The following is a 576,716-nucleotide window of genomic DNA, read 5'->3' on the forward strand; positions in this document are numbered from 1 at the left end:
TGTGCCTCTGTAATTGCTTGTACTTTGATATTAGAGATATGATAACTTTATTAAGGATGGTCCCTGCACATTTTCTGAACAGTGCCCTGACAGCATATTTTTCTCCAAAGATCTGATTTTCCATTTTCAGAGGCTCCCAAATCTTTGCCTTCAAGAACTGATTTCTTTGAAGGTTACTTACAGTGAAGAAGGCAATCTCTCTCTCTCTCTCTCTCTCTCTCTCACTCTCTCTCTCTCTCTCTCTCTCTCTCTCTCTCTCTCTCTCTCTCTCACACACACACACACACACACACACACACACACCTGGACCTGGCAGAAGACAAGAAAATTCTGTTTCTAATTCATCTGTGATGTTTTTAGAAATGATTCTTGTTTAAAAAAGAGCTGGCTCATTGGTGCAACTGTGGTTGAAAGGGCATACGTGTTAAACCACTGCATACAAGGTTTTGTTAGTTTTCCAAATCATGCGAGCTGAATCTTTGTGGCTTGTAAAGGATGGCTTATTGCTTTATGTGATGCAAGAATAGAGTATACAGAATGGAAGGGATCTTGGGAGGTTTTCTAATCCAAGCCCTTGCTCAAGCTGGAGACCCTATATACCATTCTGTCCAGATTCTTCTTGAAAACCTCCAGTAATGGAGTCCACACAACTTCTAGAGGCAAGCTGTTCCATTGATTAATTGTTCTCACTGACAGGACATTTCTCCATAATTCTAGGTTGGCTCTCCTCCCTTTGATAGGTTTTATTCCTTCTTGTTCTGCCTTCAACTGCTTTGGAGAATAGGTTGACCCTCTCTTCTTTGTGAATGCCCCTCAAATATTGGAAGACTGCTATCATGTCACCCCTAGTCCTTCTCTTTGTTGGCCTAGAAACAATTCTATTCAATGAACTTCAATTGTTCACATCTTAGTCTAGGAAAATTTGGGGGAATCTGAACTGCATCTGCATGTAACCTATGTAGAACACACGCAAAGTGGGTGCATATGTCCCTATGTGGAACAGGCACATGTCAAACTGGTGTCCAAAACTGCCCAATCAAAGCCGTGCCCTCTTTTTAAGTGCTTCTAAAAAAGAAGAGGGCTTTGATTATGCAGTTGTGGCTGCCACTTGACTTTTTTTGACACGTACACACCTTGTTTTCCCCTGGGTTGCATTGTAGAATTTGCCAGGAGATTGTACTTGGCACTTATAACATACTTCTTAAGCCCAATGATAGATTTCCTTCCCTGGAAATGTTCCATGAAGCTTCCTCAGTAATAAGTGTGCTTAGAATTAGGGCCAAACCATGTTAAGCCACAATGGGTTGTGTTTGTGTTTCCCTGAACTTAGCCAACTGAAGTCTATTTAACAAATGAATAACAAGCTACAATCCAGCCTAAGATGTGAACCCTGACAGGGTTTTCATGGAATAATTTAGCTTATTTAGCAAACTGCCATTTAGATCAACTGTGGGAAAAGATGCAACCCAGCTGGTAGATTTCATGTTTTTCCTCCATGAGCAGAAATGACTGCAAAAGGTTCCAGGAAGGAAGGATTAAGCTTTGCTGCACTTAGCCTAAGACCCTGTTCCTCTTCTCAGCAAAAATAACCATCCTGATTTCCCAGAAGTATTACAATGTGCCTGCTAAAGGGGAGAAATTTTCTTCTTTGGGTCTTTTTCTGGAGCAAATATTGATTGCTGATCAGTAGATTATTGAAGCCTTAATTTTAAATGCTGTGGTACAGTAAATGCCAAACGGGTGCATAGAGATTTTGTGATCCAGGGCTTAAACAATGGCTGTGTTTGCAAGAAATGCTTCAAGGGGTTGCAGAAAAAACTAATCCCTGCAATTGCACAAACTGCTCAGCTGGTAGTTAAACTTGGTTCGTTGTGTTGTGCATTGCAGGTTGAGCAAACTCCCGCTCATCTGATTAATTTAGGATTCACTACATTGTGCAAACTATAACAAATCAGGTTAAATGCATTATGTGAACAGGACCTCTAGTCAACACGACCGGGTCATTTGAGACAGCCATGGCTAGTTGATCTTAGGTGTACCTTCCCAGCTTTATTGTATGGCTGCTGCATAACCACAATTTTTGGCTCCTTCTTGAAATGTTCTGCTTGGCAAAGAAGCTGGATAAGGGAAGAAAAAACAACACAAAAAAACAAAGGTGCTACCCCTAAGAAAATAGAAAACCTAAGCACCAATCCATATTAGCGTACAGGGAGTCGTCAACTTAATGACTGTTCATTTAGTGACTTATGTCACTAAACCGTTCATTTAGTGATTTATGACCATTTTTCATACAACCATTGCTGCATCCCCATGGTCCTGTGGTCAAAATTCCGATGCTCGGCAACTGGTTCATATTTATGACGGTCACAGTGTCCCGGGGTCACGTGATCCCCTTTTGTGATCTGACAAGCAAAGTCAAATGGGAAAGCCAGATCCATTTAGCAACCATGTTATTAATTTAGCAATTGCAGTGATTCATTTAACAACTGTGGTAAGAAAGTCTGTAAAATAGGGCAAAACTCACTTAATTGTCTTGCTTAGCAGCATAAATTTTGGGCTCAATTGTTGTCATAAGTCGAGGTCTACCTGTATTATTACAAGCTTTTAAATTCTCCAGAAGTCTTAAAACCTGTTAAAGCATGTAGAGAAACAAGAAATAGGAAAGTCACTCTCCTCAAATCCTGCCTCCCTCGCTTCTCATGATGAGGCTCTCCCGAGGTTAGAGCATCTGCAGAAATGTCTCCCAACTATTAAATCTTATTGGTGGGCTGTGAGCAAAGTCTTGTCTGAATGAGAGCTTAAGGTTGCACAGATTCAGAAAGATGCCCTTGAGATAACCTTGTCCTAACACTCAGCCAGTGCAAAATATTCCGGGTGGCTGTCTGTAAGCAACCCAGTAGCTGCATCATGCACCAGCTGAAGCCCCCCCTTCCCAAAGTGTAGCACAGTAGTTTCATATGGATGCAGCCAAGCAACGGGAGGCGTAGCAAAGTTGCTTTTTAAAAAGATATTTAAAGAAGTCTGAATTTCCTCTAGTTGAGCAAACAAAAGGGTCCTAAAAGCTAATAATGTATTGTGCAATTCCTTAAATTATGGCTACCCTAAAAAGGTGTGCGTCTTTAACAAGATGCTTTTTTTATTAAAAAAAATAGATTAATACCTTGCCCCAAGAGCTTGACATGGCAGAAGGTTCAGAAAATGGTGTTGGCAAACTCCGGGGACATCCCACTGGCTCGTGATAATGGAATATCTCCCTTGCTGTTTCATATCTCCCCAGGAAAAGCCTTGAGGAATTGGGGATGAAGTGTCATTGGGATGCAACCCTGTGTGTGCCCAGAGAATTCTTGTTGGTGGAGGGATTAAAAAAAGAAGATCTTTATCACCCATAGCAGGAAAGGTGAGGAAGATATAATGAGATCAGGGTTCTTTCAACCTAGCATGTTGTGGGCCATAATTTGAACCTACCGTGGTGGTTTAATCCACCATAAAGGTTAATTGGTCAGTGCCCTGATGATGCATTGATGAAGCACTGATGATGTTACCTAGTTGGGGCACGAAATGTCTGCAAGAAAACAACCAGGCTCAGAGAGCACCAAGGACACCACACTTCTCCTTCTCCTCTCTGCAAACCTCTCTCCCTTCTAGCACTGGTGATGTTACGTCCTCTGGTAATGAAATGTCTGCAAAAGAACAACCAAACTCCAAGAGCACAAGGGCCTCACAGTTCAATCTTGAGTTTCAGAAATTCTCTTCCATTGGTTTCATAACTTTTCCCCAGGAGTGGGAGAGCATTTTGATGTCAAAAACCTGTTCAGAGAAAGGCAAGGGCTAAGCTTTGCCATATGCAAAGCCTCACTCATTGCCCACGAGAGTCACTTCTCCTCTTGGCAAAAGCACTGAGCATGATTTCCCAGGAGGATAGAGAAGAAGAAGAAGAAGAAGAAGAAGAAGAAGAAGAAGAAGAAGAAGAAGAAGAAGAAGAAGAAGAAGAAGAAGAAGAAGAAGAAGAAGAAGAAGAAGAAGAAGAAGAAGAAGAAGGCTATTTGTCATGAAGAGGGCAGACCTTTGCTGCATTTTTAAGAGATCTTTTTCTTGAGTTTTCAAACCTTCTCTTAAACAGCTTGTTGTGGGCCACCTCTTTTTATACCTGCTTCCTTTTCTCCTTGTAGTAATTTTATTCCCTTGTATATTTTAAATTACTGTTTGTATATACTGCTCTATGTTTATTAGATAAAGGGCAAAACAAATATTTTTAATAAATAACGCTTTCCCCCCACAGTGCTCTTATTGTCAGGAATTGATTTTGCTTAGCTGAGATAATTGCTACCTATTTTTAAAGAAATACGCTACAAATGTTCTAAACGCATTAAGTAAAGAACAGCTTCTTTGCTTTATTCTCTTTCTACTTTTGGAACTGGTTGCAACTTTAAAAAAAGATGCAGGGGGAAAAAAGCAAAATCCCTCACCGCAAGTTTTCTTCTCATAGATCTACATTTTTTTTTAATATTCTAATGCAAATAACAAAAAAGCAATTAGGCTGGCTCTTGTTTATTCAATAAGCCATTGCTAAATTTCAATCAATATTCAATGGCTTTCCATCCTTGCTCTAATTTAATCAGCAGTCACTTATTTATTATTGATGTTACGAGTTAAGAAGTTTTGCATTTTTGTTTTCGAAGGAGAAGATCATTAAAAGTCTTCCACCAAACCCAGTGTCAAAAAACTTGCTTTAAACGTGGGACAAGGTAGAGGAACCACAACGGCCGAGGCAACCAGCAAATGATGGCCCCATCATTTGTGACCAATTTTACTGACGTGGACAATATAGCCAAATGAGATCATGCCACCAGTGGGCAGAAACCAGACAACCGTCTCTTGCTCCGCTGGCTTCCTGGACGCTTCGTACATCTACTAGACGTCAGATCTATAAAAGTGAATCCTGCACGGGTCGGATTGTGCCTCGCCTGCTTGTTTCGCACACTAACCTTGACAGAATTTGGGGATCCCCAAATGGGAGGGGGGGACTCTGAGTAGGTGGGGCTGCGGGCAAGAGGACGCAGCGGGGCTTGACCTCGGTCCAGATACCTGCGTTGTGTGTCAAGGATGGACCCGCTGCAGCCGGTGGGCATTTTCACTGCTTAGTGTGAACAAAAGCTCACACTTTTCCGGAGCCTGTCCGGAGCGCGGGGGGGGGGAGGTGGGAGAGAAAGAGGCAGTCGGGCAGAGAAGGGGGCAACGGGGTCCGCAGCCAGGGAGGCGGGAGGCAACGGCTGCTCCCTGCAGTCCAGAGAAGCAACGCGACCACCCCGCCCAGAAGAGGCACAAGGACTCCGGGGCTCCGTCTGCAGCCGGCTCCGAGCGCCAGACAGACCGTTCCTGGCGCTGCCAGCCCTCGGTGGGGCATTTCCCGGGGGCTCCCTTCTCCCCTGCCACAGAGCCAGCCCCGTGGGCCGCTTCCCCAAGCCGCCGCCCCCGGCCTCTCCCACGGGGGCTCCTAGGCCAGAGCGGAGACAACCCGGACGACCGCTAGGGGGCAGCCGGGCGGAGGCGGAGGGCAACGCGGGCGTCGGCTGCCTTCCCGGGGCCGCCCTGCGTGGGGTTGGCGGCCTTTGCCGCGCGTGGGAAGCACCGGCCCGGGGGGTGGTGGTCGGCCTCGGGGGGCTGCGGCTCGGCCGGGCTCCGGCGCCTCCTCTCCAAACTTCTGCTCCGCAGACCGGCGGAAGAGCTCGCCGCTCGCGCGACCGCCCGCCCCTCCGTCCTTGTCGCAGGACTGAATCATTTATCACCTGCAGTCTCCGGAACGGCCGAGGCCGCCGGCTGCAAGCGCGCCTCCGCGGGCCCCGCTCTGGCTGGCGGAAGGCGGCGGCGGCGGCGGCGCTCTGCAGACGCTCAGAGGCGCTTTTCCCGGAGGCGGGGGCGGTGCTGGGCCGGGCCGGCTCCCAGTCCCCGCCCGCCGGGCCGCCCCGTCCTGCTGGGAGGCGGGTTTAAGGCGCTCGTGCGGCTGCTGCAACTTTCCCAGCGAGCCGACCAGGCGCCGGGAAGGACCACCGAGCTCGCGCCGGCGGCCGCCAGGATCCTCTCCCGGCCTCGCCAGCGGCGGCGGCGGCGGCGGCGGCGGCTCCGGTCCCTCCTGCTGGCTCCGGCCCCGCGCCTCCCCTCCGCTGCCCTCGCCGGCTCCCACCAAGGTAAGCGCCAAGTCTCTGAGCGCGTGCAGAGTTCCGCTTCCTTGCGCGCGCGGGGAAGGCGCAACCCGCCCGGCCGAGCTTGAGGGTCTTTGAGGAAGGCGAGGCGGCAAAAAGGAGGGGAGAGGGTAGCCCTTCCCTTCCCAGCTGGGCTCATTTCGGGTGGAAAGTTCCTGGTCCCTGGTGAGGCTCTCTTCCGCGACGGTGCTGTCCTGCGCTGCCCTTGCCCTAGAGTGTCTCTCCCCGCCCCGAGCTGGCTGAATGGCGGCTCGCGGGAAGCCCAGAAGGGGCTGCCAGCCTCGCCATCACCCCGTGCCCGCTTTCCTTGCCAGAAAGCAGGAGAGGCTCCCCCGTTGAGTCCCGGGGAGGGGGGGCGTCTCCACGAGCAGGGAATCCCCGCTCCGGGTGGAGTCCGGACTGAACTGCCCCCCTCTCCCCAGTCCTGGCTAGGTCCTCTGCTGGGCTGACCTTCCCTCCCGCCTCCCTGCATTTGGAAAAGAAGCTCCCTTTATGAATCCCCCGAAAGAAGAAAAACCTTCCCGGTTGCTGCTGTTCAACTCGCGCCCTTGTTCAGGACTGCCCCCCCCCATGCATTTGGGGAGATTTCTCTCTTCCTCCGAAGTGCCTCTGACCGTGTGCAGAAAGCTGTTTGTTAAAGAACTTCTTTTCTCCTTCTGCCCCCCCCCCGCCAATTTCCCTGCGGTTCATCCCGGCAGCCCCGCGCGTGATAAATGCTTTTTTTGAGGTGGGGGGGCTTGGGGGGGGAGAGGGGGGACAATGCGGGTGCGCCGGCCTCTAGCAAGGAAGGCCGCGATGTGAACGGGGTGCGGGAGGAGAGGGAGATGGGGGGGTGTCTTTGCAAATGACAGCCTCGTTGCTCGCGGTTCTCCAAAGCACATTGTCGATCCTGTGCCTGTTTCTATCTGCAGAGTCTTTTCCTGATCGGGGGAAATTTGAGCTTTGGTTTTAATTGTTTTGCCCGCACGAAAGCAAACACAGGAATTAAAGGCTGGAACTTGGGGCTCTTAGCTAAGAGCCGCCCTGTTTAGTGACGGGGGACCCCCGGTTCTTCGGTGCCCCTAAATCCATGCTGCTTGACTCTTAAAGTTTGCTCTGGAACGATCTCGGAGGGTGCTGTGAGGGAGGAGAGCTGCAATCCCACCTACTCCTTCCTAGATGGGACCCACAGCGTGATCCTCCTCCAGGATCTGATGGGGCCGGTAGATGTCAGGGGGGAGAGGCTGTCCCTCAAATAATCGGACCCCAGAGCACGTAGGGCTTTGTCATCAGCACCCTGAAGGAGGCAAAGCTTTCCACCCCCCCAATACATTAGCATGCAAAATTACCCTAAAATGATTTAGTTGAGCAAAATCTCCAAGTCAGCATGGGTCAGCATCTTTGGGTCTCTGAAAGTAACTCCACTTCCTGAACAGTCACAATAATACGCCTGTTTTCCTTGCCTTTAACTGAGGAATTAATTGGGCGGCTTTATTTTCTTGTTTGCTACTTGCAAGCTACTACCTACTATACTTGCTGCTGAGGTTCCTCTAGTTAGTAGGCTGCTGTGCTGAGACTGAATTAAAAAAAACATTGTGTCATTCACACATCCTCAGGACTGTTTGAGACAGAGTCACGGCTACATGGTTACATCCACCAACCTGTTGTACTTTTAATGAAATTTTAATTTGCCTGCCTCTGTAGAGGTACTTGGGTGAACTTTAGCTGGACTAATAATGATAGTGAAGGCTGAGAGAAGGTTATCCCAAGTTCAGGTGTCCTCTTGGGAAAATGTCATTCCTCTGAAAATATATAAGTGCTAGCAGACAAAAAACGGTGCTGTATGAAGCTTCCTCGTAAGCTGGAAGGATGCATGTTGAATACTACTTGCCTGCTGTATAGGTGGATGGTAACGTTAGGAAATAATATATGGCATTTAGAGGGCTATTCAGATTAAGTCTCAGAACTTCTGCTGGTGATAGTGTGTCCCTTTATTGTTAATACCTGGGAAAGTTTGTTTGCTTTCTGTTGCTTATTTGGGGATGCATTTTGTAAAAGGAAAATTGAAAGTAATTGCATTTTCTTGATTTTCAGAAATGAATAATGTGTTGTTTCATGGTTGCCCCAAGAAAAATTAAATTCAAGCCGAACAACTTCCTGTTAATTTAAATTAGCAAAGAGATTTTTAAAATTTAATTTTAGGTCCAAAAGTTGAAGACAAATGACACTCTCTGGCTTTCCTTCCATATCTCATGCTTTTAGCTTAAAAAATGTTTTATGCCCTCTTTTTCTTTTTTTTCTTTTTAAAAAGTCCCCTTAGAATAATTTTGCTTTATAAATGTATTTTGCATTATGCTTTAAGCTGTCATTATTGTTCTGTGTCTTAAAGCCAACATGCTACTCAGCAAAATTATGATTTCTTGAAATGAGGCACTTTTTAAAGGAAGTGAATAGAGCTTTTAAAAGCAGGTTGTACTGACTGTTTTTCCCCATGAAAAGGTTAAAAGAACCCTCCTCTAAATGTTTGAAATGTTTTCTGCATTATTACAAAGTCTACGTCTGGCAGTTGTTTCTTGAATATCATTTCACAGGTTCCTTAGTTGCTTTGAAACTTTCAACAAGCTGCAAAGGCAGGCAGAGGCAGCTATGGAAAACATGGTCAAATTCCCAGAGATCATTCATTTTATGAAGCTGAGCCAGATCACATAATAAAAGATGAATTGTATCACTGTTATTTTGACTAAAACACCAGAGCTTTGAATAGGGAGGAATAAGAAATAAAGCAGGAATCTCAGGTTGCCTTAAAAATTGCATCTCATTATCCAGCCTTCCCTGGTGGAAACAAAAGGGTGGGGCAGCTATGATAAATACTTATTTAACTTTATTTGGCCAAATGTTTTAAACATAACAAGGAATTTGTCTCTGGTACAGAAATACTCCGTGTACATGTAAAGCAACAGAGAGAATAATAATACCAAGACAAAGGGGAAGTAAAGAAGACAATAAGGATAAATAATAATACTACAGCCATATTACATGACTACAGTACATAGACATTAGACAGTATTGTGAGAATTAGGTATTCAGCCGAACGATGGCACGAGGGAAAAAACTCTCCCTGTGTTGTCTTGGCATGCAAGGCCCTTTAGCAGGGGTCTCCAACCACTGGTCCGTGGACCGGCACCAGTCCCTGGCATGTCAAAAATTGGGCTGCACAAACAAGCGAAACCTCATCTGTGGGATGCAGGCAGCACACAAAACCACATCCCTTCTGGCCTGCAGAAAAACCTTTCTCCACGGAACCGGTCCCTGGTACCCCAAAAGTTGGGAGCCGCTGCCCTATAGCGCCATCCAGAGGGAAAGAGTTGAAACAGTTTATGCCCAGGATGTGAGGGGTCTGCAGACAGCTTCTGCAATATAGTATATAGGTCTTCTGTGGAAGGCAGGCTGGTTACACTTATTCTTTCTGCAGTCTTAACTATCTGTTGGAGCATGAAGAAGTCATACAGAGCTTGGTGGTCAGTTTAACCCCGCTCTGAAGAAATGTGGAGGACTTTTTGGGTGCCCATGATTCTTTCTGCCAGCTTTCCAAACATAGATTTTTCAAGTCCATTCTTGCACTTGAAGAAATTAGGGAGACTGCATCTAGTTAGTTGCTTGGATGGCTCACTGTCAGGAAACCCCAGGACGGCAGGCTAAATTGATAAATCTAAAAGCACCCAGGAAAAAAGGCATGGGCAAACTATCTCTGGTCTGTTGCCAAGATCAGCATATGGATGTGTCCGTAGAGCTTCTAGGAACCAAACTTAGCTGGAAAAAAAAAATATTTTTTTTCCTTTCAAAAGCAGCCTTCTCATCAATTGCAGATGAGACTGTATTCCTGTGTATGCAATGAGGCTTCTCTACAGTCACATTGAAAGCATTTAAAGAAGGCAGCATTTTAAAAAGAGCTGCTTAGTTGTGCCAATCCAGCCATTGGTTGCACTGCAGTTTACGGCTTAGCGTCATGGGCAAAACCCTTGTGGCCTAATGTAAAAATGATGGTTAAGGAAGCCATGGGTTAGCATGATGCACAAAGAGCTAATTGTTATGCTGAATTTGCATGGGAGGGACATTTCTGCTTTGTCGGCAAAGCCCCTTCCGCAATTCCCTTGTTCCCACCTTTCCTGAGTTTCAGACTGGAATTCTAGAGAGGCGTTTGTCCAAAATGGTCTTTTTGAGTAGAGCATGTCTGTTAAGTGGTACGCTGGTTATGTGAGTTTTGCCTCATTTTATGACTTTTCTTGCCTCAGTTGGTCACAAAAGGGCATCACGTGACCCTGGGGCACTGTAACCATCATAAATATGAAAAAGTTGCCAAGCGTCTGAATTTGGTTCCCGTGATCATGTGGGGATTCTGCAAAAGGGTAACTCTGAAAAACAGCCACTGTTGTAAGTTGAGGACTATCTGTACCGTACGGAGTAGTAGCATTGTGCCAGATGTGCCAGAGACCCAGTGGTTTTGTATCTCCAAGGAGAGAAAAGACCAACCGATTCTCAAACTCTCATAAGAGTTATAAGAATTTGTGCTTCGGAGGCAACTTTGGATGTCTCTGTTCCGGAAGAAATTCTGAATTTAGATGAAGGGAATCCCTAGCTCGTTCTTTGATGTAATACACTCACCCTGGCTTGGCATCTGAGATAGCACCCAATTGCACCCTCATTATCCTACAATTACTGGACACGGCAACTGCTCCTGTTCTCGGCTCATCCAGGAATTTCGGGGAGGGCAGATATCCTTTCCCTGCCCCTGGAGTGGCATTTGGCATCCTTTATCCCAGTTGGTTTCCCGGGGCCCCTGCGAGGATCTTCAAGCTTCTGCACAAGCAGGACAAGAAGCTTCCACATAGGAGTTTCCAGCTCATTTGTTGGAGGAATACGTATTTTTACAATATCGAGAGCATCTTTTCCGGGAAAATGATTGAAGTTGGTCCCTATTTATTTAGATACCTTCCTTTCCCCCAGGTGACCTCTGCCTTCTTGGCCATCTGGATACATGTCCACCAGATTGGAGCTTGAAGCATGCTTGTAGGGGCCATCCCAGGATGCCAACATTCTTCAACATGCATTGGGAGGGAGTGTCCGTGGGGCTATCGCAGTGCCATGCTAGCACAAAACACTGCCCAAGTCACTTTGTTGGTGACTTCCTGTATGGCTGCGGTGTTCTCCCAAATATTCGCTTATCGTGCAAGCCACACGCCCAGAAGATTGATTTACATTTCAAATTTTATTAGGCTTCGTGTTTCCTTTTGCTGAGCCCGCATGATTTTCAGATGGATTTTAATAACTTTATTTTTTTAAAAAAGGCTAGAACAACAGCAGGAAACTTTAGAATTTGTAATAAATTTTCAAAGGTGCAGTTGGTAAGCAAAAGTTTGCGAGGGAGATGGGTTTGGGAATGCTGTTTCCCTTCCTTCCTTCCTTCCTTCCTTCCTTCCTTCCTTCCTTCCTTCCTTCCTTCCTTCCTTCCTTTCTTCCTCTCTCCTTTTCCTCCTCCTCCTTGTTCTTCTCTTTCTCCCTTCTCCTTCTTCCTCTCATCCTTCTTTCTCCTCTTTTCTTCCTTCTCCTCTTTCTCTTCCTTCTCCTCCTTCCTTGCCTCCTCCTCCTCCTCCTCTTCCTCCTCCTCCTCCTCCTCCTCCTCCTCCTCCTCCTCCTCCTTTTAATCCTCTCACCCTAGCCCTCCCCTTATTTTGGGCTGTTCCTTTGGCCCCTTCCCCATTGGATGCCACAGTTATGCCCCTGAGCAGCTTTGCTGTGTTCCTTTCATCTCCTGTTTGTGCCTTTTAAAACCTTCGGCCCCTCTTCCCATGCTGCGAGTCGGAGTGGCTTCACCCACCCTGCCAAGCTGTAAATCATGACTTGTTAATCACAGTGGCTGTGTTCGTACAATAGTCTAAGCCAGAATCAGAAAAACCACATTATAGCAATTTACCGCAATGGGTGAACCCAGCCAGGGGCTATTTTAAATGCTTTTAAATCTTCCTTTCTTATTGGAGTTGTTTGCAGCCGGGTCTTCAGAATCTAATTTTGTGAGTCTCCCAGCCTTCTCACTTTCTTTCCATAAGCGTTCCTAGATTTGGTGTTTTGCTCCTCCCCCCCCCCCCGTGCTTTTTTGAAAAGGCCTTTCCTTAAATCCAGCACTCAAGTCCAGCACGGCTCCCTTTTTGCCTCTTTTCCTCAGAGGGGTCCTCAGGGTGTGGTCAAAAAAGTCAGGATGGTGGCCATCAGAGTGGGATCAAAGCTCCACCTGATTCCAGGATGCCCTGGATATAAAATTGGGTGACTATAAAAATGGCTTAATAAACGAACTGTACCCAAGATTCAGTTGCACTGCCATCTTGACTTTTTTTGACCACACCCTGGGATGACCCCTGCCTGCCTACTGCAGGTATAAAGATCTCATGAATTTGTACAATTGGAAAAGGTCTTCCTTTGGGTTTGAGGAAAGTTTGATTCCAAAGGGCTCCTTAAGCACTCTTTGCAGGCCCAAGCACCATTTCCAATCATATTAAATGAGCTGTCTGGGTGCATTAAAAAGCAAAATTGTCTCTTTGACATCCGTAGCTGGACGTTTTCCGCTAAGGGCAAAACTCTAAATGCTGTTAGACAAAGACAGAATCTGTGGAGGTAAGCAAGAGTTGCACCTCTCTTTTGAAAGAGATATTTTAATCTGCTGCCTCCAGCTAGCTCACCCCATCCTCAGATTAAAACAATGTGGTAGCATTTTAGCAATAGATACGGTGTTAATTAGTCCTTTGATTGCCTTTGCTTTAAATTCAAAAGATAGACAGAACTGCCCATATTTAAAAACCATGTGGGCAATTAGTCTGGAATAAATTGCAGTCTCTCTGTGTAGGAGACAAGGTTAATTTTTTTGCTTGAGAAGGGCGGTGAGCCAACCCGGGTCTTTCTGGATTTCTAACAGAAAACAAATGGAAAAGTCCATGTCCACTTTCTGCTGTTTTGGTAACTTATCAGGAAGATACCGAAACTTAACTTGCCCTGGCGGGAGGTAGAGGCCTGGCCTTCACTTGGTATCATGATATTCATTAGGGCAGGGATGTCCAGCCTTGGCAACTTTAAGACTTGTGGACTTCAACTCCCAGAATTCTAGATGGTTTTGGTGTTCAGCAGAGAAGGTGACAATTGGCGTTGCTCATTCCTTTATTTTTTGGTCCACCTGGACATTCCAATCCAGGAAAGATCCCCAGGAATCTTTCTTGATAGATGAGAGGTTTGTCACAAAATTTCCCAAGTTCTTCATCAGATAATGCCAGAAAAATAGAGGACTTAGTAGAGAACTTCTGTGAACGCTACCGCTGTTGTTTGTAAACCATGGCTTAGGACAGATTTCAAAGCACAAAAACCCACAGTTATATTTATACTCCCCCAAAAACTTTTAGGACAGCCCCCGGAGTCTCTTCTGAAGATATCACCGTCTTGTGACTTCTAGTGTAACAAGGAGGAAAGCTATTAAATGCGGCGATGATAATTATATTAATCACATTAAATGGAGGTAATTTAATTTTAACGATAGTGAAATGTAAATTACATGGAATCAAATGTAATGTTTAGCCTGGTTCCACTCATTTACTTGTTCTTGTCATCAACCTCTTTGGCATGTACTCCTGCTTCTTCCTCAGTGCAGTCCTTGATGGCCAAATCCCAAAAAGAGAGAAAGAGAGAGAGAGAGAGAGAAAGAGAAAATTACACAAGTCTTAAAGTTGCCAAGGTTGAGGATCCCTGATTTAGATGATTGTAGTAGAGTAGCACAGAGATACCAATAGGTTTAACCATCTAGTGGTATCTATGACAACTTGCCACAGCCAAATCACCGCGGCCAACTCAGGGCAGCCAACTTGCTGCGGGATAAGAGTTACACTAATATGGAAGAAACGGTGGAATAGAATCATTAAAGGATGCCAAAGGAGGGACAAAATGAAATAGAGTAGAGTAGAGTAGAGTAGAATAGAGTAGAGTAGAGTAGAGTAGAACAGAACAGAACAGAACAGAATAGAGCTGGAAGGGACCTTAGAGGTCTTCTAGTCTAGCCCCCTGCTTGAGCAGGAGAACTTATACCATTTCAGACAAGTGACTGTCCAGTCTCTTCTTAAAAACCTCCAGTGATGGAGCCCCCATGATTTCTGGAGTCAGGCTGTTCCACTGGTTGATTGTCCTCGCTGTCAGGAAGTTTTTCCTTAATTCCAGATAGCTTCTCTCCATGATCAGTTTCCAACTCTGGAAAAAGTGGAAGGAAGAGCAACAAAGATGATTAGGAAACTGAAGGCTAAAACATATGAAGAACATTTTCCAGGAATTGGGTATGTCTAGTCTAGAAAAAAGAAGGACTAGGGGATGACGTGATAGCAGTGTTCCAATATTTGAGGGGCTGCCACAAAGAAGCGGGGGGGGGGGTTTCAATCTGTTCTCCAAGGCACCAGAAGGCAAGACAAGAAATGTTGGATGGAAACTAACCAAGGAGAGAAGCAACCTAGAACTAAGGAGGAATTTTCTGACAGAACAATTCCCTTCAGAAGTTGTGGATGCTCCAACACTGGAGGCTTAAAAAAAAAAAAAAAAAAAAGCTGGACAGCCATTTGTCTGAAATAGTATGGGGTCTCCTGCCTGAACATGGGGTTGGACTATAAGATCTCCAAAATCCCTTCTAATTCTGTTATTCTGTTATGATTGGGTTGATTTGGTTTAGGCTTTGTAGGATGTAGAGTATTATGGTCTATAAATTTTAATGCTGTGACTTGTATACAAATCCAAGCAATGGTTATTTGCTAAACAAATGGTAGCGAAACTATGGTTTAGTATGATGTAGTTACTATATTTATGTAGGATTCTGTATCTTCAGTTACGGAATATTTCTGATGAGTTTCTTACAGCTTTCTAGAGTTCTTTGGTATTTTATCCTGCTGAACATTGTTTGAAAACTTAGCTGGGTGTAAACAGTTCTTTGTTAGCTAGATAATGATTATATTGTTATAAATGAGTTCCTTAGTTTATTTTCTCAGCTACAGTACTTTTTATTGAATCCAATCTATTTTTATCTGTAATTTAATTCAAATATTGTATGAACGTTGCTGATGGCAAGGAGTGCTAGTTGAATAGGTTTGCTCTGTTCTCAGATTTTTTAAAATGTTGATTTCTTTCCTATTCCTGTAGAAATTTGAAAATTCAATTTATAAAAGTAATCATGTAAAATCCTCATCCATGGCCTGGCTGAGTCAGAAAGTTCTCTGGGAGGCTAACCGTGTTAGTTGCTGTCCTCCCGCTTCTTCTCTTAAGTTTATTGCTTTGAGTCTCTTTCCTAAAGAAGAATTCAGGAATATTGAAAGCTCATAGCCATTTTCTCTGATTCTACAGGTAGTCCTCGACTTACAACCACAATTGAGCCCAATATTTTTGTTGCTAAACGAAACATTTGTTAAGTAAGTTTTGAACCATTTTTTGACTGTTCTTGTCACAGTTGCTAAATGAATCACTGCAATTGCTAAATTAGTCACATGGTTGTTTAAGTGAACCTGGCTTCCCCGTTGACTTTGCTGGTCAGAAGGTCACGAAAAGGGATCACATGACCCCAGGACACTGCGACGGTCATGGATATGAACCCGTTGCCAAGCATCTGAATTTTGATCATGTGACCCTGGAGACGTTCCAACGGTCATAAGTGTGGGTTTTGGACTACAGTGGGTCCTCGATTTATGACCACAGTTGGGACCAGCATTTCTGTTGCTAAGCAAGGCAATTGTTACCACATTTTTGCCACAGTTGTTAAGTGAATCACTGCAGTTGTTAAGCGAACATCATATGGTCATTAAATAAATATGGCTTCCCCCATTGACTTGCGTGTTGGAAGTGGGAAAGTCATTGATGAAGTTCCAAATGAGGATCAGGTGATGCCAGGACGCCGATACAGCCTGGTCACCAAGCGCCCAAACTTTGGTCACGTGACTTTAGGAGTGCTGCGATGGTCATAAGTGTGAAGGCTCCTCAGAAGTCGCTCTTTTCAGTGTCAAAGAGTACCTGCATATACACCAAACTCTCCAATGCTTCAGCCTGGATAGATCAATGTCCCTTTTGTTTCCTGTTTTGATTTCTTTTAAAAAGTCAATCGCTCTTTGTGCTGTTCACGAAAAAAGAATTTTTGAGTCTCAGATATCAAAAACTGTCTACGGAGATTCTCAGTCATCCTGGTCAGAGCTGAAGAAGCTTCTTGGATGAGAAGCGAAACATCTTCAAAGAAAACAAGGAAGTCCACTTGCCTCCTGAAAAAACACCTTTGGGACAGATATCAAAAACCAGACCAAGCAAACTTTTCACTTATCTGTAGTGTTTATATTCTGAAAGATGACCTATACATATTTTAAATAAGCAGCATGGCTGTAGAAAGCTGCTTGGGGATCCATTGAGTGGATGTCCGAACCAGCTTAAATGTACAGTAGTTTTCCAAGTTTGTGTCTCCAAGCAATAGCTGTCCTTAGGTAGGATTTCAAGAATAAAAGAAATGCTGGATTAATACTTCCACATTCTTACCCTGTGCCTGGTGATCTCGTTCATCCTGTGCAGGAAAAAACTGGGCTGTTTTGCATAGTGATTTGATCTCCTTCCCCAACCCTTATTGAAGCAATTCCTGATTTGGCGTGATGGAAGACACACACAATTGTTGCAAAGAGAAGAAAAGACATTTCTGCTCCCCTCGCCTTGCCAGCCTTCAGCCCCCTACAAAGCCATTTGTACCACACATACAATTGTCTCTGCTTTGTAATAGCTTGAGCCGAGAAGCAAGAATTCTTGCCAGCATGAAAATAGACTGCTTATAGCCTTTGGAGCCATTTAAAGGGAAACATCAGCTTTGCGGCAATGTCCAGGAAATCATTGCAGAATTCAGAAATAAAGAAACACACTCGCCCAAACCTGCTGATGTCCTGAGTTCAGAAAGAGGCTCAGAGCATGGCTGAGATTGCTCAGCATGGCCTAAGGCAATCAGGTAGAAGAAGCCATCATCTCAGTGGGCAAGAGTTGGGGCTGATGTTTAAACCATGTTAGTAGGTTACAGTCACAGGTGGGATGATGGGGAGCTTCAGACATGCAAGCCATGCCTTATTGATTGCAAAGATAGTTAGCGCAGAGGACTTTGCAGAAGTCTGTGAGAATTAGAGACATGGGATAAGAAGATTTCTTCATCATTGCCTTTAAAAGACCGAGTTTCTCAACCTTGGCAACTTGAAGGTGTATGGACTTCAACTCCCAGAATTCTTCAGCCAGCAAGGATATCTTTCTAAATTAGCGTTCCTCAGTCCTGACAACTTGAAGATTGTGGACTTCAACTCCCAGAATTCTTTGGCCAGCAAGTCTTCTTAAATTAGTGTTTTCCAACCTTGGCACCTTGAAAGTATGTGGACTTCATCTCCCAGGGATCTCCAGCCAACCATGAAACAAACGTCCTCTTTCAGCCAAGACTCAAATATCAATCATATTTGTTGGCATTTGCGCAATGCTTTGCTTAATTAGAGCCATGAATCCTATCTCTCTCCGTGTTTGAAGTGGGCATAGAAAAATTGGAGCTCGCCTTTGGGCGGGGCTGTAAAAATCGCAGGGCTCTTTGGGAAGGCATTGCCTGTGGCTCTTGAATGGCCATTTATTCAGGGCAGTATCTACAGTGTGTCATTGGAGTGAATGGCAATATGGGGCTAGGAATTTGCAGGCCTGCATTGTATTTATCTGGCCAAGCACAATGGAGGATGTTTTTGTAAAGAGGGGTGGAAATGGAGTGTCTCAAGCGTAAGTCTTCCCTGTGCAGGCTGGAGTGACTTTTGTGTAACACACAACAGCCACGACAAATGGAGACTTGTATGTCGCCTCTGACAAATCTGAATCCTGCATCTTCTATAAATTATGCTAAATTTGCCCAGCTTCTTTTCTGTGACACGCTATAATTTGTGTATTCTTGTTCTAAAGCGATGGCTGCAAAGAATATGCTTGACGGTAAAAAAGCAGATGAGAAACTCATTTTTCCCCATACTTGGCAAAATGCATACAATTAGAAATGATGCAATTTGCAGAATTGATATGTACGGCAGGCTGAAGCTTCTGTGGGTGACAAGTTTACATTTTCTGAGCTCTTCCCTTTATATTCTTTGCAAATCCACATGGGTGGATGAAATTGCCTGCAAAGGTCCCAGTTCATATAACTCTAAGCTCTTCTGGATCAGTTCTGGAACAGTTCCAGGAACTGGGTATCTCTAGTCTCACAAAGATTTAATTTTGATCATGTGACCACGGAGATGCTGCAATGGTCGTAGGTGTGAAAAACGGTCATAAATCTCTTTTTTTCAGTATCGTTGTAACTTCAAATGGTCACTAAATGAATTGTAAGTCAAGGATTGCCTGTATTTGGCTAAGTATCACGATCACCAACTGTATAAATCCACACAAGTCATTTTTCTTAGGCCAAAGAGTTAAAGAAGACATCTGGATTTGCAGATGCTCTCCTTAAATATGACCCCCCTCTCCTCGCCTGGAATCTCCCAAACTTATGGGGTCAGAAATCAAAGCCACCTAATTACTGTGCCTGAATCCGGTTTGAAAGATACCAGTTAAGGAGAGATTATTAGCAACCAGCTTGAGAAGTGTCAGGGAGCTGCCTTGCTAGAGGAGAAAACCTGCACGTCTCTTGAAACCCGGGTTGTTCTTTGCGAGAGCTAAATGAGATCACCAGAGAAATGAACTTGCCATGTAAAAACTAATTTGTACATTAGCTCTGAATATTCTGAGTGATGAAAAATACATTATTTGGGCTTATTAAGGTATCTCACTCTTTTATTCTTCTTAAATGAAGGGCTCTTGCTTTTGATGCTTGAAATTGGAGGGGACAATTATTTAATTATTAAATCTATCTATCTATCTATCTATCTATCTATCTATCTATCTATCTATCTCTATCATTTATCAATCCTGTCTGTCTGTCTGTCTGTCTGTCTGTCTGTCTGTCTGTCTGTCTGTCTATCTATCTATCTATCTATCTATCTATCTATCTATCTATCTATCTATCTATCTATCTCTGTCATCTATCTAATGTCTACCTAGCACCCATCTATCATCTATTTATCATCCATCCGTCTGTCTGTCTGTCTATCTATATCTCTCCCTCTGCTTTTGTCTTGCTCACAGGCTGTGCAAAGCCCTTCCTCCATCTTGGGAAGGGTTTAGATGTGACCCTTCAGTCAGGCCTTTTGATGTTAGTAATTTTAATGTCAACCCTAGTCCTTCTCTTCATTAGACTGGACATGAGCCCTCGTGGCACAGTAGTTATAATGCAGTACTGCAGGCTACTTCTGCTGACTGCTGGCTGGTAGCAGCTTGGCAGTTTGAGTCTCACCAACTCAAGGTTGACTCAGCCTTCCATCCTTCCAAGGTCAGTAAAATGAGGACCCAGATTGTGGGGGCAATGTGCTGACTCTGTAACCTGCTTAGAGAGGGCTGTAAAGCACTGTGAAGTGGTATATAAGTCTAAGTGCTATTGCTATACCCAATTCTATAACTGTTCATTGTACAGTTTAGCCTCCAGACCCCTTACCATCTTTGTTGCTCTTCTCTGCATTCTGCAGAATCTCAACATCCTCTCAACAGTTTAGCCTCCAGACCCCTTACCATCTTTCTGAACCTGTTTTGGGAGCCGTGAAATCCTGGTCCATCGACATGCGGTTTGGCCCTCCAGATCAGCTTGTTTGTGCAGCTGCTTTGTATGTGCTGAAATATTTGACCCACTGTTTCCAGTTCAATAGATTTTGTTAAACAAGCCCCCTTTCCCCCCACTGAGAGCTACTAGGCCATTTCCTTTATTTCTCAGAGTTTTATAAGCCTTTTAGTTTATGTGCGGTTCCACAGCAACAATACTAAATTAAATCCTTACATTGACAGCCTGTCATATTTTAAAGCAAGGATGCATTAGCATTGTAGAAAGCTGCATGCAAATATTCTGGGTACTTCAGAACATTTTTGGTGCATACTTTGAACATTGATTCCTTTGTAAAGCAGAGGTTTAGGGGTGGGGGGCACCCCGCCTCCTGCAGAAGAAAGCTCTTAGCTTAATTGAACTGGGGCCTTAATACTGGGAGCCATCACTCAGCTGCAGAGTTTGTTCCCTCTGCTAAGCTTAATTGTGTTTCCCTCGAGGTCTTTGCAAGATCAATAAAAGATGATCAACACTCCCACTCCTGGTAGTTATGCAGATAAACATTTGATAATCATAATAAACTGGGTGAGAACAGCTGAAACAAAACCTATTTGAAAGGAAATATATTTCTAGGGGTTCACATCAGTGAAGGAAGATGACTTCAGACACATGGAGGACTTTACCTAGAGTCAAAAGCCCCTTCCTGGGAGAGATCAAGGGTTGTCTTCTCTGTGGCACCAGTGACCAGATGAACACTTCTGAGAAGTTCAGATGGTCTCCTCTGTTTGTGGTTGAGGAATATCCAGTCTAAGTGCAAGAGAATTGTTAACTCAATGATACTTGGGGGAGATGTTCATTATTGTGTGCACGCAGACACTCAAACAGGGCACACAAAAGATAGAAATACAAACACACACACACATGCACAGAGTCAACACATATACAGAGAGACACTACAGACAAACCATAGCTACTAGTATAAAATAGAATAAAGAATATTCCTATTCTATTCTATTCTATTCTATTCTATTCTATTCTATTCTATTCTATTCTATTCTAGTCTATTCTAGTTTAGTCTAGTCTAGTCTAGTCTAGTCCAGTCCAGTCCAGCCCATTCTATTCTACTGTTGCTGCCAGTTTTTCTTTCCATTCACATCCTTGGATTTCAGGACCGTGGACAGTACCCATCCTGGTTGTTAATAGGAGAGTAGAGGAGGTGCATTAATGGGGGGGGGGGGGCTCTAACAGAGTCCAGGCCAGGTCCAGCTCTACATTCATTGCACAATGTTTGGGGAATTGCCATCTGCCAAAGTCCCTCCCTGGAAAATTATTAAATAAAAGAACGGGAGAAGCATTCCCTCCCCCTCTGCATTGGCTGGGAAAGGCCATTTGGGAATGTAACAGACAGGCAGTTCCTTCCTGTTTCCCCCTGCGATATAGGTAGTTCTTGACTAGCAACAGTTTAATGACCATTCAAACCTACAATGGCACTGAAAAAAGTGACTGGGATGACGTGATAGCAGTCTTCCTATACTTGAGGGGCTGCCACAGAGAAGAGGGGCTCAACCTGTTCTCTAAAGTTCCTGAGGGCAGAACAAGAAGCAATGGGTGGAAGGTCATTAAACAAAGATCCAGCCTAGAATTAAGGAGAAAATTCCTGTCAATGAGAATAATTAATCAGTGGGACGGGTTGCCTTCAGAAATTGTGGGTGGTCCATCACTGGAGATTTTTTTTAAAAAGAGATTGGACAATCATTTGTCTGGAATGGTATAGGGTCTCCTGCTTGTGCAGAGGTTTGGACTAGAAGACCTCCAAAGGTCCCTTCCAATCGGGTTATTCTATGTTGTATGTTCACTTATTATACTGTCAAATTGCTTTGTTCATAGTTTTTGGAAACTGGATCAAAATAAAATCCCTGATAGTTAAGGTGGAGTCTGCCTAAACAGAATAAATAAACTATTACTTCCCATGATTTCTTTGTTAGTGCAGTTTTAAATTATATTTATCTTTTTTTTATGCAGTCACATCCTATTTTTGGCTTTTGCTCAGTTTGCAATCAACTATTATTTATTTCCAAGATATTTTTTCTCAGTCATGAAGCCAAGTATCACCCGCCTTACGCCTCTGGATTTGAATTTAATTTCCTTTGTGAAGAACTTTATGCAGAATTTAATTCTGTTACTATCAGCCCATTTCTCCAACTTCTCACAATCATTTTAAAATTTATTCCCATCTTCAGGGTATTTGCTATCCCATACAACTTTGCAACATCTATAAGCTCAATAAACAATCCGTAAACTCCTTCACCCAGATCATTAAGAAAAATATTGAAAAGTAAATAGCCAATGATGTTTCTGTCACATTTGATGTTGTCAAGCTTGAAGAATCAGGACCACACGTTAAATTCCAGTTACGAAGATTTATCGCTGAAGCCTTTATACAAGAATCTAGTCAGCTAATGATGAGTGTTAAACTCATGCTAGATACGAGTTAATGGAGTTCAAGAAAAACTGGATCGCTTGTGAGAACTCAACAACTCCCAGCTCATTCCTCTCTTGACTCCACTCACAGGCTCTGTGTCTCTTTTTCTACAAAGGAAATAACTATCAATGATAGTTCTGACTATAATTTTCAAGCCAGCTCTGCATCTGCTTAATTGCTTAACTAGCTTATTGTCAGCATGTTATGGGATGCTTTTGTCAAATGCTCTGTGAAAGTCAAGATATATTACATCTGCCACATTCCCATAATCTGTTAAGGTAATTATCTAGTCAAAAAATGTACTAAGTTTAGTCCAGCAACATTTATTCTTGACAAATTCATATTGATTTCTGTTGATTACTGCATTGTTTTCAAAGGGCTAATGGGCTAATTTCTTTATGATCTGTATTAGAGTCTGCTCAGATACCAAACTGATTGGTCTCTAGTTTGCTGGGTCTCCCTTGCCCCAGATCTTTTTGACAATGAGAATATCATTTATTCTCCTTGAACCATCTGGCGTTTCAGTTTTGCATTTCTGGACCACTCATGAACTGACGTTCAGTTACCCTCCAAAAATATATACTACTTTTACTTTAGCCATGAAATTGGCCAATTACAAAATGCAAAAAAAATCATATATAGTGAGTGGAAGTCTGCACAAAAAAGCATATTTCCCTAGAATCGTTTCCCATGATGCAACTGCTAGGGAGAGGGGACGTTGCAAAAACGGTATCCCGGTTCACCAGCTGCCTCTGATTAGGATCTCAACCTCTTCGTCTCACTTCTTCCCTAGAATCCTTCCCTACAGACCCGCTTCTTTCCAGCCCCGATCTCTTGCAGGCAGGAACAGCTGATCCTCAGTGGCTGCAGATTAATGCATTTGGCAACCTCAGCTCCTGCTGAAAAGGTCTATTGTGCTCCCCAAAGATGGGAGGCAGGAAATGAGAAGATAGAAAGGGAATGTTGCTTTCCCAAATGAACTGCTTTGATCTGGGCAGCCTTTGCCTACTGCCATGAGCTGCCTTTGGCCTTTGCCAAGTGCGCGGGGGTGTGTGTGTGTGTGTGTGTGTGTCTCTTGGCATTCTCCTCTGGGGAGAATGGGGCTCCTTGTTTGGGGATGAAAAGCAAAGCTGGTCTGAAGCCTCCTGGCTAAATCTCGGGGACTCATCTGGGTCAAAATTCTGAAGTCTAGGCTTCCAGGCTGTGGGGACCCTTGTTTAACTTACCCTTCCTCTGATTCTGTTCTTTTATGTTTGAATCTTGTGGGATGAGGCTGCTTTGGGGAGTAATTTCCTTAGTCCTCAGTAGGAGCATCAGTTTGGGTCTCTGGAAGGGACTGGACCTCCCGTTTCTCTGAAATGGACTAGGGCCGTGGTGGCGAACCTATGGCCCGGGTGCCCGAGGCGGCACTCAGAGCCCTCTCTGTGGGCACGCGCACCGTCGCCCCAGTCCTGGGCCTTCAGCTGGGTTTTATAAAACCTTTTCGCTTGAGGCCTCCGCCGCCGTGTGCAAAAAAAAAAAAAAAAGTCAATCAATCAATTTCAACTTGTGGGGAAAAAAAAAGATCTCGCAAAGTTGGAATTGATTGAACTTTTTAGTCCCACCCAGTCTGCTGTCATCACCGAAGCCACGCCCACCCAATGGGCCACACCCACCCGGCACCCGACAATACATAAGTGGGTTTTGGGTTGCAATTTGGGCACTCGGCCTCTAAAAGGTTCGCCATCGCTGCTATAGGGGCTCCTGCTTGAGCAGGGGGTTGGGCTAGAAGACCTCCAAGGTCCCTTCCAACTCCGATGATGGTGATGATGATGGTCTTGGTCTCTTCTGGGCTAGTCTACCGTGTGGGAGGAAGAATTGAAAGTGAAAGAAAGGGGACACAAAGACTGCCCCAAACTTTAACATACCCACTGCTAACCTGCTGTGTGATCTTCAGTGGACCATTTCAAAAGCATTATGACTTTGGAAGCCCCCCCCCCGCCTGATACAGTCAGAAAGCACCTAACGGTTGATGATACGAACTTCCTGGGTTTCTAATTTTGATTTTTGCTGGATACAAACATATCATTAACGGTATCAAGGCTTGGCTTCCAATGTGATCATCACCTCTAAAGCCCTCTGTGGCACAGGGCCCAGTCAGGACAGCCTTTCCCTAAGGACTCTACATGTCCTACTACCACATCTTACAGGGTTAGTATGCCCCAGTCCCTGATGGGAGCTCAGAAGCATGCTTTTTCCACGGCAGCCACTGCTCTGTGGAACACTCTACCCAGGGGTGTCCAAACGTGCCAACTTTAAGACTTGTGGACTTCAACTCCCAGAATTCTCCAGCCAGCACAGCACAGTTGCCAGGGTTGGACACTGCTGCTCTGCACCCTGAAATTTGGCAGACTTCTACCCTTTTAGCCTTCTGTAAGGCTCTAAAGACCTGGGTTTTCCCCCAAGCCTTGGGCTCAGATTGTATAATTGCACATTATAACTTGACTTGGTGCCAGGCCTTTGCTGTTTTCGAATGTATTAAGTTTTATAGTTTTAATATGATTTTATATGTCGGGAGCTGCCAAGAATTGATTAGAACAGGGCTGTCAAACCTGCAACCTCACATGACGTGTCGCGACGTATCATGACTTTTTTTCCCTTGCCGGCAATGGGGTGGGGCACAGTTTTGCCACGATGCATCTGGCCTGCAGGATTCTCTCCTATGGATGAAAGCTTCATTTGAAGCAGAAGTCACAGCTCCTCCTTCCAAAACAGGCTTAATAATTTGCTTCATCCCCTTCTATAGGACCAGCAAAGCGTCCCTTGCCCTAACCTAACGCTCTGTTGCCACCACTTTCTCGTACAAAATAAAATTGCTGCTTAGCACTTGCGTGTTCTGGTATTCCCAGCCACGAGAATCAATAGAGTCAATTAGCAGCGATTAATGAAAGAGCCCTGACGGATGATGGAGCTGATGGAGTTGCGAGTAGGGCAGCCTTTGGCAAGGAGACACAAGCTGGCACATCTGCAAACCTGGTTCGGGCTTTTTGCAGCTTTGTGCTGAAAAGAGAGGAGCTGCTCCCGAAGGAACAGCTGGGAAATGCCAGGGGACACGTTGCTGATTTCTTTTATTCTCGATCCATTCACTGCACGGGGACTGCCAAGACTGAGCTCTATGCACCACAGGCTGGAGAGGGAGACTGTATCAGTTGGTTTCCTGCACTGGACTCTGGGATGGTCACTGAACAGCCTGGGGAATCTGGAGATCGAAGGGCTGAGAATCCATTGTGGGTTGTGTTCTTAGTGCTGGGAATCTTCAGACCGAGCTGAAACGAACATAGAACATAGATTAATAACAGAGTTGGAAGGGACCTTGAAGGTCTTCTAGACCAGGGGTGGGGAACTTTGGCTCTTTTATGACTTGTGGACTTCAACATGCTGGCTCAGGAATTCTGTGAGTTGAAGTCACAGGCTTGCAGGACATAAAAGAGCCAAGGTTCCCCACCCCTGTTCTAGACCAACCCCCTGTTCAAGCAGGAGATCCTATATCTATACCATTTCAGACAAATGGCTGCCCAGTCTTTTCTTAAAAGCCTCCAGAGATGGTGCACTTACAACTAAAGGCGAGCCATTCCACTGGTTAATTATTCTCATTGTCAGGAAATTTCTCCTTAATTCCAGGTTGCTTCTCTCCTTGATTAGTTTCCATCTGGTGCTTCTTGTCCTGCCTTCTGGTGCTTTGGAAAATAGGTTGACCTCCTTTTTTGTGGCAGCCCCTCAAATACTAGAATACTGCTTTCACATCACCACTAGTCCTTTTTCACTAGACTAGCCATACCCAATTCCTGCAACCGTTCTTCCTATGTTTTAGCCTCCAGCCCCCTAATCATCTTTGTTGCTCTTCTCTCTCTCTTTCCAGAGTCTCTACATCTTTTTTATAATGTGGTGATCAAAACTGGATGCATATTCCAGGTGTGGTCTTACCAAGGCCTTGGAAAACAGTGTTAACACTTCACGTGATCTTGATTTTACTCCTCTGTTAAGAAAAGGTCTGTTTTGCCCAGGCAAAACACATCACTCTCGAGATAGATCTATGAGCTGGGACCAATGGTTGAATCTCGTGCTTTTCCATAATTTCAGTGTTTCTAATATTATCTAACTGCAGCAGTATTTGCGCCCTGGGGGAATTACCTGCAGAAGCAGTCAAGGGGTAAAATGCTTTGCCAAGTCCCCCATTCCTTCCCTTCCTTCCTCTCGCTTCCTGCTTCCTTTTAATTTCTCTCCAGGTTAAGCAGGTCACGTACATTGCTTGCACACCTTCATCACCTTGCCTTTTCTTTCTGTACTACAAGCATAGAAATGTGGCTGCTTTAAATAAGGCTGCAAGACAAGATAGGCTGGGGAGAGGGGGCAGTATTAAAGGGGGATGTCGATGACTCTTCAGGGAGTAGCATGGATATCCTGAGTCCACAGAACCTTGGGGGCTTCTGTTACTCTCCTGCAATCCCCATGAGGTTGCAAAAAGGGGATCACACGAACCCGCGTCGCTGCAACTATCATAAATAGGAGTCAGTTGCCAAGCGTCTGAATTTTGATCATGTGACCACAGGGATGCTGCAATGGTTGTGTGAAAAATGATCATAAATCACCTTTTCCAATGCCATTGTACTTTCAAACAGTCACTAAATGAATCTTTGTAAGCCCAGGGCTACCTATACATCTTCCTTCCCCTTCTTAGCAGCTGATTTTACAGTTGAAATTTGGGATGTCGAGTTCAAACTTCAAGCAAGTTAAATTTGACTGTAAACAGACTTGAAACTATAGGAATCTATTTACTACTGAAAACTCTCCTGTCTGTTTGTCTCTTTGTAATCTTCATTTAGCCCAAGTGCTGCATCACAGTGCAAAAAGGTTTGAATCCATTTAACTCAAATCCACTAACTTAAAGAATGCATGCCCAATCCGGGACCCATTGCCTGTTAATTTCAAGGCGTATTTGCAAAGTTGTGCCACTGCAGTAGCACAGCAGTCAACCAAAATCGCATAATTGTGATTTCTGATGCTCCTGGCCACCTTCCAGCAAAGTCAATGGGGAAGCCAGCAGGAAGTCAGAAATCACTGGTGCTCATTCTGTTTATCTGTTCAGTTAGGGAAATATCTCTGAAAGGATATTTTCAGCTCATGGGTTGTCTAGGGCTTTTTGAAAATACCCCCTGTATTTTACATATAATTGAAACATTCGCAAATAAGCTGAGCCTTGAACTTTTAACAAAAAAACTCCATGAAAAAGGGATTAACCGTAGATTACACATGGATAAGCCAACTGAGAAAATTAAAACATAAACATTTTGAGGGTCTGCTTATCTGTAGGTGACTCATCTTTCATGGTACTTTGGTTTAAAATTAGAGGGTCAGTTTGTCCACAGATGGGCTTACGTATCAGTATATATATATGGTGAGTCACAGGTTTGGCATCAGGGAATGTCGCATCTGCTGAGCTGGCCCTCTAAAAATCTGTGTCTTTTTACGTTTTCTATGCTGTCTCTGACAGAGATGTCCCTGCATGGCTGGCATACGGGTCGTTGCTCATGACCTTGGAGAGCCAAAGTCTCCCATTTTCCCTGCATGCCAGCCATCCTTTCAGCTGCAGGTGCGCTGCTACAACTGTGCATCATTTAATCTCTATTCAGAACAATCCAGCTTAGCCTTTGGCTGTCTTTGGTCTGGAAGCAAATGCTGGAGAACAAAACCAGACGCAAATGCGGGAATGTCTCCTTCCGGCAGAAATAGTTATTAGCGAGTTCTGCATCGGTTTGCAAAGCTTTCCCCTCAATAGCCCGGCGGTTCTTTTGTGCCCTTAACAGAGAGATTTTTTTTTGCACATCACAGTTTCCTGCATACAAACAAGAAAAAGCAATAAATGTGCAGGCCTGTTTTGAGATTAAAGAGGGTTTTTTAAAAAAAATTTCAATACTGAGTTTTTGGCACACCTGGTGGGGATGTACAGCCAGGCCTCCCTAATTGAGAGCAGATTGCTGAGTGTCATTCAACCATGGAATAATGTCAGATGGCCTGTTTTGGCTTCCGATTATCTCTCTGGAGGGTGGAATTGGGAAAATAAGGTGCCTTGGTTACCTTTCTCAGGAATGCAGGCTTAGACTCAGCAAGGATACTAGACAGGAGACTGTCCCCTTAGTCAAAATGGGGAAGGGGTTGTGTGATCATAAAAAAAACCCCATGCAGAATTGCTGGCCTTAGTCTGGCATTTCCTAGAATTGTTGGATTACAATTGTTGTCACCAGCCAGATGGTTGAGTAGGTCACTGTATTTGAAGAGCATCCTGCTCTGATGGGATGCCAATTTGACATTATGGTCACAACTTCGAAAGAGCATCAATCCATAAATTAGTCAATCTGTAACTACTTAGTCACGATGGTGATAATATTCCCAAATCAGGGGCCGCATCATGTACAATAGCTACTCCTTGGGAATGTAATTAGGAAGATGTTGTGAGCTTCACACCGGCATTCTGGGAGTTGAAGTCCACAAGTCATAAAAGAGCCAAGGTTGCCTACCCCTGTACTATTCCATGGCAATATGGCCTTACTGGGTGGGAATCCTGGGAGCTGTAATTCTGCAGGATGCCCAAGCAGTCTTATTTTCTTGAGAGTCATAATTGGTTGTATCTGCCTGTTGGGTTAATTCTCCTGGGCCAAGCATGAACAAGAAATGGAGAGTAATATAGTTTACACATTTGACTCCCGTACAATGGGACTCATACAAGACATAGAACATAGAATAACAGATGTCCCCAAGATGCTTTTTCACGAGACAGGTGGACTTTCTTGTTTTTTTCTTTGAAGATGTTTCGCTTCTCATCCAAGAAGCTTCTTCAGCTCTTGGATGAGAAGTGAAACGTCTTCAAAGAAAAAACAAAGTCCACTTGCCTCATGAAAAAGCTTCTTTGGGATAACTATGACTTGGATGATTGAGAATCTCCATAGACATATAGAATAACATAGTGGGAAGGGACCTTGGAGGTCTTCTAGTCCAACCTCCTGCTTGAGCAGAAGACCTTATAGCATTTGAGACAAATGGCTGTCCAATCTCTTCTTAAAAACCTCCAATGATGGAGAACTACAGAACTTCTGAAGACAAGCTGTTTCACCTATTATTGTTCTCACCATTAAGATTTTTTCCCCTTAGTTCTAGTTGCTTTTCTCCTTGGTTAGTTTCCATACATTGTTTCTCCTCTTACCTTCTGGTGTTTTGGAAAATAGATTAACCCCTCCCTCTTCTTGTGACAGCCCCTCAAATATTGGAACACTGTTGTTCTATCATATCACCTCTAGTCCTTCTTCTCACTAGACTAGACATATCCAGTTCCTGCAACTGTTCTTCGTATGTTTTAGCCTCCAGCTCCCTAATCATTCTTGTTGCTCTTTTCTGCACTCTTTCCAGAGTCTCAACATCTTTTTTGTATTGTTTTTATACTCTTCCAAGGGTTTCCTCCGGGGATGATGGTTATGAGTTGGAGGATTGATTTGATGGCTGAAGAAGTGCTTCAACCCTCCCAGGGAGAGCTTCTAATGTTGGAGCTGTCCCAACCTGCAGAACACCACCGCCAATGTTGCCCTTATCTGCCTCTGTAACATTGCACAAACAGCTTCTGGTGAGCTGTCGGTGAGCTGTGTCTCGGCTCCTTCCAGTCACTCAGGAAGGCTGGTATCTTGACAGACACCTCAAATGAAAAGAGATCAGAAAGCCAGGGGAGGATTTAATTTTGAACCCGGCATTTTTATCCTAGGACAGCAGAAAATGCCTCTTGTAAACTGGTGCTCAAGGTTTTCCCACTGATTGAATCACTTTGTTTTTTTCTTTGTTTCTTCTATCCGTTTGGGAGAAGAAATATAAAAACAAGCACTTGGTCTGTTTTGATGAGAGTGATTGCTGTGCTGCTGAGCTTGTAATTCTGCCTTTTTTATGGATTATTAGCAGAAGTGTAGGGCTCTGTGTGTTTTCCTTCCTTCCTTTCTTTTTCTTTTTACAGTTGGGGCAGGGAAACGTGTTTGTTCCCATGTCAGAACCGTAAGCTGGGTTCAAGCCTGGTGATCTGAGATTTGAGATTTTACAATTCCTGGTTCTGGTCACGTCTGGCGAAGAGCTTTCGCTTTTGCTGCAGCTGAAAAACACAGAACATTGGAAGTTGCCTGATTTTAGTCCTTTTATGACTTTACAGCAAAGAGAAATATGCTGAAGCTGTATATTGAAAGTTTACTTAGGAGATTGAATTTTTTTCCTCCGTAATAATACAATAAAAATATATATAGCGGTGAGGGAACAGACTCTTTCACTTTGAAGCACTTATAATTGACAGATGGCAACTAAATGTGGAGGAACAGAAAAAGAATTACAGAGAGGCTGGGTGTTTCTCCTGTCCCCTTTGTACAAGGAATTATGATTATTAACCTGTTGGGTGCTTACGTCCAGCACAGTTGAGGGCTTGCTTGCTTTGTAAACAGCAAGGGTGGAAAATAGACAGTTGGAGATCATTCAGAACTGAAGAAGCTTCTTGGATGAGAAGTGAAATGTCTTCAATGAAAAAAAAAGTACAGTTGCCTTTTGAAAAAGCACCTTTGGGACAATCTCCTGACTGTGAGAACAATGAGCCGATGGAACAGCTTGCCTCCTGAAGTGGTGGGTGTTCCATCACTGCAGGTCTTCAAGAAAAGAGTTGGCAGTCATTTCCCTGGATGGTACAAGGTCTCCTACTCTTGAGCAGGGTCTTGGATTAGAAGACTCCAAAGTCTCTTCTAGCCCTGTGACTCATATCTGTAGTACCACTGCTTGGTCCTCTGGCTCAGGAAACCGAGCAGGGACGGTAGCTGAGTTGATTGCAAAGATCTTGAACCCTTCGCTGCAGATTCCTACCATGTGAATTTTGTTGCATCACAGCCCACCTTTTGCTGTCACTGATGTAAAGGTTGCAGGCAGGCCAAGATGGCTGAAAGGCTTCGTTTCCTAGCTGGAAGCCTGGTCTGTCTGGTTTCTCTTTCTAATCTTTATATCAAAGAGGACTGCTTTCACCTGAGATCTAAAGCCTTTCTCCTCTCCCTAGCCTTCGTGTTGCCTCTTTTTCCAAATTCCAGTTATTACTTTTAAGCGAGTTAAAAGTTGGCTCACTGTCCTAATATCTCCGGGTTGTCATGACACTGTAATAACTCTTGGCGCAGAGAAATCCTTCCTTTTGTGAGTAATTTCTCAGACCGATAAGAAGTCTAGCAGTGGTTACCTAAACAGCCAACAGATGCAGGCTGTTCTGCCTTCACAAAAGAGATTTTCTTTCGCATCAGGAAAGTTGGAGCAAACAGGCTAGTTCAGGAGTCTTCAAACTTGGCTCTTTTATGACTTGTGGACTTCAACTCCCAGCCAGCAGTCGTAAAATGGGGAAAGTGTTAAAATGGGGAAAGACTCACTTAACAAATTTCTCATTTAGCAACATACACTGCTCAGTTGTGGCCGTAAGTCAAGGACTGCCTCTACGTGCTGCTTCAATCCAGTATGATTTGGGGGTGGGTGGCAGGGGATGTTCCGATACCATCTTCCATCCAAAACCTTTTTGCCGCCTTTCAACTCCCAACTTACTTCTTTCCAAAGAGAAATCTCATTAAAAAGGAAAGAGAAGCTTGATCTCTTTTTATCAATACTTCTAGGCAGCTTCTGTCCGCAAAACGTTTTGGTCTCAGAGGTTAAACGATCAGCTAAATGTTACCTTTTTGTGAAATGCGGATAGGAAAACGGGCAGGTTCCTCCACTGCCCAGGTGTGCTTCTGTGCAGGGGCCTGGGCAGGTGTTACAATGGCTAGATTTTGCTCCTTTGGCTGGACAGTTCTAACTCCACCACGATTCTGCAGCCAAGGGCAGTTCATTTGGTGCAATCAGATGCGAATGGATTTTTCCCTTCACCTCCGCAAATGAAATCCTGAAAATGGCATTGAAGAGGGCTGGCACCGTGTAATCATTTATGGATTGAGTAACGATTCTTCCTCTGCTGACCCACTTCGGGGCTTACTGACCTCTAACTCTGGAGCTGCCTTTCTCAAATATTGCTGATGCTCCTACTTGCAGCTGCCAATGCAGATCAGAGCTGACTGCCTGGTTTTCCACGTTCTTGATCTCGCCAGCATGCAGAGGAATTAGTAAATTCGAGATAAAATGTTGTCAGTGGCAAAGGTGAACAAATTCGGCTAAGTTAATGCTGCACCGAAAGCTGATTTGCAGCTTCTCAGAGGCTTCCTCTTTCAGGTGGATTGAGAAATTGTTGAGTGTTGCTGGTTGTTGGTTGATGGAGGGGATGGGGTGGTGTTTTCCATAACACATTTGCCCAAAGCTTTCCAGGCTGCCTGGGTCTCCCAATCTGAAAACGTCCCATGGTGATTCAATAGCAGCAGCACGAGAAGCCAGTCAGGAGACAGACTTGCTGCAAAGATCACACACACAATCACACACACACACACACACACACAAAGACACATGTCTTGGCTTCTTTTTCACAAATTAGGGCAAGAAGCCATGTTTCTCCAATCCTCTCCTCTACTGCTAGAGAATTCAAAAACCAATTTATTTTCATCAAACTGAATGATAAACTTTCTTTAATAAAAAAAAGCATGCAGGAGATCTTTTCATCATGGCATGAAATTTAATGAGGGAGCTTAATAGCAGAATAGCAGAAAAGCAGAGTTAGAAGGGACCTTAGAGGTCTTCTAGTCCAATCCCCAGCTCAGGCAGGAGACCCCATACCATTCTTGACAAATGGTTGTCCAGTCTCTTCTTGAAAACCTCCAGTGATGGAGCAGCCACAACTTCCAGAGGCAGGTTGTTCAACTGATTAATTGTTCTCACTGTCAGGAAATTTCTCTTTAGTTTTAATTTACTTCTCTCCTTGATTAGTTTCCATCTGTTGCTTCTTGCCCTGCCTTCAGGTGCCTTGGAGAATAGACCCCCCCTCTTCTTTGTGGCAGCCCTTTAGATATTGGAAGACTGCTATTATGTCACCCCTGGTCCTTCTTTTCACTAGAGTAGACCTTTCCCGCAACCGTTCTTCATGTGTTTTCGCCTCCAGGCTCTTAATCATCTTAGTTGCTCTTCTCTGCCCTCTTTCCAAAGTCTCAACTGGATGCGGTATTCCAGATGTGGAATTTATAAGGTTTTATAAAGTGGCAATAAAGCGATAGTAATACTTCATGTCATCTTGACTCTATCCCTCTGTTTATACAACCAAGTATTGCATTAGCTTTTTTTGCCTGCTTCCGCACACTGCTGACTCATATTTAAGTGACTGTCCACTAGGACTCCAATTTTAATTTCCCTGAAGGATAATTGGCTGTTTTCTTTTCACCAAGCTTTTTAACTACCGTAAACCTAGTTAAAAATGAACCTAGATCTTACTTGGACTACTGCATTCAATTCTGGTCACCGTGATACAAAAAAGATGCTGAGATCCTGGAAAGTGTGCAGAGAAGAGCAACGAAAATGATAAGGGGTCAGGTGGCTAAACTGTACAGTGAAGATCCTTCTAACTGTATCAAGGAATAGTTCCTTCCTAGATATGCAGGAACTGTGTGAAAAGCTGGAGCGGACCACACCACCCATGTGCTTTCCAAAAGCCCCTTTTGATCTTACTACCCTTAAATAAAAAAGAGTGTTAGGGACTTCATCTCTAAGACTGGTATGTTTTTAGGCATTCAGAGAACAAACCTGAACACCAAATTGAGAGAAAGGTGAGTAGATGTGTTATTTTTTTAAAAAAAGAATGAAAGCCATATGTAGTATTGTAAGAGAGGATAAGAGATTTGGGGCTGGGGGCATTCTGTATTAATCTTCTTTGCTTGCAAGAAATAGGATTATTGGATAATTAGCCTGCCCATATCACAGAGCTGTAATTAAAAACCTAAGGAAGCTAATTAATTTCCATGAAAATAGTTCCTTTGAAATCATATTTTGCAGGCTTAAAAATAGCTGGGTTTATTTAAAAAGCAGAAGCTATTTCTGGATAGTGACTCTTTAGCGAGGTATATAAAATAGCAAGACTTAACACCCATTATTCATGTTTTAGACATATCTTAGGATTTATTTCGCTAAACCTCCCACAGCCTTGAAGCAAAGCTCTGAATGTTTTTATCAGTTTCATTTCACGACTTTGGGTGATTGATTTCCTTAACTACTAAAGGAAACGGAAGAAACACAGCTTGTGTCCAGACAAAGGCTTGTTGGATCTCAGGATCTAACTACCGAACATCTAAAGATGTTTTTGAATAACAGAACAGAATAATAGATGTCTGTGAAGATTCTCAATCATCCAGGTCATAGTTGTATCAAAAGTGGTTTTTATTTTTGAAAAGGCAACTGGACAGATTTTTTTAAAGGAAAAAGATGTTTCATCAATACTGCCGATGAAGCTTCCAGGATGGGAAGCAAAATGTCTTCTTTTTCCTCAAAAAAAAAACAGTCCTCTTGCCTTTTTGAAAACAACAATAACCCCCCTTTTGATACAACAGAATACCAGAGTTAAAAGGGATCTTGGAGGTCTTCTAGTCCAACCCCCTGCTCAAGCAGGTAGTCCTCGACTTACAACCACAACTGAGCCCAAAATTTCTGTTGCTAAGTGAGACGTTTGTTAAGTGAGGTTTGCTCCATTTCATGACTTTTCTTGCCACAGTTATTGCTGTTACTGCAGGTGTTAAGCTAGTAACACAATTGTTAAGTGAATTTGGCTTCTCCATTGACTTTGCTTGCCTGAAGGCCACAACAGGGGGTCACATGACCCCGGGACACTGCAACCGTCATAAATGTGAGTCAGTTGCCAAGTCTCCGAATTTTGATCGCGTGACCATGGAAATGTTGCAACAGTCATAAAAGTGTGAAAAACGACCATAAGTCACTTTTTTCAGTGCCATTGTAACACTGAAAGGTCACTAAATGAATCGTGGTAAGTCAAGGACTACCTGTACCATTTGAGACAAAGGGTTATCCAATCTCTTTTTAACCCCCGCCCCAGTGTTTTAACTTGATGCCAGTTCTTCAAATATAAGGTTGCCTGGCCTTTTAAAAAACGGCTAAATATTAATTTTTCTAAGTGGGAGGGAAGCGGATCCAGCCTTTAAATCTTTGAGAGCTGTCTAATCTGATGAATGCCTCTTGATCAATGTTGCATGAGGCTTCAGTGTTCAAAAGCAGCAGAACCCCCGTGTGATGTGGATTCATGGTTAAATGTTGGACTAGCAGACAGACCCAGGTTGACGTCCACCTGGATCCCGGAAGGTGGCCATCAGCCAAGCATTCTCTGAACATCCAATGTCCCCTGCAGCACTGCAGTGGTGAAGGCAAAATCCGTGTGTAACCCACCTCAAACATTTGGAGAAAAGCCCAGGTATTAATCTGACAAATACACTGATTATAAATACATTAAAAATAAATCCTAGACTAGAGGCTGCTTTCAAGGCTCTGTCCTCTGAGCTGACGGATGGCTGCTGGTCCAGTTGTCCTTCCAAATTCCCCTTTTTCCACCCTCTGCTGATTTACAGAGCGCAGCAGGGACATTCCTATTATAAATCTCACCCTTGTTGCTTTCTTGAATATAGTTTTATACTTTTACTTATGTCAAAACATCTTGAAGTGGTTTACAAAATGTAAAATACACAATTAGAACATAGAACGTAGAACAATAGCATTGGAAGGGATCTTGGAGGTCTTCTAGTCCAACCCCCTGCTCAAGCAGGAAACCTTCTACCATTCCAGAAAAATAATAATAAAATAAAATAAAAATAAAGCTAAGGAGACTGCAGATGGTTCAAGCGAAGTCTTACTGGAAGAAAAGAGCAGAGAGTTCTTTTCTGCACAGGAGCTGTAATTGAATGTGTGTGTGTGTGTGTGTGTGTGTGTGTGTGTGTGTATTAAATCTGAGATCAAATATTATCTGGGAAAGCAAATAAAGATTTTGACAGTAATATAACAACTGTCTGAAATTGGATATTAGGAGGATGACATGCTATAAAGTCATTCTGTGCGGTATTTCATAACATTTCCCTTTCCTTCTGGGGCCGATCATCTCCAGATTTACTTGGAGGCAGACCTGTGTCTCTTGTTCAATGTCCCATGTGGCTCTTTGCCAAGGAAAACCATTTTTTGGGGGTTCCCGTCGCCTCAACTCTGTTTACCGTAGAGATATTTTCAGGGAAAAGTGCACCAAGTGGTAGAACTGTCTTTTCCAACTTTTTTTCTCAAGGTTTCTCTCTCTCTCTCTCTCCATAAACTTCTCCAGTTTGGCTTGTCATCGTTTTGACATCTGCTCTCTGCCTGCTGAATTACAGCTGTGCTCAGATCCCTACGGTGAAATTTACAATGTGGCGGTGTTAGAGGAAAGTTTGCATTAAGTGAACAGACCTTGTGAAACTTGTTGCTACTACATATTTCCCATCAAGGACCATTTCTTAAAATTTGTAGATTGGGATATAAGCTGGAGGTCCTTGTGTGGAAGAAGCACCTCTATTTTTATTCAATTTTTGTATCCCTTCTTTAGTACTTTTACAAATAACTCAAGGCAGAAAATATATCCCACAAATCTTCCCCACAACAACAACCCTGTGTGGTGGGTTTGGCAAAGAGAGAATGGCTGCCCCAAAGTCACCCAGGTGGCTTTTGTGCCTAAGGCGGGACTGGAACTCACTTTATCCCACCTTCTAGTCTGGTGCTTTAGCAAACTGATTCTCTGGGGTGTTATGTTGGCTGACCAAATCGAATGGGTTTATTCCTCTGTGGTATCTCAGCAACTTCCTTCCCACTGAAAAAATAACTTAATATTAATTCAGCGATCGAGTTTTTATTCTGTTATGAAGTATGACTTCCAGAACACAGTGAAGACGTTTATGCTAAAGCTTTAAAACAAAAAATTGATTTAGTAAGTCGAAATTCTTTTCATAATAACCAAGTACTATAATAATAATAAAAAAATCTTTAAACATAACTACACAGAAACACATTCTCCCTCACAAATGGCAGCTCCTTCTAATCCAGAGCAGATATATATCATGGCTGAGAATACTTGGTCTCTGCACAATTTAATGTGATTTGTAATAACTTGGGTCTATTATTTGCAACAAAACAAAACACACTTTCCATTGTAAAGCTTTAAAGGATGCATTTTGCCTGACAAACAACTGCGCGCCCCGATTTTAGGAGGAAGCGAGTTAATGCAGCATTTTCTTTCTCCTCTGTAACAGCTTGGACAGTGTTCTGTTTAACCAGGGCAAAAAAAGTCATAAAATCAGATGTGACTCACTTAACAACCCCCTTGCTTAGCAATCAGAATTCAGGTCCTAGTTGTGATTGTAAATCAAGGACTACCTATAGCCCAAATCAGGTTTGGTGGCAAGATACTGATTCACCCAAAAGGTAAGAACTGTGGTTGTATATTACCATCCTTTGTAGTGATTCTGCACGGGAGTTGAAATAAAAAAAGAAAAAAACTCTGTTATTTTATCTCCCTCCAATATTGTCTGTATTTTAGAACTCATTCCAAACACAGGAACTTGAGTGCTAGGCTTACGCTTGGGCTCCCTTGTGTGTTCGTTCATTTTCTTTTTGTGTGAGGTGAAATATACTAAACTTAAAAGGAGTTTTGGCATAAGACCTGCTAAGCTAGTCTTCATTAGGCAAATGTAATTCTGCTTCACACAGATTTAATTGGCTACGGCTCTTCCTTCTCTTCATAGGAGAAGAGAAATGCCCTGGGAACTGCAGGAACATGTGAGACTCTCATCTTGTGCTCTGCAGCAGGTCTCCTTGTGTAGGTTGTTGGATCTACTCTCTGTTTCTTTTCCCTCCTTGGCATTAATTTCTTTGCAACTGATAGTAAAGTGGACACAGTGTAGAGAGTGTAGTATGCTTTGAGGTGGGTGCTCAAGTAGTGCTGTCACACTACTTAAAGCAGCGGCATCTTTTCCAAGGATGGTGCAGCCATCCTCTTCAGCTGCAGCCATATCTTGGGACAAGATGTGTTTGGTTTAAAGCAGTGGTTCTCATCCTGTGGGTCGGGACCCCATTTGGGGTCGAACGACCATTTCACGGGGGTCGCCAAACAACGCAGTCCGCCATTTTTTTCCCCTTTTCCTTAGCTGTGCTACTCCCTTTTATTCTATTGGCTTTTGAAAGCCAATAGAATAGACTCTCTTGAATAGAGTCTAATTCTATTGGCTTTCAAAAGCCAATAGGAATTGTCCAGGCTGTCTCTGCCCTGCTGAGCCCGCCAAAAGTCCTATTCTGCAAATGGTGCTGCACCAGTTGAGTAGTCCTTGACTTACGACCGGTTGGGGGTCGCGGCATTAAAAAGGTTGAGAACCACTCGTTTAAAGAGTTGCTGACTAGCAACAACAAATCTGACTCATAGAATCAAAGGCCTGGAAGGGACCTTGGAGGTCTTCTAGTCCAGAGGTCCCCAATCTATGGGCTGCGGCCCACTACTAGGATGTGGTCTCTTGGCCACCGGGCCATGTGAATAGCTGGACAGTGCACGCATGTGTGCATGCTCACACACCCTCGTGCCACTGTTGCCGTGAGTGTTGTGCGGGCGGCGGCAGTGCTGCTATTATCGCACAGGCGATATTGCTATGAACCTTACACAAGCAGTGGGAGCACCATGAGCGGCAGGTGGGCAGCTAACCTTTTATTCGTTTGTGCAGGTGCAGTTTATTTTAAGATTGGCCAAGTCGAAAATCCTGTTGATTTCTGGTCTCCTTGGATAAAAGCTAAGCAATACTAAAAGGGTGTTGCAACAGAGCAAAAGTTTGGGAGTTGGTGGGAAGTGGGGAGGGAGCAGGCAAGAGGTTATTGGAATCAGATCAGTAGACCTGGAAGTCTGCCTTTCAGCTTGTCACTATTACTTTGTGACCTTATGGATCTTAATGCTGCCCATCTGTTGTTAGTGAATCTGCCTGCGTGTTATACTGTTAATAGGGGAGCTTATTCAGCAAGAGTAGTTGACCTGTAATCAATAATGAAGGCCCGAGATTGTAAATTAAGCAACAGCTGATGAGGTGCCTGCTCTGCTTTTGGTATCGTCCTGGAAAAATGGGGGTGGGTGGTGGGTGGGAGACCTCTAAAGGCCAGGGAAAGGCACCCCCCCTAAGAAAGCCAGGTTTCTGCATAGCTTGTCTACCCAGGAATAGGCACAACCCCAGACACTTAGCTTGATTAAGTTTGGGTTTCCTTGCTTTGTTTATAATGGGTTAAAACTTTACCAGAATAATTTGCAATAATAGAATTGGTGATAATGAACTATTTTTCCCCTTTACATTTTCTCCGGCAAGTAGCATGTAGCAAGATTGCTAATCTTCCTAATTATTGCAAGATGCCACCTAAAGATTAATTTCCTGAATTGTGAAGATGTTCTCACAGGAAAAGTGTCTAAAATATATTGCCAGATTTCATCTGGACTACTTCCAACGAAATCAAACTCACAAATATTTTTATGCTGATGGGATTCAGAAAAGTAAATGTATCTTGTTCATTTTTAAATGATCACCGCTATTGCTTGGTTTTTGCATTTGCTGTTTCCTGCAACACCTAGTCAGTTTAAAATCTATAAAATCAGTGGAAAATCAAGTTTTGCCACAATTTCAAGCTAATCTAAAATAAGTAGAATGCCATCATGAAATAAATCTCAACAATCATTCCCCAGCATTTGGTAGACAAAACTGGGCCCTTTAGGCTTAAACATTCCTTTGTGCAGCCGGATTCTTGATTTTCTTACTAACAGGCCCCAATATGTGCAAGCTTGAACAAATATTTCTAACACCATTTTCTTGAGCATGGGTTCTCCTCAGGGCTGCGCCCTAAGTCTGCTGCTGTTCACCCTGTTGACCCATGATTGTTGTGCTAGGTTTGCCACCAACCATATTGTGAAGTTTGCAGCTGATACAACAGTAGTGTATTTACGACCCATCCTTGAACTTCCAGCTTTCCCGGCATCCCCAGAACGATGTTTTAATCTGGCCTTTTTCAATTCTTCTTTTGGTTAGTTGAAAGAAACCCTGATTGGTTCATGTGGTTCCCTGTGCTTGATGTCTTTAAGAATAGCAGAAGTGAAAAACGAGACAAGCTCAGCTTACAATTTGCTTGTGTTGGAGGTGAAAACAAGTGAAAGTCAACACAGGAAAACACCTTTCAATCCTAAGCAGTGATCCTTAATCTTTGAGGAATTCCTGGGATTTGGGATCATGTCTTGGATTTCACTTTCTGCCAGTTGCTTGAAGACAAATTTTAGCTTCAGCAGATGTGGTCTTCCGGGGAATGAGACTAGTTCCAAAGATGGAAATTCAAGCTGTGCTATCTGTACCTTGCCCACTAATACAATGTGTGTGTGTGTGTGTGTGTGTGTGTGTGTGTGTGTGTGTGTGTGTGTGTGTGTTTTGCAAGAACTGTTCCCTTCAAAATCCAAAACAACAATATTCTGTTCTACCAAGTAAAACTGTTTTTATTAAAAATATCTCTGTTGCTGAGACACACATTTGTTCATACACAATGACTTCCTTTAGAGATTCTCTCTCTCTCTCTGTGTGTGTGTGTGTGTGTGAGAGAGAGAGAGAGAGAGAGAGAAGCAGCAATTGTGATTTAAAATAATAGTGTCACAATACTTCACTGCAAGCATACATATTGGGAGGATTTTTCTCTGTCCTGCTTATGTTTTCGTTAGTTCTTTAGGTTACTCTTTAGGCCCATCAACAACAGTGTGTGTGTGTGTGTGTGTGTGTGTGTGTGTGTATGTGTGTGCATTTACACTTTGTTCCTGCTCACAGTGATTATTTGGAATCGCTTGTGGTGATGTGCTAATGGCAGTTCAATTAATGTGATAAAATCTTAATTGGCTGTGTAGAATGTAGTCCCTTCTAATCTGTTCTGAAATTCTAAGGCTTACTGACACATGAATGGCTATGATTTCCCTAAATTGTAATCAAATGGCAGACTGGCTGGCGAGAGAAGGGTGATTGTGAGTAGAGACCATGGAGTTTGGGCAAATTGTTAGAGATGGCTGTAGCAACATCAATGTGTTTGTTGTTTGGCTTGGATGTCCACTCTTCAGAGGCATCTGAATTTTGATCACGTGATTACGGGAAGAGTGCAATGGTCGTAAGTGTAAAAAACAGTCATAAGTCACTTTCAGTGCATTTGTAACTTTGAACCCTCACTAAATGAATGGTTGTAAGTCAAGGACTGCTTGCAATGAAGAAACTACTCTGGAGTAATTCCTCATAGTGTTCTTTGTTCCTAACATTCTCTGACTGGGGGATTCTGGGAGCTGAAGTCCACCCATCTTAAAGTTGATGAGGCTGACGAAGCACTGAAAGCATTGACTTACAACAGTTTGTTTAGTGACCGTTTGAAGTTACAACAGCACTGAAAAAAGTGACTTATGACCAACTCTCACACTTAGTGATGGTTGCAGCATCCCCCTGGTCACATGATTTACATTCGGATGCTTGACAACTGACTCACCTTTATGACGGTTGCAGGTGTCTCAAAGTCAGATGGTCCCCTTTTGCAATCTCCAGACAAGCAAAGTCAATGGGGAAGCCAGATTCACTTAACGGCCGTTTAAAAAATTTAATAACTGCAGTGATTCATTCACAAATGTGGCAAGAAAAGTCGTAAAAGGGGGCAAAACTCCCTTAACAAATTTCTCACTTTAGCAACATAAATTCTGGGCTCATTGTTGTCATAAATCAAGGACTACCTGTATAAGCAGAAAGAGACTGCAAATGATTTGGGTGTCAGTACAGGAAAAGGGTCAGAGCTGAATCTTGGCCTCTTTGTTTTGGCTTAGAGTATTGTGTGTAACTTGCCTATAGTGGCTTGTCTCCCAACTATGATTACAGCAAACATGGCTGCTATGTGTAAACCCAGTTCATACCTTGGTTAAAATAGCTGGTTTATATACCTTGGTTAATATACCTTGTTTATAGCTGCATCCCATCCTTGCCTTTTTGTTTTGATTGTATCTTAATAGTCACACAAGAGCAATCCATCATCAGAGACAGAAAAATGCTTTTTAAAAAGCACTTTTTTTTCTTTATGGGCTTGTTTTGTGTTACCAAGAAGGGTTTCACTCTGGCTCCACCTTTTGTGCAATGCTTTATATCTATTGTGTGCTTGTGTTTGTCTGTTTCTATATTGGGGGCAGTGGAAATCAATCAAAAGGGGCTTCGATCCAATTTAAGTTGACAAGATCTAATTCTGGATTTCTCTCCCCCCCCTCCTTATTTTTTGGCAGATGTGGATTCGGTACATTTTGTTTGACAACTTAAAATAAATTTGAATTGATTTATGCTCTCTTCTCCCTGCAAAGATTTGGCTCATCTGTTGAATGAGTGGTAACGGAAAAAAAAAGCTTTTAAAAATGTGGTAATTGGCTTTGGGTAGGCATCTGCTAAAATGTGTTCCTTTCAAATTTAGTGTTTATTTTTGAAATAAACTTTGGAACCTCAGTAGTTTACAAAACTTCTGTAAGGCAGACCAGATTGTTAATAATGACTTGGATGTAGAAACTACTATAGGATGCAGAAAAATCAGGTTTAGACTTACCGGTAGTTCGGAAGTAGCCACCAACAGCAACTCCAGAACCCTTAGGGGTGACATCTGTCAGTCTAGAGATAGAAGTAAAAAAAAGTTGGTAGTGAAGAAGTCCTGCTTTTTTCACATGCAACGTGAAGGAGGGGTTTTAACTAATAGTTGTGACACCATTAACAATTTGACCCCATTACTGCTTTCAATTAACTTTTACCACACCACACACTATATTCTTATTTCCTCTCTTCTTCCTTCCCCATCCTCCTCCTCTTTCCTTCCTCTCCTCCTCCTCCTCCTCCTCCTCCCCCTCCCCTAAGCAATGTATGCATGGTGCCTTCAGAGAGATTTTGATGTTGATTAGACACCCCTGGCTATGTCTATAGCAAGAATGAATTGTTTGTCACAATTCATGAATGCAGCCTCTGTTTTTGATGTGCTGGGAAAATGTAGCTTTTTCGTCCAAGCTATTTATTAAACCTATCCCCTTATATACTCTGCTCTGCTGTGTTTCTTCTTTTCTTATCTAGCTCTTTTCTCCAGCTTTTATGATGGCATATTTTACCCTTATTTCTGACTTTTAACAGAGTGGACTTTCACCCGAACCAAAGGGGAGGGCATGAATTTAACTAATGATCTGCACATAAGACAGCTTACAAAAGTACTGTAGAATTGAAGGATTGTTGCAAATCTCCTCCTAGGAGTTGGGACACCAGCCAAGCTACATGTAAATGCCTGATCTGTTTAAGTTGCAGTCCTATGCAGGCTTGTCTAAGAATAGCTTCCTTTGAACCAGAGTTAGATTTATTTCTGGGGAAATGCTTACTGGTTTGGACGGGCTCCTTAATGCATTTTTATTTGTGATTGTATTGTATTTCTATTCTTTTTATGCAATCTACCCAGAGAACCCTCCTGGCGACTCGGCAGACTAAAAACACAATAAATAACTTATCTTCTGCCCTATGGGCTTAAACCTTAAGAGACAAGGAAGAGGCAGAAAGAAAGAACAGGACAGAAGCAGAGAAATATTTCTGGGCAACGGAGGATGGGAAAATCCGAAGTCAAGGGAGGCATTAAGAAGCAGCGGCACATGGTACCTTGTGAGCCCTCCCTAACGGCTGGAATTTGCTTTAGCTATGGAAGTATAATTACTGTAGGTGCAATTCAGCGGATGATATAAGTTCACTGCAGGTTAATTGGTAATAATGGGTTTCCCTCCAAACAGTGAAGAGAAATGAAATTTTCCTGGAAGAAAGGGCTGTCTACAAAAGTGTCATAATAATAATATTAATAATAATAATAATAATAATAAAAAAAAAGTTGGAAGGGACTGGAGGTCATCTGGTCCAACCCCCTGCTCAGGCAGGAAACCCTATACCATTTCGGACAAACGGCTGTCCAGTCTCCTCTTAAAAACTTTCAGTGTTGGAGCATTCACCGCTTCTGGAGGCAGGTTGTTCCACTGGTTAATTGTTCTCACTGTCAGGAAGTTTCTCCTTAGTTGCTTCTCCCCTTGATTAGTTTCCACCTGTTGCTTCTTGTCCTGCCTTCAGGCACTTTGGAGAATAGCTTGACTCCCTCTTCTTTGGGGCAGCCCCTGAGAGATTGGAAGACTGCTATCATGTCCCCCCCCCTCGTCCTTCTCTTCATTAAACTAGACATATCCAATTCCAGCAACTGTTCCTTATATGTTTTAGCCTCCAGTCCCCTAATCATCTTTGTTGCTCTTCTCTGTACTCTTTCCAGAGTCTCAACGTCTTTTTGCATTGGACATCAGACATTCATAAGTATCACCAGCAGGATAAACAGGGACCCTGCCCAGGAACTAGCTTAGGAGGGTAAGACGTGATCTCTGATCTCTAAACTACGTGAGGGGGTGGGTCTTGGAGACTGCCCTCCTCCCTTTGTAGATGTGCCCCTCCCAAGGACCTGGGATAGGCAGATGTTGTAGTGTGATAGCGTAACATGTTTAGTCATAAGAGCCCTGATCACCATGGGCCTTTGTCCTGAATTTCTTACTCCCAGCTTCTGCTGTTGCCAGATGTGGAGACGACACATTCTGACGGGGCCTGAATGTTCCTGTCATCTTCAAAAGGCCTCTCACACAGCCATCTCTAACCCTGGGACTCTCTTGATGAGCACGCCCTGCCCTGAAATTGGGACAGAAATGGGAATCTCAGATCTTGGTTGGCTCAGAAGGACTCAGAAGAAGGTCAGCTTCCTTGCCCTCAATGTCTTCTGCTCAGCTGGGTGTTGATTAGAAATTGACAGGAGTCGTGTATCTTGAGTTGCCTGTAAATGAACATCTTTGTTCATTTTGCTGAATGATAAAATGCATTTATTATCTTTGATTAGATTGCTGACTGGAGCTGGAGCATCTGAAAAATTTGGGCACTGGAAACTTCTTCAGGCAATAGTTTGCAGCTAATCAGTTTGTTGCAACTAATCAATTTTATGCATATTTTTGTTTTCAGGTTGCTTGATAGAACAGGGCCTGGAGTGTGGAAATATAGCCACAAAAACCTAACTTAGGCAATATCTGGTAGGTCAAATCTGCTTTACTTTTCTCTCCGTATCTGAGATCCTGAGTCAAGTTTACCAAAGATTGCAAAAGCTGGTGTGTAAGTCTGCAGGACTTTCATTCCAATTTTGCAGTCAGTTACAGTGAGGTGTTAATTAGCTTCATTTGGTATTTCCAGTGGAGTTAAGATTTATCTGCTGCTCCCTGAGCAGACAGGAAAATGCAGAGAACTCCCTCAGTGTTAATCACAATCTCTTCAATAAATGTAACGGCACTTTTCATACCTAGGTCCCCTTTTCACATAATTTAAATGCTGATCAAGAGTACGTTTCTAGAAGCCCCTTCCCCACCTCACAGTACATGTGCAAGCAGTGGATGGAGCACCTTGTGGGTTACATTTTTTTATTTTTTATTTCCTTTGCACAGCCAGGAGGGAAAAGTGTGAACTCTTGACTCTTTGCATTTGACATCAGCTTAACACTTTCTCCAAATTCTCCTGCTGGCTGTTCTCTTCATTGGTGCAACTGACAGATACAAGTCTGAACATGTTGTTGTACAGTGGCAACATGACTGGTTTCCCTTGAGAACAAGTGACAGGCTGAAGAGAGACAGAGATGTTACCTTCCAAGCTGGGGAGCCAAACATGAGTATTTTTGGGGTGTTCTAGATGCCTTCTGGGGTCTTCTCCTGGTCCACCAGCTTAGCGGTTGTGGGTAGGCAGGTGGGCCCCAAATAGCAGGGTCCTGGTATCACAGAGTGGCAAGATTTCAGCAGATTTAGAAAATGTTTGGATTTGTAATCTGGAGGTATCAGTGGAGGAAAGAGAATGGTAGAAGACTTAAAGAACTCCATTTTAATTTTGAAACACTGCACTTAGTCTTTCTGTCTGGAGGCTCAGGGGAGCTAACAAGAGGAATCTCAAACATCAGGAATATTCTTATGATTTTTATAACAGAATAACAGAGTGGGAAGGGACCTTGGGGGTCTTCGTCCAGTCCCTGCTCAATCATTTCCCTGGCTGTTTTTGTGTCTGCTCGTCCAACAATCTTAGTAGCTACGAAACTGAATGTATAAATACCATACACAGAACAGCACTCAACTCTGCTACAGAGAGGTTCCCTGTGGATGGGTTCCAGTATGAATCTGAAAGCTCGGAAGACAAAATCTCTGGTCCCGGTGACCGACCCAGATTGGATCCTGCAACATTATCCTGGGACACGTAGATTCGCCTTCATTCATATTGACTTATGCTTATATTTACTTAACACAGTTTTCAAGCCCCCCCTAATTCCTCAGTTTAAATAGCAGTATTTGGACGCTGTCTCTGGAATGCCTCATTAATTATGGATTACCTCTGTGTAGATAATGTACAGTATTCAGTTTCTTTGGGAATTTGTTTCTTGTACAAAATGCAACCTTCACTTGTAATTATTTAAAGCATTGATTGGCAGTTTCCACATGCAACTGTTAATGGAATCTGTGCTCCAAAACTTGAACTTCTGTGTGCATGTAAGGAAGAATAAGCCCCCAGACCCAAAAGGGACTTGCTTGTCAGCAGGGCTACCTGCAGTTTTGACAAAAGGATGAAACGTGTGTCATAATGTCACAACACAAGCTGTGCCCTGTATATCAGCCATCGGTTTAGCAGCTGACTGAAGTTACAGTGGGACTGGAAAAAAGTGGCTAGCAACCATTTCCCCATGCTTACAACCCGATGGGGCCACCTGCTTGAGCAGGGGGTGGACTAGAAGACCTCCAAGGTCCCTTCCAGCTCTATTCTGATTGATTGTCTCACTTGGCAACAAAAATTTTGGGCTCCATTTTGGCCGTAAGTCAAGGACTACCTGTACTTGCATGCAATGTCATACCCAAGAATGGAGTTTGCTTTGCAACATGACAGCCTGTGTTTCATCTTTCCCCCTGTGGCTCCCTATGGCTATAGGCAATTCTTCCAGAACCCCAGTACAGTTCCACTTTTTCCAAACTGGGCTCTTTGCAAAGACTTCTGTTTTGTGATTCTGGAAATTGCTTGGGTAGATTTTGGCCCCGTTTCTAGGTTTTCATGCGCCTGCATTTGAGGCCGTTGGAACAAGCATACAAACTCATCTCCTCCATGATGGATGGCGATATTGGGAGTGAAGAATCTCTCCTATCCGTGGAGGTTCATCAGAAAATGCAGAATTGCAGTTTTCCAGGCTCTTCAGTGACATGAAGAACTTCCTTAGAGTAAATCTTGAGGACAAGGATTAATTACGCCAGTATGGAGCCAATTAATAAACAGAGAGTGAATACATGTCATCAATCCAAAATTCCAGATCCAGAAGAATTGCCATAATCTTTCTGAAAATAATTTAAATTCACACTAATATGTTGATCTATAAACAGTACAGATTTATAATGTCCACTTGAATGACTCAGGGCAGTTTGTGTCATCCTTTCAAAGTTGTCCAGATCATGAAATAGACTGTACAACATGACTTGAGCGGTACTTTATTGAGTAGGCTGCAGTAACAGAAATTTACTCTTATATCCTGAACAGAATGGGGATCTCAGAGAAGTCTCTTCCTAATACTTTTCTTTTCTCAAGGCCCAAGACAACTTTCTGCACATATTCTTCGTCTAACCATTTCCAAATAATTTCTCTAAGGATTTCTTCGTGGCTACTTACAATTTGCAATGTAAAATAATATTAGGCTTGATCCCTAAATAACACTGCTTGATTTCTCACAAAAAGCTGTCCAATCAACCACAGTGTAAAGGGTACTGTAAAGCAGAGGTCTCCAATCTCTTGAGCACCAGGGACCGGTTCCGTTGAGAGAAGCTTTCTGCGGACCGGAGGGGGCGTGGATTCATGTACTGCCTGCATCCTGCAGATGGGGCTTTGCTTGTTTGCGTGGCCCAGTTTCTGGCATGCTGTGGCCCAGTGCTGGTCCATGGACTGGAGTTGGAGACCCCTGTTGCAAAGCAAACCAGAACTGCCATTATTGGGTTTCATTTTAAAAGCCTAATAATAAGAGAACAGTCTTCATTTCTTTCTGGAATGTCAGGAACACCTTGGGAGGCAGCAGGGGGTTTCACAATTTTGGGACCACCACCAAAAAGGTCTGCCTCCATCTCCATGTCTGGAGAGCATGGGCTCTTAAGCAGGCCTTCTGTAGAGGTTTTTATGGGACAGGCAGAACTCTTTGGGTTAGATCAGGGGTGTCCAAACTTTATAACACGGGTGTCAAACTCGGCACGTCACGTGACATGTCGTGACATATCACAACTTTTTTCACATTGCTGGAGGTGGGGTGGGTGTGGCTCCGCATGATGCAACCGGCCCGTGGGTTCCTCAGCCAGCATGGCTACTCTGCTGCTCTTCATCCTGTATTCTAAGATCATTCTCCCTACGATCACATTCCGTGAACAATCTATTAAATGATAGGTTTTTATACATAGAAGACTTAATTAAATGGAGTAGCCTAATGGTTTACCAAGCTAAATTGTTACATTTTGGTGCAGGATATTCATAATTATCAAGCAGACTTAATGCATCAGCATGTAACAATTTATTTTCATCTCCATCTGCTTTGATGCCCAGGTTAATTGCCTGACAAGGCAGGCCAATAATTCTAATATCAGATTAAATAGAAGAGCATCTTTACAAGTTTCACTAGGCCTTTCCAGTGTGGAGAAATAACTGCATTTGAAATAATCCTATCAGAAGAATTGGAACTGCACATCATAGTTATTTAAAAAAAGAGAAGGATATCCGTATTTGGCTAAAACATAGTCCAGAAATTTGAACCACACAATGTCAAAGGGCTTCTCTATACCAAATGCAGCTGCCTCTGATAATTTCACTTTTTCTGAACGTATATCTAAAAGTTCATTTAATAACTGAATATCTGAATCCTTTTATAAAATCAGATTGCACAGAACGAATAAATGAAAGTAAATCGCCTGTTGGTTTATGTGCCAATGTCGCTATCAAACTTTTGTCATTAACACATCAAATGTTCTGCTTTTTGTTTTGGAGAGTTTCTTTCTTTGGGGTTTTTTTTTTTTTTTGCTTGTTTTCCATGTTGGAAAATGTTTACTTATCTTCCAAAGCAATTCTATAAAACTCGTTAAGTGAAGTCGGAAAAGCTTTATTCAAAAGAGCATCAATATAAACGCCCAAGACTCCAGGAGCAAACACTTCCCTACCAATCTTATACCAGCCAATCAATAGCCATTGAGCAGAGACTCCCCATGTTTTCATGGATTTAATAATAACTGTTATTTCCAGAAGAGATAAAAGGTATAGATTGAGCAGGATGTACAGATGTCCTCTGTGGAAGATGATATTTCAGAACAGAAATAAATTCCTTCCTTGGTCATCTTTGACTCAGCTTTATGAAGTTGAAATAACAACAACAACAACACATAATAGACCAAAACCATTACAGGTGGTTGTTGACTTAAGACCACAATTGGAACGAGAAATTGTTGCTAAGCAAGGCAGTTGTTAAGTGAGGCACTCTCAGGTTTACCCTTGTTTTGCCACGGTTGTTAAATGAATCTCTGTGATTGTGAAGTGAATCTTGTTAAGCAATTCTGGCTTCCTCCATTGACTTTGCTTGTGGGAAACTGGCTGGATCACGTGACCTTGGGACACTGCAACCTTCGTGAATGCAGGCCAGTTGCCTTCATCTGAATTTTGACCTCGAGACTATGGGCACACCGCAAAGGTTGTAAATGAGAGAACCAGTTTAGATCACTTTTCTTAGGGCTGTTGCAACTGAGAGAGCCACTTTAGTCTAGTACAGCGGTTCTCAACCTATGGGTCGCGACCCCATTTGGGGTCGAACGACCATTTTACGGGGGTCGCCAAACAACGCGATCCGCCATTTTCCCCTCTCAGGGGGCAGCGCCGCGCATGTGCGGCGCATCCATGTGACAGAGGTCGCTGTCACAGAAACATTGAGAAACGCTGGTCTAGTGGTTAGAGCACCAGGCTAGAAACCAGGAGATGGAGAGTTCTAGTCCTGCCTTAGCCATGACAACCAGCTGGGTGACTTTGGGCCAGTCTCTCTCTCTTTCTCAGCCCAGCCCACCTCACAGGATTGTCTGCCATCTTGAGTTATTTGTAAAACTAATAAAGGCGGGATACAAATAAATAAACAAATAAATAAAACAAACGGAAACCCCAAAAGATCCTAAGCAAATATAACTCTACTCTGAGCATCAGTAACGCTGGGAATAATTATAGTGATGAACCTCTTTCTCCGTGGCTTTATCTGGGCTTAGGAAAACAGGACCGATCCTGTTATCCACAATTAAGGGGTTCACATATCTGTGATACAGGTTTGTTGTCCTGTTCAGAGCAGGTCCTTAGCACATTTTCTGCACAAAATGGCTTTTATAAGTACAGAAAAAGTCTTTTTTTTTTTTTTTTTTCAAGCACTCATTATCTGCGTGTTTGTTATTCTTTGTTTGTTAGCCTGGAATGGAACTGCTGTGAATTACACTTCTTTTGTTATTGCTGTTTCAATCACAAAGCCAGAACCAGCCTTTCCCCCTCCTCCCAATATTTTTGCTTTATGGAGTTTTGTTTACTCCACACCAAGTGCAAAAAGGGAATTAAGTTCCAATGAAGCAGATAAAAAAAAAAAGCTTCATGTCATTTTGCTGTAGGCTGTTGTGTATAGGTACCCGAAAGTTCCTTGGGTGTTCAAATTTAATTTTTTAATTTTTCTTTTTTATAAAGCATTTGTAATAATATGATTGTCAATGTACAATTTAAAAGTATCCTAAGGAAGTATGCATTGCCTGTTTATAAAAAAATCAAAATCTTTTTTCATCTCTTTTATAAAACCTGGATTCTTTAATAAAGCAATGTGCTTAAGTGTTACCTTGACTGTCCCTAAATACTTTTTTAATTGAGGTGTTCTTGGATCAGATGTTGCAAAAGAACCAATATCACATTTATCTCTCCAGTCATCCATGGATTGAGAAACTTCCATAATCAAGGCAGGAGCAAATCTGTTGTGTGATTGGAAAATAAGTATATTCTTGCTGTGAAGGATTTAATATTCAGCAGCTATCCATCAATTTTAAAAAAAGTGGGTATTACTTTCCACATTTGAGAATTAAGTTTAGCTCCAACACTACCACAGTAGTGTATTTTATGTTGTGTTTTATTTTACACCTTCAAATCAGGGTTGACTCCTGGCATGTGTCTAGACTAGTCCCGGCAGTTTTCTTGGTGAGAGTTTTAAAACGCAAAACATTTTTTACATGTGCTGTGATGCTGCATTCATGTTGAAAAGTGGCAGAGCTTAGAATGGATACCATTTTTTTGTCTTTGGGATTAAAGCAGCAGGAGTCTGTAAACATTTGTGGAACATCTGGGAGTTGACATCCAGTCATCTTCAAGCTTTCAAGTTTAAGAAAAATTGGACTAGACCAGTTGCCATAACTCAGCGTAGGGGTGACATGATAGCAGTGTTCCAATATTTGAGGGGCTGCCCCAAAGAAGAGGGAGTCAAGCTATTCTCCAAAGCGCCTGAAGGCAGGACAAGAAGCAACAGATGGAAACTCATCAAGGAGAGAAGCAACCTAGAACTAAGGATTAATTTTCTGGCAGTTAGAACAATTAACCAGTGGAATGGCTTGCCTTCAGAAGTTGTAGGTGCTCCAACATTGGAAGTTTTAAAGAAGAGATTGGACAAACACTTGTCTGGAATGGTAAAGTATCTCCTGCTTGTGCAGGAGATTGGACTAGAAGATCTCTAAGGTCCCTTCCAACTCAGTTATTCTGTTATTCTGAGTAGACACTTTTCCTTCTTATGAATGCCAAAAGAAGGTTGAATTCTGTTGATTCTAATTTTACATATTCAGATTTGAATATAATTTCCATTCATCCACTTTTTTATTTTAATGTTTTGACAGCTGCGCTGCCTTTGAATTCATTGGATCGCTGGGTGCGAAAGATTTAATAGCCAGAGTTTCTTTTGCACAAATAATATACTGTTTAAATTCTCTAGTCAAAACAAGCGTAACACACCATTGAAGAACTCGGCTGGGTAAAGAAAAAATGTTGAGAATCTCCTTTTAATGTAATGTCCGTGTTAGAGCTGGCTTATTTGGTGGAAAATATCAGGAAGGGTCTGGAAGCACTTATTCTGATTAGCAAATGTTATGAAAAGGGACTTCATCAGATGAAACAGAGTGGCCAGACTGATATAGGATGTAAATTGGGATGAGATGATGTGAGGTGCATGGGAAGAGAAGGGATCTGATTTTCTATTATTACATTTGATTAGTGCTTAATAAATATCGTGTTGTCTGGGTTAATTTGTTTGCTTAATAATACAAGTTACATGCTTAGTCTCTACCCCATTTTTCCAACCATTGATAAAATAAATTCCATGTTTGAAAATATTCTGCATCTTCTTTCTCTTTGATCCTCAGTCTGTCCAGTCTATTTTTTTTTTTTTTAAATCTCCAGTGATGGAGCACCCACAACTTCTGGAGGCAAGCCGTTCCACTGGTTAATTGTTCTTATGGTCAGGAAATTTCTCCTTAGTTCTAGAGTTCTGAAATCCTTCTAGAACCACCCTTTCCCTTTCCACAAATTGGGGTGTTTGTATTTGTGTGCTTGAGAGAATGAGAAAGAAAGGGGTGAGGCAAGTAATGAACAGATTGCCTCCCTCCCTTGACTTCCCCCACCCCAAAATTATAGGGTGCTCTGGAGCAGAACATGTAGGCAACAGGTCATTTGCTTGCAAAAAATATGCCGCCCGTTGAGGGTTGGAGCATTGGTGTGGAAAATTGCTCTGACAGTTGCAATATTGTGCTTCCCTTTATTAAGGCTTAAAAGTGTGGTTAGCTTCAAAGGTGTTGCTTGTTCCAACCTGTGCTCGGCGTAGTCTGGATTTATAATTGGCTAGTTTTCATTGAATCCCCGCATGGTTAGGGTGGAAGGGTCCCCTAAGGTCACGGAGTCCAAACCTCTTCTTGGAGCAAGGATCCAAGTGAAAGCCTTCCTGACAGATGGCCATCCAGCTTGTGCTCGAACTCATCCCAGGGAAGACAAGCACCACCTCTCCGTGTAATTGGCTCACTCCTGAACTGCCCTTTACTTCAGGATATTTCTCTGGTTATTCAGTCGGAATCTGCTTTCCTGTAATTATTCTGCCTTGCAGAGAGGAGAGGAGAGATGTTGGCTGCTTTTGGTGTGATGTCCTTAAGTGGGCGATCATAACATTTCTCATGCTTTTCAAGGAAAAAAGTGTTCTTGGATCTTTCATTGTCTGCTGATTGGACTCTGATTCCTCTGCAGGTTGTCCAAAGTGTCATTAAAGTTTGGCGTCTCCAGAACGAACAATGCAGAATAAAATAGGACCTAATGTTATTAGTGATTCTAAAACTATACATTTGTTAATGCTACCTATACTTTTTAATTTTCACCATGCTGTTAACTCACCTAGTTTGTCATTCAGTTATTATTCCAAGCTCTTTTCCACAAGAATTATTGCCAAGCCAGGGGTCCCCGATTCTGGGAACATTTGATATTTCTATTATCTAAATACAGGTAGTTCTCAAGTTATTACCACAGTTGAGCCCAACATTTCTGCTGCTAAGCGAGACAATTACAACCCATTCTCCAAAGCACCTGAAAGCAGGACAGGAAGCAGTGGTTGTAAACTAGTCAAGGAGAGAAACAATCTAGAACTAAGGAGAAATTTCCTGACAGTTAGAACAATGAACAACTTGCCTTCAGACGTTGTGGGTTCTCCAACACTGGAGGTTTTTAAGAAGAGACTCCTCTTCTTCTTCTTCTTCTTCTTCTTCTTCTTCTTCTTCTTCTTCTTCTTCTTCTTCTTCTTCTTCTTCTTCTTCTTCTTCTTCTTCTTCTTCTTCTTCTTCTTCTTCTTCTTCTTCTTCTTCTTCTTCTTCTTCTTCTTCTTCTTCTTCTTCTTCTTCTTCTTCTTCTTCTTCTTCTTCTTCTTCTTCTTCTTCTTCTTCTTCTTCTTCTTCTTCTTCCATATCCGTTATCGGACATTGGCGATCATGTTGGCGATACTGTTTTTATCAGCAGCCGCACGAAAAAGTGCTGCTGAGTTTTATCCAAACCAGTCCCTTAGATTTTGAAAACTGAACAATCCTTTGTCTGAAATGATATAGGGTTTCCTGCTGGAGCAGGGGGTTGGGCTAGAAGACCTCCAAGGTCCCTTCCAGCTCTGTTATTCTGACTTCTGGATAGAACTGGTAAATGTCCCAAATAAGATTTGTAAAAATTAATAATAATACTAATACAGATGTATAAATACAAGCAATTACCGTTCTCTTGTTCTCTCTCTCTCTCTCTCTCTCTCTCTCTCTCTCTCTCTCTCTCTCTCTCATATTTATGGAAATAACTTTTAAATTACAAAAGCTTTTTTTAAAAAAATAATTAGCTTAATATCAATAGACGTTTTTGCCACATGTCATTGGATGTCATTCATGATCCCTTCAATTTACGCAGATCAAAGTTAATATTTGTTGAAGCAGAAATGGAGGAATAAACATTTGCTTGCTAATTATGAGGTTGGATTTTTTTAATGGTTTGGAAAACCTTAATTATAAATGATCAGAGCTGATCTTTGTAGAGTCGACTGGGAAAGGAAGGACTTTGAAAATGAACACCACTCTTACATAAGTCACTCCTGGGACTGAATCTCTCCTTTCAAAAGGTGATGTTTTAACAGACTTTGAAACTTGAAAAAAAGTGATTTCTGTCTGGCACTACTTGAAAGAAGAGAAAGATTTGGGATTTTTCTTTTCTCCCCTGTTTTTTTTTGAAGAGCTCTGCAGGTGAATTAAAAATGCTCCCCAACTGTGGGGGGAGGGGGGGGATACATTTGAACAATATGAATTGATAATGCAATCCCGAGGTTTTTAATTAGGGATCTATTCTAATATACTTTCTTCCAAAGCTTTCTCCAACTCTGAAAATGACATTTCCAAAAGCCAACAATACTTTTTCAGATTCTGACAAGCGTTCTCGTTGGGGTGGTGAAATCTGAAAAGGAGACAAAAGGTCAAATTGGTGAATAAAACTCCAGGTAGTCCTCAAATTATGAGCCCAAATCGAGCCCAACATCTCTGTTGCTAAGTGACACAGTTTTTAATTGAGTTTTGCTCCATTTTACAACCTTTCTTCCAGAGCTGTTAAGCGAATCACTGCAGTTAGTAACACGGTTGTTAAGTGAATCTGGCCTCCCCCGTTGACTTTGCTTGTCAGAAAGCCACAAAAGGGGATCAGATGACCGGGGACACTGCAACAGACATAAGTACGAGTCAGTTGCCAAGCGTCTGAATTTTGATCCTGTGACCACGGGGATGCCGTAGCGGTTATAAGTGTGAAAAATGGTCATAAATCACTTTTTTCAGTGCTGTTGTAACTTTGAATGGCCACTAAATGAATGTCATAAGCAGAGGACTACTTGTAAAACCAAAACCACTGTACTATCAGAGGGGCATTTTCAGATCCTTGGAAAAATGATGTAAGAAAGTGAAAAGTTTTGGGTTTTTTGGGGTTTTTTTTTTTTTTTTGCAAAATGGAAAGGGCTATAAAGATCAGTATTCTTCCAAAATGCTGGGTCCTTGTCTCTCCCAGTCTTAATTGCTTGGCTTAAAAACACAAAAGTGCTGCTTTTGAACCCATGCATCTAAGTAATGATGTGCTTTCCTGACACTCCATTTGCATTTTGTTGTCCGCAGTAATAATGTTAATGGTAAGAAACGACCGAAACCTTTATTTAAACTGCAAAGCAGTATTTCAGTTCCTGTTTACTTGCTCTCAAATTTGGACTCTGTCCCCGATAGACTTTTCTGCTTGGTTTCCTTCTTGTAGAGCAGGAAACAGTGTCAAACTCGCCACGTCATGTGACATGTCGCGACGTATCACGACTTTTCCCCCATTGCCGGAACTGGGGTGGGCGCGGTTACGGTATGATGCATCCGGCCCGCGGGCCAGTAGTTTGACACCCCTGTTGTAGAGAATGGGAATTCATCATGCGCACCTGAAAGGTATTGAAATAACAAGTGAGAGGTGGGAGAGGGCAGGGGCTGGCAGTGTTCAGGAAATAATGTCTCTTAAACAAACAAACATACAGGCACTCCTCAGCCTACGACTGCAAGTGAGCCTAAAATTTAAGTGATCTATTTCAGCCGTAAGACCTCGTCGTAAAAATGGTGAAACTGCATCAATTTATCTTGGAAAAAAGGCAGGAACAAGAACCAGAGAACCCTCTTGGATATTGCAAAGGAAATAGTGCAGTAAATTATTAGAAATTCTTTTAAAATAGACTGATACTTAACATGGACCCCCCAAAAAATTGCAAAATTTCTTGATCACTGCCAGATATTTACTTTCTGAACTATAGGCAGGCATAAATCTCAATGCACAATGCATATAACAAAACTTCGAGTGGCAATCCTGAACAGGTGCACCTCCGTATCGTTAGAATGGGGTCATGGGGGAACTAAATCATGATGATGATGATGTGTGAATGAATTACAACAAAACTAAGGGAAAGCTTGGCCATGTGCTTGCAAGCGGATGCCTACTACCTACAGTGTGGGATCTACAGCCTCCTTTCCTTTCCTTTCCTTTCCATTCCTTGACTCTATCCTACCCTATCCTACTCTACCCTCCCCTCTCTCTCCTCTCTTCCCTTCCCCTCCCCTCTCCTCTTTTATCTCCTCTCCTTCCCTTTCCCCTCTCCTCCACATCCCTCTCCTCTCCTCTTCCTCCCCTTCCCCTCTCCTTCCCTCTCCTCCCCTCTCCTTTCCTCTTTTATCTTCCTTCCCTCTCCTCTCCTCTCCTCTCCTCTCCTCACCTCTCCTCTCCTCTTTTATCTTCCTCCCCCCCTTCCCTCCAGTGGTACTCTCAAGCCACAGAATTTAACTTCCAGACCCTGCCCTACATGGCCTCCCAGAGGAGACTCCTGGCCCATTAAGCTGCATGCCAATTAAGATTCAGCCTGGTCCTTGCACACCCCAGAGGGGCCGACTGACCTAAAATGCCAGGGAGAAGCCTGCGACATGCAGAGATTCTGTGTGTGGGAAGCCTTAGTTGACGGAGGTAGAAAACAGGGAGAAGAGCTTCATACGTCACTGGCAGCAGCAGGAGGCGGTCTCGCTTTGGGTGTCATTCAGTTTGTTTTTTTAAAAGATAGTTAAGTTGAGCTTTGCGTATCGGTTAATAATCTACTGCTTAACCAATTTATATTGGGGAACAAATGTTGGTATCCCAGCAGGGGAAGTAATTGGCTGCATTTACAGGCCCTTGACCCTCTCGACACAGATGGCATTCCACGATGCCAAGCAGATGCCGCATCTGATCTCTGGGGAGCCCAGCAACAGCTCCTCTGTGGGGCTCCGTAATTAAATTTGAACACCCCTGCTGAGAATTGGAGGTTACCTGGAATAATTTTCAGGGCTGCTTGGCTGCTTCGTAGAATTGGCTTCCAGGCATAGCAAGTGGAGTTTCTGCTCCAAGGTTTGCAGACAGGGTCAGGCCAGGAGCAGCAGAGGAAGAAAAACGGCTATTCCTTTGGGAATGGAGGAAAGCTTTGGGGAGGCCGAGGGATTGCAAAGCCGGTGGAAGGGCTGAGGTCCTAAACTCAGACATAATAAAAACAAGTTGGATGACGCTCTCTAGCTTTAAATTGGACCAGGCTGATTTTATGCCCTAACCCTAACTATTCTGATTTATATTTAGATACAGACCCTTTTCTTTGCAAATAGGGAGCGCGTTTTAAAATTAGTAGCCAGGTGATCCTCAACATATATCCACAAGGGAGAGCAAAATTTCCATTGCTAAAGCAGTTGTTAAGTGAGCCGTGCCTTTTTATGACCTTCTTTCCAGGATTGTTAAGTGAATCAGAGCGATTGTAAGGGAAGCCAGCTTTCCCAATGGAATCTCCCTGTCAGAATCTGGTGTTATCCCCAAGGGGTCAAGGCAAGGCCGGCCTCTAAAGCAGGGGTCTTCAACCTTGGCAACTTTAAGACTTGTGGACTTCAACTCCCATATTATCTCTAACACCATTTTGTGAGTGTTCCCACATTCTCCAGACCCTAGAATGCCCCTGGCTCAAATACTTGCCAGAGTCTCTCTAATGCTACTAGAATAAATGAAATGGACTCTGTTTAGCGTCAAGAGTAAAATCTTCCAGTTAAGATTTTGACTTTTTAAAGTCTCCAAAGTGCACATGAAGAAAATATTTTTAACATTATGGTTAATCTACATCACTTAGATCAGCTCCTAAATACTTGAAGCAACTGCTTCTGAGCGATTCAGCTACCAGTGACGTAGATTCTTCCTGTCTCCAAAGACCATGGGAGACTTTGGATACAAGCGAAGTCTGACTTTTAATGCTAATTAATTCATGTGACTCAAGTATTCCCAAGTTTGTCGTTTAGATCAGATCATAATATCTGAGGTTAAAACCATTTTAATGAAATACGGGAACTGAGATTCTTTCAGTCAGAGCGAGATATGCAATTCCCAGCTCTTGTTTTCAAAAATAAAGGGGCTAGAGACAGCTACAGATATGGGAAAATATTAAAAGCAAAACAAAACTGGAAGAATAACAACCAAGCAAGCCACAATATTGTATAAAATTACTCCAAACTTCCAACCTCATATTAATTTTAAAAAACCCTCCCTCAACCTGCTTTGCAAATTCTGTCGGCTCCCATCTTTCTTCTGCAGTCATTTTTTTTCCAGATGAGCCCAGGGTCAGACCTTCATTCCTTCATTTTACCCATCTGCTCAGGTTTTTATGAAAAACAATCTTAGCTGCTGATGGGGACTTTGGATAGATTCAGCCCTCTGGAGTGTTCTCACTTCTTGATGCTCTTTCAGTTCTCTGGCAAATTTCATAACTGCATCAAGAGGAACCGAGCAGTTCATTGAATTAATTTCTCTGAGGCAGTTCCACAGGGCTTGTAGAAAATACAATGGTTTTTCCTGCTTTTTAAAGCACTGTGTACTTCCTTTCCCTGGTGACATCCTGCGAGTAAAAACTAATATTACTACAATGTTGAGACATTGTATTTGGCAGTGCTCAAAAGAGGTATCATAAAAGCAATCAGGGAAAAACGGATTTCCGAGGGAAAAGGCTGTCAGGAGAACACGTGGAGCATATGTTGCACATTCGGTGAGCGAGGCAGTCTGCACCCCGATGGAATGAAAAGCTTGTGAAAATCTCTCCTAAGTTCTCATGAAGTCTGCCACATTAAAAAAAAATAAACAAGGCATAAGTACTCTGAAATAAATAATCAGAAACACGATTTGGGAATACGTTGCAAAAATCACCCTTGAAAATAGGATTTGTTCAACTGAACGAATTTCATTCTTCCCCTGTGCTCTGGTCTGTTTCCATTAGCAAGGAAAGTTGAACCGTTTCTTGCATCTGGAATCTGTAGTTTCTCCTTAAAAGTCTGATCCTTGGGTCTCAAGGGTACTTTTTCAAAAGGCAACTGGACTGTTTCTTTCTTGGAAGAAGAAGAAGTTTCACTTCTCATCCAAGAAGCTTCATTTGTTCTGGCAGGATGGTGGGGGCAATGGAGAGATCAGTTCTGACAGTGTTAATGTGGATAGAAAGGACCACTGGTCTGAAAGAGTGATAAAAATTGAACAGCTCTCTCTCAGCACGTATCTCCTGTCTGTAACACCATCCTCTCAGCCGCCCCAAGAAGACTACATCCCCATTTGCACTCTGGTTCAGGTAACCCTGGGGGCACAGATAAACCCCCAAGTGGCCTCAAGAGCTCTCAGAGAGAGTACTAACAACCAGGTGACTGCAAAGAAATACGATCTTTCCCCCCACCCCATCCTGTCCGAATTAATCCCTCCATAGCCCCCAGCATCCTGCCACTATTGATGAAGCTTCTTGGATGAATAGCAAAATATCTTCAAGGAAAAACAAAGTCCAGTTGCCTTTTGAAAAAACACCTTTAGAGAGCCACGACCTGGATGACTGAGAATCTTCACAGACATTGATCCTTGAATGTTTTTCCTCTATGCCTTGCCAAAGTTTTACTTTGGATTTAATTGAGCAAAAGCCTGGTCTGGGGACCCATCACAGTTGACCATTTAAGACCTATCTTCCCCAATTTTGCCCTGGCACAAAGGTTTGGTCTAGTATCCTGGAATTCCCAAACACTAGGGGCGTTTCTGATTCAAACAGATGCGTTTTCCTAGAATTTTTATTATTTAATCTCTTTGACTCTTCCGCTTTTGTTGAGTTGTATCTGGAATTATCTCATTGCAGATTCAAAAGAATATCTTTTGGGTCATGGTTCTTTCTTCTGTCTACCCATGAAGACTTTGAACGTGGCCAGTCCGTAACTACAAGGGATTCAGAGCATACCAAGGTGAGATGGTTGAAATTCAAGTTTGCTTGAGCTGGCTTTCTTTAGTTGAAAGAAGTCTCTTGGTCTTAAATAGGGGTTCCTGTATAGGGTCTCCTGCTTGCGCAGGGAGTTGGACTAGATAACCTCCAAGGTCCCTTCCAGTTCTGTTATTCTGTTACTAAGGTACAAATTGACTGCAGCAAGAGTAAACTTAGCCTCACATTGGAAAAGATACTTTGCTTACTATATTGTCTGTAAGACTAATGCAAAATTAACACTTTCCATAATACTGTAGAAATTTACCAAATTTAAGCAGGAATGAGTGCCGTATGTATAATATATCACAGAGCAAGGCAGTTTAAACATTTGGGGTATATTTTTAGAAGTTAAACAGAAACTAACAGCAGTTACGAATGTTTGATGCAAAGTTCAAATATCACTTCAAAGTAGTTTAACTTTTTCTTTTTGCAGTTTTTAAATACAGCAGTCTTTTTTTTATCTTTCTTTGTATTTCAATAATTTAACAATAAAACATATGGATTATTAAAAAAACAAGAGAGGCTTATCCAGGGAACAGAACAAGCTAAGCAATTGTAACAGAGCAGAGACAAAAAAACCTTTTTGAGCTTCAGTTAAATAAAATCTTCCTTTTCTGACTAATAAAAAGATCTGAACGTTCAATTGACTGATTGTTGGCCAAATAATAGCCAAGAAATATAGCAGCTTAGCCAGCTGGGGAATTCTGGGAATTGAAGTCCACATATCTTAATGTTGCTGAGGTTGAGAAACGCTGGTTAACTAATAAAATAACAACCACTATCAAAATGAAGCAGAGCTCTTTGTATCAGGAAAAAAAGTCAAAAGCGTTTTATTTTAAAAACTGAGGGTGGGTCTGCCTAAAAATCATTGGGTTTGAGAATCAATAGCTTTATTAATAGCTGATTCCTGGAGAAGAGAGGATTAAATATTTGAATATATGGGCTTGGTCATGGATCCTTCTTTCCTTCTTATGAGTAGAACTGAAGATGAATGAATTCGGTTTTGGGGTCTTTTTTTCCTCTGCATCATTTCAGATGCTAAAATAGGCATGAACTTGAAATATAACCGGTTGATTTAGCAGGAAACAGTGGCCTGTTTGTCCAATGTTGTTGTTTTTTCTTTCTTCAGACACAGCAAAGATGGTCTTCCTTCTCTTGTGGTGGAATTTCAGAGGCTTTGTGCTCTCTCTCCTTCTAAAAACAAGCCTCTCCTTAAACCCAGATGATCCAAATGTTTGCAGCCACTGGGAAAGGTAAGACTTATTGACTTTATTTCATTTTGTTTAAGTAGAGCATCAGCAAATACATATATACATATGTCTATGGAGATTCTCAGTCATCCAGGTCAGGGTTGTCCCAAAGCTGCTTTTTCTGGAGGCAAATGGACTTTCTTGTTTTCCTCTGAAGATGTTTCGCTTCTCATCCAAGAAGCTTCTTCAGCTCTTGCTTACGTACTGACATACATATGTGTATGTATGTATGTGTGTATGTGTATGCGTATATATACACACACACGTATGCATACACACACACACAGACTATATATATATATATATATATATATATATATATATATATATGTGTGTGTGTGTGTGTGTGTGTGTGTGTTTTCTGAGGTTTTCGCGGGTATTTGTATGTAGGTCTTTGGTTGTTCGGGTTTTCTCCCGCGTAAAACTGGAAGTGTCTTGGCGACGTTTCGACCAAGTCCCATTCGTCATCTTCAGGCTGGTGTTTTCTTGCTGCTCAAAGCACGAAGCTGAAAACACCAGCCTGAAGATGACGAATGGGACTTCGTCGAAACGTCGCCAAGACACTTCCAGTTTTACGCGGGAGAAAACCCGAACAACCAAAGACCTACATATATATATATATATAATATGGCGCCCTAGAATCACAACAGGATAGATGTTATAATTCGATAGCTAAACATCTAGCTGCACTGAGATAATTCACATTCCTGAACTATATATTTGTGTTTGTGTGTATACTGTGTTTTATTAGTATTGCATATCAGTAATTGCATGACCTCTGTAGATGTCATATGCTAACTAAATATTTTTTTAAGGTAAGTGTGCCTCATTTTTGTATTTAAAAATAAATCCAAGGCCCTTCTCAGTATAGCTTTAGAATATAAAACATAATATTACAAAATACAATCTAATTGTGTATGGCCATTGCACAGATCTCAGTCGCTATCTTCTTGATCGTTTGAAGGCCTGGGTCCCTGGTGTGCACAGGTCGATAGAGCTTGCATTCTGGACTTAGGCATTTCTGCTTACAGTGTCAGTATTCAATATATGCCTGATATGCGTGCATTTTCTCCTTTTATGTGAGCCCCAATTCCCCAGCTGTGTCCTTGTATGAGTCTCTGGCCTGGGTCTGCCTTTCGATTTCTTAGATTTATATTCCAGGAACATTCATGTCATATAGGCCCTGTAATCCTCGACTTACAGCCACAACTGAGTCCAAAACTCCGGTCGCTAAGCGAGACATTTGTTAAGTGAATTTTGCCCCATTTTACAACCTTTCTTGACACAGTTGTTAAGTGAATCACTGCAGTTATTAAGTGAGTAACAAGGCTGTTAAGTGAATCCAGCTTCCCCAGTGCTGCCTTGGAAAGAAGTGGGATACAATCTAGGGGTCTCCTGAACCCATTATATCTGCTAGAATAGTAGGTAGAAGCTGTGGGTAGAAAGCCTTTGCTAACTTAAATGGATGTGTCAGGCCCAGTTCTCTGTCTGTCTTCCTTCCTTCCTTCCTTCCTTCCTTCCTTCCTTCCTTCCTTCCTTCCTTCCTTCCTTCCTTCCTCCCTCCCTTCCTCCCTCCCTCCCTCCCTCCCTCCTGATCACATAACACAGTGTTTTCAAGAACAAATGTGAGTGGAAACAAAACCTTTAATTTTGTATTGCAGTTCCGTGGCACAGTACATTTTGAGTCCAAGAATACATTATTGATTTTGTGTGAAAGAAGTCAGCAACCCGGGGATCCAATCAAGGAAAAACAAAAATTAAATACTGGAATTGATTGGCTGCTCAGGCCAAGATGACTGTGATACTTAGATGGCAATAAATCAAGTCAAAAAGATTGAGTTAGGGTGAGGTCAAGAGCTGCACATGGGATCATAAAATAATAATCAAGCTGATTGGGTTTTCTATGTTAATGAAAGATGCTCTAAATAGATGCTGCTTTGGTGTTTCTTGCTGGTAGCTAACATACGGAGGTGAAGCTTCCCTTGTGACCCTGGGAAATTAGGGTCTCGGAACAAAAAATTGAGGGTTACCACCCTGTTTAAGGTGAATTTTTGCAGGCACTTTTGGACACAAAAATGTTTTCTCAGCAAGCAAAACAAATTGGTCTCAGTCAGACCCCTGAACACAGAGACCTTCTTTCTGAGGGACAAAGAACATTGTGGGCTTAAGAGGCAGTGGGGCTCTTTTTTGTTCTCTGAGCTTGGTTGTTTTGTGGCAGACATTTCATTAGCCATCAGCACTGATGATGTTCTCTGGGTAATGAAATGTCAGCAAGAAAACAGCCAAGCCCAGATAGCACCAAGCGGTCCTCCTCTTCTTCCTCCCACCCCAACATCCCACTGCCTTTTAGGGCTGATGATGTTACCTATTGGGCAATGAAATGTCTGCAAGAAAACAACAAAGCTCAGAGAGCACCCCAAAGTCCTCCTACTCCTTTCCTTCCAAGCCACGCTGCCTTCTAGCACTGATGATGTTACCTAGTTGGGTAGTGAAACATCCGCAAGAAAACAACCAAGCTCGGAGAGCACCAAGGTCTCCTCATTTCAACTCTGAGTTACAAATGTTCTCTTATATTGGATCTTCAGCATCCCAGTTGTCCAATTCCTGCACAGGTTGGTATTATTAATGCCAGGAAGATTAAGACCTTGAAGAAAATAATCCGGAACCTTGACTGCAGAGTATTTGATTAAAAGCATCCCAGATGAGCTAGTATTAATTATTATATCAACCCTATGCACTTCAGCAAGTCAGTCTATTCTTTGGCATGACTAGTCCTTCCTAGCTCACCAGAATCAAACTACAACTCTTACACCTCTTAGGATCCAATAAATTTATAGCCTTAAGCTAACAGTATTTTTAGAGGCTTCTATGTGCTAGAGACTAATTCAGTTTAGGTGTTTGTGGGTTAGGTAAAGGACCATACCAAACAAATGGAATAAATTGTGCATTTTTTAATGTCATTTGCCAGTCAGTGGTGACAATTGGAAGAGAAATAGGATGAAATTATAATTAATAATAACAATATGACTTTATTCAGGGCTCATATTGATACAACACACTTGGATATTGATAGCCAACCCTATTGGATAATATTGGTAGTAACAAATATCAGGAATTAAAGAGTCAAAATGTTTCCTGTGCAACAATCAGTAAACTTCGCAACTTCTTTCTCAGGTCTCTTTCCACGCTGTTCAGGACAGCTGTATGCAATCAGCAGCTTTCCAGAGCAGACAGATTTTTTTTTAATTGCTTGAAGATTAAACTTGAGGTAGGAAAAATGTGAGTTTTCTTTCTTGTTCGTCTCAGGTGGGGCCCCTCTGAGGCTACCTGATTAATTTGGGCTGTGCCAAGGTTCCAGTCAGTTGGGGTCCTGACTCAGTGCAACATCTTGGGGGTGCCAAATGCTCTTTCCGAGACAAACAAGAATTTTGGAAGTTTTTCACTGAACGCTTATTAAAGAAAATGGTCTCTTTGAGTTGACTTGCTTTGGTTATGTTTGTTTTTACTGATTTAATTTATTGTTGCCTTCCTTCCTTCCTCCCTCCCTCCCTCCCTCTCTCCCTCCCTCCCTCCCTTGTATTTCTCTACATCTAAATGCTAAATGCATAAAGGAGTGTTTGTCAACCTTGGCAGCTTGAAGATGTGTGGACAGCTTTGCTGGCTACGGAATTCTGGGAGTTGAAATCCATACATCTTCAAGCTGCTAAGGTTGACAAATGCTTGCATAAGAAAAGGGCTGTTGGTCTGTTCTCCAAGCTTGGCAATTTGGCTGCAAACGTTTTGTCTCCATTCGGGGTGTGTGTGTGTGTGGACATCTTCCATGTGCTTTGAATTGTGCTCATCTGTCAGAGCACTGGCCTTTAAATACCTTTTTGTGTGATATAAATTGGTGCAGGTGTTATTTGTCCTGATGTTTCTGAGTTGTGGCCTGGCTTCGAGCTGTTTGATTGGCTGGTTGTTGTTGCTGGGCCTTGGTCTTTGGCGTTTAAGTATCGTCTGTGGGATGCAAATGGTGTTTGTTTGTTTGTTTGCCTCCAAGTCATGTTCTGGTTTCGGGTTGTTTGTTTGGCTGGCTCTTGTTGAGACGTGGTCCGGTTTCTTGTGGGGGGGGTTGTGATTTTTGTTGCTGTGTGGTGGGGTGCCTATTTGTTCCTTTTAAATGCTGCCTTCGGGGCTGCGGTTGAAGTAGTTCTTTCATTCTCAGCAGTTGGTAGATTGGGTTGATGTCAATGCATCTGTTTATTGACTTATTGGCGGAGAATCAGGCTTCAAGGAATTGTCTTTCTCCCTTTGATTTCGCTTGGGTTACAACTGTGGTCCCAGTTAGATGAAACTTGTGTCCTTCTGAGTCCTTGTGGATGGACATGAGGGATAGTGGGTCGTGCCTTTGGATAGTCAGGAAGTGTCTGTGCAGCCTGGTAGATAACTTGCATAAGGAATCTCTCCTAATGTTAGCCCCGCAACAGCAGCACCACTAGAGAAGCTGGGGCTGAGTGTGACCAGTTAGGCACGGAATTCTGGGGTCACCTGGCAGACAGGAATTGGGTCTCTCTGGTCCAAGTCCAATCTTTTAGCCATACTATAATCCTGGCCCCCTCAGAAAATACCCCGTCCTCCTCTGTTTTGCACCCAGCTGGCAACAGAAGATGAGCAGTGTTTCAGATGGGGGAAAGTGAACATCCACTGTTTAGCTCACAATTTATGGTTCTCAATTACCAGCTAATTTCTGCTACAAATTATCTTAGATTAAAATAGCTTCTTCTGTGTATAAATGAGACAAAGTAAAAAAAAATTAAACCCCAGAGACTGATTATATATATGTGTGTGTGTGTGTATGTATGTATAGGTATTTGTGTGCGCGTGTGTGTTTGTGTGGGTGTTGTGTACAGGCATACAATACAGATACACACTGCTATTACTTGCTTCCATAAGATGGGGCAAAACTCATTAACTCATTAATTACTGTCTTGTTTAACAACAGAAATTTTGCTAGTTGGACGTTGAGGACTTTCTCTATTCATTCCCTTCTTTCAAAACGAGGCAGTTGCTATCCAGAGTCCCTGGAATGCTGAATACTCTTTTTTAGATTGTTTTTTTCATTTATGGAAGCAATTTAAGTACATTGGTCTTAAATTGAGAGGTTTAAATTTTCTATTTTCATTGCCAATGTATACATGTCCTGTCTTTTTTATTATGATCATTATTGAAAAGCAGGAACAAGAAATGAGCAGTCTCCAGATTTGCCTTTCATTTCTTTTATTCTGTTTTTCCCAACCCTCTCAGACCCCTAAACCCGATTTTAGTGGTTCTGCTGCCAACGTGGAACAGAGAATTTTATGGCTGGGGGAGAGATTTGTTTAGTTCTTCTTGGAATTGGAAAGTTTCTCCTTTAGCATTTTTTTCTTCTATATTTTATTCAAGACAAGTTAAAATACAAAATTCAAAACTCCAAACCAAAAAAGCCCCCAGATAACAAAACAAAACAAAAAACCAGACAACAAACACAAAACAATCAAAACATTAAAAAGGTGCATCAAAACAACACCACACAAATATATACATGTTACCCCCTCTAGTTGAATACTGATTAATACATTACTACAATATTAGTTCCCACCCTTGCGAAACAGGCCCTCCCCAAATTTTTAAATTACTAAATCTGTTTGCAAATTATGGACCTCTCTTCTATATGTTATATTAGTAACAAAGTAGTTAACAGTAAGAGCAATAATACTAAAACAAAACAAAATTAAAGTTTCAAAACTCTCTGTTAACAGTTACTATATATAGTCCACTCGTAGAAAATTTACCACAGCATCTTATCTATCCCAAGTCATCCCAAAAGTTTTAAATCATGGGTGTCAAACTTGCCACGTCATGTGACGTGTCGCAACATAGCATGACTTTTTTGCATAGCAGGAGCTGGGATGGCATGGCCTCTGCATGATGCCACCGGCCCATGGGCTGGCTGTTTGACACCCCTGTTGTAAATAGTTTGTCCTGGATCAAATATCCATATTTGTTTCTTGATGCCATCTCTTATCAATTGTTGTTTAATTAAATATAATAGATTCAGTCTCCAGAATAAGTCTCTCTTCCAATCAAAATCCATTAGCATTTTTGAACCAATACAAAAATGGTAAAAAAATCAGAAAAAGTATCTTTTCCAACTAACACATGTTCTTATTTCTTATTTAGGACGATTAAAATGTGTTGGTTGGAAAAAATGCTACCCAAATCATTTTGAGTTTTGGTGCTAAAGACTAGCACAGCTGTTCACCTGCAGTGACGTAATACAAGTATAAAAAAAGCCAGTCCCACTTTCCAAATTTTACAGTGCAATTTACTAATTAAAAAAAAAGTCATTAGGGACCAATCTGCACAGAAAGAGACATATTCATGAAGATAGAGGACAAAATATGTTCTATTAGGTGATGGGTATTGTGTTTAATTAAGCTTGGACACATTTTTGGAGTAGAGTGATATAGAAATACCTGTAATAAATCTACCAACAAATCTACAAACAAAAGGGCACATTTGGAGAAAGGTATTGAAATACATACCTATAGTGCAGTTGTTGCCTTTTAATCTGAGAAGCCAGACTCAGCACTTCTGCAAAAGTGGAAAACACTGAATTGGAAAGATTCTCAGAAGTGGGAAACAGAGAAAATGAAACTGACATCTTCATCTACCCCTAATTAAATTAATAAAGGAGAATATTGGTAGCTCAGGGTTGCTGTGAAATGAAATTGTGTTTGCAATGTGAAGTCTAAAATAAATATTGTGTGTGTGTATATTTTAAAGATTCTAATAAAGGAGAATATTTATAGCTCAAGGTTGAACTGAGAGAACACCAAGCCCCCCCCATTTAAAGATTTTATTTCCCCAGGTGGAAAAGATGTACACCCCCCCCCAGAGATACTTAACAGCCCTTTGCATCATTGCCCCATTCACTGTGGACCTCCATCATCTCCCCAATATTAGACATGATCCTTCATAACCAAGAGATTCTCCATTTATGTCATTAATTACCATGGTTTATTTAAAACAAAAACAAATGTATACATGTTAGTAATTTTATCATTGTTATTCATCCTGAACGGTATAGGGTCCCCTACATGGGCAGGGGGTTGGACTAGAAGACCTCCAAGGTCCCTTCCAACTCTGTAATTCCGTACAGGTAGTCCTCGACTTACAACGATTAATTTAGTGACCATTCTAAGTTACAACAGCACTGAAAAAGTGACTTATGACCGTTTCTCACACTTATGACCATTGCAGCATCCCCTTGGTCATGTGATCGAAATTTGGCAACTGGCATTTGTGTTTAGGATGGTCGCAGTGTCGCAGGCTCATGTTTCCCCCTTTCACGACTGACAAGCAAAATCAATGGGGAAGCCAGTTTCACTTAACAACCAAGTTGCTAACTGAACAACTGTAGTGATTTGCGTAACAACTGTGGCGAGAAAGATAGTCAAATGTCTTGCTTTTCAACAGACATTTTGGGCTCAATTGCATTTGTAAGTCAATGATGGCCTGTATTCTGTATTCACTGACGTGTTCATTTAACAAACGTGGCCAAAGGGTGTTGGGATCTGGGCTTTTAACGCTTAAATAAAGAGGGGCATAGATCAACAGTTCCTGTCTCTTCCCTTCTAGCTACGCGGTGACTGTTCAGGAATCATACGCACATCCCTTTGATCAGATCTACTATACAAGATGCACAGATATTCTGAACTGGTTCAAGTGTACTCGACACAGGTAAGCGATAATTGGAAGTTATTTTCAAACCTTTTCTTCCGTTTCATACTCTCCGGATAGCTCCCTTTTCTTCTGAGCCTGGGAGAAGCTCTTCAGCTATGGAGGATAAAGACAGGTTCTTTTGTGCAAAGTAGTCTAGCAGCACTAAAGAGACGGAACATGATTTTTTTCCCCGGAGAAAATAGCCATAGCTTTTGTGAAAGGGTGACTAACCAGCCCTGCCTATTTGCAATACATTTGCTTTACGTTTCGCATTTCCAGTCAGGTTGGAAGCAACTAGGAAGAGCAAGGGACTATCGTTCTGCTTGTTGAATCCTTCTTTTTCCTTCTTGCTGTTGAAAACAAGCCGGCTAAATCTGTCTTTCTCAACCATAGCCACTTAAAATGTGTGGACTTCAATTCCCAGAATTCTCCAACCAGCAAAGGAAACTTCAAGAATTGAAATTCATTTGCCTTGAATTCCACATATCAAGTTTGAGACATACATCAAGGTTAAAAAATACATTGTGGTTAAGAAACACCGGAAACACCTGGAAAAGTTCTAAAAGCAGACTTAAATTAGGCCAGATTTTCTCCAAATCAGGTGTAGAATGGAATAGAGCTGGAAGGGACCTTGGAGGTCTTCTAGTCCAGCCCCCCGCTCAAGCAAGAAAACCATCTCAGACACGTGACTGTCTAGTCTCTTCTTAAAAATCTCCAGTGATGGAGCACCCACAATTTCTGGGGGTAAGCTGTTCCACTGGTTGATTGTCCTCACTGTCAGGAAGTTTCTCCTTAATTCCAGGTTGCTTCTCTCTTTGGTCAGTTTCAAACCATTGTTTCTCGTCCTGCCCTCTGGTGCTCTGGTGAACAACCTGGCCCCCTCTGCCTTGTGGCAGCCCCTCAAATACTGGAATACTGCTATCATGTCTCCCCTATTTCTTCTTTTCCTTAGACTAGCCAAACCCAAGTCCTATTCTGTTCTGTTCTCTTCTGTTCTGTTCTGTTCCATATTTCCTATTCTATTCTATTCTATTCTATTCTATTCTATTCTATTCTATTCTATTCTATTCTATTCTATTCTATTCTATTCTATTCCATATTCCATATTCCATATTCCATATTCCATATTCCATATTCCATATTCCATATTCCATTCCCTTTTCTTTTTCCTTTCTGTATCTTGCCTGCACAAATGTTCTCTTGGACCTAGCATGAAAACCGTTTAGAATATAGCTGAATGGGTAGGAGTTGGAATTTGTATCGATCTTTTTAAATATCAAAAACCTTTGCACATTCTGAAGCAAATATTGAATATAACAACCTTGCAGTAATGTAACACAAATAGAATTATAACTATGGGCATTGATTTTCAGGTTTTTTTCCCTTTCCTCTCTCACCATTTAGAATCAGTTATAAAACGGCCTATCGGAGGGGACTGAGGACGATGTATCGGCGACGGTCTCAGTGCTGCCCGGGATATTACGAGAGTGGGGACTTCTGCATCCGTATGTAGAGGCAATTCTGGCGTTGCATCCTGCATGCAGCTCTTGTTTGGCTTGCAAATGCTGAGATTAGAATTTAAACTGCTGCTTACAGTTCCTGTGCAAGCAGGAAAAACAGGCTGGCCAGGGGCAAAACCTGAGAGAATTATAGGACGTCCATTGATCAGTTGTATTTATTTCTCTTCTATCATGTTCTCATCATATGCTCAATAATAATAATAATAATGATCAGTTGTGTTTTGATGATGCCCAATACCATTATAAGAAGAGAGCTGGGTCAGTCCTTGGTGGCCAATTAGGAATCTAGTAACACCTTTTCCAATTTTTATTAAATTTTTCTGTCTACCTATCTGTCTGTGATATCTATCTATCTATCTATCTATCTATCTATCTATCTATCTATCTATCTATCTATCTATCTATCTATCTATCTATCTGTCCATGCATCCATGCATCCATCCATCCAATTTCTACAGTTGCTATTTCAAGAAATGGTTCTGGATAGCTTACAATTCAAACAAATATACCACAGTTAAAACAATAAGAAATATTTTAAAACAATAAAGAATCCCAAATAATTATACAGTGGCTGAAATATTTGACTGTTTAACAATAAAGCAGGGAAAGGGATCCATTCAGTACTGCAGGCTCAGGAACACGGCCAGGTTTTTAAAGCTTTATGAAAGACCAATGGGGTTGGGGCCATTCTGCTCTCCTAGGGGAGGATATGCCAGAGAGCAGGGGCTACTGCAGAATAACTCAGAAAAGCAGAGTTGAAAAGGACTTGGCGGTCTTTTAGTCCAATTCCCTGCTCAAGTAGGAGACCCCAAACATTCTGCCTGTGCAGTTTCTTCAGAAAAGGCAATGAATTTTATTCAAAGGCAAAAGCTTCCAAGAAGATACTACCAGACTTCTGATTTTTTTGCCTGATAGCAAAAAATTGGCTTAACAATGGAAACTCTGGAAGTGTCTATGGAGATTCTCAATCATCCAGGTCAGAGGTCACCACTACCGGGCCACAGGCTGTTGGCCACTGTGCCACATGAGTGGCTGGCCAATGCACAAGCGTGTGCGCGCTCCCATCCCCCCGCTTGCGCTAGTGTTGCGGCATTGCGTGGGCACTAGCAATGCCATGAGCGTCGGGCGGGCACTAGCACCCCCCTTCACACTAGGTTGTGGGAACTCTGGAAGGTTTTTTTCCCCTTTTGGGTAAACTAAGAGGGAATTCTTTGGGACTTTCAGACTGCACATTTAGATTGTTTCAAGGAACTGTTTGTTCCTGCTGATCTGTTGACCATGTCCGGTTTCTGGTGCAGCTGCACAGTTGATTTCAAAGTTATCTTCTATGGCTGTGAGTTCATTTCCATATTTTTGGGCCTCGCATGATGCAACAAGCATAAGGTTCGCAACCTGGGGTTCATCAAGGCTTACAGAGGGAACTTTCTGTAAACAGCACATTAAAATGTGGTTTAAAAATTGCTTTTCAAAAAATTAGTTAGTTCTGCAGCTGCAATTCCCAAGCCTGTTTTCCTGATAAGGGAAGATGGATGTCTCATGCCCCAAACGTTTGGCTTAAGTGTAGCAAAGTCAGTCGGACAAGGGTTGCACGCTTGAGTTATGTGGCTAATTATACAGCTAACTGCATGCATGCAGTCATTTAAAATTCTCTGGGTTGCCTACTCCTGTGACTCTCCCTTGTTGCTTCCAAACGGCACGCTCTTAAATCTTTAGGCTTCAGATAAATTAATAAATAAAGATTTAAGCCCCTACGATTTTGCAAATAAAGTTTCTAAAACTTGCAATTGTGCACAATGGAATTATATTCTGAAATTATGAGGCAGTGGCCCTCTTTTCGGTCTGACTGGAGGAAATATTACAGTTCTACCTCTAAAAAAAAATCTCCTTCTTTGAGTTGAAGTTGACCCCTGGTGATGTCATGGCAGCAATATGGAAATGGATTGAATTGCCTTTTTGTAGAATTTTTTTTCTACTTTCCAACCTAACGTGCTGTACATGACCCTGGGATTTCCTGAAAGTCTTCTCAGTGAGGATTACCTAAAACGATCTGGCTTAACTCCTAAGCCCAGATGCTTCTTACTGGGAGACGCTAAATCAAAGGAAACCCAATGGTTAATTTGGCATTGGGTTGTCATGCATTGTCAATCCTTTCTCGTAGTCCATCAAAACATGACTTAGCTTGTTATGTGAATATAATTTATTATGTGCCATCAAGCTTGATTTTTTTTCTCCTAATAACTGCATAGTGTATTTGTCCCTAACCTTGTTAACCTATTTTCCAAAGCACCAAAATGCAAGACAAGAAACAATGGATGGAAACTAATCAAGGAGAGAAGCTACCTAGAATTAAGGAGAAACTTCCTGACAGTGAGAACAATTAACCAGTGGAACAATTTGCCTTCAGACATTGTAGGTGCTTCATCACTGGAGGTTTTTAAGAAGAGACTGGACAACCACTTGTCTGAAATGATATAGGGTCTCCTGCTTGAGCAGGGGACTAGAGGAAGTATTGAGTCAATCAGAATAGAACCGGAAGGGGCCTTGGAGGTCTTCTAGCCCAACCCCTGCTCAAGCAGGAGACCCTATACCATTTCAGACAAGTGGCTATCCAGTGTCTTGTTAAAAGCCTCCAGTGATGGAGCACCCATGACTTCTGGAGGCAAGGCATTCTACTGAGTAAATTTCTTCTTAGTTCTAGGTTGCTTCTCTCCTTGATTAGTTTCCATCCATTGCTGCTTCTCCTGTCTTGTGGTGCTTTGGAAAAAAGGTTGGCCCGCTCTTATTTGTGACAGCCCCTCAAATACTGGAACACTGCTATCATGTTTTTACTAGACTAAAAACCTGTCATGTCAACCTCTCTTGATTCAACCTCCTGCCTCCTGGCTCTGCCTCTTCTTCTCCTACAGCTAGAGGGAAATGAGGACTGACTTGGGGTCTTCAAGATAAGCCAAGGCAGCAAAGAAGGAATGAGCACATTACCTTAAAGGGAAAGCAACTGCACTTCCTTCCATCGGGAAACAGCAGCTTCCACAAGAAAGATGAAGATGTCTTTGCAGCTGCCACTTGCTTTCAGAGAACATTTTCCGTTGGCACTAATGAAGATTTCCCAATTAGTCCAAAGAGCTTCTGAGAGTATTGTTTAGGGCAGGATGTCATTTGTCATGTCTTCAAATGCAATCGTAGACACATTACTTAGATGAAAAAAAAATGAACATCATATCTGTTTTATCGTGCAAGCTACTTGGCATAGAGCCTTCCAGATATGTGGGGCCCATTTCCATAATCCTCAGACTGAGGATAATGGGAGTTGAAGTCCACACCTTTGGAGAGCATCAGGTTCTCTCCAGTGTCACGTTTCTCAATCTTGGCAACTTGAAGGTGTGTGAACCTCAACTCCCAGATCTGTGGAGGTTCTCAGTCATCCAGGTCATGGTTGTCTCAAAGGTGCTTTTTTCTTCAAAAGACAACTGGACTGTCTTTTTTTCCCTTGAGGAAGAAAAAGAAAACATGTTTCTTCTTATCCAAGGAGCTTCATTAGTTTTGATGGGAAGGATAGGTACTGATAGTATGAGGGAGATGGAAGGATTGCATTTCTTTGCAGTCCTCTGGTCATTTGCGCTCTTCCTGAGAGCTCTTGAGCCACGTGGGGGGGTATATCTGTGCCCTCGGGGTCACCTGAATCAGGATGCAATAGCTTGTGGAATCTTCTTGGAACTGCTGCAAGGGCTGCATTGTAAACTGGAGATAGGTAGTGTCTTATTCCTCTTCCTCCTCCTCCTCCTCTGTTGAGGGAGGGGTGTTCAATTCTAACATGGATGGATTCTTTTAACCCCCCCTTTCAAACCAACCATCTTCTCTATCCAAAATATCTGCATTCAACTCTCTGGGTTGCCCAGCCAGCCAACCTGCCTTTGCTCCAGACCGTGATTCTTTTGCACTTTTGCAGGAAGGAGCTGGATTTCATGCCAGAAAAATCAATAAAGGAGTTATGGCTTGGAATCATCTGACCTTGTGAAGCTATGTTGTTGGGGAGCCAGTGAGTTAATAGTGTGTGATGAGGGAAGTCCAAATTTCAAGGAGCACATAATGATCAAAAGCCTCTCGTTTAAAAGAGGGTTTGTTAAAAAGTCATAGATTAAAGGCTAATTGGGCCTCCTTCTATTAATTGTAGCGTCACTTTCTTGCAGATTTTCTGAAACAGCTTTCTAATCAAGTGTGACACATTTGGAATCCCGAGTAGCATGTTTTTAAATCTCTATTAGCAGCCCTCGCTGCAGCCCTTAACAGAATGGAGAGTCAATTCCTTTTCTCTTCTGATTCTCAATCCTTGCTAACCCTTTATGCTTTTTCTTTCGATCTCTCCTTCTCTCCCTCTCCCTCCCTCTCTCTCTCCCTCTCCCTCTCTCTCTCTCCCTCCCCCTCTCTCTCTCTCATCCAAATTCGATCAATTATGACTTGAGCAAATGGGCCTGTGGTGCAACTGTTTCTGGATTTCCTCATAATGCAGGGAGCAGAACGGGAAATTTTGCGGTCAAGCTTGAAAATCCACGTTGGCACCCTCAACCCCCATTTAAAATTTTGCAGTAATTCTGCAAGTCATTGAATTTTTTAAAGCGTATCTTTATTAGCAGCTCTCCTGCATCGCGCGATACGTCATGGGTAAATCAAAACAGTGGATTTGATTTCCTTTTGTTTTCAGAACTTTGCGCTTTAGCAAGCATCCCAACCCGGCCAGTTTTTCCTCTCTCCCCTATCTTGTATCTCTTCCTTTCTCCTCCTTCTCACCCCAGCTCAGACCTCCCTCTTGCCCCCTCCAAGCCAGCTGATTACCGACTACCAGAGCCCCCATCCTCGCTTCCACCACCTCGTTCTCCTTCCCTTGCTCAATAATTTTTCAGCCACATCTTGCAGCAGAGGGGGACCAACAAATTCCTCCTGGGACAGCGTCCTGCATTATGGATGAGTGTTGTTCCCTCTCTTGTAGGGAGAACATCAATCTCATTTTACCACTGCATGATGGATGGGCGTTTGGGGCCGAAGACAGAGAGAGTTCAGTGAATTGAAATCTTTTGGCAAGCGAGCCACAAAAAAATGGACACCAAGAGTGGTGGAAGCCCAGGCAGAGCCCCCATCCTCACCCCCTTTGCAAGACCTCAAGTAATCACTTGGCATGGGAAAGCAGGTCTGTCACTTCCCTCCTGCACCACAGATGAAAAAAAAAAAAAAAAAACACAAGCTGGCTCCCTATTTCATTATTCCAGTGCATCTATCGGAGAAAAATCAATATCGAAATTATTTCAAGTGGGCAAGCACTTGAATGTAATTTCTCTTGATTAATAAAATTCATTAACCTGTTTCATTTGCAAGCTTCCAGTAGAAGCCGTAGTGACATCATATGCGATAACATCCAAAGAGTAGGATGATGTAATTACACATGGTGGCCTCGGAGCCCTCAACCCCTGTAGGAGTATTGTAAACTGGGTTGGTGGGAAAAAAAAAGACTAGAATAGGGGATAGCATGCTGCAATGTGGTGGCAGAGCCGTCAAGGGTATTTCTGACTTGCAGGAGCAAAAGAGGTTTATGGGTAGCGTAAAAGCTGCAGGCACACCTGGAAACTGCCGAATCAGCAGTTCTGCACTCCTCTTATCCCTCCCTCCACATGATCCTTTGGCAAATCCTGGATAAGGGGGATGCGTGGGTGTGTCTCTGCTGTGATGGAGGAAAGCCCAGTGATTGATCCTAGAACAACTGTTGGGCTTTCAGACTTTTTTTTTTTGCTGTGATATGCATTTAAAAGGTTCCTTTTCTTTTCTTTTCAACTTTGTTTGGCTGTATAATTGGAAGATTTTGCTAATTAAAAGCTTTTTGAATTGCTTTTCCTGCAGAGGAGTCTTTAAGTGTTAGTCAGCACACCGTGTAACAACAAGGCTGCTTAAACCAAGAGAAACATTAATTTAATGCTATCTGGAATAATTGATTCCAGATAATCTCTGCTCATCAAACCGGAGTGAGGTATTGAGTGAGGTGTCATAAGGTTCAGTCCTGGGTCTTCAATTCATCAACATTTTTATAAATGACTTGCAGGAGGCGGTGAAGGGAGTGTGCTTCAGATCTGCAGATGTCACACTATTAGGTAAGAAGTTAAAGCCCTCAGAGGCAGGAAATAACATTCAAATGATCTGACAGGTTAGAGATACAAGCTGAAAGAACAAAAGGAAATTGAGGAATGACACAGGCAGTCCTTGACCTACGAACATAATTGAGCACAATTATGGACATTTATTTATTTGTTAAATTGTGATGCTGCCAGTTCCCCTACAAGGTGACTCTGGTTATAAGTCATGATCATTAAGCAGTCACCATTTGAACCTTGCCAGGTTTTACGACCTTTTCTGCAGCCGTTGTTAAACAAATCCATTATGTCCAGTGGGTGGTTTTTGCTGGAAACTAGAAGTAAATGGCAGTTTCTGGCAAAAAAAAATCTAGAAAATTGTAGTCACGTGTCTGTGGGCCACTGCAAACAGCCGTAAATACAGGTCAGTTGCCAAACGTCCCAAATTCAATTAGATGGCCCACCTGGACGAAGGACACTGGAACTCTGAACTTTCAAACCAGGTTGTAAGTAGCTGTGGGGAGGTTTGTTGTAACTTTGAATGGTGGTTAAATGAGCAGGCTGTAAGTCGAGGACTTCCTGTAAATGGAAAGTTTTCCACTTAGGAAACAAATCTCAGATGGGAGACACTTGTGAGAAAAGGAACTTAGAGTAGATGTCAGCGATGCAACATGTCTCAGAGGGAAAAAGCTAAATGTAATTTTAGGCTGCATGAAGAGAGGTCTGTCTTCTAAATTATAGGTAGTTGCTCCACTTCATTCTGGGTTGGTCTGTCTTTGCTACCAGTACACACCAGTGGTGTCCAGTGTGGCAGAACAATTCAGACAAAGGGGATGTTTTAGAGAAGAACAGCAAGGAGGATCGCAAATTAGAAACGAACCCCCATGAACAAGTATGGACGATCTGAGATTGTTTATCTATGGGAGGATGGAATCCTATCAGGAAGAGTAGTTGGGCAGTGTTCTTACTCACTACAAAAGCCTCAAACACTCCCACATTTGGTCATTCTCCCAACTGCCAGGACCTGACTTGGAGCACTAATCCCAACTGTTGCTCCAATTACTTCCTGCTTAGATGCCTCCGGGCATCAGCATGTCATCAAAGAGCTTTGCTCTTCCTCCAGTGGCCAAGACAACTTAGACTTATACAATCATGGGGTTGGAAGGGATCTTGGAGGTCTTCTAGTGTCCAATCCCCTGGCCAAAGCAGGAGACCTTATTGCATCTTGGACAAATGGCTGTCCAATCTTTTCTTGAAGACCTCCAGCGACGGAGCACTTACAAATTCAGGGAGGCAAGGTTTTTTTTTGTCCATATCCATCTGAAGCTCCTACTCTTCTCTGGTCACGTTGAGGAAAACAGCAGTCACACTGCAGCTGCTTCAACTCCATGAAGCCAGCAGTTAGGACTTCAGATGAGAACCTATTGACTGCCCTCTTTTCCTTGCTATCTCCAAAGCTTTCCCCAAAATCAAGGCCATGCAAAGTCAGCTTTAGAACTCGGTAATTCCCTCCCTCTGTCCTTTCCATGTCTCCAATTCTTCCTTTATCTACAATGATTTCTCCTCTGATTTCCTCATATCCTCCGGTTTCTCCAGCTCACTCTCTGTTCTACAGTAAAATTCAAGTTTCCCCCAAACTCCCTTATTCTACATCACCAGCAACCTCAGTATAATACTAAAAATACCATCAACGGGCAAGTGTCATCTTTAAAAAAAATAATCAAAGAAAGAACTGAAATCTCAAAAGATCTCAATGCCGCACAATTTCAGTGATTAAAGCTATGAGTTTTGCAGTTTCAAATTAGCCTTCAAAGAAAGGCAGGAGGCTGAATCTTGAGGGAGAAAGAAAGCAATAGTTGCCTTCTAGCAGCCCTGACCCTGTCTGCCTCCCAGGACTGGCAATGCACTCATGTGCCTTAGCGTGACTGTAAGCAGCAGCAACATAGAAGGATGATGGTCTTCATCTTAACAAGAATAGCTAGTGATTTTACTGATGTGCTAAGTTTGAAGACAATGAAGCCAAATTGTGCAGTGGTGAGATATCATTATAGTGAATGCTTCACAGTTCTTTTGGGGTATGGTGTGTTATTGATGTTTGGTTGATGGATAGTGCAGTGTACAAAAGCTGAAAAGCCAAGCAGCTTTCTCTGTTCTGCCTCCTTTTGCTTCTGGTCTCTGGTCTCAGCTGTCCTCAAAGAATGAGCAGTAGGGATCAGCCTGCAAGTTCCCAAATATAACATGATGGAGCTATGGTGGCACAGTGGTTAGAACACAGTGTTGCAGGCTGACTCTGCCTACTGCCATCAGTTCGATCCTGACTGGCTCAAGGTTGACTCAACCTTCTACCCTTCTGAGGTTGGTAAAGCAAGAACCCAGATAGTTGGGGCAATAGACTGACATTTGCAAACTGCTCAGAGAGTGCTGTAAAGCACTGTGGAGTAGTATATAAGTTTAAATGCTATTGCTAGGTTAGGGATGATCTCTGGGAAAGCCCAGATGACCCACGTTCAGTCTGTTTTCAGATCCTCTGCTCTCTGTGTGTTCAGGTCGTTTTCTTTTCCCAAGGAGCTTCATTGCTAGTCTGCCGGTGTGAGGAACAGCATTTACAATGTTGGATCAATAAGGCCATGCAAAGTGAAAAGGAAGTGGTGGAAAACAAAAAGCATCCTTAAAATTAAACATGTCCCCCTCTTTTTTTGCTGTCTCTTTCCATGGCCTTCAAGAACGAGAGATTAGTTTTGGCCTTTTTAAAAATGCTGGCCAACTGGATAGACCTTCTTGAAGGAAAGAGAAGAAAACACATTTAAGCCCTCGGTAAAAGCTGACCTTTGTAAAGGACTCAAAATGCTATGGTCAAGTCTTGGGATAGCATCTTTTCGATGGGATGCCATTGTTCTGTCCTCCAGCTGTGCCCATTTCTGACCGGCCCTCTTGCTTGTCCATTTTCTCTGCCATAAAAGAAGCCAACCATCAGGGACCCTAAGAAAAGAGAATCAATTCCCCCCATAGGTTCTCTTGCCGAGTGGAACGAGCAAGTGCTCCGAGCACTTTCATCCTTTCCTTCTCTTTCCTGCCCCCCCTCCCCATCCTGCAGGTTGAATCGATAGCTCAACCAGGGGATGGAAATGCCTTTCAAGCATTCTGGTAAATAAAAGCCGCACTGGCTCATTGGCCACAACCTAATTAAAGTCCCAGATGTTAATTGAGTCTTTTGGAGCTTGGCTGGTTTTAACGGCTGCAAAGAAGCGAGCTGGATCGCACTTGCGATTCCCTTTCCAGAGTACAAAAGGTTTGTTTCCCTGCTAAATAATCTGTCGTTAATCAGGACTGGCCAGGAGATGCATTTTGCACTGTCCTGACCCCTCACCCCACCCCACCCCACCCCCGACTGAAGAATCCTGGTTGATTTCTGGGACCAGTTGAAAAAGTACTGGTTGCAATTTTTTTAACACTGGAGAACGCTTAGACCTGGGGTATAACCAGTGATGGGATTCAAATAGGTGAACAACCGGTTCTCTGTGTGGATGCCACTTTTGGAAGTCCATTCTGGGCCTGGGCAACAAAAAATTAGCTACCAGTTCTGCCAAAGTGGTGCGAACTAGCTGAATCCCATCACTGGGTATAACAACAACACAGTTGGAAGGGACCTTGGAGGCCTTTTAGTTCAGCCCCCAACTCAAGCAGGAACCCTTATACCATTTTAGACAAATAGTTGTCCAATTTCTTCTTAAAAACCTCTAGCATTGGAAGAGCCACTACTTTTGGAGGCAAATTGTTCCACTAATTAATTCTTATATCAGGAATTTTTTCCTTAGTCCTAGGTTGGTCGTCTCCTTGATTAGTTTCCATCCATTGTTTCTTGTCTTCCCTTCAGATGCTTTGGAAAATAGGTTGAGCCTATCTTCTCTGTGGCAACTCTTTCAGTATTGGAATACTGCTCTCAGGTCAGTCCTGGTTCTTGTATTTATTAAACTAGGCATACCAGTTCTTCATATGTTTTATCCTCCAATCTCTTAATCATCTTTGTTGCTCTTTTCTGCACTCTTTCCAGAGTCTCAACATCTTTGAGATGTTGAATTTTGGTGGCAACCAAAACTGAATGCAATATTCCAAGTGTGCTATATCAAAGCATTATAAAGCGGTATTAACACTTCACATGATCTTGATTCTATCCCTCTGTTAATGCAGGCTAGGATTGCATTGGCTTTTTTGGCAGCTTTGTTATTCCCTTTCCCTTTTCCCCTTTAGGTTAGTTTGCAGTTTAATGTTTGACTTTGAAATTTAATGAAGATATTTTTAAAAAAGGAGTGCTGCAGCCGCCAGTACCAAGAATTGTTTGCCATTTTTATAATATGTCCAGCAGAATTTTATAATACGTCCAGCTCGGTCGCCAGATCTATAAGAGAACATCCAGAGAGAAGTCTGGTTGGGTGTTATAATGGTTCATATGATAAAAGCCCACTCTACTTTGGCACAATCTCACTTCATTCCACTTATCATTGTTTAAATCAAGACTGTGCCAGATTATTAAATGGTCCAATGATACATTACAGCCAGGAGAACCCCTTGGCACAGGCTTGCAAGAGTTTCATTGGGGGTGGTGGGTTTAAAAATAGTTTTCCCTGGAGGCTGCTGTCAGCTACAACTTCTCCAGCTCTGCAGTGCTCTATTTTAAACAGCAGTTGCTTAGCCTTGCATCTCAAATGCCATTCCTGTATTCCGAACAGGTTGTTGGCCGTTAGCCTACCTAAAGAGAGTTTGTTGAAGTTTTCAACTCCCAGAATTCCTTGCCAATCTGGCCAGAAGCTGGGTTTCTGGGAATTGCAGTCCCCACAGATCTGGGAGAGATTACAGGGAGGCTAGGAAAGAAAATGGGAATGGTCAAAAGATAGAAAAGAGGTCCATTGAGTGCTTATTTCTTAAACAGCAATTTAGCTCAGGTGGTTAGAACCCTGGGGTAAAAATTCAAAGAGAGTCCATCTTAAGGAACTATTAGGGCAGTGATGGCGAACCTTTAGAGACCAAGTGCCCAAACTGCAACCCAAAACCCACTTCTTTATCGCAAAGTGCCAGGGCTGCATTGTGGTGCCCTCAGGGGGGACGTTAGGGTGTGGCCTCCTGGATGGGCATGGCTGCAGTGGTCACAGCAGACTGGGTGAGCATGGCCAGGGCCAGTCCCTTGCCATCTCAAGGGCATTCTTGGGAGGCCGCTTGCTTACTCATCTCCTGCCCTCTTGCTTCCAAACGCCATGTGCCCGCTACTCTGGTGAACTCTGCTGGGTCAACGGCATGCGTGCCCACAGAGAGGGCTCTGAGTGCTGCTTCTGGCACGCGTGCCATAGGTTCGCCACCACTGCCCTAGCCCTAAGTGGAATTTTCCTCCTATGGGATTTTCCCATGTATTTTACCAAGAAACATAGATAGGGCATCCTAGAAAAGTCAGTGCCTTCCTAACCATACCCAAGCATTCCGAGTTTGTTGGCGATGTCCATTTTTCTCTATGAGTTCATGTTGACCTAACCCTAACCCTAAGTGGAATTTTCCTCCTATGGGATTTTCCCATGTATTTTACCAGGAAACATAGATAGGGCAAGACAGAAACGTCAGTGCCCTCCTAACCATACCCAAGCACTCCGAATTTGTTGGTGACGTCCATTTTTCTCTATGAGTTCATGGTGACCTAACCCTAACCCTAAGTGGAATTTTCCTCCAATGGGATTTTCCCATGTATTTTACCAGGAAACATAGATAGGGCAGGATAGAAACATCAGTGCCCTCCTAACCATACCCAAGCATTCCGAATTTGTTGGTGACGTCCATTTTTCTCTATGAGTTCATGGTGACCTAACCCTAACCCTAAGTGGAATTTTTCTCCAATGGGATTTTCCCACGTATTTTACCAGAAAACATAGATAGGGCAAGACAGAAACGTCAGTGCCCTCCTAACCATAGCCAAGCACTTCGAATTTGTTGGCGATGTCCATTTTGCTCTATGAGTTCATGTTGACCTAACCCTAACCCTAAGTGGAATTTTCCTCCAATGGGATTTTCCCATGTATTTTACCAGGAAACATAGATAGGGCAGGTTAGAAAAGTAAGTGCCCTCCTAACCATACCGAAGCACTCTGAATTTGTTGGCGATGTCCATTTTTCTCTATGAGTTCATGGTGACCTAGCCCTAACCCTAAGTGGAATTTTCCTCCTATGGGATTTTCCCATGTATTTTACCAGGAAACATAGATAGGGCAGGATAGAAACATCAGTGCCCTACTAACCATACCCAAGCACTCCAAATTTGTTGGTGACGTCCATTTTTCTCTATGAGTTCATGGTGACCTAACCCTAACCCTAAGTGCAATTTTCCTCCTATGGGATTTTCCCATGTATTTTACCAGGAAACATAGATAGGGCAGGCTAGAAAAGTCAGTGCCCTCCTAACCATATCCCAGCACTCCGAGTTTGTTGGTGATGCTCATTTTGGTCTGTGGGTTCATGGTGATCTAACCCTAGCCCAGTGATGGCGAACCTTTTAGAGACCAAGTGCCCAAACTGCAATCCAAAAGCCACTTATTTATTGCAAAGTGCCAGGGCTGCATCAGCATTGTGGTGCCCTCAGGGGGGATGTGGGGGGGCGTGGCCCACTGGGTGGGCATGGCTGCAGTGGTCACAGCAGACTGGGTGAGGATGGCCAGGGCCAGTCCCTTGCCATCTCAAGGGCATTCTTGGGAGGCCACCGCCACTTGCTCACTTCCTGCCCTGTCGCTTCCAAACGCCTTGTGCCTGCTATTCTGGTGAACTTTGCTGGGTCAAGGGCACATGTGCCCACGGAGAGGGCTCTGAGTGTCGCCTCTGGCACGCGTGCCATAGGTTCGTATTAGAGGATGTAGAAATAACCTTGAGGAACAGGAAGAAGAGCCACAACCAAAGCTGGTCAGGTAAAAAAAAAAAAGCTAAGTATGAATGTAATTTCAGAAAGCATCTCAGGCAGGAGCTGCAAGAGAAAGAGGGGTGGAGTCAAAAGAGGGATTAGCCTAGAATCCCTATGTAGCCGGAAGTGAGCTAATCCCAACCCTCAACTTGAATTCCATTGACTCTTATCTAACTCCAAGCAGGTGCTAACCAAGTTACTTGAGAAGATTCCTCCTCATAGGTATAATTTGCAATGAATCAGTTGATGATCAGTTAATTTGCAATTAATTGCAAGATTAATGTCAGCCCTTCAAGCTAAACCGTACTGGGAAACCAGAGTTACAAATGCTAATACTAATTTTATTACTATTAAAGTAACAAGTCTGAATGCACTTTCCCCCTCTGTTCCTATATCTTTGTGAGAACTAGGGAGATCATGTCTCTCATATTACATTTCTGCCCCTTTCATATGACTTGGTAACGGCTCTTCTTCCAGTTCCTCCAAGCTATGCCTATTGCCAATACAAGAACTCATAATAAACGAGTTTCCAATTTTCCAAGATTCTGTATTTATCCCGGATGAACATTACAGACACTGTACAGGAGGCTGTTGTTGTTGTTGTGGCTTCCTTGTTCATGCCCAGCTGCTTGAGGCTTGGCAGCTGCTAGATTTGGAGACGGGTGGCAGACATTAAGTTTCTATAATGTGGGGAAATGATCCCCCTGAGTTACAGAATTCGTGGGTTAAGTAGGCTGGATTTGCAATGGTGTCTTCAGGCCCAAATAGCACAGCTTGAAAACACACAAGTTAGGAGGGAGATTTGGAGGTGAAGCTGAAAAGATTCCATTTAATGTTTGTAGCAAGTCAGAAGGGATAGTGATACAGCTGTGTCACAGACTGAATTCTATTAACATAACTTCTGGGACTTTGTTCAACCAAAGATTTTACATTTTAATGTGTGTGGTGGAATGTGGTCTGGCTTCCCAGGAGGGAGTGGCTATGTTCCAGAGGACCAAGTTAAATTGGTTGGTTGGGGGGAAGAGCGTTAAGGCAGCTCCTCCCTAGAGATTCTCAGAGTATGTCTTTCATGTTGCAAGTACGTAGTTTCTTTAATTTGGCAAGATTCTGTGAGGAGGTAAGGAACAATAAAGAAGCTGCTCCTCCTCACTTCCTCATAGAATCTTGCCAAATTAAAGAAACTATGTACTTGCAACATGGAAGACATACTCTGAGAATCTCAAAATAATCATTAAAAACAGGACCCTCATTATCAAGCAACCCTGAGTATGATGGGCAATATCTGGATGGAGAAATTCATGGATCACGTCCTGTGCTGATTCAGCTGATATTTGAACTTCATTACTCAGTTCTAAGAGATTTGTAATTCCTTTCTGAGAAGACTAATGGCAGTCTGGAGTTGTGGGGTTGGTAAGTTGGCCGTCTACTGGCGCATAGTAAAAGCTGGGAATAATACAGGGAAATATTGCAGCATTAACATTATTGATTTAGTAAGATTGATTGAGCCTCTGTGGTTTTTGCCCTGGTTTTTGCCTGGATGCTGAAAAGGAAAAATGTTGTTTTTAATAAGAATGCATTGCAAAGCTCCTCCTCCTCCTCTGGTGACACGCAGAACTGCCTACAAATATTCCCATCAGGTTTCTACATCTCACATCCATTTTTCCAGAATAGTGGCCATGCACACAATTCTCCTCTGTGTGTGATGGAGGCTAGTGGACTTTTTAGAAGATCTGTTACATCTCTGAGGTCAGGAACCCAACAAGAGCTCAGATTTCAATTAGCTACAATCCCCCCCCCCCATGCTGGCAAAGTCCTTAAGCATCTATCATGGCAACATCAGAGCTTTTGGTGTAGGTCTTCTATTAACAGAATAACAGAGTTTGAAGGGACTGATAAAAGTTGTTGGATGAAAAACCAAACATTTTTTTCTTTTTCCTCAAGGGAAAAAAACTGTCCAGCTGCTGTTTGAAAAAGCACCTTTGGTACAATTATAACCTGGATGACTGAGATTCTCCATAGACATGCTAATACTACGTTTAATACAAGGTTAAGCAATGGAATCTTATACTTTTGAATGTCCTTCCCCTCTTCCTCCTTTTAGCTTCATGAGAACCAGAGGATCTTGCCTTACTGCTTTCTCAGATTACAGATCTGGCCCAGACTCAAATTTCTTTTATTCAACTGGTGTCTTACTTGTTGCTCTTCCTTCAGTTCCTCAAGGTTATTCCTTCTAGCCATTACAGTAAAGCATTTAAGGTGTTGACCTGGCACTAGTTACATTCATCCTGGAAACTGTCCAAGGTGGGGCCATCCAGTCCCAGCCCAATCTACGCATAGTTGCTGCTGTTGTGATAAAGGGACACCCCCCCCCCAAGATCTAAGGTGTCTCAAACTTTCATGAGGAGAGATAGAATGGAAATATAAATAAGAAGACTGAGTGATGTATCACTTTGGAGCAAAAAAGAAACCATCCTCCCATGGGAAAAAAAAATCTGCCAGCATTTGGAATGGATTCCAGCTCTCATTACAGTCAGCATCGGAAGCCCTTTAAAATCCTATCAGCCATCTGCACCATCTCAGCCTCCTGCAGTTGAATGGCCTCCTGAAGCATCGGACGATCACTCTTGGAATTCCCAGTGAGCCCTGCCAGCTGAGGACGCTGGAAATTATAGCCCACTGTGCACGGAGGCTGCTAATTTGCAGAAGGTGTACCAAGCATATGCTTAATAGCTAATTTCTATCCTTGTAATAAGCAGCAGTTAATAATAATTACGGTTGGCTGTCCTCCGTTTAGAGACTTCCACGCAATCCTGCAGAACCAGCTTTATTTTAAGTAGCTGCTTTAATGGTCTATGGGGCTGGAAAGACTCTGATGGGCTGCGAGGGGCCATGGTAGAAAGGGTGGAACCACACTAGAACATCAGCATAATAGAGCTGGAAGGGACCTTGAGGTCTTCTAGTCCAACCCTCTGGTCGAGCAGGAGATCCTATACAGGTAGTCCACAACTGAGCCCAACATTTCTCAAGATGGTTGCTAAGTGAATTTTGCCCCATTTTACGACTTTTCTTGCCACAGTGATTAAATGAATCACTGGAGTTGATCAGTTAGGAACCTGGTTGTTAAGTGAATCTGGCTTCCCCATTGACTTTGCTTGTCAGAAGGTCCCAAAAGGTGATCACGTGACCTTGGGATGTTGCAACTGCCATAAATAGGAGTCAGTTGCCGAGCATCCGAATTTTGATCATAAGATCATGGGGATGCTGCAGTTGTCATACGTGTGAAAATGGTCATAAATCACTTTTTTCAGTGCAGTTGTAACTTTGATCAGTCACTAAATCAGGGGTTCCCAACCAGGGATGCTCGTACCTCCTGGGGGTGTGAGATGATATTCCAGGGGGTGCAAAAACTTGTGTTTTCAAAATTATAGTAAATATGCATAATTCATTGCCGTTGTTTTGAACTTTTGTAAGGGATGCGAGAATAGATCAGAAGCGCTCTAGGGGTGCGGAGTATAGAAAAGGCTGGGAACTGCTGCACTAAATGGACTATTTTAAGTCAAGGATTATCTGGACCATTTTGGACAAACAGATGCCCCATCCTAAGAATTTCTAGGATGATTTTTTTCAGTAGTCATACATTAGATTAGTTATGTAGCCTAGCCTAGTTAGGATTAATAGTCATACACTGGATTAATTCCAGTAGAGTCTTCCACTATGAGAATGTCTGTTTGCACTTATAGCAGAGGAAACAAAAAGTAAGCATTGAAGGACCCCATTCCTTGATATATCCCCCACCTCCTTTAAATTCCACACGGAGGAACGAGGGGCCACATGGCCTTGAATGCAGCCCAACATCCCTGGGAAAAGCATCTGGTCCCCACTTGGCATTTTGGCAGCAGTTTGATGTAAGCCCTTTTATTACCCAGCTCCAACCAAGTCCTTCTGCCAAGGATGCTAACAATATACTAATCAGCAAAGAGGTTCTGGATTGTTCAGGAGACGCGGTCCCATGCATGGTGAGTGAGGAGCGAGCAGGGAGCCAAGAGGGAAGAACGCCAAAGCGTTCTCCAAGGACCGTTTTGCTAGGCAATGCCACAGCCTTTTGCCTGCAGGTGGGAGAGAGTTTTATTTACTCCTCCGGGGTGGGGGAGATGGTGGAGAGCCTACAGAACTGGGCAGGGGCCGAGAGTAAAGAAAGATAGGCCTTTATTTTTGGTTGAGCCCTTTCGATGCGAGTAATTTTTATGGTTCCATTAACTGGTGAGATCGTTTGCGAAAGAACATTAGGAGAAGCGCCTTGGGGAGCCGTGTGTCCTATTATATGGAATGCTAATAGAATGAAAAATTAATTAAAGGGAAGCTTACAGCAGGACAGGCACACTTCCTTGCCTCTCCTTCCCTTTGTGAATGGACCTAGAAACGTGTGCTAACAGAAAAATTGACCTGGAATGGAATTGCTGATATTGACAATTTTACGGACAAGCTAGAGCTGATCTATCAAGCCTCCAACTGCTACATTTAATCAGTTGAATAGGGAATATGATCTTTTAGTCGTCTCTTGTTCTGTAGCTCATTCTCTTCCAGAAAAATGGGGGGGGGAACTGTTTTACTGATAGGGAGATTGAGGTCAATTGAACAGTGTAATTAATCCAACCAAGGTCATCACACAGAGGCATAACTTCTTGGAAATTTAAGTTCTGATTTATCTTTCTCTTGCTTCACGTCTGCGTATGCATTAACATTGATATGTTTCTTTTATTTTCACAACCCCCTGAGTCCCTTCAAGAGATCTTTAGGAACCTTCTCAAATGCTCAGGGGTAGAAAAGCAGTAATTAAATACTCAAAAGAGTTACAGACAACAGGGGATTTGACAGTAGAATTCAAGCTGCTGGTATCTGGCATATTCTAGCCATTAAATGTTCACATGGGATAACTGTGTTTTCTCACTTATTTGAATTTGCATTTCCTCCGTCTTCCATCAGGAAAGGGGGAAGGGAACACCAAAGAAATGAATATTTTGTCAGCCTTTGCAAATTTAGCCCTCAACAATTGTCTTCTATCCAATTTACCACCACAATTTTCTTTCTTGTCTGGTCATCAAAGCAAACATGAAAAGAGTAACTTTTTCAAACCAAAATAGCAGTTTATTCAGATTGGGCTCCTGATAGATGAATGTGGAATATAGAATAAAAGTTTTGGAAGGGTCCTTGGAGATCTACTACTCCAAGCCCCTGCTCAGGCAGGAGGTCATACTGGACAAATGGCCATTCAATCTTTTCTTGGAAGACCTCTAGTGATGGACCACCCACAACTTCTCTGATTTAAATTATTCTTACTATCAGGAAATTTCTCCTTAATTCTAGCTTGAGTCTCTCTTTGATAAGTTTCTATCCATTGCTTCTTGCCCTGCCCTCAGTTTCTTTGGAGAATAGGCCAACTATCTCTTTTTTAATGATAGCCCCTCAAATGTTGAAAGATGCTACCATGTCACCCCTAGTCCTTCTTTTGGTTAGACTAGACCAGGGTAGGCAACCTTGGCTCTTTTATGACTCATGGACTTCAACTCCCAGAATTCCTGAGCCAGCATAGCTGACTCAGGAATTCTGGGAGTTGAAGTCCATGAGTCATAAAAAAGCCAAGGTTGCCTACCCCTGGACTAGACATTCTGAGTTCTTCATATATTTTAGCCTCCAGTCCCCTAATCACGTTTGTTGCTCTTTTCTGCAGTCTTTCCAGCATCTCAACATCTTTTTTCTATTGTGGCAACCAAAATTGGATGCAGCATTCCAAGTGTGGTCTTAACCAAGATTTTGTAAAACGGTACTAATACTTCACGTGATCTTGATTTCATTCCTCTGTTGATGCAGCCCAGAACTGCATCCGTCTTAAATGCATAAGCTTTAATCCTTCCTCCATAATCATCAAAGACCAGCCCTCCTAAAATTTGAATTGGAAGCTCTGGGACCATGAATCTAGAGGGAGATTGCAGGAAAAGGCCAAGGATTTATTTCCTCTGTCCCCATCAGAACAAAACTTTCCACCTTTCTGATGCTGTTTTCCGAAGCCGTTCTTGCAACTTGCTAATTTCGTGAGTTGTGCTTGACTTAGCTTGGCTGGGAGGCAGTCATCAATCAAAGCAGCATAGATTTTTTTTAAGCTGGGTTTCTAATGATTTTTATTGTATATGAATATTTGTAGGCTGCCCAGAGCCCGAGGAGAAGTGGGTGGCATATAAATTTTTCAAATGAACAACCATCTTTCTGATTCTGCACAGCTTTCTCTTTGATTTCACCACTGGGCTTATATCAGCGACATGCTGTACCAAGCGTTTCTCAGCCTTGGCAACGTTAAGAGGGATGGACTTCAACTTCCAGAATTCCACAGCCTGGGAATTAAAGTTGCCAAGGTTGAGAAACACTGTGCTAAACTGTAATGGGGCAACCTTAAGTTCAGCCATGTTACACCTGCACAAGCTCGCAATTTCCTTCCAGGTACAATTCAAGGAGCTAGTTATTGCTCTTAATGCCCTCCATGGTAGAGGACCAGGTTATTTGTGGGGCCACCTGTCCCTGAGGGTATCTGGAGTCCCTGGAGGGGAGGTGGGTGGAATAAACATTAAATAAGTATCAACAAACAAATAAATAAATTTGCCTGTCCCACTAGATTGAATAGGGTGGGCATGCTCCAGACCCCTTCCTTGAAATTTTTCCATCCAGTGAACCTTGAAAGTAGACCTTTTCCATAACTGCCCTTACCTTCTAGAACACATGCAAACACACACACGCAAACACAGACACCAGTGATCCAGCAGACACTCCCTTCCCCCATCCCTTCTCCCCTTTTGGAAGGTCATCAAAACCTGGCTTTGATTCAGGTCCGAGGGCAGGTGATGGGGCCTGTGGGTGGTGGTTGGGGCATCCAGGGAGGATAATTGAGGTGCTGGGTTTCCAGTCTCTTTTTTGTGTGTTTTCCACTCCTGGTGTCAGCCAGCCAGAGTAGTGTTCAGAGATAGGGGCTATACAGGTAGCCCGTGACTTATGGCCATAATTAAATCCAAAATTTCCATTGCTAAACCACTGTTTCTCAACCTTGGCAGTTTGAAGATGTGTGGGCTTCAACAGCATAGCTGGCTGAGGAATTCTGGGAGTTGAAGTCCACAAGTATGAAAGTTGCCAAGATCTAGGCCATCTAACCACCGTCTGTATCGGTATTTCTCAACCTTGCAATTTGAAGATGTGTGGACTTCAACTCCCAGAATTCCCTAGCCAGCTATGCTGTTGAAGCCCACACATTGTCAAACTGCCACGGTTGAGAAACAGTGGTTTATATTTAAAAAATCAGATACTGCGGGCATCTGCCCTCAGCTTACAGCTGGTCACTATGTGATCTATAGTTTGATGTGGGACCTCACAGTCGCGCTGAGGGGAGGAGACCCTGCCCCATTTATACAGAGAGTACTGGCAGAAGCCGTGTGAGGTGTGAATCCTAGTCAGAATTGTCTGTTGCTGGCATGGTAGTTCAACACCTGACACCTGATTTTTGTGGGATCATTTATATGTTTTCCTATGTCTGCACCTTCAGCGACCCCTTTGGCTTTCCGCTGGGAAAGGATGTTAAAGTTGTTGAGCAGATATTGTGCAAGTGCCAGTGGGGGCTTCCTGAATTTTAAGCCTTCCGGCTAAAATTTAAATTTTAAAAAAGATAGCCAACAAGGTTGCTGGAAATTTTAATAATAGCATACACATATTATGGCAGCTTTTCTGACCTGTGATGCTGAGGTAACGCATATCTCTTTCTGTCCCTAGCTCTCTGCACTGAAGAATGTGTCCACGGACGGTGTGTGTCTCCTGACACTTGCCACTGCGAACCAGGATGGGGAGGGCCAGACTGCTCCAGCGGTAAGTTGAAGAGCAAAGTTGCCTCAGTGTCCCATAATTAAGAAATAACCTGCCTTCTGCAACAGTGTGGCTTATGCTTGAAACAAGGGAAGAGCTGTCTTCCAAGTGGACGCCCTCCGTGATAAATCCCTTTCTTAAAATGCCATGTTTCTATTTTGAGATAAGGATCATTCCAAGAAAGCTGTGGTTCTCTTACGGTTTTATTCTTAGATACTTTTCTGCAAAGTCGTTTTTTAAAAATGTCATCCCTCTGCTATTAGTCATTCATTGTTCGGCGTCCAAGCCGCTTTGCTTGGGGCTGCAGAGAAAGAGCCTGGCACACTCTGCGCTCGGGATCCATTCTAGTTTCTAGGTGGGAGGTGGAATTCTTCCTGCGAACAGAAAACGGGCGCTTGTTGCGATTGCTAAATGCAACACGGCTGGACAAAGAGGTTACAGGGGCTCATTAGCTCGTATCTGTGCCAAGATTCTGGGCGAAGCACACAGAGACACTTATTCTTCTCCTCTCCCTGTCAACCTGAATTATCCCTTTTTCCAGTAACTCTCTCACAAGCTTCTAAAACACCTTTTACCTGGGCTGAGTCCAATTCTGTGACAGCCTCGGTGAAGCACTGACCTATTTAAGGTCTCTGAACTGTGCAGGAGCTGTTTTGAAGTTTCACTTCTTGTGCTATCCGGCCTTATTTTTCTGGGGGGGGGGGAAGGTTTGTGTCTGTGTCTGTGTGTCTGTCTGTGTATTTGTAAAATTGTCTGATTCATAGCCAGCCATTTGGCTGTTTCCTATGGAAATAATCAGGGTTGTCCGCTGCATTCAAATCCTTCTTTTTGCAAAAGCCCTAATTCATGTAACACCTTCTTAATTGGCAAGTGAGTTGTACATTTGCTGGGTCCGTGACTTTATTTTTATTTTTTTTGCTAAAGCAGAAGTCTAGTGCAGCACCCAAAATCAACAGTGGTGCATTATGCAAACCGTGACGGTGTATCTGTCACTGTTATAATGAGACAAAGCTTGTTAACTCTGCTAGAACAGCCTGGTTCCAAAGGAAGGAAAAGAAAAGAGTTATTAATTCACTACCTCCTATTTGCACTATTGATCAGAAATTTTTGACAAGCACCTCCAACAAGGATGAGGATAATAGAATGATACTTCTGGGACGTTCTCCCCAGATGCTGCTCTGACCTTTTGTGGTGCTGCTCTTGGTTCAGGTTCAGTTGGGGAGGTTGGCTGAAGCCACAGCTGCAATTCAGCGTGACACATCTCCTCTCCACGTCCAGTGTGGTTGTGCAGATGGGCTTAAGATAGAGGAGGCAGAAAAGAGAATTGCAAGTGGAGGCTCTTTCTGGGAGAATCCAAAATGGCCGTAAGGAAGAAAGAAAAAGGAAGCATTTCTTACAGAATACGGAATACAGTGGTACTACGGTACTCATCATTAATTAGTTCTGGGAGACACAATGAATACCAAAAATGATGCATACCAAACACATTTTCCCCCTAAGGAACAATGTACAGGTAGTCCTCGACTTACAACAGTTCATTTAGTGACTGAAAAAAGTGACCATTGCATCCCCATGGTCTCGTGATTTACATTTGGATGCTTGACAACTGACTCGTATTTATGACTGTTGCAATGTCCTGGGATCACATGATCCCCTTTTTGTGACTGTCTCACCAGCAAAGTCAATGGGGAAGCCAGGTTCACTAAACAACGGTGTTACTAACTTAACAACTGCAGCGAGTTGCTTAGCAAATATGGCAAAAAATGTCATAAAATGGGGCAAAACTCACTTAACAAATGTCTCACTTAGCTACATAAATTCTGAGCTCAATTGTGGTTGTCAGTCGGATGTCAATGCTGTGACACTGGATGTTCCCGTTATGATCACTGAGTGAAATTGCAACCATTTTACTTTGCTTTTAACTTGCTTTCTTTGCTTATTAGGAAAACAGACCTAGAAGGGGGGTGGGGCGAATACTTGAGCTCAGCTAGCCATAACAATAGTGCAGCTTCGTGGGAACTGAAGGATGCAAACTGATAAGGTTTGGCGGATGGAGAGAATGGAGGAGAAGCCCGCCTTTTAAGTTAATTGGAGAATGTGATTTATGACTGCCTAGTTTTAGTTTGGGGTTCAACTATGTAGTGCCGATACTTTGTTTCCTGAATAAAAGGTTCTTTAAGGAAGATTCTTTGCCTTGACATCGTACAGAAGGATATAAATAATATAGAAAATAAATATATCAATCCAATCAATCAATATATAAATAAAACCTGAATACTTAGAAATGCAAGTCATGTCTGCTACTTGTGCACACCTACAGTGAACTGCATCAAATGATTTAGAAAAAGGATATTTGTAGATCCTTTTTAAAAAATTTAAAGCGAGAGGAATTTCCTTAAATACCTTAAATATCATAGCTTTTATAAGTAATTAGGAATATTAAAACACTGACAATGATGGAGGTAGAAACATTACTCATAACTGATATTTCTTTACTGGGCAACAATCCAATATATATCATTTATGAAAGGGTTGGTTTCTTTGGATTTTTTTCTGAGGATGTTCAGGAGAAGAACATTAGCCAACTAGTAAATTAACTGTTCCCTGGTAGCCTTTACAAATGAGACCTCTCATTAGTCTTGAAATCTCAGCATACTCTTTCTTATTAAACAGAATTCCTGCATTTATTGGTCTTGGAGCTTTGAAGGCCTTTTACTAGCTATACCCGAATGTTTGGGTGGGCTAAATTGGCAAGCAGAGGGTAGTAGCACTGCCCATCAGTGGTAGTAGCACTGCTATTTGAAAAAAAAAGGCCATGGTGGCTGAGGAATTCTGGGAGTTGAAGTCCACAAGTCATAAAAGGGCCAAGTTTGAAGACCCTTGCCATAGAGATTCTTTGGTTGAGCTGTTTACTGTTGGTTCTTTGGCAGTACCTGATTGTTGGTCTGATGTTAACCTTGGAGTTAATCTATGCTGATCTGGGTGCTGGTTGCTGGGGGAGAGGGGCTTGGGTCTTTTTGTTCCTTTTGGGGCTGGGGGACAGTCTCTTTTGCATAATCTGTAGATGTTGTTAATGTCTATGTGTCTATTGATGGCTGATTTGTCAGAATGCCAGGCTTCTAGAAATTCCCTGGCGTTTTTGGACTTGGCTTGGTCTAAGATGGTCACATTTCCCCAATTGAATCTATGGTTAAATCTGCCTATATGTTGTGATTGTGTTGTCTGGTTCATTTGGGTTGTTCAGAAACGGAAGGGGAGCAGGGAAATCTCGGTGTGAAAGTTTTGTGCTCACATGTTCAAATTATTTCAAAGCAATTAGCTTTTAACAGAACAGCAGGCTGGTTTCCGGCTTTCTGCAGAGAAAGGCAGATCCAGTGGGAATATTCCTCTTATAAGCAGAGGGAACTTGTGGTTAGGAATGACAGACAGACATTGATCACTCTCAGCAAAACACGTACAAACATATGTCATTGGGCACAATCTTCTGCAAGGCTCCCTTAGGTGCAATGGTAGACTTTGTTATGTGAAAAATTGTGTTGCCATGCTTGTTCTTAAGCACTGTCTAGTGATGATTGAACTAGATGGATCATCTAGGATTTGAAGTAATTAGCTGGTTTGCATAATTAACCAGCTGGGTTCATGCAAAACACTACACATTAAACCTTAAACAACCTGGATTAAAAAAATGCAATAACAGAATAACATAGAACAATACAGTCGGAAGGGACTTTGGAAGTCTTCTAGTCCAACCTCCAGCTCAAGCAGGAGACTATGCTGTTCTGGACAAATGGTTGTCCAATCTCTTGAAAACCTCCAGTGATAGAGTACCCACCACTTCTAGAGAAAAGTCATTCCACTGGTTAATTGTTCTCACTGTCAAGAAATGCCTCCTTAGTTCCATATTGGTTCTCTCCTTGATTAGTTTCTATCCATCGCTTCTTGTCCTGCCTTCAGGTGCTTTGGAGAATAGTTTACCCCCTCTTCTCTTTGACAGAAGCTCAAATATTGGAAGACTGATATCATGTCACCCCTAGTCCTTCTCTTCATTAGACTGACATACTTAGTTCCCACAAGGATATGCAGTTTTTATTATTATGGTTGATTGCATAGTCAACCAGAATCAGCCAGATGTTTAGACTGGTTGCAGCATTTTAATCCACCTATCAAGTCCTTCCCAAGGACCTGGGGTAGACAGATGTTAACATTCAACGGTGTTACAGATATCATTGTGGGATATAAGCTGTTCCAATAAAGCTGCCTCTTGCAAGTGGCAATTGATGGTGTTTTTGTAATGTCAAAAGCTTTCAAGTGGTGCTCCAGATGATCTGGGATTGTACCCAACGTACTTATTCGTACTACTGTTGCTTGTTTTTGCCACAGTTGTTCTACTTCTATTTGTAGGTCTTTGTGTTTTGTTAACTTCTCCATTTCTTCCTCTTCTATTCCACTATCTCCAGGCACTGCCACATCCAATATCCAGACATTTTGTCTTTCTTATCAAGAATTGTTAAGACTAGGGTGTTATGTGGCAGGTGCCTGTCGGTGGAATTCTAAACTCCCAGAGCAATTTAATTTTTCCGGTTTCTATTACTTTGTCTATTTTTTGGTCCCACCAATTCTTGCTTGCAGGCAAATGCTATTTCTTGAAGATAATTATTATTTCCCACTTTTTAAATTATTTGGTCAATTCAAGGTGGTGAACATGCCTAATTAGCCTGCCTCATATTTCCCCCCACAACTGTGACTTGTCCAAGTTCCCCACAATCACATCAGCTCAGCTGGATTGGGCTGAGGGAGAGGGACTGGCCCAACCAAAGTCACCCAGCCACCCATCGTGCCTAAGACTAGAACTAAGACAAGACTAGAACACATTGTCTTCTAGTTGCTAGGCCACTACACCAAATTAACTCTCCAGTTTGTATGGTTATGGGCACAATCTTGACTTTTGTGACATACACACACATACACGGAGTCCCGTGGTTGGGAAATAACCTGGATACTATTCAAATATCTTTCCTTTGCCTGAAGTCATCAAGTAACTTTCAGCAAGCCACTTCCCTGAGTGGCTTTATGTAGCAGAAAAGTCTAAAATAGAGTTATTGTAGGAGATGACCAGGCTGAGCCCAAGGAGAGCTCAAATGCGTCATCAGTCTGGAGTCCTATACCCCCAAAATCCAGCCATCCCCTTTGAAGTCCATTGTTTCTTATCTGGTGCCAATTAGTATTGACCGTTAGTAGATCCGATTCTGGTGTATAGGTCGCATGGAATAAATTTGCAGTGCTCCTGGTTTCTTGCCCCTAACATTAATGGCATCTTTTGAGAACTAAGCAGAGTGTGTCATGTAAACTAAGCCATCATATGGTTTATTTCCCTGTTAAGGAAACACACAGCAATGTTAATTTGAGTTTAGAATTGACTATGAACGATGGAGTCTGGGTAGTATGAAGGATGTTATATAAGCCGCCCTAATGCATGGATAGGTAAGTGCAGCTCAAGCTTTATTGTATTGCCTTGGTTGAAAATCCTCCTGGTGGTATTTAAGAACAGCATCTATTTACATCATCTGGGTTTGAGGCCATCAGCAGCTCTCATCATCGGGCATTTCAATGTAATGTTTGGTCCTGCTGTTTGCAGCCTTTTGCAATCTTTCAGCCCATCAACTTCAATTTTTGAAATGACTTTAACCCGGAAGGCAAGAAATGAAAAATAAAATAGATTTTCCAGCTAGTCGCCTTGGTGTCATGTAGGGCTGCCAATTCAAGGTCCCAAAGCATTTTAATTTAGGCATTATTTGCTTGTTCATGATAGTTCATGATGAGAAACATGTAAGTGCAAAGATCCTTCAGCAGAATAGAACAGAACAGAACAGAGCTGGAAGGGACCTTGGAGGTCTTCTAGTCCAGCCCCCTGCTCAAGCAGAAGACCCTATATCATTCGAGACAAGTGGCTGGCCAGTCTCTTCTTAAAAACCTCCAGAGATGGAGAACCCACTAATGATGATGATGATGATGATGATAGGGATATTGCACCCAACGTTGGAGAGAGCGAAGGGTGAAGGTCCAGGATGCAGTGAGGAGCTTTGCCCATGCTGGGGCCAGCTGCTGGAAACAGAAGCTGTTATTTTCTGATTCTTCCCCTCTCCCCAAATAGGAGACAGACAGCAGAAGGAGACCTTTAAAGGAGAAACAACAGACCCAACAGGGAAGCCAGGCAAATGAATCCTTCCTTTTTGTGTGTGGCTTTGAAAGAAGAAAAGCCCCTCTGAGCAAGGAAGGACAGCTCGGCTGGCGGTCCAGCCGAAATGCCTCTTTATGTGCCTCATCAGTTTGCATGAAATCTGGGAGGGTCTCCAGTTGTAAAGCAATTGCCATCGTCTGACAGCAGAAGGGAGACCCACAAGGGGGACTTCTCGAAAGACGTTCATTTGCTCTCCCGGCCTGAGAAGCCTTTATGAACGATGTAAAGATCTATTTTATGGTGCCGTTTGCTCAGTATGCTCCATAAACATTCTTTTATGTTTAAACTTAATGCACCGAATGAGAGACCCATCCGGAGGAGCTTCTTTCTGTGAAGGAAAATGAATGGAGCTGCATGGAAGAAGGAAAAAAACAACAACGAGAAAGGGAAAACAAAGTCGGGGTTACATCCTGATTCCTGCTTTTTTCCATTTGGGATAAAGGAGTAGAAATTTGGTTTCTAGGGCACAAGACAGGACGCTGATTCTATTCTGCAACCTACCAGATAATCCTGATCATTTCCATCAAACTGGGAGCATTTCTGCTGGCATCTAGGTTTGCACGCTTCTTAATTTCAGAAAGGGAACTTTGAAAATGAATGAACATTTCATGGTTTCTGGACTCAGGGGGCTTCCTTAGCAGCTCCAGGGGGCACCGAAAGAGGCACTTGAAGTTTGTTATGTTCCTCCTCACTCTGGGATGATGAGCGCTTCTGTGCGGTGTTGGAATCTAATTGCATTTTAAATAGGGGAGCAAAATGACTTTCTACCCAGGAGTTGTTTGTTTGTTTGTTTGTTTCCACTAATTAGGTAAATTAATCACTGCTAGTTTTTTTTAATTTGGGGGCTAGATGTCTACTAAGAATCTGAGAATTCCTTGCTTGTGATGCTTCTGCAGCGTGAATATTTCTCCAACAGGTCCACTTCAGTCAGTCAAATAGAAGTAGTCCTTGACTTATGACCACATTGAGCCCAACATTTCTGTGACTAAGTGAGACATCTGTTACGTTTTGTCCCATTTCACGGCCTCCCTTGCCACGGTGGTTAAGTGAATCACTGTCACTGATAAGTCAGGAACACGATTGTTAAGTGAATCCAGCTTCCCCTTCAGAAGGTCGCAAAAGAGGATCAACTGACCCTGGGACTCTGCAACCGGTCATAAATATGAATCAGTGTGGCCAAATTTCTTTTGATCGCCTGACCATGGGGATGCTGCAGTGGTTGTAAGTGTGCAAAAAGGTATTAAGTCACTTTTCTCAGTGCCCTTGTAACTTCAAACCGTCATTAAATGAACAGTTGTAAGTTGAGGACTCCCCATGAATGAACAGCTGGCTCAGGAATTCTGGGAGTTGAGGTCCAGGAGTCATAAAAGAGCCAAGGTTGCCTACCCCTGAGCTGAGGCATGGCACCGTGCCTTAATCCTGAGTTCTAGACAGGCAATGGAGGGATGTGAGATTCTTAGAGCAGAGGCTGCTATGAATTTCAGTGGCCACCAAGATTCAGGACAATTTAATACAATTCTTAAATTGCAAAACCAGTCGTCTGCAACTTATAACCATTCATTTAGTGACTGTTTGAAGTTACAACGGCACTGAAAAAAGGGACTTATCACTGTTTTTCATGCTTACGACGATTGCATCATCCCAGCGGTCATGTGATCAAAATTCAGAAGCTTGGCGACTGGCGTGTAAAGATTTTTGTGGTTGGTTGTCCCTCTCCAACTTTTCTGAACATTCAATTGCAAAATTAAGTATATTTATTTTTGCATTTACATTTGCCAGTAGTTACTCAGGTGGCGTTCATTTCAAAGCTGATTCATTTTATTTATTTATTAAGTTTATATGTCGTCCATTTCACTTTGAGAGACACTGGGTGGCATTCAATATTTACCAAAAGCAATGAAGATTGGATACAGGTGGTTGAGATTTTCTAGTTCTACTTTGCTGACATTGTTCAAAATTAAAAAAAAAAATAGCTCAAAATTATTTCGTTTACATTCATTAACCATCACCATCACCATAACAAAGATAGTTATACAAATACAATTTTAAGCATATAGAAACCTGAATTATATTGGAGTCTGACATTATTTCTATTATCCTCTTTTGTCAAGCAATTAGTGTTTAACTCCTTGGAAATAAACCTGTCATCCAATATCACCTTCAGCAAAACAGTCTTAAAGTACTAGCCTGTTCTTTTACACAATATAATAATATAACTTCATTGTGGTGCTACTGAATGGCATCTTAATTTGCTTTTTATTAATTTAGATACTGGCTTGGTTTTAAGAATCCCTTTTATTTCATTCCATTGAATTTTCTGTTCTGTAAACGAACTTTTTAAAATAGAGCATATGAAAGGCAGATGATCATTAAATAGATCCCTTGCCGTTCCTCTTAAAACATTTTGTAGGCTACGCAACGTTGTACTGCCGCTTTAATTCTCTCGCTTACAAGCAATTTGCAATTTGAGCCATAATCTTCCTAACCTTTGCTGGGCTGGTATGTCCTTGAGGTAATGCGGAAGGTTAGAGTAACACATTAGTACTCGTTTATCGAGCTCTGGCGGTACCTGAGATCTAATGATATTTAACTCGGCACCTAATGTGAGCTTTAGGGGTGATTACAAGCTGTCCCTTGGGTCTGGGCTGTGGGACAATTTCCAAAGGAGTCACCAAACAGTGACCGATTGACTTGTAAGCCTGTCAAAACCAATTATCTCCCTTGACAACTCAACTTGCCTTTTTTTTTTTTTTTGCAGCCGCATATTTTTGCTACTTTAAGATTACGGAAGGGCAAAAAAATATATATCTGCAATTCATGAAAGTCTCCCAAAGGCTTTTATTTCTTTTTCTTTTTTTTCTTCCACCCTCTTCCTGTTGTAAGAAATGGAAGGTTTGCATAAACAAGGCCTCCCGTGGAGCTTGGGAATTTGAAGGCTGGGCAGATAATCTGTCGTCACGTCTAATCAAACACCCTGCCTCTGATGGACCTCTGGGTTATATATTCTGTAGTAATTTATGGGTGCTGCTTCTAGCAGTTGTAATTAAAGGCCACTTTTAATTAAGCCTTTAGGATAGAGACTATAATCAAAAGTAGAGTAATCAACCCACCTCCTTGCTATCTTATTGGGGTGTCATTTGGGTGAATTGCTGGAGCTGACAAGTTACTTTTTACTTGGATAAAAATTCAGAAAGCACTGCTTCTCCAAGGATGCTCCCTTCCTCCCTCCCTCCCTCCCTCCCTCCCTCCCCTCCTCCTCCTCCTCCTCCTCCAAGCCAATGCAATTCTAGGCTGCATCAACACAGGAATAGTATCAAAGTCACGTAAAGTGTTAATACCACTTTATACTGCAGTGGTGAGACCACATTTGGAATCCTGCATCCAGTTTTGGTCACCATGATACAAAGCAGATGTTGAGACTTTAGAAAGGAGGTAGAGAAGAGCAACAAAGATGATGAGGGAGCTGGAGGCTAAAGCATATGAAGAATGGTTGCAGAAATATATTCTGTACCCCCCATCTCCCTTCCCTTCCCCTTCTCCAGTATTGGAGATCTACATCTTTTTAGAATAGGACACCATCCTACTGAAGGTCTCGGTCCATCTCCAGAAGATCATGGAGCTAATGAAATTGAGGACTTTTTATAACCTTCTCCTTCCTATGGCTGCCCTTAGCAGCTAAGTATTCAGTCAACAAGGCTCAGGAAGCTGACAACCCCCCCAATTTCTTTCTCAGTTGTGTCCAGTGACTCTTGATGGAACTACTTAGATGTTTCCTCGCTGGCTCTGGCTTTCAAAACTTTGCTCTGGGTCAGCTAGAAGGAACCACAACCATTTTCCTTTTTTCTGCTTGAGCTGAAGACAAGCATAAATTATGGAACACACAAGATGCGGTATTAATCTTTCAAAGGGGAAGAGGAAGAGGGAAAAAGTGATGGACAGAGTAGGAGAGAAACTCTTTTGAAGTTGGGGGCAATGCCGCCATCCATTTGTTGAAACAATCTCTTTGCAGAGGAGATGACAATGTGCGTTTCTTCCTTTCTGTCTGGAGACAGACAAAAGAGGAATGAACACAAGTCATGTGCAGCTACCTGGCTGCAGTGTTTTTCCCTGCATCCCTCATTCTAAATATCTGCTTGCGCATGACATTTACCAAGGAACAACATTTGCAAATTACTTGTTTGATTAACACCCGCATCTCTCACAGTTTCGAAAGGGTAAAGTAATTGAACACTGAATCGAGTTTAAAAAAATGTGAACTTTTATGGAAGATGCTGTCCTAGACTACAAATTTCCCTCGACTTTATTTATTTATTTTTTAATGCTCTGTCTGTCAGGGCATAGAGAGGATTTGTATTTTCCAACAATATATTGAGTTGAAGTCTCAACTGTCACTTGTTCTGAACTGCAGAATATTATTCTGGCATTCTGCCGTACTAACTCACAACAGGTTTAAATTAGTCTGGAGCCTATTTTGAAGTGTTTGCATTAATATTTAAGGCACTAAACAAATAACTTGCCTTCTCCCATAGTTGCCACCAAACTTTAATGCCTTTGCCTGATGTGCTCCCTGCCCAGTTGATGAGGCCCTGACGACAAAAACGAGGACATGGATGGTGGAAGCTGCCAATTGTAGCTGTGCTCGTTTTCTTATTTTTCAAATCTTAGATTCATAGTCTTATTTTTCTGCACCAGTTTTAGATTTTTTTTAAAAAAATGCATGGAAATGCTTGTGCTTGACTATATTCCTGTCTCCTAAGATAAATGTTTTGGTGTAGGTTTGTTCTTAAATAGGGACATGATGGCCTAGTTGTTACTGTCGACTGGAAGTCTGGCAGTTTGAGACCCGAGCACCATGTGATGGGGTGAGCTCCCGTCCTCGCCCCGGCTCCTGCCAACTTAGCAGATCAAAAGCATGCAAGTGCAAGTAGATAAATAGGTATCACTTTCTTGGGAAGGTAACAATGTTCTGTGCATCTCGGCGTATAGTCATGCTGGCCACATGACCACAGAAGCATCTTGTGGCTCCCTTGGCCAAGAAACGGAGATGAGTACCACCCCTTAGAGTTGGGTACCTGTTTAGCTTATTTTTTTGTTCTTAATAGATGTACTTCTCTGATCTAGTTCTGTGTGTGTTTAATGAACTTTTTGTTTGCATTTTCTCCATGAGTGTGTTTGTGTGTGTGTGTGTGTGAACGGATGGGGAGGGAAGATGGTATGCATGTGTTATTAAAGAAAAAATCTTCACAACATTCAAAAAGGGAAGAACTTCATACTTTTCCTGCATTTCCATTTTGTATGGAAATTTGTATTCAGATTTGATGAAACCCATCAAATATTTTTCCCTATTTCTAGGAAAGTCTATTCAAAGGAGAGCACCTGTGTATGGATACCCTGTGGCTATGTGTGCTTTTGTATGTGTATTCTATACTTATAATATACTTATATTTTATTCTTGAAAGAATATATATAATAGATAGAGAGACATATAGTGGACGCTTAGCCCTTTCTAGAAAGAATCCAAATCTAACAGTGCTTCAGAATAAGTTGAAGGGGCGTATAACAGGAAGAAGGCTTCAAAACTTTTTTTAAGTAGATGCATTTTTTCTTAAAGAAATGCCTCAAGGGGCTACAAATGTTTACAGAATAACAGCAGCAAAGATTTGATTCACCTTCATGGCTCACTGGTTCTGCTGTTGAGCTGCTGCTATGGCTTAGAAGATTTTTCTTGCACGCTGGGACAGAAAAGAGCCGGTCTTCTTGATTTCAGATCTTTAAAACTGTTATCAAATCTCCTGTCAATTTTCTCTCATGTGCAACCATTCGTACAGCAATACAATGGCACTGGAAAAAGTTACAACGGCATTGGAAAAAGTGATGTATGATTGACAGGTCCTCAGTCTTATGACTGACAGTATCTGCATGATCACATGATCAGAATTTGGGCCCTGGGCAACTGGGATGTATTTGCAGTGGTTGCACCATCCCAGGGCTCATGTGACCCTCATTTGCAGCCTACCAACAAAATCGAATAAATTTAACAAATAAATAAAGGTGGGACTAACAGAGGCTTTCTAATAAAAATAGTTTCACAAGCTGATTAAATTTTTGCAGCCTCGTTTCCAAGCCTGAGCCACCTCTGTACAGGAGGAAAAGATGAGTAGCCTTAAATATTTGGATTTATTTTTTTTTTTTTTGTTTGGGAACGTAGATGAGGAGCAAATATCAAAATGGAAACATGTATATCCGCTTTATTAAGTTTAAGAACAAGATTGGATTAAATGTCAAAGGAGGCTTTCGTGTAATGGATGACTGTCTTGGACTTGGGTGATGTTTAGGGATGCTGTGATTTTTCCGAGGACGAGAGGAACGCTGTGACGGATGTCATTGTAAACGATTAATGCGACTCAGTTCTCTGAGCGGCCACTTTTTAAAACTAGCTGACAGCCTTTCGTTCTCCCCTGGAATAAATCTGCTCTCCGAAGGGCCGACCAAAACCTTTGCTTTGTTTTCACCAGGGCTCTTCCAACTGGCCCTTTTATGACTTGTGGACTTCAACTCCCAGAATTCCTCAGCCAGGCACACGTGCCTGGCTGAGGAATTCTGGGAGTTGAAGTCCACAAGTCATAAAAGGGCCAAGTTGGAAGAGCCCCAGTTTCAACCTAGATGGGGAAGAATACAAACAAGAGAATCCTTTCTGCTTCTATTCCCCACGTCTTCTTAGGGTCAACATGGTGGGTTGTGGGGCCTGCCAGGAACACAGAAAACCAACGAGAGGCAGGAGCAGATCTACCCTGAGAGTACAGGCAGTCCTTGACTTACAACAGTTCATTTAGTGACCGTTCAAAATGACAAAGTCTCTGAAAAAAGTGACGTAGGATGATTTTTCACATTGAACGACCATTCCGATATCCCTATGGTCACATGATCAAAATATGGGCGCTTGGCAACTGGTTCGTATTTACAACGGTTTGCAGCAACCTGGGGTCACGTGATCCCCCTCTTGTGACCTTCTGACAAGCATAATGAGGAAGCCAGATTCACTTAACAACCGTGTTACTAATTTAACAACCGCAGTGAGTCACTTAACCTCTGTGCCAAGAAAGGTTGTAAAATGGGGCAAAAGTCACCTAACAACTCTCTTGCTTAGCGACAGAAATGTTGGGTCAGTTGTGGTTATAAGTTGAGGACTATCTGTAGTATGTAGTCCTCGACTTATAACCATTTACTTAGTTCCCGACTTATAACCATTTACTTGGTCCTGACGCACCTACCAAGATGGCGCAGTGGTTAGAATGCAGTATTGCAGGCTGACTCTGCATTCCCACAGCCAGCAGTTTGATCCTGATGGGCTCAAGGTTGACTTAGCCTTCCATCTTTCCAAGGTCGGCAAAATGAGGACCCGGATTGTTTGGGGGCAACAGGCTGACTCTGTAAACCGCTTTGAGAGGGCTATGAAGCACTATGAAGCGGTATATAAGTCTAAGCGCTGTTGCTATTCTATTGCTCCCTGGTGGGTGCTTGTGACTTGTGAAAGTCACTAAATGAGTGGTTGTAAATAGAGACGACATTGCTTTTTTAGAAGGGGAATCATAGTTTAGCACACAAAATGTATTTCAGAGAAGGAACACAATGAGCATTAAAGCAGTTTCCAAATAACTCTAAATTACCAGAGCAAAATTAACATTCTCTAATGTTGCTTATCGGTGTAAAATGCAAGGGGAAAAAAAAATCAGTATCCAGCTTTTTTAAAAACCTCCATTCTGCAAAATTTAATTTGGTTCTGCATCAATTCTATGGTTTTGGAGTGAATAAATTAAAACTTCCTTCTAAACTATAGAATGCAATTTTTAAAAATAGATTTATAGACTACAGGATGAGCATGTTTGGGGTTTCTTTTTATTCCCCTATAAACAGTGCCATTATATCTGCTATTATTCTTGTTTACTTGACTTCCAGGCTGCTGGCAATAATGCAATAATAGATTTGGAGAATTTATACATTGTATGCAACACTAGAGCAACTGCAAGATTGATTTGAGCTAACATTGATCATATCTGCCTTTGTGACAACACTGCCTCCCCAAGGGAGTTGAAATGGGGAGAGGGGAAGAATAATTGGGTAGTACACAGGTCCTCTGGGTCCCAGCTGCATCACCCTAGTTGATGAAAGAGAGTGGAATAAATTACCATCCAAGGCTAACTTAATTTATTAGTCCCAAGAGCTAGCTCTCTTATGCATAGACTTACATCCACTTCAACTCTGCCTCATCTCTGCTGTGAGACTGGGGTCTGCGTGTAAACTGGGAGGGGGACAAGCAAAATTTAGGGTGTCTTCTATAGAACTTGAGATTCTCTATCTGGATCGTGTTGACTTAGCCTGCAAATAGTCCTCGACTTACAACAGTTTGCTTAGTGACCATTCAGAGTTACAATGGCACTGATAAAAAATTACTTATGACCATTTATCACACTGACGTCCGTGGCAGCATCCCCTTAGTCACGTGATCAAAATTCAGACACTTGTCGACTGGCTCATATTTATGACGGTCACAGTGTCCCAGGGTCATGTGATCACCTTTTGTAACCTGCTGACAAGCAAAGTCAATGGGGAAGCCAGATTCACTTAAAAATTGTGTTGCTAATTTAGCAACTCTGGTAATTTACTTAAAGGTGGCAAGAAAAGTCAGAAAATGGGGCAAAACTCACTTCTCTTATTTTTTTTTATATTCAGCAGCTTCAGCCTCTCTACCTTTCTCATTCCAGGACCCATGAATCTGGTTCATCTCATCCTCTGATTAGTTTTACAAGTTTTTCGAAAGCTCACGTTAAAATGGGAACCTTGTGCCTGTTTTTTTTTTAATGGGTTCATTTTTGTTCGCGGTGTAATGTATACTTTTCCTCCAATATGTTCCTTAATGCATTACATTGTGTACAGTTTCATGAATATATGAATTTTTTGCAACTTTCCCCTAATGTGCATTTATTTTGTAAGAATTCAATGAGGGCAACTCAATTTCGGTTTACTTAGCGATTCAAAAAATAGGCAAGTTTATGTTCACTGTTTTTCTTTTGGCATTCTCCAACCTGACACTCTAGAGATGATTTATAGGACTCATTTCCAGACCAACCGAAGGGTGCCAAATTAGGGAAGGTTCCTGCAAAAGAAAAAAAAGTAAAAACGCTGGCAAACTCTGCGTATCAACACAGTGGACCCTATTGATGCTAAGCCATTGAAACTGGAGAAATCTCCTACAGCAGTCCTCGACTTACGACCAGAACTGAGCCCAACATTTCTGTTGCTAAGTGAAACATTTGTTAAGTGTCTTTTGCCCCATTTTACAACCGTTGCTAAGTAAATCACTGCAATCACTTATCATCAAATATCCATTATTTACAAGTCTTCTCTAGAAAAGAAGGGAAAATGGTGATAAGTCATGATTTTTCCCCGAGATTTGGGATTCTTTCAAGAATCCACTAGTAAACTGAGGGAAAAAAAGGACAAGGAAAAAGATAACCGATTAAGGCAGAATTAATAAATATATTTTAATTTCCGGTGGCAAGAAGACAATAATACAAAGCCTGCTAACTTTTGCAGTATTCTAGATTCTGTGTCTTAACTGTAGATTTGGAGATATTAATATTTTCTTGACAATTAAAAGCAGGATTAGTACATTTCCTAATTTGCCGATGGCAATTAACTTCTGAAATCTGCTAACCTTTCAGCGGTCTTCCTGTTATCATGGGGAAAAAACTGACATTTAAATTTCACATACAAAGACTGAATGTTTAAGGATGGCATTGATTTTATTTTATTTTTTAAAGAGGATGTTGTGGGTTTTTACATTTTTTAATTCAACATAATTACAATCAGTGACCAGCGATATAAAACACAGAAAGAATGACCAAAGGAACAAAAGCAATGAAGCAATAAAATCTGAAGAATAGTGACTTTCAGAAGGGACACCTTATTATTATTATTATTTTTTTAGGAAACTGTTGAAAACGAAACATTGAATGCGTTCTAGCATTTCAATACCTTGGCATGATTTTAAAACTTTCAGAAACTAGAGGGAGCAAATCAATCCATCCTTGGCAAAGTTAATACTAGCGCCAAGACAATTCTGGGTTTTTTTCCCTCCTAAAGCGAGCACTTTTTTTTTTTGTTCTGCTAAATTTCAAGATCACTCCACCCAGATGAGTCTGGGCAGCTTAAGAAAAGACCAAATGAACCTAGCAAAAAAACCTCATGCATGTGTTTTGTTTTGTTTTTAAAAAAATAACACAACAGAACAAAGCAACCATGAATACATGCCCTTCTCCAAAACTTGGAGAACTGCGAGCCTTGAGAGACATTTGGAATGTCATCGGGGTTGCAGCCTTACAACCTCTGGTATTCCAGAGGGCAACAGTCTGCAGAGAAGGAATTGGAATAGAGCTGGAAGGGACCTTGGAGGTCTTCTAGTCCAGCCCCCTACTTTAGCAAAAGAACCTATACCATTTTAGACAAGTGGGTGTCCAGTCTCTTCTTTAAAAACCTCCAGTGATGACAAAGCCTCCCATTTTGTATGGGCCTCTTTGAGTTGGGGGGTATCCTATGACCCCCTTTGAAAACTCAATCTCAGGATGCGTTCAACAGAACTCCTTTACCTTCATCTGATGTCTAATTAGTCTCTGGTGTCATCCCAGGAATTACTCACTTTGACTAGGAACTTGTATTACTTCGACCCTTCCACTTCCTGAATCCCTAAATCCCTTCCGTGAGAGCTGAAAACTCTTTAGCCTTCAGCAGTCTCTGACATTCAGACTTTATTTCGGTGTATCTTTATGGATGAATCTAACTGGGATTCCCTTGTTGCAGTTAATGAGCACCTTGGGGTTTCCCTCTTCTTTATTAAGCCCTCTAATATGAGGTTCTTGGTTTTTGTTGAGATTATTTGGATATAGAGATGTGAGAAGAAGAGGTGGAAACCGGCACTTAATTCTGGTTTCTAGCCAAAAATGCCCATTGCAGGCAATGGGTTTGCCTAATGTCTACCACGAAAAAGCCATCAAATCAGATCGGTCAAATGATGACTGCTTAACGTCCAGCATGACTTTGGAATGTAATTCCAGACCCAGTTGTGATTGTAAGTCAAAGACTATCTGTACAGCTGCTGAAATGAGAAAATGTGCTTCCCATGCCTTGCTGTCAGAAGGCCTGTTTTGCATGGAAGTGAACCGGAGCTCCCTCAAAATTGTTCTGGAAAATATGGAATTAGATCAGGGATAAGCAACCTCGGCTCTTTTATGACTCATGGACTTCAACTCCCAGAATTCCTGAGCCAGCCATGCTGAGGGGAAAGGGAGAGTTCCCTTCCAGATTTATTCTGATTGATTGAAACCGATGCTATATCTTTAAGTGTGGCCATACTTCCTGGCATCGAATAAGCAAAGTCATCTCGTTGCTCCAGCATTCCAGCCAGCTTTAGTGGGCACAGAAATGATTCTCTTCTTGTTCTTCCATCTGTTTGAAGCCCGACAGCTCTAATAATGATGCATCTGACACAATGAAAATGAAGAGAAGAGTTTGGGAGAGCTGAGTTCCCTTCCAGTGGCTCTCTTCTGTAAAAATCAGCGTTTCTTCAAAGGAGATCTGTCTGGAGCAATGAATCTAGGCTCCCCCAAATGGGGCCTCCTACAGATGTACAGACCTGGGTCTTTGCTGGATGGAGTCTTCTGGATTAGGACACATCTGGAAGGATTTTTGGAAATATTTGTTCAGTTGGATGCTGAGAACTGGACGGTTGCAAAAAATGAAAATTTTTCCCCTTTGCCCTCTGAGTGGAGAACGAAAGGGATTATTGGAGTTTTATGTCCCCATCTTGGGGGGTGTTTGAGAGGGCTGCAGTTGGGGTCCCGATTGAGTTGCGACTGGGTCATTGTTTCCCCACCCCTTCATTTTGACTGTTCTTCTGATTGCAATCCCTAAGTCCTAAACTGAGATCTTAGAAAAATCTCTACATTTTTGGCTGGTTGGAAAAATGCTGTGATTGGGAGGGCAGTTTTGGTCTGAGGAAAAATAAGTAGCTGTGTGAAAACTTGAACCCCCCCTCCCCCACCCCCGTTCATTTCCTGCTGCTCTGATTAAATTCAGAAACCCTCACTTTGGATCAAAACAGCCAAAAGGTTGCCTTCAGAGATCTTCCAGGTCGCATCTAATTTAGCCCTTAAAAAGAAGCTTCATTGGACAAAGTGGGGCTGGCACCTGGTAAATACACAATGGGAATGGGGGGGGGGGGAGGGCAGCTCTCTCTGCATGACTGCATTGCAGCAAACATCAAAGATTGAAAATGATATTGAGGAACCCTAAGGGGAAGTCAAGAATCTTGCTTTCCTGAATTTTGTAACTTGTGGATTTGAAAACATGCCCATCAGTTCCATCAATGAGTCAAGTTGAGTGCTGGATGCAAGTGGTAAGGAGAGGGGAAGCGGATCTTTAGCTTAGAATCATAGAATCTCTTCTTAGACTCATAGGGACCTTGGAGGTCCCCTGTCCAGGGCATGAGTCCTATCCTGTTCTGGACAAATGGTTGCCCAATCTTTTCTTGAAACCCTCCAGAGATGGAGCACCCACAACTTTGGAAGGCAAGCTGTTCCACTGGTTAATTGTCCTCACTCTCAGGAAATTTCTCCTTAGTTCTAGGTTGGATCTCTCTTTAATGATCTTCCACTAGTTACTTCTTGTCCTGATCTCAGGTCTTTGCAGAATAGGTAAATTCCCTCTTCCCTGTGACAGCCCCTCAGATACTGGAAGACAGCTGCCATGTCCCCCCACAATCCTTTGATAGTATACCAAACTCACTCTTGTTAAGTAAATTTAAAGGTCCCTGTTGTGATGGCTAATGGGATTGTTTGTTGTTCCCCAAAGGACAACCACTTGCACCCAATTTTAAATAATTTACTGAGGTCTGGAGAACACTCTAATTGAACAGCTTTCCATTCTTTGGACTGTGACCAAATCCAGCTCAAGAAACACACGGACCCTTCTGGAAGTAAGATTGGGATTACCAAATTGATTTAAAACCTCCAGCTTCTCTAATTTTAGTATGGAAGCGCCTGGTGCGAAACACAAACCTCGTTTTCTTGATGACCAGGTCCCGAAGCTAGTAGATTAACTCATTCCACATTTTGAATGATAGATATTCTGGGGAAGTTATGGTGAATACCACAGAGTTTGACTGAAATGTAAATTAGCTGGCACTGCAGGAAAAGTAATTTTCTGCTTAGATTTGAGTCTCTCATCTAGTTGGTTCCAACAGTCATAATTAGTGTGTACTTTTGAGCAACTGAGCCCCCAAGGAGGGTGAAACTTTGCTAATGGGAAAGGAGGAGGGGCAAAAAGGATCAGATCAGCATGATTAATGAACCATAAATCCATGTTTAATCAAAGGTGAGGCAACAAACTAATTTGACATGATTTTCAGCCCCATAAAAGAACTCAAGGTTGGGTCCAGAGTATAATTTTGTGGCAGCTATTTCTCCTGTCCGAACTGGGAGCTACCTCTCTAAGCCCACCCACCCACGAAAGTTTGACTTTAAGCTGCTCCAGGAAAGGTTAGCTGGAGAGAGCGTCTCCCATTCATTGCAAAATTTATTTCCTGATGAATCCAATTTACATTAATGCGGGCTCATTAAAAGATAATTATTGTGCCACAGAGAGAAACGCTGCATCCATCAATGGAATGCCTCTAATTGTTTTAGTCGTATGATAAAGAGATAATCTTGCACCGAGCTTTTTCATTAATGCCACTCATATAAATGTCAAAACTGATTTTTTTTAAAAAAAATGTACCAGGCTGCCAAAACATAATTGTCTCATTATTCTTGTTGCTATTGTTATCGAAAGCTGGACACCTGGTACCTGGAACCCTTTGCATAGCCTTGTGCACCGCTGGCATTTTCTGTTTGATAGATTTCTTAGAGTCTTTATACAAAAATGCAAATATCGGCGAACATGTTTAGCTTATCAAGTAAAGATCACAGCAGAATGTGCCCGGCACAATCCTCTGCAGGCATAATTGAGAATAAACTGCCCTGAACAGCATTGACTGGGACTCCCCTCCAAAATATTAGCGGAAGAAGAAAATGCATTTATTTTGCTGGGGGCAGTAAATATTTGGGAAAGTGAGGATAATTTTTAACCAACTACTGCAAAGAGTAGCTTCAAGGTTAAGATCCATAGGACAAACAGCACCCTGGAGAAATTCCTTTTCTATCATCCCGTACTAAATTGGGTTTATTTTATGTTTTAATTGCACAGCTTCTTGGCCCAGGGTGCAAGACATTTTGATCTCTTTCACCCTTTTTCACCTCTCTGTTTCTGTTCTGGATTGTGTATTTGTATGCAAAATACATTTGTATGTATATATTTTTTGTTTTTTTTATTTTTGTATTATATATATAGGTATATATATACCTTTGCCATGTACAATAAAAATTAAGGCATTTTGGGTGGCTGAGGAATAATCTGGTAAAATGGCCCAAATTGGATGACTTTTGAGTCTGGCCCATTTTGATTTTCTTAATAATTTGCAAATCCATTAATTTTCAATTAAAGCTTGTTCTCATTTAGCAACCACAATTAGGACTAGCTACTCGGTCATTAAGTGAAGCAGTGACTAAGTGAAATTGGCATCTGCCTTTATGATCAGACTATGCTTTGCAGACCTGCAAACATCATCACTGTGAGGATTCCTTGCAAAGTTATTTTTTATCACTGTCATAACTGTGATTGTCACTAAGTGGAGCAGGCACTAAATGAGGATTATCTCTGAAGATTTGTCTGGTTATAACCAATTGAATGTACTTTTGTGTATGTTTGCACGTGTGCTTGTTCATGTGTATTTAAGAACATTGGTATGTGTGGAGTTGCCAGACAATTAGAAATGCAGAGAAGAGCTTTAGATCAGAGGATTGTACAGGTAGTCTTCAACTTACAACAGTTCATTTACTGACCGTTCAAAATTACAACGGCACTGAAAAAAGAAACTTATGACTGTTTTTTCACACTTACAACCATTCTAGCATCCTCATGGTCACATGATCAAAATTCAGACCTGTGGCAACTGACTCATATTTATGACGGTTGGCGTGTCCGGGGCTCCTGAAATTCCCTTTTGCGACCTTCTGACAAGCAAAGTCAATGGGGAAGCCAGATTCACTTAACAACTGAGTTACTAACTTAACAAGTGCAGTGATTCTCTTAACAACCGTGGTGAGAATGGTCATAAAATGGGGCAAAAGTAACTTAACAAATGGAAATTTTGGGCTCCATTGTGGTCGTAAGTCGAGGGCTGCCGGTGTTAATATGCCTTGCCAGAGCTGTCTCCCAGGCAAGGAGGGGCGATGACACAGAGCCACAGGCCTGGTTGTGTGTACAGATGCTCAGAGCCCTCTTTCTGCCGAGCTGCGCGTCTCCTTGAAGGACCTTGCAGTCTCTGGGCTTCACCTCCCTTGCGTAGAATAGTTGTGAAGACAAAGCGGGAGCCCCTTCACACACGGCATCCTGAGCCTTATTTACACCCCAATAAATACCCACAAGGGCAGCTTATGAAAGGATATGAAAAACCCAATAAAATAACTCACACATAAAATATCCTACAAACAGCAAATCTGTAAGAGCGGCATTAAAATAACATGAATGTGGGTCTGTGGAATAGTATAAATAATAGAATCGGGCTGCTCACGCTGAGTCCATTGATTAAAATTGGGCCCCAAGTGACCATCTATCAGCTCACGCTTATTCCGCTCATAACTCCTGGTGCTGCCCTCCTTGCAAGTCTACAGAGGGAAAAGGAGAGCCTGCAGCAAACACCCAGCCTTGGACAGAGAATTATGACGTCTGTGATGTACAGTCAGGAGCTGCTTTGCTTAACTGACCCTCTGCTTGCTCGGCCTTGCATAATGAAGAGACCGGGCTTAAAAACTGATTGTTGTTGTTGTTGGCATGCAAAGGTGGGGCTCACAGCAGGGTGCTAAAGCCAAAAGAGTTGCTTTGGAACACAGAGGAAAGTGTTTTCCAAAACACTTGAGAAGTAAGGGGTGGAAGATAATTAAAGAGAGTTCCAATCTAGAACTCAGGAAAAATTTCCTGTCTGTGAGAACAATAAATCAGTGGAACAGCTTGCCTCCAGAAATTGTGGGTACTCCATCAGTGGAGGTTTTCAAGGAAAGGCTGGCCAGACATTTGTCTGGAATGGTTATAGGGTCTTCTGCTTGAGCAGGAGGTTGGACTAGAAGACCTCCAGGGTCCCTTCAAGCCTAATATTCTGTGTTCTGAATAAAATGGCTGCAAGGAGAGACACGGCTGGACACAAATGTCCTTCATCGGAAGGCAAACTGGTAGAGGTGTTTCCCTAACATCCCTTCTGGTATTAAATTGAATTGAAAACATTAAGGGAAGCAATAAAGGAGTTGCCCCCCCAAACATCTGGAGACCCTCGGATGAGGATCCAGGCAATAAGGGGGACCAACCCGTAGTTTCTTCAGATCTTGTCAACTGTCTTTGCTCTGTAATTGCAGAAGGATCAGGAGAAGCTGCAAAGCAGCCTGTTGAAAAATGATCTGATATGGCAACTCCAGGAAAAAGCGTTTCAGAGAGATTTTGCCTTCCTGCCTCAGCCTATTAGGGAGTTAATTGACGCTGAGAAATTCTGCATTTACCCCAGACAAGCATTAAAGAGGCCTTGCTGAAATGCATGTCATTCCTGCTTCTTTGGTCTTGCCAGCAACGTGAGCCTTAACGCTGCCGAAGAAAAATGGGAAAAGTTATAAGCCAGAAATGGAACTGCAGGACATTAGTTTTTATATATATAAAAACCTTGAATGATGGAAACAGCTTCCAGAGCACCTATGCAGTTCATGATATTAAAAAGCTTGGGAGATTTTTTTTAAAAAAAGAAAAGAAAAGGCGTTTCTTGGCACCAGAAATAATAAAGGGCCAGGGGGGTGGGTATTGCAGGCTTGGGAAGGTGCCAGCGAGAAGACCTCTTCCCCACACATCTGTAAGAAAAACACGCAGAGCAGAATCTCTGATGGCAGCTTTAAAGTAGGGGAAAGAACCTAGGAGAACTGATGTTCTTGTCCCAAAAAATATACAGATTAATATAAGCATCTTAAATCTGGACTGATCATCATTTGGCAATGACTGAAAATCATTCAGAACCGAAGGGATGCACTCAAATGCCCTTCCAAGCAATGAGCTTGATCTTTAGATAAGCATTTTTCTGCAAAGATTAAATTCTACTTACATGGATCCAGGTTGCTGTCTATGAGCTTATGGAGCACATCACACATTTCATTTGGGTCCTTTGGAATGGGGCCTTTGAGTAAAGCACCTGAGACCAAAGGCAGCAAAGTTCACATTCTGGATGGAGAGGACAATTGGTTTGAAAGACGGGTTTTAAAAAAGGCCATTTATGTTCACAGTGAGCAGCCCTTTCTCAACAGAGGGGGAGGGATCAGGTGCTCCCCCTATCTCCTGTCTACAACGCAGCTCTTTCTGCAGTTCCAAGAAAGCTCCAACCCCATTTGCGCTCTGATTCAGGCGACCCTGAGGGCACAGATAAATGCCCCAGCGACTTCAAGAGCTCTCAGAGAGAGTGCGAAGGACCAGATGACTGTAAAGAACTATAATCCTTCCAATTTCTCCCTCCCCCATCCTGTCAGAAATAATCCTTCCATCGACCCACCATCCTGCCAGAACTGATGAAGCTTCTTGGATGAGAAGAGAAACTTCTTCTTCCTTAGGGGGAAAACAGTCCAGTTGCCTTTTTTAAAAAGCACCTTTGAGACCTCTGAGAGCAGGACAAGAAGCAACAGGTGGACGCTTGTTAAAGACAGGTCCAATCTAGAATTAAGGAAAAATTTCCCATCAGTGAGAACAATTCATCAGTGGAAGGGCTTGCCTTCGGAAGTTGTGGGTTTTCCATCACTGGAAGTTTGTAAGAAAAGATTGAACAGCCGCTTGTCTGGAACACTATAGCGTTAGGGGTTGGACTAGAAGACCTCCAAGGTCCCATCCAGCCTTGTAATTCTATGATTTAGCTTAACTGTTCCAAAGAACAACCTCATTGGATCTTTTCTACAGCTAGATCCCTCTGCTTCTCTCCTGCTTTATTAGACAGATATTTTAATGAATGTTCTTTGCACTTTGATAAATGTGTAATGAATGGGGAGAATGTTCTTGACATTTATTCCTAATGATACGAATAGAACATCCTGCAAAAACAACACGATCGGGCCCCACATTTTGAACAGTCCTGGATAAGGAAAAGAGAATACGAAAAGAGAAGGGCAGCACAGAGATGCAACAAATAAATAAATAAATAAAATGTCATGCTACTTTGCAACTCATTGGCCACTGTCTCTTATTAAGCAAGGAAAACCTTATTTAGCCCTATTTTGGCATCCGGCTCCCTCAAATATGCTTGCAAATGTGCATTCCGAGGGAAGTTAAGACATTCTAAACCATCGATAAAGAGGTTTTCATTTGCCGGCTGCCCATTTTGAAATATCATCAGCCCATCCCATTGATTTTTGAAATAAAACTTAACCAGAGACTCTCTCCCAGGAATTGCAGAGATTGATTTGTTCACAGAGTTACCCACCGGAAAGAAAACTGATGTCCAAAGTCAACAGAGATGCAAACATGGGGTCTGAATTCAAAAATCCTCTCCACGATGATGATCTTCCAGGCTTTTATTGCTTTTCATGTTTAGTTTTATAGTTTTGATACGGTTTTGTATGTTGTTTGAGCTTTTGCTTGGGAGCCAAAGCTGGCTATAAGAATAAATACTGGTAGTTCCCGACTTAATGACCACAGCTGAGCCCAACATTTATGTTGCTAACTAAGGTTAAGTGAATTTTGCCCCATTTTAAGACTTTTCTTGCCAGAGTCGTTAAGTCGATCATTGCAGTTGTTAAGCTAATAACACGGTTGTTAAGTGAATCTGGCTTCCCCATTGACTTTGTTTATCAGAAGGTTGCAAAAGGGGATCACACGACCCCAGGATATGGCGACCGTCATAAATATGAGTCAGTTGCCAAGAGTCTGAATTCTGATCATGGGGGTGCCGTAACGGTCGTAAGTGTGAAAAACAATGATAAATCTCTTTTTTCAGTGCTGTCGTAATTTTGAATGGTCACTAAATGAACTCCCGTAAGTTGAGGACTAAATGGAGTTTTGATGTGGTTTTGTATGTGGTTTGAACTTTTGATTAGTAAGCTGCCCAGAACTGGTTATAAGATGCTTATTAAATAAATAAAATGATGGCGATGATGTAATAATGTTCAATTCCCCTTCATTTTTTGAGAAAATAAAGTGTAGCACATTCAGCTACACTAAAAGCAAAATAAATATATAAAACAGCTCAATTCTGATAGAACAGAGCTGACCTATTTCCTATCAACCCATCTCAGCTCTTTCTTGACGGCTTCTTTCTATTTCCCAGGTTTAGGGATATATTGCTGAGGTCCCAAACTTTGGGGAAGCTGGTGACCATACAGGTGGCCCTCGATTGCAATAGTTCATGTAGTTCATTGCATGCATGACATGCGTACATTCCAAAAATGGAGGGGCTACCTCAGTTCTCCAATTGCCATCTTTTTCAGCACCATCATATTTTGAACCCACATTAAAAGGTCATAAGCTGAGGATCACCTGCAGAAGAAATGCCTATTAAAAGCGAGAGGGGCTTCAATCCCAAGAGCATACCCACTATCCTTACTCTCTTGACAACTAATGGATGCCCCTGCAGATCAAAACAAGAAGATGTTATACACGTCTCCCTAAAGAAGGGGAAACCATGTCTTTCTGCCTTAATTACTTTGCCTCTCTCTCTCCTTTTCCCACTCTCTTAAAAAAAAAAACAGCTGATAATAAAGTCATTTTATTACACATTAAATTCATTTCTGTAAGTGTGATAATTAACTAGACCATAAAAAGCAGTATCTTGCAAAAGAGGGTTTTAAAATTAAAAGATAATTGCGCAAGGCCACTGACATTGCCTCCCTGTTTCTGGGGTGCACCATATTAGATGGTCTGCCAAATAGTTTCTCCTTCTTGAAAGTCTGGTCCAGAATTGGAAACCCTGGACTCCGTTGTGGGTGCCATTAGTCAAATGCTGAAAAGACAATGTCTCCTTCAAACTGAGCTTAATTTCTACTGGCTTCATGAAGCTAGGCATGTAGATTTCTCAACAACAGCATGAAATCACATTGCTGTGGTATTTTACATCCTAATGTTGTCTAGAATTTCGGATTCTTTGGACATCTCCTGTTTGAAAAACTATCCAAGCCTGATCCTGTCCAGCTTCTGAAACCAAATAAGGTCAGTCAAGGCTAATATCAGGTAGCACCATTTGAGAACTCATTATAATGATAGATTTTGCCCTTGTTAGTGAGGATGTAGGACAACTTCCTGGCAGCAATAGTTGAAGTACACCTCCCATAATTCCACTGCAACAATGGTCGGTTGAGGATCTAGGATGTTGGAGACATAATGGCTTGAAAAAGCATAATTTGTGAAAGTGGATTGTGGGCATTACCTGAAGCAGGAGAAAGATGAATGGGAAAAACAGTCATAAGTCACTATTTTCAGTGCTGTTGATCACCAAATGAACTTTTGTAAGCTGAGGACTACCTGTATAACTGCATCCCTAGCTCTACTCCTCTCCTCTTCTTTATCCAGTATTATTTGTTAGCCTGTCTCTATCTGTCAAAATCTAGAGTTTATCTCTTTGAAACTAACACTGGGCATAAAAAAGCTCCCCTGTGTTTTTCTGCCCGATTTCCATTCAGTTTGATTAAAGTGAAACAATGTTCACTCTTGTGATTAAAAAAAAAGAGCTCTTCTCTCAGATGAGGTGTAGTATTCATGCACACATTTACTGATAAAGGAGATAAAGGGTGCGGGTGAATGCATTTGTCTCTCAATGCACTCTCACTACTTCAGTAAGCTTCAGCCTCCCAGCTTGTCTCTTTCCCTTCAGTCCCAAGATCAGACAATCTCAGTAGAAAATTGTGGGTGCTCCATCACTGGAGGTTGTTAAGAAGAGACTGGACAACCGTTTGTCTGAAATAGGGTTTCCTACTTCAGCAGGGGGTTGAAGACCTCCGAGGTCGCTTCCAAATCTGTATTGTGTTATTCTGTTACTATCGCCACTAAGGGAGAGTCCTGTCCTTGAAATTTCCCTGTTGTCTTCCTCCTAGATGTATGTTGCACCAGAGACTCTGATCATCCTGTTCCAGGCCTGGGTGATTGATTATATCTATTAGCTTAAGCAAAGTCTTCAGGCAGTGCTGGAAGAAGCCTATGAAATATGGGCATTGCTCCACTGTGAACTGAAGCTTAACAGAGCAGGCATCACCAGTGTGGTGCTGTCCAGGGTACTGAAATCCCAAGGGTTTCCAGCTACTAGCAGGGGTAGGTAACCTTGGCTCTTTTATGACTCGTGGACTTCAACTCCCAGAATTCAGGAATTCTACCCTGGAGCTAGCAGAATAGCTGGGAATCCTGGGAAACGTTGACTCAGCACATCTGGAGAAAATCAGGCATGGGGAGGTATGGAAGCAGGCCTAATGGCTTCCTGACACACACTTTGTCCAGGTTGTGCTTTGAAGGATCTGTGGGTCCTTCCAGATCTGGGTGGTTTCAGTTTCTCTCAGCTGTCTAGAACCGGAATTTGTAGAAGGAAAACACCAAGAATGTTTTAAAAGAGAAAAGTGACCAATAAGCTGAATAATAGCTCTGAAAACAGTTCTGGGGCTTATCTCAACTGCAAATTAAGTCTTACTAAAAATCACAAATGGAGCTAGAATTTATAACCACTGAAAAATCCATGAATACAGATTAGATCTTCCTCTCCCCCTCTCTCTTCTCTTCTCCTGGAAACCTTCCCAGATTTTGTATTTTGGAGATGGAGAAAGACTCTGACTTGGCATTTTTAAATACAGATTTTGCAGCTACTCAGTAGGCTTTCTGTAAACCCTCTCTAGCTGCTGTTAGAACTGCCTTTGTTCTTTATTAGGCAGACCTGGTGAACAGGAAGTTGGATGTAGCTTCAGGTATCTGGCTTCTGTTTTCTACCTTGCATTATGAGGCTTTAAAAACTGGCATCTGAGTTTCTCCCTCTTCCAAAGCAAGCCAAAATGAAACAGATTGCCTATAAAGATTGGGGAAGCTGCAAGACAATGCCAGTCTCCTAGCTCCGGAAGTTCAAAAGATGCTTATCATCGCTGCTAACAAGAAATGTATGAGGAACAATTACAGGTGGGTGGTGAGTAATTGGATCAACCGCCAGATGGTTTCAGCAGCTCAGCAGCTAGCTTTTGAAAAAGCCCTGTCAGGTAATAAATATCTTACTGTATTATTAGACTTCACAATTCCTTTGCTTCCTTTTCGTGGGCAAGGTTCAGAAAGACCATACTTGAAAGAGTGTCTTGTTAGGTCCATTTTTCTGTCTTAGAAAAAAACACCACAACTTTTGCAGCTTGAAGCAACCTAGCTGCACCACGGCTGCCTGAAAGGAGAGGTGCTTGGGACAAAGGGAAACCAAGGACTTCTCTTGTGCCTATTCAGTTCTGCGTCAACACAAAGCATCCTATTTACATTCCTGAGGATCTTTGTTTTCACGTTATCTTTTATCTCAGGTATGAATTTAGCTGGGATCCTCCTTCTTACAAGCAAAGGTTCTCCATGCAATTTTCTTTATCTATATCAGATAAAGATTGTCCTGGTTCCTCAACATCTAATGTGGATCTTGTTAATCTAAGTGAGGGTCATGACTCTCCTAAGTTCATTTCATTGTCATATTTTGAGGTAGACAGGTGAGGTGTTAGTGGATACTTTCCTAAGCCAGAAACTGATGGGATTGTATTAGCTTAGTGTGTTATGGAAGCTTCCAGCTACATAATGGTAGGTAGTCTACATTAATTGATAGACAAGTAAGTAGGGTTTGATTTGGCTTATGGATGGATGGGAAACTGCCATGGAAGGTAGACTGGCATGACCCCCCTCCTCAAAAAAACTCCCGATGTCCCAGAAAATTCTTCTGTACTGTTTGTTTGCCAAGGATATTGCGTGGACTTTTCCATGAGGTCACCGAAATTGTACTCAACTCAAAAGAGACATCTTAATTTACAGTTATACAATTCTATTATGTTTAAGCCCTGCAAAGCATGTCTTATGGCTTAAGGTGTGGTGTGAATAGAGCCAGTTGTGATTTATTCCATGTTTAATCTGGTATTCTAACCACTACAGCAAACTTTCTCTCTTCATTAAGGCTCAGGAGCTTTATGTGGATAGCATGAAAGCCGTCAGCATATAACCTTGATGTTCCCTTGCGCTGTAGACTCTAGTCAAGAGTTTCTATGCTTTGTGAATAAGATTTCTGGATTTCTGTACAGCCACCTGATTCCCATTCTGTTGCTTTTAGTTCATCCTCCTCTAACCTTCCAGATATTTTTAGAAGTCATAATATTTGCACAGATTAGAGAAATAGTGACTTGTTCTAAATACTGATCTCAACTGCAAAGTTGGTGTAGATTGGATTCCCCCAAGTTCCTCTTTTTAGACGGGCAGGTAAAACAGTTCTAACATTCATGCAACAAACAATCCATTAAGGAAAGCAGGAGATGACTTGGAAGCTCAGAATAAATTATGCAAACAAAGGGTATTTGCATACTTGGTACAGCTGGCAGAATGTAGACAGCGTGCAGATGTTTTTCCAACAAAGTGAGACGTTGCCCAGAGCACTTTCATCACCATGCAGCGCATCTTAGTGAGTCAAGCAGTCGATAGCTGTGCTTTGCGTTCACGCTCACCTTTTGTAATCAACTTGCACTGCTCCTTCCAACCTGCGGATTTATGGGACACTTCTGGTTCTGAATACCAATGGTGGGGGGGAACCAAACTGCAGCTGAGAAAGCCAGGAAAAATCACCCTGGCTGTTTATTCTTGCAAAAGAGCTCTGAAGTGCCCAACACATTCTGCAGCGTAATGTCCGTGGCATTTATTCTCCTGCTCACCTTGTGATTAATTTCTCTTTCAGCCAGGCTTTGGTGCGTGCGGCTGAAGTTGTACTGGTGATGCACCTGTGCCACGGTGGATTGGGCTTCTTCCCCGTGGCTGCCGATTAGTCTCAAATTACTTCCTTTGAGAAGTCCACGTAATGTGGCAGCCCATCCATCGCTCTGCTCTGGGCATGAGATTCTGGAGTTGATTATGGCCGTTTATTGTTTCCAGATGTCCATTTAATGAATGAGCACGTCAGACGGGGGTTCGTCCCCATAGGAGGATTTGGCTAGGCGCAGCCATTGTTCTTCTGCTTCTGTCCATCCGAGATTTGGGGGGGGGGGAATCTTTGTTTATAGGGAAAGAATTCCCCTAACAAGCTGAGCTTGATTTTCTGAAGGTTAGCAGCAGTAAGTGCTCTCCACCGCAGGCAAGATGTTTTTCTCACCTGAATGATTCTTTATACTGACAAGAGCGAAACAAAGAAGCTCGCATTTACTCAGAGCCCATTTTTCACTTTTTTTTTTGTTCCTATGAACTTAGGACTAAAGAATAAGATGAGCGCCAACATCCAATCAATTCAGGAACAAGAAAGGGCCTGCAGCTGGCACAGTATCTGTTGGTGCCCTGTTCTGCTTGAAGACGTCCCAAATTGAAAGCTATATTCTACTAAAGCTATCGCATCTGTTTGTTTGTAACCTTCAATTGGGCAAAATGGGAAGATATAGGGCAACAATTATTGAACCAAAGTAACCCAAATGAACTAACTTACAGAATACAGGGACCCATAACTCCTATGGGAATGAAATTTGGGGAAGTTGTGGCTGCTTTGGCACCACCACACCTTCCAACTATACTTCCCAAAAACCCGTAGGTTGCATGATGCAAAGGAACATGGGAAGGGCCACATGCCTGCCCTCATTCCCACCTCCCTCTGGCCCCTGCACCCAATTGGCTGGCAGCAAGGCCTGACAGGTGAGTCGCGATTGGCTGCTTTGAAACCAAGGCTGAAATTTGAAATCTTTTTAACGGCAGTGGGTGGTGAGTGTGACAGGTGAGCCTTCTTCCTCACTAGAGGAAGAGGGCCCATGGGCTCATGCCAGGATGGGGAATAGGATGCAGTTTTCCTTGTGGTCAACACCTCCCTTTCTTCCCACTCCCCCAGCAAAGTGGCAAGTACTTCTATGGGTCAGCTGACGAGAAGAACTTCCAAGGTTCTCACAAGCAGCAACCATGGGGAAGTCGGTAGGAAGTCAGAAGTCATTCCCATTCACATTGATTTTTTTGCAGTGTCTCTATTTAGGTAGTGAAATATCTCTTGAAACGATGATCCAACTGGTCACGGGTGGCCTAGCAAGAAATAAAAATGATAGCATAGTTTTTAAAAAAAAAATCTGAAAAAAAATTGTATCATCAGCAGTAGCATCTGCCATCTCACTTCCAGCAGCTTATAAATTGTTTTTTAAAAAATTAAAACGAGAAAATCACACAAAGCAACAGCAACAAAAATAAAACAGCAAAGCTGGCAGAGAGAACAAACCCAGATGGGAACAAAGAAAAGGAAGGAAAGAGGGATTCAGTTATGCCCACCAAAGGCCTGGGTGAAGAGCCAGGCCTTCAAGCCATTTGAAACACGAGATTTGGGGTAGATAATTGAAATATTTAGGATGGGGAGGGAAAACAGCCCTAGACCATTACAAAATGGTGACCTCCTAAGAGAAAATGGAAATGTTCTGCATCCCTGCATTCACTTATTTAAAAATCTTCCTGGCCTCTCCTTTAAAGACAAGAAAAACAACAAAAAAAGGTCGATTGGCTAAGTAACTTTTTAAAAACTACAGTCCATTAGCAATATATTTTATGCCTGTGGTTGAAGTAGGGTTTCTCTGCTTGGCAATTTGGGGATTGTGCTGAGAGTGTTTCGTTGCCTTTTCCTCTTAAATCAATACAAATTTATTGGTTTAAATGTGTTTTTAAGAATTGCTTCTTTTCTTCTGTTACCTATTATCTGTCTACCTACCAACTTACCAACCCACCTACCGTCTTGGATGTCTTCTGGAGGTTGGTAAGATAAGGACAAAACAAAGAAATTTGGAACAAAGATTCCTATGAAAATCATCTAGGAGCTGGACAGATGCCAGTGGGGAGATAAATATTTATTATTAATATTCTTTATTTATATCCCGTCTTTATTATTCTTATAAATAACTCAAGGGGGTGAACATATCTAACTACTTCCTCCTATTTTCCCTACCACAATAACCTGATATTTTATGTATTAAATAAGTACATATTTAATTTTCTATTAGATTTTTATCCCATCTTTATAAGTAACTTAAGGCAGAGAGTTATTTATATGGAAGAAGGTGGGACTACAACTCACTGTCTCTTGGTTTCTAACTTGGTGCCTTAACCACTAGGCCAAACTAGCTCTCATGTTTATGTTGTCAGATAGCAACTTTGAGCCGGTCAGGATCAAGCTGCTGGCTGTTGGCAGACTTAGCCTACAATACTGCGTTCTAACCCCTGCTCCACCATGCAGTGGCCTTTTAGGACAGTTTGATGATTGTAATGTTGCTTCCTCTATCTTGACTCTTTTGACCCCTCACAGACCCCCCCCCCAAACTCCTACCATAGGTTATCGGCTACTACAACATGGTTCCCTTGTCCTGCAAAGCCAAAATGAAATAAATCAGACAACTGCTTTGCGTGGTATTTGTGAGCCTGTTGTTATACCACCATTAGCTACTTTTATGGCCATTAGCTATCTCCCTTGAATTTTCCGAATTAGAGTAATGAAAGTTTGTTATATGTTCCTGGTTAAAGTGGGAATTTTAATTTGCATTAGCTATTCAGTGAACGCAATCAAGTTTTCCGACTTGGCTGAAGCACCCAGAAAAACTGCCTGCTACACAACTGTATTGCAACCCAAAATCTGTGAAGCATATTTTTTTTTCTAGAGTGTTGTGTTAGGGTCGCCAAGGAGTGTGTAGGTCCTTGGACAGCATCCTTGAAGAGTTGAGTTTTAGTATAAGAAAATATCTGTTGCTCCGTGTTAAACCTGAGATATTGAGGATTTTCAGAGTATGAAAAAAAATTATTAAGAGAAAAGTAAATGTCACAAAACATAAGTGTATTTTGACATTTCCCACCAAACCCGGGAGAAGAAAAATGATCTTTCTGAATTTATCTAGAAGAAGAATTCATTTTCCACTGATTGTTCAGGGGCAGGACTGAACAATCAGCAATTCAACAATTTTGCTGAAAAATCCCCATGGCAGGAATTTTCTCTTGTTAAATTACTCTGGGATTGAATGAAAGTGTGGGAAGCCAAGAAAGCTGCAGAGCTTTGGAGGGAAAATAGTACAATGAAAGACCCAAAGACTGGTCAATTTTACATATTCAAAATATAATGTGGAGAATCCAAACCCTGTGGGTTTCGCTGTTTCAGTCTTTTTTGTATCACAAAATAATTTTGTACCCAACAGAGTTGAGCCCAGCAAAATCTGCCTAACACTTCCTGCATTTCGTCTCCAAATTCGCGACTTAGAGGGTCCTGATTATTTTGTTCTATACCCCACTCATACAGGAATGCTGTTTATTCTTTGCTGCCGTATTAATTCATCCTAATGTTGATACTCCCTTGCTACATTTTTCTCTCCATTTGAATGAGTCAGCATGAATAATTTTAAAAATATCAAGGAAAGGAAGAAAAATACTTACTGCTATATTGCTGATGGGTTTGAAATGTAATCTGGTTATTAGGACATGCATAAGATTATTAAGGTCAACATTTTATTGACTAGTTAGGGACACAGTGGCTCAATGGTGGAGATGCTGGGTCTTAGACCATTAGAGCAGCGGTCTTCAAACGTGGACCTTTTATGACTTGTGGCAAGAAAGGCCATAAAATGGGGCAAATGACTCAATTAGCAACATAGATTTTGGACTCAGTTGTGGTCGTAAGTCAAGGACTACCTGTATGAAAAAGCTAAGGGGAAAAAATCAAGGGGCATAACCTCAAACTGACAGGAGGGAAGTAATTGAGAACTAATGTTCAAAGTTTTGACTGCACAGAAAGAGTAGTGGAAATTTGAAATCAAATTCCAGTGGAGTTAGTGGGCCAATCAGCAGTAACTGAGTTTAACCCATGCTTGGGATAAACACCTGTCTATCATCCAACAAAAATTAAATAAATAAAAAAATAATAATAAACGGTCACTAAATATTCCTATATTTTTCACTTCAGCTTTGGTGATAGAAGCCAGATTCATTGGAGAATTTCCTCTGGATTCTAACCTTACCTGAGAAGAAGAAAAAGAGCTTATTCCCTTTCTCTTTTTCGCTCTCCCTTCTCTTTCCCTATTCTTTGTAAGCAAAATGTTAAAATTAGCTTCTCAAAATATGAATATTGGTGTGAGCCTGCTTAATGAATCAGATATAGATGGAGATACATCCTTAACTTTGTATGCGTTAAAAAAAGAGGCATAAATTCCATAGTTCCAATCCCTGAAAAGCTGCCACCGGAGGCTGGTGTGAATGTTTTAATAGCCTGTCTCACTTATATCTGGTATGAATCAAATGGAAGGCTGGACTTGGAAATATAAAGAGCCTAACAAATAATATGCCTGCCCCGTAGTTTAATCACCGCTAGTCAACGGAGAACAGAACTGCTTGGTCTACAGTTGCAGCTTGTAATATAAGGGCTGTTGGAATGTCACCATTCCCTGAGTGTTGAGGGGTGTCTTTGCATTTTAAAAAGGTAGCTTTGAAAAAAGTGAGGAGCGCTTAAAAAAAAAAAGACCTGCCTTCACCAGTCTGCAGATTGTGTATTAACGGGGCTCTGCAGAACTAATGGTGCGAAACTTTGATTATCGCCTCAGTTTTGAGATCAAGACAGATCTGTATAAAGACATTTACAATACAGAATGAACTTGTACAGTGTCTCTCAAATGCTGCACGGCCATCCTTTGTTCAGGTGACAGAAAGATGGTTTATCCACTAATTTTATGTAATGCTGAAAGGGATGCTTTGTCGCGAGAGCAAAATCCATGGGCTGTTGGCTATCGGTCCTTCTACCATGGAGAGAAGGGGGGAAGTAAAATTCATATTTTAATCCTTAGGGGCAGTAAAGATAACCTTTGCAGAGTGTGTTCCGCATTGTTCAAGAGAGTTGCTTGTTTTGCTGTTCACAAATTCATGGAATAGGCTTCTTGCCCTTTATGTATAAATGTGCTGTACACCATCCAGAGCCACGTTATTGGAGTTGGGTAGCCTTACAAATCTAGTACAATATAGAACATAGAATAACAAGGTTGGAAGGGATAAATGCAAAAAAACCCACAACTTTTTTAAACTCTGAAGGACCTATGAATAGAGGTAGATTTTTGAACCTCTTTGCACAAAGTTGTAGAAAGCCAGAAGTCTAATGAAGTCTAAACTATATAAACAAGAAGTCCTCGATTTACAGCCACGATTGAGCCCAAAATTTATATTGCTAAGTGAGTCAGTTGTTAAGTGAGTTTTGCCCCATTTTACAACTTTTCTTCCCACAGTCATTAAGTGAATCACCACAGATATTAAATTAGTGACAAGGTTGTTAAGCGAATCTTGTTTCTCCATTGACTTTGCTTGTCAGTAGGTCACAAAAGGGGATCACGTGACCCCAAGACACTGCAACCGTCATAAATGTGAGTCAATTGCCAATCGTCTGAATTTTGATCCCATGACCATGGGGATGCTGCAAAGGTTGTAAGTGTGAAAAACGGTCATAAGTCACTTTTTCCAGTGCCGCTTTAACTTCAAATGGTCACTAAATAATAGTTGTAAATTGAGGATTCCCTCATGATGTGGAGTCATCAAGGGTTGTCCCATAAAGAAAGGGATTACAGTAAACCGGCCTTGAAGTTAACGGCCCTGCATGGGATTTTTAAATGCTACAATTAAATAACTTCCTATCTTTACAAATCAATACAGAAGCAGAAGCCTGAGCAAGCCTGAGCCTTCCTCAATCTCTTGTTCCACGTTTAATGAACCTTCCAGAGGGGTAGCTGTGTTAGTCTTTTGCAGGAAATTTATAGCGCTGAAAAATTTATTATTGCATAAGCTTTTTGCTGATCACAGACTATTCTGTCAGATTCCCACACACTTGAGAGGGCCGTTCTCGTAGAGGAAGCATTGCACAAACCAATTTCATGATGACAGACTTCAGATGCAGTTCATAGAAATTTCGAAGACCTTTCCTCGTGTTTTCTGTGTTAACTAGCTGCTTGATGCACAAGCAAGAGGGTCACACCTAACTGCGGATTTACAGTTGATCTCTTCTAAAATAATTCGGTCACTTTGCCATGCATTAAATAATATCTTACATGGAACAATATTCTGAATCCCCAAAGAATCAAACCAAACTTAGATGATATGGACTATTCCATAATGCAGGGGTCTGCAACCTTGACAACTTTAAGACTTGTGGACTTCAGCTCCCAGATTTTTGTTATGCTGGCTAAGGAATTCTGGGAGCTGAAGTCCACAAGTCTTAAAGTTGTCAAGGTTGCAGACGCCTGCCATAAAGCCCCGCAAGATGCTTTGATCGTTGACAGAGAAGATTGCTGAGCATTTATTTCATCCTTATTTTAGAACACTGACCATAGAATAATAAGGTTGGAAGGTTCTTGGAGGTCTTCTAGTCCAACACCCTGCTAAGCAGGAGATCCTATCCCATTCCAGACCAATAGTTGCCCAGTCTATTTTTGGAAACCTCCAGTCATGGAGCAATCCACAACTCAGGGAGGCAAACTATTCCATTGATTAATTGTTCTCACTGTCAGGAAGTTTCTCCTTAGTTCCAGGTTGGATCTCCCTTTGACAAACTTCCACCTGTGCTCCTTGTCCTGCCCTCTGGTGCTTTGGAGAAGAAATCAATCCCCTCTTCTCTTATTACAGCCCCTCAAGTATTGGAAGACGGCTATCAGGCCATCCCTAGTCCTTCTCTTCATTAAACTAGCATATCCAGTTCCCTCAATCATTCACCATACGGTTTTGCCTCTAGACCCCTTGTCATCTTTGTTGCTCTTCTCTGCATTATAATAATAATAATAATAAAGTTGGAAGGGACCTTGGAGATCATCTAGTCTAACCCCCTGCTTAGGCAGGAAACCCTATACCATTTCTGACAAATGGATGTCCAGTCTCTTCTTAAAAACTTCCAGTGTTGGCACATTCACCGCTTCTGGAGGCAGGTTCTTCCACTGGTTAATTGTTCTAACTGTCAGGAAGTTTCTCCTTAGTTCCAGGTTGCTTCTCTCCTTGGTTAGTTTCCATCCGTTGTTTCTTGTCCTGCCTTCAGGTGCTTTGGAGAATAGCCTGACTCCCTCTTCTTTGTGGCAGCCCCTGAGAGATTGGAACACTGCTATCATGTCCCCCCTCGTCCTTCTCTTCTTTCCAGGATCTCAGAATCTCGTTTATATTTATATTGATGCAGTATTCCAAGTGTGGTCTCACCAGTAAGAGCATGGTGGTGCTTCTTTGTTCTGCCAATTAAATCCAGTGATTAATTGGTTGCTTCTTATGCAGTTCTGGCCCTACAGTTGTCCCATCCCCTTCTTGAAACTTCCCAGGGTTAGCGGCAGTATCCCTGATTGGCTGTAGCAGTCATTTTCTCTGTGGGCATCCTTTGCCACAAAATATTCTCCTAAGAAGCCTTTTATTTTTCCAGTCAATAAATAAAATCTTGCTGCGAGGAATGAGTGCCGGTGAGGCCAGACCATCTTCAACGGGCACCATGCGTGTTTTTTCTCTTGTTCCTGAATTTCTTTTCGTATGAAATACTGAGCTTGTTTTCTTAATTAAAAGTATTTCTTTCTCATGGAGGAGAATCTCAACATGATATCTTTTCATTGTTACTAATTAGTTGTGAATAGACAGGATGGGAGAACATGATGTCTAAAACTTAGAATTAACTGATTCCTATGAAGGATTTTCTTTCTCTCTCTCTCTTGTGTAGCCCATCCCTATGTCTCTTCTGAAGTTCATCTCCTACCACCCCTTGGCCTCATAGAGAGGAATTTCCTTCCCCTACAAAGAGGAAGCAGGATGTGCTGATCATTCCCAGCCTTTCCTCAGTGTTTTCTGTGTTAACTAGCTGCTTGGTGCACAAGCAAGAGGGTCACACCTAATTGTGGATTTACAGTTGGTCTCTTCTAAAATAATTCGGCCACTTTGCCATGCATTAAATAATATATTACATGGAACTATATTCTGTATCCCCAAATAATCAAAGCAAGCTTAGATGATATGGGCTATTCCATTGGAAGTCTGGAACCAGGTCATCAGGTCATTTTAGAAGCGGTCCGTTGTAACTTCAAATGGCCATTAAGCAAGTGCTTGTTAAGTGAGGACTATCTTTATCATCTTTTAATCAAAGTCTTAGATACCCTAATGTGTCTTTTGGGTTTTGGCTTAGCACAAAATATGATTCCATCCCTTCTCATTCATAAACCATGGTTCATGGCTTAGTGAAGTCATTCTACCCTATCCAATAAACCGTTGTTTAAACAAGCCATGGCTTATCACACATTGTGAACCTTGCCAGTGCTGTCTGATTCAACAAACCATCCTTTAAAAAGCTGTAGCTTAGAGCTGTATGAACTGAGTCAGTGTGTTGTAAAAAAACAAAAAGTCAAACACCAGTAAATCCTGCAAATTAAAGTTGTACAATGTTCAACATTCTCTTCAGGGTTCCCTGGGAAAGTGTTTGAGGTTGCCTTCTCCCTCTGTTCCCTTGGATGCTTTAATTCCAGAAAACTACCGTGTGAAGCATTTATACTAATACTGCCAGGACCATTTATAGCAAAGATTAAAGGTTCTGCCGTTTTGAACTCTGTTGATCTTGTGCTTCCCCAAAAAAATTAAGTTCCTTTTTTGGAAAGAATGAAAGAAAAAGAAAAAAATGAAGGGGAGGGAATGTCTATGGAGATTCTCTGTCCCCCAAGTCACGGCTGCCCCACAGGTCATGGGCTTTTTTTATGAGGCAGCTGGACTTCCTTTTTTTCTCTCTGAAGGCGTTTCGCTTCTCATCCAAGAAGCTTCTTCAGCTCTTCAGTTCTTCAGAGCTGAAGAAGCTTCTTGAATGAGAAGCAAAACATCTTCAAAGAGGAAAAAAAGAAAGTCCAGTTGCCTAGTGCAGTGGTTCTCAACCTTTTTAATGCCGCGACCCCCAACCGGTCGTAAGTCGAGGACTATTCAACTGGTGCAGCACCATTTGCAGAATGGGACTTTTGGCAGGCTCAGCAGGGCAGAGACAGCCTGGACAATTCCTATTGGCTTTTGAAAGCCAATAGAATTAGACTCTATTCAAGAGAGTCTATTCTATTGGCTTTCAAAAGCCAATAGAATAAAAGGGAGTAGCACAGCTAAGGAAAAGGGGGAAAAAATGGCGGACTGCGTTGTTTGGCGACCCCCATGAAATGGTCGTTCAACCCCAAATGGGCTTCCGACCCACAGGTTGAGAACCACTCTCCTAGTGAAAAATGAGGGGAGGGAAGGAGACGAGAAGAGATGGAGGGGAGCACTATTGTTAATCAAGGCGTACATGTCAGTTTCCGAGTGCTCAAATTTTGACCATGAGTATGTTGCAACAGTCATATATATGGGGACTGGTCATAAGTCACTTTTTTCAGTACTGTTATGATCACTAAATAAATGGTTGTAAGTCGAGGACTACCTATATTTAAATAAAAGCTATAGTGGGCAGCTGTAACATGGATCCATTCTTTCCAGCCTTAATTTCAGGGTCTATGGAGAATGGCTCTTGACATCTTCTTTGTAGCTTCCCTTTTATGTTCCTGAACATGGCTATCCATGCCTTCCCTCATTCTTTTTTTTTTCTCATATAATGCTCCATAATCCCTTATATTCAGTTGGCAGCAACTTTCTGATTGACTCTGGGAGATTTTATACACACATGCAAACACACACATGAAACTAAGGGGAAATTTTCTGACAGTGAGAACAATTAATCAGTGGAACAGCTTGCCTCCAGAAAATTGTGGGTGCTCCATCACTGGAGGCTTTTAAAAAAAGACGGGACAACCATTTATCTGGGATGGTATAAGATCACCTGTCTTGGGCAGTGGGTTGGTCTAGAAGATCTCCAAGATTCCTTCCAGCCCTATGAGTTTATGATACATAGCCCAGACACTGGTGTCCCTTGGAAACAGCTGACAAACCCAGCCTTTGAAACTTGCATATGTGGAGAACTTTGCACATGTACTAAAACCTTTCCAAGTCTGATCCATCCTACCTCGAGCAGGGTAGATATTTCTGCCCTTACATTTGGGGCTGAGGAATTTTCTCTTGCCCTGTCCAATCCATAGCAGAAATATTCTACATTAAAATGGATTTTGCTAATTGGGGAAACAAGCAATTTGTATCTGCAGCCTGCTTCTTCTTTGTGGGTTCTCCCATTATTGGAAACATCAAAGAGTACATTTAATTTTATAGTATTTATGGCAAGATCAATCACCCTATTAAAATGTAAGTGTTCCTGCTGCCTGACCTTGGTGAATGTCAGCTCAGATTCTCTGAAACCCAGAATGTCTGCTGGAAGATTGTTATGGCTTAACTCACTCGCCTGTTCTATGATGGTCTATTGATTGAGATAACCTTATGTGCCAATGAGTCTATCGTCGTTGGTTGCCTTGATTTTGCTGATGTTCATTTGATGCCCTTCATTATTGATGAGAAGGAGTGCTCGGTGATGGAACGTAGCCAGCAGCAAAGTCCCATCTCGTGTGAAGAATTTCACCATTAATACTGGTGGGGAATGAACCGTTGCTGAAAAATTCCCTCGCTCGGCAGGGGAGACGCAGTGATAATCATGTCACTGCTGGTGGATGCGCTCTGCCCTGGAGACCTCATATCCCCCTGATGGGTTCTTTGGGCTTATGGGCAGACCAGTGGGTGGACAGGTTGGCCCAGCATCCTTTATCCATGGAAGAGATAACGGATGGCTGGCCAGATTTTCTTCTAACCAAATAAGCAAGCGAGCTCTGCTTTTTCTCCCTAAGGCATAGCAGTTAATGTCTATGGCTATTCCTTCTAGATAATGAGGACCAGAAACTGTATTGTGCACTCTTACCTTGTGCTGTAGAAGATCAAAGAGGAAAAGTGATAAAGTAGGATGCACCAGCACAGCAGAGATTGACTTAAGCCAGTGTCTAACTGCTAGTTTCAGTTCTTCTCCTGTTGTTTAACAAAGGAGTGTTCAACCTTGACAACTTTAAGACTAGTGGACTTCAATTCCCATGCTAGCGGGGGAATTCTGGGAATTGAAGTCCACAAGTCTTAAAGTTGCCAAGATTGGACACCCCTGGTTTAACACAACAGTATAACAGAGATGAAAGAGACATTGGAGGTCTTCTCAAGCAAGAGACCCTATATCATTCCAGAGAAATGGATGTCCAGTCTCTTCTTAAAAGCCTCCAATGACAGAGCGCCCACAACTTCTGGATGCAAACCATTCCATTGGTTGATTGTTGTTACTGTCAGGAAATTTCTCCTTAGTTCTAGATTGCTTTTCTCCTTGGTTAGTTTCCATCCATTGCTGCTTCTTCTGCCTTCTGGTGTTTTGGAGAATAGCTTGACCCCCCCCCCTCTTCTTTGTGGCAGCCCCTCAAATATTGGAAGACTGCTATCATGTCTCCCCCGGTCCTTCTCTTCACTAGATTAGCAATGCCCAGTTCCTGTAACCGTTCTTCATACGTTTTAGCCTTCAGTCCCCTAATCATCCTTGTTGCTCTTCTCTATACTCTTTCTAGAATCTCAACATCTTTTTATACTGTGGTGACCAAAACTGGATGCAGTATTCCAAGTGTGGCCTTACTCTAATTTTGAATCTCCCCAAATCATGGAATTTTCATTGTTGGCTGAATTTCCGAGATCTTACGAAGTAAAATCACTTGCCAGTGTTTTCATAGAGCTTCCCTTGCTGTATATTCTAAGAGACAGCTCAAATTTCAGCATGACTTGTGGGCCCCTGCACCACATTAAGATGAATTACTGGTTTGCTAACTAAATTACATTTCAGCCCGTGAAAATGTAAATGCCATTTTGCAGAATTACATCCGGATGTATAGTAATGATTAGCTGGTTTACATCACTTATTTTTCATTACTCCCTCGTAGATTAATTTATTTATTTGATTTGATGCCACCCAACTCCAGAGCAGCTGGCACTTCCAATTACAGAACCCTGTTCTTGAAACCAAGATTTGTTTGCAATCAAGCTGCAGTTTTACATTGTCCTGTGCAACACACTAATTCTGCCACGGGAAATCTCTCATTAGTTTCAAAAATGAATGTTCCATGGTTGGGCGGGTGAATGGGCGGGCACCTTAAATTTTCAGTTACAAAAAGAAAATATTTTAGGCAGGAATGCAACAACTTCAGCAAAAGAGAGGTATCATTGTTTGTCATCCGGATTGCGGCAAGATTTGTTCGAACTAAGCCACATAAATAAAATTAACTAATGTTTTCCTGCATGCTTGATTGATAACAGTGCAATTTAAGCTAGTACAAGTAGGGTAATGACTATTTAAGTAAAAATAGCCTAGATCTTGTCTCATCCGGATGGCTAAATACATTTTCAATCACCTCTTATTTCCTCGATTGCAATCTTACACTTCTATAAAAGCAAATTTCAGTGCTGCTCTTCTGTTCTTCCAGACTGCACATAACTTGTACCTCATCTTCCTCCTTCCATGTCTTTTCTTTCTAAGCTGAAAACGCCCAAATGATGATTTATTTTCCTCTTCCTTCAGCCCTCAGAGTTGTCCCTACCTGCAGTTGTTTCCGTTTGGCAGTAGCTGTAGCCATCAGAGCTTCTATGTTGCTGTAAATGTTCTCATAGCTTGTACTGACATATTCCAAATGAGCAGATTTGTGTTTTATTCCTCTCTTAATGAGTCTCATCATGGAATTCACTTTTATTGAATAGGATTTGATGTATTTAATGACTTGCTATCTACCTGATAATGCTTCCTACATGTTTGTCCAATAGATACGTTACCAGTATTAGAGTAATAACCAACTTTTCCTTGAATTATCATATTCATTTAAAACTAGATGCAGCCTTGGCCATTTTCCATTCCTTTGGCAACTTTCGGAAGGAGTCCCTGTGGATTTTACTCTGCTAGTCATTGCCGACTCTAGGGAGCTGGCTCATCTCTGATTCAAGGCCATTGATGCAGCGTTGTCAGAAGACATTTCCATGGTCATGTGCCAGCATGGCTAAATTCCAAAGGTCCATGGAACACTGTTACTTTCCCACTGAAGTGGTACTTATTTATCTACTCACATTTGCATGCTTTCAAGCTGCTGGGCTGGCAGGAACTGCAGCAAGGAACGGGGGCTCACTGAACCGCACGGCGCTCAGCTCTCAAACTTAGGCTGCTGACTTTCCAGCCAACAAGCCCCCATGCTGCCCCTCAACTTTAGGAGCACATCCCATATTTTTATTAGAAGAGCTTCTTTTTAGTTCATTTAGCAATCTCGCATGGAGAACATCTGGATCTGGTGACGATAGTTTCATCTATTGTTACCCTTTTAAATGAATCCATCAATATCTTCCTAAATAGCTTAGTTTTGGCAAGGGTTTATAGTCAGTTTCCTACTTCTGATATATTATATTTTAAAACCTTGCTTGCGTGTCTTGTATTGAAGCATAATAATTGTTTTTGGCATCTCTTTTTTGCAAATTGGTGTGCTTTTTTGCTGCTAGGGAACAAGGCGTTTATTTTCTGAAACATTTCTGCCTCTGATTGATTCTTTTGCCTTTTTTATCATGTTGGTGACTTTTTAGTCTCGGTGGAATCTTTCCTAAATATTCCAGCTGAGCTTCTCCTGCTATGATTTTGGGTATTATAGAAACATTTTCATTTTCCCTTATATATTTATTTATTAATTCAAATTTGTATAGATGCCCATCTCAGAAAAAGGCATCTCTGCATGGCGTGCAACAATGGAATGAAACAGCAAATATAAAAACAACCGATATAAAAATATAAAAGTCCACATTAAAAAAATAAATTCTATAAGAACACTGTCAGGAAATGCCTCCTTAGGTCTAGGTTGCTTCTTTCCTTGATTAATTTCCATCCGTTGCTCCTTATTTTGCCTTCAGGTGCTTTGGAAAATAGGTTGAACCCCCCCCCTCTTCTTTATGGCAGCCCCTGAAATATTGGAAGACTGCTCTCATGTCCCCCCTGGTCCTTCTTTTCACTAGACTAGACTTACCCAATTCCTGCAACCATTTTTCATGTTTTAGCTTCCAGCCTCCTAATCATCTTTGCTGCTCTTCTTTGCACTCTTTCCAGAGTGTTTTGTTTTTTTCTTTTTTTACTCTGAAGCTTCTTCTGGCTTCAAGAGCAATTGGCCATACCATAAACCATTGAGGAAATATGAATTCTGCATAGATGGAGGGTGCAATTTTGATTTTTTTTGTACATCTCAAGATCCACTTCTACTCCATTAACACTTCTTTTGTGTAAATTGAACAAGACGGCTTCACCTCTCTCTTCTGCTAGGTTGTCTTTTCTCCCTCTGCGCCCATCTCCCTGCTGGAACTCACTAATTTATCTCATCACAAGCTCATGAGATTCAATTTGTGAAGCACCACAGCCGCAGATAACACTTTTTGCCTTTTCTTTGTTAAGGTCAGCAACGCCAGGCCGTAGCGCTCGGCTGGGTGGGTGCAAATGGCTACCAAGGGTGTCGCCCCTGTTATTGTTTTCTTCTTCTTGCAACAGGAAATCGATCGTGTCAGGCACACTCAGATCATTCTGTGCTTTGCAATCAATGTCCCCTGATTAAAGCAGTTGTGTCTGCTGGGTAAATGCGCTGCATCATAATTAGAATTATTAATTAAAAATAGGAAATCAATTGACACAAATTAAGCCACAAAGAAATTTTGTTTTATGGCTTTGACATTGTTGTCTCTGGAGCCAGGAGAACTGTGACAACCGAGGGCAGCGCTATTGAAGATGTGGGTTAAAAAAAGGAGAGAGCAGGGTGTTCTTTTGATTTTAATGCTTTGGCACAGAGGAGCCGATCCGACGTGGGCAGAGTTGCTGCTGATTCAGTTCTGCATCTGCCAGCTCATCTTAAAAGTTCAAAGCCCCCAAATTCAGACCCGGAGCTTTAATTGATTTATCTTTACTTGATTGATCAGTGCTGTGAGCCAATTTTAACAGAAGAGAATAAATTTGAAACTGTAGGATTTCAGCGAAGGGCTTCATCTTCTAAATGTTAAAGATTATCTGGGTTTGCAGCCTGTCACTTAAACAGGTAAGGCAAGAAAAGAATGTATTGAATAGGATGTTCCCTTCTGGTTGTGACTTGCAATTTTGGATTAGTAAATCATTAGATATTTAAGAACAAGCTTTTCCAACGTGGAGCCCTCCGGCTACTTTAGAGTTCAATCATGCTCTAATGCAAATTCTAGAAGGCTGCTTTAGAAATGATGCCTGATTGATTATTGCTGTCAAGTTCAGTGTTGACTTTTAGCAACCATATGGGCAGCTTCTCTACTGAATGATGTTCCTTTAACTTGACCTTATCAGTCCGTTGGTGGTACATTCACTGTTCTCATAATCAAATCTACCCACCTTGCTTTTCTTCTTTCTACTTCAAGTTTTCTGAGTAACGTGGATTTCTCAGTGGTACATGATGGGTGATGTATTGTGGGGTCCTTAGTTCCCTGATGATGTTACCTACTTGGGAAATGAAACAATCAAGCTCAGAGAGCACCAGGGAGCCCGCAGCTCAACCCTGCGCTACAAATATTCTCTTCTATTGGGTAAGGTATTTTTTGAAAAAGATTGGTTTTTAAAAAGCTTATAAAGATAGCAGTCTTCCAATATTTGAAGAGCTATCACAGAGAAAAGGTCTGCCTTTTCTCCAAAGCACCAGCAGGCCGGAGAAGAAGTAACAGGTGGAAGAATGCTACAAAGGGATCCAATCTAGTACGAAGGAGAAATTTCCTGACAGTGAGAACAATGAATCAGTGGAATGGCTCGCAATCAAAAGTTGTGGGGCTGCATCACTGGAGACTTTCAAGAAGAGATTGGACACCATTTGTCTGGGATAGTCTGAGGTCAGACTAGAAGACCTCCAAGGTCCTTTCCAAGCCTGTTGTTCTAAGTTCTGTGGTGATATGCACCTCCATATAAATTAATGGTTGACCAGACCGTCACAGCACACATAAAAAGGGGAGAGTCTATGGTTTCATGGCGGTCTTGAATAATGGCAACAGAACAAGGATAGGGCAGTCACAGTCATAAGATAGAGAACCAATGGCCTCCCCCTCAAAGAACCAGCCTTCAGACTTCTCCTTGACCCAGAAAGAACGCTGAGTTTAGCACCTTTCTTAGCCGTGTTCTTCTCCCTGTGTTGTTCTAATTGATGCATATGCTGTCATTCATAATCCCAAGTCTCGGAGTCACATTGCTGATGAATGAACATGAGCTTCCTTGTAAATGTGGGCAATGTGATTTAAAGGTTCACTAGTCCACTGGGAGATACTTTATGGCTCTTTTACTATATTAAAATACTATGACGATTGCTATGAAATTGGAGGCTTTCCAATCTCAGCCCTGCAACTCCATTATCTTCCTTTCTTGCTCATTATTTTTTTTCTCTTTTCCACTGCAATGGCTGGGGGTAGGGGGGGGGTTGTATATGTGGATAGCTTTATTTCAATCAGTGATATCTTTTTTAAAAAACAAATCCTTTCTCCACATTTTCCCAAGAAAAATCTGCTTCTACTTTGCCCGTTATATTCTGCCTTTTAATTGCATCTTCAGAATTTTGAGATATTTTAAATTGTAGTGCTGTTGATCAAATCACCCTGAGCATTTTATTTTGGAAAGAGTTACAAAAATGCATCACCAATAAGAACAGGTTTTTTTTTATTTGTTATTCATATAATACAGATAGTCCTTGACTTAACAACAGTTCATTTAGTGACCATTCAAAGTTTCAACGGCACTGGAAAAGTGACTTAGGACCATTTTTCACATTTAAGACCACTGCAGCATCCCCAGATGTGATCAACATTCAGACGATTGGCAACTGACTTGTATTTATGACGGTTGCCGTGTCCTGGGATCACGTGAATCCCTTTTGCGACCTTCTGACAATCAAAGTCAATGGGGAAGCCAGATTCACTTAACAACCATGTTGCTAACTTAATATCTGCAGTGATTCACTCAACAACAGTGGCAACAAATTCACTTAAACTCCAAGGTCTCTTCCAGGCTTATTTTTATGTTCTGTGTTCTAAACTTTTAAATTTGATCCTGGCTGTTGTCCATGTAGCCAGTCACTGGTTGGAAACATGCCGTGACAAGGAAATTAAGATATTTTGCATTGAAATCCCAAGACAGACCAGAGTTGGCATGCAAATTGAGATTTTAAAATGTGTATTTTGGCAGGTTGTAATGGCTAGGAGAGGCTGGCCGAATCAGTGCTCTCTTAATGACCACTGAAAAAAAATATTTAGCCTCGTGGGGCTTCTTGGACTCCAGATGTTGAGTGTCTAAAATTAAAATTAATCTGTTGTGCCCTGGCAGAACTCAAGGATTTTATAACTGATCCAGGTAAATAGAATAAAATGTGGCAGATCGGTTGAAGCAATGGTGGTAGCAACTATGTTATGGTCAAATGGTTCCTCAAGAGACATAATTTGGAGGATGAAAGTTCCAAGCAAAATTTGTTAAACCTGGAGAGAATCAGGACATTTATTGCCCTAAATTATTGGTACTTAGTAAAAATTGGCCTCTAATGCGTTTCATGATGGTTAAGAACTTTGTGTTCCTAGCGGAGAGTGGAAAGAGATAGCTCGTGGAAAGAGATAGCTCTATAATCATGGACTCGGAAAGCACTGAAATCTGCAAGAAAAAAAACTCTGTGGAAATCATTCTTCTTGCGTGAAGGATGCTTTGTAAACGTCCGTTTTTGGAGGAAGAAAAAGCAATTATCATGTTTTGGCTTAGTTGTCTTGACAAAATTTCCTTTCTAGAAAAATCAGACTTTTGACCTCAGAATATATTTCCTGGGTAAATTGAGATTTAGTTGTTACAACTCTGTCTTCCAAAAATTCAGATGGGCCAGAATAGGGCAACATGCATCTAATCTTTAAGCATTGTGCTAACTGGTTCAATTTAAGATGCTAGTTAATAAGTGATGAAGCTGATGATCAAGTAAATTCTAAGTCAGGGGTGTCAAACTGCTGGCCCACGGGCCGGACCTGTCACGACGAAACCGCGGCCACCCCATTGCCGGCAATGGAGGAAAAGCTCTGATACAAATACTTTTTTTTTAAAAAAAATCCATTTTTGGCCATTTCTTGGATACTCATCAGATATCCTGTCTGGAGGGGGGGACACTTTAAACTCATTAGTTTTATCAAAAGTACCATAACAGTTTTGGCAAATGGGAATGATGTATGAATAAACAGCCAGCGATACGATATTTCTCGTTCCGTAAAAATCCAATATATTGAATTTGACTCAATAGCCAAAAGGCAACAGTTTTCTATTAATATGAGTTATAGATCCTAAAATAAATGTTCAGAGCAGTAAGGAGAAGATAATGCAGGAGGCTCTTCTATAACTCATCCACCAAGATCTGCATAATACGATGGGAGGGGATTTAATCTGTTTATTTAAGCAATTTTTCCACCATTCCTCAGCTTCAATTTTCAGACTGTTTTACAGATCAAATGGTAAAAAACACATAAATACACAAAGACAAAACAAGAAAAAACAACAGCAATTTAAAGGCTAGATTACCAAGCTCCTTTTTGATAATCAGGAAAAATACAAGAAACCAAAAATGGCAGCATAAATTAATCCCTTACTCCAGGGGTCCTCAACCTTGGCAACTTTAAGACTTGTGAACTTCAACTCCCAGAATTCCTCAGCCAGCCAGGGCTGGCTGAGGAATTCTGGGAACTGAAGTCCACAAGTCTTAAAGTTGCCAAGGTTGAGGACCCCTGCTTTACTCTATTTTGTGGAAGTCCCAGTTTGTAGCTATTCACCAGAAGATCCATGAAAGAAGTTTTGGGGCCAAACCCACCACCAGAAGAGTGGCTAAGATTCCATGAAAGGCGGGGGCGGGCTATCCTTGAGATGGACAACACACCATAACCAAAGCGCCACAGCCAATTCACCACGGGACAACTCACCATGGCCAACTTGCAGCAGGACAAAAGTTACTTAATATCAGAGAAAGAAGTAGAAACATTAAAGAAAGGATACAAAAGGCAGGACAGAATGAAATGTGGATGGCAAAAATCAAAACAATTGTTTAAATTATTGTGGTGAGTTTCCCAGGGTGAGTTGGCCATGACGAGCTGGCCAAGGCAAGTTGGCCATGGCAAATTGGCAGCCGTGAGTTGGCCGTGGCAAGTTGGCTGTGGTGAGTTGAGCCATTCCACCTTGAGAAGGCCCAAATGCCTAGTTCAGGGGTAGGTAACCTTGGCTCTTTTATGACTGGTGGACTTCAACGCCCAGAATTCCTGAGCCAGCCATGCTGAGGGGAAAGGGAGAGGTTTCCAAGCTGAGCCATGCTGGCTCAGGCATTCTGGGAGTTGAAGTCCACGAGTCATAAAAGAGCCAAGGTTGCCTACCCCTGCACTAGGCTGCACCACTGCATCTCACATGGGGTGGAGCTCTCAGCTTCTGTAGATCCTTGACTAGAACCAGCAGACCTGTGATGCTCTTAAGGTCCAAGTAGAATTCTTAGCTTCAGCTTGCAGTTCCACTGGACTCGGGGGCCTCTAATTTCCCTCCAGCAACTGGTGCAGAATTTGTCATGTGTGAGCTATGTTTGCATTCAAGTCTCTAATCAGATTTGTTATCCTATTACTTGCATCGCAATTCCACCTGACACTCTGCAGTTTCCATGTTCAATGGCCTGTTAATTAAATACCACGAGGTCTGCTGGGACTGGCTTATTAATGTTAACAACCCGCTGTGTTATGGAAGATGCCCCTGAAAAATAAAATCCAATTGGATTGCTGTCCTGACTTTCTCAAGCTCAAAATGGACCATTTCCCCCCCTTTTTTAAAAGGTTGGACGAGAAAATAAAAGATGTGGTTGTAGGCATAATAGGAAGACGGCTTGATTCCTATCATTGGAAGCCTATAATGAAGATTTGGATGCTATAAATTTAGACTCTGATTTCTATTACATTAATGGAACGTTGAAAATGAATTTTCTGCATGAAATCAATATGAGCAGAGGCTGTCTTGGTTCCTAAGGAAGGCCTTCAGATCTTAACAGAATAACAGAGATGGAAGGGAACTTGGAGATCTTCTAGTCCAATCTCCTGCTCAAGTAGGAGATTCTTGATCTTAAGCATAGTGTCTGCTGCTTAACAGCTCTTTGTGAACAGGAAATAGAGAGAGAAAACATACATAATTAGTAGACATTGTTTTAAATTACCACAATAATTATCGGACCTGAATGAGAAGCATTTTAGAAATGATTTGTACTAAAGTGGGTGTTTTCTTGTGGAAGAATCTACCAGCCTTGCTGCTATTAAGAAATGGGTCATTTTCCCTGGCAATTGAATTTTAAGGGTGATGGTCTAGCCTTTGTATATTACATTTTCTTTCTTTTCTTTTCTTTTTTTTTTTTTTTTTTTGCTGAGAACAAATTTCCTGGGTTCCTGGAATCTCTGTCAGAGTATATCTTTAAAAAACAAAGCCATTTGAAAAGAAATCAACATGTCAATTATCTCATAATTAAGTACCTTTGAAGCAATTCAGCAAATGAAAAGTAGCAGCTGAATTCAATAGGATGCATTTAAGAAAATTGCTGGAGCTCCTACATGAAATAATGAAGATAAGACACTTGACCAGACCCACTAAGTTTGTGGTTTTAGCAATCTCTTTTTTGCAATGAGAAACTAAAAAAAATACTTCAGTAGCAATTTACGCTGGTTACTTTTAAGTCAAATCCATTCGTTCCTGGATTTCATAGAGGGGACTTCAGGTAAAAATAGTATCAAAAATGGGCATCTCTGGCTTTACTGGCACGGCATTTACCACGCCTTCTTGAATTTTGATGCAGTTTAGATGGGAGAGACCTTGCTGGTTCAGAGTTGCAACAGTCACTTAGTTACTGTTCAGAGTGAGGGACTAATAATCTGGATTCGACGTTCAAGCAGCCAAGCCCTCCCCAGAGTCACATGACTGCATACAGGTAGTCCTTGACCTATGACCACAATTGAGCCTTCGGAATAGAAGACCTCCACGTCCCTTCCAGCTGTAATTTGAATTTGAGTCCAAATTTTCTGTTCTTAAGTGAGACATTTGTTTTGCTCCATTCTTTGTTAAGTGAATCACTGGAGTTGATAAGTTAGTAACCCAGTTTTTGGCTTAATGTCATGTTTCCGACAGATGAAACTCGTCAAAGAACTTCGAGGCATTGGGTGGATGAGCTGCGAGCCCCCCCTTTTGAACACACAGACAATATCATAACATTTGCACCAAGGATGATAATGCCTCCTCATGATAATGCCACATGGATTTCTTCATGCTGTCCCCCTTATTGGTCCCCCATGGATGCTACTGGTGATCCAGCTGAATACAATTTATATTAAATTCCCAGAAGACAAAACTGCAGGGCCAACAAATTCTGACCTTCTGAAACATTACATAACTAATTATGGACTCTAGAATAAATTTCTCAGACCATTAAATTTTGAAGATAGCAGAGGTCAATTACGTTCTTCGCTGATATTCCAGGGTCAGAAATACAGTTGAGATCCAGACATCCCAGATGTGGCCCTGAGGTTTCTATAGCCTTGTTTGAAGATCTGGGGAGACCGTTAGACCTTCATAAGCTCTTTGCACAGTGCAGGGAGAATATTGGCCCTCTTATCAGAAACATTGGAGGATGTAACAGCTTGCTTTGGTTTCCAGCATGGTTTAAAATTCTCTAGAAATAATTAGGAATCCAGTATGGGTGGTGTGAGCAGCTGGAGAGCTGGAAAGTCCAGCTCCTAATCTCTTCCCGTGTCTTTGGCAAAGATATAGTAACAGTAACAGTAAGAGTGTTGGAAGGGACCTTGGAGGTCATCTAGTCCAACCCCCTGCTCACACAGGAGACCTGTACCATTCCAGACAAATGGTTGTCCTGTCTCTTCTTAAAAGGCTCAGTGATGGGGCACCCACAACTTTCAAAGGCAAGCCATTCCACTGGTTGATTGTTCTCACTGTAAGGAATTTTCTCCTTAGTTCCAGGTTGCTTCTCTCCTGGAATACTTTCCATCTGTTGCTTCTTGTCCTGCCTTCAGGTGCTTTGATAAATAAGTTGTCCCCCTCTTTTTTGTGACAGTCCCTCAAATTTTGGAACACTGCTATCATGTCACCCCTAGTCCTTCTTTTTTCTAGATTGGACATACCCACTACCTGCAGTCTCTAGTCCCCTAATCATCTTTGTCGCTCTTCTCTGAACTCTTTCCAAAATCTCATCTTTTTTGTATTGAAGTCACCAAAACTGGATGCAGTATTCCAGGTGGGGGGGGGCTTACGAGGGCTTTATAAAGTGGTACCATTATCTCATGTGAGCAGAATGTAGCAGCAGAACAAAAAAGAGAAACTGTGTGGCTCAACTCTGCGTGCCCTGTGGGTTGCGGATGCTAAGAATCGGTGCCTTTGTTTTGAAAAGGGCCCACTAATATACTAATGGCATACAGAGCGTAGAAAAAGAACGATGCGTTCCGTTCCCCCCGCCCCTAATTGTTAAAAGGATGTTCGAATCTTTTAAAACCTCTTGGAAAAAATAGAGAACAGCAAGGGGCTGCATGTAGATATGAAGAAGCATTTCTGACATTTTTCAAATATGAAAAGAAGCCATTTGGAAAGATTTCAACAGGCCAATTGCTTTCCTCTTCTGAAATTTTTAGAGAACGTAATTGTTTTATATTTTTGGCGAGGAGGAAGAAGTAAATTGTTATTAAGCTACTGTACACTAATGGTAGCCCCCAGAAAAGAGAAAAGCAAATTCCAACCAAGAGTTGATGTTGCTGTTTTGCTAAAGAGGTTGTAAAATAAACTGCTAACTGATAGTGGCAATATTCAATCACTCTATTTCATGGCCTGTGATGGCAGGCTGAGACTGGAATGCCTGAAGTGTTGTTGGTCACTCTTCATTATACAAATGGAAGGGTGACTTTCAGGCATCTCTTTAGCCGCTGTGCGTTTGTAGTGGAGAAATGTCAACCAGAAACATAAACTTCCTTTGAGACAGCCCTATCTCAGGCAGGAGTTCACGTGTGGCATGGGTCATTTTAATAGCATGCGATTCAAATCTGATTTGAAAATCAAAGCAGAGAGTCAGGTTCCTGAGTAGAATGATGACCTTGGATCCTCAATCAGTGGAAAGGTAGACCAAGGCAGACCTTCATCCTACAAAGAAGAGGGGGTCAACTTATTTTCCAAAGCACCCGAGGGCAGGACAAGAAGCAATGGATGGAAACATATCAAGGAGAGAAGCAACCAGGAATTAAGGAGAAACTTCCTGACAGTGAGGACAATTAACCAGTGGAATGGCTCGCCTTCAAATCATGGATTTGATCATGGAATTTTGACTTTTTCGACTCTGGATGAAGGCCCTTCTGGATCTTTGGATCCAATGCTCAGCTCCTTGCTGGTTTAAAAAAAAAAAAAGCTTTCAGGTTTCTCTTTTCTTTTCGTGAAGGACCGTATCATTATCTTTTTAATTTGACTGCCAGGTGTGTCTGGCTGTCTTTCTTTTCCTGCCTAGGCTTTGGGACAATGGTTTCCTTTTTAAAAATATCACTGCAGCGTCAGTAAAGGCCCGTCTGACTTCAGAAAGCCGCATTTGTCTAAGCAAACAGCAGGACCTTGGTTGGGTTGGGAACTCGGCCTTAGAAATGCACAAAGCAAACATCGGGGAGCTGCACCCCACACGTGCTTCTTTTTGGAATGAGCTGAGGAGCTCCCCCCCCCTTTGTCTCAGGCCACCGTGTCCTCCCCCATTCAGAGTTAAGCCACAAATCTTTGCTGGCTTTTTCTGAAAGAGCTGTAATAACTGCACGCTTCCTGAGCATTGCATTGATTTGGCCAAATGTGGGCCCTCGCTTATTTGTTAATAAATTTAAGGTCATGAGGACAAAATCAGACATGGAACTCTGAGTCCAGGGCTCCCTGTTTTCACTGCCAGTTCAATAACTGAAAAAAGGGGACATCATTTTTTCCCCAATTTCTGAATGGTTAGGGGTTACAGGAATTGGTTATGTCTAGTCTAATGAAAAGAAGGACTAGGGGAGACGTGATAGCAGTGTTCCAATATCTGAGGGGCTCCTCCAAAGATGGGAGGGGGGGTGTCAAAGTATTTTCCAAAGCACCAGAAGGCAAAAAACAATGGATGGAAACTAACCAAGATTGGGTTGGCTCAAAAGATTGGGGACCTCTGGTCTAAGGTCTTCTACCTGAGCAGGGAATTGGACTAGAAGACCTCCAAGGTCCCTTCCAACTTTATTATTATTATTATTATTATTGTTGTTGTTAGTTGTAATTGTGAAAAATGGTCATAGGCCAGCTTTCTCAGTGTTGTTGTAACTTCTAATGGTCACTAAATGAACTGGTGTAAGTCCAGGGCTACCAGTATATGCCCCACGTAGCAACCTTACAAACAAGAACAGCATCTGATGGATTCCCAGTACAATCTAATCAGGAAATGACCATTCCAACATTGCACAGTTAAGTTGTGTATGCAAAATGCACCTTCCTGATGTTACGCTTTGCTTTCAGGAGACCCACAGAAGCTCTAAAACACCCCTAGGAACCTTTCTTTGCTCGAGGGCCCGCTTTGAGCAAAACATCTGGAGAAGTAACCAGAAACCCTTTTAAACAAGACAGCCATACCTAGGGACGCAACGAGAAGCTTTCCAGGGAGAAGCATCATTTTAAAATATTCTTTTCTCTTGCATAGTTCAAAGCAGCCATTAATTAAATATTACTTTAAACATCCACCCCATTTGAAGTTCGTGTCCTGAATTCCTTGCCCACCTTCTACCCCTTCTTCTTCCAAAATGCAAGATGGTAATCAGAAATGGCCAACAGAATCAGAACAGAGCTGGAAGGGACCTTGGAGGTCTTCTAGTCCAACCCCCCCCCACTCAAGCAGGAGACCTTATACCATTTCCTTACAAATGGTTGTCCAATCTCTTCTTAAAAACCTTCAATGATAGAGCACCCACAATTTCTGAAGGCCAGCCGTTCCTCTGGATATTTGTTCTCATTGTCGGGAAGTTTCTCCTTAGTTCCAGGTTGCTTCTCTCCTTGATGAATTTCCATCCATTGTTTCTTCTCTTGCTTTCTGGTACTTTGGAAAAGAGGTGGACCCCCTCTTTTTTGTGGCAACCCCTCAAATACTGGAATATAGGTAGTCCTCAACTTAAAACAGTTTAGTGACCATTCAAAGTTACAACGGCACTGGAGAAAAGTGACTTATTTTTCACATTATGACCGTTGCATCATCCTCACGGTCGTGTGATCCAAATCTGGACGCTTGGCAACTGGCTCATATTTATAACGGTTGCAGTATCCCAGGATTATGTAAGTTTTGGGCTTAGTTGTGGTAAGTTGAGGACTATCATGTCATCCCTAGTCCTTTTTTATGCAAACAGACAGCCTCGACTTTCTATCAATTGCAGGGAGACTCTCCACATTGTTTCTCTTTGCGCCATTAGGCCACGTAATGGCTTTCTGGAGGGCGCAGATGTTATTTGTGATGGAATGTTGTGGAATAGATCATTGTCAAAGAGGAAACCTTTCCAGCAAGAGAGGAAATAGGTTTTAGAAGTTTCCCAGCTGAATTAGAAATTGCACTTAAAGGAGATGTTAGCTAATGGGATGGTTGCTGAAGATTAAACCACGACTGCATCAGCTATATGAGTTATCAGGTGGCTAACCAATTGAGATACAGTCAGTCTGGCTGTTCCTTCAAGTGGCTGTCCTTTCAGAAACGAGGGTGATACAGGTAGCCCTTGACTTAGGACCAGAATATCCATCGCTAGGCCGATTCTCATCAGGTCAAAATTGTCTCAGCCTTCCATCCTTCCGAGGTCGGTAAAATGAGGACCCAGATTGATGGGGGAGCAATGTGGTGACTCGTGCATGGAAGAAACATTATCCTGGCTTTTTCTTGTAAATATGTAAGTTGAAAAGAGGGCAAATTAGTTTGCATCCAATTTAGGCTGTGGGTAAGTAGCAGGAGAAAATTACATATTACGCTTATATATGTTTCTCACATTTGGTGTTAGATACGTCTGCCTGATGAAGACATTCTTATGGAAATGACTTCCAACCGCACAATTATACCTTTTAGAAATACAATTTGCAAAGGGCCCCTTTGGGCTGTGGATTTTTTTTTTAACCTGGCTAATAGCTTCATGTTAATTAAGATAGAAAAATAATATTTGATTTTTGTAGTAGGATCGAATATTTCCTTGCGTTTAGTTTGATTGGCTGATTCTTTGATTTATTGACAGTGAGAGTAAATTGCTTGTCTGGAATTCTGCTTGTTTTATATATAATTCATCCAGTTTGCTGCCTTCCTTGCAAAATTAATGTTTTTAAATTGTACAAAATGTAGGGAAGAACAGTTCTAGAAGAGTTTATTCTACCTTTCAGTCTTTTGCTTATTCAAATTTAAATTAGAACAAATTAGGCAATTTGAAGGTGGTGTGGTGCCATAAAATGAGCATTGAAAGTTCAGCCTTCTGGTTGGGGTAGAAATCTCCTTTTCTCTTTCTCACCTTTGATGGAACTTTTATAAAGTTTTTTCTGATATCTTCTGCAAATATAAATTCTTTCCATAAGCCCAAAGACATGCAAAAAGAGGTACTGAAATAAGGCCAAATTAAGACCGATCTTTCAAGGACACACCTGTCCAAAGAAGATGTTGACTCCTTTATTAATGTTCTCTCAGGAGAAGGATTCAGATAATGTGATCTTTTAAAGAAACTAATGCTGTTTGTCTTGGAAACTAAGAAGAGTCTTGGTGTTTGAGGACAGGCCAAAATGCTGACATTTCAGTTCTAAAAGCAGAAATGCTAAAATTCAAGATTTGGCCTGGCTATTCTTTACTGCTGTAGATGGTTCTTCATTCTTGGTCAGAATTCTGGGAAGACATCTTCATGCTTGCTCAATAGCTCCTCCTCCTCCTCCTCCTCCTTTTCCTTCTCTTTTTCTTCTTCCTCCTTCTCCTCCTCCTCCTCCTCCTCCTCCTCTTCCTCCTCCTCCTCCTCCTCCTCCTTTTCATTCTGGGTTCAGGCCAAGGCCTAGCCAAGACTTATGTCCATTGCTTGACGCTGTGGAAATCATGTTTGGAAAAGGATTTACTTTTGGTTTATGTAGAGCCATGTAGATGATACATGAACAATCTTTTAACTTTGTTTTCTAGCCAGAGCCCAGAAGTCTACTTACTTTATCTTTAGGTAGTTGCAAACTGGATCCTCGGAGTAAAAGGAATACATACAGTATAGCCTAAAAAGGGGATGACAGAGAATGAGATGGCTGGATGGAGTCACTGAAGCAGTAGGTGTGAACTTAAATGGACTCCAGAAAATGGTAGAGGACAGGAAGACCTGGAGGAACGTTGTCCATGGGGTCGTGATGGGTCGGACATGACTTCGCAATTAACAACAACAACAACAACAAAAGCCTAAGAATAAAATAATGGGAGAGAGGAGTAAACGCTTAAGCCAGGGATCTGCAAGCATTAGAATCAAGTTCTTCGGCACAAAAGTTCCAGTCTCGTTTTCCTTTTGAATATCATTCTTTTCAGAAATCCAATTTAAGAAGAGAAAGTTTTATTGATTGCAGTTGTTGAGAGTTCAAAACTGTTTCTGGAAATCATTCCAGGATTTAAAGCGTATCACTCTTCCCCCCCCCTAAAAAAGCACATCCCAACATAAATCACTTTCTTGAATCTTCTATACGATTGGGTGGCTGTTCTAGGAACTTAAGCCCAAATAGTTTTTTGGGTATCTGCATATATAAATTTTCTTTTGGGAGACCCCAGTTTCTCCTAAGGTTCAACAATGGCTTCTGTATTACTTGGAGCGCAAACTTGTGAAGACCCTCAAAAGCTTTCATGGGCAAATGTTCTTGATGTTGAGAAGGCCAGATGTTGAGATATGATATGATTTTGTAATTGACCTATCAGATAGGCCACTTAGCTAACTCTTAAAGATTGAAGATCCTTCAAGAACCTTCCATGAAGGGAAGGTTCTTGAAGGGTTTTGTTGCAATTATGTCATGCCTTATTCTTCTATATTGTAGATGGATATTTGGTGGTTTGTACCTTGTGGTCATCCAGGAAAATGTTATATGAAATTAAGTCCTCAAATAGGGAGGTTAACTTGATATTGATGGCCTTTTCAGAATTATGGAGATAAGAGTGGCATCTAAATATAACTAACACTGTCAGTGATACAGGGAGGAGAGATTAGATGAACATCAATCAATATTCCACTTCTGTGGTCCAAACATAATAGCTGCTTCCAACTCACAAAAGCTACAATCTCCCTATAGGTCTTTTTTTTTAAAAAAAATGATTTTGTTGATGTTGTTTTTGGGGCCTTGAGTTTGTGCAACTTTCCATCTGCTTGTTATGTAGCAGTTGATCTATTCCCAGGGAAAGAAAAACCAACCAATTTGTAAATTTTGTCACTACATTTTCAAAATCCTAAATGCATTTTAAAACTTTGTTAAAATGTTTTATGTCAATAGCCCAAAGATACAATTGTGAATGTAATTTCTGTCCATCCTTTTCTTGGTAATGTGCATTGACTAAACAGACCTAAAATCAGAAGTTTCCTGACAGTGAGAACAATTAATCAGAGGAACGTGTTGCCTTCAGAAGTTGTGGGTGCTGCATCACTGGAGGCTTTTAAGAAGAGACTGGACAGCCATTTGTCCAGGATAGTAGTAGGTTTCCTACCTTGAGCATGGGGTTGGACTAGAAGATCTCCAAGGTCCCTTCCAGCCCTATCATTTTATGATTCTAAGTCTGTGTTTTATTATGGTTGGTAGTATGACAAGATGCCACTAGTTTTTTTTTTTATTTTGGGATAATATAGACTAACATGGCTCTCCTCCTATAATGGGAATAGACTTAGTAATTGGTCTGTCAGTAGAAGTAATAAATTCAGAAGGGTCAATGGATAAAGACTGTGAGGTTGATGGGACAGCAGTCTAGATATTAATGGAGTCTGGATTAATGCAAAGGACAGGAGAGAAGAAGAAAAAAACATGAAACAAAACATGAACAAAACACATCCCTGCATTCTTGAAGTTGTGTGGAGGGTTGTGAATTATAGTATCTGCTGCCTGAAATCGAATAATGATAGGAGACTATAAAAGAGACTGATTCACATTTTAATGGAATTCCTCAAGAGTTCATGAGTGTATATCTGTTTACTTAGTACTAAAATCTTCATTCCAATTTTGGCTTAAAATTAATCTGAAGAAGTTCTGACAAAAGAAGTGATGTATGGGACTCAAACTGAATTCTACTTCCCCTCCAGTACCTATTCAGATTATATCTAACCACAAGAAAACATTTTTATTAGAAATGGACTATCGAACCTAGAATAAAGAAGACATTTCCTGATATAGAGCAATTCATCAGTGAAAAAGCTTGCCTCCAGAAGTTGTAGATGCTCCAGCTCTGGAGGTTTTGAAGAAGAGATGGATGGGCATTTGTCCAGAATAGTATAGGGCAGGGGTGTCCAACCTTGGCAAGTTTAAGACTTGTGGACTTTGACTCCAGAATTCCCCAGCCAGTCATATTGGCTGGAGAATTCTGGAAGTCAAAATCCTCAAGTTACAAAGTTGCCAAGGTTGGACACCCCGTTATAGGGTCTTCTGCTTGAGAAGAAGGCTGGACTAGAAGACCCCCGAGATCTCTTCCAGCCCTATCATTCTGTGATTCGAAGTCTGTGTTTTATTAAAGTTGGAAGTATGACAAGATGCCACCAGACTTCTGATTTTTGGCTAATGTAGACTAACAGGACTTTCTTGCTATAATGGGAACAGGATTAGTAATTGGCTGTCTATAAAAATAATAAATCCAGAAGGGTCAATAGATAAAGACTGTGAGTTGATGGGACAGCAGCCTGGATATTCCCCATATTGGCTGGGCAGTTCTGGGAGTTGAAGTCCACAAGTCTTAAAATTGCCAAGGTTGGGCACCCCTGGTATAAGGTCTCCTGCTTGAGCAGGGGGTTGGACTACAAGACTTCCAAGGTCCCTTCCAACTCTATTATTCTATGTTCTGTCTTTCTGACTAATGAATTAATAGCCGTTTGAATCATGAAATCAATTTTTCCTCAGCACGGGTTTCAGTTAAACCCCTGATCTATGCACATCCCCTCGAAAGTCTTGAGAAAGCTTGTAGTGAAAGTGTATGTCACCTCCTCCACCTCCGAGAGATTCAGTGACAGTTCTCCTAAAAGGATCTTCCTGTTGTTCTTGTTGTTGTTTCAGGTTGTGATCAGGACCACTGGGGCCCTCACTGCAGCAACCCTTGCCAGTGCCGGAATGGAGCTCTGTGCAACCCCATCACTGGCGCTTGTGTGTGCGCACCGGGATATAAAGGATGGCGCTGCGAGGATTTGTGTGAGCCGGGAACTTACGGGAAAGGCTGCCTGCTCAAGTGCCAGTGTCATAATGGGGCAACCTGTGACCACAACACAGGAGAATGTCATTGTGCACCTGGATACACTGGAGTTTTGTAAGTCATGGGGCTGTGGATTTTAATTTCAGGGGAAGCAGCAGCCGGTTTTATGTAGAGGTTAGAAAGGCCTCGGGTTAGAAACCAGAAAATTGTGAGTTCAAGTTCTGTTGTAGGCATGAAGCCAACTGGGCCAGTCACCCTCTCTCAGCCCTAGGAAGGGCAAACCATTATTTGCTTGTTTGTTTGATATGTGTGCCACCATCTCATCTAGAAATGACAAGAAAATTGCAGGGACTTGTCCACGCAGTTGCCAGGAGTCAGCCCTGATCAAAATGCACAAAATAATACTCAGAACATCTTATTCTTACCTCTAACACCATCAAACAACAACATCTGCCTATCCTAGGTCCTTGGGAAGAACTCGATAGGTGGAAAAAAATTTCAAATCCAGTCTGAACATCTGGCTGACTGTGTGACGAACCATAATAACATAACATAACATAATAACATAATTACTTAGAATTGAGGAAGAGGTCTGTTAATGACCTGCTAATGACACTGTACCACTTCCTATCACTATCTTCTACAGTAAAAAACACCCCATCTTCTGCATAGGGTATCATCAAGCATTTTGAGGTTCAATGAAGCCAAAAATAGGGAACTGTTTTTAAGAAGAGATTGGACAGTCACTTGTCTGAAATGGTATAGGGTCTCCTGCTTGAGCAGGGGGCTGGACTAGAAAACCTCCAAGATCCCCTCCAGCTCTATTCTGATTCTAAAATTTAATTCTGGGTTTTTGTTGACCTGATGGAATGATGGGGGCTTCAGCGCCCCTTTGTGCTGCCTTGCCTTCCATAGCATGGAAATTGACCTACAATGTGGTCAGCTTCTTCCATCACAAACCAAGAATCTATTAACTCTTTATGGCTCCTATCCATGCATGTTTGTGGAGCAACGGGGGGGGGAGTCACATCACACATGTCAGGACAGCATTCTGACGTCATGGTGGCTTCTAACAGACACCTATGCTGATATGCCTTAATAGACCTATCATTCCCTGTGAATTGATCTGGCAGTAGAAAGCATTTATATTTGTCAGTTCAAAACTGCTTCCCTGAGACAGTGGATATTGATTTTGTTTTTCTCGTAAATATTTATAAATGTTATTGTTTATTGTGAACATTAGGGATCTAGGACAGATTGCAAATTCATAAAACAACTGCTTCGGCATGTGCGCCAACCTCTGCTTGAGTCCATCAATCTAGATTTTCAATATGTGTGTTGAATTGATCCTCCCTGACTTCTCTGAGTTTTATTTAGTATCCCAATCTCGGACTAAGATGTGAGGCTTTCCCCTAGCCAGGGATAGGCAACCTTGGCTCTTTTATGACTCGTTGATTTCAACTCCCAGAATTCCTGAGATAGCCACCTTGAGGGGAAAGGGAGAGGTTTCCAAGCTGAGCCATGCCGGCTCAGGAATTCTGGGAGTTGAAATCCACGAGTCATAAAAGAGCCCAGGTTGCCTATCCCTGGCCTAGATTCAAAGTTCCTACAGCCAGCCTCCCATGGTCACATGACCATATTTTGGATGCATTGCAAACAGCCCGCATTTATCAACCATTTGCAACATCCTGTCATCATTTAGACCATGATTTACAATGTTTTTTTTTTGCCAGAAATTGGCAGTTTACTTTCAGTTTTTGGCAAAAACAGCCATTGTAGACAATGGATTTGCTTAACAATCACTGCGTTCGCTTAAAGGGCACCACAAAGAAAAGGTGGTAAAATCTAGCGCAGTCATGTGGATAACCTGCTTAACAACAATCATGACTTACAACTTAAATTCTGGATTTATTTAGGGTTATAAGTCAAGGACTGCCTGTAATGAGGTATTACAGGCAGCCCTTGACTTACGACTACATTTCTGTTGCTAAATGGTACATTAGTTAAGTGAATTTTGCCCTGTTTTATGACTTTTCTTGCCACAGTTGTTAAGAGAATCACTGTATTTCTTAAGTTAATAATACTGTTAAGTGAATCTGGCTTCCCCGTTGACTTTGATTGTCAGATGGTTGCAAAAGAGGATCAGATGACCCCGGGACAATGCAAAGGTCATAAGTGTAAGTCAGTTGCCAACCCTCTGAATTTTGATCACATGACGCTGGGGAGGCTGCAACAGTCATAAGTGTGAAAAACGGCCCTAAGTAATTTGTTTCAGTGCCGTTGTAACTTTGAACGGCCCTTAAATGAACTGTTGTAAGTCAAGGACTACCTGTATTTCATATACTTTTTATTTTGTATCGGGAGCCTCAAACATTTGGAAAGCCTCAGCTAGGATTTGGGAGACTTCAGCTTGTGACTGTCCATTTTCTGAAATGAAAACCTTCAAAAAATAGTCCTTGCGTGAGCCAGAGTGATGATTTTCTTTGGGAATAAAAATCTGTTAACGTAAGCAAAAGGTTTTGAAAGAAAACCTGTCTTTTTTGGGCGATAAATATTGCCTATCTACATTTTTCTCTGAACACTGTTGATGGGATCCAGCTGCATGATAGATGATTTGTATATACCTTGGGGCAATGCTGCTGTAACTTACAAAATTGTTTTGTGTCTCTTTCTATTCCCTTTGGGTTCTATTCCCTCGCAACCAACCTGCGCAGTTGTGAAGAGCCGTGTCCTCCCGGGAGCCACGGAATCCAGTGCGAACAGCGATGCCCCTGCCAAAATGGAGGAACCTGTCACCACATCACGGGAGAATGCACCTGTCTCCCAGGATGGATGGTAGGAAAAATTGGAGCACCCCTACAATTGAGAGAAGAGAACGTTTGCAGCTCAGAGTTGAACTGTGGGGCCCTTAGTGCTCTCTGAGCTCGGTGGATTTTTTGCAGACGTTTCATTAGCAAACTAGGTAACATCATCAACACTGATGTTGTTACCTAGTTGGGTAATGAAACGTCTGCAAGAAAACTACCAAGCTCAGAGAGCACCATGGACCCGACACCTACCGCCACGAGCCTTATAATGTTTGTCTGAGTGGATTTACAATTGTACGATAACAATTTTTGCACAACTGCAAAAGTCCACAAGTCTTAAAGTTGAGAAGTTTGAAGACCCCTGAACTTCTGAGGATTTATTTCTCTTTTCTTTCCTTCCTGGTGTAGTTTCTCCATTTCCTTGACTCATCTTCATCCTTTTCTCTTTCCAGCTTTCCCACCTCTTTTTTTTTTTTTGCTACAAAGAGAAAAGAGTTTCCACATATGAGAAAAAGAAAGGTTAAACCACGCCAAGGAGAAAATCAATTAGTTTTATAAACTGAGCACCTTATTTTATAGGCAATTAATTTTAATTAGTAGTTATTATTTCAATTAAAATCAATTTATTTATTTATTTTTCTCCTGGCCCTGCCTGTTTTATTTTAATCTGGCTTTTGACAGGTTTACTTATGTGCATAGATATATATTCAAACACATGTACAAACCTGTCAAGACACCCAGACTCATTTTGGGGGGGGGGAAGGGTCGTGGGGCAGAGGGCATCTCTAGGAAATTTGAATTGAATTTTGAGAGTTTAGTCTTCTTGGATAAATATGGTCTCTGGCCTGGATTCAAATATTGACCTAGACTGAAGAGTGATCTATTGAGTGAATATAACAATTGTGAGTTGTAAACCATATTTTAACATACTCCCTGGGCTCTCATTGTACTGCCACAAGCACCTAGGTATCTATGGCAACCGTTTAGCTACCTGTGCTGTTTTTTCTTTTAAAAAAAGTCTTCTAATTTTTCTTCCAAAGGAAGAAAACTGCCAAATGCCAGCCTGTTGCATTATATTTATTTCTGAAAATGTTTGTGGGCTTTGCACAAATCCACAGATATTGATATTGATTAAACCTTCTGTTTTTATACCATGTCTGCACTGCCTTAACTTCTGAAAACTCAAGGCAGAGAAAATATGCCTCTTGCTGCCATCCGCTTACTCTCACGTGGGATGGAGACCTAAAGCAGTTCAAGAGTACAACTAACAGAATAACAGAGTTGGAAGAGACATTGGAGGTCTTCTAGTCCAACCCCCTCCTGAAGCAGGAGAGCCTATACCATTCCAGACAAATGGCTGTCCAGTCTCTTTTTAAAATGTCCAATGTTTTCTTGAAAACCTCCAGTGTTGTTTCACTGATTAATTGTTCTAACTGTCAGGAAATTTCTCCTTAGTTTTAGGTTGCCTCTCTCCTTGATTAGTTTCCATCCATTGCTTTTTGTTTTGCCTTCAGATGCTTTGGAGAACAGGTTGACCCACTTTTCTTTGTGGCAGCCGCTCAAATATTGGAACACTGCTATCATGTCACCTCTAATCCTACATGGAACTATTTCTATCTGGAGAGAAACATGCACGGGGTACCTCAAAATTCTGTCTTGGGTCCAGTACTTTTCAGCATTTTCATGAATGATCTAGCTAACACTTTGGAAGATAGATTGAAGATCTAGAAAGACCTTGACAGACTTTCTAGGATTGCAGAATCTTTTTTGTATCATGGTGATCAGAACTGGATGCAGTATTGCAGGTGTGGCCTTGCTAGTGTAGTATTAAAGCAGTAATATAACTTCTCGTGATCTTCAGTCCATTGGCCTTTTTTGCACATTATTGACTCATATTTAAATGACTTTTCCACCAGGACTCCAAGCTCCCTCTTGCGGTTAGTTCTATTCGCCAAGTTTCACCTAATCTCTACCTGTGCATTTGTTTTCCACACTTACGTTTGTCGCAGCATCCCTATGGTCCCGTGATCAAAACACTTGGCAATTGACTCATACTTATGACGGTTGCGGTATCCCAGGGTCAGGTGGATCCCCTTTGCGATCTCTGATGAGGGAAGTCAGTGGCGAAACTAGATTCACTTAAACAACCATGTTACTGACTTAACAACTGCAGTAATTAATTTAGCTGGGGAAGAAAAGTCGTAAAATGGAGCAAAACTCACTAGCAAATATTTCACTTAGCAACAGAAATTTTGGGCTCAGCGATGGTCGTAAGTTAAGGATTATCTGTATCTGCCCTTCCTTAAACTCGCTGGAGAAAACACAGAATTTGTGTACAGCGACAAAACTTGGAGGTCCCCCTTTTCACTGAAGGGAAGATATAAAATGCTCCCCCTTGGGCAGAGATTTAAACATACAGTATTTTTCATGCATATCGTCTCACTGATTGCCAGCAGCGTTTTGCTAGTGTTAAGAAGTCACTGAGGGGACCTTCCAAACAATGCATTATTCCTCGCCTTTAATTCTGCGTGTCAAGAAGAAAGGCTGACTTCTCTCTTATTTTATTTTTTTTTAAAGAAAAGCATCTAAATCTGTATCAATAACGTGATAATTAACTCCCTCTGGGTTTGCCAAAGACCTCATTCAGTTCTGCTATGCCCTCTGGCATTATTCCACCGTTTGACAATTAAACCCTTGGCGAATGCTGCTGCTGCTGCTGGAAATGAGGAAAGCAGCAAAAGCCAGAGACTCGGGAGATGCTTTGTTTATTCCTGGGAAGACCAAAAAGACTATTGGGAAGCTATGAATTGGGGGAGAAAATGGAGGAAGGGTTGTTCTGTGAGATGAGCCTAGCTTAGAGCATAGAACCTAGAATCAAAGGTCTAGAAGGGACCTTGGAGGTCTTCTAGTTCAACCCCTTGCTCTAGACCTTCCAGACAAGTGGCTGTCCAGTCTCCTCTTAAAAAAGCTTTCGGTGATGGAGCACCCACAACTTCTGAAGGTAAGCCCTTCCATTGGTTGGTTGTTCTCACTGTTAGGAAAGTTCTCTTTAATTCTAGGTTGTTTCTCTCCTTGGTTAATTTCCATCCATTTTTTCTCATCTTGACTTTTGGTGCTTTGGAAAATAGTTTGAGCCCCTTGTCTTTGTAGGAGCCTCTTAACTATTGGAACACTGCTATCATATCTCCCCTAGTTCTTCTTTTCACTAGAATAAACATACTCAATTCCTGCAACCGTTCTTCCTATGTTTTAGCTTCCAGCCCTCCCCCCCCCCAATCATCCTGGTTGCTCTTTTCTGCACTCTTTCCAGGGTCTCAACATCTTTTTTATATTGTGGTGACCAAAATTGGATGCAAGTAAAACAAGCAGGATTTACTTTTAATTTTCACAATCTCCCTTTGCAAGAAGTAATAAAAACAACAAGCTCTTATTAATTGCAGTGAATAAATGACTGTTTTGCAGAACAATACACAACACGGCTTGGAGAAGTGCATCACCTGGATAGCATCCGAAACTGCTCAATACAATAAATAAACAAAACTAAAAAGCTGAGTACAGAACCCAGTATGAATGGAATCGCTCCAGTCTCTGGCCTATTTCTAGTGGCATGACCTGAACGTTGGTGCCAAGCTGATGTGTGATGTCTGTGGCACAGCGCTGTGATTTGCACTAGTTTGTACATCAGACTGAAACAGAGACTACAACATAACCTGCAGGCTTGAATCAATACAACATAATTGCTACAGGGTTAAAAATGTCCTGCGGAAAATAGGAAAACCAAAATTAATAGGGTAACTGCAAAAAAATTTTTCCTGCCAACAAACAAGCTGTGGTGAGCCAAAAATGTTTCATCTACAAGGATGCAGAGTAGACCCTCCAAAGGATGCTGTGAAGTTTCTTAAAAATCATATTTGAGGTTCCTTCACCCCTGGGACAAAGCCAAGGCTTAGAGTGTCTGCATGGAGAAGGACTTGAATTTCTAAGTAAAAGTAGTCTGCTTACAAATACTGAGATGGTGAGTTTAAGAGAGCCTCTCCAGGGCTTTCATAAAAAAGAGAAAAGAGAAAACTTCAGCATGGCTACAACAAAAGTGAAACTTTTTCTTCTTTTGCTGGATTTTGAAAGTCTTGGTATTTGGCATCTGACTGCAGCCAGCCGGAATGTACAATCAGAACGACCTGAGGCTGGCAGATTGTGCTTCCCAGAATATCTAACTTGGACTTTAGAGATTTTGTTTTCTTGTTTAGGGTATTTGGAGGAGAAAGATGTCATATACAATCTCATAGCTTAAAATAAACTTTATAGCAATAGCACTTAGACTTATATATCGCTTCATGGTGCATTTACAGCCCTCTCTAAGCAGCTTACAGAGTCAGCACATTGCCTCCAACAATCTGGGGTTCTCATTTTATTGACTTTGAAAGGATAAAAGGTGGAGTCAATCTTGAGCTGGTCAGGATCGAACTCCTGGCAGTGAGCAGAATCAGCCTGCAATGCTGCTTTCTAACCACTGTCCCACCATGACTGCTAATATACACCCTCACACCCCCACTCACACCCACACATGTATAAAACAATGATTCCTGAGTAAGTGAATATGTGTGTGTGTGTGTGTGTGTATGTGTATATGTATATATGGGAGATGTGTGTGTGTGTATAATTTGCACTTCAATTGTTCTATTCTCCATACCCTGACTCAAGAATTTTTATTTTGTTTCTGAATCACATTTTAATAACAACTTTAAAGATATTCTAAGTTTTATACTCTTCGTTTGTTAAATTTGGTCCAAATTCCACCTTTTTAATTCCTTTTGGAGCAAAATTATTATTTGGAGATATTGAAAACAATGAAAACAGTTGTTTTTAGACAATCCCACACAGGTTACAGAAGTTACAGAATAAGAGAATTGGAAGGAACCTTGGAGGTCTTCTAGTCTAACCCTCTACTCAAGCAGGAGACCCTATAACCATTCCGGACAAATGGCTATCCAGTCTCTTCTTTAAAATCTCCGGTTTTAATCTCTCTCTCTCTCTCTCTCTCTCTCTCTCTCTCTCTCCCTCCCTCCCTCCCTCCCTCCCTCCCTCCCTCCCTCTCTCTCTCTCTCTCTCTCTCTCTCTCTCTCAGGGTTCTGTGTGTGCTCAGCCTTGCCCATCGGGAACATATGGGGTTAACTGCAGCCAAGAATGCCCATGTCATAATGGAGGACAATGCGACCACGTGACAGGGGTGTGCCTGTGTACTGCAGGGTATATGGGAGACAGGTAGGCACAAAGTTAGATAAGGGTAACCAATTTATGCATTCTTACCAAAAAAAATATCTGCTAATGTCGTATGTGATCCTGACATGACTGCCTGTCTGTACACCAAGAAAAATTGCCTTGCCTGATCCTTCTGGGCTTCCAACGACTGACTGGGATGACGCTGAGCGGCTGGATGGATGGCCGTACGAAGAGCAGCTGAGCCTCCCACAGGGAAGTTTTAACAGTTTTCCAACAGGCAATTTCTATTTCTGCATCCCAAATGAACAATAGGACTGGCTCAGTTATAAATATGAACATCGCTACATTGTTGTACAGGTAGTCCTCGACTTACGGCTACAATTGAGCCCAACATTTATGTTGCTAAGCAAGACATCAGTTAAGTGAATTTTGCCCCATTTTACGGCTTTTCTCACCACAGTTCTTAAGTGAACCACTGCAGTTGTTGTTAAGCGAATCCAGCTTCCCCATTGACTTTGCTCATCAGGTCACAAAAGGGGATCACAGGACCCCAGGACACACTGCGACCGTCGTAAGTATGAACTTTGATCACGTGACCCATCAGTGTGAAAAAGAGTCCTAAGTCACTTTTTTCAGTTACGTTGTAACTTTGAACGGTCCCTGAATGAACTGTAAGTTGTAAGTTGAGGACTATCTGTACTGTTGTCTTGGGTGAGACGACCTAAGGATCCTACGAGGCTTTAAAAAATACTCCTTGGACAGTTAAGCTTGCAACTCTTGTCCACAAATGTCAATAAATTTATGTCCTAATAAAAGCATTCATTTTTAATTGATTACAGGACTCTAAATGATTTATGAGAAACACTGTAAGTGTAGTAAGGCAATGTTATGCAATCCGAAGTTGTTATTTCATTTCTCAAAAGATTTATCTGTCATCCCCAGCTCACAAATTCTCAGGGCAGCTCGCATATCTTACCAAGATAGACGTATAAATAAACAATCACCTCAAATAGAAAATAGCACGAATGAGAGATAAAAGGTAACAAGCAAAATCAGTTGACAGTCATAAAACTCAGATTGGACAGAAACCAAATGATAGGCTCACAAACATTTTCCCCAACCCTTAATTTGCAAAAGATAAAAAGATTTCTGATTTCTTTCCTAAAGGTTTTTTTTTTTTTCCAGGAAGCAGGTAACGGGGAGAATATTTGGTAGCTGATGCAGTTCTTCCCTCAATTTGTATTCTTGAAGCAATATATCAATGGAAATTAGTTATTTTTAAAAGAAAATCTAAAGTTCTCTGATTTTACAGTGCAGCTGTTCAACGGTAATTGAAATATATATATTAGAGAACGTTCAGACAACAGTCCATTTATGTCTGGAAATACTGTAGAAAAATGCATTCAAGAAAATTGTTTCCAAAAACAAATATTTAAATAAAAACATTTTCAGAGCCGTGTACTCCAAAACACAAATGTTAGGATGAGTTATTCATTTATTTATTTGATAACCCAACCTTGGACTAGAAAATAAATTGATAAATCTGGCATGCTGACAAAAATTGCAAATAAGTCAACAAGCTTGTTTCATGCTTCCTAAAAGGCAATAATCTGAAATGATCAGGGAGATTCCCAATGGGGACATTACATAGATAGATAACCTTTTTTGTCGTTGGATTGGGCACATTGGCACACGTTAAAAATGAAATTTTGTTGTTTGCTCTCAAAAGTGTCCATAACACATATTTAAACATGCTATACACAACATTATAAACCTACATCTTTCCATATAAATAACATATAAATATTAATCAACTGTCCATCTTGAATGCCTAGCAGAGAGAGGAAGCTTTAGAGTTCCCAAGGTTAATACTGTATGGAATAAAACTGTGACTGAATCTGGATGTTCTGCTTCGGATACCATGAAGCCCCCTCCTCCCAGAAGCTAACAAGGAAAACAGGTCATGGAGAGGATGTGTAGTTTCCCAGATAATCTTACTGCACAAGCAACACTTCTGTGCTATGTCCTGGATGGAAGGGAGGGAACTGCCAATGATCTTTTCTGCTGTCCTCACCACTCTCTGCACCACCTTCCTGTCCGAAGCAGGGATGCTTCCAAACCAGACTGTGATGCAGAATGACAGGATGCTGTCGATCGTCCCTCTGTAGAAAGTGGTCAGGACAAGGGAAGGAAGATGTGCTTTTCTCATGCAAGGCAGAAAATGCAGGGACTGCTGTGCCTGCTTCACCAGTGTCTCGCTGTTGAGCAACCAAGCCAGCCTACTCATTAGTTGCACACCCAGAAATTTGATGCTGCTAAACATCTCCCCAGGTGAATCATTAATGCACAGAAACATCTCGATTCATTGTTCTTGGCTTGAGAAAAGTTGTGATCTTGAAATGTATTCAAAAATTCCTATTTGGACAAATTTATTTTTATTTGTTTATTGTTTGTCTATTTGCATCCTGCCTTTATTGTTTTTACAAATAACTCAAGGTGGCGAATGTAATCAGTGCTCTTTCTTTCTCCTATTTTCCTCACAACTCTGTGAGGTGGATTAGGCTGAGAGAGAGGGATTAGCCCAAGATCACTCAGCTGACTTTCATGCCTAAATTGGGACTAGAACTCACCATCTCCTGGTGATTGGCCCAAAGTCACCCAGCCAGCTCTTCACACACACACACACACACACACACACACACACACACACACACACACACATTCATCAAATAACTTTATTGTGGTCTAACAAGCCGAAACACCAAAATACAGACAAACACACCCCTGCCACTATATACTATGCAAATTTCAGTTTCTCTGCCTATATTTATATTTTTGGCTGCCCAAATCAGAAGTCAAAAAACGGCGTCCTTGAAATGGGTCACCATTTGAAGGAGAGAAAAAGCAAAAAAAAAGGGAACCTTTTTCCTAAATGCTTCATAGCATCTCTGGAAATGAGTCGCATTTTTCCAGAAAGATATTATCGCTTCTAACATTTTCATTGGCAACAATCCTCATTTTTATTATTAGTTAGGTTGCTGAGGGTTTTTTTTAATGTCCCTTATAAAGTATAATGGATTAAATTTAATTTAATTTAGATATTTGCAGCAATAAATTTAACAGGGAACACTCCGTGTTTACAGGGTATGCAAATGCATTGCCGTTGCATCAATTAATTCCCTCAAGAGTAAGCAATGAATTTTAGCTTTTTTCCTCTACCCTGCAGAGTTCCTAGTTTGCTGAAGGAACGTGGCTTCTGATTCATGACATTAAATTCTAAAGCCAAAACTCTTGCAATTTGAAGATTCATTTCTGGCTTTAGTTAAATGTTTTAACTAAAATTTTCAATTAAGTTTAACTAACAGACACTGTTTGTTTTTAAATCTCTAGGTGCTTTTATTTTACCTGTACAACAGAACCAATGAACCAACTGAAATTTTTTTAAAAATGATTCTTCTTGGTTTCTTTTAGTGCAATTCTTTTACCATTCTAAACAATAACTGGCTTCTGAGTAACTTTTAAATAATTTAAAAATATTCCTAATAATAGATTTTTTTTTAGTACCACCCCAGCTGGAAGCTCTATTTGCACTCCTTAAAGCTAGCTCATAAATTTCTGCCTAGTAAATGAAGATAATAAAGCATGTATATTGAGGTAAATATTTGATTAAAACGTTTTACTCACTAAAAATGTATGGGAAGCGAACTGCTGTTTTGTTTCTGGTCAGTTAGAGACAGTTGTGTAATTTGAATAATTTGACAACTTTCAGGCTGATAGCGTTGGGTATCTTGAGCATTACAGTAGTTCTCAAGTTATGACCATCATTTGGATCCAAATTTCAGTCGCTAAGCCAGACAGTTGTTAAGTGGGCCCTTCCCGATTTTATGAGCACAGTTGCCAGGGTTGTTAAACAAATCACTGCATTTGTTAATTGAATCAAGTGGTCACTAAGTGAATTCAGGTTCCCCCACAACTTTGCTTGTCGGAAGCTGGGAAGGTCAGAAACAGCAATCATACCACCCTGCAGTGGTTGTAAATGTACGCTAGTTGTCAAGCACCCAGATTTTGAACATGTAACTGTAGGGATGCTGCGATGGCTGTAAGTGTGACAAGCTGTTGTAAGTCATTTTTTTTCAGTGCTGTTGTAACTTCAAACAGTCGCTAAATGAATGGCTATAAATCAAGGATTGCCTCTGGTGAAATTAGACCATTTTAGAATTTGCAAGCAGTTGAGCTTGTCATTGGAAATCCTCCCCAGTGGAAACAGCAAACGTAGTGCAAAAAGACATTCTTGCAGGTGTCAAGAATCTATTTTCATTACAGGTAGTCCTTGACTTACAACAGTACATTTAGTGACCGTTCAAAGTTACAATGGCATTGAAACAAATGACTTATGACTGTTTTTCATACTTACAACCGTTGCATGGGAGAATCACCCCAGATGGCTGGGTCGCACGATTATAGAAAAGGGAGAGACCGCCCTCTTTTATTCTTTGATCTTAACTTCTTTACAAATTCTCTAGGTGTTGTAAAAAAATAACAAATTAGTATTAAGCAAACCTCTAAACACATCCATGGAAAGCGTCATGGGGAAATGCACAATCAAATAAAAACCTGACGATATGCACTGGATGCAAAGTCAACTTGCTAAAAAGCAATAAAAGTTAAGACACATTACACTGCCCAAGCCATAAAGCAAAAGGTAAAACAACAAAAAAAGCAGCCGCTTTGCAAACAGTTGCAATGAACCAGCGTGTGATTTTTTTTTTTTACTTGTTTATTTGTTTTCCTATGTATGTTTTCCTGGTGTGTATGAAATTGTGACCCAAAGAGTTTAAATGTTTGGAGGGGCAATGTCCTTTTTTCGTGTAAGATAGAAACATATCACTTTTATACAAATGGGCTGGCCGCCTCTGTTATAGTGTTTGTAAAAGAAACTAATATTCGTTACATGTATATAATGTGTTAAACAAAGCATGGTAGTGTTTAATATTTTGTGAAATTGTGGCCATTAATTCTGCTGCTGACAAGTATATTAACCCGAGCTGAAATAATTATGCACTTATTATTAAAGCCCCAAAGAACGGCTGTAAAGTAGCTCTCTCCAGATAAGGAGGGTGAAATGGAAAACTGAACACGAATCGGGCAAGGGTGCATTCGGTCGTGGTATAATTTAACTGAGCAGCGCGTTTCGCCCCTAATGGTCTTTTGGGATTGATAGGATAGGAAGTGAGACGTTTCCACTGCGTGAAATTCACATAGAGTGTATTTGATCTTTACAAGATAGTCAAGGGATAAACCATAAAGAAGTGAGGATCGGGTAGCAAAGGGCTCCTAATTACGTTAAATGGATGAAGGCACCAAGGTTTGATATTTTAGAGGCTAGATAGTGCCTGTAAATACAGGATGAGAGAGTGAGGTGTTCAGCAGCCCATTCATCTCCATGAGTGTTGTGTTTTTCTGCTTAAATAAGCACAGGTAACAGTGGGGCATGTTTCCCCATCAGCCAGAAAGCGTTGCCAACTGCAGGATCCAATCTGAGTCAGTCAGTGGGACCAAAAGTTTATTCTTCCAAGCTTTTGGGCTTGTCCTGGAGCCCATCCTCAGGGAACTGTTGCTGGTTGGGCTCCAGCATGAGTCCGAAAAAAGAGGTGGTAAGATGGCTCAGTGGTTAAGATGCAGGATTTGTCACCTGGAAAGCCTAGGTTCAGGACCCAAGCATCGTGTGACGAGTGAGCTCCCATCCTCGCCCCCAGCTCCTGCCCACCTAGCAGTTTGAATGCATGTAAATGCGAGTAGATAAATGGGTACCACTGCAGTAGGAAAGTAACAGCACGCCAACACATCATGCTGGCCCCCTGACTGCAGAAATGCCTTCACACAGTGCTGGTTCAATGGTCTCGAAATGGAGATGAGCACCATCCTCTATATAGTCAGCAGTGACTACCGTAGCAGAGTAAAATCCGCAGGGACTCCTTGTTTAGGCAATGAAAGACTCAGACTGGATCCTGCAACGTTATCCTGGGACACGTATATTTGCCTTCACTTGTGAGAGTTGCCAGTCGCTCAGCCAAAGAAAGGATGGGTGCTGTAGTCAGGAAGATCGAGGGCTGCTCAATTCCAACTGCCAAAAGGTTAGGTGTGAAAGACGTGTGTGTGTGTATACACACACACACACACACACCAGAGTTCCAGAGAGAGCGGACGTAGAGGGGCAAGTCAAAGAATTGGCTGCTGATATTAAATTCTCAAAAATGATGAAAAGAGATGGCAGCCTAAAACAGGGATTCCCCAAGCCCCTGGCCACTTGTGCAAGCTCCATTTGTGTGAATGGCATGTGTGAATACCCACCATTTGTGTAAATGGAGTTGTGCATGCGCTCGCACATTCCCTCTCTCCCCCCTCCCCCCCCGCCATCACCACTGCCGGTCCACAAAGCTGAGGACCTAAGAGATATTTGCAGTGAGAAGCTACTTGGATATAATTTGAATCAGAGGAACTGGACAGTTCATTTCAAGAGAAAATGGGCCATTTTAAGGTTATAGATATTCAGGGCATATCTGTAAAGTTTCCTGCATTACATAAACATACCCAAAAATTCTTCCTAGGTAGAAAACTTGCATTCCATAAAGCCTAAAATTCTGGATCTTAACAAAGTAGCTTTCCAGAGGTGGATGTATTTTGAACCATTTACTTTGAACTATTTAAATTTGGCAGTGATGTTCCATATTTAATTATCTAAATATGTAAATCAGTTCTTAATTAACTTCAACCCAAACATTAAAAGTAATATTTCTCTTTTAAAAGGTAACAGAAGACTGTTCTACCAACTAAAAATACCTTAAAATCATTATCGCAGATGATAAACTCAAGCAGAAGTATATATAGCAGCAAAACTACTAAGTGTTTTTCACAGCATGTTTGTTTCTGGTCAAAATTATATTAAATTAAACCAGCCGCTGTATATTCCATTTCCTATTAAGCGATTTAATTGCTGCATTTTTTTTCCCAGGCCAGCAATGCCTGCTTAAATATTTTCTCTCTTATGGTCATATTTTAACACTTTCTACTCTGTGCAAAATGACCAAGAAAGAAATAATTAGCAGTATCTTCTCTGCAAGGCAGTTATAGTAAACATTTTAATCAGTGGTGGTATGACTTGCTAGCCTCCAGACATTGTGGGTGCTTAATCACTGGAGGTTTTTAAGAAGAGACTGGTCAGTGACCTGTCTGGGATGGTATATAGAATAGGGGTAGGCAACCTTGGCTCTTTTATGACTCATGGACTTCAACTCCCAGAGTTCCTGAGCCAGCCATGCTGAGGGGAAGGGAGAGGTTTCCAAGCTGAGCTATGTTGGCTCAGGAATTCTGGGAGTTGAAGTCCATGAAGTCACTATACCATGTCTGAGAACACCAGGAATGAGTTCATACTGGTCAAATCCCATGCAATATTGACAGAATATAGTTGGTTTGGGTTAGATATTGTTTGGACCCAACACTTGTGGCTTGTGATTGATTTATGGTTACCCCAACCTTGGCAACTTTAAGATGGGTGGACCCTCCTCCTGCAGAATCATAGATGTTCTACAAAGCCAGACTTGGAAATCTTTTGCAAGTCCTCCAGAGTGACTACCTGATCCTAAGTCCATGATGTTTCTTTGTAGATGTCAGGAGGAGTGTCCAGTGGGGACATTTGGCTTCCAGTGTATGGAGAAATGTAACTGTGAGAACAGAGCCAAGTGCTATCATGTCAACGGAGCATGCCTGTGTGATCTGGGCTTCAAGGGCATCCATTGCCAGGAGCGGATCTGTCCAGAGGGATACTACGGGCTGAAATGCAACAAACAGTGTCCGTGTCATGCTACTAACACAGTCAGGTAGGTGTGCGGTGCTTCTGCAAAGGGGGAGATGTGGGCTGAGAAGCTTTCCAGTACCTATATCATTTCAGACTTGAGGAGGGGACTGGACTAGACTTGAGCAGGGGGCTGGACTAGAAGACCTCCAAAGTCCCTTCCAGCTCTATTCTGATTGATTCATTCATTGATTGAAAAACTGTGGCAAGAAAGGTTATAAAATTGGGCAAAACTCACTTAACAAATGTATCACTTAACAGACACAGAGACACAGAGGTTCTCCTGGTCTTCTGGATGAGATTTCTTTCTGGAGGTTTTAGTCAGCCAAGCTTTCTTTGACAGTCTGCCTTGTGGACTTAGGGACAAAGACTTCCTTACTCCAATTCCATAAATTGTTGCATTCATTAAGGAAACCTAAAGTTTGGATGCCTTCTTAGTGAAGGGTACCACCATTCGGTAGGACTTCCACATTTGTTAGGAATAAATGATCTTAACATTTACTCCTCCAGTAAAATATTTGCATTGTATGCTTCAGATCCAGCTGGATTTCTCTTCACTGCTGGCTTCTTTTTAACTTCCTGTCTGTTTGCACCTGCTTTCTTGCCTTGAAAGAGTCTTTTCTCCAGATGGTATCTGCAGCTCTTAATAAATGAGTCCAGTCACTCAACTGATAAAATCTGTCCTTCTGTTCAGCCTTATCTTGGTCCTCGGGGGACAGAAGAGACAATGGCAGGCATAGATCCATAGATGTATTTTTCAGGCATGCTATTGGCATTTCAGAGTTTAACTTTTTCCAAGAAACTCTGCTTCCGCTTGTTAAGTTTCAAGACAAGGGGGTACCAAAAGATAAGGGACCGATGGCCTGTCTGAATGGATTTGGGTTCCAGTTCAACCGTGGCATATCAGCGTAGGCAAGGCACATAATACCTGTGTCCAAAATTGGATCAGATTCTTGTACAGGGGTATCTTGGTATTCAACTTCTTTGAAGCTTTGTAAAATAGAGCAAGATTCACTTAACAAGTGTCTCACTTAGCAACATAAATGTTGGACTCCATTGTGGTCATAACTTGAAGACTACCTATACACAACGCATTTTGACACAAAAAATTTGTCCTGACACTCATTGTCTGTTTGGTATTTGATGCTCAAGCTAGAACTTGTCCATTGCCTTTGTGACTTATTATTCCTTATGAGAGAAATAAGCACCATCGTTTTCGGCACTTATTCAGAACTAATTAATAATGAGTATTTCAGTATCATTCTAGATCTAATTCCAAACTAAGGTCTTCAGCCTTGACCCCCAGAACCAACTTGGTATCAACAGTGGACACTTTGCTGGAGCTGAACTAAAAAAAAAAATAAAGAGGGACACAACTTGTTTTGAGTCAACTTTCCTCAGTGAATTTCATAAGTAGAATTTGCACAGAGAAGAATAAGATTCAGAGTCAGGAGATATGAGCTGAGACAGAATATTATTGAAGGCAGAAATATAGATTTTAAGAGACAGAGAGAGTGAGATTAAAAAGAGCCCCTTAGCTTTTTCTGAATTGGTATTGGCTGTTAATTCTGTTCTTTTTGCTGTCTGTCTCTTGCATGCTTATTATTTGGGGGAATAAATTTTGGGCCACTCATAAAATATCTGTATTTCATGTTGGTAATTTGTTTTTAAAAGGCCTAACCTTTTATATTCTGATGAAAGACTCCACCTTGCAGGAGAAAAGCTTACCAGGTGAAGTGGTGTTTGGTTGAATTGTAATATATGGATTCTGACTGCAAGAAACATCTATTACTTTTGAAAGATTTAATTTAGCTACCCAGGGCCGAGTCGCTTGAAAACGTAGCGTTGTGTGTGCCACAAGGAAGAAACGCAAAACCAGGGAAGCTAAACTATTGCTTTGCTGTTTCATTTTCTGTTTTCATTCCATGGAGATTAATAGAAGCGGAGGTGGGTGGAGGCAATGGCTGTTTTTATGAGTTTTCATCTAAATGTTAAGAGGTGTGAACCAAGGAACATATAATTCAAGGAGTGTGTCAGTTGGAAACTTTTCTTATTTTTTATTAAGCTGATTAATTGTTTTAATTAGTTACTCGAGGAAGCGTAAGACAGCTACAGAACTTGGTAATTTTTAGGCACAACATTATGTGCTAGCTCTTCCGTTGATAGCTTAAGTAGAGAGGGCGGGGGTAGAAACTGGGCCAGCTAAGTAAAACTTTTCTTGGGGACTTTGTAATTCTGGTTTGCATTTTCAAAGTAAAGCAAATGCAATCCTAGGCTGCATTAACAGAGGGATAACATCAAGATCATGTGAAGTATTAGTACCACTTTATAAAGCCTTAGTAAGACCACACTTAGAATAATGCATCACGTTTTGGTCATCATATTATAAAAAAGATGTCGAGACTCTGGAAAGAGTGCAGAAAAGAGCAACAAAGATGATTAGGGGACTGGAGACTAAACCATATGAAGAACGGCTGTAGGAACTGGGTTTGGCCAGTCTAAAGAAAAGAAGAAATAGGGATGACAATGATAGCAGTGTTCCAGTGTTTGAGGGGCTGCCACAAAGAAGAGGGATCAAACTATTCTCCAAAGCATTTGAGGGTAGGACAAGAAACAATGGATGGAAACTAATCAAGGAGAGAAGCAACCTGGAATTAAGGAGAAATTTCCTAACAGTGAGAACAATTAATCAGTGGAAGGGCTTGCCTTCAGAAGTTGTGGGTGCTCCAACACTGGAGGTTTTCTAGAAAACATTAGACAACCATTTGTCTGGAACAGTATAGGGTCTCTTACTTGAGGAGAGGGTTGCACTAGAAGACCTCTAAGGTCCCTCCTAACTCTGCTATTCTTTGAATATGGCTAAGAGGAACCTTTTCTTGAGGTCTTCAGAAGATGCTCAAAGAAAATATGCCTGGCCTAACAGTGGAGGCCGAACAAAATGCATGCAGTTAATAATGTCAGGATGATGACCATAACAGCACAATCAAAGCCCTGTTCTTTTCTGTGCATGCAGACTTTCCAGACACTACAGATGGCCCAGAGGAGCTTGTTGTGCACTTTCCAATCATGCCAGAGTCCTAACAATTGCTGCTGCTCCAAACTGCAAGCTTGGGGACCCAAGAAAGGCCAAGGATAATCTTCCCAGATGTTGCCCATCCAGAATAGGGGAAGCCTTCTCTGTCCAGAACAATGCTTTGAATCCTGGAGGTGGACCACACAGAGGCCAGGTGCCTTGCACTTAACCCTAGCATCCTATGTCCAGGATTGCTGGACAAATAACCACAATCCCAGTGCCTTTTCCTCCTGAACCTTTCTCCACTGGCTTTTTGGCCTGCTTCTATTTATCCTGACTCTGAGCAAATTTCTCTTCATTGCCCTTCCTATCCACTCAGCACAGTGATGTTCTTCCTTCTTCGTCCAGCAATACTAAGCTGGAATCAATTTTTCCTCATGACCTTTTGGTGCCACATAGAAATATTGACCTCCTTGCTTCTGACAGATTGCCTGTTTCTTTGGCTGGAATGTTTGTACATATTGTGCAACATTTAACCGGGTCAAATGTTGGCTTCTGGGGATCTGGAGTTGCTTTTCTTTCTGCCAGACTAGCTGAATAATGCCGGATCTCTTTTTTGACAGTTGCCATCCTCTGTCTGGCGAATGCAACTGCAAAGCTGGCTGGGCAGGGCTCTATTGCAACGAAACGTGTGCACCTGGATTCTACGGTGAAAGTTGTCACCTTGTTTGCCATTGTCAAAATGGAGCAGATTGTGATAGCATCACAGGGAAATGCACCTGTGGACCAGGATATATGGTAAGTTCTGACCTCCTCCTATCATTATTATTGTTTGTTGCACAGTTAGCCAGATGTTCAGATTGGATTTGGCATTTTTGTCTGCCTATCGAGTGTTTCCCAAGGAACTAGGATAGGCAGATGTTGATGTTTGATGGTGTTAGAGATATCATCGCAGGTTATAAGCTGTTCTGAGAGACACAGAGGCTGGCCCACCTATTAGTATGTCAGCTACTACCCGAAACATATACCAATAATAAATTATTTTTGGCCAATGACGAAGCCAAGAAGGTGGCTTAATTCTGGCAGTTTAAACTTTGATCTAGACATGGAAGGAGGAGGAGGAGGAGGAGGAGGAGGAGGAGGAGGAGGAGAAGCTGTTCTGCCAGCTTTTGCAGTTGACTGATGGTGAATTTGTCAATGCTGATGGTGTTCAAGTGGTGCTCCAGACGTTTTGGGATTGCACCCAAGGCACCTATCACTATTGGTACTACCTTTGCTTTTTTTTGCCACAGTCGTTCTATTTCTATTTGCAGGTCTTTCTATTTTATGATCCTCTCCAGTTCTTTCTCTTCTTTGCTGTCCCCAGGTATTGCCACGTCCACTATCCAGAGTCTTTTGTCTTTCTTATCGACAGTTGTTAATAATATCCCAATCGACAGTTGGGATATTATTATTATTATTATTATGTTTATACAGTCTCTTCTGAACAGTGTTCTCAGCAAATGCTGATCATTTAGGGTCACTTCAAGCTTTAGAACTGCCAGAAATGTGCATATGTTTCCAAGCAAAGTTGCTTTCGGGAAATGAAACGCTCTGAGGTCAAAACTAATTTGTTAGCTATTTTGACAATTGTACTTTTGCTTTTTAAAAAATTTATTGTAATTTGTCATAATCTAAAATAGAAAAGAAAGATAATGGGGAAACGGGGAAGGGAAAAGAAGGGTAGGATGGAGGGGAAAGGGGGGGGAAAGCATTGATTTCCAACATTTTCAGTGCAATAAAATTCAAAATAAAGTGACAACCCTGGCTTTTTATTTTCACATATTTAGTGAAGCCATTTGTACAACAGCAAACTAATCTAATCAGCAAAATACAAAGTCAAAAACGTCATTTTCTGTTTTGTTTTGTTTCGAGCAGAAACTCCAGAAGCAGTTTCCAAACAGAAATAAAACTGGATGCATTCTTTTCGTTAATTAAAATAGTTAACTTTGCCATTGCAGATTGAAAAATCTTCCAAATTTTATCAGTAATTTTATTTCAGCACTCTTTTACTTCTTTGTAAGCTTGACAGAGTGACGGTCCAAAATTTGATGAAGGCCAAGCAAATTATGAAAAGAACAGCCTTGTTTATCTTATTGCTCTTATAACAATATCAGCAGGGATTGAACAGGACAACGATACTTAACTTGGAGAGAATAGGGTTAAAGACTCAGAAGCTCTAAAATGCAACAGATTTCTCAGCTTTGGGGTTATTATAAAATTATGAGAAGGCAAATACATATTTGAAAATTAAATATGTTATTTGGAAGTAAAATAGTTAATATTTTATATTCTAACTCTTATGTCTAAAAGAATCAGGCAGAAAAAAAAGTAAAATTTGGGGTGGTAAGACAACTGTGAATATACCATCAGATCAAAGAATCAGTTTACTAGTTCAAAGTAATTTCTCTTGCAGTATGAAAAAAACTGTTGTAGTCTAATGTCAGGGTGCCAAATACTATTAAATCTATGCTGGGCATCCCTTCATTTGAAGTATGTATACATGTCAGCCCCTTATTGTGACAAATGTATTTGTATCTTCTATTTTCTATTCTCCCTCCCTGGCTTTCTTCCTTTCTCCCTCTCTCCCTCCCTCTCTCTTCTTTCCTTCCTCTTCTTCATTTCCTTCCTCCCTTCCTCTTTCTTTCCTCCCTCCTTTTCCTTCCTTCCTTCCTTCCTTTAGAAGTGCCTTAGACTTTAGATATTTTTTTCCAATTTGACTCACTCTGAGCATTACATTTGATGGAGGAAAATATTCCCCTTCATTCCCGAATCCTTTTCTGAAATTCAGATTTTAAACATACACCCTTCACAAAAGGAAATAAATCACAACTGTGCTTTAGAACCACATCTTTGATACAGCTTCCCTGGGAAATCTCCTCTGGGTTTTTTACCCATTCCAACCGGCAACATTGAATATTAGCTTCAAAGCTTGTAACCAAGGCCTTCCTCGCGTTTTCTCCCATTAAGAAAAAAAATAATAACCCAGAGTTTCAAAGTGAAACTCCTCCAAAGGTTGATTAGGTTCCGCTGGCCCACTCTGAAAATAACATTTCATCTCCCACTAAAGAGCTATTTCCACAATGACATTTAAACAGCTTGGTTATTGAAGATGGCAGCATAATCACTGGAGCATATTTAGGTATTAGTCGCATTGCACTCCCATAATGTACAATAGTCTCTGACAATTAGTCCAGGAAGGGCTGTTAAGACTGGAAATCGCTAATTTATTGCAGCGGAAGTGTGTTTGTTATCCTCGGGTTAAGCTGGTTTCTGAGACATTGTCTCATGGACGGTTATTGAAACCGCTGGCTTTGAGGAGTGGATGAGGCTCCTTCATCAGGAGAGGACTGTACCATAAGCCAGGCCATAATCACAAACAGGGGAAAGTAACACACCCCAAATCCATCTCAAGGCTCTTCTGTACTGTAATGGTATGTGGAAATGACCTTGGAAGAACCAGTGAAGAGATGCTGCCTAGATAAGAGAAGACACAGCCCAGAGCTTTGCAATGGGTAGACAGAGAGGCTCGGAAGAGATAACCCCACCTCATTAAGTTCCCAGAATGTAAAGGAGATGGTGAGTGTTCTGTACTTTCAGACCTGCGAGATTAATGTCAGCTTTCCAGGTAGTCCAGAATAAGACAGCTGGCTGAGGAATTCTGGGAGCTGAAGTCCACAAGTCATAAAAGGGCCATGTTTGAAGACCCCTGATCTACGTGCTTCGTTTTGATGGATAGCAGTACATCCATGTCCGCTTGCATGGATTAGTCAATGATTGCCAGTCATTTTAATGCTGCTCTTTAAATTATTGGGTTGGGTTTTTTTAAAAAAAAATCCTCTTTTTTATTATATTAAAATGCACAAGGCTATAGATAACTTTGGAAAGCCTTTTAAACTCCAAAAGGCATCCTTGTAGACAGATGTTTGAGTAGCTCTAAATCTGGTCTTCTGCTCTTGCCCCACCCATCTGGACAGCTGCAAATGCTTTGAAGATGGTGTGCTGGACAGCTCTTGGCTTTAGACAGATGCTGGAAAAACAAAGTATCCCAAGCCTTAGTTTGCTTTTCTGCAATTTGGACTTTGCTTTAGATGCAGAGAGATTTGCTGACTTTTAAAAACCTTCTTATAACTCACCTTAATCCAGCCTGTCAGTGACTTTGCAGGTATCCTAAACAGCATCATCCTGACAGGAGAGACAGAGAGAAATTAGCATGTTTGGGATTAGCCGTTTCAGGAAAGTTGGAAAGAGAACAAGAGGAGAAAATTAACCCTCTGAAGGTGGAGCATTTTTAATAGCATCTAAGATTTTATGGGGAAAGACCCAAGAAAGGGGAATATCTCTCACACAGTTGATGGAAACACTAATAATTTGGTCGGGCCACCTCACCCAAGCAGGCAGGGAGGGAATATTATGGACCCCGGACTGGATGGGAAATTCTGGGAGTTAAAGTCCACCCATCTTAAAATGGCTAAGGTTGAGAAACACGGTGTGAGATGATTGTGTGTGGATCAGATAGGTTGCAATTGTTAAGATGCTTTTCAAAGAGTCATGACTGTAAGCCTTGCAAATGAAGGACACAGCAGCACCAATTGTTAGGTAGTCACTGTTACATTGACATGTAGGAAGTCAACATGACTCACTGGCTGGGGAATTCTGGGAGTTGAAGTTCACCCACCTTAACGTTACCAAGGGTGAGGAGAAACTGCCCAAGATGACTGTGTGTGGATCAATCAAAGGACTCTATTTTCAGAGTCATAACTGTAAGCGTTGCAAATGAAGGACACAGCAGTACCGATTGTGAGATAATCACAGTTATCTTGACAGGTGGGAAGTAATTCCAGCAGGATTTTGCACCTTGGAAAGGACATTTTTTTTTCCTGAGCAAACTCATTTTTAATTCTTAGCCACAGCCCTCCGCATGAAACAAGTTGGCTGTGTGTGCATAAATACATTTTGATTAGTGACATCTAAGCAGCGTTTGTGAAGTTGGGGGGGAGGCAGGAAGGAGTGGAATCCAGATCAATCTGTATTGCTCAGTGTGCCTGCGTTGAGGTCAGCAATGAAAGATTAGGAGTTCAAATGCTTCTCCTCTTTAATTTTGCCTCTGCCTGATGCAGCTCTGTTTATCGCTTGCTTTTTTCTTCAAATAAATTCCAGGGGTTTTCAAAGGAGGGACAGATAGGAGAAAGAGTAAGGTCTCCATCGATAATTTAATTCAAAAATATAATTTAAGAAACAGCAATTTTCATTCCAGGAGAGGAAGAAAAAACGCCATATCCCATACAGTTAATCCTCAACTTACAACCACAATGAAACCCAAAATTTCTGTTGCTAAACGAGACATTTCTTAAGTGAATTTTGCCTCATTTTATGACCTTTCTTGCCAGAGCTGTTAAGTGAATCACCGCAGTTGCTAAATTAGTTACAAGGTTGTTAAGTGAATCTGGCTTCTCCATTGAGCTTGCTTGTCAGAAGGTCACAAAAGAAGATCACGTGACTCCGGGACACTGCAACTGTCATAGGTACATGCCAGTTGCTGAGCATCTGAATGTTTATTATGTCACCATGGGGATGCTGCAATGGTCATAAGAGTGAAAAATGATCACAAGTCATTTTTTTTAAATGTTATTGGAACAGTCATTAAATGAACTGTTGAAAATTGAGGATACCTGTACTGTTGCTTTTCACTAAATTTTTTAGGATCTGTTTCCTATTCTGGTAAGTGTGCAGAGAACCATTCTGCCTTTTTGCTTAAGAATAAAAATATAGTTTTGTGAAAGCCTTGGTAGATGTTTTTGTAAATAGTTGTCTATTATTTGCATATCCACTTCCAGTCACTTATACAGGTCAGAGCAAACTCCTGAATAAAGTCATTATCTGTTAATTCAGTCTCACCCTTCTGAACTTGCTCTGTCATTTTCTTTTCTGCTCCTTTTCTCAGTTTATATGTCAGCCATCTTTCTAGTTAGTTTGCAAACTCAAAATGTCTTTGTTTTTCATTGTTCAATTTTGTTTCTATTTCCCAGGCAGTTAACATAGACAGTTGCTAGGATAGCAACTGAATTTGGCCAGAAAATGTTGAGTCTCTTAGTATCTTCTGCAACTCGGTTGCTTTAGTTTTTAATTTCATCCAATATCCTTTGAATCTTTTCTTTTCGTGAAATAACTATGCATCAAACACAGAGGTAAAATCTCTATAAGATGCAGATTTAGGCAAAGGGCTACCCATTTCCTCAGGAATGCTTATAAATTTGGAATTTGCATAATTCCTGTCCATTTATGACATGTTATCTCATTTATACCAAGTTGACGCTAGTAAATCATGTTGCTTGCATGCTTACTTTGGTATCAAATCAAATCTTTATCACAGTTACAGACCAGCGTAAGAGGGACAGAATGCAAGCAATAAAGCCTAACAAAGAGACAGACTAAGAAATATATGATAACTGTCTTCCAGTACATGGGGGCAGAGAAGTGTAAATTCACCTATACTCCAAAGCACCAGAGGACAGGACAAGAACTAACTGATGGATGATCATTAAAGAGAGATCCAACCTAGAACCAAGGAGAAATTTCTTGATGGTGAGAACAATTAATCAGTGGAACTGCTTGCCACCTGAAGTTGGTTTTCAAGAAGAGACTGGACAACCATTTGCCCAGGGTGGAATAAGGTGGTCTGCTTGATCAGGGAGTTGGCCTAGAAGACCACCAAGGTCCCCATGAGCCCTATGATTCTATGATAATTTTAAAAGCTAATAAATGTGTTTGTGTGTGTGTGTGTGTGTGTGTAAGTATGTGAGTGTGTATCACAAACTTAAAAATATTTTAAGAGCTATAAAACTAATTAAAAAGGAATTAAGTTAGAAATAAATAAAGATAAAAATAAACATAAATGTTAATGTATAGCTAACTGAAATTATCATAATACAAAACACTTTCAACTAATAAGTCAAATACTCATTAAGGCTGGTTTGAGGCACAGGTCACCTTCTGATAGATTTTAATCACTGCTGTGCAAAATCTGGCAATCTTGCATATTATATTCCCTCAGTATGCAAATGAAGCAAAGAGCCAAGAGAAAAGATAAACGTGAAATGTCTCCTAATTTACTCTGTTATTTTAAGAGGTGGGCTGGGGAATTCTGGGAGCTGAAGTTCATCCATCTTCAAGTTGTCAAGATTGGGAAACACTCATCTGGAAGGTGGTAGACTAAGCTCCCATTATTCGTGGAGTGTTTGGGACTCCAAATACTGGAGACCAGGGCAGAGATAGGCAACAGCTTCAGAAACTAACTGCCTGGTCTCAGTGACTAGGGCTAAAGTTTTGAAATGCTTTGAAATGAGTTGGAGCATGAGCTGCGGAAACTTGGTGGTTCCCATAATGAAGGAGAGCTAACACTAATAATGGTTATCCTGAGAGGTCCAGCAAGATGCCTCTGAAGCATTGCTCCATCCACAATTGAAGATACTAAAATACTAAGCAAATTGCCCCATCGGCTTAAAAAATGGAGGATATTAAACATAATTTTTCCAGGAGCTATAGGAGAGAATATACTGTATACTGAACTGTTCATCGTTGTTTTAATCCTTTTAACCATATATTCACCCACTGATCTCTGTCTGTTTTATAACTAAGGTCTTTAGCCCATTTTATGATACTTTCTTTCATTTTGTTTTTCTTCTCTTTCCTGTTCCAATCCAAATTTGTACATTTTAGCAATAACATGACATCATTTGTACCCAGTTCCATTTGAAATTCAGTCTTACTTTGACTGAATTTGAAACCAAATGCTCTTTTATCTACTTGAAAACTTTCTAATAATTGTACACATGAAAACCATTGATATGAATATCTTTCTGCTGCCAGTTCTTTTGTTTTTAATTTTACATTCTCCTTGACAAAATTCTAATGTACCAGAGTAGATCAGCCATTTATGTTTAATAATCATTTCTCTTCTATAAAATGCTTCCTAGGCTCAGTGCCACTAAAAAATTTTCTGGCACAGCCTAACTTTGTATCTGTTCCATCTTAGTATGGTACATCTAACAAAATGATTTTTAAAATCAACTTAGCTTTATCGTTCCACAGATATCCCTGCCACCCGAGTCTTAAATCATGCTCTTTTCTTAGCAACAACCATTCTTTCATTCTGACTAAACAGCTGCAAAATATCATTTTAAATCAAGGAAGTCCAAACATCTCTTAACACCTTATATTTAATTCGCTTTTTTCCTCTTCCACGTGAATTTAGATAATATTTCTGTCATTGTATAAATAGTACATCAGATGTCACAAGCGATCCACCTCCTTGCTCTCTGCTCTCCAACCACCCACTTTTCTGGTTATCATATTGATGTATTCTCATCGTGTTTCCTTTTTTATTGTCCTATTATTTTACTTTTCTTCTGTTTACATTCCTTCCATTTTTTTTCCTTTTTATTATTGTAAGCCGCCTAGAGCAGCCCCATGGCAAGGCAGGCAGCAAGTGAATTTTACAAATAAATAAATAAATCTTGTCTGAAATTAAAAATAATCTTCCAAGCAAGACATTCATCCTAATCACAGAAATTCACCCCAGTAATACCAATTGCGTTGCCTCTCCTCTTAATATGTCTTTTTTAAATTTTATTGCACATTTTCATATACTTATTTTGAAAAAACATAGAATTCATATTTGTCATATTAATATCCCAATATTTTATCTTCTTCTCAACCTTAAAACCTAAATTGGTTCATCAGTTCTATTTATCTTTTGTATTTTGGTATTTTTTATCAGCATCTTGGTTTTCTGTTTATTGATCTTAAAACCTGCAAGTGCATTTAACATGTGTCTCCCGTAGGCAAATTATATCTTGTTTTAAATTTTTTTTCAAATTATTATTTTTTTATCTTTTGAGAAGCGTTTCCTCCATTTATATTCCACATTAGGCATTTGTTATCCATAATCAAACCAAAAATTTAGAAAAATCAATATTTGTAATACTTAGTTCAATCTCATCCTTTTCAATTTCCTGTTCCACTTTTGCATTTTTTGTGTACTCTCCTCAGTTAAATTCATTTGAATTTCCTCCAGTTTTTCTTTGAATCTTTATAAAAATTCTCTTGCCTTCTTGACAGAATCCAAACAAACCTCTGTTGTTTAAAATTAAAGATTACAACTTCCAATTTCTCTCATTGACATGGGATCTTTTTCTGTTTTAATCTGTTTAATCTGTTTTAGTGTAAAAATCTTTTTTCTGTTATGTAAAATTCTGAAGGAATCGCTTTAAGGATAATTATATCTGCATTATCAATCTTCAGTTTTGTATTACAAAACTACTGCAAAACTTGATCCCTTGTTTTCTTCCTGACAAAGTGCAGAAAACATCCCTTGGAACCTTTCTTGTTATAGCAAATCTTGAATTTATTCTATAAACTTTATCAATTTCTCTGTCTGTATCCAGCTTGTCCAAATAAAAAAATACCCAAGATTTCATCTAATGTCATCATCAGAAACCTCTGGGATAGCTTTATGTCTCATCAGAATTCCCTTTCTCTTAATTTTAATAGAGACATATTATTTAGTTCTCTTTTAATCTCTCTCTGAATAACTTCTAAATTTTCACTTTGTCATTAATTTATTTTACATCTCCAGTCACTTGTTTTACAAAGCTTTCCATCTTCTTAACCTCTTCTTTGTGTCCTCTTTCATCTTTACAAGTCTTTCATCCATTCTTTTTTCAAAATCAGTGTAGTATCAAATGATTCAACTAACTTACTGCCTAGCTGTTCAAACATTTTTTGAAGAAAATTTGGTGTAATTCCTCTCTCTCTGAATTACTTTAATCATTTTCTCCTCCTTTCCTCCTCATTCTTGCTGCCTTTCAAATATTTGCCATTATGATATTCTAATCCAAAAATGAAAGTGTTTCAAACATGGGAAATGAAATGGAATGGAATGGAATGGAATGGAATGGAATGTAATAGAATAGAATAGAATAGAATAGAATAGAATAGAATAGAATAGAATAGAATAGAATAGAATAGAATAGAATAGAATGGTCTTTATTAGCCAAGAGTGATTAGATACACAAGGAATTTGTCTCCGGTGCAGAAGTTCTCATTGTCTATTCAAAACAACAGAGTAATAATAATGATAATATGATATCAAAAAGGAAAAAGCCTGCCTCCCCGTTCGTTTTCCTCATTTGTCTTCTTGTGCCTTTAATACTTATTTCTCTAAGGGTACTTCATAGTTACAGTAAGTATTACAATTCACATTCTACATAGTTATGGTCAAAATCTCAGTCTGGCTCATATTGCAGTCACCATCTTGACCTATTTTGGGCTTCTTTGTAGATGCCCCTGAATAAATAAATATACCCAACTGTGCAATCAATCGAAGTTTCAAAGAAGAGGCAGTGAAGATTTAAGACATTTTTAATTATCTTAATTTCAATCTCTCAGGCAAAGTCTGAGCTGTTCCACAAATGCTACAGCCAGAAAACCCCTTCTTCTGTATGCTATTCATGGCATAAACCAAGTCCCCGATTTTCCTGCTCTCACGATGGCAGTCCCTTTTCCTATTAGCTATTCATGGCATAAACCAAGTCCCCGATTTTCTGTTTGAACAGTGCAATGAGTTTATTTTACTCTTTTGACCTTAAATAGCCAACTGTTCTTTCAAGGAGAGGAACTTGAATAACAATATGGTTTAATCAAAAACTTGACTTTCAGGCGTCTCAGTCAGCTGCTTGCCTTGTTCTTTACAAACGTTTCCATTAGTGAAATATTTAGTTCACCGGGTTCTTCCTATCGGAAGGTCTCAGAAGCAGGAACTGTAATCGGGAGAACAAATTTTTCAGGACACTTTCTTTGCATTCAGGATCTCCACCGGAGAAAAGCCCTTTTGCCTTGCTTCAGGAATTCTGCAGAATTCCATCATTCCCCATAACTATAGTAGAGATGCTGTTTCTTAATCCCCAGGCAGTAGAAAGTGTTGTGTGAAGGCTAGTGGTCGATGCACAGCAGGAGAACCTGTCCTAACTCCTCATCCTTTCCTTAACAAACCTGCTGTCCTCCACTCTCCTACGCTTCAGTCCTGAGATTGTTTTTTCCCACATCCTAACCTTTCTTCTCTCAGTTTGTTCATTAGTACCCATAATAACCAGGCAGAGAGCAATTAGCATCCTTGAAGGAAAAGAAAAAAAAATCACACCAGAAGCCTTTGTTGGTAATGTTAAAAGCATTCTCTTTAATATCATTATATATTAAACTGCCCCCACCCTCTCTGCTCCACTCCAGTCCTGGGGTGTTGTGACTGTGCTGAGAAATACAGTCTCCATGGACTCCTGTAGATTTCCATATATGTACATGGAAGGCAGTAGCACACACACACACACATGTATACATGTACACATATACATATTATATCTGGAAGCGGTAACAGTCACTTGTTACAGTCACTTGTGACGATGTGCTTATAAAATCTATATTTTTATGTATTTTACCCGAACCCCTGGGAATTTCTGCTGATCTTCAATCATCTCCTCCTCAGGTCCAACTCTGAGTAACTTCTTGAGATCAAGGTCAACCCCTGTGATTGACTGACTGAAAAACACCTCCTCTTTTTCAATTTGGAACAACCAAATAATTCTATTTATATCCTATTGGTTTGCTTGTTTGTTTGATTTCTACAGCTGTCCATCTCAACAAGTGACTCTGAACTGCATACATCATAAGACATATTAGAAACAATTAGAACGTGAGGGCAGAACAAGAAACAATGGATGGAAACTGATCGAAGAGAGAAGCAACCTGGAATTAAGGAGAAACTTCCTCACAGTGAGGACAATTAACCAGTGGAATGGCTTCCTTCCAGATGTTGCGGGTGCGTCATCACTGGAGGTTTTCAAGAAGAGAATGGACCCATAATAGTAGAGGATCTCCTGCTTGAGCAGGTGGTTGGACTAGAAGACCTCCAAGGTCCCTTGCAACCTTATGATGCTATGATTCAGGACAAAATAAATACACCTGGCATCAAGTAAAATGGTTACTATGGATATTTGTACCCTTAACACATCACAGGTCCAGACACGCAACTAAATCTTCACAGCCTGATGAAAGACTGAAAGGGTTGGGGACCTCCTGGAGGGAGAATATTCCAGCAGGCAGGGGCTACAGTAGAGAAGGCACATCTCCAGATTCCTGCCAGTCAACGTCCCTTGAAATGAACCAGTTTTTTCCCCATTTTATGTTCTCCTGCACCAGATGTTTAGCTTGCGGGTGAATGCTCATAGTGAGCGAGGGCAGGTTAATTGCAAACATTGTCGTTACATTGGCGAATATGCAGCTTCGTATCCAGGATCCACCTGAGTGGTTCGAAATGTTTTACTGACATCCTGGTGTATTTTGAGCGAGATATAAATATGTACCTTTTGCAGAGCCAATGGTCTTCTCTGAAATTGATAACCAGGCACTCAAACCTACAGATCTGCATGTCCCCTGCCGTTGTTTATAGCAATTTTATTGCCTTTTGTCTCCCTCGCCCTAAACCTTACCTCTCCATACTTGATAGCAACTGGAGGATTGTTTTTTCCCCTTAAAAAAGTAATTCCCCCCTTCCGCCCCCCAAAAAACAAATTTGCTGTGTGCTTTTTTGAAAGAACTACACAAAAATAACAAAAGAGAATCTTTCCTGCAAAACAGTCCTCAGCATCACTGTTTTGTTTATGAATCTCTCTGACTCTTGCAAAATTAAAAAAAATGCAGTGATGCCTCTTGGAATTCTCAAGCAGAGGAAACCTTTGAGAGTTATAGTTATAAACCTGAAGCCCGATGAGAACTCTTGGGGTATGTTCATCCTGGGGAAGGGGGGGGTTCAAGAAAGTCAACATGGCAGCTTCAAACTGCACAAAATCCTATCCTTTTTATAAGTGTAAAATAATTGTGGCCTTCCTGTGGAGTTAGAACATAGAATAACAGGGTTGAAGGGACCTTGGTAGTCCTCTAGTTCAACCTCCTGTTCAAGTAGGAGACCCTAAACCATTTCAAACAAATGGCTGTCCAATGTCTTCTTAAAAACCTTCAGTGATGGAGCACCACAAGTCCAGGAGGCAAGTCGTTCCATTGCTTGTTGTTACTGTCAGGAGATTTCTCCTTAGCTCCAGGTGGGCTCTCTCTTTAAAGAGCTTATTGCTTATTGTCCTGCCCTCAAGTGCTTTGGAGAATAGGACAGTTCACTGTTCTCTGTGACAGCGCTTCATGTACTGGAAGATAGCTATAATGTCACTGATAATCCTTCTCTTTGTCAGACTAGACAATCAATCAGAATAGAGATGGAAGAGATCTTGGAGGTCTTCTAATCCAGCCCCCTGCTCAAGTAGGAGAGCCTATACCATTTCAGAGAAGTCAATGTCCAATCTCTTCTTAAAAGCCTCCAATGATGGAGCACCACAACTTCTGAAGGCAAGCCCTTCCACTGGTTCATTGTCCTCACTGTTAGGAAATTTCTCCTTAGTTTCATTCTACTTTATTGTAAGGTTACGGTAACAGAATCTTGTTCTTATTTTCAAAACCTGCAAATGAAAGGCTAATATGCATTTCACATCTCTTCTAGTTTGGTGTGTAGTTCAACATGAACTTGGTAGAGCAAGAATCATGAATTTTTTATACCCCAGGCCAACCTATTCTTTTTGTCTTCTTTTTCCGCTTTCTCCTTTGAGCGGGAACAGAATTTGGAACTAGAAGAAAACCTTTTTAGCAGATTCAAGTGGTCTTCAAAGCTTAGTATCTCATTAGTGAAGAAGAAGTGGAAAAGCAAATTGGGATGAATAGTAGCCCTGTTCTTGAAATCCTTGATATGATTTCCTATTGCGTTATTTGGGATGCGGCCCTTTCTTCTCTCTCCTTTAAAAATGCAATTAGCTTACTTGTTTGAAAGAGTTGGTTGTTCAGAAGCCTTGAAAAGGGGTTTTATCAAGAGGACTCCTTTCACAGTCATTTGGTAAGTATACGAAAGAAATTGGCTTGTATCAGAAAACTAAGATTATAACTGAGCAATTTTAGGAGCAAGCCATCTGTGAGAAAGCAGGTCAAAAAAGTCAAGATGGCAGCCGCCGTCGTTCCATCAAGGTCACGACCTTTTTACTGTGCACACTGCGTAAAGTAGCAGAGCATCCAATGTGCAACTGCAGCCGCGATTTCCCCCCCCCCCTTTTTTTTTTTTACATTCTTGTTGAGCAACCTGATGGTGGACAGGTAGATGTTTTTGTGGTTTGGGTTCTCCTTTGATGCCAAAGAATTTGCAGATCGGGGAGTGGAGAGGAGCCAAGCCCCAGTGGAGAAAGTCTCTTTCAGATCAAGGCAGTGAGTAAAATCCCAGAGAAAACAATTAACTTCAATCAAGCCTTCATCTGGCCCAGATGGAACCCTCAACTGCAAAAAAAAAAAAAAAAGCATTAAATATCAGACTATTTATGGCAAGAGCCTTAAAATAGCTGTAACATTTCCCTGGCTCGTCCCTTGGGCTTTACGCATCTTTGCCTGAATTATGCATGGCTCCCGTTTCATTCGGTCCCCAAAGCTAACCCTTTTCTCTCAAACACGCAGCACTGATTGAGTTGCTAAACTTCCCAGAAAAAAAGAAAAAAAGGAAAGAAAAGGGAGATGAAAGAGAGAAAAATAATCACCATATGCAGCCCAGCTGTTGATTAATTCGGGCAAATGGAATGGGAATCCAAAATGTTTCGTTGCCAGAGAGAAGTTCAGGTAATGCCGGATGCCTATCCAAATGGAATGCAATCAATCAGAATAGAGCTGGAAGGGATCTTGGAGGTCATCTAGTCTATAGAGCAGGAGACTCTATACCCGGAGTAGACAACTCTTGGCTCTTTATGACTCGTAGACTTCCAGAATTCCTGAGCCAGCATGGCTCAGCTTGGAAACTCTCCCTTTCCCCTCAGCATGGCTGGCTCAGGAATTCTGGGAGTTGAAGTCCATCAGTCATAAAAGGGCCAAGGTTGCCTACCCCTGGACTAGCCAAACCCAAGTCCCGCAGCTGTTCTTCATATGTTTTAGTCTCCAGACCTTGGATCATCTTAGTTGCCCTTCTCTGACTCATGTTATGATGGTCACAGAGTCCCGGAGTGGTGTGATCTCCTTTTGCGAGCTTCCGCCAAGCAAAGTCCATGGGGCAAAGTCAGATTCACTTAACAACTGTGTTACTAACTTAACTAGCAGTGATTCACTTAACAACTGTGGCAAGAAAGGTCACAAAATGGGACAAAGTTCACTTAACAATGGAAATTTGGGGTTCAATTTTAGGTCGTAACGCGAGGACTATCTGTAGATGTCTAGTTAACAACCAGACAGGGAGAGAGAGAGCTTTAGGATGACCGAAACTGGGAAATGGCCGTCTGTGTGTGTCGTTCATGGAAGGCAGCCTTGGTGTCATGCAATTTTATAAGTCGCATCGCCCAAATTGAGGTTAAAATGTTAATGATCTTTTGCATCCAGGATTTAATATTCTCCAAGAGGCGCTGCAGTGGCTGCCTCTTTTCATGCACTCTCTGTGACTTTTGCACGGGGCGCCAAATCGCAGCCGCATTTCTGGAAGGCTCGGGGGAGTTGCGAGCGTCATTCAGACATCTTCGCAGGGAGGTTAAATTGGGCAAATGGAGGGGAGGGAATAGCAATCAGGAAGACGTGGAGCCCGTTTGAGAAGTGTGGGATTAGGGCCAGAGGCATCTGGGTGGGTCAAAAAAGTCAAAATGGGGGGCACCTCTGTGCAACGAACGCCCTGCCTTTCTATGTGCTTATTTTGAAAGGCGGAAAGGGGGGTATGTCAATTCAATTTATATTTGTTATGGCCTTTAGCCAGTCAAAGGGCAGGGTTTTGATGGCACAGTTGCATACCCGCCATCTTGACTTTCTTGCCCTCCTTGAGACACCTCCAGCTTAGATTCTGTTTTCCATTAAAATGAAAGCAAGCCTTTTAACATTTTAGCCTCCCCCCCCCAATGGAGATTGAGTTCAGGCAAGTGGGAAGCTACAAGAATCTGAGTCTTTAAAAAAAGAAAAGGCTAAATCTAACCAAACCAAACTTAGCAAGTTGCTAAGGTCTTTTGCTGCCTTGAGTAGGCAGGTTGTGTGAGTTTGCACCACCCGCTAGGCAGGACAAACATGTGATTGGGTTGTGATGCAGACTGGGAGAAGCAGGGCACGCCCAGACAAGCACAACCAGAGACAGGCTGAAATGATAAAACACACATTACCCAGAGAAAGTAGTCAAGTTTGCATCACAACGTTGCAATTCATGTTTTATCGTATGCTGTTCCCCAATCACAGCCACTCATATGGGCAATCTTTGTGTGTGTGTGTGTGTGTGTGTGTGTGTTTGTGTGTGTGTGTACGCGTGCACTAAAGCTGATGTGGGTCTTGAACATGGGACAAAATTCACTGAACAAATGTCTCAGCAACAGAAAAGTTGGGCTCAATTTTAGTTGTAACTCAAGGATTACCTTTATGTAACCAACTTACAGAAAAGACTCTGGATGCATTCAGACATGCATCTCAGCTCAGTCAATTTTGAGCCTATTTGCGGGTCTCTCTCTGTAGGACTTTGTGTGTTGTGCGCAGCTTTCCCCTTTTCTCCCTTGATAATTCAAGCTCTTTTGCAACAACCCTCCGCCACAATGAGTTAATTCAAAGACCAAGTGAGGTGTCCTGTACAAACCCATCTTCAAGTTAACACTAATAAGCACAAATTAAAACTCTCAGCGATTGCAGCTTTGCCCAGGAAACGGAATCCCTGCTTTTGATGTTAATTTGCAAGGCATTATGTATATATTGATGTTCCAAGAAAAAATACTGCATAAATTTGTGTAACTCAGCAGTTTATCTGTACTTCTGCATGATCAGAACCTTGTATATTGTGTATGTGTGTGTGTTAGTGGCTTGCTTGGCTCAGCGGCTGAACTCTGCATGCCATTAAACCCTTGTCGGATTTTGTGATTAGTGGTTTGCCCGGAATGTTTTCCTTAATGAGCAAACAGCTGTTCCAGGAGATTTGCCATTCTACCTTTCCACCTCCTGCTGAGTAGCTGTGGTCTCTGGTTTCCTCTCCTCCTTCAAGTCAGCCGATGGAACTCTTTACTATTTCAGAGGACAATGCAAGTCCTGCAGAAGGACATAATCCGGGCGACAGTTGGCCTGTCCAGACTGCTGTCAAAGATCAGCTGCTTCTTTAGAACATGGAGAATTTATATGATTCCTCTATTTCATTCCTTCATTTAACTGGATATACCACCAACGATGGACATTTCTTACAACAACAACCATGTTAACATTGAGGCATTGAGAGTGGTTCAAATAGCAATTAAAATAAATAAGGAATACAAATAGAATGAATAATTAAAATTTGAAACCAGCAATTAAATGCCTGTAGAAAAAGACGTGCTTTCAAGACTTAACAGAGAGGCAACTCTGCAAGGAATATCCTCCAGAGAGCTGGATTGTGACAGGGAAAGCTTGATCTGGATTTGGCACCAGGCAAGCATGCAGCAACTATGGGGTTACCTTTACCTATTTACCTAGGTAAATTACCAAGGACCCCATAGTCATCCACCTGTTCCTTCCTCCTCCTCCTCCTCTCCGAAAATCCGTTCTCTTCTAGCACAGATGATGTTGCTATTATTGATTTACATGTTTCTGGTAGTAGCTGACATACCAGCAGATGGGTCAGGCACTATGTCTCCACATTCACGCAGTGTGTTGTTATCTGCTAACAGCCTCCACTTGAGCATATTGGTTTTACTCATAGGCACTCCAACCTATTCAGGGTCCTCTAACAAAGTTACTATATATTTACAAAGATATAAATCTACAAAGTACATTTGGGAATTTGGGGTTCCCAGCTCTTGCTAGAGGACAATTCCCAGCATCACCCACCCACTGCTGGTCACATTGCCTGGGCTGTGACTGATGGGGGTTGTAATTCAGTCCAAATTTGCAACACCCAGCCTAGTTCTGTTTTGTTTTCCAGGGAGAGATCTGTTCGGTTATGTGTCCTCCTGGGAGCTATGGAGTCAATTGCTCCTTGGCCTGCAACTGCAAAAACGACGGCACGTGTTCCCCAGGAGATGGCTCCTGCTTCTGCAGAGAAGGTAGAGTTTCCTATTTCAATGGCTTTTGTGCATTGGTGTCCATCATGCTTTCACTGAGAATGGTCCAGATCTCCAAAGTTTTCCTGTGGTTTGGGTTTTGTGCCCCATATTGTTCCTGGCTGCTCATTAAAGTTGATGCAGTTTGTGGTTTTCCAATTTTTGTCCTGGCTTAATCCTTCCTCTCTGACCTGGTGCATACTTGTGATTTGATCCATGTCAACAACCTCAAGTCACGGCTTTCAGTTGTGATGGCACAGAAGCCACATAGCACCTCTGTAAAATTGCACTGGATACCAGTAAGTTTCCAGGTGCCATTCAAAATGCTGGTTGGGACCTCTCATGACAGAAAGCATGGCTGTTTGAGGAATCCTTTCTCCCATCGCCTCTGCATGGTCCAGGTCCCGTCCTTAAAGCAATGCCATCTGATGGGGTCCATGCAGCAGGCCTTCTGCCCTCTGGGAAAGTACCCCCCCCTTCCATTGCTGTGACCACCAAGAGAGTCACAGCTGAGAGTTGACCTAACATTCTTTGGCTCTTTGATTTTACAGGGTGGCAGGGAACTGACTGTTCCATTCCATGCCCGAGCAACACGTGGGGTCTTAACTGCAACCAGACCTGTTATTGTGCCAATGGAGCTGCCTGTGACCCCGTGGATGGATCTTGCTTTTGTGGTCCTGGGTGGCAAGGGGAAATCTGTGACCAGCCTTGCCCTGTAAGTCTTCCTTGGGTTGGAGAGTTCTTTTCATGGGTGATCCAGGCTTAGATCAGGGAGATAGATACGTGTAATATTTTCAGTACACATCTGTTGAAATCAGTCAGAATAACAGAGTTGGAAGGGACCTAGTCCAGCTGGTGCTCTTCTTCACTCTAACCACTATGACCCAAGAATGTAGTCAAAAGGGAGACTCAAAAGAAGCTACAAAAATGCCCAACGTTAACATCTAGCTTAGGTGAGAACTCCAGAGATCAGGGATCAAGTAGCTGATGACCCTCCCATCTTTAAATTTGGCAAGAGTGAACTGTGCTCAGGATCCCTCCAGTGTTGGTGGGAGAAAGAACCAGTGCAATGAACGAATGAACAGAACAGAACAAAATAAGTGAGTTGGAAGGGATCTTGGAGATCTTCTAGTCCAATCCCCTGCTCAAGCAGGAGACCCTATACTGTTACAGACAAATGGTTGTCCAGTCACTTCTTTAAAACCTCCAGTGATGGAGCACCTACAAACTCTAGAGGCAAGCTGTTCCACTGTTTAATTGTTCTCACTATCAGGAAATTTCTCCTTAGTTCTAGGTTGCTTCTCTCCTTGATTAGTTTCCACCTGTTGCTTCTTGTCCTGCCTTCAGGTGCTTTGGAGAACAGCTTGACTCCCTCTTCTTTGTGGCAGCCCCTCAAATATTGGAACACTGATGTATAGACTCCAGAGAGCTACTACAGCAGATAGCTATCAATAGACTAGATCTTTATTTATTTATATATGTATTTATTTGTTTATTTGTTACATTTGTTTGCCGCCCATCTTGCCACAGTGACTCTAGGCGGGTTACAACACTAAAAGCAATAAAACGATACAGACACATATATCCAACTGTAATAAAAAGGCAATTACAAATTATGACTAAAGGATGGGAGGGAAGGAATAGGATGAGCAGGAGTAGGGAGGGGGATCTGCTATTGGTCCATCAACCACCCCCAGTGTGATACTCCCCCATTGGGGCCCCAAGCCAGCTGGCAGAGTTTTAATTAAGATCTTAATTAAATTAAGATCTTAATTTTTTCCCCAAGCTAGCTAAACTGGTAACAATCGCCACTTCTTGTGCCAATTAGTTCCAGACTGATTAAGCAAAGAAACTAGGCATTAAGATTTTCTGGGATTCAGACAGAAACATTGCACCTGATTTAAACATATAATTGTATGCTTAAATCTATAACTTTATTTTCTAGGGTTAGAATAAGTTTGTCTTGATAGACCTGCATCCACCTATCCTCACTTTTTTTTTAATTTAATGAAAGGATGGGACATATGGCCTGAACTGCACCGAACGCTGTGATTGTGACCACGCAGACGGGTGTGATCCTTTGACGGGCTATTGCTGCTGCCTTGCTGGTTGGACAGGTAAGCTGGCAGGCTATCAAATGCTTCACCCTCTCGCTCAGTTAAATGCTACGACCTCTTCATTCTTTACTTTAAATCAGGTGTGTCCAACCTGCAGCTCTGGATAGTTAGTACAGGTCATCCTCAATTTACAACCATTTGTTTTGTGACTGTTTGAAGTTACAACCACACAGGGGGGAAAAAACGACTTGGGGTTGTTTTTCACACAGAGAACTGTTGTAGCAGCCCCAGGGTCATGTGATCAAAATTCAGGCACTTGGCAACTGACTCATATTTATAACAGTCGCAGTGTCCCAGGGTGATGGGTTCCCCTTTTGCGACCTTCTGCTAAGCAAAGTCAATGGGGCAGTCAGATTCTCTCAACAGCCGTGTGGTGGCGCAGTGGTTAGAATGCAGCACTGTAGGCTACATCTGCTGTCTGCCGACTGCCAGCAGTTCGATCCTGTCCTGCTCAAGGTTGACTCAGCCTTCCATCCTTGTGAGGTCGGTAAAATGAGGACCCAGATTGTTGGGGGAGCAATAGGCTGACACTGCAAAGTGCTTAGAGAGGGCTGTAAAGCACTATGAAGTGATATCTAAGTCTAAGTGCTATTGCTATTGCTATTGCTATTTTGGGGCATTGCCCCCTTCCCCCTAAACCAGTATTTCTCAACCTTGACAACGCTGGCTGGGGAATTCTGGGAGTTGAAGTCCACACATCTTAAAGTTGTCAAGGTTGAGAAACACTGTGGACCTAAACCATAGCCAGGACAAATTGCACAAGCTAGCCAACTATGCTGATTTGCCCAGTCCAGTTCCAGCTTCTCCAAGCTTGGAACCTGGTTTTACTTTTAACTGTGCCGGTACTTTATAGCCAATAAATATGTTCTTTAAGAAAACCTCTTGCCTTGGAGTTCTCTTTGACTGGTCTCATCTGTCGGAACCATGACATCAGTTCTGCACCCCAGGTATTACTTCAGCTATACATTTTCCCATCGTTCTTCAGCCAGTCCTCTTGTTTGGACTGTCACACTCTGGCAGGCTTGAGAAAAGGGGCGCCTGCTCTTATTATTCACATTTTATGGGTCAAGACGGAGAGGAAGATCATGATTGAGGCGGGAAGCATTTGCTGGCCAAGGGTCTCTTTATTTTCAAGAGGCTGGCAGTTTCTGCCATTCACAGCCTTATTTTTAGAAAGGTCACTGCAGCTCCAGTGCTGCAATTAGAGAATCACACTGAGTAACTAACAGCTGTGTGAGCCAAGATGAAAAACTTTTGCTGGGGAAGAAGTTGGCCACTTTTCTTGAAGCTCAAGGTAGGATGCAATCTGGATTGTGCATCCAAAGTCTGGAAATGGGGACTGGCCTGTTATGGACATTATATACCCTTCTCTGTCTTTCCCCTTGGCTGATGGGCTTCACACTGGGGCAGGGGTCTTCTGAGGAACCGGCAGGGTTGCCAAGGAAATGGTTGGAATCTTCCCAAATCAAAAGGCAACTTTGACCAATAAACACAGAAGGAAGAGGAGGAGGAAAAATGGAGGAACGGGATAATATTACTTTGCTTAGAAACTGGTTGGATCTAAAACTGCCAGAAACATAGTCTAGGCAATATAAAGTTTTTTAGGCCAGCAGAATTTTGCTCTGATCCTCTGGTTGGCTTGACTTGCTATGCTCGATAATCACCACTTAAGAACTGTGGTTTTGGAAAGAATAATAATATCTGCAAGAAATATCATCTGCCTGCAAGCAAGAACTAGTAGAACCATGGTAGGCAAAGTAATAGAAAACGAAGAAAAGTGCTCTGGGACTTTAGAAATCACACAGACAAACACTTGCAACAATTCTTAATAAGAAAGACCAAAAAAAGTCTGGATGGTGGACGTGGTAGTACAGAGACAGCAGAACAGAAAAGAAAGAACTGGAGAAAATAGCAAAATATAAAGACCTGCAAATAGAAGTAGACTGACTCTGGCAAAAGAAAACAAAATACTAATAGTGATAGGCGCCTTGGGTGCAATCCCAAACATCTGGATCAGCACTGGACCAACAACATTGACAAAATCACCATCAGTCAGTTGCAAACGGCAGTTTACTTAGGACTCAATAGATAAATTAAAATGCCATATTCAGTCTGAACATTTGACTGACTGAGCAGCCAAACGTAATAATATACTATTGGGTTGATAAAATCACCATCGGTCAATTGCAAAAGGCAGCTTTACTCGCAATAGCTTACATCCTGCAATGATACCTCTGACACCATCAAACATCCACATCTGCCTATTCCAGTCCTTGGGAAGGACTTAATAGGTTGATAAAAATGCCAAATCCAGTCTAAACATCTGGCTGACTATAAGATGAACAATGATAATAATGTATCAAATTTATATGCTGCATAACTGCCAGTTCATGTAAAACTTTGCTTCTGTGATACAGTTGTTCATTGTACATGTTCAGACCCCAAACTCCTTATGATCTTTGTTATTCTTCTCTATACTCTTTCTAGGGAACACCTAGATCTGTGTTTCTCAATCTTGGCAATTTTAAGATGGGTGCACTTCAACTCCCAGAATTCCAAAGTTGAGAAACACTCACCTATACGATCCCTTACAATCTTTTTAGGGTCTCAGCATCTTTTTTGCATTGCAGTGACAAGATAAAAAAAACTGGTCAAGAAATTCAGTAGTTCAGCTTTCCTTAACATGCTCACTTTTTACAAACAATGTTTATTTTCTAAGCACGAAGAAGCATTCAAGCTTACATTTCCTATTTCCTTCCCTCTGAAATGGTGCAGCACAAGCAATTCATAATATTGTTCAACAAATATTTAGTTTGATTCTGAAATTTGCCAGCCTGTGTTTTTTTGGGGAAATAAATCAAATAGCTTAAAAAACCATATGCAAATGATTTCTCATTTAGCTTCTCCTGTTTGCAAAGTTTACAATCAAAGAACTTTCTGGTTTGTGATTGCTAATCACATGGATTAAAAATCAGAGTCGGATGTTTGATTTTAGTATTACTGTTTGAACTTGAGGACCGGATCCTCCTGTCCATTTCACAAATTAGGCCTCGTAAATTTTGAGGAACGAATTTCTCAGAGGGAAATGTGGAAGGTGTTGAAAGGGTCCTGAATTTTGAAACTAATTAGATATGGCCTAGAAAAGATTAGGAAAAAAAAAGCTTGGACTTTGGAGGCCCCCACTTATGGGATGAGGACAATTTGGGCATTCGCTGATCGCAGTGGCTAATGAAAATCTGATCTAAAAAAGTTATTCTGTATGTTCATCTTCACACATGGGACTTCCATTGATGTCACTTCTGTGCCGCAGATCAAGGAAAAGGGAAATAACTGCACAGTTTGAAAAGCAAGTTATCAAGATGTTGCTTATTAAAAAAAAACTCTGAGGGGAAATAACATGAATGAAGTGAGCGGGGGGGGGTGAATAGAAAGCAGGAAGAAGGCTGGAAGAAGGATTGTGCGCTTGTGTCTTGTACACTATTTCCACGTTCGGCTTTTCAGTTGGAGTCCACCACATCCCTCGCTATTGTTGAGCCAAGTCACGAGAGATTTTAATCACATCTGTGGGCAAAGAGGAGGATTGGCAGCTGGTTTACACAACATGCTTCACATAAGGGCTGAGTAAACCCAATTTGGAAAGTTGAAAAAGATGTTGAATCATCAAGTAACCAGATGGTTGCATTGAGCAACCCACTGAAGCACGCACAAAAAACTCCAAACCCAAATTAAAATGAATTAAAGTTAGTAGGCATATGGTGCAGTTGTTGGGACTTTAAATAGTATATGCCTTGTGTAAATCCAGCCAATATGTGGCTTCGGGGTATCCACAGGGAGGGGGTCAAAAAACTGGTGACCCAACTATGATGTACATAAGAATGGGGGGGGAAGCATTGATGGCATGGCAGTAACCACCATGTTTAACCTCCTCCCCTCCCCCATGGATATCTAGTGTGGCTTTATTTATTTTTTTGCCTTAGGGGCGTAAAAAGGGAATCCACCATCTTATGCTCCTTTGCAGCCCTTTGTCCAGTAGCTTTAGCTATAACATGCAATCCCAGATTGAGCTGAAATGGTGGCTGTGAAGTTGAGAAAGATGCTCCATGGCTGTTATCTCTAACAGATAAGACTGGCTTTGAGGGCTGAATGAGGACCAGCCCAAAGCGAGATCTGTGCTGTCACTCAGACACCAAAAAAGGCATCTTCTCTCTTGTGGCCGCATTAATTCAGGAGAACCTGGTAAGAGGAGAACTTTCTGCTTTTGTTACTCAGGGGAGGCCTCTTTGAATTTTGAGAGAAGCAGCGACTTTGACAATCAGCTGGGGGGTATTTTAACTAGGTTTCTGAGCAGATGATACAGGAGTGAAGGGAAAAGCTTTGTGGAGAAAATTAACTTATTGGATGGCATCAATGTTTTACTAATGTGTATGGCTTCTTCTCAGCTACTGTAGCCATTGGCTGTAGCCGGCATGCAGTTGTCACTGAATTAATGTGAAATTGTTGGAGTTGGTTTTTACTGAAGAATTTGTGTAAAGTTTTGCAGGCGGTATAAGGCAGAGGTCCCCAATCCCTGGACTGTGGACTGATACTGGTCCGCGGCCCGTTAAGAACCGGACTGCGCAAGCAAGTGAAGTTTCATCTGTACATGCACAGGATCCAGGTAGCATGCGAAACTATGCCCCCCCCCAGTCCATGGGGGAAAAAAGCTTGGTATACGGTCTAGGTTTCACAAAGGGCTCCTGGACAGAGGTTGGAGAGACAGCATACCCCTAAAAGCAACAATATGCTATTGCGATGCCAGCTCCACCTCTTTTTCTGTGTCGGGGTCATGACATCACTCAGACAAAGAAAAGGAGTGTATCTTACATCGCAATGGCACAATGTGAGAACAGTTAACCAGTGGAATGGCTTCTCTCCAGAAGTTGTGGGTGCTCCATCACTGGAGGCTTTTAAGAAGAGACTGGACAGCCACCTGTCTGAAATGGTATAGGGTCTCCTGCTTGAGTAGGGCGGTGGACTAGGAGCTCTCCAAGGTCCCTTCCAATTCTGTTATTTTGTTAACTCTTTTTTTTAAAAAAATAAAGAAATCAGTTATGTCTATATTGGCAGTGGTGAGTGTTTTCTTACCAAGGTTTTATAAAGTGGCACTAACGCTTCATCTGATCTTGATTCTATCCCTCTGTTAATGCATTGACTTTTTGGGCAGTCGAATCTAGAGGGCTCCTGAGACCAAAAGATTTGAGAATTGCTGTTCTAGTGCGGGGCTCTCCAAAGTTGGCAACTTTAAAGACTTGTGGATTTCACCTCCCAGAATATAGAATATACCGCCAAAATATAAAAAGAATTCTTGAGAGTTGAAGTCCCCAAATCTTAAAGTTGCCAACTTTGGAGACCCCTGTCCTAGGGCACAATACGAGAACAGAAGTCTGAACGCTTGTCAAGAATTTCCTTCTGCCATTTCTTGTACGCAAAAAAAAAAATCCAAGGCCAGTGATTTTTAGCCCTTTTCTCACCCTTCCCTGTTTCCCAGCTGGCATTTCTTTTCTCTTAAGGCTCCTGTGTAGCTTCATCAACTTATCTCCAGGTTTCTGTCACCGCTCTCTGAAGCCCTTTAGGTCCTCACACAACTGTTGCCACGGGATGGCTCAGCGAACGTAGCCCAATCACTTTGAAGATGCAACACGGAGTTATTAAGCTTGCAAACAGCCACAGCCTGCGGTGCAAAGCTTTGGCAGCCTGCTGAGCAACCCTGAGCTAAGGCAGAAGGTAGTTTCTACAGGCTGGGCCAGCTAGATTTCAAAGACAAGACAAATGTAAAAATGCAGCATGAGATTAGAATTTTTTTTTTTTTTTGATAGAGCCATCCGAGTGACCTTCTCATTGTTTATCCCTTTCTACTAAATCAGCATGCTGGCTATCCTATCTTTAGGATACGGTCACTGGTTCTTGACTGATTCTTCCTCTTGTTGCTATTCAGGGCCAGCCCACCTTGCTGTGATTGTTTTCTCACTGGAGCCATTCATATATGGGGGGCATGTGACAGGGTTGGTAGCGAATGCAGTTCATGTATGTGGGGGGCACATTCTATTAACACAACACGAGAAGCGATAGTACTTCTCCATACTGCACTAGTGAAGCCACGCTTGGAATACTGCATCCAATTCTACTAAATTAAAAAAAAGGGTTTTCTTTTGAAAGGGCTGGTATTGCTAGAAGTCCATCAAGGTCTTCAAAAGAAGGGATAGAGACATTTCAACCTTTTAATAACGCTGGAAGTATCATGTTAGTCTCTTTTGTTGGCCAAATCTGGCCCTGGGTTCTGCCTCGGTTTACCTTTTCCAGTAAGCAGCTGAGTCAGAAGACCATTTAAAAGCAATTTATTAGAGCATTCTGATAAAGTGGGGTCTCCCTATGAGAAGGGGGAACCCAAGAAATTTATATTTACTTTAAAAGTAAATTTACATTTACTTTTATAGTTAGCACAACAAAGAACTTCAAAGCAAAAGTTGATTGGTTTAGAAATAGTCATCTGTTCAGTTACGTCACAAGAATTACAGCATCCAATAATACGTGAGCATAGCCATAGGAAAGCACACTGTATTCTGAGTAAAAGTAAAAGAAACGTTTGCAAAGTAAAACATCACAATGGTTGTGGGTAAGGTATATTCTCAGCACTTTGATCTTGATTATTTTCTTTGTTCACGGAGGCTTGAGAACATCTAGAAACGAAACTGTTATTGGACGCTCTCCTGCCAGTCCTGGTTTGTGAAAGAGAGGCTTTTTCTTGAAAGTTGAGGCTTATGGCAAATGATTAGCAATACACCTGAAAAACCAAATATAAAATACAAAAAAAAACATATTGGTTAGCCAGTGCAGCAGTACTGCAAAAATCACGTTTCAAGTATTACAAAGTCCATTCTGTGTGTCCCTCACTTCCCAACCTGTTTATTGTCCCTTGAGGAAGACGGCCCTAACCAGAATTCATTCTAGCTAACCTCCGTCCTATCATAAAGCTACTGAAAATGAAATTCCCAGATTTGATCCCATTAGGATTTGTGACTTAAACCCACTTCAAACCCTAGAACTAAATAGGGCAAAACTCAATTCGTCACCGAGTGTGTAATTTATCTTTTTTTTTTCAATATACATAACTGCCTGGATCCAAAACAGATTTTCCTGGAATGGAAATATGGAAATGTTGATAGTTTATGCCCCGCGTAATTGTTGGAGAAATGGTTTAAGTCAATGTATAAATTGCCTTCCAGGGTTTCCATTCCGAAGCAAAACACACATAGATCATCTCTTTTTCCCAGCACTAAGTAAATATATTGTGCAGGGTATAAATCAGCATTTGCATCTTGGCTGGAGATTTGAAAATCAGATGATTCAAAAGCCATGTCTGTTGTATAAGATCAAAGTGTAAACAAGCAGCCTCGTACATAACATTTCACGTTTTGTGAGATGAGGATTTATAAGGTGAAATGCTCTCTAACTGCATCTGCCAAGTCATTAAACAAGATTCTTGCTATGCATTTCAATGTATAGGGTTTCCTGCCTGAGCAGGGGGTTGAGCTAGATGACCTCCAAGGTCCCTTCCAACTTTATTATTGTTATTATTACTAAGTGTATGATTGTACATCAAGGATTACCTGTATCTAGTTCCCACTTATTTCTCATTTACCATCCTCTCATTGTTTTGTCCATTGGTTTTGCATTTAAATGCTTTTAATAATTATATTCAGGGTTTTTGCGTGTTTAAGGATTTAAAATCTATTTTTTAAAATGATTCCCATATCTTTACACGACTTTTTCTTTTTAAAGGGATACAGCAGAAATGAGCAAGAGATGTTAGTGGATAATTTTAGTGACAAAAGTTTATCTTTTTCTATTGAACCTTTTTTAACAGGGAAATATCTTTTCCTTTTGAAATGGAAATGCTGCCTTTTGCGAGGGTCTTCGAAATCTTTAAATATAACATACTCCCATTAGAAATTAGCTTTAATTTTTTTACTGGCTTCATTTCAAGTAAGTTAAAAAAGATTTTAAATATTGCTTTAAAATGCTGTCTTTGGGAAACTTTAAAGATGGCTCCTAACGATACCACCTTTTTTAAAAAAATGTAATCAATATTTCTGAAGTTATCAAAAGCTCTCTCATTAATTGTATTTCTGGAAGTATTTGATGAAGAATATAAGCTGAGTCAGTTCATGATTTTGTTCAATTTAGTTTTCTTTTTCTCTAAAGAGAGTCCACAAAAGTTTGATAGTCCTGAATCTTCTATAGATCATCTCTGAAAATCACATAGCTTATTGTTTTTAAATTTTTTTTCAAAAAAATAAGCTCACTTTTAAAAACTTTAATCTTTCCTCTTCCGCCAAAGTTCCTGCAGACATTATTATAAAATAATTTCAGCCTTGACCTTCTAGCAAGTTGCCCCATCAGACTTCTCTCAAACTCACCAAAGTTAATATTTCTTTCTTTAATCCTGAAATCTAGTAGCCCCAGGTACAACCCTGTTCTACACTCAGCTGAGATTAGATCTCACCCATCTTGAATCTGATGAGAAGAGAGAGATAAATTGCAGATTGTATTCCTGGCACAGACAAATCTCCAAATCCAGATTCTTGCCCCCAAAGGCTGGGAAGCTGAAGTAGATCATTGGATAGTCTCTGACTATGTGGAGACTACAACTCCAGAATGACAACAGAGGCAAGGAAGTTTCCAACAGATCTGGAGGGTGTGAGGTTGAGGGAGGCCAGAGCTGACAATTCAAAGAGTTGCCTGGCTTTTTCCAGTCTGAAGGCCCCACTTGGTCTTAGATTAACATCCCTGTTTCTTTTCCCAGTGTGGACAAGACCAGGATCAATATTAGAAATGAAACTGTTTCATTCAAGTTATTAAATAAATTTATAATTACTCATCCCCTCTGTTGTTGGCAGCAGGCAGAGGACAGTTGACAATCTGACTGCAGCCCCATGGACCACAGCACTCCAGCTCCCTTGTCCTCCACGGTCTCCTTGAGTCCACCCAAATTCACGTTCATTGAGTCGATGACTCTATCTAACCGTCTCATCTTCTGCCCTCCCCGTCTCCTTTTACCTTCCGTCTTTCCCAATATCAGGTTCTTTTCCAGCGAGTCCTCTGTTGTCATTAGGTGGCCAAAGTATTTGAGCTGCGAACTGGCTAAATCCCACCACTGGTCCTGCCACTTTTCACCGATTTCCCTGGCTCCTATTTCAAGATAATAGTGAGTTATTTTAAAAGGGGAAGAGGTAAAGAGACCGACAGAGAACTCAGAGCAGGAAATAATTTCAACCTCACATTGATCGCTCATTCTCCCCTCAGAGTTCCTTTCCTCGCTAGTGCACCAGGGAAAGGGAAGACACCTCCTGTAATTTCTCCAGGTCTTGCAATCCTGAGAAATAATTAGATTTGATTTCAGTAGCAGAAACTCTCCCTTACCAAGACCCTAGTGCAGTCAAGAAGATGGAAATAATGAAATGCATTGAAGCCTCTGGCATTCATTTATTCTGGCCATCCCCTCTGTTCTTCTGGCTTGGAGGAACCTGTCTGAATGTTCCCGGGGATGTTCAATCACAGGCATTAGGAGGGGGAACCAGGGTTCATCCAAGGTGGTTTGCCAAAACCTTAATTTTCAATTTCTCAAAATATTTTTGACCCAACTTAAGTTTGGTAAAGCAGAGCAAACTTCTGCTGAAAATATTGTTTTGTGCTGCAGCTTTCCATCTTTCTGAAACTCTTACGATTGCCCTTGGGATTAATAAATGTTCAAGGAAGCCACAGAGAGGTCTGTGACATGAAAAAAAGGCCATTCACACATACAAACACACAAACACAGAGAGAGATGCCTTGGCCAACTTATTATTAGCTAAAGAACTGCAGCAATACTCAGGAGAATTTTCTGAAATTCTCTTTTCCTTTGGAAAAAAAAGTCAGAAACAAAGTCTCTCTCAATAAATTGAATGAGAACTTTTCAATCTTTTACTTGGTACTAAAAATGCATATTTTAAAAATGGAAATATTCCTTCAATTGCACTTAAATAAAACAGCATCATAGAGTTACTTTACTTCCCCCCCCCTTTTTTTTTTTTTTTTTTTGAAGGAGAATAATCTGCTGTTCTTCCTATGGCTATTTGGTCTTCCATTTTGGATTTTCACATTATGCTTATTTTTTAAAATGCCTATAATAATAATAATAATCCAGTATAATTTATACAAGAAGTTTAATGTGATTAAATACTAGGCTAAATAATTAAAATGTGAAGAAGCATTTAAAACATTGTCAGGAGTGTCAAAAGCAGTTGAGCTGGCAAAGACTAAGGCTTGGCATGGTGGTAGCTACCATCTTGCCATTTATGCCACCCCCAACCACCTCATTTGCCCCTGAAAATTTCTCCCCTGAATTGCCAATGGTCCAGGGTCCTTCCAACTTCTGGGGTAGCCATAGCAATTAGACTTATATATTGCTTCACAGTGCTCTGCCCTTCTCTAAACGATCAAGTTTGGGGGTTTTTTTGTGGCCCAATATTTCCCAAATTAAGAAGGCTGCATTCCAGCAAACATGCATTAGCTTCCCAGAATCATAGGGTTGGAAGGAACCTTGGAGGTCATCTAGTCCAACTCTGCATCCAAGCCAGGAGACCTTATTCAATGGCAATAGCGCTTAGACATATTAGTGCTCTCTAACCCTAACCCCCGCCTTGAAAATGTTTCACTTCTCATCCAAAAAGCTTCTTCAGTTTTTCAGTTCATTCAGAACTGAAGAAGCTTCTTAGATGAGAAGCAAAATGTCTTCAAGCGAAAACATGAAGGCCAGTTGTCCCACCGTTGGGACAACCATGACCTGGATGATGGAGAATCTCCACAGATCATGGGCAGAGGGAAGCCCATCAGACTTTCAGGATTCTGTTACTGTAACTGTTATGGTAAAAAATAGTGTCTATGGTGCTTTTTTCTTAGTCTGGCCTGCCTTGTAGGGCGAACATCAACATCCATCTATCGTTATCTCCTTGTTTCTGAGCATCACCTTATCATAAAATTAATTCACCACCATGGCAGGGAATTTGGTCACCATAGTGACAGTACAACATGGTGTATTATCCAGTGATGGTTAGATTAGTTATTCAGGAAGAAGGAGATAATCCTCATGTTCTTAAAACCAGTAGGGCTTTCCTCAAAGAACCTTGAGAATTATTGGATAGGCAAAGATCTCTTCTCCCCCCCCCCCGTTATCACTGCACCTTCCCTGTAAAATCTCCCAATCGTGGCTTCACATAGATGTTCCCATTGTTGCACGTCACACTTCTCAGCCTCTCAAGCGTGTAGGAAAGCAAAGGGAGGCCACATGCTCCCTGATACTCTTATCCTGTGGATGCCATCCAGAGCTGGGAGCCACTGAACAAAATAAAAAGGTTTATAACAAATTATATAAGGAAATTATATCAGGAGATGCCATTATGAACCTACTCTCCAAAGCCCCTGAGGGCAGGTAAAAAAGCAATGGGTGGAAGATAATTAAAGAGAGAGCCAACCTTGAAATAAGGACGAATTTCCTGACAGGGAGAACAATTAATCAGTGGAACGGCTTGCCTTGAGAAATTGTGGGTGTTCCGTCACTGGAGGTTTTTAAGAAGAAAACTGGACAGCCATTTGTCTGAAATGGTATAGGGTTTCCTGCTTGAGCAATCAGTTAGACTAGAAGACCTCCAAGGTCCCTTCCAATCCTGTTATTCTATGTTATTCTATATTGTTTTGTATATATATAATTGCCCTATGAATCAGATGCAGTCAAATGCAGCTTTCAACACGCTAAATCTCAGTAAGAGCAGCAGGTATTTGAAAAACTTCTAAAAGGGCCATTTAAGATATTTGTAGCATCTCTGTGCTTCTGAATATCAACAGAGTTAAAAGGTGTGATTTTGCTTTTGTCTGTTAGGTACAATTAAGGACTTCCCGCCATCATTTCTTTCTCTCTCGCTGTTGCATTAGAACAATATCTTCATTAGAAATCGTTTTGTCTTTATTTAGTCCTGAGAAGACTGTGCTCATTAGTCTTCTGCCAGAGGTGCCTTTTTTTGTTGGGAAGAAGAGAATGCATTTTAAAGCATCTGTCTTTTTTTTTAAAAAAAAAAAAAGAATAAGAAGAAGGGATCACTGTCACTATCTCCTCAAAACTAAGATAAGGAATAATGTTTCATAATTGTCTCCGTGTATAAATAACCTATCTCACAATAAAAGAATTCTCCTCCAAATATTCCTGTCAAAACTGGGGAGGAAACATGACAGCCATTCCTTTAAACTCTGCTTGGGCTTAATTGGAGAAGCCTGTCTTGAAGATGATGTGGGACAATCCATCACAGGATTAAACAACTCAAAGATACAAATAGCTTGTAGGCAGGTTAATGCAATTACTTTCAGCAACCTTCCATCTGTAGTAGGAGAGGAGCAGGCAGAGCTGGGGGCGAAGTTAAGCGAATCATTAGCTTAGAGTTGTTACGTGGTCCAAGTCTAACCCCTCTTGAATTCCGTTGACCCTTATCTGGCACCCATTTAGTATTGAACTTTAGTTGACCAGATTCTTGTGTACATTAAATCCTTGAACCTCAATTTAAAATATGGTCTTGATCCTTTATACTTCAACACCATTCCCCCAGAGAACAGGTCATCCATTCCAAGAGACATAGAGCAGACAATGTTCCTATGACCCACCCTAAACTTATTTTTGGGACCAATTTGATTGATTAATTAATATTCTGCCTTCCTCCAGTTGCCCAGGCTTAGTACATAGCAATCCCTTCTTTTATTTTATTTTTTCTCTCCCAATAACAACATTGTGAGATTGCTTGGACTGAGAGAGAGAGACATTGTCTACTTCAAAGACATCCTCCATAACTGAGGGTGGATTTTAACTTGGTCACTTGGGGTCCTAGTAGAGTCTCCTCTACTTTATGATGCCATGTGCCCAGTGGTGGGATTTAAATACCTGAGCAACCGGTTCGCTTATTGGATGCAGGCCTGGGCCTCTGAGGCCTAGAACGGACTTCTGGAAGTGGCATCCACACACTTCTGGTGGGCTGTTCTAAATACGAGTCAGTTGCCAAGCGTCTGAATTTTGATCACATGACCGTATGGATGCTGCAACAGTTGTAACTGAAAAATTGTCATCAGTGACTTTTTTCAGTGCCGTTGTCACTTTGAACAGTCACTAAATGAACTGTTGTAAGTCAAGGACTACTATCCCTCCAGAGATCCTTCCTCCATAATGTTCTGAAGAAATTGAAAAGTCAGCTATTTTCTCTCGCAACAGGATGGTGGATGAGCCCTAGTGGGATTTTGTTTGCTATATTTTAGTTATGTTGTATGTGGTCTTTTCATTTGCTTCTCTTTTATTGATCTGTTTTTGTATTATATATGAGGCTTACCATTGTTGGTTTTTTTTAAAAAAAAAAAAACTGCACATAAATAAACAAGCAGTTTCTCTGCAGGAACAGTGCTGAAGCTGCACTAGCCAGAATTCTTCCCTTTCTCTGTCCCATTTCACACTGGGTAGACTGCATTGTTCTCAGTGGAAATCCCCCGTGTTTAAGCCAAATAATCAAAGGGTTTTCTTGATAAACCTACATCCACAAATAATTGCTTGTCAGGCTACGGTGAATTTGCAGAGATCCTCCGAGAATATTCCAATTCATAAGATTATGATAAAAAGGGTAGAGGCCTTTATTTAAAGGTCACTAATTAAATAAAGAGCAGCTGACAGAGCATCTGGGTAGATTTGAGTGGCATAAAAATGCCCAGTTGTAGACCTTTGGAACCTGAATTTGCATGTTTGCAGAATATCTGTCTATCTATCATCTATCTATCTATTTCTGAACACAGAGACGGAATCATCTTGAGGAAGGAAAACTTCCTGTTAAGTAAAGTGGATCCTAGGTCTGGCATACTTATCTAAGGAAATGTATTTATCTGTTTGTAAGCTGCCCACCCATAAGTAGGTCTCCGAATACCAGTGTAAAATATTTACAATAGAAAATTAAAAATAAAAGAATTAACATCATGGAAACGGTAGGAGAGCCTGCTAAAATTTCAACAGTGAGATTGGATTTGTAAAACAAGCTATGCTAAGCTTGGCAAGATAGATCATATCGTCTGCAAATTCAGCCAGCGGGTCTGTCTTATGGTTCAATGCATGAGCATTCACAAGGCCTGTATACATTTGTGTGTGTGTCTGTTTGTGTGTGTAATGTCATGCATATCATAATGTCATTGGAGAAGTGTTGTGAATTCAAAATGGCTTGTCCGGTGACTTGTATGCTTGTAAAACCAGGTTCTACAGCTTTTATATTCATGATGAAACTGGGTTGAACACTTCCAATCAGGCAATATTGGAAAGGCAATATATTTTCTGTAGGAGAAATGCTATCAGCAAGACATTCTACATTCAAGATGCCTCCACCCAGATCCTCCCTATGTTTGAAGAAACGTTGGGATGTTTCAAGTGAAATATGCGGGGTTTTAGTGATGTAGAGATGCCATCTGCACAGCTGATCCGCATCTTTGCTTGTCTCCAGGCATCCATTGTGACAGTGTGTGCTCACCAGGCCGTTGGGGACCCAACTGCTCCATTGCCTGCAACTGTGAAAATGGAGGTTCCTGTTCTCCAGAAGATGGAATCTGCGAGTGCGCTCCGGGCTATCGAGGACCCATGTGCCAGAGAAGTAAGAATCTCACGCTTTGCTCTATAAATGCAATCCAGCAATTCCCCCTTTTGATCCAGGTTGCTATTCCTGAATCCCTTGCGAACTTGCTGACGAATTGTACTTTTGCATGTGATGGAAGGAAAACTAGAGCACTGAAAGGAGAGTTAATGTGTGGACAGTAAGCATACTAGCAGTTTTTATTGTATTTTATTTTAATTTTCAGCCAATGTATAAAATAGGGTCCAATAGGGTGTTAATTGTGACTGTTGTGACTGGTATCTTGACTGTTTTGGCCATACTCTACTTGTGGACTTTAGCTCCCATGTGGAATTGTGGAATTCCCCTCCTATGGCTGGCTGGGGAATTCTGGGAAGTCCACAAGACTTAAAGTTGCCAAGTTTGGAGACCCCTGTGCTACAGCAGTGTTTCTGAAAACATTTTGCTCCCAAGAGCCCTTCCCACTTGTAACAATTATGGAGGATCCCAAACAGTTTTTGTTTGCATGGATTATATTGAGTGATATTGGTTGGATTAAAATTTTAAATCCATGCCAGGTGCAACAAAAATAATGGATACTAACCATTTTGGCGAACTTTGCTATAGGGGCAAAATTGGTGGTTTACTTCAGATCTAATGTTAGGTTACCCTTCCCTTCTGCAATTCTTCAATTCGATCCTGACCAGCTCACGGTTGACCCAGACTTCCATCCTTCCGAGGTTGGTAAAATGAGGACCCAGATTATTGTTTGGGGGCAAGATGCTGACATTGTAAACTGCTTAGAGAGGGCTGTAAAGCACTATGAAACAGTATATAAGTCTAAGTGCTATTGTTATTCTATTGCTATTGCTATTCCATTCCATTCCATTATCTATTCTATTCTATTCTATTCTATTCTATTCTATTCTATTCTATTCTATTCTATTCTATTCTGTTCTTACCATCATGGTTAGAATCATGGTTAGAATGGTTAGAATGCAATGGTTAGAATGCAGTATTGCAAGCTGACTCTGCCCACTGCCAACAATTCAGTCCTGACCAGCTCAAGGTTGACTCAGCTTTCCATCCTTCCGAGGTTGGTAAACTCAGGACCTGGATTGTTGGGGGCAATTTGCTGACTCTGTAAACCGCTTAGAGAGAACTGTAAAGCACTGTGAAGCGGTATATAAGTCTAAGTGCTATTGCTATTTCTCATCCCTGTTTGTTGCGCAAGACAGCACTGGAGGGAAAAGAAAGACGGGGACACATGCCTGAGAACCCCAAAGCAAAAGCAGGTCACTCAGTGGGTGTTTCAAATGGTCATAAGTTGAGGACTATCTGTAACTGACTTTAATGTATCATCTTCTGATATTTATAAGGTAAGCTGCTCAGAGTCTGCAGAAATGGAGCAGTGTATAACTTGTAAAGGGTTAGTACGACTAAAAATAATTGGCTTAATCATTATTTCCTCACCAATCCCTCACTACAGGCAGAATCTGTGAAAAGAACCTTCTAATCCTTACGAATAATTTGATAATAGACCTCCCTACTAGTGGAAATCACCCAAAGTGGCTGGGAGACCTGTTCGGAGTTTAATAATCATGTCCCGGAGGTCTCTTTCCCACGCCAGGATCTTCATCATTACAAATAAGTCTCTCTGTTGAGCAGAAGTCCTCTTCTGCTCCTCAAGCTGTTCTTGCCACAAGGCAGCTGCTCTCCATTCCAAAATAATTGGCTGCTGTTCTTTTCCTATTTAAAGCTGCTACTGTCTTGACCTCGGTCCCCCGGCTCCGTTAATGACCTTGCAGAGCTTCCATTACAGGTCCTTGCTTCCTGCGGCTAGCAGTGCTTCTATGTATCAGGGAAGCAAGGGGGGGGGGAATTATTTTTACCACAATGAAGTCCCGAGGGTTCCAAATGTAACTCCAGGAACTCTAGAAAGAGGAAAAAAAGTAGTGCTTAATTTGACTAGACAAGGGTGTTCCAACTTAAAGATGACTTATTCCATTCCATTCCATTCTATTCCATTCTATTCCATTCTATTCTATTCTATTCTATTCTATTCTATTCTATTCTATTCTATTCTATTCTATTCTATTCTATTCTGTTATCTAATCTGTTCTGTTCTGTTCCATTCCATTCCGTCTTGTCCTGTCCTGTCCTGTCCTGTCCTATCCTATCTTATCCTATCCTATCCTATCCTATCCTATCCTGCTATGCTGTGCTATTCTATTCCATTCCATTCTTTCATAATTTCATTCTATTCTGTTCTGAGAGTTGGAGGGGATCTTGTAGGTCATCTAGTCCAACCCCCTGCCCAAGCAGGAGACCATGCACCATTCCAGTCTCTTCTTGAAAGCTTCCATTGATGAAGCTCCAACTACTTCTGAAGGCAACTTCTGTTCCATTGGTTGATTGTTCTCACTGTCAGAAAATTTCTCCTTATTTCTAGGTTGAATCTCTCCTTGATCAGTTTCCATCCGTTATTCCTTGCCTGGCCTTCAGGTGCTTTGGAAAATAGGTTGACCCTCTCCTCTCTGTGAGACCCCCCTCAAATATTGGAACACTGCTATCCTGTCTCCCCCTGTCCTTCTCTTCACTAGACTAGCCGTGCCCAAGAACTCCTTCCATGCTTCTCCCATTCACAAGCTGCTGTGCTGGCTCTCCCAGAGCATCTCCCTCCACCCCGGGCACCCTTCTCTGAGACTCCCACTTCTTTCCATTTATCTACCTGTGTGGTCCTGTGGTTAACAACGGGAACCAGGACTGCCAGATTGTTGTCTCCAAGCACCACAGTGATGTGCTTTACCGCTACATCACTTAGCGGCGGCAATCCCAGGCTCAATTACTGTTGTAACTCGAGGAGTATCTGTGCTGGTAAAACATCACCAGGAGAAGTATGTGCTAAAGTACAGCTAAAAATATAACAAGGCTAATAAATCAGAAGAGAATATAGAGAATCATGATTAAATGAGTGACATTTGAAGAGAACATAATTTATGCATAAAGTGTTAAAATAGAAGTGGCTCAATCCTTTATATAATAATGTTATTTCAGTGCAATAATGTTTGTACAATATGCTTAGGTTCATAATATTCTGTTATTTAGGTGTCATACTTTATTGAATATCAATCAGAGAAAGAAAAGACCAATATTCTATCAATGTTAACTACCATTTTGGATATTCAAGTTGCAAGTATTATGATTATTTCATGTTTTCTTTTCAATTTCCTAGTTTATCTTCAGTTCAGGAGCATCCACAGGGGAGTCCAAAACATCAGGATTGTGATTGTCACCCGGCAATCGAAGCCCTGCTTGCTTTATATGTCCATCAATGTCACATACGTGTGCAAAGGGTGGGGGCATACTTAGACCCTCTTCAGTTCCTATGATTAATCAAACTCCCAAAGTAGCTCTAAGAACAAAGATTATTTCTATATATTTTACACACATCCTCATTTAGCGACCACAATTGGAACTGGAAACTTAATCGTTATGTGAAGTGGCTGCTTAAATAAAACCCGACTGTATTTCTCATCTGATTTCGGCTTCCCTTCGCTTTGCAAACCTGCAAAGGTTGTCAGTGCAAGGATTGCTCATAAAGTTACTTTTCATCACCGTTGTAGCTGAACAGGCACTAAATGAGGCAGTCGCTAAATAAGGACTTCCTATACAATCTTTCTAATAGCCCATCAATTGTAAAAGTCCTCCACGGTGTATTGTAATTGATGGAGATTGTATGTTCTTATTTTTAAGCTTCTTCTACAGTTTTGTTTATTCCTTGTTCTGCTTTTGTGATCTCTCTTAGTTTGTCCCCCTGGTTTCTACGGGCTTCACTGCAACCAGATTTGTCCTCAATGCCTTCACAGCACACTCCCCTGCCATCATGTCACGGGCCAATGTGATTGCCTACCAGGGTTTTTTGGCCCCCTCTGCAACCAAGGTAAGGTGCTATTTGCGGATTCCATAAGTCTGTACATACAGGTAGTCCACGACTTACTGCTAGAATTGAGTCCAATTCTTTTTTTTTTTTGGTTGTTAATCGCTGCCCTTGTTATGTTAGTGACACATTTGCTAAGTGGATCTGGCTTCCCCATGGACTTTGCTTGTCAGAAGATTGCAAAAGGGGATCACGTGACCCCGGGACACTGCAGACCGTCATAAATAGGAGTCAGTTGCCAAGCGTCCGAATTTTCATCACGTGACCGTGGAGGATGCTGCAAAGGTCGTAAGGGTGAAAAATGGTCATTTTTTTCAGCGCTATTGTAACTTTGTACAGTCACTAAATGAACTGTTGTAAGTCGAGGACTACCCGTAATTGATTGCACCCCGTATAATGCTCTAACGCCAACTGGAAGCAGGTTTTTTTTTAAAAAAAAAAAAATCCAATGTCATCTTTGAGTTTCTAATTCACCACCATACGAAAATGATGTTGAAACTTTAGAAAGAGTGCAGAGAAGAGCAACAAAGGAGGCTGAAATGTATAAGGAATGTTTGCATGTCCAGTCTAATAAAGAGAAGGACTAGGGGGGCCATGATAACTGTCTTCCAGTATTTGAGGGGCTGCCACAGAGAAGATGGGATCAACCTCTTCTCCAAAGCACCTGAGGGCAGAATAGTATAAGGTTTCCTGCTTGAGCTTCCAAGGTCTTTGCCAGCCCTCTTACTCTATGTTCTTTATCTTGGCCCCATTAACAGATATAACATAGTTAATGTATATTTTCTTATATTTATTATCTTCTGGGGCTGAATGCAGTCTGTGGGCCACAGGTTGGACCTGCCTGTTCTACGCCTTTCCCAAGCTAGAAATGTGAGCCCCTCCATCATTTTGTTGGCCTCCTCTCTGTTTTTCCCAGCTCTGCTAGACCTTTTTGCAAACCCTGTATCCACCGTTTCTACCAAGCATGCTTAGCAAATTGCTGAACCCAACTGTTAATTTTTTTAGATTTGAAAAAAAAACCCAACACCCAGTGGTTGTTTTACAGCTCTTTCCAAGAGCACGGCAGGGTGTTCCAGTATTCTGAATGTTGTTTGTGTGTTTTATTAAAGAAACAAATAAAAATCACGTAACGACGAAGACAAACCCAAAACAAAACCCAACACCACACACTCATCTTTTGTTATTATATAAATATTGACAAACCATATTGTCTAAACTAGCAATTAACACTGTAAACAATCTGCGTAGGACATGAAATTAAAATGGGAGGAAAAGGAGGAAAAAATATGTGGGGAAGGTATATCATAAACAAAAGAGTTTCAGAAAATATAACCAAATCACTTTGGTGTCCTCTACTTTGCCCTTCTGTAGAAAGCAGACTAATTAAAATGTTGACAAATAATAATCCATAGCCATAAATCAGTGGTAGATTTATATAATAATTCTTCGGTTACCAGCATTCCAGCATATGAAAAAAACATCGTTCTCCAGGTTTCGGGAGTTGTGGCCATGATTTATGGCTTGTTGTCCTTGAGCATTTTCTACGCCAGGTTCATCTGAGAACTGTAGCTATGTTTGGACATAAAGCTCAGCCTTGATTTAGCACCGTGAGAGTAAGTCGGGAGATTAGGTTTGCTCCTGCTGTTCCCTGGCCTTCTGCGGGGTGAATACAAATGGCCATTTCAGATTATCTACTGCTTATTGGGTGGAATGGCCTTGCACTTTTTGGCTTTGCAAGTATGATTTGAAGTTGGCTTCTTAACAGAAAGTTTAATTCCGTTTACGCATACTTTGAAAAACAGAGCCAGACTTAGTCAAATGCAAAGAAGCAAGTGTACAGGCTTGTGGTTGGGTCAGAGAAGGAACAAGAGTGTGCAAGGAGAGGCGGTTTGTACTCATAACAAATTATGATCAGTTTGGTCTAATGCAGGGGGTCTTCAAACTTGGCCCTTTTATGGCTTATGGACTTCAACTCCCAGAATTCCTCAGCCAGGATCATCTTGGGTTGGTTTTAGGACCATCATGAGATCTACCAAAGATGGGCAGGTGCCATTACAGTTTTAACTTGAGGCCTTTCTGTATTTCTCTGCCCCTCCTGCAACATGAATTTGTCTTCCTCGCACTATGGTGTCCTTTGCCAGCCAAAATAATTATAAATAAATTAAAATTAAATCAAATTAAAAATATAAATCCTTGCGTTAAAATGGCTGTTATCCACTCCTGACTTAGCATGACACCTGAATCAGCGTTTTGTTTAATGGCATACCTGATGAGGTCAGAATGAGAGAAAGCAGAGTTGGAAGGGTCTTCTAGTTCAGCCCCCTTGCACAAGCAGCAGACCCTCTGCCCTATCCCGTTTCAGACAAGTGGCCGTCCAGTCTCTTCTTAAAAGCCTCCAATGATGGAGCACCCACCGCTTCTGAAGGCAAGCCGTTCCACTGGTTGATTGTTCTCACTGTCAGGAAGTTTCTCCTTAGTTCTAGGTTGCTTCTCTCCTTGGTTAGTTTACATCCGTTGCTTCCTGTCCTGCCTGCAGGTGCTTTGGAGAATAGCTTGACTCCCCCTTCTTTGGGGCAGCCCCTGAGAGATTGGAACACTGTTATCATGTCCTCCATACAAATCACACTTAGATCAAATAATTATGGCCAGACCAAATGCAGGCATCCATTTTCTCTTCTCCTTGCAACTGACATCAGCATGATATGGAACATTTAGTAGGAGACCAAACATTTAATTTTCTCTTTTCAGGAAATGATGTCTGATTTCTTAGAAGAATCTAGCTTATTTTTCAAAGTCTGGAGCGGGGCTAATTATCTCATTAAGTCAAATTCTCTTTTCTTGATTTCAATCTGTTGAGCATCCCTACTTTCCCTTTGAAATGTTGATCCAGCCAGCAGGATTTCCATCAAATATTCATGTTCTAATTAAAGACAATTGGTGTTGCAATTTATCATAATAGGCAAGCATACAAAATGATACATATTTTTCTGAAGAAAAAATATGAGGCAAGAAAGAGATGGAGGAGGAGGAGGAGGAGGCAGTTCAATATTTTATTTGGGATTAACATAAAGCACTCCCCCCCCCGCAAGTTGAAATTAAGATGGTGTGTTTCTCTCACCATCTGTTTTAATAGCATTTCTTCAGCTTGGTTTGTTGCAAATGTAAATTGGCTTCCATGTTTACCAAACTGCCTCCCTCTTTGATCATTCTTCTAGCGAAGGATGGAAGATTATCAAACAGAGATCCAGCCTAGAACTTAGGAGAAATTTCCTGACTATGAGAACAATTAATTACTGGAATAGCATGCTTCTGGAAGTTGTGGGTGCTCCATCACTGGAGATTTTCAAGACTAGAAAGCCATTTGTCCAGAATGGTGTAAGGTCTCCTGCTTGAGCAAGGGGTTGGACTAGAGGACCTCCATGGTCTCTTCCAACTCTGTTATTCTGTAATTCTGTAAGGGTTGGAAGGGAGGATTATCTAAATCAACCCTCTCCCCAGTGCAGTCCTGAACAGATAAGTCATCCAGCCTGTTTGAACACATCTGGCGAAGGAGAGTCCACATTTGCATTTAAATCCAGTGAAAGTGAAATACACTGACTAGGATGACTCTCCAGAAAATGTAATATTTTCCATCTTTTGTCAAATTACAACCTGGTACTAAATTTTGGAGCTCTGGAAGCCACATCTAAAGCTTTCAGGAGCTAACTGTGGCCCTCAGATTATGCATGTCTGATCTGTGATAGGTAGTAAAAGGGCCACTTTAGCTAGGAATAATATATTTCCAAGTATTTTTTAATAGGCATGTAAGGAATTTGAGTCATAAATCATGATCGTTGCAGGAACACATCTGAAATATTAATAACTGAGGAACACAGTCCTTTTTCAGAACTTTAATAACAAATTAGCATTGTAGTTGTATCTGCCCATTCCTACGTAAACAGAATATTTTTGTCCTTCTCTCAAAATTCTTAGATCCATCAATTATGGACGTGCTTGATTCACAAATTTGGTGGAGTTTAATGGTTTGTGTGAACTTTTTTTGAAGGCGTCTTCTTCAGCTTTACAGCATCTTGGAGAATGAAGATTTATTAGATAGAAGTTTACCATGATACGGAACTCATTTCCCGAGACAGTAGGGTTTTGCATAATATTTTGATGAAGTGGTTTTGCATCCAGACAGAATCTTGCTTTGCTGAAATGTCTGATATATCACAAAGCTGCACTTTGACCAATCATGGAACGTTGTAAATTATAGTTAGAAACAGAGAGATAAAAGAGCACACGTAATAAATAAAAGCACTAAGCCATTAAATTACTCTTTAATGTTAATACTGCAGAGATGAAAAGACCAACTACAAGAAAAAGCATCATGAAATAAGTAATATTAGTTTAAACACAGGCAAAAGTTGAAGCCATACATAACTCATTACTATGGAGCGTGCAATGTGGAGACTATCTGTGAAAAAGCTCTGGGTCCTTTTTGCAAAGACAAATCAATCTTATAGACCAGTCCATGAAAAGGACCTGCTGAGTCCTGACACATGGGTACACATGAGTGGGCCTTCAAATAGGAAGTCCTATAATATCCAAGGGTCTTTTTTTTTAACCCAAGCTAACACTATGAATCCAACGTAGAAAGCATAGAAGCACAGGGCTGCAAGGGATTTCGAAGGTCTTCTAGTCTAACCCCCTGCTCAAGGCAGGAGGCATTATACCATCCCAGTCAAATGGCTATACAATCTCTTCTTGAAAACCTCCAGTGATGGAGAACCAACAACTCCAGGAGGCAATCTGTTGCATTAATTAATTGTCCTCACTGTCAGGAAATTTTTCCTTGGTTCTAGGTTGCTTCTCTCCTTGATTAGTTTCCATCCATTGCTTCTTGTCCTACCTTCTTCTGGTGTTTTGGAGAATAAGATGAACCCGTCTTCTCTGTGAAAACCTAAGTGCTGGAAGACAATTATGTCTCCCCTATCTTTCTCTTTGATAGACCAGCGTGCCTGGCTGAGGAATTCTGGGAGTTGAAGTCCACAAGTCATAAAAGGGCCAAGTTTGAAGATCCCTGGGCTAGACATACCTAGCTAATAAAACTGATACAGAATTAGTAACATGTGTTCCAGTGGTTTTATCCTGCCAACATTTGGTGAGCCCTTTCTTGAACATCTTCCAGAGGCAGCTGTAGTTAGAGTGCATGGCAACAGTACAAGTGGAATTCACTAAGTTAAAAAAAAGGTAAATCTAATTTTAGACAGGATCACAGCTGGTGTAACAGTGTAAGCTGGTGAGAGCTGGTGGACTGTCCATCTGTACTTCTACAGAGTGGAGTTCATGAATTTCTACGGTCTATGAATTTGGTTCCTTATGGGCAAAACAACCCCATTCAACAAAGATACAGTCCTTTATAAAGAATGTCCAAATGAAATCTTGTCTGGATTAAATTTCAGCTTCTTTTCCTTTACCCATTGTATAAAACCAGGAACTGGTAGAAGCTCAACCAAAGCTCAACATACAACTCCTTGGAGAGCCACTTCTTCAACAGTAGGCAACATGGTGAGCTTCAAGAGGAGATTCAACACAACGCAACCTTGATATCTTTTTTTGTTTCCACAGTGTGTCCAAGTGGAAGATATGGAAAAGACTGTGCTGAGTTGTGTTTGTGTACAAACAATGGGACCTGCAATCCCACTGATGGCTCTTGCCAGTGTTTCCCAGGATGGATTGGCAAAGATTGCTCACAAAGTAAGAGAAATACACCTCTTTTTAGTTTGTATACCATTGCAGTGATTTTCTTTTAAGGTTACAGACATATATTTAGGGGTAAATAGGCAGGTTTTAATTTAAATTTAATTTAATTAATTCTTGCCTTGAAGTTCTTGAATGGGATTCATCTATCGGAACCATGACAGTATTTGTGTAGGATAAATCACTTATTTAGGTTCACTTTCTGGAATGTTAGGTTAAAGGAGTTCTCGAAGTGGAAGGGGGATGAGTGAGTGCAACCATCTTCTTCTGAACCTGAGGTAATGTTTATTGATGCCATCTGGTTCCTGTCTGAATCTTCTCTATAAAAGTTGCCCTTCGTTCATATAGCTTATTGGAAATGCACAATTTGTTTAATGAAAAGCTTCCTGTCGGGACACTCAGCCCCAGTTTATTGATTCTTGAGGGACATCATTGCTAGAATTACTTGTGAATAGTCTATTAATTGCCCCCAAAGAGTTTCTCCTAATTGCTACTTTCTTTGTAAAGGGAGGTATTTAATTACAAAATTCTTCTAATAACCCCCCTGTATAGGATATTATTTCACTTCATAAATATGGAACCCATAAAAAGCGGGGAGGGTAGGTCCCTTTAATACAACTTTCCTACCATGCCAGGAACAGAAATAAGGGACAGTTAAGGGGGCCATGGAAAAAATAATTAACTAGCAGTTCATTGTTAATTTCCCAGCTGTGCTCAACAGGAAGCAACAGAAGGGCATGACCTAAAGGCAGGAAGCCTTTAATTAAGGTTGGAAAGGATTTTAGTTGGAGAACTATTTCTGAATAAACATCATAGAGAAATCTGGGCATGAATCTCAGCCATAGAAATGCTGCATTAAGAGCAGGACAGGGACAGGATTTCTGCTTTAATTTCCAGTATGAGCTGCTGGGGGGAAAACAATGACTTGGCCACGTTTTTTGGAGAGAAAACCAATCTTTCAAACAAACACACTCCACTCTACACAATTCAGCAAAGCAAATGTATCTATTTTACAAAATTTTAAAGTTGGCCAAGAGTTCTACATGAATCTCTGACCCATAAGAGATTTTCCACTTAATACCCCACCTTAATCCACCCAAAAGACCAAGGTTGGTTTTTTTTATTGTTTTAAAGGAAAACCCATTCTTTTCAAAAATTTCTTGAAGAAATAATTAACTGACAATTCTGTGCAGTGAGATACATGTAGCTACAGACAGAAGGGAAATTCTTTTACCATTCCTCTTACATGTAATTTACTTGTTAAAGTCTAGGAGAGGCAGATAGTTATTTCTTTGAAATTGCCTAGACAGGAGATTGACATCTGCGGTCCTAAAAGTAGCTTTTTCTGAACGACGTCTTCACCTGAGATGGGGCATTGCAGGGAAGACCAGCGTGTCCCCAGAACGGTGTTTCCATATTCAGTGTGCAGCAAGGGATATTAAATAGCATTTGTTGCAAAATACATTAAACCTCCAGTGATACAGTAGGGATTGGATAAAAACAGACAGCTGCAATTTTGCTTTTATTGTAGGTCTTCTGTGAGTTCAATATGGCTGTCAGTCAAAATAAAAATTAGGCAGGCTATCAATTTCGTGGGTGGTTACTTTGAAAAAGCCTGAGAAATTCTTCTGCATTTGTGCTAAATGGGGCCAGTGGCAACATTTCATTTTTTTGTAAAAAGGGATTGTGAAATGCTAGAATGTCTGGGTCACAGGAAGCCGAGATGATTGGTTAAACAAGCCATCATATGTGTTTATCTGTGCACTTTATCCATCTGCTCAATCTTAGCAGGGTCTAGGCAGCTTAAAGTAATGTGTGAACCTGCTTAATGCTTGATGTAGTTCCAGAACAGAATTTTCTTGCCCTAAAACTGTTGCGGTAATTTCAAAACAGCCAATAAATTTCACTTTCATTCTGTTCTTAGTCTCTCAATTTCAAAATCTACTTCTTCCAATTTCTGCATCATTTTTTACACATAGCTGAGCACACTTTTCTTACAACTATATTTTGTTAACAAAATACGGCCTAATACACACACTTTCACACCCAGATTATTCCAAAGCCCTTTTTATGTCCTCCCATTCCCCTGTTTATATTTTTGGATATGTTTTCTCACCTGGAGAACTGTCAAATGTGAAGCGGGGCTGATATTTAAGTACACTGCTGTTTTGCTTCTGATATTGATCTGGAAAAGGATGAAGTGGGTGAATGCGCATTAAAACGCAGTTGTCCAGGTTCCGATAGAGGAGACCAAACAAATCCGAGGCTAGAGATTTCCTCAAAGGATATGTTTATTGGTTACAAAATATTGGCATGGTCAAAAGTGAAACCAAGTCTAAAACTCCCTGAAAAGAGAAACACTATTACAAAGTTAAACTTCCCACCTCAGTGCTATGCAATCAGCTACGTTTCCCAATATAATAGTTTGGCGGGCTTTCTATCCAACTGCTCCCCCTCCCAATCCAAGCGGCAGAAATGACCTTGGTTCCCACGGGACATTGAATTGTTTAGATAGCAGAATTCCTCCACACCCCTTCCCATCTTTGTAGCAACCTAGAATGAGCAAGATGGCTGCAGCCAAGTTCATTGTAGAATTGACAGCAGGTTGAGCAAGATCCTTTTGTATCCCTTTCCCTGCCATCCTGATGGGAGAGATTTTAGCGCATGTATAGAGTGTATTTATCCCTGTGGAAGAAGCTGTGAACTGTAGCAGTTTGATGAAAATAGTTAAAATAGTTAAAAGTGTCCAGTTCCAGACACAGAAAAAATGCTGAGACCATAGAAAGTGTGCAGAGAAGAGCAACAAAGACGATTAGGAGACTGGAGGCTAAACCATACGATGAACACTTGCAGGAATTGGGTGTGTCTTGTCTAGTGAAAAGAACTAAGGGTGACATGATAGCAGTGTTCCATTATTTGAGGGGCTGCCACAAAGAGGAGGGGGTCAACCTATTTTCCAGAGCACCAGAGGGCAGGTCAAAAAAGCAATGGGTGGAAGATCATTAAAGAGAGATCCAACCTAGAATTAAGTAGAAATTTCCTGACAACTAAAACAATCTATGGAACAGCTTGATTCCAGAAACTGTAGTTGCTCCATCACTGGAGGTTTTCAAGAAGAGGCTGGACAACTACTTGTCTGAAAAGGTCTACGGTCTCCTGCTTGAGCAGGGGCTGGTCTAGAAGACCTCCAAGATCCCTTCCAACCCTATTATTCTATATTCTAGACATTTTTCAGTTTCAAGGATGGAAAGATTGGGACATATTCTCTCTCTCTCTCTCTCTCTCTCTTTCTCACCAGCTTGTCCAGCGGGCTTTTGGGGAACCGATTGTTTTCATTCGTGCAGTTGTCACAACGGTGGGACGTGCAGCCCCCAGAACGGAGAATGCCAATGTACCCCTGGCTGGACGGGTCCCTACTGTTCTCAGAGTAAGACCCAGAGTTGGAAGACTTTTGAGGCTCCTACTTGGAAGATCTCTGCAAAAGTTTGCACTGCCCCCAAGTGTCTGCTCTGAGCATTTTCAGAGTTGTCGCAAGTCAAACGGCAGCCAACTCAAAGCAAATAAAACCCATCAAGCATCAATCAATCCTAACAAGTGAACAGCAACAAAAAAAGAGAGCAGTACTTTTATAGTTGCACAAAGAGTTCTAATTTCCCCAGTACAGATTCCCTAATTTTCCATACAGGTTTGACTTCGAAGCCAATCCTGAAAAAGGTCCTCAAAGTTGGGTGTTTCTCAACTGTGGCCACTTTAAGACAGGTGGACTTCAACTCCCAGAATTCTGGGAGTTGAGGCCCAGCTGTCTTAAAGTTGAGAAACACTGGCCCAAACCATTTTCCCAACCTTGTGGAGATGTTGGATTACGGACCCCATCATCCCCTACTACACCTTAGAGTCAAATCTGGTTCCTGGCCTAAGCTCCTCCCGCAAAGGCCGTGGTTCAGGGGGGAGACTTGGGCTCCGTTCTAGTTGCCTGATGTCTTCCCGTCTCTTTTCTGGATCCCCATCTGCCAGGATGTCCAGCTGCCTTTTATGGAAAGCACTGCGCCAGCATCTGCCAGTGCCAGAACGGGGCCGACTGCGACCACGTCACCGGGCAGTGCACCTGCAGAACTGGCTTCACCGGAAAACAGTGCGAGCAGAGTAAGTTGTGGGGAAGGGAAAGCCTCTTAGCCAGTAGATTTGATCTGCTTTGCTTTGGAGGGGGTTTTGGGTGCCTGCAGGAAGCCCCCCCCCAAAAGAAGACTGTCTCTCCTTGCTGTGGAAGACAAAGCATCTGTGTGGTTGAAGGCATACCACCATCCCATCGTCCACAGAAATGGGCAGTTTGTATTCTGGGCGCAGTCATTACCTCCCTCCCTCCTTCCTTCCTTCCTTCCTTCCTCCCTTCTATCCATCCTTCATTTCTTCCTTCCTTCCTCCCTTCTATCCATCCTTCATTTCTTCCTTCCTTCCTCTCTCTTTCCTTCTTTCCTTCCTTCCTCCCTCCTCCCTCTGTCCCTTCCATTCATCCATCTATTCTTTGTTTCTTCCTTTCTTCCTTCCTTCCTCTCTCGCTCTTTTTATTCCTCCCTCTCTCCCTTCCTTTCTCCCTCTTGTCTCTCTCTCCCTCCTCCCTCCTTCCCTCCCATCCATCCTTCATGTCTTCCTTCCTCCCTCTTCTTTCCCTTTCCTTCCTTTCTCCTCTCTCTGTCCCTTCCATTCATCCGTCTATTCTTTGTTTCTTCCTCTCTTCCCTCCTCTCTCTCCTCCTCTTCTTTCCTCCCTCTCTCCCTCCCTCCCTTCCTCCTTCCTTCCTTTCTCCCTCTTCTTTCCTTTCCTTCCCTCCTTCCCTCTCCCTTCTTCCCTCCCATCTATCTATCCTTCATTTTTGGCTTCTTTCTTCGCTCCATCTTCTTTCCTTCTTCCCTCTTCCCCTCTTCTTTCCTTCTTTCCTCCCTCCCTTCCATCCTCCCTTCCTCCTTCTTTCCTTCCTCCCTTCCTCCCTCTCTCCCTCTCCCTTTCCCCCTCTTCTTTCCTTCCTCCTCCCTCCCTCCCTCCCTCCCTTCCTCTTTCTTTCTTTCTTTCTTTCTTTCTTTCTTTCGTTCCTCCCTCCCTCCCTCCCTCCCTTGTTTCCATCTTGATATATCTGCCTTAGGTTGAAGAGGAATGCAGAGAGCCTGGGTGTGTCCCCAAAACTTTCCCACTAGAGTAGCAGAGTCACCAGCTGCTTTACAGCCTGCCTCTTCATTTTTATTGAATGTTGCCCAAAGAAACACAATAAGCTCTCGCCAGATTTATTGTCACCATCACGGTAATTGTATGAATAAATTTTGTCACTGGCCATTCAATCATGTTCCTTCTGATAGAAATATGGAAAACCAAATGTTGGCAGCCTGGAGAGAAAAGGAAGGGAAAAAAGAAACCATCGCGTTTTGATGGACTCAGGGCCGCCTTCGATTCAGAGGATCCCTGGAGGGGCCCTGCCTGGCTTGTCTTGCTCAAGGCTGCAGGACCCCAAACCCCGAAGAAATATAATCCCTGAGAGACTGGGGGGGGGTGACCTTCAGCCTTTTCCCCAAAAAATGGCAAATTTTTCGTGTTTATTATTACAGAACTGAAAGCATTGACTCTACGAAGAGTGACACTTTAAACTGCATTTCTTTGCAAAAATTAAATTACAATCCATCAAACACAGGTGTGCAGGTTGCAGTGAGCAAATAACCAGACCTGGTTCATTGGGGCATTTCCCACAGTGCCCTGGAGAGATGCTCCCCAGGGGTGTGATGGGAAATCCAGTGGGAAACTGGATCTGGCAGCCTGTCGCTGTTCAGGGTAGCCAGCCAGCATTGTAAGGGAAGTCAGAAGGAGGCTTAGGGAAGCGGGGGTCACTTTCATTGAGAAGGTGCCCCATAATCTCAGTGGCTCCTTGTGCCAGCCTGTCTCTGTGCCCAGGACCAAAACTCCCCTGCACATTTTTTTTTTCTGTTAATTCTCGGTGCATTTGCTTGTTCACATTCGTTTTTGAAAAGTTTTGGGAGGAGAAAATGTGGGTGTTCTTGCTTCTATTTAGTGTCAGGCAGATGAGGACGGATGAGTAGGTCACCACTATTTCTCCAACCTCTCTGGGTCTCACGAAATCTCAGGGGGAAACTGAAGCTCCAGAGTTATGGAAAACATATCAGAAAGAACGTCACCAGCTGCAGCAGCCCTTCCTCAGTCACCCCCAGTGAGAACAGTCACTCCAAACCACAAATGCAAATCCCCTTATATGGCTGGCTAGGAATTCTGGGAGTTGAAGTCCACCCACCTTCAAGTTGCCAAGATTGAAAAATATTGTCCTACAGGAAGGCTGTGTAGGTTCTCTGGGCTTTTCTTAATTAGCATCTTCTGAGGATCCTCTATGGCAAAAAATAACTAGATTGGCAAAATGCTGGGCTGTTTTTTACAGACTTTTTTTCCACCTTGCATTTTCAGAGTGCCCACAAGGGACGTTTGGTTATGGCTGCCAGCAGCTCTGCGAATGCATGAATAACGCCACCTGTGACTATGTTACAGGTACCTGTTACTGCAGCCCCGGGTTCAAAGGAATCAGGTGTGATCAAGGTGAGGCAATTCTTCCTCTTTTCCTTGCTCTTTTCCTTTTCAATGGAGCCTTCAACTCGGTCTGGGGCCATTATTCCAGAACAGCTCAAAAAGACACCCCCACCCCCCAAAAAAACCGCTTACACCCTGGAAAAAATTCACACGGGAGGGGGAAAAGGCAGGGTTGGCAGACTATCTGGCTTTGGATTTTTCCATGAGGACTAGTAACTGGAACCTGAAACGCTGAGGTTTAACAGAGATGGCACAGTTTGGAGTTAGAGACCCAGTCATGGGTCAAGGGAAGGCATTTACTTTGCTAGAATAAAACAGCCTGATTCAGATGCCATCATATATCACTGTGCAGCCCCGGGTGTGCACCCGTGTCACCTCTCCTGCATTGGCTGCCAATTTGCTTCCAGGCGCAATTCAAGGTGCTGATTGTCACCTTTAAAGCCCTTCATGGTTATCTGAAGGATCGTCTCTTCCCAGTCACGTGTGCCCAGCCCACCACCAAGGATGTCGCAGGCCCCTCTCCTAAGGAGGTACATCTAGCGAGACCCAGAAGATGGGCCTTCTCTGTGGTGGCTCCCTCCCTTTGGCACGCCATCCCTGCAGAGATTAGACTGGCCCCCACTTTGACATTTTCACAAGGCCTGAAGACCTGTTTTTTTCCAACGGGCCTGGGCAACCCCAAGTGGGATGATGCCCATCAAGTGGCTTGTTTGATTGTGTGTTGTTGACAGAGGGATGTGGGGGGGGCGGGGTATTGGTTTTTTATTCTTTTTATATTGGGTTTTTGACTTTTTGTAAGCCGCCTTGAGTCACTGAGAGTGACTGGGCAGCCATATAAATCTTCTAAATAAAATAAAATAAAATAAATTGTCCTGTTTGGGACATTCCTTCTCTCCCAAATATCTCCTTGAAGGATGTCTAAAGACAGTTCAAAATAAGTCAACGTGGGCACCACAACTAGGCGCAGTGCAGGGAGAAAAAGTTGGAGCTTGGGTTCCACAGTTGTGAGCCCTCATCATGACTTTTTGACCCCCTCTTTGTGGATCCTCCCGTCCCTTGCATTTCATAAGGCAGATTTGCCTAGAATCAAAGGGGAGAGGTCATCTACGTAGAACTGGTCCCACCTCATAAGGACCCCAGTGGTTAGAATGCAGCATTGCAGGCAAACTCTGCCCACAGCCTGGAGTTCAATCCTGAATGGTTCAGAGTTGACTCAGCCTTCCATCCTTGCGAGACTGGTAAAAATGAGGACCCAGATTGCTGGGGCAGCATGCAAACAATGCTTCTATATTATAAACTGCCCAGAGAGTGCTGTAAAGGGGGTGGTATATAAGCCTAAATTGCCAAGTGTTATTGAAATGAACCACAAGCTGGCACGTGGGGCAGAGATGCACCCAGTAAAAACCATGAAACAAGAGGAAGGCAATTTCTCTGGGCTAACTAAGGTTTCCTTCCAACTGGCACGGGGCCCCAAAAAGTAGCTCTCCAGATGTTGCCGAACCACATCTCTCAGCATCCTTCCCTCTGGGCCTCACGGGTTGGCGTACCTGGGAGTTGTAGTCCGGTGACCCGTTTCAGACGAGCTGGTGGAAAGCTTTAAGAACTGTAATCCCTGTAAATAGCTGGCCCTTTCTTGCAACATGGCCTCCCCCACTTAATTTAATGGTGCATTGTGAATTATTTTTAACAGCGGCTCTCATGATGGAAGAATTAAATCCCTATACTAAAATTAGCCCAGCTCTTGGATCTGAGAGGCATTCAGTGGGAGCAATCTCTGGAATTATTATCCTCCTGCTAATTATTATGGTTTTGCTGGCACTGTTTGTGTGGTATCGACGTAAGCAGAAGAAAGGGCACGACATGCCAAGCGTCTCGTACACCCCGGCCCTGCGGATGACCAACACCGACTACTCGCTCTCTGGTAAGGGGCCTTGGGATGAGGACAGCTCCAGCTAAAGGGGAGGGGAAGTCTTATCTGTCGGACACCAGGTCTGCTTTTCCCTGTGCCACTGGCTAATTTCTTTTTTTTTTTTTTTAAGTTTGAATTTTATTCAGAAAATTAAAATACGAAGGGAAAAAATTACAAAGACGAACAAAACTGGACAAAAAAAGGTGTGAGTTAAAAAGACAAAAAGACCAAAAACACATGTTATCCCCCTAGCTGACAACAAGAATAGCTTCTCCCCTTGTGAAAGAGATCCAAGGTTTATAAATTTTTACATCTATTTGCCATCTAGTTTGACTGTCATACGTTACACATACATACACATACACATGCATACATATACATGTATGTATGTATAGGAAGAGAAAATAGTTAACAGGTTAACCAACAGCCAAAGTTAAACTACAAAGCCCACTGTTAACAATCTGTTATTGTAATTTAACTCGTAGAAAGTCTACAATAATTTCTTACCTACCACAGATCAACCCCGATGGCACTGGCTAAGTTCATAGAGCCCTGGTGGCACAGTGGTTAGAATGCAGTATTGCAAGCAACTCTGCCCACAGCCAGGAGTTTCTTCTCTCCTGCCCCATTTCTGAAGGCCAAAGCAAAGGGCTCCGCTTCAAGAACACCAAATGTTATTTCATCTGGGTGTGCAGAAGTGGAATGTCTAAAATACAGCTCATTCTTGACTTAAAACCATTTGTTTAGCATCTGTTTAACGTTACAATAGCACTGGAAAAAATGACTTATCGTGGTCCACATACTTACGCTTGTCACAGCATTCTCATGGTCACCTAGTCAAATTTTGGGTGTTTTGCAACCAGCCTGTATTTATGATGGTAATGGCAGAAGCAAGATTCCCTTAAGGGCCAAGTGATTCACTTAATAATTGCAGTGCTTCATTTAATGGCTGTGTCAAAACAGGTCATAAAAATCAAGCGTGACTGACTGAACCGCCGAGCTTAGGAACAGAATTCTGATCCCAATTCTGACCCTGTGGGAGACTGAAGATCAGTGACATGCATTTAATATGAAACAGAATCTTCTCAACCACGATGTTGGCCTGCTGCAAAAGGAGTTGAAGTCCAGAAGTCATAACAGGGCCAAAAGTTTGAAGATCCCTGTTCTAAGCCTAGCACCAGGGACAGATATGTAGCTCACCCATTATATAAAAACATGTCAACAGTTTCCGTTAATGGGCTTTTCCAGGCCAAAGAGTTACCCCATGAAATTAAGAAACAGAGTACAGGTGCCACACAGGGAGGTTAAACCATCTCAGTCACCTTGGTGTGGCTCAGAAATCAGCCTCACATGAAGCATCTTTTCCTTCTGCCGAGTTAGAAGTTGCTTCCTTTGAGCCATCAGGGTTTGGCCCATTTTCAAGGAGATTTGCTAATGTTCCAGGAAGTTTCTCCTCTTTACGGACTAGGATAGTAGACCTTTACATTGGCAATTTCTCTTGGCAACCAGAAAAGAGCAGGCCAGCTAGAACATTTTAAAAAGCCACCCAAGCTTTGCCGAGCAGAGTAAATCTTCCTTATTGGCCATGCAGGGGCTGGTTCCTGAAGAGAAAACCTGCAAAGTGAGAAGAGATTTCTAGGTAAGCATAATAAATGTGCAATGCCAATTCGGCTGTAAATAGGTTTCTTCCCAGCAGCCAGTTCGGCTCTTTAAAGGTCACTGGGATATTAGAAGAGAAGCTGGGATGTTCTCCTCTGTGGTAGCAGAAGTGTGGAAAGGTTCCTGAAACAAATCTCTGTTGGCAACCGACAAATGTTGGTTGTTGCGACGAGCAGAGTGTGGAATATTGCAAGAAGCTCAGCAACGCTCATGTGCACTGCAGACTTTTTCTTCTCCAAAACCATTCCAGATCTTTGGAATGATTTTCGTGGCAACATTTTTTTCCCTCCAAATGTCCATAATTAACTTAGATCAGTGTTTCTCAACTTCAACAACTTTAAGAGGGATGGACTTCAATTCCCAGAATCCCCCCACCAGCATTTGCCCAGAGCATCACTTCGTGCCCTATAGTAATGCAAGCTCCACCCCTTTCTTACCTAGTTATGATGTCATAGCACATGTACAGTAGGGATGAAGCTTGCATCGCGAAGGTATGTCTCTGCCTGGATCAGACCTTCATCCCATCTAGTCCGGCATACAGGATAAAATACGTGAATCTGAGTAAATGTTCATATCAATAAACTTAAGGAAGTAATAGTGAGTTGCGTGTAGCTGCACCATCAGAGTGAGCAAAATACCTGGGTCACAAAAGATGATCTCATGATCTCGGGACACTACAACTGTCATAAATACATGTCAGTTTCCAAGCATCTGGATTTTGATCACATGACCACGGGAAAGCTTCAGCAGTCGTAAATTATTTTCAGTGCCATTGTAACGTTGAGCAGTCACTATATGAAGTAAGCCAAGGACTATCTGCATAGAGGTATGTAAAATAATTGTACTACCCTCGGTGCCCCGCTAGGTGGCAGCATCTAACCAAATTTAATTGGTCTTGAAAAGCTAAACTGGGTCATTAATCCCGAAGTTAGCACTGCCCAAAGGAAGCACCAAAGTTCCTCTGAATTCAGGCAACAAACTGTTTATTTCATCAGCGGAGGCTTCTAAATTAAGCCTTTAATTATTGCAAAGTAAACAAGAGCATGCTTCATTTCCTGGCTTTTAAAAGTTGGCCGGCTTTGGAGCTGAACCGGTCAAGTCTTGCAAGTAGCTTAATCCACTAAATTGAGAGGGCTTTATACTTTCTGACAAAGTGTGGCTATTTCGATCTGGGTTGATTGACAGCCAATGATCGTTAACGTAGAAAGGGCCCGGCATGCTTTGAATGACTGGCCTTGTTATCTGCAAAGGGATGGAGTTTGGCAAGGAAAGGAGAAACACTTGGCTGATCAACAGTGGGTTTTCTGTAGGAACTCCGCTCCGGAGAGATTGGCTTTTCCTGAGCTGTTCTTTGGCTTTTTCTCCAGGGTCTCTGGAGGGATGGAGAAAATGTCTCTCTCTCTCTCTCTCCCCCTGCTTCTCTTTGCCAAAGGTTTCTGTGCCAAGAAAAAGCTATCTTCCACAGCTCAAGATTTAGAGTAATGTTCCTCTGGGGCACAGTTCATTCTGGAAGGGGGGGGGGATGATGCCGATGCTGTTAGTGTGGATTCTGACCGGTCCTTGGGGCTCTCTGAGCTTGTAAGTCGAGGACTACCTGTATTAAACTGAGACCACTGCGTGCTCCTAGGTAAACCCTGTATCTTACTTTGGCCCTGGTGTATCCAAAGACCTGGGTTTTGCTATCTTGTCCTCTGGTTCTAAACCACCCCCCATGGAAAAATTTGTGGTTAGAAAAGTAACCGAGACAATCGCCTTACATTTCGTTGAAAATCGGATGATTTTCAGGGGAAGATCCTTCGGTGTGAGTGAGCCTGTTACTTCCCCCTTTAATCCACCCTGAGCAGAATCATGCATCTGTCTCCTTGTTATGTTTTCTTTCATCTTGGGAACATCAGAAAGGTTCATTTCATTTTAAGAGGTCGGGTTAATTAGCCTGAAATCTTTGCTTCTGATTCAAAGCTATTGTCGTGAGTAGTGTTTGGGTCCTCTCTCATCATACAGTAATACTCGTATTTTATTTTATTTCTGCTTTCCATTTTAATTGCCTGTCAGCTAGAAGGGTCCAATTATTGGGTGGTATCTCAGGGACTTCTGGAGCTCAGTTGGTGTTTGCTTGTCAGAGGCATAGATATCAAAAGGGAGAACTGAGGAGCTGCATGGCTGAGTTTACAGAACAGACTGGACTACAAAGGTATCTGCTGGGTCTAGTAGTTAAACCAAAGTTAAGATAATGGCTGGGATGGTATGATCAAAGCTTTATGTATTTTTATGTGCATCACACACAAAATGGCCGGAGCTTCAATGACAACTAACTAAGGCCACCATCTTGCCTATTTTTCATCACATCCAATGGATGCCTGGGCTAAAATGGATTCTAGGCTATCCTCAGATCCCAACTATAATCTTAGCAAAGTTGTACAAAACCATGATATTTGCTTGGCTATCAAACTCCACCCAGAATTGTGGGTGGTTCATCACTGCCAATTCAATTTATTACAGCCAAAGGCCACACATAAATCAAACATCCAAATAAAACAAAACTAAACAGAACCATCACAAGTGGACATAGCAATACTGCACAATCGATGATGCAATCAATGGGCGACCAAGGTCTGCCTAGTCTTACAGACAGTATATCAAAAACAAGCTAGCTTCAGGAAAACTGAATCATACTGACCTGACAATAAAAATACACTGAGTATAGTCTAAAAGTGGATAAAACACGTAATAAAATCATTTATAAAAGATTATTAAAAAGGTCTAAAATGATTGTTTACGTTTCTGGCGAATCCCCAATGCTTCATAGATCTTAAGTGAATTTTGCCCCATTTTACAACCTTTGCTGCTTCAGTTGTTAAGTGAATCACTGCAGGTGTTATGTTAGTAACAGAGGTGTTAAGTGAATCTGGATTCCCCATCAACTTTGCTTGTCAGAAGGTTGCAGAAGGAGATCACATGACACTGGGACCCTGCGACCGTCATCAATAGGAGTAGTTCCCAAGCCTCTGAATTTTGATCATGTGACCATGGGGATGCTGCAATGGTCGTAAATGTGAAAAACGATCATAAGTCACTTTTTTCAATGTCATTGTAACTTCAAATGGTCACCAAATGAACCGTTGTAAATTGAGGACTAACTGTAACACTAAGGTTTAAAATGCCGTGCTTGATACCTGCCTACCAATCTCAAAATGGAAGCATCCTTGTGTTGGTCGGATATTAAGGGGTGGAGAAAGAAGACTATGGGGAGGGCTGGGGTCTCCTTGCTGGGGAAAAGAGAAAATAAAGTAAAAATAGGATTTTATCCTCCTGCCGGAATCACTAGCAAGAAATTTTCCTTCGGCACATGTTTTCTGTGATAAAGGAACGGAAGCAAGGAACCGGTTCCTACCAGGAGAACAGCTGCTTTGCAGTAATGCTGATTCCGACAGCCCCACGAGAGACATATGAGTTTGAAAAAGTGCTGACTCTGAAGTCCAGATTTTACTCCGGGGGGAGGGGGGCTCCGTGGCTGATGCAGCTCAACCAGGTGGTTCAGCTGCTTGGCAGTGATCTCCCAGGACAGGGGTAGGCAACCTTGGATCTTTTATGACTCACAGACTTCAACTCCCAGAATTTCTGACTCAGGAATTCTGAGAGTTGAAGTCCGTGAGTCATAAAAGATCCAAGGTTGCCTACCTCTGTCCCAGAAGATCCAGGGAGACGGCTGTGTGCGCTCCTTGACGCCTCAGGTGGTGCCTCCCTCCCCGAGTGGCGGGACGGGGCAGCGCACCGTGGGCGCCTAACGTAATATAACCGTCACGTCGAGACCCTTGTAACCGTGAGAGCTGTGGAACTGAAGGGCTGTTTTTCTTCCCACCAAATGTTCAGGACATGACTTGCACATGAGTTTGGATGAGCAGATGGTTTGGCGAGACAGTGGTTCGGACATTCCCGAGGCGTAACTGGTGGGTTCCCGTGCTGTGTGCGTTGAGGGCTAGGTCTCCAACCTCCCCCCCTCCCTTGAGGCTCGGTGGCTCCCACCTGCTAAGAGACCGAGCCGGGCTCTTGTCTTGCAGACTACGCGAAGGGATCGGCCCACAGCTCCAGCTCCACTTCCCTCAACAGCAGCGAAAACCCCTACGCCACCATCAGAGAGGCCCCCATCCTGACCCGCAAACTGCCCGAGAACAGCTATGTGGAAATGAAGTCTCCTGCCCACCGGGACGCGTCGTATTTGGACATGCCGGCCTCTTCGCCGGCCCACAAAAACATCTACGACGTTGGTAAGTGCCCGGAGAAAGCAGAGGTGTCCAGTTATTGCAGGTAGTCCTCGATGTACAACCCAAATTTCTGCTGCTAAGTGAGGGAGTTGTTAAGGGAGTCTTGCCCCATTTTTTCTTGCCATATTTGTTAAGTGAATCACTGAAGTTGCAAAGCTAGGAACACGGTTTTTAAGTGAATCTGGCTTCCCCATTGACTTTGCTTGTCAGGTCGCAAAACAGGATCACGGGACCCCGGCACACTGCGACCGTCATAAACGTGAGTCAGTTGTCCATCGTCCAATTATCAATCCTGTGACCCTGGGGATGCTGCAACAGTCATAAGGGTGAAAAATGGTTAGAACTTTTTTCAGTGCAGTTGTAACTTTGAACGGTCACTAAGCGAACTGTTGTAAGTTGAGGACTACCTGTATTTATTTATTTAGAGCAGGGGTAGGCAACCTTGGCTCTTTTATGACTCGTGGACTTCAACTCCCAGAATCCCTGAGCCAGCATGGCTCAACTTGGAAACCTCTCCCTTTCCCCACAGCACGGCTGGCTCAGGAATTCTGGGAGTTGAAGTCCACGAGTCATAAAAGAGCCAAGGTTGCCTATCCCTGATTTAGAGTATGGCACACAATGCCAGGGGGTCCAAAATGTTTATGCACGGTAACAGTCCAGACAGCCGACGATTGCTAGTCCCTTTCTTGCACTGGGGCTCTCAGCTTGAGAAGGGAGCAGGGGACAACAGGCGACTGAGGCTGGATTGGACAGCAATGCCCAACCAAGTGGGCTTTGCCAAGCACATTCATAGGACCAGGGTGTTCGGTCTGCCCTTGCAGGAAGAGGTTCTCTCTTGGTTGAATTATACAGGAAGTCCTCGGCTTACGACCACTTAGCCATTGTGTTGCTAAGCAAGACATTTGTTAAGTGAATTTTACCCCATTTTACGACCTTACTTGCCACAGTCGTTAAGTGAACTACCGCAGATGTTCAATTAGTAACACGGTTGGTTAAATGGCTCCCCCCCCCGTGAGTTTTGCTTGTCAGAAGATTGCAAAAGGAGATTGCGTGATCTTCTGACGAGCGAAGTCAAGGGGGGAGACGGGTTCACTTAACAACCCAGTTACTAAATTAACAACTGCAGTGATGCACTTAGCAGCAGTGGCAAGAAAGGTTGTAAAATGGGGCAAAAGTCACAACAACTCTCTCGCTTAAAAACAGAAACCTTGGGCTCAACTGTGGCCATCAGTTGAGGGCTACCTGTCTGGAAGAACCAAAAGGATGGGGATGCTCGAAATGTCATCTGAGGAGAAAGTCTCTTGAGTCTTTGGGATGCTGAAATGTCTTCCAAAGATGCTTGATGGGCCACACCACGTCTCCCTCTCGTTCTTTCCACAGAGCCCACGGTCAGCGTGGTCCAGGAGATCCGTCTCCGCAGTGCTGGTTACATCCAAAATCCATACGACCTGCCCAGAAACAGCCATATCCCCAGCCACTATGACATTGTCCCCATAAGACACAGCCCAACTCATGGAACTCTCTGGGAGAAGCCATCTTAAAGGGCCAAACCACCTGGACATCCCAGCCCCAACTGTGTGCTATGTGAGCATTGTTCTCGGACACAACAAAAGACGACAATCTTTTTTTCTGTTTCATCCTGCTGTAGATGGGAGGAAAGGAAGACCACTCAAAGAACCTTTAGGGACAATTGTTGGGGCCAACTTGCTTCTGCATGAAACTCTTTATTATTTGACAAAATAATTTTATACACATTGCAGGAAAAACCCAAGAAAGCTCCTTTGCGTTCAACAGCAGAAAAAAGACATCCGAAAGCCATTTATCTCCAAGGTCAACACTGGACCACGTGTGATTTGTTTTTGCTTTAAAAAAAAAATGGAGGGGAGGGAGGGTAAGAAAAGACTCCTTGCTGCAAGTTCTTATAACTCTGTCTGCACTGTATTATCATCTGCTTCAAGAATTCTTTTCTAAAAAAAGAGAGAGAGAGAATGAGAGAGAGAGAGAGAGAGAGAGAAAGAGAGAGAGAGACGTGATCTTCAGATCGATTTGGGGATAAGTTATGAAGCCTCCTGTGTAATGCAGAAAGTACTTCTCCAAGGAACCCAGAAATAAGGTGCTTTAGAAAATCACAGCCGCCATAACTTGATACTCTTTCATTCTACACGGCGTGAAGAATCCAGTTTTTTACAGCTGCAGAAGTTCAGAAATTCTTGGTCCGCAGAGTTTATGGAAGGTTAGGTTCATAAGCGCTTACTCTACTCTGCTCCTTGCCCACCTCATGCATCCATTGGTCCACTTTTAGGAGCTGGTCTCCATCCATCCATCCATCCTTCTCAAGAGATGTGGTCGAACGACAGCAATCTGCAACCGAGTCCGTGCCCGTCTGTTCTCAGGTGGCGTTGGCAGTGTGGACTGGGATAATCTCAAAATGCTTGTTTTATCTTGCAGTGGAATGAATATGAGATTGTCAGGACAGAGCTAAAGCACAGGAGTCAGAGCATAGCCAGGGACTCTTAATTACACTTTTTGGTCCTTCTGCTGACAAAGGTGGCATGCTTGTGCGATGCACCAAGGAGTGTGTACATAAAAAATGTTCAAGAACGGCCTTACCCAAACACACATGACAATTGTCTAAACCTGAACTGGACATTGGTGGCATCCTTCTTCAACATGGTTTACTCTAGTAGAGATGGACTACAAGAACTTTCCTTGATCTTGGTGTTCTCCAGATGTGTAGACTTCCGTTCCCAGAATTCTCAGCAATAGTCATTGGCCAACGAATTATGGAGATTCAGTCCATACATAGCAGAGCTACCAAGTAAGAGAAGGTTGTATTTCATCATCCTTCCCAGTCAGTATGACTGACGTCCATGCTAAACGGACAAGAAATGTCCATATACCATTAAGGCACAATTGAGTGGAATTTGTAAGAGAAAGGAAAAGAACAGCTTGCAAAAACGTGACAAAAGGTATCAGACCCACTGACCACAAAGTGTTTGCATCTGATCAGGTTCTTGAAGAAGTCATTCATAGCTATTGATCGTTCTATTACCCAGGTTGATAGGTTGAAAATATTATTTAATCAGAAATAAATTGGGTAACAGAATGCAGCTACTTAATGTATTATCAGCTTTGTGAAGGTGGGGGTCAGTGAACCTTTTCAGGTGTGTGCGTGTGTAGGGGGGTACGTACCTTTATCACCTCTGATGTGATACTATTCAACTAGAAACAAAATACGGTTTACTAGATCTCCATTTTTTTCTGAAATCGCATGAGATCTCATGTAAGTATATAGGGATCTTGCTAGATTTGTTGATGATAGAAGATAGGGTTAAATGGGTCAGTGGATCTGTTGCAGACCCCAGATGGATAATCCATTGTATATATGCTCTAGTGGCCATTAAACAGTTGTGAAGGCCAGAAACTGGATACTTGCCAGCCATATTTGCTGCCACCAGCATAGACTAGACTGTTATCTCCAGATGTGGGATTGCAACTCCCGGGTTTAATAACTGGGATTGCTGCACATTGAAAATTCTTGGCTTGATGACCCAGAGATCTCTGATTCAGTTCAACGTGGCTTCCACAGCTCCTGAAAAAATTACAATCAGAGAGTCGTAGAACTGTGGAGTGGGAAGAGACCAACAAGAATCAGGTAGTCCAACCTTGCTCCCTATTTTTGTGAAAACAGCTGCTTTGAACTTAATTGAACATGATGCCAAGCCAGTTCATTCAATGAGAGGCGTAGCTGCCATTTGTCAACAAGACCAAGTGGTGGGAGGGGTTAAGAGGGGGCCACATTTCCAGACAAGAGAATCAAGTGAGTAGCTAATAGCAGAAGGCACCTTCCACGGATTGCTCGCTTTGGACCGATGGTAGGAGTTTAATCCAGATCATCTTCAGAACTAACACGGGTGTTACCTCCAATAGTTAGACCAGACCAGGAAATCCACTCTGTGGGAAGGCTAAAACTAATTTTATTGAGGTTGGCTTTAATAACAGATGTTTGCAAGTCTGATTGTGCTGCACCTTCTCCTTCTTACACTGAAGAGAAGTAGGAAGGTGTTTGCTTGAGCTGTTTCCAAATATTCTCTTGTTCTGGACTTTAAGAAATGATTCATCCCCTTTCGCCTATACAACAGTTCCTGAGTGTGTCCATCAAGCTCATCTTGCTTACTGTCACCATGGCAGAAGGGATGCTGGGGAATCGAGTAGTTTACTCCCTCAGTAAAAGCAAAGGACTTTTTGGGGGGTGGGGGTGGGGGGAATTGGTGGGAAATGAAGGCCTAATTCCAAAGCAAAGAGGAGGGTGGATTTCTGCACTGGTCAGTGGATGGAGCAAAATTGCACCCCGGTTAGATTTTAGGAGAATGACTTTTTTTCCACAGCAGAAAAAAAAAGTATTTACACGAATGCTGCATGTGTGCATGGGGGAAAATGATCTATTGGCAATAGCTGTTTTACTTTCCAAGAGAGCCTTATCCAAAAATATATTTAAAAAGTAGAACTTTATTTTGTAGGACCTGTAGGGATATATATTTTAAATACATGTATAGGGGGGAAAATAAATAAAAGTCTTACCTCAGAATTAGCAAGGGGAAAATCCTCCATGAAGGCTTTTTTATTTCAATTGGGCATCTTCACCATTAAGTTGACTTGGAAATTTAACATACCGACCTAGATAAAGTCAGGAATATGGACTGCTGCACTTTTCAAGAAAGACATACCTGCAAACAGATGCAACAATTGACCAGGACCAGTCCGGTTCTGATGGAGGTATGGATGCAAAATATGGGTAACCTCTAAGCTTATCCGGTTCGTAAAAGTATGCAAGTTTTCAGGTGAATTTTTCTCCAGCAGGAGAGATGATGGCTGCAGATCCAGGAAATGTTTATGCTGCATTTGAGGCTGCTGCACTATATAAACTGAGTGTCCCCAGTGTCCAAAATAAAGGGGTGGAGAATACGTAGATTACATTACATCCAGCAGGAGGCACTGAAAAGCAGACCCGTTCCTTTAAATGAGAATACAAACGTTGTAATGGCAATACTTTTTTTTAAAAGCAAGACATATTTGTAATATTTGTTGACCAAACGAAGGTAATATACCTTGTTAAAAAATAAACTGAATTTCTCTCTGTTGCACTTTCCCCCCCTACAGTTATTTCTAAGGGTACAATGACCAGTGAAAAGTGCTAATTGTTTTAAATAAAAAAAAAAGTGATAACAGAATAACCGAGTTGGAAGGGACGTTGGAAGTCTTCTAATCCAACCCGTTCAAGCAAGAGACCCTATACCACAGGTCAGCAACCTGCGTCTCTGTCTCTCTCCTCTCTGTCTCTCTCACCATCATCCAACTCCCCTGAATGTATTTAATCCTCTTGGCATGCTATATAAGATAAAGGAACTGGCTGATGGGGTTCTCCTGTTCATCCAGAAAGCTTTATCCATTGGAAGCAACCAGTAAAAAAAGTTTAATTATTTGGAGAAGTGGGAGAATTGTTCAGGGTCACAACTGCTCAACTCTCTTTTCCCATGATGACAAAACACGCAAAGTTTAAAGCTCTGCAAAGAGAAAGCAATGAAGTGCGCAAAATGGAACAGTAAATGAGTCAGAGTTGCATGTCAAGTTGATCCACATAATTTATTCACATGTTAATTCCAATCATCTTCCCGCAGCTCAAGGGCACTCGTCCTTCCCCTTTAAATATCAAATGCCCATCAGAGTCTAATTCCAAAGAAGCTCACTCCATAACCTCTCAACAATCCCCTGTGATTCTTTATTAGAATTCCAAAAATGAATAATTTTAAATCAATCTTAAAAAATACTCAAGGTACAGAATGTGCATACAGTACAAAGCAATTTACAAAAAAGAAGAAGAGGTGGGAAGAGAAAGAACAAAAAAAAAGTGTGTAGAGAGACAACACTGGAGAGGGAAAATGAAAGGATGACCGGACTACAGCAATGCCCTCGGTGTGCCTTACACGTCATGAGCACTGCAAGACTGGCAGACGAACTGAGCGGGGACAGCCTTCAACACAGCAGGCGGAACAGATCTGTGAGAACCTACGTGAGAACCTTCCTTCCTTCCTTCCTTTTTTCCTTCCTTCCTTCCCTCCCTCCTTCCTTCCTTCCTTCTCCCTATATACCAGGGACTCTTTCCTCTTCAGCTGGGCTTCCCAAAGACTGCACAATTCTGTATGTGCTGATTGATGTGCACACCCCACCCCTCTTTTGAACAGTGCTGCAGACGAGCAGGCAGTGTGGGCTGCAAACCGTAATGAGGTGAAGGGAATGTCCTCTACTCTAGAAAGCCAGGGGGAGGAGGGCCTCCTGGCCTTTTTAGCATGCAACTGAAGAGGCTCAAGGGCTTCCAGGCCAGGAACTGGGCCTCCTGAGAAACTAAACCAGCCGTTTTGCCAGTCTTGGGCGGGGGATGCACCAGTGCCCCTTTTGCTGACAATTCTCATTAAAAAGTCAAAAGGGTCTCTTAGGAGCTCTAACGCCCATCTCCAAACCTTCTCTATAACCTGTACATGTGCACCATGCAAGATGACCCCCAGGGCCCATACTGGATCGCGCGTCCACACTAAATACAGCAACGACAAGCCACAGGGACTAGCAAGAAGAGCGAGATGGCACTCCCCTCTGATGGTAACTACGTGGCACTCAACATCCAGCAACAGATGTTGGGCCTTCACCAGGTGGACGGTGGTAATTTAATCCGCCCACTGAGATGATTGATCCCTCTGCTTGCTTGGAAGGGGAGACATCATCCATCTGCTCAGACTGAATAAAAACCCATCGAAAGGCTACAGGTGTGCGGCCTTAACAAAGCCAATTCCAAAAGCGAGGCCACAGGCCAGGTGGCCAGGGGAGGGACAAGGGGCTCTGCTCATGATGCTAATCCATTAGGCCCAGCTGTTCCCAGAGGTTATCCCCGACTTTTGTCTTCCAACAGAATCACAGCACTGGTCCGAAACAAAGGCAGTCCAACAAACAATCTACAACTGGAAACAAGGGCCCAGACCAGGCCAACAACTGTCCATGGAATGCAATCATGGCTTTCTCAACCTGGCATTCTCCTGGCCCGTTTTTCCTACACCTCCCATCATCTCTGGCCAGTGGTGGGGCTGAAAGGGATGATGGGAGCTGTAGTCTGCAGGGCACCGGGATGCGACAGGCCAAGGGACGAGTTATCAAAGATGTGTTGGGTTGACAGGAGGGTCTGAATGGTGGTGAGCCAGGCAGAAGACCCACTGTGATGGTTAGCAATGTTTGCCTTGCAGGACACTCGCATTCCGATAATGCTGCAGCCTCGTGTAAAAAGAGATGAGTCACAGAACTGAGGTGGAAGACGAGAAGAAACGGTGACGAAATGAGGAAATGGAGAGAGGAGAATAAAATAAAGACAATGTGTAACTGAAGCAAAAAGGGAGAGAGAGTGGAGATAAAAGAGAGAGAAAAGTAATGTCAGCTCGAGCTCCGCTTCCATTCAGATCTGGGGAAATATACACAGCTTTCCAGGAGTTGAACTTTTGTTATATATTTTGACAACACTGCATCTTTGGTTTGTTTTCCGTGGTGGGAGGAACGTGGATCGGGACCACGTTGTTGCTTGGAGACATGTCGTTCTCGCGTCTGTCTGACATCTGTTTCTGGGACACGATGCGATAAATCTCTGAAAGAGAGAAAATGCGGGTGACCAGGGAGGAGGAAGAGCATTATCGTGAACCGACACCACCCCGGAAGGGGTGCCATAGAAAATCCCGCCAAATGGGAAGATGCCAAAGGAGTACTGCTAGTGAAGTCCATGGAGCGTGGTTCGACCATCAATTCAGACGTCTGCTGTGAAAGGTTACGAAAACTCCGATGAGCCATCCATAACAAGCATCGGGGCCTGCTGACTTCCGGTGTGGTGTTGGTTCGCGATAATGCTCACCCGCAAACCGCTACATGCACCCAAGAACTTTTGAAGCAGTTCTGTTGGGATGTTTTTGATCACTACCCCCTACAGCCAGAAGTCCGTGGGGCTGTGCACACTGGAGCCACATCCAGCGCACTCTCTTAAGCTAGTCACAGGCCAACCTAAAGACCTCAGATCAGCTCATGCAATTGGTAGGCCTGGAATTCTAAGAGCTGTAAAAAAACACAACACCTCTCAGGCCGGTTGCAAAAGCTGGTCTGGGCCCAGTCAATTTCTTGGAATTGCTGAGCACTGGTTCCCACCGACCCAACGCCCTGGCAAAGGGTTCTTCCTGCTTAGGGAGATTAAAGGCTGACCTGGGATGACTAGTTCTCACCTGAGCTTAAAGCCACTCCAAGCACCACTTCCAAATTCCAGAAGACCACACTCTTATCTGCTAAGCTGTTGTTTATCAAGCAGAGATCCAGAGGCATTTCCTGTCCCTCCCACACGTATACAAATGCTACCTTTGAGACTTACTACAATCCCTCTACCGTTAATTGGGATATCTGGCCTTCTTGGGCTGTACACTTTGGCGTACATTCCTGAAATCAATCACTTCTGTTGTTTGCTTTAAATGGGGAGGGGGGGGTTACAAGACTCCAAGAGGACACAACCTTCTACAGAGTTTTCTCAAGCAGAAGAAAGGAAAACCCACATCCTCAATTCAGAAGACCGCCTCCCTAAACCCATGCTCTGTGAGTGCCTGTGAAACAGAAAATGTGGTTTATTTCAAACAGCACATTCCAGGTACAGGTGGTCCTCGACTTACAACAGTTCATTTAGTGACCATTCAAAGTTACAATGGCACTCAAAAAAGCAACTTACGGCCATTTTTTACAGATACAACTGTTGCGGCATCTCCATGATCACGTGATCAAAATTCAGAGGCTTGGCAACTGATTCATATTTATGACAATTGCGGCGTCCCGGGGTTTATGTGATCCCCTTTTGTGACCTCCAGACAAGCAAAGTCAATGGGGAAGCCAGATTCACTTTACAGCCGTGTAGCTAACTTAACAACTGCAGTAACACACTTAACAACTATGGCAAGAAAAGCTGTAAAGTGGGGCAAAATTCACTTAACAAATGTCTTATTTAGCAACAGAAATTTTGGGCTCAATTTCGGTCGTTAAGTTGAGGACCACCTGTATTCTTCTGAAATGTTTCAGATGGGCCACAGTTCAGCAGAAACAAAATCCAGAATACTTCTGACCCTCCAGCTTCCAGTATCTGGAGCGATCCCAAAGTGATGCGATGGGACAAGCAGGGTAAGACTGGACCATCACCTTGCCTGCTCTCTCTTCTCTGCCTGGCCAAGGCAAGACAATCCCCCTGTCCCCCAAAGGGCTGCACCCAGGGTCACAGGGAAGCTTGCATCCCTGTTTCTTTCCTACTTCCTTCCACTGCTGCTCAGAATCATGTCTCGGTTCAGTCCCATCTTCTTCCCAAAGGCAGCTGTTCCCTTATTTATTGTTTTTTATTTAGAGAATTTGTATGGCCACCCACCCACTCTCAGTTATTCTGAGGGCTTACAGAAAAATAAAGCAACCATTAATTGGAATGGGTGGAGGTGGAACATTCAGGACTGGTGAATGGAGTGTCTTCAACCAGCCTGGCATTCCAAAGGCAGAGTCAACCACACACACACTTTTTAAGAATCTTAGGGACAAGGACAATTCTACATGGCCTCTTAAGGCCCCACTCACCAGTCAGAATGGTTTGGAAAGCAGCTTCCACGTTGGTCGAGTCCAAAGCAGAGGTTTCGATAAACGACAGGCCGTTCTTTTCTGCGGGAAAGAGGACAGGCTGGTCAGTGGGCTGTGGCCTGGGAGCTTCCTGACTTTGGGAAGCCGCCAGTGGAGGACAAAATGGAGTGAGAGACACCCCCCTACTCTTGATTTTCACTCTTTGTTGTTAATCTTAATTTTAATGCTTTTAATGTTTTTATATTGATGCTTTTATACTACGGTAAGCCAACTCAAGAGACTCTCGGGAGAATGAGATGGGCAGCATATTTAACATAGGTAGTCCTCGACTTACAACAGTTCATTTAGTGACCATTCAAAATTACAACAGCACTGAAAAAGTGATTTATGACTGTTTTTCCACACTTACGACCATCGTCCTATCCCGATCGTCACGTGATCAAAATTCATACCCTTGGCAACGGATTTGTATTTTTGACGGTCGCAGTGTCCCGCCCAGGATCATGTGATCCCCTTCTATGACCTTCTGTCAAGCAAAGTCAATGGGGAAGCCAGATTCACTTAAGACCTGTGTTACTAACCTAATGACTGCAGAGGTGCACTTAACAATTGTGGCAAGAAAATTCATAATGGTGGCAAAAGGTCTCCTCTTTGGGCAGGGCATTACCCTAGAAGACTTTCAAGGTCCCTCCCAACCCTATGATTTTTTGTTTCTATTGCACAGCTTTCTTGTATTTTATCCTTCTCCACACCCTTCTTAACCAACCTGTCGGTGCCAGAATATTTTTATAGTGCTTTGTTTGCATAAGGAGATACAACAACCGTTTCCCTTTGTTGAACAAAGAACCAGGTGACTTCACCGCTTCTGTTTTTCTTTCCTTTTCTTCAGAGTGGGGTGTTGTGGCTTTATGCAATATAAGCTAGAAACTGTAACACTATGGTGGGTCCGGACAAGGCAAACGTTTACAGATAAGGAGAAACAACCTTATATCAATGCTAAAAGTTATTAAACGCAAAATTGTTTGAATTGTACAATTTAAAGCTAAGTATCGTATTGAGAGGCGATTGCAAAATACATTCCATTATTTTATATTATGAAAAAGGTTTCAGTCATAGAGCTTAATGCCTAACCTTAAGGCCCCCACTGCATTGTTATTTATTATTTATAACTGCTGAAGAGAGAAAAGGAAACCAAAACAAAAAGAAAAAAAGGAACTAAATCAGGGGTGTCAAACTTGCAACGTCACCTGACGTGTTGTGAGGTATCGTGACTTTTCTGCCATTGCCGGCAATGGGGTGGGCGCGGTTTCGCTATGATGCATCGGGACCACGGGCCGGCAGTTTGCCACCCCTGAACTAGATGGAAAAATAGGCAGTTTTTTTTATTTTTAATTTCTTTCTTTTTATTCAACTAATTTGCAGTACGTGTAAACTTCTAGAAACCATACTGTCTTTGAACAGTTCTTTTTTCAAGGGAGTTGTGGAGCAAATTGAGGAGGGGAGAAGGCAGAACCGACACCCTTTGGCTTCTGGCTGGCCCACGGCTTAGAATGAGGTCTTGTTGAAAACAAAACAGGTAGTCCTCAACTTATGATAACTGAGCCCAGCTGTTAAGCGAATCATCACAGTTGTTAAGTTAGTAACAACTAACTTCCCCATGGACTTTGCTTGTCAGAAGATTGCAAAAGGGGATGACATGATCCCAGGACGCTGCAACCGTCATAAATACACGCCAGTTGCTAAACATCTGAATTTTGACCATGTAACTATGGTCCTAAGAGCAGAAAACAGCCATAAGGCACTTTTTTCAGTGCTGTTATAACTTCAAAAGGTCACTAAAGAAATAGCTGTAAGTCAATGATCTCCTATATAGCCCTTATAGCTCACACTTAAAAAAAAAAAAGCTTCTTTCATCAGAAGGGCAAGAATATTTTTAAAATTAGGGGGAAAAAATGAGTAAACAATCAAGCTGGCTTTAAAGGCAGCCTTTCTCTCCTTAGAACTTCTTGTTTTCTCTTCCTGAGTGATTAGCAAAGTGTCCTGTGGACAGACAGGAAGGAATTTTTGCAATCCCCATAAAACAACATTTTGGTGCAAGAGGCTGAGTGGAGAATTGAGGAGGGGGAGGCCTGCCATTTCTTTAACACAAAATCCAATTGCCAGCATGTTCCTCCTCCTCTCCTCCTGACAATCAAAAATCTTCTCTTGACTGCAAGGGGCATAAATCAAGCCTTTTTAATCATGATTAGTGCAAAGGATCCAATGTCACATTCCAGAGTGAAATAAACCCAAGTCTGAAACTCAGATTTATTTGCATGAGGTCACAACACACAGCTCCATAGTTTAATTGCTCTTGCCCTCCAGTGTGGGAGAAGGAGGGAAAAAAGTGCAGATACTTGTTTCATTTTTTAAAAAGCTTAGCTACTGTTTAGCTAATGTGCACTCCCATCGATGGGATTGATAGGTCACTAAAATATAATTCTAGTTGACAAATATGCAAAGAACAGCAGTTGCAGGCACCAGCAATTTCTCCAGCAGACACTGGAGGGACTATCAGGACAGTCAGGAGAAGATAAGAGGTGGGGCAGTGAAGGATGTGCTGAAATATTTGAGGAGCTGCCACAAAGATGAGGGGGGTCAGCCTATTTTCCAAAGCACCAGAAGTGAAGACCAGAAAGAATGGATGGAAACTAATCAAGGAGAGAAGCAATCTAGAACTAAGCAGGAATTTCCTGACAGTGAGAACAATTAACCTGTGGAACGGCTTGCCTCCAGATGTTATGGCTGCTCCATCACTGGAAGCTTTTAAGAAAAAAATGGACAACCATTTCTCTGCAATGGTATAGAGTTGGACTAGAAGACCACCCAGGTCCCTTACAACTCTGTTCTGTTTTTAACCAAAGTAAGCTGGGAAGAGGGAGATGAATCAAGGCACAAACCTGCTAAATACAGAGCAAGGCCACTGATTACTTCGACAGAGAATCCTCATCTTATGACCCGTCATTTAATGACAATTTGAAGTTACAATTCCTCCCTCAAAAGCTACTTATGATTCAGTTCCAAGTTGTGACAGCTGGATGCATCCGTGCAGTCACATGATTGCATTTGGGGCACTTGGCCATCAGCTCATTTGTACAGCCAGTTGTAGCACTGCACAGTCATAAGACTGTGATTGATGTTTTTTTACCAGTTTCCTGCATTTCTGGCAAAAAACAACCAGCATGGACTCACTTAAGTATCATGGTGTTTGCTTAATGACTGCCATGTTCACTTAACAACTGCTGCACAAAAAGTCATAGAATCGGATCTGATCACATGGGTGCCTCAATTTATGACCATCATGATGTAAGTCAGGGATAGGCAACCTTGGCTCTTTTATGACTCGTGGACTTCAACTCCCAGAATTCCTGAGCCGGCACAGCTCATCTTGGAAACCTCTCCCTTTCCCCTCAGCGTGGCTGGCTCAGGAATTCTGGGAGTTGAAGTCCACGAGTCATAAAAGAGCCCAGGTTGCCTACCCCTGACTTAAGTGATAAAATCAGATTTGGTCACATGGATGCCTCGATTTACGACCATCGTGATCTACGGAAACTCCAGGCTCCATTATGGTGATAAGTGGAGGACTAGTTGCGCAAGCAGTTCTCCTCTTTTTGAACCCTGTAAACAGTTTCGGTCATGAGTGACACAAATTAAACACAAGCATGACTTCACAACCCAGCCCTGACCTCTCCCAGCCTGCTAAAGAAAAAGACTACAGACAACTTCTAAATAAATAAACAAGGAAATGTAGAAGGAAATGGTTTTTTTTTTTCCCCCAGCTAAATAGGATTCAGGGAGAAGCAGAAATGGGAAAATCAGTAACAAAGCACAGATTTAGAAATAAGAGCCTTGAGGCGCCTTAAGCACAACTAAGAATAGCGTGCAAAAAAACAAGCATACAAAAAGATTTTGCATCTTTTTTTGTCGTCAGGCTGAACCATGAAGTGAGCGAAAGGCCTCAGTCAGATCTTAAAAGTCTGCAAGCACAAAGTGAATTGAGTTGAAGCTTAGAAGAGGCTTCACAGGAAAGTTGAAAAGGGATGATAACAAGTGAGGCACTACGGCGACTGATTTTTCTAAAGTTTCGGCTTGATTATGGATTACTAATGTTTAACGTGGAATAATAAATGGAGCAAACACTCCTCAAAAGAGGAAAATAATCATTTTTTTTTTAAAAAGATATAATTTGGCTACATTTCTTTTCTTCCTAAAAAATGGATGTAACTGATAAAAATACAGGGAAAGAATTTATTTCAGCAGGAACAAAGAAGAAAATTGCATATTAATATTAATTGAAATTAATTGTATATTGATTTCCAACTAAAACCAGAACTTGTACTGACTGACACACACAGTAGATTCGTTGATGATGGACATTAATTTGCATGGCTCTAAAACTTTTGGTACTGGGAATTTATGCCCCAAATGAGGATAAAGTACTGTTCTATAAATGATTCATGGGGAGATTAGTAGGTTTTTCTTGAGAAAATTGGTGTTTGGATGTGGATTTGAGATGATCTCCCCACAACTAGACAGAGCTTTGGAGAAAAAAATAACGTTAAAAATCACTCAAGATAAATTCCCATTTTTTAAAAATGTAATGGTCAATTTAGGGCTATTTGATATATGGAGACAGAAAAATAGCTTGAACTGCATGCAAGTACACACATTTTTAAGAAAGACTTAGATCTTTTTAAAGAATAGATATGACTGGCTTTCAAAGAACTTGGCTCCTGAGGTTTCTAATGTAGATATATTACAAAAAACTTTTTCAGATCATAAGCCTGTGAGGCTGGTTTATAAAAGTTCTTTCACATAGTGACTAAATGAAATGTCAAAGAAAGAAATAATAGTGGAGGACTGTAAAAAGAAATTAAAAGTATTTATTTGAATAAAAATTTAGATAAAGGCATTGATTTAAGAATGGGAATATGTGGGAAGTTTTTCTTAAGAGATTATTTTATACAATATAACAATGACAAGAGAAAACACAAGCTATTTTGGAGGAAATAAAGAAAAAAAAAGAAATTCACAGAGAATTTGTGTACAGAGTTTGGGGCTATTTAAAAAAATATAATTTAAAAAATTAATTATAAGACTCCTTCCCGTGGGAAAATGCCGTTGTTTTGAATTCTTTAAAGCAAAACATAAAATGATGGGAGAGAACCAGAAGGATCTAAAGATTACGGTTAAAGGAGAAGAACATTTAAATTGACTTACTAATACAGAATGGAGCAAAAGTACTTCAACATTAAATAATATTTGTAAATCATGGACCCAGAAGCTAATTTTAAGAGGGCCTGTCATTATAGACAGACTGTCTTTAAAAGATGTTACACTGGACCAGCTAATATCTTAATAATTAAAAGACATACACTAATAAAAAACCTGGATAATTTTCCTACTGGATTTACAAAACAAGCTGTTAAAACTGAAGAATTTATGAGGACAAAGAAAAAAATGAAATTTAGGATGTTATTTACAGGGATTAGCAAGATTGTTAAAAGGAAAAAGAAGACCCATAAAGTTAGTTTATTTGATCAAGGTTAAAACAAAAGCTTAATGGACTTTTGCTGACCCAGACTTTAAGGATTTGTTTATATATAAGAGATGAGATATGAGAAGGTGATAAGCCACTGAAATTATTTATACTTGTTATGATGAAGAGGAAGTCATTTCTTTGTATATTTCTTTTCTTCACTACATCATTTTCTTCTCCTTTACTATTTATCTTCCTATTTTTTTTCTTTCTAGCAATTTCTTTAATTTTTCTAATGCTTTTTATTTTGTACCTTTTCAATTGTTAATGCTTAATAAAATGACTACAAAAGGTCCCACCGCTGCCCGATGCTGGGCTTGAACAGAGTTTTTGTCTGTCATCTATTTTACCTCCAGCTTTGAAGCTAGACAAGCAGCATCAGTAACCATTAAAGAGATCTGCAATGAATGCCCCTCTCCCAGCGAGAACATCCCAGGGACTCACTGACAATTGGAGCAGGGTCCCAAAACACTGACCTGCAAAGGCCCGGGCCTCGTCTGTTGGAACTGCTCGCAGATGGCGCAGGTCACTTTTATTGCCCACCAACATTATAACAATATTGCTGTCCGCATGGTCCCTCAGCTCCTTCAGCCACCGTTCCACGTTTTCATAGGTGAGATGCTTGGCAATGTCATACACCAGTAGGGCCCCCACAGCACCACGGTAATAGCTGGAGGCACAAAGCACACACAACAGAGTTCATTTGCCATTTACATTTCTCAGTCCACCCACTCACTGACAAATCTGGGTAGCCTTCAAAGATGGAAACAAATGCTATACTGGTAGTCCTCAACTTTCAACCACAATTGGCTTTTTACTTTTTATCACATTTTTACGACTTTTCATGCCATAGTTAAATGAATCACTACAATTCTTAAGTTAGTAACACGGTTGTTGAGTGACTCTGACGTCCCCACTGACTTTGCTGATCGGAAGGTCGCAAAAGGGGATCACTTGATCCTGGGACACTGTGACTGTCATAAATACGAACCAGTTTGAAGACCCCTGGCCTAGTTGTACAGAATAAAGGTGGGACATATATTGAACAAAAAAATATAATCTCCTGTGTCTCTTCCTGTGAAGCAATCCTTGGACCCCCTCAAAGAGGGTGTTCAATCTCCCACATGTGAGAAAAAACCTGAGGGCCTTTTCAAATCCAGGAGAAGCTGAACAGCCATCATCTATTTTAATCATGATCTGTTAAATTACACTACACTGGACCTATACCAATCAAACCACGCTCATCTTAGTGTAATGCACAAACTTAATAGGTGTGATGCAACTGATCCTCGACAAATTAGAAGCCACTAACTAATACAGAATTTAATTTCTGAGAGTCTCAAGCTAATTCTCTCATTATGTGCTTTTGTTAACAAACTTATTAACAAGGAGTCAGGACTTCAAGGACATTAATTGTATCACATTGTTACTGATTTATTTACAAATAAAAGAGTTTTAAAGCTTTTCTAAAGAGCATTTAACAAGGGTCTAGGTAGGAGCAGAGAGTTTCACAACTTGGAAACGGAAACCTATATTGTGTGAGTTAGTTTTAAATTAAGGGTGCAAAAGTTTTTCAGAGACAAAGAAAGCCAACAGAACCAGGAGGAAGAACGAAATTTGATTTCATCTACATTTAAATTTACCTTGCATTTAAACCAGCGTTCCCCAACTTTTCCAGCTTGGCCGTAGCAGTGGAGGGAAGTGCATGGTTTAGCATGTGTGTGCAGCTTTCACAAATGTAACTTCATGCATGTGTACACTCACCCACCACTACTGAGACCCGGTTTCAAACGGGCTGCAGCCCGGCACCAGCTCAATGGACAAAGGGTTGGGGACCCCTGATTTAAACCACCTTAATATAGCTAACGTGACTGTTCCCAGCACATCATTTTGTCCCTCTGCCGTGTAGGATTGTTCCATTTTCCTATGCAGGAAACTGTATAGAAAACAGGGTGGAGACCTAATAAATAAGACAGGCACGTTTGGATGCTCAGTCTGGGCAGGAAGAGAAGGGACCACTTACGCAGATGTGATGGCTCGATATCGTTCCTGTCCAGCCGTGTCCCAGATCTGAGCTTTGATGGTCTTGCCGTCAACTTGAATGCTCCGTGTGGCAAACTCTACCCCGATGGTGCTTTTGCTCTCCAGGTTGAATTCATTGCGCGTGAAGCGAGAGAGGAGATTGCTTTTCCCAACTCCGGAGTCGCCAATGAGAACCACTGGAAGAAGATTATTGGAGAAAGAACTTAGGGGGGAAAAAAATGGAACTTTGCTATTCTATCTGTCTGGTGAGAATCCTGTGGGTGCAAAAGAACAGAAAGGCACGTCAATTCCCACAATGGAAGAATGGGTGGAAAAAGTGATGGAGTTGACAGGGACGGCAAAACTAATTGTTTTAATTAAAGAAAAAAAATATATGCAGTTTTGTCTCCCAACTTGGAAATTGCTTCTGGCCTTAATGCTCGAAACACAAAATATATTCCACTGAAAAAAGTTGGGGGGAAGGTCACCTTTTTCCCCCTTTCCCCTTTCTTTCTTTCCTCTACTCCCTCACCATCTTTGCTTCTATTTGTAATAAATTTCACTATTTTTTTTTTAAAGAGAGCCACTAGGAAAGTCAAATGAAACATCTTCAGAAAGGAGAGAGTGGGCCCCTCCCTGCTCCATTCTGCACCTCCACCCTGGCAACACAAGTTAAAAAGCGCTGGAGGGAGACCCCAGCAGTGGCATATAGGGGTTTTCTGCCCCCCCCCTCCCACCCCCATGCAAAGAGGGAGGCAAACTGCAGGGATGCAAGATTCAGTGCTAAGAATCTCACAGCCTCATCTATATCACAGGAGATGCTCTTTAATTGTTTAGGGAAAGTACCACATCTTGCAGGCTACTTGGGCAAGCCAAATGCCAGCCTCAGGGATTGGGGGGAGTGAGGGTCCCACAAGATGCTGTGCTCGTCTATTGCATTTCACCCAGGTAGAGTTTCAGCATGAGGGCTGCTGCCACTGCCAAACCTAGTGCTGGATACGTCCTCTCTATGGTCTGGCAATTACCATTAGACGCTGGCACCACCGAATCTTTGATCATGATAAAATCTGGTGCCAGGCCTCCATCAGAGAAGTTCAAACTACTTTTACATTATCTATGAAGCAGCTATATAAATGCTATTGCTGCTATCTTCACATTAACCCTGTATGATCTAGTCACTTTCTGAGTTGGGAGGCAAGGAGGATGTGTCTCCAAAATCTTATTGCAAAGGCCGCTTTGACTGCTTGGGAGACACCAAACTCGGCTCCTGTCTGTTTATTTGGGGACAGAAAATGGGAGGGGCAGATCAGCTCATGATGACTTTCTTACGGAATATCTCGGCTGCTTAACATCTACACAAAGCTACTGGGAGAGGTCATCCCACAGTTCAAGATTAGGTGCTATCAACACGGTGAGGCTAATCAACTGTCAACTGTCAACCAGTCCAGATGGAGATGCCATTGAGCCCGATCTCCATACCTGGAGGCTGTTAAGGAAATGAAGGAAGTTGAGGCTGAACCCCAGTGAGCGCCAGCTCCAATGTTATCACCCAAGGGGTATCGCTGGTCCCAAAATGGCAGGGCTACAACTTGGGAACCCGCCACGTTTCATAATAGCTGCTGATGGAACAGTGCCTGGCTGAGGAATTCTGGGAGTTGAAGTCCAGAAGTCATAAAAAGGCCAAGTTTGAAGACCCCTGGGATAAGAATTTAGGATAATCGGGGTAAGAGTGAGAAATAACAGGCTGCCTCTAAGAGCAAACTGAATGTTTCTTCAAGGAGTAGGTCTGTTTGCCACCTTGAGTTACTTATAAAGTAATAAATAAGTTCAGAAATGTGTAATGCTGGCAGAGGAGGAAGGCTGGGCTTTCCGAGCTGACTGGGGCTGTGTACCCATGGGATAGGGACATAGTTACAGGAGTTCCAAAATAATAAATCACAACACAACAATCTCTTCCTGATAAGGCAAGTCTCTCCCACATACAAAGTTATCCATCATTGCAAACAGCCCCAGCAGGCAAGGAGCTTTTCAAAGAAAAACACCAAAGGTTATGAACATTCCCAGACGCACAGCCAAAGCTGCACCCAATTCAAATGTCAGGTTAATTAGTTGTTGTGGCTTCTGCCGAAAGCAACAAATCTGGGGAGCCAGAAAGAACTCCCCAGCACCAGGGTCCTCCAAGCTGCAGAAAATTCCCATCACCCTTCCAGCCGGCAGGGCACACGATTCGCTGGGCCCAGCAGCTCACAAGGACACTAGCCAGGGAGGAAATCCATTACCTCATAGTGTAATCAGCTGACTCATATTTACCGATCAAAACAGCTGAACCACTGCGGACAGGCTGAAAATTCTGCAAACACTTGGCAGATAAAGGACTGGGTAGGATATTTAATCCACAGGGACCATTCAGTTACTCCTGATATAAGAATAAAAATAGGCAATCCAGTCTCCATTCTCTGCAAAAATCAGTAAAATCAGATGAATGACCGCTCCCCCCATCAGCCTCAAATAAGAAATCAAGCTCACAAAGGCAATCTTGATCCTTATAATTAAGATTTGGCTAAATGCTTTTGAAAAATCTTGCCAAGAAAACTGCAGGAACCTGTCCAGAAAGTCTCTTGAGAACTGAACATAATTGAATGAAGGAAAAAGCTTATAATTTCAAAAAAGTTTATAATCTCAAAGATGAAAAAAAAACTAATACAAATTAAACAGATGTGAAAAAGAATGAAAAGAAAAAATTGAAAGTGCAGAAAATAAAAAGACAGAAAAAGAAGAAAAGATAAGAATACAATAAAAAAGAAAAGAAAGATATAAAGAAGTAACTTCTCTCTCCATCACAGCACGTGCAAATAATTTCAGAAACTCATCATTTTCTTTGCAAATATAATAATAAAACATCTCTGCTTCCCATGCATTCAGGTCAGGCCAGCAAAAGTTCAGAAATAACAGCATTTCTATTTTACACGTCATCAAATAAGCCAACTTTATATTCCTTCCCTTTGGTTTTAACCATGTTAATCTTTAGTCTATTTAAATAATCCCTCAGAAGTTGATTTGTTTTCCAAGGGTCTCTTTGTCCTCAGAAAATCCTTCAAAACTTCAACAAGTCTCTTGCAAATCCAAAATAAGAAAAGTATCCAAGTCACTCGTCTGGTTTGTTATTTGTATACCCCTTATAATTACTAAGACATCAATTTGTATATCCAGTATAACATCTTTTTCCTTACCCTTCTTGTAACCTGTCATTTTTAAATCCATATTCAAATCAGCCTCGGTCTCAGTCTTGTCCAGTAAAACTTGTTTCTCTTCTATAATCTCTTTTAAAACCAGTTTGTCAATGATAGTACACAATCTTAAGATTAACTTGAGTTTATTGTTCAGAAACACCCTTTGGTTCATTCCAAAATTAAACTATTTTGTTCCATTTTGCGTTACTGAGGCAAATGTACGTATTGTTAATTATAAACTTCCGTTTATTTCTGGTTCCCTCTAAGTCCCATCTTATTATGCTTTTCCCCCCTAAATAACAGCACGGGAAGGTATAATTAATTTCGAAATTATCTGAAATCCCTCTGGACCCTTAACCTTATATAATTTTCTAAAATAAAGATTCTAATCATGTTTTTGCTGATTATTCCCCTTCCTTGTTTTTGAAGTCCTTAATCTTGCACCTAAAACTTCTTTCTTCAAGGACTGAAGGGGACTCACTCAATGAATGTTGCAAAACATATCAATCCAAAGGTTCTCAATAAGTGAAAACCAATTCAAAGGCAATTCAAAAAAAGGCGAGGCTCAGCTGAGCTTTCTGTCCATATAGACTTCATTGTGACTGTAAGATTAGATGGAGTCCCTCGACTCCAAGCTACTCAGGAGCTGACTGCAAAAACCTCGGTTCCTGCAGGACCCTCTTGAGGAGCGCATGTGGGCAATCTCATCGTCTCTCCTTTTTCTGAAGAGATTAAGGCAGCCAGAAGTCACCTTCTGATTGCTGATCTCTGCTGCTCCTTTGAGGATGTCTGGCTCATCCTCTGATCATCTGAAGCGCCTCCCGAAAATCTTACCCCTTCTCTCTCAGGACAAAGGCCCTGCACCAGCCCTTCAGAAAGGGGAAGACTTGGGCTTAAGACTAAACCGGTGGGACTCTGGATGTTGGCTTCTACCTTCTCTCAAGGCTCCACACTTCCAGAAGAGGCCTCAGACAGATCAAGCAGGATGTCTCAAAAGGAAACTAAAGCAATGGGATTCTCAGCCCCAGATACATTATTTTCTTTACACAATAACTTATTGCCCAAATAAAATTAGCAACACTGGACAGGGATGATCTGTACAGTTCGACTGAGGGACAGGCAGATGGTGATCAGGGAGTGTGGACTGCAATCTTCTGATTGGAAGCAACAAGAAGTCAAAACAATCTGGAAATCAAATAGTCCCAACATAATTGGGGAAAATCTAACCTAAAAGAATAGCATGGCTGTAATATGTTCTTTAAAATGCTACTAGTCTATTCAGATCAAAGCTAATTAAGCTGGCTGAGGAATTCTGGGAGTTGAAGTCCACAAGTCATAAAAGGGCCAAGTTTGAAGACCCCCTACCCTAGAATCTCCCTCTATTAGATTAGAAGGATATAGCTGTATGTGTCTTTATGCTTTGTGTAAATGTACCATCACCATCATCATTTTGGTTGCCAAATTACTACAATGAAGGCTGTTCAACACTATTCTATCCCCAACTCCTCTATAAAATCAGATGTTACATGTTTTCAATAGCTCTTTTGGTGTTAAACTCTTAATTCCCTGCTGCTCAGACATTAACACATTTTTAATTTCTCAATGCTAAACTTTCACATATAAGATGCTGTATATCCTAAATAAAAACAACCCGTTTCTTACAGAAAAAAAAAATCTGTTTCTGTTACTCACCAACAGATCTGGTTCAAGCAGAACTTTTAATAATCAACTGCACTCTAGTGAAGGTTTTTAAAACATTAAACCAACACAACATGTTAGAGTTAAAATTGTTAGTGTAAAGAACATAGGGAAGACACAGCATGATTCAACTACCTCGTTCCTACCGAGTTGTTGATGACTGTTTTTAAAATGAATTCAAATCTCCAAGCTGCCTTTAAAAAAAGCATGCTTTGCAAAAACAGTCTGCTTTGGATTTGCTTCCAGTGCAAATATCAGCAAAACAAGATTAATGCTGAAGGATTCAACTGGCCACCCAATTGAAGTTGACATGCAGCACGTCTGGCCACTAATGGCCTGATCAAAGGTAACTCCCAAACTACATTGTGTAATTTACTCCTAATGAAAAATAAGACAGAATTAAGTCTCAACTGACTTGCCTCTATTGAGCCAGTGTTTCTCAACCTTGACAATTTTAAGGCATGTGGAATTCTGGGAGTTGAAGTCCACATGCCTTAAAATTGTCAAGGTTGAGAAACACTGCAAGTTATTCCAATATCGCCTCCCTGATGCTATCTGGCAATAGTGGTGGTGGTGACAAGGCTGCCTTTTTTGTTGAACTAGACGAAGGTAACTGATGGTGTCATTTGGACCTACATACATAGCCCACAGATTTCTCTTCTTCCCCCTCCCCCTGCGCACAACAGCCCTGCGAGGCACAACAGGCGGGAAGGTCAGGGCTGGGCCAAGACAGGGAATCTCTGCTTTGTTTAATCACTTGGAGGAGGAAAAGCCAATACAAGCAACCTAACAAGCTCCAGCACATTTGTTCCACCAAAATTCTGCCATTATTATGGCAACCAAATGACATCATTTCTCATCCCAATTTGCATTATGGATATAAACTTTCCCAGAATGCAACATTACATGGTACATGAGTAGTGCTTTCATCACTAGAACTTATTATGTAAACTCATTTTATTATTTGATTGATATTATACTATTTGGCTGTTTAAATTCTATTTTAACGTTTGTAGTTCTTACATTGGTTAATGGTGTTATGTTATTATAAGTGTGGATGTTTTAAATGTTGATTTAAAGCAAGAGACTCTGAGTTCAAGTCTTGCCTTAGCCATGAAAGCCAGCTGGGAGACTTTGGGCCAGTCACTCTTCTCAGCCCAATCCAGCTCACATGGTTGTCACTGTGGGGAAAATAGGAGGAAAGTATATTGTGGGTGTTTGCTGTCTTATTTGTACAAATAAATCAATCAATAAAGGCGGGATAAATAACACTCAATGTCATGGATATAAATGGAATGAACAAATACCAGTATTATCATAGAGTTGTTTGAAATCCCAATTACAGTATATTTGTGTCATGTAGGCCAAAATGATTTAACAAATAATATAGGAAAGCACTTAGAGGCATTTCTATTATGTGAGTCAGTATGAGAATAATACGACAAGGCTAATTATTCTTCCTTGATCTTGGAAGATGTTAACTATAATTGGCACCATTGGGCAGATGTTCTACATCTGGCCTGGCACTGAAAAGGAACTTCAGTTTACTGCATAGATTCTCCAGCTAGGAAGGCCTGATCAAAAGGAAACTGGGTTCCAAAGCCTAGGAAATAAACCAGGATGTTCCCACTTTAATCACCTTTACTTCTAAAAGCTGATCGCAAAGCTCCATGCAAACTTCCTTTTCCTAATGTAACGCCCATTATCTAAGCAGACAAATATGGTATTTCCCAGCATATCCTGTTCACTATCAGAAAGCTGAATAAGCAACCTGGGAAGAATGTATACTGATCCCAAAGGAGGACAGTCAGTGAATTTAGGCAGAAACAACAGGAAGGGAAAGGAGGTCAGCTGCAGAATCAGAACCAGACAACCCACAGGACCTTCCACTGTTATCCACACAAATCAGGATTTGGCATTTAAAAGGTCCTGGACTTTGTGGGTCAGTGGGAGCATCTGCAATGCTGAGCATAATTAAAGGGAAGCTAATCTTTTCGTGAAATAGCTACCCCAAAACAAGGAAGGATGGAAGGGGCCGAGGGAGATAATGTCTGCTAGTATACTGTTGCTTGGGGATAATATATTTTAAAGAGAGTCCAATTTAATGTGAGGAATACACATTAACCTTAAAAAGTGTACAATACATTTTTTAAAAAAATCACATATTCAAAAGCTAGCCTTCTCTTTCCAGCCACCGCTCAAAGATACAAAATAAACCTGAAAGTACATGTATTTAAAATAAGTCACATTTATCAAATCACTAAACTTCTGATTGAAAAGTCTTACCACTCTGGCAACCACTTCCTCTATTTCAAAGGGCCAAAAAAATTAGGGAAACAAAAAGATGTAAAAGAAAACCAATTTAGGACCAAAGAGAAGTGAAGATTATATTTTTTCAAACCCAAAGCCAAGGCAATAGTGGTTTATTCTCAAACTATAAATGCACTTTTCAAAAAAGATTTGCCTGAATTTTTTTTTTTTAAAAAACAAAGAAAACAGGACAAGAATACTTTTAACTGACCAAATCAGGAACTACCAGACCTGGCATATCTGAAACAAAAGTCAAACCTCACCCCTGCAAGTATCTCTTCCAAATGATTGCAACAATCATTAGGATAAATACTATACAAAGTTAACAGTTTAGATCATAACATCAAAGGAGTGCTTGGAAAAGTTGGCAACCAAGAGAATGATTACCAAGAATTTGATTTTTGCTGTACAACAAAACTCTAAGAAACAAAGTAAGTACTGGAGCAATAATAACAAAACAGCCTTGGGAGCACTAAAAAACAATATAGATAAAAAGGAAAAAAAATCTAAATGATTCTATAGTAACAAGACATTCCTGTTACACTTGATAACCTTCTTTGCTGCCAATGCTTTGTGCCACCCTGCCCATCCCTGAGCTAATACCTGGCCCTTATTTAAACATTCAACTATTGTGCCTAGCAAGGAAAGACAATTCTGGAGAAAATGTAATAAACTGGCATATTCAGAATTGAGAACCTAACTGTAGGAGGGTGGGGGAAGAAAATAAGACTGGGGGAAAAAAAAGGGGGTAGAATCTATTAATTAGACTGGTTTACTCTCATCTTTTTTCCTCCACCTGAATCAAACGTTCTTGCTCTTATTAAAGTAATTTAGTGAATTGTCTCTGAATAGCAGATGTCTGCTCATTGGTAGAAATGAATGGGGTAGGATGCCAAAGAAATACTTCTGCTCCTAACCATTTTACACCCCATACTGGATAATAAATACCTCAAGAATGCAACCTTTCTTCGTTGCTCTTTTATTAAGAGCATTTTTTTTTTGCACCACAGAAAAGCTGGTCTTGAGTTCAAGGGTCACTTCCAAGTATCTCAGTCTGAGTTTTGTACAAGCCAAAGGTTTTTTTTTTTTAAAAAAAAAAGACCGGAAATGAAGATTCTGAAATTGATTATTGTGTCCTGGGTAATGGGGATACGAGGTGGGCACCCCTCCATTCTAGGGGCCACCCGCCAAGCCCGTGGCCCCAAATCCTACACAGGTGGAGCCCCCCTGATCTCTGCAGCGCAGCCCTCCTCCCCACCTGCCTGTTTGCTGTCTCCAGAAAGGCTAGATAAGGCGAATGCATAAGACGTTGCCTAGCTTGACCAGGCTGCCAAGATTCATTAGATGCTGAGATCCTTTTCTCCCCCCCAAAAAAGAAGGGGGGCTGCCCTGGGAGTCCCCGTCAGAGATTAAAAGGATCCCTAAAGGAGACCTTCCCCTCTAGAACTGGGGCTCATTTCATTTCATTTCTCATCACACACACCGCACACATTCCGCGGGAAGGGCGACGCCACAGCCCACATTTCCCCCCCCGCCGCGCACAACAGCCCTGCGAGGCAGGACGGGCGGGAAGGTCAGGGCTGGGCCAAGGTCACCAGGGGCAGCTTCGGACGCCTCGCCCCCTCCCCTCCGACGGAGAAAGACGGACCGCTTCCCGGAGGGCGGGGCCGGGGGCTCCCCGAGACCTTTGTCCTGCCCGCCAGGCAGGCCAGAGAGGAGCGATCGCCCCGCCGGGAAGCCTCTCCGGGCAGGGCGAGGGGGCGGTGCGGGGGTCTTCTCCACCCCCCCGGCGGGAGGGGGGCGAGGCCGGCCTGGACGGCCTACCTTTGAAGAGATAGTCGTACTCGTCGTCGCGGGAGCCCCCCATGGCGGCAATGGCGGCCTCTGAGAGAAGAAGGAAGCGCAGGCAGAGCCAAGGGCCGCTCCCTCCCTGCAGCGGCCGCTCCCTCCGCCTTCGGACCAGTGACGCTCCGGTTCCGCCCCCTGAACGGCCTCGCTCGCTGCTCTCCGCCCACCCGGGACACCTTCCGGGGTCAGCCGCGCCGAGGGCTACAAGCGCTTCCGGAATTAGACCCGCGGTAGGCGCTTTTCCGGTCCCGACGGAGGAAAGGGAGGCGCCACAGAGACGCAAGGGCTAGGGCGTCTCCTCCAGAAGTTTCCGGCCCAAGCGAACAGGGCGGCCTAATAGGCTGCCGGAAGTGTCTCTGCCTGGCCGACTCTCTGATTTTGATCACGAAAGAGGGGGGAGCGAGGAACCTGCCGCGTCTCGGTCGCCACGAGCACGGCGGTCACTGGGCGGCGCCCACGAGAGGCAGAGCTGCACTTTGCTGCCCCTACCGGCCGCCCGGCTCGTTGCAGCCAGGAATCGAGGAACTGCAAAAAAAAGGAGGGGAAAAGAGAGAGGCGGGGGTTGCAAAGGCCTGTGCCCCTGAGCATGCACAGAGTGCCGCCGCCTCCGCCCCCGGCTTGTATTGTTCCTTTGCAAAAGTTAGAATCTGGCTGCAATTCCCCCTCGGTTCCCCCCCGCTTTGCACGCGCGGAATGCAAAGAACCCCCGTCCCCTCCCCCAGCTGCCCTCTGTGCATGCTCGGAGGCGTGCATGCCGAGTGGGTCGTGCACAAGCCGGCTTCCTCCCAACAGGGCGGGGCAGCCCTTAAAATCCCCCCCAACTCCAAAGAAGGACGCCTTTTCGCCTGGCAGGAAAGGAAGCCTCCGCTGAGGCGGCTTTTCTGCAGCTCTTGACATGTCCAATGCCGCTGTGGTTCCATGGTGTAATGGTTAGCACTCTGGACTCTGAATCCAGCGATCCGAGTTCAAATCTCGGTGGAACCTGCCTGGCATTCTCCTTTTGTCTCCCCCCCCCCTTTTATTTCTCTTCTTAATGTTTAGTTGCTTCTCTCCCCCCCCCCCCCCCAGCTTCCTCTTGAGCTGCTTCTGCCGCCGCTGGTAGTGATTTTTTTTTTTCCTTTCATTTCTGCTTTTCAAATCTGGCCGCTTTAACGGGTGGACTTCAACTCCCAGAATTCCCCATTACAGCCGCCCAGGGTGAGCCTGGCTCTGCAAGGAGCTGAAATGAGCCCCTCCTATTGGGGAGTAGGGTAGAGTTTATTAGAATTAATTATTAGCATTAGAATTCTTTATTTGCCAAGTATGATAAGGCACACATGGAGAAGCTCTCAGGGTCTTCTAGTCCAGCCCCCCCCCCCACTCAAGCAGGAGACCCTACCCCAGGGCTAGGCAACCTTGGCTCTTTTATGACTCGTGGACTTCAACTCCCAGAATTCCTGAGCCAGCCATGCTGGGAGTTGAAGTCCACGAGTCATAAAAGAGCCAAGGTTGCCTACCCCTGCCCTATACCGTCTCAGACAAGTGACTGTCTAGTATTATATACAGTGTAATGAGTGTCTATAAGCCTGTTTTGATCTGGTCTATCTTGCAGGGCTGACATCATAGTTTGTGCTAAAGGGATAAAGCAGAAAATAGGGGAAAAAAATAGAAATTGCAGCCTGCAGGTCTTTTTTTCCTGTTACTATCTGTTCTCGACACAGAAGCCTTATGAAGCCTGAAAATAAGTGGAAAGACATTACAGGTGCTCCCATTTGATAACAAAAAATATCTACAAGCATCTTTTTTTAAACTTTTCTTTATTGAGTCTTTGTAAAACTTTAAATAGTCTCTTTTTTTAAATGGTATTTCAGGGGGGGAAAATATGTTTTCCCATTGTGAAGATTGAAATTACACCTCGAAATTGACCTATAAATTGAAACCAAAAATAAACACTTCAACTGATGTCCTTTTTTTTGGTAAACAAAATGTAAACAGTTCATATGTACAAATCTACAACCATTCCTTTGTGAAAGTGCTCTTTTGAAAATTAATAAAACATCCGTTTTGAAATTCCAGTGAGATCATATTTTTGAGAAATACAACTACTTTCTGGAAAACCCACCAATTTTTTTTTTTAATATTTTATATACACATTTACATGTAACAAGTCTCCATTTCTATCTTTGGGAGTAAAATATTTCCTACTGAAATGTTAAGTTAACTAAGATAAAATACTTTATCAGATTCTTGATAAAGCCTATTTAAACATTAAGTTTTACAAACATTTTGTTCCGTCTGATACCCTGAAGCAAACAGAGGGGAGACTGGTTTCATGATGAGTGGAAGTACAAAACTGTTCCAAAACATTAGGATAAAACAGGATGCTCAGAGAAGGGAAAGCCATATTTCATTTTCATTCACTGTTTTAAAAATAATAGTAGTAACAAAAAGTCCTGGGTTGCTTTTTAGAGGAGCATAACATGAGGCAGAATTTCATTGTTTGGGCAGCAAAGGCCCCAGAATATTCTTTGTTCTCCAAGATGAGTATAAATTAAACTAGGAACTGAACAAGATACATTGGGGGCTCAATTGTGGTTGTAAGTCTAGGATTACCTGTATTGCTTGACCAAACAGAGAAGGTCAAGGTAAGGTTCCACTTCCTGAACTTGATGCAATGGATACGTGGCAGATCATTAATCGGTTAGTGAGATGTTGAAGACTCTGTTTTTTAAACCATTTAGTCGTGTCCGATTCTTGGTGCTCCCCACACTTCTCTGTCAAGCAGCTTCTTTCAGTTGTTGGGTTTTCAACTTGGCATCTGATTTGCTGGCATCAAGTCAGCAGCTTCTTTGCTTGCCCCGTCTTCTTGTTCCACCATCCATTCCTGGCACCGTTGGCTTCTCCAATGAATTGGCACGCCTGACACGGCCAAAGAAAATCAGACCTAGTCTTGTGATTTTAGCTTGTAGTGATGTTTCTGGTTTTATATGATTTAACCCCTCTCTGTTAGATGCTCTGGCTGTCCATGAAGACTGTCCATCCTGGCTGTCTGTGAAGCCTGGGTAATTCCTACTTAAACTGAATGATAGGCTCTCTTTTTAATAGCGCTTTTAATGGTACTTTTGCCGCTATCTTTGATTCAACCACACCTAGAGAGGAGCTGATAGGAAGTGCTTTCATCAGAATGAGACTGCAGGTACTCCTCGACTTACAACAGTTCATTTAGTGACCGAAGTTATAACGGCACTGAAAAAAGAGACTTATGGCCGTTTTTCACACTTACAACCACTGCAGCATCCCCGTGGTCACATGATCAAAATTCAGACGCTTGGCCAATAGCTCATATTTAGGGCGATTGCAGAGCCCTTGGATCCTGGGATCCCCTTTGGCGACCTTCTGGCAAGTAAAGTCCATGGGGAAGCCAGATTCACTTAACAACCATGTTACTAATTTAACAACTGCCGTGATTTACTTAACAAAGGTGGCAAGAAAAGTTGTAAAATGAGGCAAGACTCACTTAACAAATTTCTCACTTAACAACCACATAAATTCTAGGCTGAATTGTGGTCGTAAGTCGAGAACTACCTGGACATTTTCTTCCGTCAACGTACAGTTGTTCTCTTGGGTGAAGCAAAGCCTCAAGCGAATATTCCTGATCAGGAAACACGTCTGCTAAAACTAAATGAATGATGCTTCCCAGCCCAAGCTTTCATTCTGGCTAGTGGTTCTCTTAATTCCTTAGTTACAGCTCAGGAAGAAGCCAATCCTTCCTTCCATCATGGCTATAAAGTACTCTGAAATAGTGGTTTTCATACAGTTCGGAAGCTGGCACCTTCTAAGGAAGTCCTTGTTTAGAGACTGCCTTATTTAGCAACCGTTCACAGTTACAACACTGGCTGTATGAGCAATTTTCGTATTTATGACCTTCACAGATAGGTAAAGCAAAGGACAGCTGAAGTCAGATCATAAGCACATGGTGATTTTTCTTTTTCTGCTTCACTTAACGACCAAATGGCCAATCCCAATTGTGGTCACTAAACAAGGATGACCTGCAGCGCACAAATGTATTACTGTAGGCACTTACATTTGTTTTCTCTGGAGATACAATAACTTAGGAACTGTACACGGAAATTAACAAGACACGTATCTCAAACATTGCTAAATCATTAGCAGTTAAGTGACTTTAGAAATTGTCTATTCACTGATTTAGAACATCCAGCTTAATCATACAATTCCTAGAGAGGACAGTCTAAAAATTACGGCCCGATCCTTGCACTTACAACCATCACAGCACCCCCAGTCATATGGTCAAAATTTGGATGCTTAGCAACCGGCTTGTTTTTACGATGGTTGCAAGGACGTTTGATCACCATTTGTGATCTTCCCAGCTGGCTGCCAACAAGCAAAGTCAGTGGGGAAAGCTGGATTAATTTAACAATTGACTTAACCCTGGCCCTGATTTGCTTAACAACCACGGTAAAAAGGTTGTAAAATCGGATGCGACCTGCTTAACAATTGCTTTGCTCAGGGATGGCAATTCTGGTCCCAACTGTGGTTGTAAGTCAAAGACTTCCTGTACAGAAAGGTGGGCGTTCTGCTCCAGCCCTCTTGAGACGGTTCTCTGCAATGATCTGCGGTGGCTCCCAATATTCAGTCAGGTCTTTCATATAAAAATATCGGGGAAGCTCCATTCCGTGGGAGAGAAGGAAAGCGACCTCAGCTTCAATGTTCAAACAGTGAGCAACCCGATTAACTTAAGAAAGCTTCCTATCACTCAGTCAGCAATAGTTGTCAGCTCAAATTAGCTAGGTAAATGTAGATTTTGCAGAATAGGAAATATAGTACTGAAAGTTCTGCATTACATAAAAAAAAGCAAAATGAAAGAAATGTTTCTTTAGAAAAGAAAAGGGGGTGGGAAAAAAAAAAAGACCTGTTCCTATACACAGCAATATTCCGTAAAGTATTGCTTAAACAACCAAGTCCCTTCAGTTCGCTCTAGGAATTTAAAAAGTTAAAAAAATATGAACTCGCTATAAATAATTTAAACTCTGTTGTAATATAACTCTGGCCTGCCTTCTGTAACTTTTCACACCTTCCCTGCAAATAGTTTATTTGAAAAGCTCCCTTGATACGTGCTCCCTTCCCTGCATGTTTCTGGTCCACCCTGATCCGCCCTTTTCTGCCGCAAAACGCCCTGGATTCTACGCCAGCTGGAGCCCGGGGGTCTCTCGGAATCCCAGGACTGTGTTCCCTACAGGAATTCTCCTTTAGACAAAGGCCGGGGGAGTGGTGTTTCTCAGTGGAAGAGGAATCTTTCTGAAGGCTGCGGCGGCTGCTGTTGTTGTTCGCCTAAGAAGCACCTCGTGACGCGCCCCGGTTCTGTCTAGAGATACGGTTCCCCAAACGTCTTTCGACACTCCATCACTCCGGTACTAGGCGGCCGATCACAGTTGTGGGTGTTCTTGACCTGATTTGTGGTGAGACGATCGTAAGCCATCTTGTATTCTCTGTCGAAAGCATCTGGAGGGAGAGGAAGAAAATGCCTATAGCGCTGGGCTTATGGAGGCGGGCAGGCAGATACACCGACAGGTAAGTAGATAGATCGGTCAATAGATCGGTCGATAGATCGGTCGACAGACAGATAGATAGATAGATAGATAGATAGATAGATAGATAGATAGATAGATAGATAGATAGATAGATAGATAGATAGATGATAGATAGATAGATAATGATAGATAGACGACAGACAGACAATAAATGATGACAGATGATAAACAGATATAAATAGATCAGAAAGAGGCAGATAATATATATATATACGTATGTATGTATACACAGACACACACACGTACACCCTTATACATATAAAAATCTAGTCACAAACAAAAAGGTATCAGTCAAAAATATATAAGAAAATGTGTAGTTTAAAAGCTCATGTTTTCAAAGTCCTTTTTGTGAGGCTTATATGCAGGCAGTACAGCAAATCCTTGACTTATGACTATTCATTTAACAACCGTCCAAAGTTATGACAGTGCTGAAAAGAGGTGGCTTGTGACCGGTGATTGATTGATTGATTTGAAAACTAGCATAATTTAAAACGATGCCGGGAGCTTTTGTCCCTAGCGGTTACTGTGGCTGCCCTTCAGGCTGGAACTGGGATGGCATATTTTAGTTAATGATTGTTGTTGGGAAGAGATGCTAATTCAGCCTGGAAACAGCATCAAGGTTGGGAAAACGGGAAGATTTTCTCAGTCCATCACAAAAGGAAAGAAAGCCAAAGTTTGCAATTATGGATCATTTGTTGGGGAAAGTATTTTTGCACAGAGAAGCAAATTCAATTATTCAACTTTACACAAGTTTCTTTACCTGACTTTCTGAACCTAATCCTCCCGTCATTGGCTCAAATATATTCCTTATTCTGAAGAACAAAACAATTAAATACATGTATGTCATATTAATTTGGGGTAGGCAACCTTGGCTATTTTATGACTGGTGGACTTCAACCCCCAGAATTCCTGAGCCAGCCACGCTGAGAGGAAAGGGAGAGGTTTCCATGCTGAGCCATGCTGGCTCAGGAATTCTGGAAGTTGAAGTCCACCAGTCATAAAAGAGCCAAGGTTGCCTACCCCTGTATTAAGAGGACTTTACACTTTTCAAATACAATTATGCTTTCTAAGGCCAGAAGTGATAGTTTGCACAGTTTAAACATTTAACACACACTAAGGAGAACATCACTGATAGCTTACCTATATCGATATTATCTCTTCCAAGAGCAACGAGAGAGAGAAATAGTATCTCTCTATAAAGACTCCTGGAACAAAATAGACAAAAATTAAAATGGGAAAGCTTTAATTTTTAATCACGGTTTCAAATCCGCTGTACCAGATTGTGTATTAGCATTTAGATATTGGGCTGCAGGTAATTTGAGGAAGGAACAAATGCCTTCTGAGCGAGTGACCAACTGAATCTTCTGAGTTTTTTCTTCCCTGGGAAAAAAACAAATTTTCAGACTTTGGCCTTACCTTTGCCTTTTGATCTGTGGTCCTTTGTTCAGCCTCTCTAGGATCTGGCTCATTGGTCCATAGACATCGTTCATCTTAATACTCTTGACCATGTTTCTTAAGAGCTCCTGGTTAAAGAAACTGTCATCCTTTTGCAGTAAACGAACCACTGGGTATTTATGAGCTGGAGAAAGACGTTTAGAAAGTACAGTGAACAAAAAAAACCCAAGGCTGTCAGCTGGTTTTAAAAATAAAAGAATATCGCATAAAGACAATTTTGTGAAGCTGGGGATCCACAAATGAAGTGCGACAGGGAACGGCCAGCCGTAAGAAAGAAAGTCTGATCAATGGCATCTATGAGCTGTAAGCCAAGGAATACTGAAAGCCAGGTCAAAACAGGCAGGGAGTCACCTCCAAATCATTACAAGGATTCCTAGTGTTTCTCAAAGAAAGTGAAACTAGGACAAGGATTGACAAAGTACACAAAATGGCTGGGAAAAATAAATGTATGCCTAGACAGGATGCCGAAAAGCAACCACATAAAATATACACATAGACAGTAGAGAAGGAGGGGGGGGGGTGTTGTTCAAAGTAAGTCAAGAAATAAATAATTTCTCAGCAATAGCAAGATGTAACACAACACTCACTCTCAAACACAAGGGTACGGTTTTGACCTGTAAGACAAGAATGGCGTGATCAAACTCCTAATGCATATCAGTTCCGGGCTTCTGGCCTGGTGGGAAATCTTTTTCCATAAAATAATAAAGAATACTGATAACTTACTCTGGGCATTCCACAGAATATAGAGGGGCTGTCCTGGATCTTTGTGCAGTTTCATATTGTCCCACAACATCTGAATCAGAACATGCTTGCTGTTCTCCAAGATGCAGTTTCTGGGTATCTGTAGAGGGAGGACACAAAATATCTCAGATACAATTATAAAAGAATAAGGCAGCGGTACCCAGAAGCGAGGTCATAAGGAACAAGAAATGCAAAGAGAAATAGAGTTAGCTCAGGATGAGAAGAGGCACTGGAAATTCCAGAATATAGCAAAAATGAATGCTTCAGTACAGGTAATCCTCAACTTACAACAGTCCATCTGGTGACTCTTCAAAGTTTCAACGGCACTAAAAAAAATGCCTTGTGACTGTTTTTCACACTTACGACCGTGGCAGCATCCCCATGGTCACGTGATCAAAATTCAATTCTTGGCAGCTCACTTAATATTAATAACAGTCGCAGTGTTCATCTTTTGTGACCTGCTAACCAACAGTCAATGGGGAGGCTGGATCCATGTTGCTAATTTCACAACCGCAGTGATTCTCTTAACAACTGCGGCAAGAAAGGTCAGAAAATGGAGCAACATTCACTGAACAACTGTCTCACTTAGCCGTAGAAATCTTGAGCTCAGTTGTGGTTGCTGAGGACTTTAACATGATTGTAAAGCAGGCTACACATTCTATAGGAGCATACAAACTTACACCCACAAGACAAAGTAGCCAGTTTAGCTAAAATGTTCTTGTAAGGTGTGAAAAACTAGGTCCACACACAAAGATTTCAATTAAATTGATTTATTGCTAAAAGTCCATGCACTGGAATCTTCTGAATTAAGGGATAGCACCAGGTTAGCTAGATAATGGTCAATGATACTCAAAGGGGATTGGAGTTGGTGGATTGGAGTTGGCTCTCTTGTGACTATGCAGGGATTCCAGGCTGATTCCCCGTTTCACTCCACCACCACCCCAGGTTCTGCCACCCTTTCTCCTACAGCTCTTTAAATTAATAACAACCACACATCCTCAAACAAAACCAATGCTTGCAGTTAGCGTAACACTTTGTTTTCCATACCTTGGAATTTTTATTGCAGTGTTCAGAGGACAGAATTAATCCAGGCAAGCTACTGGGTAAGTCCAACCGTCGGAAGTACCACACCAGGTTCCAGAAGACAATGGGATGATGGTCCACAAACTCTGCCACGGTGATCACGTGATCTCCTTCATTTTCCAACAAGCTCTCAAGTTCTTTCCAGACAACGAGAGGACTTAGATAAGGAACAGTGATGGGCTCCGGGCTAGGCAGATGCCACTCCAGCTGCAAAGACTCCTGCGATACCAGACAGGGCGTAAGGAGAAAGGGGAGTGAGAAATCCCTGTGGAATAATCATGAGAAAAGGGTCCTTGGTTGGGGCACCCTCCTCTTGAATCTCCAGGGATTATTAGTATACCTTTTGATTTTCCTGTGATTTGCTGGGTTTTAAAACTTCTGCTTTGACTATTTTTAACCACAGAGAAGTTTTTGTCTTATGGCCTATTATATCATATTAAATTGCATTTTAATGGTTTCTATTGTTCCTTCCCCTAAGGGAGTCCAGAGTGCTGCTCAAAAACAATGTAAAAGGCAATTTGCTAGTATAGGTTAAGTCCTCAACTTACGACCAGAATTTCTGTTGCCAAGCATGGTGGATGTTCAGTGAGTCACGTCCAATTTTATGATCTTTTTGCTAGGGTTGTTAAGAAAATCACTGCGGTCGTTAACTGAAGCATGTGATTGTTAAACGAGTCCAGCTTCCCCCACTGATTTTGCTAGTTGAGAACTGGTTGGGAAGGTGGCCAATGGCCATCACCTGGCCCTGCGATGCTGCAACCGTCATAAATACATGCTGGTTGCCAAGTGCCGAAAGTTTGATCACATGACTATGGGGATCCTGCAATCATCCTGAACCAGGGGTAGGCAACCTTGGCTCTTTTATGACTCGTGGATTTCAACTCCTAGAATTTCTGCTGAGGGGACAGGGAGAGGTTTCCAAGCTGAGCCGGGCTGGCTCAGGAATTCTGGGAGTTGAAGTCCACGAGTCATAAAGCAGCCTAGGCTTAGGCCAGAGGTGGCAACCAGAGGTAGCCACGCTGAGGGGAAAGGGAGGGGTTTCCAAGCTGAGCCATGCTGCCTCAGGAATTCTGGGAGTTGAAGTCTCCAAGTCATAAAAGAGCCAAGGTTCCCCACCCCTGTCCTAAACACTTTTAACACCACAGTGTGGTCATAACTTCAAATGATTGCTAAATGAATGTTGGCAAATTGAGGGCTATCTGTAAAACAATCAACAATAAAATTACCACCAGCCCAAGAACAGGAATGATTTAATTCCTATTGCAATTCCTCTGATCATATTCAGCAAAATGATTCTATAATTAAACCTTAAAGTGGTTAAGGCACCCAGCTAGAAAGCAGGAGACTGCTGGTTTTGGTTCAGCCTTAGGCACAAAAGCCAATTGGATGACTTTGGGCAAAATCATCATCAGACTGTGAATTCTAGTCCTGCCTTAGACATGAAAACCAACTGGGTGATTTGGGGCCACTTGGCCTCCCTCAGCCCAACCTGCCTCACCGGGTTGTCATTGTGGGGGAAATAGGAGGAGGAGAAAGGTGTGTTGGAGATGTTCGTCCCTTTGAATTGTTTGTAAACATAATAAAGGTAGAATACAGACGAACAAGCACACAAATATCACAGCAAGGCTGTGATATTCTGTGATATTCTGAAGATCCAGGTGAGGAACACAACACTCGGATCCTTACCATTCTCTGCTGGAAAGTTGTAGGCAAGCTCCCTGTGGGCACCACGTGGTTGTGTGTATGGACTCCCACTTCATCTATCTCTAAAGAACTGTAGGCACTGACGCTTCTTGACAGGGGGTGCCCAAGCGGTTCGTCTTTGGATGAAGGATGCCTTCGCTGAGAAGGGATCTGAATGCTCTTGGCACAGAGGGTGTCCAAATGTTTTGTCTTGCAGCTGCTGAAAGAGGTTACATGTTGACTGGAGAACTACATAAAATGCTGAGAAGATTCCAGGGAGGAAGAAAGATACTGAAATCTGATCACTAACCTGGAACACAAGCCATCTGTCTTCCTCTAGGGCAGGGGTCTTCCAACTTGGCCCTTTTAATGACTTGTGGACTTCAACTCCCAGAATTCCTCAGCCAGGCATGCTGGCTGAAGGATTCTGGGAGTTGAAGTCCACAAGTCATAAAAGGGCCAAGTTGGAACACCCCTGCCCTAGTATCTACAACAGTGGTTCTCAACCTTTTTAATGCTGCAACCCCCAACTGGTCGTAAGTCGAGAACTACTCAACCAGTCGTAAGTTGAGGACTACTCAACTGGTGCAGCACCGTTTGCACAATGGGACTTTTGGCGGGCTCAGCAGGGCAGAGACAGCCCAGACAATTCCTATTGGCTTTTGAAATAGGAATCCCTCTCTTTGATAGGCTGGACATACCTAGTTCTCTCAACCATACATCGTATGTTTTAGCCTCCAGTATCTTTGCTGCTCTTCTCCACACTCTTTCCAGAATCCCAGCATTTTTTCTCACAAACACCCTCATCGTTTCTCCCCATTCTTTTAAAAACATCCTAAAAACTACTGGATGACTTAAATTATCAACATACGCTGCTGTCAGTAATTAATTACAATGATTAAAATACTTACTCCTGCCAATTTTTCTGTGGTTTTATCATACATATCTGTATGAAAACCCGACTTCTGCTCTCCAACATAACTACGGTTCTTAAGTGCTGGGTTCACATCACTTGCTATGCCCAAAGCAACAAATCCATTTCCAATTTCAGTTGCGTCTTATATACTGTGTGAACGTGGTCAAATGGCTTTTTCCATGAATTTGCAAGTCCCTTGTCTCCATCCAATTAACCTCACCAAGTTTGGGGTGTTGGGGTTTAGAGGGTTAGTTCATTTTGACAAAAAGAAAGTTATAAATGCAGTTTTGAATGTTTTACAAGTCGTGAAATAAACGTACCCTTCTGAAACCAAGTCATTTTGAGCTGGAATTAAAGTCGCAGTAAGTCCTGAAAGAGGATCAGCAACGCACGTTTTGTCGGCCTGGTTCATAAAAGGGAACGGAAGCTGGATGTTTTCCGAAGAAGGACTGGGCTTCAAGAAGTACCTACAAAGATTGTGCTCACGTGATTATGGAATTGTTGCACGTGGAAAAACACTGCGAAATAAAAATTCCCTTTCCAAAGGAGCAGTAAACAAGTACCTTCCGGGTCCCCGGAGATCTCGGATTTCAATATTCAGGAAAGGCAAGAAGAGGTTTCCACAGAAGGGGCAGGTGGTGTTCAGGTTGGAGTCATCCGCGGTCCAGCCTGCCATGATCTCTTCGTCGTGGACCAGGCAGTCGCAGGTCCGACATCGGGAACAGCTGGAGATCAGGACCTGGGGGAGGCACTGAGTTAAAGCCATGGGAGACTTTTTTTTGGGGGGGGGGAATACAATAACAAGATGCTGAAAAAAAAAGGATGTCTCTTTGAAACAAAAATACTCTTGTACTTTTTCCAGCCTGGTGCTCTGCCTGCAAAAAATGAGGATCTTTTTATGCCATTTTTAGAAAGGTACATGTTGCCAGAGCAGGAAAGTTGAGTTTGCAAATATGGTCAGCAAAAATTTAATCCATCCGTCCTTCCTTCCTTTCTTCCCTCCTTCCTCCCTCCCTCCCTCCCTCAATCCTCTTTTCCTTCCTTTCCTTTCCTTTCTTCTTTCCTTTCCTTTTCTTCCTTTTTTACTTCCTTCTTCTCTTGCTCTTTTCCTTCTTTTCTTTCCCTTCCCTTCCTTCCTTCCTTCCTTCCTTCCTTCCTTCCTTCCTTCCTTCCTTCCTTCCTTCCTTCCCTCCCTCCCTCCCTCCCTCCCCCCTTCCTTCTCATAGCAGCTCTCATATCCTGGGGCTATCAAAAACAGGTCATTCCAGAAGGCAATGGTGCTTTGCAAGGTTTTATTAAAGGGTGATATGTTCCTTAGAACATACCTGTCCAAAAATGTTCCTATGAAATTCCAGCTAATTAAATTGCAAACTTCCTTGGATTGAAATGTTAGGACTTTAAGGATAAATGTAGTGTGATAGTAGAAGGCAAATAAACCGATTTTTGAAATCTGTTTCGCCAGGTTTATGGTAACGACAGTAAAAAATACCGTACCTCCAGGGCGTAATTCTGGAAAACACTGGTGCTGCTTGGACTGCAAGAGGAAACCACCTCTGCTTTTGAAAAAGAGCCTAAAAAAGCAAAAGGACACAGTCAAAACAAATATTTACACTAGTTCTGGAAAAGATGATCTCCTCCCAGCTACCCCCTCCCTTTACTTCAAAGAGAAAGGAGTAATAATCCTAGAAATAATAGAAAGAATTAAAATGTATTTGGCACCTGACTCCCAACATCTCTGGGCAGTTTACACATTATATAAAACATTACAGAAGACATTCAAATGTGGTCACGTGACCAAAATTCAGCTGCTTGACTGGTTCATATTTATGACGGTCGCTGTGTCCTGGGATCACGTGATCACCTTTGTGACCTTCTGACAAGCAAAATCAATGGGGAAACCAGATTCAATTAACAACAGTGGCAAGAAAAGTTGTAAAATGGGGCAAAATTCACTCAACAACTATCTCACTTAGCAACAGAAATTTTGAGCTCTATTGTGGTCGTAAGTCGAGGACCGCCTCCACTGGCCAAAGGAACTTAATTTAAACCTTTCCATTGCACTTTTTTCCTCCCAGTCATCCAATGGAAAAAAAAGCAGGAATCCTAACCCAGGGCTCCATTCTGAAGGAGAGAAACATGGATTTCCTGCAGGAAAACGTGAGCCTTTTTTAACCCTTATTGTATCTGAAACCTGGCCCGGTTCTGATTTGGCAAGATTGAATTCCTTGGGCCATTTTAATACCATCCCCTTCTGGAAGGAGAAGCGGACGTCCCGCCAGATAATACGGTGACTGGCGTTTCCCAAGCCTGTGTCATCTGAGGAGACGATAGCAGACCAGGAAAAAAAACATCTGGGCAGCTCTTACCACAGTGCGAGGAACGCTTTGAGGAGCCGTTGTGAGAAGCAGCACTTTCCAGACTGGTGGAGCTCAGGCCGATGCGCTTGAAAGCCAAGGATGCATCGTCCCAAGGAGAAGAGTTGCTTTCCAGATCGTTGCACACGTCTTCGTCAGTTAGAGAGGCAGATTCCGAGTCCAGGGCCCCGAGGGACGACACGCTTGCTCGGTCTGAGTTTTGATCCTGAAACAAGAACAGGCAGGAGTTTGGGAGTTGCTACAGATCCACATCTGGCGGCAAACATTTAGTGGCAAAGCAGCACAGGTGGCCCTTGACTTACGACCGGTCGAAGTCACAATGGACCTTCTTTGGGCTACTCGCTACCTGGTTCCGAAATTCCAAGGGTCGGGCCCCTCCCACGGTCCTGACACTGAACTTCGGACAGTCAGTAAGAAGGCCGCATTTACAGCTGTTTACAGCTTCCCGCTGCCATGCAGTCAGCATTTTAGGACAGTTTGGCCAGAAACCAGCAGTTGTTTCCAGTTTTTGGCTAAACTCGGCCCTCACTGAATGAACCATCGTGCTTAATGGCTGCTGAACGACTGCCCTTAAAAAAACAGGTCACAAAATCAGGTCAGTCACTCCACTCCCTTCTAACGCTGATGATGTTACCAAGTTGGGTAAGGAAACTTCTGCAAGAAAATAACCAAGCTCGGAGAGCACCAAGGGCACCAGAGCTAAAGTTCCCTAATTAAGTAGTTCCCTAATCAAGAGGTTAGGGACAACCACACGGCCACTAATATTGGCAAGGCAAACCACTTAAAGAGAGAGCAAGCCCCACTCTTTTCTAACACTGATGATGTTACCTAGTTGGGAAATGAAATGTCTGCAAGAAAACAACCAAGCTCAGAGAGCCCCAAGGACCACACAGTTCAGCCCTGAGTTACAGACATTCTCTTCTACCAGTACTAATCTTGTAGGCCTCGTGATTCTAGCCAATGCAGAGGAGTATAAACATCACCTGGGACTTTCACAGCCTTTAAAGGCAACTCCGATGAAGCTGAAGAAGTGTTCAACCCTGAGCCGTCCAGGGGTGGTGAAGGACAAGCAGCCACGACGGAATTTCTGCTGAACTGTGTATTTTCACGACAACCATTTGAAAGCCTTACCTTCGATGCTGCCGCGTAGGTGGCGAACTTTGAATACCACTTGCTGGCCTTCTCCGCCACCCCTTTTCCTGCAGAAAACATGCTGCTCTTCAGAACATCGAAGGTTGGGGTCAGGAGCGTGTCCAGGTTGAAGGAGGTTGGAGAGGCGAGTGCTACTGCATCAGCCATGTCTTGAGATTGCCCCCTTGACAAATTGTTCGGAGAGAACACGGGAGAGGACCAAAGCCGGTCCCTCCCTCTTTCATTTTTGACCTGGTAGCTCTTGGATTTGGGGAGCGTTATGGACCTGGGTGAGTTTGGAGGGAGGCTAGATCTTCGGCACAGCTGGCCTAAGGTTGGACTCTTTCTGTTGGGATTCTTGTCGCTGTAGGCCTTTTGCAAATCGATGCTGGGGGTCCGGCTTGTTAAAGGACTACTCATATTATTCATGTACATCTCGATTTCTTCCGCTAAATCGCGCCTGGCTGACGGGGTGGAGACCCTCTTCTCCTCCTCCTCCTCCTCCTCGTCTTCCTTCCCTTGCCCCGTTTCAGCTGCCAACAAGGAGAGTGGATCAAAGCCGGTTTCAATGTTAACCTTCTCAATGGGCTTCAGCGGAAAACTGATAGCCTGCTGAACCTTCTTGGGCTTTTTATGCATCAGCTTTGCAGGTTTCACCGGGACAGGTTCATTATCCAGATCTTCCAAATCAAATATAACCGGAGACTCTGTCTTAAGCACAAGGCCGTTCTCGTAGGCTATGTCTTCATCACTAGATTCTTTTTCCAGATTGATCTTCCGACCGGCTCCCAAAGAAGCTGGTTGGAGGTTGAGAGTCTTTGGCCTCATTCTTTTCTCAAACATCTTAGAAAGGATTTTTGCATCCACGCCCAGCTTTTCCACAATTTCTTCGGGTCTGGCCTCCTGATTAATCTGATTCTTCATAAGCTCCATTAGAGCATCTCCACTCAATTTCCTGTTTCGCCAAACCATCTGTTTGTGTTCGGTTTCAGCTGCATTTAAATGCTTGTTTCTCAGCTTTTCAGCTTTAGTGACTCCTGTTTTATTGATATTGTCAAAACAAGAAAAGAGCAATCCCGCAGAGGTATCTGGAAAGAAAGAAAAAACGCATGGACAAACTCCAAGGATATTACATTAATTTACTAAAACACCGGCAGACTCACAGAATCCCCTTAATATGCTCACAGGGTTTTGCTACAGTTATTTTTAAATGCAAAGGCTGGAAGCCTTATTTTTCTATTCAATTTACCACACGTTTTCAGGAAAATCTGGCCACTTGTGAACAACCATGTGCAAGGGGAATGTAAAGTAAATCAAATATCCATAAATTTTACCCATGCTTAGAAAGAACTCTCAGCCACATCAGCTTACCTATGTGGCATCCATCTCCTGTGGCATCTGATATTTTGCCAGTTGTATCATTAACGCGAACAATCCTTGAACCGAGCGTGACACAATTGGAATTTTGATAATTTAACGCTGGGAGGCAATCACCGCTTCCCTTTCCACTCTCAATTTCGGACACTATATGCACATAAAAATGGATAAGAACTGATCAAAAGTTAAACTTACTCTTAATCAACCATGGTTGGAATTAAAACAAATCAAGCATGAATATGGGGGGAAAAAATCAAGTTCAATTGCACTGCATTTGATACATACAGGAACTTGAGTCACTCTCTTTTTTCTCATCTCTCTGGTCGATACTGTTCTGGATGTTTGTTTTTCCTTGCTTAACTGCTTCTTTAGATAACTTATATAAGAGATCAGAATGTTCCCCTATTAAAATAAAACAAATAAAATGAATTTAAAAAGCAGGGTAAAACGTATCCTAAAAAGTGCAATAGATATCCCCAAATAAGGGGATAACGTTGTATATGGCTTGTTTTATTTTCAGTAATTGTATGGAGAAAAAACTTCCATAGCTGATACTTAATAAAAGCATGGCTCTCTAAATCAGGATCATGCTCCTTTTTTTCAGATTGAAGACCTCATTTAAGCCTCTAAATCAGGTGTAGGCAACCTTAGCTCTTTTATGATTCGTGGACTTCAACTCCCAGAGTGCCTGAGCCAGTTGGCTCAGGAATTCTGGGAGTTGAAGTCCACAAGTCATAAAAGAGTCAAGGTTGCCTACCCCTACTCTAAATGGAACCGGGGCAAATAGCTACTTGATTTCCATAGAATTTAGATTAAGTCAAGATGAAATTAATTAAGTAAAGCTCATAAAATTATTCCTTGTAGAGTCATCCCTGTTGGCAGCACCGTCATTCTAGGGCGATCATCCTTGATCTTGGAACAAGATCATCAGCATTAAACTGGGTTAATATGTGTTTGAGTATATGAGAAATCTACAGTGCTGCGATCAGTTCTTTTTTTTTTTTTAAGCATGGTCATTGTGCTAGTAAGTTATTTATTTACTTAGGCTCAGAAGCATCCTCACTGAGACATGAAAACATTTCTTGCAATTCTAGCAGTGTAAAGTACAAACATTCCTTGAATTACAAAACAGGAAACACACACGAACGATTTACCAGATAGAGTTTTGTGGATTCCATTTGCAGGCTGCTTCCTTAGAGCTCTTTTAAACTGAGTTATTCCTAAAATGACATTTCTTATCTTGGTCCACAGAAAGTAGCCACTTCGATTGCTCGATGGCCAACTGCTTTCCAAAACAGCCTGTAACAACATCAAATGGATGTTAATCATGCATTTCTGAGGATCGTGGCAAAGCATACCTTTAGGTCAGAGGTCTTCAAACTTGGCCCTTTTATGGCTTCTGGACTTCAACTCCCAGAATTCCTCAGCCAGGCAAGCTGGCTGAGGAATTCTGGGAGCTGAAGTCCACGAGTTCTTGTTTTTAATTTAATTCAATATGGGGGGCTTCACAATGGAGGTTGTGGATAGATTAATAATAGATTCCCCTCTCCCCAATTTAGGGTTGAATATTTGAATTTTTATTGTATTTTATTTATATGGTCTATAGCAGGGGTAGGCAACCCAAAACACTTAAAGAGCCACTTGGACAAACACACACGCACACAAACACACAAACACACCCACACCCATAATAAAGGTAAAAAAGGATATATGCAGTGTTATCTTCATTTTAGATGTCAAAAGGGTCTCTCTCTGTCTCTCTCTCTCCCTCCCTCTCTATCTGCCCTTGGTCTGCCACTCCTCTTCCCCTGCTCTCCTTCTTTCTCTCTCTTTCCTCTCTCTCTCTCTCTCTCTCCCTCCCTCTCTCTCTTTCTCTCTCTTTCTCCCCCCCCCCTCCTATCTGCTGCTCACCTGGCAAGCTTCAAGCTGTTGTCCAACAAGCTCAGGGGTAAGCAACCTCGTCTCTTTTATGACTCATGGACTTCAACTCCCAGAATTCCTGAGTCAGCCTAGCTAGGCTAGCTAGCTCTCTCCTGCCCTTCCTGCTTCCTGTAGAGATGCAGCAAAGGGGGGAGCTCCGCCCAGTAAGCTTTTCAGCTCCTCGGAGAACACTGTGAGTGCACTCTCTTTTACACAGACACACACACAAACACAGAGAGAGAGAGAGAGAGAGAGAGAAGCAGGGAAGCGCAATTGCCTCTCTCTGTCTCTGTCTCTCTCTGCAAAGGCAGAGGAGGCTGGGAGCCACAGGGGAAGGCTCAAAGAGCCGCATGCGGCTCCGGAGCCGCAGGTGGCCGACCTGTGGGTTAGGGTTACGTCACCATGAACTCCTAGAGCAAAATGGACATCGCCAATAAACCCGGAGTACTTGGGTATGGTTAAGAGGGCACTGACTTTTCTAGGCTACCCTATCTATGTTTCCTGGTAAAATACATAGAAAATCCCATTGGAGGAAAATTCCACTTAGGGTTAGGGTTACGTCACCATGAACTCCTAGAGCAAAATGGACATTGCCAACGAACTCGGAGTGCTTCGGTATGGTTAGGAGGGCACTGACTTTTCTAGGATGCCCTATCTATGTTTCCTGGTAAAATACATGGGAAAATCCCATTGGAGGAAAATTCCACTTAGGGTTAGGGTTACGTCACCATGAACTCCTAGAGCAAAATGGACATCGCCAACGAACTCAGAGTGCTTGGGTATGGTTAGGAGGGCACTGACCTTTCTAGGCTGCCCTCTCTATGTTTCCTGGTAAAATACATGGGAAAATCCCATTGGAGGAAAATTCCACTTAGGGTTAGGGTTACGTCACCATGAACTCCTAGAGCAAAATGGACATCGCCAACGAACTCGGAGTGCTTCGGTATGGTTAGGAGGGCACTGACTTTTCTAGGCTGCCTTATCTATGTTTCCTGGTAAAATACATGGGAAAATCCCATTGGAGGAAAATTCCAATTAGGCTTAGGGTTACATCACCATGAACTCCTAGAGCAAAATGGACATCGCCAACGAACTCGGAGTGCTTGGGTATGGTTAAGAGAGCACTGACCTTTCTAGGCTGCCCTCTCTATGTTTCCTGGTAAAATACATAGAAAATCCCATTGGAGGAAAATTCCACTTAGGGTTAGGGTTACGTCACCATGAACTCCTAGAGCAAAATGGACATTGCCAACGAACTCGGAGTGCTTCGGTATGGTTAGGAGGGCACTGACTTTTCTAGGATGCCCTATCTATGTTTCCTGGTAAAATACATGGGAAAATCCCATTGGAGGAAAATTCCACTTAGGGTTAGGGTTACGTCACCATGAACTCCTAGAGCAAAATGGACATCGCCAACGAACTCAGAGTGCTTGGGTATGGTTAAGAGAGCACTGACCTTTCTAGGCTGCCCTCTCTATGTTTCCTGGTAAAATACATGGGAAAATCCCATTGGAGGAAAATTCCACTTAGGGTTAGGGTTACGTCACCATGAACTCCTAGAGCAAAATGGACATCGCCAACGAACACAGAGTGCTTGGGTATGGTTAGGAGGGCACTGACCTTTCTAGGCTGCCCTATCTATGTTTCCTGGTAAAATACATGGGAAAATCCCATTGGAGGAAAATTCCACTTAGGGTTAGGGTTACGTCACCATGAACTCCTAGAGCAAAATGGACATCGCCAACAAACTCGGAGTGCTTGGGTATGGTTAGGAGGGCACTGACTTTTCTAGGCTGCCTTATCTATGTTTCTTGGTAAAATAGATGGGAAAATCCCATTGGAGGAAAATTCCACTTAGGGTTAGGGTTACGTCACCTTGAACTCCTAGAGCAAAATGGACATCGGCAACAAACTCGGAGTGCTTGGGTATGGTTAGGAGGGCACTGACTTTTCTAGGCTGCCTTATCTATGTTTCTTGGTAAAATAGATGGGAAAATCCCATTGGAGGAAAATTCCACTTAGGGTTAGGGTTACATCACCTTGAACTCCTAGAGCAAAATGGACATCGCCAACAAACTCGGAGTGCTTGGGTATGGTTAGGAGAGCACTGACCTTTCTAGGATGCCCTATCTATGTTTCCTGGTAAAATACATGGGAAAATCCCATTGGACGAAAATTCCACTTAGGGTTAGGGCAGGGGTAGGCAACCCAAAACACTTAAAGAGCCACTTGGACCCGTTTCCCACCAAAAACAAAACACTGGGAGCCACAAAACCATTTTGATATCTAAAATGAAGATAACACTGCATATATCCTTTTTTACCTTTATTATGGGTGTGTGTGTGTTTGTGTGTGTGTGTGTTTGTGTGTGTGTATGTATGTGTGTGTATATATGTATATGTATGTATACATACATACACATACACAAACACACACACACACAAACACACACACTCATAATAAAGGTAAAAAAGGATATATGCAGTGTTATCTTCATTTTAGATGTCAAAAGGGTCTCTCTCTGTCTCTCTCTCTCCCTCCCTCTATCTGCCCTTGGTCTGCCACTCCTCTTCCCCTGCTCTCCTTCTTTCTCTCTCTCTTTCCTCTCTCTCTCTCTCTCTCTCTCTCTCCCTCCCTCTCTCTTTCTCTCTCTTTCTCCCCCCCCTCTCCTATCTGCTGCTCACCTGGCAAGCTTCAAGCTGTTGTCCAACAAGCTCAGGGGTAAGCAACCTCGTCTCTTTTATGACTCATGGACTTCAACTCCCAGAATTCCTGAGTCAGCCTAGCTAGGCTAGCTAGCTCTCTCCTGCCCTTCCTGCTTCCTGTAGAGATGCAGCAAAGGGGGGAGCTCCGCCCAGTAAGCTTTTCAGCTCCTCGGAGAAGACTGTGAGTGCACTCTCTTTTACACAGACACACACACAAACACAGAGAGAGAGAGAGAGAGAAGCAGGGAAGCGCAATTGCCTCTCTCTGTCTCTGTCTCTCTCTGCAAAGGCAGAGGAGGCTGGGAGCCACAGGGGAAGGCTCAAAGAGCCGCATGCGGCTCCGGAGCCGCAGGTTGCCGACCTGTGGTCTATAGGCTTTGTATAGTTTTATATTTTCAATATTGTAAGCTGTCCAGAGTTACCCTGTGCCTAGATGAGCAGCTAATAAATTTCATAAATAAATACAATTGCTTTTTATTATAATATTTATATGCAGCTTTTATGTCTTATGTCTATTTGTACAACACCCAGAGTTGCTGCATAAGGGAAATGGAAGTTTTTTTTAAATATGATATATAAATAAACACGGATAAGCTTGTACAGAGTATGGAAAGGATGCTGAATTGGCTTGGAAAACAAGTGCTAATCAAAGTCAGAGGAGTGAGCTAGTACTTCCATCTCATTTGGTCTCAAAGATCCAATTTACCTTATTATAATAACCATAGGTAATAGCGTTAGGATCGATGCCAGCCTTCTTCATCTCAAAAAGGATTTTTACGGCTAAGACGGGCTGACTGTATTGCCCGCACAGCTGCATCAACACCCGATAACATACCTGACCAAAACAAAAGAGATGGTGGTTACTTTTTCACTCTCAGAACGTTTACACACCTGACATTGGCCTCACCTGCCAGAAAACCCGCCTCTTTACCTCATCAGGTGGCTCGATCTTTTTCATGTGCATCTTGCGCAACACATCGTAGGCCGTCCTTAGGGCCCTGACTTTGGAATGGCAAACGCGGACATAAGCAGGCAGGCAGATGAACCACAGGCCGTAGCAATGGCGCAGTAAACACCTGGACCACATCTGGGGGATGGAGGAATATCTCTTGGCCATCTTGTGCGCAGACTTGATTTCCTGTAGAGAGAGGCGGGAAGGAAAAGGCTTCAGGCATGGTAGGCCTTGGAGAACATGCACCAAAGCTCCTTCAACGATGGGTGGATCTCGACTTACGACCACAGTTGAGGCCAAAGTTTCCACTGCTGAACAAGACAGTTGTTAAGTGAGTTTTCCCCATTTTACGACCTTTCCTGCCAGATTTGTTAAGTGAATTGCTGCACTTGGTAAGTTGGTAAGTGTATAAGTTACCTGTTTTGTTCTCCTGAACACTGGCAAAGGACTGTTTGGGCTGCTGGCTTTCGAAGACAATTTGCTGTTTTGCATTGTCAGAAGTCCCGCTGGCTGTTCAAATAAATTTTGCTTTAGTACCGGAAATCCATTGTAGCTGAAAAGAATAAGACAGGCTTTTATTTACTTGTACTCAACATGCCCCTGAAGGCTCCTTCGTACTTTGCCATTAAGGTAGAACATCCGGAGCATGTCTAAAATGCTTCTTTCCTGAGTGGACCGCATTTTATTTCATCTCTTGTAGAGGAGACCACAAAGGTGCTGAGAAGGGCTGCTACTTAATTGTCACATTTTTTTACTGATGTACTTATTTCTAAAATGTATATTTCATTCATATGTTGTGCTAATCTAGCCCAGAGATGGTTCTGTCATGGAGAATCAAGCCTTGAAATTGGTGATTTTCAATTCCCGCCCAGGTAGAATTATAGCACCAAATACAGGTAGCCCTTGACTTACAACCATTTTCTTAGTAACCTTCCCAAGTTACAGTGGCACTTAAAAAAGGGACTTATGGCTGCTTTTCATACTTACAACCATTGTGAATCGTTTCTGGTGAGACAAAGTTTCTACCGACCCAAATTAGCATGACACAGAAAGTCACTGACAGATACCGGAAGGCAAGAAATATTTCACCGGATGGCTTGAAAATGTGCCCAGGATTACCTGTATTGATATGGAAGCTCTTCTCCATTGGGCAGATGAGGAATCTCTGGGGGTGTTATGAAGACGGTGTGTTCACTCTTGTGGGACTCATCAAGTTCTATAAGTCGCGTGTCACCTGTCTTGTCTATATCCACCTGTCCAAAATGGATAAAAATGATCATACATTTCTTGCCAAGAAGTTAGCAACCCTTCCTTCAGTGAGCTTTTGCAAACAGTTGCCAGGACGCGGATTAAGGGATAACGTTAAAAACCTCTATTAAAAACTACTTTGTGTTGATTTGTTGGTATTATTTCTAATTCTACCGATCTCATCGAAACAGGAAAATCCCCTTGCTTGCATTCTTTTCTGACTGACTCCATCGGGTTGTTTTCAACACGTTTCTTTCAAAAAATAGATGCTCTGTGAAGAGGTTGCTTTCATGCAGTCTGTCTTAACCTTGGCAACCTTCAAGGTGTTTGGACTTGCAATTCTCAGAATCCTTCAAAGCTCCACATTTGAGGAAAACACAGGCTTTCATGTAATGTTTCCATGCCTGGAATTCTCCTGCAAACATTTTTGCAATTGTTCAGCCTCTTTGCAGAGACAACGTGAAGTTACTATTATTATTTATTTATTTATTTATTTATTTATTTATTTATTTATTTATTTATTTATGAGACTTATATACCGCTTTAAGTGCAAGCACTTTCTAAGCGGTGTACACCAGTAAGCAATGTATATATATATATTTACATTGCCCCCAACAATCTGGGTCCTCATTTTACCTACCTCGGAAGGATGGAAGGCTGAGTCAACCTTGAGCCAGCGAGATTTGAACCGCTGACCTGCTGAACACAGTCAGCTAAAGTGGCCTGCAGTACTGCACCCTAACTGCTGCGCCACCTCGGCTCATTATTATTTGGATTTAGATATTCATTTAAATCAACAAGCTTGCTTAGCTGTGTTTAACAACATTATACAAGCAATTCTGTGTGCTGCTTTCTTAAAGGCATTTTTTTCCCCATGTCACTGAGTCTCAATAGAAAGCATGTTTTCCTGCCAGCTGAAGAGCTGTCATCAATAAAATGGTACCTGGGGGAGCTGGCCCTCTTTCTATAGCATGCAGGAAATGTGCTTAATTTTCATAGTTGCTATGTTCATTCCTCTCAGGTGCCTGATAAGTAGTTTTCATATTTTCAGCAGTTAGCCCAAGGGGATTCTTGCAAAAACAAATGTTAGTCTTCAAAAGACTTCCACAGCACAGCGCAGTGTAGCATTTCAAGGACACGTTTTTGAGACTGAGAGCAAGCCACGAACGTATTAATTACTTGGACAGATTATAAAATCTGTCTGAAGCAAAATGGTGCTGATAATAAACCTCATTATACAAACCCATTATAAATGCAAGCTACACTGGAAGCTACGACACCTCAGAGTTCATTATTCTATTTCTTTTTTCTTTTTCAATGCCTAGTGGAAATACCACATCAACCAAAAGCCCCCCCAAACTATTAATATTTGAATGAGAATAGTGCTTGGGTCAAGATCACACACCAAAGGAAAATGGGAAGCCAAAATAATAAAATAGAAGGTGCCAAAGAAAAAGTGAATTGTTTTGAAGTTGGTTAACCTTCCCAACCAGGAATAGAAGTTGTTAGAACAATATCCTTGACGGAGAATTAAAGAAGACCTGGACTCTAAACTGAAGAAGGTGCTGACCTCAGTGGTCTAGAACAGATCATCCCATCCAAAAGTAGGTTTCTATGATTTATCATGAAGTTAATCTATTCTTGGAGCAGAGAGGTGGTAAATAAAGAGGATCCTTGGTCATCCTGAGCAGGAAGTGGCTGTTTGGTTCCACACACTGTTTGCTGAAGTTCTTTATCCAAAAGATAACTCTCCTCAAATGAAGGGATCTAGGTAACATCACTAGACACAGCAAGCCGCATGATCCAGTTTTGGTCCCCACGTTACAAAAAAAGATGTTGAGACTTTGGAAAAAATGCAGAGAAGAGCAACTAAAATGATTAAAGGCCTTGAGACAAAAACATATGAAGAACGGCTGCAGGAACTGGGTTTGGCTAGTCTAGAGTAAAGAAAGATTAGGGGGGACATGATAGCAATATTCCAGTATGTGAGGGGCTGCCGCAAAGAAGAGGGGGTCAACTTATTTCCCAAAGCACCAGAGGGCAGGACAAGAAACAATGGATGGAAACTAATCAAGGAGAGAAGCAACCTGGAATTAAGGAGAGACTTCCTAACAGTGAGGAAATTAACCTTGCCTTCAGAAGTAGTAGGTGCTTCATCACTGGAGGTTTTTAAGAAGAGACTGGACAGCCACTTCTCTGAAATAGTATAAGGTCTTTTGCTTGAGCAGGGGGTTGGACTAGAAGACCTCCAAGGTCCCTTCCAGCTCTATTCTGATTGATTGCTCTATGGTGGTGACAGGTGAAAAAGAATCTCGCTTTCCATAAAGACAGTTGAAGAGAACACCTCTAATAAGCTGTGATCCTGGCAGCAGAGTTGTGCTTTGTGACTCATTTGCTAGGCTAATGCAATCTTTGAAGGATGATTTCCAAAGCTTTTTTTCTAAGACAAGCTCACTTTGTATGCAACAAACAACAACTAATCCCCAGTCACTTTCTATTCTTAGGTTATGCTTGAGGGACTCTAGCCAGATCTATTCTGTCATTCTTTTCCTAGAGGGAAAAGGAGAAAAACATAAGCTTCTTGTGTCTACCAAACGGAGAGCGATTGTGATAATACACACACAATCCATATGAAAAAGGAATGAGCAGACACTTTTTCTCCCTCTCAGAGAGTTTGTACTTTAGGAATATACTTTATCCTATCAATTTATACTTTAAAAAAGCCGTACGCTAAATAAAATAATATTTTAAAGTTAATACTTTGAAACCATTGGATCTTAGCAGCTTCCATGGAATTGCTTTTTGGAGTGGTTGATTTGTTTGGTTCTTTTCTTTCTATTACCCACCTCAATCTTCTAGTTTTCCATTCTCTTGCATCCTGCTTCAAGGCAACCTTCCTCAGCCTGATATCCTCAAGATGTTTGGGTAATATCTCCCCATATCCCTAGCACAGGGGTCCCAACCCCCAGTCCGTGGACCGGTACGGGGCCATAGCATGCCAGCAACCGGTCCGCACAAACAAGCAAAGCCCCATCCGTGGGATGCAGGCAGCACACAAAACCACACACTTTCCAGTCCGTGGAAAAACCTCTCCCCATGGAAGCGGTCCCTGGTGCCCAAAAGGCTGGGGACCTCTGCCCCAGCAGACATCCCAAATTGGGTAAGATGAGGAATGTCCTCCCTCAGACCAGCCAAGTAATTCTCTGAAGTGGGGGAGATTGAAAGGAAACTGATCAAGAACCCTCTAGAACAGTGTTTCTCAACCTTGACCATTTTAAGGCATGTGGACTTCAACTCCCAGAATTCCACAGCCAGCAATGCTGGCTGTGGAATTCTGGGAGTTGAAGTCCACATGCCTTAAAATGGTCAAGGTTGAGAAACACTGCTCTAGAAACTAGTTTGGACAACATCTCCTCCTCAGTGAAAACAAGAAAACAGTCATACCTTTCAAACCAATTAAAGAACAGAAGAAGAAGGGGTGTAAATCAAATTATTCTTTCTTTAACCGGTATGTTTTTCTCGTGAGACATTTAGGCAACTGTAGCCAGTTAGAGGTGGGAGTCCCCCTATATTTTAGCAAGTGGCCAAAAATCTTTGGCACAAGTATAGTCAGATGTTGTGGGATGCCCAAGCAGACTTACTTTATTTACACAGTCATCAAAAAAGGCAAGGCTTGTATCTTTATCACTAACAAAAGAGCATTCTTCAATGAAGCGAATGAACATCTGCGTCTTGGTCATCATTGTATAAAACTTTTGATGTGAACGATCACGGCTTTTTAAGAATCCTGGAAGATTGAAAAAAGATGTTATACTGTAAATCCTACTAGCAGAAAAACAAGGAGCAAATATTCTACGAAAAAAGGAAGAAAGGAAATTAGACACAACCAATTAATGTATACGCTCACTAAGCCACGTATATTTTGATCTGTGTGTCTTTGTGTCTTTTTCTGCCTGTGTGTATTATTCAGCCATCCAGTCACATTTTTGCAAGATGGGTGGCCATATAAATTTGAGATAGATAGATAGATAGACAGACAGACAGACAGACAATGGATGGATTGCTCCATATCTTTAGCCAACAAATATAACAGGCTGTGATTTACCTTGCAATTCAAAGAGGGAGCTCGCATCGGTTGCCGTCTCTGAAGGGGCTTGCGTAATAGGCCTCAGATAGGACCTGTAACCTTTTAGGATTGAAGCCATAAAAGTGAGAAACGCCTCTTGAATTTCTACATCTAACAGATGCAGCTTCGAGCCTGAATGAAAATCGTAGTCATTCATAGCCAGCTCCATTAAAGCATCGTCTCGTGGTCTTTGCTGCACTGTGGATAAAAAAGCAAAGTAGAAATGCCAAAATATGAGTATCTATAGAACAACAGACCTTGGAGGTCTTCTAGTCCAGCCACCTGCTCCAGCAGGAGACCCTATGGCCTGGGGTCTTCAAACCTGGCCCTTTTATGACTTGTGGACTTCAACTCCCAGAATTCTAGGGGTTGAAGTCCACTCATCTTAAAGTTGACAAGATTGAGAAACACTGCTCTAAGGCAGGGGTCTTCAAACTTGGCCCTTTTATGACTTGTGGACTTCAACTCCCAGAATTCCTCAGCCAGCATGTCTGGCTGAGGAATTCTGGGAGCTGACGTCCACAAGTCATAAAAGGGCCAAGTTTGAAGACCCCTGCTCTAAAGATTTAAATAAAAGAAGATATTTCTTTTTAACCGCATCCAGGGTTTCAAAGTGCAAATGGGGTGCTGGGTCCCTCAATGCTACTTCCCCAAAGCAAAAATTTTCCTCTGTATAACCTGAATCTAATTCCCCTCTGCTCCTCCTGGACATTAAAAAGGGTTTCACTATCATAATGAACCACAACCACAACATAGAAGCGCTTCTGGGCCCTCCTCCACTTACATGCTGCCAGCTGCTGATACAAGTGATTTAGAGTGCTCATCAGTTTCTTACAAGGTTTCTTTGGCAAGATCTTCCATGCAATGGTTCGCTTATCTCCTGGCCTGGAATCCAAAGAGAAATTCATTAGGGACTCATTGTGTTTCTCAAATATTTGGTCAAATCAAAGCATCAGAACTCCAGGAAGTGATTTCTGCTTCAGTACTGTCAGTTGAACCTAAATCAGTGGAATGAGGATCTTCAAACAGAGTTTCAATGGATCACAGAATCATAAAACTGATCTCAGTCTTCCAGTTGTATTTCATCTTAAGAAATATTCTTTCACCACAAGGATTTCAACTTTTTGTTGTAATAAATCTTTTCCGAAGTACTAAGGATAATGAAAGACTGTCTGCTAATTGTTTAAAAAGATTAGTTGTACATGGACTGGCAAAAACAAATTGCTGAGGCAACCAATATGTCTTTGTCATTCACTAATGCACTATTCCTGTAAAGCAAGGCAATAAAAGAAAACAAACAGATAATAGTCCTTACATGAACATTTATCCTCTGATTCTACTTCAACATGGAAATTATTAGGTAAAGGGCCAATTATTCTCTTAATCTCTGTTCCGAGTTTAAAGCTAATGCTAGTTTATTTTACAAGGCTATTGCAACAACATGAAATGAATTACAAGGACGTGTTAAATAATTTTACTTACTAAATGCAATTTGCCTTTGTGAGAGATCTAATATCCAAGGATTAAATGCTTACCTTCAAAACAATAATTTTTAGTGGAATCAATTTACAGATTCAACTGTATTTTTTTCTACTGCTGAGTAAACAAGCAACATACGTGCAAATATAACCCTTAATTTCCTTCTCTGATTAATAATTTAGCAAACCTAGGGAAATTAATTTAAAGTCTGGCCCCTAAATTACTAACAAAAAAGCAAGCAAACAAAGCTCTCCAAATACTTACTGTGAAATGGTATTTGTATCTAGGTCAACACAGCTAACATCTGGTGGAGGGTCATAAAGATCAAAATATCTGGAATCAATTCCTACGATGAATGGACACGGTGCACTCAGAACATCAGCCAAGGCCAGGGGACAGAGAGGAATGTACGGGCAAGGCCAGTGGAAAGGAAATATCATCTTTCAAAAGAGAAGAACAAAAATATTGAATGCAGATAGCCAGATGTGCTTCAAGAAAAACAAGGTGGACAACCTCTAACTCTTGAACTAATTTCAACACATCCAAAGAGATGTTTTAGACCCTGAGTAAAGAGCTCTCTGTTCCCAAGAGAACATGTTCTAATGAATGTCTATGGAGATTCTCAGTCATCCAGGTCATGGTTGTCCTTTTTCAAAAGGCAACTGAACATTCTTAGTTTTTCTTTGAAGAGTTTTCACTTCTCATCAAAGAAGCTGCTTCAGTTCTGACCTGACCATGTCAGAACTGAAGAAGCTTCTTAGATGAGAAGTGAAAACTCTTCAAAGAAAAGCAAAGTCTGGTTGCCTTTTGAGAAAGTACCTTTGGGATGTTCTGCTGAAGAAAAAGAGGGTCTCAGAGTATAAACATCTCAAGGTATCTATACATGCTTGTTATTTGGAGACAGTTTTACGTTGTTCGTTTTATTAATTGTACTTATTGGTCAGTGAGCGAAATAAAGTTTCTGTCTGTTTGATTCTGGTCAACCTTTTATGAGGACCCTGGCCTAGCCTATTATACCTGGAAAAAGATGCTTCTTGACGAAAGGAAGGCTGTCTGCTCTGAAGAAAGAGAACACTCACAAACCACGTTCTGCTTTCAATATTAGTACATCACTATGGAAAACAGCTCTTCCTTTCTTTTAAAATATTAATTAGGCTAATGGATAGATACAATTGAGACGTTCTCTTCAATAAACTACTTGAAATAATAGTATGATAATAATCCATGATTATTCATTGATATATTTATACCTGCCTTTCCCAACAACAAATAATGCTTTATTTATCTCTGTTAATTTGTACAAAATGGAGAACCTTCGCACAAGAACTGTGGTAATGATCTGAACTAGATGAATACTATGGCTCTGCAGCCATCTGTTCAAACATCCTCAGGAGGTGAAAGCAGAACAAACAAAATGTTTAAAACATGACGCTCAGCATGAAGTGGAGGCCAGGAGAGGCTTCTGCTAGCTCAGTGGAATTTTTGACTTCGTTTCTTTGAACAACTGGCCTTCCTACCAGTGTGGGAACCTCCTTCTCAGTTTGATCTGCAGCTGGTATGGAGCTAAACACGCTAAAAACCACAAGCTCCAAAATTTTGCAAACAGATATGGACCCTAGAAAAGGGAGCAAAGGCCCATCAGAACATCAGAGTCAGAACATCAAAATGACAAGAGTTGGAAAGAACCTTGGAGGTCTAGCCCAGGGCTAGGCAACCTTGGCTCTTTTATGATTTGTGGACTTCAACTCCCAGAATTCCTGAGCCAGAAAAATGTGAAGATGTCTATATTTAATTGTATATGTATTAACAGGAACAGGAATTGTTTTTGCCCAGTGTGGAAAAATGCATATCAACAGAAGAAGAGAGGGCCAAGGAAGCACCGGATGACGTAGTATTGGAACTAGACTGAGAAAGTTAATATGTACCACTGAATTACCAATGGACCCAGACAACCCGTTGTTTATTAAGTACTCATGATTGTAAAATTAGAAAATTAATAAAATATTTATTTTTTAAAAAGAGAGAAGGTCACACAAGGTGATCACTTGATCCTGGGGCGCTGCAACCGTCATAAATATGAATCAGTGGCCAAGTGCCTGAATTCTGATCATGCGACCGTGGGGGGCTGCAACAAGTCGTAAGTGTGAAAACTGGTCATGAGTCTCTTTTTTCAGTGCCGTTGTAACTTCAAACGATCACTGAACAAATGGTTGCAAGTTGAGGACTATCTGTAATAAATTGTAAGAATTACTTTTAGGGCTCTGAGCTTTAAAAAAGATTTTACAGCCAGTTGGTTGGGGTGTGTGCATGTGTGTGTGTTTTCTTTTATCTTAATTGGAAAATACGTGTTTGAGAAATTCTCACGACTTACAGAGACCAGGGCTTCGGTCACGCTGGTGAGGACCGAAGGGCGTAAAGAGTGGATGAGGATTTTATGTTCTGTCACTGCAAAAACCAGGAGATTTACAGCATTCTCAGGTCCCAGATTCTGCAGAAGGGCAGAAAACTTCCCTCCACTAGTAATCAAAGAAAAAGGAATAGGAATAAATACTACAAATGGCATCTTTCTTCCACGAACTGAACTACGTTTCTCCCCAATGTTAGCCCAGCAGCAAATGACTCAGCATAAGAGTATTCAATTACTAATCTGAGTAACACTAAAATTACACAGCACAGAATAGATTAAAAAGCAGTTTTCCATTTGGCGCTCCATTGGCTTTTAAATAAAGTTGTAGAGTGAAGTTTGTAATTAACATATGCATACAGTACAGCTAGAAATGGACTTAATTCACTGCAAACAAGTCATTAGAGATCAAACAAACCAGACATGGAACTCTTGCCACACTCACTGAACCTAGTTTCCTTCTTTCCTGCATTCAATAAATTAGGATTCACAAACCAAGAACAAGTTTTGATGTAGCTTTGACTGACTTTCAGCTTGACTGGAAAGTCACCATTCCCATTTTTAGTGTGCTTGACTTGCTCACCTAAAGAAAAACCACAAACTGGATACTGTTTTTCATAACATTTATTAAAAAAAAAGCAAGAGAAATCTAGGTACAACTGAAACTGTAGTATAAAGGTCCTGCTTTAAAATGGATGATTTTATAGAGAACCTTTTTCTGTCTTGTTTTCCTCATCGCAACCTTTAAAAATTAGAGAGGAATCTAATCCTTCTTTCTTGATATAGTTATATATTTTTATTGTTGTGTTCTTCACTAATTTCTAAGTTGGTTTGCTCATCCCTTACATAACAGCACACAAATATATATATACACACACACATATTTTACTTGCCTCAGCGGTAGGGGTGATGATATGGGCTGACTAAGAATCAGATTATCATGGGGTGATAGCTATAAAACAATAAAAGCATGGTTTTTATAGTTACCTGAAGATTTAAATATAAAGCAATTTGTTTGTATAGAAAACATATTGCCTGTCACAGAATTAATACTACTGCTATGGCTTGAAAAACATGATGGTTAAATATGCAGAACTCTAATGTTAAAAAAGTGTAAAGATATATTCATGTGAAATAGATATTATGGTTTGATTCCAGAATCTCAAGCAACTTGAAGCACTGTTCTATTTGCTTGCACATTCTATCAAACTGGTTAAATAATTTATTACAGATGTCCTTTCCCCAAAAAAATCCAAGGAAGTGACCAGAAAAAGATGCAAGCTGAATATTTTAAAAACTGCCAGATATCTTTTTTGTAATTCATCTCCCACATCACATGCACTAGAGCTTTTAAACGTTAAGAATACTGAGTTGATTTTCATAAATCTAATGAAGGGGAAAACTCCACCAATCAGATTGGATTGTGAAATGATTTAAAATAGCAAAAAAAGTATGTATTTTTGGGTAGGGCCCAAGAAAGTTTGAAAATAAAATTGAATTCTATATCAAATGTGTCTGGGGTTTGTTTTACAAAAGGTGATCCAGAAACATTTATCAGTGGACAGATTCAGGAAATAGGATTTTTTAAAAATTAGTATCTGATACTCTAGTTTTGTTTTATAATGATAACATTTAGAAAAGGCCAACTGTTTTCATTTATCAACTGCTCCCAGGCCTAGATATATTTAAAAAGTAGATACTGTAATGTGACAAACAAGCAGCCTTGTAACATAAAAAGTCTGACTCACACAAATTTCTTGATGACTTCCAGCATCGAGTAGCAAATTGGCAGTTCCAAGTCTATAACATTTTTACAATGTCTTTTATTTTTTAGTGGAACCTACTCATCTGAATAACATATGAACAGAATGGAATAAATTTACACTTACCTGAACTAAAATCCTTGGTCTTTGTGGAGACGGAAAAGGAACCTTGTGCATAAAATGGGAAATATGCCTAAGGAGAGAATAATCACTCTGTATTAAGAAAAATAAATAAATCAGCATATGTTTATAGAATGCATGCTAGACTTTTACGAGATCATATTCAACAAGCTAAGAGAGTATTCTTCAGATTCTTGGTTTACTGCTTTACAGAGGGGTGCAGGGGCATCCTAAACCCATTTGAAACTAAGCAAAGATTTATTTAGGCCTCAGATTCAGGCAGAAAGCTGGACTCTGGCTACTTTAGTAGATCTCAGTTGCATGCAGAGCTGGGGAAACAAGCATCCCTAGTGTACTTTTGATGAACCATAAACGGTAATCTGAAGCATTTTTGTCCTAGCGGTTTGCACAAACACATTAAAGTAACAATGATCATGTGAAAACAGGACTCTGCTATGGCCAGTATGTATTTCATCAATATGCGCAGCTGAAAGAGATCGTGCTTCTAGATGCTGGCTTTTTATAACAGCACTGAAATATAAAATGGATGCATTAAACATCTGCTAGGCCCCAAACTCTAAAAGGCAATAGCAAAAAAGCCAATTATTTCCTTACCTATCCCCAATAGAGAGCTCATCATATCATTGTTGAGCCCTGGAACTGCAACCCTGGAAGCTATTCCTAGAGTAAAAAAAGTTGCTACTTTGGACGAAGCTATCACGTTTGCATTACTGCAAACCAGGGAAGGAAGAAAAGAATCATCAAATTTGAGGGGGGACGGGATTTGAGGTGATGCCAGGCAGCCTTGCACTAGTTACCAAGGACGTAGGCTGGCTCGAACACCCTTTTCACTGAAGTGATCCAAGTTATGTACTACAATGATGGTTAAGGGTGCGTGGAGCACAAACTACCCCTCCAACTTACTTCTCAATAGGAAGGACGTGGGGACCAGATATTGAATAGCGGTAAAGAAAAGTGAGAAATTTCTTGAAGGCATCGAAGAAGGGCCAGTGGGACAGAAGGCAGATGCACTTGTTAGTTTGAACCGTTTTGGAGCTGGGTGTGGCCACGAATCCCAGCTGAGATTTCTGTTTTTCGGTCAGATTTTCTTCAGAGTATGTTTCATAGAACTGAATAGCAGCACCGTAGACCTGCAAGTCAGAGTACATTTAATTGAAGTGACATGGGCCTCCTGCAACCACAAGTGATTTCTTCAGCTCTACAGCATCAAATATTTCTGCCATAGGCAATGCTGAAATGTAATGCACATCGCAAATATACTTTGAGGAACCTGGAAAAATAAGTACTCGCTTAAAGCGCTAGCTTTATATATAGTAGCAGGCTAATGCATCATTTCTCAAGGAGCAATAGTGTGCTAAATTTGGATCCCAATGAGTCACTGATAAGAGGACTTTCCCTTCTTCCATTATCCAGGACTTTGGATAGAATCCAGCGCCCTTCCATCAAAAATTAACCTGAAAGAAATTTGGGGGGGAGGGGAGGAGAGGAAATAGGACCTTCTCGTTTCCGGGGGGGGGGGGGGAGGGAAGCAATTCTATCAGCAAAATATATAATCACATTTCATTCTACATTTTGTAAAATTGCCCCTGCTCAAATGGAGAGCAGAGAGCAATCCTCTGGTACCCAAACTGAAGAAGCAAATTGTTCTGACAACAGGGATTCTGACAAATTGACAAATTCAAAATGTGTAGGGATGTTTCTATATACAAGTAGTCCTCGAGCTCAAAATTTCTGTTTTTAAGCAAGACAGTTAAGTGAGTTTTACTCCATTTTAGGACCTTTTTTTTGCCACAGTTGTTACATGAATTGCTGCAGTTGTAAATATAATAACACAATTAGGTGAATCTAGCTTCCTCCTTGATTTTGCTTGTCAGAAAGTTGCAAAAGGGGTACATGATCTCAGGACATTGCAACCGTCGTAAAGAAGAGCCAGTTACCAAGAGTCTGACTCATGTCACCATGGGAATGCTGCAACTTTTGTTAAGTGTGAAAAATGGTCGTTAAATCACTTTTTTCAGTGCCATTGTAACTTCAAACAGTCACTAAACAAACCGTTTAGTGGGCTACCTGTATTTGTATGAGACAGAGAAAATAGATGGCTGGACAGATGCGCTGAATGCGGCAAAGAGATGGGGGGGGGAGAGAATGAATGGCTGCATAACAAAGGCAACAATGAACAAATTGTCACTTTAGAACAGTGGTCCCAAACCTTTTCTATACCCTGCACCCCTAGAACACTTCCAATATATTCTTCCACCCCTTTTGCATATATACACTATAATTTTGAAACTTTTAAACCCAAGTTTTTGCACCCTCGGGAATATTGTCTCGCACCCCCAGGTTGGGAACCCCTGCTTTAGAAAAAAGCCTTCCAGCTGTTTGGCTAGCTTGCTAACTGACCAAACTCAGAAAAAGCAAAAGAACAAACACCAAAACAGATTTCCAGAAAAACTGCGGACTGCAAGAACCACTTGGCTTTTGTTTGAGATGCAGACAGAGTCTGTCTTCAACAGGGAAGAATCAGAGGGCAGAAAACATCCTGCAAAAAGCACAGCTCCGACTTCTCAATAACTCAGGTGATCCTGAAGACACAGATAAACCTCCAAGTGGCCTCAACTACTCTCTAAAAGAATGCAAGTGGCAAGTCAGAACTGAAGAAGCTTCTTGGATGAGAAGCGAAACGTCTTCAAAGAAAAACAAGGAAGTCAGTTACCTCTTTGAAAAGCACCTTTGGGACTACCGTGACCTGGATGATTGAGAATCTTCACAGACACCAAAATGACAGTTGAGGACAAGTTGATCGTACCTTTTCAGCTGAGGCTCCAGTGAGCACAAACGTAGAAAATACTGGGAGGGGATATTTGCTATTGGAAGGCCAGCATTCAATAGTTGCCCCCATTGGCAAGCAAAAGAGAGGAACCGACTCTGGTAGAGGAAATGAATCGTAGTCTTTCTCTGGATATCTGCATATGAGACCTAGAGGAAGCAATGTTCTCTGTCACTCAAAGATTATGTACATAAGAAAAAACTAAAACATATATGAACTATGATGCACACAGAAATAAACAGTTTTCAATTTCTCTACTTCTCTGTACTCATACTTCCGTGTCAGAAGCATCAAAGTGCTTCCGTGGTGAAAGGATCTGTCAGTGACATCACTGTTGCCCAGAGGATGCCCAGTTGGGGGCTCCTTTCACGTCCCTGCGAAGTTGCCCACAAAAGTGGTATTTGCAGTCGCCCACTTTTGAACTGCTGGGTCAGCGGAAACTGGAGCATGCAACCGGAGCTCACCCCATCCCACAGAACCAGTCTCAAACGTGGTGGATGATCATCAGCCCAGCGTTCTAACCTTGTGAGCCACCACGCGCCTTCTACTTCTCTGTAGAAAATAGTAATAGTTTGAATTCATTCTGATTCAAAATTAAGCCCCAACGAATAAATCAGAGGCCAATTTGAACATTTGCCTGAATTTGCCTACCATTTCTTTTCTTTTGTTTATTCATTTTCTAAAGCTGCCCATCTCAATCCAACTAACTCTTCTTTAGCTGAATTTGATTACTTTTAACACTGATTCTATCTTCTGTGGATGAGTTTATTGTGGCGCAATTTCAGGCAGTTTGTTGCTTTGTGTTTCAGTGTATTGTGCAAAATCAGGTGGCAGGATTAATTAGTACAGTAACCTTAAAATTAACCAAGCTTCCTATGTGCGAACCAACTACAAAATAACACCTTGCCTGTTCCATACTAGCTATAGTTTAACCTGGCTTCTTCTGAACATAAATAAAACCACTATGAGAATGAAATTCGTGAAAAACTGAACAAGTAAGCTCAAATCCAACAGGTAATCTAACTCTAAATTACCGTGCCAGAAATATTCATTTGTGTTTAAAATATTTTAAGTCGAACACCGTGGAGACATTTGGAAATATCTTCAACTAGAGCAGGGGTTCTCAACCTTGGCAACTTTAAGACTTGTGAACTTCAACTCCCAGAATTCCTCAGCCAGCTTCTGGCTGAGGAATTCTGGGAGTTGAAGTTCACAAGTCTTAAAGTTGCCAAGGTTGAGAACCCCTGAACTAGAGCAAATGAGGAAAATTCAGAGTTCAATATGGCTCAATCTCCCATTGCTTATTTATTCACTACAAATAGTTACAACCACAACTGAGTCCAAAATTTATGTTGTAAGTGAGACATTTGTTAAATGCGTTTTGCTAGGTGAATCTGGCTTCCCCATTGACTTGGCTTGTCAGAAGGTCGCAAAAGCTGTTCACTTGACCCTAGGATACCGCGACCGTCATAAATATGAATCAGTTTCCAAGCATTCGAGTTTTCTTCACATGACCGCAGGGACGCTGCAAAGGTCATGTGAAAAACGGTCATAAGTCACTTTTTTTCGGTGCCACTGTAACTTTGAACAGTCACTAAATGAACTGTTGTAAGTAGAGGATTATCTGTATTCATAGTTCTCAAGGCAGTCTTTTAAATTATGTAATCTTCAGCGCCAGAGCAGATCTTTAGCTGAACTCAGCATGCAAAACAAAATGTGCTGTATTTACCTTATTACACAAATATGCACGCCACCTGATTCACTGATGCAGGATGCAATTACAGCATCCTTGGCAAATGACATTCTTGCATTTGTCTCAACACTTCCTCAGGCATTCTGCTCCAGTCTTAAATATCTGAGCAAAGACAATGCGCCTCCTAAGCTGTAACTGGGAGTTTGGTTTATTACGGTTAATAATGCCACTGCTATCCACTATGTCTCTTCCTGTCCTCAGAATAAGCGGTAAATGAATCTGCTCCAGCTCTGCATGTCATCACTTCAAGTGGATGAAGACAGCTATAATGTCTCCCCTTTGGCTTTCCCGATCCAGATTGTGGTCCATTCAAATCTGTTTCCTAGTCTTCGTGTTGGTTTCAAACACTCATTTTTCTGACTGGCTGCATTCCGGTTTCTAGATGGTCTTCTACAGGTTAAGATCAGAATCAGAGCATCATGAGCCACGGTGGCGCGGAGACTAGACTGCAGTATTGCAGGCTGACTCTGCCCACTGCCAGGAGTTTGATCCTGACCAGCTCAAGGTTGACTCAGTCTTCCATCCTTCTGAGCTTGGTAAAATGAGGACCCAGATTGTTGGGGGAGCAAGAGGCTGACACTGCAAGCCAAAGCACTATGGAGCGGTATATAAGTTTAAGTGCTATTGCTATCATCCAATTGGAACTATAATTTCTCATGAACTGGGGATAATGCTTCATGGTTCTTTCTCATTAACTGGACATTATGTCAAGCAGCCTAAGAGTGCATGAGTTTTGTTGGTGTCTGCATCATACTGCTGGCTTATGTTCAGTGTAATTATCTAGGACTCCTAAATGTTTTTTTTTAACATGTCAAGACAAATACTATCCTTCTGGCAAGCTGAGTTTCTTCCATCTCTTTGATGTCCTCTGATTTATTTATTTCTTTTGTTTCGGAATTTGTTTGGCCTACATTCATGGCACTCAAAAGTGGTTTTTAAAAAAACACTAACTCTTTAAAAAAAGGAATAACATTTTTAAAATTATCACGGACATCACAACTGTGACCATGGTAGATGTCATGTACATATAGCTCTTTAGAGGCTGATCTTTGAATCATTTATTCTAGAACTGTGCAAAGTTTCCTGCAGGCTTTCAAATCCTTGCTTATGTTATAATAATTAAGCCCAATTTCCCTTTTGGAACCAAACAGATATAAAATAAGATTCATTTATTTGGGTTATTCACTGATGAATTGATTAATAATTGTAGGAGTAACTTCTTTAGTTGTTAGTAATATATCCAAAGAGAAAAGGAGTGTAAAATAATTTGTTTTTATTCAAGATGTTGTTGAATTTGATTCAGGTTTAGTAATTTAAGAGATTTATATTTGGATGCCTGCATATTCATTTCATGGCTGCGACTTAATCTCTATTGTTTTGACTAGCATTATCTTTTTACATAGCTATCATTATTCTCTTAATAACAAATGTGGGTGGTAAAATGCGTATCTATTTGGCAAACAAACAGAGCCACCCAGCTGTAAGACTGTGGTTTATGCAACTATCAGATTACTAGAAATTCAAAATAAAAGAGAAAAAATGCTATTAAAATAGTCTGACAAAGAGCCCCCTCAAAAAGGTAGAAACTACAGGTAGTCTTCGACATACGACTTTTCGTTTCGTGACTGTTCAAAGTTACAATGGCACTGAAAAATAATGACTTATAACCAGTCCATCTGAGGGAATCTTTCTGAATCTGTCTGGACATTCAGATCTGCAAGACAAGCACATTCAAAGCCTTTTCCTGGCTTTACTTCTACAGAAGACTCTCCCCAGAAAACTTCCCATTAGAAGATCACACCTGGCATAAAAAACTTACACACTTTTAGACTTCAACTCCCAGAATTCCTCAGCCAACATAGCTTGAAGACTTGAAGTCCACAAAACTTAAAAACTGACAAGTTTGGAGATCCATGGATTAGATTAAGATTCGACCTTGCACGACCAAGTTCCCTTCCAACCCTATCATTTTATCTTCTATATCTTTTTCAATGCTATTCTTTTTTTAAAAAAAAATATCTTTTAAAATATATTTTTGCTTACTTTTTATTGCAGTTGACTGCCTCAAATAATTGACTGAACCAAATTTGGGGGGGGGGAAGGATATCAATGGAATAAATCCAAATAGCAATTAAATAAAATCCTTGGAAAATGCAATCAATGGAATTTTGGATGCTGCCCTATCTCCGAATACGTGTAATATAGCTGTGTCATGTAAATCAATTTTCCCTTCGTAGTGCTCAGAGCAGCTGCAGTTGCATTATTTTGCTATCCAAAATATTTTGAGAAGAGAATTTACAAATTCTATGTCCGAAGTTCAGGTAGCAATTTTAAATACTGATTGTATAATATAGTACGGCTACTTTTACGATGCTGCTAACTTTTCCAGTGAGTTCAACTCAGGAGCACAGTCAGAAAATTCAGTTTGGCATTTTGCTCTGTGGATTACATACTACACTTAAGTCTCTGAAGTATTTCAACAGACGTGTCCAGGCAGGCTCTATAGGAAAAAAAAAAATAGGCCTATTTCTGTGCTAGGTTGTTTGTACTTGTATGCCTCCAGAGTTTCTCAATTAAGTTTTCTTTTCTTTTGCTTTTTAAACTCAAGAATTACCTGTTCTTGTCAGTGTCTGTTCAATGTCATTTCACTTGACACTGAAATATCATTATCAGAATTCCCTTGTACATATGCTGGGGGAAGAGTAGCTCTTAGGGGCTGCCTAAACCTATAAACCCGTAAGGTGACAGTTGAAATACTCCATACACTTCTGGTCACCACAATACAAAAAAGATGCTGAGATCCTAGAAAGACTGCAGAGAAAAGCAACGGAAATAATAAGGGATCTGGGGGCTAAATCATACAATGAACAATGGAGGAACTAGTAGACTAGTCCAGGGGTAGGTAACCTTGGCTCTTTTATGACTCATGGACTTCAACTCCCAGAATTCCTGTGTCAGCATGGGAAGGGGTAACGTGACAACACTCTTTCAATGTTTGAGGGGCTGTCACAGAGAAGAGGACGTTGACTTATTTTTCAAAGTATCTGAGGGTAGGACAGGAAGAAAACATGGAAGGTCATTAATGGTAGATCCAACCTAGAACTAAGGAGAAATTTCTTGACGATGAGAACAATTACTCTGCACCAGAAGTTGTCAGTGCTCCATTACTGTAAGTTTTCAAGACGAGATAGAACAGTCGTTTGTCTGAAATATAAACAGCCTTCTGCTTGAGAAGAGGGTTGCACTAGAAGACCTTCAAGATCCTGTCCAACTGTAATTCTACGTTCTACATTCTAAACATAAAAATAAAATTTCTGCTCACGTGTCTTTTACTACGGTTACTACGGGTAATCCATAAACCCATAACATGTATTCCCAGACCGTAAATGTTTTTTGAAATGAGTTTAGGACTGCTTACCTGCTTTGTATGATATGGTGTTGGTTTTTGCTACAGATTTCTTGTAACACAAGTAGGCTGCTAAGCCCCACTGTGGAAACATAACATTGGAATGAGCAAGTTAGCCTTCTAGGCAATGTTGAAACCAAATGTCATATCCTAAAGACTTAAACCAATCTGATAACACCACTGTGTTCAATAAAATGCTGCTTCTTTAAACCAACTTCTCTAATTACTAATGGAAGTGCTCAAAGATCATATGAAAAACTTTATTTTTTCATATTGGTAAGAGATGGCAACCTTTTTTCTTTTTATTGGATTCATACTGATTTAAACCTTTTGGAGCAATGCTTAGTTCTCTTAACTTGCAATTACTTGCTCTAGGACTCCTTTTCAGCAAAAATGGCATACAATTTGGTGATTTCTATGTAGTACTAATTTGTTTCTGCTGCTAGCAACATGTCTGGGCAAACAAAACATTTACCGTAGCCCATTAAACATTGCCACACATCTAAATTCCAGCACAGACCAGAAGTAAAGAGAAAGGGCTGCCAACAAAGGCAATTTGGACACAGATGTTTGGGTTGTAAAAGACATGTTTTCATGTATTATGTGCATGATAAAATGTACATTTTCTCTGTGCTTTTTTTCTACGAAATGGCCTAAACCACATTTTATCATTTAGAAGCAGCCTTAAAGAACAGGGAGATAAGGAACCCTTCCATTTAACGCATAGGAAGACTAGCAACTCTCTATGAAAATGTTTATTTTCAAAAATAAACTGTTAGCTACCATTTTTTTTACATGCGAAGAGGTCCTATATGCTTTGGATTCAACTGACTGTTTAAACAGGATATTTTGATTTTCTACCACTCAGAATATCAGAAAATAGTATAGTTTAATTCATGCCTTTAAACCAGTGCATAATTTCAGAACTGTTATGTGAATCATTAATAGTTAATACAAAGAAGATGATGAAAACCTTCAGTCACATTGAAGCTAGTAATTGCTGAACACTCATTTAAAAACTAATATTTGCACTTGAAATATTAGCCATAAGGGCAATGTTCATGAAAAAATCTCAGATAGTAAACCGGTATCAGATGCTAAATGCAAACGGGGAGAAATCAGTGTGAATTCCCAGTGATACAGCAGGATATGTCAATGTTTCTCAACTATGCCAACCTGAAGAGGGGTGGACTTCAACTCCCAGAATTTCCCAGCCAGCATGGGAATTGAAGTCCACCCCTCTTAAACTTGCCCAGGTTGAGAAACACTGTTTTATGGCATTCAAGAATTGCTAGAACAGACAACATTATAACACAAGCAAGTAAACAAGAGTAGAACATGAGTTGCTCACTCATCAAGAGCAGCATGGGAAAACCTAGCCACAACTAGCCAGAAACCCTATAATAATTCAGAGTATTAAGATGAATTAATAGGCCCTCATCTATGCTATTTTATGACAATAATATCAATCCAATAAGGAAGAATAACTCGAAATCCAGAAATCATCTTACCATACTATTGTTCAGATTCTTGTCAACTTTACAGAAGGTGTGTGGCGGGGTTTCCCCCTTACTTGGGATAATGATGCAGATGTCGGTGACCGCCAATGTGTTCTGGGTCATATTCTCCAAAGCTCTTCGATAGGTTAGATAAACTTTCTGGGACGAGGCACCGCTACTGATATTCGCAGGGCGGCCAGATGGGGTGGTCTGAATGATCTCACAGCCCTGTTTTAACCTCTCTTTCCCATCGTACAACACCCTAGGCAGGAGACAAATGAAAAGCAAGTGCTTAGCCAACTCAACTCTGAAATTATGCCTAATGTTCTAAATAATCATCTGTACTATAAATTTGATTAGGACATTATTAATATTGAGAGTTTTATTTTTTTTATTCCTTTCTTAACAACCTCCAGAGAGAATTTACTTTTTTCATGGCAATCGAATTCTGAGTCAGTTTTTCAGTTTTTCACAGCTGCTCGTCTCGGATGGTATAAGATCCTATGATTCTGTGACTCCATGGAAAGGCCCAGAGTTTCAACGCCTTTCTCTGGATGCTTCATTTCAATAGTGATCTCAGTAGAAGTGAGTTTTGGATGCACACCCAAATGCGGGAAAGCCCTCAACATGGCCAAATTTATCCTCCTGAAGGATGCAGCTGCTTTAAAGCTCGGAAGGCGGGTGTTTCATTCACCTGACATACATTATGAATGGCTTATTTTAAATTCTTTGCACAGCCTATTCAAAACTCCTTCAATTTCATTCCCTACGGATGCTTTCTGCCATATTAAATGCTTCCCAATTCCTTCTAGGTTTCCCCAGAACAATAAACTGGGAAAGTAAAACTAACTTACCCCAGATCTGTAAGTGGGGGTTTATCCCTTCCTCTCCTGTAGCACATATATATTTGGGGCCCCATGAGGCTGCCATTGTTGAGATCAGCAGACAGTCCTGACGGAGTGACATCGATGCATTTGTATCCAGGAGGGATCTCTTCCCCAAGAGATTTAATTATCACCGCCACGTCTGTGATGGGTTCTTTGGGCTTTGCAAGCTTATGGCAAGCATCGTTGAAGTGGATTTCCTCCTCAAGTGGTTTGGAAATATCAGTTAATCCCGCCACCACAAAATAGTCAGCAACCCGAGATCCTCTGTCTTCCATCTTCCATTCCAGAAAGTTCTATCTGGCAAAGGATTAAAAAACACACACACACACACACAGTGAACTTGACCATATAGAAGTATACCTTAAAACCAGCAACTTTCAAGAACTAGTACATTGGGGGGAGGGGGGAATGACTTGGCCACGTTCAGTTTTATGTAAAACAGTCGTCTCCTTCCCCTCATAATGGAATGAAAATACACTTAGGTTTCAGGATTCTTCTTTTCATCCGCAGCTTAAGCAAAGGGAGAAAACATGGCTGAAGGCTTTTCCCCCCCGGACTCAACATTGCTGATTCACTAAGTATTCAAGTCTTTAATCCTACATTAAGGAGAAAGAATTAGAAGGAAGGCAAAAAGGCTCTAAAGGAGAAAGAAAACGAAAAAGGAGGGAGCAATGACTTTTCAATCACTGCTCCTTCACTATGAAAGCCCCACAGCTGATATCACAGTCTATAAAATAAAATAAATTTCAAAAACAGCATTTGGCTTTCTTTAGTCTCCAGTTTGCCTCCACCTTATCAGCACAATTGAGCTGGCAATTCTGAGTTTGAAGCCAATCCCTTATCCCTAGTGCAAGGGTAGGCCACCTTGGCCCTTTTATGACTCGTGGTCTTCAACTCCCAGAATTCCTGAGCCATGGCTTAGGAATTCTGGGAGTTGAAGTCCACGAGTCATAAAAGAGCCAAGGTGGCCTACCCCTGCACTAGGGATTGAGGCTTCTCCTCTTACCTGAGGCTCAGTTGTCCATGACGGGAGGAGAGGGATCTCCAGTGGTAAGGAAGAAGAAAGATGAAAGCAAAAAGCAGCTCCTCTCCTTTTCTCAAAGCTTACTGGAAAGCAGAAAACTCCCAGCTGCTGATTGACTCCTCAGCATTTAAGTTTCCTGGGCTTCAGTTGTCTCTGCCCATCACCTGGATCCAAAAATCAGTTCATTGTTCTTCAGATGCATTGGAACGCGGCAACTCTTGCAGCCGGGCCTCCAAACCAGCAATAAATCAGTACAATTTGCACTGAACCGGCTGATATTGCTTCATAGGTTCCAAGAACTAAGCCTCGATACAATCAAACCTATTTTTAAACTATGGCCTGCCAACCTTCTAGGGAAGTCAGGGTGACATGCGTAGCTGTCATTCACCACTTTCACTTCCCCCTTGTTCTCAAAGGATGTAGAGAAAGGACAAGAACTCAGGGAGGCCCCAGGTTGCCTAATGATTAAAAGGGTCCAAGGGGAAACATTTCCGTCACTCAGTTGGGCAATGCTGAAGAACCTCTCTGTCCTCTTGTAGGACGCTTCCTTCCCGTTTTGGACTTCCTATTCATCACTAAACATCAAGAAGAGCCGCCGATCTGCTCTACCAGAGCGGTTGAGTTACAATCTTGAACAGCCAATCATTCCTGGAGTCAAGCTGGCTGGAAAAACATCTTCCACTTCTAAGACTAGACTGAGAAAACCTTCACAGATAAAGAGGAAAACATCTACCGTTGAAGCCAAGTTTATCAATAAATAATATTCATTGCTTTGAGCAGGACAAGAAGCAACGGATGGAAACTAATCAAGGAGAGGAGCAACCTAGAACTACGGAGAAACTTCCTGACAGTGAGAACAATTAATCGGTAGAACAGGTTGCCTTCAGATGGTGTGGGGCGCTCCATCCCTGGAGGTTTTTAAGAATAGACTGGACACTAGTTATCTCAAAAGGTATAAGGTCCTCTGCTTGAGCTAGGCGTTGGACTAGAAGACCTCCAAGGTCCCTTCCAACTTGGTTATAATGCTGTTATTCTGATTTAGAATACAGATAAGCACAAAAAACCCGCTATTATTGGTTCTTTCAGCTGCATCTTTGCAGTCACAGCTTCATTTTTTTAAAAAAAGGATTATCATAAAGATAATTCCTCTGTGTGTGGGAAGGGAGATATTCAACAGAACTTCCGATGATGACGGTGACATCCCATCACGCCTACATCATCTCTCTCCATGACTACTGAAAAGTGGCTATGTTGTTTCATCCCCACTAATATGGCACTTTTCCCCCCCCCCCATAATCCTGGTAAAAACACTCAGAATTTCCAGCTCAGTTGTGCTGATAAAATAAGAGAAAGACATCAAATATTTATAGGGTGATCCAAACGACACAAATACAGACTGTTCTCAAAAAAAGACAAAGCAGTTTATATCTAAGGATGACCTGCCTCTCCACAGGGAAGAAGTGGTTTTTCCCCTCCTTAATCCCTGGAAGCTGATGCTATTTCATCATACAGGCTAATCTAATTGATTTAAAAGAGGATATGGAGAGTTTTTTAATTGAAACAGAGGAACCAGATTTCAGATTCTTTCTCCAGATGCAATGACTCCCTTGAAAACGTGGCTCCTGTTACAATGGAGGTTGAGCATTTATATAAAGCCAGCTAGCTCTCTGGCAGAAGAGAAAACAGAGATGACTCATCCGAGTTCAACAGAGAAGCTTCTTCCATCCCCTCTGTGTACAGCAAGTAAATCCTCCATCGAAATGGTTAATTCTCAAAAAACAAACAAACAAAAAAAAAACCCAAGGATTTCAGCCAACTGCAGATTTTATAAACCTCATTTAACAAATCTCTCCTTGAAACAATATAACAATATCTGTTTAACCTAGGCTAATTATTGTAATTATTAAAAAGAAGAAAGCATATCGTTCTTGTTTTTCAGAATTATCATTGTCTCTAATCCTGGCCATTTCACACTTTTAGACAGACAAAGAAATGTTTTCCTACCTCTCAGCAGACGATCAGAAACATCCTGCAAAAACCCGTTCTCAAGCAGAAGATTCAAAGTTTGGGGAAAAAAATAACCCAGTAATGGTTACATCACAGCCTCCTGCTATGTCAGACAACAATTGCCTAATAACGGCACGTTTCACTTCTGAGAAATTAAAATGGTATATGTGTCAAACAACGATTACATCAACGATACCTTTTTATGACCATTTATTTGGTCGTGCAATTTCCTTTTGGCTTTCTTCTTCTGAAAAGCGTATTTCCAACACTTAACACAATGGGGAAAATTCACATTCCATTTGTTATCCTAAGGCGCAATGGATTTTAACTAACTAGAATTTCTTTCCAAGCTGATTTGTTCATTAGCTTTCTGTCCTATGCCCTTTCAAAGAACCTCAGGAAATTAAGGGGTCCCCTACTTTTATTCCTGGGGAGAATGAAGACAAGGCTTAGAGAAGACCTCAGAGCCGTCTTCCAATATTCGAGGAACTGTCACAGAGAAGAAGGGGTCAACCTATTTTCCAAAGCACCAGAAGGCAAGACAAGAGGCCATGGTTAGAAAGTAATCAAGAAGAGAAGCAATCTAGAACTAAGGAGAAATTTCCTGGTAGGGAGAACTATTTCTCAATGTAACAGCTTGCCCTCAGAAGTTGTGGGTGCTCCATCACTAGAGGTCTTCAAGAAAAGATTGAACAACCATTTACCCAGGATGGAATGAGGATTCCTGCCTTGGCAAGGGGTTAAACCAAGGTCCCTATGATTCTATTCCTATTTCATTTACACGTACAGTAGCAATCTACATAGCTGCCTGGTTCAGGAAGTAGACAGCCACTTAATATTCACACATAAGGAATTATCTAGATGAATGAATAATAGCATGTTAGCAATGTAATTAAGAAACACTTCAAAATACATTGTTGGTTATTGTATCAGCTGGCCTTAAACCCCAACACTGTTTTTTCCTTCTGTTCAATCCAGTCTGATTATCAGACACAAAGTAATTATTTAATATTATTTAAGACAGAAGAGCAGTTCTTTCATTTTTTTCTTCTTTTTATTTGGTCAACATGAATTAAAAGGAGCATATCCTAACCTCTGTGGGATGAGGGACATTCCAAATTTAAATTCTAATTTTTTTCCCTTCCAGTTGACAAGCAGAATACAATAACTGCATATATCAACACTGTCTTTTTTCAAAGCATACCATAACTCATTTTGTTTCTTGCTAAGAAGAACAAAACCTACAACTGTACTTATCCGATGGCAACACATCTGGGCTACAATATCACCTTCCTTTGTGCCACAACCCAACAATCATCTCACTCAGTAAACCACACCAACACGTCTGTCAACCGGTTCAGCCATATAAACCAATTGGCCAATAAATCTATATCTTCAGAAGATTTAAATGTGACGAAGTACAAGGATAAATTTTATCAACGTGGAAAGTAGATTACAAGAAAGAAAATCTTTGCTGCCCTTGATATATTTTCATTTTGCCTTCTGGAAAGGTTGCACTCTTCTTTTTCCTATAAATAAATCTGGTTCTACGTTTCAGCACAGAAGCCCCAAGGAAAGCTTTCATTATTCAGTTAGCTTTGCCAGAACAATTCCAGAGTCAAGTCATAGCCTTATATCACTTCCATCCCAAACCCTGTTATCACAACTGTACTCTTTTTTGTAGCCTTGCATTTGTATCTGACCTTACAACTGAATAACTTAGTTGCTCCCCTGAAGAAGATGAACTAGAATCAAAGGTGCCACTTGCTGGCATCTATTATGGAGCAAAAATTAAAACATTTCCCATAGATGATTGAAGAAAATGAGCCAAGAGATCCTAAGTTTTTATTTTGAAGAGATACTGTTACAACTTAAGAGTCAACATAGATAATTAGATACTACCACTTTATAATGCCTTAGTAAGACCACGCTTGGAATACCGCATCCAATTTTGGCTACCACAATATAAAAAGATGTAGACACTCTCTAGAAAGAGTGCAGAGAAGAGCAACAAAGATGACTGGAGCGCTGAAGGCTAAAATGTACGAAGAACGATTGCAGGAATTGGGTATGTCTAGTTTAGTGAAAATAAGAACCAGGGGGGGGGACATGATAGCAGTGTTTCAATATTTGAGGGGCTGCTACAAAGAAGGGGTCAACTTATTTTCCAAAGCACCAGAAGGCAAGACAAGAAGCAATGGATAGAAATTGAACAAAGAGAGAAGCAACCTCAAATTAAGGAGAAACTTCCCGACACTGAGAACAATCAACCAGTGGAACTGCTTGCCTTCAGAAGTTGTGGGTGCTCCATCACTGGAGGTTTTTAAGAAGAGACTTGACAGCCGTAACATGCAAGAGCCCAGGTCCATTACTGAAACCAATCTCTCCCAGGATTATATCCCTGCATTTTAATAATTGAGAAAATGAAAAATAAAAAAACGGATAGCAGAAAGATGGGACTAAATGTGAAATGTAATGGTTTTTTTAAAAAACTATCCAATGCATCATTTGACTAATTGGCTCTCTTCAAACATTAAATTCAAGAGCGAAATACATACCGCCCACCCACTCAACATTTCCAGAATACACATGAAACATAAATCTTGATTGGGGTTGTGTCCAAGTCACATTTGTGCATTTTTTAAAAAAATAGAACATGAGATTAGCAGGGTTCCAAAAGGCACTGCCATAATTAACAAGCTGTTAAGTGTTATTAGTATCTGGCCTGCTGATTTTTCTGGTTATTAAAGAAGGGATAACCATAAAAAATCTCATAGCCTCTACAGTTTACACTGCTGCTCTGTTAGAGGAAAAATACTAATCATTCTGTTTTGAAGTAACCAATATTATGTAGACAAGGGAGAGCATCAAGAGCTGGCACAGATAATGGGCTCAGTGGGCACATTCTGGGTACTATTAAAGGCAGCAAAGTGGAAAATGGGCCAATTTATGCATGTACATTTTCCTGTCTTTTCAGTCATCTCAACTGGATGCAGAGGAACATTATGATGAATTAGGGATTCATTAAAAGGGTGGGTAGCGTTTGATTTTTCATCTCCGCTAGCAAACTGGGTTGAGCCACTGTGAATGATGTTTATCCAGTCTACCCTAGATATCAGTTTTATACAGTTCAACTGAATTTCAGGCCTGCTGAGCAAAAACTTCAAAAATTTCTTTCTTCACTCTATGCAGTGAAACTTTTTGCCATGTTTGTGGTGCTGCAGGGCTGCAAGGGTGCATATCAAAATCAATGTCAACAAATGATTTGTACATGTAGATAATCACTACCTCAACTCTTCCTGAATTTTGTTTGAGACTCTGATGATATATAGACATTTTTAAAAAAAAAACAATGAAAGCTTCCTAAACAAAGCTAAATTCAAATAAAAATTTGTTCTTACGATCCAGAAATCCATGACTGTTATAATGCAGAAAGATATTAATACAATTCCTGATCTTGGATGAATAACAAAAAAAAAAATAACTAAAGCACCTAACCATTTCTAACATGAATTTTGAAGCTATTTATCTAGTATATTTCCTCTAGTGTCAAACACTAACAAAAAAAATATCTAAAGGAAAATTACTGTATCCATTGGAAACCAGAAAATGAAGGGGGGTGGGAGTGGAACGACTCTTCCAAATAAATCTGAGGCATCTAATTTTAAATAGGAGTTTAATCTCCTCCTTACTCAACACACATTAAATTACAGCTTATAAACCATCCTCATTCACAAAGAAAATGAGGGAGTTAAACCAACCAATCATTTTTATGTTTCGTGGGAAACTGGTGAAAAAGATGACTACTGGGGTCCCCCTGGAACCTCCAAATTGTTCCAGAGCTCTGGACAATACTCTCCCTTTCATTACATTGGCCATTCCTAACATGCCTTCTAATACTGACACCTGATGTTCCAATCTTTATTCCGGTCATAGATCAACATAGACCCTTGATGCTGAAATTTTGAAAAGTGTTCGCAAATCATAGCGTAATTAACCTGTTTCCTCCAAATTTTCCAGTATTTCCCCAATAAAAGCATTTTTCTACGCCCGAGCTTTGCCTTGCATATCTCCCTCTCAACACTCCATCTTCACCAAACAATATCCTTCCTTCCAACACAAATTCAATTAGTAGCCAAATAGCTTCTCCCCCTACATATTCTCAAATTTAGAAATAATCTCCAAAAAACAAAATCCTTTTGAATCTGAAAGTTCATACACTATCTGGTTGATCTTACAGAATTAGGATTCCGTTTCTCCTGTGAATGTGTTTATAAAAGACCAACAGAATTACCTAACACTATAAATATAGCCATTCCCAACTGCCTAAGCTTGTCATTGCACTGTTCACACAAGTATAGCAACTCCAGCAGTTAAGCCCCCAACTCTATTTTCCAATAACAAATTTCCATGTATCGGATTACTAGTCCTACATAAGTTACCTCAAAGACAAAGAAATAAACTTTTAGAAAAATAATCCTCCTAAAAGGCAGTCTGAAAATATCACTGCTACTACCAATAACCAGTAATAATCCTGTACTAAAAATACTATCAAAGAAAATCTTTTTCTACCTCCGCTTCAGTCTTGGGTAATAAAAATCAAGCGTATTTATTTCTATTTCAGTGCAAAACAAGAACTGCTTACCTAATTTTCAGGTCTGAAGTCAGAGTAATTTAAGCATTTGTGCTATAAATCCCAAGAAGGTTAAGGATTCTTCTTGTATACAGCAAAATGTCAATATTCTAAGCTGTTTTTATTTTCCTTTACTGAAGCATGTGAATCTTCCGCTTCTTTACTGTAGGAACAGAAGACTCACGCCCTTCAATATAAATGAAATAGGATATACACAGTAAACATTTCATTATCATTCTACGTACAAGGAATGGGATAGATGCAGCCAACCTATAATTATAATTCTACATAAATGGAACCGGATATATACCCGGTCTGTTATGTTTACATGAAATAGGAACGTATATTGCATTTAGTAAAAAGCAAAGCTGGCGTTTTCTTCCAAATCATTTCTCTTTGAAAGGGCAAGAGGGCTCTTAGATTGGAAGACAATAAAATAAAAGAGGCAAACCAGCTTTCCTGACTAATTTTCGGATGTGGGGAGAGAAGGGAGGGGAGGAAGGGTCTAAAATACAGATTGAGTTTCTTCCTGGGGGAATCTCTGCCGACAGACAGGCATCCCTTGTACAACTGCCCTGTGCCTGACTTAAAATGCCCGACAAAAAGAGAATTTAGGATGGGTATATTGAGGTGAAGAAAGCTGGAAGAGGCAACCTGGAGCCACTCTGTGATGGAGAGTGGATGGAGTCAGAAGATCAGAACATCTCCCACCACCATGTAGGGTATCCTTGTATTTGTAGGGTTTTCAAAAAGAAACTGAGTAGTCATTTGTCCGGGATGGAATAAGATCTCCTTGCCTTGGGCAGGAGGTTGGACTAAGTGACCTCCAAGGTCTCTTCCAGCTCTTTGATTCTATGTCTCAACAGCACATGGGGGGGGGGTGTTCCACATAGCTTTCCTCTTGTGGGAAACTCCAAAAAGGGAACTCCTTTTCCCACTGCCCCCCTCTCCCCCAGGACTTCTCCCTCGCTGCCTTCCTGGGGGTGACCCGAAGGAATGAAGCCAACGCCCATCATCCACTCCTGCCCCCAGCTTCTCCTGCTGGGCTACCCCAAGGATGCCCAAGGCTCCGGATCGGGCACCCTCCAGGTCCTTGTTTGCCCCGAGAGACGGGCAGTGCCAACCCCAGGCAAAGGCTCCAGCATGGCAGGGAAGCAGGGGGAGGCTGAGAAAACTGCTCCCCCCCTCCAGGACCATCCTAACAATCACTATCCCAGCAATAATTAAGAATAACAATAATAATTGCCTATTATTGCTCGGTCCATTGATGACCCTCCTACAGGAGCAGCAGCAACAGCATCCTTAAAGCGAGGAAGGCTCTACATCCCAGGCGGACCCCCGGCTCTGGTGCCCTCCATGAACCCCCCCGTCCCGAAAATGGGGAGGGCCGCCGCCCCCTCACTGACAGAGACCTTGGGGGGCTTCAGCGCCTCCTCCCCCGGGGACCTCCATCACTGCTACCTACGCGAGGGAGTCGGCTGCCCTCCCTTCCCTGCGCGCCCCGCTCACCTGAGGCGGAGGAGGCCCGTCACGGCGCCGGTAGCGGCGGCCTCCGGTCAGACGCGACTCCGCCAGCAGCGGAACCACCTGCAGCCGCCATCGCGCCTCGCGCCCCGCCGGGGAGCCGCGCGCCCGCCGCCATCTTGGCCGAGGGGAGGGGCGCGCGGGGAGGGGGCGGAGCCACGGCTGCCCTGGAAACCAGCCCGCTGGGGGAGGGGGGAGGGGAGAGGGTGCCCCTCAATTATGGTGGGGGGGCTGAGGGGGGCGGCAGAGACGCCCAGCAGAGCTTTCCCCCCCCCAGTAATAGAATAGAATAGAATAGAATAGAATAGAATATGAATGAATGGAATGCAATAGAGCTGGAAGGGACCTTGGAGGTCTTCTAGTCCAGCCCCTTGCTCAAGCAGGAGAATCTATACCATCTCAGACAAGTGGCTACCTCTTCTTAAAAATCTCCAGTGACATCATCAATATCATCAGTGCTATAAGGCAGTGGCGTTTGAGTTGATGGTGTTACCTAGTTTGAGTCATGAAACGTCTGCAAGAAGACTACCAGGTTTAGAGAGCACCAAGGACCCCTCACAGTATTAATCACCCAAATAATGAGAAAATCTTGGGTTCAAGCAGAATAGGGGGTCCACAGACACCCATGCAGCAATCTCTAGAATAGGGGGGAGGGTCGAGCAGAGGCCCCGAGCAGATTACCTTACGAAGCACCCCTGGAACGGCTTGCCTTCAGAAGTTATGGATGCCCCATCACTGGAGGCTTTTAAGAAGAGACTGGACAGTCATTTGTCTAAAAAGGTATAGGATCTCCTGCTTGAGCAGGGGGTTGGACTAGAAGACCTCCAAGGTCCCTTCCAACTCTGTTATTTTGAAGGCTGCAATGTTTACAAATAAACATAATGGTTTCTGCATAGATTTGCTCCCAGATGAAGTGTCAGCAGCCTTACAGTGTTATTGTTTTGTATCTATTTTATTTTGTTCCAGGAAGGAACTGAGTACGCTTACTGAAATGTACTTAAAGATCTGCATGAGGAGTCTCAACATTATTGTCTCTCTTCAAAATATTAATTGCTGTAATTCAGGTTTTTGCAGACTGATGTTATTAGCAACACAAATGGCTTATTGGCATAGAACAGCGATGGCTATTTATAATGGAAGACAGCCACCATTTATTGAAATATTCATGTAGAATTTTCATAGATGGATGTGTGTCCATTAATTTATTCCCTCTCTGTTTTTCTTTCTTTATAGTCTGTTTCCTTTAAAGAATAATTCTGTATGTTGATTTTTTTTACATTGAATTCAGTTAATAAAACCATTTTTTAAGTTAAAGTCCTAACCATATTATGCACAGTGGCTAAATCTGTGTGTGTGTGTGTATTTGATATGGCATTGATTCTGGGTGGAGAAGAAAAAAGAAGCAAATATTTCTAATGTAAACAGTGAGCAAATATAATATTTCTTATTTCAAACATCTAATTGCCTCATGCCTTTATTCTTGTTCTCTAAGGATGCTTAAAGGTTACACAAAATGAGACTTTTGGCCTTCGATCTGCCTATTAAAATTCAGACTATGATGCCAAGAAAAGCTCTTGGTCTGTTTGTCAGGAAATTTAGCATTGATTCCTTAGAGCTTATGTTTGACGGGAATTGATTAACTTTAAACTAAGCAAAGAAATAATATATTTGAATGCAGGGGTAATGATGACGCAATACTTAAAACAGCAGCTTTAAATATTTTTGTTTCTACTACAAAAGCAGGTTTGGGAAAGGAATGATACTGGCTATAATTTATAAAAGAAGAAAGCAGGTATCAGGTGTGAGTGTGGACATAAGACTACAGTGCTCAACTTACAATCATAATTAAACCCCCCCCCCCCACACACATACTACTACTACTACCACCACCACCACCACCACCACCACCACCACCACCATCCTCAGTCACTCTTGGATACAGATAGTCTTCAACTTATGACAATTCAGCCCAAAATTTCTGTTGCTAAGCAAGGCAGTTCTTAAGTGAGTCACTACATTAGTTAAGTTAGTAACACAGTCCCTTTTGACTTTGCTTGTCAAAAAGTCACAAAAGGGGATCACATGACCCCAGGACACTGCAACCCTCATAAATACGAGTCAGTTGCCAAGCATCCAAATTTTGATCTTGTGACCATGGAGCTGCTGCAATGGTCGTAAATGTGAAAAATGACGCTAAGTCACTTTTTTCAGTGCCACTCTAACTTCAAATAGTCACTAAACCAAAGACTGTAAGTCGAGGACTACTTACATCTGCATAGTTTGATTTTTCCTCCTGGAATTAAGCCATAACAGGGAAATATTGTTGTGAACGCACCAATAATTCTGGGCTGGGAAGTCAGTGTGACAGGCTGAAAAATTTTGGAATTTTGTAACCAAATACTTGAATGGCAAGTCTTAATCTCCTTTCTGAAACACATTTAGTTTGCAAAGGACATTCCCAGTAGACAATGTCCCATGTTTATGGATTACAGACGAATGTATTTTATTGATAGTTGTAGATCATTCTCGTTCCTTCCCAGACTTTCTGTTTGAAGTTCAAAAAGAAGAGCAGTTACTTTGGTACAGATTTTTACAGGATGCTTTTACAGTATCCCAAATCCATCTGCCTTCTTCTGCCTTCCTTCCATGTTAACAGTTTTCTAGGATTTACGTGACACTCACGTTCTACCACGATTAATACATTTACACATTTTGCCTGCCATTATTCTAAGAATCTCCAGCAACAGAAGAAGGCACATTAGGATACTTCATCCCTCGAAATGCAGTGCCCTGGCCGAAGACAACGGGCCCACCCACATCACCAGCTGCTTTTGATTAATCCACTTCTCATTCTGCAAAAGCCGCTAATGAATATTCTGCCCCACCATGGGCCGGCTTTCTCTGGCAGAAATCTGATCTTTCTTTATAGCTGCTAATCAAGAAAGGAGAAAAGTTAAAACACCAACATCGTTGACTACGCAGAAGAAAAATGAGCAGTCTGTCCAACACAGTTGTGAAAAAACTCAGGTTAGTGCAAGTTATCAGTTTGCAGTTGCTCCCAGAGGGAAATTGGTGGTTTTATGTTATCCCTTCGACAAGTATAATCAGGACTCCCTAGTGAAAAAATGAACCACATTCCATTCAAGTCAAGTCTCAGGATGAAAAAAAAAGTGACTTTGTATGTTGGAGAAAACAGCAGGCAGTCCACTGACCCACGATCTGGAGAAGTTCCAAAAATATGTCTTTATCTGGGAGAAGAAAAAGCTTGCAATGTTCCTGCTGATGGGTTGACATTTCAGAAGCACGGGGTGAAACCTGCCGATGACATTTGCAGCACAGATTTCCTGGAATTGTAAAAGCTCAAGAAAGCGTTTGATCAACTGTCTCCTCTTGCAATTGCACGGAGGAAATGGGTGCGACTCTGGCCACATCGCCGGGATTTGGGAAGTCTTTTTCAAGAGACAGCATTTCTCCAGCCCTGGCTCCTGCTAAAACAAAATACAAAACTTTGGCACACAGATCTGTGCAAGGATAGGCTACCTCTGGCAACATAACTCATTCTCAATGCAGTAACCGGATCCCTGAAAACCCAGCGTGGTACACTTTGGGGTCTATTTGTTTGTGTACCTAAAAGATTTTTAAATGATTAGATTATCTCAAGAGGAAGCAAGCTTTAGATGTTGTGCAGCGAAATGTGCCAGGGAGGGTTTGCAAGTGGTCAGCCTTCACCAAATCCCAGTCTGTCCTACATTTTTGCCTAAATCATCACTTAGGAAATGCTTCTGGCATGTTCGTCTGAGAAAAATAATAGGAACCAGCTGCTAAAACACAAAAGCAGGAAGGCGAGGAACAGCCGCTTTTGGAACAGAGAGAGCAAAGAATGTGAAAATCAGGAATTCATTAGGAAACCTATCGCCATTAGAAAAACGTCAAAACCTCCTGGAGAATTTCAATCTCTTCAATAATAATATACTTCTTTTGATTTAAGTTGCAAAAATGTCCCATGCAGGAGAAATTAGGGCAAGGATCAATTTCCCCTTTTGGGGGGGGGGGGCTAAGACGGTTGCCCTGTCCCGGAGCCATTTGATCCCCTTTTGTGACCTTCTGACAAAGGAAGTCAGATTCACTTAACAACCGTGTTACTAATTGAAGAACTGCAGTGTTTCACTTAACAACTGGGGCAAAAAAAGATTGTAAAATAGGGCAAAATTTACTTAACAACCTACATTTGGGGCTCAATTGTGGTCATAAGTCGAGGAGTCCCTGTAGAGAGGAGGGAGTAAAAGGCAGCCTTTCTAGTGCACTGTGGTAGCTGCCATCTTGACTTTTTTGACCGGATCCTGCCAGATCCCTCTGCTGCAAAGCCTGCAGTGCTCTTCTGTGGGAATCCTTGGAAAACCTTGGATGCTTCAGAGATTTCCGTCTCCATGGCGACAGTCTGTGCTGCTGCAGCGGAGAAGGACGTCTTTGCAACTCCACAGGAAGAAGTTTGCAAATGTGGCTTTGGAAAGAGGATGTTTGGGCTTTTTTTCATCCTTCTTGCGGGCTTCACATTCCGCAATCGCCGTCATCCAAAGGAGGGTCCCGGCAAACACCTTTCATCATTTTCTGACGTAGGGATTAAAAAGCAGCCAGAACAACCGAGTTTTTCCTCTCTGTACACAAAACAAAAACATTTACAGGTAGTCCTTGACTTATAACCACAACAGAGGCCAAAATTTCCATTGCTAAGCAAGACAGTTAAGTGAGGTTTGCCCCATTTTACAAGCTAGGTGAATCACTGCAGTTGTTAAGTTAGTGACTCTGCCTGCCCCGTTGACTTTGCTTTCAGAAGTTACAAAAGGAGGTCACATAACCTCGGGACTCCGCAACCGTCATAAACATGACACAGTGAACAAGCGCCCGAATTTTGATCATGTGACCATGGGGATGCTGCAACGATGATCAGTATGAAAAACTGTCATAAATCACTTTTTAGTGACATTGTAACTTCAGTCACTAAATGAACAGCTACAAGTCGAGGACTCCCTCTACATGTTTTAATCCTCCTCTTTCCAGGTACAAAGTAGGTTTCTCAGTCCCATCCAACTGGGATTGTCAACTAGAGCAGATATTAACCACCAACTGTAGCTGATTTTCCTATAAATGGATCTTTCATACATAAGAATTTTATACATGGGAAAGGAGTATGGGGGGTGCTTAACTTATGACCAGGAACCAATCTTGATTTCTTCTCACATCTACTAATAGATATAAAATATTGATGGAGAAGAATATTTGTAGTTCACGGTTCCTTGTACTCTCTGAGCTTGGTTTTCTTGCAGACTTTTCATAACCAAACTAGATAACACCATCAGTTCTTGAAAAGAGTGGGCGTTGTGGAATGGAGGAGGAGGGGGAGGGGGAGGGGGAGGAGGAGGAGGAGGAGGAAGAAGAGGTGGTGAAGGTGGTGGTGGAGGAGGAGGAATGTGGAATCCTTGGTACTCTCTGAGCTTGGTTACTTTTTTGCAGACATTTCATTACTGAACTAGTAACTAACGTCATCAGTGTAGCATACTCAGACATTCAATATATTTCTTGCATTTTTTTATTGTGTCCAATGGGATCATTTTAATTTCCATCAAGAACACATTATTGGCCCTTGACTTGGCAGAAAAAAGATGCCAGAGTAATTAAGATGGCTCAGGTGACTGAGCCCTCTTCTGCCTCCGGAGCAGGGCTGATGGATGATGCTGTCCTTTAACGAGGGGTAATTTAAGGACCAGGTTTGGTGGATTCCCTCGGCTTCATTTCCTCTCTTACAGAGTGTCTACCACACTTCCCAAAGACTGCTAAGCACATGTTTAGCAGCAGGTCAAATATTCTTCCAGAAAAATAGCCAACCCATGGACAGCTAAAGCCTGAGAGTGCCTGAGGATGCTTTGTGATGCCCTGTTCTGGCATCTGGCAGAGAAATGCCTCTTTGGAAGTATGGATAGTCCTCAGCTACCTTTATCTGAATATATTTTGAGCAGGCACCCCAGGATTTCTGCTAGAAGAAATCTACCTGTGAGAAGCATTGGAACATCAGAACAGTTTTCCACATTAATCAGAATGCTGCAGCTTTGGTTTTGGACAGACATCTGGTATTTTTATATTAGGGAAGAGGCAGAAATCCAAAGAGGCAGAACAGAGCCCAGGGATTCAATGCCACGTTGTGTGAATCAAGCCTTTTCGGCTGTGTTCCTGCTAAATGTTTTTCCAAATCTCAACCACATCAATGGGAGCCTCTCCCAAAATATCAGTTGTGCTTTGGAAGCTCTGCTTCTCCGGGGGCTTAAAAACATGGAAGGGGAAAAGTTCATTTCCCCGTCTGTACTGCCTAAAATGGATGGTTTCTTGGTGAATACAGAATGGAAAAGTTCACAGCACATGGACTAATAGATTTGAAAAGGACGTTGGAGGTCTTCTAGTCCAACCCCCTCAAGCAGGATACCATGTACCATTCCAGCCCAGTCTCTTCTTAAAAGCCTCGTGTTGGAGCACCCACAATTTTTTGTGTGGTTTAGTGGTGGATGGAAAGAAGCCAGGAGGAATTGGGTGACCTTCCGCTTCCACCTCTGTGCGTGGAAACCCAATGCTTATCAAGGCAATGGGCATTTTTTAAAAAAAACTGTAGCATTGAAAAACAGGAAATTCTACCTGCCTATGGTTTCCAAAGTGTCAGGGTTGTGTGACCACAGGGGAAGACACTCAGCCACGCTTTGTCATGTCACCTGTTTTGCATCTTCTGGAGAGTGCAATCTTACTCATCATGGGTGGTTCAGCGGCGTTTAGTGTGTGCTACAAATTCATCCAGAGGTTGCCTAAGCTGGATTGTCAGAACTGCCAATCTATAACGCCAGGCATTGCCTGCTGTCAGCCTGCCGTGTTTAATGGGGAAGGAGGACTGCGGGGTGGGATAAGGGAGAGTTAGCATGGGAGGAATCAAAACTAAGCATCGGACTGCCCTGTGAGAGCCGCCAGCCCTTCCAAAGTCACACTAAAGGAACGCAGAACCGCTCAGCCCACGAAGACAGGGACTGTAACCCAAACAATTAGTTAGCATCGAATTGGACATTTGTTGATCACCAGAAGGGAAGGTGGGAACAAGGGAACATTAACCATATGCTTTGGGTGCAAAAACCTCAGATCTAGCTTTGCTTCTTCTGTAACCACTTGCTTTTTAGTAACTCCCAGAATTCCTGAGCCAGCATAAAAGAGCCAAGGTTGCCTACCTCTGGCCTAATGGGAAAAAAACTGCCTTTTATAATAATATAATAACAATTATAATAACAATCACCATTCTCTCTTCTTCCTCCTGGAAGCAGCTGCGCTCACGTTAGGTGCAAAGTCCTCGTGGCTGCCCTCTAGCGGTCGTGCTGAGCCTATCGCACGGCCCCACAGGAAAATTCTTGAAGCAAGTTCCGACAGTCTGCGCACGCGACTCGCGCATGCCCGGAAGGGGCGGCCCCTGGAGATCCCGGAACCACATTTCGCAGCCGTGGTGGCGGCGGGGAATGTTTTGGACTTCACCCAGGGCGGCGGGGGGGGGATGAGGAGGCAGGGGAGCCCCGGCCCTGGGGAAGACTGACGCGGCGCACCTCGGCTTCCTGCCGGAGATCCCATTGGAAACGAGCCGGCCGGCTTGATTGGAGGTCCGAAACAGCGAAGGTGAGCAGAAAAGATTGAACGCGGATGGGAAACCACCAGGAAAGCCCTGGGCGGAAGGGGAGTGTCTGCCTCCTGCTCAACTAGAATCCAAATTACAGCATCCCAGTAGATCAGGGGTAGGCAACCTTGGCTCTTTTATGACTCGTGGACTTCAACTCCCAGAATTCCTGAGCCAGGTATGCTAGCTCAGGAATTCTGGGAGTTGAAGTCCACGAATCATAAAAGAGCCAAGGTTGCCTACCCCCGCTAGATGATTATCCAATATTTGCTTGAATACATCCTGTAAAAGGGAGCCCGCCACTACTCTGGAGATAAACGCAGCCTGTACATAACAAACAATCTCACAGTAGCTTTTTTAAAATGGATAAAGTTGAGTTAGCAGGTGTCAGTGAACACGCTCATATAATTTGAAAGAGAGAGAGAGAGAATGCTGAAAATCTTATTTTATTTCCTCTGCAGAGATTTTTCCTTCTGCATTTGACAGCACAAAACAAGAGCCGCCATGCCAACTGTTGTGGTCATTGATGTGTCCCTCTCCATGACCCGGCCGGTCTCCATTGAAGGCTCTGAAGAGTATCAGCGGAAGCATTTAGCAGCCCATGGTCTGACAATGCTTTTTGAACACATGGCTACCAACTACAAATTGGAGTTTACTGCCTTGGTTGTGTTTTCATCTCTTTGGGAGCTGATGGTCCCCTTTACAAGAGACTATAACACTCTCCAGGTGCAGTATAAAAGCAACGATCTGCGCTTGTATTAAATTGTCACATGCTGCATATAAATAGATTATAAATTCATAGGATATTTTTGTCTCTCTGCGCTCCTCTTGTGGATGGGTAGTTATATAAATTTGCTTTCTAAATACTAACACACAGAAGTGCCTTCATCACATTACATCAGCCTATCCCACCTGGTCTGGCACTCTCCCCCCAGAAATGAGGTGGACCCCAGTCTCCTGACCTTCCATAAAGGTGTAAAAACATATTCTGTGCCCTTGCTTGGGACGTGCAGATGGGCATGCAGCCATAGGGGTGATTGGTGCCCTGAAAGATTAGGGCACTAAAAGCAGCCTTTCAATCAATTCTTAACATTTGATGCCTCTTTTAAATCTTACACATTATTTTTTATGCTTTCAATATTTTATTGTATACCGTACATCAGGGGTCTTCAAATTTGGCCCTTTTATGACTTGTGGACTTCAACTCCCAGAATTCCATGGCTGGCTGAGGAATTCTGGGAGTTGAAGTCCACAAGTCATAAAAGGGCCAAGTTTGAAGACCCCTGGTCTAAGTTAACCATGTCAGTTTGGAAGCCGAGCTTTGTTTTAGCCCAGCCCAATAAGTGTCCACTTTCTTTCCCAGGAAGCTTTGAGTAATATAGATGATTATGACAAAACGTGCTTGGAGTCAGCCCTGCTAGGAGTTTGCAGTATCGTGCAGCAAGAGTGGGGCGCTGCCATTCCTTGTCAGGTTGTCCTGGTCACAGATGGCAGCTTGGGCATCGGCAGGGGCTCCCTCCGCCACTCTCTGTCCACACTCAGCCAGCGGAGTGAAAGCAACCGGTTCCCGCTGCCTTTTCCGTTCCCGTCCAAGTTGTACGTCATGTGCATGGCTAACCTGGAAGAGGTGAGTCCCCTTTTTAGAGCCAGGAGGGGCTATAATTAGATCAGCCCTCCATTTGCATTGGCCTTAATGCTGATTGGGAGGGGAGGCATACGCTGGCTGAGGAATTCTGGGAGTTGAAGTCCACAAGTCATAAAAGAGCCAAGTTTGAAGACCCCTGCTTTATCAGGTACATGGAGCGATGAGACTAATAGCGAATTTAAATTGAGGTGAGGCCGGAAAAGGGAGGGAAAAGCTGGTGGGCTGTGCAGATGTAGTTAACATGGGAGGTATATTACTACAAGTAATTTGTCAACTAAGAATTGTAGTAAGCCTGAATTTGATACACGTGAGTTCAGCAATCTCTTGCACAATTACAGTATTTTAAAGTTTCTTTTTTTCCAAAAGTGCTGGTGTATGATCTGTCATATCCTAGGGGGTTAAAAGGTTATTTCTCTGGTATTATTTTGTGCTTGTTCTCTCATCAAACCTGGGTCCATTAATTATTTTGGGCAAAGTTTGGCCTGTTTGTCCTGCCAGTGAAATGAGCAGGGGCCAATGCAGCCTCTACATCAGGGGTGTCAAACTCTCAATGTCACGTGACATGTCACTATCTATCGTGACTTTTTTGCCATTGCCCGGCAATGGGGTGGGTGATGCATCCGGCAGTTTGACACCCCTGCTCTACATGCAAGGACACTTAGATACAAAGCCGAGCAGACAAATAAATAGCTGTGTTTTCTTTGCTGATTATTGGAAGTTCCCTTCTGTGATTAAAAAAAAAAAAATCTAACGTTCTGATACGATTTTTCCCTCGTGTGTAAAACGGTTTCCTTTCCATTTGAAGCTCCAAAGCTCCGATTCGCTAGACTGCCTTGAAAGGCTCATTGATCTAAATAATGGAGAGGGGCAGATTTTTACCATCGATGGACCCCTTTGCTTGAAAAATGTGCAGTCGATGTTTGGGTAAGCAATCTTGGTTAAGAGTCACCGCCTTCAATTGCAGTCAGGGTTTCATCAAGTTCTTTCAATCTGGTGCCCTCTAGATCAGGGTTGCTCAACCGTGACAACTTTAAGACGTGGACCTCAACTCCCAGAATTCCAGCATAGCTGACTGGGGAATTCTGGGGGTTGAAGTCCACCCATGAGAAATATGGTTCTAGATGCACGCAGCTTTAACCCTAGACATGTCTGGAAGATGTCAGATTGGCAAAAGCTGGTCTGTGTGATGCAGCTGAATACCACGAAGGACCAGTTTAGCCACCTACTTATAAATGGGGTTTACAAATCTCAAACTTTAAATTAGATGTACCATCTAATTCTCTCAAGGGTTTACTGCATGAAAATAAAAAAAAATAGGGTGTTTTGTTCATGTAAACCGAGCCAGGAAAGCATTGAATTACTTGCAGGTAGCAACTAAATACTATGGCCTCCCTATTCTATATATAATACTAAGCTACAATAGGATCTGTTGGCTTTTTGCATAATATAAGAATATTTTAAAAAAACAACCTTTTGTGTTATTTGTGAAATCAGATCATATATATTTCCCCATAAAGCTGCCTTCCTTTCTATCTTTTCAAAGCAGAACTGAGGGATTTCTAGAGCTCAAATACTGGGAATTGTGCATTTCTGAGTCAGGCGAGGGAGACCGTGTGCTTAGAGAAATTCAGAGTCCATTTGACATTCAAAGATCTGCAATGCACGCTGCTTGTTTTAATGCGTGTGGAACTCCTAGAGCTTGCTCTGTGTGGCTTGAACCCTTGCAGTGAAAGACCCAGTAGCAACTACTCAGTCACCGATCTGCATTTCCTCTCCTGAAAGCTAACTTGAATAAGCTCCCCACAGAGTGATTTATTCCTGTGGATTTTTACTAGTGATCCTCTCTTGTCCTAGGAAGCTAATAGACGTGGCATATACACCCTTCCATGCCGTTCTGAAATGTGGCCACTTGTCTTCAGACGTCCAAGCTTTTCCCAGGCCTGAGCCGTTCATTATAGATGAAGAAATCGATCCAATCCCTAAAACAATTAATACAGGTAAACGTCGTCTTCTCTGCAATGAATTTGGTCCTTGCTCTCTTCTAATCCCCTCTCTTCCTCCGCCTTAAAGACCATAACATCTAGCCATCACGCCCAATACAATAAGTCTGTAAAAAGGGAGCTATCGCCTGAAAGCAAAAATCCATTAATTTCCCCGTTTCTGATGCTGACCAGTTAGAGGCTTCCAGGAGGCTGAAGGGCAGGGGCTCTTCCCTGCTGCTGACCCCCAGTCAGTGGCAGTCTGAGAGACCTGGTGCCTCCAGCCCTGGAGGAAGGGATACATCCCTGCTGTTTTCTTGACCAAATAGCGCTTATAGCAATAGCACTTAGACTTATATACCGCTTCATAGTGCTTTACAAGATAGTCCAGTTGCCTTTTGGAAAAGCCCTCTTGGGGCAATCGTGACCTGGATGACTGAGAATCTCCCTAGACCAGGGGTAGGCAACCTTGGCTCTTTTATGACTCGTGGAATTCTGGGAATAAAAGGTTGCCTACCCTTGCCCTAGGCCTTTCACCCGTCTGAAATGAAAACAAAGTCCTCGGGACCGATGTCTGAAAGCATCCTTTTTTTCTGTAGATCTGGAAATTGTTGGCTTCATTGACATAGCAGATATCGCCAGCCCTCCGGTCCTGTCCAGACACCTGGTGTTGCCTATCGCACTCAACAAAGGTGAGCAATCCCCCCTGCCCCCCTCTGGCAGTTCCCCAGTGTGGCAGCCCCACAGGACAGGACAGACTCTGATGGCTTTCTGTTTTCTTCCTGCCTAGAAGGAGACGAGGTGGGTCCAGGGATTGCTGAAGATGTTGAAGACGAGAACTCAGCCAATCAGATTGCGGGAAAGATCCCCAACTTTTGCGTGCTCCTTCATGGAAGTTTGAAAGTGGAAGGGATGGTGGCTGTTGTGCAGCTAGGGTATGGCAGCTGGCTGGCCTCTGGGTGGGTGGTGGCAACGTGGACACAGCCAATGTCAGGGCCCACTAGAGAAGAGCCTGAGGCTGGGAAAGATCAAGGGCAATAGAAGAATGGGACGACGGAGAATGTGGTGGCTGGATGGAGTCACTGAAGCAGGAGGCGTGAGCTTAAAGGGACTCCAGAAGATGGTAGAGGATAGGAAGGCCTGGAGGAACGTTATTCATGGGGTCGCGATGGGTCGGACACGACTTCACAACTAACAACAACAACAAAGAAAGCAGGACTCGCGGAAGCAGTTTCTTTCCAAAAGGAACTTTTATTAGAAGCTGATAGCTGGCATGATAGGCAGGATCTGAGGGTTTCCCACTCAGATCGATAGGTTAAGAGTCCCAAGCAAAGCTCACCCCAGTAGTTCATCTGGTTAGTTCAAACGGGCCAATCCTCAGGTATTAAGTTCGCTATGGGAAAGGAGCTGATAACACCAGTCTTTGGTCTTTCACTTAACCACTGTGTTACTAAACAACTTCAGGGGTTCACTGAACAACTGGCAGGAAAGGTCGTAAAATGGGGCCAGGCTCCCTTAAGAACTGTCTCACTTGGCAATCTAAATGTTTTCTTCTAAGCAACAACAGCTGGTTCATTGCGAATGATCTGGCTCTTCCTTTCAGACCCGAATGGTATGGAATGCTCTATTCTCAAGCCGACAGCAAGAAAAAGTCCAACCTAATGATGTCTCTCTTTGAGCCAGGACCAGAGCCACTTCCTTGGCTGGGCAAGATGGCCCAGCTTGGTCCCATCTCAGGTACTGGCGATGCTGATTGTTGTTGTTCTGGGAGTTGAAGTCCACAAGTCATACAAGGGCCAAGTTTGAAGACCCCCTGCTGTACACCTTTTTTTTTTTTCCCAGATGCAAAGGAGAACCCGTACGGCGAAGATGACAACAAGAGCCCCTTCCCTTTGCAGCCCAAAAACAAACGAAGCTACGCTCAGAACGTCACGGTGTGGATTAAACCAAACGGTCTGCAGGTAAGCCAGCAGGATCCAACTTTGCTCCCTGTGAGCAGACAAAGCTCCTTACTAAAAAGATGAATAAGAACAGCAACCTTTCCTGAAAGATGGCCCCCCTTTCCCTTTCAATGCCCAAGAAGCATTGCGTAATTTAGCAGCGCTCTCTTCCTGTGGGCCCCTGGCAGGACCAGCCTATCCAACAGTCCACAGGGCTCCTTTGCTGAACAGAGGACGCAAATACAGCCCATGATAGTCTTCAGCATGCTGGTTGCACGGTTTTTATTCCAAGATCATCGGCCTGTTTGCTTTCCATGGGCGTGCAGGATGGAGTTTTGGACAAACTCAGGTCCTGTTGGTGCTTCTGAACTGCGGTGCTCAGGTGTTGAAAGCAGAGGCCATTAAACCAGAACACATCTCTTGCTTTTCCAACGGAGCAAAGCAAGGAAGAGTAATCTCTTTAGCTCCGCTTTGGGCCAGAAGGCCAAATACTACTTCTGGGTCTTCTCCACTCTTTCACAGACTGACGTACAGAAGATACTCAGGAATGCAAGGAAACTCCCTGAGAAAACACTGACCTTCTACAAGGTGAGTAGGGGAAACAGAAGGCCGATGTCCAACTCTTATTCAACAGTCTCATTTTTGGATTGGGCGGATGCAAACTTGAAAATACACGGTGAAACGGTGAGGTGACTTTGAAAGACACCATGATGAAATACAATAGCCTTAGCCGGTCTCTAGCATGGACCCTGTGCCAGCCCTTCGAGGTAGTCCAGACAAGAACCACAAACCATGAGTACAAAAACTACCTTCATTGTAAGGTACAATAACATATTTGAGGGGCTCCTAAAAAGACAAGGTCAAGCTATTCTCCTTCTGGGGGATGACCACCTTTGCATGAAAGTTGTCTCTGTCCTTTTCTCCTGCCTCCCAAGATCATTCCCATATACCCTTTTGCTCTTCATGTCCAGTGTACCCCAGACTGTCATGCAGCTTGTGGGCACCCTCAGCTGAAAATATTCCAGCTTCCTATATCAAAACTGTGTCCAGATAACTTCCACTATGACTCTTCTCTCTCTACAGTGCAGCCAGTAATAATTAGTCGAGTTTGTTGCCAGAGCCATTTTTTTATTTCCTTTATATTTATTTATTATGAAATTTATTTGCCACCCATCTCGTTTCAAAGTGACTCTGGGTGGCTTACAATATTAAAAAGCATTATAGGCATTAAATATAAATATGCCCAATAAATCACAATAGCATAAAACAGAATATTGATTTCCTGTTCCTTTTTCCAGAATCCAATCATTTATTGGGGGGGGGGGAATTCAAGAATGGTTTTTTTTTTTTTTCCGAGCCAGAGTGGGCTCACGGTGATTTTCCTTGGCTTGGCTTTTTCAGGAACTAAACCGGCTGCGAAAAGCCGCCTTAGCCTTTGGGTTTTTGGACCTGCTGAAAGGGGTGGCGGATATCCTGGAGAGAGAGTGCACTCTTCTGCCTGACACGGCACATCCCGACGCAGCCTTCCAGCTGACTCACGCAGCCCAGCAGCTCAAAATGGCGAGCTCCGGATCCTCCGAGTATGCTACTTATGACCACAACATCACACCACTGCAGACCGACTTCTCTGGCAGCGGGACAGAGCGGATGTGACAAGAACTTGGGCAGAGACTCTGTGGAGAATTCCTGTTCTAGTCGGTGTCGAGACTGCTTCCCTCACCCAGACTGGATTTTTATTAAACTTTACTCCATTTGTATTTCACTTTTCTTTTTGTCATAAAAAACCCAGGGAGGGTGTTCCCATCTCTAAAATCAGCCCACGACAGATCATCTCCAAATGCAGCACTTGCCCAGATGTTAAAGTACATCTGCAGCCAGGTGAAAGAATAAAACCTTTCCAGTCTGGGTAATATAATAACTAAATGTTGAGCTGCCTTGCTACCTATTGCAAAGCCAGAGATGCAGAAACACGAGGATGTTTTTAGAAGGATTTATTATTAGAAATACGCTTTGGGTTTGCCTTGTCCAAAATTTGCCAATACAGATTCATAACAAAGTGCCTGCACTGTAACCCATTAAGCTAACCTCCCCAACTCCAAATACGTTAATAGTCCTCTTTGTGGGGTACCTGGGAGGGGGTTGGTGGAGAGGAACCCAGCTGAAGATTAAGGGGTGAAAAATGTTAAATGCCACCCCCAAATGCTCTCCCTGCCGAGAAGGAAAATTAGCCTGAAGACAGCAGTCCAGGTTTTGGGGTCCAAAACTCATTTCCCCAACTGGAGAAACAAAAAAACTCCCGTCGGCTTGAGAAGGCGATGCAGCCTTCAGATTGCCGTGAGTGACTCTCGCCCAAACAGACGTAACTTCTTCACCTTTTCTTCCCTTCATTTGTGAATGGCACTTTCCTAAAATCTAGTGCTGCAGTCATCTTGTTGGAAAGTTGACAGAATCAATATTCTTAAGCCAGAAACAGTCAAAAAGCTTTTTTGAGCCTACAAGGATTTGAACCAGCTCTGTTCTTTATCAGAAGAAGTCTCTACTCCCTGGGGTTTTCCCGCAGAGGCCTGCTGTATTTTAAATTGGATCGAGGTTTCATTACTTGTGTGTCAGGAAGTTTACGGATTATAAAGAATCTAAAATGAGAACAGCACTAGGAAGAAGTAGACAATGAATTTGCCCCTCCAGATTTAGTCATTTTCACTATCAGGGTAAGGAAAAAGTAAAATTGATCCCAACAAACCACTCACTTCTTTAAAGGCACAGGAAAGTTTCTCCCAGGTCATCCTTAACAAGTCTAACTCTGTTTCTAGGTTCTTTAGATCCTCCTCAAGTTGGTGTTTCGAAAACCCTTTTCTACATCTGCCAGGTGTCGGAGTTTTTATGTCCCCCCCCCCCGGAAAGCAGCTTTGTTTTCACTAAAGGCTCCGGGTCTATTTCATAGGAAAGAAGTTTTTAAGCATGGATCCCTTGCTTAGTTCAGCGGAGAAGGGAGTGAGGTGCAAAGAAAAAATGTTAATTGGATGCCTCTATTTTCTAGTATCACCCAAATTGGGTTTTGGATTAACGGAGCAAGGAAAGGGGTTTGCAAGAGCCCTAGGCCTACCCCCTCCATCCTCCTTCGAGGAAGATTAGAAAAAGAGACTCCAATTAGTGCATTTTCCTCTTTTTGGGTCCAAGGCGTCGCTGCCGCTGCTTGAACATATGACGGAAAAGGATAAACGGTGCTGAAAGAAAAAAATGGAGGAAGGGTAAGTTTTCCTTCTCAAAGTCAGAAAAGGAAGCAAGAAGACACTGTGGAAGGTTTTCTCAACCTTGAGAACTTTTAAGATGGGTGGACTTCAACTCCCAGCTGGGTAATTCTGGGAATTGAAGTCCACCCATCTTAAAAGTTCTCTAGGTTGAGAAAGGCTGGCCAAGGAGGACAACACCCTTTCCCAAAGCTGCTACAGAAGAGAGACTCATCTTGTTCACATCCTTAACAACTAGTGGAACAGGCCAGTCTCCTTTCATGCTGCATCACGGCCTCCCATACTTATATGATCTCTGTGCGTGGCTGGTGGTTGCTCAGCACTATGAGTGTCTTCTGGACCAACAGAGGTCAGGAAAAGGAGTGTGGGAATTGTGTAGATCTCTCCAGCAAAACAAAACAAAGTGAAGAAGGAAATCTGATAGAGCCCTAACCAGCATAACTTCGGCTCTAGCACATGAGAGGAGCAACAGTGGCCAGAACATCTGCCCAAGGACTCACTTCGTGTGAACCCACCCGATTTCAATTGAGCCTGCAGCAATATGGTAGAGCCCAAGCTTTGCATCCAAAGATTCCATGATGGAGATGATCCTCATCAGAGATCTTGAGATCTCTGTTGATCAGACTCTACCCATGATAGGAATGAGAAGACCTGTTTCTAATGCAAATCTACACTTCCCGGTGCCAAACACCCTGCCATTTTGAAGAAGGCGGGAAGTTATGGCTTGGTTTGTTTTAATTCCTACTGACAAGGGACTGGCAGGTGGGAGTAAGAAGCTCAAAAACTGAAGATGGTGTCTGATGGCATAATCGGAAGTCAACTCTTTCTCTTTGGTTAGAAGTCTTTTTTTCAATGCCGTTGTAACTTCAAACGGTCACTAAATGAACTGTGGTAAGTGGAGGGCTATCGGTGTGTCTTGTGCGTGTGGTGCAAAAGCTTTTTGTGAGGGGCATACGCAACACCCCAACCAACTGGAAACTCACCTAGAAAGAAGATGATGAGATTGAGCTGCAGAAAGACCGAAAACGGGACGGTGATGCTTAGTGGGTAATTGAGTGTGAAGCTGAATTTTCCAGTGCTGTTGAAGATAGGAACGGCCTGGATCACAGCTACAGCTAAAAGAAAGAAAGGAATGGTGAAAAGGCCTTTGGGGGAAGAACAAAGAACAAGGGTAGAAACTGAACGACAGACAGGCCTTAACTTACGACCGCAATTGGGCCAAAACTTTTCACAGCTAAGCAAGGTGACTGTTAAGTGAGTGAGTGATTTTTCGGCAAGGTTAACTGGATCACTGCAGTTGTTCAGCGAATCCAATTTCCCCTGCTGCAATGGCTGTAAGTGTGAAAAGCAGTCGTAAGTCACTTTTTTCAGTGCCACTGTAACTTTGAACAGTCACTTTATGAACTGTTGTAAGTCGAGGACTGCCTGTGTCCCCAAGTGTGGTCCCTCCAGTGCAGTATATTCACCCATATTTTTCCCACCTACCTTCTGCCAACATTCCCAATGGATAGAGAGGCATCCATATGCTATATCGAAGCCAAGTCAGAATTTTCCATTCTATATCGATGCTGGAAAGCAAATAGTATGGATACCTAGAAGAAAACCCCACAAACATCGGTCATCTCTTACCGCTTACCTGGTGCAAGGTTGCAAGAGAAGGAAATGTAAATGGATGAGCAACATTCACATCCTACATCTCATTGCCCAACACACCGAAAGCGTAGATGTTCCTTAGTCAACTTCACGTATATTTTATACAGGCCTTAAAAATCAAGATTAAAAAGTTCGCCTGACCTAATCAAGATAACACTAGCCAAAGATGGCTAAATGGACTGCCTTGATTAAAGTAAAAAAATACTTTTGTTTTTACTTGGAAACCGCTTCTGGACTTTGTGCTTGAGGTGAAAAAAAAATAAAACTTAGATTTTGGGTTTGTTGTTATAGATATGGCTGGTTTGTACTATTATGTAAAACTAAAAAAATTGTGGTTTGATGATAATATCTTATTTTACTCCATCAAAGGGAGCTGGAAGTCAACTCTTTCTTTTCCCCCTTTCCCTGCACTTTTTCCTTCCCCTATTTTTCCAATTATTTTCTTTAGCATTTTTGTTTTTTATGTTATAAACTAATAGAAAAAGAAAAAAGATAACACTAGCCAAGAAGTAGAAGCAATGCTGCCTGTTCAATAGAAAGAAAATGGGCAATGTTCTAAAAGGATAATAAGAGTTTTAAATATCTCAGATATTTAAAAGCAGGTTTTTCTTAGAGATGTTGGGGACTAAACTAGAGACTTCTAGAAGCTCAGGGTTGGGGGAATCTTGGTGCTTTCTGAGCTTGATTGTTTTCTTGAAGACTTTTAATTACCCAACTAGCTAGTAAATGCCACTCCCATCTAGCACTGATGTCACCTATTTTTTTAATGAAATGTCTGCAAGAAAACAACCAAGCCCAGAGAGCACCAAGGATCCCACAGTCCTCCTCTTCCTCCCTCCCTCCCTCCTAGTACTGATGATGTTATCTAGTTGGGTGATAAAATGTCTGCAAGAAAACAGCCAAGCCTGGAGAGCACCAAGAAAACCACATTACCCATCTCCGTTTGCAACCAAGAGGTGAAGAAGTTGCAAATGATAAGTACAAATGAAAATATTACAGTTAAGTTAAAGCTGCACAGAAAAGTTGGGGGGGGGGTTTGGGTGGACCCCTGAGACGATAATGTAGAGATGGCAACAGGCAAGAATTCTGCAACTGCCTTTGCGCCCCAGATACCTGATGATCTCAACTGTGCTCCAGATGTAGAAGATGAAAAAGACAACTGCTTTGCTTTGCATTTCTTCCAGACTTCCAAGAACTACAAACAATGTAAAGTTCCTCCCAAAGATCTGGAAAGGGGCCAAAAGAGAGGTGCAGAGGGGTCAGTAATGGGGGAGAGATTTATCTCTTGCAAGTTCAGACGCTCAATCTACGTTGCGATCAAGGAACAAACCTCGGGAGGATTCAGCCAAGCTTTTCTCAAGCTGGCGTGCCTGGCTGAGGAATTCTGGGTGTTGAAGTCCACAAGTCACAAAAGGGCCGAGTTTGAAGACCCCCCCCCCGTTTTAAACCATTACACCAAATTTCCTCCAAGGAAGCATCAAAGGCAGGAAACTTTGGGAGAACTCTCGGACTATATAACAAAAATTTCCATATCATTAGATGCCCGAGACTCTCGCAAGAGAATTACTCCCAAGCAGACTGATGTGGTACATAATCATTTGCCATTTTTACTCCAAGACAGAAAGTATTAGAACAGTTCTCGGTCAATATCTTGCATTGACAAAGTAAATCTTTAGCCAGCCCCATAAAAATGACTTTTTATTAATTTTTAATCCTGCCACTATTCCAAATTTTTCTATTTCACCCATAAGAATATTTCCTCTCTCTATAGGTTCCTCAATAAAGAAAACCAGGTCATCAGCAAATGCCTGTAACTTATATTCCTCTGCTTTGACCTGTACCTCTTTTATTTCTTTATTTGCTCTAATTTGAACTAATAATACTTCAAGCGTCAAAATAAAAAGTAAAGGTGAAATTGGGCATTAAAATGTATAGTACAGTTCTGTTAAAAGAAAAGATTTATGTTTATGTATTTTAAGTTTGTTTGGGTGTATGATGTATGGTGGAAAATAATAAAAAAATTAAAAGAGATAAAAAAAATGACTTTTTACACTTTCCAAAGTGGCTTGGAAATGTATTACCTGGAGACAAAGAGGAGCTAAGGGAGTTTTGATGAGGCCTATCAAGGCATTGACAATCTCCATCATGGAAAACATCTGGCAGAAGTACATCATGTCCCCGCTCATGTGGAAAGTATCGGAGAAAGAGTCTGCAAGAACATAAGATGGCTACCTGTAACTGCAGTGTGAAGGAAGGAGACCTACTAAATGCAGGGGGAACCAGAAATAGATTTCAGAGCCATTTTAGGAGTCTTGCGAAAGATAAAGCTGCTGCAACTATTTCCGTGGGTTGTAAAGCACCTGCTTCAAATGTTTTGCACAGCCCTTTACAGTTAACATGGCCTACATTACACAGAACATAGAATGATAGAGCTGGAAGAGACCCTGGAGGTCTTCTAGTCCAACCCGCTGCTCAAGGTAGAAGATTTACCCCATCCTAGTCAAAAATCGACTGGTTGTCCAATCTATTTTTGAAAATCTCCAGTGATGGAGCAACCACAAGCCCAGGAGGCAAACTGTTCCACTGATTGTTTGCACTGTTAGAAAATTTCTCTTTAGTTCTAGGTTGAATCTCTCTTTAATCATCTTCCGCCCATCACTTCTTGTCCTGCCCTCAGGTGCTTTGGAGAATAAGTCGATCCCTTCTTCTCTGTGACAGCTGGCTGAGGAATTCCGGGAGTTGAAGTCCACAAGTCATAAAAGGGCCAAGTTTGAAGACCCCTGGGCTAGACATACCTCAGTCCCTCAGCTGTTCATCCTATGCTTTAGCCTTTAGATCCCTAATTATCTTTGTTGCTGTTCTCTGCACTCTTTCCAGGATCTCTTTCTATCATCATGAGCAGAACTGAATGCAGTATTCCAAGGGAGGCCTCACTAATGCAGCCTAAAGCGGTCCAATCATTTCTCGTGGTCTTGATGCTGTTCCTCATTTGATGCAGCCCAGGATTGCATTGACCTTTTTGGTAGCTGCAGCACACCCTGCTGGCTCATACCTATGTAGTGGTCTACTAGGACAGTGGAATGCTAGTTAACTCTTAACTCTTCCGCTGAGTTACGGCTTTCCCAGAGGGACCAACTACGGAAGCCTGGGGCTGATCAAACCACAGGCCTCGCAAGCCACCTCTCCCTTAAAACCACTCCAGCTTCTTGGGCAAGTAGACGAGGAGAACCAAAAAATGTGCCACTTGCCTTTCCCCAGCATGAACAGCCGGACAGTCATGTTCACGAAGATCCACGAATAGCCCAGGAACTGCACAAGATTGTACATGAACAAATAGCCTCTCTTCAAGTGTCGGAAAGCTACAAAGATTTACAGAACCAAGTTAGAAGAGGATGATGGGCAGGAGGCTTCGGATGGCCAACTCGCAAAGTAGAGGCACTTACGATCTTTGGGCATTCTGTTCTTCATAATGATCTTGTTTATCCGTTCTTCTTCCTAGAAGTTAGAAAGAGAGAGACAGCATGAAAACTGGTACGACGTTCCCATCCAGAAGGGATCTGGTCCTGCAGGATAACATTATTTGTAAGTAACTAGCTGCTCTTTGTGTGCCAAATGGATGAGGCCACACAATCAGAAAGCCGACAGCAGGAAAAATGCACGATGAGGCCTGATTTAATCTGCCTGCCTTGCCAAATCCAGCAGAGGGCATGTGCCATCCTCTAGGTTGGTGGCCCTACATTGGTGGCCCCCAGGTGGCAGGGCTTTTTCTGCTCTGGAGTCTTCTCCCCCCTGAAATGAGGTTGGGCTCATCCCCGTTGAGCTTCCTGAAGACCTGGTGATGCCAATAGGCCTGAGGACCCCAGGAAACAAGTGACCTAGCAAGGTAGCTTCGCTATTTTTAATACCAAGACCATTGTTAAGATGACCGTGTTACTAATTTAACAACCGCAGTGATTGACTCAACAACTGTGGCAAGAAAGGTCGTAAAACGAGGCAAAACTCACTTAACAGATTTCTCACTTAATAGGAAAAATTTTGGGCTCGTTGTGGTTGTAAGTCAAGGAGGACTACCTGTATTTCTGCACCTCTGAGAGAGAGAGAAAATCACTTTTGCTTAATTTAAACTGAAAGCTGGCATAAGCTCTTGGGATTCCGAGAGGCCCAGGTTCAGAGGCCCGCCTCTTCTCCAAATGCCAAGGATTGAAGTACAAGGTGAGAACAAGAGTTGGCCATCTTTTTCAAGCCCCAAGCTCTACTGGACGTTGGCCAAAAAAACTATTTCAAAAATATAACAGCAGGCACGATCTTGCAAGATTTTGGTGATCTGGCACAACCTCAACTGAACACTAACATGTCATTCAGAATTATGAAATTTTACCAGAGCTTACGTAAGAACATTGTTATTGCATAAGACAGGTTACTTTTGAAAGAGTTGAGGTTTCTTTTTTTTCAATCTACTTTTTAATTTAATGCTGAGGTTCTGCAGATGCCAGCTAGAGTTACCTGGGGGCAGATTCATAATATTATATGACAGTAACACCTGTTTTCAACTGCAAGAGACATAATCCAAAGAGTTTTATACCAGGGTATATACCACACTTTAGGATGGGGTTTCCCATCCTTGGCATCTTTAAGACCCAGCTCCCAGATCTCCCCTTTTATTAGCGTCATGACATACGACGGTAATGGACAGGACTACCTGCACAATGCTGATTAGAGCACGTGAGCAGCCCCTTGATGGGGAGGGCCTGGGCAGATCCGACAGGTGGGTGACTCTGCTTGCTGAGCATCGGAGAAGTCCTCTCTTCCCAAGGTCAGCCACTCATTCATTCATTCATTCATTCATTCATTCATTCATTCATTTATGAGACTTATATACCGCTTTAAGTGCAAGCACTCTCTAAGCGGTGTACACCAGTAAGCAATGTATATATATATTTACATTGCCCCCAACAATCTGGGTCCTCATTTTACCTACCCGGAAGGATGGAAGGCTGAGTCAACCTTGAGCCGGTGAGATTTGAACCGCTGACCTGCTGAACACAGTCAGCTAAAGTGGCCTGCAGTACTGCACTCTAACTGCTGCGCCACCTCGGCTCTCATCCTCACCTTGGCCTTCAGTTCCAACTCGGCATCCGATTCGTCCTGCCATCGGTCAAAATCTGGAGTGAGAAACAGCGGCCGCTTCTCCTGCTTGGTCAGTCGTTCCCACCAGTGGCTCTCCTTCTTTTTCACCATGATGCTCAGCTGCCTCTGGGTCACTCTACACACCGGCTGAAAGAGCAGCAGCCCCAGGCAGGGTGAGAAAGCAGACGCTCGTTTAAAGGAAAAGGGGCTTCTACTAAAGGTAGACAGTGTCTTTTTTTCTAATAAAAAAATTCAATTTATTCATTGCAGCAAAATCTGGCAACTCCACCTTGCGTGGTGGGTGGTGTCAAATCTTTCCACCTCTGCACAGAGTCACCTAGCCTGTACAGTATGAGCCTTCTGCCCTTATTGCTGACCGCACAGCCTTGCCTGGAACGGGCAAAGCCTGAGATTTACACAGCAGGAGGACTTCATAAACCACATTCACGAGAGGCTGGTACGACCAGAATTTCTAGCCTGGGTGCAAATATGATTGCGCAATGCAGGGGAGCCAATCCTATCTGCAGGGCGGTTGAATCATTTCACCATGCCTTCCAATGCAATCCAGGTTTTTAGGTGTCCACCAGGCTTGAACACAAAGAACCCAAGCTTCTGAAATAAAGCCTAGATCCAGTTCTGCAGGCACAGGATCCTTGGAAAAACTTGCTGGGCTTGGCAGATGTTTGATAAGGACTCCAGCTGCAACCTTCTATTACACAGGACTTTCCAACCTTGGCAAATTTAAGACTTATGGACTTCAACTCCCAGAATTTCCCAGCTAGCCATGCCGGGTGAGGAATTCTGGGAGTTGAAGTCTGAAAGTTGCCAAGGTTAGAGACCCCTGCTATTTCAGAAGACCCAGGTTTTTTTTCTGGGACCCCCAAATATGCAGAAATACATTTTTTCAAAAAGGCAGATACAAAATGTTACCCTCCTACAAGCCCATATTTAGTTGTTGCTACTCTTTAAATGATTTGCTTGTATTAAATGACTTAGCTCGGTGTTTCTTAACCTCAGCAACTCCCTGAATACATGCTGCCTAAGAAATTCTGGGAGTTGAAGTCCACCCGTCTTAACATTGCCAAGGTTGAGAAACAGTGAGCTTTGATATCTTGCATGGTGTATCAGATAAAGTAGGTCAAAATTCATTCTGGGTTCACTCCGTGCTAATATGTTATTATTGTCCTGCTAATGCTTAACTTGCTAGTTAAAAAACCAACTGACTTCATTCACTCAACAGGCCAAGCCTGCTTAGGATTAACACAAGGTGTATTTGTGTAGGTCAGGGGGCAAAAGGCTAGGTTAGCATTCTGAATAGAACTGGGAGGTAAGATTTGATTCTTTTAGGTAGTCCTGTATGGCCTCTTTAGGGACCACTTCCGTTTTGTAAAGTGTCTCATAATAAACCTTAGTAATTTTTTTCATTGCATCATTATGGCAATGTAAGTCGCCTTTTGGGTCTTGTAATTTACTTATTACTCTATTTTCTCTTTCTTTTTTCAGTCTGAATGCGAGCCATCTTCCTGGTTTGTTAGCATTTTCAAAAAAGTTCTGTTTCGCTCGTTTAATCTGTTGTGCCATTGTGTCCAACTCAAGTAGGTTTAATTTTATGTTTTATTCATTCCATTTGTGTCTTCAAATTTTTCTTTTGTGTATAAATTCGTAGCTCAGATTCCAAGTTACTAAATTGTTCTTTCAGTCTACTCTGTATTTGTTTCTTTTCTTTATTCTTTTTTGCAATATAGGTTATGGCCAAACCTCTAAAATATGCTTTTGCCGTATCCCATACATTTTGAATAGAGGTTTTTCTTTCTTTTTTATTGATTTTAAAAATTGTCCTCACTTTCAGGACGTTTCTCCTTAATTCTACATTGCTTCTCTCTTTGTTCAGTTTCCAACCATTGTTTCTTGTCCTGCCTTCTATTGCTTTGGAGAATAGTGGCAGCTCCGCAAATACTGGAAGGCTGCTATCATGTCTCCCCCATTTCTTCTTTTCTTTAGACTAGCCAAACCCAAGTCCTGCAGCCATTCTTTGTATGTTTTAGTCTCCAGACCTTTGATCATCTTACTTGCTCTTCTCTGATTTTTTTCCAAACTCTCAATATCTTTTTTGTGACATGGTGACAGCCCATAAATAAAAACCTGGGTACCTTGTAAACACATTATTTGTTCATTAGACAGCAAGCAAACAGCCTTACCTGAGGGTTTACTGGTTCCAAGAACTCAATCTGGAATGTGTAAATATTATCCCCCTTGGCCCCGTGGCCATGAGCTGGAAAAAAAAATGCACCCTATTTTAAAAATTCTGGAAAAACAAGCTTAGAACTTATAGCAAATTGGATCCTTCTCTAATTAGACTCTAGCCATTTCTAAGGAGGCTTTCCAAATTAAATGTAAAAATGTCACATTTCTTTTGAAAACGGGGTGGAATAGCAGCATCCAGAAAAGGAAAAACGGGGAGAAACAAGCATTATCTTGAGATTGTTTAGGGAATTAATCACTAATCAATCATTCAGGCTTGACCCCTTGCACAAATATAGACATGAGAGAGACAGACAGACAGACAGATAGACAGACAGACAGAAGTCAAATTGCTTATTTTTTTCCCCCCAATACTTCAAAAGGCTTGATCTGACATCATGAGACGCTTCGTAGTATGTGGGAGAGCAGGCTTTGCAAAAGAATTCAAAGGCACTCTCTTCCAAGCAAACAAACATGTACATAACAGTCAAGATGGATGTGAGCTCCTGTTCTAAAAGTCAACAGCAAAGGGGGTTACGGATATCTTAACACTGAACAAAACAGGCCAGGTATGAAAATTTTACGATCTTATTTAAATGAGGTGATAGACGGCAGCTGTTTGAAAAACACCAGCAACGAGGGCGTTGGGAATAAATTGCTTGCTCTGTTATTCCAATCACAGGTATTCCTCAACTTATAGCCATTCATTTAGTAACCGGTCGAAGTTACAACAGCACCGAAAAAAGTGACTTACGACCGATTTTCACATTTACAATTGTTGCAGCAACCCCATGGTCACGTGATTAAAATTCAGGCAACTGGCGCGTATTTATGACAGTTGCAGCATCCGGGGTCATGTGATCCGTTTCTGTGACCTTCCCACCAGGATTCTGACAAGCAAAGTCAATGGAGGAAACCAGCTTCGCTTAATGAATGAACGTTTCACTTAACAATTGTAGGGATTCGCTTAATAAGCCTGGCAAACTCATTTAACAACCGCCTCCCTTACCAATGGAAGTTTTGGGTTGTAAGTCAAGGACTACCTGAGTTGGTTTATTAAAAGTGCCTGGCACATTAAAAAAAAACGAGTTTGCTGTCTTCGTTATCCAGTCCCAAACAAGAAAAAGTTAACAATTATGATTATAAAACACATATTTAGTCCTTTTGTCATTCTAAAATATTTAGATGGCATAAAGGGTTTTGGAGTGTTTACGCTATTTGTAAAGAGCCAAATAGAAAATCCAATTTGGAAGAGGTCAGTGTGTTTAGTTTCACAGTTTAACTATGGTAACCATAAATCTCTTATTATAGAGGGCAATATTTTATTTCAGAAAGTTGTCCTTTAGATTTATTTATTTTTCAAAAGCAAAACACTTTTATTTCGATTTGGGTCATTTGAAATTTACCTTATAAATGGCACCCTTAACGCAGAGTCATTCACATTCACGCAAAAAACATAGAAACCAAATTGTCTTTTTAAAATAAATTTGCATATGCTGTTTTAGATATTACAAAAGCTTTTTATAAAATATTTCTTGGTTTTGCTCTTGAATTTTCCTTTGTACAGCAAAATTATCATAAATATTTAAAACGGTTTTATCCTTACAATCCTTCTTTTTAGATTTGTTCTGTTTTCAAGCTTGTTCTTTTTTTTTTTTAACGTGGTCACTCTACTGGACCATTTGCAAAGAGTGCCAATCTCCAGAACAGTAATAACTGAATAAGACTTTCTGCTGCGTGATGCTTCTTCAAACATTTGCAAATTGCAATCCATTAATTGAGTCTCTTTCCATCTTCTCTTCCCAGGCTAAATATATTTGATTTTTTTTACTATTCCCTGTAATATTCCATTTCCATTTGACAGATTCCACTTAGTGAACTGATCAATTATTATGCCAGATTATTTTAGAAACACATTACCATACACGCAGCAGGGGATACATTTTATGCATCAGGATTCAGTGGGATAGCATAACCAAGAACAAGATAATCTTTGGGTAAAGTGCAAGAATTAAACCAGAGGTCAGTAAAGGTGCTCCCTCACTAAAAATGCAAAACTTGAAATTCTAGAAAAATGAAACCTTGAGTGATTCTGGAAATGCTTATTTTATTTTGAATGGATCTGGCTAGTAGGTGAAAAAATTGTTCAGAATAACCTTTATAAACTGAAATATACTTTCCGTGCTGAAAATAGTGGAAACTGGTTTACCTTTAAAATGGAGCACATTGTCTGTAATGGTAATATCAGGGTCCTGGGGAAAAGAAAGAAAGATAGATGGTTACTTGCATTTCAATTGCAAGTAGTCCTCAGCTTATGTGCAAAGTTATGGCAGACCTCCCTGTGGGTGACCCGCTTTATGATGGTCACAATGTCCAAATGTGACGGGCAGGGTCCATTACCGTCGTAAGTTGAGGACTACCTCTACTTCTCATTTTTTCAATCAATACAGTAGAGATCTATGCATACTGTGCCTGTACAGTTCTGCATGGAATACAGGTAGTCCTCAACTTACAACCACAATTGAGCCAAAACTTCTGTTGCTAAGCGAAACATTTAAGTGAATGTTGCCCCATTTTACGACCTTTCTTGTCACCGTTGTTAAGCAAATCACTGCAGTTGTTAAGTTAGTAATCTAGTTGTTAAGTGAATCTGGCTTCAAATTTTGAAGGTCGTGTGAAAAATGGTCATTTTGGACAGTCATTAAATGAACCATTCATTGTAAATTGAGGACTGCCTGCGATGACAAAGGTAAAAGGGAAGAGGCCTCTCAGGTAGGCCTGCAGAAGGTCAGAAAATACCAAAATGGCAGCCGTGACTGCTTGACCCAAGTCCCACGAGTCATATGGGTGGGAAAGGAAGACCAAGATTCGGCTGCGTGACTGTGCCAGCCATTTTAACTTTTTCGACTTGCAGATGCCTCAGTTGCTCTCTCTCCTCTTTGAAAACAGTGCAGGGGGGGGGGGAGAGACAGCCATAAAAGGATATCGCTCTGGGAAAAGGCCTGGCTGTGCCCCAGATGTTTTGCACAGCAAGGTGCAAAGTGAATTTCCTAAGCAGGGCTGAGCCGTTCTTTTTTTTTTGCCCAGAAGCCTTGCAGAACACTAATTTATAGTGTGACAGTAATTTATATGAATAATGGCACATTTTATACTTCCCCGCTTGGCGTTTTCCTTTGCAACCTCTTTGAAGCTCTTTAGAACAAGAAAGCAACAAATCCATTCATAGCTACAAGGCCAGATCTTACAGGAAAACCTTGGGGCAATTTTCCAAGCGTTTCATATTCTGGCATATACGTGTGTGTGTGTGTGTGTGTGTGTGTGTGTGTGTCTGTGTGTGTATACATACACTTCCAATTTTACGTGGGAAAAAACCAGAATAACCAAAGACATACATACATACATACATACATACATATATATATGTATATGTGTGTGTGTGTGTGTGTGTGTGTGTGTGTGTGTGTGTGTGTATATATATATACACACACACACACACACCTTCCCCATTCACTTGCCAGCAGATTTGCCATGCTACTGTGAATGCAGGTGACCCAATGAGGAGGGGGCCCACACTTACCATCCTGCAGGCAAGTGGTTTCCTCCTCCCCTGTCTTCCCTTCCCCCTTTTTTGGCATTTCTCTTTCTCCCCCCCCCCAGCCAAACCCAAGCAGACCCCCCCCTGCAAGACCCCGGCACAGCCGCCTCTCCCCCCTTCTTCTCTCTCTATTCCCCCCCCCCAGGAAGCCTAGCCTTGCCCAGCGACGCACACCTGCTGGGGGGGGAGATTCCATCCAGGCAAAGCCCGGGACCGCGCGTGAGTCCCCTCCCACCCAGGAAGGCGCAGGGCAGCGCAGCACCAGGGCAGGCATCGCCCCACTTGGCATGCGGGGGGGGGTCGTGCATGCAAGATACCAAACGCGGCTCCCCCCTCCTTGGATCACAGGCGCCCACCTGAGCCAGGCCAGGCAGGCACGGGGTTCTCTCTCCCCCCCAGCCACGAACGGCCCGGTGCCAGCGCAGCCACCAGCCTGCCGCCCCCTCCCCACGCGTGCCTGCTTCCCACGCAGGAGGCGAGGCGTGGAGGGCGCCTTTCCCGGGAGGGGCCCCAATCCCCCTCCCCCTCCCCGGCTTACCTGCACATCGCTGAGCTCCACGCGCAGGTAGAGCTCGGGATGCCGCTGCGCCCAGCGCACCTGCGGGGTCAAGCTCGCCATCGCGCCCGTCCGAGCGGCGCCGGGCAGGGAGGAGGAGGAAGCAGCCAGGGAGGCGGCGCCAAAGGCGGGGAAGCTGCGCTGCTGCGCGCCGGAGGAGGCGAGGAAGGGAGGCCGGCAGGTCCCCGCCCGGCGGTCGCCCCGCCGAGAGCGCCTCCCCTGCCCCGGCGGCCGCGCCTCTCGCCCAGTAAGCGCCGCTGCGGCCGGGGGGCATCGGGGGCAGCGCTGGCCGAGCCCGGGTAGGGCACCCCCTGGGCAGCCACGCTAGGCTCGGGCGCCGGCAGGGCGGGGGGCTCCGGGGGCAGCGGGCTGGGGGCGCTGATCAAGCCCGGGCGGGGGTCCCTCTGGGCAGGCACGGGGGGCGCAGCCAGGCTGGGCGCGGGCAGGAGGGGGCTAGAGGGAGACCCCCGGGGGATCGGACCGCACGGCTCCCTGCAACAGGGCGGGCTCCGTGCGGGGACCCTCCGGTCGCCCAGGCGGGGCTTGGCCCTGCAGCTGCGGGCATCGCTCCCGGCCAGGCCTTCCTCCGTGCCCCGCGGGGGCGGGGTGGGCGGCGGGGCGGGGGAACGGAAGCAGCAGCCCCGGGCAGGGTCGGGAGGAAGCCGGAGCAGCCGCCGCGGGCGAGGTAGTGGCTTCCGCGGCAGCAGGGCAGGGGACTCCTCTGCCCCCGCCCCGTCTGGGAGAGTCCGTGGGGGGGGAGGCGATGGGCGCGTGCCAGGCTGGGTGGGGACGATTGGAAACCCCCCCCCGCCGCTTCGTTTCTGTGATCGCGCACCGACTTTGCAACCCCCTCCCCCCGCCGCTCCGGAATTTATGGGGAGGGGGATCCCCGGGTTGTCCCCCTGGGTGGCTGCACCGCCGCCTGCAGACATGCCAGGGCTGGACAAGCTGCCCGTCCAGGCAGGTCATCGTAGATCTCCCCCCCCCGTGACTTTCGCCTGCCCCCCAGCAGGAAGGGGGCTCCAACCGGGACCCCTGACATTCTCTATCCCCATGGGACCTTATCCCAATCCAGGGGTAGGCAACCTTGGCGCTTTTATGACTCGTGGACTTCAACTCCCAGAATTCCTGAGCCAGCTGTGTGTGATCGACGTTTGCCACCTTCTGACAAGCAAAGTCAATGGGGAAGCCAGATTCGCTTAACAACTGTGTTATTAACTTATCAATTGTGGCAAGGAAGGCCGTAAAATGGGACAAAATTCACTTAACAACAGAAATTTGGGGCTCAGGGTTGTAAGTCAAGGATTATGTATAATAGTAATAATGATAGGTGGATAAAAATGCCAAATCCAGTCTAAGCATCTGGCTGACTGTGGAACAAAACATAATAACAACCAGCTAAAGAGTTGGTAGCTATGATTTACATTGTTGTGAACAGATAATAACGTGACGATTTCTTTAATATTATTAAACAACATCTGCCTCTCCCAGGTCCTTGGGAAGGATTCAGTAGGTGGACAAAAATACCAAATCCAGTCTAACATCTGGCTGATTCTGACCAAGCATAATAATAATAAAAGTGGAAATACTCTATTCCAGAGGGCTAGCCTGGAGCATGAGCACAATTCAGAAATAAGAGAAAGAATGATCAGTGGTCGTTGAAATTCCACCACTGGACATCCTTCCTTGAACGTCCCAAAGGAACCTACGATGCTGGTAGGCCAATAGCTCACCTGTCATAAGACAGCTTTCCAAACATCTGAAGATGTTCTCCAGCTTTTTGAGTGATTCCTGGGTCAGAATGGAAGGAGGCAGCTGAAAGTTCTTGAAGGAAGGACACAGGCAAGAGGTGGCTTCTTTAGTAGCATAGATTTTGATGAATTTCTTTTCCAGAGTCCAAGATGTGTGATGGCATCAGCCATGAAGACTGAGCAACCCGCCCTGGAAATCTTTGAGACGGCCAAGTGCCAGGAAAATGTGGTGGCAGCCGAGGAGACGGTCAAGCTGGAGCCATATTACGTGGAGAGACATTCATGGAGTCATCTGAAGAAGCTCCTGGCAGATACCAGGAAGTATCATAGCTGCCTGATGGCCAAGGCGCCCCACGACTTCACATTTGTGAAGAGGAATGATCCAGAATGTCCTCATTCAGACCGGATGTACTATCTGGGTGAGTTGAGTGCCAACATCCATTTGAAAAACCAATCATTGACAAAGGGGTCCACCATAGAACATAAAATAATAGAATTGAAAGGGACCTTGGAGATCTTCTAGGCCAATCTCCTGCTCAAGACCCTACTGTTCCGGATAAATGGCTGTCCAGTTACCATTCTTTTGAAATAGTCACATTCTGGCTTGGGGGCAGAGTTTAAGAGGCTTAAAGAGAGCCAGGGTAGGGGCCACATAAATCTTGGGGGGGAAACACCCCAAGAAACACAAGTTTAACTGAAGGGACCTGGAGCATGTGGATGGAGCAGGTTCCTAGATAACCTCGTTATTTATATCATAATAAATTATTTTGCTGCTTTGTATCATCCACAGTGTTCTTGATTTTTTTAATAAATTGGAGTAATAGTTGAAAAGAAAGTCAGCGCAGTATCTAGAATAAAGAGAGGTTTCACATGTGAAGGCTGACGAAACAGACCTTTTCGGGACCTGTTCATTTTGTGGAATTGGCTGTCCCCCCCCCCTTCTCCCAAATTTATTTATTTATCTGTCAAACTTTTATGGTCTCCATCTCGCCAAAAGCATCTCTAGGCAGTTTCAAAGGCAACTCTATGCTCCTCATATCCACCTTTTGCTGAGTCTTTCTAAAGATGATTGGAAATTCAGATCCACAATGCTGAGGGCCATCTGGTTTAGTTCTTTTTTATCTTAAGAGCTGTTCTGTTTCTCTTATGATGACTCAATAGAGTAGAACAGAAAAGAACAGAATAGAACTGAACAGAATACAGTAGGGTAGGGTAGAGTAGAATAAAAACTTTATTGTCACTTTAAATGTACACTAATACATTAAAATGAAATTTTGTTGCATTCAGCTCTCAAAGGGTAACCACCTCTAATATACACTACATAAACATGACAAAAGGTTACGCATATACCCACATACACACATATATAACACAGAGAAACAACACAGTCTAGTTCGGATGTATACATATACATGGCGAGAGAGAAAAATGAATCCTGTGAATTTACAAGACGGATTGCGTAAGGAACAAAAAGCTGTTGCATAATCTAGTAGTCCTGCTATAAATACTTCAAAACTCTTGTGATATTAGGAATTTTTATTTGGCTGTTCTGGGTCTGGATAGGTCTCTGGGTCTGCATGGGATGTAACCACTAGCAAATAAATGCATTTATAAATCAACTGGCATTTGCTGGTTTTGAAGTCCATATGACAATTTTGGCTTGGGACTCTGGTAGCAAAGAAGAAAAATTCAGTATTTTTTTCCCCTTTCTTTCTTATTAATTAGCCATGTCCGGTGAAAACAGGGAAAACACCCTATTTTATTCCGAAATCCCCAAAACCGTAAACAAGGCCGCCATTCTTAGGCTTTCTTGGAAGCCTCTTTTAGACCTTTTTCAGGTACGTCATTTGGTTATTTCTTCCCTCTTTCATCCCTCCTGTTTTTCCCCGTCCTAAAAGTGGGGTACAACGCCCATCTGAATCACCGGTACAGAGGTCAGGGGTCAAAAAAGTCAAGATGGTGACTGCAACGCAGGGCTTCAGTCACAGGATTGCAGCCACCATCTTGACTTTTTTGACCTCTCCTCCCTTCCGGTTGCCTCTCAAGCTGCAGTGATCAGTTGGAAGCATTGTCCAAGATTTGTGCTAGATATCTTAGTAGCGCTAACAGGTTCTTATTGCTGGCTACTTTCTTACTTATTAAACATGCAAAGCACTTTCTCCTTGGCTGTGTTTAACTTTAATCAGTAGCGTTTTGTCTGAGTTGTTCAAAGGTTTTGATATCAGCTTCGATACCAGGAAGAAGCTTAACATAATAGCAGAATTGGAAGGGAGCTTAAACCTAACCATTATACAAGCAAAACAGGATGAAACGTGGTTTAAGGTCAAAGCAACAAGAGAGCATTCAGAAGCAGCCGAAGCAAATTCACTGGAGTATCGGGGGAGTAGATGCAGCATAATTAGACTCTTGTTATAGCCAATGCAGGTAGTCCTTGACTTACAACTACAATTAAGCCCAACATTTATGTTGCTAAGTAAGACATTTGTTAAGTAAGGACACTGCAGTCATCATAAATATGAGCCAATTGCCAAGTGTCTGAATTTTGATCACGTGATACGGATGCTGCAACGATCGTAAGTGTGAACAACCATCATAAGTCACTTTTTTTTCAGTGCCATTCTAATTTCAAATGGTCACTAAACGGATGGTTGTAAATCAAGGACTGTCTGTAATAAACAGTTTTGTTTTCCCGCATATTCTTCTCACCCTGTCCTCTCATGTCAGGCCAGCCCGGATTATGGGATGTACTCACGAGAGGAGGAGTTGCTGCGGGAGAGGAAACGCATCGGTACCATTGGGATCGCTTCCTATGATTATCACCGAGAAAGTGGCACATTTTTATTCCAAGCCGGCAGTGGGATCTACCACGTCAAAGATGGTGGCCCGAATGGGTTTACGGTGAGTGGTTCTGGCAGATTGTCGTTCCTTGCTCATAGCATTGGGCAAAATAATTTAATACCACTTTACAATGCCTTGGTAAGGCCACACTTGGATACTTGGAATCCAGCTTTGCTCACCACGATGTAAAAAAGACGTTGAGACTTTACAAAGAGTGCAGAGAAGAGCAACAAAGACGATAAACATGAAATGTTTTTGTTTTGTTCTTGTTTCTGTTTTAACTGAAGATTTTTACAAGTTGTCTTGAAGTCCACATGAAGGGGGCTTTGTTTTTATATGTAGGTTTATGTTCTCCAGTCTTCTGGAGGTATCAGGCGCTGGCCCATCCTGTTCAACGTCTCATCTTGAGCTGCTCTTTATTTCACACAGCGATCCAGGAGGAGCAAGTACATAGTTCCAAAGAGCCCTTTCCGTGTTCTTTTATCATTACAGCAACAGCCTTTGCAGCCCAATCTGGTTGAGACCGGTTGCCCTAATATTCGGATGGATCCGAAAATCTGCCCAGCAGACCCCAACTGGATTGCCTTTATTCATAGCAACGATATCTGGATCTCCAATCTGGCAACCAAAGAAGAGTGGAGGTTAACCTTTGTACATAAAGGTGATGCTGGCTAATCCATGGTTTGTTGAATGATGGTTTATTAAATAAAGTAGAACTGATTGGGTTGGAAAAATGAATGATATTTTGGATTAGCATGGTGGATGATCCAACCTTTCCCCTCAAAGCCAGTTATCTATAGAACTATTAATGGTAACCGATTTTTGATCAAACCATGGCTTATTTTCTTGTTCTGATTAGGTTTCCTTTTAGTTTTAAATCATGATTGGGTTTTCCAAACGAAGCCCTCCTCGTCTGAATATTTATTGGGGAGTTTCCAGCTTGAGCTCTCCTGTGTGGTGCCTTTGGATTACCAGTATATGGCATATTACTTAAAGTTTAAACTCAATTAGAGGTTGTCGACTTACAATAGTAGTGGAGCCTGCGCATCACGGTCATAAGTCAGGGTGGTCATAAATTGGGTGATCCAGATGACCAATCAGATTTTATGACCGTTTTTGCAGCGGTCATAAATCCTGGTTTTTCAGCAAAATGCTTGTAAAACACAACCGTTTGACACTGCAAATGGCTATAAATGCTGTCCAGTTGCCAATACCCAACATGGGAATCACATGACCGCAGGGGGTGCAGCCATTGGATCTTAGCAATTCTGGGCAGCATCCTGGACATTTTGCAGATTGCAACAGTTGTTTATCTCCTTTCTTTTGCCTCATATGTTGCCTGCACAGAACTTGCCAGCATTGAGGAGGATCCCAAGTCTGCTGGAGTTGCTACCTTTGTGCTGCAGGAGGAGTTTGACAGATACACGGGCTACTGGTGGTGCCCAGCAGCTGAGCCAAGTAAGTGACCAAGGTGTGCAGCTCAAGAAGTTGACTTAATTTCCCTGATGCCAGTCATCCCACCTTGGCCTCTAGAACAAAAAGAAGCTTGAACTCACGTTTCGTAAAAACACGCTTTACTAAAAGTAGAATTCTTTATTGGCCAAGTGTGGTTGGGACACACAAGGGATTTGTCTCAGGTGCATAAGCTCTCAGTGTACAAACCAGTAATAGTGATCAAACCGGACCATAAACAACATAAAAATACATTCATCATAAATCATAAAATACAACACTTCATCATCATGTTGGTTGTCTCTTGGAAGGCGAACCATCAGACAGAAGCTGTTGGGGAGAAGTCAAATACATTGGCCTTTCTTTGCGTCTCCTTCTTGGTAGTTGCTGACGGAGGAAAAATCCTTAGAATTCTGTATGAAGAAAACGATGAGTCAGAGGTGGAAATTATTCATGTCACATCCCCCATGCTGGAAACCAGAAGGACGGATTCTTTTCGGTATCCCAAGACAGGTGAGAGAACCTGGTGGGACATTCCAGGAAGGGCCCAGTGTTTCTCAACCTCAGCCACTTCAAGAGGTGTGCTGGCTGGAGAATTCTGGGAGTTGAAGTCCACAAGTCATAAAAGGGCCAAGTTTGAAGACCCCTGTTTTAATTCCTCTGTAACTCATAATGTTTTTTTTTTTTCTCTTATAGGCACTGCAAATCCCAAAGTCACTTTCAAGTTATCTGAAATAACCGTTGGTTCGGATGGCAGAGTAAGCCTACTCTGTTTTTTTTTTCTCAAATAAATATTTATAGTGTGATGTTGTATGAACTTGTATTGTTTGAACTATGGTGCGTTGAATCCACTCTAGTGTCCTGAGTCACAAAGCACCTTGCTATAAACCATAGTTTGGTTCCACATTGCACAAAGCCACAAAGTGGTTGATTTGGCTTTGGGGCTGATGACGTAGCACAGACAAGCCATTCTGGCTTATAGAGTAATGAATGGTGATTACAAACTAGGACTTAATAATGTGATGCTATGGGACATGACAAGTTATAGCTTAATTTGAAAAGCATGCCCAGCCACTTGGTCAGGTCATAGATGAGGAAAAAGAGGCTTGTCCATAAAAACAGGATGAAGAAGTTTTTGGAGATTAAAAATTGGTTAGAGTGGGTGAGGCAATCATGCCAAAGTGTTATGAAAGTGTTTTTCAGACTTTGCAACTTAAAGATATGTGGACTTCAGCTTCCAGAATTCCCCAGCCAGTCCATATATCTTCAAGTTGCGAAGTTTGAAACATGTGTTATAGAAGGTCTGTAGGCAAGACAAGAATTTCCCTTCTCTTCTCTTCTTTTCTCTTCTCTTCTCTCTTCTCTTCACTTCCCTCCCCTTCCCTTCTTCTCTTTCTCCCTCCCTCCCTCCCTCCCTCCCTTCTAAGTGGTTCTTAGCATTATACCAAATTTAGGATGAAAACACTCAAGGTTTTTTATGTTTCCTGTTTGAAAATAGTTAGCAACTTGTGCCACTATGTATGGCTGGGGAAACTCCGAGGAAAGCAAAAAAGTGGGATTATGGGCATTGTTACAGATAATTCCTGCCCTACAGATTCAAAATAACATAATGGGAGGAAGTTAAGAACCGTATGAAACCTGTGAAGGTTCCTGGAAAGACGTTAGGACCAAGTATATTATTATCCAGAATTTGTCTTTCATTTGGCATTCCATGCCTCTTAATATATTTTGGAGAAATATAGTAGTAGTTTTTCTAATGGGCATTTTTACCTCTTCCCTGAAGATTTTGGATGTTGTTGACAAAGAACTGGTCCAGCCCTTTGAAATCTTATTCGATGCAGTAGAATATATCGCCAGAGCAGGATGGACACGGGAGGGAAAATAGTATGTATTTTATAATTCTTCCATTTGCTCAGGTTTGGACTGGGCTGTTCTGAGCCCTGGTGTTTCAGAGCATTCTTGGGTTGGAAGGGAGCCTAGAGATCTTCTAGTCCACCCCTACACCCAATGCGAGAACCCTCAAACCATCCCAGGCTGTCCAATCTTTTCTTGAATACACCTCCAGTCATGGAGGCCCCATAGCTTCAGGATTTTCCTTGTCCATCCGTTCAGATCCAGGAGATAAAACATCAAGTAATATTGCATGATGGTGGCACCATCAGGTTTCTGATTCCCATTCCTTTCTGCTAGCGCCTGGGCCATCCTGCTGGACCGTTCTCAAACCCGGCTGCAGATTGCCTTGCTTCCCCCAGCCTTATTTATCCCCATGGAAGAGGACGCCATGGAGAGACAGAAATTAATGGATGCTGTGCCTGACTCCATTACCCCTTTGGTCATTTACGAAGAAACAACAGACATCTGGATAAATGTAAGGATGTATTCCTTCAGGGTAGGCCTGCTAAAGTTCTCTAGCTTCGGATGGAATTGTTGGGATGGAGTATACGTCCAGAGAGATAGAGGAGAAAATCATCTAATGAAGTTTGACAAGAAAGCTTTTCAATCAACAGGAAGAATTGGTTAGCTTAGGCAGAGTCTAGGAGCTGAATGTGGTATGGATAGAAATTGAAAGTCTACATGGTTAGACTAGTCATGCAGAGAGCTACTTTTCACTAGTGGTAAAAATACCAGGCTAGAAATTCGGAAATTGTGAGTTCTAGTCCCACTTTAGGGATGAAAGCCAATCACCTGTGAATCAAAGGAGATGATCATTTTTGAATTAAGCGTCCTCGTTTTCCTAGTCTTTGTTTTGACTTGCCATTCTTCCTTATTTCCACAGATCCATGACATCTTCCATATTTTCCCCCAAACTCACGAGGATGTCATAGAATTCATCTTTGCCTCCGAGTGCAAAACAGGATTCCGACATCTGTACAAAATCTCCACCCTTTTAAAAGAGAGCAAATACAAACGGTCTTCGGGGGGACTTCCAGCTCCAAGTAACCTCTGGTTTTGCTTCTTGTGTCTTAAGAAATGGAAGAAGTTAGACATGCATGTCGAAGGCCTCAAAATTCATTATAGGGAGCCCTCAATTTATAACCACCTGTTTACTGGTTGTTCAAAGTGTGTCAGGTCACAGAGTGACCCGCTTGACAGCTGCAATAACAACCAAAATTCTGGGCTTGATTGTGGTTGTTAATTGAGGACTACCTGTAGCAAGACTATACAGGGTGTGAAGTGGAGGCCTGTCTCTTTTCTGAAGATGGAGCAATTCCCCTCAGATGCCCTGTTCTAACTGCCAAATCTTTTATTGGCATAAGAAGAGACTTGCACGCTTTTCCAATTTTGTGCATGCCTCTTCTGTGTGCAGAAAGGATGTTGTTCGGATGAGGTGAGGAAGGGCACCTGTGGACTCCCTTAACCTTCATCTCCTTGTAGGTGACTTCCTATGTCATGTCAAAGAAGAGCTGCCCATCACCAGTGGGGAATGGGAAGTTCTTGGCCGACACGGTTCAAATGTAAGCTGCTTGGTCTCCCTTTTCTTGAATTGGTAACCTTCAATCGGACTTTTAAACCCTTCAACATTTGCACAAAATTATTGTGGTATCTTAACATATCCCATAGCCACGTGGCTGCTAGATCATAAAACGTCTGGTTTTGCCAGGCCCAAATCCCAAATTCCAGGCTCAATAGTGGTCATTAAGGGAGGACTTCCTGTATAACAGCAATACCCTTCTTTGCTTCCCATGTGGAGGCCTGCCTCTTTTCTGAAGGTGGAGCCATTTAACTGATTTATTGCTAAAAGCCTAGGCTGTTCTCAACTAACAGCCTCTGCTTAGAGCTAGGTAAGGTTCAATGGCAACCAAGGGAGGGCTGACGCAGGAATTCTGGGAGTTGAAGTCCATGAGTCATAAAAGAGCCAAGGTTGCCTACCCCTGCACTAGGTAATTCTGCATTAACTTCCTTGTCAGGCAGTAAAGCTAAAACGGAAATGCTGCTCGGCTATTCCTGATGGTACAAATGTGGGCCACTTCTTATTTTGTGCTTTTGTTTTTTTAATCAGATCCGGGTGGACGAAGTTAACAAACTGGTATATTTTGAAGGTACAAAAGATTCTCCCTTGGAACACCACTTATACGTTGTTAGCTACAAGAACCCTGGAGAGATTAAGCGACTGACCGAACATGGTTTCTCACATGCTTGCTATGTTAGTCAGGTATTAATCTTAATCTATGATGCCTTCACGAAAAGGGCCAGTTTATAAGGGAACCTGGTCATCTTCTTGAGAAGGTCCTCTCCTGACCATCAAGTGGGTTCAGGTAGTCCAAAGAAAGAAAATGGACAGTTTTGCAGGAAGTTCGATCCGGCCTTGAACAACCTTCTCCAATTTGGCAGCTGCTCCATTTGTGTTGGGGGCTGAAATTTTCTACATTTGAAGCCAGTGGCAGTTTCAGGATATCCAGGCCAGTGGCAACTGGAAAATGTGCACCAAAATTCCCCAGCCAGCATAGCTTCCAGTTGCCAAGGCTGAAAAACACTGAACTAGGTTATATTGAGTTGAGATTTGCTCAATCGTGAAGAAATGGCAGCCCAGCTCTAGTAGAGTTGACCTTATTCTTGAGGGAAACCGAAGAAGGAAGTGGAATTCAAGCCAACATGGATCTCTCTCTCTCTCTCTCTCTCTCTCTCTCTCTCTCTCTTTTTTTTTTTTTTTTTTTTTTTTCAGGACTGTGAAATGGTTATATGTAAATTTAGTAATCAGAAAAGCCCCCACCAGGTCTCCCTCTACAAGCTGACTGGCCTGGAAAAGGGGATTGCTCACAGGTCCAAGGAATTCTGGGCCACCATTTTGCATTCCTCAGGTAGGGGATTTCTCTTGGAGGGGGGTGTTCAGGGTGCAGTGGGGCTTGCGATGCTCAGGGGCATTCTAGTTTTATGTGGGGAACCTGGAGGGAGGAAAGGATGGGAGGAAGGAAGGAAAAAGGAAGGAAGATTGTTAAAATTTGTTTTGTGCCAGAAGACAGAAATGTCTTGCTTCTTTTGAGGGAAACTGAGTGTTTGAATTGGAAAGGGAAGGGGAAGGAGGAGAGGAAAGGGGTGGAAGGAAGGAAGGAAGGAAGGAAGGAAGGAAGGAAGGAAGGAAGGAAGGAAGCTTTCTTTTTAGTAAAAACATTTTGGGGTCTCCTGAGGCTGCAGAAATGGTCATTGAGACCTTCTAATTCAGGGACCCCACTTCCCCCCACTTCCAGGCAAATTCAGCCTTTTGAAAGAAAGCTGGTCAAAGACGACGCCAGGCTCTCTCTTCCGTTTCTCTGCTTCACAATGCCTTCTTTGCTTCCTGCAGGATCTCTCCCAGATTACGTCCCCCCAGAGATCTTCTCTTTTGACAGTTCCTCGGGATTTGTGCTTTATGGGATGATGTATAAGCCCCATGATTTACAACCTGGGAAGAAATACCCCACGGTGCTTTTCATCTATGGGGGCCCCCAGGTGAGTCTTGGTTATAAAAGAAAACCCTGTATTATACCTCTATTTGGACCTGAACTGTGGATTTACTCAACATATAGCATAATTTACATGAATATTTGGATATTTCCTAGGTTCTTGGCTGGAATATGAATTTCCAAAGAACACCAGTCAAATATGTGATTCTTTTTGTTTGTTCTCTGTCCTTTATTGTTCCTTGACGATTAAAAAACAATATCAACAACGATGATGATGCTTTTAATGCATCCTTCCAGGTGCAGCTTGTAAACAACCGCTTTAAAGGAGTCAAATATTTCCGACTGAACACGCTGGCTTCTCTGGGCTACGTGGTGGTGGTGCTGGACAACCGAGGTTCCTGCCACCGGGGCCTGAACTTTGAAGGCGCCTTCAAATATAAGATGGTAAATTGTCTCACAAATGTCTGTGGAGGTTCTCAGTCATCCGGATCAGTGTTGTCCCAAAAGTGCCTTTTCAGGAAGCAGCTGGGCTTCCTGTTTTTTCTTGGAAGACGTTTCGCTTCTCATCCAAAAAGCTTCTTCAGCTCTGACCGGATGGTGGGGAAGGGAAGGATTTATACTTAAAATGTTTAGCCATGCACTTTGGGATGAACACCCTTCGAAGGGTGAGGGAGGATGAAAGGATTTCCAGAAAACATTGCAGACTCCGGGAACCGTTTGTGCTTCAGTTTGCGATGCAAACAACACAGACGCACCCCCAACAGCCTGCGCCTGTCTTCAACAGTGAAGGGACACAGGGCAGAAAAACATCCTGCAGCCAAGAAGGCTCCACACACATCTGCACTGTTCAGGAGACCCTTGAGGACACAGGTAAACCTGTGGCTTCAATGATCAGCTGTCTGCAAGGAGTATAAATCCTTCCATTCCGCACCTTTCAGTCAGAGCTGAAAAAGCTGCTTGGATGAGAAGCGAAACGTCCTCAAAGAAAAACAAGAAAGTCCAGTTACCTCCTGAAAAAAGTAGCTTTGAGTGCCCCATGAATGGAGCTAGCAAATGCTGAAAGGAACCAGTGGCCTTTTGAGATGTTTTTTTTTTTTTGTAATTCTGGGTATCCTCTGGACCACGCTTGGCATCATTGACTTGCTGGCTGAGGAATTCTTTGCGTTGAAGTCCTCTTTGATTGTTCTCTGTCCTCATTCTCAGTTTTGGGAGAGCAGAGTCCTCAAAAGTGATGGTAAACATTAACAGTGAATAAACATACAAGCCAGAGTGAAGGTTTTGAGTTCTTCTTTTTTGATGGGCATGTGAAGGAAGGAGCTCTGAGTTCAGTGTCCTTTCATTACTTGAATAAGGACACAGGCCTCATCCTGAAAGCCAGACAAGAAGTTTTGGATGGAAAGTTATCAAAGAGAGATCCAACCTAGAACTAAGGAGAAACTTCCTGACAGTGAGAACGATCAACCTGCCTCCAGGAGTTGTGGGTGCTCCATCACTGGAGGCTTTTAAGAAGAGACTGGACAGCCACTCGTCTGGAATGGTATAGGGCAGGGGTTGGCAACCTTGGCTCTTTTTTGACTCGTGGACTTCAACTCCCAGAATTCCTGAGCCAGCATAGCTCAATTTGGAAATCTCTCCCTTTCCCCTCAGCATGGCTGGCTCAGGAATTCTGGGAGTTGAAGTCAACGAGTCATAAAAGAGCCAAGGTGGCCTACCCCTGGTATAGGGCCTCCTGCTTGAGCAAGGGAGTTGGACTAGAAGACCTCCAAGGTCCCTTCTAATTCTGCTATTCTGTATTTAAACACTGATATGTTTCCTCCATGCATTTTTTTTTTCTTCCCACAGGGACAAATTGAAATTGGCGACCAAGTGGAAGCCTTGCAGTATTTGGCTTCCCAATACGAGTTCATCGATTTAGACCGGGTTGGCATTCATGGATGGTCCTATGGTGGATTTCTTTCCCTCATGGCACTGCTGCAGAAGCCAGAAATCTTTAAGGTTGGTTCACCTGCCACGGCCCATTCACCTCTTTGGGGCAGATGTGCTGTGGGCGTGTTTTTCCATGTGGAATTCTTTAAAAACAATCCAGTTATTTAGACCAGGGGCCTCCAAACGTGGCAACTTTAAGACTTGTGGACTTCAACTCCCGTGGCTGCCTGAGGAATTCTGGGGGTTGAAGTCCACAAGTCTTAAAGTTGTCACGTTTGGAGGCCCTGACAGGCTCAATTACAGTCGTATGTTGAGAATTACTTGTAAGTAGATAAGATAAAGCATAGACTACAGTATTATTTCTTCCTGTTATGGTTTGCAATTAGGCTTCAATCTGTTTGAGACAATTTTTCCAAATGCTTACAGTCAACTTGATTTATTTATTTTGTTCAGGTTGCAGTTGCTGGTGCTCCAGTCACGTTGTGGCTTTTCTACGACACGGGCTACACAGAGCGTTACATGGGACACCCGGACAATAACGAGCAGGGCTATTGTTTGGGCTCAGTAGCCATGCAGGCAGAGAAGTTCCCTTCCCAGTAAGTGTATGTGATATTAAAGACAGAATAAAAAATGTTTTTATGTAAAAAAGAAAATATGCATGTCTCTAATAATATTTTTTTTTCCAGTGATGGTTTTGACAAATGATTAATCCGAGTATGTTTTTAAAGCTGATGCACAAATATATGTGCTCTGAGCAATGACATTATTGGGGGGAAAACCAGTTCTAGCATTATTGCTGGATTTAGCTTTTTTGCTTTCAACCCAGTTGCTCACTTTAACTGGTTTTTATTTGTTCTTGGGGTCATTAGGTGATTTTAGAAAATACTGCATTCCTAGATGTGGGGGGGGGGAAATCTGCAGGAAATATAATAGTTAAGCAACTCGATTGTATTTCTAATCACATTTTCCCTATTGTTTATTGGTTTCTTCAGGCCTAACCGATTATTGCTACTGCATGGATTCCTGGATGAAAATGTTCATTTTGCACATACTAGTATTTTGCTGAGCTTCCTGGTCAGGGCTGGAAAACCCTACGACCTCCAGGTAGCAGAGAAATTTGTGCAGCTCTAAAATGCAAGGGTTAAAATTGGGTCTGGGTTGGGCTGGAGATCATATAACAGGGATCCCCAATCTCTGGTCTGCGGCCCGGTGCCAGGTTGTAGCCCATTGATAACTGGGCCGCAGCGGTGGTGGGTGAATACGTGCACACACACACGCACGAAGCTACATTTGTGAAAGCTGTGCGTGCGCAAAACCATCCCCCTTCCCTCCCTGTGCCTTTGCTGCTTCCGCCAGTGCGCCAAGCTGGAAAGGTTGGAGACCACGGTCATACAAAGTGATCAGGCTGAGGCAGAATCAGGACCTTGGAGAGCTCCTGGTTAACTTTCAGGAGAGAGGTTGTTCTTCTACTCCTGATAAAATGAGTTCAGCCAAGCCAGGTTGACTTCAACATTTTTCTTTCTGGCTTCAGGAGCCTGCGGTTCTTTCTGGAGCCTTAGAAACTTGGGGAACTGAGAAATTACAATGAGAACTTAGGATGAATAAAAGTGTTGAACAGACAGTCCTTGACTTACCACTGGTTTCTTAACAACCATTTGAAGTTGTGACCTACCTGGAACAAGGGACTTACAACCCAGCCTTGAGGATCATCTCCCCAGGGTCACATGACCACTCTTCTGATGCCCCAGGGGTTATGTGACCACACTTCAGTTGCTACACAACACAACCATGTTTACTGCCATTTGCAGAGTTCCTCGGTCACGTAACCACATTTTATGGCGGAAAAGCTGGCATTGTTTCCCCCCTTCTTAAAGGCTGGCATCAAACAGCTCAACTTTCCTTAGCTCTGGGTGGAAAGAAGCAGTCTAAATTTCTTGAAGCGCTAGGCCATGGGTAAGCACCCAGTCACAGCTGGAGGAACCACAGATTTCTTTCGCTTTCTTTCTCCCACAGATTTATCCGCAGGAGAGACACAGCATCCGTGTTCCTGAATCTGGAGAACACTACGAACTTTACCTCTTGTACTACCTCCAGGAGAATCTGGGATCACGCATGGCCGTGCTGAAGGCGATGCCCTCCTGCCAGTCCCAGGACTTCTCAGCATGACGCATCCACAGCTGCTTAACCAAACATGAGTGCTTAAGTGATGCCTCCCTGGTGCCTGCTTCTAACCAAGAGAGAACTCTACCCACTACCCGGCTTGACTGATGATCCTTCTCCTTTTTCAGGAGGCCCCCTGGTGCCATACAGAAGATGACTGTACAGCAAATGAATCATTTTAAATGTAAATAATAAAATAGATGGCTGTATGGCCTCTTAGATCCTGGGCTTCCTCCCTAAGCAGTGTAATGTTGGTTACAAAGCAACAAAGATGATGGGAGGTTAAACCGAACAATGAACAGTTGAGGGAATTGGGCCTGTCTAGCCTCTCAAAGAGAAGGGCTAGGGGTGAAAGGATAGCAGTCTTCCAACATTTGAGGGGCTATAATAAGAGAAGAAGGGATTGACTGATTTTCCAAAATATCTGAGGGCAGGACAAGAAATAATGGATAGAAACTTTCTCCTTGATGAGAGATACAACCGAGAACAAGAGAAATTTCATGACAGCGAGAACAATTAATCAGACATTTATGAGCCCATGATAGCCACATTCATGCTGTTGTTGCTAAATAAGCGCTAAGTAGGATGTGAAGGCAACGTCTGGCTGATTGGGGTTAGGAGGGAAGACAGGCCTGCTGTGAATCGGGTGCTCTGAAGTTCAAGGCTCCATCCAAGATTGTCATCTTAGTGGCTGGCAAAGGAAGGTCCTGAAAATGGGACCTGAGTTTTCATAATCTGTATATATTAGGGGGACAATTTTGGGAGTTGAAATCCACAAGTCATAAAAGAGCCAAGGCTGCCTACCCCTGGGCTAGGCATACTTAGTTCCCTTAACCACATTCTCCTCATGTTGTCTTGGGGGCTCCTAGAAAAAAGGATATCATTCCTAACATGTGAGTGTATATATAGTGTGAGAAAGGTTTTTGAGACAACATTTTTTTGTCTTCCTGAAGATTCCATTCCAATTTGTAATGGGCTCATTCCTGCCTGAAATTACGCACAGGGACCCGACTGGAGTCACTGCCATTAATTACACACATTGGTGCAAATCAGAAGAGACTCAGCCACAGTGTTGATGGGTGGGGTGGGTATGTTCTCTGTTGGTGACCCATCTTGTAAGGAAAAACCTAGCTTCCATTTTCCCACTTTTGTTCAATAAACTACAATTAGCCAAATGTTCCGTATCTTCCTATATAGTTCAGGGGCAGGCAGAAAAACAGAAAAGAAAAAAGAAAGTGGTAGATGTAAAACTATGTCAGTAAATTTCTTTTAGATCGCTCCACTCCATTTTGATTTATAGTTTTGGATGTATCCATGTATTCTAATTGAAAGCCACTTTCAAATGAGATTGTACGACAACAGAAACATGCCCAGTACTTGTTTCTTTTATTGTCTCATTGTCAGTACAGGCAGTATTATAATTAGGCATGTCAAAGAGCTTTTTACACACGGTGAAAATGAGATAATCTTAAGTACACATACTGATGCTTACTCTGTGACTGAAATCAAGCCAAGGTCAACACAGACATCCGATCTGAGTTCTCGTATCAGTTAAGTCACTTTTTGGACTAATTCAGAAGTAGATTGGCTGAAAATGTGATGGAGCAGTTGATTTACAGCAAAGAGCTACATCCTGGAGTTTTCCAAAAATTATGGAAAAGGTATTATGACACTCTTAAAGGTGGTCTACACTGCAAACCAGGAAATCAAAAACATCTTTTCTAATGCTTCTGATTAGTAAAAAAATTTCCCATGCTTTCTTCACTCGTCAGACATTCTATATTAACCTTAACAAAATGCGATGGGACATTTCATTTAAACAATAAGAAACTGCTATTATTTTATAAATAGTCCTAACTGTATTTCCTAACCAAACTCATTAAAACTACTTTAAGTGTAACTAAAGGCTTCAGGAATGTTCCGTTCCATTGTACAGTCTGGTTTTAAAAGACTTATTACTTCCATAATAGTTTTAGATTGGGACACAATTTCTCTGTGATGTCTGGAATGATTTACAAGGTGCTCTGGAGTTGACATATACGGTGATCCTTGACATATGACCATAATATGACCTATATTGTAAGTGAGGCAGTCGTTCAGAAGCTATAGAGTGGAGAAGGAATCCATACGATTCCCCAGGAGAGGAAACATGAAGTTAATGTTGAAGGAAAAGTCTTCATCAGGGTTCAGTCCAAGCTGGGAATAAACAACATGGCGACTGCTTTAGAAAGAAGGTTGCAGTTTATTGAAGAGGAGAGCCAGACAGAAAGATGGAAGAAAAGAGTGAGCACAGGTAGTAGGGAGTGGGTTTTATACCCTCTTGGGCTTTTGTTTGGAGTTGTTTCTTGTTCCTGTTTGAGGCTTTGTATTTCCTGTGTCATGTATTTTGACCTGTGTACCCTTTGGCATCTAATATTAAATTTCCTCAAAGGATCTTAAAGAGGCAGAAAAGAATGCACAGTTTTTTCTTAATAGCCCCAAGTCTCCCTCCCCCAAGCAGAAAGCAGCTCTGTAGAAGTGCAGATGTGATAATCCATTCAGGAAGGTTAGAGCCCTCCAGCTAGAAGCTTAGGAAGACAAAGACACCTAAAATCTACACACCCCACCCAAACTCTTAAGACAGGACATAATAGGATTAACCCAAAGGGTACACAAGTCAAAATACATGACACAAGAAATACAAAGTCTCTCTGCAAGGTCAAAAAGTATTTGACACTGTCCAGGAGAGGGCGCTCTTGTATATCTAATAGCCAGCATTAGGAGCTCATTGGCAGCGTTGCTGGATCTGCACAACTTTAAGCTGGGTGGACTTCAGCTCCCAGAATTCCATAGCATGCTGTCTGGGGGATTCTGGGAGTTGAGGTCCACATAGCTTAAATCCACAAGTCTTAAAGTTGCCTAGTTTGGAGGCCCCTGGATTAACACATAGGAACTTTCTCCTTAATTCCAGGTTGCTTCTCTCTTATAAGTCCAATCAGTGGAATTTATTTCCTAAAAAAAGTTTGCATTAAGAATGCATTCCAGACATATTTCAGTAACTCCCAATTAACCTATTGGTTGCAAAATGAAAATAATTCAAGCTCTGTGAACTTGAAAAAAACAGTTACTATCAGTTCTTTGGTAACATTTCACCCCAGCACAGAAGAAGCATGCAAGACATTTCAGTTTTGTTTACAGATGGTGCATAAATTATATGCAGACAGAAACTCTTTGAACGGGAACAGTATAAACCTTTAAAGGCCAACATGTAAAATGGAATGGAAATTGGCAGCCTTGTTAGGAATTGTTTTGCTCTCTGCAGTCCACGGCTAAGTCTTTTCATGGCTGACTGCTATTACAAATATCTGAATGTGAACTCCACAATAAATACTGGGAGGATCTTTATATAACATTTTCCTTATATCCTTAGCAGCAGGAATAATGGAGTTGGCAATAAAATATTCTTCTAACTACTTTATTTTCTAGGATTCATTTTGCCACTGCAAAAGAGTAGCTCTTGATTGGTTCAGACCAATTTCCAGCTTTATTTGTTTGTTTGTTTATTCCCTGCCTTTATTATTTCTATAAATAATAAATAAGGCGGGACCTAGAACTCACCAACTCTGGCTGATTGGCCCAAAGTCACCCAACAGCTTTCATGGCTAAGGCAGGACTTGAACTCATGGTATCTTGTTTTCTAGCCTAGCGCTTTAACCACTGGACCAAAACTATGAAATAAAGGATTTTCTGCTCACTTTCCACCTTTCCTCTCAAATGTTCAGATGCATAACAGGACCACAGAATTCCTAACTATTGGCTGGTGTGTCCTAGAAGGAAATTCTATCTATACATAAATAAAATAAGCACAAATTTAAGCTTAGTTGAGATCATTATTTGCAGGCACCAGCATCAACACATTTCGCCTGAGAAATGCCTGCAAACCACCCATTTCTGGTAATAATTCCAAGAATGTTATCTTTCGTAGAACACATAAAGAATATTTTATAATGACCAATTAATTTTGCAGGATGGGTGATGTACATTTTCTCCAAGACCTTGCAAAAAAAAAAAAAATAGCACAGTGAGACAAACAGTCCAGTTGTATCAGAAGAGGTCAGCTTGCGATGCAGCATAAACTTTGCAACCGAAAACTTTATACTAGCCACGAAATATAATATTAGCTAAAATGCCAGGACGGGTTCTTTGGTGTACAGAGATCCCAACTGTAAAACATGAACAGGCTCCTATATCAGCTTCATTACAGTCCTATTTTGAGGATAGCACTAGCAATTTCTTATTAAGTGGGATACACTGGATGTATTAAATGAAATGTGCTAATTGTCTTTGCTTGGATCTTTCAGTTACTAAATTAACCCATGACCTTTTAGTGAAAATATGGAGCAACAGATGGAAGTTCTCAAATGAAACTGTCCTAAGGACCAGGGTCCAACACAGTGTTAATTTCATGCTGATTTACAAGCTAACGAGGACAACCACGTTATGCTTTGTGCAAAAGGAATAAAATGAAATTTAGTAACAGAATAAGGGATTTGTAAGGGACCTTGGAGGTCTTCTACTTGTTGAAAGAAAAATCTTCATCAGGGTCCACTCCAAGCCGGGAATAAACAAAATGGAGACTGCTTTAAAAAGAAGGTTATAGTTTATTGCAGAGCAGAGCCAAAAAGAAATGTGGCTCTGGGAAAGCTGACAACATGTTGCTGGAGTGATGGTTTTTTATACCTTCTTGGGCTTTTGTATTTGGAGTTGTTCCTGTGGCATGAACTTTGACCTGAGCTTTTGAATGTGTCATTTTGATATTCTGATGGTTGTGGGTTAATCCTATTATGTCCTAAAGGTCATGTCCTGCTTTCCTGGGGCTGGGGCTGATGGCTTACTTCCTGTGTTGGATTTTTTTGGGTGAGGTTGCTGGTTCTAATCCTATCACTCTGCTATTGCAGTATATTGCCGTGACCAAAATTGGATGCAGTATTCCAGGCGTGGTCTTACTAAAATGTCATGGGCTACAAAAGCTTTGGAGTTTAAGGATTTCCACCTTAGAGTATAGGGGCTTTCTGGCTGCAGAAAGGGGAAGAAATTGCTGTTAGAGATGCAAATGTTGGCATGCAAGATATTTAAGTTGTTAAAACTCCTCCTGCGCCTGACAGGACTGAGTGAAAAACATCTTTATGGAGATGAATTACAGATGGAGTTGTCTGGAGAGCTAAAGCACCAGACAAATGAGGCAAGTGGGGGAATACCCCGAATTCCCAGGGGTGATATGCTTGAAAACATTTAATTACTTCACTTCAAAATTCCTTTTTCCAATGTTAGAAAAGTGTTTAGCACTTAGTGCTTCAGCTGTTCTTAAAACATGTCCAAAAACCAGTTAAGTCCCTCATTATCCATCAAGTCCCAAGAGAACGTTAGATTTAAAAACAAAAACCAACAACAGACACACAACTGTATGTATGCCAGTTTAACAAAAGGAAGATCCAGGAAAATTCAGTATAGGTAGTCCTTGACTTAAAACCATTCATTTAGTGACTGTTTGAAGGTACATCACTGAAAAAAGGGACATACGACAGTTTTTCATACTCATGACTGTTGCAGCCTCCCCGTGGTCACATGATCAACATTCATAGGCTTGGCAACTGGCATGTATTTATGACGGTTGCAGTGTCCTGAGGAGGTCACTTGATCCCATTTTGTGACCTTTTGGAAAGCAAAGCCAGTGGAGAAACCAAATTCACTTAGCAGCCCGTTGCGACTAACTTAACTGAGTGATTCACTTACCAGCTATGGCAACAAAGGTCATAAAAAGAGGCAAAGCTAATTTAACAACTATTCCACTTAGCTACAGAAATTTTGGGCTCAACTGTGGCCGTAAGTCGAGAATTACTTCTACTTGGGAGCCATCTGTAAGCTAAATCTATGCAAGGCAGATCCCAGCGGTATTTTTGAAGCCTGCCCTTATCCAGTAGTTCAAAAATGCCGCATAGCTTCTCATAAGAAAACGGAGGGTGGAATTTGCAGGGCAGTTTGCCTAAAGCCGAGTGAACTTGCTTGCTTGGGAAGCCTTTTAAAGTCTTAAGCTGTCTGCGCGGCCCCCTTGTCAGAGTTGACTGTTCTTGAGCTGGCGTGACTATTTTTATGTTCTTCTCCTCGGTTCCCATCTGGAAATCTTTACAAAATAAGTTATGCCTATTTCTGCTTTTTTAAGGGTAAGAATTTTGGGTGGCACAATAGGCAAAGGCTCTTAAGTGCATTGCATATTAAAATTGTCCTTGCACTTTTTAAATAGACTGCACTATGTCTTTTTCGATGGGGTTCACTCTGGACATTACATAGAACCCTTTCCAACGTACAGACTGTCCTCAGCGTACGACCACAACTGAGCCCCAAAATTGTTGCTAAGCAAGATGCTTATGTGGGTTTTGCCTTGTTTTACAACTTTTCTTGCCACAATGGTTAATGAAGCCCTGCAGTTGTTAAGTGAATCGTTTGGTCATTAAGTGAAGCTGGCTTGTACCATTGAATATGCTTGTCAGAAGCCAGCTGGGAAGGTTACAAATGATGATCACATGACCCTGGGACAGGGCAACCGTCATAAATACATCCCAGTTGCCAAGCATCCTAACTTTGATCACGTGACCACGGGGAACGCTGCGTTGGTCCTCAATGTGAAAACTGGTCATCAGTCACTGTTGTCGTACCTTCAAACAGTCACTAAACAAATGGTTGTTAAGTCGAGGACTGCCTGTATCGATCATATTGCCCAGAAGTAATTAATCAAAGCCACAAAAGAAACTTCTTTTCACATTGCATAATTGTGTAGGACATCACTCGAAGCATAAAAGCAGCAGAGACCACAAAGGTCTTGGTGACAACCTTAACTCTACAGTTGTCCTTGTCAATTTAAGGTGCGTATTCCCAAACAAGAGTGACAGGCAACTTATGTCACAAAACCACTATATGAAATACACATGAGTCACCATCCTGAAATCACTCCAAGATTACCAGCTCATAAAGTAATAGATAAGTTTTGCCTTTGTCCAGTGGTCGTCTAATTCTGGCATGGTGGCATTTGAAGAGTCCCCGTGCAGTCTTACACTCGATAGTATTATCACTCTTAGCAAAAGTTGAGATGCAAATAATAATAGACAAAATAAGCCAATTGTGCAGTTTGCTAAAAGCGCATCAGCATATTCAGAGAATTATACAGGTAGTACTTCCAATTCATTTAGTGACGGTTTGAAGTAGCAACGGCGCTGAAAAAAGTGACTAATAGCCAGTTTTTACACTTGTGATTGTTCTGTGGTGACGTGATCAAAATTCAGACGCTTGACAGCTGACTCACATTTATGACGGTTGCAGCGTCCTGGGGTCACGTGATCCCCTTTTCAGACTGCCCGACAAGCAAAGTCAATGGGGAAGCCAGATTCACTTAACAACATGTTACTAACTTAACCGCTGTTAAATGAATCACTTAAGTCAGAAAAACTGACTTACGACCCGCAGTCACACTTAAGACTCTTGTATCACTCTCACATTCATGTGACTGCAATTTGGACATGTTGGCAACTGGCTCAGATCTATGACCATTTGCATCATCTTGCGGTACTGATTGCAATTCGTTAACTTTTGGGGAGGGGGCAATTTCCAGCAAAAAAAAAAGCCCATTGGGGAAACTGGATTCCTTTAACATTAAACATGGGTGATTTGCTTAACAACTGGTTGAAAAAATTGTAGTAAAATCAGGTCCAACTCGACTTATGGCTACAATGACCTAAAATGGAATTCCAGTACCAACTGCAGTTATAAGTCGAGAACTACCTTTATATGGTCTTGTAGCTGGATCCAATCACTACAGATAGAAGCCCACTCAATTACTTCCAAACTAAGAAGAAAGTAAGATTTGAAAGTTATATCTGGGATGGTTTTTGGCATTAAAAAGGAGAAAGACACACATACTTTTTCAACGTTTAATGCTCAACAGAAATAAAAGTGCAACATTAAACCATCACCAACATTACAACTATGATTATTCCTGGGCAAAATAGACTACCAAATCCCACTTGACATTACTCACTAGTTGAAATATCTACTATAGTCTTTGTGATCACTTACTATGACCAACTTCAACCTACAATTGTGCATAGCTCACATTGTCACTCCCATGTTTTCTTCTTCAGTTCACTTACACAACTACAACATCAAGCTTACTAGAATTAGAAGCGATGGAGCAAGTTAATTACAAGCACCTCTACTTTATTGCTTTCAATTAACTTAAACCTGGCATTTTTATTAGTTTCAGATTCTGCACTTTAATGAGAAGGCACATTTTTATATAAAAACGTCTACTGAAATTTTGTTTCCAAATTAGGCTTGCAGCATTATGAAGTGGAAGATTCTTCCACCCTCTGGAAAAAATAATCAAGGGAGCCTATATTTCAATTAAATAAAATATTTCCCTCCAAAATTCCATAGTTTACTTTTGACTGCCAAAAAAAAAAAATTTAAATAAGACTGAATATTGCTGAGGTAATGGTTATATTTTTCATGATCAAAGCACACTTTTCAATGAAACAGATTTGCCCTAAGTGCATATTTAGATAAAGATAATTAATAAACTTTCATCGGTTTTGCTCTTTGTGGACAAAAACCCTGATTCAGCTGTTGATATACAATAACAAATAGTGAAATCAGCTTAAATTATAAGTGCAAATCCATTTGTGCCACAATGTAAGCATCGGTTGATAAATTCTACTGAAAGAATCTGTCAAATTACCTCTGAAAAGACCCCTAAATTTAAATTTAAAATCCTGACATTGCTGCCAATAGATAGCCAACAGATTGTCTAAGATAGCACCTAACATAAAAAAGAGAGAACAAAAAAAGACCCAAAATGTGTACATACCAAGCTATATAAATATTCAAAAATAATTACTATGACTTGCAGAAATTGTGTCTATCGTATTGTGAAGGCAAGACCGTGGTTGATAAGCTGTGTGATCAATTTCCCAAACTAGCAACTTTAAGATGGACAGACTTCAATCCCAGAATCCCCCAGCCAGCCATATATAGAGTATTGTGCTCTGTTTGGCTGGCAGGGGAATTCTGGTAGTTGAAGTCCACCCATCTTAATAGCAATAGCACTTAGACTGATATACTGCTTTCCACTGCTTTACAGCCCTCTCTAAGCGGTTTACACAGTCAGCATATTTCCCCCACCCCCAACAATCTAGGCCAGTGGTTCTCAACCTTTTTAATGCTGCGACCCCCAACCGGTCGTAAGTCGAGGACTACTCAACCGGTTGTAAGTCGAGGACTACTCAACTGGTGCAGCACCGTTTGCAGAATGGGACTTTTGGCGGGCTCAGCAGGGCAGAGACAGCCTGGACAATTCCTATTGGCTTTTGAAAGCCAATAGAATTAGACTCTATTCAAGAGAGTCTATTCTATTGGCTTTCAAAAGCCAATAGAATAAAAGGGAGTAGCACAGCTAAGGAAAAGGGGAAAAAAAGATGGCGGACTGCGTTGTTTGGCGACCCCCGCGAAATGGTCGTTTGACCCCAAATGGGGTCCCGACTCACAGGTTGAGAGCCACTGATCTAGGTCCTCATTTTACCAACCTCAGAAGGATGGAAGGTTGAGTCAACCTTGATCCAGTCAGGATTTAAGCAAAATCAATGGAGGAAGCTAGATTCACTTAATATTAAACCGCAGTAGAAATGGTTGTAAAAATTGAATGTTGTCCATAATGCTCCACTTAACCACCATTCCACTTAACGAAGAATTTTCTAATCCTAATTGTGGTTGTAAGTCAAGGACGATCTGTATGTTTATTCTGGGCAATCCACGTGAGTCAGTATGATTTTGATTGAAATGATCAGGCTTTTGTCATTTTTTTAAAAAAACGGCTACTCTTCTTGAATTGAGCAAAAATGGTATTTTCCTACATTCACTTAAATCCTTTTTCAAATAGAAATAAGGAAACTACAAAAAAAAAATCTCTTTGAGAGGCCACAGCATCCGTAAAATGAAATCTAACATAATTTGAGCAAAGAATGCTGCTAAAATATTACTGTATCAGAAAATTTTACGCTCCACGTCCTCAGTTCCTTGTTAAGGGCAAAATGATGAGAAATCCCGAGGCTTAAAACTCAACGATGCAGCAGTGAAGCTTCTAGGCTTTAAAAACAAATCTTGGAAATTTTACTGTTTAAAACCAGGGTCCCTCTTCTTCCTCCTCCTCTCCCTTGTTTTCATTCAAGTAGAGGAGGGCAATTTTCTTCTCATCTGAAATTACTGATCGTTGGTCAACCATTCTTTGCAGTTGCACCGTCTGATCAAACGTGGACTCCACTAACTTCTGTTCACCTTCTGGATCTTTCCAAGCTTCTTCCGTGCTGCCTTCTGGCTGACCGTTGCCTGCCTCTTTCCTACTTGATACAACTAAGGTAGCTTGTGGTTCTCTCCCAGCCATTTTGCTTATGTCCATGTGGAAGGTGAACGATGCTTCTTTCTTTCCTAGTTTGATTTGTCCAACAGGTCTATTGTTTTCTGATGGGCCATCTGTGGGGAGAAATTCCATCCCGCTGAAGGGCTGAGCATCAGGATCACGGAGCCCTTGCCCAATTTGAATGTGATGTGTTGATCTGCTGATCTCTGCAGGACTTATTTTTCCCAAGGTGTCTTCTTTTGAAGAAAGACTTCCTGAAGATTGCAAAACAAAACCTTGGGACATGATGTCATGGCTCTGGACTTCTTTCTGCCCTAATTTAATATGATGTAAGGACTCTTCAGAAGGAAACATCTGCCCCAATTCACTAACCTTTTGATGCTGTTCAGAAATGGGCTCTGTAAAAACAATTTGTTCACTTACAAATTCCTTCGGACTTAATTTAATACGTCTGATTGTAGTGTTAACATCCAGCACCTTCTCCTCACCAAGCTTGATTGAAGCATCATCTGATGTCTTGGTGAAGGAACCTTCATAAATGTTTTGGTCAGATGTTGGTGTGTCCTTTTGTCCTAATGTAATCTTTTTTATTGTTTCTTCAGACAGATCATAGTCTCCAGTGGGAAAAGGCACTTCATATATTTCTCGTTCAATGTGTATTTCTTTGGGATCTATTTGAATGTGTTTTATTGATGTGCTGATTGCTGTGGGATCTTCCATCTTGGAAAAGATATCCCTGCTATTATCTGATGACAAGTCTGAAGGTGATCCCTCAAAAGTGGCCTCTTCAACAATTTGTTTTGAATCCAATGTGATATGCTTGGAGGATCTAATATCACTTGAAACCTGGGTCCGAGTAGAATTTTCAGGATAACTCACTTTTTCAGATGTATAAATAGGACTTTTGTAAATTATTTTTTCTGTGGTTTCCATTGTTTCAGGACTCAGCTTCACTGACTTCATGAATTGACCTGCCTCTCCTGTTGTAAAGTCCATTGTTCCAAAGTCTAAAGTTTCAGAAATAGGACCTTCATAAAAAACATGTTCAGTCTTGAGAATTTCAGTTGGACCAACTACAACATGCCTGATGCGTCTGTTGATATCAAATGATTCTTTAGAAGGATAGGCGTCTTCTCTCTTACTGGTTTCTTCTGTGGTCCAAAGTGTGGAGGAAACATCTGCTTGATGTTTTTCATCCTGCCAGATTTCTGGTTCTTGTATATATTGAACAAAGCCACCTTCCTTTGGTGACTGTTTGGGAAATTTTATCTCCTTGGTCACCATTTCATCAAGTAATTCTGTACTCAACTGATCAGAGTCTATTGTCTGGGATAAATTAACTTCTGCAACAATAGTAAATAGACCCTCTTTTTCAGGATGCTCTACTTTTTTAATATCCACTTCCAAGGTACTAGAATCAGCTTTGTCCTCTTTTGTGAGTTCACCGAGTTCTTGTTTCATGTGTTCTGGAAGAGTTGCTTCCAGTTTTCCTAGTGCCTCTTTCAACTGATGTTTAGGGTCCTTTGCCTGTTGAGAAAAAACCTCTTTTATTGACTCCTGAAATTCATGTGGGATTTTAATCTCCTTCTTAATAACTACAGATTCAACATGGGCCACTTCTTCTTTGGGGGAGTCTGCCTTTGAAATAAAGGGCCTGGCATTTGTGCCAGTTACTTGATAAATCAATTCTGGTGAAGCCATGGTTTCCTTTATGTTGGTTTGAGACCCTTCCAGAAATTCATCTTGCCAAGCATATTTGACCACTGATTCTTCTTCAAAATGGATTTGACCATAGGTAGAACTTTCTCCTTCCACATATCCAAATGGGTATTCATCTGGAGTGGAAACAAAATACTTTTCTTCATCCACTACCTCATCCCCCTCAGATACTTCTTCCATATGAGGCACAATCTCATCGGCTTGTTTTTCCTTAAGGTCTCCAGCGACACTTGTGGTCGCTTTCTCTTTATCACTATAATATGGATGTTCTCTCAAATTGAGTAACGTATCTTCTGCTTCTTCTACTTCGAATGGTGTTGAAAACTCCACCTTTTCATCAACTATAGTTGCAGGCTCTTCAATTATTTCAACTTTAATAGTCCTCTTGGCCTTGTCTTCCATTCCTTTCATCCCAGCGTTAATTATACCTTCTATGACATTTTCATCTAAACTTCCTTTAGTATCATCCAATACTTTTTTAATATCTTTCTCTAAGAAACTTCCCAGTTCAGACTTATTAGACATGCCAAGTCCATCTCTTTGAACTGTGGATTCTATGCTGAACTCGGTTTTCACTTTTCCATCTTCAGAAATGTCTTTCTTTTCAAAGGAAATTATTTTAGCTTCAGGAGAAAATCCTTCCTCTGAAGACTTTTGTACAAAACCTTTAAGGATGTCAGAAACAATGTTCTCTGCTATACTCTCAGTGAGCGAAGTATCTGCTTTAGAATTCTCTTCTTTGCTTATATTATCCGGAATTATTTCATTGCCGAGTTTAAATTCAGTTTCACTTTTTGATTTTTCTGGAGAAGTTTTGAGGTCTTGTAGTGTTATCTCTGTGTTGTGATTCTTCTTTAGGATTTTGCCTTCACTGTGTCCTGAACAGTGAATAGGGATTTCAACAGTTTCTTGGCTTTCTGAGGAGATGGTCACAATTTTCTCCCTTCCAAATGTTTCTGTGATTTCTGGATTCTTTCTTTCTTCTGCCTCCCCTTTAACCTGTTCCTCCCATCTGCTAGAAGGCCTCTTATCTTTCATTAATTTCTCTTCTTTTGTCTTATCTTTAAAGATACCATGTTCCACTGTATCCTCTTTGTTATCCACACTTTCCTTAATTTCAACTTTCTTTTGAACATGTTTTTCTACCCCCTTCAGTCTCTCACCGTTCTTCATGGCAGATCCTGTTACTTCTTTGGTCACCTTCTGCTCAACTCCTTCTACCAAAAGGTCTTTTTCTTCTTTTCCTGGTTTGCCCTCTTCGATTAGTTTATTGATCTGACCCAAAGTCTCTTCCCTCTCATACTGACCTCCTTTAGAAGAAGAGGTTGAGCTGTAAGACAGAGGTGGAGAGACAATCACTGTTGCCTTGATGCCTTCAGAACTCATTGGCCTTCTCATTTGCTTCTGAAGGATGGTGGATTCTTTTAAAGCAGACACCATACTTCCCATTTCGGTGGTCTTCCTTTCAGGCGCTGGTGGTCTTGGCTGACCGCCACCTTCTCTGCTCATCCGATAAGGCGACGTAAAGCTCTGTCTTTCTCTTTGTCCTATCAGGCTTCTTTCGTGAGTCACGTACCTTTTGCCGGCAGCTGAAGGATGCTGTCCCAACCCGAAGGGTTCCTTTGGGAGCGCTTTTTTCTCAGGGAAAACTGTTTGCTTTGCAGCACTTTCTGTCCTAGATGAAGAAACCACCGAGCGGCTAATATTTGTTTGTGGGAATTTATATCTTAGGTCAACTTTTGGAATTGCGGGAAGAGCTCTCTTTCCTTTCTCCTGTTGATAAGCGGAGTATCGGTTGCCGTATGCGTAATGCAGTTTTCGTTCATCTGCCAGGAGAGAAATGAAAGTGGCTGTTAATACCATGTAATCAATTCATTAATTTTATTAATTAATTAGTATTTATTTATATTTATTTAGTTCATATCCCACCTTTATTATTTTTACAAATAACTCAAGACGGCAAACATATCTAACACACCTCCCTCCTCCTCCTTTCCCCACAACAACAGCCTTGTGAGGTGGGTTGGGCAAGGACAAAGTTACTGGCTCAAATTCCCCAGCTGGCTTTCATGGCTAGGGCGGAACCAGAATTCTCAGTTTCCTGGTGATTGGCCCAAATCACCCAACCAGCTTTCATGGCTAAGGCGGAACTAGAATTCTCAGTCTCCTGTAAGTAGCTGAAAATCACTCAGCTAGCTTTCATGGCTAAGGCAGAACTAGGACTCACAGTCTCCTGGCAATTGACCCAAATAATCCAGGCAGTTTATACATTTTCATATTTTGTACCTTGGGGTAATTTTCTTCCATGTTCTTCATTCCACATGAGAATCCATTGATTACTCTCTCCTTCTAACAAAGCTCTGCCGTACAGAAGAACAAAAGTGAATTAATAACAAATTAAAAAGTGTATGTCCAGTATAGTATTTCTCAATCAGAAATATGAACATGACCCAAGCAACTATCCTGGCTGTGTCGACGGAGATTCTCAGCCATCCAGATCATGGTTGCCCCAAAGGTGCTTTTCCAACTGGACTTTCTTGTTTTTCTTTGAAGATGTTTAGTTTCTCAGTATCATTGCTAACTGACAATTGGCTCATACTCTGAAAACAATTTTTTAAAAATGTATCCTTTGAATTTTTTAAAATTATATTATGGATAGATATAAAAAGATGTTTAAGATACAATAAATCAATCTGCCAAATTGACTGCTGGTAAAAATCTCTCCGTAAGAAATGCTAAAGTTACAACTATGACAATATGGACATTCTCCTACAGCTGCTATTAAATGCTGGGCTCATTAAAGGCAACAAGTACAATATATTAAACTGTGTAATCTCTCAAAGCAACATTTTCAGTTTCACTGCCAAATGTTTTGAGCAGATAATGCAGGATGGCTATCTACGCTCTATAAGGAGTTATTTTGGAAACGTTTGATAGCTAAGATTCCTGGAAAGCAATAAGAAATTTAAGTCAGTTGCCTTTAAAGACCCATAATATTTAAACACCGAGGAAATCTTTTTCTATTCATTCTGAGTTATAAAACAATAATGCAGCCAAGGAATTTCATAGATTTGTAATCAGTTTCAACATTGCTACGTGAATTGAAATGTCCCATAAGTAAAATACAGTGGAAGTAAATAAATGAATGGATATAATTCTGTGTTGAATATAGTGATTAATTTTATTTGTCCTCTGCAAATATATATGTGTATATATTCTGGGAGTTGAAGTCCACGAGTCATAAAAGAGCCAAGGTTGCCTACCCCTGGTGTAAAATGAGGCTAAAGCTTCCCTTGTGTTTTCCTGCAGAGTAAAATATATATTTTACCTGTAAGTTGCAATTTCAAGGCTGAGGGCGGCTTTCACTTGCAGGAGTTCATGATAATCCTTCAGGTACTCTGCAATGGACATGGTTAAGTAGTTCTTCTCTTCTTCAAGAGCTTCAATTATCATCTAGAACAAAACACAGAAATAATCACGATGGTTGGCTGGTTCAGGTAGTCCTCACGTTACAACCACAATTGAGCCCCAAACTTATGTTGCTAAATGAAACATTTGTTAGGTGAGTTTTGCCCCATTTTACAACCTTTCCTACCACAGTTATTACATGAATCACTGCAGTTGTTAAGTTAGTAACACAGTTGTTAAGTGAATCTGGCTTCCCCATTGACTTTGCTTGTCAGAAAGTGGCAAAAGTGGATCATGTAACCTCGGGGCACTGCAACCATCATAAATACGAGCCAGTCGGCAAGCGTCTGAATTTTGATCACGTGACCAAGGGGATGCTGCAACGGGACACCAGCGTGATAAATGGTCATAAATCATTTGTTTCATTGCCGTTGTACCTTCAAAAGGTCACTAAACAAATGGTTGTAAATCGAGATACGTTGATGTGATCAAAAGCCCAGCTTTATCAATGCTTGGTTTGCAGTGAGGGGGGCTTTCCACACTGGAGCTTTAAGCTGCTTGGCACCTGTGCATAAGCTACCTGGAAACAATTCTTTAGAGATTTGCAGATTTCAATACTTTCTTCCACCACGATAGCCAGGTAGTCAGTTGTTTGATCACAAAGCACGATCAGTTGATCCCACCAGCTTCTTTACATCTCCCACCCATTCCAAAAACGTGACATCTATCTATCTATCTATCTATCTATCTATCTATCTATCTATCTATCTCCTCCCTCCCTCTCTCCCTCCTTCCCTCTTTCTCTAACAGCTGCCTCTTCAGTGCCACAGATAATACTGGATGTTGAATGGAATTCTGTCAATTTCCCAATCCTTAAATCATTTGATTCCCCGCCCCCTCCCCATGTTTGTTCAGACAGTCCAGGGGGTGGGCCACTGTGGCCCCTTTGCGGCCAGGCTGACTCAGGAATTCTGGGAGGTGAAGTCCACAGCTTGGAAAGAGGGTGTAGATACACACCCTTGAGCTAGTCAGTTCACTTGTCCTCCCTCCCTCCTCCCTGGCATGATTTAGTTCCTGGTGTTGATGTTTTTTGTTCCACATTATTTCAACCTGGAAGAATGCTCAAACAGGGTGGGTGGTGGGTGGGAGGAATAGCAGATTACTAAATTACGGAAGCCCTAGGAAAATCCTGGAGTCCAGCTGGCTCCCCCCTCTGCAGGACTGTACCTGGTGGATAGCTGGTGAAGTGAACAGCAAAGCCAGGGAAGGAAAGTCATCGTCTTGTGTTGCCTACAACAACTGGCACGCTCGTAAATCAACACCATTCAGCAGTGACTTGGAAAGTCACAACAGAGGGCAGGGCAGGAACCGGCAGGAGGGCTGGCTAACATCTCGCCAACCTTTTGCTGACAGGAGAGGACACCTAGTGCTTTAACTCAAGAGTAGGGAAAGTGCTTTGGCTCCATTAGGACTGTTGAAAAGGCTGGGACAGCTTAGCCAAACGAATATTGAGGGGAGACATAATGCAAGTCTTAAAATATCTCCCACCGGCAGCAAGAGAAAGAAAGACAGGATCGCAACCATCTGCAACCTGCCGTGGCACCTCCAGAAAAGGCATTCCGACAATCCAAACAAATATAATTCTGCCTCTTCCCATCGCAGTTGGGTTCTCGGACTTGGCCGGTACTTTGGTGCATCATCCTTGTTTAGCAAGTGCCTCATTTAGCGGCCATTCCTAGTTCTGACAGTGATGAAAAGGCGGCTTTACAACTCATTATTTACAACCTTTGCAGACTTGGAAAGCTGAAGTCAGATGGTAAGCACAGTTGCCGTTTCACTTAGTGGCTGCTTCTCTTAATGACTGAGTTCCCAGTACCAACTGCGGTCGCTAAATGACGATGATCTGTATCAGTACTTAGATGTGAGTAAAAGTATTATTCACTTTTTAAGTTCTTGAAGTTCGTTAAGTTCAAGAGCTCATTCAGTTCATAGTTTCTTAGACTATACAATAATAGAGTTGAAAGGGACCTTGGAGGTCTTCTAGTCCAACCCCCTTGCTCAAGCAGAAGACCTTATACCATTTCAGACTGATGGCTGTCCAGTCTCTTCTTAAGAACCTCCAATGATGGAGCACCCACAACTTCTGAAGGCAGGTTGTTCCACTGTTTCCTCAGGAAATCTCTCCTTAGTTCTAGGTTTGATCTCTCTTTCATCATCTTCCACCCGTTACTTTTTGTCCTGCCTTCAGGTGCTTTGGAGAATAGGCAGACCCCCGTTTCTCTGTGTCAGACCCGTAAATATGGGCAACAGCTATCACATCCCTCCTTCTCTCCATTCAACTCAACATACCCAATTCCAGCAACTGTTCCTCCTGTGTTTTAGCCTCCAGTCCCCTAATCACCTTCGTTGCTCTTCTCTGCACTCTTTCCAGAATCTGAACATCTTTTTTGTATCACGGCGACCAAAACTGGATGCAATATTCCAAGTGTGGTCTTACCAAGGCTTTCTAAAGTGGTACTAACACTTTTCATGCTCTTGATGCTACCCCTCTTTTGATCCCGCCTAAGAGTGCATTGGCTTTTTAGGCAGCTGCAGCACACGGCAGGCTCCATTCTTCATTAATGGGAACAAAATGTTTTCCACTGGAAATTGAGATAAAGAGCTGGATTAATTAACTTTCACCTAAGCCTTATTAAAAACGGCAGCCACAGGAGAGAAAATGCCCTAATCGCTATAGTAAGAATATCATAAAGGTTGCTTTGCAGCCGTTTCATCCTTCCTAAAAGATGAAGAAAAAGTTCAGAGCAAGTTCCCTTTCCCTTTCTATTATAAAATCATAGAGGCCATCCAAGGTGACTGATGGCCTGGAATTCAAAATTAAGCAAAGATGTTCTTATTGTAATTAATTTCCAAACTGTGCTGCCAAAAAGCATGATGATGGCCATTAGCTTAATGGCAGGAAAACAGGAGAACCAAATTTCAGCAGATGAATTTATGGCTTTTCACAGCACAGAGAATCCAGAGGCATATAACCCTGAACGCCAAAGGTTTGGAAACAGCAAGAGAGATAGATCACTCTTACTTTTCTGCTCTCCTCATCTGGGGGGGTTTGTCAGAGGCACTTAATGGCACAGCAAAAATAAATAAATAGAACTTTGATGCACCTGGTGAGACTTTCCATACGCACAATTGTGTTATTTCAAATGCAACAAGAGATCAAAATGTATTCAACTGATAGCAACAGAAGTCCGCACACATGTCTGGATCAGTGACCCTTCCAGCTACCACATATAGGCCCCGTTTGATATAGTGGTGAAGGTGCTGAACTAGAGAGATCAGAAGATCACAAGTTCTAGTCCTACCTTAGGCACGAAAGCCGGCTGGGTGACTTTGGGCCAATCACCAGGAGGCTGTGAGTTCTAATCCCTCCCTAGGCATGAAAGCTAGCTGGGTGATTTGGAGCCAATCCACCAGGAGATGGTGAGTTCTACTCCTACCTTAGGCATGAAAGCCAGCTGGGTGACTTTGGGCCAATCCCTCTCTCTCAGCCCAGGGTGCTTGTTGTGGGAAAACAGAACTTGTCCCCTTGAGTTGGACAAAATAAGGCTGAGATACAAATCTTTAAGAAAGTAGCTAGCAAAGTGTAATAAATATTACAGGATCCAACCTGGGTCAAGGCCAGAGGTTTAGTCTTCCAAGCTTTTGGACTGGTGCAGAAGCCCATCTTCAGGAAACTTTTCTCTAGCCTAGCCAACCCAGGTTAGATCCTGCAATATTATCCTAGGACACATATATTCACCTTCATTCGGGTAATAAATATGCTGCTTATCCAGACGGCCCCAGAGATATATTTATTACACTTTCCCAGCTGCTTTTCCACTCAATGGTACAGGTGTCATGACACCTGTCTCTTCACACTGAGTCCAACAGGCTTTCTGTAAAAAAATAAAATAAAAAAAAGCTGGCTGCCATTCCATCTGAGCATTTTATAGTCTTTCACCGGAGCCAAAACCTCTGCAGAATAATCATGGCAAGCTGCCCCCAGTGAAATTTAAACCTGGCCAAGCTATTTCCAACAGGGGAGGGTAGAAAGGGTGAGATGTCTTAATTTCTCTCTTCCAGAGAGAACATTTTGTCCTGGTCTTGGACAGGAGAAACCAAAATGTGAGCCATCCAATCATTTGCTTCATGGGGATAAGATGGAATAACTTTTCCAGGCTGAATTTAATTCTTTACCCTCCGAGGAATAACTGCTTGTAGGCTTGTAGCAAGGGGAAAGTAACAGGAACACGGGTCTAGAGCAGCGTTTCCCAACCTTGGAAGCTTTCTGGTAGGTGGACTCCAACTCCCAGAATTGTAAAATGGAGCAAAACTCACTTAACAACGGTCTCACTTAGCAACACAAATGTTGGGCTCAATTGTGGTCATAAGTCCAGGACTGCCTGTACTGACAAATGCCACACCTCTAAGGAAGGATGTCAAAGCATAAACTCTCTCTTGCTTTATTGGGGGCCTTGGTTAAACTATCAGAGGGCAAATTACTCCGTCAGTTACTCTTGAGGTGAAATGTGGGAATAACATCAGGTGATTGTTAATGTTCCTGCGATTATATACATGTGATGGCATGAAAGCATTAGAGGAAAACTAAATTAATTAGTGGAATTGTTTGCCTCCAGAAGTTGTGAATGTTCACTTACTGGAGGTTTTCAAGAAGAGATTGGACAACTGTTTGTCTGGAAAGGTGTTGGGTCTCCTGCCTTAAGTAGGGAGCTGGACTAGAAGACCTCCAAGGTCCCTTCCCACTCTGTTATTCTCTTATTCTGTCTAGTACCGCCAGTTCAGATCGCTTTGGGTCTGGCAAAGGAAAGCAAAACGGGCAAGTCCGAAAAGGAAGGCGAGTCACCTTTTCCTACCGCTGTTTAAAAAAAGAAAAACCTGGAACAGGCCAAGGGACTTTTCGGACGACCCAACCAGCTTTCTAAAAAGGGCAGCCGGCGCTTCAGCCCCCGCATCTGGGCTCCCTCGCTGGCCCTGCCCGACGGCCTCACCTGGTACTCGGCCAGCTCGGCGCCGTGGCGCTCCTGCTGCGCCAGCCGCTCCTCTTCCAGCCGCTCGCCCAGCGCGCAAAGCTCCCGGCAGCGGCGCCACAGCTCCTCGAGGCGGCGGCGGCTCTCCTGGCTCTGGGCGCGCAGCTTCTGCAGCTCTTGGTGGCCGAGGCGGCCCTCGAGCTCCTGCAGCGCCCGAAGTTCGGCCTCGTAGCGCTCCAGGCTCTGCGCGCAGCTCCAACGCAGCTCCAGCGCGTAGTCGGCCTCCAGCCGCCGCCGCTGCTCCACGCGCCCAGCCCGCAGGACGCGCGGGGCAGGCAGCAGCGCGGCCGGGAGCTGCTTGCGCGCTTCCCGCAGCCTCTCGTGCTCGCCCAGCAGCTGCTCCAACAGCGCCTCCAGGGCGGCGCAGTCGGCCAGCAGCCCCGCCAGCCGTTGCTGCTGCTGGGCCAGCTCGGGCTCCAGGCGGCGGCGGCGCAGCTCCCCGGCTTGCGCGCTCAGCCTCTCCAAGTGGTCCCGCTCTTGGCGCAGCGCCTCCCGCTCCAGCTCGGCTTCGCCTTTAGCCCGGCTCAGCTCGGCCACCACGCAGCGCAGCTCGGCCACCTCTTGCTCCTTCTCCTGCCAGCGGCAGGCGCGCCCTTCCCAGCCGCGCAAGGCGGCCAGCTCCTGCGCCAAGCGCCGGTTCTCCTGCTCCAAGTCCAGCACCCGCCGCACGTAGAGCTCCAGGCCGGCGTTGAGCTCCCGCAGCTCGCTCTGCTCGTCCCATTCGTCCCGCTGCATGGCCGGTCGACTCCCTTCTCCGACTCCCAGCCCGGCCCGAGGGTCTCCTCCGAGGCGCACCGCAGGCTCTTTGCCCGCCGGCAGCTGCTCGGGCGTTTTGGAGACGGGACGGGACGGAGGGTGGGGAGAGCGCCGGGCTGAGGCGGCGGCCAAGCAGCGACCTCTGCTGGCCGTTTTCGCTCCTGGGGAGGCCTCGAAGCGGGACCCACCCAAAGTTCCCTTTCCCGCGAGAATTTGGCGTGGGCGGGGGGAGAAGAGACGGGACAGTCGCTCGTCTGAAATGGTACAGGATCAGAATAGAGCTGGAAGGGATCTTGGAGGTGTTCTAGTCCAGAGTCAATAAGGAAACCAGATTCACTTAACAATCGTGTTCACTAACTTAACATCTGTTGTGACTCACTTAACAACTGTGGCAGGAAAGGTCATAAAATGGGACAAATTCACTTTACAACAGTGAGAACTTAGTAACATAAATCTTGGGCTCAGTTGTGGTCATAAGTCAAGGACTACATGTAAACCTGTCTGGGATATTTTTTTTCATTTCCCCCCAATAACTTCATTAAAGATTATATTGCACAGATAAAAGAAACAGAAGTACATAATACAGAAACACATTAAAGAGGAAAAATGTTAAATTAAAAACTGCAGAAAAAAAGAAGGGGCAGAAAAAGAAGCCTCTTCCTTCATCCCCAGCAAGTATGATCAACATTAACAAATTATCACCACTTCATCCCTTTAAAAAAACCAAAAAAAACCCCTTCATTTGGCATCCAATTCCTTTTGTAAATCCATGATTCCCATCTTTTTATTGTAGACTATATTTTTAAAAAATCCATCTGTAAGTCAGTTTCAATTTTATTCAATGCAGTTTGTTCCCGTTCAATTCCATTACGGAATTAAATAATTACAAAACTTCCTGGGCATTCCCAGTACACGTTTCTTTTGAAACTACCATCTGATGCCCTCTAGCGTCCACCCTTCAAAGTCATTTTATCAGTATCCAAGTATTAACAAGGCTCCTTTCCAGTTAACTTCAAAGTCTTACATTAAGCCCAGCTGAGCCAATATTCCATTTAAATCTTACAGTAATCAACTGTTGTCACCTTTTTGCTATATGTTCCAGAAAAAAACTTACAAAGCTGGAAACTTGTAATTTTCTGTCTTAACATACTAAAGAAGAATCCACCTAATAAACCAGATTTATGATTTTGAAGGCTTCCAATCTTTCACAAGTAGCTAAAAAAAACAACCAATGTGATTAAAGATATGAGTTAAATCTTGGGTCTGTAAAAGGCTACTTTAATAGCGTTGAGCTTGGTGAAATCCTGCAACTCCCAACTGGTTGTAAGAAATCACAAAAACATTAGTTTTTGCTATCTACTCACACAGTGGAATAAATAGATGGGCTCAGAGGATATTTTGGGAGCAGCTCAACTCCAAAGCCAGCTGAACACATATCTCCTAATCCAGGGATGGGGAACCATGGGTCTTTTATGTGACGTGATTTGAGTTTGATACCTGTGTTCTACAGTGGCTCTGTGTGTCTGTATCTGACACACAGATTCTATTCTATTCTATTCTATTCTATTCTATTCTATTCTATTCTATTCTATTCTATTCTATTCTAATGTGCTTGCAATTCTTGCCTCTGCCTCTAGATGGTGCATTTTATTCATTTTATTCAACAACAACAGACAGATTGTTGTTATTATTACATAACAATCTGGAAGAATAAGTGACACAAGTCTGGGAGAAAAATAATAGTGAAGGATGAGGATTATTTCTGAATATCTTATATTTTGTAGCAATAGAAAATTTCACACTTAGATTTATATTTTGAAAGGAGGTATGTAGGTATGCACCTATAGAATATATGTACATATGTATATGTGTATATGTATATATGTGTGTGTGTGTATATATATATATACATACACATATATATGTAAAACAATCAGTAATAATTAGTTTCTATATTTTCATAATCAGTATGTTAATGATATATTTCTTACATCTTCACTTCACCCAATAGTCTTCTTCTTACTAATACATATTTAATGTTACATAATACATATCACATTTCTTTCTCTTTAACTCGATTTTCTAGCCATTGATAGAAATTGTCCCATGTTCTAAAGTATACTGAATCTTCTTTCTCTTTATCTGCAATGTCAACCTGTCCATTTCCGCACAATCTAAGATTTTCTTAATTAATTCTTCCTCCGTTGGTAGGTTTTCATTTTTCCAATATTGAGCAAATGCTATTCTTGCTGCGGTTAATACATGTAAAATTAAGTATATAGATTCTTTCTCATAGTTTCCTACTATTATACCTAACAAAAACAATTCTGGCTTAAATTAATTTCTCTTTACTTCTAGCTTGGATCTCTCTTTATCAATCTTCTATCAATTACTTCTTGCCATATCATAAAAGCATAACAATCATTTAAATAATCAGAAGAACAAATATCTAATATACTAATTAATTGGCTTAGATAATTAACTAATTAGTGAGTTATATACAAAGCTGTTATTTTCCTCAAATTCTTCAGTATTCAAATGTTTAAATGCTAAATATTTAAAGGTACAATTAGCTAAATGCTGCAGTGGCAGCTGAATGTTCCTTGAGGTTTACTTTTTGCTCAGGGTTTGCAAAAAAAAAAAAAAAAGGACAATTTTCAGAATAAAACTATTGCAGCATTTAAAGAGGGAAGTTTTTAAGTCTCAGGGGCTGAAAATCCTACATAAGCAGCCTGTGAGGTAAACTTTAAAATATTCTTTCTTCGAAGAGTGCAGATTTAAACCATTTGGCGGTTGCCATGTGGAATGTTTCACTCAAGTGTGTAAAATTTCACATTCCTGTATAGGGTTCACTACAGAAAGGCATGGGGGGTGGGGGGCTGTTAGTCTTTTATCTGAGCTTCTTAAGGTATTGTGAAAACTTTTGTGGAGCTATCAAGTTTTTTTCTCCATTCTCAGCCCAGACTCCAAAATCTGGAGAGCTGTAAAGATCAGGATTATTAAAACCAATATAAGAATGTTTTCAGCTGCAGAACCGCATGTGGAGAATGTCAGTGTTTAGTGGCAGGGCGGATTCAAATTTCAAGAGTTTGAAACAAAGTGAAGACATGATAGCAGTCTTCCGATATTTGAGGGGCTGTCACAGAGAGGAGGGGGTCAACCTATTCTCCAAAGCACCTGAAGACCAGAGAAGGAATAACGAATGGAAAATGATCAAGGAGAGATTAAACCTGGAAATATGGCGGAATCTTCTGACACTGAGAACAATCAATCACTGGACCAGGAATTGCCTTCAGATGTTGTGGAAGCTTCAACACTGGAAGCCTTCAAGAAGAGACTGGACTGCCATCTGTCAGAAATGGTGTATGGCCTCCTACTTAGGTGGGGTTTGGACTAGATGACCTCCAAGATCCCTTCCAACATTATTATTATTATTATTATTAATGGGGAGGGGGTGTCTGTTAAATTTAGACTTCACCATAGGTGCATTTTTAAAAAAGGGTATTGATGCCCCCCCCGTTAGCGCTCCTTCTCTCCCCACATTCAAAGAAATGGAGACATCAAAGATAAGAGATGCTCAGACATTTCTTGTCTCAAGGAATCTCTTGAGAAGCTGTCAATCAACCGCAAAGCCTGATTTGCAAGCTAGGAATCTTAATCAATCAGAATAGAGCTGGAAAGGGACCTTGGAGGTCTTCTAGTCCAACCCCCTGCTCAAGCAGGAGACTCTATACAATTTGAGGCAAATGGCTGTCCAGTCTCTTCTTAAAAGCCTCCACAACTTCTGGAGGCAAGCGGTTCCACTGGTTGATTGTCCTCCGTATTAGGAGGTTTCTCCTTAATTCCAGGTTGTTTCTCTCCTTGATTAGTTTCCATCCATTATTTCATGTCCTGCCCTCTGGTGCTGAATCCTAATTCTGAATCTGAGTCTTAGATCAGTGTATCTCACCTTAGCAACTTTAAAATGGGTAGACTTCAATCCCGAGCCAGAAATTCGGGGAGTTGAAATCCATACATTCTTGAAGTCTGCCATCTTAAGTTTGGTGAGTTTGAGAAATACTGTCTTAGATCGTCCAGAATTTTTTTTTTTTTTTCAGACAGCCCCTGGCAAATCTGTCAGGAATTCTAGAGACAGCATGTGTGTCTCAATCACATAATTTTAATACAACCTGTTCCCACTTTAAAAAAAAAAAGAGAGAGAAGCCTTAATATACATATTTTAATCAGTGGTGCCATGTAGACCAGACTCTCTGGAACAAATCCAGAGCCAAAAGCTTAAGGGTGCCCCAATTCCAGCCTGGTGCTTTTTAAAGAATGCAAAAGTCATCAATCTCAATACTCCCCCCTTCTCTTTCTCCCCTCCTCCTCCTCCTCCCCTGCAAATTCTTTGGAGAAGGTAAAAAGTGAAATTAGAACAGCCTTGTTATGCAGCATACCTAAAGTTAAAGAAAAAAAACAAAGTGTGAATGTTGTTGAGTGGTAACGGGAGAAGGAGGAGAGACAAGAAGAACCAGCAGGAGACCTTGGTGAAAGATGTGAGAATATCCAAGTGTCTGTATGGGGAACACTGGAGGACAACTAGCTGAGGGTCATGCCAACTCTGGTAGCACCACTAGAGCAGTGCTTCCCAAACTTGACAATTTTAAGGCAAAATTGTCAAGTTTGGGAAACACTGCACTAGAGCATAGGTCATAGAATAGGATTGAAAGAGACCCTGGATGTCTTCTACTCCAACATTCTACTCATTCCGGACAAATTGCTGTCCAGTCTTTTCTTGAAAGAATGATGAAGCATCCACAACTTCTGGAGGCAAGCCATTCCACTAGTTAATTGTTCTCACGGCCAAGAAATTTCTCCTTGTTTCTAGGTTGGATCTCTCTTTGACAATCTTTGATAATCTTCCATCTCAGATGCTTTGGAGCATAAGTCGACCCCCTCTTTCTCTGTAACAACCCCTCAAGTACTGGGAAAGTGCTATTCTATCACCCCTGGTCCTTCTCTACCTTCATCGTGCTACTTTTCATATGTATTTAAATGCATTCCCTGGTATATTTAGAGTGCCAACAATTACATCACCATTCTAAGAAAAGGCACAAAACCTGTTTGATGGCTAAGCTGCAATTGGGAAATGAGCTCAAGGTGTCCAAGTGAAAACACTTAGGAATGTGAAAACATCCATCTCCCTGGCCAGCCTAAGGGATTTGCCAGGAGAAAGTCCTTAAGGAAGGAGTTCCCTAAAGCTAAAATATTTAAATACCACTAGAGGGAAGTCTACCCTTGAATTATCTTAGAGCTTGAGGCAAAAAGTCACCCATGACCAAGATTCTTTCCCAAACCAACAGGCTTTTGTTTGCGTTTTTCAATTTCAGTTGATTCCAAAGCCTGAGCACTTACATCTGTCCTGGGAGAACTCTAGAAAATAACCAAAGGAGGATAATTATTGAAAGGGCAAAGTGATTCAAACAGCCCCTCCTTTTCAAAAGAGGGGGGGGCTCTGCATAGAAAGAATGCTAAGAAATGGACAGGAGTTTTGACACCTTAAAAATTACTCTCTCTATAAGAATTTCATTTGAAAGCAGAGTAAACATTGGAATTTGTGTGTTGTATCTTTCCCCCTCCTTTTAATAAATACTGTACTACTAAAACTGTTCCGTTTGTCTGTGTGTAGCCTTTAAATGGACGAGGCATGGTAGGGCAATCATTTTTCAACCAAGATTCCTCAAATGGGCTAACCTGTAGAATGCCTCCAAAAATTTTTAAAATATTTATGACATATCAGATCATATCATACCATATCATAAAGCATTTTATGACTTAATACAAAATATCTTTAAACATTATGGGGAGACATGAGAGTAGTCTTCCAATATTTGAGGGGCTCCTACAAAGATGAGGAGGTCAAGCTATTTTCCAAAGCAACAGAAGGCAGGACAAGAAGCAACGGATGGAAACTAACCAAGGAGAGAAGCAACCTAGAACTAAGGAGAAATTTCCTGGAACAATTAACCAGTAGAATGGCCTGCCTTCAGAAGTTGTAGGTGCTCCAACATTGGAAGTTTTTAAGAAGAGATTGGACAGAATGGTAAAGTATCTCTTGCTTGTGCAGGAGGTTGGACTAGAAGATCTCCAAGGTCCCTTCCAACTCACAGGTAGTCCTCGACTTACAACAGTTCATTTAGTGACCATTCAAAGTTACAACGGCATGAAAAAAGTGACTTGTGACCGTTTTTCACACTTACAACTGTTGCAGCATCCCCATCATGTGATCAAGATTCAGAGGCTTGGCAATTGACTCACATTTATGACAGTTGCAATGTCCAAAGGTCATGTGGACTTCTGACGGGTAAAGTTCATAGGGGAAGCAGATTCACTTAACAACCGTGTTACTAACTTAACAACTGCAATGATTTCGCTTAACAACTGTGGCAAGAAAGGTCATAAAATGGAGTAAAATTCACTTAATAACTGTCTTGCTTAGCAAACGGAAATTTGGGGCTCAGTCGTGCTCCTGTCTTGAGGATTACCCATATTCCGTCCTGTTCTGAGCTGCTCCTTAAAAGACAAGCTGCCCGCTAGATCAGAATACTTCCCGGTGGCCTGTTTTTGTTTGAAAGCACAATTTATATTTGCAGCATTGAGTGTCATCTCATCGTCTCCCAGCAATCTTCATCCTCAATAGATATTTGTGAGGGTACCTGCTTAGTTGTATCCACCCACCAGTCGTTGTTCTCCCTTGGTTTTAGGTGGGAAATGTTCATTTTCCCCCAAAACTATTCCATGCAAGTGATTTACCCCCATCTAGCCAGGCATTCTCAACTCCATAAATCTTTGTTCTTTTTGCTGAATTACACCACAGGCTGACAAGTTACTCCAATATTATAAGCTACATGTTTTTGCACACTCCTGGAACACGCTGGGCTAACCAGTCAAAACAATTCTGAGGCCAGCTGGCCGTTTGTGCTGGACAGCAGCAAGGGCCAAGAGATGCTTTCTTTGAAGTAGCACGCCCTTCTTTGCTCCCCGGGCTTCCTAAGACGTATGAAGAAGTATCTCAGCAGCAGCAGCAATGCTTTTCTCTTGTCTCCCTTGCAGAGACAAATTTATAGCCATCTCTAAGGAATGCTTCCTTCTCTTCCCGCTCTGCAGCTCCTGAAAGTGTCTTTTGTCTTCAGCAGAAATCTGCACCAACCTGTTGGCTGATTGGTTTAGCAATAGCAATAGACTTCTACACCACTTCAAAGGGCTTCCAAGCAGGGGTCCTCAACCCCAGTGGCCCATGATTGGGTTGTGGCCCACTGCTGGGTTGTGGGAGAAATGGGCAAGCGTGTGTGCGTGAAGCTCCCCTCGCACAAGTAGCAGGGGAGCATGGGCGCACACACAAAGCTCCACTCCTGCGAGCAGAGGATGCTTCTGCGAGTGGAGCTCTGCATGTGAGCGCAAGTGCCCACTGCTCAAGTGCCCTCAGTTTGCGCGAGTGGAGCTTCACGCCCAAGTTGAGCATCGTGTGTAAGCGCAAGGAGCCTCCACTCGTGTGCAAAGCTCCATTCGTGCAAGTGGAGGGTACACAGGCATGCCATTCACATAAATGAAGCTATGCGCGCGTGTGTGTACCTGCCACTCACATGCCCTCCCCCTGCCACCAAACTGGAAAGTTTGGTGACCACTGTGTTATAACATTCTCTGAGTGGTTTACAGAATCAGCCTCTTGCCCCCAACAATCTGGGTCCTGATTTTACCGACCTCGGAAGGATGAGAGGCCGAGTCAATCTTGAGCTGGTCAGGATCAAACTGCTGGCGGTCAACAGAATTAGCCTGCAATGCCTCATTCTAACCACTGCACCACCAGGGCTGTTATAAGGTTTAGCTGTTTAAACCTATATCATCTTAGACAAGCGTGCATATTCTATTAAAAATACTGGATGCAGTATTCCTAGTGTGGTCTTACTAAGGCTTTGTAAATCGGTTCTAGAATGTCATGTGATTATTGAGATTATAAATTGCTCCAAACTATGATATATTAGGTAAGAGATCTTCTCATCCTCTTTGCTGCATCCAAATTGCACGTCAGTTGGAAAGAGATGGAAATTTAGCCTCAAGAAAGAAACTCAGGAGGTAACTGGTACAGAAGAGCTGGATTGGGAATAGTGAAATTCAGTGAAGAATAGGAGTTGGAGAAAGCTGATTTATCACAGAAAAGAGTCGAAGAAAAAAGCTGGGTCGGTCACAACAGGAAGCATTGCAAAGGGTATTTTTGGGAATCTACAAACCAGAACTACCGTACTTTCTCTTCTTTCTCTTCCTCCTCCTTATTTAGCAGCACACCAATTACGTCTCCTTGTGGCCAAATTACCAGGGTTTCATTATCATTAACATTCGGAGGATGGTAAACAAGTTTGTTTATGCTTGAGCACTGCAGAAGAAAGAAGTCACACAGAAGAAGGGAAGCGGTAGTAGGTGGCCCAGTTTTTTCATTTTGTTTTGTTTGTATCCTTCTCCCCCTGGGTTTCTGCCCTGGAGAACAGCTTTTACAAAAACATGAACCCTCCGTCTGCTGTTCTACAAGCCACCCTGGGTTAAGGAAAGGACTGGGTGTCCCTTATTAAAAAGGACCGGGATGATGATGGTCAAAACAGTCCTGGGTGGTCACATTTTAAGGCAATAATTGGCTACCCTTTCCAATTTTTCTGTTTTTAACCGTTTCCTCCTTTAAAAAAAAAAAAAAGCATAGTTGAGAGCATTCTGTGTTCTTTTTTCTCAAGGGTGGACAATTGGCGATGAACTCTGGTATCCGTTCTAAAACCAGCAGCCCAAAGCATGACTTTAGTACCAATTCAGCATCAGTGAAAGCAAAGAATAGGTAGTCCTTGACTTACAACCATCCCTTAGTGATTGTTTAATTGTTGCAACGGCACTGAAAAAGGGGACTTAGGACCCGTTTGCAGCTTTACGACAGACGCAGCATCCCCACGGTCGTGTGATCAAAATTTGGATGCTTGGTAACTGACTCATATTTCAGACTACGTGCCATGTAGCGTGAAACAGGGATGATGGCCCTTCCCTGCCCCTCCCTAAATTCTGAATGTAGGTGGAAGATTAAGGAAGCCTTCCACCAGAGGCCTGGGTGCTGTGCGTGGGTGTGGGAGCCTGGTGGAATTCTCATCTCACCCCTGCCGCAGTTTCTTCACCATCCTCTACACTCCTGGGCAAAACTTTGCAGGACCTCTTCTCTCCTCAGTCACAGATAATAAGAGGAATATGTTATATAGATAAGATAACCCTTACTATCATTTTTTTACTGCGGGCACACTGGCACACGTTAAAAACGAAATTCTGTTGCCTGATCCCAAAAGTGTACACAGACATAACACACATATAAGCATGCTGTATACAACGTATGTATATACCTACACCCTTACTATGAATACATATAAATATTAATCAACGGTCCATCTTGAATGCATAGAGGAAGGAGGAAGCTTTAGAGTTCACAAGGTTGATTCTGTATGGAACAAAACTAAGACTGAATCTGGATGTTCTGCTTCGGATACCAGTTAACCTTGAAACTTCCACGAACCACTGCAAATGATCCTGATGTTTGTGGACAAGTATTCATCTGTTTTCAGTCCCGGAGTCACAACAGCGACCACAAAGAACAAAGGAAGCCTTTGTTGTTGTTGTTAGTGTTGTTGGAAAAATAATAATTTTCCTTTTTCTTCTGATGGAGAAAGTGTTGACATAATGGAATTTCACTGCAGGTTCACTGGGTTTATCCCTTTTAAATCTAAGAGATCCGGAATGGGATATGGGTTGAGTTTGTTCAGATGAAATTTGCACTGTCTACTCCAGGGGTCTTCAAACTTGGCCCTCTTATGACTTGTGGACTTCAACTCCCAGAATTTCTCAGCTCTTTGCCCACCCCCATTACTTCTGAGGGCTAAACTGCCTCTTAGCTGACCATAGTCTAATCTAATCTGCAGATCTTCCTCCTGTCTCCCAAGATCATTGTCACCTGCCATTACATATACGGACAATTTAGATCTTCTTTTTTATTGTTGCATTCCAAAGTTTGTCAGCTGGAAAGCTGGCAGCCTGGGTTTGAGATCCGAGCACCACAAGATGGAGTGAGCTCCTGTCCTCGCCTCAGCTCCTGCCAGTCTAGCAGTTCAAAAGCATATAAATCTGAGTAGATAAATAAGTACCACTTCAGTGGGAAGTAACAGCATTCTGTAACTTCCACATGGCTCAGGAAGTTGATAACAACCAAGCAAGGACTCTTCTTATAACTTTATGAGTCCTCTGAAGAATCTCTTGTGTGAATTAACTGACTGCAAAAGACTTTTAAAATTAGGCTAAGAACTGTGTATAGCACCAAAGGATTTCTAGTTGCAAACTTTTAGGATAGCTCACTTTTTGTATGCTAAACCCAAGAATCTTCCACTCATTTACAACCCTGCCTGTTGCAAGCTGAGATATAGAGAATGATAAATGCTTTTAAAAATTGGGCTTTTCTAAAAACCGAAGACAGCCAGAGGCACCTTGATCGTTTCTTGTTATTTCCAAGGCTAAGATTGTTCAGCTGAATTTTCTCACTGTATCTCCTGAATGTGGACCTGGGTGGCTGAATTGGGCATGACATAATCGCTGATCATGTAGACTCCAATTATCCTTCTTCAGTTGCCCCACAATGGAGTTGACTGGAGCATTATTAAAAGGTCTTTTCATCAGCCAGAATGCGGTGAAGGAAGCCATGCCCAGTTCCTCTTCTGGATTAGTTAAGTGTCATTTAGGAGAAGCCTGGGAGAGGATGATTGGGTGCGTGGTTTGACAGCCTCTCTCTGCAGCATTGCTTGCTGTGTCCTGGCCACCCACTGTGTCTATACTTCATAGGACTCTCATTCACACAAGGATTAGCATGGGAGACTCTTTGTACATTATATTATACATACATTAATGGCCATATTAGCATGGAAGACAGTTCCAGGATCATAATGAGCAGGAGTTCTGATGGCTTGGCCTCCTTTTTCACCATTGCGTCATTGAGCAAGCAGTTTTTAAAAGACTTTCATCTAGTTCAGCTGGTTTTTTTATGGACATCAGGAACCGACATTACCCACAATGGGAAGAGTGGATGGTGAAGACAGTGGATCTGGCTGAGATGGCAAAATGGAAAGCTTTGATTGGAGCAAAGATATTGGTTAATTTTTACACTGGTTGGAAACTTCGTTTGGACTTTTTGAGTGAAAGAAAAAAATGAAATTGCAATATATGAGTTTAAGGATTAGGAAAAAAAATAGCAGATAATGGGGAAAAATGAAACTTTGGTTGTAATCTTATAGACCTTAGAGTAATAGGTCTATTTGAAGATATACTTACAACTGCTGAAAAAAGAAAATACAAAATAACAGATAACAAGAGTTGGAAGGGACGTTGGAGGCCTTCTAGTTCAATCCCCTGGCTGTCCAGTCTCTTCTTGAAAGCGTCCAGTGATGGAACACTACGACTCCTGGAAGCAAGCTGTTCCACTGGTTGATTGTTCACTTCTAGGTTGGATCTCTTTTTGACAAGTTTCTATCAGAAGTCATTTCTTTTTATTTTTTTGTGCTTTTTACTTCTTTCTTTTTCTTTCTTTTTCTCTGCTCTTTTCTCCTTCTTTCCTTCTTTCCTTCCTCCCTTCCCTTCCCTTCTCTCCTTCCTTTTCCCACCTTAATTACTTTTTGTTAGATTTTATGTTTCCAGTTTTTTTAAAAAAAAATCTAATAAAGTTATCATAAAAAAAAACACAACACTTTAGCAACCACTGCTCTGTTCTCTTCCAAACAGTTAATGTGTGACCTTAAATTTTAGAAAAAAGTCAAAGAATTAAGCATGTATTTATTTCTTTACGTGTCTACAGGGGGGAAAAGGTGAAGAGCTTCCAAATTTAGTACTCTTTGTGGCTGGCTGTTGTGTTTCTTAGAAGCTCAAAGGTTTATACTGTTAGGCCCTTCCTGCTTCCCAAGGTGTGTTGCTTAAGTTTAATTTCTCTAAGAAGGAGAAAGTTGGAGCGTTCAGGTAGCTTAGCGTTTTATTTACAAAAGCCAAAAGTTTGGATAGATCTAAAGTGGTCCTTCTCCAGATCAGTCCACCATTAGACACTTTGCCCACCCCCCACACCCACCTCATCTCCATCCTAAGAAAACTTTTCCCCAAGGTCTTTCAGTTCATAGCTCGTTTACCCTGTGACCCTGTTCAGAAAATATGGTTAATAAAGTTAGGAAATAGCAAAGTGAGAATTTGCTGACTCTGTTCCTGGGAAGTAGAATTGGGAGAAGAAAGCAATTTTAGCCCCAAACCGGCCCCCATTTTGTTCTGGCTGAGAGCCCACAGGAACTTGGACATGGCTAAGTATTAACAAGGAGCAAAGATGCGATAAGCCAAGCAGATAGCTTAGCAAGAATGCTGGCTCTGCCATCTTAGCATTGTCTGTACTTTCTTTAGCCAAGGTTCATCTCAATCTATACATTTCTCAGAACAACAGGGGATGACTTCTGTTTCCAGTTGATGGAACCTGGACTTGAAATCAGGGACTAAGTTGGCTTCTTAATCCTCTTCATTTTCTTAGTGTATGGTCCCTCTTGGTTGTGGGTCTGTGGGTTTGCAGTGTGTTTGCCCAGTTCACAAGCCATCAATGCTAATATGACGAAGGCTGTTTTTCAGTTGGCTTGTCACAAAACCTGGCATGGTATGGGGGCTGAGATTCGCTTAACAACCACGTTACCAACTGAACATCTGCAGTGATTCACTTAACAACTGAGGCAAGAAAGGTCATAAAATGGGCCATAATTCACTGAGGAACTGTCTTGCTTAGCAACGAGAAGCTAATTAACTCTGTAGCTTCTAGGTGTACCTCATGAGCAAGCAAATTCTTGCAGGTAAATTCTGGCGTTCTGTCACAAGCTTTCTTTAGAAGAGCAAGCTAGAAGTCTCCCCAGGAGAATATTTGGTTTTAGAAGAGGTTTTAATGGTCTCGATGCATAGAAGTGACAAAAATGATCTACTGGTATGTTTTTTAGTGTGTCCATTTTATTTCAGGATGAATTCCTTTGGTGCCATCCTATTTTTCCTTGTTACTCAGAAATCCAACAGCACCAGGTTGTGTTTAGTCATTTCCTTGTCTTATCATTGTGATGATGTGCTAAATCAGATATTTGCTTATTTTGGCAAAATATTTGGGGATAAACACATGCCTCCTCAGCTCGGTGTCTCCAATGCAGGGGAAGATCTGTCTGTCTGCATGATTTTCGTCCTGTATTAGCCCAAACAGGATGAGTATCCAAGCTGTAGGTTCCAAGATGCTAGCTTCCTGTTTTCATTTTACTCCTTCTCTGCGTTATCGGAATATTTTTAATTTCTTATCATATGCTGAAAACAGAGCCATTGCATGTTAAGAGTCGACAGAGTGAAGTGATGTCTTTGACTTACAAGCAGAATTGGGATCAGAATTTCTGTTGCTAAGCAAGGCAGTGAGTTGCAGCCAATTTTACAACCTTTTTTTTTTTAACCACGATTGTTAAGTGAATGATTGCAGTTCAATGATCATGCTGTTGTTGTACGAATCATGCCGTCATTAAACACATCCAGCCTCCCACTTCGACTTTGCTTGACAGAAACTGGCTGGGGAGTTTGCGAATAATGGTCAACTGAGCCCAGGATGGCGCAGCCATCATACAGACATGCGGGATACCAATCACCAAAATTTTGGTCACATGACTGTAAGGATATTGTGATGGTCTTAAGCGTGAGGACTATTTGTAAGTCACTTTTTTCAGTAAATTTAAAGGGTCACTAAATAAACAGTAGTAAGTTGAGGACTACCTGCATTTTTTCATTCTTTTTTTTTAAAAATAAGTTTATTTCTTTCTCTTCCATCTGATCTCAAGAAAATTCACTCCCCTGCCAGCTTTCCCAATCTTTGAGGGGATACTCCAAAGATGAGGGGGTCAGCTTGTTTTCCAAAGCACCTGAAGGCAGGACAAGAAGCAAGGGATGGAAACTGATCAAGGACAGAAACAAGCTAGAACTAAGAAGAAAATTCCTGACAGTGAAAACAATCAACCAGTGGAACGGCTTGCCTTCAGAAGTTGTAGGTGCTTCGTCTCTGGAGGTTTTTAAGAAAAGACTGGACAGGCACCTTTCTGAAATGGCATGGGGTTTCCTGCTTGAGCAGGGGGTTGGACTAGAAGACCTCCAAGGTCCCTTCCAGGTCTGTTCTGATTGATAGAAGTTCCTTCAAATCCTGCGTTACCTTTCTTTTCTTTCCTTTTAATGCAGCAGTGAGAACAGCAGCTTAAATATCCAAGATAGATGTCTTTTCTTTCTGTATATGAATTCCATGCTGGCTGGGGAATTCTGGGAGCTGAAGTCCACTCACCTTAAGGTTGCCAAGGTTGAGAAACATTGAACTAGCTCAGACCTAGATAATGCTGTTTTTCCATTCAGTGTTAACCAACACTGCTAGCTTTTCAAGATATAGAACATAGCATATAGAGTTGGAAGGACCTTGGAATCTTCTAGTCCAGGGGTCTGCAACCTTGACAACTTTAAGACTTGTGGACTTCAGCTTCCAGAATTCCTCAGCCAGCTATGCTGGCTGAGGAATTCTGGGAGCTGAAGTCCACAAGTCTTAAAGTTGTTAAGGTTGCAGATCCCTGTTCTAGTCCAAACCATTGCCCATAGCAGGAGAAACTATACCATCCCAGTCAAATGTTTGTCTATTTTTGGAGCATCCACAACTGCGGATGTAACCTTCACGTTATTTCTGTCAGAAGCCAATGAGATGAGATTTTGGAATTAGAATCGTTAAGATGCTCGAAATTTGTAAACAGATGACACGTTGCCACAACATCCTTGTTTATTTTCCTTGTGCCAAAATACATCCTCTAGAGTTTACCGTTCATTTTATGAGTTAATTAGAAGTTTAATCTCTGTTGGTGCACATTTTTTAAATTCAGAATTTGACAGGACTAATTCAGAAGGATCATATTGTAGCCGGGGGATTTATACGTTCATATCTGAGTATCTTTGGCAAGGAGAAGTGGAAATTATGTCCTTGTTTTTCAGGAGCTGGTTTCCTTTTCATATTGATATTAGCTGCTTTTCACATCAGCTAACATAATGTAAATATTGCATGACTTTTAAGTTGGGCACTTTTTAAAGGGCACACTGTTTATCCTGGAATTACAACTATGCCTGTTGTAAGCAGAGTTCGGAGACCATTATAATCAAACCAGGAGGGAAAAAGTGCGGGAACGCTTATTTAAAACTGAAAGGGAGTGTCTGATCTTTAATTTAGTGACCAATATGAAGAACGGTTGCCGTTTCACGTTTCTGTTTCAGCAGGTGTCCCAATTGTAATCCACAACAACGCAACACTTCAGATACTCAAAACGCACAAACAGATTTGCACGATTCACATAAAATACAGTTTTCACGCCCACTTCTACGCCTTTTTGAGGTCTCCGGGCGAGAGCTCGCTCGAAGCCAGTCCAATTTCTCACGTGTGGTCCCCAGCAGTAAAATGTCTGCTCTCTGCTAAGCCCTTCGCTTCAAAATAATAATTAAAAAAAAAACAGCAGAATTTTGAACGACGAGATTATGGCCGAGAGTGGTAGACATTGGGTTAGACTCAACCTTCCGCTTTGGATGCTTGGAAAATCCATCGGAGTATTTTTATAGTGGAAATTGCAGGAGGGACGATTGCAAAAAATGGCTTTTTTTTGTTACTGTTGTCTGGGGCTGACGGGCTTGCATGCTGCTTCTTGATTTTGCATTTGGTGTTAGGTTAATTTTTTTTTTTTTTTTTGCATTCGCGAACCCACCGCCTCCCCTCTGTCATTTGAAACAATAGATGCCCCTTCCTCGTTTCCCTTCCATCTTGCTTTCCAGGTCCTTCGCGTTTTAAGCACGGCTGTTTCCCTCCTCTTCGGGACTGCACACCCTGGACGCCTCGCCCGTTTGCATCCCGCGGCTTTGCATCGACCTGCAGCCCTCGGGATCCCGGCAGCGTAGATTAAACCAGCATTCATTGGCATGGTGGCTACAGAAAGCGATCCCCACGCCCGGCGGGGCGCGGGCGAGGGAGCGCGCTAGCTTTTGTGACTGGCTGGCGCTGCCCAGAGAAATGCGTGTAAAATCAACCCAGCCTATTTATAGCGCAGCCCGGGCAGCCTGCAGGCTTTTGTGTAGCTTGTTTTTCTTCTTCGGCATTGCATGAATGGGGAGGGGCGGATGGAGTGGAGTTGGGGGCTGCGTCTGTGTGGAGGGGGCGTCAATCCAAAGCCTGGTTCTGGAAGGGGAAGCCTGGAAATCCGTCCCGGGTTTTCCGCACGACAGAGGAGGCAGCTCCTATGTCATAAGCAAAATATGCGTGGCCGCAAAACCCGGAACGGATTTTGGGATGGCTGCTTGGGAAGGATCGGGATTGCTTCTTGGACCTGACTTGGCTGGGAAGGGTGCGCTTGCAAAGGTGGGGCGGAAAGGGGAGGTCGGTGGGCTCCTGTTTCTTGATCAGAGGTTGTGCAATTCATTAACGTAATGCAGACGGTCTGGCACCTGCCAGCCTGTGGATGTGGTCCCCGAGGGTGATCCTCTGCTAGGTTATTTGCTTAGAATGGTCTACTGTACAGCAATTCACAACACAGAACATCCAACATGGAATAACGGAGCTGGAAGGAGATCTTGAAGGTCTTCTAGTCCAACTCCCTGCCTTTGGCAGGAGACCTTATACCACTGCAGACAAATGGCTGTCCAGTCTCTTCTTAAAAAGCTTCCAGTGATGGAGCACCCACAACTTCTAGAGGCATCTAGTTCCACTGGTTAATTGTTCTCAATATCAGGAATTTTCTCCTTCGTTCTAGGTTGCTTCTCTCCTTGATCAGTTTCCATCCATTTGTTTCTTGTCCTGCCTTCTGGTGCTTTGGAGAATAAGCTGACCCCCCTCTTCTCTGGAGGAGCCCCTCAAATATTGGAACACTGTTATCATGTCAGCCCTAGTCTTTTTCTTTTTTAGACTAGACATACCCATTTCCTGCAACTGTTCATCATATGTTTTGGCCTCAGACTCCCAAACATCAAACTCGGAGGTGAGTTCAAATCTGAAGTAACAGTCCCCAGATTAGAGTCACTCATTCCAGATACTCATGGATTCCTTATCTACAGTTTATTGCATGAGGCAGAACTGCATAGGGTTTATACTAAACACCATACAAAGCAAGCCCAGATTAGAGTATTGTTTAATTATTAAATCTCAGCTTCCTTGAACTTGCAGTCCAGCAGCAGCTGGAATGCCACAGGTAGCCTATTCCTGCCACAGGTAGGGGGTTAAGGGAGTAGTTCTGCCAGCTGGAAAGACACACACAAACACATGAGTTGGCCTGGCTGTAAAAGCTAACCTCTTTTTTTTTTAAATCTACCTTGCTATACATATCTGATTGAGAGTCAAAGAACTTCACCTGTTGAATTTCTACCCAACTTCTAGCAATTCTAAATACTGGAGCTTTCCGTGTACGGTATAGATGTGTCTAGAAAGAAGCTGGTCTCAGATTAATTCATGCCCATCCACAGTGGCAAAACTTACTTCAGCTTTGGCTATGCAAACTTTGCAAGAACATTTTCTTTTAAGATGAATGGGTAAACAGTTAGAAAAAAGATGCAGAAGATTATTTAGATATATGATTATTGCAGCGGGATTATTATTTATGCAGAGATGAAAGATTCAGCTCTTCCCATTATGGAAAAATGGTTGGTGAAGTTGACCGATTTTGCTGAAATGGATAAATTGACTTCTTTGATGAAAGAAAAGGCAATATCTACATTTATTGGTGATTGGAAGCCTTTTATAGATTTTTTTTGTGTAAAAATGGGGAAAAAACAACCTGATTTATGACTTCAATGATTAGATAACTTAGATTATAGAAAGAGTAATAAGGTGCAATTTAAAGAGAGAAGTTAAAATATATTTCAACTGTGAAAAATATTGGAAGCCACTTCCACATATGTTTTCCCTTTTCTATTTCCTTTCCCTGTCTTTTAGCTTACTTTAATTTTGTTTGTACCTGGCTCCTTTTACTGATATACTGCATTTTTATATGGTTTTTGTGCTTTTAACTGTACACCACCCAGGGTGAAATGGGTGGTACCAAAATTTGGCAAATATATAAAATAATTTTTTTCTTCAACCTTTTTCTTTTTTTTTTGCACTTTTAATTTTTTCTAATATTTTTTTCTTTTTCTTGTTTTTTCCTTACTTTATATTAGTTTGTATTAGTTTGTATTAGTTTTTATCATCTTGTTTAAAAGTTTTAATAACAGTTAAATCTCAAAGGAAAGACAGCCGCAATCTTGGATAGTGTCAGAGCTTAAAAATGTGTATTACGATGGATAATTTCTGCTCAGATTTTTGGAAAAAGCACCTGCTAAGTCTGTTAATATTTTCTCTGGAGAGACTTATTTACAGTTATTTTTTCCCCCACATCTAGGATGAAAGATGCAATCCCCAAAAATGAAGCAAAATGGTAAGAAGGCTAAGCATGAAGACCCATTGTGATTGTGCATGAAACAAGCTACCCCATCCTCAATTTCTGAATTAAAAAATTAAGGATTGCTGTCCTAATACATAACTGTATAATAATTTCCTGAACGCAGAAAACAATGGATTTGTTGAAATATCCAAACTCTCTAGAAAAAAAAATGCTAACCACTGATTGCTTTAAAAAACAACAAAATTGTATTGTTCTAACATGATTGGGAAATGCAAGTGATTTTTTTGTCTGAGTAAAACAGAGAGAAACCTATTAATTGTGTATGTGTGTGTGTGTGTGTGTGTGTACAACTAACTAAAATCAGACCACAGAGAAACAGCTCAGTTTCATGTTAATTTTGAGTTCTGCCTATCTGAAGCTGCAGAGTAATCCTGTTAAATTCATGGATGTAATCATGGTAAACTTTGCATGAAATTTGAGTATATGTCTGACATAAGAAAAGCAACTTTCCTTGGTTTCTGCCCTATATTCACTGGGACTGAAAGAAGAAAAACCTTTACAAGGCTTGAGAAAGTTGTGATACAAAACAACTTGCCCAATAATCCCAGGTTTTAATTTATTTAAGCCTCATGCTGAAAACTTTTCAATAATTAGTTAAGCAAATACATGATTTCCAAGATAACACCCATTTTAGCCTTCCTTGTTAATTAAATGTTAGGAATTGAACATTTATATAATTCTTGTGTTGCAAAAAAAATCTCAGGGGAAAAAAGCAAAGAGCTCTTAACTCAAACATCAGACATATAAACAAATTGCTGCTGAAATAGTGAAACAGTTAAAAACAAATAACAAAGTTGTTAACTGCAGCAGTTTTAGTTTCTGGGTTTAAAATGTCCAGCTCACTATTAAAAGTGGTCTAATAGTTCTGCTCTCTTCCTTGCTTCATCTCCTTCTTCTTTCTTTGCTTAAGATTTTTTTTCCCGTTTCCCCTCACTCATTCCCTTTCTTGCTTTAATATTTCTACTCCATCTGATATATATCCAAAAGCATGCAAAGAATGTTATGCATCACAGGAGAAACCTCTTGTGTTGTTCACCAGATTATGTAAAGCATTCAAGAAGTGAGATGAAGAAAAAAATGTTTTCAGAAATTACTGAAAAGCAGCAAGTGATGAATTTGGCTACATGAAACCCAAAACTCTGATTTAAATAAATGTGAATGTTGTTTGTTTTAAATCTATGCGGTGACAATGGAGTTCATAAGAAAGGATGTGAAGGAGTGACGAACAACGTAATGGGAACAATATTTTCATATTGTTTTAATTATGAAGTATCCAATCACTTTTGCAAAGCTCATTCATCCAGTGTTTTTCCTGGTTTTCTCCTTCTCCTTCATTTACATTGAATTCAGGTTCTGAATAAAATTTGGTGGTCTTTTTTCTGATCAGAACCAGAAAGATGGATTAAAATAAGACTCATAGGACCAAAATTGTGAAATGGTTCAGAATTTTTATGTCAATGTTTGGTTCTTTAAAGAAAAAAAACTTTTTGCAGGCTTCAAAGTAAATATGTTCAGGCACAAATGAAAAATAAGATAATATATTTCTATAGCACTGATATTACCTAGTTTGAATAATGAAATATCTGAAACACAACAACGAAGGTCAGAGAGCACCAGGGACCCTTCATTTCAACCCTGTGCTACAAATATTCTCCTTTATTGTGGAGGGAAAACAAATAGGATAAAGTGCAATTCTGCCTAAAACAGGTATACAATGATGTCACTGAATGTGTTGATTATAAACTGACTTTTATAAATGGTTGAACACACAATCACCCATTTGGTGTCATCGTTCAGTGTATACCTGTTTTAAGAAAAAGAACCAAAAAGAGGCAAAAATATTAAAACCCAGAAGACGAAAAATTAACTAAATTCACATGTCACGCTGTGTCATTATCTTATTAGAATTAAACCTTCACGGTTTACATAACACAATTCTTTAGCTTGGAGACATATTGAATTAGAACCAAACCAAACACAATATATAGCGAAGTGTGTAATGCTTGAAATTGGATAGCTGCTCCAGTTTCTTGTGGTCTTTCATTTTATTTGTTCAGCAGGTGGATCTCTAACAGTTGTGCTTGTGTTGGACACAAACATTGGAGGGGGGGATAAAACCGTGTAACTCTTGAGCGGGGGTGTGGCTGACAGCCTGGAACCTTATTAGAAAGAGGTCATCTAGAGCAGTGGTTCTCAACCTTTCTAATGCCGTGACCCCATAATACAGTTCCCCATGTTGTGGTGACCCCCAACCACTTATACATCACTGGGTGCCAGGGGCGTGGCCAAAGAAAAAGGGAAAAAAATGGCGGACAGCCTTGTTTGGCGACCCCCGTGAAATGGTCGTTCGACCCCAAATGGGGTCCCGACCCACAGGTTGAGAACCACTGATCTAGAGCTTGTCCTCAACTTACAACTCTACCTTTAGCAGCCATTTGAAGTTATACCAGCACTGAAAGAAAGGACTTACGAGGGATCCTCGTGCTTATGACCGTTGCAGCATCCCCAACAGGCATTCAATTAGAATCTGGGTGCTTGCCCACCAGCATGTGTTTGTGACAATTGCAGCGTCCTGGGGTTATGTGATCTTCCTAGCCAACCTCTGACAAATAAAGAATCAGAATCAGAATCGAGCTGGAAGGGACCTTGGAGGTCTACTAGTCCAGCCTCCTGCTCAAGGAGGAGATCCTATACTATTCCAGACAAGTGGCTGTCCAGTCTCTTCTTTAAAACCTCGAGTGATGAAGCACCCACGACTTCTGAAGGCAAGCCCTTCCACTGGTTAATTGTCCTCACTTGATGGGGGAAAACAATTCATTTAATGACCACAGGAGTCAATCAATCAATCAGTCAATTTATTATTACAGCCAAAGGCCAACAAATTACACATTCAAATAAAACAAAACTAAACAGAACCAAATACAAGAAGATATAGCAATATATTACAATTAATGATGTAATCAATGGGTGACCAAGGTCTGCCTAGTTTTACAGACAGTAGAACAAAACCTAGCTGCCTTCAGAAAAACTGAATCATATTGACTTGACAATAAAAATACATTGAGTATAGTCTAATGCTGGATAAAAATAGGTAATAAAATTAATTATAAAAGATTATTAAAAAGATCTAAAATGTTTATTTATGTTTCTGGCCCATCCCCAATTCTGCTGTGCAGAATCTAGCTACCTGCGCCGTGATCACTGCTTGCTCGTCCTTAAGCAGCCACTGGAAATAAATATTTTCTGAACGGCCAGGATACCTATCAGTTATGGGGAAACCACAGGAGTCACTTTATGACTGCAGTGATTCACAAAACAACGGCAAAAAAAAAAGTTTGTAAAATCCGATGCAACTCACTTAACAAGCCCCTTGTTTAATGAATGGAAATTCTGGTCCCAATTGCCATGCACGTTGACGTCCACCTAAAGTGGTCATCTGATGTTGCAGATCAAATATGATATCTCCACGATTAAAGATATTTGTTTTTTTCTATAGTTGTCACTCCTTTTGATGTAGGTCTGCACAGGAAACAGACCCATCTGAGGTAGGCTACATTACCATTTTTATCAGCTGCTGTTCACAAGTGATGGTGACCTCAATGCATAGCATCTATTGCCACAGGTCTGAATAAAATAACCAGTTACAGTGGTTCTTGATCTTTTCTTCACCACAGACCTCCTTTAAATACCTTTTGTGGCCACGGACCATGGCCACAGATACCAGCCAAGACTCAAGATTTAAATCATAAAATTTCTTCAAGTCTTCACATACCCCCATGATGACATCACAGCTCCCCCCCCCGTCTGCAGATCACAGGTTGAGAATCACTGACCTATTATATACCACAGAGAAACCTAAGACTCCTTGTTTTTTCAATCCCTGCCAGCAGTTGCAATAAATGTGTCATAATAGGCGATTAAAATGTAAGATGTGAGTTAATTATTATTATTTAATTGGTTGAATGAGAATTCAGATGTAATTTTTCTTCATGCAACCAGCCAACTGTAATGTCCGTTCTTAGCAACCGATCTTTCGGGACTTAGACAAGACATAGTCCTTTCAACGTTGAAGCACATAAACCCTGTTCCTGCTTTTCAGAGTTCCTCTGCCTTCTTAAGAACATTATGTGTTCAAGGAATTCACACAATGAAGCTTTTGTCTGGTGGCAACAATTAAATTGGATGTGTTTGGAATGAACTCAACCTCATTGCTGAAGAACTGAGCAGGACAGAGGTTCATCAAATAATGTTTGACCCTTCTTTTGCACAACTCTGTACCAGGTAGTCCTTGACTTACAACCATTTGTTGAGTGACCGTTCGATGTTAATGGTGCTGAAAAAAATGACTTTGCAACCAGTTCTCACACTTAGGACCACTGCAGCAGCCTCACAGTCACATGATCCCAATTTAGGTGCTTGACAACTGACATCTATTGACAATAGCAGTCCCAGAGTCACATCATCACCATCTGTGACTTCTCCTTAGTTCTAGGTTGCTTCTCTCCTTGATGAGCTTCCATCTATCTATTCTTAGATTCCTCCTAACACTGGATCTTTAGATTTTGAAGGATTTCCAGGATTCCCAGGCCCATGGCCCATTGGTTGGAAGGAATAAGCAATATGGCTCAACATTTGGGAAGTAGCATAACGGTAGTCCTCAACTTACAATTCTTTGTTCAGCAACCGTTCAAAGTTACAATCACACTGAACAAAAGTGACAGGTCCTTGTACTTATGAGCCCGTTACAATGTCCCTGCTGTCATGTGATCCAAATTCGGGTGCTTGGGAGTAGACATGTACTTTACAATAGTTGCCGCATCCCAGGGCCAGGTGATGGCCATTTGCCACCTTCAGACAAGCAAAGTCAATGTGGGAAACCAGCCATGTGATTCGCTTAAGAACTGCAGTGATTCACGTAACAAAAAAGAGATTGGCAAAAAAGGTTATAAAAATTGGGTGCGACTCACTTAACAATCACCTTGCTTAACAATGAAAATCCTGATCATGACGGTGGTCATAAATCAAGGCCTACCTGTATTTTCACAGGCTACTCATCTGACGAATTTAAAACAATGTTTCTCAGCCTTGGCAACTTTAAAATGTATAGACTTCAATTCCCAGAATTCTGTACAATGCCAACTGGTGCCAGAAATGTTGGACAATAGAGTCATAAATTTACCTGCTCTGTTGCAAGATAGAGACTCACAATTTGAAATAATAAGCGTAACCATCCTCCATCTGTTAGTTAGGCCAATGTTTCTCAATCTCAGCAACTTTAAGACATGTGGAGTTCAACTCCCAGAATGCCCCAGCCAGCAAGGAGTTGAAGTCCACATGTCTTAAAGTTGCTGAGGTTGAGAAACACTGTTTAGGCCAGGGGTCTTCAAACTTGGCCCTTTTACGACTTTTGGTTTAACCAGATGGATTTCAAGACAACCAGAAGCCAAATACCCCTCTCTAGAATGTTGTATAAACCAGGCCTACATTGGTTGCTTTATTCCCCATTTTCTTTCAATCCAATTAAGCAATTGATTTTAACTGATGTGTGCATTTCAAAGCTCCACAGAAGGAACTTGCAACCAGAAACTGTTTTTTTGGATTGCATTAGTCTGCTCATTTGCTTTAATATGCAGATGTTACTGATTCCTCCAGCTGCACATTTTTATAAGAAATCAGTTGAATAATCATATTAAGTAAAATTGATTAAAGCTTATTTGCTCTGCATTACTTCTACATAGGCATTTAAAAAAAAAAAGCATTTCTGCTTTGTGTCAGCCACTATGCCAGGACAGGAATTCCTGATTCTGTGTCATTTTTTAATGCAATTATTTTGTTAGAATTTTATATTTTTTTTGTAAGAATTTTGTTTGCTGGTCAATTAATATGTCACTTTATTGGTGTTAATTTTTTAATCTAGCAGCCAATTTAGGTGACTTGTTTGGAGGGTTAATAAAGGATTGTGTCACAAAATCCTGCTCTCAGTTGTGTTGTAACTATTATGTCAGGTTGGGAAGATCTCTGTTTATCAAGACACCTTGCTCTGAGTATTGCTGATAACCAGGAATTTGTTAAACTTTCACTCATTCCTGTTTTTTTTCGTCCAAAGCTTCAGGCAAGATTTACTAGCCTCTGGACTTAAATCTCTTCAGTTTAGATGGGATAGGGGCAGTGGGGGAATAAAAGGGTCACTGAACACCTGAAAGCAAAGCATAGCCTCCTTGTGGCTTGAGATTTGGATCAGGTATGAGCAGCACCATATGCAAACGGGGTCAAGGTTGCTATGGATGCGTTCACAACTGCAGGTAGCATTCACACCTACAGTTGAGTTTTAATCTTGGTTCCCGCCCTCAGGGAACGCCATCAAATAATAGATTCTGGGTTCAACGCATCGGGCCAGGCAGGGAGGGAGCAGTTACCGGCCTCAGAACCACCGCCAAACCAGTTGAGTTCACACGACACGTGAAGCCGCGCTGGCTGCACAAGGCGCCTGTCGGGCTGGCTCGACGTCTCGGGCTCTCCCGTCCCCGCGAGCCGGTCCACCCAACGTGCCAAACCGGTCTCGGAACCTCCGTATTCCGGCGGAGCGGGTTGAGCGGCCCGGCTCTGCCCAGCCGGCGTGCCCGGACTCGCGCCGCTTGCCAAAGGAGCCGCCGTGCAGGCGCGCTCGGCTCCCGCGCTCCGGAGGCTCCGTTCCCCGGCGCCCGCCCGCCCTCTGCTCTTTGCCCGGGCTCGGGGGGAGCCCGCAGACCCGGGGGCCGCCTCTTCGCTCCCCCTCCTCTCTATTTTTATTTCGCTAATTTCCCCTGCTGCTGCTGCTGCTGCGCCTCCTGCTAGCGAGCGTTGCCCCCCTTGACAGCGCCAAAGCCCCCCCCCCGGCTCCCTCGCGCCGCTCCAAAACACGCCGGGAGCCCGGGGAGCCCACCCGCTCGTGCAGCCCGACTAAGGACGCCCCCGGAGCGCGAGGCCGGTCCGCCCGCCCGCCAGCTAGCCGCGGGAGGAAGAAGCGGCCAGGCACCGGCTGCGCGGCGCGGCTCCTTCCGCAGCAGCAGGAGGAGGAGGAGGAGGAGGCGGCTCTGCGCCCAGGCCAGCCTGCAAGCCAGGGGAGGAGGAGGAGGAGGCGGAGGAGGCGCCGAGGAAGCCGCCGCCGCCGCCGCCGCCCTCCCTCCTTCCCTTCCTCTCTGCCCAGCCCGGCCTCGAACGGAGGGTCGCGTCGCTTTGTTCCCGCAACCGCCCCGCGTGGATCTGCAGCAGCAGCCGCAGCAGCAGCGGCAGCCGGAACGGGGCCGCGCTGCTCCCCTGCCCGGAGAGCCCGCGGCTGAGCGCTAGCGGGAATCCGCCTCCGCCTCGCCGATTTCGCTTTGGGCAGCGGGAGAGGCAGGCCGGCCGGCCGGGAGGGACGGAAGGAAGGAAGGAGGGAGGGAGGGCGGCAGCAGCCGGGCCCTGCCCTCGCGCGGCTCCCCTCGGTGTCGTTTCCGCCCCTCGCATGGCAGCAGCGCGGCGCCCGCCGAGTGGCAGCCGGGGACGCGGCGGCCGGTGAGGCTCCCTCGGGGCGGCCTTCGCAGCGAGCCTGGGAAAAGGGGAGGAGGAGGAGGCGAGGAGAGGAGCGCCGAGGGGGCGGCGCGGGGGAAGCCTGCCCGCCCTCCCGCCTCCATTCATCGCGGCTCCGGATTTTGCCTCTCGCCCGCCGAAGGAAGCGCCAAGGTGGGACGAAGCGGCGGCCGCGGCGCAATTGCACGATCGCCGCTTTCGCAGGCAGCTTCGGGAGGCTCCGGCCAAAAGCCCGGGCGGCTCTCGGGGAAGCGCCGTTTCCGCTCTCGGAGCCGGGGATTAAAGCCAGCGGGCTGCGTGGCTTCTCCGGCTGGGTGCCCGGCCAGGACCGATTCCGGTCCGCGGACTCTCGGCGGGCCGGGCGGGCGCAGGACCGGCGCGCGCCCCCATCCGCCCTCCGCCTCGCCGACCCTTCCCCGGCCCGCCAGCCCGCCCTACCTCGGGGGGACTTTTCTAGAGGAAGCGGGGCCGGGAAGCCAAGCCAACATGGAGGTCGAAGATGCGGATTGCTGGCTGCGGCGCGTTCCGTGCGGGCTCCTGCTGGATGAAACCAGGCGAGGCTGAGCTGCTCTGCCCGGCCTCCCGTCGTAGCTGGAGAAGCAGGAGGCGGCGGCGGCGGCTCGGGAGCCTCCTTGGCGAGCCCCGAACCAGGCCCGGACCTTCCCCCCTCTCTCCCCGTTCCGGTCCCCCCGGTGGGCCGAGAATTTCCCTTCCGAACCGAGCAGCCTCTCCGGAGAAGCGCTCCAGGCCTCCCCCGGCCGCCTCCCTCCCTCCCTTTTACAACCCCCCCCCGGCGGGTGGGCTTGTTTTCTTTTTTCCTTTTTGCGAGGGGAGGGGTTTAAAAGCTGCCCCCCCTCCCCAGGGATTTGGATTTGCTTGTCCCGGGAAAGGGGCGAAGAGCGAGGACTCAATTGCGGGGATCTATTTTTTTTTTTTGTTGCAAAGGCCGTTTTGCTCCCAATTTCGACCCGCCAAACAGAGGAATGAAGTCTGGCGTCGGAGGGGGGTCCCTGGCCTTGGTGAGGAGGCTCCTGCTTCTCTGCACCGTGCTTTGCCTGCGGCCAGCAAATGGAAAAAGTGAGTATTGGCCGGGGGGGGCGAGGGGGGAGAGAAATGGCCCGTCCGGGCTTTAGTTTGGGAAGGGGGGGGCGCAGGGCAAGCGGCGCCTTCCTGCCGAGGCCGCCGAGATGGGAAGCCCAAACCAGGCGGGGTCTCTTTCTTGGAACCCGGTCCCCCAAAACGCGCCTGGACCCCTGGCCTTTCCCCCCTCGGCCGGCGGCGTCCGGGGGACTCGAGAGAGCAGGAGTCGTTTTCCCCTTTTAGCGGACCGGCTGCTTGCATTCCCGGCCTCGCCAAGCTTTGGGGGGGGCTCCTTCCCACGACTCCCGGGGAAAGATTCCTGGCTCAGCCGACCCCAGGCGGAGAGGAGGGGAGGGTCTGGCCCCGTCGCCCCCTCGAGCAGCCCGGAGGGGGGCCGCCAGGCGACCCACCCGGCCTCTCGCGCAAGGCAACCGGCTCGGCTTTCCCCGCTTCCCGGGGGCGGCTTGGAGGCGCCCGGCGAGCCAGCCGGTGCGTAAACAAGCCGAGCGCGCCGGCGGCGGCGGGAGGAGACCCTAGCCGCCGGCAGCCAAGCCAGGCCAGGCTTTCGCGAGCCCCCCGCCTTCCCTTCTTTTTTGAGGGGGGGTCTCTTGTGTCGAATAGGGGAAGTTGCAGGCGAGCAAGTGAGGCCCTTGGGTGGCGGGGAGCGCGCGTCCAAGCAGCCCAAGCGGGAAGCCTCTTTTGCGGACAAAGATTTGTGTGTGTGTTTGTGTGTGTGTGTGTGTGTGTGTGTGTGTGGCTGTTGAACTTCAATGGGCCCTAAATGCTGGGGGGGAAAGGAATTGTATTCCCCCCCCTCACACTTTGCTTCCTTATGCACAACAGATTAAACGCGGGAGAAAGGAAGAGTGTTTTTATATAACTCTGGTTTGTTTATACGCAGAGGTATACGTTGCAATTAAAATGTTACTCAGTGAATACTCATCGTCCAAGCTCCGGGACTGGTGAGAGTAGGAAGGCGATGGGTGCCTCTTTGTCCTCCTTTCCTCCCCCCACTGAAATGTTTTGGTGTTTTTTTTTTCTTTTTTGAAAGACAAAGGGGGGGCGGTGGAGGGGGAGAGAGAATTGGGCTGGGCCCTGCTTGGTGCAATTCCTGAAGCTCTACCCCTAGACAGCTGGTGGCTTCATGCTTGAGCAGAAGGTGTGGGAGAGAAAAAATCCTGCATGACCTCCGTGTAAAAGGAGGAGGGGGAGAGAACTTTCTCTGGTGGTTTGTGAATCAGTCAAATGGGTGGAGAAAGTGACACCCTCCAGATTGTTAGTGGTGGGGTTGTGGTGCCCTTCCCCTTGGCGCTGGTATGAAGGAAAGAGAGCTTACTCCCCCTTAGATTCAATAACATGGTCAGTGTGTAAGCGCGGCTTGTTGGGTTGTGCACGTTTGGTCTTTTTGGGAGGTCTTAGCTCAGTTTGGGCAAGTGTTTGACCTTAGGGACAGTGCCTGGATGACTGTTTTGGGATGACAAGGTCAAAACGTGAGTCATAGATCACACTTCTAAAATAGGGTTGTTCCACCTCATCTTCCGAATGCTTTCTTCCCCCTGTGTTTTTCTCAGTTTAATCTTTGACTGCACGTAAGGATTTAGGCCAGGCCCCAAAAAGAAAAAAAAAACTGCAAAACTTTAATCCCTTTAGTGTTGGAGTAAAATGAGAAGTAGGCAAGTAAACAAACATGAGTGCAGAAAAATCGTGACTGCATCTGCTTAGGAGCCACATTGATTTGATGATTAAAAAAAAGATTATCCTGTTAGGTGTAGTTCTTTTTAAAGTACAGGACGAGCATAAAAATGGCATTTTATTTGCTGTTGTTATTGATCTGGTTATCCACTGTTTTCCTAACAATGGCATTGCCAGCAGGGGAAAAAAAAACAGGATTTAGATGGCTGTATTAAAATATTCATTAATCTGTAAAAGAAATCTTAATAAGCAGAGTGGATTGTTGTGGGATGAATATGTGTGTACAACGGATAAGAAGAATGAAAACACATTGGCTGGCTGATTTGTTTTGTGGCTTTAAGAAAAAAACAATCTCTTGAAAAGAAGACCCCCCACCCCCATCCAACTGCACTGCTCTCCTCCTTATAACACAAGGAACATCTAGTCTTAGTTTTATGTGTGTGTAATTTTTTTTTAATACATAGAATGTGTCACAGCTAAACTCGCTCTTCCATTTTCGGTCATAAGAAGTCATGCATTCCTAAATAGGAATATACAAGAGCTGGAACCAAAATAATATGGAAAGACTGTCTCTGTGATCTTCAATTAATATAGTTTTGAAATCTAAGGTATGATTGGTAGGTAAAATAGTAATTAAGATGTCAGTGATAGAGGAGGGGAATCTAGCTTGGCCCCTTACAGGAGAGGCATCACCAATTCATCATAGGTTTGACCTGGTTTGCTTTTATAGGCCTTCAAGAAAATTCTTAAAATTCGCTGACTTGGTTTTGACCCTCCCTCATTATTTGGGGCTGTGGGTTGTACATGCTGTTGTCAGATGCCATTTTTTGTTTGCTTCCTTTGCCTGGGCAAGCAGCAGTGTTTATTGCCGAAAATGATTCTCAATAAAATAATAAAAGCTTGTTCTGCTGGGGTGTTTGAGGAGTAGTGTTGTTTGTGGAATCAAATGCAAAACACAATTTTTTGCATGAGGTGGGTTTCCTTTGCACTCTAGAGAGCAGTTTTTATGTTTGCTCGTTGCTGTAGAAATTCTTCCTCTGCCCTGATGAATTTACCAGCATTTTAAGCCAATCTTCTCCCTTGTTTTATTGAGTGGTGTGACTTGTAAGTGGGGAAGCTAATTCAGTTGTGGTTTTGTGATCTAAAAATATTGTGTTATTTTAATAGTGTTTCAGCTCTTCCGCGTTAGATCTCTATAGCTGGACACTTAGTAAAACCCTTAAAGCTGTAATTGTGTGTGCATGTGTATAGTATCAACATCAATATCTCTTAATGCGCTTGCTGATAAAGCAAATATGGTTAGTTTGAGTGAGCCAATCGGGTAAATTCCCTGGGTAATTTAGATACCAGAGTATAAAATGGTTTGACACTCAAGGGATTGTTTGCCTTTCCGGAATCTAATTGATAGAGGGACAGGAGATTTCTTTGGAAAACTGCTGAAGACACTTTGCCAAAAGACACAAAAAGCAATAAACTCTCTTTCCTAGGAAATCAGGCCTGTGGTCTTTTGTTTGCAAACTAATGATATTTGGATTTAACCTTGGAGACTGCAAAATGTTTTTAGTACCTTAGGACAGCTGTTTGTTTTGTTGTGGATGCTGGTTAAGAAACAAGCGTTGAGGATGGCTGTGCTTAAATTTTAAGAGCAAATATTATTGGCAAGGAATTAATGGGTGCCTTTATCCCAGCCTACAGTGCAAAAACACCCTTAAGAATCTGCTCCAGATATTATGGTGCAAAAGAATACAAGCAAATGAATGTATGAGAAGATGTAGTAAACCATCTCATATTAGAATCAGCAGCTGGTAAGGCAGGAAGGAATTGGCACTAAGAATTTAGTCCTCACCAGGCCTGTGGACTTCTGGGAATTGAAGTTAAGAATTTGAAAATTTTCTGCATGTTCATATCACAGTAATATGATTCCTTCTTAAGCCACATCTACATAATTCTGTAACTCTTGTATCTTTAACTTTTAACTGGGTGAAATGGTACATCGTAGGGCAACAATTTTTCAGCCACAGTACCTCAAATGGAGCAATTTACAGAAGGCATCTAAAATCCAGGATTCCCCTAGAATAAAAAATTGGCAAATTTTATAAAATATGACACAAAATTATCATAAGATATCATGACATTACTAAAAAATATTTTAATAAAATATTTTTTGTGCAAGTCCCCCTATTTGATTGTATTATACAATTCACCATGGCCTGCTTTTGAGGCAAATGCATCTCTGAATATCTCTTGGAATTTTAAAGAATTTTTCCAGTAGATTAGAAACTCTGCCATTGTTGGAGGCTTTGAGGAATCTGGTAAAGAAATATCTCTGAAGTGATAACCCAATGGGTCAGAATAACAGAGTTGGAAGGGACCTTGGAGGTCTTCTAGTCCAACCCCCACTGTTCAAGCAGGGTCACTAGTTGTCTAGTCTTTTCTATGGTTCTCTGCTGTTGGTATATCCTGATTCCTATTTTTAGAGTCAAACAGTAATGTCTGGGTTGAGCTAAAATAATACTTTTCAAATAATCAGTAGGTTAGATCAGAGGTCTCCAACCTTTGGAGCACCAGGGACCGGTTCCGTGGAAAAAGGTTTTTCTGTGGACCAAAAAGTATGTGGTTTGGACTGGATGGGGCTTTGCCTGTTTGTGCAGACTGGTTGCTGGCATGCCACAGCCTGGTACCGGTCCATAACCGGGGGTTGGGGATCCCTGGGTTAAATCCATAGGTGAACTTAAGTTTTTAAAAAGTAAAATATTCTCTCACTTTTCCCACTTAAAAGCACTGAAAGCAGCTTTAAGTAGATTTGTGATCTATTCATAAATGGCTGCGACTGTTGACATAATCCATGGTTAACATGATCACGGTTTATGAAATTGATCCAGGAAGTTTCATTATTATTATGTATGCTACTTGGATAATACAGGTAGTCCTTGAGTTACAACCATTCATTTAGTGACTGTTCGATGATACAACAGTACTGAAAAAAGTGAATTATGACTGTTTTTCACACTTACAACCATTGCAGCATTCCCATGGTCATGTGATCAAAACTCAGGTGCTTAGCAACTGACTCATATTTATGACCACTATAGTGTCCTGGGGTCATGTGATCCCCTTTTGCAATCTTCTGACAAGCAAAGTGAATTGGGAAGCCAGATTCACTTAACTGTGTTAACTAACTTAACTGTAGTGCTTCACTTAACAAATATGGCAAGAAAGTTCATTAAATGAGGCAAAAGTCACTTAACAAATGTCTCACTGAGCAACAAAAATTTTGGGCTCAATTGTGGTTGTCAGTCAAGGACTACCTGTACTTAACTCTTTCCGAACCATGGAGCATCCTAAGATACTTAGCCAGGTTATAATAAAATCCAGATATGTACAAAATCAGCAACTTGGATTCTTATTACTATGCAGAGCATGAAAATACTGGTTTCATCATCAAGGTTATAAATACTGAGAGCTGGAATGTTCTTCACTATTTCATCATACAGAGACACTTCCTTAAAAGAACAGTAGTGCTGAAAACGTTTCAAAACATTTTTGTGATTATAGTTTTTGAGGTAACGTTCCTTAGGTGTTGCTTTCTAAAATAATTGCTGTAGATGTTACAAGGAGCCTGAAACTGAATTCATTTGTTTAATTGTTGTGGACATAAATAAAGACAATATATGTTTACAGAATTTACAGAACTACATTTGCTGGCATGAATAATTTAGTCCGGGGGGATCCAATCTTGGCAACTTTAAGGCCAAGTTCCCAACTCCCAGAATTCCTCATCCAGGCCTGTAGACTTCTGGGAGTTGAAGTCCATAGGCCTTAAAGTTGCCAAGATTGGACATTTTTGATGTAGGCTAAATGTGCAATAGCACTATGATAGTTTCCTACTTTATAGTAAGTTACAATAAATGAAGAGTGATATGGCGGTTAAGAATCCTTTATGCAGCAAATTCGTTGCATAGGTAGTCCTGGACTTAGAACCATTTATTTAGTGACCAGTGGGGGAAGCAAGATTCACTTAACAACCACATGATTAATTTAACTGCAGTAATTTGTTTACCAGCCATGGCAAAATAGCTTGATAAAATGGGGGCGTGGCTCATTTAATAATGGCCTTGTTTAGCCACAAAATTGTGATCCCAGTTGTGATCGGAAGTCAAGGACTCCCTGTATTTGGCGTCCATTCACGTCCAGTGAAAGGAAGCCTCTTCGAAACAACAGATGGATTCCTCTGAGGAAAATCCTACCTGTGTTCATTGAAGTTTATTTCCAGCTATGTTCGGGATAAAATTGTGTTTTTTTTCTTCTGCTTTAAGCAGCTGACCCTGGGCACGTAAAATCACCCCTCTTTCCTTTTCCATTTCTTCCATTCTCTTTTCCTGTTTTGGAAGGACTTGAGGCCAATAAATAGCTTTAAAAAAAAAGTCACGGGGAGAATGTTATCACGTGCAGCTCTGTGATTGATGACCCCTCATGATAGTCGTGTTTACTTGGAAGTGTGAACTGAGAAGGCAGTCAAAAGGGCCAAGAGGGGGATGGCTTTTGGGAGGGGAGGTCCAGGCGAGCCCAGAGCTGGCCGAAGACGATGCTGTGGTTGTGGTGTTTGTGAGAGAGAGGCCAAGGAACCTGCTGCTTGATGCTCTCTGCTGCGCCACATCTGCAAACACATCGCTGACCTTTTGACTTCTCCCTAACTTCACTATTTGAACAGTCTTGCTATTAAAACAAAATGCAGAGCGGTGACACTCTTGTTTTCTAGGCTTCCTAGATTTCAAACAAGGCTGAGGATGTAGCAATCGCAGTTGCGGTAGCCTTCGCAATTTCCGCTCCCTACAGTGGTGCTTAAGGGGTTGGTGAACTCTCTTCAGTGTTCTATATGTCTCCATCAAAATTGATATAAAATGGAATCTCTTCGCCACACAAATCCTATAACTATTTAAAAAGGACCCAATGAAGTAAAAAATAAAGGAGACAAAACATGAATGCTCCAGCACCGCACGTTTTAAAGAAGAGATTGGACAACCATTTGTCTGAAATGGTATAGGGTTTCCTGCCTGAGCAGGGGGTTGGACTAGAAGACCTCCAAGGTCCCTTCCAACTATTCCATTCCATTCCATGATGCTAGTCCATTGATTTATTGAGGGATTTATTGAAAATTGAATAATAGAGTTGAAAGGGACCTTGGAGGTCTTCTAGTCCAACCCCCTGATCAAGCAGAAGACCTTATACCGTTTCAGACCAATGGCTGTCCAGTCTCTTGAAAACTTCCAGCGATGGAACAGCCACAACTTCTGGAGGCAAGCCGTTCCATTGATTAATTGTTCTCACTGTGAGGAAATTTCTCCTTAGTTCTCGGCTGGATCTCTCTTTAATGATCTTCCATCTGTTAGTTCATGTCCTGTCCTCAGGTGCTATGGAGAACAGGTCAATCTCCTCTGTGGCAGCACCTCAAATAATGGAAGACTGCTATGTGTTACCCCAAGTCCTTCTCTTCATTAGACTAAACATATCTAGTTCCCTCAGTCGTCCATCTTATGGTTTAGCCTCTAGACCAGGGGTCTTCAAACTTGGCCCTTTTATGACTTGTGGACTTCAAACTCCCAGAATTCCTCAGCCAGCATTGTTGAACATGTTGCAAGATACCACCAGTGGGAGGGGAACCTGGAATGGCTTCTCCTTGGAAATTCAAACTAATATGTTTGTTTGCATTTGTGGGAACAGGTGGAAAATAAATGCTGTAAGAGCTTTTATTTGTTTTGGAGGCTCTATTGTACTTACATCTGAGTTGAGGAAGATGGTGAGTAACGAAAGGCAACCTGCTCTTTCCTCTTGCAGTAGCCAAAATGTTTCTGTTTCCTAGTAACTGGATAGGGTGGGACGTTCAGGTTTGTTTGTTTGATTTTTGCAGTTCCCAGAAGTAAATTGTAGATTTAGTGGAGGGGCTGCTCTGTGAAAATGAATGCAAAGAGAGACAGATTGGATGAAGTGGGTCTCTTGTTCTTTGGAGTTGATTGAAATGTTGTAAGAATGAATGCCACCTGATGGGAGAAGGGAAATTCCAATGATGGGAGGTAGACCGTCAGGTAAAAATAAGTGTTTTGTATCCTGGTTTGAGTTGAGTTCTTAAAAATGCTTGAAAGTCCAAGGTGTTATAGGAAGTCCTTGACTTACAACAGTTCCTTTAGTGACCATTCAAAGTTACAATGGCACTGAAAAACGACTTCTGACTTAAGGACTGTTGTGACATCCCCATGGTTATGAGATCAAGATTCAGATGCTTGGCATCTGACTCATATTTATGACGGTCGCAATGTGCCAGGGTCATGTGATCTCCTTTTGCAACCTTCTGACAAGCAAAGCCAATGGGCAAGCTAGATTCATTTAACAACTGTGTTATTAATGTAACAACTGCAGTGAATCGCTTAATAACTGGTACGAAAGGAGGCAAAATGGGGCCAAATTCACTTAACAAATGTCTCACTTAAGAACAGAAATTCTGGCTTTAATTGTGGTCATAAGTCGAGGACTGCTGATGGACCTCTGCTTCCTGAACCTTTTACTTCATCATTACTTCAAATCACTTCTCAAGAATTTTGAGGACTGTTGGTAAGTCCCTTCCTTCAGCATTGACTTAACTTCAGATAGTTGCTGAAAAATTGGTTGTAACCCAAGGAATACCTGCATTATAGAAACAACAAATCTTTGTGAATGATCTTTGTGTCATTTTAAGAAGTTACTCTTGGTGATTTCATCAGTTTTTTTCTTCATTGGGAGATTTTTGAAGGTATTTCAGTTATATGTGGCAATCATTAAATCTGTTTAAATGTCTCTGTTGTGATGGGTGAAGGGTTTGTGTGTAGATACCCTAATAAAAGCCAGTTTGGGGTAATTTATCCAGGTTTGGAAAGCACTGCTTTATATTCTAATGCTCCGCTTGTCATATTTCCAAAGTCACAACAGACAAGAGAGAACTATTGCCAGAATGCAGAAAGGATTATCGTTTCCATTCAACATGGTTCAGAAAGCCCCATTTTTTTCCCCCTTCAAGGGCAATTTAGAAAGATATAGGCAATTAAGCATATGTTTAAAAATCTCTGTAAAGAACAAATACCTCGTTAAAAAAAAACTCAACCAGGAAAAAGTAGCAAGGAATTGCATCTCAAAAAGGGTTTTGTTGATTTATTAGCTTGCTTAGAAAAGTGAACAATTAAAAAGAATTTCCACTGAGTCATTTAATAGACACATGCTGGTATCAGGGCTTTCATTTTATTTATTGCAATTTTATCTCACTTTTCAAAAGAATAGCCCTCTTCAAAAATCCTATAGTTTATGCAAGTGTAAATAAACATGCAATAAATAGATTAAAATAAATGTTTACAGTCCTTTCTAGACTAGTTTGGTGGCCAGAGTTTTTTTGGGAAGGAAAGTCCAGATGAGCAGATAGTGAATTAATGCAGTCCAGACAGGGTCCTCATGTCTCTGAAAATTTTATTTACAAGTACTGTAGTCCTTGACCTATGAGCAAAATTGAGCCCAAAATTTATGTTGCTAAGTGAGAAATTTGTTAAGTGAATTTTGCCCCGTTTTACGATTTTTCTTGCCATATTTGTTAAGTGAATTGTTAAGTTAATAACACCGTTGTTAGGTGACTCCGGCTTCCGCATCGAAGGTCCCAAAAGATGATTACATCACCCCGGGACACTGCGACCGTCATAAATGTGAGTCAGTTGTCAAGCACACGAATACAAATCCCGTAGCCATGGGGATGCTGCAGTGGTTGTAAGTGTGAAAAAAGGTCATAAGTCATTTTTTTCAGCGCTGTTGCAACTTCGAACGGTCACTAAATGAACTGTTATAAATCGAGGACTATCTGTATTCATTTATTAAATCTCTATGCTTGCCCATATCTGATAGATGATAGACAAACAATAATATTATATAATACTATAATAACAACCTACCTCCAGCAGTGGAAGTTTTACCATTTGTCTGAAATGGTATAGGGTTTCCTGCCTGAGCAGGGGGTTAGACTAGAAGACCTTCAAGGTCCCTTCCAACTGTTATTCTGTTAAGATGACTCCCCGCCTTCTTTGTGACAGCTCCTCAAATAGTGGAACATTGCTGTCGTGTCACCCCTAGTCAGTTTCCTAGGGAAGCTAGAGGAACTGGAGGGACCTGGCCATTTTGATTGAGTCTCGGGGTGGAGGTGTGGAGGCCAAGTGCTCAGAATAGCTGAAATTCCTAACCCTCTTAGATAAAAGCTCCTGTATTCCTGCAAGCTCCCTTTTTGCAAAGGGTTGTAAACATTTCTTTTCTACTTCCTGAGGGGCTCCTTGCAAGATTTATGGGGTGGGTTGGGGGGTCTGAAGCAGATGGTTTGTTTCCATTTCCCTTTGGTATGTAAAAGCCGTCTTTGAAGAAGGAGAGGCAGCCATGCTTGTTGTGAGGCCACAAAGGGGGTCTGCCTTGGACATTCAGCCATTCCTTGAGCAGTTGGCAGGGAATGTGTGTGTGTGTGTGTGTGTGTGTGGTGGTCTGGCCAGTCTGGCGTTACTTATCTTGGGTTGACACAGCAGGCAAATCAAACCCGTTGGTAGGGTTAGGGTGGGCCCATGGCAACCAAATTGAGGATTTGTGCGATTGCATTTGTATTTTTGTATAGGTGTGTCCGGGTGGGTGGGTGGGTGCGTTTCTGTATGTATCAGTGGGATTTTTGAATGTGGTAAAAAACAGACGAAACAAAAAAGTACACAAAGATAGAAAGTAAGGAAAAGGAAGGAAATGAAAGCGATTTGTATGATTGTATTTCTATTTTTGTGTGTGTGTGTGTGTGTGTATGTGTTGTAGAAAATCACAGGACTCAGACTATGTCCTATATCCTATTTGATATCCTGTCTCATATGTGTATTAATGGAATTTTTGAATACAGTAAAAAGTATATAAAAGAAGGTACAAGAAACAGAAGAATATGCAAAGATAGAAAATGAGAAGAAGGCAGTAAATGAAAACACGCATATAATTATGCCTTCCATCCTCCTGTCAATTTTACCCAAATTCCTTTCCTCTGTTTGCAGATTGAGAGACGAATTTCACAATATCATTCCACACACACAAACACACACACATACACACACACACACACACACACAGAGAGAGAGAGAGAGAGAGAGAGAGAGACTTGTGTATCTTGGTACAACTACACTGAAAAAAAGTGACTTACAAGTATTTTTCACACTTAACGACCCTTGCAGCATCCCCAGGATCATGTGATCAAAATTCAGCGGCTTGGCAACTGCCATGTATTTATGACGGCTGAACTGTCCCATGGTCACGTGATCCCTTCTGACAAGTAAAGTCTGGGGGGGGAGTTAGGTTCACTTAACAACCTCGTTATTAATTTTGACAACTGCTGTGATTCACTTAACAAGTGTGGCAAGAAAGATTGTACAGTGGGGCAAAACTCGCCTAACAACTGTCTCACTTAGCCACAGAAAGTTTGGGCTATCTTGTGGCCGTAAGATGAGAACTCCCTGTATCGTGGCTTGCTGTTACAGGCAGTCAGAGGGTTGTTTAGTAAGCCAGAGTTTCAATGATGCAGCAATCCATGCGCAGGCAGGGATCTAGAACCCGTAGATGTAATTTCTTCCCCCTGTTGAATTGAAAATACCTCTTTTTGAATGTTTGAAAGCAGCCGCGTCATTTACAGAGCTTGTAAATGCAGCTGTCCCTGGTCCTCCCCCACCTGCACAGCTGCTTTGCTGTTGTTCCCAGCAAAGGGAAGTGGCTGTGTGGGCACACACGGGGGGGGGGGGGAGAAAGCGAGAGCAGCTTTTGAAACAGCCAGGATGTGGTGGCTTTAATGTGCCCAGAGAAAGGTGCATTAAAAAGGCTGGGTTCCCTCAGTACATGAAATGACAATATGATCACCTCAGTGGTGTCTTAAGTGTGTTGTGTGAACTAACTATTGTGGTTTATGAGCTAAATAATGGCTTAGTGTGATGTATGTTCAACAAATTTATCAAATGCATACATAGCTACAGGTAGTCCTCAAATTACAACCACAATTGAGCTCAAATTTCTATTGCTAAGTGAATCACTTGTGAAGTGAGTTTTGCCTCATTTTATGACTTTCTTGCCACACTTGTTAAATGAATCACTACAGTTCTTAAGTTTGTAACCCGATCGTTGAGTGAATCTGGCTTCGCCCTTGACTTTGCTTGTTAGAAGGTCGCAAAAACATAACCCCAAGACACGGCAACCATCATAAATATGAGTCAGTTGCCAAATGTCCAAATTTTTGTGACCATGGGGAAGCTGCAAGGGTTGTGTGAAAAACTGTCATAAGTCACTTTTTTCAGTGCCGTTGTAACTTTGAACTGTCACTAAGCAACTCTTATAAATCAAGGACTTTAACATAGCCTTGAGCTATGAAAGCTGTTTTGTATTTGAACCTTTGTAATATTTGTAATTGTTTTTATTTTAATTTTCTTTATCACCCATTATTACTTGTCAAGATGGCTGAGCCAGATTAATTGAATAAATAAATAAATAAATTTAAAGCTAGGTATATTGGATAAATTTGCCTTCCTTTTTATGCTAGAGTTGCTTATGAAAATCAAAATTGAACACATCTAGAGGAACCCATGTGTAGTTAAACTCTCTGAATTACTTAGTGGTGAGAAGAAAATTACAGAGAGTTTGCGTGAAATGCTGAATGAATAACATTATGTTTGATTTTATGCTTTGGAAGACACATCATGATGTGTGTGTGTGTGTTTGTGTGCTGTACACTCGAACCTCTGTGTGTATGTGTGTGTGTGTGTGTGTGTGTGTGGTGTGTAAACCACAGTCCAATGAAAACACACGGCAGCCAGAAAGAAACTGTGGCACTCTTTGAACAAGGATTAGATTGTCTTTTTATTACGTTAATTTCAAGGCAAAATAAACAAAAATAAGAACTGACGTATTAGACAGTCATTAACTAGAGTTGAATGGAAGAAATTTTTTTTAGAAGAAAAACAAGACGCATAAAAGTGAACTTGGCTGGATAAAGATACAATGGCTGAATGCTGGATATGATTTATTGTATAAAATATTCAAATCTTATTAAACCGTCATATGAACTGCTTTTAAAACCTCTAAATTCAATTTCTCTGTAAGCCAAAGCTTTCCTTGAGGAGAATAAAAGGCTTATTAAATTGTTGAAAAATCGAGAACTGATTTTCCTAGATGAATTCTTACTCATACTCCCAATGTTGTCCCAGTTCATATTTTCCATTAAACTATGGTTTACTGGATAAATCACAGATAGCTGCATTTACACAAAACTCAGGCAAAATTTGGGGTTAAAAACAGAACTCGCTGGATTCATACATGACCTTAGATGCAGAGGATGCAGTTGTATGTATGGCGAGCACTTATTTACATTTGATTTCTAATTTCCGATTGACTTCACACAGGGATAGCCAATGAGCCCGATGTGGCCTGGAGACTGTAAAATGCTCAGGTCCGGTATAATGGGTGACCCATCTACTGTACATCCTCCTTAATAACGTACCTAATATTCAGAGTATCAGACTATAGTCTGATTTAAAAAAAAAAGGAGGACATTGGGTTGGAACCTCTTCTGGTAGCAAGGGAATGTTTCACTAAAATTAGATTTGGAAGGAAAGTGTAGGAGAAAGAGAACCTGGAGGCGGAGTTGAAAGAGGGATGAGCCTAGAATCTCTACGTGGCCACAACCTCCCTTGAATGTGAAGCCTTTTAGCATTAAAGCAGTTTACTTGAACCTTCACTGTGCCTGACAGAAAGTTAATTTACGCTTGCATTTCTAACAACATGAACTGAAGCATCTTAAATCCTACTCTTTTGTCTCCCCAGTTTGTGGGCCAAACATCGACATACGCAACAGTATGGAGCAACTGAAGCAGCTGGAGGGCTGCACGGTGGTGGAAGGGTATCTCCAGATTCTGTTGATCAATCAAGGAGAGGACTTTAGCAACTTCCGCTTCCCCAAACTCACCATGATCACCGATTATTTGTTGCTATTCCGCGTGGCTGGCCTGGAGACCCTCAGTGACCTCTTTCCGAACCTCACGGTGATTCGGGGCAAAAACCTTTTCTACAACTACGCGTTGGTCATCTTTGAAATGACCAACCTCAAGGAAATTGGTCTGTACAACTTGAGGAACATCACTCGGGGAGCCATCCGGATCGAGAAGAATTCTGACCTCTGTTATCTCTCCACGGTGGACTGGTCTCTGATCCTGGATGCTGTTTCCAACAACTACATTATAGGAAATAAACCGCCAAAAGAATGTGGGGATTTGTGTCCAGGAACGGTAGAAGAGAAACCGCTGTGTGAGAAGACTTCCATAAATAATGAATATAGCTTCCGCTGCTGGACTTCCAACCACTGCCAGAAAAGTAAGAGTTAATTGATGGTTCAATTTTAACTAATAACGCTGTCACCTGTGTAATAACACACACTCACAAAAATGCATACGTTGTCTTCTCCAACTTGGATCAGGGGTGTCCAACTGTGGCAACTTTAAAACCTGGGATTTGAAGTCCACAGGTCTTCAAGTTGCCATGTTGGACACTCCTGCATTAGATGCACAGGTAATCCTTGACTTACAACAGTTTGTTTAGTGACCATTTGAAGTTACAACAGCACTGAAAAAAGTAACTTACAACCATTTTTCACACTTACAACCATTACAGCACCCCTATGGTCACGTGTTCAAAATTCAAATGCTTGGCAACTGATTTATGCCGGTTGCCGTGTCCTGGGGTCATGTGATCCCCTTTTGTGACTTTCTGACAAACAAGTCAGCGGGGAAGCACAACCGGGTACTAACTTAACAACTGCAGCGATTCACTTAACAACTGTGTCAAGAAAATGGGACAGAGCTCACTTAACAAATTTCTTACTTAGCAACATAAATTCTGAGCTCAATTGTGGTTGTAAGTCAAGGGCTACCTGTATTGGAACTGTAATTCCCAGGTTCCCAGTGAGCATTAATTTATTTATTAGATGTTTATATATCCTGTTTTTTTATTGCTTTATAAGTATTGCCATGTTATTTGGTAGTTACCTTCCCATCATCTGGTGTGTTTTGTGTTGGGCAAGGTTCCTGGGATAAATTTTATGCTGAGTGTACTATATTAGCGTTGATTTAGAATGTGAATTTAGAAAAAGAAATTCTTTTAAAGCATCATGCACGGGGGTTAAAATTGTCTGCAGTAAGCCAGCTTCTCTGGGTTGCCATTTTGAACTAGGAATTTTATGAAAGCATATACAAGATAGCAATCTTCCTTTATTATATTTGCATTTATTTTTGTTCTGTAAGGCAATTCAAGGTGATCTGTAGAAACCAGCTCCTATCTTGACCTGTTTAACTTCAGCAAATGCTCGTTGGGATCAAGCGCCCTTGAAGTGTCCCATTTGGGCCTGCAAATAAATAATAGTGTGTTAGAATCGTGCATCAATATGAGTCACTTGCCAAGAGTCTGAATTTTGTTCTCGTGACCATGGGAAGGCTGCAGTGGTCCTAAATGTGAAAAATGGTCATAAGTCAATTTTTCAGTGCTGTTGTAACTTCAGACGGTCACTAAAGGACATGATTGCAGCTTGGGTTCACATTTATGACAGTTGCAACGTCTTGTGATCACGTCATCTCCCCAGCTAGCTTCTGACTAGCAGAGTCAGTTGGGGAAACTGGATCCATTTAACGATGGCGTGATTCCTTTAATGACCCAAAGTAAAAATGATTATAAAATTGGGGTCTAGTTCCGCGAGGATTTCTTTAACAACATCATCACTTAGCAACCTAAATTCCTGTCCCAACTCTGGTCGTAAGACGAGGACCGCCTGTAGCTTTGTCTATGTTGTGAGATCTTGGTACAATGGAGTGTGGATGTAATGTATCTTGCCAGTCACTGGTGGGTAGTTTTGTTTTCCGGGATGTTTTCAAAGTTTGCCCTGTAATTGTCTTTAATGTGTACGTGTGAGAGAGCCGAAAGAGAGGGATGTCTCAACCGCAGACCAGAGAGTGGTTAGGATACAACTGTGATCTTGTATAGCTCTGAAATTATCTGCCCATAAGCTCTCCTCTTCCCTCTTTTGATTTCTCTTGAAAAGAATAGCCTCATGGAACCTGAGATCCAGCAACATGACCCAGCGCTAAGGACACAAGGTGTTGAGAAACTGGCATTCATAACGTTTCCACATATACGAATCCAATCCAGGTTATCAGCTCACTTTCAATCAAAGCACTTGAGGCTAGAAATGTTTCTTGGATAAATATTATCTCTCTCCCTTTCTCTCCCTTTCTCTCCCTCTCTCTCTCCCTCTCTCTCCCTCTCCCTCTCTCTCTCTCTCTCTCTCTCTCCCTCTCTCTCCCTCTCTCTCCCTCTCTCTCTCTCTCTCTCTCTCTCTCTCTCTCTCTCTCTCTCTCTGTGTGTGTGGTTGTGTGTGTGTGTGTGTGTGTGTTTAATGTCATTGTTATGACCAGAAACACACTGCAGTCTTGTTCTTACTGGTGAGGTTTTAATCCAAGGAAAACCAAGAAAAGCAAAAGAAATAATTGGGCTGGGTTTTCAACAAGCCATTTTGGGGATGGGCACGTGGAGAGAGACGTCCATCTAGTCTCTCTTTGGAGATTGGCGATCCTTCATTCTCTTCATGAAATGGAAACTCTGCTTTGGTGTCTAATAGCAGAGAGCTGCCAACGGGCATTTTGGGCAAAGCCCCTTTTATTTAGGGATGCAGATTTAACTCGTGTGGTGAAAAACAAAGTTGGAGGCTGTCCTTTCTCAGTAGAAGCGAACCTTTGTAGCACAGGTTGAACTTTGGGGTCCTTGGTGCTCTCTGAGCTTGGTGGTTTTCTTGCAGACCTTTCATGACCCAACTAGGTAATGTTATCAGTGCTAGAAGGGAGGGGGGTTTGGTTTCTCTTTACAAATGGTTTGCCTTGCCAGGGTTAGTTGGAGTGTGGTTGATTAGGGAACTAACTAATTAGAGAACTTTAGCTGAGGAATCCTTGGTGCTTTCGGAGCTTGGTGGTTTTCTTGCAGGTGTTTTATCACCCAGCTAGGTAACACCATCAGTGCTAAAAAGGAGTGGGGTTTAGTCTCAAACTATTTAGGTAATGAAATGTCTGCAAGAAAAATACAGGCAAGGAAAGGCCAAGAGTTCAGACAATATTTTTTACAGGAAAATAGGTAAGTGTAAAACAAAATGTGTGGTCCCTGCATCTCAACAAAAATCCTTTGGCTATTTCCATTTCCATTTCCATCTGTATAAAATAAGGTTAACAAGTTCCATTTATCTTAGCACATGAAAAAGCTGCCAATGAGATGTTCTTTCCATTCTTAAAATACACTGTCAATGTAAGTCAACTTCTTCAAATCCATAGCAAGAAAACAGATTCGGCTCTAGTCTCACACTTAGACTGAACATGTTCTCCAAATCAGACACCCAGGAGACCCCAAAATATCTGCCTTTATTAATGCTAACTTGCCTTAAATAAAGGATTGTGGACTCCTTGATGCTCTCTGGGCTTAGCTGTTTTAAATATCACCCAGTAGTTTTTCATTGATCCATTTTCAGACGGATAGACCGAAAATAAAGATGAACAATTCAGTATACACAAAACAAAAAAAAAGAAATTCAACATTATAGAAGCACAACCAATAGAACACAGTCAAACTAGAGTCTTGGACTTCAAGAGAGCTAATTTCAATAAACTTAGAGAGGGCTTGGGAAGGATTCCATGGATGAGAATCCTCAAGGGGAAAACAACTCAAGAAGCTTGGGAAATTTTGAAAAATGAGATAATAAAAGCACAGTCTAGCACAATACCAACAAAGAGGAAAAATAACAGCTCTCAAAAGAAACCAGCATGGCTGCATAAAGAACTCTCTGACAAATTGAAAGATAAAAAGGACAAGTATAGAAAGTGGAAAGAGGGGAACATAACTAAGTCAGAATATCAGCAAATAGCCCGAGCCTGCAAAGATGAAGTGAAGAAAGCCAAGGCTCAAAATGAACTGAGGCTTGCGACCAAAGTCAAAAATAACAAAAAAAGCTTCTTTCAACATGTAAAAAACAAGAAAAAAGTGAAGGAAATGATTGGTCCATTAGTGGGTGGAAGTGGCAAGAAGGTGACAAGCAACAGGGAGAAAGCAGAACTATTTAACTCATTTTTTGCATCTGTCTTTACACAAAGGGAAAAAACAGACCAACCTATCAAAAATAGTGCCACAAAAAACAAAACAGAAACACAAGTTAAGATAGGCAAGAAAATCGTTAGTGAGCACCTGTCCAGCCTAGATGAGTTCAAATCGCCAGGACCAGACGGATTACACCCCAGAGTTCTCAAGGAACTGGCAGATGTGATATCGGAGCCACTGAACTATATTTTTCAAAGATCCTGGAACACAGGGGAACTACCAGAGGACTGGAAAAGAGCTGATGTAGTTCCCATCCTCAAAAAAGGAAAAAAAATGGATCCAGGAAATTACAGACCTATCAGCCTGACCTCAATACCTGGGAAGATCCTGGAAAAGATAATCAAACAACGAATCAACGAACACCTAGAGGCAAACAAAGTCATTACTAAAAGCCAACATGGGTTTGTCAAAAATAGATCATGCCAGACAAATCTTATTGCATTCTTTGACCAAGTGACAAAATTAGTGGATCAGAGGAATGCTGTGGACATAATTTACTTGGACTTCAGTAAGGCATTTGATAAAGTAGATCACAACCTACTACTTGACAAGATAGAAAAATGTGGGGTAGACAGAACCACCACCAGATGGATCCGTAGCTGGCTGACCGGCCGTACTCAGCGAGTGGTCCTCAATGGAACTGCATCTATATGGAGGGAAGTGTGTAGTGGGGTGCCCCAGGGCTCTGTTCTGGGCCCAGTACTCTTCAACATCTTCATCAACGATTTGGATGAAGGGATAGATGGGGAACTCATCAAATTTGCAGACGACACCAAGCTGGCAGGAATAGCCAACACTCCAGAAGACAGGCTTCAGATACAGAAGGATCTGGACAGACTTGAACACTGGGCACTAACTAACAAAATGAAATTCAATGGTGAAAAAAGCAAGGTTCTACATTTAGGCAAGAAAAACCAAATGCACAAGTACAGCATAGGTGGCACCATGCTCAATAGTAGTAACTGTGAGAGGGACCTCGGAGTCCTAGTAGACAATCACTTAAATATGAGCCAGCAGTGTGCTGCAGCTGCCAAAAAGGCCAACACAGTGCTAGGCTGCATTAACAGAGGGATAGAATCAAGATCACGTGAAGTATTAATACCACTCTTCAATGCCTTGGTAAGGCCACACTTGGAATACTGCATCCAGTTTTGGTCACCACGATGTAAAAAAGATGTTGAGACTCTAGAAAGAGTACAGAGAAGAGCAACAAAGATGATTAGGGGACTGGAGGCTAAAACATATAAGGAACGGTTGCTAGAATTGGGTATGTCTAGTTTAACGAAGAGAAGGACAAGGGGGGACATGATAGCAGTATTCCAATATCTCAGGGGCTGCCATAAAGAAGAGGGAATTAAGCTATTTTCCAAAGCACCTGAAGGCAGGACAAGAAGCAACGGGTGGAAACTAATCAAGGAGAGAAGCAACCTAGAACTAAGGAGAAACTTCCTGACAGTGAGAACAATTAATCAGTGGAACAGCTTGCCTCCAGAAGCAGTAAATGCTCCAACACTGGAAGTTTTTAAGAAGAGACTGGACAGCCATTTGTCCGAAATGGTGTAGGGTTTCCTGCCCGAGCAGGGGGTTGGACTAGATGACCTCCAAGGTCCCTTCCAACTTTACTACTATTACTATTACTAAATACATAACAAATAAATACATTTTAAAAAAGCAACACTCCCCTTGTAGTTGTAACCTGTTTAATACGAACAGTTTATCTTGGAAGAAATGTTATTGTGGAGATGCCAAATCTCTGCATTTTGCTGATTGATTTCTTGAAGGTGATGAAATGTGAGAAGTGAAAACTCTTAACCTAGTTGGAGCTTGGCTGGATATAGATTATTTGAATCCATGTTGAAGTATGAACATGAAGCTTCATGCATTATTGCATGTGAATAATCTCCAGTCTGTGGCCCCAACCCAACTAAACTGAAGGAAAAAGTATCTAGAAGGAAAATCTAGCATCTAAGGAAGAAGGAAACAAGTCAAGAAGACGTATGGAATCAGCAATTAATTTGATTTAAGATGCTAAGCTATTTCCAAACAACACCATCTATTGTGTGTTGGTCAGGGATCTTTATACATCCTGTAAACAAATAAAGCCTGAGAAATATTCTTTTCCTCACCAAAGCTAATCTGAAGAGACATGGAACTGAGAAATGTGGGTTATAAGACTTGAAAAATAGGAAATTGTCCTGCAATAAGTCATAATTAATGACTTATTATTTAAAACTTACACATAATTCAGTGCTATTAAGTAATGGAGGGACTGTCAGAGAGAAGAGGGGGTTGGCCTATTCTCCAAAGCACCTGAGGGCAGGACAGAAAATAATGGGTGGCAGATCATTAAAAAGAGATCTAGTCCAACGCCCTGCTCCAGTAGGAAACCTATACATTTCAGACAAATGGCTGTCCAGTCTCTTCTTAAAAGCCTCCAGTGATGGAGCACTCACAATTTCTGGAGGCAAGCCGTTCCATTGGTTAATTGTTTTCACTGTCAGGAAATTTCTCCTTAGTTCCAGGTTGCTTCTCTCCTTGATTAGTTTTCATCCGTTGCTGCTTATCCTGCCTTCTGGTGCTTTGAAGAATAATAGACTGATCCCCTCTTCTTTCATTAAACTAGACATACCCAATTCCTCCATCCATTCTTTATGTATTTTAGCCTCCAACCCCCTAATCATCTTGACCAGGATGGTATAAGGCAGGGGTAGGCAACCTTGGCTCTTTTATGACTTGTGGACTTGAACTTCCAGAATTCCTCAGCCAGCATGGAAACCTCTCCCTTTCCACTCAGCATGGCTGGCTCAGGAATTCTGGGAGTTGAAGTCCACCAGTCATAAAAGAGCCAAGGTTGCCTACCCCTGGTATAAGGTGTTCTGCCTTGCGCAAGGGGTTGGATTAGAAGACCTCCAAGGTCCCTTCCAACTCTTAATTCTGTTTTAATATCTGTAGTTAGCTGGGTTGCTTCTTTGAAGATGCTGCAAAAGTATCAAGAGCCACGTTATGAAAAGGTCTCACGACAGAGAGCCTGAACGTCAAGAAGGAAAAGTTGATCTCTGCCAGCACTGTGCTGGGAGGGGGGAACCACTTCTCTTTTGGAAGTAAAAACAAGGGAATTATCAATGTTCAATTGTTTAAAAGGAAGCGTCCTGTTTACTCTGCTCCGGAGGAACAAGAAACGGAGCAGAAGGGCGACAAAAGGAGCCGGATGGGGAGGAGGCAAGAGACAACAAAGTCTCAGTGTTTTCAGGACGATCCTGAACTTAGGATTTGTATACTCATCAGCACCTAAGCCCAGTCAAGCTAAAGATAACATTTTTCTAACATCCCCAGCACGGTATGGTTGCAAGGAAGTCAATAACCCACACAACAGAATTAATTTATTAAAATTACATGCCATCCGATCCTTGAAGGATTCTGCAGCTCTCACCACAATCCAAAGAATTGCACTCAGATCAAGAAAACGTCAAAAATAAAGGCAAAAGCTGGCAACTGTGGTGCAGCAAGGGATTTCATTCATTGCTTCATTGCTGGAGGTCTTTAAGAAGAGACTGGTCAGCCACCTGTCTGAAGTGATACAGGATCTCTTGCTTGACCAGGGGGCTGGACTAGAAGACCCCCCCAGCTCCCTTCCAGTTCTATTCCGATTGACTGATTGACTCTCCCTTACAAAGGTGGTGCTACGCAGTTGGCACACCTCCAGGGTCCCAATAGATAACGCCGTTTAATCAATAGTATGCTGGTCTATGACCGTAATAAAGATGTGATGTAATTGATCAAACTTGGAGTGAGCCAGCTGTGCCAAATTCACAGATACGGGAGACAAGCAGCGCTCTAAGTAAGCAGGCTGTAGGCTGAATGGTGCAGTATGTACACTACAAAAGTTGGGTGGTTCTTTCTGCAACAGGAGAGTTTATATAGGGTGCAGGGGGTGCTGGCCAGGCTGAGTCTCTTCTTGAAAACCTCCAGCGATGGAACACCCACAATCCCATGTTCCCCTGGTTAATTGTTCTCGCTGTCAGGAAGTTTCCCCTTAGTTCTAGGTTGCTTCTCTCTTTAATGATGTTCCACCAGTTACTTCTTGTCCTGCCCTCTGCTACTTGGAGAATACAGGACATTCTGAACTTACAACCATTCATTTTGTGACCAAAGTTACACTGGCATTAAAAAACAGACTTATGACCACTTTTTGCACTTGCAACCATTCCAGCATCCCCATGGTCACATGATCAGAATTTGAAAACTTGGCAACTGGCAGGTACTTAGGACAGTTGCAGTGTCCCCGGATCATGTGATCACATTTTGCGACCTTCTGAGAAGCAAAGTCAAAGATTCACTTAATGACTGTGTGGCTAATTTAACAACTGCAGTGATCCACTTAAGAAATGTGGCAAGAAAAGTCGTAAAAAGGGCAAAAGTCACTTACATTTTTTACTTAGCAACATCAATTTTTGGGCAAATTTTGGTCGTAAGTCGAGGACTAGCTGTCATTGGAAATGTCCTCTCTCCCTGCTCTTGACCTGGCTTGCTTTGAAGCTCTTTAAAGTTGCAGTCCTCTTTATTTCAACTTCTGGCTGCTTGCTTTGGAAGGGTTGGCAGCCCCACCTCCCCAGGAAAAACCTGTGTTGAATCCCTTTGTTCTCTCAAGCCCTTCCACTAAAGGAGACCAAGTGGGCGGGCAAACGCTGCTGCGTTGGGAACACTTAGTTCCCTTGGAGCAAACTGGTTGTTTTAATTTTGTCCCCGAGCAGAAGCTGGTTATCGCAAACAAAGGAGGGAAAAAAACCCTCAGCTTCCTTCCGGATGCGTCTCTTCCAGAAATAATGCCAGCAGTGGGCAGGGCGAGCTGCTGGTAGCGCCTGCGTGGCAATCCATGGCGTTTTTGTAATAATAATTAAACTGGATGGGAAAAAAATGCAAAAAGATTTTTATTCTTGCAGGGTTTTTTTTTAATGGGTGGGGGGGAAGCTTGAATTGCCTCCTGCTGTCTTTGGTGACTTCCTCCTCCTCCTCCTCCTCCTCCTCCTCCTCCTCCCCCCCTTCCCCCCCCCAGTAGTTGTCTTGGGGTAAGTTCCCACCAGGCCATTGCAAGGTTGATCCTGCAATATTTACTCTCTGCTTTTTTTTTTCCCTTCTGGGGCTGCAGAGAAGATGCCAACTGCTTTCCACTTACATCTCCTTTTGGCAGGAGCATTGGGCCATGATGTTGCAATTCCGGATTTCCGGAAAAGCGAAGTGGTTGGAAGGTTGCCACAGCTGCTGAGAGGAGGCGAGCCATTCTTTGTTTCTTCCCCTTTCTCCCAGCTTTGGAGGGTTTTCCCCCCCCTTTAAATTGTAAAGAAAAACTAGGGTAGGCTTTGGAGAAAGGTTGGCCTGGTTAGCATTCTCCAGGAGACCAAGTACAGCTAGTCCTCAACTTACAACAATTTAGTGACCGTTTGAAATTACAATGGCACTGAAAAAAGTGACTTAACAATTGTTTTTCATACTTACAACCGCTGCAGCATTCCTGGGGTCACGTGATCGAAATTCAGCCCCTTGGCAACTGACTCATATTTATGACGGTTGCAGTATCCCAGGGTCGTGTGATCCCATCTTACGGCCTTCTGATGAGCAACCTCAATGGAGAAGCCGCATTCATTTAACAACCATCTTACTAACTTAACAAGTGCAGCGATTCACTTAACAGCTGTGGCAAGAAAGGTTATAAAATGGGGCAAAACTCGCTTAACAAATGTCTCGGTTAGCAACAGATATTTTGGGCTCAGTTGTGTTCATAAGTCAAGGACTACCTGTATGAAACTTCCTAACGAGGTTGCCATATAAATGTTAACGGGATCTGCTTTGGATAAAACAGCGGGACCTTTGCTAATAATTTCACGATAATCTCCCACTGCGGGCCTATATCTTTGTGGAAAAAAATGAGCAAAAATGCATGGCCTTTTTTTTAAAAAATGCTGTGGCAGCTTCTGAGTGTGAGAATTGTCTTTTGTATTAAGAAATGCAACTAGTCCTTGATTTACAAGCAGTTGCTTAGCGACCGTTGGAAATTATGATGGAGCTGCCTTAGAACTACTTGGCCTCTTTCCTCCGTGACCAGATTTCAGATGCTTGGTAATACAACTTCATTTATGGTTAGTTGTAGCGCCCCAGAGTTTTTGACAAAACGTGTTTTCCTTTTACAACAGTTTTGTCAAAAACCAGCCCTTCCTTCCAGTTTTTGGCAAAACTGCCCCCCTAGCAAATTGTGAGTTTGCTTAACAACTGCATCCCCTTAAAATCTGCAGTGTTTGCTTACTTAGTGACTTCCAAAGTCACTTAGTGACTTTCAAAAGAGGCTGTAAAAACCTTTATGGCTGTCCCGACCTACGACTGTGATGGGCAGGCTCCATCACCGTTGTACTTCGAGGACTACGTGTATCAGAGTTGCTTGGATCAGATTGAATTTCCTTGGGAATAAATGGGAGGCGAACACTCCTTGTGCAACTTTGCATTTTCAAGAAAAATTGGCGTGTAAATATAAATGCATCAATAAAACCACATCTCCTTTTTTTAAGCCTTTGTGGGCCTGTGTCCCACTGTGCCATCTGGTGTGCCAGCAGCAAAAAGGGGAAAAAAAGCATCTTTATTGGCCAGAGCTTTTAATTTGTGCCCATCTCTTTTTAGTCTGTCTGGTGTCTGATGCTTCTTAATGTCTTCAGTGCGAAAATATGATTTATGCTGCTTGTGGAGATGTAATACTTTTAGAGGCACCTACTGTAGTGAGGGCTGTTCACGCTATATAGGCTGATTTTACGCAAGATCAGCAAAGAATTTAATTAAATGGGATGTTTAATTGAAGGATGGAACATGCTTTTTAATAATAAATGATACACATAAACACACACACATTCATGAAACCTACCTGGACTTGACTTTAAAAACTGATGCTTTGATTCCCCCCCCCCTTTCATTATTTCTTCTTAGTCATGCTGTTTAGAATACAATATTTTGGGCTAAAAAGCAAGATAGAAGTGTTGAGAAACAACATTGAAATGCTTCTGGGACAGGGACAGTGATAAACGTGAAATGGAGCTCTGATATCTTATTAAAGAAGCATCCCTGTCAAATTCTTCATTTAGGCCATATTGAAATGTGATTGCCAGTACATTTATTGCAAAGCAAAGCCTTCAATAGTGCAAGGAACCTTTAGGGGTTGGGGGCTCACCCAAGGGGTCCAGAGGAAACCTAAATATGGATTTATAGACAGTCCTCGACTTACAACATTTTGCTTAGTGACCATTTGAAGTTACAACGGCACTAAAAAAAGGGACTTATAACCATTTTTCACACTTATGACCATTGCAGCATCCCCATGGTCATGTGATTTACATTTGGATGCTTGACAACTGACTCACATCTATGACTGTTGCAGCGTCGTGGGTCATGTGAAAGTCAGTGGGGAAACCTGGATTCACTTAACAACCATGTTACAAATTTAACAGCTGCAGTGATTCACTTAGCAAATGTGGCAAGAAAATGGGGGCAAAACTCACTTAGCAAATTTCTCATTTAGCAACATAAATTTTGGGCTCAGTTGTGCGTCCTAAGTTGAGGACTAAAACTTAGTTTGAAATGCAAGTCTCTCCTATAGTGAAGGGTCCATTTTGTGTGTCCCTTTGCAGCACAATTTGGTAATCAGGAACTAACTCCCTTTGGCGTTTGGATTTAAGGTCTACACCAGGCCAGCCAACAAAACAACCATATAGGATGACCCCTTTGCAGCTGAATTAAGCAGGCTTTTGATTTTAAAGTCCTTGCAGCTATTTACGTCAATTGAAAATCTTGTGCCGTCAGCTTTGGCCGAGTGAATTACAAGGCGCCCCTCTCCCCTCCCCGTCCCGGTCTCTGGTCTCCTCCTTCAGTCCTCAAACCACGTTCTTTGTCCTTTAGAAAATATTGAATCTATGCGAAGTATGCGGGCATGAATGGGAAAAGGGGGGAAAAATGCCTCTGCTTCTGAATTGGTTCCTTCTGTAATATTTATAAGCTGCAGCTTGGGTGTGCGTTTCTGGCCTGTGGAATGCTGCTGAGACCCACAAGGGAAGCTGTAACAAGTGAGCAAATGTCTGAATCCCCCAAACACGCTTGGCTTGGCATGGCTAACACGTGGACGAGGTAGACAAGAATCGTGCTCTCTTGATTGGGGGCCCCAAAGCTTCTGAAGCTGTGAATTAGTGGTAGGCGATTCCCATTCGCTTCTGGCATCTTCAATTTTATTATTTGGACAAATAACTCAAGATGGCAGACATACCCAACACAACTTCTTCTTTCTATTTTCCCCTGTGACTGGACTGGGCTGAGAGAGAGAGAGACTGGCCCAAGGTCACCTAGCTGGCTTTTATGCCTAAGGCAGGACTAGAACTCACTGTCTCCCGGTTTCCAGCCTGATGCTTTAACCACTAGACCAAACTAGTGTTTGCAGCCCTTTGATTATCACAAAGTGTCCAGATAATCATCAAATTATATATGCAAATATGGTAAATATCTAGTGGTTGTGATGGCCAAATGATCAGTCCCTGCCTCTCAGGCTGGCCAGCCTCCAGCCTGTGGTTTGCATATCTTAATTGCATTTCTCCAGTGTCTGGTGGGTCAACATTGCTTATCTGAGAGGGTGAAGGAGAAGGATGAACTCCTGCTTTGCACAGAAGCTTGAAAGATACCAAAAGCTTGCAGTTTTGAAAAGAGATTACTTATCTCTTTAAGGAGAGGAGAGAGAATGAGGGCTACAGGGGTATTTGTCCAGCAAGATCTGTTCAGATGCGGAGGTGTACTGCGCTGGTAACTTACAATAGCAATAGCACTTAGACCAGTGTTTCTCAACCTTGACAATTTTAAGGCATGCGGACTTCATCTCCCAGAATTCCACAGCCAGCTTTGCTGGCTGTGGAATTCTGGGAGTTGAAGTCTACATGCCTTAAAATTATCAAGGTTGAGAAACACTGACTTAGACTTACATACCACTGCAGTGTTTTTCAGCCCTCTCTAAGCGGTTTACAGAGTCAGCCTGTTGTCCCCAACAATCTGGGTCCTGGTTTTTACTCACCTTGGAAGGATGGAAGGCTGAGTCAATCTTGAGCTGGTGAGAATCAAACTGCCAAACTGCTGGCAATTGACAATCAGCAGAATTAGCCTGCAATACTGCATTCTAACCGTTGCGCCAGAATAGAACTGGAAAGGGCCTGCTTCTAGTCTTCTGTTCTTCTTCTAGTCTTCTGTTCTTCTAGTCCAGGGGTAGGCAACCTTGGCTCCTTTAGGACTCGTGCACTTCAACTCCCAGAATTCCTGAGTTGAAGTCCACCAATCCTAAAAGAGCCAAGGTTGCCTACCCCTGTTCTAGTCCAACCCCCTGCTCAAGCAGGAGACCCTAGGTCCAGTCTCTTCTTAAAAGCCTCCAGTGGTGGAGCACCCACAACCTCTGGAAGGAAGCCGTTCCACTGGTTGATCATTCTGACTGTTAGGAAGTTTCTCCTTAATTCCAGGTTGCGTCTCTCCGTCTCAGATGTCCCCATGAAGGTATCAAGGGTGGAGCGCAAGGCAAATAAAACTTCACATTATAAAAAGTGACGGTTTAGGGTCAACCTGCTATTCTGTCCTTTTGTCCAATACAGGTAGTCCTCGACTTATAACAGCTCATTTAGTGACTGTTCAAAGTTACGACAGTACTGAAAAAAGTGACATATGACCATTTTTCATACGTACAATCGTTGCAGCATCCTCACAGTCACATGATCCAAATTCAGTCACTTGGTAACTGTCTCATATTTATGACGGTTGCCGTGTCCCGGGGTCATGTGATCCCCTTTTGCGAGCAAAGTCAATGGGGAAGCCAGATTCACTTAACAACGTTAGTAATATAACAACTGCAGTGATTCATTTAACAACTGTGGCAAAAAAGTCGTAAAACGGGGCAAAATTCACTTAACTATCTCACTGAGCAACAGAAAATTTGGGCTCAATTGTGGTCGTAGGTTGAGGACTTACCTCTATTCTAGAGTTGTCATTCATGACTGACACATTGACAGCCAGGTATGACAGACAGTGTGACAGTGACAGAGAGATAGGGTGGAGAAAAAAAATAAACTGATGAAAAAATGTTGGTGGAAATGGGATTATGGGAAAAAAAGCAGACGGAGTGGAGATTTGGGGGGAAAAAATGCTTCCTTTGTGGAATGAGTTGTAATTTACTCCTCAGCTACTCTACAAGATGCTCAATTTGTTTTACAATTCATTGCAACACAATAAGTAGCTGAATGGCTCCCCAAAATTTGTGCCAAGGGCAGCTCAGGCCTCGCATTTGGAGGCCTGCTTGATGTTTTGGGAAGTGCAAAGTTTGCTCAAAGTTTGCCAGTTGGGAATGCAAATTTTAGAAGCAGGAAAGAACGCTGGATCTCGGCTCTTGGATGGTTTGATTTTTTAAATTCATTGCCAAAGTGAAGATCATTGTCTCACACGGTGAGTGATAACCCGGGTGAGAGAGGGGTGAGAGAGAGAGCGCTGCCAGTTCTAGGGAGGATATTATTATTTTTTTAACACTTTGTGGTAGGCTTGACAATAAGAGTGAAGAATGTGAGAAGCGGCTTGGGGGCAAGACAGAGGGAGGTGGTGAATTGTGGAAAAAATGTCAGACAAATGTTAAATATAATGCCAGATGAATGCCCTCTTGCAAACGCTGAGTGGCAAAAAAACAAACAAACCCAGGGTTAGCTCCCTCTTTTTCAAGGAATGTGTGAAAACAGGAAACAGGCCTTTTCAAAGGATGGTTCAGAAGGAGTCCATGGTTTCTGATTTGCTTTCCAATCTCCCTTGCAACTCATTTATCTAGAGCTGTGTTATTTTTCGGTAAGCTGGTGGTCTGTACTGAGCGGTCTTAAGTTTCTCTTAGACATATTTTGTTCTGTACCTTTTCAGGTGAGGAACTGTTGACCTTATGTTTGAAATACATTGAAGTACAGTCTATTTCTTTATGGGGTTGCTGGTGTACAATTGTTAGCTTTTAGAGTTCAGTGTGTACTTTTCAGGTACTTTGGCTAAGTAAAAAGTTTGAGCCCTTGTTTGCTGCAGAATATTTAAAGATTTGCAAGGCATCTTTCTATCTTTAGATTAAATGCTGCTGAGTTTGTATTTGAAGGGTTGATTTCTTCCTTTTTTAAAATATTTTTTTTATTTTATTCCCAAAGTTAAAATACAAACTCTGAAAGAAGAAAAGAAAAGAAAAAGAAAACAAGAACAGAACTAAACTAAGCAAGACAAGAAAAAAAGATGTCCATTAAAAAGTTGCTTTTCTTTCATCTTGAGAGAAGTGAACTACAGTATTAGTCACTTAATACTTATTTTTATTTTGACAGTTCACGTCAAAGGACTATTTTGCATTGTTTTATTTTAGCTCTGTGAATAACTGCAAATGCCTCCTTTTTGCAATTTAAGTCCCATCAAAGCTCAGCCTGCAAATGCTTCTAAATAAAAAAAGAGGTATTAGATCCTGAAGCAGCCATGGCTTCTAAAGTGATCTGGAGCATGTGTGGGTCTCAAAAAGGCAACACAGAGATCCAACTGGATGGATGAGAACTTGGGAATGGAGGTATCCATTTAGTTTTTTTCCTATGAATAGAAACGTCCAGTATAGGATGACGAGAGACCTGCGGTGTGTATATTTTCAGTGGGGAAGGGGTTGCCTGGCCCTTTAAGTGGGTTTATAATTGGCTAGGAATTTTTATCAGCTTAGTCATTCTCGTGCTGGGCGGATGAAATGGGGTGGGGGTGAGGGGGGAGAAGCCACAAGCCCCATCCGTTAGAGGCCCTTGGATAAGGATGTGTCATCCCTAAGGAATGTATGTGAACAAAACAGGCTGTGCGCGCAGCGGCTGCTGCAACCGTTGGCCTGAACAGTGAGGCATTCTTAAAGCGCAGCTCTGAGTCACATGCAGCAGATGGATTGTTTCACTAAAATGGAAGCTGTTTTGATGTGGAAGAAGTTGTGTTTCACTTCCAGGGCAAATCAAATGGGTAGACCATTGGAGAATCAGGGTCTTAAAGATCCGACGTTGAGGTGGGGAGTGATTAGAAAGGCAGTTCCAAGTGAAACTGCCAACAGGGCAAGGACCTTAAGATGAATCAAGATCTCGTGAAGTGCTAGTATCCCTTTATCAGGCCTTGGTAAGGCCACACTTGGAATACTGCATCCAGTTTTGCTCACCACATTACAAAAGAGCAACAGAGATGATTTGAGGACCGGAGACTAAAACATACGAAGAACGGTTGTAGGAATTGGGTTTGGCCAGTCTAGGGAAAAGAAGGACTGGGGGGGGGGATATGATAGCAGACTCTGCACAACTGGAACCATCTCCAGAGAAAGGAGGGAAACCAGCACAATACAGTGCCACCCACCCCCAATATCACAAATACCTGAAGGATACCACGACCAATGGTATCAAAAGCTTCTGAGAAGTCAAGTAGAGCCAGGATGGATGAGTACCTCCATCCCACGCTCGTCAGAGGTCATCCATGAGTGCAGTCAGTCAATCTAAAACGTCAAACCCATGTCCGAACCTCAGATTGAAAGGGGCCTAGATAAGCTGCTTCATTCAGGGTCACAAAAGCGGATCACATGACCCTGGGACGCTGCAACCGTCATAAATATGAAGCAGTTACCAACCATCTGAATTTTGATCATGTGACCGTGGGGATGCTCCAGGGGTTGTAAGTGTGAAAAATGATCACTTCTTTCGGTGCCGATGTAACTTTGAACGGTCACAGAATGAACTGTTGTAAGTCGAGGACTACCTGTATCTCATACATTGGTGTTGTAATGTAGCATTTTTAGGATTTGCACTGTCTTAAGAATTGGCTTTTGGTGAAAATGAATACAGTTCCAGGTTGTAAAAGGATGGAAGTGAGTTTGTTTTCTAGGGTTCATTTTTTTCTTTTTTCGTAGTAGAGTAAAGAGCTCTTGAGTCTGATTTGTTTGTAGCAGCAACAAGGGGAAAACAGCCATCTTATAGAAAGTGTATGAGTCATTCTTCCAGATGGTCTTGTTCTATGCCGTGCGTGGAAGAACTTGATGTATTAAATCAGTCCCTTTTTTTGGGTTGTTTACAACTTCAAGATCCTGAGTCGGAATCACTTTGTGTCTGTGTGTCTGTGGGGGGTTTGCTTAGCTGCTCGGTTAACAGCAGATCTAGCTACACAGCCTTGGGCAAAAGTTGTCTACCCAGGTCGGTTGGCTTTTTCTTTTGGCTCCCTCGGTAATTGTTACTTTGAAGTTGGGTAGTGTTTAGAAGGCAGGTGTTGGGAGACTTTCTCCAAGGCCTTTCCAAGCACCTGAAGACAATATTGATGCCTTCCACAGTGCCCTGTCAAACACCTTTTGAAAGTGCTTTTGAAAAAAAAATTGTTTTCAAAGTTCAAGTCAAAACAGACTCTCTAATTCAGGGGTCTCCAACCTTGGCGACTTTAAGACTTGTGGACTTCAACTCCCAGAATCCCTCAGCCAGCATAACAGAATTCTGGGAGTTGAAGTCCACAAGTCTTAAAAGTTGCCAAAGTTGGAGACCCCTGCCTAATTGCTTGCTGAACTAGGATTATTCCCCCCCCCCTCAAAAATTTATGGGTTACCTACTCTGTAAAGCTTAGCTTCTGTACTCCACAATCCCGAGAAACAATATTTCAGTCAAAAGTTTCAATAATGAAGATGGTTGTCCTGTCTCTCCAGCACCACCTCTGTGTCTCCTCCAGATCTGTGGTCTTTAGATCCCAGATTCTCAGTTATGTTGGCTACAGAATTCTGGGAATTAAAATGGATGTCCAATCGGGGTAAACTGCTTCAGAGGCTGTTCTTCACACTCGGAGAGTCTCAATTTGGTTTTAAGACACAGATGTTGGCTTATGGCTCAAATCCTTGCATTAATGTTTTCACTGTAACCTGTACTAGTATTGTAGTTCTTGGCCTACAACCATTTGTTAGTGACTCTTTTTAGTTACAGTGGCACTGACAAAAGTGACTTAGCGACCGTTTCTCATACTTCCAACTGTTGCAGCATCTCCATGGTCACGTGATCAAAATTTGGACGTTTGGCAGCTGACTCACATTTATGATGGTTGCAGTATTCCAGGGTCACATGATCACCATTTAATAACCTGATGAGCTGTCAGTGAGGAAGCCAGATTCACTTAACAACCGCAGTGATTCACTTAACAACTGTAGCAAGAAAGGTTGTAAAAGGAAGCAAAATTTGCTTAGCAAATATTTCACTTAGTAACATAAATTTTGGGCTCAATTGTGGTCATAAGTCAAGGACAACTTGTATTCCTCATCTTTTCCACAACTATTGATAACTACTCCTGTCAGGTCATAAAATTCTCTAAAATGTCTAACTTCTACAATTTATGCAAGGTATTAACAAATGTCTCACTTAGTAACATGAATTTTGGGTTCAATTGTGGTCGTAAGTCAAGGACTGCCTGTATTTGACCTGGCAATTTGTCTTGGCATTGTTGTAGTTTGAAGAGAGAGTCAAGAAAATTTGTTTCATACCGATTTCCTGTGCTACAGTTGGGAGGGTGCTTGAATGGCTACCTTATTCCATTTATTTTGTTGTAAATGGAATAACATATCGTGGAGGTGTTTTTTTTTTAATTATCTCTCTCTTTTTTAATTGATGCTGCACTTTATTAAAACCAGGAGAACGAATACACATCTGTAACAGAGATGGCCATATGATACACATTTAAAACCATATATCATGCAGATGGTTTTTTGTCAGCCGTTTCTAGATTTGCTCCTTTCTGCTCATCTGTCTCAGGGTGAATGAGGATGGGAACTGCTTTTGAAAATATTTGCCGGGCACAGTGCTGGGAAGAATATTTTGACTTCTTCTGCTTGTTAGTGTTGGCTTCAACATAGAGAAGTTGATAGGAAAAATCTGCTCTACTTATTAAAGACATCTTGGTTGCGTATCTTTATTTCCCATTTTTATGGAGTGAGCTGTTTTATGGAAATGAATTAAAAATTAGTGCCATGTGCAAGGGGCATTTAGGCATCCCTGTGACAATATTAGTTTTCAATGGTCTTTGCAAAGTCCACTCAGGATGGAATTATCTTGAATCCGTGTTTTTCAAAGTTGGCGATTTGGAGTAATTAAGTTTGAAAAATTTGGTGATTCAATTTATTGGCAGTTGAAGTCCACACATCTTAAAGTTGCCAAGTTGGAAAAACACCCTTAGATGTGAGGAAGATGTAAGGAAGAAAAAAAAAAACACCCTAATTTTGGACCAGGAATATATTTATGAGGACTTGGCTGATAAATCAGTATTTTTTATTTCTATTGCACATCTACTAAGCCAGTATTGCCTTCCAATTTTGCCCCTACCTCCTCGAAAGAAAGAAAAAAGTGTAATTTAGCAGTTCAATTTATTTTAACGTTTTGTTAAAATTGGGAAGAAATCGGAGATCTATTGCTTACCTCTTTCTGCAGATAAGATAGGAAAGACAGATAAAATGTTGGTTTATTGAGCAGGTAACAATAGGAAGACATGAAGCTTCAGTCTTTCATTTTGGGGGAAAATATAATGCCTTCTTGAAGGGATGGCAGCCAATTTAAATTCCATCTCTTGCTTGTTATTCCCAGAATAACAAGCCATGCAAATACATAAAGCCCTCAAGAATTGCTTAAATCTGAGAAGACAAATATGATTTTTTACTTGATTTATAGTTTGTAGAACCTTGGATAGAAAGTACAACATTTTGTAAAACTCCAGTAACTAAACACAAGAAAATAATCATACAGTTAAAATATTATTGATTACGGGCCATTCAGTCATTTTTGACTCCTAGCAACCATGGAGAATAGTCTGGCCCTCTTTTCTCTGTGACAACCCCATCATTATTTAATTGCATTGGGTTATGCGTAATTATTAAATAATAAGTCATTGCTTATGACTTATTGCAGGACTGTTTCTTATCCTTCACTCCAGAAGACCTGAAATCTAACTGACATTTCTCAGCTCTTTGTGTCTTTGGTAATGAAAGGAATGTTTTTTAGGCTTTACGGGTTTCCAGGATGCATAAAGAATGTTGACCAACACACAATGGATGGGGATGTTTGGAAATACCTTCGCATCTTAGATCAAATTAATTGCTGATTTCATACATCATCTTGACATCTGCTTTAGATACAGGTAGCCCTTGTCAGTTAAGTTTAGTGATTGTTTGAAGTTACAACATCATTGAAAAAAGTGATTTATGACCATTTTTCACACACCGGTGCCCGTGGTCACGTGATCAGAATTTGGATGCTTGGCAATTGGCTCGTATTTATGAAGGTTGCAGTGTCCCAGGGTCACGGGATCGCCTTTTGTGACCTTCCAACAAGCAAAGTCAATGGGGGGAAGCCAGATTCACTTAACAACTGTGTTTCTGACTTAACAACCGCAGTGATTCGTTTAACAGCCCTGGCAAGAAGGGGCAAAACTCACTTCACAAATGTCTCACTTAGCAACAGAAACTTTGGGGTCAACTCTGGTCGTAAGTCCAGGTCCACCTGTACTACAATACCAGCCATTCATTCAAGCAGCCAAAGTTATTAAATAGCGGGCTTCCATAGAGTTTCATTTTTTAAAAAAAAAAATTATTTTCCAAAAAAGGGCCCACTCCTGTTTCCTGGGGGGAGAGAAAGTTATAAATCTCTCTCAGTTTTACCACTCAGATGTCATGAACTCAGTAAGTGACTGGTATTCTCCAGCTAAAAGCGTTGCTGCATAGTTTTCTAGCTCATCATAAAACAAGTTGATACTAGAGTTTCATGCTCTGTCCATAATTTTATCTTTCTGGAAGCTTCAACAGGAAGCTTGTGATTTCACTCGCCCTTAATTACCTTATACAAAGATATTGCATGGCCTGTTTGGGACTGAGATAATCAGATGTTATTCTAGGTCAGGGATCTACAATTTTAGCATATCTATCTATCTATCTATCTATCTATCTATCTATCTATCTATCTATCTATCTCATATGTCTCACTTAGCATCATACATTTTGGGCGTAAGATAAGTTATTGCGCCCAAAATTTACGATGCTAAATGAGACATTTGTTAAGTGAGTTTTGCCCTAGTTTGCAAAACTTTTATTCCCACAGTTGTTAAGTGAATCCGGGTTCCCCGTTGACTTTGCTTGTCAGAAGGCCACCAGAGGGGGATCACATGACCCCGGAACACAGCAACGGTCATAAGTATGAGTCAGTTGCCAAGCATCTGAATTTTGATCACGTGACCCTGGGGATGCTGCAAAAGTCATAACTGTGAAAAATGGCCATAAGTCACTTTTTTCAGAGCCGTTGTAACATCAAATAGTCACTAAATGAACTGTTGTAAAATCAAGACTACCTGTGTGTGTGTATAAAAATATAACATGTCTGTTCTGTTTCTCCTAAAGAGCTTTGATTTGTGTCTGCTTAGCTGTAATTTCCTTTTTTGAGTCTCTGAGAGCGGAGATGTTTGTCTCTGCTACATGTGGCAGACAGAGGTTCTGAATTCCTGAGCGGAGGGGAAAAAAAATCTGTATTTACTCCCTAGGAATTTTAAGACCTCCTGAGTAGCTTTGGGGGAATCCATTTTGTCTTCTCCCCCTTTGAGACTGGAGTTTGAATAGCTCCTCTGCAGCAGCTGCAGCATTTTAAAACTTTACAGCATATTTTTTACAGCAGCATCTCCTGTCCGCTTGTTTCTGGAAACGATGGAGCTGTGCTCTCTAGTGTCTTTCCCCCCTATAATGAAGGATATTAAACCTCTGTGTTTGGTGCCGCCTTCTGTCTCGGCTTTCTCCGATGTGGCAGTCCTAAATTGTGTTTCATCCTCATGGCTGTTGTTGGCCAGGCCAGCGAGGAACACAGTGGTTTGGAACTTACATTGGACCAAGTTTGGTGTAGTGATGGAAGATAACAGGCTAGAAAACCGGCTGGGTGACTTTGGACCAATCACCAGGAGACTGTGAGTTGTAGTCTCACCTTAGGCATGAAAACAGACTTGGCCAATCCCCAGGAGCTGGTGAGTTCTAGTCCGGCCTTAGGCATGATGAAATGCCAGTTGGTTGACTTCGAGTCAATCATAAGAGACAGTAGTTCTATTCCTCCCTTAGCCATGAAAGCTGGTTGGGTGACATTGACCAATCACCACGACACGGTGAGTTCTAGTCCCACCTTAGGCATGAGAGCCAGTTGAGTGACTTTAGGCCAATCACTCTCTCTCACACAGGGTTGTTGTTGTGGGGAAAATAGGACGAGGAAGATGTACTGGATATGTTCAACTCCTTGGATTGTTTGTAAAAATAATACAGGTTGGATACAAATAAATGAATCATCTTTGCACTCACTTTCCACACAAGGAGCTGATAACATTCCAGGAAGTGGAATGAGTGAGTTCTAGTCCCACCTTAGGCATGACAGCCAGTTGGTTGACTTTGAGCCAATCAGGATGGGATCGCTGAACCTCTGGTTCAGACGTGCAGGGGTGTTGAGTTGCAGTTTTGGCTGACGGACAGATCAGGAGGAGCTGCGCTGTTTACCAGAACCTGAATTAAATGCTGTTCTTCCCTGCGTGCTTGTGGCTGAGGGTTTCCAGAGAAACTGGCTGGAGTCTTGCCTTCCTGTGCAAGCTGAGCCGTTTCAAGTGAGCAGCATTTAATAGCCCAAACGAGGTTGGTGCGCCTCCGGTGGAATTCTCCAGCTGACGGATCTGGTTGGTAGGAGCAGTTTTAGGCTTGAGTTGCTTCCTGCTATCCTCCGATTTGAATTTCTAGGCTGGGTGCCCAAGCACTTGCCCTTCCGGTAAACCAGGGCCTCCCAATGTTGGCAACTTCAAGACGAGCGGACTTCAACTCCCAGAATTCCCCATCCAGCCAGTGCCAAGTTATAGTTACGACTGGTTCTTCACTTACAATCATGTGATCGTCATTTGTGACCTTCCCAGCCAAAGTCAGTGGGGGAAGCCAGATTTGTTTAACGGCCGAATGATTCACTTAACAACCGTGGCGAAAAGGTAAAACTGGGCACAATTCACTCACCAAGCACCTCTATCACAGAACATTCCCAGGATGTCATAGTGACTGTGTGCTTGTTATTTTCCTGTATTTTAAAACTAGAAGCAGTGTGTGCAAGACTTGCTTCAGAAGCCCACCCACTCTCCTGGGCTGCTGTGTGTCCTATTTTTATAGGAGCAGGAGGTTGGCAGTCACACCCCATGGGAGGGGATTTCCTGGCCTCTCTGCATCAGGCCGATTTATGCCTGTCTGCAGAAACATGGCACAATCGCCTGGCCCCCTCTAGAAACCCAGGAAAAGAGGCTCAACTAGACCAGCAAACCAGACTGGCAGTTTACCAACAGCCCCTCTCTGCTTATTGTGTATTTTTCTAGCCAGCTGGGCTGTCCTCTTATGGCACGATGGCGTTCCCTGGCACCCAGTTTGGGCATAACTTCCTTACTAGCTGCCCACATAGCAATTGCCAGGTTGATCCTGTTGCCAAATTCGGCATGCTGCAGTTTTGGCATTTGAATGTACAGCCACTGGCATCTTGGAGGATTTTTTTTGGGGGGGGGGGAAGATGGCAAAATCTGTTGGATTCTTAACTATACCCTGAGACAAACATTTGTGCTTCGTTTTGACACAGGCACGCACCTACACACACTGCCCAGGCTGTCTGGCTTTTTCACACCTGATTTTGCTGCCTTTTTTCCTGCACATTGCCTGGGTGCAGTATTGCATGTGCAAATATATGCCAGGTGTGCACAGAAGTTTTACTGCCCAGCTGCAGCCTCAATCATAGCACGTGTGCACACAAAGCCACACACCCACCCCGCAGCAGACACATCGCCCAGCTCAGGGCAGTTCATAGAGAAGGGATGCACTTAGGAATTCTGAGCGCTTCATTAATGAGAGACTGATTAATTTGGAATCACTTTGTATTTCTCTGGAGTAAATAAAACGCTGCCATGGTGTTCACTGACGTGGAAGCATCAGGATAAACACCAGGCGAAGTTTAAACCTAATCTTTTTAGCCCCCAAAGGATAAAGTCATCAAAATGCTCAGATCTGCTTCCTTTGAGGGCTGACTCCAGTTATTTTCTTTAGTAAGGCATCTATCATCATCATCCTCATGTTCTTTCCAAGAGCTTTCAGAGTTGAAATTTGGCTGTAGATTGCAAAAGCACCTTTTCCTGCATTCATGCAACCATTGACTGCAACCAGTTACGACTTTGCAGGATCCCCAGGATCCTGTGATCAAAATTCAGGGGTTTGCTATTGGTTCATATCTATGACAGTTGCTGTGTGCCCAATCATGTGATCTCCTTTTGTAACCTCCTGACAATCAAAAACCAATGGGGAAGCCAGATTCACAACAAAATGTATTACTTACTTATCAACTGCAGTGACTCACTTAACAGCAGTGGCAAGAAAAATTGTAAAATGGGGTAGAGTTAACAAATGTCTCACTTAACAACAGAAATTTTGGGCTTGCTTGTGGTCGTAAGTCGAGGTCTACCTGTATTTCTGATTTTCTCGGAGGAAGACAGCGTTTCTGCAGCTGGTAGCCTTCAGTTGAATGAGATGCAAAATTCTGCAGCCCATGTTGCTTGGAGGGCAGGAGAGCTATTAACGTGGCCTGGACTGGCTAAAGATTCAGATTTTTTTATTTTATTTTTCTGAAAGCTTTTGCCTCTTTTGAAGATCCCTCGCCTCCCCTTCGCCTTTGAACATTTCAAAAGCTCTCAGTGGGCCTAAATTGAAGTTTGCACTTGATTTTTCTTCTCTGGCGATGGAGGTGGTCCCCCTTTGTGAAAATATAGCACTCCCCTCTCAGCAGTGACCTTTTGCATTCCTTTTTTTTGTGGTTAATGGATAACTTCAACTCTCCTTCACCCTGGGATGCTGGTCTCCCTTTTGGGTGTGGGCTTCCTGGGGGGAACCCCCCCCAATGCCTTTCCATAAGAAAGCCCTTCCTTCCACTTCTTTTATTTAATTTTTGAGAAAAAAAATTGGGTATGTCTAGTCTAGCGAAAAGAAGAACTAGGGGGTGACATGATAGCAAAGCAGTCTTCCAGTATTTGAGGGGCCGCCACAAAGAAGAAGGGGAACCCGGATTTGCTTAACGACCATTTGAGTCACTTAACAACTGGAGTGATTCACTTAACAAGTGTGGCAAAAGTCACAAAATTGGGCACAATTCACTTTATAACAGCCTCACTTAGCAACGGAAGCTCCGGTCCCAATTTTGGTTGCAAGTGGAGGACTAGCACTAGGAAAAATGGGCTTTTGTCGAAGAGGTAAATCCATCTGGGTTAGACACAAAAGTTAACCAAGCAAATAGATGTGTGTGCTAGCCGTAGACCAGAACTACTTTTTTCTGTATCTTAATGAAGCGTTGAAGTCCGTTTACACAGCGATAAAATATAATTATTGGCGTTCTGGCTTAAGGCCCAATTGTGGGAGAAGTGGGAACTATGAACATTTGCACTGGCTTTATAATAGTGTTGTAGGGCTCTTTGTTATAACGCTATCTAATAATTACCTTTATTTACCAAGCAATGGCTGTTGCTGGAGAGTTTGTGTACATAATAATGCAGCCACTATGAATAGCACATTCTCTCATCCCAGGCTGCTCCGTGGGACGTACCCTTTAGGAAGTGGGTGCCTTTGGGCAGTGTGGCATTTCTGGGGAGAAGGCTGGCATGGGGCAGAGGCAGAGAGGCCACCCTATCTGGGGTGTTGCTTTGCTTTGCAGGGAAGTGGGAGAATAAGAAGATTGTTGGCTCAGGACGGGAAGCTCTGATGTGATGGCTGCGTTGCACAATGCTTAAGCCAGGGGTCTTCAAACGTGACCCTTTTATGACTTGTGGACTTCAACTCCCAGAATTCCTCAGCCAGCGTGTCTGGCTAACTTAACAACTGCAGTTATACACTTTACAACTATTGCAGGAAACGTTGTAAAATGGGGCAAAACTGACAACTGTCTTGCTTAGCAACAGAAATTTTGGGCTCAATTGTGGTCGTAAGTTGAGGACTAGCCGTAGTTGGATTGACCATGGCTTATTGCATTCACCACAGTTTACTAACTTCACATAATGCACTGAAGTACAAACCAAAATTTACACAGATCAGACTAATGGCAAAGGACTTTGGGTGGGGATCAAGTTCCCCATGCCCTGAGACTTAATTATTGATTGGATTAATATCTGTGCATGCGTATAATCTTGGTGGGAATCAGCTAATGTTGTTCTCATTTTGATTTTTTACCTCAGAAGAGCATGTTTTTCTGCCAACGCCACCCAAAAGAAGGTCAAGATCTGTTTGGAAATGTGGGATCACTTTGGTTTCATTAGACTTAGATGTTCTTGAGCATCTGCTTTCTTATCAGAATGCTTGAAAACTTACGTGTCTGGTATTAGCCCACACAACTGACTGATCTGTTTAATTACAATCCTTTTTAATGGCTGGAAAGACATCAGAGAGAAGATTCAAATTTTTCACATTTTTCCTTATAAAAATGGTGAAGCATCAGAGGAGGAATAAGATTTAAGATAAGATCTATTCCCCTTTACCTTCTTGACCTTGTTCAAAATACAGGCTGTCCTGGACATAACAATAGTTCATTTAATGACCATTCAAAGTTAACAATGGCATTGAAAAAAGTGACTTATGACCATTTTTCATACTTACGACCATTGCAACATCCCCATGGTCACGTGATCAAAATTTGGACGCTTGGCAACTGGCTCATATTTATGACTCTTGCTGTGTCCCAGGGACATGGGATCCCCTTCTGACAAGCAAAGTTAATGGGGAAAATTGCACAAATGAGGAAGAACGTTGATGCAAAGATTGATGCAAGATAGGACGAGAAAAACTAAGATTTATAGTGGAAAGAAGATATAAACATGTCATGAATGCTGAAGAAATGCACAGAAAATATATCCAAATCAAACATAGTTAGGAAGGTTTGATCACTGAGCCAGACATTCTGGAAAGTGAACTTAAATAGACCCCAGGAAATATTAGTTGCAGGAGTTGATGAAACACCAGCAAACCTATTTCAAATCTGACAACAAGCCGAGATAGGGAAAGCACTAATTGAGGTTTGAAAACAAGGATTTGGGGGGGGGGGGGAAAGGAAGGATCAATTTACATTCCAGTATCAAAAGGACAGGGCTTAGGAATGCTGAAACCACCCAACAGTTGTGTTTATCTCACATACAAGAAAGATAACTAGTAGGTTTTGATATGTTGTTTGCTCTTAGCTCAAAGCAGCATTCTGCAAATATTTTCCATCTGGACATGTCAAGCTGTACCTCCCAGATGCGTTGCAGGGGATCCCAGAATGGAGAAAGCTGGCTTAAGCGATCCCGTTGGTGAAAGCAACTCTGAATTCTCAACTTTTTCCTAAAAAAAACCCCACCCCAATTTTAACCCAATTTGGGGTCATTTACCCAGGTTTAGCAAGCCCTGTCGTGGGGAATTAACTGTCCCTGTGAATAGTTCACCAGACAAATTAACTCCTGGGGAGCGTGAAATGAACAGATACTTAATTTGCATTTATGACATTTGCTTGCCTGGTCTCTCTGCCCACACCTTTTTCAGTGGGTGATGATTAGATTAGGATCTTTAAGAGACTTCTAATTAAACATGGCTTTTATTATAGTGAAGTTAACGCCCAGTCTGTGAATGGGGGAGGATATTGCTGCCGAATCAAGATGTATTATAAGGAAATTATTGTTTTCGTTAATTTTAGAGCACAGGAATTATCACTGTATTGATGCATTGTATTCTGTTTTAAATCAACAAATGCAAGATGATTAAATCAACAAATGTAAGATGCATTGGGAGTCACCTGCAAACAACTGCTGCATTCTTAATCTCCCATCCCAAATAATATCTGACTTATTCAACTGCAAGAAAGTTACCCCATCACAAAAAATACATTTAGGCTTCCAAATAGAGGTAGTCCGTGGACCAGTACCGGCCTGTGGCCTGCCAGCAACCAGTCCGCACAAACAAGCAAAGCCCCCATCCGCGGGATGCAGGCAGCACACAAAACCACACACCCTCCAGTCCGTGGAAAACCTGTCTCCACGGAACCGGTCCCTGGTGCCCAAAAGGTTGGGGACCTCTGGCTTAAACTACAGATTTCAACTTCAAAGTGGAAACTGGGTCTTAAATATATCTATTGGTACTTTTTGATGTACCATGGTTCCCTAGAGTCACTTTACTGTGTCAAGGAAGCTAGACAAATGCGATGAATAAATAAATAAAATAATTCCCCCTGTTTTGAGGTGGGCATGCAGGAAGCTATTTAAACCAGGTGAAATTAAAGACGGCGGGGGGGGGGGGAAATGCTTTTCCGGCTATTGATTGCAAATTCTACCTATAAATAATTCACAGACAACAGACAACAAGGGAGAAGGTAAACAGGCCTGTTCATCTTTAATGAACCAACAGTGCTATTCCTTCAAATTGCCAGCATGCACTTCAAAATGAATGCACAAGGGTGGGGGGGGGGAATGGTTACCTCTCCTGCTTGTCTCGACCTTAGGTAAATAATTCAGCTGTAATTATTAAGTGCAACGTCTGAATCCAATCTATGTACGCTTAATCTCTAAATCCTAAAAGTTGAATTTCCTGGAGAGTTAGCCTTGGTCAGCCTTAGAAGCTGTCTGCTTGGTAGAAGGATGTTCCTGTTTAGAAGGGCCGGGGCTGGGTGTTTGTGCAAGAAATAAACACAATCACACTTTTTATGCGTAGGTTACATATCTCTTCTTTCTTCCTGAAGAGTTTTGGGTTGGGATAATGATAAGAGAAGAGGATTTGGGATTAATATGTTTGTCTACACATAGTCCTGAAATAGTCCAGTTCATGCAGGGACAGCTTTGCTACCTGTAAATAGAAATTAATCCAGGAGAGACTCTTGCCCCCACCGTATATGAATTTTGTAAATAAAGAAGCCTTGTTAAATCTTTCTGAGGGAGACATTTTGATGAATTAGCGAGTCTCCTATACCCTCCCCTTGCAAAGAAAGCACAGTTGCCCTGGCAGTAAAATTAGCTAATTTTGATTGCTTGTGATTCGCACTACCTGGTGTGTTTTGTTGAAATGGTGGACCCTGTTTGCATTCTGTCTAATCCAACATGGCAGTGGTTCTCAAACTTTTTCTTCACCACGGAACCCCATCCAATCAGAATAGAGCTGGAAGGGACCTTGGGGGTCTTCTAATCCAGCCCCCTGCTCAAGCAGGAGACTCTGTACCAGGGGTCTTCAAACTTGGCCCTTTTAGGTCTTGTGGACTTCAACTCCCAGAATTCCTCAGCCAGCGGTCTTGACTGTGGTTGTAAGTCAAGGATGCCTGTATAAACCTTTGTTTTGCAGAAGTCTCTGGGGCAAAAAAAAATTTGGCCAGAAGTTTAAAGAAAGTAAGAACTCTGCAAACAGATTTATTTATATATTTATTGAATCTTTATGCTGCCCAGCTCTCTGAAAATATGCATGGCTAGCTGTGGCATTCTGGGCATTTAAAGTCCACACCTTTTAAAGTTCACACGGTTGAAAAAAAAAAAAACTTGCCCCAAAGAAAAATTATTCTGCATTTCTCTCTTTTTTTATAGGTCTCCTCTTGTACAGTGTACATATTGTTAAATTTATTTGCTTTTCTTCGAGAAAATTTCCCCTGGGCAGCCTATAAACAGACCACCAACCACTATGATGAAATAGCAAGATTAAATTGCTGTTAAAGCAGCATGAAAAAATAATTGCTTCATCACCACATTGAGGGCAAAATCCTTTTCCTTTCCTTGACACCAGCAGACCTTCCCTCCGACTGAACTAGGCTTCAGTTAAGTCTTCCTTTAATTAATGGCAGCGCTGAGGTCCATTTTGCTCAGCACTTTTACTTCCTGTAGTAAGTAAGAGTAGGGTAGAGAGTGGGATACTAGCCCTTTGGGGACCCATTATTTCTGCTATCTGGAAAACTCAGTTTCGATTGCACAGAAAATGCTAAAACCGTTTGGGTTTTGTGTTGCGTGCAGGCCCCAGTTGCAAGAGGAGGGGGCTTTATTTTGGTTTTGCACAACCTACAATAAATGTTTCTGTGTAGCAGTTGGAATTGGAGCACTATTGCTGAAATAATTCCATGTAAATAACAATAATTTCACTGGCCTGTTCCCCTCCAAGCCCTCTATTTTTCTGAACAATTGCTGATATTTTTTTAAATAAGGGTTTAAATCAAACCAATTAAATATCTCCTAAACATGGAATTGGTTTTCACTAGTTTTGTGTTTTGGCTTAAACTCTCCATAAAAGAGCCAAGGAAGGACTCTACTGAATGCAGCTGCTACCCTACCCATGGTGAGCCATGCAGAGTTGCATTCCACATCCCGTTTAATCAGCTCCTCTGTGTTTTATAATTACTGTTTATTTGAAAGAGACTCTTAAACCTATCCAAAGAGAAGGTGAATCATAGTGAGTCCTGGTCTTCCCAAAAAGAAGCTCTTTTTGTGAGAAAGTAAGATTTAATCCATCTTTACCCCACACTCTTTCAAGCTGAAGTTTGTAAAGGGGTTGTGTGTAGATGCTGATATAAGAGAGATTATGTTTGATATTCTTACACATTTTTGTCTTGTGGCCATCCACCAAAGGCATTCCTTAAGTGGGAGATTCCATGACTTAAATGGTCCCTGGTTGCTGCTAACTTTTTCCTTTACTCTATCTACTTTACTCTACTCTACTCTACTCTACTCTACTCATAAATATAAAATGGAATGCAACTCACTTAACAACTGCCTGGAATGTTGGGCTCAATTGTGGTCGTAAATCAAGGACAATCTGGAATATCTGGAATTCTCATTTGGGGGTCGCACCCTCCGATTTAACGCTCCTTGCCCACTCAGATATTTAAGGAGGGCAGGTTGTAGAGCACCCACAGGGGTATGCTGGTACCAGAAGTCACTTAGTTCATTAATTTAATGTTTATCTGGATCAGCCCCAAGGATTTTTTTTAAAAAAAAACCACAACCCTTTAAAACTGGATGTTGTTTGCAGTCGACTGCATAAAACGTGCAAGTTGTTTAGGATTGTGCAGTCAACTTAAAAACAGGACACCAATGTTCCTTGTTTGATTTTTTTAAAAAAAGTTTGTGCCTGGGTTGAGAGAGAAAAAAAAAAAGGGGGGGGGGACCTTGGCAGCTCAAAGGGCCTCACTGAGAAATATTTTCCTCCACGCTCTTTCGCTTGCTTGCTTGCTCTGCTTTGCTCCGCTCTGCTTTGTGCATTAGAAGCTCTGGGTCAGAGAGACACCTCAAATGGGGGGTGGAGGAAGGAAGGGGTGATGGTGGTCCCTTTCTGCCCTTTGTGTGCAGGGGATGGGGTTGCTTTGAAGCTCCCTATTGGGAGCCGCTCCGGAAACCCAAAGCCTCAGCACCGTCTTCTTTTGCACTTCTGCACGTCGGCTAGCCCTGGCCCTTCAGCTCCCAAACGTCTCTGGGGGTGGGGAGGGGTGGGCATGAGGGTCTCCCTGTTGGAGCCCCCCCGTGTGCTATTCTGAGACAGCAAAGGCAGGACATGCTTAATGGATTTGCTTCCTCTACCGCAGTGTTTCCCAAACTTGACAATTTTAAGGCATGTGGACTTCAACTCCCAGAATTCCACAGCCAGCGATGCTGGCTGTGGAATTCTGGGAGTTGAAGTCCACATGCCTTAAAATTGTCAAGTTTGGGAAACACTGCTCTACCGCTTAATCTCCATTTCCTCCATCAGGAGAAATGGATCCTGACTTGGCTGATGTGTGTCCAGCTGCTGGCAGCCGTTTACAGGTAGCCCTTGATTTACGACCACAGTTGAGCCCAAAATTTCGGTTGCTAAGTGAGACGTTTGTTAAATGAGCTTTGCCCATTTTGCCATCTTCTCTGGCACACTTGTTAACACACAGTTGTTAAGTTAGCAACAGGGTTGTTAAGAGAATCTGGCTTCCCACATTGACTATGCCAAGTGTCTGAATTTTGATCACGTGACCATGGGGATGCTGCAAAGGTCGTAACTCTGAAAAAACAGTTGTAAGTTACTTTTTTTCAGTGCTGGTCACTAAATGAACCATTGCAGGTTGAGGACTTGCCTGTACTTGCTGTTCATTCCAGGAACCCAGGATCCATCCTTGCGCTAATTTGCCTGACATGCTGCTTCTCACCCCTCTGCTGAGCACGCAGCAGCTCCATCAGAGAGCAAACAACCTCTTGTATTCCTCCGGGTGTTGTTTTTCCGCTGAGAAAGGGGCAGCCGCCTCCTGTTCGTTCCTTGCTTCATCCTCAGAGTTGACCTTGCCGGATGCTCCAGGCTACGGCTGTGTGTTTCTGCAGGTTTGATTGGAGAGATTTCACATCTCAACTGAGCAAAGATAATTGAGTTCCTGTTCTTTTAATCTCTCTCTCCTACTTTGGATTAATGTATATAATGGCTGGAAATACAGTAATTTACAACAGTTTGTTTACTGACCAAAGTTGCACCGGCTCTGAAAAAAGAGACTTGCGACTTGCTTTTCACACTTATGACCATTGAAGCCTCCCCAAGGTCATGTGATCAAAATTCAGAAGCTCGGCAACCAGCTCGTATTTATGATGGTTGCAGTGTCCTGGGGTTATGTGACCACCTTTTGCCCACTTCTTACAAGGAAAGTCAATGAGGAAGCCAGATTCACTTAACAACCATGTGCTAACTTAACAGCTGCAGTGATTCATTTAACAACTGTGGCAAGAAAGCTCGTGAAATGCAGCAAAGCTCACTTAAAACAACTGTGTTGGTCAGCAAAAGACATTTTCAGCTCAATTGTAGTCGTAAGCCGAGGACTACCTGTACAGTCTTATATGATGGACATCAGTGGGGTTCAGTTATGTAGAGTAACATGCCTACTTTTCAAATCTGGGCTTCATATATTTTGCACCCTTCAGGAGTTCTTCTAATCCTGGCGTTTTGAACAAGTAGAAGTGGCGTGGTGTACACTTAATAATACCGTTAGCTCTGAAAAAGGAAAGGAGAAGCCAACGTGAGTGTCTTCAAGTTACAGGCTTGGAATATTGCGTCCAATTTTTGTAAAAAGATGTTGAGACTCTGGAAAGAGCGCAGAGAAGAGCAACTAGGATGATTAAAGGCCTGGAGACTAAAACATTTGAAGAAGGGTTGCAGGAATGTCTAGTCTAGTGATTAGGGGGGACATGATAACAGTCTTCCAATAACTGAGGTGCTACCACAAAGAAGAGGGGGCCCACCTATTCTCCAAAGGACCTGAAGCAATGGTTGGAAATTAACAAAGGAGCTGAGCAACCTAGAACTAAGGAGAAATTTCCAGACAGTGAGAACAGTTAATCAGTGGAACAGGTTGCCTCTGGAAGTTGCGGGAAATCCACCCCTGGAGGTCTTTAAGAAGACATTGGACAACCATTTGTCTGAAATGGTAAAAGCATCTCCTGCTTGACCAGGGGTTTGGACTAGAAGATCTCAAAGGTCCCTTCCAACACTGTTATTCTGTTATGCTTTCACAAATTGGTGTGAGTTGAAAAGAAAAACCTAGAGCCATCTCCCCAACTTAAGACTGTATTTGAGTGCAGAGGTCCTTTGCAGTTAAAAACTCAAATCTCCATAGATCACGTATTTTTGTTTAGAGGCAGGATGCGAGTGTCGTTTCCATGGTTTCTTCTTCTCCTACTGTCTGAATAGCTTCAAAAACTGTTCTTCTGTTCTCCTGGCTTTCCAGGAAGAGCAGGGCACGGCAGCATTAAATGGGATGGAAGTAATCAGTTTTAACATTTCCAGGAGACCAAATGTGGCCATAGCAGATCCAGCTGTGCAGTCTGTCAACCTCTCAGCCTCAAGTGCTGCAAGTGGAAATTTCTCCCAACAAGCATGTTGATTTATTGGAGGTAGAAAATCCGTGTCTCCATTGAGTCTGGTTCATTGATAAGCGGTTGAATTTAGAAACTTGTGTTTTCCATGCCGAAATACTCCTCAGTGTGTTTATTACAGAGGAATAGTTTTTTATAGTTTACATTTTCAAAAGGTCTACTAGGCTGGGAACAGAATGAGACCAGGATTCTCTTTAATAACTCTGAACAAACTTTTCATTTTAATCTCAGTATCTGGTTGATCATGTATGACAGTTTGAATAATGCAATTTCATCACTTTGTGTACTTTCAAGAAACCTCTTCTGGTTATATCGATTTGATTAATTGGCTGTCCTCACTTTTTTTTTTTACTGTGATTTCTTTTGGCAGAATAAAATAATCCTTGAATTACAATCTTTTCTTTAGTAGCGGTTCAAAGTTACAAGAGCACTGAAAAAAGGCACTTCTTATAACTGGTTCTTGCACTTAAATCTATCACAGTCATATGATAAAAAAAACATTGTAAATTGCAGCCATGTTATGGCAGAATGCTAACTGGCTATAAAATTGATCCGGTTGTCAAGCAGGAAAATGTCATGTGACCACAGTTATATTTGTATGGGTGGTCCTCGACTTACAACAATTCGTTTAGTGACCGTTCAAAGTTACAACAGCACTGACTTATGACCATTTTTCATATTTATACTATTGCAGCATCTCCATGGTCACGTGGTCAAAATTAAGACGCTTGGCCACTGACTCGTATTTATGACGGTTGCAGTGTCCCGGGGTCATGTGATCCCCTTTTGCGATCTTCTGATAAGCAAAGTCACCCGGGTAGCCAAATTCACTTAACAAGTGCATTACTAACATAACATCTGCAATGATTCACTTAACAACTGTAGCAGGAAAGGTCATAAAATGAGGAAAAATTCATATAACAACTGTTTTGCTTAACAGTAGCAATTCGAGGCTCAATTGTAGTCGTAAGCCGAAGACTTTCTCTATAGCTGTCGGAACTCCAGAAAGGGGTGATAAGTAGCTTTGGGGGGGGGCAGAGTTGTAACTTCAGACAGTCACTAAGTGAGGACTGCCTGTAAAAGGAGAACAGCTCTGGGATCATGGGGGTCTTGCCCTTTCCCCTGTCCCCCTCTCTCCCCCTCTCTGCTTCTTTCCAGATATCCTGGATCCTTTTGCAGTTGATGGCATTTCAGCCATGTCTGTTGTTCACAACTGTGCTGTCATTTTTCTGACCGTGGCACCCTTGTTTCCTATTTACCCAACGGACGGACAAAGAGGCTGGGCATTGTTTGGGGGCATAATTGAGCCTCTATCAAATTAAAAACAACAACAACAAAGACACGGACAGTCCAGTTTAAAGCTGGTCATTTCAGCCTTCTAGCAGTGGTGACTGCATAGGATGAGAAACCTAATTAGAAACAATAAACTCTTTGAAGCTCCTGCTTTATCCCCTTTGTTGGGAGAGGACTTGCAGCCACACAGAGGGAGGGAGGGAGGGAGGGAGGGAGGGAGGGAGGGAGGGAGGGAGGGAGGGAGGGAGGAAAAAGAGAGAGTATATAGACACAAAGACACACACCCCATTGTGAGATAGCTGTTATTTTGTCAACATTGGCTTGCCGCTCTTAATTGCAGGCAACAGACTTATCCCTCCTCAGGTGATCGGAAATTACGTATGTCAAATGTCCAATTGCGGTCCTTAATAATGCTCTTATTCCTTTCCCCCTCTCAAGTCAAAATAACAGAATAACAGAGTTGGAAGAGATCTTGGAGGTCTTCTAGTCCAAACAGGAAACCCTGTACCATTTCAGACAAGTAGCTGTCCAGTCTCTTCTTAAAAGCCTCCAGTAATGGGGCACCCACAACTTCTGAAGGCAACTGGTTTCACTGATTAATTGGTCTACCACAGTGTTTCCCAAACTTGACCATTTTAAGGCATGTGGACTTCAACTCCCAGAATTCCACAGCCAGTCCACATGCCTTAAAATGGTCAAGTTTGGGAAACACTGGTCTACCACTATCCATAGTGCTTGGTCTGCCGCTGATTGTAGTACCTGGTCTGCTGCCGTCTGTTGGCCCTGATCTACTGTGCTGCAGCATTTCAACACTCCTACCAACAGCTCCACAGCCACGTAGCTTCCATTTGCTGGTCCATCGCGCTGGTGTTCTGCTTCCTTCAGCAAACAGGGCTGCCTGGATGGTCTCACTGTAAGCTCTCCTATCCCTGGCTGGCTTTCCTTTCTTCTCCACCATCTTACCAGCTCTCCTGTTTCTCCTCTCTGTCGGTTGTTGTTGCACCCTCAGTTGGCTTTCCTAACTCTGCCTCACAGTTGATTCTCTCTGCTCTGTAGATCCCTCTTCACTTTTTCTCTTCTTCGGTCTTTTTTATTTTTCTGACTTATCTTTCCCTCTTCCCCTTTTCTCCTACCGTTTTGTCTTAGTTGAAAATAACTTAATTTAATAACAGCTTCTCTTCCCACAATGTAACCAAGCTTCCCCTGTGGCCGCCATCTTAGAAATTAGGATTCCTTCCAATGGTCCTAATTCCATAGGGTTGAAAAAGGAAAGATCGGCGGTCCTTACCTGTTGAATGTTACCTCAGTCTCTCTGCAATGTGCAGGCTGTTTGCAGTGTGTATCAAGAAAGCGAAAATATCAACCTGCATTATCATTAAAGATAATGGAGTCAGTCCCCTCTCATCTGCCTTTTCGGAGGGAATTGGCGCTCACCGCCCTGTTTCCTTTGTTTACATTCTCTTACGGCTTGTTCAATTCATGTTTTGAGTGTAAGAATTTATCTGATTTTCCTCAAGTGCTGTTATGACTTGCTACAGAGGTTGCCTACACTCGGCTTAGCTCTTAAGCCCTAATGAGTAATTAGAGTCCTAGCTGAGATGTTGCAACTGGTTCTTAAAGGGCCTAATTTCAGTTATGCAGATAGTCCTCGACTTATGACCACAATTGAGCCCCAAATTTCTGTTGTTAAGTGAGCTTTGCCTTGTTTTACGACCTTTTGTTGCTACCGTTGGTAAATGAATCACTGCAGTTAAGCGAATCTGGCTTCCCCATCAACATTGCTTGTCGCAGAAGGTGATCAGATGAGCCCTGGACAGTGCAACCATCGTAAATATGAGTCAGTTGCCAAGTGTCTGAATTTTGAACCTGTGATCTTGTCGATGCTGTAACGGTTGTACGTGTGAAAAACAGTCATGAGTCACTTTTTTCAGTGCAGTTGTATGTTCAAACCATCACAAAACAAACTGTAGTAAGTTGAGGTCTAGCTGTGTGTATATCTTAAGATTTTCTCATCTTTTAAAACAGAGACGTTTCAATCTGCTAGATTTGGCTTAAAGCTTCAACAATAAATCTCTTTCCTGTGCGAAAAAGGGAATAATAGGATCAACATTTTGCAACAGGGCATCCCTGATATTAGTCTCTCTGACACTAAATTGAGCCTGGAAAACCTTGGTAATATTGGAAGTTTATCCTACGCAAGAAGTAAGAGGGCAGGATGGATCATTGCTCTCCTGTCCTGTTCTGGAGGGACATGTTGCATTGCAGTTCAACCGTCTTCCTTCTTAAGAGGGCTTCTGGGCTCCGAAAAAGATTCCTTTCTAAGCCCTTGACCGATCTTTCTGCACTGAAGTCATGCTCAGGCTATGCTGATGACTTCATAGCTCACGCCGGTGCACCTGTTTTGGGATTATTTATTTAGAGTAGCACGTTCCTGACCTTACAGCAGGACAGAGAAAGATAGCTTTTGGATGGCTAGCAGAGAAGACAGAAAACATAGAATAATAGAGTTGGAAAGGACCTTGGAGGTCTTCTAGTTCAACCCCCTGCTTGAGCAGGAGATCCTAGACCATACCAGACAAATGGTTGTCCAATTTCTTTTTAAAAGCCTCCAGTGATGGAGCACCCACAGCTTCTGAAGGCAAGCCGTTCCATTGGTTAATTGTTGTCACTGTCAGGAAATTTCTCCTTAGTTCTAAGATGCTTCTCTCCTTAGTTTCCGTCCATGGTTTCTTGTTTTGCCTTCTGGTGCTTTGGAAAACAATTTGACCCCCTCTTCTTCGTGGCAGCCCCTCAAATATTGGAACAGTGCTACCATCTCACCCCTGGTTCTTCTTAGACATACCCAATTCCTGTAACCGTTTTTCATACGTTTTAGCCTCCAGCTCCCTAATTATCAGAGTGTGCTGGAGAAAAGGGGGATGAGGAAACAGATGGGTCTTAAATGCAGTGCCCTCCCTGCACTGTCAAGAGTGAGCTGATGAAAATGGTCTGCAGGATTTGTTCAGGTAATCCTATTAAGAGTTTCGACTCTGTTGAGAACAAATCAGCTCAAGCAAAATCATGCGAACTGTTTAAAGAACCGTTTTGCAGGTCGATGTGCTGGTAGGAACAGTGATCTGTTCTTTGACCACAGATCCTTTCCCCTTTCCTGGATCTCTTCAGAGTCCAATGGGATAGTTTTAGTCTATTCGTTTCATTGATTCATTTAAAGAGCTGGAGACCAAAACATAGAAAGAACAGTTTCAGGAACTGGGTATGACCAGTCTAGAGAACAGAAGGACTAGGGCAGGGGTAGGCAACCTTGGCTTTTTTATCCGTTGCTTCTTGTCCTGCCTTCAGGCAGTTTGGAGAATAGCTTGACCTCTTCTTTTGTGGCAGCCCCTCAAATATTGGAACATCGCTATCATATCAATCCTAGTTCTTCTTTTCATTAAACTAGACCAGCGGTTCTCAACCTATGGGTCGTGACCCCATTTGGGGTCGATCGCCCATTTTTCGGGGGTCGGCAAAGGCGGCGATCCGCCATTTTTTGTGGTGCCGTGCACGCGTGCCGCGCATGGGGGCGCCGCCGCGCATGCGCGCCGTGCATGGGGGTGCCGCCGCGCATGCGTGCCGCGCGCCGCGCATGGGGGGATCCCCGTGCATGCGTGTCGCGCATGGGGGTGGCGCCGTGCATGCGCGCTGCGCGTGGGGGCCATCGCGCATGCGCGTCGTGCATGGGGCCGCGCATGCGCGCCGCGCGTGGGGCCCCCGCCCCCATGCGCGCGGCCCGGCGCATGCGCAGAACGTTTGTGTGACGGGGGTCGCTGTCACACAAACGTTGAGACGCACTGAACTAGACACACCCAATTCCTGTAACTGTTCATCGTATGTCTTAGCATCCAGTTCCCTGATCACCTTTGTTGCTCTTCCCTGTACTCTTCTCTGTGTACTCTTTCCAGAGTCTCAACATCTTCTTTATATTGTGGTGTCCAAAACTGGATGCTGTATTCCAAGTGTGGCCTTACCTATTTCTCTTTCTAGCAATTCATGTAGCACAAGCAGACCTACCCAGCCTGGAAAGTGTTCTGTAATTTTAACACGACGGATAGAAAAGGAAAAACAATAAAGCACCAGAGGGCAGGACAAGAAACAATGGATGGAAACTAATCAAGGAGAGAAGCAACCTGGAATTAAGGAGAAGCTTCCTAACAGTGAGAACAATTAACCAGGGGACTAACTTGCTGTCGAAAGTTCCGGATGCTCCAATATTGGAGTCTTTTAAGAAAAGACTGGACATCCATCTCTCTGAAATGGTATAGAGTCTCCTGCTTGAACAGGGGGCTGGACTAGAAGATCTTCAAGGTCCCTTCAAGCTCTACTCTATTCTAACATTCTAATCTCAGCTGGAAACTCTACTACAATCCCTACTCGTTCTTTGCTACTGGTAGAATGGGAAGGGGACACACGCAGGGTGTTTTTGGAAGGAAAAGAATGGGTTAAAATCTGTCCCCGTCTGATGTAGTAAACACACTGTTTTCCAGGCACCAAAGAGGCTCCCCAGGCAAAGATTGTGTATGGTTGCACTTCAGATAGTTGTGTGTGGGGGGGGGCCTGGTAGAGGGAGTCAATTGCACGGGGCCTCCTGCTTTGCAGCTGTTTTAGTTTCCAACTGAATGCACATTCTAGGAAGTAATACGTAAAACCATCACAAGGAGTGGGGAGTGGGAGAGGGGAAAACTCTTGATAAAGGTGGGCAGGAGGATGGAGAATAACCAGTATGGGGGGAGAGCGTCTGGCTGAATTGGACCACAGCAGTGTCGTCATTTTGAGGGTTTTTATGTTGGAGAACGGGCCATTTATAACAGAATAACAGAGTTGGAAGGGACCTTGGAGGTCATCTAGTCCAACCCCCTGCTCAGGCAGGAGACCCTATACCATTTCTGATGTCCAGTCTCTTCTTAGAGAACTCTGGTGTTGGAGGACCCACCATTTCTGATGAGAATCCATTCCATTGATTAATTGTTCTCACTGTCAGGAAATCGTTAAGTGAATTTTGCCTCCGTGGATCTTTCTTACCGTACCTGTTAAGTGAATCATTGCCGTTAGCAATCCAGTTGTTATGTGAATCTAGCTCCCCATTGACTTTGCTTGTCGGAAGGTTGCAAAAGGCGATCACGTGACCCTGGGACACAGCCATCCGTCATAAATATGAGGCGTTTGCCAATCATCTGAATTTTGATCACGTGACCATCGGGCTGCTGCACGTGAAAAAATGGTCATAAGTCACTTTTTTTTCAGTGCCTTTGTAACTTTGAACAGTCACTAAACGAACTCTTGTAAATCGAGGGTTACCTGTATTTTAATTTTTCTTTTTCCCTTCTCAAGCCTCTTTGCTGATGCTGAAAGGGGAAAAAGAAAATTTACAACTAGACTTGGGCGAAGCCCCCGTGCTGCCTTCTGAAAGCGGCCCTTTGTCTCTCCCCTTCCTCTCTCCCTTCCCCACCCTTGCTTTGCTCATGGCAAAACATCACACAATCAGGCTATTGTTTGTTTAGGAAAAGCTATGGTATCCTATTGCAATTATTTATGGAACGAAATATTTGATGTTTTTGTAGGGGTGGTAGAGGGTGGAATGGCTCGAGTTCTCTTTTTATATCTATTATTAGGGGAGAAAAAAGCTATGTTTACAGCATGCCTGTGTCTGATTTGTGTCCGTAAGTGTGTGTGTGTTCTACAGGAAACTCCGTATATTCCTTACTGTTGTTGAATGCAGTGGCTATTTTGAAACATGGCAAATCAGTTGGATAAAGAATTATTCTTAAGCAGTTTGAACTAGACGGTCGTCAACATCATCATCATCATCAGAGTTGGAAGGGATCTTGGAGGTCTTCTAGTCCAGCCTCCAGCTGAAGCAGAAGACCTATACCACGGGTGTCAAACTGCCGGCCCACGGGCTGGATGCATCATAGGGAAACTGTGCCCACCCCATGCCGGTAATGGCAAAAAACTTATGATACGTTGTGACACGTCACATGATGTTGCGAGTTTGACATCCCTGCCCTATACCATATGAGACAAGTGACTGTCCAGTCTTTTCTTGAAAGCCTCCAGTGATGGGGCATCCACAACTTCTGAAGGCAAGCCGTTCCATTGGTTGATTGCTCTCACTGTTAGGAAATTTCTCCTTAATTCCAGGTTGCTTCTCTCCTTGATTAATTTTCATCTATTGTTTCTTGTTTTGCCTTCAGGTTGACCCCCCTCTTCTTTGTGGCAGCCCCTCAAACATTGGAAAACTGCTATCATGTCTCCCCTAGTCCTTCTTCTCACTAGACTAGACATGCCCAATTCCTGCAACCATTCTTCATATGTTTTTGCCTCCAGCCCCCTAATCATCTTTGTTGCTCTTCTCTGCACTCTTTCCAGAGTCTCAACAACTTTTTTACAATATGGTGACAAAAATTGGATGCAGTATTCCAAGTATGGTGTTACCAAGGGTTTATAATGGATATTAATGCTTCACGTACTTTTGATTCTATCCCTCTGTTAATGCAGCCTAGCACTGTGTTGGCTTTTTTGGACGCTGCATCAGATTCCTGGTTCATATTTAAGTGATTGTCTACTAGGGACTCCAAGATCCCTCTTGTAGTTATTGAGTCAAGTTTCACCTAATCTGTACCTGTATGTTTGTTTTTTTCTTGCCTAATTATAGAACCTTGCTTTTCTCTACATTGAATTTCATTTTGTCATGCTATGTTAGTCTCCTATTCATTGGCCCAAAGTCATCCAAGCATCTTTCATGACCAAAGCAGAACTAGACCTCCCAATCTTGTATTTTCTAACCTGGTGCCTTAATCATTAGACCAAACTGACTCTCTTATATACAACATGCGTGCGCTAGTATTGTGCAAATAATTGCCTTACTTTGTGTTGGAATAGATGCTTGGTGACTTAAGCCTCTGAGTGTTTCTGTGGGCCAATCTTGTGCTACATTGAACTAGAAGACCAGGAGAAAGGCAGATTCGAAACAGCCACAAGTTGCCAAAGAAAAGGATTAGCAAGCACAGACTTAGAAAAAGATTTTCCTATCAGTTCTCCTCTGTGTGACTTTGTTTTCAAGACATCCTAGTCTGCGTTGCTGGCAACAGGGTGGTTTAAATAGGCCTGCAGTAGAATCATCTCTGTGATTGATTTGTCCCCATTGCTTGAAGCAGCTTTACCACTAGAATAGATCAGTGTTTCTCAGCGTTGGGAGTTTGAAGATATGAAGCTATGCAGGCGGGGGAATTCTGGGAGTTGAAGTCCACACGTCTTTAAACTGCCAACACTAAGGAGCACTGATGTAAAGGATGCTGTGCTTCAGTGGTTAGCTGGCCTAGACCAGGGGTCTCCATGGCAACTTTAAGACTTGTGGACTTCAATTCCCAGAATTCCTCAGCCACCACTTTTTTGGGGGAGTAGTACCATAAAATTATATATCAATGGAAAGATAATTTAATCAAGAATGTAATGCAACATAGTTTGTTCAATTATCTGTACTGTATTCTATGAAAAGTTATAGCCAAATAACTTTTATCAACTTGCTTAAGTTGATAATCAGGTAGCTTTCCTGATTGTAGCTTCCCAATTTTTTTTCATTCATTACCCTCAAACTGCTTATCAGAAAGTCTTAAAGAACTTCAAGGACCGTCCTAGTTCCTTCTGGACTCTTCCCCACAACCTTCTTCCTTCTATGGGCTGAGATACCTTTTACATGTTGATGTTGTCCAGTCTGTGGCTCTTTCTTCGGTCTGCCAAGGTCATTCCCACATACAGTGGCACCCTGGTTGAAGTACTGTGCTGAGGGAGAGGAACTTGACACGACGTCTATATTTTAAGTCACAGATTGCAATGTTACGGGTTCCCCAAGCCGTCCCGAGGAGTATTTTAAAAGTGCTTATTGGGATTATGTTTCGTTATAATTTATTGCTGCAATATATTTTTCTCTGGAATTTTATGACCCTGCTTTAGATTCTATTGCCTTTGGCACTAGAATGTCACAAACACTTCAAAAATGATAGAAAGCAATATTGTTGGTGTTTTGTAATAGCAGGATAATACAATTACTTTTTTTGTCTTATTTTGAAGGTAGATGAAATGAGGAGGTCCATAGTAGTTCTGATCATCAGAAATAAAAAAAAAGTGCTGAGCGTCCTAGAAAATGCACAGAGAAGAGTAACAAAGAGGCTTAGGGACTGGGGGCTACATCATATGACGAACTGTTGAGGGAGCTAAGTATGTGTAACCTATCAAAGAGAAGGATTAGAGGTGATATGGTAGCCGTCTTCCAATACTTGAAGGGTGAGAACTCACCTAGTGATTGGCCCAAAGTCACCTGGTTGGCTTTCAAGCCTAAGGGGGGGGGACTAGAACTCACTGTCTCCTAGTGATTGGCCCAAAGTCCCCCAGTCGGCTTTCATGCCTAAAGCGGAACTAGAATCCACTGTCTCCTAGTGATTGGCCCAGTCAGCTTTCATAAGGTGGACTAGAACTCCCGATCTCCCACTTTGTGGCCTGCTGCCTTAAACCCTGCTTGCTTATGTCTATGCAGGTTAATATTTTGGTAGCGATCAACTGGAGCGAAATAGAGCAGAGAAGGGGAGAAGGGCGGGGAGGGGAAAAGGATCATTTGCCACACAATCAAAACTGCATGTTCTGTGCCTTAACGGGAAGCTTTTGATATTTTGTGTCTTCAGCAGAGAACATAGATTTTTCTGTATCTATGGATGCTTTTAATGGAGGAAGTTCAAAAGTTTGAGTTGCTGGCCCTAAAGGCATTGTTATTTGGGAACATCCTGTGACTTGTGTATCTCCTTAATGGGTGCCCATTCTGAGCTTCAGGGAACATGGCAATATTGGCATTTGTCTTCCGCCTGAGTTTTTAATTCTCCATAATTAAAGGCTGAAGGATGAAAATGCTTTATAGATGCAGTTCCTCCTTCCTTCTCCTGCAGGACTTTTATTGCCTCTTAAACATAGACTATCCTGATTCCTGCCACCCTAAGCCAGGGGTAGGGAACTATGGCCCCTTTATGACCTGTGGACTTCAGTTCCCAGAATTCCTAAGCCAGCTAGGTTGTCTCAGGAATTCTGGGAGTCGAAGACCACAAATCATAAAGGGGCCGTAGTTCCCCACCCCTGCCCTGTAAGCATTGGTACATACAGAACAGAATAGAAAGTTTACTACGGTTGCAGACTAGTTACCCATAGAAGCGCGTTAAAAATAAAAATGAATAAAAAGAAAATGCAAGAAAGAAACGTATTACAGTTGGGTGGGTTCATTGAAAGTCGATCCAGATGTCTGATTTTACGAGCAGGATAACAAAATTAGGCTAAATTCAAGGGACTGAATCTGATCTGATAACAGTTGATGCTTGACAGGCTGCTGAATCCTGCCCTTGAGTCAAGTCTAGTGGAAACGCAAGAAAACTGTCATTGCCCAAATTCCGAATTATTGATCAGTCTAGCCAAGTATTCTAATTCTGAGCAGAGCATCTCACTCTGAGGTTTCAGACAGATGATTATCATTATCAGCCTTATATAGAGATGATTAAAATTGTCCTTCCTTCCTTCCTTCCTTCCTTCCTTCCTTCCTTCCTTCCTTCCTTCCTTCCTTCCTTCCTTCCTTCCTTCCTTCCTTCCTTCCTTCCTTCCTTCCTTCCTTCCTTCCCCCTCCCTGCAAGGTGAGTTGGGCTGAGAGAGGGTAACTGGCTGAAAGTCACCCAGCTGGCTTTCATGGCTAAGGTGGAACTAGAACTCACAACTTCCTGCTTTGTAGCCCGGTACCTTAACCCCTCAACCAGACTGGCTCTCTTCTTGAATGCAAAGGATATGCACTCCTCCACTGAGCTTAAATCTCTCATCCAGTCCTTTTCTCTCTTACAAAAGTGAAGAGGCCATTTAAGTTGGTGTAAATAAGGGAAGTCAAAGGAGGAAAAGTGTGCGTATTTGCAGAGAAGCACAAATCATGAAGTTGGGTGACTGCCTGCCTACTTCCTCTCCTGACTCCAGTTGTGATGAATAATGGCCATCTACGAATATGATTTGTTTCTGTGTTTTCCTTCTTACTTTAAAAGAAAAGCTTCATGTGGCTTCAGTTCCTTAAAAGAGCCGGATCACTGCAGATTTATAATCTCGATGGGCTTAGAGATCAAGCACTGCTCCTGCTAGAAACTACAGGGAGTCCTCGACTTACAACTGCACAATTAAGCCCAAAGTTTCTGTTGCTAAATGAGACATTTGTTAAGTGAGTTTTGCCTCCTTTTACTTCCTTGCCACAATAAGTTAACCAAATCGCCGCAGACGGTCAATGGGCTCCCTGTTGACTTGGCTGGCTAGACGGTTGAAAAAGGGGATCACAGGACCCTGGGACACTGCGACCATCACAAATGTGAGTCAATTGCCAAGCATCTGAATTTTGGTCACGTGACCATGCTATGGTACAATCCTAAATGTGAAAAATGGTCACAAGTCCCTTTTTTCAATGCTGTTGTAAGTTCAAATGGTCACTAAATGAAATGTTATAAGTCGAGGACTACCTGTATTTCTTTTTAAGTAGGGGTTCCCTATCTCTCCCTACTCTCTGATTTTATTGTAAGCAAGGTGAAGCAGAAATGAGGCTTGGAAAATAGCTGTGTTTTCTGATTTAAAGTCAAACGGGCTGTGGATTTTAATAAAAGAAAGTGACTTTTTCTTAATCATGATCTGATTCCCCCCCCCCCAAGCGGTAAGTTTTCACTGGATATATCTTGTATTTTCCAGTTATCTTGATAGGCAGGATAATTGCCGATACTATAACATTTAATTATCAGGCTGTCTTGAAAATAGTTTCAGTGCTTTGCTTTGTCATGCAGGCTAAGTGACCTTGGGAAATTGTGTTGCTGCTAGCTTTGAACACTAGCTAGTCACTCTGTTTTCTTTCTAATCTAGGTTTTCACTCTTTCGAATATTTCTGTAAAGTTTCCGTATTCTATTGTCAAGAGTTCTGGGAAAACGTAAGAGTAGGACTAAGGCTTTGACTTGGTGCATTTAAGGATCTCCCTGAGGTTTGGTTCTGAGGTTTTAAAATAGATTCCCCCCCCCCGCCCCCAGGCTAAAATCCTTCTTTAAGGATATTTTACAGATTGGGTGGCTGGTATTTTTCTGATGGGAAAGGATCCTGACGCATAAGAGAAGTAATTTTGTGGGTGCCAGATCTCAGGAGTAGAAAATGCAGAATCTCAAGGTAAGTCGAGCATTTTCCAAAAAGAGCACGGGTTCTGCAGAAAGGATCCTGTGCCAAAAACGTAACCCGTTTTTCATAAACACGGTGGCGCCTTTCAGCCAAAACAAACAACAGGGGACCTTAAATGAACCCGAGTGAAGAATGAGTAGCTGTAGCGCACGGTTGCATTTTATAATGCGATTTAAATAGGCTCTTGAGAGGAGGAAAACAACAGTCTTGGTTATAGGCGTCTCTGGCAGATTTCACTGCCTTTCAGGAGTTGAAAATGTGCGGAGAAGATTGCTCCGTGTGACATCCAGCCTTTATGGGTTGGTTGGCTCTCTGTTTTTATACAATTGGAGCGGGTCCCTTGGTGACTCTAGAAGCCAGAAATAACCTAACTACCTGATCACATGGGGCAAATATGTGGGGAGCAGGAAGGAGTTCATACTTTAACCAGGGCACCGGCAGATATTATCCTGGCCACAGATAAATCCAAAGCTGATAGATTGTGTGGTCGAGTACGATATATAGGTAGTCCTCGACTTACGAGCACAACAGAGCCCCAAATTTAGGTTGTTAAGTGAGACATTCGTTAAGTGAGTTGACTTTCTGCCTTGACGTTGCTTGTCAGAAGCCAACTGGAAGGTTGAAAAGGGTGATGATGTGATCCCGGGATGCTGCGACTGTCGTAAACATGGTTATTTATAAATAAATGTTGATCATGGGACTGTGAGGAGGCTGTAACGGTTGTAAACGTGAGGCTCGGTTGTAAGTCACTTTTTTCACTGCCATTGTAACTTTGAAGAGCTACTATACCAGGGGTAGGCAACCTTGGCTCTTTTATGACTCGTGGACTTCAACTCCCAGAATTCCTGAGCCAGCCACGCTGAGGGGAAAGGGAGAGGTTTCCATGCTGAGCTATGCTGGCTCAGGAATTCTGGGAGTTGAAGTCCACGAGTCATAAAAGAGCCAAGGTTGCCCATCCCTGCACTATACAAATAGTTGTAAGTTGAGGACTGCTTTTATTTCCTGTTTGATTGTTTACCTGGTGTTAATTGGGGTTTATTTGGAAGTTGGTTGCTGGAGAGGAGGTGTTCTGCAGGTCTATGGAGATCCTCCATCATCCAGGTCATAGTTGTCCCAAAGGTGCTTTTTCTAGAGGCAGCTAGACTTTTCTTGTTTTTCTCTTCTCATCCAAGAAGCTTCTTCAGCTCGGACTGGATGGTGGGGAATGGAAGGATTTATACCAGCTGTCTGCAAGGAATATAAATCCTTCCATTCTATACCATCCACTCAGAGCTGAAGAAGCTTCTTGGATGAAAAACAAGAAAGTCCAGTTGCCTCTTGAAAAAGCACGTTTGGGACTCTGTAGCTTCTCTGGTGGAGGATGTTGCATTCGGGAAATTTGTGATCATCATCTTCAACACTCTAGTCCTAAAAACTCCCAAGCAGAGGATGTTCACAGATTGTGGGTGGAAGGATCAAACCTTGCTGAAAGCTTTTTGTTTCTTCCTGAAATTACTCTCCCCCCCCCACTGTTTTAATTTTACTTTGGGGAGGGGAAGGAAGGAAGGAAGGAAGGAAGGAAGGAAGGAAGGAAGGAAGGAAGGAAGGAAGGAAGGAAGGAAGGAAGGAAGGAAAAAGACAATCATTTCCCTGGGTGCCAAGTCCTTAGACAACAATTGAGCTATTGTTAGGCTGTACAAGTAATTCCATTTGATAGAAAGGAACTGGGTAGAAAACACGCTCATATTTCATCTTTACCTACAAAATATTTTAGCACGGGTGCAATGGCATGGAGATATCTAAATCCAGATATTTCTTTTAAAAACAAAACAAAACTTGCTATACATTTTTAAAGACTTGGGGAAGATGAGGTGATTTTCTTATGTTTTTCCAGGACAGCAACTTTGCTTGTGATGGTTTGAAAACACAAGCTGTTGCCTGCAGCCAAAGTCTTCCTCCGGGATTGAATTGTTCAGTGATTCCAGAATAAAAGCCAATTTGTATCACTAGTGAAATAAACACAAGCTGAAATGAGAGGGGATGAATGGAAGGACCAGCATAAAAATGTGTGATTCTGTTGAATCTTTGAAGATGCCCTCAGATCTTTTGTTGGGTCGGTTTGGAGAAGAAGGACTAGGGGTGATATGATAGCAATATTCCAGTATTTGAGGGGCTTCCACAAAGAAGAGGGGGGGGGGTCAACTTATTTTCCGAAGTACCAGAAGGCAGGACAACAAACAATGGATGGAAACTAATCAAGGAGAATTCCTCAGCCAGCATGACCATTGCAGCATCACCAGGGTCACAGTGATCAAAATTCAGACGCTTGGCAACTGGTTCATAGTTATGATGATTGCAGTTTTCAGGGTTCACACAATCCCCTTTTGTGGCCTTCTGACAAAGTCAGTGGGGAAGCTGGATTCACTAAAGAACTGTGTTGCTAACTTAACAACTGCAGCAATTTCAGTTAACAACTGTGGCAAGAAAGGTAAAATGAGGCAAAAGTTACTTAACCAGGTATCTCGCTTAGCAACGTAAATTTTGGGCTGAATTGTTGTAAGTCAAGGATTACGTTATTCGGTTAAAATAATAAAAATGTGCATATCTACTCTGATAATTTGTGAAAAGCTGACAATTAAGCTTGAGAGAGAAATGGACAAAATGTTCTTCCAGCTCATAGATCTGTGGGAAGGAGGTCTCCCAAGTTATGCTCTCTTAGCCAAAAATGCTAATTTTGATGATCATTACAGCAAATAAAGCAGTCTTGACGTCTCTAACCCAGGGTCATTGCTACTAAAGATGATGGTGGTGACTTGGCGTGATGGAGAATTGTCATCTCTAGTTCAAGAAAATGAATACAGATAACTCACTCCAGTCCCTCTTTCTGTGCCACAGATGGATCTGTTTAGCTTTTAGTTAAAGATTAATTTGAAAAAAATCAATTTACAACTGCTTGTGAAGTGGATTGCTGGTAATTCTATTATCTGCTGTACATCAGAAAACATTTCTCAAGTGTGAACAAGCAACAATCCTGGCAGAGAGCTTCGTTTATATACCGAATGTTTTGGTGACTCTCTTTTTTTTAATCCTTTGATTGAAATTTTCTTGCCTGTGTTCTCTGTGCGATGGAAAGAAAACCAAAATTGGACGTATATTTGGAAGGTTCACAAACATTTGAAAGTGTTGATGCTGTAGCCAGCTGGGTGACCTGGGGCCAGTCCCTCATCTCAGCCCAGCCCACCTCATAGGATTGTTGTTAAGGAGAAAACGGGGAGGAAGGTGTGTTGGATATATTCACAGCCTTGTATTACTGTATTTGTGAAAATAACCAAGGCAGAATAGAAATAAATAAGACTAGGTGATGTGCTCTCTAGCAGATTGAGATAAATACATGAACTTGCTGGCAATTCACAGACACCCAAAATCTTTTCCCTGGATCTGGAAAAGGCTTCGGAAATTGTAGCTGACACTTTCCCTTTGACTAAGCTTGGAAGAATAACGGATTGGTTCCTTCACAACGGCTACAGGCATTTTATCTCAATTTGCTGTAATAAACCACAATTCACTTGAGAGCCATTTCGCTGTGGTCCTACATCCTAATGAAGAATCTGCGACAATCTTGAACAGACTAGTAATAGTAACTCGGTGCTAAATAAGGAAAAAAGGCTACGATGGAATCGCTCTCATTCCTTACAAAGGCGCTTTTTATGAATTGGCTGGAGAGCAGTTAATTCCATGTCATCCTTAGTCAATGTCCCTCAAAACTGTCTTATGATTCTCTTATTTTTTTTAAAAAAAATAATTCATTGGTATTTAGATGTTAGTATTTTTGGCCCGGTGATTTGGCTTGGGCAAAAATAACGTGCGTAAGGCAGGGAGGTTTTCTTCCTTCTGCCTAAAAGAAGCAATATCTTTCAGTATGAAATATCTATTTATTGTCGCTGAGACGTTATGTTCAGATGAGGACATCTGATAGGACAGTCTCTGGGGTCTTTCAGTGGTTTGATTCAAAGGTGTCACATAAAGAATGGGCTGGGAAGTGGCATTATCCAGTACAGTAGTCCTCGACTTACAACAGTTCATTTAGTGGCCGTTCAAAGTTACTGAAATGGCACTGAAAAAAAATGACTTAAGACTGTTAAGGATCACAGGATCACGATTCAACCGTGTGGCAACTGACTCCTATTTATGACAGTTTGCAGCGTCCCGTGGTCATGTGATCAACTTTTGCGACCTTCTGACAAGCAAAGTCAATGGGGAAGCCAGATTCACTTAACAACCGGGTTACTAACTTGAGACCTGCAGCGATTCACGTAACAACTGTAGCAAGAAAGGTCGTAAAATGGGGAAAAATTCAGTTAACAACCATCTTACTTAGCAATAGAAAATTGTCATCGTAAGTCAAGGACTACTGATATATCCAGACAGCAGATACCAGTTATAGGATGGCTGCAAAACACTATTAAACTCCATTTCAAATTTCAATTTACAACTGTTTGTATTTATTAACCAGCGGTAACTGTAGAATCTTTCCGTTCAAAAGTACAGATTAGCATTCATTACAGTAAAACCTTGATTCTCTGGACCTCAATTCTGGACTTTGAGTGCAAAGGTCAAATTGTTATACAGGTCGTCTGCAACCGTTCATTTAATGGCTGTTGAAAGTGGTGGCAGCACTGAAGAACTCACTTACGACCAGTCCTCACACTTACAACCATCAGATGCCAAGCATCTGAATTTTGATCACGTAACCGTGAGGATGTGGCAATGGTTATAAGTGTGAAAAAAAAGATTGTAAGTCACTTTTTTCTGGTGATGCTGTAACTTTGAACAGTCACTAAAAGAACGATTGTACATCAAGGGCTACCTGCCTCTTTATTACAGTCTTTCCCCTGCAGCAAAAGACCATTTCTGAATCAACTCATTTATCAGTTCTTAGGGGCTGTGAGCAACCAGACAAAAGGGGTATTTGTATGTGCATTTGTGTCTGGGTGTGTGTTTGCATTCCTCCGTTTGTTTCACTTGCAAAAATAGTTCCAGTAACAAACATTTAAAACAGGCAGAGCGGCTGCGGACGTAGAAGTCCGCCTTTACACTAGCAACAAAGGACAAGGTGAAGGCTTGTGCTTCTGTAGAAATTGTCCTGATCTCGGATTCCGTCGACAGCAGAAAGACCCCCCCAAAAAATCTCGCAGATGCAGCTGTAAGTGGTCATTAAGCAGGAATAAGAACAAGACTCCTGGGCTGCATTCCTCCCCCCATCCTTTCCAGCCGGCCTGCCCCTCCAGGCTGCCCTCCTTTGTGTTGTGCTGCGCCACTCGCCAGGCGGAGGCTGGAGGGAGCGTGACGTTGGCACTCCCCTCGGTCTCCCGCCAGCCAGCGAGAGCTTGTTTACTCCTTTCGCCTCGGAATAACATGCCAGTCATCTGGCACCACCCTCCCTGCCATCCCGTTGGTTCCTTTGCAAATGCCGCCTCTACGGCTGGCCTGTCCAGAGCGGGCCAGCTGGCTGGAGAGCCAGCCAAGGGCCTTTTCTGCCAAGGTCCAAATCTGCACCGCACCGCAGTGCTGTGGTTTGTAGTATTAGGGAGGCGCCCACTTCTCCTCTGGCAGCGGAGGGAGGGGGAGCATGGGGAGGGAGGGAGGGAAGCGCTTCCTGTAAACAGGAGAGAGTCAGTGCATGCAAAAGTCAAAGGATTCCTTGGTGGAAAAAGGCTCCCCTCCCACAGACACAGGGAAGGAGAGATGCCCTCCCCCCCCAAGAATCCCCTCCTCCTGGTTCTTGCCATACTTTGCTTGCTCCGTTGTCTTGTTTGATTGCTTTGTGCTCATTTGCCAAGAGCCAGCCCTGATTCCTTCCTTTCTCGGCTTTGTGTCTTCTCCTTTGCTCACCTTCCAGCTGATTCTAACAACAGCTGGGAAGATTGGAGAACATAGAACACAGAATCAAAGGGCTGGGAGGGACCTTGGAGGTCTTCTAGTCCAACCCCGTGTTCGAGCAGGAGATCTACACCATTCCAGACAAACGAATGCCCAATCTCTTCTTGACAACCTCCAGTGATGGTGCATTCTCAATTCCAGGAGATAAGCTGTTCCAACATTGGAGATTTTTAAGAAGAGATTGGACAACCATTTGTCTGAAAAGGAATAGGCAGGGTTTCCTGCTCAAGCAGAGGTTGGACTAGAAGACCTCCAAGATCCCTTCCAACCATCTCTGCTATTCTTACGGTCTGGAAATTTCTCCGTAGTTGTAGGATGGATTAGGTTGGAGTCTAGGTTGGATGGGTTCCAGATTGGAAGCCTGATTTGATTATGACTACTGCAACTGGAACAAGCTTGGTTGCTAAAGTTGTGCACAGGGAAATCATCTGGGCAGCTGTGGAAAATAGCTTGTTCTTCCTTCTCAGTCCCAGTTGTAGATTTCACTGCTGTCCTCTGAATTTTGGAAGAAGCCTTTGGAATAGGAAACGGAATGTTGTTGTGCTTAGAATCATGTGTATGTTTGTGTTTGTGCAGGCAGGCAGGCAGGCACATGCGCGCCCACACCTCTCACGCAGCTCTTGCTGTGACCTGAATTAAGCTTGCTATTTCCAGGCAGTAGATAGTGCCTGATTCAAGATGACATTATGAGGAGTGGTGGACATGAATTATTTGTGACAAGGCCGCCTGGAACATACAAAATGGAGTCTCTATGCAAAGTGAAAGACTTCCAGCATTTTGGAGGGGAAAGTTGTACGTTGAGATTCACCTCTTCCTTGTAGGAGTGGTTTATCAGCCAAATTTAGCAATGCCATCATGGGGTTTGACTAGGTTTATTTGCAGGGATTTTCCTTGCTTGTATGCCTGGAAGTGCATTATTTTTATTCTTAAAATGTGCACAGAGTCAATTCACCCTAGGGCAGTATCTTCATCAGCATCAATGCAAATGTTGCATAAAAGCAAGGAAATATTCATGCCTTTTTTGACTCATCAACATCACTGAGTTTGAAGAAGGGGAACTGGGGACAATATTACAGAATAAGAGAGTTGGACGGTCCAAGGTCTTCTATTCAAACCCATTGCCCAAGCAGGAGACCCTATACCATTATGGATAAATGGTTGTCCAAACTTGCAGTGATAGATCATCCTCAACCTCTGGAGGCAAGAGTAATTGTTCTCACTGTCAGCAGATTTCTTCTTAGTTCTAGGTTACTTTTCTCCTTGATTAGTTTTCATCCATCGTTTCTTGTCTTTCCTTCTGGTGTTTTAGAAAATAAGGCTGACCCCCCTGTTCTTTGTGGCAGCCCCTCAAATATTGAAGGACTGCTATCATGTCACCCCTTAGTAGTCCTTCTCTTTCTTAGACTAGACATCCCATTTCCTGTAACCGTTCATCATATGTTTTAGCCTCCAGCCCCCCTAACCATCTCAATTCCATTCAAATCTACATTTGATGATTATATGAACTGCAATGATCAGGATTGCTCTGGTTTCAAGAGATTTTTTTAAACAGCTATGTGCCATAAATCAAATACATTTAAATGTTAAATGCTTCCTTGGTTTTATTAATGTCTTTTCTCTATTTCTACTTTTTTGAAGAAAAAAAAACTTCTATATTTTAAACATCAAAAGACTGTCATTGGGCAGCATATAAAGCAGCTATTATTCTGCCCTAAAAGAAAAGTGAAAGCTGACGAAAAAAAGGTGGACACAGCTATGCAGTTGTCCTACTGGTACAGATAATAATCAAGATTTTAATGCTCAGTTTTAATTTATTTATGTTTTAATGTATATGTATAGAAACATGTTTATGACTTGTAAGCTGCCCAGAGTTACCCTACAGTAGGATGGGCGGACAATACATTTAATCAATCAATCAATCTGACTGCATGGACTTGCAGGCAGGGGGGATTCTCCCAGGAATGCCGAGACTTCTTAGGTTGATGTGGTCCACTGGTTGACCGGAAGTTGAGTAAGTTGAGTCGTGGCAATTGAATTTGCTTTACTTTGTGGCTGGAAACATTTCGCTGCTTATCCAAGCGGCCACCCATTTTACCTTGTCTGGCCACCTATTTTACCAACCTCAGGATAGTTGACAGCACTTGGAAACAAAACGCAAAAAAGGTAAAATAAAACTACACAACTCTAATCGTGCAACAATTAAAACGATCCTCTCTCAGGCTGCACTTGACAGTCCAACTCTCATGCCCAGGAACACAAGCACAGCTTTGGGGCCCTGCAAACTGCCAACAAGCCCGGGTGTCTCTCGTTATAGAATTGCCTTAGGCTTAGCCCAAACAATAACAGCAGCACCAGGCTCCTTCACAAGGTTATTGTGAAGCGCACGGAATATTTGTGTGATGCACATTTTTTTCTCTTGGGCGTTCTGGTACTTTCTGTGGAAGATCTGGGTTGCCATTGTGTCTTTTGCAACCCGCATGGTGAATTAACCTTATTGATTCCTGACTCTCGTATGTGACGGGGTATTTTTTTCTTTTTAAATCAAGCCACACAGTAGAAGAACAGCCTGTTTGGCTGTTTCTTTAGAGCAGGGGTAGGCCACCTTGGCTCTTTTATGACTCGTGGACTTCAACTCCCAGAAATCCTGAGCCAGCAGGGCTCAGCTTGGAAACCTCTCCCTTTCCCCTCAGCATGGCTGGCTCATGAATTCTGGGAGTTGAAGTCACTAAGTGACACATTTGTTAAGTGAGTTAATCTCTGATGCCTTGCACTGACGTCCTCTTTATTACACTGCATTTCATTTTCTCTTTATTTAAATATAGTTAGTCCTCAACTTACAGCAGTTAATGACCATGCCAAGTTACAACAACACATTTACAACAGTTACAGCATCCCCATGATCACGTGAACCTAATTTGGATGCACGGCAACTGACCCCTTTATGAGTCACCGTATCCTGGGGTCACGTGATCCCCTTTTGTGACTTTCTGATGAGCAAACTCAACAGGGAAGCCAGATTCTCTTAACAACTGGGTTAACAACAGCTGCTGTGATTCACCTAACAACTTTGGCTGGAAAGGTCATAAAATGGAGCAAACTTCACTCTAAAAATGTTTCACTTAACTACAAAACTTGGGGGCTCAATTGTGGGAAGTCAAGGGCTGCCTGTATACAAATGGAGATACCCAAAAACGAACAGAGAGGAACAGATTGTCATAAAATAATTTGGGTATCTTTGCTTCTCCTGCTGTGAAAATTCTCCCACCATAACTGTGTTCCCATCACTCCGTGATGGATGCTGCTTCAAAGACATAATGAGAGGAAACGGAACTACCGAAGTACACTTTGTAACAGCCAAGTCTGGATATTTGGCAAAAGGCAGTCTATTGTCCTGCGTCTCTCTCTAAGATCTTGAAAGTGGTGGACTGTTTGGGGAAAAGGATACGGAGATTATGGAAACCCTTCACGATTTGAGCAAGTTTGCATTGTCAACAACGATGAGAAAACAATGGCTCATATGATTCCAGGGGAACTCAAGACACTGCCAAGTTGTACAGGGAGTCCTTGACTTACCACAATTTGTTTAATGACCCTTTCGAACTAAAACTGTGCTCTACTCTACTCTATTCACCTTTTGCAAGCTTCTCACAAGGACAGTCAATGGGGAAGCCAGATTCAATTAACAACTGTGTTACTAATTTAACCGCTGCAGTAATTCTCTTAACAGTTGTGGCAAGAAAGATCGTAATAGGGGGCAACACTCATATAACAACTGTTGCTTAACAACAGAAATGTTGGGTTCAGTTGTGGCCATAAGTCGAGGACTACTTTTGTAAATCTGAGACGCCAATTAATTTGGCCTGACAAGTTTTCTAAGATTGGCCCTTTCTCTTTCCATTTCACTCCTTCCTCTCGCTGGAGCTGCCCAAACCAAGAAAAACAGTGGAAGCACCAATGAAAGAATTCTCCAGTTCTTGACTTTGCATAAATTGTTCCAGTCGGACAATAGCGCTTTCTTTGACGCGGAGAGTTGCGTTTTACCGCAGAGCAGAAATGGGACATTTTCTTTTCCCAGCACTGAGCCGGCAGAACTCGGTCAAGTGAAAAGCTTTTCCGACAAAGAAATCTTTGCTTTCTTCAGAAACCTTTGAACAGATCGAGGGGCCTTTGGCAAACTCAAGGGTCCTTGTGGCTCCTTCGGAAACAGTTTTGTGTGCCAAATGCTTTCATTGATTAAAGCAAACTTCCCCGGGTGGGGTGAGAGAGGAGGCAGAGGCTGACGTATTTCTCGGCTGGCCTTGGTCGTCTGCCTCTTCTCCAACCTCCTGGAATTGGCTGGCTGGCTGGGGTGGATTTCACGCTGCAGTTGTAAAAATCCTGGGGTTGAGAAATCCAGAATCCTCAATCCAGAGCCAATTGTTTTAAGCTAGGTTGGGTGGAAAAGTGTCATGGGCAGTAGCATGTCCACACGTCCTCTTGGTGTGAATCTACTAGCATGTGCCAGCCTTTAGCAAGATTTGTCCTTGCTTACATCCCAAGACATTTTTGAAAGGTAGACCATTTCCTGGAGTTGAGAGAAGGAGGCCGAGAACCGTTGGAGAATCTCTATGGACGTTCTCAATCTTCATGGTTGTCCCAACGGTGCTTTTTTTTTCTTTGAAAACACTTCTTCTTCTTCTTCTTCTTCTTCTTCTTCTTCTTCTTCTTCTTCTTCTTCTTCTTATTCTTCTTCTTCTTCTTATTCTTATTCTTCTTCTTCTTCTTCTTCTTCTTCTTCTTCTTCTTCTTCTTCTTCTTCTTCTTCTTCTTCTTCTTCTTCTTCTTCTTCTTCTTCTTCTTCTTCTTCTTCTTCTTCTTCTTCTTCTTCTTCTCCTCCTCCTCCTCCTCCTCCCCCTCTCCTCCTCCTCCTCCTCCTCCTCCTCTTCCTCCCCACCACCACCACATGCCAGCAAGATTCCGTGTAGGTAGTCCTTGACTTACAACCACTCATTTTGTGATTGTTTGCAGTTACAATGGCACTGAAAAAAATGATTTGGGATGGTTTTTTCAAGCTTTTGACCATTGCAGCATCCATATGATCATGGGATCAAAATTCAGATGCTTGGCAACTGGCATGTACTTAGGACGGTTGCAGTGTTCCAGGCCATGTGATCCCCTTTTGCGACCTTCTGGCAAGCAAACTCAATAGGGAAGCCAGATTCACTTAATAACTATGTTACTAACAGTTGCAACGATTGACTAAACTACGTGGCAAGGAAGGTCATAAAATGGGGCAAAACTCACTTAACAACTGTCTTGCTTAACAACAAAAATTTTGGGCTCAGCTGCGGTCGTAGGTCGAGGACTACCTGTATTAGAACAGGAGCCCAAATGTTTAGCTACTCCTGGTGCATCACATAGGAAGGCAGTAAGAGTAGATGCATTTTGTTCATCACTCTTTAGTAAGACATCCTGAATGCATTTCCCTTTAGTGTTAAGAAATTTATTTCCTGTATTGAAAGAGGCAGAAGATTCAGGGGAAAATTTCTTTGTCTGATAGTAATGAAAAAAGACACTGGGTGTTACAGTTCAACAACACCATTGATTCTTGATTTGCGGGGCTCTCGGTGTTTACTTGTTGTTTTACCTTAAAATGTAATTAATACCCTTTTCTCAATAAGCAGCTTTCATATTCTCAGTAAGGAAGAATTTTAAGTTGTGACCATAAAGTTCAGGGCAGTCAGCTGTCAGAAAAAGGGATATGCACCTACTCTAAAATGGTGTGCTAAAGAGTGCAAAGTCTTTCTCCCCGATTACATAAATATTATATAACACAATTGTTTTTTTTTTAATTTATGCATTGGATTTTAACTTTTTTTTTTTTTTTGGCAAGTTCGAGTGTGGCTTGGCATTGGAAGCTGCTCCGCAATTAATGCATTCCTGTAAATTTTTTTTTTAACCACCCTGAAAATGCTACAGGTTGTGTTCCAGATCTGCCTTCTTGATTTGACCCGTTCAGTTCCTTCTTTTACCTTCAGCCCAATCTCTCTCCTCTTCTTCTCCTCCCTTCTTCCCCCTCCCCACGGCCATAAGGAGTGCTTCTTTTGGTTTACCACCCAGCCATTGCACACCAGTGTCTGCAACAATTCCTCTCTACTTGGGAACAGATCCTTCAATTCAGAGATGAAAGGGAGGGAGGGTTGAGTATTTTCAGCTCTGTTTGTATAATGGGAGCTAAACCTACAAGCCAGATAGGATTGGTATGACTAATATTAATTATCCCCCCCTCATGACTTCAGTGTGGGGCTTTTTCTAGAGATGTTGTTTCAGTGGCTCCTAATTGTTTGCAAAGCATATTCTGGAGTTGGTGCTACTTGCTGGTACTTGCTCTGGGTGATTTTCTTTTCCTTCTCTTCTCTTCTCTTCTCTTCTCTTCTCTTCTCTTCTCTTCTCTTCTCTTCTCTTCTCTTTCTTTCCCATGCCTCCTAAAAACTAACTTCATTTGAAAATTGGTAGCGAATGCAAGTACATCTAGAAGTAAACAGCACAAGGGGCCAGGTGACAGGACAATTTATAGCCAAATAAGAAGATGGATAGTAAAGTCTCTCTTAGGGCCTCCATCCTTTCAGACAATAATAATAATAATAAAGAACACTATGAAGGCTAGGTACTAGCAGAAGAGAAGGAAGCTGTAATTTTGAGACAATAGCAGTGATTGAAAGACCACACTTGGGATATTACACCCAGTTTTGGTCACCACATATAAAAAGAGATGTTGAGACTCATATGTTGAGGTTGCATTAACTGAGGGATAGAATCAAGATCACTTGAAGTATTACTACCATTTTATAATGCCTTAGTAAAACTACACTTGGAATATACAGCATCCAGTTTTGGTCACCACAGTATAAAAAAGATGTTGAGACTCTTGAAAGAGTGCAGAGAAGAGCAACAAACATGATTAGAGGGCTGGAGTGAAAATATATGAAGAACGGTTGCAGGAATTGGGTTTGTCTAGTCTAGTGAAAAGGAGGACTAGGGAAGACATGATAGCAGAATTCCAGTATTTGAGGGGCTGCCGCAAAAAAGAGGGAGGGAGTCAACCTATTCCCTAAAGCACCTGAAGGCAGGACAAGAAGCAACGGATGGAAACTAATCAAGAGAGAAGCAACCTGGAACTAAGGAGGAATGTCCTGACAGTGAGAACAATCAACCAGTGGAACAGTTTGCCTTCAGAAGTTGTGGGTGATCCATCACTGGAGGCTTTTAAAAGATTGGACAACCACTTGTCTGAAATGGTATACGGTCTCCTGCTTAGCAGGGGGGTTGGACTGGAAGACCTCCAAGATTCCTTTGATGATGATGATGATGATGATGATGATGATGACTATGATTTTTCATGAATAAGATGCTAAGAGGGCCAAGTTGAGATTTAGGTGTTCTGTTTCAGCTTTGGGACCGCCAAGTTACCTGTTGAACATGGCGGAGAATGTTATGTGGAAAAACATTTTGATGTTCTTGCTAATACTGTTTGTTTATTATTTATTGGATTTTTATCCCGCCTTTGTTACTTTAGAAGTAACTCAAGTTTGCCCATCAGTTTGCAGTTTACAGCTTGCAGGCAAGTTGAAAACCCGGTTCTGATTGAAATATTACCAACTGCATATAATCAGAAAGGAAAAGGTGAGGGAGTTACTGAGAGTAATGAATGAAGGATGTATCCAGATTTTGATGTGGTATTATATGAGGCATATAACATGGACATAAACAGCTCCTGCGAGGAGGTCAATGAGAAAACCAACTAACGATCTTTGAGTTCAAGGGCGCTGTCTCAGAATTTCTGTGGCATAAGACAGTTCCTGATTTGTTCTTCCTTGGGGACAAACCTGGCTTGTTGGGGGAAATTGCTGTGAGGTGCAGGAGCTGTGGCGTTTACTAAACGTACACGTAATATGCACAACACTTCAAATATTTCAAGCTAAGTTGTTTATTAAGGCCTGTTTTTCTGGGAAGCATCACCATGATAAACAAGGATTAATGGTGTATGTCTTGTATGTTTGAAGAGTGATTCGAACCTTTCCTCTCGAAATAAATACCCTCTAAAGAGCAGTGATTTAAAAGAGATACTTCCTTCTGACGACACCTCTGCCTCTTTTCCCTTAACTGAAGAGAAAGGCGTGATGTTTGTGCTGGGTGATGCACGCAGTATCAGTTAGCAAATGCTTTTATTACTGTCCCTTAATTTTGGCTTGGAAAGCCAAGAAGAGAAGAGGACTAAGAAAGAAGAACATTTTCCCCCCATGTGACCATTTGAAGTTACAGTGGCACTGAAAAAAGGGCTGTTTTTCACACTTATGACCATTGCAGCATCCCCATGGTTATGTAATCAAAATTCGGATGTGACCCGTATTTAGGACCATTGCAATGTCCCTGGGTCACGCGATCCCCCTTTGCGACCTTCTTACAAGCAAAGTCAGTGGAAAAGCCAGAGTCACTTAATAACCATCTTACTAACTTAACACTGATTCACCGAACGTATACATGCGGCAAGGAAAGTCGTAAAATGGGGCAAAGCTCCCTTAACAACGGTCTTGCTTAACAGAGGAAAGTTTGGGCTCCGTTGTGGTGGTAGGTCGAGAATTTTATTGCAAGGTCCAATCTGGATCGGTCATCAGGACCAGAGGTTAGTTCTTTCAAGCTTTCTGACCGACCCAGATTGGATCTTGCAACATGATCCACATATATTTGCCTTCATCCGTGGCTTTTGCCCCCTTTTTCAACTTTTCTTGGCACAGTTGTGAAGGGAGTCACTGCATTGGTTAAGTTAGCAACCTAGTTGTAAAAGGAATCGGGATTTCCCATTCACTTTACTCATCAGATGGTCACAAAAACTGATCACGTGACCCCGGGACACGGCAACCGTCATGGATAGGAACCAGTTGCCAAGCACCTGAGTTTTGATCACGTGATGCTGCAATGGTTGTAGGTGTGAAAAACCTTTTTCAGTGCCGTTATAACTTCGAACGTTGTAACTAAACGAACTGTTGGAAGTTGAGGATATCTGCATTTTCCTCCCAAAAAAGAGAATTTGAAATGGGTCTTTTAAGCTGTAGGAACAGGGAGACATTCCCCCAAACACAGACAGACCCAGCAGTTTCAACACCGCAAGGAGTTGTTTACGTGGGAGAGCGTGGTTTGGCAGGGCATTTGAACTCTTCTTTTTTGTATCTGCTTAAAAAAAAAATCAAAACAAACCAATGAGTAACATCACCCCAAATAAATCGAGTGTGGATTTGGTGTATCCTTGGGTGCACCGACCTCTCTGGCGTGAAATAAAAATTTAGCCTTCCGATTCTTAATGCAGCCCGGAGGCTTTCCAGATTCCCACCCACCCCCTCCAAAATAACGAACCCCTCAAAACTGTGAACTTGATGTGGTTTGTGGCAAGGAAGTATGGATCCTCTATTTGGGTGAATTAAACCAGAAAAAGTTTGTTCCCGATCTATTTCAAACTGGTGAGCTACTTTTTTTTTAGAAGTTGCAGGGAAAACGGTTCTATTTTTTTTAAATGGGAGTGGGTTTTGCTGAAAAAAGAAATGATAAAAAGTTGATTGTCAGCATCTTTTGTGGATCTACCCCTTCTTTGCAGTCCTCATTTGATCATTTCCCTTTCTTCCTAAAAAAACTTTTGGGATCTTAAGTTATAGGCAAACAAGAAACATGCTTTGCCCCCCCCCCCCGAAATTTTGATGGAAGTGTTATTTTTAGGAATGGCTTGTGCTAAACAACGTATGTATGCCAGGTTATGATTTGATTTTTTAAAAACTTTATATGAGGCATTTATTTGCAGAAACTTCACTAGTCACATGCTCTGTTGTTTTTATTTTGGACTTGAGTGGAAATGATTTATTTATCTATTTTGTGTTAGTTTAGTTGCAAGTGTAAACAGGCTCTGGAATTGAAATATATTCGCTAAAACCCCTCAATTTAATGGACTAATGGAGGGAAGGAGGATTCCTTACAGCAGAAGGTCTGTTAAATCTAAATGAAATTTCATGCACAAATATTTTAATTATTATCTCTTCTTATTTATTTCATGCTTGCAAAAATTGTGAATGGGAGTTTATGCTTGTGAGGAAGCAGATGGTGTACAAAAACAAATTTGTCTGCCGCCTCTAATTTGAGCTAAACCGTAATTGGTTAATTTGAGGGTTTGTTGTAATACATAAACATATGAAAGTAACACAACTTATCATAGCTACGTTTTATCTACCTATTCCTGAATTTCTAATTTGAATTCCACGTGATGCAGAGGAGCTAAAACCAAATGGACCACTATTTATTTAAATAAATCAGAAAAGGCAACATTTGGAAACAACATTTTTGGGCAAGATTGTTTGGCTCATTCTCCTGATGGGATCTTCCATATTGAGGAAAAGGTTAGCAATGCTGGACTTGAATAAATATGTGCCAAATGATGAGCATTTAAATGGGGTGAGGGCAGGGGAAGAATTTATTTGACTTACAACCACTTGTTTATGACGAATAACAGAATAACCAAGTTGGAAGGGACCACTGGTTAATTGGCCTCACTGTTAGGAATTTTTCCTTTATTTCTAGGCTGCTTCTCTCCTTGATCAATTTCCAATTAGATTAGATTAGGGCGTTTCAATCTTATTAAAATATCCTAATGGTCATTAGGTCTTACAATGCATGGAAGCATTTTGGGAATGGATGTGTCAGCGTCAGAACATTTCTGGTAAGATTTGAAGCCTAATTGAAAATTTGTCATCACTGTTTTGGAGTTAGGGAAAGGTAGTTTTGTGCTGGAAACATTTATTTATGAATTTTACGCAGTTTGTGGACTTCTAGAAAACAACCAATTCCCATTTAAACGTAGCTCTGCAGCTGTGCCTTTTCCGGTTGGAGTGCTCTCTTGCCAATTGGCTAGGATGAATTTGGGAGCGATCCATCGTTCAGAAGCCCTGTCCATTTTTTATTCTTTATTTAATAAAATGCATGTAGCAACCTGTAATATTCCCTAGATATGGCGAGCAGAGCCCTTCAGAGGCATGGCTTTATTTGATATCGTTGTGTAAATGGGAAATCTCATTACCAGGCTAAATCTTAAAGTTTTGGCACTGGCAGGAGAACAGCCATCCATCTGCTTGCAAGGCTTACTGTCTGTGGAGTTACTGAAGAAATCTCTTAATAGCCTTGGAGACTTCTAATATTTACAGGCATCGAATGAGGCACATCTTGCTGGAGACTAACAAGTCTGGCGTCTGAGCAAAGAGTTCTTGTGACGCGGAGCTAATAACAGCTCACTATTCTGGCCACTTGCTCCAGATAATTCTGGAAACCCTCTTTTAGAAAGAGGACGGGGTCAGGTTATTCTCCAAAGCACCAGAAGGCAGGACAAGAAACAATAGATGGAAAATAATCAAGGAGAGACACAACCTGGAATTAAGGAGAAACTTCCTGACAGTGAGGACAATTAACCAGTGGAACTGCTTGCCTTCAGAAGTTGTAGGTGCTCCATCACTGGAGGCTTTTAAGAAGAGACTGGACAGCCACTTGTCTGGAATTGTATATGGTCTCCTGCCTGAGCAGGGGGTTGGATTAGATGATCTCCAAGGTCCCTTCCAACTTTTTGTATAATAGTAGTAGTAGTAGTAGTAAGTTGGAAGGGACTTTGGAGGTCATCTGGACATACCCAATTCCTGCAACCATTCCTCTTTGCTTGCGCCTTCTTGTTCCACTAACCATTCCTAGTTATCATTGCCTTCTCCAATGAATTGGTACACATAACATAGCCAAAGTAAATCACACGTAGTCTTATGACTTTAGCTTCTAGTGAAGTTTCTGGTTTTATGCGATTTAAACACCTCTCTGTTAGTTACCCTGGCTGTCCATTGTATACTCAATAATCCAGCACCACAGTTCAAAGCCATCAATTCTTTGATCAGTCATTCTTAGTGTAGATGTTGAGTTATTGCCATAAATATTCTGGTGAGATTTTCATAGTGTACCTTCACCGTTGTTTTCCCTAACCCTCCCCATTTATCTGGGCTTAGGACTGGACTCAACCATATGGCTAGGTTCCTTATGCATTTACACCTTGATGGGAAACCTTGATGGCAGGAGAAGCCAAATGGAAACTGATGAACTTTAGCCAACTTTAAGAGCCCTGGTGGTGCAGTGGTTGGAATGCAGTGTTGCAGGCTAACTTATGCTCGCTGAGAAGCTCAAAGTTGATTCAGCTTTCCATTCTTCCAAGATCAGTAAAATGAGGACCTGGATTGTTGGGGGCAAGATGCTGACTCTGTAAACCGCTTAGAGAGGGCTGTAAAGCACTGTGAAGTGGTATATAAGTCTAAGTGCTATTGCTAGTCATGTCAACTCTTGGTCTTTCCTCCCTTCCAATTTAAGGTGGTCTTTTCATGTCTGCTGCTCTGTTCTCTCTCTTTCCAGCCTGTCCCAGTTCCTGTGGCAAATATGCTTGTACGGACCAGAATGAATGCTGTCATCCCGAATGCTTGGGCAGCTGCACCGCCCCCAACAACAGCTCGGCCTGTGTGGCTTGTCGCAACTACCACCACGATGGCACGTGTGTTCCTACCTGCCCACTCAACACCTACAAGTTTGAGGGCTGGCGTTGCATCACCAAGGAGAACTGTTCCCGGATCCCTTCCTCGGATCTACTTGGGGAATATGAGAGCTTTGTGATCCATGAGGATGAGTGTGTACAAGAGTGCCCTCCAGGATTTGTGCGCAACGATACCCAAAGGTAATGGGGAACACTCGTGTGTACACACAGGAATAGCAAGTGTTTTTCTTTTTTCTTGCTGGTGGGCGGTGAGGAAGAGGCTGAACTCTTAACGGGGGTCTCTGAGAATGTTTCAAGCACAGGCAGTCCTCGATTTACAACCCTAATTGAGCCCCAAATTTCCATTGCTAAGCAAGATAGTTGTTAAGCGAACTTTACCCCACTTTACGACTTTTCTTGCCACCATTGTTAAGAGAATCACTGCAGTTGTGAAGTTAGTAAGTGAATCTGGCTTCCCCATTGACTTTGCTGGATGGAGTCACTGAAGCAGGAGGCGTGAGCTTAAATGGACTCCAGAAGATGGTAGAGGACAGGGAGGCCTGGAGGAACGTTGTCCATGGGGTCACGATGGGTTGGACACGACTTCGCAACCAACAACAACAAACCCCACAGATGCTGCGACAGTCATACGTGTGAAAAACAGTCATAATTCACTTTTTTTCAGTGCTTTGAAATGGTCACTAAACAAACGTCTGTAAGTCAGAGGCTATAATTTGCAGCCGTTACCTTCTGTGAAATGAACAGAGATACTAAATTGGTGAACAGTGAACTGTTGTTCCTAGGGAAATAAAAAGTTGGATGTTCTGTAAGATTCTTGTTACCAAAATTTTCATTAACCGATCAACTGAGGATTACATGTATCCAGTATATACTCACAAACTCTGAAAAAGTCGATCCTCCAACTTTTAACCAAAACACCATGAAAAACATGCCTCCTGCTAATAAGCCAATTGCAAAAATAAAAACGCACAAACATTTCAAGGCTCAGCTTATCCGCAGGTGGCCCATTTTTCATGGTGTTTTGGTTGAAAATTCGATGGTCGGCTTACTCCGGGCTGGGCTTATCTGCCAATATATCCAAGGACTGATAGTTGTTGCGTTGCAGAGATGAAATAACTGCCGAATCTGCTTTATCGGCTGCCTGATTAAGAGCCGTTGGCATTCCTGATCTGGGGGTAATTAAAAAGGAAATATTTCTCCTGCAGAGAGAATAATCCCTGCAGGGATTTTTAAATTGTTTTTAATGACCTGGACAGCATGTCTTTATTTGGGTTGAGTTGAGCTGCTGCTGACGCATGGCGTCTCTTGTTTTGTGTGAAGCTGTCCAAACACACCTCTCCATTTTTTTCCTCCTGAAGAATTTCTAGTTTACATACAGGTGCAAAAGCAATGATCTCTGCCCCCCAGCTAGAAACCAAATGTTTACCTGGAAATCTGTTTTTCTTCCGCTACTATCTGACCACTTGTGTTTTCAAGCAATTAAAAGCCCTCATAAAAAAAGGGCCGGCTGTTTATCTTATCAAAATGTTCACGGTATGAATGGAAAAAAGATGGACGGAAAACCGGGAACAATAACCAGTGTGCTTGTAAGCGTTTGTGTGTGTTTTCCTGCTCCAATCTCCCTTGATCACACACCGACGCTGCAAACCAAAGGACTAAAAAATCTTAGTTTGCATTCTCAAAGGTTTCTGGCGTGTATTAACGGCGCCTTGCGCTAAAGCATTTGAAATACGAGCTTGTAAATTCATGTAAAGCATCATGGGAGCCATGGATTACAAAGGTACCATGTGACTCAGCCGGGAATCAGCTGACAAGAATTAAACAGCTCTCATCCTTGGGGCTTGCATGCTAACAAATTTGTCAGTGCAGTGCAAAGGCAACACAAAGGGAAATCTGGCTGCGTTGTGCAATATAGAATCAGCATCACAAAGCCTTTGCTTGTCAGAAGGTTGTAAAAGGTGATCATGTGACCCGGGACACGGCAGCCCTCATAAATATAAGTCAGTTGCCAAGAGTCTGAATTTTGATCAGATGACCACGGGGATGCTCCAACGGTTGTAAGTGTGAAAAATGGCCATCATTCTCTTTTTTTCAGTGCCTTTGTAACTTTTGAACGGTCACTAAATGAACTATTGTCCGTGGAGGACTACCTATATTCTATAACGGGGGTCCCCAACCCCTGGGCCACAGCCTGTTCGAAACCAGGCTGCAGGAGAAATGAGCAAGCACACGTGCATGAAGCTTCAGTCATCTGAGTGGAGGGCACATGTGCTCGCACTCAAAGCTCTATTTTCGCGCATGGAGTTTTAGGCCCAAGCACAAGTGCCTGCCGCTCGCACGAGTGGAGCTTTGTGCACAAGTGGAATTTTGTGCATGAGTGAAGGCACTCTCTCTAAGTGCAGTGGTGGGATTCAGATATGTTGAACAACCGGTTCTCTGTATGGATGCTGCTTCCGGAAGTCCATTTTGGGCCTGGGCAACAAAAAATTAGCTACCGGTTCTGCCAAAGTGGTGTGAACCGGCTGAATCCCACCACTGTCTTAAGTGGATTACAGAGTCAGCCTCTTGCCCCCAACAATCTAGATCCTCATTTTACCAACCTCAGAAGGATGGAAGACTGATGCAAACTTGAGTTGGTCAGGATCGAACTACTGGCAGTCGGCAGAATTAGCCTGCCATACTGCATTCTAACACTGCATCATCATGGCAATAGAATAGGATAGAGTAGGATAGAATTAGCAATAGCAATAGCAATATTACTTAGACTTATATACCGCTTCACAGTGCTTTACAGCCCTCTCTAAGCGGTTTACAGTCAGCATAATCCCTGCATGCTGTATTCTAACCACCGCGCCACCGCGACTCATGGAAGGGCCATTTTTGCTCATCTCTTCCTATTCTTTCTCTTTTACCAGCATGTTTTGCAGCCCTTGTGAGGGGCCCTGCCCCAAAGTGTGTGCAGATGCCAAAACCATGACCATTGACTCCGTCACCTCGGCACAGACGCTCCAGGGATGCACCGAAATTAGAGGGAACCTTCTCATCAATATCCGCCGTGGGAGTAAGTTCACGCTTGATTGGGAGAGTGTCAATGTTGGTAAACCTGGGTTGAGTGTGACAACCCTGTTACGAGCTTCCTAATGTACACATGATGCTAGAGAAACCATGGATGGAGTTCTGTGGTGGAGCACATGGGAAGCACGTTTAAAATGCCTAGGTGATGCCTTGAGTGGACATTCTGAAATTCAGGTACTTAAATAAACAGCAGAGAAGATGAGATACATCAATGGTGCATTTCATTCTTGATAAATTGTAGTTGCCCTTTTCCATTTGACAGCTCAGTGGTTAAAATACTTTTTTTTTTAAAAGAATCCCATTTTTTTTAAAAAAAATAATAGAATAAGTATCAGCTTTGGAGAATCCTTTTCACTTGCTGTAGAAAAGACCTTGTGTTCCATATGAGAAGTTTTCCGCAGGTAATCCCAACGAATTTTCAAGATAGCATTGTAGGGAGAATCCCAGTCTGGGCTTTCAAGAGCAAACTTCACAGGAAGAAAAAGAGAAGGGGAGTTCCTGGTAGCCCTGCTAGCGTCTAGGGATTTTCTAAATTTGTATTATCTCACTCGTGTTAGGTGGCACATCGGTGGATTTAATTATTTGCCCAGTGGCAAATATTTCTCTGCAGTGTACATGATGCCCTCTTCAAACACTGGCAGCAGAGTTCCCACCTGGGTGTTTTCTCAGGGCTGACTTGGCCACGTCTAGTACATGTCTTAACAGAAAATGAGTGTTCAGTTAACGATTTGTCAAGAGTGGTGAGTCACCTTCTGGGAAAACTCCAACAGTCCTTTCTCTCTCTCTCCCTTCCTCCCTCCCCCCCCCCCAGAATGAACACAATTGCCCCAATCTGAAGAAGAAGAACACTCATTTGATTTGAAAGCTGATAACGCACCCATTTCATCAGTTAGAACCCCACAGACGCTATGGGGCTGTCTCTGGCCCTGCTTTGGGGACCACCTGTTATCTTCCCCTGCTTTAAGTCAGGCAGCCTCGTTGCTGCTCTGTATGATTCCTTCAGACATTTTAGAGTGCAACCTCCCCAATTCCCAACCTTGCAAGCCACACCACTGGCTGAGGGAAGGCTGGTCTGGGGCCTCTTACATTGACCCTTCAATCCATGGCTAAGTTAAGTCACCGTTTGCCTGAACCGAAACTTCCAGAACAACTTTCTGAGCTGAAGCACCTGCTTAAAAATGCTTGCAAAGTAGGTTAAAAAAAGCATCCTTTTTGGCTTGAGCCACTGAAATAACCTAATTTGATTTTCCTTAAGTTGGTGCTATAGCACAGTTTCTGGGAAACTTCAAAAATTCCTTAATTCCTCAAAGAACTTAGTTCTTTAAGAAACAGACTGATCCTTTTAAGAGGCTGGAAAGAATGCCTGCTCTCTGTTCAGCTGCCTGTTGTAAACATTCACCCAGGGGCTGTCCCGTTTATATGAATTTGTTCCGATTTCCCCAAAGAGGCCCCTCGGATGGCTTAATCTCGGTGAAGCTTTATTCCACTGAAAAGGATTGTATATCACAGAAGCACCGAGAGTCGGGCTGCTCACTGAGAACGCTCGGTGACTCTCTTGAACAGTTTGTTCTGAAAGCAGATGGGACTAAAATGATGGCTTGCTTATGGCATGTGTGAACAGGTACTCTGGCTTGTTCCTGTTAACACTTCTTTGTTTTGGCCTTTTGACTCCCGTCTTCGTTGGAGAAGAGCAAGGTAGAGTTCATAGAGGTAGAGTCAATGTCAGGATAGAGTACCTGGCTGGGTTCTTGAGACAGACCCATTAAGTAGGAAAAGTGCGCAGGAGGGAGCAAGCGTTAAATATGAATAATAATAAGTGTGCTCTTGACTAAGGCAGAATGCTAAATTCTGGCCCATTAGTGCATGTAAACACACCTAGTGGAAATTTTTAACTTTGAACCTAAGTTTGCTCCAATTTCTACATTATAGTTAAGTAGATCCTGCTTTTATAAGGGCTAATCTACTTCTAATTTATTAACAATGTGACTTAACAGGAAAAGGATATTACAGAATAACAAAGTTGGAAGGGACCTTGGAGGTCTTCTAGTCTAATCCCCTTCTTGAGCAGGAGACCCTATAACATTCTATGTGCGTGGTTATCCAGTCTCTTCTTGAAATCTCCAGAGATAGAGCACACAATTTCTGAAGGGAAGCCATTCCATTGATTAATTGTCCTCACTATAGCCTTGATTCTAGATTGGATCTCTTTGATAAGCTTCCATCTGTTAAATATCCATGGAGATTCTCAGTCATCCAGGTCATGCTTGTCCCAAAAGGCAACTGCACCTTCTTAATTTTTTTTCTTGAAAATGTCTAGCTTCTTATTCAAGAAGCTTCTTCAGTTGTCTTCAGAACTGAAGAAGCTTCTTGAATGAGAAGCTAAACATTTTCAAGAAAAAACTAAGTCAATCCGGTTGCCCTTTGAAATGCACCTTTGCTATTTCCATCTGTTACTTCTTGTCCTGAGTTTTCAGAGGCGTCTGAGAAGCTCCAATGTGGGAGTTGATTTGAGGTTTCCATTTGTGGAGGAGGAAAAACACCCACTTATCTTGCCTAGAATGGTCAAGCTATCTTGAGACATGAGTTGAGGTTCTCCTCAATGGGACAGTTTTGGCTAACTGTAACATGCAGTAACGTTTATATCTGTCACTGAACATCACAGGAGTTGTGGCTTCCTGAAGGCTTAGATTTACAACTGCCCAAGAGTAACTTGCCAAAACATCAGCTGTTGAAAGCTCAGAATGCGACATTGGCATTAGCAGCCAACGTTCAAGGGAACGGACGGCCATTGCACTGGCCGAAAAATTAACTAGATTAAATTGAAGTGGCATTTAGTTTGGCATCCCGGCTGCCTGACTTTCCTAGGTAAATCATACAAGGTTGTGTTACACAGCAGAGAGTTGACATTCTTAGAAGGCCTTTCTTAAGCCGATGAAGCTAATTGTGTGCAAAGAAAAATCTTGAAACTATGGAGATTTTATCACTCCTTCCCTCGGGTTTTTTTTCCCCCTCCCAGACAATATTGCCTCTGAGCTGGAGGATTTCATGGGGTTGATAGAAACGGTGACTGGATATGTGAAGATCCGGCATTCTCATGCTTTGGTGTCCTTGTCCTTTTTGAAGAACCTGCGGTATATTAATGGAGAGGAACAACTAGATGGGTAAGGATAGCCAGTTTCTACCGTAAGAAGTCATGCCATTGAACGTAACATTCTCGGAAAAAGGTTCTTGAAGTTCCTATTAAGAGTTAACAGAATAAGCATTAAAACCCTAATACAGTATTTCTCAACTTTGGGAACCTGAAGATGGATGGACTTCAATTCTGGGTCTTGAAGTCAACCAATATTCAAGTTCTCAAGGTTGAGGAACACTGCCCTAATGTATTAGCTGAAGACCACATCATGCTTTTGGAACCTTGTCCCTCTGTTCTCTCCCTCTTCAGCTTCACTGAATTGAATAACAACTCTTGAACTTCCTGTTTTTATATGTTCCGCCCCTCCTTCAAATATGGCCCTGGGTTTCAAAAAGATTCCTAGATGCATCATGAGTTACCTGCATGCAGATTGACTTGATCCATAGATTATTTCCTTTGTTGTCCTCTTGTGGATGGTTCAGCAGCCCTGCCTGGAGGCTACTGAAAATCATCTATGGAAAATTTCAATCAGAGGGTGAGCTTTGGGTTTGTTAAGAGGTCTCTGAAATGTTTTCACTTGTTACCTTGCTCAAAGCTGGATTTACCACCTTGTATTTGCTCAACTGAGCTGAAAGGATGGTGCTGTTTTTGACGGGACAAGGGGTCTTAACGTTCTCTAACACAGAATAAGCATCTAATTTCATACTGTTTTCATCATTCTCCCCCAATTCAGCGGTCTTTTGAAGTAATTGGGTTACAACACCCATCTTCTTCCCTTCCAGGGGTACTGGATCATATCATCCCATTTCAGATACCTCTGAGAAGACACAAAGGTAGAGAAAGGTGTCCTTGACTTATGATCACAAAGGAGTCCAAAATTTTTCTTGCTAAGTGAATTTTGCCCCATTTTATGACCTTCCTTGCCACAGTTGATAAGTGAATCACTGAAGGTGTTAAGTTAGTAACACGGTTATTAAATTAATCTGGCTTTCCCATTGACTTTGCGTATCAGAAGGTCGCAAAAAGGGGATCACATGGCCTCAGGACACTGCCACCGTCATAAATACAAGTCAGTTGACAAGATTCTGAATTTTGATCACATGACCATGGGTGTAAGTGTGAAAAATGGCCATAAGTCACTTTTTTCCACGGCTGTTGTAACTTTGGACAGTCACTAAATCAACTGCTGTAAGTCAAGGACTACCAGTACTTAAAAGAATTGAGCTGTATCATTTTTGGAGAACGTACAGCTGGAATCCCACTAACGGGAACAGTGTTCTGCCCTTAGTCCTAAGCCTGGGAAATTGCCACTTTCTCTGCTTTCTTTACCTCCAAATGAAATCATTCTTTTCAGATACTGGTTGCCTCAGTAGTTAATAAACAGGAATTTGGGGGGAAACTGTTTGAACAAGGCCGGGGCAAGGTCATGGGAATAGCTCTCATTGTGTCTGATTTATCTAGCCTGAAAGGATTATCTTACAGGATGAGGGTAGATTCTCAACCTCGTTTTTCCCCCACCTTCTCTGGCTGCAATTTGGTCAGCTTTGCATTCTTGAAATTCCAGAGAGTGATGGAATATGTTGTAAAGGGCAGTATTGCTTTCTTCCACCCTGGAAAGTTCCTCTTGTCTCTTAAGCATAGAAGAAATTGGAACGCTGTCATCATGTGTCCCCTGGTCCTTCTCTTCACTAGATTAGTCATGCCCAGTTCCTATGTTTTAGCCTCCAGTCTCCTAATCATCTTTGTTGCTCTTCTCTGCACTTTTTCTAGAGTCTCAACATTTTTTTTTATAGTGTGGTGACCAAAACTGGTTGCAGTATTCTAGGTGTGGACTTACTAAGGCTTTATAGAGTGGCATTAGTACCCTAACCCTAACCCCTAGTCCTTCGCTTGGATAGGTTAGACATACTTAGTTTCCTCTCTTCTTTGTGCTCTTTCTAAGGTTTTCTTTCTTTCAAACTATTTCTGCTTCTGAGAAGCTCCTGGAAAAGATGAAGCTGAAACCAACAAGGACTGGAAACTGTTAAAGGCTGAAGAAGCGCAATAACAGTTTGCAATTTACAACCTGGAGACCTATATTAGGTCTTGTTAACCTGCTGCTGAGATTCTTGGGGATGGTGTTGCTTCTGTTTAACACCTTACATGAGATATTCTGTAGCTGCCATTCTTTTTGCCAGATCTAAGTTTTTGGTCATTGTGCGAATTTTGTAAGGGTACCATAAGCAGAATGAAAAATGTGTGTGCCTTTGTTTACGTGGACTAATTTGCTTCCAAACATTTCCTTTTTAGGAATTACTCATTTTATGTGCTGGACAACCAAAACTTGCAGCAACTGTGGGACTGGAGCCATCATAACCTGACCATCAAAGAAGGGAAGATGTACTTTGCTTTTAATCCTAAATTGTGTGTTTCGGAAATTTACCAAATGGAGGAGGTTACTGGAACCAAAGATCGACAAAGTAAAGGCGACATCAATCCGAGAAACAACGGGGAAAAAGCATCCTGTACGTGAGAAGTTTAGTGAGGACATTGTGTTGGGGTGGGATAACCAGAAATGGAAGATGCTTTTTTTCTGACCTTAAATAACAGGAGGTTTGTGGTGATCCAGACTTCAGAAAATAGTCACTTGGAGGCATCTTGGTACCTGCTGGCTGGTCCTCAGCAAATTGCTCCGTTTCCTTGAGTCATACCGATTCTGGATTGTTCCTTATCCCTAATAAATAATGTTCTTCTATTTCATCCATTCCATAAAAGTTTCTGTTAAGCTAACAACTAAGAAGTCACATGAAAAACCCAAATACAAACTAAGGAGTTTAAAGGATGGAGTTTGGGATGCTGAGGAATTTTTGCTGTTGTTTCTTTTGTGTGGGTTTTCGTCACTCTTTTAATTTGCACTCCCAACATTTTACACATAGTTCTTCAATTAGTAAAATAGGTGGGAATTATTTGCAAGTCAGATGTGGGGCTCAGAAAACTAGCTTCTTTAGGAGAACCTGAAAATTCAATGCCTTTGTAGAAACAGTGTGCTCATTCAAAGCTTATAGTGCATCAGTCTGATCAATGATTGGTGAGCAGGCTATTGAAATGGTCTCTCCATATTTGGCATATAAAATAGACCTTAAGGATGTTATTTTTGTAAAGAATTCTCTCTCTCTTTTTTTATCTGTATATGGAACTGGAATCCGTTTCCCAAATACACATGTTGGTGTGTATTCACACCAAAGAGGCATCACCCACATCCATTTGTCAGCCTTGGAGATGTTACAAAAGCTTTGGCCCTCTCTCCTATGTTACCATCAGGTCTGGGCTAGGCTTCCCTTGTTTCTTTATTATTCTTACAAAAAGAAAAGGAAAAAAAAAAAGCTTATTTGCCTACATGGATTTTAAAATGTGTGCAGGATGTAAGAGGGTTGAAACATTTGGCAAACTGTTCTTTCCAAACAAAAAGCAACTGAAAAATCCAGTTGTATGCTGGATTCCCAAGCCAAGAATTAAGCTTCTCTAAAAACAAACACCCACAATCTACAAAACAAACAACTATTCAAACTTGTTTTCAATCGGATAGCTTTTGAAGATATGAAGACCAGACTTGGCTTTTGAAAATAGATTCAGCCCAATTAAAGCCAACCATGTGAACTTAGATTGGCAAATGGGCTTTACCTAAAATTGAGGAGGGGGGGGATGGATGGTTGCAGAAATGAATTGTGCATAGGTAAATTGAGTCACACATAACCTGTTTTTTCCCCTGTGGGTGTAAGAAAAAAGCTCAGAAGAACAAATACATCCTTTCAAGGTTCAAATTTTGTTACATGAAACATGTAACAAAATGTGCCATTTGTTGGATGGTGAGAAAATTTTTTTTTGCTCAAAACATTGCGAAACACTTCCTGTTGTTTAATATTTGTTTTTGGAAAATGAAATTAAAAGTGTCTCCCTGACAGTACATTTTTCATGATGTTTTTAAAAAAGAAATAACCCTTGGGATGGAGTTAAAAGAGGAATCAGCCTAGAATCCCTTCATAGCCACAAATGAACTAACTCCAACCCTCCTTGAATTCCAATTCCCTTACTCCAAGCAGGTGCTAATCACTAGTTGAGAAGATTCCTGTGCATAGGCATGAGTAGCAATAAGTCAGTTTAAACGGACCTTCACTTTTGGACCTGATACCTTGGTCTTGAAATAGTTACCTTCCCTATCGAATCTAGATCAGCCCAGCCATTTACTGCTGGGAAAGGAATTGGTCATATTCCCATGCTGCAGTCTTGTTTTATCAGAGAAGAAGGAGCAAAACCACTTTTGAGCAAAACCAAGGAACCAATATCTCTCTCTCTCCCCCTCTCCCTCTCTCTCTCCCTCTCCCTTCCCTCTCCTTCTCCTCTCTCTCTCATATGAGCATAGTAAATAAATTCCATTCCTGTGTGTTAGTGGCAATTCAGCCAAGCGTGCTGTTTTTGTGTTTCAGGTGAAAGCCACATCCTGAAATTTGTTTCCAACACTACAATGAAAAATCGGATCAAACTGACATGGGAACAGTATCGGCCTAAAGATTACAGAGATTTGATTAGCTTCACAGTCTATTACAAAGAAGCGTGAGTATTGCTACTCCACAGCCAAAGTGAGCCTGTGTGGGTTTGGGGTTTTTTTAGCAATGTTTACCAACCTTTGCAGCTTCCAGAGGTACTGTATAGACCACATACCAGAATTTTCAGAAATCAGCCTGCAAGATGGAGTATTTGGGGAGTTGCAATCTACACATTGGAAGTTGTGAGCAGAATACTTTCCATCCTTCTGAGGTGGATAAAATGACCCAGATTGTTGGAGGCAATATGCTGACATTGTAAACTGCCCAGAGAGTGCTGTAAAGCACTATGGGTCTGTGTATATTGCTATTTCACACCATAGGAATGATGGGAAATTCCCTTCACTTTTCAGCAACTCTGATCAGAATAGTATGAGAGCCGTTTTATCAGACGGACACGTCCTAGCTCCCTTGCTTGTCCATTTCAGAGCCTTCAAGAACGTGACGGAATATGACGGGCAGGACGCTTGTGGTTCTAATAGCTGGAACATGGTTGACGTGGACTTGCCTTCAAATAAAGAGGACAATCCAGGGATTTTACTGCAGCCGCTGAAACCATGGACCCAATATGCAATTTATGTCAAAGCTGTCATGCTCACTATGATGGAGAACTACCACCCTCACGGAGCAAAGAGTGAGATTGTCTACATCCGCACTAAAGCTGCAGGTAAGAAGTCATTAGAGTGGGTGAAGACAAAATACTAAATGAATTGCGTTTCTGTCTGGTGGCATTGATTGGGCAAGGAGGACTCTTGCATTTGGAAAAGTGATTCATGATGTCTTCTATGAAATTTAAACTAGTCATAAATCTAAGTATTTTGGCATAATTAGTTTTTTGGCTACAAGCAAAGATACTAGGATATAAATCTGCTTTCTTCCTAGGAAGTCCTGGTGGGACGTTCTTAATAAATCTGTGCAGTAGCTTCAATTTGTAGCTTGGCATCTTCTATTGGGATGGGAAACGTTGCACAGATTTTCCAGCAGATGGCCAAAAAACGCAGTTAGTTTGCAGTGTATCATTCATCCAAGCTTTCTGTAATTCAAAAATTCAGAGTTTGGAAGAAAAATGTAGTGATAGATGTAAAAAAAAAAAAAGAGGAAAAAATTTTAACTGTTGAGTTTATAGAAACATTTGCAAGAATATCATGGTTTATCAGTCTGAATGATGAATGCTATTAAAATTGAAGTGACTCCAGAATCTGGTAGTACTGAAGGGGCAGACAGAAAACTCCAAAGACTTTGCACGTTTTGGGGTTCTTCTCTTGTGAATCCTCTCGATCGATGAGGATTCAGTGGCAGTTTGCAGGCTCCATCAGTTTGTATTTGCAAACTGATAAGTGGATAAGAGTCCCCATGATTCAAAAAAGAAAGAAAGAGAGAGAGAGAGGGAGGGAGGGGGGAGAGAGAGAGGGGGAGGGAGGGAGAGAGAGAGAGAGAGAGAGAGAGATCCTGGAAAATGTGCAGGAAAGAGCAACAAAGATGACGGGTCTTAAAGCTAAACCGTAAGATGAATTTTTAAGTGAACTAGCTATGTCTAGCCTATGAAAAAGAAAGATTGGGTGACATGATAGCAGTCTTCTAGTACTTGAGGAGCTGTCACAGAGAAGAGGGAGTCAAGTTCTTTAATGAAAAGAAGGAGTAGGGGTGATCGTGATAGCAGTGTTCCAATATCTCAGGGGCTGCCACAAAGAAGAGGGAGTCAAGCTGTTCTCCAAAGCACCTGAAGATTGGACAATGGATGGAAACTAATCAAGGATAGAAGCAACCTAGGAGAATTTTTCTGGCAGTTAGAACAATGAATCAGTGGAACAGTTTGGCTCCAGAGGTTGTGGGTGCTCCCAACACTTGCGGTTTTCAAGAAGAGATTGGACAACAATTTGTCTGAAATGTATGGGGTTTCCTACTTGTAGTTTCTTTGGACTAGGTCCCTTCCAACCGTGTTATTCCGTTATTCAATTTACTCTCCAAAGCACCTGAGGACAGGACAAGAACTAAGGAGAAATTTCCTGATGGTGAAAGCAATTAATCAGTGGAACAGCTTGCCTCCTGGGGTTGTGAGTACTCCATCATTGGAGGCTTGCAAAAATAGACTGGATGACCATTTGCCTGGGCTGCCATAAGGTCTCCTGCCTGGAGCAGGGGGTTGAATTAGAAGACCTCCAAGATCCCTTCTAGCCTAATGATTCTATGACCTGTTCCTCTTGGAGTCATCCATACTGAACTTGGAGAGTCTTTTGTTCCCCCCTTTGTTGAAGGGGGGAAATCGGAGGGCGTACTCACCATCATATGGAATTGATTTTCAGTGGCAAAGGGTTTTAATGGATGAATAGTTGTTCTTGGCACGCGTCCTTTTCAGTTTGCTTACTTGGGATCTCTGTTTCTTGTTAGCATATCAAAAAAAAAACGTCCAAAGTTGGTGGCTGGTGGTAGTCTACTTCTGCCTGCCAGAATTTAATTGCATCCAAAGTTGGGCGCTGTGGAGAGGTGATAATTGTCCGATTAATCAAGCCAAGGAAATATCCAACAGCATTTAATCATCTTGAATGAAGTTCTTTCTGAGGGTGGGAATAATATTTATTTATTGGCTGAAGGTCATTCATGTGCCACCTCATTGGCAAACTCTTAGGCGACTTAGATTATAATATCTGCCTTGGTGACAGACTTATAGATGTTTATCCATCTAAGCTGAGCCAAGGAGGCCAGTTGGAATGGGATATGTAAAATTGGGCTTGTATTGAGTGTTTCTGGAAAAACAATGGCGTGTATTAATGCTAAAATGTTCAGGCTTGCTGCAATACGTTGGAGTTGGGTGTAGCATTGGCCAAAATAGAAATAAAGAACGAATTTTGTAAAATCAAAAAGTAGAAAGTGCTTCTCTTGTGCACTGAGTTTGTATTTTCTGATCATAATTTAAGGTAGTAAAAGGTAAACATTTATTTTTCTTGGGTATCTCTCGTTGCTGTTCAACTTCACTGACAATGATTTGAGTGTTGTAAAAAAATGTAGATTTCGAGTCTGCTAATTTATCCCTTTGGGTACTAGGTGATTTTAGCAAGCTAATTGATGTAGTCCTGATGCCATGGGCTGCGGCTTTGAAACACGCTGGCTGAGGAATTCTGGGCATTGATGTCCACAAATCTTAAGTTGTCATGTTTGGAGATCCCTGCTTTAAACCATCATAACTGAAAAGTTCAAGAACTCAGCTTCTTCTCCTGCCCCTGCAGGACACTTATTTACATTTGATTTCTAATTTCCAATTAAACTCACACGGGCCAGACAGGGACAGCCAAGGACTGGATATGGCTTGGAGACCAAATGCCCAGGTGTTTTTTTTTGGGGGGGGGGATGTGTTTGAGGGTATCACCAGAATGGAATGAAAGAGTATGCTGTGGACTGCAAATAGAATTTTATTTATTGATGGACTTCAGTTAATTATAAGCTCTTGGGAAAAACACATTGAAAGGTTCATCGTTGACTTACTTTCCTTCTAGTGCCATCCATACCTCTGGATGTCATCTCAGCATCCAACTCCTCCTCACAGCTGATTGTGAAATGGAACCCTCCCACTTACCCCAACGGCAATCTGTCCTACTATATTGTGAGGTGGCAACAGCAGCCTCAGGATAGTTACCTGTATAGGCACAACTACTGCTCCAAAGGTAAGACCAACACGGAGACATACCTGTGCACTTTGAGGTAACTTTTCCTCATCGTACCAGCTTCCTAAATTCATGGAGATCATCTCTTCCAGTCTGGAACCCTCAGGAGATCTTGGGTGGCAACTCATCTGCAGGGCCCTAAGTTAGGGAAAGGTGATACGGGGTCTCTTCAACGTTCAACAGCAACTCCTCAAAACTTAACTGGCGCATGAAAGCCCTACAAATGGATGGTGCTATATTTGAATGTTTCCTCATGTTGAAGATAAAACATAAAGCATCTTTGTTATTGAAAGCAACAAAAAAGGTTGAACTAGCTCAGTGTTTCTCAACCTTGACAATTTTAAGGCATGTGGACTTCAACTCCCAGAATTCCACAGCCAGCATTGCTGGCTGTGGAATTCTGGGAGTTGAAGTCCACATGCCTTAAAATTGTCAAGGTTGAGAAACACTGAACTAGCTCAATTTTCTGTTTAGCTTGAAGGTCAGACTTCCTGTTCAGATGGCCATATAACAACAAGGGACACATATATGTGTCCCTGTACAGGTAGTCCGTGACTTAACAACAGTTCATTTAGTGACCGTTGAAAGTCATTACGGCACTGAAAAAAGTGACAGGGCCATTTTTCACACTTACTCCCCTTGCAGCATCCCCACGGTTTCATGATCAAAATTCAGATGCTTGGCAGCTGACTCGTATTTATGACGGTCGCAGTGTCCCAGGGTCATCTGATCCCCTTTCACAACCTTCTGAAAAGCAAAATCAGTGAGGGAGCCAGATTCACTTAACAACCGTGTTACTAACTCCTCCTCCTCCTCCTCCTCCTCCTCCTCCTCCTCCTCCTCCTCCTCCTCCTCCTCCTCCTCCTCCTCCTCCTCCTCCTCCTCTCTTTTGCCTTCCAAGATAAAGTCCCGATCCGGAGATACGCGGATGGGACCATAGACACGGAAGAAGCCACAGAACCCACCAAGCCTGAAGGGTCTGGCAGTGAGAAAGGCCCTTGCTGTAAATGCCCAAAGACTGAAGCAGAGAAGCAGGCCGAAAAGGAGGAAGCGGAATACCGGAAGGTCTTTGAGAATTTCCTCCACAACGCCATCTTTTTGCCCAGGTGAGTTGCCAGCATGCCTTCCGCAAGCGAATGGGATTCAGATTGATGGCATTTATTTCTTGGAATAAAGTCCTTCTGCTTTACTGGTTGTAATTCTCACATGCCATGATGAGAATAAAAGGGTCTATCAGGATTTGGCAAAGACCTCCCCAGCTATGAGTGGGGTGATGAGCCCTTGAAGGTGAGTTTGAGCATCGGGATGTTTATCTGCTGAATTTAACCCTTTCTGTGACACTTAAGCACAGTTTCCTTCGCCCCTCCCTCCCTCCCTCCCTCCTTCCTTCTGCCTTGGAGTGAAGATGTGAGAGATTAAAGCCTGGTTGTTAAAAGGGTTTTGTTGTTGTTTGTCCAGACCTGATCGGAAGAGGAGGGATTTGTTCCGAGTTGCAAACACAACGTTTGCCGGTAAGAACAGGACTGGGATCGTTCCAGAACCCTTGAGCAATGGGACCGATCTGGAGGAAGGTGAGATGGAGTTTCCCTTCTACGAAGCGAAAGTGGAGGGCAAGGAACGGACCCTCATCTCCCAGCTCCTGCCTTTCACCCTTTATCGGATTGACATCCACAGTTGCAATCACGAAGCAGCACGCCTGGGCTGCAGCGCTTCAAATTTTTTCTTCGCCCGGACGATGCCTGCAGGTACAGTCTCCCGCCTTTTATTTAGTGCATGTGTAGCTTAAGAAAGCATCATGGTCCAATCCGGCACATAAACTCCCTCTTAGTTTGATCCTAGAAGTAGGGTAGATGAAGGAGAGGGCTGCAATGTCATTTAAGCCAGGCTTTCTGTTGATTGACATCTTGTAGGGGGTGGGGCTAGGATACATTCAGCATGTTATTTCATAAAATTTAATATTATTGGTAAGAACACTCTGCAGGAATTTAATCGTTTTCCTTCTTCCGTCACATTAAACATTTCACTTTGTCAGTAACTTTTGAAAGGATTGTAGCATGCAACCCTCTGATTGCAGATTGTATAGGTAGGATTAGGAGAATAAGGGCTTCAGTAAACAGCTGAAGAGCTAAGCGCTGAGAGCTACTGTATGGTTCCTTGAAACCACTTTGATGTAATGGTATATGATAATGGCTATCATATTGATGTATTCCTGTTCTATACCTTTTCATTGTTTATTTTATTCTCTTATTTTACTTCAGTTTACACTCTTTCATTTCTTCCTTTTTATTGCCATACGCTGTCTAAACTTTCTGTTTTTTTAAAAAAACTTCCTCTTTTGGGCAAATATATAACTTCCGGGTCAAATTGGTTCAAAGCTATGCCATCTTAGATTACAGCTCTGGTTTTGAGTTCATTAAAATAGCTAGCTTGGTCTAGTGGTTAAAGCTCCGGGCTACACATCAGGAGACAGTGAGTTCAAGTCCCACCTTAGTCATAAAAGCCAGCTGGGTGATCTTGGGCCAGTCAGTCTCTCTCCGCCCACCCCACCCCACCAGGTTGTTGTTATGGGGAAAATAGGGGCAAGGAAGATGGATATGTTCACTATCTTGGGTTGTTGGTTATAATACAGGTAGGATACAAATAAATGAGTCCTCTTTTGTGCTCGCTTTCCACAGAAGGGGCTGATAACATTCCAGGAAGTGTAACCTGGGAAGGGAAGGAGGAAAACACCATATTCCTGAAATGGCCCGAGCCGGGTAACCCCAATGGGTTGGTTTTGATGTATGAGATCAAATATGGACAAAATGGAGAGGTAAGAAGATCAATGACTTTGTTGGTATTTTCAGTAGTCCTCGACTTACAACCAGTCCTTTAGCGACTGTTCAAAGTGAGAACAGCACTGAAAAAAGGGACTTAGAAACAGTCCTCACACTTAACAGCCATTGTAGCATCCCCATGGTCATGTGATCAAAATTTGGGCAGTTGGCAACTGGCCTGTATTTACGAGGGTTGTTGTGTCCTGGGGGTTATGGCATCACCATTCATGAGCTTCCCAGCTGACTTCCAACACACAAAGTCAATGCGGGAAGCCAGGTGGTTCACTTAACTGAGTGCATCATTTAGCAACCATAGCAAAAGAGGTCACAAAATAAGGCACGGCTCCCTTGACAACTGCTTTGCTTAATAAGGGAAATTTGGCTTCCAATTGTAGTCATACGTTGAGGACTGCCTATATTTGATTACATTTCTAAACCGTGAATTAAAGTACACAGGTTCAAACATCCTGAATGCTTATATCACAGCCAGGCACGGAATCTTTACAGAGAATATTGCCCCAAGCAATGTAATATCAGATATCCAGATAAGATCTTAACCCAGAGATGGGTCTTGCAACAAAGGTTGAGAACACAACACAGTAAATGGCTCACGTTTCAAGAAAAGACGCTGGAAAGATTAAGCTAGAAGGAGGGTTATTGGCTGGTTGTGACCATTTGCAGAATAAAGCGCTGTTAACAAGCTCTTCCTGGTGATTATCATGCTATGCTGGGTTTTTAAAAGTAAGATGGTCTGTCATCTAATTGCATTACTCTGAGTCCCCATTAAGGCAATGTTTCTCAACATTTGTAAATTCCAGGGCTTCAGATCTCAGAATTTCACAGCCATGATGGCTGTCAGTGAGAATTGTGGGACTTGAAGTCTATACCCCTGAAAGTTACCAAAATTAATGAAATGCTGGACCAAGGCCTAAATGTTGGGGTGGGGGGGGGAACTGGCTTTCCTTCGCGTGTGAAGTCATTTGTTAAGACATCACATTATATACCAATCAGGCCACTAAGATTTATTCAGTCTTCGTTTAGTGCTATTTTGGAACCCAGCAACTGATAAAGGAGAATATTTGTTTACTCAGGGTTAAAATGAGGGGTCCTTGGTGCTTCCTGAGGTTGGTTGTTTTCGGGCGGATGTTTCATTACCCAACTAGGTAACATCATCAGCGCTAGTAAGGAGTGGGATTCTCCGTTTCTATTCTAGTGGCCTGCCCTATCAGGTTTGGAGGTTCTTTGGTTGGGCTGTTTACTGTCAGCTTGTTTTGCAGTTTCTTGATTGGGGTATTGTTCACTTCTTGATTGTTGATCTGATGTTAATCTTAGTATTAATCTATGCTCATCTGCAACCTCCAAGACTACTGCCACCAGTACTGACATGAAAAGGCACAACAATATATACAAATTGAAAACAAACCCCACTCCTTACCAGCGCACTGATGATGTTACCTAGTTTGGGTCACAAAACATCTGCAAGAAAACAACCAAGCTCAGAGAGCACCAAGGACCCAACAACTGTTACTGTTTTGTGTAGTTGTTTGTGAGTGCAGGTTTAATTCACATTTGTTATTTTGATAATTAAAATCTATACAAGGAAATCAAGGTCAAGGATGGTGGGCTGGCCCATGCCCCAAAGCCATTGTGATAAGTAAGGCTAGTTCTCAACTTACGACCGGTTGCTTAGCAACCAAAGCTCCAACAGACCTACCTGGAGGGTGCTTGAAACCCAATTCAAAATTCCCACAGTCGGGTTCTCCCACCATCACGTGACCAAGCTTCAGGCACTCCACAACGAGGCCAGGGATGATGGGCATTGTAATTCTACCACGCAGAGAGACCCGCATTGGGGAACGAATCATTTTCTGATTTGGTACGGCTGTTTCCTGAGCTTTTGGTGAAGTCACTTGATGGAACTGTGCCATTTCAGGAAAACAAAGCAAGCAGAAAATCAGGTTTTTCTTTTTTTCACTGTCAAAACTAAATCTTAAGAAGAGCATTTGTACAATGTTCTCTTTTGTTCTTTGGACATCTGTTTAAATCAAACTGGATAACCTCATGAAGGATTGGGTGTAGCTTTTAGCAAGTTTTCTGTATTGTGAGTGAGCATAACACATATTTCCTTGCAAAACTTTTTACAAGATTGCTCAGGTTTTGTGCATTTGAGGAGGAAAAACAACAAATGAAGACTCTGTCAACAGGTAGTCCTCAACTTACAACAGTTGACCATTCGAAGTTACAACGGCACTGAAAAAGGTGACTTATGACCATTTTTCACCCTTACGACCATTGCAGCATCCTCCACAGTTATATGATCAAAATTCGGACGCTTGGCAACTGACTCCTATTTATGACGGTCTGCAGTGTCCCTGGGTCACGTGATCCCCTTTTGCAACCTTCTGACGAGCAAAGTCCATGGGGAAGCCAGATTCACTTCACAACCGTGTTACTAATTTAACAATTGCAGTGATTCACTTAACAAATGTGGCAAGAAAAGTTGTAAAATGAGGCAAAACTCACTTAACAAATTTCTCACTTAGCAACATAAATGTTGGGCTCAGTTATGGTGGTAGGTTGAGGACTACCTGTACTTAATGTGTTTCCTCTTGTGTAATGCTTCTGTTACTCATTTATTTGTTTGCAGGGGGGATTCAAGGCTGTAATAAATAAATTTGAGATTGAAACACGTGAAGGAGAAAGGAAAACCATCTGCCACAGTAGTTGGAGAAGATTCCAGAGAAACCTTAAATCCTTCATTATTGTCTTGTCTTGCAAAAGATAGACGAATAAAGAAATAATTTAGCCATTTCTCTTCTCCATTTTCACCCAACTTTGCAGGAAAAACGGGAATGCGTTTCCAGGCAAGAATATAAGAAACTTGGTGGAGCCAAGCTGACTCACTTGAACCCGGGGAATTACACGGTTAGAGTGCAGGCCACTTCGCTAGCTGGGAACGGATCCTGGACGGAGCCAATCTCGTTCTACGTCCAACCCAAACGTAAGCTTTTTTGGGTACCTTGGAAGAGAAAAACAGATTTAGGAGAAGTGATCTTAATTAAATAGGATGAACTGAGTATGTCTAGTCCAGGGGTAGGCAACCTTGGCTGGCTCAGGAATTCTGGGAGTTGAAGTCCACGAGTCATAAAAGAGCCAAGGTTGCCTACCCCTGGTTTTGTCTAATGAAGAGAAGGTCTTGGGGTGAGATGATAGCCGTCTTCCAATATTTGAGGGGTACAAAGAAGAGGGAGCCAACCTATTCTCCAGAACATCTGAAGGTAAGACACGAAGCAACGGATGGAAACTAACCAAGGATAGAAGCAACCTAGAACTAAGGAGAAACTTCCTAATAATGAGGACAATTAACCAGTGGAACAGCTTGCCTCCAGAAGTTGTGGGTCCTCCATCACTGGAGGTTTTGAAGAAAAGATTAGAAAATGATTTGTCAGGAATTGTATAGGGTCTCCTGCTTGAGTAGGGGGTTGGACTAGAAGACCTTCAAGTTTCCTTCCAACCCTACTATTCTATTTTCTATAATCCCACCCCTATTATTTCATATATTTATTAGATATCAGCTGTTTTAATGGGACTCTTTGGAGCTTGATCATCCAGTCAGAATTGCTTAGAATAATATATGTAGATGTATGGTAGTTTGTTAAATGAGTCATGCCCAGTTTGGCAACCTTTTTTTGCCACTGTTGTTAAGCAGAACATTGCTGCTGTTAAGCGAATCACATGGTTGTTAAGCGAGGCTGGCTTCCCCTGTTGATTGTCCTTGTCGGAAGCCAGCTGGGAAGGTCCCAGATGGCCATCGCGTGAGCCCAAGATGCAGCAACCGTCATCATATCCATGCCAGTTGCCAGGAGCCCAAATTTCGATCACGTGACCATGGGGATGCTGCAGTGGTTGCAAGTGTGTTTGTGTTGGTGCATGCTTTTAAATGCCGGCTATTCTTTGTTGCAGCAGCAGACTATGGAAACTTCCTGCATCTGATCATCGTGCTCCCCATTGCAGTCCTGCTAATCATCGGTGGGCTGTTGATCATGCTTTACGTCTGCAACAAGAAGAGGTGAGAATGGCAGATGGGTGGGTGGATCGTGGGGGGGGGGCCTTGCAATGCAAGGTTTAGCACAGACCAAAGACCCAACAGGAGCTGCTTTTAACCTGACCTCGATTTGGGATCGCAGAGAAAAAGAATTCTTACGAAACACTTTATGGTTATATAATCTCTCTCTCTCTCTCTCTCTCTCTCTCTCTCTCTCTCTCTCTCTCTCTCTCTCTCTCTCTCTCTCTCTCTCTCTCTCTCCTTCTCTCTCCCCCCCCTCTCTCCATGTCTCTCCAAGGAAATTCCAGGAAATCCCAAGAAATGAAATAAATAATTCTGACAAACATAGGCAATATCAAGGATTCCCAAAGTATTAACACTCTCTTCCTATCCTTCCTCCTCCTCGTTTTAGCAACCTACACGTTTCTTTCCAACTTTTCTTTGTTTCATTACTTGGCATAAACACAAGGAACAAGGGCAGGTTTCAGGGTATCTTGAATTGGGTCTAGTGCAGGGGTAGGCAACCTTGGTTCTTTTATGACTCGTGGACTTCAACTCCCAGAATTCCTGAGCCAGCCATGCTGAGGGGAAAGGGAGAGGTTTCCAAGCTGAGCCATGCTGGCTCAGGAATTCTGGGAGTTGAAGTCCACAAGTCATAAAAGAGCCAAGGTTGCCTACCCCTGGTCTAGGACAACTCACCCACTCGCTTTGGGACAATATTTACAATAACAACACTGAAGAAATGGTGGAATAGAATCATCAAAGAAAGGATGCAAAAGGAGGGACAAGTGAAATGTGAATGACAACGATTAAAATATTTTTTAAATTATCTTAAATAATTAAATGGTTGAATTGTCCCACAGTGAGTTGTCCTGTAATGAGTTTTCTTGCAACAAGTTGGCTGTGGCAAGTTGTCCCATTCCTGATCTTGTATCGTTCATCCTTCCTTCACTGAGATGGAATACAATTTTCCAAAAAGTGGTCACTTTCTCCCGTTATGTATTGAAGATTTCTTTCAAAGGTTCTGGATGGGGAGTAGTTACAGGTAAACTTTGACTTATGACCGGTCGCTTAGTGACCATTTGAAGTTATGACAGGTCCCCCAAAATGTATTTACAACCCAGATTCAAACTTTTGAGAATGAGGGCAAGGAAGAAAAGGGACTTCAGTTGTTCTCACAGAGGCCCGTGTGAAAAGCTACATTTTTGCCACTCCTGATACCAATTTTTGGAAATAAATATCACCTGAAAATGCAAATTTAAGGGATCTACCCTTGCATAAGACGTAGGAAGTTACGCATCGGATTCCTTGCACCTCCGTGTGGCATGCTAAAAATAATTAGTGGAGTGTGTGTGTGGGCGTTTTAACAGCAAGTCTCAGAACAGAGCGTCAGGTGAGAGGCCCAAAACTGTGAAGATTCTGTCCTTTTTGGGGAGAGATGGGTATCAATGTGAAGAAGTAACGGTTTATATTTTAACAGGAACAGTGACAGGCTTGGAAATGGAGTGCTGTATGCTTCTGTGAATCCGGAATATTTCAGCGCTTCGGATGGTAAGTTAGCTTTTGACGCTCTTCAGAAGCAAAGTCTTGGAACTGGGTGAATGGAGTTTTGCAGAAGAGAAGGGAAACGTTGCTCAAGATGAAATAATCTTCTCCTCCTCTTCCATCACCTCCTCCTCCTCCCGCTGCTCCCTTGGCCCTTCTTTCCATCTTTCCTCCTCCTCCTTCCCCCCCCCCAGATCCTTAGATTGATTCAAGGTTGTTAAATGGGGCAAAATTCACTTAACAAATGTTTTGCTGAGCAACAGACATTTTAGGCTCAATTGTGGTTGTAAGTTGAAGACTACCATGTACATGATTGGTTTGGGTTTGTTGTAGACTCAGTATGTTGTGTAAATGTAGCTATTGTGACTAAACAAACACAGTTCAGTGTAACATGTCAACATAGTCACTTTATATTCTTGGATTTCATCTGTTCCTAACCTTACAACTTAGGGGCAGGTTTACAACAGGATGGAACCACACAATGGTTTCAAAGCATTTGTGCTTGAATGTAAACATTGGAAGAGTATAAATTGGAAGAATGTAAACATTGGCTTTTATAGTTATATTATTCCAGGAAAGGAAACTTCCCTGTCGCGAAGGCTGTCAACTTGAACTGTGGCTTTCATATCAGTATACAATAACAACGTTGGAAGGGACCTTTAGAGGTCTTTTAGTTCAGCCCTCTGCTTGAGCAGGAAACATCTTTTTTGTATTGTGGCAACCAAAACTGGAGTATGATCTTACCAGTAAAGTATAAAATGGTATTATAACTTCACATTATCTTGATGCTGTCTTTCTGTTGACGCAACCCGGACTGCATTGGCTTTTTTGGCAGCTGCAGCACACAGCTGGCTCATACTTAAGTGGTCGTCCATTAGGATACCTGGATCCTTCTCACAGTTACTACTCTTGAGCCATGTGCCACCTATTCTACACCTGTGCTTTTGGTCCCTATCTAAGTGTAGGACTTTATGTTCCAACCACTGAACTGCATTTTGGGGGATGTGGCCCAGTGTTCAAGTCTATCCAGATCCTTCCGGTTGCTTAGAACACTTATCTTCTAAAGTGTTGCCTGTTTCTCCCCAGCTTGGTGTCATCTGCAGATTTGGTGAGCTCCCCTTCTCTCCCCTCCTCATACACCATAACATTTTCATAAAATTCTTTGTGATTTTGCAGTCTATGTACCCGATGAATGGGAAGTGCCCAGAGAAAAGATTACGATGTGTCGGGAACTCGGGCAAGGCTCCTTCGGCATGGTCTACGAGGGAGTAGCCAAGGGGGTTGTAAAAGACGAGCCAGAAACCAGGGTGGCCATCAAGACAGTCAACGAATCGGCAAGCATGAGAGAGCGGATCGAGTTTCTGAACGAAGCTTCGGTGATGAAGGAGTTCAACTGCCATCACGTTGTAAGTGACCGAACTGTGCAAAGCTTTGTTGATTTCTGACATCTTCCCATCTTCCCAGACTTAACGAGTAAATCACAAATAGTCATCACTTACCAGCCATCTTTTCAGTGACTGTTTGGTACTGAGGACCAGTCCTCAAAGTCCCAGCACAGTCGTGTGATTGCCATCTGGCTATTGGACTTGATGGCCACCTCACTTAGCAACAGAAATTCCAATGCCAATTGCAGGCAGTCCTCAACTTACAACAGTTCATTTAGTGACCGTTCGAATTTACAACAGCACTAAGAAAAGTGTCTTAGGACCATTTTTCACACTTATAACCATTGCAGCCTCCTGCATTCAACAATCAGGATCACACATTTGATTGCTCGTGCCTATACATAAGAGTCTAGTCCAGCGGTTCTCAACGTTTATGTGACGGTGACCCCGTCACACAAACGTTATGCGCATGCGCGGCATGGCGCGCATGGGGGCAGGGCCCCCGTGCGCGGCGCACATGGGGGCGGCGCCCCTGCGCGCGGCACGCATGCGCGGTGGCGCCCCCGGAGACGCGGCGCCACCCCCACGTGCGGCACGCGTGCGCGGCACCGCCCCCCCGGAGGCGCAGCGCGCCCCCGGAGGGGACAAAATGGCGGATCGCTGCCTTTGGCGACCCCCGAAAAGAGGTCGATTGACCCCAAATGGGGTCGCGACCCATAGGTTGAGAACTGCTGGTCTAGTCAGTCAACGGTCAGCACTAAATTGGCACTAGATAAAAGTTAATAGAATTCAAGAAGGATGGGACTTAGAACGCTTGTGGGAACGTAACGACTTTAGGCTGATTCCTCTCTTGACTCCCTCACCAGGCTCTGCCTGTCCTTCTCCTCCGAAGTATATAATTTACCTATTTCTTTTGACAGGTTCGGCTTCTTGGAGTTGTCTCTCAAGGTCAACCCACCCTGGTCATCATGGAACTCATGACGCGAGGAGATTTGAAGAGTTACCTACGGTCTCTTCGCCCAGACACGGAAGTATGTTTGTGGTGGGGGGGGGGGAAATCTGCTGCGTGAGAAGAAGATAGCCTTTGAGAACCATCTTATTTCTATTGGGGGGGGTCAATCTGGGTCATCAGTTGTTGTTTTCACAGAGTAGTTGAGATCTTGGCAGCCTCAGGGTTGATTTGCAATCCTTATTTACTGATTGAATAAGAAGGATAGATTGAATCCTGCATGGATGCATATCCTTACCTACAGAGAGTCCTCAACTTACGACCCCAATTGAGCCCAAAATTTCTGTCGCTAAGTGAGACATTTTTGCTAAGTGAGTTTTGCCCCATTTTGCGACCTTTCTCGCCACAGTGGTTAAGTGAATCACTGCAAGTTATCAAATTAGTAACCTGGTTTGTTAAGTGAATCTGGCTTCCCGATTGACGTTGCTTGTCAGACGGTCGCAAAAGGGGATCACATGACCTCCCCCCCTGGGGACACTGCAATTGTCATAAATACGAATCAGTTGCCATGCCTCTGAACTTTGATCACATGGAGATGCTACAGTGGTCATAAGTGTGGGAAAACGTTCATAAGTCATTTTTTTCAGTGCTCTTGTAACTTTGAGCTAAATGGACTGTTGTAAGTTGAGGACTACCAGTATTTATTAATTCCTGGAGAATCTCCTGTCAAGCTATGGGTTTTTCAATTACAAACATGCTAATGCATTGCTGATTTTGCAAGTATCTTTCTTTATTTTTCTTTTAAAGATTTGGGCACTTGGCTTATCACGTATTACTAGACAAATGTTAAAAGTCTAAAATAGAATAAATAAATAGCAAAAATAGGGACACCGTTCAGTTATATTCCTGCAACCTTTTAGGATCACAAAACACATGCTAGGACCACAGTTATAAAAATTGCTGTATTTTTTTCATGTAGATCCTAGGGGATGTGACATGTAGGTATTTTAAACATTCTTAGATCCTTTCTGAATTTCTCTCTCTCTTTCTCTCTTTCTCCCTCTCTCCCTCCCTCCCCCCCCTCTCTCTCTATATATATATTCACAAATAAAGTGAGAATTTTAGGAGCCAAAATGCACCCCCCCCAAAATTAGATTCTGTGTTGCTACAGCTAAAACAATCCTATTCTGCTATAAATTTGGTTTAAGCAAGACACCACTTTTTCCTTAATTATTTATGTCAAGGTAGGAGCATGTATGAAGAAGAAAAAAGGCTATTTCTTGTGCAGTGATGCTCAATATTCGAACAGCAAGAAGCATTCCCTTCATTCACAGGAACTTTTTTCATCCCTGTTTTTATAAATAATAAAACAACAATCCTCTAGCCCTTTTGCCCACCTAACTGTAAATAGCTGCACACGCCTTCCTTTGTCCCTGCTGCTAAATCAGCTGGCACGGCTTTCGCCCTTTACTCTTGACTCTGAATAAGACAGGATGATTGTTTAGTGTAAAACAGTCCTGCTAATTGCTCATGACTCTCAGTACGACAGCCGCCGTTCCCTTTCGCTCTTGCCTTGAATTATGAATGAGTTTTTGCAACAAACACTAATATTTAGTCATGCGGTTGACATTTAATACTCACGCTGGCAACAGAAGATCAGTAGCCACCCTTGTGTGTGTTCTCACAAGTTCCAAGTTAGGCAGGAGAAAGGGGGAGGGAGAGAGTCCTCAAGAACCAAATAAAAGCAGAATTAGGGCTGGCAAAGCTGGTTGAGTTCTTCCCTTCTTTCCGGCCCTTCCCGCCTTTGTGGATGGCTTCTGTTGTAAATAATTCATGTGGAGATAGTAGAAGCATCTGGTGTGTTTGTGAAGATGAAAGTGTGACTGTAAACCAAACAGTGTTCCTTGAGATGAGATACAGAAATCACTTGGCTTCTCAAAACATGATTGTGGAAACAACCTTGGGGGGCTGAGTGGAGAAAGAGTGGATGACTAGGATCTTTTCTGTTTCTTTCCTTCCACTCCCGTTGTACTTTTTCCCATTGTCCTTCCTCCCTTTCGTTGGATGTGAGAGAACATGGACATTTTGGCACACACTTCAAGGGAGAGCAGTTGGTCTCGTTGGGCCAGTGAAACAAATGGCCAGCTGTGACATTGAAAAGTCACAGTCTTGAGGTTGGAATAAGGAAAGAAAGGCTAAACTTTCTTTAATGACTTGGTGACCGTCTCCATTTCATCTTAGAACAACCCTGTTCAGAGTCCTCCGCCTTTAAAGAAGATGATTCAGATGGCTGGGGAGATTGCAGATGGCATGGCCTATCTCAACGCCAACAAGTTTGTCCACAGAGATCTGGCTGCCAGGAACTGCATGGTGGCAGAGGATTTTACTGTGAAAATTGGAGGTAGGACATCTTTACTACTGAAAAAAGGAACCATTTAGTGTCATCCTAGACACAGCAGGCTGAAAATGTTCAGGCAAGACTTGGTGAAACTTCTAGGTGCCAGAAATGGGCAAGGCAAAAATTTCCAATTTTGGGGTGGGGGTGGGGTAAAATCATGAGTTCTTGATAGGCCTCATGTTCATTGGACAACCACTGGTCTGAAATGGTCTAGGGCAGGGGTAGGCAACCTTGGCCCTCTCATGACTCGTGGACTTCAACTCCCAAAATTCCTGAGGCAGCTATGCTGAGGGGACAGGGAGAGTTGGAAGGACGTAACCTTGAAAAGGAGAATGCAAAGGGAGTTACAGAAACCCCGTCTTAGATGCAGTGTGAGAGTTTCAACTCCATATTACATGGGCAGAGGGAGCAAGTTAAAGGGACATTACAGTATTTCCCTTGCAGTAGCTCAGGGGACGACACAATTAGACTTCCAGTAGACTTTTAAAAGCCTGTTTTGTTCCTTTGAAGGGCTGACACCAGAGGAGACCAAGAGGGATTCTTGTAATAGATTAGATTAGATTAGATAATCTTTATTGTCATTTTTTTCCCTGTGGGCACAATGGCACACATTAAAAAAACGAAATGTAGTTGTTTCCTCTCAAAGTGTACACCTACATAACACACATTTAAAACATACTATATACAACCTATGTATTAGACCTACACCCTTACATATAAGTAACATGTCAGTATTAATCACTGTCCATCTTGAATACATAACGGAAGGAGGAAGTAATAAAGGAAACATTGGAGACATACTTGATTTTGGAAACAAAAAAAAAACCAGAATACACTTTTCCCAGCAACTAACTTCCAGATATGTGGGGAATAACACCAGACAGACAACCAAGCAGATAACAATAGCCAAATCAAGGAATTACCAGAGAGAAAAATCACACTCCCTCCAACACTTGTGGGGCAAGCTACTGTATATAAACAGGAAGTAAACCCTATCCTTCCTCGCACTGATGATGTTACTTAGACAGGTCATGAAACGTCTGCAAACTCAGAGAGCATCGAGGACTTCATTTGGTTTTGTAGCCCAGCATGCTTTAAAAAAAAATAAAATCTCAATATCTTTAAAATAATAAATAAATGAAGCTGAGATTGATAGGAAATGTAGTGGCCATCACATTTCCCTGTCAGTCTGTATGATTACAGATAAAATGAGATATTTTAGTACATCCCAGGGGGTGCGTTAAAACAGAAATGAAAGTTTGTGGTAATAGAGCTACACAGCCGAAGTCCGCTGGCTAAACTCTGTTTTGCTGTTATGGTGATTTCTGCTTGAACTGCAATTTGCTGAGCACCTGTCTGTTGTGTACTGTGTAGATTTTGGCATGACGAGGGATATCTATGAGACTGATTACTACCGGAAAGGTGGAAAGGGACTATTGCCGGTCCGCTGGATGTCCCCAGAATCGCTGAAGGACGGCGTGTTCACAACCCACTCGGATGTTTGGTAATAAAGAAAACCATTTATAAAAGCACTCTTTGATCGCTCTTTGCCGGTCCCCGAAACTTGGGTTTTTTTCACACCTTCTTGGATTTTGATCAGGGGTTTCCAAACTTGACAACTTTAAAACTTGTGGATTTTAACTCCCAGTAATTCTGGCTGGGGCATTCTGGGAGTTGAAGTCCACAAGTCTTAAAGTTGCCAAGTATGAAGAGCCCTGGTTTAGATAGGCATCTCGGGGGGGGGGGTGTGTTCTACTTTCTTAGGGAAGCTTTCATCGTGCGTAGCCCCCCCCCCAAAAAAGTTCAGTTTTAAAACTGGTCCATTTCTCTGATTTTGCAGTGCTTCTTACTGGTCCTTATAGTAGAAGTAACCATATACAGATGGTCCTTAACTTATGACCACAATTGAGCCCAAAAATTCTGTTGTTAAGTGAGTTTCCCCCATTTTACGATCTTTCTTGCCACAGTTGTTAACTGAGATTGCTTCAGTTGTTAAGTTAGCAACACGGTTATTAAGTGAATCTGGCTTCCCCATTGTCTATGCTTGTCAGAAAGTCGCAAAAGGGGATCATGTGTCCTGTGGGACATGGCGACCGCCATTAGTATGGGTCAGTTGCCAAGCGTTTGATTTTTGATCATGGGACCATGAGGATGTTGCAGTGGTCGTAAGCGTGAAAATCGGTCATAAGTCAGTTCTTCCATTGCCATTGTAACTTCGAACGGTGGCTAAAATTTGTAAGTCTGGGATTACCTGTAGTGGCATCTACTTGAGGTTGGATTCTTCAGTCTAATAGCTTTCAAGTTGTAAGAGTTACAAACTGGTGTTATTGTTTTTCTGTGCTCTTTTCCCACAGCCCAGCAAAGCACGCTAGATCGCCAAGCTTGGCAGGCTGGGCCTTTACATAGATTTGTATATTTTGGGAAACCCGCTGCAGAATTTGGCTGCCCATTGCAAAATTCTTGAGATGGGGAAAGCCGTAGTCTAGCTTTCTGGAAGAGCTAACTTTGGAGCTGAGCTGCCTAGTTTTTATTTTAGATTCCACTGACGGAATAAAAATAAACAAGGCAGAAGTAAGGTTGTGGATGATCCAGATCCCAGAGTAAATGACATTCTAGTTATTATCGGGACTGATTCCAACATGTCAGGACTTGGGGAGAACTCATACGTGCAGCAAAAATAGCCCCACTCTGCAGTTAATGTTGCAAGGAATATCGGTATTTTAAATGTCTTCTTTCATACAATCCAGTATAATAAAAAAATGGGGGGGGGTTAATTAGATCAAAGGGCAGTGGGCTTTCTCCTGCTGGATGTGCATCAAAAGTTGCTAACTTCCATTCAGTTCCCACCAGAAGAGACTGTTGGAATGATGTTTAGAGTAAAATAGTTGCGTTCTCCATATCAAGTTTAGATGGTTAGTTATCTCGAACTGGGACACTATTTCTGTCTTCTGCACCTTGCTTCCTGGTTTATATTGTATCTGGGTTTTTCTTGCAGCCTCTGACCAGGCATTCAGTAAATAAAATAAAAATCAACTGAATATTCTTAAAGCATGTTTAAGTGTCCCATTCAAAGCCAAATTTGGGGATTACATTGGTTGAGTTAAAATATTTACAATTGATTCGGATTCAGAGTGGCAGCCTCACAAAGACGTGGAGATAAAAGCTTCCAGTCTGTTTGCAACAAATCAATTTATTACTTTATCCAAAGTGTAGTTTGTACAATTGACTCCAAATTAAATTTCACCAGATCAGGCCCTATGGGTTTTTTTAGAGTGCATAAAAAGCGCAATGGTTATTGTTATTGATTCAATTTGTGCCTATCTTTCTAGCCAGTGTTACTCAAAAGTAATTTATACTTCTATTGCAGTATTATTGCCCCAGTTGGTTACACAACGCTGCACTTTTTAAATGGCAAAGTTCATGTGCCTGTAACAAACCGTGACGGTGCCACAATGTCAACGTATCCATAGCATATGCAAGTGACAGAGTTGTTGTGACGTAGATACACAAGTTACATTTGTGTGAAGTCATCACAGGAATCATGTGCCTGTTGCATGTGTGCCTCTCCTCACTACCCAAGTTTCTGTAAGTTCTTAACAGGTGGATAAGACCAGGTCCACATGAGAAGGTTCAGTTAATCTTCTCAACTAACGGTCAAGCACCTGATTAGAGTTAGACAAGGGACAAAGCATTCAAAAGGGGTTGGACTTAGTTTGCTTGTGGTTAGGTAGGGATGCTAGGCTGATGCCTATTTTCACTCCTCCCCCAGGTTCAGCCATGCCTTCTCCTACATCTGTACACTTTTTCACTTTTTGAGTTTCTCCAGAGAAAACTTCCACTGGCTCTAACGTTTCTTAACCTTTTCCTTGTAGGTCTTTCGGCGTTGTGTTATGGGAAATCGCCACCTTAGCCGAGCAGCCTTACCAAGGCATGTCCAATGAACAAGTTTTACGCTTTGTGATGGAGGGAGGCCTCCTGGAGAAGCCAGACAACTGCCCAGACATGCTGTACGTATATCCAGACCTTTCCCGTCCTGGCCTGCCTTGTTCTCTTCACCTGCTTTGGGACTGGCGTGTCCCACCTGTGCCTACAGAGAATAATCAGCCTGATTATTCCAGCTGGCAGGGTCCAGTTGAATTCAAAAGATCACATCCTGGTTTGATGGGGGGGGGCTGTGGCTCCTGCCCTCTGGAATATCTCGCCTCCCCCATGTGAGGTCAGTCCAAACTCTCCTATCTGCCAATTGGCTTGAAGCCCTGGTGGGGAAAACAGCACAGGAGAGGCAGTTGGTCAAGTAACAACAAAGGCTGCTTCTGCTGACTGCCAGCAGTTCGGCAGTTTGATCCTGACCAGCTCAAGGTTGACTCAGCCTTCCAGCCTTCTAAGATGGGTAAAATGAGGACCCAGATTGTTGGGGACAACAGGCTGACTCTGTAAACTCCTTCGGGAGGACTATAAAGCACTACAAAGTGGCATATAAGTCTAAGTGCTATTGCTGTTGTGCAAATGGAGCTGCATGTGGGCGCTCATTGCTCACACAGACCCACCCCCTTTCCCCCCTGCCAAGCCAGAAAAGTTTGAGACCCCCGATTTGAGGGATCAGAAAAGATCGCCTCTCCCTCACCTTGTCCTCCCTGACCAATTTTCCCTTGCCTGTAAAATTTGGAACTCTCACTCGCATTTTTTTGAAACAAGATAGGGATCTTAACCTATGACGATCTTGGCTTAAACCCTCCACTGGAAATTTCCAGGTTGTAAAGAAAAGAAGCAGCTTCTTGTTAAAGGTCCCCCCCCCCCCATCAAACCATCCTTTTTTTAGTGTCTGGGTTGTCCACCTGACGTGTTTTTCAAAGCTTTACAATTCTTTGCAACCCAATTGTGTTGGGCTGGGCTTGGAGTTAGCAAATACAGAGCATCGTGTGAATGGTGGCTTTCTGGAAGGAAAACACTTATTTTGCTGGCCTTTTTTTCTTTTTTCTTTCTTTTTTCTTTTCATTGGAGGCCTGCATGAGGGATGCAACTGCTTAAGGGGCCTCAGCTGTTTGAGATTCTCAGGAAAAGAGCTTATTTAGCCAGAGGGCTTAGACTGGTATCAGGTGACAGTTCAGCCTTGTTTTGCTAGCTTGCTAGCTGGAGTCAGGCAAAGGAGAGGCGGCTGTCGGCTGTTGCTAAGGAACTGAATTCTCCACCTTATTTTTTTTTTCCAGAATGGGAAATCTCCAGCAAGCTTTGAAATTCTGCTAAACACAGAGGAAATTATTTAACCAGGCCAGCCAGGGGGGATGGGGGGGGCACGGATGTGCAGCTATGCAAAGCAGAAAAAAGATGATCAGTCTAAATTTCATGGGCAAGAATGTTATTAATAAATCAAGACCTCCCCTCTTTCCCCATCCGGCAATTGAGGGTGAAAATGATGTATAAGCCCGGGTAATTAAGGTTGGGGAGATTTTTTTGAGGATAGCATTTAACTGCCGTTTAAGGGGGAGCTGCTAATAGATATAAATTGACATAATTTCTTGGTTGAAGGCATGTCCCCCCCCCCCAAGCTGATCAAATTACTCTCAAGGGCTACTCAAGTCTTCCAGCCCTCCTTTTTAGAAAGCTATTGATTAAAGCAGATGCTCCAGTCCACCCCATTTCTGCCCCAGTCAATAGCTGTTGACGCTCTTTTCCTAACCTGGCCCCTCCAGGGATGATGGAATTCAGCTTCCAGGCAGCCATTGCATGCAGGCAGTCCTCGACTTACGACCACAAGTGAGCCCCAGATTTCTGTTGCTAAGCGAGCCAGTTGTTGTGAGATTTGCCCCATTTTACCACCTCTCTTCCCACAGTTAAGTGAACCACTGCATTCGTTAAGTTCATAATGGGTGGTTAAGTGAATTGGACATGGCTAGTCTAGAGCAGGGGTCCCCCAACGCCCAGTCCCTGGACCAGTACCAGGCCGTGGCATGTCACTTTTTTCAGTGCCGTTGGACCTTCAAACGGTCACAAACTGAATGTTGTAAGTCGAGGACTCCCTGTGTACTTCAGAAAAGAAAATTTCCCAAGAACGAGACCCCAGGGGTGCACCTTCCCCTCCTGTGGCACAACTCCCCAACCCAAGAGTTGTTGAGGCTGAAGAAGGGGCCATGGATTCCCGCAGGACAGAGAGAGGTTGGCAGCCCCCCCCCCCCTTGGCCGGAAATCAAAGGGCAGCAGCAGCTGAGATGTTCCTCCTGGTTGCAAACGTCATTGCAGGCAAAAGGGAGGTGTCATTAGAAAAGCCTTTTCATTCCTCCCTCGTGATCGGTGCAGGTTTGCAAACTCTCTCTCTTCCTCCCATTTCTGGAAGAGCATTCCGTTTCCAAGGCTGCGTCAACAAGGCCCGCTAACCCACCGGCTGAAGAAAACTTCCTTTTATGGGAAGCTGGTGGAATGGCCTCAAAGGAAGTGTCACATGTGCTTGCTGGCACATGTGTCCCGCTGGCCTCTTTGTGGTATCTCCTCAGCAGTTCCCTTCAGGCAGCTGGGCAAAGAGCTGCTATCCCTGTCCTTGGTCCCAGCTGGTGTTTTTAGACAGAGACAAAGAGGCAGCTGGGGAAACGACGGGTGTGAAGTTACCGAAATGGATCTTGGTTAGACCGACGGCTGGTTTCTTGCTGGGTTGAGCCAGGTTGGCTTTTTGCAAATAAGGAAAAAAGATGAAATAAAACCCCAACATCTCTGGAACCTTGTTTCGCGTTTAAGACAGAAGGCAGCGTTAAAGCAAAAATTGGGGAATGTGTATTTCTAATTCCTTTGTCGTCATTCATTTTACAGATAGTCCTCGACTTACAACAGTTTGTTTAGTGGCCGTTCAAAGTTACAACAGCACTGAAAAGAGTGACTTAGGACCGTTTTTCACATTTACAAGCATTGCAGCATCCCTAGGGTCACGTGATCAAAATTCAGACGCTTGGCAACGGACTCGTGTTTAGGACAATTGCAGGGTCCCAGGGTCTTGTGAACCCCTTTTGCGACCTTTCAACAAAGTAAATGGGGAAGCCAGATTCACTTAGCAACAGTGTCACTAATTTAACAGTTGCAGAGATTCACAAAATGGGGGCAAAATTCACTTAACAACTGTCTTACTTAGCAGGAGAAATGTTGGGCTCCATTGTGATGGTATGTCAAGGACTACCTACTTTGTTTTATTATTTTACTTCTGTTTACGCTCCTTTCATTTTTCATCCTTTTTATCGTTGTGAGCCCCTTGAGTAACCTCACAGGAAGGTAGCTCACAAAAGGGACAGTGTAACTGTCATACATATGAGTCGATTGCCAAATGGCCACATTTTGACCACAGGTGACCATGGGGATACTGCAGCGGTTGTAAGTATGGAAAAATGGTCGTAAGTCTCCTTTTTCAATGTTGTCGTAACTTCAAACGGTCACTAAACGAATAGTTACAAGTTGAGGACTATCTATAGGTATTCAGTTTCTTGAATTAGAGCAATCCTGCTTCTGGTGTCCGGATCATTTTGAGTTGATCTATGGCATTTGAAGGTAGCAAGGGCTTGACCCCCTTCCTCATTCAGATGCATTTGAGTACTTAACTCTCAACCACCATGGGGTTCCAGACCAAGCAAAGCTACTTAGGAATGGGGAGTCAACTTCTAACAGTCCCTTTTTGTCTTAAATGGTGTAAATCAGGGTCTTAGGGTTTCCCGCCCAAAGCGACGCTGCGCCCTATTTGCATGCTGTCTCCTCAAAGGCCTCCTAAATGTCAGGGAACCAAATGTTTGTTGCTGGTCAGGAGCTAAACCCAAGTCCTCCTCCAACACAACCGTGTCTGCTGTCTTCTCTTTCCAGCTTCGAACTGATGCGCATGTGCTGGCAGTATAACCCCAAGATGAGACCTTCTTTCCTGGAGATCATCGGCAGCATCAAGGATGAGCTGGACCCGGCCTTCAAAGAGGTCTCCTTCTTTTACAGCGATGAGAACAAGCCTCCCGACACGGAAGAACTAGATTTGGAGACGGAGAACATGGAGAGCATTCCTTTAGATCCTTCCTCGGCCCTCCAGCCTTCGGATAAACACTCAGGACACAAAGCCGAGAATGGGCCAGGCGTGGTGGTCCTCCGGGCCAGCTTTGAGGAGAGGCAGTCCTACGCTCACATGAACGGGGGACGCAAGAACGAACGGGCCTTGCCTTTACCCCAGTCTTCAGCCTGCTGACCTTGAGAAACAGGTGGTTTTTTTGGGTTTTTGGTTTTTTTTTTTTTGCAAATGCAGAAATAAGGGGTTGAGCTGGGAGGGAACAAGAGCAAGCCAACCAAGTGAGAAAATAACAATATATTCAAAAGCCGACTGTACCTCAGTGGATCTTCAAGAACTGTCATAACTGCACACAGGAGAATCCTCTCTTCGATTAGAAGTCGAAATAACTTTTATTTTTCCTTTTTGGGGGGGGGGTTGTTTCAATATGCAAGCAGGAGATTGTTCCGAGCAACAGAACTCTGTACGCGGAGCACAGTCAGCCTTCTAAAACTTTTAATATTAACACTTAATAGCAACAGAAAACAAACAAACTTGAGAATCTGATGTGCGTCTCCCTTTCCTCTCCTTTCTTTCTGCTTCATAAATGGGAAACATGTCCGTGTGAAGTTCAACTTGACACTTTTTTTGTTTCTTAAAATCGCATGGAAGGAGAAGGACAGGCCAACCAGCTCTCCTGCTTTCTTTGCGAGCGCTGTAAGTTGTTACAAAGACAGAAAGAATAATAATAATAAAAAAAGACTGGATTTTTTTTTTAAACTATGATTCCTTAAACTTTCTAGGCTGTCACGAAAGACAGAAGGGTCATACTTTTTCCCAGAGCTGCCAAACTTTGCCAAAAAAAAGAAAAAAAAAGAACTTTTAGGGTTTTCCTTGCTTTGTTTTCTTTTGGTTTTTGTTTTTTCCAATCACACGCTCCATTGAAACAAAATACAGACCAATACACTCCCCTATCTATCGTACACTGGCATTTTTAGGAAAGTTTGACAAAAAATATTATTTTTTGACTGGACGAAAGAAAAAAAACCTGTTCTCTCTTTTTTAAAAAAAAAAATTAAAAACACACAAAAACCCATGGTTGAGAACCTAAGGGATGGGGCTGAATTAGCAAGCACCCCAACATCCCCCACCAATTCATTCTGGATACAACTGGCATTGATGACGGGCGCAAAAGGGCGAGGAAGGAGATGCTTCTTGTGCAGAAATTCAACACAGCCCTCCAGAATGGAAATGCAGACAGACAAAACAGGAAGCGTTGCCATGAGTTGTTTCTTCTGTTCTTTTGGCAGGCTTGCAGCGGGAAAAAATGAAAAAAAAAAAAAAAAAAAAACTTAGAGAAACACTAAAACGGGAGAAGAATGGCAGTTAAACAGATTCAGGCCTTCAATTCTTCAATGCCCTATTTTCCCCCCTCTGTTATTAAGACTTCAAGGGGTATTGCAGTTCTGTGTTAGACCATGGCTCATTTGCATACACATTTGTCTTTTTGTGTCACTTTTATAACTTTTTTACAGTTCAGATACTCATCTATATGTCTGTACAGAAAAAAAAAGCTGCTATTTTTTTGTTCTTTATCTTTGTGGATTTAATCTATGAAAAAGAAAAAAAATCTTCAGGTCAACCCTCTTTTTCCCCCCCCCCCATCCCGTCCTTCCATTTCCGGTGGATTTCTTCCCTCGTGCTTTCTACTATATAAAGTTGGACCTTTCCACCTTCATCCTGCCGCTTCTTTTCCCGAACCGCCGTACCTGGAATCATCGATGGTTTAACACCTTTGAAAGATTTTCCTGGTTTTGTTTTTTCTTTCTATCTCTCCTCTTCTGTCTTCTTTTTTTTTTTTTTTTGCTTTGAAAAAAAAATATATATATATATATATTTATGACCGTCTGTTTGGGCTAAAGCACACTTTGTGGGATGGACGGGAAAAGTACGTTGCCAATCAAGGTTCATGTCCTGTATGTATTGCCCTCTTAAACCATCATTCTCATTCTTGGTACATACGATGCCCAGGTCTGTTACAGTGCAAGGTAGGATGGAGACTCAAGTCACGAAAAAAGAGAAAATTAACTATTTAATGCAAGGGTGGGCAGCTATGGCAATTTTATGACCTGTGGACTTCAACTCCCAGAATTCCTGAGCCAACATGGAATTCTCATTCTTGGCCGGCTCAGGAATTCTGGGAGTTGAAGTCCATAGGTCATAAAATTGCCATAGTTGCCAACCCTTGATTTAGCACAGTGGTCTTCAAACCAGTCATAAAAGGGCCAAGTTTGAAGACCCCTGATTTAGCAAAATTTTCTGCTGTTAGCAGTGTGGCATTGCCTCGCCCTCCTTCTTGTTGGCCCTTTCAAGCAAACCACCACACACCCTGAAGTATATCAGATGTAGGTGAACGGTTGAGTGCGGCCTTGTCTTTCCAGCCATCAACCCTTCCATCCTAGGAACAACATGCATTTCCTGCTCTGCCAGTGGTGATTTTGCAAGGTCACTCAAATTTCCTCTGATTTCCGGGTGGCTTTGGCTCCTGCTGTATCCCAAAAAAAAGGAAATAGTGGATGGATACAAGTTTTGGAGAGGTCATAAAGGTGAAACCGAATTAAGGTGTTGTACGGGTTGGTTGAAAAAGAGGAGAGAGGTTGTTGATGCTGGCTTAGTCCGACATGGAAATTCTGGGTTAGCACTGATTAAACCAAAAAAAAAATAAAAAATCTGGCAGCAGATTAAGGTTTATTCTAGGTTGGAAATATTGATTCCTCTCCTTTTAATATTGGCTGGGGGTTTTGTGTTTTGAGTAAGAACAAAGAATTAAACTATAAACTGCTAGATTGTGACTGGAGATAAAAGTTTTGTTTGTAGTGCTTTTTTTCTTTTTTGCTTGTGTAGCTTCAGTCCCAACCATCTTTTCACTTCCCCGTAGTTAACTATTTCCCCTTTTTCGAGAAAAAGAAAAAGAAAAAAAATGTATTCTATGTAGGATTCTTTTTATTTATTTTTTTTGTGCTCTCAGTTTAAATCACTGTAGAAGTGCCCCATAATACTTTTTAAATACTGAAATAAGAGTTTTGTTTTGTTCTGTTTTTCTGAGTTATGACGGGACAGTTTTTATTTTGTTTTTCAAACATTTTATCTACCTCACACTTTTTTTGTGTGTATATATAAAAATATACATCTCACATTTTCTCAGCAGCCGACAATATACTGTTGAATACTGGCAACCTCATTTGTTGTACAAACCACACATCCTGCAGGTTTTAGAGAAGGAGGTCACTGCTGAACACACACAAAAAAAGATCCCTTGGAGAAAAAAGTTGCTGCTGCTTTACATTCACAAATGCTTTTATCTCTCTGGTGTGGTGTGGATTGAAAGCAGTTTTCACTTGGTTTTGAGTAAAAAATGAAAAGCTGCTGTCCGTCTAGTTAAAAAGAACAGGCAGGTGAAAACCCCAGGGATACCATCTGGTGGTGCCAAAACAGGTTATCCGCTGGGATGAAGTAGGGTTTAAAAATGGGGAGTGTTAACAGGTCTGAATCACATGTAGACTGTGGATATGGAGAAGGAGGTTTAATCCTTTTGAAGCTCTCCAGGTGCCTCCAAACTCTGAAAGAGAGATCGGAACCAAGTGAACATACCCACCTAAACACGAAGTACAGCTTTATTTCTCTGGCAGATCAGTGAAATAGGGTTCCTTAAAACCAAGTTAGTGTAGGATTGGAGAAAAGAAAGAGCTGCTAGTATGTGGCAGGAACACAAAGATATGATTTGCGTTTGTAGCTGAAAAATTGTTGAGAGTTTGGGTTGTTTTCCCCGAACCTCCAAATGATGTTTTGCAGTTGTGAAAACTGTCAGGTGACGGATCCTGGCTTAACTGATCTGCCAGTCAGGTGGCAATTCTCCATCCTGGCCACTGTTCCTTTCCACACAGCTTGTAATTGTTTTCCCCAGTTTGGAGTCATCCAGTTGTGTTGAACCTGGACTCTCAGCCTGAATTCGGGGTGTGCATTAGCACATCTGGAGACTCCAGGTAGAAGGATGACTTGCTTGCTGCATCTGAATTATGTCAGGCTCAACTGCATGATACAGAACTTAAAATTGTGTTAATATCCAGCGGTTGGCCTCTAGAGATTTGGAAAGCATCCAAGGCCATGTTTGATTCTAAAATGGGTTTGGTAAGGAACAGATGCCTGTTATCCTGACTATTCTTTGCTTGATGTCTTTCTGTTCTTTCAGGTGATTTTTTTATTTTTAGTTTTTTTGTGTGTGTGTGATTTCAGTGATGGCCTCTCCTCTCTTGCACATACTAATCTCCTGTTTAGATCTTCAGATCTTTTAACTGGTTTAAGAAGATTTCTCTCCCCCCCCCCAACTGTCCATGTTATTACTTTTAGTTGTACGTAGGTGGCTTAAAATATTAGGAGAGAAAACTAACATTGTAATGCCCATCAAGACATACATTTCATAAGCATTCAGAAATAAGGCAGTCGTGTGATTAAACAAGTAGGCATATGTGACAGGTGAGCTCACCTCAGTCAAATCACCTCAATTCTACCATAGTGTTCTGCGTTCATATTTTTTTAAATACCCATGATGGTTTCCATAGATGTTGTTCTTGTTATTGGAATCTTTTTTTGTGTTGCCCCTTTGACATTATCTGCTTGTCTTTTTTTTTCTCCTCATACAGTCTTTCTGTTGATAGTGAACCCATATTGTCTATGCATGTCAAAGAAACTCTGTTGGCTTGATGTTGGGCACAAAGATGCAATTTTTTGCAGGGTTTGTGAGAGATGGAAAATTTATTTTAGTTCTGGATGGGTTTGGATTGAAATGATACAACCTCAGTCACTGGATGTGATGATCACGCATAGAACTGAATTGGCTTCACAGATCAGAAAGTTGGACAGTTTGTTCCATTCATTCACGAAAATTTGACAGCTTTTCTAAGTCCAACCAAGGGTCCATCTTTTTTAAGTTCTTCATTCAAACGATGCCCCCTCACCCCAGATCTCCCGGCACTTGGATGTAACAGCATTTCCATTTTGCAATGTACAAGCAATGCTCACTGCTACTCCTGGTGTGTAAACCTAGAAGTGCTTAGCTTGAATGGCTAGGCTGATGCAGGAAATTGTAAGTCCAACGCAACTGAAGGAGGAGCTTCCCAGTTTAAGCCATTGGTTCTCTGTAAACCACTTTTCATAGCAGGACTCAATCCAGGGGCTTGGATCTGTTTTTAGTCGATTGCATTGGGTGATCTTGAGATCTTGCATTATGAGGAGAAGATGTTTGTACCTCCTTCTTCTACCATATTCTCTACAGCATCCATATTAAGTCAGTTCAAGTCTGGGTCTCACTTTTCACTTCTCATAAGCTCTGTTGGCATGGATTGCCCATTTTTACACCTTAATATATAATACTCTGGAGATAGGGCAGAGGGTAACCACTTGTTGTCCTGGTTAGGAATTATGGGAACTCAGTCTAAAATCAAAAGATTTTGGAAGGGTGGTTTAGACATTACCACGTTTGCAATTTTACTTTCAGTCCCTTTTCCTTCTCAATTATCAATAGTTCGCTAGTTGCCTTCCAATCATCCTGTACAAGGAAGTCAATGAACATGTGTTTTGTTTCCAGAACCTTTGCATGGATGGTACGCAGTGATGCTTGTTAAATTTTAATGGCCCTGCATATAAAAAACACAACAATGATTCAGCTTTAAGTTTTGAGGTGGCCTTTCCTTTAAAGAATGGTCTGAGTCCCCTGGCTGCTTCCTTGATGTGCAGATGTGCGGGTTTGGCTTCAGAGCTAGGCCTGCTATATCAAAACAGAACTGCTCTCCACTGTTGATTTAACTTTTGATGTCGGAATGGCACACAAAGCAGAGCATCCAAGAAGACCGGTTTGCAGATTAGCTTCCTCCGGGTTCTTCCGAGAAGGGTCTCCCATAAAGTTAAGATTTAAGTTTGTTAGCACTCATGTGCCTGTTTGATGCTATAAAATCCAGTTGGTCCCAGGACTGGTTGCGAGGTGGAAGTGCTGCTTACATCTCTGGGAAAATGCTGAGCGTTGTTTAGTACAATCTGTTAGGTATATGAATGGCACTCCTGTTGCCGGTATAATGTTTGATAGAGTTATATTTTTTAAACGAAATTCCATTCCAGTAGTTGGTAACATTTCATTGTGACTTTTATTTTAAGTTTGTCAAAATATATTTTCCCATGCTCTGTTCAGGTATTCACGATGCCTCTTCTGGCGGGGGAATGGGGGTCAGCAACTTTTTCAGGCATCATAACCACCCCCTTCCCATTTATTTTTTAAAAAGTACGTTTGACAACTTTGCCCAAATCCCATATAATCAGATTTTGAAAAAGATGAACTATTTAAATTTTTTTTTTAAAAAAAAAATACATATATTCTTGCTTTACATTAAGAGGTGCCATGTGGGTGACCCCAGCTCTGGTTTAATCCCGGCTACCCCCTAACTTCTTTCACGATGGGGAAGGTCTGAAGGGAAAGTCTGACCTCACTTGGCTGATCGCGCAGAGTGCTCGATGGGGGAAATGGTTGCATTCCTCTCCCATCCCCGGGAGATTGGGAACTTGGCAAGAACGCTGCCCTCCCTTCCCTGTTCCGTGGCTAAGATTTTTGGAACACGTGAGTAGGGCTACGGATTCAATCCACCGCAATTCATCTCTTGGCTCATTCCTTTCCTTTCCTAGAGGTGCTGAAGATACAGAACGTGTTGTGGGCTTTGTTCCAACAAATTATGAATCCTGTTTGAAGGACCGGTTGGTTCCAAGTTGGAACACTTAACGTGTCTTCGAGTAGGTTTTAAGAACCACCAGGTTGATCCAAATTGAAGGAAGACACAAATTATGGGGCAGAAGTGCTGGTCTGCAACACACAGGTTGACTGAAGTTGAGTGTGCCAGGAATCCTAACTAATTTGGAATTGGTGACGCTGAAGTCTACTGCTGGAGTTCTAGATGTTCCATAGACATCTAGTTCTGGAGCATTTCTGCTGTGGAATCAAATAACGTTAAGCAGAACTCCATACAGGCTGCTGCTTCTAACACATTGACCCCTGAGCCAAGTTTCCACATGCATCTGGAGCAACCATGTTTGCAGGTTTCTCTTAAGCATCTTAATGGAAGGTAACTCCCATTGGAGTCTAGGGTGGAAATGCCCTCTGGGACAGAGTCGGCTGCATCCATGTATTGGAGAATTTGAAAGGGATAGATCAGGGGTAGGCAACCTTGGCTCTTTTATGACTTGTGGACTTCAACTCCCAGAATCCCTGAGCCGGCATGGTTCAGCTTGGAATCCTCTCCCTTTCCCCTCAGCATGGCTGGCTCAGGAATTCTGGGAGTTGAAGTCCACGAGTCATAAAAGAGCCAAGGTTGCCTACCCCTGGAATGGATCATGACCATCTGGCCATAACTGTTACGCAGGTTCCAGGCAGCTTTGTTGCACACAAACGTGGGTTGTGTGTGTATAATTGTCATCTTTGAATTCTGTATCCTTTCTATCCGCTACCGATCCATTAGCATTTTCATTGGGGCTATTCAGTCCAGTAGATTACGGGTAGTCAGTTGACAAAAGATCTGGTTTACAGAAACTAACGACATATTTCACTACATTTTGCAAGACTATAGAGTAGTTTTTATATTAAAAAAAACACAAAAACCATTTGTAGTTTTTAAACACTAACGATAATTTAAGGGCACTTTTCAGTGTGCATGTTTTTCCTTTTTTTTTTCTTTTTCAGGATACCAATGTTATTAATTACCTTTACAGTATGCCAAAACTAAGAGGAACCTGTAGTCACTTCTAAACCACAACTCACACATGGCCCTGTATGCACACCCGATGCCCAGATTGTGTTCTGTATCTCCAGTAACCCAGGCTTCCAGAGAGCTCTGGATAAGTGGGATCATCAATTAATCATTTCACATTTATTGTGTTAAGGTACAGGTTGAGAAAAACCTTGCTGGTTAAGAAAACAGAACAAACATTGGTGCTGTTAAGCAGCCTCTAGCACAGGGGTCTTCAAACTTGGCCCTTTCATGACTTGGGGACTTCAACTCCCAGAATTTCTCAGCCAGCATATGCTGGCTGAGAAATTCTGGGAGTTGAAGTCCTCAAGTCATGAAGGCCATGTTTGAAGACTCCTGTTGTATGGGGACAATATAGCAACAGTACACTTACTGCCTAGTTCAGGGGTCTTCAAACATGGCCCTTTTATGACTTGTGGACTTCAACTCCCAGAATTCCTCAGCCAGTTGGCTGAGGACTGGCTGAGGAATTCTGGGAGTTGAAGTCCACAAGTCATAAAAGGGCCAAGTTTGAAGATCCCTGAACTAGTATTTGTCTTGGAGTTACACTGATATGGAAAGCAGAGGCATGGGCATCTGGGGAAAGGTGTTAGGGATGGTATTCTGCTTGGGTGATTTGCTTTATGACTACTTGGGTTGAAGGATCTGAGAGCCTGGTCAGTGATATGATGAAAATGTCACTTCTAGCATTAATCACTTCATGGAAAGAGAATTTTACTTTGACCCGTTTTTTCCCCCATTCTGTGAAAAAAGGCGGCTTAGGAGAGTGCGCAGTTTATGTACATATTTAACAACTTTGAAGCTTTCTTTGAAAAGACCCATATTCTTTTAAAGGTCCCTATTTATTATAATTATTTAAACAAAAATACTAAAGACATTATCTAATTTTTATCTCAAAAGCAAGGCCCCCTCCCCTCTGCCTAAATGATTTTGAGTGATTATTCCTTTTTTTATGAATTTTCTGTTTTCTAAACCAGTGAGGTTTGAAAAGAAAGGATTGGCCAGAGATCTGTCTCTGGGACAATAAAATACAATATAAATATAAATTTAAAAAAAACCTGCTAAAAACAACACCCTTCCCCTCCCCCCGACACAGACACAAACACACACAATACACACACAAAACGACTCGAACTGAATGCATTTACAAATAGATTTTCCAACTTACCTTGTTTAAAATATAAACTTTTTAAAAAAATAAAAAAAAACCGAATAAAATAACATACCAATTTATTACAGGAAGACTTGCTGTGTATAAATTATTCCTAAAGAAATTCCTGTGTTTATATTAAAATGAATCAGTAGATGATGGAAAAAAAGATCAATGTTTTTGTATATTCTGTTGTAAGAATTTATTCCTGTTGCGATATACTCTGGATTCTTTACATTATGAAAAAAAAGAAAAGAACTTTTGTCTATTTTGAATGCCTGATGCTGAAGCTCCTTTAGTTTCTCTTACTCTGCTTTTTTCTAGTAGTTACAGTACTACATGATTAAGTTAAATAAAAATGGATTCTGTATGTATTTACGACTATTGTGTTTTCTTGTTCGTTGTGCAAAGAAAACTATATTTGTTAAGCGAATTTTGCCCCATTTTGCAACTTTTGTAATTTCTATTCTATTTCCCATTCCATATTTTTTCTGTTCTATTCTATTCTATTCTATTCTATTCTATTCTATTCTATTCTATTCTATTCTTCTACTTCATTCCATTATTGTATTGTATTGTATTGTATTGGTCAGGAGCTAAGAAATCATTCTGGGTTTGAGAAGGTAGAAGGCAGAAGGAGTTAAATGGCTAGGATTCCAGAGATGTCCATAATTAAAATGATATCACTTCATATGAAACCAGCCCATTTGGTAAAGTGTTTTTACCCTGACCAATAGCGGAAAGGACATTTGGAACAGATGGTTAAAGAATATAATACCAGCAGCTATAATCAGCTGTGCTACCAAGGGTGACAGAGGACTGTTGCTGTGAAGAGCTGAAAGGTTAATTTGAGAATCTGAGTTAAATCGGATTGATTCGGAACCTTCATGGAAAAAAAATGTCTTTTAGCCAATACAGATAGTCCTCTACTTACAACAGTTTGTTTAATGACCTTTCAAAGTTACAATGGCACAGAAAGAAGTGACATATGACCATTCTTCACAGTTATGACCTCTACAGCATCCCCAGGGTCACGCGATCAAGATTCAGATGCTTGGTTCATTATTTATGACAGTTGCACTGTCCTGGGATCACGTGATCCCCTTTTGCGCCCTTCTGACAACAAAAACAATGGGGGGAAGCCAGATTCACTTTTTTAAAAAAAGTTTTTTATTTATAATACAGTTAAAACAAAGATGGACATAACGTAACATTCCAGTGTAAATATTCCTAACAATTTGTTCCTCATCATACATATAATTCTTAATCTCTATATATACATATTTTTCTATACAATACAGTCTCTAATTTGTTTCTCTATATACAAACATACAATTTTATGTATTTCTATCTTAACAGTAACTTAAAACCCGAACAGTTCTCCTTGCTTCACACCAACAATAGAATTTGTCCCAGAATTCAAAGTAATCGGGAAGCCAGATTCACTTAAAAAACAGGTTACTAACTTATCCACCGCAGTGATTGACTTAACTGTGGCAAGAAAAGTCGTAAAATGGGACAAGACTCAGTTAACAAATGTCTCAATTAGCAACAGAATTTGCTTTATGGACACGTCTGCTTCTTTGCCCAAATCTTGCCCCGCTGAAAACATCTAGCAAAGAGGCTATTTCCAAATGGAAAATAACTCACCTGCTCAGAAAATCAGATGCTATCTCCGTGGGATTTTAAAACACAGCATGCGGGCTTTCTTTTATCTATACGCTCAGTGCTTCTGAAAGTATCTGTTGACATCGGGGTTTTTCGCCCAAAGTCTATTGCTCCAAGGTTGAAGGACTTGTTATCTTTTTTTAAAAAACTACCTACCAATCCTGCCTTCCAGCTCCAGGCCCCAACAGGATAGCAATTTCATGTCAAATTTCAACTCTCTCGTTTCACAAGCATGAGATTTTAAAAAAACCAATGAAGCAAGAGGGAGGGTACTATTACACCAATACCAGAATGAATGAATATGCATAGATCTATATTATTTGTAGAATGAGGAATGACATAATTATTCAGTAATAAACAGGACAAATGGCTGTCCAGTCTCTTCTTAAAAGCCTCCAGTGATGGAGCACCCGCAGCTTCTGGAGGCAAGCCCTTCCACTGGTTGATTGTTCTCACTGCCAGGAAATTTTGCCTTAGTTCCAGGTTGCTTTCTCCTTGAAATGCATCTAAAAGAGAAAAGAAAAAAGAAAAGAAAGGGTTTCTTCCCTAAGAAAAAGCAGTGATTGTAAGTAAAACTGCTGGATTTTTCCAGGAAAAATGGGAGAAGCATTCTGAAGGAGAAAGGCTGGGGGGGGGGGATACTGAAATTAACTGGATTTGCTTAAGGACCACATGAGCCACTTAAGAACTGCGATGATTTATTTAAGAACTGTGCCAAAGTCAGTTAATAACTGCCTTGCTTAGCAGCAAAAATTTGGGACTCAGTTGTGTATACAGATAGTCCTCGACTTACAACCACAATTGAGTCAAAGTTTATGTTGCTAAGTGAGAAATTTGTTAAGGGAGTTTTGCTCCATTTTACAAGCTTTCTTGCCACAGTTGTTAAATGAATCTCTGCAGTTGATCAGTTAGTAACCCGGTTGTTAAGTGAATCTGGCTTTCCCCTTGCCAGGTCACAAAAGGGGATCACATGACCTTCGGACGCAGCAACAGTCATAAGTATGAACCAGTTGCCAAGCCTCTGAATTTCAATCACGTGATCATGGCGATGCTTCAATGGTCGTAACTATGAAAAATGGTCTTAAGTCACTTTTTTCAGTGCCACTGTATGTACAGTCACTAAATGAACTGTTGTAAGTTTACAGACACATATATACGCACATATATACATATGCATGTATTTGAAGCACCACAAGTGGTTGCTTCTTCCTATAATACTAAGGATTCTTGCAACTCCTGCTGATAGAAATAAAGGAATCTGCGCAACTCACGGTGTTTCCAAAAAGGATTACCTCTCTCCCCCACAGAAGTCCTGATGGAAAAATGAGCTGGATAGGAAAGAGAGCCAGTGGAACAGAAGTAACTTTGCAGACATCAAAGTATCTCGAGACAAAAAGACAATTGATTTTCTGGGATGATGTGATTAATACACATTTGCCTGCTGTGACTGAATGATTACAAGCTGTACCACTTGCATTTAATTGCTGTTTTACAACTTCCCACTAAATGCCATTCTTTGCAAGGTACATGGTTTTTATAATGCATATTTGCCAGCTGAGATAACATGGGGGATGCTGCTTGGTAACTTCAAGGGGAAGATTAACGGAGACCTGGGTGAGGTAAACAGGTTTGTAAGTAAAGGACTGTTTTTTTCCCCTTCCCGTACATCATTACAGTTAATTATCAGTTACTTGATCTCAGTGAGAAACGGAAGTAAGAGGAAGTAAGAGGCAAAAATAAGGTCCTGCACAGGAGTAAACACAGATTTAGGCTGTTTTAGTTGTTATCACATGCAGATGGCTTTATTTCACCTTCTAGATCTTCAGCTGCTATGATGAATAATACTGATTGCTTAAGATTTTCAGAGAATAACTGAGTTGGACGAGACCTTGTAGGTCTCCTAGTCACTAGATCTCCAAGGACCCTTCCAACTCCTGTTATTCTCTTATTCTGCTTACAGAACCATTGTTATTTGCTTTATATTCTTGGACCTGCCTCTTAATATCTCCAGGGAAGGTATCGAATTGCTTACAGCTGCCATTGCTTGCCACAGGAAAATACTATCTTAATTTCAGGGTTTTATAACTACGTAAAAATGTGTTCTGCTTTTTATGTGGTTTGATATTCTGTTCTCATATGCGGTCATTGACTTCAATAAAGTTAAACTGCCACCAACAAATCATAATATTCATAATGTCCACAGAACAGGGCATCACTTTTATGAGTCACGAAGCAACAAAGAACCCTATATAGGTAGTCCTTGACTTACAATGGTTTGTTTAGTGACCATTGAAGTTACAACAGCACTGACAAAAGTGATGTACGACTCATTTTTGCACTTACAACAGTTGACAGCATCCTCACAGTGACATAATAAAAATGTCGGCACTTAGCAACTGGAACGCGACTGTCCCTGCCAACAAGCAAAGGGGAAGCCAAATTCGCTTAATGACTACATGATTTACTTCGTAACTGCAATGACCTGCTTAACAACGTGGCAAAAAAGTCATAAAAATCAGATGCAACTCAGTTAATGTCGTGCTTAGTAACTGAAATTCCTGTGACAATTGTGGTTGAGGACTATTTGTACCCAAAAAACTACCTGTGCGTGCACACCTGTGTAAAACACTCACCAGCCCATGTTAAATTCTTCATCAGTTATCACTTACTATGTACAGACCTACAAATGGTCAAATGGTTATTGTACAGGGAGTCCTCAATTTACAACAGTTCATTTAGTGACCATTCCAATTTACAACTGCACTGAAAAAAGGGACTTACCACAGTTTTTCACACAACCAATGCAGCCTTGGTGATGTGATCAAAATTTGGATGCTTGGCAACTGCTTCGTATTTATGACGGTCGCAGTGTCCCAGGGTCATGTGATCAGCTTTTGCAAACTTCAGACAAGCAAAGTCAATAGGGAAGCCAGGTTTCACTTAATAACGTTACTAACTTAATTGTAATCATTAACTGTGGCAAGAAAGCTCGTAAAATGGGGCAAAACTCACTTAACCAATATTTCACTTAGCAAGATAAATGTTGGGCGTGACTGTGGTTGTAAATAGAGGGCTACCTGTATTCCTAGCATCCCCTATGACAGGGGTAGGCAACCTCAGCTCTTTTATGACTCATGGACTTCAACTCCCAGAATTCCTGAGTCAGCTATGCTGGGAGTTGAAGTCCCTGAGTCATAAAAGAGCCGAGGTTGCCTACCCCTGCCCTATGATGAAATCAGCTAGTCAGATCTTCCCCAGAACTGACGTCATACAGAAGACAGTGGCTGGGCGTTTAGTTTTAGCACCCTATGCCAGGGGTAGGCAATCTTGGCTCTTTTATGACTGGTGGACTTCAACTCCCAGAATTCCTGAGCCAGCCTGGCTCAGCTTGGAAACCTCTTTCCCCTCAGCATGGCTGGTTCAGGAATTCTGGGAGTTGAAGTCCACGAGTCATCAAAGAGCCCAGGTGGCCTACCCCTGCCTATGCTCTGCAAACGCCACTTTTTGCTTTGGGTTTCTATGAGCTACAATTCATGGCTAACGAATGTGGAGGCGCCAGAAGTTTTCAATCTTGAGAGCCCTGTACGGATTCAGCCAGGCCTGGATCGCAATCCGCCACTTTCCAGCCCGACCGTTGTCCGTGGCTTCAAACGTTATGCAACCGCCAGCCTGGTTTGCAAACCCTTGTTTACAGCTGAGCAAGCGGGCTGAGCAGGCTGCAACTTGCAAACCGGGGGCCGAGTGAAGCCAGCCGCTCTCCTTCTGCTGGAGGGCAGCCAGACGGTTGCGCAAACGGCGATTGGTTCCGCGGGGTTGCACGGCCCTCATTTGCACAGCGGCATCCACGGGCCGGGCGCGGGAAAGCGGGGCGGTTCTGCGCGCCTTCCCCGTTGCGCGAGGGCGGGCAGGAAGGGCGATGGCGGAGCCCTCTCGGCTGCGCTCGGGGAGAGGCGGTGCCGGTAAGGAACCGGAAAGGGCGCAAGGCGGGGGGAGGAGGTCTCTGGCCATGCGCAGAGTGCAGCTGTGCCTCCTGCAATGGCGCTGGGGGTCGGGGAAGGCCTCGGAAGTCATGCCAGGCGTCCCCGGGTCGGGAAGGGGCAGCAGCGGCCGCTTTGCGCCCTGCAAACTCCGCGCTGGTTGGCGCTGGAGACTCAGCAAGAGATGGGGCGCAAAAGACGGGGCGTTGCAATCGCTCTGCGGCCCTGCTGAGGAGGAGACACCCCCTGGCAACCGGGGGGGGGGTAACCGGGAAGCTCAGCTCTGCCTTTGGAGGGAGGGGGCCAAAGGCGGGAAAAAGCTCGGGGCTCCTTCCGCGCACGTGGAGAGAGCCGGTCGAGCACAAAGCTGAAAGTGCCTTATTAGTCCCGCTTTATGAGGCCTTCGCAAGGCCACATCTGGAATCCTGCATCCAGTTTTTGGTCACCATGATGTAAAAAAGATGTTGAGACTCTGGAAAGAGTGCGGGAAAGAGCAACAAAGGTGATTAGGGGCCTGGAGACTAAAACATATGAAGAATAGTGGCAGGAATTGGGTATGTCCAGTCTAGTGAAGAGAAGGACTAGGGGTGACATGATAGCAATATTCCAATATTTGAGGGGCTGCCACAGAGAAGGGGGGGGGAGGTCAACCTATTTTCCAAAGCCCCTGAGGGCAGGACAAGAAGCAACAAATGGAAACTAATCAAGGTGAGAAGGAACCTAAGGAGAAACTTCCTAGCAGAACAATCAACCAGTGGAAGGGCTTCCCTCAGAAGTTGTGGGTGCTCCATCACTGGAGGCTTTTAAGAAGAGACTGGACAGCCACCTGTCTGAAATGATATAGGGTCTCCTGCTTGAGCCAGAGTTGGACTAGAAGACCTCTTAAGGTCCCTTCCAACATTGTTATTCTATTCTGTTATTTTGGACCTGTGTTTCCAAACATGTCTGCCTGCCTTGCTTGGCCAAAGCTACGTTGACCAAACCCTGGGAGTTAAATCAAAGTCACCCACATTATGAGGCGTGAAGGGGCCCTCACACTAAGCTACAGAATGGTGGTTTGAACTTGGATGGTTTTTAATCTCCATGAAGAATTTTCATAGAATTTGCTGAAAATAACTTCCTATTTTTTTTTTGATGGTGATGGTGATAGGGAGGTTGTAGAAATAAAAACCCTAAAAATGTTGATTTCGTTGGATCCTTGTGGTTTTTGGTAGAGACGGCCTTGTCACATTTCTGAATAAATTCACATTTGGTAACAATTAAAGACTTGTGTCCTTTTAAGTAATGTTTATTACGTTGTAACTGATGTTGTTTAGAAATGTAAAGTTTTCTAAGGGCTGTGTTTGGGGACTAATTGTTGTTTTCCCTGCTTTAGTCCATCTGAAGTCTAAAGATAGGGCATTGTTTATTCAAACTTGAAACAATTTTTACTCTGAAAGCAAACTTTTGTGTGGTTTGTTTTTGTTAAGACAGGCTGGCAATAATTCCTTTTCCCTCTTGGCCATTTCCTACTTAATCGTATTTTGAATTCCCCAGTCAGCATCCTGGGACTTGGAAGTCCACACGTCTTAAAGGTTGAAAAACACTGATCTGCAAGACAGGATTGGATGGCAGTGTTTTCTATTTTTTTCCTCTGATTCTTTTGTATTCTGATTTTTGCCAAAAGAATTCAAGAAATCTTTTGATTTGATTTGAACCCTGGACTTCTGAACCGGAACTTAAACATGCTTCCTATTTCCTGTTGAATGACTAAGTTCACGTACGGTATTCCATCATGGTTTATTGGCCCGCTGCAGAAATCACAATTGGCTGGTGTATAATAGCGAGCCATAAATTATGTTTTCATATCACAGTGGTTGGTTTTTGGCTTAGCAAGCTGTAAAAAGAACTAAATTACGGGTAGTAAAATGGTGAATCTAGCCTTTGCTGCTTGTACTGATTTACTGTATGTATTTTATACTCTTAGCCCCATGTTGAAAAGTAAAAATGCTAGAAGGACTTTTTCCCCCAAATTTCCATGACATTTTTCCATAATACATCTGACCATTAATAGTGTATTAAAATTGTACTTTTGATTCTTACTTTCACATTTTCAGTCTGATCAGATTTATAATCTTTTTTTATTACTTTGTACTTTGTTTATTCTGGGTGATGCAGCATTTTTTTCTCAGTTGGTTTTATTTTAGCGTATTTATGACGGTCGCAGAGTCCGCCTGCAATACTGCCTGTTGGCAGAGTTCGCCTGCATTCTAACCACTGCGCCAGCACGGCTCATAATATGTCAATCTCATCTTCTCTGTGACAGCCCCTCAAACATTGGGAGACGGCTAGTCCCTCTCTTCATTAGGCTAGCCCAGAGTAGGGAACCTTGGCTCTTTTATGACTTGTGGATTTCAACTCCCAGAATTCCTGAATCAGCATGGCTGGTTCAGGAATTCTGGGTATTGAAGTCCACAAGTCATAAAAGAGCCAAGGTTCCCTAACCCTGGGTTAAACATACCTAGTTCCCTCTATCCTTCTTTGTGTGGTTTAGTCTCCAATCCCCTAATCCAGAGATCCCCAGCCTTTTGGGTACCAGGGACCGGTTATGTGGTTATGTGGAAAGAGGTTTTTCCACGGACCGGAGAGTGTGTGGTTTTGTGTGCTGCCTGCGGATGGGGCTTTCCTTGTTTGTGCGGACCGGTTGCTGGCATGCTGCAGCCCAGTACTGGTCTACAGACTGGGGGTTGGGGACCCCTGCCCTAGTTGCTCTTCTCTGCATTCTTTCTAAGGCAGTGGTTCTCAACCTGTGGGTCGGGACCCCATTTGGGGTCGAACGACCATTTCACGGGGGTCGCCAAACGCAGTCACCATTTTTTCCCTTTTTCCTTAGCTGTGCTACTCCCTTTTATTCTATTGGCTTTTGAAAGCCAATAGAAGAGACTCTCTTGAATAGAGTCTAATTCTATTGGCTTTCAAAAGCCAATAGGAATTGTCCAGGCTGTCTCTGCCCTGCTGAGCCCGCCAAAAGTCCCATTCTGCAAACGGTGCTGCACCAGTTGAGTAGTCCTCAACTTACGACCGGTTGAGTAGTCCTCGACTTACGACTGGTTGGGGGTCGCGGCATTAAAAAGGTTGAGAACCACTGTTCTAAGGTCTCAACATCTTTCTTTGTATCGTGGTGACTAGAACTGGACACAGCATTCCAAGTGTGGTCTTACTAGCGCAGTATAGAGCTATACTATCACTTCACATGGCCTTGAAACTATCCCTCTGTTGATGCAACCCAAGACTGGATTTTGAGAGTGGCAGGGGTGGAAATGATTCATTTCAGGTCATTTCTGCAGCAGGAGCCAAAAATTGCTTCCCTCTCCTGTCCCGTTAAACTTGAGTTATGAGTGTGTGTAGGAGGCACCTTCCTTCCCTCTCCATCATGCATCAAACTATTCTTCTGCTCCATTTAAAACCAGTGAACTCTTTGCAGGGGTCACCTTTTAAAATCAAACAAAAGCCTTTTATTGAGGCTCCCGATCCACTTTACATTAGGTGAGAGAGGCATTTTTGAAGACCTGCAGTCAGGGATTTCTCCTTCCTTTTTCCTTGCCGTAAAGAATCAGGGAGGTTATTTCCTTTGCATTAAATGGAACCCTTGCTTCCCCACCAGCCTGAACAGAAGGGAACGGCGGTGTGTATAAACGAGGCCAAGGCAGCTGCTATCTTGCTGGCCAAAACTCACTGTTGACATTGTGGCTGGAGAACCAGCCCATGTGACGTCCTGACCTTGTTTACCAGGCTTGGGGTTATTTAAGATGGCAGAGTCTCTTTCAGCTCTGCAGAAATGCCCAAGATAGAATTTCTGGAATCTAGCAAATGCAGGCGGCCTCTCTTTCTAAATTTACTCTCCGGATGGTTATCTGGTACCTATATTCTGGGGAAGGGGGAGAGGCAGAAGACCACCCCTCTAATGGCATGTTTTATAACTCTAGTTCCTCTCCCATCTACCCCTTTGTGAAGAAACGTTGCATATTGTTTTTAAAAAACCACTCGGGGTGGGTTTATTGCAACTTCCCAACAGAATATCCTCTTTATGTATGACTATGGACAATTACTTTTTTCTTTTTTTTAACGCAATTCAGCCGTGTTAAGTTCAGGAAGGTTTTACACTCTCCAGCTACTATGTGCAGCAGAGAAGAGAACCCTTTGTGGAAAGTAGAAAACTTAAGGCTGGCAGTTTTTTCACAAAAGGATTTTTATTTTGTCATAGCTGGAATTGCCCTCATCTTTTGGTGACCTCCTGTCTGGCTGACATATTAAGTGCTGTTCTGCTTCAACAAAATACTGCACAGGTAGTCCTTGACGTACGACCACAATTGAGCCCAAATTTCTGCTGCCCCATTTTGCAACCTTTCTTGCCACCGTTGTTAAATGAATCCATGCGGTTCTTAAGTTAGTAAGATGGTTGAATCTGGCTTCCCCATCAGCTTTGCTTGCCAAGGTCACAAAAAGGGGGTCACGTGACCCAGGGACACTGCGACCATCATCAATAGGTGCAATTTCTGACTGTCCGAATTTTGATCACGTGACCACGGGGGTGCTGCAGTGGTCGTAAGTGTGAAAAACAGTCAGAAGTCCTTTTTTTCAGGGCTGTTGCAACTTTTGAACGGTCACTAAAAGAATGGCTATAAGTTGAGAACTACTTGTACATCAGTTTATAAAGAGACCATAAATATGAAAATAGCATGTTTTATTTCTGCTTGCAAATACTTTGAACAGTAGTGCAATAGATAGGTGAATGTTCTTTGTATATGGTACGTTTAAGAAAACTGGGATAAAATGGAAGGGCTAAACAGTTCTGAGGCCTAGATTGAAAGGAAAGTAAATTTAGGACACTAGTACAGATACAAGGTTTTTTTCCCCCCTAAGAACCAGCATGGCTATACTCTTTGCTTCTATCCAGCTGTATTTTGCTGCAAAAAGAAGCTGATTTCAAGAAAAACATGAATGAAATGCTTGGGTTTTGGGATGGAGCTGTACATCGAAGATATTTGGCTGGCAAGAATTAAAAAATAAAATGGTTCCGGTTGAGGTTTTGCCCTGTGATGCATTCTGTCTTTTTAGACAGGTAGCTCATTGCATTAGCTCAAGGGAATGACTGTAAAGAAGGCTTATTTGCTGGACGTCTCTGGAATTTTAAAGTGAATTTTGAGTTCTTGGAAGTGTTTTTATGAGAATGAGAAATGCTCCGTCGATGATTCAAGCATTACTGGGAAGAAAAACAGTGTACTTTGTGGAACGCCTTGTCTCTTGCTGGTGATGGAAGCAAACCACGTGTTTTGTCAACTTCAATCGGTACATAAAGATGTTAAAAATAAGATTGCTGTTAATCCTGGAGGGCCTTCTTCCACTCAGAAATATGTCAGCATGTTTAGTAATAACGATATCTCCTTTGTAGAGTGGGTCTCCTTTACCTTATTTGGTCATACGAAGAATGGTTACAGTAATTGGGTAGGTCTAGAAGGATTGGGGAGACGTGATAGCAGTATTCCAATATTTGAGGAGCTCCTACAAAGACGAGAGGCTCAGGCTATTTTCCAAAGCACCAAAATGGTATAAGGCAGGGGTTCTCAACCTTGGCAACTTTAAGACTTGTGGACTTGAACTCCCAGAATTCCTCAGCCAGCAAAAGTCTTAAAGTTGCCAAGGTTGAGAACCCCTGGTATAAATAAGGTCTTCTGCCTTGGGCAGAAAGTTGGACTAGAAGATCTTCCAGACCTATGATTCTACGATCTGAGGTTTTGTACTGTTTTGTACAAAACTACAGCACATATAACTCAGTTACTGAATTACCTCTTTTTTTGGATTCACACAATGTATTCAGCTGTAGAATGTACTATGTTTGAACAGTGTGCTAGGTTACAAACCACGGTGTAAAAAAGTGTGGGGTTTTGATCATCTTGACATTTTTCGCTCACGTTGCGGGCTCTTTTGGGAGCCAGAATTTAAGCAACCTGTCTCAAGGCTGACCCTTAATATTCTTCCTTCTTCCAGATTGTCTTTTTCTGGTGGACATTAAAGATGAAAATCTGGACAGTCCAGAAACAGGGCCTTGCAAGGCAAAACTTATGGAGGAAGCCTTATCTGCTGCTGAAGAATTCTCTCTTCCAGGCCAAGAGAACGTAAGTATACTTTATTCTTTATAGATCAAAGCATCCATACTGCTGCCTTTTGCTGTCTTCCTCCACCACAGGAACTGTGCGAGATAGAATGAGCTGAGTCTGTCCCTAGGCCAACTGTTGACTTTTGGAGTCTTCCTACTCCTCATCCTGCACCTTATCTCTAACCATATTGAGTGGAACAGACCACAGAATATATAACATAGAACAAAGTTTCTTTGGGGTTGATGGGATGGATACACGTAATCACAGAACTCATAGAAAGATCAAGGTTGATATTCAGCACCTTCCAAGAATAACCTCATCTGCTCCTTTGGAAAGAAATAGGCAGCGAGCAGGAACAGAGGCAGCCGAAGGCAGATGATGGTTGGTGATGCACAAGTCAGATAGTGATTGAGGACAACAAATTTTATGCTGGTAGAGTTTTCTGCTGACTGAAGGATGGGTGATAGCCCTTCAATGTAGTGGGGTTGGAACAGCGCAACGCCAGCGATATTGATATTGTTGCTGTCGTTCAAGATAAGATCAGATAGGTAGTCCTTGACTTACCACTACAATTGAACCAAACACTTGTGTTGCTAAGCGAGACATTTGTTAAATAAATTTTGCCCCATTTTATGACCTTTCCTGTCGTAGTTGTTAACTGAATCGCTGCAGCTGTTAAGTTAGTAACAAGGTTGTTAAGTGAATCTGGCTTCCCCGTTGACTTTGTCAGAAGTTTGCAAAAGTTGGATCACATGACCCCGGAACACTGCAACCATCAGAAATATGAATCGGTTGCCAAGTATCCAAATTTGGATCATGCAACCATGGAGATTCGGCAGAGGTGGTAAATGGGAAAAATGGTTATGATTCACATTTTTCCAGTGCCATTGTAACTTTGAAATTTCCTGACGGTGAGAACAATTAATCAGTGGAACGACTTGCCTCCAGAAGTTGTGGGTACTGGAGGTTTTTAAGAAGAGACTAGACAGCCATTTGTCTGAAATAGTATAGGGTCCCCTGCTAAAACAGGGGGTTGGACTAGAAGACCTCCAAGATCCCTTCCAGCTGTATTGTTATTCTATGAGGTTTTCCAAAGCATTTGGATTTGTCAAGCGGAGAACATGTTTGTTTGTGAAAAACATGAACAGTTCATTATCCAGAATGCATGCAGGCCCATCGATAGGACCGAAGTCCTTCTTTGGTTTGGACTGATTCTGATCTGGGAGAAGAATCTGCATTGTAAATAGAGAGTTTTTACTATATGTTCTTTGACTGCTTGGATACGGATGATTTCCTTTTGGTACCAGAGGGGTTGTTTTTTGATTCCAGCAAATTGAGTATTTTAGGATGTATCGTGTTGTCATGGAAAATGTGAACTCACAGGCTTGATGGAGAAGAGATTGCAAACACTGGCAGTTGATGCCTGCAGTGAAAGCTGTTCCCAGCTGGAGAGGGAGGTTGTGTATATGTCCATCTGGAGACTTCATCCTTTTGGTCTCTTTTGGGAGGGTACATTACTGCTTTGCACGTTTCCCTGATGGGCCAAGCAAGAAAATGCTGCTGAACTGGAGCAATAGAACAGCAAGTAGAAATGAGGGCTTTGTGCAATTTGACTTTGTAGCCGTTCTCCCCGTGTTGGAGAAGGCAGGAAAAACCAAAGGTACAAGTACAGATTAGGCGAAGCCTGGCTCAAAAACAGCAACTGTGAGAGAGACCTTGGAGTCCTAGGGGACGATCACTTAAACATGAGCCAGCAGTGTGCGGCAGCAGCCAAAAAAGCTAATACAATCCTGGGTTGCATAAACAGAGGCATAGAATCAAAATCATGTGAAGTATTAGTACCGCTTTATAAATCTTTGGTAAGACCCCACATGGAATACAGCATCCAGTTTTGGTTACCACATTACAAAAAAGAATTGGAGACTTTGGAAAAAATGGAAAGAAGAGCAACTAAGATGATTAAAAGCCTGGAGACAAAAACATATGAAGAACGGTTGCAGGATTTGGGTATGGCCAGTCTGGAGAAAAGAAGGGCTAGGGGTGGTATGATAATAGTATTCCAGTATTTGAGGGGCTGCCCCACAGAAGAGGGGGTCAACTTGTTTTCCAAAGCACCTGAAGGCAGGACAAGAAACAATGGATGGAAACTAATCAAGGAGAAAAGCAACCTGGATTAAGAATTAAGGAGAGACTTCCCAGCGGTGAGAACAACTAACCAGCGGAGCAGCTTTGCCTTCAGAAATTGTGGGTGCCCCATCAGTGGAGGTTTTAAAGAAGAGGCTGGTCTGAGATGGTAGAGGGTCTCCTGCTTGATCGGGGGTTGGATAGAAGACCTCCAAGGTCCCTTCCAGCTCTGTTCTGATTGGGGCAGGTTTTGCATAGCTAAGGAAGAGTCAGCTTTGCATAAAATATACTTAGATTGCCTCCTAGTGCCCAAGAAGCACAGTTGCTTCCCAGGCTGGTCTGGAGTAACCACGCTTACTGGAGTTGCCACGATCAGCAAACAGAACTGTCAAAAAACAATCATTGCATTAAGGATTCCCCCCCATCTTTGTCTAAGTTCATGAAGTCTGTATGAATTTGAATTAAATTAGAATGAAAATAGAAAGGCCGGAATCTCAAAGGCAGAGAAATTGGGTGCCTGGATGGTTTGAGAAATGTTGCATTGAAAAGCCCTGTTTCTTTTGTGATTTGTTTGTTTGTTTGTTTGATTGCAACGTGATTTCAGCAGAGGAATCATGTTTATTATTTTCATCCGTTGTTTATAAGAAATGGAGCCACAAATAAACATTTTCAAGATGTAGCATTGTTAAGGTTCATTGTTCAGGTTGAGTGAAAGCACGGTTGCTTAATCCAATTTTTTATTAACTCAGTTATTCAGAGTAACGTTTGCAGGCAGCCAATAACTTGGCTATATCCGATGGATGGATGGATGGATGGATGGATGGATGGATAGACGGACAGACAACAGAAAAAATTGAATGAGAGGAAGATCTTTCTGCATGAGGCCATACAATGAATGTGTGAAAAACTTTCAGTATCCTAAAACTCAATAAATAATGGCATCATGCAAAAACATCTGCTGTTTCTCCTTCCTTCCTTCCTCCCTCCCTCCCTCCCTCCCTCCCTCCCTCCCTCCCTCCCTCCCTCCCGAGACATTGCTTCCCATAACATATAAATATTGGAATCTGTAATTTGTTTTGAAAATAGACATTCTGCCCATTCCTTTAGCAGCTCTAGATAGTTCCAAACCAACAAAACCATCCTTTTCTAAAATCCTAAATTGATGTAATAGCAATACACCTTTTCCCATATTTGGAAAATTGATGCCATTTGCAAAATCAAATTCCAAACTGAGTAGTTCATAGGGCCCCCCCAAAATATTGTACAGAAACAAAACTAAACAAAAATAGAAAGCCAATGTTAATATCCGCTCTAAAATGTGGTTGATAGAAAAGGCCCAATTTAAATAGCATTGCTGTTCATTAAACGTTTCCTGTATTTTAATTCTTGTTTTTGTTTTTGTACACTTTGAGAACATGAAGATAAATATTCTGTTTGATTGCAGATTAAAGTGGAGGCTTCGTCAATGAGCTTCCTTCCTCTGTACAGAGATGACAGTAAAGTCAGCCTCCTGGTATTAACTGATCCCCAAGATAAGAACAGAGGTTAGTAAATAGATTGTTTTTTTTTTTCTTCCTCTCTTTTATTTCAGCTTGGCTCTGAATGATCTGATGCAGGGAACAGAATTTGGCACCTGGGATGTGGGCATATGGAAAACCATTTGGGAATTAGATTCAAGCTACTCTGGACTGGCTGGGAGATGAACAGAACTTGGCTTCTAAAAATGCAAAATGCTTTTCGAATAGCTACTTCCCTGAAACCTGTCTGCTCTTCTCCTCAAAATGACATTTTCAGTCCTCCAGGATTTTCTGTGACCAAATAGCAAATAGATCTTGCAATAAAATGTTGTGGCATCAGAATTCTAAATTCAGAATTCAGAGAGTAAAACATATGATGAAGGGTTGCTCCAACAATGGAAGTCTTTAAGAATAGACATTTTTTCTTCTAGGCTAGATAGTTATTTAGTTCTTGCATCACTCAATTTCAAGAGAAAATGACTTTTTTCTGCCTAAGAATTGGTAAGTAGCGGAAGGAAGCCAAGAGAACATTACAGTCTTGGTATTTTATCTTATAGATTTGCATGTACTTTTGAATTTTAATGTGTAACCCAATATATAATGTACTCTTCATCACTGAGAGTCTAACTGTTCTCAGTCATGATTTGCCAGTTTTAATTTGGGAACAGAGAGAGCCTTTCTGCATTGATTTTATTATCTCCCTGAGTCAAAATTTTAAGATTAGCAATTTTCCTTTAGCCTGATTGCGATCGTAATATGGTGATGGCTTAGGGCGGGGAAGAAAGGAACAGGCTGTTTCTTCAGATAAGCTGATATATATAATAAGGAAAAAACCAAGTTTTAATATAGTGGTTACAAAAAGTTTTTATTGTCATTTTCTGGAACCCTAACCCTATCCCTGGACTGGCTGTCCAGTCTATTCTTAAAAGCCTCCAGTGATGGAGAACCCACAACTTCTGGAGGCAAGGCGTTCCACTGGTTAATTGTCCTCACTGTTAGGAAATTTCTCCTTAATTCCAGGTTGGTTCTCTCCTTTATTAGTTTCCATCCTTTTTTCTTCTTCTTCTCTTGCCTTCTGGTGCTTTGGAGAATAGTTTGACCCCCTCTTCTTTGTGGCAGCCTCTCAAATATTGGAACACTGCTATCAGGTCTCCCCTGGTCCTTCTTTTCACTAGACTAGCCCAAACCCAATTCAGTCAAGAAAATCCAGTTGTCTTTTTTGAAAGCGTCTCTGGGACCACCATGATCTGGATGACTGAGAACCTCCATAGATGTGACACATTACTGTGTTTTGCATTCAGAATACTAGGAAGTGAAGGAAGAAGATGCAGATCCAGTGGAAGGGATCCACCACATTATAGTGAATGTAGCTTCCTGCCCAGACTTGGAAGATCTTCCCTTCCTACTCATGCCTTAAGGAAAGGGCATAGAAGAAAGCAGTACAATGTGACAGTTGACATTAAGTCGACTCTCTCTGAATTATTGAATTATTTAGACTTTCCATGGATGTGTGCATGTGTCACCTGCCTACAGACTTAGTGCCAAACCAGCCTGCTCTTCAATGCAAGCATTCTCACAAATGTAAAGTAAATGTAAAGTTAATAATAGGGTTGTTAAATGAACCTGGCTCCCTGAGAGCAATTGAAGAGGAACCAGGCTAATTTGAACTTATCTCTGGAAATGTAAAAGATTTTTTTTTAAAAAAAGACAAAATAATTGATAACGGACTTTCCTTAGATGAAATATACTTCTTTCCCCACATGTGTGCTATTGTATAATTGTGCCCCTTAATAAATATCCTGTAACAGCCCATCCCTTTCCTTGGTGTTCCTTGGCAGTTTTGCTCTTTCTTTGATGTACTGTGTTTGTATTTCCCTGCTGTCTTTTGAATTAGTATCAAGGCCTGTTAATTTATTACCCTAAATTGGAAAAACAATCCAAGGCCTGGGAACACATACAGTATGCCCCTTTCCAAAACTCTGCTGTGTCTTCCAGAGCATTTAAAAAAATTGGCTGGTCAATTGTGATTTTTTTAAAAAAAAAATTTTAGAGGAGCCAAAAAAGTAGTGACTGAATATAAGAAAATAAAGACATTATAATTACTCTTCAGTCAAATCAATTCAGTCAAAATATATTTTTATTCAGAGACAGCTGTTTTTCATTTTGGTGGGGTCCAGATCCTAACTCATCGTATAAGTCAGTGTTTCTCAACCTTGACAATTTTAAGGCATGTGGACTTCAACTCACAGAATTCCACAGCCAGCATTGCTGGCTGTGGAATTCTGGGAGTTGAAGTCCACATGCCTTAAAATTGTCAAGGTTGAGAAACACTGGTATAAGTAAACCAGGGGTCTTCAAACTTGGCCCTTTTATGACTTGTGGACTTCAACTCCCAGAATTCCTCAGCCAGGCACGCTGGCTGAAGAATTCTGGGAGTTGAAGTCCACAAGTCATAAAAGGGCCAAATTTAAAGACCCCTGAAGTAAATGATCCGTGGTGCAAAATATTTTCAAGACAAAGATGGCGAGCTTTGTAAGCAACTTTTACAAAGCAGAGAAGAGCAACAAATATGATAAAGGTTCTAGAGCACACGTGTCAAACTCACTGCATCATGTAACGTGTCGCAAAAGCCAAGCCTGCAGATTCTTTTGTGTAGACTGCAGTAGGATTACATGTGTTAATACTTTTCTCTTCCTTCTCCCAAGACTTCTTAAATTCCACCGCTACTGAAAAATTGAGGAAGAAATATGTTTTATTGCTGACAGAAATGTGAAAATAAGGCAGGGGAAGAAGTTCAGACAAGTTTCCAAAAATTTATGAGCACTCAAGGCTCTCTTGAGACAATCTTATTTAAATAGAAGTTGCTCGCTTCCTTCATTCTTCCTTTATTTCCCTTCTTTTCAATAGTTTTAGCAATTTACTTGAACAACTCCTGGCGGTCTCCTGAAGATATAATCAAGACGTCTGACCCTTTCCAGAAAGGTCTGAAACAGGTGAAAACATAATTTAAGCCGTTGATCCCCAAACTTGGCGACTTTGATTCTGCGACCTCACTTTAGATATTTTAAGCCATGCCAGTTATCTTCTTAAAAAATAATGCTGAATTATAGGGAGTCTTCAACTTACGACCACAGTCGAGTTGAAATTTTCTGTTGCTAAGAGAGACAGTGAATTATGCCCCATTTTACCACGTCTCTTGCCACAATTGTTATGTGAATCCCTGCAGATGTTAAGTTAGTAACATGGTGTCATGGTTCCGACAGATGAAACTCTTCAAAGAACTTGTTTACCTTAAAGAATCTTTATTTGAGAAGCATAGCTTCTGGCACTAACATAGTTGAAGCCAAAAACTGGATTCCCCTCCCCTGAGCACATAGTATCAAAGCACAATTTCCTCCTTCAATTAACAGTCATAAATCACATTCTCCAATTAGCTTGAAATGCAGACTTTTCCTCCTGTTCTGCTACCGCCAATTCTTATCATCTCTTATTTCAAGCTCTGAATTCACACACCAGTACAATGTTGTTATGTCTAACTAACTCCCACCACTTTCCGCCTCCTCCCCCAGCATCATCTAATTCTAAGAGTAAAGCATAAGAAAGAAAAAAGCTGCATCTTCAAATGTTGTCAAAGCAAGAACATCCCATGTTAGCAGCATTGACACCTGATTCTTAAGGGAGGCTGGCTTCCTCATTGGCTTGGTTGCAAAAAGGGATCCCCTGACCCCGGGGACAGCCGTCATAAACACCTGCCAGTTGCCAAGGGTCCAAATTTTGATCACATGACCTGGGGATGCTGCAACAGTCGTTAAGTGTGAAAAACGGTCATAAGTCACCTTTTTCAATACTGTTGTAACTTCAAATGGTCACTAAACAAATTGCTGTAAGTGGAGGGCTACCTGCATTCTTTGTGCTGTCTTATATGTCCTCATCTCACTTGTCTTTCAAGGTTCAGACTTTTCAAGAGAGAATTGTTCTCTTTGTCCTCAACTGCATCGTTTTTGGCCTGTTTGAAAGGAGCTTGACTGACAATACAATCTTTGTGCCTCATGCGAAGAAGGAACATGCCAAAATATTCTGGAAGAGTGGAGAAGCCGCTGCTTTTTATACCGTCAAAAGAAAAGGTATGTCTTTCTGAGGGCCCTTCCCAGTTCTAAGCGCATGTATAAGAGTCAAAAAAGAACCAGACGAGTTTGTATGTTCCTGTCTTGACTGAATTAAATAAATAAAATTTAAAAACGATTAAAAGTTGGAAGGGACCTTGGAGGTCTTCTAGTCCAACCCCCTGCTCAGGCAGGAAACCCCATATCATTTCAGACAAATGGCTGTCCAGTCTCTTCTTTAAAACTTCCCAGTGAATGCTCCTCCAGAAGTTATGGGTGCTCCCTTACTGGAGGTTTTCAAGAAGAGACTGGATAGCCACCTGTCTGATATGGTATAGGGCAGTGTTTCTCAACCTTGACCATTTTAAGGCATGTGGACTTCAACTCCCAGAATTCCACAGCCAGCAATGCTGGCTGTGGAATTCTGGGAGTTGAAGTCCACATGCCTTAAAATGGTCAAGGTTGAGAAACACTGGTATAGGGTCTCCTGCTGGAGCAGAGGGTTGGATTAGAAGACCTCCAGCGCCTCTTCCAACTCTGTTATTCTTGCATGGTTCAGATTTCCCAGAATCTTCCTGTAGCAGAAATAATTTCTGGGTTCCAATCCCATGGCAGACCCCATCCTCATCTTTCTGTCATTTTCTTTTGTCTCATATATAGATTTTTTTAAAAAAATACCATTTGTATTGTATAATATAATGAAAGGAGTGCCTGCTGCCAGTTAAGCCATGTCTTTAGTTAATTTGAAGCCACCAGGGATGCTGCCTTCTTCCCAGTGTCAGCAGGCATACACAGAATCCCTTAATCGGTTGACTTTGGGCTCCTGTCAGCAGCGTCCTGCTTGCTCCGGTTTGACGAGGACACTCGCTCCTTGCAAAAGGTCTCTCCAGGCCAACCTTTCCAAGCCAGCTTGTTAATTAGGGGACAAGCTGGCATGTACAATTTGGTTTGGTTTGCGTCCTTTAGATGTGGGGCAGGTTGTGGTAGGACTTTCTCTGGGCTGTTGGATGTTTCAAGAGCGTTCATGGCTGCCTGCTTTCTCTGCCTTGTAATTGCTGTTTACCACTCTGCTGGCTTATAGGTTGGTCATTTAGCCTAACCAAACAGATTGAAGGTCTCCCGGGGAGTAGGCTACAAGAGGGCATCTTTCTTTGACTTCCCTCTTAGAACATAGAATCATAAGGCTGGAAGGCACCTTGGAGGTCTTCTAGTCTAACCCCCCTGCAGAAAACCATATATCATTCTGGACACCCACAACTTCTGGAGGCAAGCTGTTCCGCTGACTAATTGTTTTCATGGCCAGGAAATTTCTTCCTAGTTCTCGGTTGCTTCTCTCCTTGATAAGAACCAATCAGAAAGAGCTGGAAGGGAACTTGAGCGTCTCCTAATCCAACCCCTCGCTCAGGCAGGAGGCCCTATGCTATTCTGGGCCCCAAACAAGGAAGAATCCCAAATCAATGAGTTCTGGAGTTTTTAAATATGTGGGCACCATATCTGGGCAGCAAATGGGTGGATGGCAAAAGATACAGAAAAGGAACTCTTGTGTGCCATCTCGTGGGAGTTCAAATTTCTGCATCTTAGAGATTATATCCTAGATCAGGGATTCTCAACCTTGGCAACTTTAAAAGACTTGTTGACTTCAACTCTCAGAATAATTCTGTTATTCTCTTAAGTGAATGGTTGAGATGCTAAAAGGCTGGTTGTGTTGACCATGACAGGTCAAAGTGGAATGGGACTACAGAAATCACACAGTCCCCTTTTAAGGCCATGGTGGACCTCATGCACAGACTCTGCCAGCTTCCCAAAATGAAGGGTATCTTATGGCCAGAGTATGACATTTCTCTTGGACTGCCAGACAGTCCGATTTGCGTTTGGTTTCTTGACTCATGGGAGACCTTATGCTTTTCTTAGCTCTGCCCATATGTTCCAACCGTATGAGTAACGGGGCAGCAATGAGACCCACCCAAAGTGTTGCCTTATGCTGCAAAATTCTTGGACAGTTAAGAACTGGGCTGCCTTGTAAATGTAACAGCAAACACATATTTTTCATGATTGGGCAGTGAATGAGGCAGTGAGTAAGCCTGATAATCTGCTGATGAAATCAGGGAAGGAAATGAGAGCTTACGTCTACTGGACCTCAGGACTTCTCTAAAACAGGAGTCTGTTTTAGCCAGTCGTGCAGAGTTCAATGACCTCTTAGAAAACACAATAATAGGGCTAGAAGGGACCTTGGAGGTCTTTTAGTTCAACCCCGTGGCTGAGGAATTCTGGGAGTTGAAGTCCACAAATCATAAAAGGTCCAAGTTTGAAGACCCCTGTTCTATTTATTGGTCCTTGTTCTCTGTGGAGAGGAAATCCATTTAAGTTCTTCAGAACTTTGAATCAGGCAAGAGATGACCCAAAACATCTCTTGAAGAACAAATGAGAAAGTCCCAAAAGCAGGCCTTATATTTCAGCTACGAGAAAGAGATTTATTCAGTAAGAAATTGTTCATTAGTTTCCTTTCTGGGATGTTTTGTGTTCTATTTGCAGGAAATTTGTGTGACGGGCACACCAGCCAATGTTACCTGCTCCCTGTTTTGGACACCATGTTCGTACGAAAGAAATTTAGAAGACGTGGACTTGCGATGCAGATGCTCCAGGATTTTTGCCAGTCTTTCCCCTCTGAGGAGGCCTTGGGACTCAGCTGCCCTCTTTCTGCTGAAATGGAGAAAGGTAAAGTTTGAGGGTTCAATAAAAGGAGTAGATTTTAAAGATTACGAATGCATCCAGGTACGGATCCTAGCAGTCCGGGCAAACAGCCCCAAGATAAATATTTGGCATTTTGAGGTAGAGCTGGGAAAGAAATCAACAGAGGCAGATTTTTGCCAAAATAAGCCTCAGTGGGCAGCCTACAGGCCTCTTATATACCATTTGCTGTCCGTGAAGATCCACCAAAATTTAGGGGCAAAAGGACTGTGTTTTGGAGCAAAAAATGTTAACATTTCCTTGAAGTTCTTTCAACTATCGGAACCACGACAGCCTGTTTGTGTGCGTTTTGAAGAGGGACATTCCACAATGCAATATATAACTTCAAGACCCAATTTCAAACTTGCTGTTTAACTTTTTTTCTGACCTGTAAGTAATCCTCACTGTACGACGACAACGGAGCCCAAAATTTATCTTGCTAAGTAAGAAATTTGTTAAGTGAGCTTTGCCACAGATGCTAAGTGAATCACTGCATCCAGAACTTCAGAACTGGGTTGTAGGTACCTTTTGGGGGGCCCTAGTAACTTCAAATGATTGCTAAGCGACCAGTTGAAAGTCGAGGACTGCCTGAATCCATTTTTGAGTGCAGCAGATAGATAATGTTCATTCCTACACATGCAATTTTCAGTGCTGTCTTCAATTACGCCAATGCAATCTTTCTTAACTTATTTTTGTTGGAATAATCTGTGACATCAGTCATCCTGTTGGAGGCTCTTCTCCTTATGAACAGCTGTGCAGTGTCTACTCAGATAAATTACTTTTTTTTTTTTAAAGAAAAGGGGAGGCCCAGATGCTGTGTGAAGAAAAACTGATGGTGGACCGGAAGCCATAAATCAAACCTTCCAGACAGGAGTTTTCACTGCTTCCAAATGCTGTTAGTAAATGTTATGCAGGAATCCTTAGACGTCCCAGGCAAATATTCATCAGATCACATTCTTAAGGCCGCCTCGCAGGCTCAGATATATAAATGAAGTGAAATAAAACATTCAAGTTGTGGTGTAAAGGGTCAGTTCCACACATCAAATGGTAATTTCTCCTTGCTGTTTCTCCTAAGAATAACAGACTGAGATGGAAAGGACTTGGAGGTCTTCTAGTCCAACCCCCTGTTCAAGCAGGGGACCCCACCGTTCTAGATAAATGGTTGTCTAATCTCTTCTTAAAAGTGTCCAGTGATGGAGCACCCACAACTTCTGGAGGCAAGCCCGTTCGTTACTTCTCGCATTCCTGCTCTTCCCTATTTAGTTTGTCAGAAGTTCTTGGAGACTCACCCAGTGGAGCAGCCTCGGCTATGGGAAGCGGAAGCCCCCGGGGACTGGACCCAGCGCGTTAACATCTGGCTAAAATTGCAGCTGGAGCAAAGCTTTCCAAAAAGTGAGTTGAAGAATCAGGATATTTGACACACCCGTTCATTGATTTGCAGAGGGCCTCCTGAGAACAATTAATCACTTTTTGGGGGAAATAGATATTTTTTGCCCTACTGTACCTGCATATGTTTCCCCAATCAGGTCCTGGTCCTTCTTTGCAAGAAAAGGCAATATAGCAGTCCTTGATTGGTGAATGCCTTGTTTAGTGATTGCTCGTAGTTACAGAAGGGATGAAAGAAATAACTTTAGCCACCAACCCTTGCATTTACCACCTTCCCAAGTCGGTAAAGCATTTATGCAAAGATCAGTTTAAAGGTAGACCCCCAATTGGGAGCAGCCAGTTGCTATGTGAGATCATAATTGTGCTTTTGATCAAACTTCAGCTTTCCTTTGCTTTACAGACCTGCAAAGGGGCGAAATGTGAAGATTGATTATTTTTTTTTTGTCTCTGTTGTAACTGCAGGGACTACTTGCACTTGTAAATTTCACAGATGCTCTTTGTTACTGGATAAAATTATTGCCTGTTTTTTAGAGTCAATCTTGGCAAATTTAACTCCTGCTTTTAATCACTGCACCAAACTGGCTCTCTGTGTGATGAATTTATTTATTACAGGTTGTCTTGAGTCTGATATCTTTCTGAGATATTCAGATAATTCAGTTTTTGTCTGTTTTTTTTTTTAACCTATCAGAAATAGCCAGTAGAGTTCCCAGAGTGATTTCCTATGCGATTCCCTTAGATCAGAGGTGAGCAACTATGGGAACTTTATGACTTCTGGACTTCAACTCCCAGAATTGCTGAGCATGGCTGTCTCAAGAATTCTGGGAGTTGAAGTCCGCAGATCACAAGGGGGGCCATAGTCGCCCACCCCTGCCTTAGATCCTTCCCATTTTGGACTGCCTGATTTTCTCCTTTTTTAAGGCTTTTACCATTTCCCTTTTTTGCCCTCTGACAAAATCCATTTGCTGTTGAAACAAGAAACCCATTGAAAAAACAACAACAGCAATAAAACAAGGGAACAGATTAAAAAGACACAAGTACACACACAAAACTCACATCTTGCTGCCGGCCAAGGCAATTGTTTATCTTGTTAGGTAACTTCCAGGGAACTAGAACTCTGCTCTTCCTAATTCCCCTCTTTCTGCTTTTTAAATATTTTTTTTCCCTTTACTGAAGCTTAGTAAAATTTTTCAAGGAACAAAAAAGGTAGCTGATTGGAATCTGGGAGGAGATCAGAAACAATCTCTTTATGCTGTCTCAAAACCTTCCCCTTCCCCCCTACATGTAAATGCAGGATTGTATGTTGCATCACTGGTGTCACCTGGTGGCAGAGGTCCACAACTGGCCACGAGAAATATTTGCCGCTTTGTAATCCTAAATGAGTTGGTTTAGACTCCAGATTCCTTGTTGCAGTTGGGCAGGGATGGAAGCCTTGAGCAGGTAGGAGAATAGCTGTAATTCTGAACAGTCCTTAGCAGCTGTTCAAAGTGAGGAGGGACTTTCCCAGAGCTACTTAAAAGAAAAGTCTTTTCTAGATGCCGATCGAAGTTCTCCCACGCCGAAGGGTCCAGATGATGAAGCAGAGGAAGAACGGACAAATACAGTGAGCTGATAAAACTGGTGTCTTGTATAATGTGCTTCAGATTATTTGATCAGAGTTGGAAGGACAATGAAAGGCTAGATTTATAAGCTTGAAGGTGGAGGTTTGTTCTCCGAGCTTGTGGGTTGCTTTCCAGATGTTTCGTTACCAGGCTAGATAACATCTTCAGTGGTATTTAGGGAATGTCAGTGTCCGTGTTCTTCTGTTTATAAGGGCTTCAGGTGTGGGTGTGTCAAGGGAGGATCTCACCAGCGCAGTATAAAATGGTGCTAACACTTGGAACAACAACCCTTTGTTGATGTAGCCTAGGACTGCACTGTCCTTTTTTTATAACTTCATGAAGACAACTCTCTCTTGTGCCCTGCCCACTCAGACCATGCCCTGTGTGGATTAAAATGATCATCAGTTGAACGGTATTAGTTGTTTCCATAATTTCTAATGTACAGATCTCCTGCTTCAGTAGGGGGTTGCACTAGAAGACCTCCAAGGTCCCTTCCAGCTTGGTTATTTTTTTATTCTGTTACTCTGTGACTTGGTTATTCTACATCTGTTTTCATTTAAGAGACTTGGCTGTATCCCACATCTTGAAGTTTTGCCCGACAAACCCATGGCACGTCTTAGTGACCGGAGAGAGGCCCCGGACCTTTCTTCTCAGAACAATGAACCTCAAGTTCCGTTGAAAGCTGAAGAACAGAAGATTTTGAAGAAAAGAGCAGACAGAGGAGAACCAGCTGGAGAAAGGGTTGTGAAGCACTTGAGGACAATGTCCTAATTTCTATAAATAGAAGCAAAACAAAACACAAGACGGAACCACCGGAAAGCTGAGGATTGAGTAGCAAGTCAGAACACCTCTAGTGAATATTTCTTAATCAATGGACATATTTCAGTGACTCTACACCAGAGTTTCTTCACCATGGCAATTTGAAGAGGACTTTCAACTCCCAGAATTCCCCAGCCAGCTGGGAGTTGAAGTCCACATACAGGTAGTCCTCGGGTTAACGAATGTAATGGAGCCTGCCAATTCCATCCGTAACTCGAGGGTTCGTAGGAGTGAATCATGTACCTTGAACGCGATTACTCCCTGCTTTTGCCCACCCATTCGCTAATCAAACACATGGGTTGTTCAGCACACACGAGGTATCTCAGGGTGGGGAAGGCCATGGGGGGGGCCTAATGATGGAATGGGCCCCCAAGGCCTCCCCGACCACTGAGATACCTCATGCTTCCCTCCCCCTCCCTTCCTGCCCTGCATGATTCACTTACCTTGCAAAGATGTTGCTGCGGTTTCTTTGCCTTTGAGGGAGTTGTAAATGCTTTTTGAAGTCCATGAGTCATAAAAGAGCCAAGGTTGCCTACCCCTGGGTTAAGGGAATCACTGCAGTTGTTAAGTTAGCAACATGGTTAAGTGAACCTGGCTTCCCCATTGCTTGTTGGAAGGTTGCAAAAAGTTCACCCCGGGACATGGCAATCATCATAAGTGTAAACCAGTTGCCAAGCATCTAAATTTTGCTCATGTGACTGTGGGGAGATGACAACGGTCACAAGTGTGAAAAATGGTCCTAAGTCACTTTTTTCAGTGCTGGTATAACTTTGAATGGCCACTAAATGAACGGTTGCAAGTCAAGGACTTACCTGTTAAAGTTTCAATAGCTTCCCGGGTTCTCCTAGCAATCCATTAATTTTCATTCTCCAATTGTTTAGTAGTTGATCAAAGATCACTCTAGATTGTTGGATGCCTACAATGAAGGTTCCTGTTTTGCAATCCCGCTTCTTAGATCTTGATCTAATTCAGATTGATTAGGTTTGCCTAAATGAGACCATTCTTGGCCTGATCTTTAAGGAAAAAGCACTGTGGGTTGCCGAAACCAAATAAATACTTGGCCTCATTTTGAAACAGGAGAAATTGTTTGTTGGTACTTGGTTGCTGGATGGTTGAATCCAGTGTGTCACATCAGCTTTTTCTCTACCTTCCACCCTGTCCTTTTCTCCCCCATTAAAGAATGTAATTTAGGATCATTGGGTGGGTCACTTGTTCCCGGAAGAATTAGATAATCATTGACAGAAAGGAGTCTAGGTCTCGGGACAGATTTGATTATTCTTCTAAGACATATCCTGATTGTTAGCAATGATCTAGCCAACCATTAAGTACTTTGTAGGAAGAATTAACACTTCTGATCTGGGGAACAGAGGACAGTGGATTAGTAGGTTTTTGTGAATCTCTAAAAAAGAATGCAAATGTATCTGGAACTCAGCGTAGTGGAACCTTAGTAATTAATGATGTTATAAACTGAGCTGGCATGGCTTGTAAGTTCATCAGGTCTGCTAATCAGCCAAACAGGAGCACAAACATCTTAAGTTCCATGCTGTCTAAAGTAATTTAAAGTAAAATAAGCCACTAGAATGGATAATTCACCGAAACCGTATTTAGGAGAGAACTATAAAAATGGAGGTGGCTTCGTATAGATTCGGAGGAGAACCATCTTGGTCTGAAGTTATTTTGAAAATCAAAACTAAATTCATCAAAAGCTTTTGAGGACTTCAGTCCTTGGCATGATATGGTGGCAAAATGTTAATGGCATTATGTGGAAAAGCTTTGGACGTGGTATTAATTGTAGGTGATCTTAGATCAGGCAAAAATCACCCCGTTCATTAGCTTGAAAAAATTCCTTGTTCTGAAAAACAGAACAGAACTGTTTTTAAAGGGATGGGAAAAGGACAAACTTTTTATCTTGGCCACAGGGTGGTGCTATTGCACTTTATTTGAATTTATTTAATTTCCTACCCCCCCCCCAGGCTGTGAACTTTTCCTCTTTGCTCCCCAGAGTGTTTTCTTTTTTGATCTGCATGCAATATATTAAACACGTCTTAAACATATTAAATAAAATGATGTTTGCTGCTCTGCATAGCACCTGGTGATCAAAGGTAGACATTGCACCAAGTATGCCTCAGCATTAGGTAGGTAGGTAGGTAGGTAGATAGGCAGGCAGGCAGGCAGGCAGGCAGGCAGGCTTGTTATTTTTTACTGTGACACATTAAAAATTTTGTTGCTTGCTTTCAAAAGTATACACATACATAACACACATTTAAGCATGCTATATATTTGAAAGTCTATAACAGTAATTAAATTCAAGGTGCGGAAGATGCTTGTGGTCTACCTTGAATAAGGAAGTTTATTGCAGTTAGATACCTAGGTTACTTGGCCAAATTCAGAAATCTAACCAATTTGGAGTTAGTAAAACATAAAACGTAGACTAATAGCATAGAAAGGGGCCTTAGTGGTCTTCTAGTCCAATCTAGCTCAAGCAAGGGAGCCTCTACCATTCCGGACAAATAGCTGAGATTAGAACATATGAAGAATAGTTGCAGGAATTGGGTATGTCTAGTTTAATGAGAAGAAGGATTCTAAATATATTTTAAGAAATGCATTATATTTGGGAGCTTTGTCTGGAAAAAAAAGGCCTCATAGGCAAAACTGGACAAAAATGCAGAGACTGGAATATATATCAATGTTTAAATATAATACACACACTTGAAGCACAACATTACACTTAAAATCCTTAACAAATGGAGAAATGGAGAGAAATTGAAATTGACAGGTTTTTTTTTTCATCTGTCATTCCTGCTTTAGTGGGCATGCAATGTTCTCTGTTGTAAGACTAATTCCTACATAAATTGCCTAGGATGTTACAAAGTGTTTTCAGCAGCAGCCATTCGTATCCAATAATATAGATCAAGATGCCTTTATGGAAAATACAAGATTTAACAACTTTTAACAGGACTTAATAGACTAGGATGTTACACAGGGGTTTGGTAAGGAACACAGCATGTGGCAGCTGCTTTCAAAAGTGACATGCGTAGTAAAATAGATTCAGCTGCATTTGCAAAAATAACAATACACAGTTGGAAGGGACCTTGGAGGTCATCTAGTGCAACCCCCCCTCCCCCCCCCCGCTCAAGCAGGAGACCCTATACCATTTCAGACAGGTGCCTGTCCAGTCTTTTCTTAAAAACCTCCAGTGATGAAGGCAACTTCTGTTCTACTAGTTAATTGTCCTCACTGTTAGGAAGTTTTCTCCTTAGTTCCAGGTTGCTTCTCTCCTTGGTTAGTTTCCAACCATTGTTTCTTGTCCTGCCTTCAGGCGCTTTGGAGAATAGCTTGACTCCCTCTTTTTTGTGGCAGCCCCTCAAATATTGGGACACTGCTATCATGTCACCCCGTGGTCCTTCTCTTCATTAAACTAGACATACCCAATTCCTGCAACCCTTTCTGAGGTTGAGTTGCTTGTAATGTTACAAGGGAGTTGTGGTGGAGGTCAAAAAGGGTGGCTGATGTTTTCAGCCTCATTTCAGCATGTGCATAATAGGATAGATCCAGCTCCGTTTTATACAAGATTTAGCACCTTTACCTGGGGTGAGTAGAGAAAGATCTTTGTAGCTTATCTGTGAGCTTGTATATCAACAATTCTAATGGCATTGGGGGGGGGGTGAACATCTAACCTTCTCACAAATTCAGACGAAAAAAAAAACATCCCTGGGAAAATAGCTCAAATGTAAGGTTAATTGGAGCCAGAAATGTCAAACTAATGTAGCAATTTACCCTGGGAGAGCGCCCTGGCCTTTGGAGTATAGCAATAGTATACACTACTGAATAGAATCACAAAGAAATATAATAGGGTTTTATGTAGTCTCCTGTCATATTAACCATTCTTGGCAATTAATTTCTTGTTGCGAGGGTATTTGGTTGCCCTAGAAATAGCCTTGTTCATCCTTTACAGGTACCCACGAAGGCCAATTCAGCCGAGAAGAAATTCAACGTGCACACTTGATGTTTGTGTGTGTGTGTGTGTGTGTGTGTGTGTGGGTGGGTCATTACGTGAAGGAGATTACAGTAGGGAAGCTCTTTCTGAATTGGGGGTCCCTCTCAGAAGTACTAGGGGTACTTCAACCTGTGGGAAACAATGGAGGTGCAATGCACCAGATTCTTGTTGAATAAAAAAGAGTATGTGTAGCTCAGGGTTGGATTGTGGGATCCTTGGTGCCCTCTGAGCTTGGTGGTTTCCTTGCAGATGTTTCACTGTCTGGTTAGGTAACATCTTCAGCGCATGAAGAAGTTTACTTAGCTGGGTAATGAAATGTCTTCAAGAAAACAACCAAGCTCAGAGGGCAACTGGTTCATATTTACGAGGGTGGCGGTGTCCCAGGATCACCTGATCATCTTTTGCAACCTTCTGACAAGCAAAGTCAACGGGCAATCCCTGTGACTAACTTAAAAACTGCAGTGCCTCACTTTATAACCATGGTAAGAAAGGCCGTAAAATGTGGCAAAACTCACTTAACAAATGTTTTACTTAGCAACAGAAACGTTGGGTTCAATTATGATCATAAATCGAGGATTACCTGTATAGTTGTAAGAGTTTGGGAATGACCAGGGGTAGGCAACCTTGGCTCTTTTATGACTCATGGACTTCAACTCCCAGAATTCCTGAGCCAGCCATGTTGAGGGGAAAGGGAGAGGTTTCCAAGCTGAGCCATGCTGACTCAGGAATTCTGGGAGCTGAAGTCCACGAGTCAAAAAAGAGCCAAGGTTGCCTACCCCTGGGAATGACGCTCAAATTCTCTCTCTCTTTCCGGCCTCAGTTCCAGCTGCCTTGGATGGACATCATTTTCCATCTGTGATCACATTTGGAAGCAAAGGAGCATTTCACCCAAGCTCTGTCAACCCAGGATCTGGGGGTTCAGTTCAACCAATCTATCGGAAAAGATGCTTTTCTCCAGGAAAACTATAGGAAAAGTTTTCACGCCATTGTTACTGTCGGCTGACTGGCAAGTATTTTGGCTCAGCCTAGTGAGATGACAGGTTACTCTAGTCCTCCGAATCACCTTTCCGAATGAAGCTCCTCTTTCAAGTCAGGGATATTACCACGGCTTGAAATTAATTTGTGACAAAATGTCATATTATTATAGTGCAGCATCCCCGGGGATAAATATGGCCTTTTGTTGAGCTTTCATGGCGACACTGTATATGGGACTGCAGAGAATTGCAATGGAGGTTTTGTCTTTAGCAAATGTCATGTTACCGGAAGAGCCGAATGCTTAAGTGGCGATCGCAGAACGAGGCACTGCCGTGACGATCGAGGGGTTGTGACATTTTCCTCCCCCTCCCCAACCTCCATATCTCATCTCTAATTGCGGCGGGTGCCTTTGGGGTGACATCTGATTAAGAAAGCAACAGGGGAACTGACAGATTCCTATAAATCTGATTCATTGACTAACAAGATTGCGCTGATTTTCACAAAGAAAGCCTGCTCTCTTTTGAAACAATGGCTATCTTTAAGCTTATACAGGTAAGTTTTCCATTGATGGACCACAACTGAGTCCAAACTTTCTGCTACTAAAGTGACGCTCAGACGGGGCAGTCATCAACCAGGCTGGGCGGAGGAGATGGAAAGGTCTCTCCATCTCAGCAAGGACGAGGAGGACCGCCCAAGCATTCCAGCCAGTTGCTGGAACAGGCAATCGGCAGGTCGAAGATAGCCCTCGACTCCATGAAGCCGAATCCTTCTGAGGCACCACCCGCCTGGGATCCGGCAGGAGAGGAAATGAACACTCACTTAATAAATGTCTTGCTTAGCAGCAGTTAACAACCATGTTACTTACACCACCACCTCTTCCGAAGAGCTGAGGACTGTATATGTTGGTTGGAGAGTCATCAGCAACTCACCAGCCATGAACCCAACGTGGCCTCTGGAAACTGTTCTGTACTTGGCCCCAAATGATACGTACTAAGTTGGTATCGAGGCTTAAATAAAGGACTTTCTCCCCCAGTCTTTTCCAGTTTGAACAAATGAGATTAGGATTCCGGTTATGGGAATATAATTCATAGAATCACAGAGCTGGAGAGGATTTGGAGGCGCTAGTCCATCCCCCTGCCCAGGGCAGGAGACCTTATAGTATCCCAGATAAATGGCTGCCCAATCTTTTCTTGAAAACCTCCATAATCAGTCAGTCAATTCTTGCAGTAATGTGGTGTTTGGAAAGTGGCTTCTTGAAGATTCCCAGACCACTTTTGGCCACCATTTGGAACTTGATACCCATTTAGCTTCTGTCGTGCTCCCTTCTCACGTTCTGATGCTTGTTTGCACAACAAACTTAAGTCATTCTAAGAACCGAAGAAGCTTCTTGGATGAGAAGCAAAACCTTTTCAAAGAAAATACCAAGAACGTCCAGTTGCCTTTAGAAAAACCTTGACCTGGAAGATTAAGACGCTCTGTAGTCCTTCTAAGTAAATTTGGCCCAACTTGTTCTTCAACCACAGGCTCGGTTTTTTCCTTCTGCTTCCCGTCACAGAAGTTTTGTGGAAGTGAGATGTTTGGCAGGAAGCCTTAATGAAAGTCCCGCTCCAGTTCTGCCAGTTCTGGAGGGAGGGAGAATATAGTAGGAAGCGTGCCACTGAAGCGCTCCTCTTAATTCTGCCAGCTGACTGGCACACAGTATTTCATCCCAACTCATTTTGGCTGCGGGTAAATTCTTTGGCTCAATGGTGCGGCAATTCAAAGAGCGATGTAGTGTTGGGTTTGTGCCAAGTTCTTGCCTTTCTAGCTGAAGTTATCAGTAGGGGGAAAATGCCTTTTTAATTCAAGAGAAACCGACCTACTTTATTTCAGTCAATAACCAGCACATAGCAAGGTATGTGATAAAATAAAGCAAAAGTGGTACAGAATAACACCAACCCTCTGCTCAAGCAGAGACCTTATACTATTCCAGACAATCTGTCCAATCTCTTCTTCAAAACCTCCAGTGATGGAGCACCCACAACTTCTGAAGGCAACTTCTGTTCCACTGATTCGTTGTTCTTACATTGAGAACAATTAACCAGTAGAAGGGCTTGCCTTCAGAAGTTGTGGGTGCTCCATCACTGGAGGCTTTTGAGAAGTGACTGGATAACTACTTGTCTGGAATGGTATAGGGTCTCCTGCTTGTGCAGGGGGTTGGACTAGAAAACCTCCAAGGTCCCTTTCAACTCTGTTATTCCATTATTCTGTTGTCCAACTTGGGGGCTCACTCAGATCTTTGGACTGGGAGTGTTCAGCCATGGCCAAGCAGGTTGTGGGAATGGAAGTCCCAACATCTGGAGAGGACCCCATTTGAGAAAGGCTGTCCTTTATCCATCTTAAGTGCATTCATTCACTCACTCACTCACTCACTCATTCAATTTCTAAATATGTCAGCCATCCTAAAACTATAAAATAGTTAAACTATAGAACAATTAAAACATCCAAAGAATAAACCCACCCAGCAGCCGAGATAGTTAACCAACTAGCAAAAAGGCCAAGAAGCGAGGCCCTTAACACATTCAGAGTTTTTAAATCCTTGCAACAACAACAACAACAAAAACCAGCCTGGCTGGGGCCATTCTAATCTCTGAGGGCCCCCGTGCTCTTGCCCCATTGCAAATTAAGTTTTCAAAAAAAGGGGAGAAGGAGCAGAGGGCAAGATTGGAACTCTTGAGAAACCCCGCGACGTAGAGTGCTATTCAACGCCATGCAAGTTACGTGTGTCCACGTCTCCGCACGCACGAGAAGGTCGTTAAGTTTAAAGAAATCGAGCTAAGCATACAGGGAAAAGGATCTGTCACCAGGTCAAACTGGGTGCCATGCGTAGATATAGATTTTTTCATTAAAGGAGGGCAGATTTAGAGGCCCAAGTTATTACTTCCAGTGACTTGAGGCCCTGAGGGCCAGAAGGAGAATGGAAAAGAGCACAGCAGCCTGCTCTTGGAGCTGATGCTCAGTGAATCTGAAAGGTCATATCATGTTTTCTGGCAATTGACTCAATGGGTTTGGATTCGACAACATAAGGTCGGGCTGTTTTCACTCAGCACATGTTTACTGGGAAATGTGCCTTCCAGTTGTTTTCACATTGACCTTATTACCCTGCTCCACTGATGAGGTTGGCACAGAGTCTAGTTTTGGCAAGCCATTGCAGTTGTGAGTGTGGAGGGAGGGGCATGGTATGGGGTGCTTAAGAGCCATGTGTGCAGTGTGAGCAGGAGGCTGTGCACAAACTGGAGCCTTGCTGGGTCTCGTCCCATCTTCAGCATCCAAGTCTTTTTTTTTTTATCTTGCCCTATCCATCCCTCTCTTGGGATGGAGATGGTCCAGTTCATTGCTTGGGGTGCTCCAAGTCAGCTTCTTCTCATGATTAATTGATTTCACAGATAACTGCTGGATGACCTAACAGCCAACAGCAACGTTCAAGGTAGGCTTGCTCAGGAAAGAGACACCGTAAGAATTATGGAACACTATTACTGTAGGATAGAATATGAGAATCTGGTAAGCTACTCAGTGTATCCTTTGTCTCCTCTTATAGTAAACGGGATAAAGGCCAGATTGTTTAGAATTGTGATTTAATTTCATTTAATTGTTGTATTGATTTGATTTTTTCCCTTGCCTTTATAAGGTTTATAAATGACTCAAGGCAGTGAACATACAAAAGGGCAGAAGAGCAACAAAGATGATTAGGGGCCCGGAGACTAAGACATATGAAGAATGGTTGCATGAACTCAGTATGCCTAATCTAGTGAAAATAAGGACCAGGGTTGACATGATAGCAGTCTTCCAATATCTCAGGGGCTGCCACAAAGAAGAGAGGGATCAACCTATTCTCCAAAGCACCTGAAGGCAGGACGAGAAGCAATGGATGGAAACTAATCAAGGAAAGGACCCACCTAGAACTAAGGAGAAACAACAAGGGAAAAAGCCCTATTGGACTGGATGTCAAATACAGGCAATCCTCTACTTAATGACCACGATTGGGCCCAAAATTTCTGTTGCTAAGTGAGACAGACGCTGTGGGTTTTCCCTCATTTTACGACCTTTCTTGCCACAGTTGTTAAGTGAATCACTGCAGTTAAGTTAGTAACAGGGTTGTTAAATGAATCTGGCTTTCCCATTGATTTTCTTGTCAGAAATGCCTCATCTCCTGCTTGAGCAGGGAGTTGAACTACAATAATAATAATAATAAAGTTGGAAGGGACCTTGGAAGTTATTGAGTCCAACTCCAATATCTCAGGGGCTGCCCCAAAGAAGAGGGAGTCAAGCTATTCTCCAAAGCACCTGAAGGCAGGACAAGAAGCAATGGATGGAAACTAATCAAGGAGAAAAGCAACCTAGAACTAAGGAGAAACTTCCTGACAGTGAGAACAATTAACCAATGGAACAACCTGCCTCCAGAAGCAGTGAATGCTCCAACCCTGGAAGTTTTTAAGAAGAGACTGGACAGCCATTTGTCCGAAATGGTGTACCCCTCCAGCTGTATTCTGATCGAATTGCCCATTGTCCTCCCCATTCTGGGCATGGTGAGGCATCCTAGGCATTTCACACTAGAATGAAATGACCAATGCCATCTGGAGTTCTTCAGCCAAATTGTTTGCCCGCAGCATCTGTCTGCTCCACATGACTGAAGGCTACGTTTGTACTTTCAGTTGGCATGACACGGCGTCTGGGGATGAAGACAATTGGATAATGAATAAGTCAGGCTGAGGCCTTAGTCAGAGGATAACATTTGCTCTGATTACATTGACTCTGGGGTGGCCTCTCCAGCTGTGCCCTATTTTGAAGTAGAAGAAGAATTTTCCAGTTCAGAAAATCCTGAGTATCTCACGGAAGCTGGCCAAGATGCTCCTCCTTCCCCTGGAGAAGATTATTGGAACAGGCTTCAGAAAATGCTTTACAAGGATCTTCCAGGCACAACGATCTATCTAACTGAGGTTGGAGGCAGATCAGAGCCACTCCTAAACCTTGGGGCATGCCAGTACCAGAGGGGAAAGGCTGAGCCCTCAACTTCACATTTCAGTTAAGAAATGTTCAGTTTTACATCTTGGAAAAGAAAACCAGAATGCAAAAGTATAACAAGATGAGTTAAACCCCAAACTCACAGTCCTTGTGTTCACCGCTTGGTCCCGCCTGATTCTTCTAAGGGTTGAGTAGAATATAAACATTTGAGATATTGGAAAATCTGTTTGTGAGCTTATGAGAAAAAAATGAAATTTGTTGGAAATAAGGAATGGGGCAGGCAACCTGGTGACCCATTAAGACATGTTTTGGGACCTGCCAAATTACCTGACCCATGGGCATTGCCTTTTTCATAACTGTTAAATTAAAAAAAAAATCTGTGCTCTTGGAATGTTTTGCAAGCCTCACCAAAATGTCATTGAACCCTGTCTTAGCACATTTCTATATTTAATATATTTTTCCTCTGTTCATTAAACTAGCGCGATTGCCTGCAAGTCATCCTTATGCAGCTTCAAGTTTCTTTTGTTTCTAGATCAGCATACTTTTTTGATCCTGAATGGATATCTCAGCAAGTTTTAGATAACCTAAGGTGATTTTCCCTAGAGATTTACAGGACCTATTTTAATCTTAAGTAAAATATTCACTCTGCTGTGCACATAGACAGAATATATACCCTTCGGATGTGTGCATACAATTTCAGAATGCTAGGCAACTCTTATGAGAAAATGCCAATAATGTGGGAGATTTCTTTATCTGTAAAGTAAGCTGAGGCAAGAGATTCATCTCTTTGGCTAAAACAGAATATAATGGAAACAGAACGCAATACTTATATCCCTTGTCCACTAAATTGACATTTTTAAGAACTTCACTATTAGTCAGGAAAAATCTGGGTATTTAAAAGGCAAGAGCCAAGTGGATGGTTGTCCTTCAGGGTCTGTCCATGGTGCTGAAAACCTTATGTTCATTTAGCTCAGGGGTAGGCAACCTTGGCTCTTTTATGACTCATGGACTTCAACTCCCAGAATTCCTGAGCCAACATGGGGGAACTATGGTCCCCTTTATGACTGGTGGACTTCAGCTCCCAGAATTCCTGAGCCAGCATGGGGGAACTATGGCCCCTTCATGACTCATGGACTTCCACTCCCAGAATTCCTGAGCCAGCCATGCTGAGGGGAAAGGGAGAGTTTCCAAGCTGAGTCATGCTGGCTTAGGAATTCTGGGAGTTGAAGTCCACGAGTCCTAAAAGAGCCAAGGTTGCCTATCCCTGAGTTAGCTGCTTCTTTTAAACTGCACGACTTAGTGACTGAACAACAGGTAGTTCCTAACTTACGACCACAGCTGAGTCCAACATTTCCTATTTGTAAGGAAGACCCAGTTAAGTGAGTTTGGCCCCATTTTACGACCTTTCTTGCCACAGTTGTTAAGGGAATCAGCGCAGTTAAGTTAGTAACATGTTAAGTGAATTAAAAATGCATTTCTCTGTTGACTTTGCTTGTCAGAAGGTTGCAAAAAGTCATCACCTTCCAGTTGCCAGGTGCCCCAGTTTCGATCGCAGGACCACAGGGATGCTGCAACGGTTGTAAGGGTGAAAAACTGTCATAAGTCAATTTTTCAATGCTGTTGTAACTCCAAATGGTCACTAAGTAAATGGCTGTAAACAGACAACTACCTGTAAGAGCATATGCTAATTAGAAAGTGCCATTGCTTGCATTTTGCCCTCCAGAGTCATAGAAAACATTTGTACTCTTCAGGAACATTAATATAGACTATATTAATTAGGACTAAGGATCATTTCCAAGAATCATCAGTATCTGTCTGCTTCAAGATTTACGGAATAAAAGTTGGAAAGAGCCTTGCGGTGTTTCTGTTCCAGCTCACTGCTATACTTTTCTGGACAAATGGCTGACGAATCTCTTCTTAACATACTCCAATGACAGAGTACCCACAACTTCTGGAGGCGTTCCACTGATTGATTGTTCTAGTTGTGAAGAAATTTCTCCTTAGTTCTGGGTTGGCTCCCTCTTCCACCCATTGCTTCTTGTCTTGCCCTCAAATGCTTTAGAAAACAGGTTGACCCCCCCCTCCTCTTCCTTATTGCAGCCCCTCAAACATTGGAAGATGGCTACCCTTTCAATTTGCCCAGTCAGATGCCTGTGAGACGCCCAGCAATTGAACACGCATTCTTCCTCTCTGTTGACCTTAATTTCTTATATCACAACCTTCCTCCTTTAATTTAATTGATCTCTTGATGCTTTTACTTCTAGTTCCCTTTCCTTTTCCCCAAGCTAGATTGGATGTTGTTTGAAGAGTGGAAGACTTTGTCCTTTTCACGTGTTATTGAGGCATTTCATTAAAGGATGGCAGGGTTTAAGATTCCGTTTATTGTATTTTGTGTCTTTGAAATAGTCCAGGAAGAGACGGGTTCTTCTAAGGCAGCTGCCACTCACCCATACCAAAGAGCTGAGGATTTAATTCTGTGACTTGGATTTGACAAGTGACAAGTAAAATCACATTTATTGCATCCAGCAGGACAGCAGCTAGTTATCATCTCTGGTGCTGGGAAAATATTTTCCTTTATCTCCTTTTCTCCCAAATGCTGCAGACCCTAGAATTTCTAGATCCATTTTTTATTATTCAGATGTTTGCTTTCCGCTATGGAAATAACCTTGTAGCCGACATTTGATTCTGGTTTTGAGAATCAAAACCTTTCAAATGCTAACTCTTTTCTACATCAATTACATTCATTCATGCTACTTATAAAATTACTTGTTTAATTCAGCCATTGAGGTCCTGTAATTGTTGCTTTCAAACAACACAACGTGTTGAAGTCCACGAGTCATAAAAGAGCTAAGGTTGCCTACCCCTGGCCTATACTGAGTTAGCAATACTGCATTCTAACCACGGCTTCTGGTTTTACAAACTTTAACCTTAGTGAAAGTGGCCAGTCTGGACACTGATCATACCGGACAGTTGATGGGGTCCTTGCTGGTCATCCCTATACGTTGCCTAGCCTAAATTATTTCACGATATCAAATGCTGCCGGCCCTGAAGCTGTGTAATGTGGCCAAGCCATCCTATCCTGTACTATACCTGCATACCTGAACAGTTATTTTGTACCTGGCTTCAGGTGGCGGATTTCAATGTTGCAGTAAATAGCAAAATAGACCCCACAAATCTGAAGCTTGTCTGGATGTGCAAACTTAGTTTGAAGAAGTTTGTGTTGGGGGTGCATGTGTGTGTGTGTGTGTGTGTGTGTGAGAGAGAGAGAGAGAGAGAGAGAGGTTTTCCTGTGTGCACGCACATATGGCATATGATAAGAGATGGCATTTAGGAAAAGCTGTATTTAGAAAGCAGGTTTTTGTTTAATAAAAAAGGGATCAATCAAATCGATTAGCATTGCAGCAGGCTGAGGTCCTTCCTCATAAATTGTCATTTGTGTGTGCATGAAAATATTAAGCAGCTGTTTGCAGAATCGCTTTCATTCCAGGAGGAACAGAGAGGGGGAAAAAAGATAATTATTAACGGCTCCCTGTCCAATTTGCGATGTCAATCTTGCAGAAATGGGGAGGGGGTGGGGGAAGATGGTCTTGGTTTTGACGGTCAATTTGGTGATACCAAGTTCTCCTGCATTGTTAGAAGTACGCCATCTAAATTTGGAGGGGACCTCTGGCAAGATAGGCAAAAAAATTTTCAGTTTTTCATACATTTTCTTCCCCAAGAGCAGGGGTGGTCAACCTTGGCTCTTTTATGACTCGTGGACTTCAACTCCCAGAATTCCTGAGCCAGCTGGCTCAGGAATTCTGGGAATTGAAGTCCATGAGTCATAAAAGAGCCAAGGTTGACTACCCCTTCCCAAGAGGTTTTTTTTTTCTTAATCTTCTAAGGTCCAGGGAGGGGGAAGGATTGCTTTCCAAATTCTCTTGGCGGTGCGTTGTGACCGGTCATCTTTTTCAAAGTAGTGAAGGTGGCTAAATCTGGAACGGTGACATCCTGCCACACTTCGTTTGATCATTAGATGAACTATGTGCGCAGAATTACCAAGTTGGAAGGGACCTTGGAGGTCTTCTAGCCCAACCCCCTGCTCAAGCAGGAGGCCTTAGACCAGGGGTCTTCAAAGTTGGCCCTTTTATGACTTGTGAACTCCAACTCCCAGAATTTCTCATTCCTTCCGCATGCTGGCTGAGGAATTCTGGGCGTTGAAGTCCACAAGTCATAAAAGGGCCAACTTTGAAGACCCCTGTCTTATATGATCCCGGTCAAATGGCTGTCCAGTCTCTTCTTGAAAACCTCCAGTGATGGAGCGCCCACTACTTCTGGAGGTGAGGCATTCCGTTGCTTAATTGTTCTCACTGTCAATTATGAGAAAGACAGTTTTTGCCCCAGTCCTCTTTCAAGACAAGAGTTAATTTTAGTCTTTGTCCAGAGCAATGTTAATCAGACATCGTTTACGTTCTCTGCATAGAAACCTTTTCCCTGCAGATTTAGGATAACTGGTCCCTGCTCTTATCTTTGAATAAATGAAGGAACGCTGTGCACCACCGCCAACCAGCTCAAAGGCTGAGACATTAATAAGGCGACTCTTTCAGTTGATTTATCATCTAGTAAAATTATGCTGGTTTGTAAAGGGACGCCCCTTGTGAAAAGTCAGGAAGGGGGAGCCTCATTTATTTTCTCTGTGGCTTCAGTTGGACCTAGACCCACCTTGAGTTTTCAGAAATGACAGTTGGCAAAGAAGAAGAAAAAAAAGATGCTAATTACGGTACCTCGAGGGAGGAAAAGATGAAAACTGGAAGAAATAATTAGGCCCACAATATTTCCACCAGGGCAGGTAAAAATCAAATAGAGGGCATTTTAGCCATGCAACACGAGGATGAAGCTCTTGGATGATAGAGAGGGGGGAGGAAGAACAGAAAAATAAACACCTCCAAGAAAGAAGATCCTCTTCATACTTGAGGAACAGAGAAAGAAAATAATTTCAGGAGGGAGACAAAGTTAAGTGGAACTGTTTACCTCCAGAAGCTGTGGGTGCTTCACCCACTGGAGATTGTCAAGACGCGACTGGGCAGCTCTTTATCCAGAATGATGTAGGGTCCCCTGCTCAACCCTGGAGGTTTTTAAGAAGAGACTGGACAGTCACTTGTCTGAAATTGTACAGGTTTTCCCGTTTGAGCATTCCTGTAAAATGAAATCACATTTTTCTTCTTTGAAAATGTTTCGCTTTTCATTCAAGAAGCTTTTTTTAGTTCAGTTCTTCAGAACTGAAGAAGCTTCTTGGATGAGAAATGAAACATTTTCAAAGAAAAAAAAAAGCCAAGAAAATCCAGTTGCCTTTTAGAAAAACACCTTTGGGACAGCCACGAGCTGCACGATGGAGGATCTCCGTAGATAAAATCGTATTTAGTTTTTCTCTAATTTGCATCATGTATCAAGGTATAAAGGGAGTTCTGAGTGGACCATGGCTGGAGGTTGGACTAGAAGACCTCTAAGGTCCCTTCCAATCTTATTGTTCTATATTCTATGTTCTACATGAGATAGATTCTACCATATGGGACACCTATATGGCTAATTGCTGTCTTATTCAGAGAAAAGCAGGTACAAGAACTCTACATGCATCTGACTTTTCCAGCATTAGCCATTGGCCTGGCTTTTTCCTCACCCCACACCAGCTCTCAACCGAGGTCTCCTCTGCCCAGCAGTTAAGCTGCCATTTACTGGGGTTGTATAGGTAGATGCCTTGCAATATTAGCTGTTTATTTCATTGACATTGTGCAGAAGACTCTGTAGGGAGTTCCTCTAGATGGCAAGACCTCGGTGTAATATACAAGCTCTGATTCGGATATTTCCCTTGATAACCACGCTCAACCTTATTGGGGTCGGATGTCAGGCAGGGTGGAGTAGCTGCTCTAATGTTCTCTGTCACCAGCAATAAGTACAAAGGGCTTGCTCAGAAAGCTTGTACAACTTTTAAGGTGATTTGGATTGCCCGAGTGAACTTCTAAAGCTGCTTGGGGAAGGGATGCGTGCAGTTGTGTTGGTTTATGTTTTATTATCTCTAAAGGGTTAAGTCGTGCTGATTAATTTAGGAAATGGGCAATCTTGGTGTTAAGCAAGATTCAGGTGTCGCTTGGTAGAAGTAAGGAGACGGAGTTCTGATGTCTCTTTGTAAGCCAATAAGGGGAAGCTAGCACACCACAGGTGAAGTATATGTCTTTCGTGGAACACAGCAGATAAGGTCTCAGGTTTAATTTACAGGTTTGTGACTTCTTATGGAATTTTCCACAGTCTCGAAGGCCTGAAATTCAGTTCTGTCACCTCAACATATGTCCCTTTTTGTTGCTATTAGTTGCGAAGTCGTGTCCAACCCATCGCGACCCCATGGACAACGTTCCTCCAGGCCTTCCTGTCTTCTACCATCTTCTGGAGTCCATTGAAGCTCACACCTACTGCTTCAGTGACCCCATCCAGCCACCTTGTTCTCTGTCGTCCCCTTCTTCTATTGCCCTTAATCTTTCCCAGCATTAGGCTCCAGTGAGTCCTTCCTTCTCATTAGGTGGCCAAAGTACTTGAGTTTCAACTTCAGGATCTGGCCTTCTAAAGAGCAGTCAGGGTTGATCTCCTCTAGGACTGACCTGTTTGATCGCCTTGCAGTCCAGGGGACTTGCAGGAATCTTCTCCAGCACCATAGTTCAATGGCCTCAATTCTTTGGTGCTCAGCCTTTCTTATGGTCATCAAACCAATCATCAAACTTATCTGAAGTTCAGCCAAGGTAGTTTACATGGTACCATCTGCCATGGCATTCCTGTAAAATGAAATCACATTTTTCTTCTTTGAAAATGTTTCGCTTTTCATTCAAGAAGCTTTTTTTAGTTCAATTCTTCAGAACTGAAGAAGCTTCTTGGATGAGAAATGAAACATTTTCAAAGAAAAAAAAAGCCAAGAAAATCCAATTGCCTTTTAGAAAAACACCTTTGGGACAACCGCGAGCTGAACGATGGAGAATCTCCATAGATAAAATCGTATTTAGTTTTTCTCTAATTTGCATCATGTATCAAGGTATAAAGGGAGTTCTGGGTGGACCATTGCTGGAGGTTTTCAAGAAAATATTGGAACAATCCGTTCTCCAGAATGATACAAGGTCTGCTACCTTGAACAAAGGGTTGGACTAGAAGACCTCCAAGGTCTCTTCCAAACCTATGATTCTGTGATCTTCTATGATCTCCAAATTAAGAGCATTATATTTGTTGCAAAGTCCCAAAGGCACTTTTTCAAAAGGCAACTGGACTTCCTTTGTTTTTCCTTGAAGATGTCCAATTGCCTTTTGAAAAAGCATTTGTTGCAAAGGGTTGCCCCCTTCCCAGACCCTGCGCTCTTTCTGAACTATCTCCTACGTAAAATAAGCATTTTGGCTTGTCATTTTGTCTACATTTTGCATATAGAACAAAGCAGTACCCATCTCTCTAATTCCTTGTAGCAAAGTGTGCATTAACATTTACAGATTGGAAAATGGGAGCAAAGGATGAACTATGCAGCTAAACAATAAAACCTTGAGAACTTTTCAGTCCAGCATCTGTCCAACATCTCCAAATTGTAAGGGTTTCAAATAAATTTGCTGACTTCGGCCTCATTTGCAGACTTCTGTTGCAGACTGTTTCGTTCTGTACCGCTCTGATTTCAATATATCAAACATTTCACATGATAAACTATGGGTACGACAAGCACGCTTCTTTCCCAAATGCTGCTAGGTTTATGTGTCAGAGCAGTGGCATTTATTGCCTCTCAATTAAGTGATTATAATAGGTCTGAGTAGGATGTTTTATGAAGTTGGAAATCCTTTTAATCACAGTTAATTACACCCTGTTCTCTGCAGCTCCTTTGCTGGTTCAGGTAAAACTCTATAGAATACTGAGTTAATGGCTTAAAGTAAAACATGGCTGAATTCCCTACCTACAGAGCACACAAGCACACATTGGAAGAAAATCCTCTGGATACTAATTTATAATTCTGATCCAAAGGAATGTCTTGTTTTTAATGCAGAGACCAATTGCTACTTTTATGAAAAGCGATAAGCAAAAGATAATGAACTTTGACAAACTTCTACCCATTGCTTCTCGCCCTGCCCTCATGTGCTTTGGAGAATAGGTCAACCCTTCTTCTCTTCTCTGTGACAGCCCTCAAGTGCTGGAAGACAGCTCTCATGTCCCCCCTAATTCTTCTCTTTGTTCATTTATTATGTAGATGATCCTAGCCAATGGTAAGATAAGTTTTCATCACAAAGATGGTGGACCCGCCAATCTATTGAATGGAGAAATGCTGCTTCAAAATCCACCCTTATGTTTGAAGTTCCATGATTCTTACATAAACTCGTCTTTTCTTTGCTCTCCGATTCATCTTACCGACTTCCCACAGGAATTGGGCTATGTCATCATATCTTTCAGCCTTCTAATATATCATACTAAGCTCTAAGCCAATTAGGAATGACTACTTACCATGCTGAATCACAGGAAGGAAAAAGGATAATGTGTCCTTCACATAATGAATCCCCCAGCCCACCTCAGTTTATTTCTGCAAGATAGATAGATGGATAGAGAAATTTTGGCTTCACTCTTTTATTTTCGCTGCCTCCAATTAGAGTATAGCTAGTTTCAAGGCACATCCATTTTCCCCCCTTCCTTTCGACTCTTGAAGAGAGACTGAAATGTCTGACCTGATATTAATATACTTGGTGCTTACTTAGCATCTCTCGTCTTTTGACATCCGGCGCCTTTGTGAAGGTGCGTAATGTTCTCGTGCTTTGATGGGTTGAGAAAATGAGGTGTGGGGAAGAAGGCTGAACCGGAGGCTGGAGAGCAGGGCTCTTAGCTGAAAGCATAGGAAAGGCTGCGTGCATTATAGGTAGATCTCGACTTACGACCATAACTGAGCCCAAAATAGCTGTTATTTAACTGAGACATTAGTTGAGTGAGATTTGGCCCATTTTATGACCTTTCTCGCCACAATTATTGATTGAATCGCTGCAGTTGTTCAGTTGCTAACCCTGTTGTTAAGTGAATCCGGCTTCCCCATTGACTTTGCTTGTCAGAAGTTTGTAAAAGGAGATCACGTGACCCCAGGACACGGCAATCGTCATAAACATTATTATTATTGGATACTGAGCTTGTCTTCTGGGGTGTTGGCTACTCCTGTCAGTTTAGTGTCATCTGCAAATTTGATGAGTTCCCCTTCAATTCCCTCGTCTAAATCATTGATGAAGATGTTGAAGAGTCCTGGGCCTAAGACGGAGTCTTGTGGCACCCCGCTGCTTACTTCTCTCCATGTGGATGTAGTACCATTGAGGACTACTCGCTGATTAACAGCTACTGTTTTTTTTCTGAACCCAGATATTTTAATTGCTGTAATATTGGTAGGAAAATCCTGTACTGTGATTTATAATGGCCCACTATTTAAAATCTCTAATGACAGCTACATTTTCAAGCATATTCCTTATTTTATATTCCTTAACTTAATCCAGCTGGAGTTCCATAAATCAAATCTCAGCACAAGAAGGTTAATAAGTTTACACAGCGTAATTAAAAGCCATCTTAGATGACAAGGATTTTATGTATCAGCTTTCGAGGTCACCCACTAATTATTTCCAGTGCCCAAATAATAAAGTATGCCACTGGGTTTTCTTTGAAAGTGTGACAAATTGGGAATAAAATGAAATTTTGGAAAGTGTTTTTGAATGTTTGCCGTGTTTTGGGGGTGAGAATTCAGTGGCATTGATCAAAAGAGGGCAGTGGGGTGTAGATAGAGAATGATGGATTTATCCCACTTTGTTCCTCCCTCTGTGTTTTCTTTGGCTAAGAGATTCCTAATCGGGGATCAGCTCCTTCTGTCTTTCCTTCCATTCACACATGCAAGGCGCACAAGCTTTTGGGCCCTCTTCCCAATAGGATGAGTAGGCTAGGTGCTACACTTTGCCTTTCCTTTACAATGTATTTCCTGGAGGGGTCTATGACAATTCGCTACAACTAACTCACCACGGCCAACTCACTGTGTTCAACTCTTGTCCTGCTTTCAGGTGCTTTGGAGAATAGCTTTTTGTGGCAGCCCCTCAAATACAGGAACAGTGTTATCATGTCACTCCTAGTCTTTCTTTTCACTAGACTGGACATACCCAATTCCTGCAACTGTTCTTCATATATTTTATCCTCCAGCCCACTAATCATCTTTGTTGTTTTTTTCTCCACCCTTTCCAGAGTCTCAACATCTTTTTTATAAATATGGTAACCAAAACCGGATGCAGTATTCTAATTAATTGGACGGATTCCTCTAACAGGCCTTGTAACTCTGCACAGATCCATGGGAAAAAGTCAGAAACCTCCCAATGGAAAATAAATGAGTAATGAATGTTCCAAAGATCTCCTAAATTTAAACACAGCTCTTTGGCTGTGCCGTTCCATTAGATAAGTCATGCAAAGGCCTTTAGAAGTCGGCTGGCAATTACAGAGGAAGCAAGGCTAAAACAAAACCCAACGCACACACAAAAAAATAGCATCTTTTGCTATGTGGTCTATCCATCACCACCTCGCAAGGCCTAAATGTTACCAGTAATTAAGCAAGTTAGTGGGGAAGAGCTGACAAGCATAGAGTTTCATCACCCGCCTGTTTCCCTGGCTGGAAAGTAAGTGGGTCAAGCTTATTAGATCCCACTTCATTTAACGCAACAAAGCCTGCTGCCAGCAACTTCCGACAGGTTTGGGTGTGGGGTGAGCCGTGAGCTGGAAGCCTTTGTTGTTTCTGCCTTAAAGATTTCCCTTTATCAGAAGAATAATTTGGGGTTCCAACTAGAGCCGGGGTTGTGCAAGAATGAATAAAAATGAGAGCCAGACAGCTGTGAGGAAAGAAAACATATTTATTGCTAAAAGCAAAGAGTTTGCCTTTAGGAGAGCAGAGAAACGGGGTACAGCCAAAGCAGTTATATAGGGGAGCTTGTCCTTGGCGTGGAAGGGTCTACATGCTGATTCTAGGGTGACACTTGAGAGGCATGTGTGTATGTGTGTGTGTAGCTATGTTTCTGATGTTTATTCTTATGAACATGCAGTTTATAAGAATGTCTCCATTCTGCTGGGAGACATAATTTAATTAACTACATTTGTGTTTGCAGACTTTAACCTTCGATGTGTGGCTTAGGTCTGGGGAACTTATTTGGAGGTAAGAGGAAACTTTAGTAAAGGATTTTCCCCCATTTGCTATTTTTACTGGATTAACTTAGTTTCAGGTTGACTCAATTATATAGTGGAGACGAGGATTCTCAGTCCATTGTGGATCCTGTTAATGTTTTAAGGGAAGATGGAAATAGGAAAAAGAATAGAATTTTTTGATAGAAAAATTCTCACACCTTTTCCGTTCACCATTAAATGCAAGGAACGAAATTACACACACACACACACACACAGAGAGAGAGAGAGAGAGAGAGAGAGAGAAACACAAACACATACTTCATCCAGTTACAAAGTGAACATATGGAAAGCAATGCCTTTCCTTAAAGTGATGTTTGCTTCCTTTAATAGAGTTGGTGTTGGCCAGGAACCAGCCACAAGCTGTCTTAACTAAATCTTTGACTGATTATGCATTCTTTCCCCTCTTCTCCCTCCCTTCCCTTATCCCTACAAGATAGATTCATCACTCCAATTTGTCAAGCTGGCAAGGTTCCAATTAATTACACGCAGGAAGGCTCAACCTGTATTACAGCACTGTCATACCTAATCTAGTACCTCATTCACTGTGGTCCCAAATGAAGAGATATCAGGGATGCTGTTTCTCGGGGTACTTAATTTGATGAATGCCCTGGCAGGACAAGACAGCCAGCGAGTGGTGCAGGAGCCTTGTCTACTTTTATCAGATGCCAAATGTGAAGGAGCTTTGTTTCCTGCAACTAATTTGAGTGTTCATCTGTGTGGATGCCTTCCTCGCTTTTTCTGGAAGTAGACCCGGGCTGTATTCTAACTACTACTACTTTTTTTAAAGCCAGCAGACTTAGTTGGAAGTTGGAGAACAATTTTGGGATTGTGGGATTGTCAGAATGGCTGCTGTGGTGATGGGGGTGCCCATCAAGTAGCAATTAGCAATAGCACTTTGACTTTTATTCCGCTTCATAGTGCTTTACAGCCCTCTCTAAGCTGTTTATGGAGTCAGCCAACAAGCAATCTGGGTCTTCATTTTATTGACCTTGGAAGGATGGAAGCTGAGTTAACCTCGAGCTGGTCAGGATCGAACTCCTGGTTGTTAGGCAGAGTCAGCCTGCAATACTGCATTTTAATAACTGCACCACCAAAATGTCACGGCAGTCGAAAAGGCCATTCACAAGACATTCAATGGCGCTTGCTCTTTAGCATAGCTGTCTTCCCACTGGATATCCCCCTGACCATGATTCCAGCTTATTTTTTTAAAAAAAGGCCATTGTTTTTTCATTTTCAAATGAAAACCCAATGAAGATAGAGCAGATTTAATATTCCACAGGGAGGGTGTTCTGAAGTGCATGTGCAACAAAACTAAAACATAGTGTGCAGCCTGTCCCCCCTTTCCTTGCAAAAGAAGACCACTAGCAGTTTTTCCACATATCTCAATTGGATCAATACTGATTGAAAAAGCTGATCCTGGAGATCTCTCCAGCATAAGTCATGGAGATATAGCATTAGCAACAGCAATAGCAATAGTCCTTAGACTTATATACCACTTTATAGTGCTTTTCAGCTCTCTCTAAGCAGTTTACAGAATCAGTATCCCAACAATCTGGGTCCTCGTTATACCAACCTTGGAAGGATGGAAGGCAGAGTCAGGATTGAACTTCTGGCTGTGGGCAGAGTTAGCTTGCAATACTGCATTCTAACCACTGCGCCACCAGGGCTCTTTAGATACGGAATGGTTACATCTAAGAGAAACTTATTAGTTGAGCTTGGACAGTAAAGAGATATCAAGAGGACCTCCAACTATTCATTATTAATTAATCTGCCAGCTATGATGATGATCAGTTTT

General features: G+C 42.3%; 9 protein-coding genes, 1 long non-coding RNA gene and 1 other non-coding gene across 38 annotated transcripts; 6 read left to right on the forward strand and 5 right to left on the reverse strand.

The window, feature by feature from the left end:
- The first annotated feature begins 5,607 nt into the window (after positions 1-5,607).
- On the forward strand, positions 5,608-237,254 carry MEGF11 (multiple EGF like domains 11). Of its 2 annotated transcripts, none has more exons than XM_039361924.1 (23): positions 5,608-6,185; positions 60,797-60,899; positions 62,046-62,169; positions 69,826-69,927; positions 71,314-71,414; positions 92,277-92,369; positions 153,245-153,491; positions 156,092-156,212; positions 161,310-161,446; positions 169,069-169,281; positions 172,893-173,067; positions 190,334-190,454; positions 191,003-191,166; positions 192,466-192,568; positions 207,154-207,300; positions 211,067-211,201; positions 216,809-216,937; positions 220,239-220,367; positions 220,955-221,083; positions 223,397-223,525; positions 225,207-225,437; positions 231,143-231,349; positions 232,727-237,254. In XM_039361924.1, exons 3-23 carry the CDS (start codon positions 62,057-62,059, stop codon positions 232,885-232,887), a joined length of 3,087 nt encoding a protein of 1,028 aa, XP_039217858.1. In that variant the 5' UTR covers positions 5,608-6,185; positions 60,797-60,899; positions 62,046-62,056; the 3' UTR covers positions 232,888-237,254. The 2 variants fall into 2 exon arrangements, with proteins under 2 accessions (XP_039217858.1, XP_039217860.1); XM_039361926.1 differs by lacking the exon at positions 232,727-237,254 and adding an exon at positions 230,955-231,031 and having other exon boundaries at positions 231,143-231,283.
- On the reverse strand, positions 236,971-257,845 carry RAB11A (RAB11A, member RAS oncogene family). The gene is made up of 5 exons (XM_039361927.1): positions 257,684-257,845; positions 248,623-248,818; positions 247,076-247,269; positions 241,022-241,102; positions 236,971-239,027 (listed from the first exon to the last, which is right to left on the reverse strand). The coding sequence occupies exons 1-5, from the start codon at positions 257,724-257,726 to the stop codon at positions 238,888-238,890; spliced, it is 654 nt and encodes a 217-aa protein (XP_039217861.1). The 5' UTR covers positions 257,727-257,845; the 3' UTR covers positions 236,971-238,887.
- Positions 257,846-258,619: 774 nt separating this feature from the next.
- Positions 258,620-258,691, forward strand: TRNAQ-CUG. The gene has a single exon. It is a non-coding gene; the product is annotated as a tRNA-Gln (tRNA).
- A 795-nt stretch (positions 258,692-259,486) lies between these two features.
- Positions 259,487-310,484, reverse strand: DENND4A (DENN domain containing 4A). 10 transcript variants are annotated; one of them, XM_039361938.1, is made up of 34 exons: positions 310,340-310,484; positions 308,843-308,993; positions 306,485-306,598; positions 301,134-301,463; positions 300,292-300,541; positions 298,793-298,862; positions 293,601-293,770; positions 291,698-291,924; positions 290,780-290,846; positions 289,784-289,842; positions 288,858-289,002; positions 286,751-286,926; positions 285,792-285,892; positions 284,987-285,205; positions 284,523-284,668; positions 280,753-280,886; positions 280,051-280,186; positions 279,613-279,819; positions 279,388-279,516; positions 275,211-275,355; positions 274,342-274,458; positions 274,051-274,203; positions 272,680-273,767; positions 271,540-271,753; positions 270,668-270,744; positions 269,737-269,912; positions 269,494-269,640; positions 268,261-268,477; positions 266,539-266,793; positions 265,474-265,591; positions 265,338-265,364; positions 264,712-264,874; positions 264,436-264,500; positions 263,070-263,206 (listed from the first exon to the last, which is right to left on the reverse strand). In XM_039361938.1, exons 4-34 carry the CDS (start codon positions 301,439-301,441, stop codon positions 263,070-263,072), a joined length of 5,643 nt encoding a protein of 1,880 aa, XP_039217872.1. In that variant the 5' UTR covers positions 301,442-301,463; positions 306,485-306,598; positions 308,843-308,993; positions 310,340-310,484. The 10 variants fall into 10 exon arrangements, with proteins under 10 accessions (XP_039217871.1, XP_039217880.1, XP_039217872.1 ...); XM_039361940.1 differs by having other exon boundaries at positions 308,843-309,017; XM_039361942.1 differs by lacking the exon at positions 306,485-306,598 and having other exon boundaries at positions 301,134-301,459.
- A 2,298-nt stretch (positions 310,485-312,782) lies between these two features.
- Positions 312,783-317,853, reverse strand: LOC120316494. Its single transcript, XR_005558974.1, has 3 exons — positions 317,676-317,853; positions 314,581-315,009; positions 312,783-313,842 (listed from the first exon to the last, which is right to left on the reverse strand). It is a non-coding gene; the product is annotated as an uncharacterized LOC120316494 (long non-coding RNA).
- Positions 317,854-317,894: 41 nt separating this feature from the next.
- Positions 317,895-325,370, forward strand: INTS14 (integrator complex subunit 14). Its single transcript, XM_039362184.1, has 11 exons — positions 317,895-318,046; positions 318,506-318,770; positions 319,408-319,671; positions 320,495-320,613; positions 321,544-321,686; positions 322,268-322,360; positions 322,459-322,603; positions 323,272-323,405; positions 323,511-323,629; positions 324,131-324,196; positions 325,010-325,370. The coding sequence occupies exons 2-11, from the start codon at positions 318,549-318,551 to the stop codon at positions 325,259-325,261; spliced, it is 1,557 nt and encodes a 518-aa protein (XP_039218118.1). The 5' UTR covers positions 317,895-318,046; positions 318,506-318,548; the 3' UTR covers positions 325,262-325,370.
- Positions 325,371-325,584: 214 nt separating this feature from the next.
- On the reverse strand, positions 325,585-340,143 carry HACD3 (3-hydroxyacyl-CoA dehydratase 3). Its single transcript, XM_039362185.1, has 11 exons — positions 340,011-340,143; positions 338,087-338,129; positions 335,835-335,908; positions 333,619-333,783; positions 331,953-332,004; positions 331,758-331,868; positions 330,591-330,718; positions 329,623-329,735; positions 328,342-328,448; positions 327,840-327,971; positions 325,585-326,832 (listed from the first exon to the last, which is right to left on the reverse strand). Exons 1-11 carry the CDS (start codon positions 340,089-340,091, stop codon positions 326,756-326,758), a joined length of 1,083 nt encoding a protein of 360 aa, XP_039218119.1. The 5' UTR covers positions 340,092-340,143; the 3' UTR covers positions 325,585-326,755.
- A 2-nt stretch (positions 340,144-340,145) lies between these two features.
- Positions 340,146-355,764, forward strand: DPP8 (dipeptidyl peptidase 8). 5 transcript variants are annotated; one of them, XM_039362180.1, is made up of 20 exons: positions 340,146-340,275; positions 341,922-342,198; positions 343,505-343,617; positions 344,504-344,677; positions 345,110-345,278; positions 345,965-346,075; positions 346,454-346,582; positions 346,766-346,827; positions 347,853-347,953; positions 348,260-348,437; positions 348,846-349,005; positions 349,445-349,524; positions 350,070-350,222; positions 350,733-350,868; positions 351,351-351,496; positions 351,748-351,894; positions 353,293-353,445; positions 353,830-353,972; positions 354,369-354,480; positions 355,390-355,763. In XM_039362180.1, the coding sequence occupies exons 2-20, from the start codon at positions 341,937-341,939 to the stop codon at positions 355,540-355,542; spliced, it is 2,682 nt and encodes an 893-aa protein (XP_039218114.1). In that variant the 5' UTR covers positions 340,146-340,275; positions 341,922-341,936; the 3' UTR covers positions 355,543-355,763. The 5 variants fall into 5 exon arrangements, with proteins under 5 accessions (XP_039218114.1, XP_039218112.1, XP_039218113.1 ...); XM_039362178.1 differs by having other exon boundaries at positions 340,203-340,327; XM_039362181.1 differs by lacking the exon at positions 340,146-340,275 and adding an exon at positions 340,641-340,713 and having other exon boundaries at positions 355,390-355,764.
- A 9,338-nt stretch (positions 355,765-365,102) lies between these two features.
- On the reverse strand, positions 365,103-377,050 carry SYNM (synemin). 2 transcript variants are annotated; one of them, XM_039362105.1, is made up of 4 exons: positions 376,153-377,050; positions 371,025-371,149; positions 369,983-370,056; positions 365,103-369,522 (listed from the first exon to the last, which is right to left on the reverse strand). In XM_039362105.1, the coding sequence occupies exons 1-4, from the start codon at positions 376,924-376,926 to the stop codon at positions 365,738-365,740; spliced, it is 4,758 nt and encodes a 1,585-aa protein (XP_039218039.1). In that variant the 5' UTR covers positions 376,927-377,050; the 3' UTR covers positions 365,103-365,737. The 2 variants fall into 2 exon arrangements, with proteins under 2 accessions (XP_039218039.1, XP_039218040.1); XM_039362106.1 differs by lacking the exon at positions 376,153-377,050 and adding an exon at positions 374,904-375,019.
- A 25,484-nt stretch (positions 377,051-402,534) lies between these two features.
- Positions 402,535-528,043, forward strand: IGF1R (insulin like growth factor 1 receptor). Of its 4 annotated transcripts, none has more exons than XM_039362108.1 (22): positions 402,535-403,058; positions 404,019-404,150; positions 417,726-418,271; positions 482,959-483,274; positions 486,010-486,155; positions 489,186-489,330; positions 491,592-491,806; positions 493,766-493,892; positions 494,311-494,549; positions 497,374-497,541; positions 498,443-498,647; positions 499,000-499,286; positions 500,217-500,353; positions 503,199-503,358; positions 504,321-504,426; positions 505,883-505,953; positions 507,124-507,353; positions 508,253-508,363; positions 510,523-510,682; positions 512,054-512,183; positions 514,552-514,686; positions 518,510-518,876. In XM_039362108.1, exons 2-22 carry the CDS (start codon positions 404,057-404,059, stop codon positions 518,874-518,876), a joined length of 4,095 nt encoding a protein of 1,364 aa, XP_039218042.1. In that variant the 5' UTR covers positions 402,535-403,058; positions 404,019-404,056. The 4 variants fall into 4 exon arrangements, with proteins under 4 accessions (XP_039218042.1, XP_039218041.1, XP_039218043.1 ...); XM_039362107.1 differs by lacking the exon at positions 402,535-403,058 and adding an exon at positions 403,065-403,226; XM_039362109.1 differs by lacking the exon at positions 402,535-403,058 and having other exon boundaries at positions 403,065-404,150; positions 518,510-528,043.
- Positions 528,044-532,848: 4,805 nt separating this feature from the next.
- LOC120316398 (protein FAM169B-like) lies at positions 532,849-562,836 on the forward strand. 10 transcript variants are annotated; one of them, XR_005558946.1, is made up of 10 exons: positions 532,849-533,296; positions 539,342-539,469; positions 543,020-543,119; positions 546,000-546,085; positions 547,042-547,216; positions 549,728-549,910; positions 551,186-551,314; positions 552,841-552,908; positions 553,468-553,888; positions 558,543-559,729. XR_005558946.1 is itself a non-coding variant. In XM_039361953.1 (9 exons), the coding sequence occupies exons 1-9, from the start codon at positions 533,254-533,256 to the stop codon at positions 562,374-562,376; spliced, it is 924 nt and encodes a 307-aa protein (XP_039217887.1). In that variant the 5' UTR covers positions 532,849-533,253; the 3' UTR covers positions 562,377-562,836. The 10 variants fall into 10 exon arrangements, 8 of the variants coding, with proteins under 8 accessions (XP_039217887.1, XP_039217882.1, XP_039217886.1 ...); XR_005558947.1 differs by lacking the exon at positions 558,543-559,729 and having other exon boundaries at positions 552,600-552,908; positions 553,468-553,546; XM_039361953.1 differs by lacking the exons at positions 553,468-553,888; positions 558,543-559,729 and adding an exon at positions 562,365-562,836.
- The last annotated feature ends 13,880 nt before the right edge of the window (positions 562,837-576,716 follow it).

This window comes from Crotalus tigris, unplaced genomic scaffold (assembly GCF_016545835.1).
Source record: "Crotalus tigris isolate CLP2741 ecotype Arizona unplaced genomic scaffold, ASM1654583v1 scf7180000019364.2947544272:3078424, whole genome shotgun sequence".
NCBI classification, from domain to species: Eukaryota; Metazoa; Chordata; class Lepidosauria; order Squamata; family Viperidae; genus Crotalus; species Crotalus tigris.

What these genes read in the sequence shown, in the direction of transcription:
- MEGF11 (XM_039361924.1), top strand. Translation starts at nt 62,057, where the DNA reads ATGGTCTTCCTTCTCTTGTGGTGGAATTTCAGAGGCTTTGTGCTCTCT. An exon ending in GCAGGGTATATGGGAGACAG is followed by an intron (nt 161,447 to 169,068) that starts GTAGGCACAAAG and finishes GTTTCTTTGTAG; the next exon opens with ATGTCAGGAGGAGTGTCCAG. An exon ending in GGGTCCCTACTGTTCTCAGA is followed by an intron (nt 220,368 to 220,954) that starts GTAAGACCCAGA and finishes CCCATCTGCCAG; the next exon opens with GATGTCCAGCTGCCTTTTAT.
- RAB11A (XM_039361927.1), bottom strand. Translation starts at nt 257,726, where the DNA reads ATGGGGGGCTCCCGCGACGACGAGTACGACTATCTCTTCAAAG. An exon ending in CGAGGCCCGGGCCTTTGCAG is followed by an intron (nt 241,103 to 247,075) that starts GTCAGTGTTTTG and finishes TCTTTCCCGCAG; the next exon opens with AAAAGAACGGCCTGTCGTTT. An exon ending in TTTCCAAACCATTCTGACTG is followed by an intron (nt 239,028 to 241,021) that starts GTGAGTGGGGCC and finishes TCTCTCTTTCAG; the next exon opens with AGATTTATCGCATCGTGTCC.
- DENND4A (XM_039361937.1), bottom strand. Translation starts at nt 301,441, where the DNA reads ATGGAAGACAGAGGATCTCGGGTTGCTGACTATTTTGTGGTGGCGGGA. An exon ending in GAGCTTCCATATCAATACAG is followed by an intron (nt 280,187 to 280,752) that starts GTAATCCTGGGC and finishes TATTCTTTTCAG; the next exon opens with CTACAATGGATTTCCGGTAC. An exon ending in AATCCACAAAACTCTATCTG is followed by an intron (nt 274,459 to 275,210) that starts GTAAATCGTTCG and finishes TTATTTTAATAG; the next exon opens with GGGAACATTCTGATCTCTTA.
- INTS14 (XM_039362184.1), top strand. Translation starts at nt 318,549, where the DNA reads ATGCCAACTGTTGTGGTCATTGATGTGTCCCTCTCCATGACCCGGCCG. An exon ending in CCAGCTTGGTCCCATCTCAG is followed by an intron (nt 323,406 to 323,510) that starts GTACTGGCGATG and finishes TTTTTTTCCCAG; the next exon opens with ATGCAAAGGAGAACCCGTAC. An exon ending in AAACACTGACCTTCTACAAG is followed by an intron (nt 324,197 to 325,009) that starts GTGAGTAGGGGA and finishes TGGCTTTTTCAG; the next exon opens with GAACTAAACCGGCTGCGAAA.
- HACD3 (XM_039362185.1), bottom strand. Translation starts at nt 340,091, where the DNA reads ATGGCGAGCTTGACCCCGCAGGTGCGCTGGGCGCAGCGGCATCCCGAG. An exon ending in GCTGTTCATGCTGGGGAAAG is followed by an intron (nt 330,719 to 331,757) that starts GCAAGTGGCACA and finishes ATGTTCTTGCAG; the next exon opens with ACTCTTTCTCCGATACTTTC. An exon ending in TCTCATCATCTTCTTTCTAG is followed by an intron (nt 326,833 to 327,839) that starts GTGAGTTTCCAG and finishes TTTTTCTTTCAG; the next exon opens with CACCGTTTATCCTTTTCCGT.
- DPP8 (XM_039362180.1), top strand. Translation starts at nt 341,937, where the DNA reads ATGGCATCAGCCATGAAGACTGAGCAACCCGCCCTGGAAATCTTTGAG. An exon ending in ATGCTTGCTATGTTAGTCAG is followed by an intron (nt 350,223 to 350,732) that starts GTATTAATCTTA and finishes TTTTTTTTTCAG; the next exon opens with GACTGTGAAATGGTTATATG. An exon ending in GAAAACCCTACGACCTCCAG is followed by an intron (nt 354,481 to 355,389) that starts GTAGCAGAGAAA and finishes TTTCTCCCACAG; the next exon opens with ATTTATCCGCAGGAGAGACA.
- SYNM (XM_039362105.1), bottom strand. Translation starts at nt 376,926, where the DNA reads ATGCAGCGGGACGAATGGGACGAGCAGAGCGAGCTGCGGGAGCTCAAC. An exon ending in CTTGAAATTGCAACTTACAG is followed by an intron (nt 370,057 to 371,024) that starts GTAAAATATATA and finishes TCTGTACGGCAG; the next exon opens with AGCTTTGTTAGAAGGAGAGA. An exon ending in TGGAAGAAAATTACCCCAAG is followed by an intron (nt 369,523 to 369,982) that starts GTACAAAATATG and finishes CTCTCCTGGCAG; the next exon opens with ATGAACGAAAACTGCATTAC.
- IGF1R (XM_039362108.1), top strand. Translation starts at nt 404,057, where the DNA reads ATGAAGTCTGGCGTCGGAGGGGGGTCCCTGGCCTTGGTGAGGAGGCTC. An exon ending in CATCAATATCCGCCGTGGGA is followed by an intron (nt 486,156 to 489,185) that starts GTAAGTTCACGC and finishes TCCCCCTCCCAG; the next exon opens with ACAATATTGCCTCTGAGCTG. An exon ending in ACAACCCACTCGGATGTTTG is followed by an intron (nt 512,184 to 514,551) that starts GTAATAAAGAAA and finishes TTTTCCTTGTAG; the next exon opens with GTCTTTCGGCGTTGTGTTAT.
- LOC120316398 (XM_039361948.1), top strand. Translation starts at nt 533,254, where the DNA reads ATGGCGGAGCCCTCTCGGCTGCGCTCGGGGAGAGGCGGTGCCG. An exon ending in CTCGGGGAGAGGCGGTGCCG is followed by an intron (nt 533,297 to 539,341) that starts GTAAGGAACCGG and finishes TCCTTCTTCCAG; the next exon opens with ATTGTCTTTTTCTGGTGGAC. An exon ending in TTCTGCTGAAATGGAGAAAG is followed by an intron (nt 549,911 to 551,185) that starts GTAAAGTTTGAG and finishes TTCCCTATTTAG; the next exon opens with TTTGTCAGAAGTTCTTGGAG.